General features: G+C 42.1%; 34 protein-coding genes, 1 long non-coding RNA gene and 1 pseudogene across 49 annotated transcripts; 17 read left to right on the top strand and 19 right to left on the bottom strand.

Moving 5' to 3' along the window:
* Positions 1-1,432: 1,432 nt before the first annotated feature.
* LOC5512820 (chloride intracellular channel protein 3) lies at positions 1,433-3,353 on the bottom strand. The gene is made up of 2 exons (XM_001633105.3): positions 3,207-3,353; positions 1,433-3,137 (listed from the first exon to the last, which is right to left on the bottom strand). The coding sequence occupies exons 1-2, from the start codon at positions 3,246-3,248 to the stop codon at positions 2,418-2,420; spliced, it is 762 nt and encodes a 253-aa protein (XP_001633155.1). The 5' UTR covers positions 3,249-3,353; the 3' UTR covers positions 1,433-2,417.
* A 300-nt stretch (positions 3,354-3,653) lies between these two features.
* On the top strand, positions 3,654-6,955 carry LOC5512844 (radial spoke head protein 3 homolog). The gene is made up of 7 exons (XM_001633078.3): positions 3,654-3,945; positions 4,414-4,501; positions 4,788-5,075; positions 5,226-5,513; positions 6,025-6,103; positions 6,181-6,267; positions 6,399-6,955. Exons 1-7 carry the CDS (start codon positions 3,836-3,838, stop codon positions 6,668-6,670), a joined length of 1,212 nt encoding a protein of 403 aa, XP_001633128.2. The 5' UTR covers positions 3,654-3,835; the 3' UTR covers positions 6,671-6,955.
* A 1,137-nt stretch (positions 6,956-8,092) lies between these two features.
* LOC5512821 (membrane-bound transcription factor site-2 protease) lies at positions 8,093-15,359 on the bottom strand. The gene is made up of 9 exons (XM_032382248.2): positions 14,770-15,359; positions 13,264-13,530; positions 12,683-12,786; positions 12,134-12,380; positions 11,046-11,217; positions 10,342-10,436; positions 9,814-10,009; positions 9,404-9,479; positions 8,093-8,966 (listed from the first exon to the last, which is right to left on the bottom strand). The coding sequence occupies exons 1-9, from the start codon at positions 14,842-14,844 to the stop codon at positions 8,744-8,746; spliced, it is 1,455 nt and encodes a 484-aa protein (XP_032238139.1). The 5' UTR covers positions 14,845-15,359; the 3' UTR covers positions 8,093-8,743.
* Positions 15,360-45,321: 29,962 nt separating this feature from the next.
* On the top strand, positions 45,322-52,157 carry LOC116618503. Its single transcript, XM_032382256.2, has 5 exons — positions 45,322-45,428; positions 48,779-48,845; positions 49,571-49,760; positions 50,596-51,169; positions 51,950-52,157. Exons 2-5 carry the CDS (start codon positions 48,791-48,793, stop codon positions 52,004-52,006), a joined length of 876 nt encoding a protein of 291 aa, XP_032238147.2. The 5' UTR covers positions 45,322-45,428; positions 48,779-48,790; the 3' UTR covers positions 52,007-52,157.
* A 501-nt stretch (positions 52,158-52,658) lies between these two features.
* LOC5512822 (trafficking protein particle complex subunit 10) lies at positions 52,659-75,941 on the bottom strand. Of its 2 annotated transcripts, XM_048721710.1 has the most exons (24): positions 75,757-75,941; positions 75,571-75,652; positions 74,818-74,959; positions 73,732-73,934; positions 72,087-72,288; positions 71,224-71,335; positions 68,573-68,820; positions 67,705-67,851; positions 67,211-67,322; positions 67,026-67,105; positions 65,446-65,537; positions 63,928-64,068; positions 63,448-63,557; positions 62,365-62,495; positions 61,940-62,117; positions 60,942-61,066; positions 60,721-60,786; positions 59,852-60,005; positions 59,009-59,462; positions 58,273-58,396; positions 56,341-56,395; positions 55,119-55,177; positions 54,388-54,450; positions 52,659-53,622 (listed from the first exon to the last, which is right to left on the bottom strand). In XM_048721710.1, the coding sequence occupies exons 1-24, from the start codon at positions 75,779-75,781 to the stop codon at positions 53,098-53,100; spliced, it is 3,630 nt and encodes a 1,209-aa protein (XP_048577667.1). In that variant the 5' UTR covers positions 75,782-75,941; the 3' UTR covers positions 52,659-53,097. The 2 variants fall into 2 exon arrangements, with proteins under 2 accessions (XP_048577667.1, XP_032238148.2); XM_032382257.2 differs by lacking the exon at positions 60,721-60,786 and having other exon boundaries at positions 60,876-61,066.
* A 26-nt stretch (positions 75,942-75,967) lies between these two features.
* Positions 75,968-78,160, top strand: LOC5512845 (glycoprotein endo-alpha-1,2-mannosidase). Its single transcript, XM_001633079.3, has one exon. The coding sequence runs from the start codon at positions 76,281-76,283 to the stop codon at positions 77,685-77,687; it is 1,407 nt and encodes a 468-aa protein (XP_001633129.2). The 5' UTR covers positions 75,968-76,280; the 3' UTR covers positions 77,688-78,160.
* A 118-nt stretch (positions 78,161-78,278) lies between these two features.
* On the top strand, positions 78,279-83,892 carry LOC5512846 (NADH-quinone oxidoreductase subunit B 2). Of its 2 annotated transcripts, XM_032382258.2 has the most exons (9): positions 78,279-78,496; positions 79,353-79,452; positions 79,571-79,638; positions 80,177-80,223; positions 80,917-80,987; positions 81,353-81,395; positions 81,908-81,973; positions 82,522-82,568; positions 83,148-83,892. In XM_032382258.2, exons 1-9 carry the CDS (start codon positions 78,472-78,474, stop codon positions 83,335-83,337), a joined length of 657 nt encoding a protein of 218 aa, XP_032238149.1. In that variant the 5' UTR covers positions 78,279-78,471; the 3' UTR covers positions 83,338-83,892. The 2 variants fall into 2 exon arrangements, with proteins under 2 accessions (XP_032238149.1, XP_032238150.1); XM_032382259.2 differs by lacking the exon at positions 78,279-78,496 and having other exon boundaries at positions 79,353-79,459.
* LOC116618504 lies at positions 83,873-85,461 on the bottom strand. 2 transcript variants are annotated; one of them, XM_032382260.2, is made up of 2 exons: positions 85,338-85,461; positions 83,873-84,461 (listed from the first exon to the last, which is right to left on the bottom strand). In XM_032382260.2, the coding sequence occupies exons 1-2, from the start codon at positions 85,402-85,404 to the stop codon at positions 84,103-84,105; spliced, it is 426 nt and encodes a 141-aa protein (XP_032238151.1). In that variant the 5' UTR covers positions 85,405-85,461; the 3' UTR covers positions 83,873-84,102. The 2 variants fall into 2 exon arrangements, with proteins under 2 accessions (XP_032238151.1, XP_048577668.1); XM_048721711.1 differs by having other exon boundaries at positions 83,873-84,413; positions 85,338-85,455.
* Positions 85,462-87,894: 2,433 nt separating this feature from the next.
* LOC5512824 (macoilin) lies at positions 87,895-95,608 on the bottom strand. The gene is made up of 9 exons (XM_032382276.2): positions 95,394-95,608; positions 95,133-95,274; positions 94,858-94,984; positions 94,505-94,634; positions 92,584-92,650; positions 91,670-91,784; positions 90,822-91,306; positions 90,299-90,555; positions 87,895-89,852 (listed from the first exon to the last, which is right to left on the bottom strand). The coding sequence occupies exons 1-9, from the start codon at positions 95,471-95,473 to the stop codon at positions 89,156-89,158; spliced, it is 2,100 nt and encodes a 699-aa protein (XP_032238167.1). The 5' UTR covers positions 95,474-95,608; the 3' UTR covers positions 87,895-89,155.
* Positions 95,609-95,747: 139 nt separating this feature from the next.
* LOC116618519 lies at positions 95,748-99,473 on the top strand. The gene is made up of 3 exons (XM_032382277.2): positions 95,748-97,261; positions 97,826-98,088; positions 99,035-99,473. Exons 1-3 carry the CDS (start codon positions 97,030-97,032, stop codon positions 99,389-99,391), a joined length of 852 nt encoding a protein of 283 aa, XP_032238168.1. The 5' UTR covers positions 95,748-97,029; the 3' UTR covers positions 99,392-99,473.
* A 532-nt stretch (positions 99,474-100,005) lies between these two features.
* Positions 100,006-189,150, bottom strand: LOC5512847 (dystrophin). Of its 5 annotated transcripts, none has more exons than XM_048721355.1 (78): positions 188,973-189,150; positions 188,596-188,802; positions 186,664-186,725; positions 185,246-185,341; positions 184,671-184,748; positions 184,234-184,326; positions 179,462-179,547; positions 179,012-179,092; positions 178,810-178,925; positions 178,469-178,663; positions 177,660-177,805; positions 176,709-176,951; positions 176,203-176,384; positions 175,710-175,854; positions 174,827-174,993; positions 174,110-174,272; positions 173,430-173,612; positions 172,318-172,479; positions 171,648-171,830; positions 171,039-171,185; positions 170,473-170,665; positions 169,722-169,852; positions 168,536-168,712; positions 167,417-167,566; positions 166,758-166,964; positions 163,809-163,928; positions 162,876-163,031; positions 161,950-162,114; positions 161,230-161,400; positions 158,193-158,330; positions 156,625-156,945; positions 153,527-153,700; positions 148,760-148,909; positions 148,077-148,243; positions 147,284-147,428; positions 146,347-146,556; positions 145,528-145,599; positions 143,989-144,127; positions 143,518-143,651; positions 142,240-142,419; positions 140,975-141,082; positions 140,060-140,240; positions 139,651-139,865; positions 138,831-138,999; positions 136,035-136,246; positions 135,407-135,562; positions 134,907-135,077; positions 134,027-134,202; positions 132,541-132,691; positions 131,070-131,273; positions 130,655-130,780; positions 129,381-129,663; positions 127,851-127,996; positions 126,061-126,177; positions 125,086-125,301; positions 124,521-124,675; positions 123,730-123,907; positions 122,837-123,166; positions 121,003-121,236; positions 116,947-117,081; positions 116,173-116,398; positions 116,003-116,063; positions 115,428-115,489; positions 114,798-115,077; positions 114,443-114,528; positions 110,324-110,403; positions 109,660-109,737; positions 108,686-108,797; positions 108,320-108,414; positions 106,665-106,736; positions 106,268-106,407; positions 105,609-105,680; positions 105,221-105,307; positions 104,414-104,438; positions 104,207-104,298; positions 102,958-103,183; positions 102,115-102,346; positions 100,006-100,797 (listed from the first exon to the last, which is right to left on the bottom strand). In XM_048721355.1, the coding sequence occupies exons 2-77, from the start codon at positions 188,654-188,656 to the stop codon at positions 102,122-102,124; spliced, it is 11,571 nt and encodes a 3,856-aa protein (XP_048577312.1). In that variant the 5' UTR covers positions 188,657-188,802; positions 188,973-189,150; the 3' UTR covers positions 100,006-100,797; positions 102,115-102,121. The 5 variants fall into 5 exon arrangements, with proteins under 5 accessions (XP_048577312.1, XP_032238201.2, XP_048577310.1 ...); XM_032382310.2 differs by having other exon boundaries at positions 102,130-102,346; XM_048721353.1 differs by lacking the exon at positions 145,528-145,599 and adding an exon at positions 144,650-144,694 and having other exon boundaries at positions 102,130-102,346.
* On the top strand, positions 151,981-153,193 carry LOC125559756. Its single transcript, XR_007306424.1, has 2 exons — positions 151,981-152,659; positions 152,847-153,193. It is a non-coding gene; the product is annotated as an uncharacterized LOC125559756 (long non-coding RNA).
* Positions 189,151-198,551: 9,401 nt separating the features above from the next.
* Positions 198,552-215,244, bottom strand: LOC5512849 (four and a half LIM domains protein 3). 3 transcript variants are annotated; one of them, XM_032382323.2, is made up of 9 exons: positions 214,750-215,244; positions 214,503-214,588; positions 206,734-207,079; positions 203,888-204,118; positions 203,455-203,670; positions 202,105-202,195; positions 201,609-201,741; positions 201,103-201,263; positions 198,552-199,512 (listed from the first exon to the last, which is right to left on the bottom strand). In XM_032382323.2, exons 1-9 carry the CDS (start codon positions 214,864-214,866, stop codon positions 199,022-199,024), a joined length of 1,872 nt encoding a protein of 623 aa, XP_032238214.2. In that variant the 5' UTR covers positions 214,867-215,244; the 3' UTR covers positions 198,552-199,021. The 3 variants fall into 3 exon arrangements, with proteins under 3 accessions (XP_032238214.2, XP_032238215.2, XP_032238216.2); XM_032382324.2 differs by lacking the exons at positions 214,503-214,588; positions 214,750-215,244 and adding an exon at positions 213,609-213,803; XM_032382325.2 differs by lacking the exons at positions 214,503-214,588; positions 214,750-215,244 and adding an exon at positions 208,352-208,535.
* Positions 215,245-216,840: 1,596 nt separating this feature from the next.
* On the bottom strand, positions 216,841-238,219 carry LOC5512832 (transient receptor potential cation channel subfamily A member 1). Its single transcript, XM_032382321.2, has 14 exons — positions 237,676-238,219; positions 236,086-236,426; positions 234,336-234,609; positions 233,606-233,813; positions 233,378-233,497; positions 232,656-232,852; positions 231,872-232,216; positions 230,836-231,045; positions 230,195-230,424; positions 222,033-222,263; positions 219,543-219,748; positions 218,877-219,080; positions 217,639-217,814; positions 216,841-217,275 (listed from the first exon to the last, which is right to left on the bottom strand). Exons 1-14 carry the CDS (start codon positions 238,071-238,073, stop codon positions 216,963-216,965), a joined length of 3,453 nt encoding a protein of 1,150 aa, XP_032238212.2. The 5' UTR covers positions 238,074-238,219; the 3' UTR covers positions 216,841-216,962.
* Positions 238,220-238,598: 379 nt separating this feature from the next.
* On the bottom strand, positions 238,599-241,650 carry LOC5512833 (iodotyrosine deiodinase-like). The gene is made up of 3 exons (XM_001633119.3): positions 241,231-241,650; positions 240,021-240,337; positions 238,599-239,578 (listed from the first exon to the last, which is right to left on the bottom strand). The coding sequence occupies exons 1-3, from the start codon at positions 241,595-241,597 to the stop codon at positions 239,396-239,398; spliced, it is 867 nt and encodes a 288-aa protein (XP_001633169.3). The 5' UTR covers positions 241,598-241,650; the 3' UTR covers positions 238,599-239,395.
* Positions 241,651-246,366: 4,716 nt separating this feature from the next.
* On the bottom strand, positions 246,367-287,695 carry LOC5512854 (sex comb on midleg-like protein 2). The gene is made up of 20 exons (XM_048721827.1): positions 287,147-287,695; positions 282,795-282,990; positions 282,008-282,075; positions 281,416-281,478; positions 275,147-275,281; positions 268,649-268,901; positions 267,974-268,027; positions 261,824-261,886; positions 261,286-261,315; positions 260,519-260,613; positions 259,832-260,066; positions 259,415-259,503; positions 258,356-258,587; positions 257,655-257,691; positions 256,984-257,242; positions 256,566-256,775; positions 255,664-255,808; positions 252,739-252,834; positions 250,125-250,243; positions 246,367-249,855 (listed from the first exon to the last, which is right to left on the bottom strand). Exons 1-20 carry the CDS (start codon positions 287,228-287,230, stop codon positions 249,724-249,726), a joined length of 2,595 nt encoding a protein of 864 aa, XP_048577784.1. The 5' UTR covers positions 287,231-287,695; the 3' UTR covers positions 246,367-249,723.
* A 5,114-nt stretch (positions 287,696-292,809) lies between these two features.
* On the bottom strand, positions 292,810-296,250 carry LOC125559871. Its single transcript, XM_048721999.1, has 2 exons — positions 294,613-296,250; positions 292,810-294,428 (listed from the first exon to the last, which is right to left on the bottom strand). Exons 1-2 carry the CDS (start codon positions 295,533-295,535, stop codon positions 294,395-294,397), a joined length of 957 nt encoding a protein of 318 aa, XP_048577956.1. The 5' UTR covers positions 295,536-296,250; the 3' UTR covers positions 292,810-294,394.
* Positions 296,251-302,573: 6,323 nt separating this feature from the next.
* LOC116618507 lies at positions 302,574-307,984 on the top strand. The gene is made up of 4 exons (XM_048721609.1): positions 302,574-302,856; positions 304,313-304,418; positions 305,202-307,289; positions 307,756-307,984. The coding sequence occupies exons 1-3, from the start codon at positions 302,801-302,803 to the stop codon at positions 306,312-306,314; spliced, it is 1,275 nt and encodes a 424-aa protein (XP_048577566.1). The 5' UTR covers positions 302,574-302,800; the 3' UTR covers positions 306,315-307,289; positions 307,756-307,984.
* LOC116621184 lies at positions 307,488-308,495 on the bottom strand. Its single transcript, XM_048721611.1, has 2 exons — positions 307,988-308,495; positions 307,488-307,917 (listed from the first exon to the last, which is right to left on the bottom strand). Exons 1-2 carry the CDS (start codon positions 308,111-308,113, stop codon positions 307,648-307,650), a joined length of 396 nt encoding a protein of 131 aa, XP_048577568.1. The 5' UTR covers positions 308,114-308,495; the 3' UTR covers positions 307,488-307,647.
* Positions 308,496-309,568: 1,073 nt separating this feature from the next.
* Positions 309,569-311,903, top strand: LOC5512835 (transcription initiation factor TFIID subunit 13). Its single transcript, XM_001633084.3, has 5 exons — positions 309,569-309,752; positions 310,052-310,106; positions 310,249-310,346; positions 310,900-310,998; positions 311,212-311,903. The coding sequence occupies exons 1-5, from the start codon at positions 309,708-309,710 to the stop codon at positions 311,287-311,289; spliced, it is 375 nt and encodes a 124-aa protein (XP_001633134.1). The 5' UTR covers positions 309,569-309,707; the 3' UTR covers positions 311,290-311,903.
* LOC116618506 (uncharacterized protein C6orf118) lies at positions 311,748-320,255 on the bottom strand. Its single transcript, XM_032382264.2, has 12 exons — positions 320,080-320,255; positions 319,688-319,815; positions 318,971-319,111; positions 318,399-318,589; positions 317,831-317,959; positions 317,048-317,232; positions 316,333-316,397; positions 314,461-314,540; positions 313,830-313,937; positions 313,356-313,409; positions 312,956-313,017; positions 311,748-312,515 (listed from the first exon to the last, which is right to left on the bottom strand). The coding sequence occupies exons 1-12, from the start codon at positions 320,253-320,255 to the stop codon at positions 312,446-312,448; spliced, it is 1,389 nt and encodes a 462-aa protein (XP_032238155.2). The 3' UTR covers positions 311,748-312,445.
* A 121-nt stretch (positions 320,256-320,376) lies between these two features.
* On the top strand, positions 320,377-323,675 carry LOC5512836 (LYR motif-containing protein 2). Its single transcript, XM_001633085.3, has 3 exons — positions 320,377-320,545; positions 321,140-321,280; positions 321,984-323,675. The coding sequence occupies exons 1-3, from the start codon at positions 320,504-320,506 to the stop codon at positions 322,059-322,061; spliced, it is 261 nt and encodes an 86-aa protein (XP_001633135.1). The 5' UTR covers positions 320,377-320,503; the 3' UTR covers positions 322,062-323,675.
* LOC116618508 lies at positions 323,088-327,088 on the bottom strand. The gene is made up of 5 exons (XM_048721610.1): positions 327,066-327,088; positions 326,906-326,991; positions 325,289-325,469; positions 324,089-324,321; positions 323,088-323,330 (listed from the first exon to the last, which is right to left on the bottom strand). The coding sequence occupies exons 2-5, from the start codon at positions 326,970-326,972 to the stop codon at positions 323,227-323,229; spliced, it is 585 nt and encodes a 194-aa protein (XP_048577567.1). The 5' UTR covers positions 326,973-326,991; positions 327,066-327,088; the 3' UTR covers positions 323,088-323,226.
* A 6,963-nt stretch (positions 327,089-334,051) lies between these two features.
* Positions 334,052-346,482, top strand: LOC5512855. 2 transcript variants are annotated; one of them, XM_048721665.1, is made up of 5 exons: positions 334,052-334,206; positions 337,717-337,828; positions 338,466-338,643; positions 339,099-339,322; positions 339,903-340,099. In XM_048721665.1, exons 2-5 carry the CDS (start codon positions 337,717-337,719, stop codon positions 339,950-339,952), a joined length of 564 nt encoding a protein of 187 aa, XP_048577622.1. In that variant the 5' UTR covers positions 334,052-334,206; the 3' UTR covers positions 339,953-340,099. The 2 variants fall into 2 exon arrangements, with proteins under 2 accessions (XP_048577622.1, XP_048577623.1); XM_048721666.1 differs by lacking the exons at positions 337,717-337,828; positions 338,466-338,643; positions 339,099-339,322; positions 339,903-340,099 and adding exons at positions 341,673-341,784; positions 342,980-343,157; positions 345,001-345,224; positions 345,670-346,482 and having other exon boundaries at positions 334,090-334,206.
* LOC5512857 lies at positions 346,180-352,162 on the bottom strand. The gene is made up of 4 exons (XM_001633124.3): positions 351,957-352,162; positions 349,623-349,953; positions 348,399-348,705; positions 346,180-347,676 (listed from the first exon to the last, which is right to left on the bottom strand). Exons 1-4 carry the CDS (start codon positions 352,102-352,104, stop codon positions 347,002-347,004), a joined length of 1,461 nt encoding a protein of 486 aa, XP_001633174.3. The 5' UTR covers positions 352,105-352,162; the 3' UTR covers positions 346,180-347,001.
* Positions 352,163-354,193: 2,031 nt separating this feature from the next.
* LOC116618524 lies at positions 354,194-356,213 on the top strand. The gene is made up of 3 exons (XM_032382290.2): positions 354,194-354,353; positions 354,704-354,955; positions 355,929-356,213. Exons 1-3 carry the CDS (start codon positions 354,299-354,301, stop codon positions 356,132-356,134), a joined length of 513 nt encoding a protein of 170 aa, XP_032238181.2. The 5' UTR covers positions 354,194-354,298; the 3' UTR covers positions 356,135-356,213.
* An 11,817-nt stretch (positions 356,214-368,030) lies between these two features.
* Positions 368,031-370,718, top strand: LOC116618525. The gene is made up of 3 exons (XM_032382291.2): positions 368,031-368,188; positions 368,404-368,658; positions 370,432-370,718. The coding sequence occupies exons 1-3, from the start codon at positions 368,134-368,136 to the stop codon at positions 370,629-370,631; spliced, it is 510 nt and encodes a 169-aa protein (XP_032238182.1). The 5' UTR covers positions 368,031-368,133; the 3' UTR covers positions 370,632-370,718.
* Positions 370,719-371,518: 800 nt separating this feature from the next.
* On the bottom strand, positions 371,519-372,538 carry LOC116618517 (annotated as a pseudogene).
* Positions 372,539-382,861: 10,323 nt separating this feature from the next.
* LOC5512858 (tripartite motif-containing protein 45) lies at positions 382,862-392,367 on the bottom strand. 3 transcript variants are annotated; one of them, XM_032382284.2, is made up of 6 exons: positions 392,239-392,367; positions 390,833-391,017; positions 389,543-390,431; positions 388,866-389,117; positions 383,320-383,377; positions 382,969-383,248 (listed from the first exon to the last, which is right to left on the bottom strand). In XM_032382284.2, the coding sequence occupies exons 2-6, from the start codon at positions 391,013-391,015 to the stop codon at positions 383,218-383,220; spliced, it is 1,413 nt and encodes a 470-aa protein (XP_032238175.1). In that variant the 5' UTR covers positions 391,016-391,017; positions 392,239-392,367; the 3' UTR covers positions 382,969-383,217. The 3 variants fall into 3 exon arrangements, with proteins under 3 accessions (XP_032238173.2, XP_032238174.2, XP_032238175.1); XM_032382282.2 differs by having other exon boundaries at positions 382,862-383,377; XM_032382283.2 differs by having other exon boundaries at positions 382,862-383,377; positions 388,866-389,121; positions 389,553-390,431.
* A 3,085-nt stretch (positions 392,368-395,452) lies between these two features.
* Positions 395,453-411,597, top strand: LOC5512861. Its single transcript, XM_048721913.1, has 9 exons — positions 395,453-395,541; positions 397,790-397,862; positions 398,397-398,732; positions 401,695-401,746; positions 401,944-402,132; positions 402,904-402,976; positions 405,296-405,568; positions 408,909-409,162; positions 409,840-411,597. Exons 2-9 carry the CDS (start codon positions 397,791-397,793, stop codon positions 410,079-410,081), a joined length of 1,491 nt encoding a protein of 496 aa, XP_048577870.1. The 5' UTR covers positions 395,453-395,541; position 397,790; the 3' UTR covers positions 410,082-411,597.
* A 4,303-nt stretch (positions 411,598-415,900) lies between these two features.
* On the top strand, positions 415,901-423,764 carry LOC5512838. 2 transcript variants are annotated; one of them, XM_048721916.1, is made up of 8 exons: positions 415,901-415,934; positions 419,436-419,771; positions 420,852-420,903; positions 420,980-421,156; positions 421,229-421,301; positions 422,089-422,361; positions 422,663-422,916; positions 423,136-423,764. In XM_048721916.1, exons 2-8 carry the CDS (start codon positions 419,703-419,705, stop codon positions 423,333-423,335), a joined length of 1,098 nt encoding a protein of 365 aa, XP_048577873.1. In that variant the 5' UTR covers positions 415,901-415,934; positions 419,436-419,702; the 3' UTR covers positions 423,336-423,764. The 2 variants fall into 2 exon arrangements, with proteins under 2 accessions (XP_048577873.1, XP_048577871.1); XM_048721914.1 differs by lacking the exon at positions 415,901-415,934 and having other exon boundaries at positions 418,669-419,771.
* Positions 423,765-427,125: 3,361 nt separating this feature from the next.
* Positions 427,126-432,096, top strand: LOC116618522. The gene is made up of 6 exons (XM_032382281.2): positions 427,126-427,402; positions 428,010-428,157; positions 428,674-428,760; positions 429,093-429,221; positions 431,010-431,065; positions 431,698-432,096. Exons 2-6 carry the CDS (start codon positions 428,019-428,021, stop codon positions 431,782-431,784), a joined length of 498 nt encoding a protein of 165 aa, XP_032238172.1. The 5' UTR covers positions 427,126-427,402; positions 428,010-428,018; the 3' UTR covers positions 431,785-432,096.
* Positions 432,097-432,556: 460 nt separating this feature from the next.
* On the bottom strand, positions 432,557-439,592 carry LOC5512862 (tryptophan--tRNA ligase, mitochondrial). Of its 2 annotated transcripts, none has more exons than XM_001633129.3 (6): positions 439,444-439,592; positions 438,812-439,075; positions 438,419-438,499; positions 437,918-438,003; positions 437,726-437,844; positions 432,557-433,293 (listed from the first exon to the last, which is right to left on the bottom strand). In XM_001633129.3, exons 1-6 carry the CDS (start codon positions 439,534-439,536, stop codon positions 432,839-432,841), a joined length of 1,098 nt encoding a protein of 365 aa, XP_001633179.1. In that variant the 5' UTR covers positions 439,537-439,592; the 3' UTR covers positions 432,557-432,838. The 2 variants fall into 2 exon arrangements, with proteins under 2 accessions (XP_001633179.1, XP_032238170.1); XM_032382279.2 differs by having other exon boundaries at positions 438,812-439,067; positions 439,444-439,573.
* A 50-nt stretch (positions 439,593-439,642) lies between these two features.
* On the top strand, positions 439,643-444,596 carry LOC5512863 (charged multivesicular body protein 1b). Its single transcript, XM_001633090.3, has 10 exons — positions 439,643-439,824; positions 440,315-440,334; positions 440,740-440,817; positions 440,895-440,963; positions 441,209-441,286; positions 442,302-442,370; positions 442,628-442,735; positions 443,222-443,265; positions 443,743-443,818; positions 443,926-444,596. Exons 1-10 carry the CDS (start codon positions 439,806-439,808, stop codon positions 443,965-443,967), a joined length of 603 nt encoding a protein of 200 aa, XP_001633140.1. The 5' UTR covers positions 439,643-439,805; the 3' UTR covers positions 443,968-444,596.
* A 3,115-nt stretch (positions 444,597-447,711) lies between these two features.
* On the bottom strand, positions 447,712-458,399 carry LOC116618527. Its single transcript, XM_032382332.2, has 7 exons — positions 457,885-458,399; positions 454,954-455,162; positions 454,624-454,723; positions 453,701-453,853; positions 453,141-453,372; positions 451,374-451,486; positions 447,712-450,397 (listed from the first exon to the last, which is right to left on the bottom strand). The coding sequence occupies exons 1-7, from the start codon at positions 457,997-457,999 to the stop codon at positions 450,198-450,200; spliced, it is 1,122 nt and encodes a 373-aa protein (XP_032238223.1). The 5' UTR covers positions 458,000-458,399; the 3' UTR covers positions 447,712-450,197.
* A 1,168-nt stretch (positions 458,400-459,567) lies between these two features.
* LOC5512864 (serum paraoxonase/arylesterase 1) lies at positions 459,568-476,526 on the top strand. Its single transcript, XM_001633091.3, has 7 exons — positions 459,568-459,717; positions 460,362-460,429; positions 462,882-462,937; positions 465,796-466,123; positions 466,632-466,824; positions 467,004-467,079; positions 475,638-476,526. Exons 1-7 carry the CDS (start codon positions 459,644-459,646, stop codon positions 475,959-475,961), a joined length of 1,119 nt encoding a protein of 372 aa, XP_001633141.3. The 5' UTR covers positions 459,568-459,643; the 3' UTR covers positions 475,962-476,526.
* The last annotated feature ends 700 nt before the right edge of the window (positions 476,527-477,226 follow it).

Raw genomic sequence — 477,226 nt, 5'->3', positions numbered from 1 at the left:
CATCACTGGACGAGAGAAGTCTAGAGGCTCTGGTACCCAGGGTACTTTTTCATCAGCCACTGAGTTTCAAATGCACTCCTTACTAGGGGGTAAATAAATTTTAATTTACCCATTATACATTTCTTTTAATTACTTATCATGAAACTACTTTTTCCACCCTGCTTCCTGGTAAAACAAAACCTGGACTGGTGGTGATGAAGTGTAGAAACCCGCTTGTAAGGCCTAACAGGATAGGCTGGGTCATCTCATTGTATTGTTTGGATTCCCATTGTCTGTGATGCATCAACAGGGCCGTAGCAGGCCTAGAAATGTATATATTTTTTTAAAGGGGGGGGGGGAGGGATGGGCACAGTACAGAAACATTTTGAAATATTGGGGGCACAGCCACGCCCCTACTGGTCATTTTCTTCTCCACCCCCTGCTACGGCCCTGATCAATCCAAAAAAAACCCCGAGTGCTGCAAATAATAACAACAAACACTCCCTTTCTTGCAATATTATACATCTAGCTTAATTTGATGAAAGGGGAAATGCCACAGAAAGCATTTTGAGTGGGGGGAGGGAAGAGGGACTAAACAGACGTGTACACTGAGGTGTGTGCACCCATCCTTGGCGGCCAAAAAGTAAGGAATGAAAGAATCTTCAAATACTATGCTTTTATTCCAAATGACACCCAGAGTGTGCCCCCCCCCCCCCCCCCCCCAAGCCAATCCTTGGTACGTGCCTGCTGGAATGAAAACAATAATCCAATTAGTAATCCAGGAATTGCCTGTTATCATCTGTTATCAAAGATTTTCATAGATAATAGAACACTTGTATCCATCATATTTTCAAGTGGGAAGGGCTGGATCTGTGAAGCATATTTTCATACACTCTAAATGACAAAAAATAATAATAAGTTCTGCTTTGTTTATGCCAAATTCAATGTGGTATTGGATAATAAAAACCTAGGTTATCCCTAGAATTCTTATAAATAGCACTTACGAATTTGTAACCACCTACCCACCCCTCCCCCCTGAAACCACTACAAGCCCCTCCCCCAAACTTTCACCCTCCCCCCCCCCCCCTTATGGGACCACTCCACCACCCCTGTAACTCGCACAAGAACAAAGCATTCATTAGATTACATATTACATGAGAGTATCTATCACAGAAAGGAGAAAAAGGTGTCTTGTAGCTGCTATTTTTCTAGCATTTTTAGGGGACCATAGCAGAGTTTAATGAAAACGCATATGATAACCATTCATGATTTTACAAAAATCAAAGAAATATAATTTAATGTTTGGACTTGGGGTGGAACTTATCCTAAAAATTCAATTAAATATGTGTCATCTTCTAGGTTTGCTTTTGTTATTATATGTGTCAAATTTAGTGTCAGATATGAAAGGCATGCCATTCCTAGGTACATACCATTGAATAACAAACACCCCATGTTTTAATAATGAACTATATATTACTTTATTCATCACAAACATATTCTACAGGTATTCGGAATCTTTATGGTTTACCACAGTTAATGTAAGTATAACTTAGGATATATAGGTTTCATTGCTGGACTGAAGACAAACACATAATATAGAAGCTGCAATAAACTTTTTATTCCTCAAATTTAGTTGTTTAGACTGGGGTAAATATGGCAACATGCAATTTTAGTAAAGTCCTAAATTTGATGAGCAAATGCGGTCCAGCATAGAAATATTAAATACTTTCACAATAAAAATACCTATTCTCTCAGGACATATGGCTAAAAGTATTCCACTAAATCACTCCTGGTATTTTGAAACATTATAAATCACAGTTGCTTGTGTGCTGTATTGTAAGAATGACAAGAATTCCAAAGAGCTTTTTTCAGACAATAATCCACGACTTTGAGATTGCACAAATTTTATCTCAGAAAGGGCAGAATTTTGGAATACTGTAGTTATTTTGAAAGAACACAGGTCTAAACATGGAATATGGTAATTGCCGGTGACTAATGAGCTAAAACCTTATTATATTCTTGTTAATGGAGCTTTTCTTTACAGGAAACATATAGTGCATTGCTTTTAATAGAAACTTTTAGTGCTAGCAAAACACTGTAACCTCCGGACTGTTTTCTAAACAAAACCGCAGGGAACAACGGCTAGACCTGTAAGAGGGTGTGAGTAGAAAAACACTTTCAAATCACAAGAAGTACAACTTAAAAGGGCATAATTTAAAACTACTCTATGGTTGACCTATTTTACTATAAATGAAAGATTCCAATATAAGTTTTAGCGTAGCGCCACAAACAGACACGTGTTTCAAAATTCATTGAACAAAATGTACACGCAACGTATTTGTTTTACATAATTGTAATGTCGGACCCCATTCTTTGCCCAAAATCATAGGAATCAAGCCACTTTCTAAGGATATCTGGCTTGCAGTTCGCTTCTCGTCTTATTCGCGGACTTGGTTTGATTTTCTCATCGCTTCGGCGTCATCCATGCCAGCTTGCCTACAGTAAAAATGCACTATATCAGCTTTCTTCGGACATGTGCTTTGGAAAGCAGAATGCTTTCTTCCAGACTCGAGATAGCTCTCAATTCCCGTCAATTCTTCCATAGGAAACTCCTTTACCACCCCAAGACACACATAAATATAGTGTAGCTTGGGTAGTAGAGTACAGTCTGGTAATCCCGGGCTCTCTCCGCTGAGGAACATCTGATTTCCTTCGCCATCTTTGGGCATCTTCGCTGACATCAAGAAAGCGTTTACTTTTTTCAACTCCTGTAAGAGTTGCGTTTTTAGTGCCTCTTCGCCCTCCTGTGCCCGGTTTTTAATAAAGTAGTTGAATTTTTGGTAGATTTTCGATCCTGGTCCTACATTAACGAAGGACAGTATATCTTTGTTGGTGCATGCAAGCTTTGGAATGGATTGGTTGGTTTCGGAAAGTTTCTCAAATCTTCTCTCAATCTCGTCAAGGTCGTCCAAAACCTCTGCCCCGTTATCGAGGGTCAATGTTGGAAAATTCTTGTACGGGAAATGAAGTTGTACATTTGTCTTCTTTATGGTGTCCACGTTAAAGGTTTTTATGGGGAGACCTTTCAGAGCGAACATCATCATAATTCTGTGACACTGGATGTCGGCTCCGAGAGATTGGCAATCGAGTGTAGATGCCTATAACACAAAAACAAGATTTAAAACGTATTTAATTGTTATTAAGGATATACTTCCTTTACTGCCTACCTTCACGAAGAGTTCGACTCCAGGTATAGTTTCTTCCGCCATTTTTTCAAGGCTTTTTCCTTACGAGTCTCGAACACGTCTGTTGATCTCGAACGTTTCAATCGAAGTTACACCCTCGCTTTCCTCCAAGCGAAATAAATAGCCCCTGGGTACCCCCTGTGGAAACAGTCACGGCAGAAAAGACAGACAGTCAAAAACAAATTAGAAATGACCAAATAAAGCACTCAATTGAATTAAATTCTGGATAAACACTTAACGAGTAATCGCAAAAGTATGCTAAAAAGGACTTTGGGAAATTTAATCTGTAATTTGCCAGTAACAAACGGCTTGTTGTGTGACAATTCGCTAGTGTGACACTGGCTGAACAAGAAAAGTACCCGTATGTAGCCGAGCCCGCGTTTTTTTCAGAGGGCGCGTAAATAAGTTTTGTTGTCTTGACGACCGTGACGTGTAAATAGTCCTTTAGCAACGCCATGTTTTGGATGTAAAAGACAGCCATAACCAAAGAGCTCAGGAAATTCGCCTTTTCCTCCAGTAGATTTGATTTCCCGCTATAATATCTCTGCCCCACTTCAGCAGGGATATATTTTAGATAACTGTGTAGTATTTTGTGAGATTTTTACTGAAAAATGGCTGCTGCAGTAGCACAAAAAGGCGACGCATCGAGAACTTACACTTTCGCAAGCCAACCTCGACCCGTTCAACAACGAAAGAAATTCAGGGATCCTCTTACTCAACAGTAAGTAGTACCAAACCTCTCCCATGTTATATATTATTCTAAGCTAAATTCTTATGATGATATTTTTAATAGATCAAGCTACTACTCTTTCCTTGTCACGCTGATACATATTAGCACGACATCGTTGTTGAGTGCTATTCTTGTCCTCAATCATCAAAAGGAAAATCTGATTTTCCCGTACTGTTTTTACAGTTGTTATTTTTTAAAGTACGGCGATATACCAATCTTTTATCTGTTATCATCGATTTGATATCATTTGAAAGTTTCTTTCAAAGGAAAAGACAGGAAATGAATTCCAAATCAAATCTTAATCCAAACGAATTTATTCTATCTTACAACTTTTTTTACTTTCAATCCGAATGCAAGAAGATCCTACTTTTAATGTTTACGATCTCAGTGGTTATCTACTCATCTACTTAATTGTGAATGTAAGCTACGTGGAATTTGATTTTGGATGTCGATTTTCAGAAATGAAGCATCCATGCCCTATGGTAATATCATGTACGACAGAAGAATCGTGAGAGGCAACACATATGCTCAACGAACCCTCCCAGCGGTAAGATCCAATTATATAAAAAATCTTGCATGTATGTAGATAGCAATTTTTGACAGAGAAACAGAATCCTATTCTTTTAAATTAAATCTTGTTTTGTAATTTCCTTTGGTATATTATTAAATGTAGATGAGGGTTGATGTTTTATTTGTCAACCTTGTACTTTGGTGAGATTGCCTAAACAGAATTGATAACTCAAATAAATTAGATCTTTGTCTGGTGTTTTGATCAGGCATATTTTACCTTGCCTGCATGTGTCTCATAATAGCTTGAACATATTTTATTCTAGACTGCCCAACCAGACCCAATTGAAATACAAAAGCAACAAGAGGCAAGAAGGAGAGCAATTGCCAGGAAACGAGCAAAGCAACAACTTCAACCACGCTCACCTGAACCAGTGGAAGGTCGCAAACACATTGATGTTCAGACAGAATTGTACCTAGAGGAACTCAGTGATCGTGTAGAGGAGGCAGAGGTTGAGACACAAACCGATGCATTTCTGGATAGACCACCTTCGCCCCTCTTTATCCCCGCTAAGACAGGGGTTGATGTCGCTACACAGATTCTTGAGGGCGAGGTGAGGATGGCTTGCAGTAGACAAACTTTGTGTTTTAACTGCATTAAAGAATATAGAGTGCATATCACTGGGTATTCTATATGGTTTCTGAAATGCAGTGTTGAGTTCTTTTATATAGGGGATTTCATGTAACTTTTCTTATTTTCACAGCTTTTTGATTTTGATATTGAAGTCAAGCCAATCTTGGAAGTGCTTGTTGGTAAGACCGTAGAACAAGCTCTTCTAGAGGTCATGGAAGAAGAAGAACTTTCAAATCTCAGAGCCCAACAGAGACGATTCGAAGAGCTTCGAAATGCTGAACTTGTGGAAACACAAAGGTTGGAGGAACAGGAGAGGAGACACAGGGAAGAAAAAGAACGACGCATGCGACAACAGGCACAGGTTTTAAAAAAGGAGAAAGAGACTGGAGAGAAAATTGCAGCCCGGGCATTTGCACAGGTAAGCTGTATAGCTAAGCATGTGTTTGATTTATTCAAACTTGACTCTATCTTTTGCTACAATTTTGAGTATTCTGAGAACTCTTGTAGAAAAATACGGAAATTATAAAAGTGCTTCTCACTTCCATCAATCAAGTTTGGGATTTTTAAAGGAACACATTTTGTACCATTGGCCAATGCACTGCGGTGATATGGCATCATTGGAAGATGTGACTGATGAGAGCCATATTCTATTTGGACACTTGGAATTCATGAACTTGAATTCACAGATTACTCAAAATTGTAAGAATAATATTTTAGTGTAAAGAAGGAAACAATGTTTTAGCATATGTGCATTTCAAGTGTTAATTTTAACTTACGAACACTTATTTAAAATAATATAAATGGATCTAGACATGAAAATGATGAAATAGCTTTTTAGAGCATTGTTGCCTTATTTAACAGCCCTCTTGTACAATGTTTGAAAATGATTTTCAAAACATACTCAAACCATTATCTTATGTTTTTTGCAGAGTTATTTGGCAGACCTTGTACCATCAGTATTTGGATCACTCAACGAAAACGGCTACTTCTATGATCCCGTCGAAAGAGGTGGGCGTGAAAACCTAGACAATTCAAATAAAGAATTACATGTAAAGGAAATAGCTAAATTGGAATTTCTATCTCAGATGTGGAAACTTATTTCATGCCTTGGCTGATGGGACGAGTTGATGTCAATCTGAACAGATCGTTGGTTGCAAGAACAGTTCTTGATGGTAAGATTCTTTGTTCTCTGGTGTTTTTTTGTGTTTCTCTTTCAAATATGCACGTTTTTCCAGCTCCATTTGCATACTGTAGTTTTTGATTGATTTGTGTATTAAAACTCACAACTTATGCTTTTCTACAGCTATTATTCGGCATGTTGTCACAAAACGTCAACAAGTGTATGGGAAACTTGATGAGGAACTTAGACTATCTATGGAGAAAGAAATCATGGCTCGTGCGGCTGAGCAGAAGAAAAAGATAGAAGAAGCAACTCCAGCTCCACCACCAGAAGAACCCAAACAAGAAACACCAGTAGAGCCAACACCTGAAGTGCCGGCAGAAACCCCCAAGCCAGACGAAGACGATACTGCAAATGCAGAAGAGCCAGCACCAGAGGAGGAAGAAGAGACATAAATTCGTTCTTTTTTATTTATAGTGAGAAATTCTCTAGTCTGTAAATAAATTTAACCATGAAATTTAATTCACTTTTTGTTTAGAGCTGGTATAATTTGTCTTGAAGACAAATTTTTTGGCTGATAATTCAGCAGACTTTATCTGGTGATGTGGACAAATAACCCTATTACCAGTAACCTTTTCTAATTGTATTTTGGTACAGACATGTAAATATATGAACTCCCTTACATTTGCATTAGAAGCTACTGTTATACAGAGGGTAGAAAAAAAAGGAATTGATAAAAAGGTGTATTCTTGTTGTTACATGCTTTTATTTACTCAATAGTTTCTGAATAAGGGTGCGAGATCATTGGCCCTACAACATTTTAAATAAGTAAGAGGTTCCACATGAACATGTCACTTAATTGGAACACTAGGTAGGTAGATGACATTTGAAACAACATGAAAAGACATACTTTTTTTCAATTATTAAATTTAATAATGGCTGCCCTCTCGACCCCAGGGTCTTCTAGGTAATTCACCTTTCCCACATTTTCCCACAACTCTTTGCGACACGCACGTGAAACGAAGGATAAAAACAAACTTTAAAATTTTGACGCCCGACCTCGGTTTCAAACGAGTGTCGCAAAGTGTTGTGAGCAAGTTCGGCGCTGGAAAGTCACGTGCGTTTTACGGGGTCAAAGTCCAACAAATTGTAAGCCCGCGGAAGTTCAGACAAGTCAAGAAGCGTGTGCTTTCGTAAGAACAAAATGGTGACAACAAAGCATTGCGCTAATGGCACCTGTAGAAATGATTCTAGATTCCCGCAGTTATGAAAGACAAATGGCAATGTAGACTGTGTACTATTCTTCCATTTTTCAGGAGAATAAAAGAAAGATAGAAAGAACGAATAAAGCGGTGCAAACACAGTGATTTAAGTGTGGCAAGGATATAGCACCACAGAAGATGATCCTGATTCTATACCTGCAGATGTCTAGATTACCCAGAAGACCCTGGGGACGAGGCTGCGGCTGCGTGTGATTTTGATTGTTGCATTATTTCAGTAGTGGAAATAATTTATTGAGGTTGTCAAAATAAACATGCAAAGCATTTGTAACCTATTTTTGGTCAGTAGTTCCTATCACATTGTTTAGATGAATGTTTTTAAGACTATCTACACCTTAAATATTTCCGAATTTCTTAAGCTTATTGTAATCATTTTGCATTAATACTTGTGCGTACTGCTCACGGCCGGAATTGGCCGGCACGCGAGTCAATGGGTTAAATACACCAAACAGGATAAATATTCCAAATAGTATATTTAAGAGAAAAAGAGACATTCCTTCCCTTGATTGGATGTTTCACTCGTTGTTATATTTTTCTTGCCAAATGTGTTTGTTGAAATTGAAAATCATATATTTACAATTAACAAATCGTATGACATTATATTACTACATTTTATTCCGTAAAAAAATCCCGAACAACCCAATATGTGACTGTGTATATGTTTGACATACTTTTGAGAATTTATTAACTTTTATTACAGTTCATTTTTTTATGAAACAATGAGTACAAAGTTTGTACTTTACAAGCCCTCCAAAATAGCCTCAACTTGCTAATAATAATAATGTCATTTCCCGATACCGTTTTTCCGATTTGCGTCTTCTCATGTGGGTTTCCAAAATCAGCCGTACTGTATATAGGAAGAATGGCAAAACTCTATGGCCCTACTTGATGCAGTTTTTTCCGACATCCAGCTTAGTAGCGAATCTGGGGGGAGGGGTTAGGGGGGTTTAACCCCCCCCCCCCCCCCCCTCTTGGGCTGGCAGAAAGCCATATGCAACAAAACAAAATTACCCCCTCCCCCCTTTGTCACTGAACCAAACCCCGCCTTGAGCGGAAAGCTAGATCCGCCCCTCCAGCTTTTATTTGGTAAAAAGACAAAGTGCACTGTCAATTTAACCTAAAACACGTTCGGCCGCTACAATGGCACAGAAAAAAATGTATGATTCCAGAGAGGGTTTTGAAAATTCCGGGGTGTGAGGAGTATTAGAGATTGGTGGTCCCAAAACCCCATGGGGTGGCTCTCATGAATCAGACGCTTCCAAGGGTCCATAATGCAAGAGTGATATTAGCTGCAAGTAACAAAGTTCCCATTGTCAATATAACTGTGCACAAAGTGCTTCTTTGGTCTTCATTCGGTATAATGTTCCCTAGAGTATGATCCACAAGAGCAAACAGGGCCCACTGGCCATCCAGCGAGTAACACGGCACAATGTTTAGCAGTGCTAGCGCTCCTGATAGAGAAATTAAATATCTGCACATTGATGGTTAAAGAAGGTTAAATAATGTTACTGAGATACTCCTTTTTATTGCTTACATTTTAAAATACAACGGTCTGTTTAAAAAAGGACTTAAAAATAACCATCCACGACACTTCAATAATACAAAAAGTAACTTAGTTACTAGCTTTTATTGGCCAATGAAAAAGGATGCCTTTTGTCACTCAATATTGTGAAGGGATGTAAAATGGATCATAAAACAAAACTCCATTTTTCATATACTTTTTCCAAAGAAGTACATATGTTTTTAGATATGTTATAATAGCTTCCCAAAATCAGCTGATGAAAATGGATGCTCTCACACACTTGATGTTCTGCAAGGATGACGAAATTGCTGATGGCCAGAACTCTTAAAAGATATTTAAATACAATTCGGAAGAATCCATGTACATGCATGATTGACAAAGGATACATTAGGAATGTTTCTATGATAGTTGGGAGTTCCATAGGTAGGATGGGACTTCGAGGTGAGTAGTTAACAACAGCAACTGAAAGAGAGAAAATAAATTATGTTAAGATTCTCACACATTGTTATTTTTTCATTTTCTTGGGTTGCACTACAGACTGACTGCATACCATTCCCCTTTTACTTTGGGGAGGAGAGAGCTCCAGGGAGTCCAGCAAGTTCACATGTTAAAAAGGCCTTCTTAGCCAAACCTTTGTTATTGTTTTCATTCGACATTGGAAGACAAAATGTGATGAAATTTCGAAATAAACCCCAATAGAAAATCAGCCCATGGAAATAAAAGCCTTCCCACACTAGGTATTTTGCTAGGACGACAAATTTTACAAATTTTCACTAATACTTAAGCTCAATCCTACCTGTGTACTGAAGTAATATAGGGTCCCCCACATATAGTACATCAGGGCCACCAAGTCGCCGTACCCTGATCAGTCGACTGGAGTTGTCAAGCGATGGATGAACACAAGCTTTATTACCAGGCCCATGGCAGTGCTCAGGTAAGCTACAGAACTGAGATGCCTGCATGATGCTACGAGCCGCAAGACAAGCATAGCCCTGAGAAAATGACACAAATTGAATAGGGGGTTTGCATGGTTCAAGGGTGATTTTTAAACCCCTTAAAGTGTTTTTTTTTTTTTTTGGGGGGGGGGGGGGTTGCTTGAAAGAAAAAAAAATCATGCGGGATAATCAAACAAATACCAGATTTATAAACAACTTAGGGCTTGATACACAAAGTCTGGTTACGCTATCTGTTTAGGGGTTTTATACAGTGAATAGGACTTATCCGGGCTTTGTGCAACCACCCCAGATAAATACAATATATAGCTTGACTCTGCAATGAATCTGCCATTTGCTTGTGAAATGGTAAACTAAAAAATGTTCAGTACCTTTTCACTTTTTATTGACTCATATCTAAAGCAGAGCCTTGATGAGGTAGTCAGGTTACCACAACATTCATAGACACCATCCGTAAAACTTCCTCCTGGTAAAACAAAAAGGTATCAAATTTAGAAGTGAAGAATAGAATTAAAAGTTAAGGAAATTAGAAATAGAAAGGCACATATGATTTATGTGCAAGAGGTAGAACAACTGTAGCTTGTGCCCAGATGCATTGTGCATTTTTCCAGTGGTTTCTGCTTACTGTATTATCTATACAGTATCAATGATGTGTTAATGTATAATGCACACCTAACTTTTCTTCAAAAACCTCTTCTACAAAAACCTCCCTGGGTTTCCCAGTGAATGGGTAAATCTGTTGCACAACCTGTGTCTGTTTTTCTTTGTCTCTGAATTTCTTCTTCCAAGCTGGCGCTAGCACAGCAAATATTTACTTGACAGCTGAAATCTTTTGTTCGCATAGCCAGAGTCGAATTTTCCAAAAAAATTGCTTGTTTTCTCCAATCTTGTTTTGCAGCAAGCCTTGCTTTTTTATTTAAACAGACTCGTGTCTGGTGGCTTTCTAAGAGGTCCAGGTAACAATCATTCCCTTATTTAATTAGAACAACCTGACCAGTGCAAGTGAAGACTACACGGTGTGGGCTATCTTGGCTGAGGCGCATGACGAGTCACATCATGATCATTGTATGCATACCTTGTGAGGAGTTCTGTCTAGTTACGGTAAACATGTTGCTGCAGTAGCCATGTTGTGGTGAGTTTAGAGTTCTAGACACACATTGTATCCAGTCATTCTTGTTGTTAACTGGGCAGCCATAGACTGAGTAGATTGTGTCTCCCCTGTTGATACTCCCAAAGACTGGTGAGTTCTAGAAAAAGCACAGAACAAGATTTAAGTCAAAAGGTTCCCATGACTTGAAAGAGCTACACTGATTGCTTATTGCCTCTCTAAATGAGTATTCTTAGCTCGCTCTGTTACATGTACTGTGGCAGGGTTTGCAACCCTCTCACATACCTGTCAGCCTCTGAAAATCTCAAGGCTTGAGAATATTTGGGGGAGAGGTGGGGTATATTCATTTTTGAGGGGGAGGGGTGGGTTTAGCCTTGCAGGCATTTGCAGTATAGTAAGCTCTCACGAACAAATCCACTTATTGATCTCACAAGGGTGTTAGATTAATTGTGCTACACAAAGGAATTATTGTTTCAAATATTTTTTTATAGAATAATTTTTTGGAAGCGATAAAAATCGCTAAAAAGTGGGAGATTCGGTGCTCAACGCGGGAGAGCGGGAGAAGGGGTCCAAAATCTTGAGACTCCCACCTAATGCGGGAGAGTTGATAGGTATGCTCTCATCACAATGTGATAGAAGCCTCTGAATAAATATAAATAAAGCTGAGCTCACAAACAAGGGGAGAGAACACATATGGACCCCCATCATAACAGTTACCCTGCCCCCCCCCCCCACCCACCCAGAAAAACAAAATGAAACTACTGCACTGTTATTTAGGTCAATTGAACAAAAAAATGGGAAATTATAACATATAAGAAATTTTCAATTATGAGTTTGAGCTAGTATGTAAGCGCTGCTATTGAAGATGGTACCAGGGGCTAACCTCCCCAGCAGTTCTTTTGCATTCTAACAATACAGGCTAATGGAGTACAAAGAGAGACTCCGGCTAAACATCCTCCTTCAAAAGGATAAGAGATCCACAGTGTAGAAAGCTTTTAGCCTTTTGACCCCTGGAATAATACAGCGGAAGAGCTAGTTGTTTTGACAATACTCACCCTCGACACTTTAGTGACCACTGCTCCTTGATCTGCCATATAGAGCGGCACTAGTAAATAAGGTAGTGACCATAGCAACAACAGCCCTAGCAACACAAGGATGACATTATGCCAGACCCCTGCACAGTATATCCTGAGCTGTCTGATTGGAGAGATCATCGTCAGGTGGTCTGTATACAAATCAACATATGCACCAGGGTAGATGGCCATAAAGAACATGCCAAAGCCGTTTACACGCACCTGCTCTCTGTGAAATACAAGATGAATATCAGGGTTTCCTGCTTGCCTGATGTTACCTCAAAAGATTATTTGTTTCTTTTCAATTTGCTATTTTGATTTAAGTCTAGTAAGCCTGCAATTACTAGCCTTAAAGCTAATTTGATAATGCACATGCACTGTAGTATTGCCATTCAAAGCAAGCTATACAGTACATCCTGTTTTTCAAATCTGAGTAGTTTCCCAGCTGAAACTCTTTTATTTACAACATTGCTTAAAGCTTCGTCTTTTTTCCCTTCCCAGTTCTTGAAGCTGTAGGACTGAGAAACTAACCTGACGGCAGCAACTGCATGACCCATCTCATGGAAAACTCCGCTGACTGCCAGGGTTATGAGGTAATACATTAACTGACTCCATGGCAGGTTCACCCCAGGCATCTAAAACAGCAGTCGTTACATGATGAAAAACAGAAGTTCACATAATTTGAAAAAAATGACTTTTGGTTAGTTTGTAAAAGTACTGGGGAATGAGGACCCACATCAAATACATATCAATAGTGACAAAGGCATTTAATAGTTCCTTGTTCATTAAAATTGAAACAAAAGAAATTACTTGCTTTTAAAATCTAAGCTAAGGGCTTATTTCTGAATCTGTGGGCTTGGCTCATTCAAAAAGGGACATAGCTTATTTGGATTAATCAGGTGGTAATAAAACTGAACCTTATTTTTCTTGAATTTGTGAAATGAGTGGCATACAAGCACAGACAACATCCCTACTTTTTTCTAATTCTTTTCTTTTAATTTTTTTTTTGATGGGGTAAATGAAGCAAAAGGAATCACTAATACTGCTTTAAAAAATCAATACATCTACTGAGCTTTGGCAGTATAGAATAGTCTCAGTGACTTAAAACTTACAACTGGTGTTAAAACTTGTTCCGGGGCCTCCTTGGTGAATGCTTGATACAGAGTCAACGAGAGTACCATTACCGATAATGCCATGAGTCCAACACCTACAAACACTCCTAAGCTAAACCACAGGTGTAAAAGATACGGGTGAAGACGGCCAAACCAGATGAACCAGCGATTGAGCTGTGTGGTGTACCAGCGAATCTGGCAAAGTGACATAGTAATGCCATGGTCTTCCAGAAACTCTTTGTATCGACGGGAATACTTGCGGTAGTTCTGTTGGGTTAAATATGTTTAACATTTAAAGAAACTTAGCATGCAAACAGTGTGACCCACTTTGACAGTTTTGTGGGATGCTGGAAACATTCAGAAATGTTCAATTGCCCACCAGCGAGACAAATAAATGCTTTGATGCATAACATAACCTTTAGTTATAAAGTTCTTATTTATTAGACTGGGGTTTTCACATGCTAATTGGCTTTCTTCAAACTTTCAATTGGTAGCTGCAGTAGCAAGCATCCCCATGGACACTATCAGGCATCTTTTTTTCCGGCACAGGAAATCAAATCAGAAACCAAGGCTACTATGCTAATTTTAATTTAATTCCTATTTTTCCTACAATTGGGTAATAAGTCTAACAATATAGGTATCTAACAATGATTTAAAAGCAAAGAGGCAAAGGAAGGATTGTAGCTAGTCTCAGAGGGGAGGGGGGGGTGATGATGCAGTGCTTTAAGCAATGAATCTTATGAATTCAGGGTCGTAGCAAGGGATGGGGCACTGGGGCATGTGTCCCCCCCCCCACCCCGAATATTTTCAACAATCAAAAGGAAATGACCAGAATGGGCGTGGCTGTGCCCCCCATCTTATGTTGCCTGCTATGACTCTGGATTTATAAAGGTCTATAACAGCCAATGGCTGAATTTGAAAGATCAATGTACAATGCCATGAATTTTTTTATGGATGTTTGATGGATTGTTTATTGCAATGGATTGGTGTTTATTGATTTTCATTGATTCTCAAAGCCTTCTAAAATTTGTGGTTTTTTGCTTCCTCTGCAGATGTAACTATAAGATGCTTTTCAAGAGGAGATTCAACTCTTTTATGGATGTTCAGAAATGGATTCCTCCTCCTTTATTTGGACTTTACCACATTGAGCTTGTTTTATTTAAGATGTGTTGGTTGTTGTTGCTTAATGCCTCATAGAAGTTGTCTTTTCTGTTGCATGTCATTCAACAGGATTTGGCACATTCATGTTTGAGTGACATATTTCAAATTCAGCCAATCACGAAGCCTACCTTTATTGCAAGCAATACCTAATGCCTAGTGCACACTAGCAACATAACAACATAACGACATGGGCACATGCACTATGTTTAGCCCAACATAATGACATAAAAGAAAAAACATGTTTTTCTCTTATGTCGTTATGTCCATGTCGTTATGTTGAAGATAAGAGTGCGCGCGTCCACGTCGTTATGTCGCTAGTGTGCACTAGGCATAAGAAATCCTTACCTTTAGTACCGCGTTGACAATGAAAACAAGCGTCCAGAAGAATATTACTAAATAAATACTAGATGATCGAAGCATGCTAAGCCAGTAAGGTCGGTTATCCTTTCATAAACAGCTCCCTTTCTCTTCTTCAGCTACAAACACGAGAAATCGCTGACACAGCTTTATATATCTATTACTGTAATCCAAACAATCTTCAAAGAACTATACATTTCCCGTCGCTTCCACTTTCCAAAGAGGAATTTGTTGCATTTCGTACTCCTGAGAGACGCAGAAATCGCGCTACACTTGAAAAACAAAGCTGATAACTCAAACAGTCTTCTTGCAAAGCATTGGAATAAAACCGAATAAAAAAAAAAGTTCACGTGCATCCAGTTTCCCCCTCGAGCTATCGCAGTTTATCGTGGTCTCTACTTCCACCGAGAAACCATTTCACCAGTGTGTCCTTAGGACCCTGAGAGACACACTGATTCAAGCCGCAGAAAACCAATAACACATTAAGGAACAAAATCCCATTGAAGCTAAACACGTTACCAAGTGATGGAGTAAAAGGAACTCTTTCTCCATCAATGTTTTGAAGGAAATAGGGTCCAGTCCTTCTCGGGAATCGTACGCTATTCTTTTTTGGGATACCTGTGGATTCATGCTTGGACATACAGCGGAATGCAGGAAAAAAAATTGCTGGGAAAATAAGGCAGGGTTGACTCTTCGGGGGCTCCCTTAGGCTCGGTTTCCAGCCGTGGTTACGTCATGCTCTGCTCCTCCAATGACGCGATTGGAGAGGATCGCGGGCGCACCAAAACCACCACGGCTGGAAACCGAGCCTAGGGTCCCCTCTCCCTGAGAGAGCGTGGACCAAGACGCAGGGGGAGGGGGGGGGTCTTAACAACCCAAACGTTTTTGTTTTTATCACTTTTTCACTTGCAAATTACTGAAACATAATATAGCAAGAGCTTTCCCAAACCAGCCGATGGAAATGGGTGTTCTTAGACATAGCAGTTGTTTAGTAGGATGACAAAATGACAGCTGAATGAGAATCTTTACACCTAAGGCGCAAATTTGGATAGTCGGAAACAAAGCATGACTTTAAATTACGCTACCATGTCTAATGGCTAATAAAATCCCCATCAATGGATGACACACTTGAGTATATCCAAGTAGCCCTCGAGCAAATAAAAAAAAACGTGACTCGGATGGTCAAACAGGCGTATGTCTACACCCAGGACTGGTCAAAAGGGGGGGGGGGGGGGTCCGAAGGGTGCAGACCACACCCTACTCATGTAACGAGATTAGTTCGACTTTGGTTGGTAGTTAACGTAACATTCACCGATGATTTTCAACGGGAAAACGCGAAAAGTATTGAAAAATTGTAAAAGCAGTGTGTCTATTGGAAGTTTCTTGGAGGATTTGACTTATAATTTAGAACCTTTATAAGAAAAAGTCGACAACAACGCAGATTTATGTTTTTTTAGAACGATATTTCGGCAGGCCAATAACCTGCCTTCTTCAAGTTATAAATGAGTTACAGTGGCATGTTACAGCTAGTATATGTACAAAGTTTATTGATGATTAACTAACAAAATGTAAAAATAGTAATTGAGTAATGAGTAACTTAAGGAAGATTGTAAATAGGGTGGTGTGTATTACTAAACAGCTAAACGGTTTCTTCACGCCGGTTGAGGCCACCGGGTTCAAGAGTGCCAGCGCGAGCTATCTGTGTGGATTCTCTTGCCTTGCGGATGGAGTCACTGTTATTTGTTATTTTTAAGTAGGTATGAGCTCTATGTCAGAAGCGGTGTGGTTAGGTTTTAGAAAGTGTTAAGCGGCGTGGGTTGGTATGGATCGAGATTGCGAGTCTACAGTTCTGCGGTGGTAATTAAAGCGTTTTTTTAATTTGCGTAAATAGTAATCCACACCACCCTATTTGCCTTCTTCAGACGATTTTTTAAATAAAATGACCCGCGATAGGCCTTAAGAATACGGTTAATTTTATGTTTTTTTTTTCCCTACCAGATTTTTGCCTCCCGGCGTAACTGCTGAGGTTTCAATTACTCTGATAGAGGTACTGGTACAACTGTGATACAGGTACTATGAGAATGCCCATCATAGAAGCGTACAACTGTGAAACAGGTACTATGAGAATGCCCATCACTAGGAGCGTACAACTGTGATATAGGTACTATGAGTGAGCCCATCACTAGGAGCGTACAACTGTGATACAGGTACTATGAGTGAGCCCATCACTAGGAGCGTACAACTGTGAAACAGGTACTATGAGAATGCCCATCACTAGAAGCGTACAACTGTGATATAGGTACTATGAGTGAGCCCATCACTAGGAGCGTACAACTGTGATATAGGTACTATGAGTGAACCCATCACTAGGAGCGTACAACTGTGATATAGGTACTATGAGTGAGCCCATCGCTAGGAGCGTACAGCTGTGAAATAGGTACTATGAGTGAGCCCATCATAGAAGCGTACAACTGTGAAACAGGTACTATGAGAATGCCCATCACTAGGAGCGTACAACTGTGAAACAGGTACTATGAGAATGCCCATCATAGAAGCGTACAACTGTGATACAGGTACTATGAGTGAGCCCATCACTAGGAGCGTACAACTGTGATATAGGTACTATGAGAATGCCCATCACTAGGAGCGTACAACTGTGATATAGGTACTATGAGAATGCCCATCATAGAAGCGTACAACTGTGATACAGGTACTATGAGAATGCCCATCACTAGGAGCGTACAACTGTGAAACAGGTACTATGAGAATGCCCATCATAGAAGCGTACAACTGTGAAACAGGTACTATGAGAATGCCCATCACTAGGAGCGTACAACTGTGAAACAGGTACTATGAGAATGCCCATCACTAGGAGCGTACAACTGTGAAACAGGTACTATGAGAATGCCCATCATAGAAGCGTACAACTGTGATACAGGTACTATGAGTGAGGCCATCACTAGGAGCGTACAACTGTGATATAGGTACTATGAGAATGCCCATCACTAGGAGCGTACAACTGTGATATAGGTACTATGAGAATGCCCATCATAGAAGCGTACAACTGTGATACAGGTACTATGAGAATGCCCATCACTAGGAGCGTACAACTGTGATACAGGTACTATGAGAATGCCCATCATAGAAGCGTACAACTGTGATATAGGTACTATGAGAATGCCCATCATAGAAGCGTACAACTGTGATACAGGTACTATGAGAATGCCCATCACTAGGAGCGTACAACTGTGAAACAGGTACTATGAGAATGCCCATCATAGAAGCGTACAACTGTGATACAGGTACTATGAGAATGCCCATCACTAGGAGCGTACAACTGTGAAACAGGTACTATGAGAATGCCCAGCATAGAAGCGTACAACTGTGATACAGGTACTATGAGTGAGCCCATCACTAGGAGCGTACAACTGTGATGTAGGTACTATGAGAATGCCCATCACTAGGAGCGTACAACTGTGATATAGGTACTATGAGAATGCCCATCATAGAAGCGTACAACTGTGATACAGGTACTATGAGAATGCCCATCACTAGGAGCGTACAACTGTGATACAGGTACTATGAGAATGCCCATCATAGAAGCGTACAACTGTGATATAGGTACTATGAGAATGCCCATCATAGAAGCGTACAACTGTGATACAGGTACTATGAGAATGCCCATCATAGAAGCGTACAACTGTGAAACAGGTACTATGAGAATGCCCATCATAGAAGCGTACAACTGTGATACAGGTACTATGAGAATGCCCATCATAGAAGCGTACAACTGTGAAACAGGTACTATGAGAATGCCCATCATAGAAGCGTACAACTGTGAAACAGGTACTATGAGTGAGCCCATCATAGAAGCGTACAACTGTGAAACAGGTACTATGAGAATGCCCATCATAGAAGCGTACAACTGTGATACAGGTACTATGAGAATGCCCATCATAGAAGCGTACAACTGTGATACAGGTACTATGAGAATGCCCATCATAGAAGCGTACAACTGTGAAACAGGTACTATGAGAATGCCCATCATAGAAGCGTACAACTGTGAAACAGGTACTATGAGAATGCCCATCACTAGGAGCGTACAACTGTGAAACAGGTACTATGAGAATGCCCATCACTAGGAGCGTACAACTGTGAAACAGGTACTATGAGAATGCCCATCATAGAAGCGTACAACTGTGATACAGGTACTATGAGTGAGGCCATCACTAGGAGCGTACAACTGTGATATAGGTACTATGAGAATGCCCATCACTAGGAGCGTACAACTGTGATATAGGTACTATGAGAATGCCCATCATAGAAGCGTACAACTGTGATACAGGTACTATGAGAATGCCCATCACTAGGAGCGTACAACTGTGATACAGGTACTATGAGAATGCCCATCATAGAAGCGTACAACTGTGATATAGGTACTATGAGAATGCCCATCATAGAAGCGTACAACTGTGATACAGGTACTATGAGAATGCCCATCACTAGGAGCGTACAACTGTGAAACAGGTACTATGAGAATGCCCATCATAGAAGCGTACAACTGTGATACAGGTACTATGAGAATGCCCATCACTAGGAGCGTACAACTGTGAAACAGGTACTATGAGAATGCCCATCATAGAAGCGTACAACTGTGATACAGGTACTATGAGTGAGCCCATCACTAGGAGCGTACAACTGTGATATAGGTACTATGAGTGAGCCCATCACTAGGAGCGTACAACTGTGATATAGGTACTATGAGAATGCCCATCACTAGGAGCGTACAACTGTGATATAGGTACTATGAGAATGCCCATCATAGAAGCGTACAACTGTGATACAGGTACTATGAGAATGCCCATCACTAGGAGCGTACAACTGTGATACAGGTACTATGAGAATGCCCATCATAGAAGCGTACAACTGTGATATAGGTACTATGAGAATGCCCATCATAGAAGCGTACAACTGTGATACAGGTACTATGAGAATGCCCATCATAGAAGCGTACAACTGTGAAACAGGTACTATGAGAATGCCCATCATAGAAGCGTACAACTGTGATACAGGTACTATGAGAATGCCCATCATAGAAGCGTACAACTGTGAAACAGGTACTATGAGAATGCCCATCATAGAAGCGTACAACTGTGAAACAGGTACTATGAGTGAGCCCATCATAGAAGCGTACAACTGTGAAACAGGTACTATGAGAATGCCCATCATAGAAGCGTACAACTGTGATACAGGTACTATGAGAATGCCCATCATAGAAGCGTACAACTGTGATACAGGTACTATGAGAATGCCCATCATAGAAGCGTACAACTGTGAAACAGGTACTATGAGAATGCCCATCATAGAAGCGTACAACTGTGAAACAGGTACTATGAGAATGCCCATCATAGAAGCGTACAACTGTGATACAGGTACTATGAGAATGCCCATCATAGAAGCGTACAACTGTGATACAGGTACTATGAGTGAGCCCATTACTAGAAGCGTACAACTGTGATATAGGTACTATGAGTGAGCCCATCACTAGAAGCGTACAACTGTGATATAGGTACTATGAGTGAGCCCATCGCTAGGAGCGTACAACTGTGATACAGGTACTATGAGAATGCCCATCATAGAAGCGTACAACTGTGATACAGGTACTATGAGAATGCCCATCATAGAAGCGTACAACTGTGAAACAGGTACTATGAGAATGCCCATCGCTAGAAGCGTACAACTGTGAAACAGGTACTATGAGAATGCCCATCATAGAAGCGTACAACTGTGATACAGGTACTATGAGTGAGCCCATTACTAGAAGCGTACAACTGTGATATAGGTACTATGAGTGAGCCCATCACTAGGAGCGTACAACTGTGATATAGGTACTATGAGTGAACCCATCACTAGGAGCGTACAACTGTGATATAGGTACTATGAGTGAGCCCATCGCTAGGAGCGTACAGCTGTGATATAGGTACTATGAGTGAGCCCATCATAGAAGCGTACAACTGTGAAACAGGTACTATGAGAATGCCCATCACTAGGAGCGTACAACTGTGAAACAGGTACTATGAGAATGCCCATCATAGAAGCGTACAACTGTGATACAGGTACTATGAGTGAGCCCATCACTAGGAGCGTACAACTGTGATATAGGTACTATGAGAATGCCCATCACTAGGAGCGTACAACTGTGATATAGGTACTATGAGAATGCCCATCATAGAAGCGTACAACTGTGATACAGGTACTATGAGAATGCCCATCACTAGGAGCGTACAACTGTGATACAGGTACTATGAGAATGCCCATCATAGAAGCGTACAACTGTGATATAGGTACTATGAGAATGCCCATCATAGAAGCGTACAACTGTGATACAGGTACTATGAGAATGCCCATCACTAGGAGCGTACAACTGTGAAACAGGTACTATGAGAATGCCCATCATAGAAGCGTACAACTGTGATACAGGTACTATGAGAATGCCCATCACTAGGAGCGTACAACTGTGAAACAGGTACTATGAGAATGCCCAGCATAGAAGCGTACAACTGTGATACAGGTACTATGAGTGAGCCCATCACTAGGAGCGTACAACTGTGATGTAGGTACTATGAGAATGCCCATCACTATGAGCGTACAACTGTGATATAGGTACTATGAGAATGCCCATCATAGAAGCGTACAACTGTGATACAGGTACTATGAGAATGCCCATCACTAGGAGCGTACAACTGTGATACAGGTACTATGAGAATGCCCATCATAGAAGCGTACAACTGTGATATAGGTACTATGAGAATGCCCATCATAGAAGCGTACAACTGTGATACAGGTACTATGAGAATGCCCATCATAGAAGCGTACAACTGTGAAACAGGTACTATGAGAATGCCCATCATAGAAGCGTACAACTGTGATACAGGTACTATGAGAATGCCCATCATAGAAGCGTACAACTGTGAAACAGGTACTATGAGAATGCCCATCATAGAAGCGTACAACTGTGAAACAGGTACTATGAGTGAGCCCATCATAGAAGCGTACAACTGTGAAACAGGTACTATGAGAATGCCCATCATAGAAGCGTACAACTGTGATACAGGTACTATGAGAATGCCCATCATAGAAGCGTACAACTGTGATACAGGTACTATGAGAATGCCCATCATAGAAGCGTACAACTGTGAAACAGGTACTATGAGAATGCCCATCATAGAAGCGTACAACTGTGAAACAGGTACTATGAGAATGCCCATCACTAGGAGCGTACAACTGTGAAACAGGTACTATGAGAATGCCCATCACTAGGAGCGTACAACTGTGAAACAGGTACTATGAGAATGCCCATCATAGAAGCGTACAACTGTGATACAGGTACTATGAGTGAGGCCATCACTAGGAGCGTACAACTGTGATATAGGTACTATGAGAATGCCCATCACTAGGAGCGTACAACTGTGATATAGGTACTATGAGAATGCCCATCATAGAAGCGTACAACTGTGATACAGGTACTATGAGAATGCCCATCACTAGGAGCGTACAACTGTGATACAGGTACTATGAGAATGCCCATCATAGAAGCGTACAACTGTGATATAGGTACTATGAGAATGCCCATCATAGAAGCGTACAACTGTGATACAGGTACTATGAGAATGCCCATCACTAGGAGCGTACAACTGTGAAACAGGTACTATGAGAATGCCCATCATAGAAGCGTACAACTGTGATACAGGTACTATGAGAATGCCCATCACTAGGAGCGTACAACTGTGAAACAGGTACTATGAGAATGCCCATCATAGAAGCGTACAACTGTGATACAGGTACTATGAGTGAGCCCATCACTAGGAGCGTACAACTGTGATATAGGTACTATGAGTGAGCCCATCACTAGGAGCGTACAACTGTGATATAGGTACTATGAGAATGCCCATCACTAGGAGCGTACAACTGTGATATAGGTACTATGAGAATGCCCATCATAGAAGCGTACAACTGTGATACAGGTACTATGAGAATGCCCATCACTAGGAGCGTACAACTGTGATACAGGTACTATGAGAATGCCCATCATAGAAGCGTACAACTGTGATATAGGTACTATGAGAATGCCCATCATAGAAGCGTACAACTGTGATACAGGTACTATGAGAATGCCCATCATAGAAGCGTACAACTGTGAAACAGGTACTATGAGAATGCCCATCATAGAAGCGTACAACTGTGATACAGGTACTATGAGAATGCCCATCATAGAAGCGTACAACTGTGAAACAGGTACTATGAGAATGCCCATCATAGAAGCGTACAACTGTGAAACAGGTACTATGAGTGAGCCCATCATAGAAGCGTACAACTGTGAAACAGGTACTATGAGAATGCCCATCATAGAAGCGTACAACTGTGATACAGGTACTATGAGAATGCCCATCATAGAAGCGTACAACTGTGATACAGGTACTATGAGAATGCCCATCATAGAAGCGTACAACTGTGAAACAGGTACTATGAGAATGCCCATCATAGAAGCGTACAACTGTGAAACAGGTACTATGAGAATGCCCATCATAGAAGCGTACAACTGTGATACAGGTACTATGAGAATGCCCATCATAGAAGCGTACAACTGTGATACAGGTACTATGAGTGAGCCCATTACTAGAAGCGTACAACTGTGATATAGGTACTATGAGTGAGCCCATCACTAGAAGCGTACAACTGTGATATAGGTACTATGAGTGAGCCCATCGCTAGGAGCGTACAACTGTGATACAGGTACTATGAGAATGCCCATCATAGAAGCGTACAACTGTGATACAGGTACTATGAGAATGCCCATCATAGAAGCGTACAACTGTGAAACAGGTACTATGAGAATGCCCATCGCTAGAAGCGTACAACTGTGAAACAGGTACTATGAGAATGCCCATCATAGAAGCGTACAACTGTGATACAGGTACTATGAGTGAGCCCATTACTAGAAGCGTACAACTGTGATATAGGTACTATGAGTGAGCCCATCACTAGGAGCGTACAACTGTGATATAGGTACTATGAGTGAACCCATCACTAGGAGCGTACAACTGTGATATAGGTACTATGAGTGAGCCCATCGCTAGGAGCGTACAGCTGTGATATAGGTACTATGAGTGAGCCCATCATAGAAGCGTACAACTGTGAAACAGGTACTATGAGAATGCCCATCACTAGGAGCGTACAACTGTGAAACAGGTACTATGAGAATGCCCATCATAGAAGCGTACAACTGTGATACAGGTACTATGAGTGAGCCCATCACTAGGAGCGTACAACTGTGATATAGGTACTATGAGAATGCCCATCACTAGGAGCGTACAACTGTGATATAGGTACTATGAGAATGCCCATCATAGAAGCGTACAACTGTGATACAGGTACTATGAGAATGCCCATCACTAGGAGCGTACAACTGTGATACAGGTACTATGAGAATGCCCATCATAGAAGCGTACAACTGTGATATAGGTACTATGAGAATGCCCATCATAGAAGCGTACAACTGTGATACAGGTACTATGAGAATGCCCATCACTAGGAGCGTACAACTGTGAAACAGGTACTATGAGAATGCCCATCATAGAAGCGTACAACTGTGATACAGGTACTATGAGAATGCCCATCACTAGGAGCGTACAACTGTGAAACAGGTACTATGAGAATGCCCAGCATAGAAGCGTACAACTGTGATACAGGTACTATGAGTGAGCCCATCACTAGGAGCGTACAACTGTGATGTAGGTACTATGAGAATGCCCATCACTATGAGCGTACAACTGTGATATAGGTACTATGAGAATGCCCATCATAGAAGCGTACAACTGTGATACAGGTACTATGAGAATGCCCATCACTAGGAGCGTACAACTGTGATACAGGTACTATGAGAATGCCCATCATAGAAGCGTACAACTGTGATATAGGTACTATGAGAATGCCCATCATAGAAGCGTACAACTGTGATACAGGTACTATGAGAATGCCCATCATAGAAGCGTACAACTGTGAAACAGGTACTATGAGAATGCCCATCATAGAAGCGTACAACTGTGATACAGGTACTATGAGAATGCCCATCATAGAAGCGTACAACTGTGAAACAGGTACTATGAGAATGCCCATCATAGAAGCGTACAACTGTGAAACAGGTACTATGAGTGAGCCCATCATAGAAGCGTACAACTGTGAAACAGGTACTATGAGAATGCCCATCATAGAAGCGTACAACTGTGATACAGGTACTATGAGAATGCCCATCATAGAAGCGTACAACTGTGATACAGGTACTATGAGAATGCCCATCATAGAAGCGTACAACTGTGAAACAGGTACTATGAGAATGCCCATCATAGAAGCGTACAACTGTGAAACAGGTACTATGAGAATGCCCATCACTAGGAGCGTACAACTGTGAAACAGGTACTATGAGAATGCCCATCACTAGGAGCGTACAACTGTGAAACAGGTACTATGAGAATGCCCATCATAGAAGCGTACAACTGTGATACAGGTACTATGAGTGAGGCCATCACTAGGAGCGTACAACTGTGATATAGGTACTATGAGAATGCCCATCACTAGGAGCGTACAACTGTGATATAGGTACTATGAGAATGCCCATCATAGAAGCGTACAACTGTGATACAGGTACTATGAGAATGCCCATCACTAGGAGCGTACAACTGTGATACAGGTACTATGAGAATGCCCATCATAGAAGCGTACAACTGTGATATAGGTACTATGAGAATGCCCATCATAGAAGCGTACAACTGTGATACAGGTACTATGAGAATGCCCATCACTAGGAGCGTACAACTGTGAAACAGGTACTATGAGAATGCCCATCATAGAAGCGTACAACTGTGATACAGGTACTATGAGAATGCCCATCACTAGGAGCGTACAACTGTGAAACAGGTACTATGAGAATGCCCATCATAGAAGCGTACAACTGTGATACAGGTACTATGAGTGAGCCCATCACTAGGAGCGTACAACTGTGATATAGGTACTATGAGTGAGCCCATCACTAGGAGCGTACAACTGTGATATAGGTACTATGAGAATGCCCATCACTAGGAGCGTACAACTGTGATATAGGTACTATGAGAATGCCCATCATAGAAGCGTACAACTGTGATACAGGTACTATGAGAATGCCCATCACTAGGAGCGTACAACTGTGATACAGGTACTATGAGAATGCCCATCATAGAAGCGTACAACTGTGATATAGGTACTATGAGAATGCCCATCATAGAAGCGTACAACTGTGATACAGGTACTATGAGAATGCCCATCATAGAAGCGTACAACTGTGAAACAGGTACTATGAGAATGCCCATCATAGAAGCGTACAACTGTGATACAGGTACTATGAGAATGCCCATCATAGAAGCGTACAACTGTGAAACAGGTACTATGAGTGAGCCCATCATAGAAGCGTACAACTGTGAAACAGGTACTATGAGAATGCCCATCATAGAAGCGTACAACTGTGATACAGGTACTATGAGAATGCCCATCATAGAAGCGTACAACTGTGATACAGGTACTATGAGAATGCCCATCATAGAAGCGTACAACTGTGAAACAGGTACTATGAGAATGCCCATCATAGAAGCGTACAACTGTGAAACAGGTACTATGAGAATGCCCATCATAGAAGCGTACAACTGTGATACAGGTACTATGAGAATGCCCATCATAGAAGCGTACAACTGTGATACAGGTACTATGAGTGAGCCCATTACTAGAAGCGTACAACTGTGATATAGGTACTATGAGTGAGCCCATCACTAGAAGCGTACAACTGTGATATAGGTACTATGAGTGAGCCCATCGCTAGGAGCGTACAACTGTGATACAGGTACTATGAGAATGCCCATCATAGAAGCGTACAACTGTGATACAGGTACTATGAGAATGCCCATCATAGAAGCGTACAACTGTGAAACAGGTACTATGAGAATGCCCATCGCTAGAAGCGTACAACTGTGAAACAGGTACTATGAGAATGCCCATCATAGAAGCGTACAACTGTGATACAGGTACTATGAGTGAGCCCATTACTAGAAGCGTACAACTGTGATATAGGTACTATGAGTGAGCCCATCACTAGAAGCGTACAACTGTGATATAGGTACTATGAGTGAGCCCATCGCTAGGAGCGTACAGCTGTGATATAGGTACTATGAGTGAGCCCATCACTAGGAGCGTACAACTGTGATATAGGTACTGTGAGTGAGCCCATCACTAGGAGCGTACAACTGTGATATAGGTACTGTGAGTGAGCCCATCACTAGGAGCGTACAACTGTGATATAGGTACTATGAGTTAGCCCATCACTAGGAGCGTACAACTGTGATATAGGTACTATGAGTGAGCCCATCACTAGAAGCGTACAACTGTGATATAGGTACTATGAGTGAGCCCAACAATAGAAGCGTACAACTGTGATATAGGTACTATGAGTGAGCCCATCGCTAGGAGCGTACAGCTCTGATATAGGTACTTTGAGTGAGCCCATCACTAGGAGGGTACAACTGTGATATAGGTACTATGAGTGAGCCCATCGCTAGGAGCGTACAGCTCTGATATAGGTACTATGAGTGAACCCATCACTAGGAGCGTACAACTGTGATACAGGTACTATGAGTGAGCCCATCGCTAGGAGCGTACAGCTGTGATATAGGTACTATGAGTGAGCCCAACAATAGAAGCGTACAACTGTGATACAGGTACTATGAGTGAGCCCATCACTAGGAGCGTACAACTGTGATATAGGTACTGTGAGTGAACCCATCACTAGGAGCGTACAACTGTGATATAGGTACTATGAGTGAACCCATCACTAGGAGCGTACAACTGTGATATAGGTACTATGAGTGAGCCCATCACTAGGAGCGTACAACTGTGATATAGGTACTATGAGTGAGCCCATCACTAGGAGCGTACAACTGTGATATAGGTACTATGAGTGAGCCCATCACTAGGAGCGTACAACTGTGAAACAGGTACTATGAGAATGCCCATCACTAGGAGCGTACAACTGTGATACAGGTACTATGAGAATGCCCATCATAGAAGCGTACAACTGTGATATAGGTACTATGAGTGAGCCCAACAATAGAAGCGTACAACTGTGATATAGGTACTATGAGTGAGCCCATCACTAGAAGCGTACAACTGTGATATAGGTAGTATGAGTGAGCCAATCACTAGGAGTGTACAACTGTGATATAGGTACTATGAGTGAGCCCATCACTAGAAGCGTACAACTGTGATATAGGTACTATGAGTGAGCCCATCGCTAGGAGCGTACAACTGTGAAACAGGTACTATGAGAATGCCCATCATAGAAGCGTACAACTGTGATATAGGTACTATGAGTGAGCCCAACAATAGAAGCGTACAACTGTGATATAGGTACTATGAGTGAGCCCATCACTAGAAGCGTACAACTGTGATATAGGTAGTATGAGTGAGCCAATCACTAGGAGTGTACAACTGTGATATAGGTACTATGAGTGAGCCCATCACTAGGAGCGTACAACTGTGAAACAGGTACTATGAGAATGCCCATCACTAGGAGCGTACAACTGTGATACAGGTACTATGAGAATGCCCATCATAGAAGCGTACAACTGTGATATAGGTACTATGAGTGAGCCCAACAATAGAAGCGTACAACTGTGATATAGGTACTATGAGTGAGCCCATCACTAGAAGCGTACAACTGTGATATAGGTAGTATGAGTGAGCCAATCACTAGGAGTGTACAACTGTGATATAGGTACTATGAGTGAGCCAATCACTAGGAGTGTACAACTGTGATATAGGTACTTTGAGTGAGCCCATCACTAGGAGGGTACAACTGTGATATAGTTACTATGAGTGAGCCCATCGCTAGGAGCGTACAGCTCTGATATAGGTACTATGAGTGAACCCATCACTAGGAGCGTACAACTGTGATACAGGTACTATGAGTGAGCCCATCACTAGGAGCGTACAGCTGTGATATAGGTACTATGAGTGAACCCATCACTAGGAGCGTACAACTGTGATATAGGTACTATGAGTGAGCCCATCGCTAGGAGCGTACAGCTGTGATATAGGTACTATGAGTGAGCCCATCATAGAAGCGTACAACTGTGAAACAGGTACTATGAGAATGCCCATCACTAGGAGCGTACAACTGTGAAACAGGTACTATGAGAATGCCCATCATAGAAGCGTACAACTGTGATACAGGTACTATGAGTGAGCCCATCACTAGGAGCGTACAACTGTGATATAGGTACTATGAGAATGCCCATCACTAGGAGCGTACAACTGTGATATAGGTACTATGAGAATGCCCATCATAGAAGCGTACAACTGTGATACAGGTACTATGAGAATGCCCATCACTAGGAGCGTACAACTGTGATACAGGTACTATGAGAATGCCCATCATAGAAGCGTACAACTGTGATATAGGTACTATGAGAATGCCCATCATAGAAGCGTACAACTGTGATACAGGTACTATGAGAATGCCCATCACTAGGAGCGTACAACTGTGAAACAGGTACTATGAGAATGCCCATCATAGAAGCGTACAACTGTGATACAGGTACTATGAGAATGCCCATCACTAGGAGCGTACAACTGTGAAACAGGTACTATGAGAATGCCCAGCATAGAAGCGTACAACTGTGATACAGGTACTATGAGTGAGCCCATCACTAGGAGCGTACAACTGTGATGTAGGTACTATGAGAATGCCCATCACTAGGAGCGTACAACTGTGATATAGGTACTATGAGAATGCCCATCATAGAAGCGTACAACTGTGATACAGGTACTATGAGAATGCCCATCACTAGGAGCGTACAACTGTGATACAGGTACTATGAGAATGCCCATCATAGAAGCGTACAACTGTGATATAGGTACTATGAGAATGCCCATCATAGAAGCGTACAACTGTGATACAGGTACTATGAGAATGCCCATCATAGAAGCGTACAACTGTGAAACAGGTACTATGAGAATGCCCATCACTAGGAGCGTACAACTGTGATACAGGTACTATGAGAATGCCCATCATAGAAGCGTACAACTGTGATATAGGTACTATGAGAATGCCCATCATAGAAGCGTACAACTGTGATACAGGTACTATGAGAATGCCCATCATAGAAGCGTACAACTGTGAAACAGGTACTATGAGAATGCCCATCATAGAAGCGTACAACTGTGATACAGGTACTATGAGAATGCCCATCATAGAAGCGTACAACTGTGAAACAGGTACTATGAGAATGCCCATCATAGAAGCGTACAACTGTGAAACAGGTACTATGAGTGAGCCCATCATAGAAGCGTACAACTGTGAAACAGGTACTATGAGAATGCCCATCATAGAAGCGTACAACTGTGATACAGGTACTATGAGAATGCCCATCATAGAAGCGTACAACTGTGATACAGGTACTATGAGAATGCCCATCATAGAAGCGTACAACTGTGAAACAGGTACTATGAGAATGCCCATCATAGAAGCGTACAACTGTGAAACAGGTACTATGAGAATGCCCATCACTAGGAGCGTACAACTGTGAAACAGGTACTATGAGAATGCCCATCACTAGGAGCGTACAACTGTGAAACAGGTACTATGAGAATGCCCATCATAGAAGCGTACAACTGTGATACAGGTACTATGAGTGAGGCCATCACTAGGAGCGTACAACTGTGATATAGGTACTATGAGAATGCCCATCACTAGGAGCGTACAACTGTGATATAGGTACTATGAGAATGCCCATCATAGAAGCGTACAACTGTGATACAGGTACTATGAGAATGCCCATCACTAGGAGCGTACAACTGTGATACAGGTACTATGAGAATGCCCATCATAGAAGCGTACAACTGTGATATAGGTACTATGAGAATGCCCATCATAGAAGCGTACAACTGTGATACAGGTACTATGAGAATGCCCATCACTAGGAGCGTACAACTGTGAAACAGGTACTATGAGAATGCCCATCATAGAAGCGTACAACTGTGATACAGGTACTATGAGAATGCCCATCACTAGGAGCGTACAACTGTGAAACAGGTACTATGAGAATGCCCATCATAGAAGCGTACAACTGTGATACAGGTACTATGAGTGAGCCCATCACTAGGAGCGTACAACTGTGATATAGGTACTATGAGTGAGCCCATCACTAGGAGCGTACAACTGTGATATAGGTACTATGAGAATGCCCATCACTAGGAGCGTACAACTGTGATATAGGTACTATGAGAATGCCCATCATAGAAGCGTACAACTGTGATACAGGTACTATGAGAATGCCCATCACTAGGAGCGTACAACTGTGATACAGGTACTATGAGAATGCCCATCATAGAAGCGTACAACTGTGATATAGGTACTATGAGAATGCCCATCATAGAAGCGTACAACTGTGATACAGGTACTATGAGAATGCCCATCATAGAAGCGTACAACTGTGAAACAGGTACTATGAGAATGCCCATCATAGAAGCGTACAACTGTGATACAGGTACTATGAGAATGCCCATCATAGAAGCGTACAACTGTGAAACAGGTACTATGAGTGAGCCCATCATAGAAGCGTACAACTGTGAAACAGGTACTATGAGAATGCCCATCATAGAAGCGTACAACTGTGATACAGGTACTATGAGAATGCCCATCATAGAAGCGTACAACTGTGATACAGGTACTATGAGAATGCCCATCATAGAAGCGTACAACTGTGAAACAGGTACTATGAGAATGCCCATCATAGAAGCGTACAACTGTGAAACAGGTACTATGAGAATGCCCATCATAGAAGCGTACAACTGTGATACAGGTACTATGAGAATGCCCATCATAGAAGCGTACAACTGTGATACAGGTACTATGAGTGAGCCCATTACTAGAAGCGTACAACTGTGATATAGGTACTATGAGTGAGCCCATCACTAGAAGCGTACAACTGTGATATAGGTACTATGAGTGAGCCCATCGCTAGGAGCGTACAACTGTGATACAGGTACTATGAGAATGCCCATCATAGAAGCGTACAACTGTGATACAGGTACTATGAGAATGCCCATCATAGAAGCGTACAACTGTGAAACAGGTACTATGAGAATGCCCATCGCTAGAAGCGTACAACTGTGAAACAGGTACTATGAGAATGCCCATCATAGAAGCGTACAACTGTGATACAGGTACTATGAGTGAGCCCATTACTAGAAGCGTACAACTGTGATATAGGTACTATGAGTGAGCCCATCACTAGAAGCGTACAACTGTGATATAGGTACTATGAGTGAGCCCATCGCTAGGAGCGTACAGCTGTGATATAGGTACTATGAGTGAGCCCATCACTAGGAGCGTACAACTGTGATATAGGTACTGTGAGTGAGCCCATCACTAGGAGCGTACAACTGTGATATAGGTACTGTGAGTGAGCCCATCACTAGGAGCGTACAACTGTGATATAGGTACTATGAGTTAGCCCATCACTAGGAGCGTACAACTGTGATATAGGTACTATGAGTGAGCCCATCACTAGAAGCGTACAACTGTGATATAGGTACTATGAGTGAGCCCAACAATAGAAGCGTACAACTGTGATATAGGTACTATGAGTGAGCCCATCGCTAGGAGCGTACAGCTCTGATATAGGTACTTTGAGTGAGCCCATCACTAGGAGGGTACAACTGTGATATAGGTACTATGAGTGAGCCCATCGCTAGGAGCGTACAGCTCTGATATAGGTACTATGAGTGAACCCATCACTAGGAGCGTACAACTGTGATACAGGTACTATGAGTGAGCCCATCGCTAGGAGCGTACAGCTGTGATATAGGTACTATGAGTGAGCCCAACAATAGAAGCGTACAACTGTGATACAGGTACTATGAGTGAGCCCATCACTAGGAGCGTACAACTGTGATATAGGTACTGTGAGTGAACCCATCACTAGGAGCGTACAACTGTGATATAGGTACTATGAGTGAACCCATCACTAGGAGCGTACAACTGTGATATAGGTACTATGAGTGAGCCCATCACTAGGAGCGTACAACTGTGATATAGGTACTATGAGTGAGCCCATCACTAGGAGCGTACAACTGTGATATAGGTACTATGAGTGAGCCCATCACTAGGAGCGTACAACTGTGAAACAGGTACTATGAGAATGCCCATCACTAGGAGCGTACAACTGTGATACAGGTACTATGAGAATGCCCATCATAGAAGCGTACAACTGTGATATAGGTACTATGAGTGAGCCCAACAATAGAAGCGTACAACTGTGATATAGGTACTATGAGTGAGCCCATCACTAGAAGCGTACAACTGTGATATAGGTAGTATGAGTGAGCCAATCACTAGGAGTGTACAACTGTGATATAGGTACTATGAGTGAGCCCATCACTAGAAGCGTACAACTGTGATATAGGTACTATGAGTGAGCCCATCGCTAGGAGCGTACAACTGTGAAACAGGTACTATGAGAATGCCCATCATAGAAGCGTACAACTGTGATATAGGTACTATGAGTGAGCCCAACAATAGAAGCGTACAACTGTGATATAGGTACTATGAGTGAGCCCATCACTAGAAGCGTACAACTGTGATATAGGTAGTATGAGTGAGCCAATCACTAGGAGTGTACAACTGTGATATAGGTACTATGAGTGAGCCCATCACTAGGAGCGTACAACTGTGAAACAGGTACTATGAGAATGCCCATCACTAGGAGCGTACAACTGTGATACAGGTACTATGAGAATGCCCATCATAGAAGCGTACAACTGTGATATAGGTACTATGAGTGAGCCCAACAATAGAAGCGTACAACTGTGATATAGGTACTATGAGTGAGCCCATCACTAGAAGCGTACAACTGTGATATAGGTAGTATGAGTGAGCCAATCACTAGGAGTGTACAACTGTGATATAGGTACTATGAGTGAGCCAATCACTAGGAGTGTACAACTGTGATATAGGTACTTTGAGTGAGCCCATCACTAGGAGGGTACAACTGTGATATAGTTACTATGAGTGAGCCCATCGCTAGGAGCGTACAGCTCTGATATAGGTACTATGAGTGAACCCATCACTAGGAGCGTACAACTGTGATACAGGTACTATGAGTGAGCCCATCACTAGGAGCGTACAGCTGTGATATAGGTACTATGAGTGAACCCATCACTAGGAGCGTACAACTGTGATATAGGTACTATGAGTGAGCCCATCGCTAGGAGCGTACAGCTGTGATATAGGTACTATGAGTGAGCCCATCATAGAAGCGTACAACTGTGAAACAGGTACTATGAGAATGCCCATCACTAGGAGCGTACAACTGTGAAACAGGTACTATGAGAATGCCCATCATAGAAGCGTACAACTGTGATACAGGTACTATGAGTGAGCCCATCACTAGGAGCGTACAACTGTGATATAGGTACTATGAGAATGCCCATCACTAGGAGCGTACAACTGTGATATAGGTACTATGAGAATGCCCATCATAGAAGCGTACAACTGTGATACAGGTACTATGAGAATGCCCATCACTAGGAGCGTACAACTGTGATACAGGTACTATGAGAATGCCCATCATAGAAGCGTACAACTGTGATATAGGTACTATGAGAATGCCCATCATAGAAGCGTACAACTGTGATACAGGTACTATGAGAATGCCCATCACTAGGAGCGTACAACTGTGAAACAGGTACTATGAGAATGCCCATCATAGAAGCGTACAACTGTGATACAGGTACTATGAGAATGCCCATCACTAGGAGCGTACAACTGTGAAACAGGTACTATGAGAATGCCCAGCATAGAAGCGTACAACTGTGATACAGGTACTATGAGTGAGCCCATCACTAGGAGCGTACAACTGTGATGTAGGTACTATGAGAATGCCCATCACTAGGAGCGTACAACTGTGATATAGGTACTATGAGAATGCCCATCATAGAAGCGTACAACTGTGATACAGGTACTATGAGAATGCCCATCACTAGGAGCGTACAACTGTGATACAGGTACTATGAGAATGCCCATCATAGAAGCGTACAACTGTGATATAGGTACTATGAGAATGCCCATCATAGAAGCGTACAACTGTGATACAGGTACTATGAGAATGCCCATCATAGAAGCGTACAACTGTGAAACAGGTACTATGAGAATGCCCATCATAGAAGCGTACAACTGTGATACAGGTACTATGAGAATGCCCATCATAGAAGCGTACAACTGTGAAACAGGTACTATGAGAATGCCCATCATAGAAGCGTACAACTGTGAAACAGGTACTATGAGTGAGCCCATCATAGAAGCGTACAACTGTGAAACAGGTACTATGAGAATGCCCATCATAGAAGCGTACAACTGTGATACAGGTACTATGAGAATGCCCATCATAGAAGCGTACAACTGTGATACAGGTACTATGAGAATGCCCATCATAGAAGCGTACAACTGTGAAACAGGTACTATGAGAATGCCCATCATAGAAGCGTACAACTGTGAAACAGGTACTATGAGAATGCCCATCACTAGGAGCGTACAACTGTGAAACAGGTACTATGAGAATGCCCATCACTAGGAGCGTACAACTGTGAAACAGGTACTATGAGAATGCCCATCATAGAAGCGTACAACTGTGATACAGGTACTATGAGTGAGGCCATCACTAGGAGCGTACAACTGTGATATAGGTACTATGAGAATGCCCATCACTAGGAGCGTACAACTGTGATATAGGTACTATGAGAATGCCCATCATAGAAGCGTACAACTGTGATACAGGTACTATGAGAATGCCCATCACTAGGAGCGTACAACTGTGATACAGGTACTATGAGAATGCCCATCATAGAAGCGTACAACTGTGATATAGGTACTATGAGAATGCCCATCATAGAAGCGTACAACTGTGATACAGGTACTATGAGAATGCCCATCACTAGGAGCGTACAACTGTGAAACAGGTACTATGAGAATGCCCATCATAGAAGCGTACAACTGTGATACAGGTACTATGAGAATGCCCATCACTAGGAGCGTACAACTGTGAAACAGGTACTATGAGAATGCCCATCATAGAAGCGTACAACTGTGATACAGGTACTATGAGTGAGCCCATCACTAGGAGCGTACAACTGTGATATAGGTACTATGAGTGAGCCCATCACTAGGAGCGTACAACTGTGATATAGGTACTATGAGAATGCCCATCACTAGGAGCGTACAACTGTGATATAGGTACTATGAGAATGCCCATCATAGAAGCGTACAACTGTGATACAGGTACTATGAGAATGCCCATCACTAGGAGCGTACAACTGTGATACAGGTACTATGAGAATGCCCATCATACAAGCGTACAACTGTGATATAGGTACTATGAGAATGCCCATCATAGAAGCGTACAACTGTGATACAGGTACTATGAGAATGCCCATCATAGAAGCGTACAACTGTGAAACAGGTACTATGAGAATGCCCATCATAGAAGCGTACAACTGTGATACAGGTACTATGAGAATGCCCATCATAGAAGCGTACAACTGTGAAACAGGTACTATGAGAATGCCCATCATAGAAGCGTACAACTGTGAAACAGGTACTATGAGTGAGCCCATCATAGAAGCGTACAACTGTGAAACAGGTACTATGAGAATGCCCATCATAGAAGCGTACAACTGTGATACAGGTACTATGAGAATGCCCATCATAGAAGCGTACAACTGTGATACAGGTACTATGAGAATGCCCATCATAGAAGCGTACAACTGTGAAACAGGTACTATGAGAATGCCCATCATAGAAGCGTACAACTGTGAAACAGGTACTATGAGAATGCCCATCATAGAAGCGTACAACTGTGATACAGGTACTATGAGAATGCCCATCATAGAAGCGTACAACTGTGATACAGGTACTATGAGTGAGCCCATTACTAGAAGCGTACAACTGTGATATAGGTACTATGAGTGAGCCCATCACTAGAAGCGTACAACTGTGATATAGGTACTATGAGTGAGCCCATCGCTAGGAGCGTACAACTGTGATACAGGTACTATGAGAATGCCCATCATAGAAGCGTACAACTGTGATACAGGTACTATGAGAATGCCCATCATAGAAGCGTACAACTGTGAAACAGGTACTATGAGAATGCCCATCGCTAGAAGCGTACAACTGTGAAACAGGTACTATGAGAATGCCCATCATAGAAGCGTACAACTGTGATACAGGTACTATGAGTGAGCCCATTACTAGAAGCGTACAACTGTGATATAGGTACTATGAGTGAGCCCATCACTAGGAGCGTACAACTGTGATATAGGTACTATGAGTGAACCCATCACTAGGAGCGTACAACTGTGATATAGGTACTATGAGTGAGCCCATCGCTAGGAGCGTACAGCTGTGATATAGGTACTATGAGTGAGCCCATCATAGAAGCGTACAACTGTGAAACAGGTACTATGAGAATGCCCATCACTAGGAGCGTACAACTGTGAAACAGGTACTATGAGAATGCCCATCATAGAAGCGTACAACTGTGATACAGGTACTATGAGTGAGCCCATCACTAGGAGCGTACAACTGTGATATAGGTACTATGAGAATGCCCATCACTAGGAGCGTACAACTGTGATATAGGTACTATGAGAATGCCCATCATAGAAGCGTACAACTGTGATACAGGTACTATGAGAATGCCCATCACTAGGAGCGTACAACTGTGATACAGGTACTATGAGAATGCCCATCATAGAAGCGTACAACTGTGATATAGGTACTATGAGAATGCCCATCATAGAAGCGTACAACTGTGATACAGGTACTATGAGAATGCCCATCACTAGGAGCGTACAACTGTGAAACAGGTACTATGAGAATGCCCATCATAGAAGCGTACAACTGTGATACAGGTACTATGAGAATGCCCATCACTAGGAGCGTACAACTGTGAAACAGGTACTATGAGAATGCCCAGCATAGAAGCGTACAACTGTGATACAGGTACTATGAGTGAGCCCATCACTAGGAGCGTACAACTGTGATGTAGGTACTATGAGAATGCCCATCACTATGAGCGTACAACTGTGATATAGGTACTATGAGAATGCCCATCATAGAAGCGTACAACTGTGATACAGGTACTATGAGAATGCCCATCACTAGGAGCGTACAACTGTGATACAGGTACTATGAGAATGCCCATCATAGAAGCGTACAACTGTGATATAGGTACTATGAGAATGCCCATCATAGAAGCGTACAACTGTGATACAGGTACTATGAGAATGCCCATCATAGAAGCGTACAACTGTGAAACAGGTACTATGAGAATGCCCATCATAGAAGCGTACAACTGTGATACAGGTACTATGAGAATGCCCATCATAGAAGCGTACAACTGTGAAACAGGTACTATGAGAATGCCCATCATAGAAGCGTACAACTGTGAAACAGGTACTATGAGTGAGCCCATCATAGAAGCGTACAACTGTGAAACAGGTACTATGAGAATGCCCATCATAGAAGCGTACAACTGTGATACAGGTACTATGAGAATGCCCATCATAGAAGCGTACAACTGTGATACAGGTACTATGAGAATGCCCATCATAGAAGCGTACAACTGTGAAACAGGTACTATGAGAATGCCCATCATAGAAGCGTACAACTGTGAAACAGGTACTATGAGAATGCCCATCACTAGGAGCGTACAACTGTGAAACAGGTACTATGAGAATGCCCATCACTAGGAGCGTACAACTGTGAAACAGGTACTATGAGAATGCCCATCATAGAAGCGTACAACTGTGATACAGGTACTATGAGTGAGGCCATCACTAGGAGCGTACAACTGTGATATAGGTACTATGAGAATGCCCATCACTAGGAGCGTACAACTGTGATATAGGTACTATGAGAATGCCCATCATAGAAGCGTACAACTGTGATACAGGTACTATGAGAATGCCCATCACTAGGAGCGTACAACTGTGATACAGGTACTATGAGAATGCCCATCATAGAAGCGTACAACTGTGATATAGGTACTATGAGAATGCCCATCATAGAAGCGTACAACTGTGATACAGGTACTATGAGAATGCCCATCACTAGGAGCGTACAACTGTGAAACAGGTACTATGAGAATGCCCATCATAGAAGCGTACAACTGTGATACAGGTACTATGAGAATGCCCATCACTAGGAGCGTACAACTGTGAAACAGGTACTATGAGAATGCCCATCATAGAAGCGTACAACTGTGATACAGGTACTATGAGTGAGCCCATCACTAGGAGCGTACAACTGTGATATAGGTACTATGAGTGAGCCCATCACTAGGAGCGTACAACTGTGATATAGGTACTATGAGAATGCCCATCACTAGGAGCGTACAACTGTGATATAGGTACTATGAGAATGCCCATCATAGAAGCGTACAACTGTGATACAGGTACTATGAGAATGCCCATCACTAGGAGCGTACAACTGTGATACAGGTACTATGAGAATGCCCATCATAGAAGCGTACAACTGTGATATAGGTACTATGAGAATGCCCATCATAGAAGCGTACAACTGTGATACAGGTACTATGAGAATGCCCATCATAGAAGCGTACAACTGTGAAACAGGTACTATGAGAATGCCCATCATAGAAGCGTACAACTGTGATACAGGTACTATGAGAATGCCCATCATAGAAGCGTACAACTGTGAAACAGGTACTATGAGAATGCCCATCATAGAAGCGTACAACTGTGAAACAGGTACTATGAGTGAGCCCATCATAGAAGCGTACAACTGTGAAACAGGTACTATGAGAATGCCCATCATAGAAGCGTACAACTGTGATACAGGTACTATGAGAATGCCCATCATAGAAGCGTACAACTGTGATACAGGTACTATGAGAATGCCCATCATAGAAGCGTACAACTGTGAAACAGGTACTATGAGAATGCCCATCATAGAAGCGTACAACTGTGAAACAGGTACTATGAGAATGCCCATCATAGAAGCGTACAACTGTGATACAGGTACTATGAGAATGCCCATCATAGAAGCGTACAACTGTGATACAGGTACTATGAGTGAGCCCATTACTAGAAGCGTACAACTGTGATATAGGTACTATGAGTGAGCCCATCACTAGAAGCGTACAACTGTGATATAGGTACTATGAGTGAGCCCATCGCTAGGAGCGTACAACTGTGATACAGGTACTATGAGAATGCCCATCATAGAAGCGTACAACTGTGATACAGGTACTATGAGAATGCCCATCATAGAAGCGTACAACTGTGAAACAGGTACTATGAGAATGCCCATCGCTAGAAGCGTACAACTGTGAAACAGGTACTATGAGAATGCCCATCATAGAAGCGTACAACTGTGATACAGGTACTATGAGTGAGCCCATTACTAGAAGCGTACAACTGTGATATAGGTACTATGAGTGAGCCCATCACTAGAAGCGTACAACTGTGATATAGGTACTATGAGTGAGCCCATCGCTAGGAGCGTACAGCTGTGATATAGGTACTATGAGTGAGCCCATCACTAGGAGCGTACAACTGTGATATAGGTACTGTGAGTGAGCCCATCACTAGGAGCGTACAACTGTGATATAGGTACTGTGAGTGAGCCCATCACTAGGAGCGTACAACTGTGATATAGGTACTATGAGTTAGCCCATCACTAGGAGCGTACAACTGTGATATAGGTACTATGAGTGAGCCCATCACTAGAAGCGTACAACTGTGATATAGGTACTATGAGTGAGCCCAACAATAGAAGCGTACAACTGTGATATAGGTACTATGAGTGAGCCCATCGCTAGGAGCGTACAGCTCTGATATAGGTACTTTGAGTGAGCCCATCACTAGGAGGGTACAACTGTGATATAGGTACTATGAGTGAGCCCATCGCTAGGAGCGTACAGCTCTGATATAGGTACTATGAGTGAACCCATCACTATGAGCGTACAACTGTGATACAGGTACTATGAGTGAGCCCATCGCTAGGAGCGTACAGCTGTGATATAGGTACTATGAGTGAGCCCAACAATAGAAGCGTACAACTGTGATACAGGTACTATGAGTGAGCCCATCACTAGGAGCGTACAACTGTGATATAGGTACTGTGAGTGAACCCATCACTAGGAGCGTACAACTGTGATATAGGTACTATGAGTGAACCCATCACTAGGAGCGTACAACTGTGATATAGGTACTATGAGTGAGCCCATCACTAGGAGCGTACAACTGTGATATAGGTACTATGAGTGAGCCCATCACTAGGAGCGTACAACTGTGATATAGGTACTATGAGTGAGCCCATCACTAGGAGCGTACAACTGTGAAACAGGTACTATGAGAATGCCCATCACTAGGAGCGTACAACTGTGATACAGGTACTATGAGAATGCCCATCATAGAAGCGTACAACTGTGATATAGGTACTATGAGTGAGCCCAACAATAGAAGCGTACAACTGTGATATAGGTACTATGAGTGAGCCCATCACTAGAAGCGTACAACTGTGATATAGGTAGTATGAGTGAGCCAATCACTAGGAGTGTACAACTGTGATATAGGTACTATGAGTGAGCCCATCACTAGAAGCGTACAACTGTGATATAGGTACTATGAGTGAGCCCATCGCTAGGAGCGTACAACTGTGAAACAGGTACTATGAGAATGCCCATCATAGAAGCGTACAACTGTGATATAGGTACTATGAGTGAGCCCAACAATAGAAGCGTACAACTGTGATATAGGTACTATGAGTGAGCCCATCACTAGAAGCGTACAACTGTGATATAGGTAGTATGAGTGAGCCAATCACTAGGAGTGTACAACTGTGATATAGGTACTATGAGTGAGCCCATCACTAGGAGCGTACAACTGTGAAACAGGTACTATGAGAATGCCCATCACTAGGAGCGTACAACTGTGATACAGGTACTATGAGAATGCCCATCATAGAAGCGTACAACTGTGATATAGGTACTATGAGTGAGCCCAACAATAGAAGCGTACAACTGTGATATAGGTACTATGAGTGAGCCCATCACTAGAAGCGTACAACTGTGATATAGGTAGTATGAGTGAGCCAATCACTAGGAGTGTACAACTGTGATATAGGTACTATGAGTGAGCCAATCACTAGGAGTGTACAACTGTGATATAGGTACTTTGAGTGAGCCCATCACTAGGAGGGTACAACTGTGATATAGTTACTATGAGTGAGCCCATCGCTAGGAGCGTACAGCTCTGATATAGGTACTATGAGTGAACCCATCACTAGGAGCGTACAACTGTGATACAGGTACTATGAGTGAGCCCATCACTAGGAGCGTACAGCTGTGATATAGGTACTATGAGTGAACCCATCACTAGGAGCGTACAACTGTGATACAGGTACTATGAGTGAACCCATCACTAGGAGCGTACAGCTGTGATACAGGTACTATGAGTGAGCCCAACAATAGAAGCGTACAACTGTGATATAGGTACTATGAGTGAGTCCATCAATAGGGGTGTATTGTTTGATATAGATACAATGACTAAGCTCAGCTTCGATCATACAAAATCTCTTATTGACCACCCCTGCATGCACGTGGTTATCCCCTATACGCACGTGATCATCCTCTATACGCACGTGAATATCCTCTATACGCACGTGATTATCCCCTACACTCGCGTGATCATCCACTATACGCACGTGATCATCTCATATACGCACATGATCATCCTTATACGCACGTGATCATCCACCATCCCCTACGCACGTGTGATTCTCTATAACGATCCTGCTCATGTTTAATAATTACTTAGAGTCAAGGTTCCGCGTGTGACTGTTGCAGAATACATCAAATTATTTGAAATAACTGAGAGCTAATTGAAGGACGTCTTTCTTTTGCTGGCGTCATAAAAATCCATGATGGTGGTGGGCTCTTGATGTGCACGGAAATAGAAACTTGTCTTCCATTCCATTAAATTCTCAAAAAATATTATATAATTTTAACGTTTTGCCTTTAGGATGGTATTACTCGAGATTTTAATACAATAAAGTTATCAAATAGTGTTCTGGTACAATAAAAAGTTAAGGAGATCATGCGAAACAGTATAACATTATTTCTTAGATATAATAGGATTTGGCTCCAATAGCTTGGGCCTGGTTCATAGAAAGCAGGTTAGTGCTAACAGAGGGGAATAAGTAGCGCCATACTTTGGGACATTTGATTGGATAAGATTATTATTTAATCCTGGTTTTACACTAACCTGCTTTCTAGGAACCGGACCCTTGTAAATATATCCCTTAACTCCACAAGGCGTCGTTACGAAACTGGACAAAGGTTGCAAGCCATGGAGAGTTGAAGGCGGTCGGAAAAACAGAGAGCTAATGTTGCGTGGACACCAAACCAAAACGTAAAATTCATCAACAGCATCAGAGTCATACATATTATAAAACCGAGATAATACGAGACATTTCTACACAGCATCAACAGGTAAAAAAGGCTCAGCGGATAAATGCACGCCCAAGTTTTTTTATTTTAACAATGTCTGTTTTATGTTTTTGGGATTAAACAATTATTTGTCTTGCAAATGACAAGGGAATAAAGAGGCAGTACGGTTCATCGTCATTATACCCAGCAGCAGGTTACTATGTATTCCTTTAGGCGTATAATCTCCAATAAAATGACATGTAAGCCCCAGACGCCTTACTTAAAGAATGCCAATCAGTCCCTTCTTTGTTATTGTTTAAAATTGAACATACACCAGTTTATTTTCAAGAAAACTTCAAAATGACCATCCACGATTGAAGTCTGATACTTTATCAATGATATTTAATTGAAAGTTCCTCGGTTGTTTGAATTAGCCAATGGAAATAGATGCTTTGAGTCACTCGGTATTGTGTGCGAGCATAGAATGGCGGCGTGATTGGCCTTCTTTAAATCTATTTTCCTGATGATATCTATGACTTAGCCAGAATACCAGCATGGAAAGCTATGTGCCTACGACAATTGAATAAATATCATAAACGATCCTTAATTCATATGATCTCTCGATGAAAGCGCGTACATAAATAGTCCAGCCTTCTCCATTCCTGTGGGTTTGATTAAAGGAGATAAAAACAGCTGCCAATTTTTTCCCATTTTATTTGTCTCATGAAAATATTAATCATCTTTGTGGGCGGACAACAATAACGGATACTTTTTTAAACCCCGAAGGTGAAATAATTACTTTCTGTTTAACATATCTGCGTTTTTTAGTTTCGAATATATGCATTATATATAAGCCATAGTTTGATAAACGCTTCAATTTGCTTCATTACTGGGCTGTTTCATTTTAAAACAAAACAAACATAACGAAGGTTTTTATCAATTTCCCGGGAAGTTACCCGAGTTTTTATCAATTTCCCAAAAGTTTCCCCGAAGTTTTTATCAATTTCCCCGAAGTTTTCCTATTGTTTCTAATAGAGAGCGGGAATCGCTGGATGCTCATCCCCTTAAAGCCACAAAAAAAGTTTTAGGAAACAAATTGTAAGGTGCTTACAATTGGCGCAAATATTTCGTGACCCTTACACAAAAAACGTGACCGTCGTCAGTTTTTTTTTTTTCGCATTTAGCGCAATTCACAGTGTGAAAAGCGAGCTATATCCGTATAGAACACAAGATTTACCCTTGGATAACATAGTAGGCCAAGGTCATTCATATCCACACAATATATTAGATACAAATTATATATGAGGTATTTATGAGGTGTTTAGTTTCCTCGGGTGCACGAGGAAACAAGTTTAACTGTGTGGTCCGCGTGGTCTAATTTCTTGGTGACACTTTGTGAAAGTTGTCTTCGCCTGGCTATTTGACACGTTTCTCTGGTTCGCAAGACAAAAAAAATCCAGCAAATAACCACCTTTGATCTCGATGAAAAGCATTAAAGCACAGCATACTATACAATGCGAGCACAGCTAAGAAGAGGGGCGCAATCATGCGAGCACTAGGAATGTATTACTGCTACTTTTACTGCTACTGTTGTGATTTAGAGGAATACGCCGGGGCCCCTTATTTTCGGCATGCTCGCCTTATTATATTATTATTATTGTTCGCTATACACATGTATATGAGAGGTGCGCCGGATTTCTTTTCTTATTCTTTTTGCCTTCCCATCCCAGTTTCAAACTTCTAAATAACATCCATTTTATTCCAACAAGCAATGTCGATCCCTAAGGAATATTATCATAGAATCTTTGCACGTGCAAGTCACTTCGTTCAGGATACGTTTTGCGTTTCAATTAAGCAAGTAGGAATAAAAATCTGGGGTTTATTTAATCGATGTTTTACGACTTCCTGAAAGGGAAGTGGTAGGGTGTGTAATTAACCGCTGACGTCAGCCACAAGAGGTAAATAGACTCGCATAAAACACCGAAAAATCATAAAATTCAGATTACTGAAGGGGGAAATTTGCTGAACAAGACGCAGCCGATTCACGAAGGGAAGGTAGGTGGAAACTTATCTTTTGCACTTACAATAACGTGTTTTTATGTTTTTCTTTCCTCTTCTTTTTTGGCACGGGAAAGGCAAATGTGAAATGCGCACACTTATATTGGCTATTACTTATAGCGTTAAACCAAAATCTCTTTTTTACCTATCCTTGACGCTTACAATAAAGTTTATCTGATTTTTTTTATCTTTTATCTAATTATCTTTTATTTCTTAGTAAAAGCAAGTGCGCAGATTTGTTTTGGTTTTTATAGCGTTTAAGCAAAACCTTTCATTTACCTCATATTTTGATGCTTAAAATGACGGTTCAATTAATCAATGTTCTTATCTTTGCTTGGGGAAGTTCAGGAGAAAAACTTTTAACTAATTTTTAGCTTGGGGAAGCTGAAGATGGAATGTGTTGACTCGTTTTGGCTGTTTCTTACAAAGCAAAACGTCTCCTTCGTTAATCTTTAGACACAATACCGTTTTCAATCCATGAAGTCGTCTGCTTTTTTTGCTTGGAAGGGCTACGGAAAGGCGAAATGCGCGCACCGCGTTGGCTATTAATTCTATTTCTTATCGCGTAGCGTTAAAACAAAACGTCTCCAGAGCCAATATTAAAAATGGTTGGTTAAAGACCATCATATTTTCTTTTATCTTTTTAATTTTTGCACTGTAAAGGGGAAATCGCACATTTTTTGGCTATTCACATTTGACGTTAACTATAATTTATCTTTAAGATAGTTGCACTCAAGGTTCCGGACCATAAAGTATTATTTTTCTTTGCTTGGGAAATGGTTAGTGGAAAGATAAAAAGAAAAGTAAGATGGGCAAAGTGAATGGGGAAGCTATATACAGTACATTCTTGTGGAGGCAATAAGTTCTTCTTTATTTTTGATAAAGAAGAACTTTTTTGTTCAAGAATTCAAGCAATAGAGCTCTCCTTAAATTTTACGACCCTGTGGTTTTAAAACTCTTGAGTCTTCAGACTGTCATCGAATGCGTGTTTTAACTGCCTCGTAGCGCCAGAACTGATGACCAAAACAGACGGCATTACGTCCCAGCAATGCTGCCACCGTTTATACACCGCAAATGCTATCCTTTGTTTTGTGATCAGCTGAGCGGGGTGGTTTCTACAATGCCGGCCGATTTTTGCACTGTTGGTTTTAAAGTATTCCAGCTCTATCGACGTCCTTTTTTTAAGACCGCAAAAGACACCAAGCCGAGAAAGGTATTTACACGAGGTTCATAGAGTGCGAAAAGAAGACACCGCAAATGAAAACACCTTAGATTCCCCATACTCAAACTCTTAGAGAAACAAACATAAGTTAGAACTAGCGGGGACGCTAGTGTCGAGTTATCGGATTTATAGATTGTAAATAATAGCCGCTCATATTTTCATAAAAAATCATGAACAAAGTATTTTTATCCATAAACGCGCGATGGAACCCAATCAAGACGACGGGGTAAAATATGGCCACGGGAGACGGAAAGGTGTTAGTAAAGTAGTAGCGGGGAGTGGTATAACACGAGTCCGGTTCGAGTCATCAGACTGAAATGTAGGCTAGATTTAATGAAAATTTAGTTGAGCACAAGTTAAGTATTTTTTTTTTTGGCTTCGCGCGCATGAATTCTCAGATTGGAGAAAAGTGCCCACGATCTGCCCTTAATAAACTCACTCGTGAGACGCTAGCCTGTCATTATATATGAGAGTAATTCTAAAAAAAGACGTGACACATTTAACTGGATGATATATCATAAGCAGAGCTTGTCGATGCATTAAAAAGAGTATTGATGATAATAATGGCAAAGTGAGCCAATAGAAAGCACTCTTTCTAATTGGATAAGTACTCTAATTGATGTTTTATTAGGGTTAGTTGCTTTAAAGAATGTCGATGAATTACCTCTTATAATTGATAATACAGCGATCTATCTGCAAGAAAAAATTAACATCCCAGTTACTAGCTCAGAATAAGCCGATGGAAATGTTTGCCTTTGGAGGACTCGGGAGCGTATGGCGCCCTGATTGGCCTTCTTCACTTTTCGACGCGCGCTATCGTGGCCACCTTGACAGTTGTTTAAAGTAGGCAAAAAGGTTGCGAGAATCATTGTGATTGACATGAACGTCACAAGCCAACCAGAAAGAAAAGCTTCAGTGCAAGCCGGGAAACGAAAGAATGTCATATTCTAGTTATAAATAAAATAAAGTTCATGTTAATCAAAACATTGAATCATCTTTGTTTTTGTTGCCACGGTAGCGCGCGTTGCAGCGCAGCAGTTTTGGGAAACAATAGGGACCTTAAGCAACTACGTGGGCAACCTTGACGATGACGGCAGAAAACAATGGAATTTGATTCAGAGTTCAATAGCAGTACGTGAAAACGCGTTTTCTGTGATATCAGCCGTTTTTCCCCCAACCACGATGTGAAAACTCCAAGCTTCACGGTCTATCGAGGACGCGGACGTTTGCCCTGTAATTCCTCTAACTACGTTCTTTATTGTAAAAACAATGTCCTTAGTTTATTCCCATCTGTTCCTGACACTGGTAATTCCCTTGAAATAGTTCTACAACCCAGAATTTTTTAAAACTTGGCATAAACATTTTTGAAGTTAGAGCTTTCAAAAAATGTAATAAAAAATGGGGGTACCGACCTCGTTTTCACAACAGATGGGCGTAGAGTTGACGCGTTTTTACTGATCGCGCGAGGAAAAATCCCAACTCTTAGTTTTCAAAAAGAGTGCCTATACGAGCTGCCAAAATCCGATCTCCCATTTACGAGATCGCACTAAAAGACACTGTTTTCGCCATTATTTATACGGTAAAAAGCGCCATTTTTTAGTATTTTTACGGTTATTAAGAGAACATAAACAAACTTCTACAAGCCAATTTTTTTTCTTCTTTCGGTATATCATTTTTCCGTATATATTTAACTATTTGAGAAAATAAAAAATGGGGGTAACCGACTTTGTTTCTCTGGCAAAGCGATTTTAAGTAAAACACACCTGCTTACCAGGTGATACCTTGCTACTCATGCTATTCGTCGCGTTTTTTTTAACTGCTAAAGGGAAGTCATCAGACTAGACCCTGCTCACGAAAACATCAAATTCTCTCAGAAAAATCTGTCTATGAAAAAGAAAATATATTGTCTCGTAGACTTCCAAGAAAAAAAAAGCAAGTTGTGAACGACACTTATGAGTTCGCAGAGCAGTACACAATACTAAAAAGACGTGTAGCCTGGGGCGAAAATGGCCTCCGCACGCATCTAAAAGACATGTCTCTTTTAGTCCTCCTCCTGCTCAAGTCCTCACAGGAAACCCATCCTTGCACTTGTTTTCTTATAAATTTGTTTTGTTTTGTATAACAGGGAGTCCAAGGTATGGCGTGTCTTGCTCTGGTTGCGGTACTAATCTTGTCAATATCCACACATCCAGGTGAGCCGCCGTTGCCATAGAAATGAGCCCTTGTCAGCCACGCCTTTGTTGTCGTTTTCATTCAATATTGGGAGCCAGATTGTGTGACGGAAATAACCAACTAATACAGAGTTTTATAATAACCTTATCTGTTCAATTCAATAGCAAATCACATGACAGATCCAAAAATTGGCGATAGAAATAAATACCGTTTGAATGACCTAAGCCTGCTATCTAATGAACGCCACCCCTCCCCCCCCCCCAAGCTTGCTTGTTTGTACTAAACGCCCTTCTCTAACATACTACCTCCACCCTTCACTCCCTTCCAGCTTAAAACAAACGACATAGGAATTCCAGTAATATAAATCAAATTTAATGGCCTTCTTGCTTAATGTGAGCTTGGCTTCTACTGGGTGAGACTTGCTCAATGTCAAGAAACGCTTGCTACGCAGACTAAAATTTACCGCCGTGATCCTGACTGAAATAAGAACACCACTGCACTCGAGTTTTATTTATTGTTATAGTTTAAAATGCGCTCTCCTCTCTCCTTAACGCCTCCTATCTATTTAAAACCTTTCCTCGGAACATCATAATTTACCGGCTACTAGATTGGACAAAACAGCCCGAGACCTTCATGGGGCTGTACCACTTGGCGTGGGTTAAGGGTTTGAGAAAATCGGATTGTTAGGGGAGAGATTCCGGGGTTTAAAGAAGCGCCTATAATAATGGCGCCATCTCTTTAACAGCATATGGCCAGCAGACCTCCCAAGATGGTATGTTTCCGTGTCCGGCCGGACAAAAAGAAGATGGCACGTGTCATAACGCCTGGCGGGTAGGCCGATCGGAGGAGAAGAAATCCGTTTTACGGGTTTACAGACGACAGACAAATTGCGATCCGCAGCATGTTCCACTCTGTCGCTTGACACTTGGTAAAAGGTGAGTGTGGGAACCCTGTGGTACTCTTTTCTATGTTGGGTTTGCTGTGCCTATCAATTGTTACCGGGATTCCTGTGATAGAATAGCAAGCTTTTTCTAAACATCCTGCATAAGAAACGAATATAGAAGAAGAGCACGATTGCCTTGATATGTCCGTGTACTAGGCGACTTACCAAAGATACGTGACTTTGGGGTTTTAAACTCGCGCGTGCTTCTTCGGCTCATCCAGCCATTACGAATAAACCAAGGGGTTGCTTATTTTAAATAAAAGATTTTGACATTTCGTCGCTCTCTGGTGTGTAGGAGTTGAAGCCATTTCTATATTCATCTTGTCTTTAATTCACCACTCAAAAGTTCACATGATTTTTAGTGCGAATCGCCTATAAAAAAAACAAGCCTACGGTTGTGGAGTATTGCAGCATTGTTATATCTATATTCATCTTGTCTTTAATTCACCACTCAAAAGTTCACATGATTTTTAGTGCGAATCGCCTATAAAAAAAACAAGCCTACGGTTGTGGAGTATTGTAGCATTGTTATGCTGTGTACCTTAAAATGAGATTTTTGTTTTATAACAATATTTCACATTTATTGCAAGAGCTACAATCAAAAAACAAACCCCAAGTTGTGGAATATTGAAGCATGGTTATGGTGTGTAATGGTTTTTTATTTTTTTTTATTTAATTTTTTATTTAAATTTCACATTCATCCCAAGAGCAAAATGGCTCTTCAAGAGGACTTATGCCAAAACATGAGTTCTAGAACGACGTATATTCTCGAATGAATGTGCGAATTATCCATCATATTTTGATATATTTTCGTATTTTTATCACAGAAGTGTCGACGAGGAAGAAGCACAGGATACGCGCCCACGATCAGTATGCGAGCGGTCAGTGGGTCGCGACAGACTTCGATGCGCGTTACACCTGACGCTGCGTCGGCTTGGTAGCCGCGCCACTGAAAGCGGCAATATTGTTTGCAGGAAGCGCTCAGGAGAGTGCGTTTACACTGACGGTAACCAGGGCAACGCTGAACAAACAAGTCGAAGGGGGATAGGTCAAGGTCAGGTGCCGTACGAAAACCAGATGCTCTCGTGCGAGGAAACGCCCCAGTCCCCGTTCTGTTACGGGATTGGCAAGAAACGTCACGGCTCAAAGAATGAAACGCCGTTCAAACGAGGATCTTCTTACCAGAAAACCAAAAAAGAGAATCAACCCAGTCCAATGACACGTGACTTTAAGGAGCACTTGACCCTTACTAACACCGGAAGTGGTTCCATATCGTTGGGTGTTGTCCCGGAAGTGCTGATACCGGAAGTGAGTCCCGAGGATGAGTTGACGGGTGGTGGAGAACCCGGCAAATGCGACCCGAACAACCTCTTCTGCCGCTTTAGGGTACCAGGCGACGAGGTAAAGATCTCGGAAGGCAGAGAGGGAGGGGGGGTATCATGTTATCCTTATTCATCAGGCACCGACCATTTGATATCTGACGGTAACAAAATTACCACCTCGGCTAAGCCAAAATCTCTATTAAATAGCATTCGAGCAAGCAAATTTTGGCTAAAAGGCACAGGGAAATTCCGATAAAAAATCCAACTGGTTTCAACGATATTTGTATAGTAATCAGGGGCGGATCTAGGGGAGGACCAAGCTACCCCCCCTCCCTATTTTCAGATATTTGGCTTAGAAATAACAAGAATTATAAGGAAATTCAAGGAAGAACAATGAACCCGGCACCGCCTTGTTTCGCCCCCCTCCTTTTTTGGAACACCTGGATCATCTCATCCCCTTGTATTGCATCAGAATTAATATCGAGAAGAAAAACAATGTCAGATACCAAATGGTAGGAAATCTTCTATCTTCACCGGGTGCCTAGGTTGACTGGTGTTATGGGTCTTGGAAATTTTACAGGTGGGAAAGTGGGTAGACGCTGATGCAATTTAGGGATTAGCTTAATTTGGTACGGCATTGTTGGAGCCTAGGAAATTCATCCTTTCTCACTCTCTGTCAGGCGACGAGATACGGGTCTCGCGTGCTCCCTGATTTTCGGGTCCGTTGTATGAAAATAAGAGACAAATATGGATGTTTGAACAAAAATCGACTGAAAATGTAAGAGATTTTCCTAGGGAAGAACTAGACCATGTGCAAAGACGTCTGCGACCCTACAATTCTCTTTTCTTTTTCTTTTAGATCCCTAAGCGATGCAAGGCTGATGATATTGACTGTCTACAGCAGTTAACGTTTTGAACAAAGTTCTAACATAGAAACTAATCAAATATATTTTTGTTATTTTTTCTTTAAATTGCACATAATAGCTGGGAGAAAATAAACGGATAATCATAATAAAGTTATGTATATTATGTACACTTAAGAGAAAAAAAAATGTAAAAAAATGTGAGCAGGCTGTTAAAAACATAATTGACTGGATAATTTTCTGCTAACTCCTGCCAGTGCTGAAAACCGCAAGATTAGTCCCAGTACCGCGCGGTTAAACCTAGCCTTTTTGTTTTAAAATGGCGGCTTTTTATCGGAGAACTGTCACATTTTGGGGAACGATAAGTAAACTAGCGCAAAGCTAAGGCTATAATTTTCTTTATGACTCCCTCATTATCAAACAAATCTGTCATCTTTTGTACATAATGGTTAAATGCTGTACAGTTAGTCAACACAACGACTGAAATCATCCTTTCGTACCTTTACTCGAACGATTCCACACTACGATTGTGTTTGTTTTCGTCAGAACACGCGCATGCGCATACGTTATTCAGCACTGTCAATAACAGTAGGGAGGGGGAGGGGCTCCAAATTCTTATTTATTTGCAATTTGGCGACGGAAGCCAGGGGTGGTATCTTGCAGTTGGATGTCGATAGTGAGAGATCAAAAAATATTGGATACTTGTACAGTTCTAGGTGGTGTGTTTATTGCTACATGATGCTTCCGTGATTTACTTGTGTTTTGAGTATTCCAAAAACTCTCGACAGAGTATCGCGAAATCCAGTATTTGAGCAATTCAAGAGTCTATCAGCAACACCTTTATTACTGCTTTCAACTGGACAAGTTAATTGAAGAAATAATTTCATACGTCATTTACCAATTTCCGTCGAAATATCGCAACACACTTGCTGACCCTTTAACCAAAGTTTTATGTTTCTAACGACGCTTATCTTATTGACAACAGAGAAGCGTCACATCCACTCACTTTTTATCATGAGCGTAGCAGCTGTCAATCACCCACTCACGAATTATGTGTTGCCAGACAAAGCAAGCACTTTAATTGCTTTTGTGTGACAACTTGATCAATCACCAATTTTTGTCGCACTTGTGTGACATCTGTCAATCACCCACTCACGGACTCTGTGTTGCCAGGCAAAACAAGCACTTGAGTGGCTTGCGAGTGATTATACACTTGGCCGCAAGCAAGAGGCCGTACAACCGGTGGCTCCTTTGGTACAATTTTCTCAGGTTTCTTTCTCTGTTCAATTTTATCCTCACTCTTTTCAGATCCCGGATGTTCAAGGTCTCCCGCCTTGATACCCTCTGTCTTGTCATAACATTTCAGTTTTACTTCCGGTAGCGGTAACCTTCCGCCGGCCAGGGGCATTACGTCCAGTGTGACGTCACAAGTTGCCATATAGACCGTTTCCAAGGTGACGACACCACTGTTCTTCCCAGACACCATCCATAAATTTGTGTCCACGTCTACTTCGTATAGTAAGTCACGCGAAGAGTTTATTGCGTTACTATGGGTAGCGTTACCTTGTGTGACGTTTGTGAAGGTTACGCGGTACTTGCACATGTTGCCCACTTGTGGACACTTTGCTGGACCTGACGGTTCCACTCGCGACTGGATCGTAAACAGCGTCTACATCAAGAGAATTAAAGCGTGTCAATCAGCCATTCCTCTGCTATTGTTTACATTTGAAATACAACGGTCTCTTCAATAAAGCTCTAAATAACCATCCACTAATTGAGTAACAAAATATGATTGAAAATATCTCATTTTCTTGATAGAAACGATCTAAGCTGATAGAAATTTATTCTTTGAGTGACCACTTTGTGTGTTTAGGAAGACTAAGAGCGTGGAAATTTTTGCATATTTTGGCGGCAAATAGACACAATAAATTCGGAAGCCTATAGGTCTTGAAGTAGTTTTCGTGACCACCCAATTGGCGAACGTAGCGATTTCTTCAATGCGCACAAAACCCCTTTGGCAATTGTAGAAAGAGCCTAAACGTAAAGGGAAACCGTTTTCTAAAACGATAAAATATTTTATTCTAATTTGGACATTGTATAAAATGTGTTTACTTCACTTAGTCAAAGAAAAAGAAACAAATGTTAAAAGTTCGTCAGTTTTTTCAGGCCATACCGTGACCTTCCTTGCGTATCATTTGCGATATGCATGCAGGGTGTTGTGCAGTCTAGGCAAGGACCTGAAACAAAGTTCGTACCATAGCATTCCTAAAGGAAGATGGTTTCACTTTTTATTGTATAACAATAGGGTTGGGACCAGGCACACCAATATCGCTATTCAGTAGACGAACTAGTAGTATATGGTGTCACGTAATGACCAAAAAACTGAGGGATTGGAAGAGAGAAACGGTTATCCCTTTAATATCACTTTACACACCTCTGTGTTTTCAATTTGGAAGTCGTACACGTAATGGCAGCAAGTCTGAGAGCAATTAACTTCCTGAAACAACAACAACGAATACTCATGAGTGCCTTGTAGCTTTCTTTTTGGCGGAAAGACCAGAAAAGGCTGTCGAGTTTTCAATGCGACGCACACTACAGTGGCCACCTCTTTCCGATTGACATCATCGTCATATAAGCCTGGTTGCACACTAGTCATAACGACGTAACGACATAGGCGAGCGCACACTTATGTCCATAAGTGTGAATGGTTCGACATAAGGACATAACAACATAACGACATGGGCGCGCGCACTATGTTTAGCCCGACATAACGACATGGACATAAAAATATAAAAGAAAAAAAAACATGTTTTATTTTTTCAACAGTCCATGTTGTTATGTCGTTATGTCACTAGTGTGCACCAGGCATTATGTCATAAAATTACTGGACTAAGTCCAACCCACTACAGACATCAAACTCAAGACATGAATTAAAAAAACTCCCTGATCCCTGAAACAGTTTTCTTATATTATTGTTTAAATATATTTTGTCGAGAGTTTGCCCCTACATCTCAACAGGGAATCTCGCTAGTTCGGACTCGGGTTACAGCAGTGAGAAGTTAGTCTGCTATACCGTAAGCCTCCTGTAATGCAACACCGGAAACCAAGAGAGCAACTTCTCAACAGGAAGTGACGTCACGTGCACAATTCATACTGATAACTTACGTCAGGGCGAAAGACTATGCGCAGTTCGCAGTCCAGTCTGGGCGGCCTCTCCTCGCCAGCTGTGAAGATTGTCAAAAAAAAACACAGACTTTTAATACTAAAACTGTTATAAAACATGGCTATCATAAAATAAAACTGTAATAAAACAAGGCTGCTATAAAACAAGGAGAAAAATCAGCACTAGGTAAAAATAGTATGTTTTACACCTCTGTAATAACAGGCTTCGCTGACGTTTCGAGTATTAGCCCTTTGTCGGAGCAAAAGAATTGCCAGTTCATTGTTTTCCGGAGGTTTGAAATATGCCAACACTAACGTTTCTTTATCTTCAACAACACGTCTGTAGCATTTGTACATACCATTATAAAACAAGAGTATTATAAAACATACCATTATCAAACAAGAGTATTATAAAACATACCATTATCAAACAAGAGTATCATAAAACACACCATTATCAAACAAGAGTATTATAAAACATACCATTATCAAACAAGAGTATTATAAAACATACCATTATCAAACAAGAGTATCATAAAACATACCATTATGAAACAAGAGTATTATATAACATACCATTATCAAACAAGAGTATCATAAAACACACCATTATCAAACAAGAGTATTATAAAACATACCATTATCAAACAAGAGTATTATAAAACATACCATTATCAAACAAGAGTATCATAAAACATACCATTATCAAACAAGAGTATTATATAACATACCATTATCAAACAAGAGTATTATAAAACATACCATTATTAAACTAGAGTGTTATAAAACATACCATTATCAAACAAGAGTATCATAAAACATACTTGTCCATTTTCAAACAAGGCTAAAAAAAAAAAAAACAACTCCCTACAAGCGTGTTCCCTTGATTGCATCCAGACCCCCATACTTATCAAGCTTTCATAGGTCAATTGGGTTTCTCAAGTACTAGCGAAACAGGGACTCAACCGGGATTACCTGCGCCCGCCATAAAACTAATGCAAATAAGATGTAGATTTTAGTAGAGAGCTCAATCAACTAGAATTATTCAATCCACCACCAACAACAACAAAAAAGCCCCATTCCTTTGCGGGTAATATAAAAAAAAAATCACAAAAAAATCTGATAAATACATTTTTTTGATAAATTTCAATATTCTAATTACATGGGTGTACATCAGTGAATGTTTTATAATACTTTTAAAAACAGCTGTGCAATGCAACTTTACCTCGGTCATTTCGAATCTCCCACATGAAAGAAATATCTTGACCATTTTTAAGGACCTGGAGTTAAACAAAGACTTTAGGGCTTAGTGCGACCTCTTCAGCTTTCCGCTTATCCCCCATAAGCAACTCCCCATCCTTACCACAGCCCAATAGGCCTTATTACAGTTTCCGCCCCAATTCTGTTTGTATTTCTGAAACTATGTACAGTTAGGCAAGCACCAGTTACAAACAAACATGGGAAAAACACCCTTGTAATCTCTTTTTTTATAATAGCTGCAGGTCATAAGTTTGAAGACTTCCCTTTTCTATCTCAACAAAATAATAATTCAATAAATAAAGGTATTGATCCATGTTATAATACTGTAATTATACTGTAATAATACTGTAATTATACTGTAATAATACTGTAATAATATTGTAATTATACTGTAATTATACTGTAATTATACTGAAATTATACTGTAATAAGGCCTTTCTGGTACACATTTTTATGAATCTGGTGAAGTAGTAGAGTATGTCCTAAGATAAGCCTTAAATAAACGAGGGGATTTTACATTAAATACTCCTTAAAGATCCAAAGCCAGACACTCCATTGCTGTTTTCACCAAAATAAAAGGCAATTCGTGAAATAAAATCTCTAAAAATCTAACCTAAAGACAAATTTTCATACTTCACAATCACTAATAGGCATGACGGAAAAACCCTGAACATGTGAACTTCGAAGAAATGGCCATTAGTTCCTCGTATTCCGGACTGATTTTCCCTTTTCAAAACACAAATAACGTGCCCAGATTTTGGCCATTTAAGATATTTTTTTTCCTTGATCATCCTTGCGCTATGTATGGGCTCAGGAACGAAAAGCTCAAATTTCAATGACACTTGATTTAAAAGAAGTCGCATTTGATATTTTGTTTGATATTATTACTCACTAAGTACTAAGTGGAATTTTCCACCTTATCGATGTGAAATGAGCTTATTGGAAACGTCAAGTCATGTTTTTCCGTCATGTCTCACAAATAACATAATTAGTTCCCCCAAATTAGCCGATGGGAATGGACACCTTCCCACAAATGGTAATTTTCTAGATGATATAAAGGCGTACGCTATCGAAAGAAATAGCGCCAAAAAAGGAAGAGAAAGCACTAATGGGAGAACCGCTACCTTATTAATGGGGATAATTACTTATGTACACTTTTACAACCCAAGTAATTGCTGTAACCTATAAATAGAAGGATTACTCCAACAAGTAAATTATTCTATCAGTAGATTTGAACAAGAGCATTTCAGAGACTGTCTATTATTTGATTTGAACAAGAGCCTTCAGTAGATTTGAACAAGAGCATTTCAGAGACTGTCTATTATTTGATTTGAACAAGAGCCTTCAGTAGATTTGAACAAGAGCATTTCAGAGACTGTCTATTATTTGATTTGAACAAGAGCCTTCAGTAGATTTGAGCAAGAGCATTTCAGAGACTGTCTATTATTTGATTTGAACAAGAACCTTCAGTAGATTTGAACAAGAGCATTTCAGAGACTGTCTATTATTTGATTTGAACAAAAGAAACCCAGGCTCACAGATGCAGAAGGTCGATAAGTGTGCAGAGCGAGCCGGGCTTGATGTAAATACGGTTAAAAGATAATATTATTGCCAGAAATTTTCAGTTTAAGCCATTCTAACTGCTATGAATAGGCCATTCCAGCTTTAAGCATGCGCACGCACTCATCATGAGAACCTACCGGCATGAAGCGAGAGCTTCGTTTGGTGCAAGCTCAAAAATGCGCACGCTGCATTCTCGTAGTTGAGGTAGGTTTCTATGGTAATGCGCGCGCAAACTTTTAGCTGGAATGGCCTATTCTTTCCGTGTATCATTATTTGATTTGAAGAGTGTACGCTCCTATAACTGACTCTAGTCATAAAATAAAATTCAACTTACAAAGGGCTTGTTCTCATGCAATGGCAACGCGGTGACCGAAGTGCAGCCTGGGATTACGAACCCGACCGACTCAACGTGAAGATTAAGTGGGTTGCGACTGCTGACTACGCCTTGTAAAAATCGCCTGCAAAATGGTCAAAACAGTAATTTATTCTCATTTTTTTCTCGCTAAAACGGACACCTTCGGGGTCGCAATTTAGTGTCCGTGATAAAGAGAGTCGGTTATTTTGGTCTCGTCAGATATTGTATTTGTGTCCGTAATAGCGAGGTGACCGCAATGTTAGGGCTAAATGAAAGAAGAGTAAGTTGGAGGAAAGAGAGATTTTCAAAGAATGCACGTAATGCAAAAACAATTTTGTTTCCAGCAAGATTGAAGTCAACAACAATGTTGCCAAAAATATTGTCATCTAGGATGTTGTTGCCAATAATGTTGTCGTCTACCCTGGTTCCAGAGCCTCGTGCATCTCTTTAGTGGTCAGCGAGGTCTCAACCTCGCTGGCCACTGAATAGAGAGACACTCGAGGCTCTGGGACCAGGGTAGTTGTCGTCTGGAATGATGTTGCTAACAATGTTGTTGTCTAGAATAATGTTGCAAATAAAGTTGTCGTCTAGAATAATGTCGCAAATAAAGTTGTCCTCTAGAATAATGTTGCAAATAAAGTTGTCGTCTAGAATGATGTTGCCAACAATGTTGTTGTCTAGAATACTGTTGCAAACAATGTTGCACATGTCTTACTTGTCGTTACAATAGTGCAGCGTGTGCCATGCAGTCAGCGGTCGATTGAACGCGCATGTCAGCTCGGAAGTGGAGCAAGGCTGCAACCACTTGCAACACGCCACTAGCTGGTGATCAACAACCACATCCTGCGAGCTTTGGCTTCCCAGCGGAGCCTCGGCCAAGAGTTCAAACTCCATCTTTTGGTACGGGCCACAAGCAGGAAGTGTAACTATGGCAACACTGTAGTCATCCTCTTCTTCAAAGGGTCGAGCAGTGATGGAGTAGGAAAGTGGAGTCTTTGCGCCTTCCATTTCAAGGTTGGAAGAGATAAGGGCAGTGCCGGAAGTGACGTCATGAAATCTAAGGCCTGACCCGGAAGTGACGTGTAAGATGGAGTTACCGGCGATGGAGCCTGGGCCGACTGAAATAGCAAGTTTGATACGCTGTGGTAGCCCAGCTAGAAGAAGGCCATCTGGGAAAACAGGAAATTTATCTTATTTTATTTCATTAGCTTTGCTACAAAGGTTATGTACTACAATACACTAACAATACAAACTAAAGAAAATGTATGTCAATTTTGCGATTTTCGTGAAAAATGTTTTTCCCTAACAATGACAATCTAAACAACATGGCAAGAACAGCTACACTAGCGATAACCAATAGCAACAGTAAATACAAATAAAAACAATACCAGTCAAAATCAACAACAGAAAGAACAACAAAAGCATCATTATTTGACAAAATCAGCAGTAGCACCAACAACAAAAGCACATTAATTGTCACGTGACCACGGTGGGATTACGTGACGTGACATATGTTTATTATCACGTGACCGCTAAGGGATTGCGTGACGTGGCATACCTTTATCGTCACGTGACCATATTATTCTTGGCGGGTCTGAGACAATAGCGAATCCCCTGGCCTCCCGGGGTAGGGTAAGCTGGGGCCAGATGAAGTCAAGCTGGCCAATTTCTACGCACAACTGCTTCAGGAAGTATTGGCCTTCATCGGGGACCTGACAAGGATGAGAATAAAGCACCTTTAAATATCATCGACAGACATATGTGTTTATTCTAGCAAACATGACCTGTTATGTTCATTTAGGTACACATTTAGGTACAACATCAGTAATGCATTTGTGATCTTTCAAAACCTGGGCACCCTACAGCAGTCTAGACAGGTCGAAAACACCATCATTCCCCACACCTTTACCTACCGTATACCCCTACTCAACCTTAAGAATGTCTTCCCTACTCGATCAATACACACCTGAACAGTTAACACAAAGTGTTGACACAAACATGCATGGGCATCCTACAGCATTCTAGACAGATGTTTGTAGCACCCTCATCACCTTATTCCCACCATACGGTCTGCATACTCATATATTCCCACACTTTCACCAGCAACATCGGTACACACCTGAACAGTAAGCGCAAAGGGTTGACGCCGTAATGCATGGGCATCCTACAGCATTCTAGACAGATGTCGATAACATCCTCATCCCATCATTTCCATCCATACGGACTGTATACTCAAATACCCCCACCCTTTTACCAGCTCCACCAATACAAACCTGAACAGTAAGCGCAAAGGGTTGATGCCGTAATGCATGGGCATCCTACAGCACTCTAGACAGATGTCGGTAACACCCTCATCCCATCATTTCCATCCATACGGACTGTATACTCAAATACCCCCACCCTTTTACCAGCTCCACCAATACACACCTGAACAGTAAGCGCAAAGTGGTTGACGCCGTAATGCATGGGCACCCTACAGCACTCTAGACAGATGTCGGTAACACCCTCATCCCATCATTTCCATCCATACGGACTGTATACTCAAATACCCCCACCCTTTCACAAGCTCCACCAATACACACCTGAACAGTAAGCGCAAAGTGGTTGACGCCGTAATGCATGGGCACCCTACAGCACTCTAGACAGATGTCGGTAACATCCTCATCTCTGACTAGCTCCTCAGTGCTGCGCAGGACAGACTGTGCTGAGTCGACCCGGGCAAGGCGGGGGTTGACTGGGGCCTCTTCCACACTTACAACATCTAATGAACCATCTGAGGAAATACACCCAGATCAGTTCCCCATCCCCCTACTTTCCCACTGACTTGCATGTATAACAAGAAAATCAAACCGAGTTGATCCCCAAACATCTGATTTCAGGAAAACCTTATTCCACATACCAACCTTGATTTCTACCTGGTCTCTTACTTGGATGGATAACTCGTATCCCATGCTAACCCAATTTTCTCTAAAAACTAGTGTTTTTGTAAAGAAAATTCTAATTTACAGAAACATAAAGATGTTGCCTTATAAAAATAAGCCTTTTTTATTTTTGAAAATAAAAAAATTGTGATACTTGTGATAGTGATAGTCAAGTCTATAGTAATTTCCGATGCTTGAAAATCTTATACACACTAAGCCTCTCAGCTCATTATTCAACTAACTATCACTTTATAAATCTTCGCTTAGCCTGTCTGTCTGTCCTTATAAATCTTCGCTTAGCCTGTCTGATAAATCTTCACTTTACCTTCACTTAGCCTGTCTGATAAATCTTCACTCTACCTCCGCTTAGCCTGTCTGATAAATCTTTACTTTACTACGCTTAGCCTGTCTGATAAATCTTCACTTTACCTTCACTTAGCATGTCTGATAAATCTTTACTTTACCTTCGCTTAGCCTGTCTGATAAATCTTCACTTTACCTTCGCTTAGCCTGTCTGATAAACCTTCACTTTACCTTCGCTTAGCCTGTCTGATAAATCTTCACTTTACCTTTGCTTAGCCTGTCTGATAAATCTTCACTTTACCTTCACTTAGCCTGTCTGATAAATCTTCACTCTACCTTCGCTTAGCATGTCTGATAAATCTTTACTTTACCTTCGCTTAGCCTCACCTTCACCTAGCCTGTCTGATAAATCTTCACTTTACCTTCGCTTAGCCTGTCTGATAAATCTTCCTCTGATAGTGCAGTAGGGGAAAGAACTGCGTTCTCCTGGATGGTGACGGGGGAGTTGGTTCGCAGGGAGCGTCTACTGGAATATGCACTACTACCACGCCTTAGGTCAGGCGTGTGGAGACTGAAGCTGATTCGGCGACACGTCACTTCCTGAGGATAAATGGAAATAAAGTAGACACAATTTAAAAACAAAACGAAAAACAGACGTAAATTCCTGAAATTTTATTTTCTACTTTCCACCGGATGTACTCTCACCTCTTGTTATCCATTGTGCAGAGTTAGAACTCTAGTGATCTGCCCCCATCCCCTCCCACATGGTACCTCTGTACAATCTACACGTGTTAACCCGGACCTAGCACCCCCTTATGTAAGTAGCATGTCCCGGATGTACTCTCACCTCGTGCAGACCACTGTACAGAGTCAAATCAACCGTGATCTGCTCTCCCACGCTACCAATACCCTTCAGGAGCTTGATCTGAACATCCTCAACACGAAGAAGAGGCTCCGCACGGATGATTATCGGTTGCTCTAGTTACAACAAAACTTTGATTGACATTAAGTAATGCTTAGACAAAGAACGAAAGTAAAGACAAAAGGACTGCGGCACATATAAAATATGACATAAGATATCAATAATATGTTTGTCTGTATTTGTGAAATGCTTGCAATCAACTGTAGCGGAAAACAATCTTCTTTTAGCTCTTTTACAGGAAAACATCAAAACATTTTTCAGTCAACAGGGGTGAGAAAAAAAGCCATTTTAAACAATAAAACGGAAACAAATCTCTTCATTGCTTTACTATAGCATTCCAAGATATTTACCAATAGAAAACCGATTTGAAAGAATAGAAAATTAAAAAAATTTACATTCCATCGCCATTGGTGATTTCGTTCTTAGTGGGGACGTTAGTTAAAAAGCTAAACTTTTGATTATTCCCATTTTCCTGGCTCGTTTTTTTAGAAATCGAGGTTTGAGGTGCCATTGGGAACCCTTTGTACACAGGTATTCTGAAGTTGCTGAGGCGTCGTTAGTTCAGGCCCGTAGCCAGGGGTGCTTGGAAGTTCGGTCTAATTAAGGAAAATTAAGTACCACTGCGAGCTAGGCCAAGCTACCTCAGCCTAAAATGGTCCAATAAATGAGTAAACGAACTCCCCTCCCCCCGCTCAAAAACCTGTGGTCAGGCCCGTACCCAGGGGGGTGCAGGAGGAGCATATGCACCCCCCCTCACAACGGCCAAAGGTCCACTTTCGGTTCATAATAGGTGTGCTATTTGTAGACAAAACTATAAAGCATAAGCTAGATCACTCAGGTATGTAGCCAAATCCGACAAAAAACGCCCCGTGGAGAAACTGCAAAGACATAAAAAAATCCCTCGTTGTTTTTTCGGGAGTGGTCAGATTTTTATCAGAGATCTTACTCCTCCCCCCCCCCCTCCGGGAAAATTAGGTCCACCAGGTATGGGCCTGGTGGTGCACCCACCTAGGTCGAGTGTGTCGCGGATGACCTGTAGAAGTTCCTGTGCGTAATGAGCTCTCTTATCTGGTGGCAGCGACTCTTCGCACGCCAGCACTGAGCACGAGTACGCATGCGTATTACAGTCAAGGATCCAACGCAAGATAGCACAAATACGACGGGAATTTTTTTAGCTCTATTATCGCTATGTCACGAATATGGAATGAAAACAAATGTGTGGTTGACTGGGGCTCTTTAAAGAAGGTCAATCACGCCGCCATTTTATGCCCCCGCTCAATGGCGAGTCACACAAAGCATTCATTTTTATAGGCCAATCAAGCAAGTAAACAAGATATTTTTAATCATATATAGTCAATAACATATCAGACTTTATTCGTTGATTGTTATTTTTAAGTTTCCTTGCTGTATTTTTTCCTTGCTGTATTTTCAATTATTAACAATAACAAAGAAGTGGGTGATCGACATTCCTTAATAAATAAAGGATATTTCTCGATGAAGCCGAGTTTTTTCTGACAAGCAGCGAGCTTTATAAGGGCCTGTGTGGCAAGGAGCGTCCATCTCTCATGGCGATACATCTTATATACGTCCACGAGAAGGGGCTCAGCGCGGTCAAACTCATTCCGAGCCCTGAAGAGAAGGAAAGAATTAATGCCACGTTTACACGTCCAAAAGAAGGGGCTCGGCGCGGTCAAACCCATTCCGAGCCCTGTCAGGGAAGGATTAATGTCAAGTTTACACGTCCACAAGAAGGGGCTCGGCGTGGTAAAACTCATTCCGATTCCTGAAGAGAAGGAAAGAATTAATGCCAAGTTTACACGTCCACAAGAAGGGGCTCGGCGTGGTAAAACTCATTCCGAGCCCTGTGAGGGAAGGATTAATGTCAAGTTTACACGTCCACAAGAAGGGGCTCGGCGTGGTAAAACTCATTCCGAGCACTGTGAGGGAAGGATTAATGCCAAGTTTACACGTCCACAAGAAGGGGCTCGGCGTGGTAAAACTCATTCCGAGCCCTGTGAGGGAAGGATTAATGCCAAGTTTACACGTCCACAAGAAGGGGCTCGGCGTGGTAAAACTCATTCCGAGCCCTGTGAGGGAAGGATTAATGTCACGTTTACACTTTCACAAGAAGGAGCTCGGCGTGGTGAAACTCATTCCGAGCCCTGTAGAGAAGGAAAGAACTAATGCCACGTTTACACGTCCACAAGAAGGGGCTGGGAGCGGTCAAACTAATTATGAGCCCTGTAAGGGAAGGATTAATGTCACGTTTACACGTCCACAAGAAGGGGCTGGGAGCGGTCAAACTCATTCCGAGCCCTGCAAGGGAAGGATTAATGTCACGTTTACACTTTCACAAGAAGGGGCTCGGCGTGGTGAAACTCATTACGAGCCCTTGACTGATTATAGGAAAAAGGAAATGTCAAAATGGGTAATGGACTTTTTGACATTTCCTTTGTCTTGTGGTCAGTCGAGCAAGAATTCGCCAGCAATGCTGGCAGGTGCTGGCGCAGTTTGCATGGGGCTTAAGAGAAGTATTAATGACAGGTTTTGTAGTGTCATCCCTGCTTAAGATTGTGTAGACAGGATAATACCATTTTATTGTCATCTTATATCTTTATCTGTCCTCTGAAAGGCTTCTGAAAAGTTCAACTTGTAAAAGATACAACAAGATGTTGGTATTTGGTGGCTGGTGGCGCTTGGTAATAGAATAATTAATAGATTTGTCAAGAGGGTTGGAAAGGATAGATATTGCAGATGTTTTCGAGGCTCCTCCCTCTTCATTTTTCTAGTCTTCCTATTCCTCCTTCTAGTCCTCCTTATAAGTTTAACCATTCCAAACCCCTTCTTGTTGTCGTGTAAACGTGACATTAGTCCTTCCCTTCTGGGCTCGTAATTAGTTTGACCGCGCTGAGCTCAGAATAAGTACCCTTGCATGTGGGCACAATTTTACCAGTACATGCCATGGTATACTAAAACAACCCTTGAAAGTCACTGCTACGAACTCACGCATAGAACTGTGCAAGATCCATCCCAAGGGACTTAGCGGACCGGGCACGCCCAATATTCTTGTAGATTTGGATGGCAAGCTCGGCCAACTCCTATTGAGAGATCAATAAAATATATTAATCTCAGGTGATAAATGACTTGTGTACGAAAAACGAATTGCTTGTTGTTCGAAAGGTCGTTCTAAATACGCGAGGAACGGAGCTATCAAAATGAATGAAAACGAGGCCAGCTTCTATTGAGAGATCAATAAAAATATTAATATCAGGTGATGATTGACCTGTGTACGGAAAAAGGAATTGCTTGTTGTTTGAAAGGTCGTTCTAAATACACGTAGGAACGGAGCTATCTAAATGAATGAATACGAGGCAGCTTCTATGAAGAGATCAATAAACAATATCCATTTCATCATTGTATTTGATCCTTGTATTGTGTACCATGAATGAATTGTTCGTCGTTTGAAAGTTCATAATAAGTACGCATAGGAACAAAGCTATAACGAAAACAAGGTAAATACAGTACAACCAGTACTGGTGTGCGTTTATTCACAGCTGAAAATACAAACAAACATTAGATTCTATTTTAGAGTAAAATGCATCGCATTTCAGAACGACTTTGGACAGCATTTAGAGTAATTTTCATTCTCCGAATTTCTAGGTTTCAATTTAGACAAGGGATTTAGAATAGTCGATAAGGCCAAAGTATCTTCTGCTGTAACTACTGTATCCTAAAGCCCGTATCATGCCCATCTACCACCATTGATATACGGAGATGTGAAAAACTATCAAGCAATATCTCAGGAATGTCCATGTATACGGTCCAACCATTACCTCATATCACCTAACAAATTCACTTTTACAAACCTCGTCTTCTCATAATTAAAATTTATTGAGAAATCAACACAGTTCTCTTCATCCCTTTCAAGCCGCAAATTCTTACCAAATATAGTCGTTCTTACCGTCATTATTGACAAATGTAGCCATTCTAACCAAATCATTGTCATTCCTGACAATATTATAGTCATTTTCACAAAATATTGCTATTTTTAACTAAAAAAAAGCAATTCTCACCAAATATAGTCATTCTTACCAAATATAGCCATTCTATCAAAGTATAGCCATTCTTACCAAATATAGCCATTTTAACAAAGTACAGCCATTCTAACAAAGTACAACCATTCTTTTCAAATATAGCCATTCTTACCAAATATAGTCATTCCTACCAAATATAGCCACTCCTACCAAATAGAGCCATTCTTACCAAATATAGCCATTCCTACCAAATATAGCCATTCCTACCAAATATAGCCATTCTTACCAAATATAGCCATTCCTACCAAATATAGCCATTCTTACCAAATATATCCATTCCTACCAAATATAGCCATTCGTACCAAATATAGCCATTCCTACCAAATATAGCCATTCTTACCAAATATAGCCATTCCTACCAAATATAGCCATTCTTACCAAACATAGCCATTCTTACCAAATATAGCCATTCCTAACAAATATAGCCGTTCTTACCAAATATAGCCATTCCTACCAAATATAGCCATTCTTACCAAATATAGCCATTCTTACCAAATATAGCGACTCATAGGCATGCTTGGATGATAACGCCTCTTGTAGCCTCTTGGCCGGGCCCCAGGGGTCGACAGAAGCTGCAACACAGAAATCAAAAGGCCTTACACTGAGAATTGCAGGGACAAGACGCTTCAAAGAAGCCTTGAGTTCACAGTCTTTGCATCTGCTTTGCTTTGAGTTACCATCATCCTGTGTTTGACCGATCCCCGAGAGTAACTTGCACACAGTCTGGAGCTCGGTCTCCGACGGAGTCAAGCCCGGCATCAGACCACACAGGCGGCCCACATCCTCTAGCTAGTTTAGAAAGAATGAAAGATCATGTAAATCATGTGTCACAAAATCAAAACAAGACCCCACAGGTGCCCTGCATCCTCTAGCTAGAAAACATATGTTGCAGATAATTCCTGGTAAGGGACATGTAAGTTTTTTCTAGGCCTAGTACTAGAGAATTTCTGGCAAGGGACATGTAACTTTTTTCTTGGCCTAGTACTACAGAATTTCTGGCAAGGGACATGTAACTTTTTTCTTGGCCTAGTACTACAGAATTTCTGGCAAGGGACATGTAAGTTTTTTCTAGGCCTAGTACTAGAGAATTTCTGGCAAGGGACATGTAAGTTTTTTCTAGGCTTAGTACTAGAGAATTTCTGGCAAGGGACAAGTAACTTTTTTCTTTAACCTTTTTCTTGGCATACTGGTACAGAAGGGCAACGTGCAGGCTGTAAGACATGGAATCCTCGTCATCGTTATGTGCTCTACATGCCCTCAGCACTTCCAGGATGCTTAGTATGATACAACAGGCCTCCCCTCCTGAGGGCATCACAACCTGAAGACATTACAAAAAGGTCAATACCTCACAGCAACACCACCTAAATCTTTACACGAGGGTGAATATCTACCCCACGGCATCACCACCTAAATCTTTACATGAGGGTGAATATCTACCCCACTGCATCACCACCTAAATCTTTACACGAGGGTGAATATCTATCACACGGCATCACCACCTAAATCTTTACACGAGGGTGAATATTTATCTCACGGCATCACCACCTAAATCTTTACACGAGGGTGAATATCTATCCCACGGCAACACCACCTAAATCTTTACACGAGGGTGAATATCTATCCCACGGCATCACCACCTGAATCTTTACACGAGGGTGAATATCTATCCCACGGCATCACCACCTAAATCTTTACACGAGGGTGAATATCTACCCCACGGAATCACCACCTGAAGACCTTAAAGAAAGGTGAATATCTAACATATTACCAAGTTGAAGCACTTCCATCTATATGGAATGCTATGATTATACAATCAAGTAAATAAGGTATACAGCTTATGTACATGATTGTCCAAGTTTGAATTAGCAAGGTTCTAATAGTATTGTCAAAAAATATATTGGATCCAGACTTTTCTACCCCTGAAAATATCAGCCAAATTTAAACACCAAAAATATCCCCCCCTCTTGTCATGCTGATATTGAAGTACAGTTGCCCCTTCTCTCCCCCACCCTTGTTATTATGTATGTATGTGCTTTCACCTTCAAGGTTTTGATCTCATGGACCAGGTTGTGTAAGAAGTCTAGCATTCTCAACGCTATCTCCCAAGGCCTGCGGAGCAGCAGCAACAGCTTGCACTGCCGAGCAAATAGGTAGTTACGCAGATCAATAAATGTTGCATCTTGTGTCTTGATGAGGACTCGGAGGTATTCCTGCTGCCTTTGGGCCATGGGGACGCCATCACAACACTTGGACTCACGCAGGAAGATATCGATGCATGTTAAGGGCTCTGAAAATACATACACCATTCATTATGACATAGATGATGATGAACAAGATGATGATGATTATATAAATGATGATAAGCAGTACTGTAGAACCCTGTAATATTAAACTTGATGTTGATGATGATACTGTATGATAATGTCGATTGATGGCGATACTACATGTGATACATCATGATCATGATGATTGTTGGTGATAGTAAAGGTGACAGAGATGATTAAGATGACACTGTATGGGAATAATGGTTGCAGGTGATACCAAAGGTTGTGATGTTAATGGTGGCAGCGATAATACAAATGATGAGGATGATGATAAATCCATTTACCGCTAAACTTACTGATAATCATCCGAGTGTAGACTGCATACAGAATGTCATACTCATATATTACTATTGATGGTGATGATGATGATGATGATGATGGTGATTATGATGATGACAATGAATATTATATTGTACATAGTTACCTCCAAACTTAGAGTTGATAATCATCCGAGTGTAGACTGCATACAGAATGTCACACTCATATTACTATTGATGGTGATGATGATGATGATGATGATGGTGATTATGATGATGACAATGAGTATTATATTGTACATAGTTACCTCCAAACTTAGAGTTGATTATCATCCGAGTGTAGACTGCATACAGAATGTCATACTCATATATTACTATTGATGGTGATGATGATGATGATGATGGTGATTAATGACGATGACAATGAATATTATATTGTACATAGTTACCTCCAAACTTAGAGTTGATAATCATCCGAGTGTAGACTGCATACAGAATGTCACACTCATATATTACTATTGATGGTGATGATGATGATGATGATGGTGATTATGATGATGACAATGGGTATTATATTGTACATAGTTACCTCCAAACTTAGAGTTGATAATCATCCGAGTGTAGACTGCATACAGAATGTCATACTCACATATTACTATTGATGGTGATGATGATGATGGTGATTATGATGATGCAATGAATATTATATTGTACATAGTTACCTCCAAACTTAGAGTTGATAATCATCCGAGTGTAGACTGCATACAGAATGTCACACTCATATATTACTATTGATGGTGATGATGATGATGATGATGGTGATTATGATGATGACAATGGGTATTATATTGTACATAGTTACCTCCAAACTTAGAGTTGATAATCATCCGAGTGTAGACTGCATACAGAATGTCATACTCACATATTACTATTGATGGTGATGATGATGATGGTGATTATGATGATGCAATGAATATTATATTGTACATAGTTACCTCCAAACTTAGAGTTGATAATCATCCGAGTGTAGACTGCATACAGAATGTCACACTCATATTACTATTGATGGTGATGATGATGATGATGATGATGGTGATTATGATGATGACAATGAATATTATATTGTACATAGTTACCTCCAAACTTAGAGTTGATAATCATCCGAGTGTAGACTGCATACAGAATGTCACACTCATATTACTATTGATGGTGATGATGATGATGATGATGATGGTGATTATGATGATGCAATGAATATTATATTGTACATAGTTACCTCCAAACTTAGAGTTGATAATCATCCGAGTGTAGACTGCATACAGAATGTCATACTCACATATTACTATTGATGGTGATGATGATGATGGTGATTATGATGATGCAATGAATATTATATTGTACATAGTTACCTCCAAACTTAGAGTTGATAATCATCCGAGTGTAGACTGCATACAGAATCTCACACTCATATATTACTATTGATGGTGATGATGATGATGATGGTGATTATGATGATGACAATGAGTATTATATTGTACATTGTTACCTCCAAACTTAGAGTTGATAATCATCCGAGTGTAGACTGCATACAGAATGTCATACTCACATATTACTATTGATGGTGATGATGATGATGATGGTGATTATGATGATGCAATGAATATTATATTGTACATAGTTACCTCCAAACTTAGAGTTGATTATCATCCGAGTGTAGACTGCATACAGAATGTTATACTCATATATTACTATTGATGTTGATGATGATGATGATGATGATGGTGATTAATGACGATGACAATGAATATTATATTGTACATAGTTACCTCAAAACTTAGAGTTGATAATCATCCAAGTGTAGACTGCATACAGAATGTCATACTCATATATTACTATTGATGGTGATGATGATGATGATGATGATGATGGTGATTATGATGATGACAATGAGTATTATATTGTACATAATTACCTCCAAAGTTAGAGTTGATAATCATTCGAGTGTAGACTGCATACAGAATGTCATACTCATATATTACTATTGATGGTGATGATGATGATGATGGTGATTATGATGATGACAATGAATATTATATTGTATAAAGTTACCTCCAAACTTAGAGTTGATTATCATCTGAGTGAGGAGTGCATCAATCTCGTCGTACTGGATCAGAGCCTCCTCATACAGCCCCATCATCTCAAACACAAAAGCAAGCTCCTCCTGCCGTGAATTTAAACAAAAACAAAATAAGACAAATGCCAACAGAATTTCAAGCAATTTCCCTCTATTGCTGCAAAAAATGTTGTACCAGGATCATTTGTGGCCTGCAGCTTATTTAAAGCGCTTTAAAAAAAGTCAACATGTCAGTAGTGTGTCAATAGCATCGGAAGCTGTTTAAATTAAATTTGGATTCCTCAAAAGGCATTCCTGTCTATTTTCTCACAATTTGAAAATTTTTTGTCATGGTTGTGCCAGTAGTATTGATTCAGTTTGAACAAACATTCAAAGCTACAACCTAAGACCATGCAGAATCATGGAAACATCTTGCTTATGATTTTGAACCACAGGGGCTGTTTGAAGAACTTATGAATTCTCTCTCAAACATTATATATAAGTAAGATTTCTGTTTTTGTTCACTGTTGTAGATACTCTAGGGAGATCTTGTACATAACTTTGACGTGATACTGGGTGCAATGCATACAGTGCATGTAGAAGGATGCATTGAAGGACGAACTAAATTTCCAGGAGTAATTCAAGAGGGTTTAGTCCACTTCAATGTACATTCCATTTGATCTCTTTCTGGGGGTCAGATTCAGTTTTTATGCAAAAGGGGCTATTCAGCCTCCTGTGGGCAGTTCAGACATGAGCCAGATTGCTTAGAATCCCTCCCAATTCTTCCTCAAAGCCAAGATAAAAGTAATGAACGCCATACTCTTCCTATACTAAGCAGAAAAATATGTTGAAGGCTTACATGCAGTAGGAAGTAGGTTGTGAAACTCCACATAGGTTCTGTCCTCCGCTCTCTTAGTGCACGCACCCTGTCCTCAAACTTGCCGAGGTGGCGGTTGAATGAGATAAGAAGCAGCTGGCGTAGCTTGGTAACCAGGGATTGCCAAGACTCTACTGAACGCGTAGAAACACCCTCTTTAAAGGGCTCCCAGAGTTGAATTATCCTATTATCAATAACATATCATAAATCACCCCATTTGTAGGGCTCCCATAGTTGAATAATCCTAACTGTATTATCATCAATAACATATCATTGTTCACCGCATTTGTAGGGCTCTAATTGTTGAATAATCCTTAAAGCAGTAGATGTTTCAATCAAAATTTTGCAGGATTCTTTACTGAATTACGCGCTAAATTACACGGAATATCAACTGTTATGCCCAAACTACATTTTGTACCGAAAGAAAGCATTGGCTTCTAGCCACCAGCCAATTAAAAAAGGTATTTTATTGTTAGTCCTAGGCCTTCGCGGTTTAGCAAAGAACGCCTAGTCATTTTATTTGTTTTCGAAATTCAGTTCGAAATATCACACTTTACGAAGAATATATGTCTCTTTTTAACGAGAAATAGAGGTAAAAACCCTAAAAGAACACATCAGCTGTGCACTAAAATGTTTTGTCTTTCAAAATTTAGCCAAATTATGTGGATAACACGGAAATTTGTGGTTTACACGGGTTACGCGGAGAAAGCCAAATTACGTGCTTCCACACAAGTGCGTAATTCCAGAAGCCATGTTAAAGAAAATCGATCAACATACAGTAACACCTTCTGTACATTGTGCATAGGAATGTACAGAATTGGAAAAAAGCCACATTTTTGCTGTTGATTTTGCTCAATATTGGAAGATGAATTATAAAATATAATCTCCAAAGTGCTACAATTTCTTACTGAACACAGGCAAGCACATTAGGATTTACAGAGGGGTGGTGCACAGTCCTTCAATAGCCCGGTCGCAGCTCTAGATCCCACATGGATCTAAGCTGTGGTTTAAAGCACTTCGTTCGAGTCGAAGTCGCCCTGCAGTTTTTTTGCCGATGAAGTTTAACTGAGGCAAACCAGCTATGCCATGCTGACGAGTCCTAATAAGGACGAAACAGATGTCCATGGTTGCCGAACTGCATGGGTAATAGACTGTGCTAGCGTCCCGTCTTGGCCCGACTGGTGCCAATGTGTGTATGCTAGTGTGCTTTTAAAGTCCACATTTATGTATACATACTCGCAAGGATAGTTTGGCTATCCGACAGAGTTTTAGACTAGCAAAGGTCGCATGCGTGATCCGCACAATTGGCATCACGCTAGCCCGGTCGCAGCTCTAGATCCCACATGGATCTAAGCTGTGGTTTAAAGCACTTCGTTCGAGTCGAAGTCGCCCTGCAGTTTTTTTGCCGATGAAGTTTAACTGAGGCAAACCGGCTATGCCATGCTGACGAGTCCTAATAAGGACGAAACAGCTGTCCATGGTTGCCGAACTGCACGGGTAATAGACTGTGCTAGCGTCCTGTCTTGGCCCGACTGGTGCCAATGTGTGTATGCTAGTGTGCTTCTAAAGTCCTTCAATAAGAAATAACCCGCTTTGTTGGTGCCAAGGACACACCTACAGTAAGTACCTGTCACTGCTCTTTCCTCCAAAGTCACTCTTGATTTTGTCAAATACAGAACCCCGTGGGAATTGCAGCTTAGGTTTATTGCCCTTGACGGCGTCCTGCACAACCACTTGGACGATCAGCCAATCAACGATCCCCCTGTCCTGGAGCTTCTGCTGCCACTCTGCGACGCTGTTTTTTAAATTGTTTTTATACTCATCAGTATCCTGCGAACAAAGGATTCAAAATTAAAATTGGTTTACCCGCGGGAAAGGGGAGCGGGTGCGAGGGGGGGGGGGGGGGAGAAGGGGGGCATACCTGCATATGGTTACCGGTCTTTAGGCACAAAGTCATTCAGCAAATGTGCACTGGGCAACCAATTGCATAAGGATTTAGGGCAGTTGTCTAATGACTTTCATAAATATAGCTTTTTGGATAATTTGCGATAAGTCAACTTTTCTAGTCAAGTAATGAGAAAGCACATCATCAGACAAACTTATAAATCTATTTTTTACTGGAATCTGATGGTGGTTTTGTGTTTTTTTGTTCAAATGGCAAATCATATTGTATCAGCAAAAGGTACACTATTGTAACAAACATACTGATGTAAACCTCTAATAAAGATAGATCATCATTCAAGCTTGCTCTGAGGGTAAGTACATATCATTGTTCTACGTTTATTCATGTCATTTAGCAGCAGACAAGGGTATACATAAAGCATTTTTTAAGGAATTTTATAAGTTTTTTGGCTTTATCATACCATATCATGTGATACTTGATAAGGTAAAAGTAAAAGTCAAAACAATTTTGGCAAAATAAGAACTATCGAAAGTTCTAAAAATGGGTCACTCAATTTGTCTCATCCGTTTTCCCTAAAAAAAAAAACCTTTAAATATTATAATTGCCAATAGAGCGAGCTAATCCCTTGATGAATAGCTCTGGCCTTTCACACCTTGAGAATTATGGAATGAACACTCTACTTGTAACATTCATAGAAACCTTCAGCAGAATAAAAAAAACAAGAATAGACTGTCCTTGTTTTATAAAAACATTTTTGCTAAAGCAATGCTGAAATCTCTAAAAAGCATGTGTTATCAACCCTCTTCTAACCTGGCAGTCTGTCCAGAACATGTGAAAAAATGGCTGTCGGTGAAGACTCGAGGCATTCTCTATGTTACCAACAAGCAGACTGTCATGAAGACGTACAAACCGAGCCTTCAGACGGACAGTCTTTGGTGGTCGACCAAATGATCTAGAAATAAAACAATGAGACTTTTTAATTGAGTTTTTTAAGTGGTGTCTTTGTCGCTATATTATGTAAATTTGAAAATGTTGACACTACAGTAATTTGAAAATGTTGCAACTACAATAAGTCATTTTTTTTTAGTTCAACCCCAACGAATAACCAACCAAGCTCAATAATCACTGGTTTTATGTCATCTACCCTATATGCTAAAAGCTCCACCTGAACTACTGAATGAGTATTTCATGATGTTGCAGCCCAAGATGTGGGTTGGCTAAGACATGTCACGTCCGACCTCATCACAAGCCTAATTTTTGTGAGAATGTTCATACATTGTCTGTATTCACCCCACCCGCATTGGCTCTCTTGGGTTTTTTCACATATTTACTGTACTTCAAGTTGGGTTGACAGCTATGCACATACAGTAACGACACTATTTGTGTCTCTTTTGTTACAAAGCCCACTTAAAAATTACAACTGCTAAAATCGACTGAAGAGGGTTTCTTGCTCATGACGCCCTCGCTCACCCACCGGTATTTCGTTTTCGCGCTTTCGAGTTATCAAATATTTGGCGAGGTGAAAACCTTTGGAAACCAGGTAGGAAAAATTTGAGGCTTTACCTTCTCCATTCAGTGGCAGTTTCTGGCAGCCTTTTTTCGAGCTCAGGGTTCAGCTCAGTATAAACATGCTTGTCTCCATGGCCTGGCAAGAACAAAACAGTATTCATAAGCTTTTATGCGTACATTATTCTCCATTCCATCAGATGCGATATGAATGAAGCAAGACACACTTTTTTTTCAACTTACAAGTGACAATTGGCTTCAAGTCCATTTTTATACAATGGTTAAGTCCTTAAGGAATTGTTAGCTATTTGTCAAGTGCGAAACATCGATATAAATGAGCCGCGAAACGCCATAATTCTAAAATACTTCACACTTTCTTCTTCTTATTCCTTTATTATTCCGCCATTTTGGATAAACTTTTGGCACGCGCCTGCACTTTTGAGCACTGCCGCTGAACGCAATATTGCAGTCGCTAGAAGTTATTTACAATATGGCGGCCGCGTGACTTATTGAGAACATTTTTTTTTCAATTCAGTTATTTTCAATATGATTTGGCAGTGGAATGAAATTCAATAGTCTTAAGGAATGTTAACAAACGCTGATACTGGATTTAGATGACATTTTAGAAAAAAATATAGCAAGACAATTTTAACTAAATTTCATATGTTCAAAAGAAAGACAAGATTGCTTCAGTCTGCGATATATATTATTGGTCTTCTTACCGTCATTGCTTTAAAAGGCTTATAAAATTTGACTTTAATGCGAAGATGCCTCGCCTCCTACGACTAAGTAAACGAGTCGGGGTTCTTGCAATCGTGGCTATGCTGTTTATAACTGGATGTTTTGTGACGATGCAAAAGCTGAGTTTAAACGAAAGAAAATCAGAAATAACTCTTGAATCTGCACTTAATGTCAAAGAGGATAAAGAAGCAATAGGTTTACCTGACACAATTCTAAAAAGTCGTATTGCCTTTAAGACTGCAAATGTTCTCAGAACGACAGACCACAGCAAGGAAATCTTGAAAACTGAAAAAGTATTGAGTGATGTGAACCAAGTGCCAGATGTTAACACTGTGGGTACGGTGACAGGGCTGGCAACAGTTGAAGTTCCTCCAAGACCTAACTATAACGTTCATATATTTTACTACGCTTGGTATGGCAACCCTGAAGTGGATGGCAATTATATGCACTGGGATCACAAATATTTATCCCATTGGATTCCAGAGATTGATCAGCGTTATCGGCATGGGAAACACAACCCCCCTGACGATATAGGGTCAAATTTTTACCCAGCACTTGGACCGTACAGTTCCCGAGACCCAAAAGTTATTCATGATCACATGAGGCAGATGTGTGCGGCTGGTGTTGGGGTGATGGCTTTGTCCTGGTATCCACCAGGAAAAGCAGATGATCAGGGATTTTACTCAGATAAAGTTGTGCAACTTTTGTTAGATATTGCCCACCTGTATGACATGAAAGTGACTCTACATATTGAGCCTTACAATGGCCGCAATGATGAAACTCTTCACCGAGATGTTAAGTACATCATAGACAAGTATTCCACCCACAATGCATTTTATAAATATAAACATAAAGATGGTAGGATACTGCCCTTTCTCTATGTTTACGACTCATATAGGACTTCTGCGTCAGACTGGGCAAGGCTTCTTAAGCCTGAAGGGTCCCACTCAGTGCGCAATACAAAATATGACTGCATTTTTATTTCCCTTATGGTGGAATCTACCCATAGAGACGCTATAACAATTGGCGGCTTTGATGGCTTCTACACTTATTTTGCTACAGATGGCTTCACTTATGGCTCAGCATGGCGCAGATGGGGGCAACTTGCATCCTTTGCAAGGCAAACAAACACACTCTTTATCCCAAGCGTTGGACCTGGATACATTGACACCAGTGTGAGGCCATGGAATTCTAAAAACACCCGACCTCGTCTGAACGGAGAGTACTATAAGAAGAGTTGGACTGCAGCATTGAGTGTACATCCTGAAATTGTGTCAATCACGTCCTTTAATGAGTGGCATGAAGGGACGCAGATTGAGAAAGCCATACCTAAGTCAGTGCTTGGACAGGTTTACAACAATTACAGCCCTAATGAGCCTGACTTTTATATTAAACTGACAAGGGAATTTGTAACAAAATTGGCTCATAAATAGCACTTCCTTTGCAGGTATCTCATATTTCTATCAGATCGAGTAGTCTGATTTATCAGATGGCACATGATCGTTTGTTTCACTTCCTATCCCTTTCCAGAGAGGAAGTTAAACGAACAATCACGTGCCATCTGATAAATCAGGCTACAGATCAAGGTGAGGGCTTTTCATAGGCGGGTTCCCAAGGGGGTTGCGCAGTCCTAGGTATAATATGGAAAAAGCATAGTATTTCAAGATTCCTCAATAAGAAATAACCTACTTTTTGGCTGCCAAGGGTGTTGTGCGTGCGCACCCCCCCCCCCCCTTTGTATGCGCCTGTATCATGCGCCCACCCCCCGTAGATTTTCTCTCTCCTCTTTGTTAGTTACTCACGACATTTCACATCTTAATTGGAGTTCCCTACTATATTTTGTGTTTAGCGTATTAAGAAACAATTTAACATTGACTAAGTATCTTAATAAAAAGGCTCAATTCTGTTTAACCTTCTCCTGTATATAAAAAAAACTAACTTGACCAAAAACACGTTAGTTCAGTGGTTCTTCAGGGGGGGTGGGGAGGGGGTTGTTCCTTGTTCCTATTATTGATCTTTACCATTTTACGAAGTCCGGAAAAGATTTTAAAACGTTTGGGTTGCAAAGGAACACCTAATGCACCACCAAAAACGCGTAAACAGCTTACGTGTGCTACTAAAATACGTGGAAATACTTATGCAGTGTGAATGTCTGTATTTGGGTTTCCTGTGGTAGATTTACATAAAAAAGGTATATGCTAAAAAAACACATGCAAGATGGCTCTGTCGCTGATACGCAATGGTGAGCGCAAAGCTGCTTTATTTCGCTTTTATGTAGCCTTATCAACTCGCTCGTCTAAAATTTAAATACCTATAACACCTATGATATAATACCTATAATAAAATGAGTTTAAAATGAGGTGAAGTGTTTGTCTAGAATTAAAAGCATAAAAGATATTCGAGCATCTGATCTGTCAAACGGAACTGGTATCAAGATAAAAAATAAAAATAAAAAAGTTAAATTTCCAATTTTCTGTCTTAAATTCCAGAACGAAAACTTAAGTAATAACTTTGTTTTTCTTATAAGGCGGAAATAGTGTCTTTAAAATTTTGCGGTGTTGCCGTTCTATTGCACTCGTTGTGTGACGCAAATATTTAAGTGCATATGCTAATTTCGTATTTTGATAGCGTGCGTTTATTTATTCACGTGTCCAATATATGTCAGTAATGCTTCATTTATATTTTAAGGCGGCTAGACAAGTCATTCTGATAAACTCAAATGTAGACTTAAAATATGTAAACAGCCGCTAAACTTGCAAGGAAATTTACGTTTTAAAAATGTTATATGTAGACTAATCCCTTCTAGCCAAGCACCCTCGACAGTTGAATCTCTCTCAGACATGCCATTGGGGCTTGACCTTAAAGCTGCCATTTCACAAACTCTGGAGCCGTCAATCTACAGCATCAGTCACGTACTGACGTAGTTATAGAGAGGAGGGGCCCTGGAGAATCAAACTAAATTATTTGAAGGGGGGGAGGGGAGCAAACTCCAGTAGGCTGGGGGGAGGGGGGGGAAGGCGGGAGCTGAAAAAGTTGACACTTGAATAACAACAGCCCCTTAGCAGCTGGCATGGCCGTTAATTCCGTTTTAATTTCAGCTCGACCACGCCCTGCTGTTTTTCTAGGAGGGTGGGTTGACCTTAGCCATGCGCGGGCTCTTGGTAGAGCTGGGCTGTTGCTTCGGCCTGCTTCACTAAGGTGAAATGTATGCATTATTTATGAACACATCGCACGGCTTATGTTGTCCCATGTACCTCAACTCCTCCATTAGCCTCCCCTTCCCCCTGCCTATCCCGTTTTTTTTCTTATCTTTCAGACTCATGAAAAACAAGACCTCCACTTCGTCTGCCGTTTCACCAAAAGGACGTTTTGACGCCACTGTAGGTACGAGGCGCTTTTCTGGGGCCAAGGGCGACGCGCGGTCTTCAACAAAGGGAGGAGGGGGTAGGGGTGCGCCCAGAGTTGCATATCAAAAAGATTTAGCCAAAAATCGTCGTTTTCCCCAGACGCGGTCACTTCCATATAAGGAAACTAATATATTCCTTATTTGGAAAATCTGCATGATTCTTGTAATTTTTGAGGTGAGCGTACCCCAGGGGCTTCGTAAACACCATGACTTGTAACCAGAAGAGAAGAACAGTTACTGTGACCATCTTCAGTTAGTTGAGAAGGTCCCTGATAAGAAACTAAGTTTCCTCGGTACCAGACCCCCGATAAGACAAAGTTTTCTTCAAAGTTAATCATTTTCAATGGAATATGTTTGTGGAATATGATTGGTTATCTGACGGGGAAGAGGTAACAAATTTAATGGCGGGAGAGGGGTCCCCGACGGTCAGACACCGAATGGTCGGCCCATTTTTAGTTCCGGACTATAGTGTCCAGAATGAATTTGTTCCGATTCATCTGTTCAACGTTTTTGTAGGTTACGTGGTGACGAAGCTAGACGACCTCGTTAACTGGAGTAGAAGGGTAAGTGTAATGAGTTCAAGAAAAAAGCATTTTTTCATCTAGATATGGTGAAGATTAAATAATTCTATCAGGATCCTAACATTAGATTTAGATACCTTGGCGATATTTCGCGACACTATTTTTCGCGATTTTCCTATTTTCGTAAAAACCAGATCACTTTTGCTATTTCGCGATTTTGGGATAATAAATTCAAGCAAAACAAGTGGAATAAAAATGTGCTGTAATCATCAAAACTGAAACAATTGGTAACAAAAAGATGCGTGGGCTAAATTTAGTTTCATTAGAAACTATAAATACAAGTCCAACACAACCCCTTACCGTACTAAAGTACATTAGATGACTAAATAGACAAGGTGTTTACATAAGGTTTATAAAAAGGCCAATATTCCCCCAAAGCCTTCTTTGTGTACTTACTTAATTTTAGCGCATCCTTAATTTTCGCGTCACTTTATTTTCAAGAATATTTTAAAATCGCGAAATTCGCGAAATTAAAATGACGCGAAAATTAAATGTAATAATCTAGAGAGTTGATACGTGGACTCGATCATATTTAGTATGTTAATGCAATATTAATTAATACACATTATAATGATGATGATGTTGATGTTGTTGATCATGATGATGATAATTACGGTATAGTGCTAGTTGTTATGATGGCTCCATAGTAATGATCGTGTTTTTGGCTTTATACAGAGTTCTCTATGGCCGTTGATGTTTGGACTGGCTTGTTGTGGGATTGAAATGATGCACTTTGCAGCTCCGCGGTAGGCACATATATCCGAACTATATAACGATCATTATCAATTATAACAAACTATACAACATATACATTTTCAATTAAAACAAATCATACAAGCGGAGAAATACCGATCAAACAACCATCACCTCTTCTCTCTTTTCACAATAGCTCGGATCACCAGGGTGATTGAAGGAAATGGTGTGTCGAGTTTTTATGGGGTTCCAGAGATCGGAGATCTACTATAGTACTAGAAAAGTACTCGAAGAAAGAAAGAAGTAACTCCGAGTTAGAGTGATTTCGAGTAACTAGGATATATGAGCTAGCAGAATTCCACTGAGGCCCGAGACGCCGGCGAAGACGTTATGTGCTTTTGATTATTTTTCTTACCAGGTACGACATGGATCGGTTTGGAGTCGTGTTTAGAGCCAGTCCGGTAAGCGACAACTTAAAGAGATATCTTTTCCATTTCTTTACAATTGTTTTGCTTATTTGTCCAATTTATGCCTTTTCTAGCAAAACTCAAAGGGACAAACACAAAGAACATGTTTGTCAAAAGTTAATAGATATATTAAACCTATTGGTTTGTCTGTCAAATGGAGATTCTTTTACTGGATTTACCTGGATTCGATCTCCAATCTACAAATCTGATGTTTAAGCATTTCAAAAGCTACTATAAAAGCATTTTCCTCTCCGAAGATTGATTTAACAAGAATCGGGAAAAGGAGGATGACGAAAATTTCGCAATTTCAATGATATTATTCTTTTTCTGCCTCGTTAACGCCTTCCAAAATAAGGTGGAGAACCCGGGAATTTTGCTTATTTCGTGTTTCCCATCTGCCATTTTTCGCTTTTATTTGATCATGCTCTGTTTTCGTTTAGTTATTTTGTCCTTTTTGGTCGTGTGGTCTTGAATCCGTGATGATGGTATCTTTTGTTCTCTTTCAGCGTCAGATAGATGTCATGCTTGTTTCGGGAACAGTCACAAACAAAATGGCGCCTGCTTTAAGACGGGTAACGAGAAAGTTAACTAAAATGGTGCTGTGATAAGTGGGATTAATTCCTCTCTTTTTATATTCCGCTCAGATTAGAGTTTCTCTAGTCGATAAGAGCATCTTCGCATTCTCAGCTCCAAACATTGTATAAAGAATCTTAAAGTTCTATATTTTTGTCAGTATACTCGTTCGGTTTTCTAGTTTCCCTTCTCTGCCCTCTTCATGTCTCCCTCCTAGAATGTCACTAGTCAGGACCACAGGCTTCCCACCCTTGTTAGTAAAGGAATATTGTGAAGGAAGTTGAGTACACTTGAGCCCAAAGATTTCTACGGACATACGGATTCACGAAAATAATTATCCATGAATTATATCTTCATGCCCTAGTTCATAAAATAAGCTAACCGGGCATGTAAATGCATCTGTCTGTGGTAATGTGTCTCCCAAAGAACCTCAAATGTACGAAACAATACCTACCAATATTGCTGCTTACTCAACCTCGTTTCCCGCTACTTCACTGACAAGGGTGGGAAGCCAGTGGGTATTTATGTTTATCTTTCGCTATTTCAGCTTTATGACCAAATGCCTGAGCCACGCTGGGTCATATCTGTAGGAAGGTGAGCTCGGCTAGTACTTCATGTGTGACCCTATGAAAGTCACTATCTTCGCGCGCCACAGGATCCCCAATATTCCAAAACAAAACATTACCGAATAACCCCGATTGAGCAGGCTCTTGCAAGTGCATACCGGAGAACGCCCCTCAGCTTAGTTAGCTTTGATGGTACACAGCTCACTCGTACTTTCGGGACAGCCTCGTTTAGTGTTATGTGACCATCACAGAATTCCTGTGTTGTGTGACCACATTCTTTATCTTTCTCTATCCTGGCCAATAAATGTGATTCGCTGCTTAATCCTTCGGCTGTTACACGTGACCTGTATAGTAGTGTTATGTGACCATCACATAAATCCTGTGTTGTGTGACCACATTCTTTATCTGTCTCTATCCTCGCCAATAGTGATATTCACTGCTTAATCCTTCGGCTGTTACACGTGACCTGCATAGTAGTGTTATGTGACCATCACATAAATTCTGTGTTGTTTGATCACATTCTTTATCTGGCATTGTCTTTGCCGGCAGGGTTTTGTATGTTAGTGTTGTTTGATGACTCATTTGATGATTCATTATCAATCTCCAGCTGTGCAAATAGCGGTGGATACTATTACCATTCGTACTCCGTTGTCCGTGGCTGTGACCGCATAATCCCGGTGGATATCTACGTGCCCGGGTGCCCGCCCTCCGCCGAGGCGCTGCTGTTTGGGGTACTGCAGCTGCAGAAGAAAGTCCGCCTCAAGCATCATCCAATAGCTATGTGGTACCGGAAGTGACGCATCATCAGATAGCCATGTGGTACCGGAAACGACGCATCATCACATAGCCATGTGGTACCGGAAAAGACGCATCACCAGATAGCCATGTAGTACCGGAAGTGACGCATCACCAGATAGCCATGTAGTACTGGAAGTGACGCATCATCCGATAGCCATGTTACACCAAAAATGATTCACCATTAGATAGCCATGTGGTACCGGAAGTCACGCATTACCCGATCGTCCTGTTATACCGTCCGGAGGTGATGCAATAACCGATAGCCATGTAGTGACGTGCCGTAAAAGCGATGCATCCTTATAACCATGTAGTACCGGAAGTAATGCATTGCCTCTCTAGCCATATTGCACCGGAAACAATGCATTATCTCATTAGTCATGTAGCACCGGATTTATTGTATTTCCACCTTATCTAGCCATATACATTACATATGACACAATCTTATGTTATTGAAGATGCATTTTTAAAGAATTGTGAAACCATTGTAAAGGTACTTGGAAATTTTTTAAATGATACTAGCAATGAATATTAATAAACACTAAAATTCAGTTTTATTTATTTGACTTTTATCGAAAAAACGCCTTTTTACAAATACACACTGCATGTCTTCTGAATTATCATTTTCACAATTTCTATGGAAAAATTTAAGCACTCAATTCAAGGTTGTGCGTGATGTACATACTCTTGGTGGTTGACAAGTCAAAATCTTGCCAGCGGTGTCTCCCGATGTGCATGCGCATTGACCCTCCACTAAAGCTCGTGTTTTACTCTACATCCCGCTTGAAATGCACATAGTCTAGCCCCATTCCCTCTCCCGCGTGTACCACCTCCACCTCCGCTTTATGTATAATGTCTTTCACTTCTGCTTCCTCTGACGTGCCCTTCTTTTTCTCTTTGGCTGCTTTCTGAGCCAATAAGACGTAGCCCTTGGCGATTCTGAGCTTACGGCGGGCTTTGTTGAGCTTCCACTTGACTTCCTCAGTGACAGTCTTAAAATGAGGGGTCTGCTCCAGGACAACGCGTCCACTTTTTCCCTCTGTATCAGGCTCCTCGCGTTCTGCCTTTTGTAGTAGGTCTAAAAGGGATTTGTTGCTGTCACGCGGTTTAGGAGGTTTCTTTTTGCCTGCACAGTGCGATGCAATGAATACACTATTTTAGTCCTAATCACGCCGCCATTTTATGCTCCCGCTCAAGCAAGTAAACAAGATATTTACAATGAATCAATCAATAACATATACTTCATTTTCAGACTGCTACTTTGACCCTCCTTGCAAATAAATCGCTGTATTTCTTATAAAATCAAAAAGCCCAAACTGTCGCGATGTCGTACCAGAACAATGAATACAATACTCTGCCCTGAAGAAGTCTTATTAAAGACGAAAATTTGGCAGAGTCGATTTCCAGTTTTTGGTGTGCTGTATTTCGTATGATATACAATAACAAAGGCGTGGGTGACATTATCACTGTATAAATATTTTTTTATTCAATCATCCCAAAATTTTATGATTTCGATAGTTCGACATATCCCGAGAGAAACGAAAATACCGGCATATCTATCCCATGTCTTGTTCCAAATGTCCCAGTTTCATCTCGTTTCTCGTTTTATTGCCTCATGGGTTTGTTGCCTTGTTTGGAGAGGCACACAAGAATAACCCAGGGAGTGAGAAATGTCAAACACAGGTATCCCAACATCTCAAAAACATTTTACAAAGGCAACAGGTACTTGATAGCAGAGTTCAAGATAATGTCTTTGGTCCATGAAACTGTCAAATAAACAAGAGAAAATAAAACAACTGATTTGCCGAAATCCCTGGAAAACGTCTGCTTATAGAATTCAACAAAATGTTTTTTTTTTCAAAATCATACAATTTTGTCAATATCGATGTGTACCTTGATCGCCTTTAGTTGAATGATCTGAGATTTTTGAAGCTCACTGATTCACTGCGGTCTGTCCACAGCATGACATACAAATACTAAAACAGTGCATCAAAATACTTACTTTGCTTAGTTGAGTTTGCGGCTACTAAGGCAAGCAGCAAAATCACCGCACGTATTAGCCTGGCCATTATTAGTAGAGTCTTGAAGGGGACAAGCTATCCGCAGCGAGGGATGCTCGAGACGTGATGTCATTAGTGAGCTGGAGGGGGTTTAATATTGATTGGATGTTTGTGATTTTATCTGTAAATATTTATACAAGTTTTGACATATGTGAACAGGTACTTTAAAAGGTAAGCTGTTTACGATGAGTGTATTTGACGCCGAATCAAGGAAGTTCCTGGTGCGTGCGAAAAATATTTATCAGAAGCTAATGAAGCTAATGTTAGACGCCGACAATCTATGGCTAGATTGCGTGTCTCGGCACACAAACTAGCAATTGAAACAGGCCGCTGGATTTGTGAAAAATGTGAAAAAAAAATAAGGTTGGGGATGAGTACCATACCTTAATGGAATGCGACTATGTCAATGATATACGTCGAGTATTTTTTAATGATCTATTTGCAATCAATAACTCTTTCAAACTGTTAAGGCCAAAAGACCTTTTTTTGTATATTATGAGCTTAACAGATGACTCCATTACGAGCCTAGTCCTGAAATTTTGTGATGATGTAATTAAATATTATGAATAGAGGATAGGCATATAAGCCAACCTACTTTGTATATTATACTAATATACCTGTATTGGTATTTATTGGAATAAAGTTATTATTATTAGTTTCATTTCCTATTGAGGGACGGACTTTCAAATACTATGCTTTTTTTTAACAGGACCGTAGGAATGGGTACTTCTTGGCCCCTCCACGGTAGTCTTTAGAAAGATTCTAGAACTGTCTTGGATTGAATTTCACAGTGAAACAAGTGGTTTAGCCTGCTAGCCGGCTCTCATTGTGGGAACCCTGTGCGCGTGCGAAGGCGTACCTCGTCCTTCGCGCGCGCACAGGGTTCCTAATATTCATAAATAAAACCGGCTAGCAGGCTAGATTTAGCTCGGTAGCAGGGGCTCATAAGTAGGGGCAATCATCTGTATTATATAAGTGTCACGGCGTTTCCGAGGATCAGGCTATTTTTAGACGCGCGCGCACGAACGGGCAAATCAATTACGTTGACGTTGGCCGCGCGCGCGAGTGACGTGAGGCTGCACGCGCAAATTGCAGTTATAAAGAATATTTTTTTATCCATCATCCGTCGGTTTATTTTGTTTACCAAATGAATTGCAAGCTAGAATTGAAAGTCGTAGGTAGGGTTGGATTCATATAAAAAGATAGAGCAACAAAAGTCAAAGTACCGAAAAGAGACTGCGCGTGAAGTTGAGCTCAGCCAAAACGTCAACACAAATGTCGAATCTGATTGGCTAATCCGCGCGTCTAAAAATAGCCTGATCCTAGGAAACGCCGTGACACCTATCTAGTACCAGAATGTGGGGAAGTTGATTGCCTCTACCAAGAGAGCATAAGATAAGAGAGGGACCCTTTGGTATTACCCTCGCGCCATGTCGATTCCGAATCCGGCTATTTTTAGTAACCACCACCCCACCACTGCGCGTGAGGATTTGCTCCTTTTATTTTGTCCTACTCCCCCGCGGGTTGCGTGTTGTTGTTTTGCCGACTCGATAGGAGAAAAGAGATCATGTAAAATAACTCGGAAGAAGAAAACAGGTCTAACTTAAGTTACCAAGATTGGCAAATATACTCACAGAAAGCTAAATCCCTGAATGGTTTGACTGTTTTGTTTGTCTGAGCGGCGAAGTCAAATGAGAAAGAAAAAACCGACGAGAGATAAAATGGCTGTGATACTGCGTTTGATTCAAATCCCGACACCAGCTTGTATAATAACAGCATAATAATATAACATATAATAATAACAACATCATAGAAATACAGTAATATCTCCCTCTTTATTTCCTCACTTTTACAAAAGCTCAGATACTTCAGCTTGCTGGCTTTGATCATCACAAAAATTCATTCCCTCGCTACAAGGTTAACTTTTATGAAATGTATTTTTCTTGGATTCCTTCTCAATTCACAGAAAAATACTCACAAAAATCAATATTATATCTAACTTACAGATTTCGTCTGACCATTAGGAAGATAATGAATGTTGAGAAACCAGGAAGAAGCAGCAAGTTAGAGCAAAATCGGTGATTGAAGCACGAGGTTTTCCGCTCTTGATTTTGAATGAAGTCTTGCAATCCTCGAAGTACTACATCCCCTTAATAAACCGCAAGTGCCTGTATCCTTGATGCTAGAATGAAATTTTCGATGGTATTTGTGCAAATAGGGTGTTTTTTTTTTCGGTTTCAAGTCACAAAACAGCGGCAAACAACAAGATGTAAATGCCAAAGCGCGGGGGTAGGGTGAGTAAAAATGCTCACGCGCAGTGGTGGGGTGGTGGTTACTAAAAATAGCCGGATTCGGACGCGACATGGCGCGCGGGTAATACCAAAGTGTCCCTCTCTTATCTTATGCTCTCTTGCCCCTACTTATGAGCCCCTGTCGGTAGTGAAATATTTTTTTTTCGCGCAGTAGAGGACTCGTCCTTGTTCAATCAAAACTAGACAGTTTTCTTGCTTCATAATTTATTTATCTAGTTTTCACTCTGTTTGTTTACAGATCTTTGTTTCTCGTTAACGTATAACGTACATTAACGCAGTTCGCGGCTGATACTTCGTGTCCACGAGGTCAGTGTCTTGCTGCCGAGACCCACTGAAGCTAAGAGAAAGTTGCACCCTACACCAAGTACTAATGCTAACGATTTCCAAACTATATTCAAATCAATTACCAAGCAACAGGGTTGGGGATGGAGAGAGTTGTAACGTGCAAGGAAAATGACGGAAACTGTGCAAGCCGACCAACTGCCGAGAATCCCGAACTTCGGGACTTTCGGATAGTATCGAATCACGCCCGAATGGTCCCGACTGACGCCCGAATAGTAACGAGTCACTGACGAGTAGTACCATTTCACACTAGTTCTTCGGGTCCTGATTGGTTGGGTGTAAAAGCATCTAAAGTAGGAAGTATTTGACACTAATACATATAAATAAGGCAGTACTCAACGGAATTAACCAGCAGCAAATGCCGTAACCACTAAGCACAAGTTAGTGCTGCTTTCTGTTCTACTGCACGTCAAGCAGATAACGCCACAATTAACGCGTGAAGTGCTGTCACGCAATACTGAACGCTAAAGGGTAACGCCAAACCTGACGCGTGACATGTTCACGTAGGTCACGGGGTGGGGATAACACGTGAGGGTAGAGGTATACGAATGATTAGGTAGTTAAAGGTTAAAGAGATGGATAGACAGTCAAACAGAGAGGAAAGATTGAGAAGAGCATAATGGGGATTTTGATTTGAGTATTTTCAATGAACTCTTATATAAATAATTCCAATCGACAAACTGTGGCACACTTCAATTAAAACATCTCATCAAGAGCCTTGAAGATAAAGACGGAAACTTTGAGAGAGTTGAGGCGAAGCTTATTTGATACTCTGTACCGTGTTCTCGACTTCTTGGGTTCTTTGATTATCCAATTGGAGTAAGTATATGAGAAAGGAAAGTGTGGATGGGGAAAGGGAAACATGAGAGGGGGTGAGTGAGGGAGTGAAAGAGATACCAGCAAGGGACGAAAAGAGAATACGTGTAAAATAGAGAAACACGGGCGGAGTGAGGGTAGGAAAAGGTAGTGAAAATGGGAAAAGGATCACGCATTACGCCAGCACAAGAAATGCCTCCGACAACTGTAACCGAACTATAAAGCCTTGCTAACGCCTAACAAACCAACTAACCTAAGTGGGGTCTCGGCAAGTGAGTGATACGAGCTCTTCAGAGCAAGCCGTTCTGTTTGTTTGATGGTATGTAACAAGGCGCACTCGGGTCCAGCGCGCTGGACAGGTCATGCGCAGACTGGGAATGCAGGTGATTGGCCGAGAAGCGCCCCCCAGGGGAGTCCCCAGGGTAGGACGTGGCGGGCATGACGGCCATCACCTCCGCGATCTTGGCTTTCAGGGTTTCCACGTCCCGCTCCTTGCTGGAGAGTTTGTTTTGAGTGATCTCGAGCTGTCGTCGAGTGTCGCCCAGTGCGGAGAATAGATCCAGCTTGAGACGGGTCTCGGAGCTAAGGCTGTTCTCTAAGTGGGTGTTCTTTCCCTGCATGGCAGTCAGCGCGGTCATCAGGACCTCGGTCTCCTTCTTCAATTGCATACTGTCGTTCTCCTTGGTCCGTTTCCTCAATTCCTCCGTCTCTCGCTCCAGCTGTTCTAACTCCTTGTCTTTGTCGGAGAGCATGGCTCGCAGCTGACGGGTCTCGAGTTCAATCTCCTCGCGAAGCGCGATGCATGGCTCATGCAGGTTACTGTCGTCTCGTTGTTTGGCCGCCGCGCCCTCGGCTTTGTATCGTTTGCGATCCTCACGAAGCTGGGTCTCGGCGAGCAGTCGGGCGTCGCGTTCGGATTTGAGCTTCCGTTCCAAAGACGAGATGGCGCTCCGATCCTGCTGCCTTGAGCTCGTGAGGGACTGGATCCTTGAAAACACGCAACGGACGGGTTAGTGACGGGATAAACTTTTTACCAGGGAACCCGCATGTTAACGCGTATGCTAATTGGTAAAAGTTTTTAAAACCATATCTTGGCGGCCACGGTAGCGCGCGTCGCATAGTTAACCTTGTCTTAGTGGCAACGGTAGCGCGCGTCGCATGGTTAACCTTGTCTTAGTGGCCACGGTAGCACGCGTCGCATGGTTAACCTTGTCTTAGTGGCCACGGTAGCGCGCGTTGCATGGTAAGCTTTGTTTTACTGGCCATGGTAGCGCGCGTTGCATGGTAAGCTTTGTTTTACTGGCCATGGTAGCGCGCGTTGCATGGTAAGCTTTGTTTTAGTGGCCATGGTAGCGCGCGTTGCATGGTAGGCTTTGTTTTAGTGGCCACGGCATGGTAGGCTTTTTCTTGTGGCCACGCCTTATTGCACTTACTTGTGCTGTAACGAGTCGTTCTCTGCCTTGAGCTGTGACAGCTCCACCTTGGCCGACCGCTCGTTGGCCATCAAACTGTGCATGGTTGAGCGTAGCTCCTGCTCAGTCTGACGACTTGCTTGCAGCTCCACCTTTACTCTCTTCAGATCATTCTCGAGGATAACACTAGTGCTCTCAGCGCGCCTGCGCAGAGACTTTTCCTCCTTGAGTTGAGCCAGCATGCTGGGCCCGTGATCAGCTGCCTTCAGATCCTGGCTCTGTCGAGTGATAGGCCATTAGCAAAGTCGAGATTTGGAGAAAGCAAAAATTCACAACGGGGTGTGTCTATTGAAAAGCCCTTAAAATAATGTTAGAAGGGTGTTTATTAGTAAAATAAAATAATATAATAAAATGTCACATAATATATAACAATGGTGATCATCGTACTTGCTAGACAGCATCCATCTCAGTACTAATCTAGGGGGAGTTACTATATAATAACAGTAAATATAATACTTGCTAGACAGCATCCACCCGTACTGACCTTGGGGGAGTTACTCCGGCTGCTCTTGCGACTGTTTCCCATAGAGTTACATGATACACCCAGAGAGTCACTATCTGTGTCGTCCTCCTCTTCCTCATACTCCTTTATATGACCATGGACACGCCCATTCATTTTAGTTGAACCTCTGCCCAAAGTACCATTACTTGTGACACGCCCCTTGTTACCACGACCGCTTCCTTCGGATGATATCTTTTCAAGTTCATTTAAGTTGTGGTCCTCACTGGACTTTTTTGAGCTCATGGTAGATAAAGCATCCAGCTCTTTTAGCAAAGCACTGTTGCCCGTACGCACCCCAGTGCTTGCCTCCAGATCACTCAGCTTAAGCCCTCGACGACCCGCCTCGTTCGCTATTAAAAGTTCAAGGTCTGACTTGGTGTTTATACCATTTGTCATGACCGGCGGGTGAAGAAGACGGGTCTTGGTGGACACTGATTCACCATCAGGTATCCTCCCATTTGCTATGGCTGCATGCAATACAAAATCCTTTAGACTTTATCCTTAAAACTTAATGAATAATAGAATGTACTGATAACACTTGCTGGGGTATTACAGTGTGAAAAACATCAAATCAATATCATGATTTTTAAATGCAATAATAATTGGAAACAAGGCTTTCATTAACTTTCAGAGTAGGGGTTGCAGTCATTTTATCTTTTTAGTTCAAATAAAACTTAAGTCAACTTTAAAAAAAAAGGAGCCAGCCCTCGGGGCATGCTGGCACTAACGCCAGCGGTCGGGGCCTAATAAAACCCCTGGAAAATGGTATTTTTAGTAATATTTCAGCTGAGATTGTGACAGCCCTAACTTGTTAACTTGCTATGTGTTACCTCTTGTATGTCTTTCTGTTGTATTATCAGCTGCGGTTGCCACATCTGTTGGCAATGCCTGGTTTATCAGCTGCATGTAAAACTCATTCTCTTTTGAGACCTGAAGCATCTTGCGCTGGAGGAGAGAGGTGCAGTTAGAAGAAATGAAGAGTTTTCTCCAGACAGTTTTGCCAACTATTACCCCCCCATCTCTAGTTCTGCTATCTATGCTTTCCAATTCCCTAATCCCGCCTTCTTTGTACTCCCCGTCCCTAGTACCACCATCATCTTTGTACTCCCCCCTTCCCTCCCTAGTTCCATCATCTATGTACTCCCCCTCCCCTCCCTAGTTCCATCATCTATGGACTCCCCCTTCCCCTCCCTAGTTCCATCATCTTTGTACTCCCCCTCCCCTCCCTAGTTCCATCATCTATGGACTCCCCCTTCCCCTCCCCAGTTCCATCATCTATGTACTCCCCCTCCCCTCCCTAGTTCCATCATCTATGGACTCCCCCTTCCCCTCCCTAGTTCCATCATCTATGTACTCCCCCCTCCCCTCCCTAGTTCCATCATCTATAAACTCCCTCTCCCCTCCCTAGTTAAGCCATCTATGTACTCCCACTCCCCTCCCTAGTTCTATCATCTATGTACTCCCCCTCCCCTCCCTAGTTAAGCCATCTATGTACTTCCCCTCCCCTCCCTAGTTCAGCCATCTATGTACTTCCCCTCCCCTCCCTAGTTCAGCCATCTATGTACTTCCCCTCCCCTCCCTAGTTCAGCCATCTATGTACTTCCCCTCCCCTCCCTAGTTCAGCCATCTATGTACTTCCCCCCCCTCCCTAGTTCAGCCATCTATGTACTCCCCCTCCTCTCCCTAGTTCCATCATCTATGTACTTCCCCTCCCCTCCCTAGTTCAGCCATCTATGTAACTCACCTGTCTCATCTTGTAACCAACATAGCTTTTAACACCATAGCCAAGTGTGACCACAGGGTACCCAATACTGAAAGAAAGACATTTAAACAAACACATGAAAATACAGAAGTGTTGCTCATTTTGTGATCACATGAATATGGATATCAATCAAATCATCTCATTTGATGAAAATAGGTATACTCTAGATTTCAGCGGAAAAAAAGCATCAAAATCTAAAATACGCCACTTGATATTCAAGAAAAACCAAATTCAAACATCTGGGCAACTTTGGTTTACGGCTTTCCCCTTATTAGTATACGCAGGCGTCAGTATTATTATCGACATTCCACATTTCTTCTTGTAAAGATGGCAGAAGTCCCAAAACGTTTTCACTCCTACTTTTGACAATGATTATTCATAAACGAGGCTGTGTTACGCCAAAACAAGACACAGTCTATTAGTTTATTATGTGACGAAGGATATAAAGCAGATCCTGGGAGGATCGCATGTTTAAAAGTGGTCGATTTTGCACTCCAGACCCACAAAAACCACTCAAAATTGAGCGCATAAAAAGTGACTATTATAGAAGGAAAATACAATTATTAAGCTTTAAACTGATATATAGTTGTTGGTGTTTGCTTAAACTTGATGCGAGAATGAGCAATTTTTGTGGGACGATCAGGGTGATTACTTCCTGGGTCTACGGTATCCTTAAGGGCCCCAAAAGTCCAGTGGGCCTTAAATTTGTTTTAGTATCAAATAAACAGACAGGCTATGTTAACTCAGAGATACTCAGACCTAAACAGACATCAAGCTTGAAATCAATACCATGACAATGCAAATTCAGGACATCAAATATCAATTAAAATTTGGGGGTTTAGTTCATGCATCATAACGTCATCACATGAATATCAGGGAATTTCCACAGTTCTTACCAATCTTTGTTGTAATAGCAGTCATTTTCACAGTCGCAATCACAAAATACTAGTTAAATACAAAGGGAAGTCTTTTTACTTTTAAGCATACTAATAAAATTCAATCCCTTCAATAGACTAATATACTTGTATCTTGATTGATTAAAAACTATTTCATTCGCCAGCTTATATATTACCTAAGCAAACTTGTTTATTAAATTATTCTATCTGCTTATTCAGTAAGCAGGCAACAACAATAACCCTGCCAAGAAACTATCAACATTTGTGTGGGAAGATAATCAAAGCGAACACCTACTTCAGATTCAATAAACCTGGATTAGAGGGTTCACGCTCAATTGCTCACAGCTCAAATATCATCAAAGTGTTATCATGAATTCTCGGTGTGTTTCATATCGCGAAAGATCTGTTATAGCTAGGATAGCGAGCATTAGTTTCTACGGGGGGTAAGGTTTTGTAAAGGAAGCACAAATACAGCTTTTTGACATGTATCAACAATCGGTTGAAATTGAGAATATTGGAACAAAATCTCGCGCCAAATTTTTAAATTAAAAAGAATGAAATGTGTTTAAATTTTGGGGCCAGGTTTCACTGTGGTTGTGGATTTAGCGATCACATTTTATTTTCGGAGAGACATCAGCTGTAATCAGCGCAGATGTTTTTCAATGGTTTCCATCGACGAAACGGAAGTAGAGCAGTGTATTGTTGTGTTTGCGGGCGAATTTTCACGAATTAATCGTGAAATTCTAAACAGCGCAAGAGCATCCCAGACAAAAAGAAGCACTTATTTTTTTAAGTTTTTTACCCTATACCTTTTATACCCAATCTCAAGATAACGAGAGGGAATCAAATGGAACAGTTGCTGGTCGAATTGACATTATGCAAATGCCACTAATGTACACTCGAGAAATGAACAGCGCAGTTCACGGTGTTTTATCTAAATATTCTAGGAAGTACAGTGGGGATCTAGCTAGAGTAGTTATATCTAGAGAAAATTGTTGAAAACTCACCAATGCGCAGCGAATGGTCGACAGAGGTCTAAATGGAATGGTAGACTTTTTAGCTCTCGAAGACGGACAGATGCTTCGACATATACGAACAAAAGCCATAGGCTCACCGTCGGTAAGCATAGACCTCGATCTGTAGAAGAAAAAGATAGGGTTTAGAGTCATGGTAACTGTGTTTAATGGACTGGTACTGCTAGAAAACAGGTAACAAAGGTCAAAATACAGGGTTCACTCGGCGAGACATAATCGTCTGATGGTAAACACAAGCGCAAGCGAAGCCGAACTGCATGCTTAATAATCTCGAAACTTTCTCAGATTAAATCTCAAAGATGGTTAGGGAAGTATGAATAGCTTACCTGTGTGCCATACAAACTGTACCCATACATATGTACTTGCAGCGAAAAATAACCAATGTACGGGTAGTAAAACAAGACATATTAGATCCGAACAAAAGGCCAGTGTGAGAAACAAGAGAGAGAATGCCTGTTGAAATGAGGAAGGAGTAATATTAGTAAGCAATAGACGGGTAGTCTATAAAGACAATTTTACAGGGATGATAGAACGTCTGGATGGCATCCCAGGCGATGATAATAGTAGCAATGATAGATATTAGTGAGGTGGAAACACTTACCAGCCCTTGGTACTTGAATGAATCGTATGCACTCCTAAGCAAAAGCCAGAAAGGCCACAGATATTCGAAGCGAAACTCGAGCAAGAAGTCCGCCGTTAACACTAGAATCCACACCAGAAAGAATCGAACATATAAGAAGACACTGCAAAGAAAAAAAAAATGCATACGATGAGGTCGGAATATTTAAAAGAACATCGCTGGATCGACATCTACATAATAAAATGCCGTTCGGTTCGTTTGAACATAAGCGATTTTCTTCACCTTCCATAGATAGATTCAGTGATCCGAGATCGCTTTAGCGGTCTCCGTAGCTTGGACGGATCTATGCTTCTTCTCTTCATAGTGTTTTAGGAGTCATAGAGTAAATATTCATATGAAAATAGAGCGAGTTTTGTGCGAGTGTATGAGTGAGTCAGCGTTGTATTAGAAGCGAACCACTGTTCTAGACGGATCCGTTCTTTCTGCGCATGTGCGTTCGCGTGACGTCACAACATGGCGAAACCGGATGACTATTTGAGCACCGAATTTCGCGTTTTTTTTTTTTTTCTTTGTATTACTCGATATCAAAAGTGTATTCTTAATTCTTCTAGAGATCAATTATTGCAATTATGATTTTTACTAGAGCATTTACGTAATGAATAAATCCGAAACGTACCATTTTTCAAAACATTCTCTTCAAAACAAGCTAGGAATTTGTTTAAGAACAAGTTTATAATTTGATATTGTTAAAGAAGATTGATAACTATGTTATGGCGAAACAGAATAGCTTTTAAACACTTTATTCATCTATCACCCTTTAATTTTGCTCTAGGAGAACAACAGTTAAGTGAACTGGAGTAGACAGTTTGGCTTTTTGATATCCGCGTTTCATCCACAATATCCCATTCAATTCCCGTTATCCCGAACACTTTTTTTTTTTTGTACCAAAACCCCTTGATCCCGATTTTTAACTCTTAATACCGATCTGTTCCACTATTTCTATCCCGATTCACCGGAAAAAACCTAGGGGACCAGCTTTCGGCTAGGCTTTCGTCAAAACATAAGATTTATCGAAACAAAACCGGACAGCTGGAAAGAGAGAGCCCTTTGTGGTTGCGCTAGTTGATGCATGCGAACGTCATTGAGCTTGAATAATGACCGAATGGGTAACATCATTAACGGGATGGCAAAATTCCCTGCTAAGAACACCAGAATTGTTAAAATGCAATTACCTCAACACGAGTTTGAAAGAACATAGACGTGACAAGGCTGTGAATTGTTAGAAACAAACAGGAAATGCTCTGGTAGCATGACACGTTTCTTGTTAATGCAGTAAAGAAACAGCTGGTCTATTTGCTACACTATCACCAAAAGCATTCAGTTCTGTATTCTTTTGGTGAAAAAACAGAGTATGTCTTCGATTTCCCTTTTACCCTAGTTTTTGTTGCAGCAACATCGATGGTGGACGCTGGCATTGCTAAATAACTGAGAACAATTTACTTGAAATGACGAGAAAACCTAGTTTTCAAATCATCATATAAACTGAATAAATTTGGGTTATTCCGTGTTGATTGCCGTCAGGATCTCAGCTTCTCAGTCAGTTCCTCCTAAAACTTGTGTCTAAAAATATCAATCAAAACAGGTGGACACGGAAAGTATAAAAAATGGGGAAAGAAAACAATTAATGTTAAACAGGAACAGTTCCACAATGTTTCACGATTCACACAGAGTTTGGAAATACAAACCACTTGATGACTATCTGAAACCCAAAAGCCGAAAAAGCGTTCGCATTGATGACATCACTAGAACAAACTGATTAAAGCGCGCGCGTCGTTATGACATCATAAAGGACGGACTGGTACTGGTTAGGAAGTTGCACGTAGAGATGGCGAATTTGAGTCGGGGATTCAATGAGTAAATGTGCTGGCTCACTCTAGAGGACGCGATTGCCGTCGTCCCGGCAGCCAAGGCGCGCCAAGACCGACGTAAGCAGCCCAGCAGGCCGTGGTGCACTGGGAACGAGGATGGTGACCGGGAACGCATTTCCGGTGTGAACCGGAAACTCAGTGAGACTCGTAGAAGGTTGATTTTAAGGAAGAAGGAGAAGCCATCACCGTACACTTCCTTCAACGAGAACGAGACGGACAACAGTAAGTGCTGGTGGTTTTTATTTTCTTTGTAAATGTAAGATGTATATCTGTTGCTTTTTTGTAGAGCAAGTACCTATGTGGGATATCTTGCGCTCCACAACTGACTACCCTTCAGCATAAATACAGACTGCTCCTAGCGTGCGTAGCAACCGCAAAGGGCTGGGGAGGAGTAGGGATAAGCCCCGAGCGCCTGGAGGGAAGGATGGAGCGGTATAGGGAAAGGGAGCGCTTCCCTCTCTAGCGCGCGCCTCGTCTTGTCTCTTACCCAACCCTTTGGGCTTGAAACACAGGCTAGACTGCTCCACGCAGTTGTTTGTTTTTATCATGAGTGTGAGTTGTTCCCGTACTCGCGAGAGCCTTGAAACTTGAAGATTTCACGGTTTAGTTTGAAGAACAACGGAAGACATAATCCATTTCAGAGTACATTTCACGTCTGGCTCTTTGAACTTTTAATTGTTTTCTGCCGTCGCAGTTCGCTTAGACGTTGTCGCTGCTTAAATTTCCTAGAGTGTAACCATGGGTTTCTAATAGAAAAAGACTTGCCAATAGATTTTACCTTTCTAGAGTCATCTTCAGAATTAAACATGTTCCGAATCCCAAGCTACTCAACTCGAGAAAAAGAATGGTCAGCGGTGTTGCATCCAATGAGCTACCATCACGGTGTTGCCATGGCGAGGAGTGTTCGTGACCACGTGACGATGAAGGCTTCAGGGCTACAGCCACCGATGTCAACACTTTACGTCCGTTGGCATGGAAACGAGAATTTTCTAGTCTACAATGTGAGAACGCTCTACCGGATCTTTATTCATTTTGGAGAAGTCAGAAAGGTAGGCAGACATTTCCTTGTTAGATTATATTGCTATTTTCGATATTTTGCGAACTATTGTAAACGATTACTAATTTCAAAAGGCCTGGCTAAACCAGGCGACATGTCCAGCGGCGACATTTGCGTGCGACATGTCTCCTAAATGTTCCCTATTATAACCACTACCTAAAACATGTTGCGCGCAACATGTCTCCTTGATGTTCCCTATTATAGCCACTACCTAAAACATGTTGCGCGCAACATGTCTCCTAAATGTTCCCTATTATAACCACTACCTAAAACATGTTGCGCGCAACATGTCTCCTTGATGTTCCCTATTATAGCCACTACCTAAAACATGTTGCGCGCAACATGTCTCCTAAATGTTCCCTATTATAGCCACTACCTAAAACATGTTGCGCGCAACATGTCTCCTAAATGTTCCCTATTATAGCCACTACCTAAAACATGTTGCGCGCAACATGTCTCCTAAATGTTCCCTATTATAGCCACTACCTAAAACATGTTGCGCGCGAAAAAAAAAGCACGGCACGAAAATGCTTCCCAACAATCCGGGAAACGTTTCTTTGTCGCTGCTACACTGTCTTTTTGGGTGGATACACTAGGAGACATGCATGCGACATGTATAACACGCGGCGTGTAGCACGCGACATGTCACCTAGTTCAGCCAGGCCTTAAAAATCATCATCCTGCTTCTGTCATGCAAAAATGTTGGCAGGAAACCACCGGACAGCCTCTATCCGCTGGTGTGCGGACCTTGTGGTCTGCGTCGACTATTAAATATAAATAAGAACTTTAAAAAGAAGTCGAAAACAACCCAGTTTTTTTTTTCGGTAGGCCAGTACCTGCCTTCCTCGTTTTTATAACCTGAAGAAGGCAGGTTTAATGATTAATTTAATAAGTAGAGTATATTGCATATATGATACAAGATCCCTCTTTTACTTCAGATCACTATCACAAGCCCTTGCAGTGCAACGGTTGTCTTCAAATGCATCGAAAGCGCATGTAGAGCGCTAAGCATGCGAAACCTTGGTCAGTGGCAAAACCCATTACACATGCGCTGGCTTCCGAACGTGCCACACGTTATGTGGGACAAAGAGGAGTCACGTGCACAACCCTACGTCGTGCAGCATCCACCAATCAAAGAACGAGGAGATAGCACTACGCCACCTGCCACCATGCGCTCAAGTCAGATCACGTGCAGCTTGTCTCAGACCCAGCTTCCACGGCCGAGCCCAACCCCAAAAGAGTCACTGTTGACAGTGCTGAAAAACGCAAGACTAGTTCCAGTACCGCGCGGTTAAACCAGCCTATTTGTTTTGAATTGGCGGCATTTTACCGGCGAACTGTCACATTTTGGCGAATGATAAGAAAACTAGATCAAACCTAAGGCTATAATTTTCTTTATGACTCCCTCATTATCAAACAAATCTGTCATCTTTTGTACAGTATGGTTTTAATGCTGTACAGTTAGTCAAAACAGCGACCGAAGTCAGCCTTTTGTACCTTTACTCGAACGATTCAACACTGAGATTTTGTTTGTTTTCGCCAGAACACGCGCATGCACATACATGCACGCAACTTCTAGGGTTATTGCTGAGGGTCACTCGACTTGACATGCACGCAACTTCTAGGGTTATTGCTGAGGGTCACTCGACTTGATATGCACGCAACTTCTAGGGTTATTGCCGAGGGTCACTCGACTTGACATGCACGCAACTTCTAGGGTTATTGCTGAGGGTCACTCGACTTGACATGCACGCAACTTCTAGGGTTATTGCTGAGGGTCACTCGACTTGACATGCACGCAACTTCTAGGGTTATTGCTGAGGGTCACTCGACTTGACATGCACGCAACTTCTAGGGTTATTGCTGAGGGTCACATGACGCGCTGGTACGAACCTGTAACATCTTGTGCTTAACATGAACTAAAATTTTATTTATGCATAAATTGCTAGATCCAATAAAGCCAAGAATATCGACACAAAATTAGATCAGAATAATACATTCACACTAGCAACATAATCGCAAAGAAGCATTCCAAGTGAGTCACACACGAAGCTTAAGTTGGTATCGTTGGAATGAATTTCACAAGGCTGGAACATTAGGTGGTTATAGTCACTTTGGTTGATATATCACTGGGTTAGTGACATAAGGTGAATAACATCAGGTGACTTCCTCTGGGTGAATATCAAGAAAAGGTAAATATTGCTAGGTGAATATCACGAAATAGATATCACTGAACTACAATAAGTAGAAGACAAGCTTGGCTAACTACAGATATGCTGCAAAGAGAGAAAAACTACTCCCTTATCAATTCGAATTGTTCTCTGTCTAACTCAATAACTGAAAAATTCTTGGCTTGATTGCCGTTATTGTATTACATTCCATTAATTTTGGCATTTATAGTTGGTTACCTTATATTGGGACACAAAAATATGTTGCGAATTTACAATTCAATGTAAGCCTAGCGGGTTCAGAATACATCCTCGATTCGTAAAGCGATTTGCCGCTTTTCTGAATCATACGCGCGCGCATTCTTGTCACGTGCTCAATTCACGTGACGCTATGACTTCATAATTGGAATTAGAAATGTCGGCGTTTCTTATTGGCTATGTCTCATTGTCGTCCGTCATTACGTGGACTAGGTCTTCGACAGCTTTGTTGACGTCTTGAGCAGTACTGAATAGATCGCTAACAGAGTCTTTGGCTGAAAAAAGTAACATGCATTATTGTGAACACAGCTATTTAAAACAATGTGTTTACAGCTATTACAAGAGCGGCGTCAGAGAGGACGCAAGTCCACGAACCTAGACTGCAAAGTATTATGGGTTTAGAAACTTTTAAAATAATGCTGCGATAATCAAGTAATCACTCTGTGATATTATCACGTGTCGAATTTTCCAAAATACCTTGCGGGCTAGGTCAGTTAGCTTCAGCCCTCCGACAACGGTGTTTTTTATACGTATTATGTCAAACGACCCTACGCAAACAATCGGAAAGCATATTTAGTCGGTTCTGACGATGCGTAAACATGCTGTGTTTTATGAGCTCATGAATGAAAGTTATGCATGTTATGGTAAGAAGAGAACTGAGCCTCAAGCAGGAAAAGACCCCTGCTTCGAAATATTAGAAAACAATAGTCAGTTACAGCGCAACAGTGAAACCATAAATAAGAAATAATTTATCCGACCAAATAGTCAAATAGGAAAAAGCGTATCAAGACATTGGTGTCAACTCCAATGATAACCAAAAATGGTAGACTGGTTTATAGATGGTTTGTCTCGACCATTAGACTTGATCATTATCAACGTATTTCGGCTTTGTACACATGCCAGCTTTGCAGATAAGTACGCTTCTTAAAAAAATTAAAACAAGGAATGCCTAGAAAAGTAAAAAATCAACAATTTCGATCCTGTGTTCCATGATCAATGGATTACTTGAGGCGCTGCGGTAGTTTGTTAGTATATTGTAGTGGTGGACAGAGCAAAAAATGGCATGACATTTTTCAATTCTCAATATATAAGCTCAAGATTTCGTATACAAGGAGTTCCTCTGACCAAAGGCTTAATTCCAAATTTTAAAGAAACTTAGAAGATATGAAATTAGCGATTTTAGCGAGCAAAGTTGGCTTAATTTCTGATTAGAGCCCGATTTCTCCCTAAAAACGAGGAGAATTCATACTTTGAACATTTGAAAATTGCAATTCAAGCCTCATATCTCGAAGACGAACCATTAGAGGAAAAGCCTTTTGATATGTTGTTTAACATAACATAAAGAACCTCTATGCAAAAATTCAAGCTTACCGAAGTTAACCAGACCTTATTTTGGAAAAACTTGCCATTTTTTTGCTCTGTCTTAGTGGTGTTGATACATGGTGCACGCTCATAACGGCCGCGCGTAACGTTGACGACCACAGCCAACCCGCGTATCCGGATGATACTATTACGAGCCGCCGTTGTTGAGCCGCGTGTTAGATGGTCAGTGGTCACACATACCTACACGTACAGTTACCATAGTTACGCACATCTTCTTCACTCACTTTTCCTCGTTTCGTGCGGTAGCCCATTCCTCGGCGGTTCGGGAACGACAGGACTAGGATTAGACTCGGATTCCGAATCGCTGTCGGGTCCTCGTGACCTATTCGGGCGCGGAGATCGGCCGGACATATAGGGCGGATCCCCCATGGAGCTGATGGAGGAGGTGGGAGTGGACCCATGCGTATATGGATTAGGCGCGCCTCGGTTATCCTGGCTCGGCTGTCGAAATCAAGAAAATCAATGATATTACCCACCGGGACAAGTTAATAGGAATCTTGTGCCTGTGTGTGATGTAGGACCGATAGGTTCTTGGATCAATCGCGTTGTACAATCGAACCTCGAAAAAAGAGTAGGTAAATATAACCCCCTATACGATGCAATCCTCGGTTTCAGGCTAGCCGTTCGCAAATACTAAGTAAATTATTTAAGAATTCACAGGTTTTAACATTGTTTTATTCCAAGCTCTAAGGAATCTTTGCTGGTATGAGAATGTAACTTGTCCCCAACCGAGGCTTGCACTGTATTTATGCGTCATTCACACGTGCACTGTATTTATGCGTCATTTACACGTGCACTGTATTTATGCGTCATTCACACGTGGTTCACAGTAGTGTCACTAACCCTAACCATTACTATAGTGAACCATATATTACGCGATTCTTTGGGAAGGAGTTAATTTGTATAATAGTGAAACCTCGATTAAAGCATCAATACAAAAGACGACAAACACGATCTTTGTAGTGTTGCAACCTCTGTAGGTAAGCTGCTTATTACCTGATTCTCAGAGGTAGCGACCCTGTGGTATGATACCACAGGGACCCCGTTCTTACCTGGTCTAGTAGCTGTCGTAGCCGCTGCAGCTGCGCCTCCAGCTGTCGATTGTGATCTTCGAGTACTTGCATCCTCGCTTCAAGTCTCCCTTTGTGTTGACGCAAGAGCTTGGCTTCCGTCAGTAACTCGGTGTCACGTGACTGGGACCCAGTCGACAGGTCGCCGTCCGAGGAGTGATCAGCGTCGCGCATCGACTTGAGCCTTTCGTACTCGGATTGTAAAGCTCTGGAAAAGGTCACGTGAGAGGTCAGTGACGTATTCAAGATAAATCCTCCAAGGAAATGTCACGCTTAGTGCTGAGGATTCATTAAAACTTCGAGCAGCCCACCGTTAAAAATCGTGTACCAAAATAATTTTCATAGTTTTAAATAGCTTTAGCTTTAGCATATCTTTTGACATGTGTTGAAATTAAGTCGATGCTGTTTGCGTTTTTGAAAGTTAGTTCAATAATACAAAAATACCATAGAGTTGAAATTGACATCGAAAATCAAGGAGGAGAAATACAATTTAGTTGTAACAGCTTGCGATAAAGATTCTAAATAGAAACCCATTACTACTGATGACATCCTTACCTCTAAAAAGACACCGAAACCTAACGCATATTGACGAAAACTGCTCAGTATTTTGTTGGAACTTGAGTTAATAATTACCAATGATTCAATAATCGCCACGCCCACATGAGATCTAGCGAGGCTACAGGTTCTTCCCAATGAAATTAATATGTTCCACAAAAACCGATACTTCGTTTTTAATAAGAGTTTTTCAGGGCCCGGCTGGGTGAAACAAGCTTATAATAAGCCAAAAATCGGAATTACGCACAAAGTACATGAGTCTTCTCTTCATATAAGTAGATTATTTAGTTATTATATAGGTACTTCACTTTTTTGTAAAAGTAAAATATATCATATCAATCAATGGCAGTCGTTTATTAGATTAAGTATTTGAATGGCCTAGAGCGAGAGTGCGGGAGACCTGTGATGATCTAAAACGTTAGCGTCCAGACTCTTTCTCAAGATGGTGGCCAGCAAAAAGAGTAAGACAAATAACTTCAAGTTTTTTCGACTTCAAGGAATTTTTTCGACTTACAGTGTTATAAGAGTGGGAAACCATTGTAGTGGCAACCCAAATAAAATATGTAATGTCGTAATTACGAATTGACCGGGCTAGCACGAAAAACGACGGTAATCCAAAGAAGATGTTTGTATTGTTACGTCTAGGATCAACAAGGCGAAAGTGACGTCACGATACCTGTTCTCGTCCTCCAGCTTGCCGATCTCGCTTTCAAGGTCGTCTTTCTCATTGGCGTCCAGTGACATGACGATCTGTGTGGGGCTGCGAGGCTGCGACACGAAACACACATCTTATCGTGAGGCATCTCAGTGAATCTCCTTTGTTTTTCTAAGTTGTCTAACGAGACTGCTCTAGAAGCGTTGAAGAAACAGTAACATGACTTACCGCGTCGGTGGATTCACTCTTGAGACTAGAACGAGAAAAAGTAATAAATAAAATTAACGTTTGCGACTCGATAACAAAACTAGATTTCGCCAAACTACAATGTAATGTAGCCACGAAATCCACGCGCTTAAATTTCTTTCTTTCTTAAATTAGGAATACGCCGAACTTTAAACTGCTAGCTCTGGCTACTGTGGCACACGAAAAGACGCGCTAGTTAAAACGTGCCTGACTTTTAAATACATAAGAAGGATGCCGCAATTTTATTAAAATGTAGCGTGGCTAACTTTATTTCTCCTCCCTTTGTCTCTTAGTGGCGGAATATTGAGTAAACCGTGGCCCACGGAAAACGTATGACACTACCCCTTTAATTGATAGCTACCGTCTCTTCCCTATTGGCGGATTATTGAGTAAACCGTGAAAACTCATGGCACTACTAATTCTGATTGCTTTAGTCTCTCCTCTAATGGTGGATTATTGAGTACACCGTGGCCCACAGAAAACTCATAACACCACCCCTCTAATTCTGCTCGCTTTCGTCTCTCCTCTATTTGCGGACTGTTGACAAAACCGTGGCCCACAGAAAACTCACGTCACTACCCCGTGAATTGATAGCTACCGTCTCTCCCCTATTGGTGGATTATTGAGTAAACCGTGAAAACTCATGGCACTACTAATTCTGATTGCTTTCGTCTCTCCTCTTATGGCGGACTATTGACAAAACCATGGCCCACAGAAAACTCACGAGAAAAGCCCCTTTACACTGTCGCGAGTTAATTGTATAAATGATTAGCTACTGGGTGCATTCACCTCTGGCAGTACTGAGCGATTAGCTGGTGTTCCTCGTCCATCGGCTTCGGACTGTATTTTCCTCCATCGGATTCTGCTTCCGCGAGCCTGTGGAAAGAAATAAGTAAAACCAGTTAAACAAAAACTGTCAGACAAGAGAAACAGGTTAGACCAACGATAAAGGTTAGAGTAGTAAAAAAAAAGACAATTAAAATAGTACGGGGATTATGCGGTGTTCAAGATTTCAATAGTTGAATCTTCAGCAGTATTAGGCCAGATTGGTTTTCAGACGATTAAGTGTCACCTTTCCCAAAAAAACAAAATGTAAGAAACATGTACCACACGTTTTGTTACGATATTCTGACGTCATTGCTCTCGTGCCTATAATGACATCATAACATTGTCATACCTGTTAGCGAACATGCCGAGTCGGTTGTGGACCTCGTTATTGACGTTCTGCTGAGGCGTCATGCTTGGAGGCCTTTAAAATGCACCCGAGTCAATCAACACAGAAACGAGTGATCCAGCGAACGAGTGACTTTGTACATTGAAAAACCCATGGAAGAGATTGTGGGTTGGTTTAGGATGGTACTTGCGTTTCTAGACGCCGCCTTCAATGATCATGAACATAGGCAGGCAGCCTAGTTTCGCGACCCCCCAACCTCCCAACCTCCGAGGGTGGAGACAATGCCCGCTTGAATGGGGAGATAGCCTAGTTTCACAATTGTTAATGTTAAGTGGTGATATGATGGTCGAATACTCGGAATGTTTCTTACGCTTCTTTTAGGTATTCACCCTCCATGACCGTTTGAATGGAGAGGTAGGTTAGTTTTATCATGGTGTGTGTGACCTGACCTACTGCACATTGTAGCTATTTTTCTAGCATCCGTCTTGTTAACCCTTAAGTTATTTCAGATGCCACTACCCCTTAAATATTTATTCTGTATCTAAAAAAAAGAATGTATGTAAACTTAGGGGTAAATAAAAAGGTTGTTGTTGTTGTTGTTGTTGTTGGTGGTGGTGGTGGTCGGATGCTGGGGGAAGAGCTTGTTAAGGCGTTCTACTTACGCTTCTAGGTTTCCACCCTCCATGACCGTCTGAATGGGGAGATAGCCTAGTTTCTTGGGTGGGTTCTTCTTGTACTTGCGAGCCTTAAACTTGTTCCTGACCATGGAAAGGAAGTCCTTCACATCTTCTCCAGATGTTGTCTACACGCAAGGACAGAGGGTATAAGTATTCATAACATTGAAACCCTTGTTTCGCCCCCCTCCCCCCTCCCCCCTATTTTGGACTCCTGGACGCGCCCCCTGGTGACTGCCTCTCTTTCTGCTCATAGATGCCCTTAGAGCTTCTCTATATATATCTGTCCTATCCTATCCTATTTTGTTCTTGATGTTAATATAGTTTGAAGTCTCTGATCTCCAAGGAAACTCTCTCCTTATGTCATGTAAGGAGAAGTCCTCACCGAAAGGCAGTACTGGTGGACAGGGTGGGTTAGACGATGCTCGTGCGAAATGCGACCGGACCAGAAACAACTCTGAAAAAAAAATGGCAATAAATATTATTGAATAACTCTTTCCTCGTTCTAGTTGGCTAAGCTATAAGTATTCGTCGAGAGCATTTCCATGAAACCTATGAAAGGCGTAAATTTTATATGGGTAAGATATAATCAAGATACAATAAAGAAACTTTCTGCCAATACATGTTAATGGAGTACAGAGAGAGACTGGAGCTTCGGCTTAATGTTTTTATCGGACAAGACGAGGGATTCACAGTCCTTAGTGTACATAGAAAGGCCAGGTTTAAATTTCACTATTAACTTGGCCCGTGTTCGAACCCTGTTCCTCATGCTTGAAAGACAAAGCCATAATACTTAATAGATAAGTTTTATGAGGAATGGGTTGACAGAGGTTATAATTCTGTACGTTAATGAATACTCATTAGGGACCTTGAGCAAGGACGACGGCGACGGCTAGGACAACGCGATCGAAAAAGATGTTTTCGCGCGTGGCGATCAATTATAATTTAAATGCAATGAAATAAGCAAAACATTATAGTCTAAGACATACATAAATAAAATAAGGACATTATTTCTACAGCAGCGAACGTAGTTAGTGGGGTTTACAGTTCAAACGTCCGCGTCCTCAATTGACCGTAGAACCGTGGTTTTACGGAAAACGGCTGAAGTGTATCAGACAGAACGCATTTCCACGTGCTGCTATTGAATTCTGAATCAAATTCCATTGTCTTCTGCCGTCGGCGTCCGCGTTGCCGTTGTCGTTGCTTAAGGTCCCTTATAGCAAATCTAGAGAAGGGCAGGAGAAGGGTGGGGTGGTCATAGGGGGCAAATCTAGAGAGGGGCAGGGGAAGGGTGGGGTGGGGTGGTCATAGGGGGCAAATCTAGAGAGGGGCAGGGGAAGGGTGGGGTTAGGGTGGTCATAGGGGGCAAATCTAGAGTGGGGCAGGGGAAGGGTGGGGTGGTCATAGGGGGCAAATCTAGAGAGGGGCAGGGGAAGGGTGGGGTGGTCATAGGGGGAAAATCTAGAGAGGGGCAGGAGAAGGGTGGGGTGGTCATAGGGGGCAAATCTAGAGAGGGGCAGGGGAAGGGTGGGGTTAGGGTGGTCATAGGGGGCAAATCTAGAGAGGGGCAGGAGAAGGGTGGGGTGGTCATTGGGGGCAAATCTAGAGAGGGGCAGGAGAAGGGTGGGGTGGTCATAGGGGGCAAATCTAGAGAGGGGCAGGAGAAGGGTGGGGGTGGTCATAGGGGGCAAATCTAGAGAGGGGCAGGGGAAGGGTGGGGTTAGGGTGGTCATAGGGGGCAAATCTAGAGAAGGGCAGGGGAAGGGTGGGGTTAGGGTGGTCATAGGGGGCAAATCTAGAGAAGGGCAGGGGAAGGGTGGGGTGGGGTGGTCATAGGGGGCAAATCTAGAGAAGGGCAGGGGAAGGGTGGGGTTAGGGTGGTCATAGGGGGCAAATCTAGAGAAGGGCAGGGGAAGGGTGGGGTGGTCATTGGGGGCAAATCTAGAGAAGGGCAGGGGAAGGGTGGGGTGGGGGTGGTCATAGGGGGCAAATCTAGAGAGGGGCAGGGGAAAGGTGGAGTTGGTCATAGGGGTACACTACCTGACAGAGGTCGTAATTGAAACACTTCAAGCACCGGAACCTGAATCCAACAATAGGGTACTCCTTGCAGATACTGCACTTCGCCTTGTGTTTGACTGGGGATGAGACAATACCAGGGAGATCAGAAATTAAATCAAATCATTCAACACTCATAGGTAACTGGAAAGGAAAAGATATTTCCTACATAGGTAAATTCATAGTGACGTGATAACGCTATCTGTTAGGCATTTAGTTTTGAGTATGGAGTTTCTTAAAAGTACTCCATAAGAACATGTTAGGGTTCACAGTTCTATTATTCCTTAAACATCTTATGAAAAAAAACAAAAAGCACAGTAAAACAGTGTTGTTTAAAAGATCTCTACTGACCGGCCTCGGAGGCAGCTAGTCGATGCAGTGTCGGTAACCAAACGATCGACTGCGGCTCGGCTGATAACCAGTACACAAACTGTGTTGGATCGATACGTTCTTTCTCCCGAGCCTGACACAAGCAATGTGACATGGCATTACCTGACGTGATATTGCGTTACGTGAAATCGCGTTGCGTGACATGAGTTAACGTGACATGGCATTACGCCAAGTGATATGACGTAACACGGTATGGCGTTGCGTGACATGACATATAACGTAATAACATGACGTGTAATGTGACATGGCGTTAAGTGACAAGTTGTTTCGTTCACTGACGTGATAAGGCGTTTATGTTGTCAGGTCAATAGTCGCAAACTAAAGGACGTATCATTGGCATGTTGTCGTAACAAGACATACACAACACGACCGGACGACACAACAAGTCAGCGATATAATGTGTAAAAATAGTAAATACATCACCAAATAAGGTAATACTCGTTTTTGCGCCCAGCTTCCAATAAGAGCTCCGCTTCGAATCAGGGCACCCCGGCAGACAAAATTCAAAATAACGTATAAATCAAGACAAGGTTGGAAAGGTATGTTGAACGTCTTTGTGAAACAGCGCGGCGCCGGCTTACTGCCTTTTGTTCGCACTCTATACTATAAATACCACCCCCCATCCGATTCAGTTTCTTTTGCTCCGAAGTAGGGCTAACGCTCGAAACGTCAGCGCAACCACTCTGTTTCAGAGAGGCGTTCAACATACCTTTTCAACCTTGTATTGATTTATACCTTGTCTACACAAGGCCCTACGCAGACCATCTATTACTAAAGCCTGTAGTCTTTGTAGTCATACCAAAATACTGAATAAGTGCTCCCTTTCAAACAGTTGTCCCCTTCAATAAGCGCCCCCTTTGATACTTAAAGGCGCCAAAATGGAGCATCATTTGCGGTTAGGCCTGCAACAGAGGTTTGGGTGTTGGTAATCCTACCTTTTCAAAACAGCTGCGCACGCTCGGTTCGATGTTGCTACCACCAAACGCGGCAATTTCCCCCAACTGGCGCGGGACCTGGTACGAGCAGGTGATTAGTTTAGACATCATTATCCGGCTAATAAAAACACGTCATTTTTACAATCCTATCAAGAAAGCAAGTTTCCTTGCAGAGTGTGCAAAAACTGAAAAAAGTCGCTGACAAACATCGCTTTGATTAAAAGCGGCAACCCCACAAGTTTACTTCCGGAAGGCCGACGGAAACCTCAACCGACAAGAGACAAAACAATCTATCCTAACAGGCCTGCCGTTCGAAATTACCAGTCCCATCCTCAAAGAATTTTTAAATTTTGAGATAATTTTCACGTTTTTCGTAAAAAATCATTGGAGATTAATACGTAATCGACCGATCTAGCTTCCATTTACACGATCAATACCGAGTTAAGCAATGCATTTTCTATTGACTGATTCAAGTGGATAAAATAGTTTATTTTGGTGCAATATCTTTCGTTATAAAACCGAGGGTAGATTGATATTTCAAAGTTCTCTTTAAAGGAGAACTCTCCTTGTATTTTTATATGTAAACAATAAATGTGATGGCTGACTGCCATTCTTTGATGTCTATCTTTGCATGAGATGTTTGTTGCCAGGTAACGCCACTGACCTGTAATGAGTCGTGTAGCAACAGGCCAAGCTGTTTGTGGTCCATCTTGCCGTCATTATCAGCGACGAGTTTGAAGAGATCTGGAGAAGAGGCAAACTTTAGTAGGGACGAGTTTTATTGGAGCTAGAACGTGACGGGGAAAGTGTGTTGTTGGTGGGTGGTGTGGGGTGATGAAGGATGCAGAACGTATTTCAGGTAAATGTAGAAGTCAAGAAATGTTTTTTATGAATTTTAAATAAAATGATCAATACAAAAAGAACACAAACATTTAACACATTTGTCATAGGCTTAGTTTTCCATTAACACATGACTTAGAATACCAATACTAAAAATATTAGCCGGTCCTCACGGAATGAGGTAAATAATCAGCTTGCCAAACTGATTGATTTTATTGATTTTAATTGATTTTATTACGCGCTCTCAATTATTTGCTAATTTTGAGAAAAATCACCTCTCAAAAACTGGAAGGACAATTTACTTAAAAATTGCCTTCAACATTAGAAAGTAGCTGGGCAATCGAATATGGGTTAACAAATATTAGCTGGCGCGCACGGAATGCCAGGAAAGATTGTTTTTGGACATGGAAACCTGGAAACAACCATCTCAACCAACTAATAATAATTTTGAGAAAACAACCTTTTCTCAAAAACAAGAAAGACAATTTAGATATAAATTGCGATTATTATTAGTAGCAGCACGGCAAAAATGATTTTACCTGCAAACATATTGTTAGCAATTGAGTACGTTTAAATGCAGATTAAGAGTTAATGCAACCGAATTTCCTATTTCCCTTCCTTTTTCTTCCCTTCCAATAGCACACTAGCCCAAGCATATTGGCCGTCTATTATAGTTCCATATTGCATTCTATCCCAAGCATATGGGCCATCATATAGTTCCATATTGCATTCTATCCCAAGCTTATGGGCCATCATATAGTTCCATATCGCATTCTATCCCAAGCATATGGGCCATCATATAGGTATATTTCGCAACTTTATTAGTGACAAGGTCCTATAACCATCGAGAAAGGTGAGTGAAAATTCAGAAACTGTCAAAAAAACTCGAGCTTTAGGATAGTGCTAAAAAGGTACTTTTGGTGCGCCAGTAACATTATTTGTTTTATTTTTTCCCTCAAAACGACTAAACAACTGTAGCAACAAAACGGAACAAACAAAAGGCTGGTTAAAAGATGTTCTTGCTTGGAACTATTGACTCTCAGTTTTAGTTAGCTATAATATATTCACTGCTTCAGCAGGAAATTCTCTATCCAGATAGGGGGAACACCTTACATTTCTTTGAGAGAGCGCGATTCTTATTGTATCCACCGTCTCGATCTTCATAAGAATTCAATAAGATTTACTTCGCAATTAGATTTACTTCTTTTTCGCATTTTTCTTACCAAAAAGGGGGACGCTGACAAACTTCTCTTACGAAGAGAAACACAAACGTCAAGTTTTTAAAGTTCTCTTTAAGGGAAATTTTTTGATAGCAAAGGGTGTTTAACGATAGTAAATATATATTTCTTAAATTTTCAAGTAATTTATTAAGTAGATACAGTTTCTCAATTTTAGATACACGAGATTTTGCCGGAAAACGGCTACTAAAAGCGAATAATCTAATACAAAATAAAAACATAATAAAAAAGCTTCGATAAAAAAAAAATGAGACACACTGATGTTGTTTGGTTGGAAACATTATACTAACAGTTTTTCGCAAACCCAAATATTGTGTCTCCTCATTAACATCGATAAATCATGAGTGTGGGAACTCCCCCGCATCGACCTGTAGATGAACTGTTTTGAACTGAACCGTTATTTTCCCTGTGAAAAATGTTATCAGCTGTCATTTTGCCCGTCTTGCCATCAACTCTCCTCAGCGAACAGATTCATCACGGCCCTTGGAGCTTGGACTTATCCGTTATCAGTCATTTTTTTAGTAAAGTTTGGCGTATTAGACATTATTGATATCTTACATGATTCATATGACAGCCGTTTCATAGTGCGAGCGCACACTACCATAGCCAACAAAAAAAGATTTAAGGTTAGCCAATCAGCATGCGGGGATAACAGTTCTAATTGACATGACCTTAAAGAAAGCCAATCATGCCGCCATTATATGCCCCCCCCCCTTCAACGCCGAGTGACTCATTTCCAATCCATCCCACGAAACCGAATCTACCTTATGAAAACTATATTTGATTGCAAAAAGAAATTCCACATAACTGAGATTTTTTTCCATAAAGATAGTTTCAATCGGTAGCGTATTTCAATAGTTTGAGCGTTCTAAAAATCTTCTTTTTTTTCTAAAGCAGTCCAGTAACTCGTATATTTTTTCCGTGGGAGAAACACCTTGATGCGGGGGAGAAACAACAACGGGGCGAATTTTTAAAGCGAGTTCCTTCTGCTGGATTTTGGCTATTTGCATAGTGGCTTTAGACACTATCCCCGTGTTTTCAATCATTAACAACATGATAGCATTTGTAAGCATTTGCGCTTGTGTTTTTTGCCTTGTAACCATAGTAGCTGTGTGTCGAAAGCATCGTCAAGCGATTCTGAAGCAGTACCGGGCAGCAGGAATGCCTCCAAACACGCTGCCACGAAGTAACGCAAACAACCTGTTATTCTCATCACAGCGGTCTTCCTTTTGTCATCTCTGGTTTAATCATTGACCGACTTCTGAACACGCCTTATGCCCTACAGTTTCTTCTACTTTTTGTTAATTTAAACTCACTTTTCAACCCAGTACTTTGCGCCATTCGCAGTTGTGATTTCAGGAGAGCATTCAGAAGGGTTCTTTGTTTATCATCTCAAGGAGAATCAGAACCAATAGCAGCATTTCATGCTAGAACAGGAATTACACGGTCTCGACATCGGAAGGTAGGGGTTGTTGAAGATGCTGCCATACCGGAAGACACTGCAATACCGGAAGAAGCTGCTGCAATAACGAAAGAAGCTGCTATACCGGAAGACACTGCAATACCGGAAGAAGATGCTGCAATAACGAAAGAAGCTGCCATACCGGAAGAAGCTGCTATACCGGATGAAGATGCTGCAATACCGGAAGAAGCTGCTATACCGGAAGACACTGCAATACCGGAAGAAGATGCTGCAATGCCGAAAGAAGCTGCTATAGCGGACGAAGATGCTGCAATACCGGAAGAAGCTGCTATACCGCAAAACGATAATGCTGCAATACCGAAAAAAGATGCAATATCGGAAGGAGATGCTGCAATACAGGAAGACACTGCAATACCGGAAGAAGATGCTGCGATACCGGAAGAAGCTGCTATACCGGAAGAAGACGATGCATTACCGAAAAGGGCTGCAATACCGGAAGAAGACGATGCTTTAAGGAAAGACGCTGCTATGCCGGAAGAAGAGCCGGAATAAGATAGCCCGGGAATCCAATCACTTTGTTTTTATACGCTTGCGCAATATCGAGGCACACAAAGCAAGAAACCGGACGAGATACCGGAAAAGATACCTGACGAGATACCGGACGACATACAGGACAACATGCCGGACGAGATGCAGGACAAGATACAGGACGAGATATCGGACAAAATACCGGACGATATACAGGACGACATGCCGGACGAGACACAGGACGACATGCCGGACAAGGTACCGGACAAGATCCAGGAGGACATGCCAGACGAGATAAAGGAGGACATACCGGACGGAATACAGGACGACATGCCGGACGATATACCGGACGACTGGCCGGGGAAGGTGCTAATCAAGCGACTGATCAAAAGCTAGCAGACAAGCAGGCGAAAACCAACAACGACAGGACAAGCGAGCGAAAAAACAACAACAGCAAGATACACATTGTCGTAATTTAAACAGGCAATGCTTAAATTTACCTGGTTTGAATAACAATGAATGGGATATTCAAAAACGGTGTACATTCATATAACATGGTTGAAACGTATAGTTTAACTTTCACGGAGCCTTTTTCGGGTTGGTTCCAAGCCACTTTAAGTTCACAGGAAGCTTTTAAGAGCTTTTAAAAAAGCTCTTTTAAAAAAAGCTCTTTTTCTCGACTTCCTTTTCCTGTCTTCTTCTCTATTGCAAAAGCCTGTTTTTAAAGAGAGCAAGTAGCTTTCAGTGTACTTACAGTTGTATTTATCATCAAGATGAGCTCTGCACAAACAGACAAGTCCGATCTTGAATGAGAGAAGACGAATCTTGCCCACACGGCCACTAAAATGAGAAGGCATGTATAGACAATTACTGTACGTAACATCAAGCTACGACGCGAAAATAATGTTTATTGTTAATGAATTCCAAGCGACAAAATACATTATGGCTTCTGTCAGTCACAAGACTTGAAATGTTTTTATTGATTTACACTTATATTGCTTCCAATAACGCCAACAGCAAAACGACCAATTAGAGGGAATAAAAGGCGATTTTCCAACTTTGGAAATGTCGTCCAGAGTTCCCAGAATACTCAATTCTAAGTAACTGACCTGTCATAGACGTTGAGAAGCCAGTTGAGTGTCAAATCAATATTGATGGCTGGATTGACGTTGTCAAAGCCGACCTCGATGTTGTCAAACACGGTGTGCAGCGTATCGACCATCTCGGCGACCCCAATAAGCGCGTCGTTGCGCGCCTTGCTCAGATTATGCTGCACAAATGCCGAGCTGAGATTGTTCAGTGTCACCAGGTCCAGCTTGGTGGCCTTTTGGATGCAGCGTAACTTCATGGCGGTGCGGTACGCACTGTACTTGATGTCGTTAAGTTCAGCTGTATGACGACACGGAAACAACATCAGAATAGGGTAGAACGGGTGAGAGCCCCACCTCAAAGGTGGATTATCAAAGATAGATACTTGCACTATACAAAGGAAACATATTATCTGCATGATCGAATCACCGATTTGGTGTTGCGCTTGCGTGACCGAGTGTTTGGGTGATTGCGTGACCTGGTGCTATTGGCATTGACTGCGTGACTAGGTGCTACGTGATCGACTCACCGATTTGGTGTTGCGTGACTGGATGCAATAGTAGGCGTTTGAACGACCGAATGTTTTAGGTGATTGCGTGACAGGGAGCTATAAGGTGATTGCGTGACTAGGTACCACGTGATCGACTCACCGATTTGGTGGTAGAGCTCAGTCATCTTGGGGTGATCCCACTGTGTGGTCTCAGTCTTGTGGCTATGAAAGAAACGCTATCAGAAAACACATAAAAGCGCCTATTTTCAACAAAAACATTCATTATTTGTTGACATGTACGGATCGGATTTTTTTATAAAGCCATTCCCTCCTCAGCCTACTTCCTGTGCGTTTCGGGTTTCCTGTGTTGCTTCGGGTTTCCTGTGTTATTTCGGATTCATGTGGTGTTTCAGGTTACCTGTGTTGTTTCGGGTTTCCTGTGGTTTTTGATGTGACGTCAAGCGAAACCCTTTCGACCAACCACAGGTATCCCGAACAGAAGGAGAGAACAAGGTCACTCTCATCCGTGAAATAATCGCGGCGAATCTCTCTTGCAAGCGTACGCCGTTTTGATTTCGGACATTAGCTTATAACATCCATGACTTTCGTGTGGACAAATGTACGACGTGTCAAAAACAAAAGAAAAAAAATCAAACTTTGAGCTAGCTCCCCCTTTTCCTATCCAACGCTCGAGGGAAGAGAGAGTTCCATGTGATAAGTAACCATTGTACATACTTGATGTAGTAAGGGACCTGGTTGACCGCCACAGCTCTTTCCCAGGGAGGATCGACGCTTGCTGCAAGATAACATTATGAATCATTTACAGCTCTAATAGAGACACAAGTTTCAATCGTACGACGTAAATGAAGTGAAACACAGCGGCAAGTTGAATTCTGGGTAATTACCTGCGAGCGCTTGTATAGATCCCGTGTCCACGTCTGCGTACGCATCCTGTAGCGCGTTTTGCCGCTGGATCATTTGCAGCTGTAGCTGTTTCCAGCGTCGATACAACTGGTCAATCCTGTTTTGCAGGTTTGCGGAGATGTTAATACCGCGCCTTCTCAGGTCCCCCTCGGTGTTGCTCATCTGCTCAAACATGTGCTGTAGTGCGGCGATGCGGTCTTGAAGAAGCTGTTGACACAGTAAGGAATAGGGGACTTAATTAACATTGACGACGGCGCACACCTAGCAAGTTCTCCGCGTGCTAAAAGAAAAATGTGGTAGCGCGCGCTGACATCTTGCGTGTGCGCCGTCATAGACTCTCCGCCGTCGTAAAGCCTAGGGTCCCTGTTAGGAGTATGGAGAACAAGGAGGACGAGGAACTTGGTTATAATAAAAGGGACAATATGTTCTTTTATTTTGGAAACTAGAAAACATCAACATTCATGTGGAATTACCAGAATAAAACCCAAGCTTATTGAATGATCTTTCAAATAAATACAATAATGGTGGTTTGAACGTTAGCATCGAGCGGATGGAAATGGATTAAAAATAGTACCAAGTAGAGCCTGTACATTTACTCAAAAAAATAAATAAAGAGCTTAGAGTTATCGTTTGCGTGTTTTGTTACGCATTCTGTCATATTCTATTGAATCTTTTTCCAAGGGCAAGCGTGCTCACGATTATCCCCGACTCGTTTTGCTGGGATGGGAAAAACAGGTTTAACCGGTTATAAATACCTTCAATTCTTCCATCTGTTCATTGAGCGACTCGATTACAAGATCCTGGACTGGTGTCCAGCCCGCGCGCGCCACCTCGGCCTCCGTCAGCCGCGCGTCAATCTCTTCCATTTGGGACTGGAGCAGCTGGAAACGCTGTGACAGAGAAACGCAGGCTCAGAGGAATAGAATCACACATCAACAGTTATGAAATATTACAGCAGAAGGGAGGCCTATGTTTTACAGTACACCCTAAATAAGATCCAATTTACTGTAAATACAAACCACCTTAAACCAACCAAACCACTGTATAAAAGCTCGATAGTTTTGGAAGTTCTTTAAATATACTAAAATCCAAAAAAAAGCCCTTGAAAATAAATTAGTCAAAGAAGCATTGTCGGCCACCTGGGTGTAAAAGGATTTCGGATCTTTGGTTTTCTTGAACACACAAAAAGAATCGGAAAGTCGAAAACATTAATAGGCGATTTTACCTCGACCTGGCCTGTATAGGTTTTATAAGCCATGATTCACAACGAGATCCAGAGCATTTAAGAAAATATCGAATAATATGTGCTATATTTATTCCCACTGTAAGCTCTCTAGCAAATAAAAATGTTTAGAAAGCACGTGGGACACGATAGATCACATGGGCAACGCAGATGTCACGCCATGTCACGCGATGAATGGAAGTCGCAATTTCTATCAGTGGCGTAATGCCAACTGCATGTATAAAGCATGTAACGCCAGATGTGACCCGACAAATAAACACCCAAGTCATTTGGCACAATGTTATTTATGGTACAAATCACAGGTAGCCCAGGCAGGTTGCTTGTCGTAGCTCGGAATTCGGCTGTTCTGAGATCGGTCGAGTAAAGCGTTTTTTTTTTTTTTTTGTGAAATGTTGTCAATAAAATTGCCTTAGAACTTAGAACAACAACAAGGCATGTTCTAAGTTCTAAGGGCTACCTGTGGTACAAATAACATCAATCAACGCGCGCTTTGAACTCTGTCACAGCCACAGCAGATGTGGGACGAGATTGAGTACGATGACCGTTGGCATTAGTCTATTTAACGAGTCTAAATCGGCGGAAGATGGGTCCCCATAAGTAAGGATGCAGTCATTAGTGTTTTGGTTCTGCACGCAAATATTGATAGTTTTTTGGCAGAGTTTTAAACTTTGAGAAAAATAAACTCGGGAAACTCTCGTGACTGAATGTGTACTTACCATTATTCTGATAAACGCTTAAAATAAACAACAAAATTAACATAGAAAGGGTACTGTATATCGTACGCAAAGCTGTATAGCGTACGAAAGGGTGATCATTACAAAATTCTTACATTTTTCAAAATACATTATGCAAATATACCATGCCAAATACAATGCACTGAAGGAAATAAAAAAAAATCCCGCAATTACTGCGGCTGGGTATTCAGAAAGCGAAACCATCAAGATTTACTTTACCTTACCTTACGCTTTCTCCTTCACCTCACTTGCTCACGTGGTTAACTTTATCGTAGCTATGATTATGCACCCAAAAAGACTTTTCGCGGTTTGAGATTCACGAACCAAAAGGAAGCTTCCCACGTGAATGCCAAACGGAAAGGCAATAAAACAAATGATTTCCCACTCGACCGGAAGTCACGGTAAAATCTATCTGTCATCAAATACAAGCATCTAGCTTTGCAGGATTTTAAAGTGAAAGATAGCAAGGCCGTGTCATGCTTTATGTCACGTTACGTGTCACGGTTAATGTCACGTTTGGTCGTTGCGTTCCTTTGTCACGCTCTATTATACATCATGCTGTCCTGCCACAAGCAAATCTCATACTCAATGCTCAAAACTCAATGACCAACAGTTGGGTTAGTTATTTCCACTGTGCCCACAAACCTCGGTTTTAGCTAAATAAAACAGCTTGCAAAACCAACGAAATCAAAAAATAATTATCAGGTTTTTGTTTTGCTTGATTCCAAGTTTCAGGAGATTTTTGCTGGTATGTGCATCAAGTTTAAAAGCGCTCAGTGAAATTCCAAACTGTGTTTTGGTGGGAAAAGTTAACGCGCGCGCGAGCATTTTCATCCATCACAGGTAGCCCACATGTAATGTGGTATTAAAAATGAAATGTCATGATTGGTATTTGATTTGTGGTCTCCCACGGAGCCAAAGCAATACTTTACTCGTTTACCTTATCCTTGTATAAATTTGGAAGTTTGACATTCTAATGTTGATAAGAAAAGAACTTTGTAAATTGTTTCGCGTTTAAAAACACGTGAAGTCATCATTGGATATGTCAGAGGAATAAGTAAGTAACGGTCAAACGCACATGGTTAAACTGAGGTCTTTTGAAGTAACTAATACCAAATGGCCTTAAAGAAGTTTTGTGTTCATTCATCAAGTTAACGGAGTGTTAATCGATAGTAGATGGTATGGCAAACGCTAAAGAGAATAAAAAAGAATTCGGATAAGAGCTACTGGAATGATACTGATAATTCAAATAAAACAACGGGCCGAAAACCCGACTTAAAACCTTCCAATAATAACCCTTCTTCATACCATTATAGTCGCGCGTAGGCCACACGAAGAAAGCGATGATCAGAAGACGGTTTGTGACACGAGAGTTAAGCTTGGTGAACCCAGAGCTCGTCGGCATGCGAGCGAACAAGGAGAAACGAGCTCTAGTCTGCGGGAAGCCCTTAGGCGATTACCTTTGACCTTCAGGGAGTGGTGTAGTTACTGATCAACCAGTGGCGAGATCAAGGGAGACAAGAAGATGCAAAGGCGCCCGCGGAATTTTAAACATGATAAACTAATTGTGGTTGGTATCTTTTTGTCGCCATAAAACGATAGATATGATTAAGATCTGAGATAGAGCAAATATTGGTGAAGAGGAAGATCTATCTGTCATTTCAATCACGGTAGTTCCGAGTTCATATTTTGAGTGAAATGACAACAGATAATATAAGGTTAGGAAGATGTTGCTTATCCTCTTAAGTTTTCTCGGTTATATTTTCCATCCCATATTTTGCTTTTCTGCGCAAAGCGTTTTTCTTTTATTACAAAATTGATACTTGTTTTCTGCAAAACAGCTCTTGAAGTTATCTGAAAACTGTTTTTTTTTTTATCCCCCACGGTCCGTCCCTTTACAAATCGCTTTACAAATTGTGTGGCTCATAGAAAATGGATAAAAGTTTAGTCCTGTTTTCAATAAAATTGCACAAAAATGAATTGAGACACGCTTAATATCCTTTGATTTATAGCGCCCCTACGACAGTCTCAAAAGCGGCCTTTTTATCGGTGTTTTTGCGGAATTTTTATGTGTACCGCAAGAGATTCTTCATGGCCAATCTCCCGCAGGCGAATTCCACAAACAATAGGTAGCGTGAGTAGGAAATGAAAACAAAGAAGGATTAGATAAAACACGATAACTGACATTGTTTGTACAATCGCGCTTCGATTTACGTTGGCAATTAGGTTACACAAAAAAAATTATCGTTTCTGGTCGCCGCCCGCGTCCAAGATTTTTGTCACATGCAACTTTTTATTATTTTTATTCTAAATCTTTCTCTGGAAAGTCTCTAAAAACATACAAGTTTTTAGTTTTGTTATTCTAAATCTTTCTCTGTAAAGTCTCTAGAAACATACAAGTTTTTAGTTTTGTTATTCTAAATCTTTCTCTGTAAAGTCTCTAAAAACATACAAGTTTTTAGTTTTGTTATTCTAAATCTTTCTCTGGAAAGTGTCTAGAAACATACAAGTTTTTAGTTTTGCGCTCTTCGATAAAAAGGAATGGTAAAAGACAGACATCCAATCACCCCATAATATCGAAAGCAGTGTTCGGGAACCTTTTTAATGCACTAAGACGTGTCACAAAAATGCGTACGATTAAATCAATCAGGCGAAAAGCCTAATTTTGAGATTAAGAAGAAAAAAATCGAAAAAATAGATTTGATTTGACCCGTTTCGGACGCTAAAATTATAGGGTAACAAGAGGTTTTTAAATGTGTTACCTGGCCTTCTGTGAAACCGGTAAAGACCAGTAAAGTATAGGCCGACCCGTCTTCGGGCCCAGTCCTACTCACCCGTAACGCCTCATCCACCTGTTTCTGCCACTCTTCGGATCGCTGGCACAAGGCTGACCAGCGGTCTGACACCACTTCAAGCTGATGCTGCAGGTTGCCAGCCACTCGCCCCCGCGGTGTCGTGTCTTCCGTGTCAGCGGTTCTCTCGGCACGGTAGTCATCCATGAACCGTCGACCGGAGTCCAGGGCCCTATCGACCACCAGGCGCCGTACGTTTACCTTCCCTTTGAAGGCCTGGGGCGAAAGACATAAACGGATAAGAAGTCGATATCTACGAACATTATAGCATTAGCCAATTGGGATGCGAGAATGACACTGAGCTAATCAGCCTGCTAAATAGATGCTTTGGTTTGCGCATCAGAACATCTTAAGTTTATGTCAACCAAAACGTATCATTATTGGATTACTTTCTTAGACTTTGTCCTTGTGGTCACGGTAGTATGTACTCAGTGTTCAGTGAACTTCTACATTGCGCCTAAAAAGCCATCCCAGTTCAATCCCTAATCTTCTCGTCACTTCCCCACTTTCGTATCCACACGACTTACAGTGAACTCGGTGGAGAGTATTTCGTGGTTACCGTACATACTGGTCAATATCTATCTAAGCACTATCACTGTTACTACTGTCCCCCTATCCTTTTTATTATGTAACCCTTTTCCTGACCCCTACTGTACCCCCCCCCCCCATTTGTATTCTGTACTACACCCAAGAGACTCTATCCCCTTCCCTTCCACTGTACCCCATCCCCTCATTTGTATTCTGTACTACACCCAATAGACCCTATCCCCTTCCCTTCCACTGTACCCCATCCCCCCATTTGTATTCTGTACTACACCCAATAGACCCTATTCCCTTCCCTTCCACTGTACCCCATCCCCTCATTTGTGTTCTGTACTACACCCAATAGACCCTATCCCCTTCCCTTCCACTGTACCCCATCCCCTCATTTGTATTTTGTACTACACCCAAGAGACGCTATCCCCTTCCCTTCCACTGTACCCCATCCCCTCATTTGTATTCTGTACTACACCCAAGAGACCCTATCCCCTTCCCTTCCACTGTACCCCATCCCCTCATTTGTATTCTGTACTACATCAAAGAGACGCTATCCCCTTACCTTCTACTGTACCCCATCCCCTCATTTGTATTCTGTACTACACCCAAGAGACGCTATCCCCTTCCCTTCCACTGTACCCCATCCCCTCATTTGTATTCTGTACTACACCCAAGAGACCCTATCCCCTTCCCTTCCACTGTACCCCATCCCCTCATTTGTATTCTGTACTACATCCAAGAGACGCTATCCCCTTCCCTTCCACTGTACCCTATCCCCTCATTTGTATTCTGTACTACACCCAAGAGACCCTATCCCCTTCCCTTCCACTGTACCCCATCCCCTCATTTGTATTCTGTACTACACCCAAGAGACGCTATCCCCTTCCCTTCCACTGTACCCCATCCCCTCATTTGTATTCTGTACTACACCCAAGAGACTCTATCCCCTTCCCTTCCACTGTACCCCATCCCCTCATTTGTATTCTGTACTACACCCAAGAGACGCTATCCCCTTCCCTTCAACTGTACCCCATCCCCTCATTTGTATTCTGTACTACATCCAAGAGAGGCTATCCCCTTCCCTTCCACTGTACCCCATCCCCTCATTTGTATTCTGTACTACATCAAAGAGACCCTATTCCCTTACCTTCTACTGTCTCCCACCCCCTATATTTTTTGTACTGCGTCAAAGAAACTCTACCCTGCCTCATCACCAGGTTTATATTCAGTACTGCGTAGACACCCCACCCTCTACCACGCTCCCCTCCGCTATACACACCTGGTGCTGCTCGTTCTGGTTCTGCGCCGCCTCCAGGTCCCCTCCTATCGGCTGTTGCGAGGTGATCTCCTCGTCCGCGCGCGAGATCCACTCGAGGATCTCCTGCAGGTCCATCAGCAACTGTCGCCACTCAGTGGCCGTCTCCTCCAGACGGTCCCGGATGTCGATTGTGCGTACGTTTAGTGATTGCCACCTGTCATTCATATCGTCGAGTTTTGATTGGACGGCCGTGAGGGTATCCCCAGGCTCCATCTCGGTCATGATGTGATGTCCGTTCTCGTTGAGCGATGCAAACATCTCCTGGTGGTTGTTGATGTCCTCTTCGAGATTCTACGGAACAGATACTGCCAATAAGCGTGTGCAGTATGTGCATATAACAGCGGAAGTCAGCCAGTGCCGTAGAAGGCCTTAAAATAATGGAGGGGTACAATACAGAAATATTAAGAAAATATTGGGGGCACAGCCACGCCCCTACTGGTCATTTTTTTAAATATTTTTTGAAAATATTCGTGGGGTCACATGCCCCCTGTGCCCCTCCCCCTGCTAAGGCCCTGGAAGTAAGCATTTTGGAGAGTGGGGATGGGTGCGTTTTATCCAATAAAAATAAATCGAGAACGGTTGGAATAATAATATTTTCCTTAGGATGATAATAGTTTTATTAATTCTAGTACAGAAAATTTGAGAAAAAACCATATGCATATAACAAAATAAAGATTAAACGTACTTGTGTATTAAACCTGAAGTACGTAGCAAACGTAAGATGCATAGCACAAGTGACAAACACGCCCAGTAAACACAGCATATAAAACACAGCATATAAAACACAGCATATAAAATCGAACCAAACGTAACGTGCGTAACAAACGAAGCAGAATATCGAGCATTTCCCTGACCTTGATTTCCGCTTTGAGTGCGTCGCGATCCTCCGCTTCCGTGGTGTCCACCGCGCTGTCCAATTCCGCAACTTTCGACTCGGCCGTTGTGAGCCACGTGAGCGCGTGAATCATCTCTTCGTGGAACTGGACCATGCGTTCGTACGCTTCTTTCAGATGCTCTCGGCGCGCCTCAGACCTGGATGACAATAGAGGGCTTTAAGCTGCGTCCACACGATCAGAGTAGGGGAATAAGTCAACAATTTGCTTCTACAATTCTGCGTCTACACTAAGATAACGAAAGATGATCAGAATAGAAAAATAAATAAAAACTGGGTTAAAGTTGGAAGTTCTACGCTTGTTTGAAACAGAGTTGTTCCGTTTCTAGCGTTGGCCTCTTTTCTTGCTCGGGCGGTAGGATAGTGCTTGAAACGTCAGCGTTGTCAGCGAAAAAAAAAAAAAACAGGCGTAGAGCGTAAAACTTTAACCTAGTGTTAAATTATTTCCCAGTTTGCACAACGCCGATACTGTAATCTTTTTGGTTACATTCTGATCAGAGTACTAATATTTCAAAAGTTCCCTTGACTAAGAATTCGGAAAGCATAAGTAAGGTCAATCGAATAACCAAATGGAATAAATTTCGAAAAGATCCTATCAGGAACTCTCACAGTACATATCTGCTTGCCATTCTAGAAGATCCGGCGTACTTTGCGGGCGTTGCCACGCAGGGGGGGGGGGGGAGGGGGAGGGAGGGAGGGAAGCTTTGGGAGCGCCCGCAAAGTACACTGGATCTTCAAACACGATCCGCTTACTTGTGACACGCGGAGTCCCATCTGTTCTTCATATCGGCCAAATTGTGCTTAAGCTCAGCGGACTCATAATGCGGGAATTCGCGGCAGAGGTTCTCACCGCAATGGGTGACAGCGGTGATGCTACCTCGCCACAGCTCAACATCCTCCTCAAACTCCTGCAGGGACGTCCAAGATCGTTATCATCATCATCACTATCATCATTATTATCATATGCTATACCATCATAATGATACCGCCATAATTACCTCCAGCACCACCATAATAATCTTCGTCATCAATATCATCTTCTCGACCATCTGCATATTAACTCCACAGCTACCACCACCATCATCATCATTATCATCATCATCAGTGTTGTAATTACTATCATCACCAACACCAAATTGTCGCTGTCATTAATATCGCCATCATAATCATATCAAAATTGTCACCTTCGCAGTCATCATCAATCATCCGCGGCAGCATCTCCCTCACCGTGGCTGCCTTAATATCATTATTTAGCACCCCATGCCACTTCTTTATAGTTATAAAACCACCGCAACCGACAACAACCCTAAAACTGTACCTTGTGTTTCACCATTTGCTCCTCCAGCTCGCTGACATTATAGTTGTACGCGTTGTCATCTTTCCCGAGGTATTCTTCCGATTTCCTCAGCCATTCCACCAGTTCCTCGCGCAGCTCCACGTATCTCTTCCACTCCTCCATGAGGTAGTCAATCTGCCCTCGCCAGACCGTGGATTTGTCTTGTACTTTCTCCCAGTGTTTTTTGAGCTTGTCAACCTAAGGCAAGGGACACGGAATGTCAATAATAGGCCCGATTCATTCGTCGTCTTCCTACCGTGCTGAATCTAACCATTTGGATTGTGCATATGAACAGTTCGACGTCTTCGGCACGGCAGAATAAAGATCTGTACTGTACGCAACAGTCGTGCTTAACGGCAAAACCACGACACCGATTCAAGCGTCGAGCTTAACGGCAAAACCACGGAACCGATTCAAGCGTCGAGCTTAACGGCAAAACCACGACACCGATTCGAGCGTCGAGCTTAACGGCAAAACCACGACACCGATTCAAGCGTCGAGCTTAACGGCAAAACCACGACACCGATTCAAGCGTCGAGATTAACGGCAAAACCACGACATCGATTCAAGCGTCGAGCTTTTGTGCCATTAAATAACACATATATTTTTCTAATTTCGTGCAACAGAAAATCCACATCAAGTCAACTTATATTACTCGCAACCTATTGAGCGTGACTCATTTTATGCGACGTCCCAATCGACGCTGAACCAGATGTATTTGTTTGAAAACAAATAGCCAATTAGAATCGGCAGGCAAGAGCGCGACGTATAAAACCGAGTTTCGCCATAGGGATTTTATATCCGCGACAACACCCCTTTCGTGTTTTAAATAGTTCGTACAAAGTGCTGTTAGTAGAATATACTGTGAAATGTGAAAATTGCAAAGTGTTATGTGCAATAAGGTGTGCAATGTGAAATGTGTAACGAGATATGTAAAAGCTTAACACATGTACTCGCCTTGTTACTGATTATAAGGCGGTCCTCATATTTCTCCGCGTCTTCTGAGAGACTGTGCCCCATCTCGGCGATCTCATCTCGCAAATGCTGCTTGGCCTTCAGCTGTTCGTCAACAGACTAAACAGCAGTATTCACGTTAGAGAAACATCAATATGAAAAGAAAGAAAAAGAACACAAATGACACAATAGCATGTAATTGCAAGTAAACCATCCTTTGTAACTATTCGCGTAAAATAAGAACAACTTTAAGTTTTGTTCAGCCAATAAGAACAACTTTAAGTTTTGTTCAGCCAATAAGAACAACTTTAAGTTTTGTTCAGCCAATAAGAACAACTTTAAGTTTTGTTTAGCCAATAAGAACAACTTTAAGTTTTGTTCAGCCAATAAGAACAACTTTAAGTTTTGTTCAGCCAATAAGAACAACTTTAAGTTTTATTCAGCCAATAAGAACAACTTTAAGTTTTGTTCAGCCAATAAGAACAACTTTAAGTTTTGTTCAGCCAATAAGAACAACTTTAAGTTTTGTTCAGCCAATAAGAACAACTTTAAGTTTTGTTTAGCCAATAAGAACAACTTTAAGTTTTGTTCAGCCAATAAGAACAACTTTAAGTTTTGTTCAGCCAATAAGAACAACTTTAAGTTTTATTCAGCCAATAAGAAAAACTTTAAGTTTTGTTCAGCCAATAAAAACAACTTTAAGTTTTGTTCAGCCAATAAGATCAACTTTAAGTTTTGTTCAGCCAAAAAGAACAATTTTAAGTTTTGTTCAGCCAATAAGAACAATTCTAAGTTTTGTTCAGCCAATAAAAACAACTTTAAGTTTTGTTCAGCCAATAAGAACAACTTTAAGAAAAAGAAAAAATGGAAAAATAAGAAAAGATAAGAAAAGATAGTGAAAAAAAGAGAGAAAAGAAACAAGAAAATGAAATAAAATATATCAGCCGAAACGTATTCAATTGAATTCAGATTCATTTGAAAATACTGCATTCTCACACTCTCACACTTGTTTGCTAAGATGACAAAATAATGGCTGGCAGACATTCTTTAAAATGTAACCATAATAAAGGAGTCAAATTTACGTGTTTTACGGATACTGGCGCGATAAGGGGTTTTAGGAAGATTCTAGAACAGTCTGAAGAAGCAGTGACTGACGAACGGATTACTTACACGGATGAGTCGCATAGAGGAGAGAAGAAGAGTTCGGATAGTGGCGTCTAGAGCAACGAACTGGTCCGGAGACTGGGGCGAGCAGGAGAGAAGAGAGAGATAAGATACAGATAGAGAGTTTGAATAACCAAATGAAATTGTCTGGAGACTTGGATAAGTAGGAGATAAGAGGGAAAAAGAGAAAAAGGGATAGATAGACATTTGTGGATAACAAAGGTAGTACAGGTAGCGTGAACCAAGGTATTGCGTGACCAAGGTGTTGAGTGACCCAAGGTATGGCGTGAACCAATATACTGCATGACCTAAGGTAAGGCGTAACCCAAAGTATTGCGTGATCAAGGTATTCTGTGACCAAAGGTATGGCGTGAACCAATATATTGCATGACCCAAGGTATTGCGTGACTCATGGTATTGCGTGACCAAGGTGTTGCGTGACTTAAGGTATGACGTGACCCAAGGTATGGCGGTGAGTCACATTTGTCAATCAGCAGCCGATTAGAAGAAACACCTTCACATCCTATCAAAGAGCGGTAGCAGACTTGAGGGGGGTGGGACACGATACAGAAACATCAAGAAAATATTATGGAGACATAAAAAAAGAGACATAAAAATCCAAACTGCACCTTCTGTTTCTCGGCGAGTGCGAACATGTCGTCACTATCTCCCAGGACCACCTTCTCGGCTTTCATCATATCAGACACGTCATCAAGCCATATATGGAGTTCCGACACAGCCTTGTCGAACTTAGGCCACGGGGATGAGCGATCCTCTATGGACGTATGACGTCGTCAGTGATACTTAAAAAAGTGTTATTCTGTAAAATGGGTCAAACCCCGCCTTACCCCACCCCAAAAATCTCCATCTACCAAGATGCAATGTTTGAATGAAAAACAAAAATGTGTCAAAGAACGCTCCGAATTATAACGCATAAAATAAAAGCATAGTCAGTTTTGATACATTCGTAGCCTGCTAGCCGGCTCTCATTCGGGCTTGTTCGCGCGCGAATGAGAGCCGGCTAGCAGGCTTATACCTTAAAGGGGTGGGCTTGTTCGCGCGCGAATGAGAGCCGGCCAGCAGGCTTATACTTTTGAGCGGTGGGCTTGTTCGCGCGCGAATGAGAGCCGGCCAGCAGGCTTATACTTTTAAGGGGTGGGCTTGTTCGCGCGCGAATGAGAGCCGGCTAGCAGGCTTATACCTTAAAGGGGTGGGCTTGTTCGCGCGCGAATGAGAGCCGGCCAGCAGGCTTATACTTTTAACGGGTGGGATTGTTCGCGCGCGAATGAGAGCCGGCTAGCAGGCTTATACTTTTAAGGGGTGGGCTTGTTCGCGCGTGAATGAGAGCCGGCTAGCAGGCTTATACCTTAAAGGGGTGGGCTTGTTCGCGCGCGAATGAGAGCCGGCCAGCAGGCTTATACTTTTAACGGGTGGGATTGTTCGCGCGCGAATGAGAGCCGGCTAGCAGGCTTATACTTTTAAGGGGTGGGCTTGTTCGCGCGCGAATGAGAGCCGGCCAGCAGGCTTATACTTTAAAGGGGTAAACATGTGGGATTACAATGCATGCTCCACACTTTCAAATTTGACGTTGGATTTCTAAATAAATGGCTTTTGACTACATTTTGATATTAGAACGATACAGAGGGCAAAGTATTGCGAGCATAACTCGGCCTAGTCTCCTGCGCAGCCTTACTCCAGAAACGTTCGTGGGGAGGGATTCCAGACGGACACTAAGGACGCCTGCACAGAAGGACAAGTTCGCCACGTATCGCCATTTCAATTCACTATTTTTTGCCGTCTTCATTGCCGTTGTTCTAATACAAACTCGTATTTGATTGTTGGAGGGCATCGAACGTATGCAAATACATTTAACTGTATCCATTCTTTTCGTTCTTGTGCTTAAATTCCAATCCGTTCCGTGGGGAGACTCAAAAAAGCGAAAAGCAGACCCTTTTTTTGTGTTTTTCTCAATCTCCGAGTCGATTTGGGAGAAGTTCTGATAAAAGTTTGCAAAGTAGTTCCCAACCTAGACATGGAATATATTGCGGAAGTCGCATGTTTCACCTAACCGTGACTGGAGATATCACTTTTCACTCGAAAACAAAATTATCAATATCTTAAATTATCAATGTCATGCTATAGCAAAGAAAGCCGCTGACCTTCCGTCCAGCCGTCCACGGCTGCCTCGACCCGGGGTGCCTCGGCCCGGGGTGCCGCAGCAACTTGAACCTGCTCCTTCACTGGGGTCCTCGTTTTGGCGGTGAAGAGCCTGGTAAGGAGTAAGCTTATTCGTGCCCAGTCTTCTGTCAATTGCTTAAACTTGTCCTCGAGTGACCGTGGGATCTGGGTAGACTCGAGCTTGCTCTCCCGTCTGAAGGCACTCATGGCATCGTTTAGGTTGTCACGTGTTCTCTGGCGGTCTTTTAAGGACTCCTGTACAGACTGACAAGAGTAATGTGCTTCAGAAATTGGTTAACTTTTTCTAAAGGATTTTTTCCCAAAAGATACAGGAACAAATACTATTTGCACAGATAGAAAAAAAATATTCAGAAGATGGTTTAATTCATTTTAAAGGCTTTTTTTAGCACAGAATATAAAGGGACATATACATTTTGTACAGACAGACAAAAGTACTATGCTTCAGAAATTAATTTTCTTCATGTAAAGGCCATTTCTTTTGCCTAGGGAATACAGGAACATATTTATTTTAAAACTCTGTTAAGTGTTTGCATTTTCAATTATCCTGCCTTGATATTATTTCAAAATTGCCTGATATATTGATACAACACAATACAAGTATTGCACACATTGCAATCAGGCAGAGGAAGTGAGTAAACTGAGTGGTGGAAAAAGAATTATCTGAGATACGTTCGCTTAGCTAACGCGATCACGATCCAACTTCCTTTTCTTTAACTGCGATCCACCACAGTATTTAAAAAAATATATTTTTTCCTCCGAACACAAACTAGAGAGTTTTTTATGAAGACTAGTTTGGTAACATGCCCATCTGGTCACGTGCGATATGAGAATCACCTCGTTGCTGAGGTAACCTAAATTGATATTTGCCACTGTCTGACCATCGCTGCCCTTCAGTCGGGTCTTGTGCAAGTGTATATTGTTACCATGGTAACCTTACCTTGACGTATTAAACGTTATGGTCGGCGCTGCCCGCCTCCATCAGGCTGGCCTGGGTGTGTATTGCGTGATATTCCACCCGTTACTATAGTAACCTTACCTTGACGTCCACCACCGTCTGATCCGCGCTGCCCGCCTCTATCAGGTTGGCCTGGGTGTGTATTGCGTGATATTCCACCCGTTACTATAGTTACCTTACCTTGACGTCCACCACCGTCTGATCCGCGCTGCCCGCCTCTATCAGGTTGGCCTGGGTGTGTATTGCGTGATATTCCACCCGTTACTATAGTAACCTTACCTTGACGTCCACCACCGTCTGATCCGCGCTGCCCGCCTCTATCAGATTGGCCTGAGTCTCCACCATGTCACGTGTCGTCGACGCCCATAGGGAGAGCTCCTCAAGCTCGTTCATGAACTGGTTCAACTGGAATGAAACCGGATCAATTTACCATCAAAAAAATCTTCGATTTAATCCAAGGGAGTATGAGAAATTGTCCATTCCGCGGGAACGGAAATAACAGGAAGTGTACGACGAGTAGCGCCCATACCCCTACGCCGCGCCGACACGAGGTAGGCATAAGAGCATTCGTCAATAAACGTCCCGGGAATATTTTTAGAAGACGGTTGATCACTTTTCGTGGAAGTAACAAGTGTACTCTAATCTAAGGTTCCTTATCCTCCCCCCCCCCCCCCCAAACCTCCGTCCTTATCACCTTGCTAAGTTTTGAATCCAGTGCGCGTTTGCGCGTCAGCCCGTCCATTCGCAGTATCTCCCAGCGCGCCAGCACCAGATCGAGGCGGGTACGGACCATGTCGTGGTTGGGCTTTGAGAAGACAGTCTTGGTCAGCAGTCTCTCTCCTGTCGCCTTGGTCGTCTTGACCGTGTCATCCTTAGCCTCGATCTCACGCTCAACTTCCTGTGACGAAACCTCAGTTAGTCACACAACGATGAGTCGACGTCATAGTAAAATACTTAAGAGAGAATCAAAAAAACATCTAAAAATCTAAAAATAACACTAAAAATCGTGTACCAGGATGATTTCAATGGTTTAACATAGTTTTAGGTAGCTTTAGATACTGTTTAAAATGATACAGGAAGGCCTAACGAAGATTGAAATTAACAAGTGATCCGGAAAGACAGTGCCTTAAGGAGGAATTTAAAATCTATTTCAACAATAAAGATATATCAATGGAAACACCACACATGGTTATTAACAAGCTATTTCAAGCTATTTCTGAAGACTTTTAAGTTTCCGGGTAAAAGATCTTGTACGCCAATTGATGGACATTGATCGATATTCTTTTTAAATTTATTTATTAGTATGCGTATATGCACGATAAAGATCACTAGCGTTTTGATAGCTTTATTTCAGAACGATATTATTCATTTAAAAAATTATTTAAAAAACATATATTTTTATTCTTTTCTTATTAGACCTTTCTGAAATAAAAAAAACATAATTCTCTCAGTCATATTTTCTCAAATAAGGCATAACCGTGCGAGTGATCCTGTAGAATAATACTTCTGGCAACATTAAAATTCGCACTTTTAAAGATCTTCTGTATCACCAATGATAACAATGCAAAAAAAAAAACATAAAAAATTGTCTAAATCATCTTATTTCAAATTTTCCTGAATTATTTCATCTTAAATCTTTAAAAATAAACGACTTTCAGTGACAGCAAAAAAGATAAGGAATGGACGACAAGAAATGATGAAACTGTTTGTCGATAACAAGTAATGTTACGAAATCTGAATCTAAAAATAGACTACTCTCTTTGTTTCCATAGTTATGTTGATACCCAACAGCCAATAAATAACAATAACAATTAATGTCGCGATAACAAATCTTTCTTCCGGGGACAGTTTTCTCTGCGTGACTCAATTCTAGTCCTTGAGAAGAACCGGCTTACGAGCGGCTTACTAGGGATTTAATTGTCGGGCAGGTCTAAAATTGACATGGACGACCCCCAGGTCTGGTTAATAGCACAAATGATGTGAAACTCACCGTGTGAAAAGAAAACGTAAGGTCCAACGTAATCATAATTCATAATCAATTACTCAAATCAATGTTTTCGTCGCTTAAATGAAAGACTATTAAAATTGAAATGGATCCTAGATTGATTTCAGCACTACAAGGGCTTCCGGTTAGCACACACATGGCTTCCCCCCAGTGCACTCACCTTGACTTTGTCGAGCAGTTCCTCCAGTGCGTCCTCGTCCGCGGCAGACAAGTCTTTCGTCTTCAGCACAGCCTCGGTATCGTCCATCCATTGCAGCAGCTCACCACTCTCTTCCATAAACTCCTGGATCTGCATTTCCTCTTCTTTGAACCTATGAAAAGCGATAAGCATAAAGCTGGCTTTCCAAACCGCAAGCTCTGAGCTGGTTTTCTGAGTGACGAGCACTTTGCTGATTTCAAGTAAGATTGAAACTGTCTTGAGATCTAAAAGAATTGAAAATGGATCCCGAGAAAATGCTCATGCTCTTGCTCGGCATTACAACACTAAGCTGATCTGCCAAGATTATCGAGATCAACACTCAAATGGCTCCAAGATAACATGCACTAACTTGGAATTCCTCACACGAGAAGCACTCACATGGCTTCCCGTATGCAAATCACTGACAAAATTTCCCCAACGGCAACCGAAGAAAACTGGTCAAATAGGATCTCGGCATAAACACTGAAATGGCTTCCCAAGCACTAAAATGGGTTACCAAGCTCTGAGACGGCTTTGCAAGCACTATGATGGGTTCCCAAGCACCGAGATGGGTTCGCGAGCACTGTTGTGGCGAGTCGCATGAGGTTAGGGGTCAATGGTAATCCTCGGGGGAGGGACAGCGTGTTACAATCATATCGAGTTACTTATAAACGATTAGCAGACAATAACACACGTAGATAATTTGCGGTAAAGAGAAGGAAGTATATAATCTCTGTGAATGTCTGTGAAAACACTAAAGAAATAAAAATAAATTAATAAAAAAAAAATGAAAAATAAATACATTGAAAAATAAAAAAATAAACAAACAAACAAATAAATAAATTTCTCATCACGCCAGACTTGCCCCAAATCGCCCTCTTTGATTTTCTCTAATAGGTGCGCGTGATCTAAAGGGTATTTTCCTCAATGATCAGTAAAAATTCGGGCGCGCGACCATGACGTTTACTGTTACGTTGATCTTTCCCGCGCTCCGATTGGATGTTTATAAGACACGCCACCGACCTAAATTTATTTCGGTAAAATTGGCGGGAAGCGAGCTAGAAAAAATAAATTAATAAAAAAAAAATGAAAAATAAATACATTGAAAAATAAAAAAATAAACAAACAAACAAATAAATAAATTTCTCATCACGCCAGACTTGCCCCAAATCGCCCTCTTTGATTTTCTCTAATAGGTGCGCGTGATCTAAAGGGTATTTTCCTCAATGATCAGTAAAAATTCGGGCGCGCGACCATGACGTTTACTGTTACGTTGATCTTTCCCGCGCTCCGATTGGATGTTTATAAGACACGCCACCGACCTAAATTTATTTCGGTAAAATTGGCGGGAAGCGAGCTAGAAAAGTTAGTTGTACAGCAAAAGCCAATTTCTAAAAGGCCGACCAACGGACTTTAAGAAAGTCTATCATCACGACAGTAAGGAGAATTAGTGTTTCTATCGCCATACCGATCTCGCCTGTCGGCCACCTCGCTACACACATCCTTCCATCGCCGGCTGAGGGCGCCAAGCTTGTCACGCAACAGCTTGGCCTCGATAGCGTTTGATTGGCTGATAATCTCCTCTCCCATGGTGTTCACGTTCGTGACTGTCCCCTGGTGGGTCGCGATGCCGTCCTCCATGCTCTACAGGGATAGGAGGGGTTGGGTTTAGAGCAGAAAGATAACAAATGTTTTAGATTTTTGTATAGCGCAATGTATCGCGAGACATAATCAAATGCGCTTCACAGGTGACTTAATTGACTCGTCAGTGTGTAGATATGGACTGCTCTACGAAGTTACCAATCATCAGCGTAAGTGCGTAGTCACAGTAGATTATCAGTGCGTAGTAACACGAGCCAGATTCCCCAGCGGTTCTTATTCGTACCCCAATACAGGTTAATGAAGTGCCGGCCTTATCCGAGAACAAAAAGTATTCAAAGTTCCCAATGTAGGTTTTTACACCTCTCAAAAAAAAAAAAAAAAAAAAAAAACTTGCTTGACGAGACGAAGCCCGTACCACTTAGCTAACGCGCCATTTCCTTTCTTTTTATTTACCAATTCGTTCCCCGCTCCCTCCCCTCTCGCGGCTCCTTCATGCTAGTTGTCCTACACGAGTATAAGCATACCGTCTCCGTTTTTTTTCTGCTTGTAGTTCACTTGAGCTTTCCAGGCTAAAAAGTGAACTAAACATTTACATTTTCATCCATTCCCGAATTCCTTCTCCGTTTCTTTCGACGGTTCGGTCCACTTCACACGGATTTTCACACGAGTGGACAAGCATGACGCCTCCGTTCTCTACGCTAGTGAAAACCCGGCTTCAGGATTTCCACATCACTAAGAAAACTCACCCTCTGTTCGGCCATGGCGGCGTCCACGTTCAGGTCTCCGCTCGGCATCTTGGTATCCGCCAGAACTCTTTCTACGCGATTCAACCATGACGTCAGGTCCTTAAGATCGCAATGGAACGCCCGCCATACGGTTTGCGCCTTCTCCCATCTGACCATGCGCGTCTTGTAGTCCTAAAAATAAACGGTCATCGTTAGAATGCATCCCGCATTTTGCGGGTTACAATGGTCACCTTGAAAGTTTTGAAAAGTAATCCAATAAGAATGTGAGAAACGTGCAATCTGATACGACGCTCACGCTCACGCGCTGCGCGCAATACCGATTCACACAAAGCATTTTAATTCCCATCGGCTAATTCAAGCAACTGATATACTTTCACTAAAACATCGTCAATAAAGTATCAGGCTTTAATCGTATATATTTTTTTCGCAAAAAGACCGTAGTTTTTTTTAGATGTAAACAAAATTAAAGGAGTGGCAGGTCGACACTCTAACTAACGGACCTTGTTGACGGTGTTCCAATCCAAGCGCAATTTACTGGCGGCACGCTTGACAGCGTCGTATTCCTTCTCGCTGCACTTGTCTGGCGTCAGGTTCTCGCTTCGGTTGAAAACGTCAGACGCCTTCGTCTCCAGCTCCTCGAGTTTCTCAGCAATAACCTGTGGGGAGAGAGGTAAGGGTGAGATGCTCCACCTGGGTGGTTAGGGGAGGGGGTCACCTTTATCTCTCACAACGAGCTTCAGACCAAAAACCTGACGGGGGAGGGGACAGGATAGGAGGTCCCGCTGTGATCGGCTGGTGAGAAGGGGGGGAGATAGCGCTTTCACCCGTACAGGGCTGGGGAGGGTTTTTTTTTCGGTGGAACCACTTTGATTAGAACACCGTCAGATATCATAAACTCTCAATGCTGCATTAGTGTTTAGGATTTCCTTTAAAAATAATAATAATAATAATAATAATAATAATAATAATAATAATAATAATAATAATAATAATAATAATAATAATAATAATAATAATAATAATAATAATAATAATAATAATAATAATAATAATAGCATTGAAAAAAAATATTGCTAACAAAGATACTTTAAATACAATGAATGAACCTGTTTAAGAATGACATGATACCTTGAGTTTGTCCTCCTGGCTGGAGAAGTCTTCATAGTCCGCTCCCTGCAGTTCCGAGGACGACAGAAGCTTCTCGATCACACGTACGTCATCGGAAAGGCGGGTTATTTCCTCGACCACTGGCCACACGGTGTCCGCGGGCGCGCCTGTGACAAGGGTCGTCTTCCATCGCACATGCGCAAGGCGGTGCTTTGTCATGATGTCCTCGCCATCTGAGGGGGGTTGGGAGAGGGTTAATTGCTAAGTTATGGAAACAAATGTATTAAAATTAAGTGTGGGGGAGGAATTTGGGTTAGTTGGTAAGTTATGGAAACAAATGTATTACAATAAAGTGTGGGGGAGGAATTAGGGGAACACATTTATAAAACAAATTTATGAAATGTTTATCCAAAGCGTTCTACTCCTGGGAGGGTATTTGTCAATTCGTATAACAAAAACATTCGATTAAGAAAAAAAATCAATGCAAATGATTTCCTAAGCGCAATTGATCAACTTCAATCGCTGGGTTATTCATCCTACAATAACAATAGCTCCATTTTGTTGCAAAAAAAATAATATCTGGATAATGACTTCTAAAAAAGAGAGAGACAATATTTCATTATTCAAAATAAACCAGCACAAATGCATGTCAAAACTCGTGCTGCCTAATATCGCAGTCCATTAGCACCTAAATATTAAAAGTTTTGACATCTTGGAGGGGGTCGATAGGCTATAATTGTTTACATTGTTGTTTTGTGAGGGGATCCTGTAACTATATATTACTTTGAATTCGAAGGTCTAGGTTTCAAACGTCTAACAAGATTGTAGCTTAAAAAACGTTTGCTAAACTGGGTATTTTGCTATTACAAGTACCATATACAGTGTCTTTGTTGACGAAAGTAGTTAGTTTGCATTTAGGAGTTTAAAATCATGCATGAACTGTTGCTCATAGATTGATTTTATACTGCCAAACATTGTCACACTAAACTTCTCTTTTATTCATATCTGCAGAGACTTTTTCCTTTAAATATCGCCATTTTAAACATTTATATACTATTTAAAAACTACGAGCTCGTCATAAATTATACCAAGAGGGTAAATCATGCCGCCTTTTAACACTCCCGCTTAGTCCCAAATCAGCTCAACCCACACGATAAAGAACACTATTCCTAAAAAATGATACCTAGTGATTAAATGTCTTTAAATTTAATAATTGTCCCCAAGTACCGGACTTCAATTTTGGATGGTTACTTATATTTGTTTTACTTGCAAATAGACCTTGGTATTTTCGAAGTAAGTAATAACAAAGGGATGGCTGATCGACGTTCTTTAAGTACATGGGCACTTTCTAGGATGAGGAGGAATAATGCTTAAGCGAAGATAACGTGTACAGACCGTAGGCGAAGTAATGCTCGTATCGTACCACAGGCTGTCGAGAAGAGGTGCGCGACATACTAAGCCACAGTGATTACCTCCACAGCAACGACCCATCATTACCATCAATTAGAGGCAATAACGCGAACAACGACTGGTATTCAATGCTAATCCGTGACACAAAAACGAGTGAATACAAGAAGGCGCTGGTGCTTAAAGCATTCACTTTTGATAGGGGTGCAAAGAATAAATTAAATTGAATATTTAAACGTTATCTTATGGCGCTAAGGAAAAACTGAAGGGAAACATTATAGCAGCCACATTTCTGTAGTTATCTTAAATCCTAAGATTTTATGGGGTGCTTAAGATATATGAGGGATGGACCATCCAAGAGAAAAAAGTTGACCAACTGAATTACCCACTAATAAAGCCAATAGACCAGCAAAAAATCAAACATAGCTGCATCATGTCAGTAAAAAAAAGTGCATCCAAGATTACTACCTATTACACTTAATTTTCGCGACGTTGACATTTTGCGATTTTGAGATGGCGATATTTCTCGACACTTTATTTTCGCGATTTTCCTATTTTTGTTAAAAACAGATCACTTTATTTTCGCGAGTTCGCGATTTTGGGATAATAAAATCAAGCAAAACATGTGGAATTAAAATGTGCTGTAATCATCAAAACTGAAACAATTTGTAACAAGAAGACGCGTGGGCTAAATTTAGTTTCATAAAAATCTATAAAGTCAAACTCAACCCCTTACCGTACTATATGTACATTAGATGACTAAGTAGACAAGGTGTTTTCATAAGGTAGGGGTCGCACTTGGAAAACTTTTCTGACTTTCCTGTTTATTTAACACCTCTGATCTGTCAACGCATCACATTTCTAGTGCGACCCCTTGTTTGAGAAATCGGAAAAAACTTTTCCAATCGGCAAAACATCAAAGACGCCGTCCAGCAGCCTTGGGGCTGGAAATCTTTGAAAAGTTTTGCTCGAAAAATAGAGTTCGCATTTTCTTTGACATGTGCGACCCCAATTTAGAAAAAAAAATTTCCTGTCAAAGATTTCTGAAAATTTTTGCCAGAGAATTCATCAGAATTCTAGAAAAGTTTTCCAAGTGCGACCCCTGCCTAAAGCTTAAACGGCCAATATTTCTTCAAAAGCCTTGTTTGTGTACCTACTTAATTTTAGCGCATCCTAATTTTCGCGACACTTCATTTTCGCAAATTTTTCAAAATCGCAAAATTCGCAAAATTAAAGTGACGCTAAAATAAGGTGTAATAAGGTAGTAGTCCATAGCTGAAATTGAACTACAAATTGTCCACTATTAGAAAGCCCTCCTACCCCCCCCCCCCCCCTACAAATGACTGTTCTGTTGAGGTACTGAGTTTAAGAGACAGAAAGTGAGTGGTTTTAAAGAGAACAAACCCTTACTCTTAGGCACGGTGAATCCCACACACTTGACATCACGTGACTCGCCAGGTCGGTCTCGCCCCACCCACTTGTTACAGTCGAAGCAGTAGACCTTGCCCGTCAGTCTGTCTTCCACGTAGATGCTCTTGACATTCCACGCAGGCTTAGGACCAGAGTTATCATGCCAGATCTGTCAAAGAATAAGGGGAGTTGATTTGACGGTTTCTTGCAGTACCGGGCAACTCCCGAACAGAATCGAGGAAATTTCAAGTAGTACTTATCTATTTCCGAACAGTATCGAGGAAATTCGGAGTCCCTTCCAAACTATATCGTGTAAATTCCGAGAAGTACCGAGCAACTCCCGGATAGTATCGAGTACATTTTCAGTAGCCATCGAGTCACTCTCGAACAATATCGATGAAATTCCAAGAAGTACAGAGTCATTCCCGGACACTATCGAGGAAAACCTGAGTAGGAGTGAATAGAAAACTCTCGGAACCTTTAGATATCGTCCGGGAGTGACTCGGTACTACTCGTGAATTACTTATTCTATTTGTTATTCAGTCCAACCTAGATTCTGGATATTAGGCAAATATTTGGGCTGGTTCTGAAAAAGCAGGTAAGCGCTACGACATGGTGATGATAATTCTAGTTCCTGGCGTTCTGTACGGGAACCCTGTGGTTGGCCGTGAGAAAGAACGGGCTTGAGAGACCCAGCCCAGAGAATACAGCTAGGTGAAAGGTGACGTCGCATCATTAACCACAGGGAGCCCAATCCACCACAGGAAACCCAAAAAGAACTCCAGGAACTAAGCTGGATAATGACTCAGTTTTACATTACCTTTATTTTGCCGAGGTCTCCCACATGGGGCAGATCATTGGCCTGGAAAACATCCAGCTGGTCGCGGCCAAACGGCACGTTGTAGGTCTCTGATTGGCTAAGCTTGATCTCAGGTGAGGTCTTGCCGCGGTCGCCATACAACACGCACGACACATGCGCACGGGTGTCTGCGTCTTTGACGTCATTCGTATGCACCACGATCCGGTATGACGCGACTGAAAGGTATTATGGGACACCATCAAGCTTGAGGTCAGGGGAGTAAAAAATAAAACGTGTTGTACTAGCATCTTGCAACGAGGACGGCGACCGCAAACACACTTAGACATGACTAACACACTCTAAAGTAACATGTGCTTTCTGCCTGACACCTTAGAGCTGCTGTGTTTGGAAGAAGAGTACAGGTTATTACCGTCTCCCGGTGGTTTCTTGTACACCTCGAGCCTGTACAGTATCTCTCGTAGTCTGACCCGCAGACGGCTGATCTCTTGGGGTGACATGATCTCCACGCCCTCTCGCTCCAGCTTGTCAAGCTCACCGCAGATCATGTCGTACTTCGCGCGACGATCTTCTAACTCGCCGGGACGAAGATCCTGTGGGGGAGGGGTAGGGAGTTATCAACGGGTTTATGACATGGAGAGTTTTCGGGGAGCAGGGGTGGCCATAATCAGGCGAGGATCTAAGATCTTAATCGCCGGTACGCAGATCCTGTAGGTGGAGATTTCATCAGCAGGTTTATGGCATGGAAGTGATTAGGGGGACAGGGTGTGGCTATAATTAGTCGACGATCTTCTAGCTCGCCGGGACACAGATCCTGTGTGGGGAGGGCTAGGGAGGGCTGGGGAGTTCATCAACAGATTTATTACATGGAAGAGTTTAGGGGGGTAGGGGGTGGCTATTATCAGGCGAGGATCATCTAGTTTACCGGGACGAAGATCCTGTGGGGGAGGGGTGGGATGGTTATTAACATGTTAATGACATGGAACAGTTCAGGGGAGAAGGGAGGGGGTATCATTAGGGTTTTAAAACACGATAGGCTTTAGGGGAGGTATGGAGTGATTATCTTTCGGTTTGTAATTAAAAAAATATCCTTCCCCTAACCCCCAAAATAAACCAACCTCAGCATCATTATTATTTGTTTCAGCCATAACCTCTTTTTTAAGCTATTACCCCACCTCATCGTCATTACTTTTTTAACCTCCCCCCTCTCTAATTAGCTAATACCCCACCTTGGCTAGTAGATCTGGTAGTTAAGTCGGGCACCTGGGTAAAGTCGGGTACATTATTGTTTTTAACCGTCCCCTTATCTTATTTGCGGTCACCCCACCTTGGCTAGTAGTTCTGGATTGTTGTCTCGCCCACTGTCTTCCAATTTCTTTAGCCAAGCGTTCATGTCATCAATGTTACTCGTGAATTGGTACCAATTTGGCACGACCTACAGGGATTAGCAGCACAATATAGCGAAGTTCACACTAGCAAGACTTTGGATCGACGGGATGTTTAACAAAGTGAAGCGCTGTTCACACTAGTATCCCAATGACATTATGATGCTCCGTTCACACTTACACAGTGAATTTTAATTAACACTAGCAAGACTTTGGATCGACCGGATCTTTAACAAAGTGAAGCTCTGTTTACATAAGCATCACAATGAAAATATGATGCCCCGTTCACTTAGTTCAAGCTTAGTTCACACTAGCAACATAACTTCTTAAGACTTTGGCACGACGTAATGGGATGTATAATAAAGTAATGCTCTGTTTACACTAGCATCACAATGAGCGCAAGACCTTGATAATTTCAAGGGGAGAATGCCTGTTGAATTCTGACAAAATACTACGCATGCCTCTTTTTCTTGTGTTTACACTTTGGTTACATAATTTCGTTGGTAGTCTGCGCCTGCGCCGAATACGGAGGTTGCCCGAGTAATTGTATGGCTAACAAATACTCAAACAGCATGCACATTATCGAGGTCGTGTTAGATTGAAACGAGATGGATAGTCATACACACCATTCACATTATCGAGGTCGTGTTAGATTGAAACGTGAGGGATAGTCATACACACCATTCACATTATCGAGGTCGTGTTAGATTGAAACGTGAGGGATAGTCATACACACCATTCACATTATCGAGGTCGTGTTAGATTGAAACGTGAGGGATAGTCATACACACCATTCACATTATCGAGGTCGTGTTAGATTGAAAAGTGAGTCATACACACCATTCACATTATCGAGGTCGTGTTAGATTGAAAAGTGAGTCATACACACCATTCACATTATCGAGGTCGTGTTAGATTGAAAAGTGAGTCATACACACCATTCACATTATCGAGGTGGTGTTAGATTGAAACGTGAGGAATAGTCATACACACCATTCACATTATCGAGGTCGTGTTAGATTGAAACGTGAGGAATAGTCATACACACCATCCACATTATCGAGGTCGTGTTAGATTGAAAAGTGAGTCATACACACCATTCACATTATCGAGGTCGTGTTAGATTGAAACGTGAGGAATAGTCATACACACCATCCACATTATCGAGGTCGTGTTAGATTGAAAAGTGAGGGATAGTCATACACACCTTAATAGCGCGTTTGTTTTTGTCCACAGCATCGCACGCCTTGAGCCAGCGACCCGACAAATCCAGGAGCGATTGACGTCTGCGCATGCTTTTAGGCGTCTCGCGACCGCTAGATGACTTGCTCTCGTGAAGTATGGACTCCACGCGCGGCTGAAGCTTGTCTAGGCGATCCTCTGCTTGCTGGGGAGGGAAGGGAGAGGGGAAGATAAACAGAGGGGTAGAAGAGGGAGAGGTATTACAGGAATTCGAGTACAGCTACATATGCGACGTAAAATGGATTCTTATAAGTGACTGAAACAAACAGTGGCAAACTTTCAACCTCGCGTCACAGAGAAGAGAAACTAATGCCATAAAAACAAGAGGGGCGTGTCATGATGACAATTTACCACTAAATTTCAGTTGAAAAAAAAAACGTTATTCTAACCACAGTAAACACAAGGTGTCGGGTGAGGATAGACCACGGATTCATTAAAATGAATTGACTTGAATTCTCCAATCTAAATCAACTGTTAGCATATGAGTGCAATAAGGAGAATCAGTAGTTTCAACTTGAACCTAGCGGTGACCTTGTGACTGTTCACGAAATTTTTTAGAGTTCTTGATCTTAAGAAAAGTCTATGGGAAAACTTATTCTCCAAACTCAAGGAACTGGGGGCATATACGAGTCACTAGGGAGAATCAAGAGTTTGAGCTTGGAGGTTGCCTTAATCCTAGGGTAGACCTTATGTCTATGGGAGACTAGCTTAATCTCCCAACTCAAGTGTCTGGAAGCATATGAGCCACTAGGGAAAGAGCTTGGAGGTTGCCTTAATCCTAGGGGTGACCTCGTGGCTGTCTATAAGAGACTGGTTCATTCTCCCAACTCAAGTAACAGGGAGCACACGAATCACTAGGGAGAATCAAGAGTTTGAGCTTGGAGGTTACCTTAATCCTAGGGGTGACCTCGTGGCTGTCTATAAGAGACTGGTTCATTCTCCCAACTCAAGTAACAGGGAGCACACGAATCACTAGGGAGAATCAAGAGTTTGAGCTTGGAGGTTGCCTTAATCCGAGGGGTGACCCCGTGGCTGTCTATAAGAGACTGGTTCATTCTCCCAACTCAAGTAACAGGGAGCACACGAATCACTAGGGAGAATCAAGAGTTTGAGCTTGGAGGTTGCCTTAATCCGAGGGGTGACCCCGTGGCTGTCTATAAGAGACTGGTTCATTCTCCCAACTCAAGTAACAGGGAGCACACGAATCACTAGGGAGAATCAAGAGTTTGAGCTTGGAGGTTACCTTAATCCGAGGGGTGACCTCGTGGCTGTCCACACCCTCTTTGCGGGGGTTCTCGATCTCGCGGAGCAGTCTCTCTAAGTCCTCAATCTCGGCGAAGATGGCGTTGAGTCGATCGTCCACGTCATCCTCAGGATCTAGTGTCAAAAGGATTGAAGTAAAGTCGGGTAGGGGGATCTGGCGTCCAATGGTCGGCTACATGAGTATGGTCGAATACATGGGTACGATAGGGTACGGTCTCCGCTAACAGACCCTTTGTGTTCTGATGGATACCTTTTGAAATCCTGCATTGCTTACCATTACCAAACACTATTTTGATGTGAGCAGAGTTATCATGGAAGGCATTGAAAATGTGTTGTAAGCTTAGTTTTGAAAAAAAAACGCATAGCAAATAAATTACAAAATGTATAACAATCAAACATCTCGTGAACGAAACATCACCCATTTTCTGGTGTAAAAACGTGATTGACATACCAAAAGAGTACGTTCTGCGCGTTGTAAGCGTTTCCTCCAGCATCGGGACTCCTGTCTCTGAGATCACGTGCTCTGAGGTGGTGAGAACTTCCTCTGTCACTCCCCCCTGTTTTACGACCTTCCGCTCCCTAACAGTAACCTGTTAACAGTACAGACATACTAGAAGTAAGCCTCGGTAAGTCGACCACTATACGACTCAACGAGTAAACCCTGCTTTACGACTTTCCGCTCCCTAATAGTAACCTGAAAACAGTACAGAGTAACCTGAAAACAGTACAGACATACTAGAAGAAAACAACAATAAGTCAGTCACTCATGAAGCATTCAACCCTACTTTACGGCCTTTCTCTTTGACGGTATGTTGTTAGTAGTGAAGGCATGTTAGAAGGGCACCTCAATTAAATAAACACAACACGACACCCCTGCACTGCTCCCTTCTATTTATTTACAGTCTCATTATTAGTATAACTATTACTATCAATATCATTATCCGTATCACTATCCCAGTATATAACTATTATTATTATTACTATTACTGTTATTATTGTTATTATTATTGTTGTTGTTGTTGTTATTGTTATTGTTGTTATTATTAACTACCACACACTTTTCTTTGGTTAGATAAAGTACAGACATGTGACAAGAAACACAGTACACCGACCTTTTCGTTACACCACTTTACGATACTCGGCCTTTTCTCGGCTTGCTGTGAATGGTACATTATGAAGGAGACATTAGACATTAGCAGAAACCTCATAAGGGAATTAAAACGCGAACCCTTCTTACAACCTACGAACAACTCGCAAACACATAGAAAAAAAAATTAATAGAAAAAAAAGCGCTGAAAAGGAAATTTAACTAACAAACGTCTTGAGGTTCCATACTTGGTTGTCAGACGAGCGGATCTGGGAACTTAATGTTTTTAGGCAGGAAAAAAAGGCGGGGAAAAAACTTGCATACGCGCGACATTATCTGTAGCGAAAACGAATTGATGATTTCGAAGGCAAGCGCATCTCGTTCTCCTTTGCGTTACACGTTTCAAGTCTCTTATACACATGTTTCTGACATTAGACGTTAGATATTAGATAAGAACATTGGTAATGACAACACGTTCAACTACGCACATAACATATCAAAGAGAAAGGCTTCAAATCGGGGCCCTGTCTAGTGAAATGATATGAGGGGCTTCGCCTGTAAGCAGTGAGAGTGAATGATTGATTGATTGATTGACATTTATTTTTCTGCATTTATTGACGGATTTATTCACTTTATACATTATGCACTACAAAATATACTACTGTGTTATACTACTGTATTTCAATCCTATCATTGAAGACAACATCAACAACAGTGTTTATACACCTTTAAAAACAGTTTAATAACTATATTATTAAAAACTGTTTAAACTTTTAAAGACCTTGCTCCTGTGCTTTTTTCGGGATCCCTGTGCGCTACAGATGGGCTCACCAGCCACAGGATACCCAAACGCGTGGAACAAGGCTTTGTTTTTACCTCAGACGTTCTTTTGGTGATTCGTACCTTTGATACGTAGGGACCATGCGATTCGTATGTGTACATGCGAGTGTCAACAGGCTTTGATGACCAAGCTTTCTGGGTTAAATAAAAGTGACGTATTGATGACGTCAAATTAAGTCACATGGTTTCGTATTATCATTAGTGGCTTGTCAAACGGGTTAAAATATAAATATTATTTAATTTAATTTTATCAACAGTTGAGATTCTACCAAAGTGAGCATGAACCTCTAACGTTCTTATTTTTAATCTTTTATACTTTTATGTACTGTTTTGAGTTATTGTTAAATATGGGCTCTTATAGGTTCATATGTTTATTGGTGAGATGTGGTGAATTAAAAAAAAAGTGTCCCCACGAGATTACATAAATGTTAGTGATGAAAGGTAAACGGTTCTCTGCCAGCCGCCATTTTGTCACCTTAGGAGACATCCATTTCCATCGGTTGTTTTGGGACAGAATTCCCGATATTTTCGATGGATTTTAGTAAAAGGAAGTAAATAAACTTTGTTTTTATCGGGTTATATCCCTCACATAATTTTTCTCCCAATGTAGAATATACAGGTAACAAAGGCGTGGTTGACAAGGGATCTGTCAGTTTCATCTGTTTGACGGTGAAGTGGTGTGAATTAGGAAAGGGGCTTTAGCTAAAAAAAAGAACCCCCAGATTGCATGATGTAAGTTAGAGAAAGTTAACGTCTCGGTCAGTCACCATATTTGTCATCCTAACGCAAAATACCAAGAGATTTGAGGTCTTTTTACATTATTTGTCTGTCAATGTGAGGTGAAAACAATAACAAGGGGCTCAGTGTGGCTCTTTAAAGTACCTCTGTTTCTACAGCCGCCCCCTTTCCCTGCTTGACGTGCTCGAGCTCCTCCTCTAGGTCGTCCATCTTGCCCGTCAACTCGTCCCATCTGCGGTCAAGCAGCCTTCTGTAGGGCTCCATTATTGGCCGGCCGTGACACACGAACTCGTTCGTCTTCTGTTGAACGATCTGGAACTGCGACTCGTGTTTGTCTACGTCCTCTTGTAGCAACTGCATAAAAGAAATAATTGACATTAAAATTCTCCCTAGTATGACTTCATTTCTCCATATAGCGTAGAAAGAAATTAGATAAAACGGGCGGAAAACATGAAATTTTAGGCATCTTGTGTGTCAGTGTGACAGACAATATATAACAGGCTTTGCGTTATCTGCCACTCGCCCTGTTGCGTGACAGATCGCGACTTCATATTTTGTAACCTCTAATGAGCCTCAGCCTGTCGTGTTGCTTGACAGACCGTGACGTCAATTGCGTTTTCTAAATGCTTTGTCGAGTCTGGTCTGGGCGTGACATTGCATTACCTGTATCATTACGTGAACTTCGACCGCCCTCGACATTTATCGTTGTGTGACATAACGTAACGTGAATCACGTTATCTGGATTCTCTCATGAGCCTCGTCGGGTCTGGACATGTGTCGCTGTATGACATATCGTGACGTGACATTGCGTTACCTGGATTCTCTCATGAGCCTCGTCGGGTCTGGACATGTGTCGCTGTATGACATATCGTGACGTGACATTGCGTTACCTGGATTCTCTCATGAGCCTCGTCGGGTCTGGACATGTGTCGCTGTATGACATATCGTGACGTGACATTGTGTTACCTGGATTCTCTCATGAGCCTCGTCGGTTCTGGACATGTGTCGCTGTGTGACATATCGTGGCGTGACATTGCGTTACCGCCGTCGTGTGACATACCATGACATGATATTGCGTTACCTGGATTCTCTCACGAGCCTCGTCGGGTCTGGACATGTCTACGGCGTCCGCCTCTTTATTCATCTTGTCTAACCAGCTGTTTAGCTGGTCAACCAGCTTCTCGAAATCTTTCAACTGTGTCTTGTATTTCGGGAGAAGAGTCAACCTTGGGAGAGAGAGAGATAAAATTCAGTCTTGGGTAAGTTAAAAATAAAGAGCCCTATTTGAATACTTCAGAAATCATTCTCAACAATTAGTCTGAACATGAAATTCAAAAATCGCGGTGAACATACAACAGAAGCGCACTAAACGCGTAAGGCGTTTAGAAATAAAATTTGATTGACGGAAGCCACAAAAGGCGGATTAGATGTTTGAAATCATTACCGTGCTGATGACGATGATAAGGGAGCTTAAACAACGAAGAAAAACTAATTCCATTCTTATCGATTAATTCTAGTTTCGATAAAATTTCGATTTGTGTACCTAAGTATATGATTATCCGCGCATGTACTGTTTTCAGCGCATGTACCTATGTTTCCCGCGAGTGCATCCCCAGTGTTTTCTCGAGCTTATATATATACAGTGCTTTTTGCGCGTGAACGGTCGATATTTCCCGAAGGTGAACCTGCTTTCCGCGCATGTACCTGCATTTTCCGCACTTGTACCTGTGCTTTCCGCGCGTGTAACTTCAGTGTTTTCAGCGCGTGGATATGCTTTCCGCGCATGTACCCGTGTTTTCCGCACGTATACCTGTTTTCCGCGCGTGTATCTGCAGTATTACCCGTGCTTGGACATGCGTTTTCCGCGCGCGTACCTGTGTTCTAGCAATGAGCTCAGCTCCTCCCACGTGTTGTTGATGCGCGTCAGACGATCCTCGAGAGACTCAAGCTGCCCGGTCTCACTAAGATCCACCAGCTCTCGACCGAGTTCCGTCAGTCGCTGCACCTCGCTCAGCCGAGACGTGACCTCTTTTATGATGCTCTGCACGATTGAACACAAGGAGATCAGTAAAGGCGAGTTTATCAGGTCGATTGTCAAGGCCGACATCGAAAATCGGTTGCTAAGCGCCTTCACTATAATATCGAGGGAGATGGTGTCGATATTCGACAGTGTATAAAACCTTCATTGTTGAACTCTACGTCTTCGTCGATGTTGTCAGGAAAGCCCGCGTCGATATTCGACATTTGACCCCGATCTTTTACTATAGTGTAAAACCTACATTGTTCCACTTGATGTCGCTGTCGATGTCATCAGGGAAGCCAGCGTCGATATTCGGCACTTGACACCGACATTTTACTATAGAGTAAAACCTACCTTGTTCCACTTGATTTCGTTGTCGATGTCGTCAGGGAAGCCAGCGTCGATACTCGACATTCGACACCGACATTTTACTATAGAGTAAAATCTACCTTGTTCACTTGATGTCGATGTCGTCAGGGAAGCCAGCGTCGATATTCGACATTCGACAACTACATTTTACTATAGAGTAAAACCTACCTTGTTCCACTTGATGTCGTTGTCGATGTCGTCAGGGAAGCCCACGTCGGCCCGTCGCTTGGCCTCAGTCTTAGTTTCCTCAAGCCACGTCTCAAGTTTGGTCATGTCATTCTCGAGCCGTTCAGAAAGCTTCAGGGCCTCGGTGAAATTCTTTAAAAAAAAGAGCATTGAAGACCTATTTTCGCCTAGTCTAAATAGGCTACAATGCTGGACAAAACTAGTTGTCGCGTCCTTCAAAAAAGGCGGATTTCTCGATATCTATCGTAAGTTAACTAGCTTTCTTCCCAAAACAATGTCATTGAAACCCCCCTTCCTCCCTTTCAATGTTGGATGTAACCGTGCTTAATTTCTGAGAAAGACAGCCCGAATTGAACAACATTGTACTGGGGGAAGGGGGGAGTGCCGCAGGAGTAGGTAACATTGAAACCCCTTATGTAGTGAAAAATCAAAAAAGGCGACAACAGTTTTGTCCAGCATTGTAGCCACCAATTCACTTTGAAACACGTCTCAAAAACACCCTCATTTCCTTTATCCTTTAGCTACTCTAGTCTCCTTATCTGACACTTTCAGGGCCGCGGTGAAGTTCAAGCAACAGCAAAAAGTGTTGCAGATCTCATAGCTTACTAGTATGCAGCAGATAGATTTAGTAATCTTAGAATGTTCGCCTAAAGCAAGACTATTCATGACGCACGAAGCGTTTTTTTTTTCAAGAAAACAACCCTTCTCAAACGAGCAAAAATCCCAAAACATAGAATTAAATAAGTCTTTACACTCTATTTGGAATCATAAGCCGTAAATCTACCCAGATGATCACTCTATACAAATGGATGGGATCATAAAAAAGACCCGTGACTACTGCAAAAGAAAAGCGTCATAATATGTAATCATTTTTCACTCCTTGCCCTGTCTACGCGAATAAACTAAACTATGGGTAAACAAAACCATTTTGTATTAACAGTCTATAATGATAAGTTCAGGGTGATTTCTTTATTTTTTTTATTAGCATTTCTTTTTTGCTTTCATTTTGTTTTAATCAAAGGGCATCATGCAAGCTAGAGGAAAGATATCTTCCTACATGCCCTGACTGATCATCATATATAAATGAAAAAGTAATGCAAAACAATATTTCGTTTGCGTCGAAAGCGACCACTCTCTCGCGGGAAAAAGTCTTTCTATGCGTTTGTTACTGCAATATATCTTGTTTAGAATACGTGAGATAACCAAACCCTGTTATCAACTAAAAGGTTTTACCGTGTTTCTCGCTTCTATTGATGCTCGGCGAGTTTTCGAATGCTCCATGCAGTAGAAGAGAGCCATGGTTTAGGTGTTTCACTTGGTCAAGTTCTAGAGATTTCCTCTCCCTTACACCAAACCACAAATACTTATACGAATAAGGTAAACACAGAGAAAAAGAAAAGTGTAAAACACTAAAAAGCTATAAGAGGTCTCTTCCTCCTCAAAGAAAATACCTAAATATACTTTTGAAATAAAGCAATCGCATAGATATGCAGAGATATGAGATATGCACATAAATAGAAGACACTTAGCAGCAAAAAGATGTTACTCTTTTATCAAGAAACACATGCTACTTGAATAAGGCAACCGTAAAGTAGACGATAAACAAATCAATGAACGTAAACAGAGGTCACATATTCGTCAGAGAAGCTACAAAAAAGTTATTCTGCTATCAGAAAACAAAATTCAGCACTTGTGCGAATAGAGAAATCGCAGTGGACAATTAAAACAAGACCAAAATCATAAGCCACAGCCTGGCAAAAGGAAAAGGAAAGAAGAGCAGCTATGAAGTTTATCCTTATTTTTGACAAACAAATAATAACACTAATGCGAGAAAGGAAAAGTATACGGTAACATGAAAATAAACAGACTAATTCACTTATCCAACCGCAAACAAAAAGCGCAGAAGAGCAGCTTTGAAGAAAACACTGCCTTTTTCTCGGGTGAACCACCGACACTTGAGCGAAAAGGCAATCGGAAATGGAAACGATAAAATAGAGCAATAAACTTAAATACCGATAAAAACGATTTTATCATACACAGAACAAACAGATAGCGTAAAATTCACAACGAAAATTAGAATATGTCAGAATGGGTTCGCTTGTTGCCATTTTGGCGGGAAATCGTGGTAATTAGGAATTAAAGGAAAATGAAAAACAACTTCGTAATTAGCCGCTAATTATCATTATTATTATTATTAAAATTTGACCAATAGAAATTTGTACACAGAGGAAGTGAGATTTTTGCATTCAAGAAAGCGAAAAGGTCTTAGTTTAATTGGTTGTAGCGCGTTTTGCTTTGATCATAGATAAGCGTGGAATTAAACGGTCATCGAAAATTCACAGTGTTATCTGAGTATAGTAGCGGCACTTGAAGGTCAAATTTGCCAGAGATCTAACAGAAATCGGAAAATTCCAGAATATTTTTTTCGTAGAAATATTTCGGTATTAAAGTATCATAAAAATATAATCAAAGAATGCAGTTTTTGTTAATTTTTTTTTTCAATTAGATAGTTTTGTATTCTACTCCCGTGATTGGCTAATAAAGCATGATTGACACAAAGAAACTCGTAAGGCCGCTGGCCGGTTGTGAGGTTGTTTGTTCTCTATAGTTATTGTTTATCGGGATAAATTAAGTACAGTACACAAATGCAAAAAAACGTGAAATACAAATAAAATAAGCATTGTGATATTACATCAGCTGTTAAAAACAAACATTTCATATTAAAGTCTATTCATAGCACCGATAATAAGTTGTAAATACGTAAAAAAAGATTTCTTTTAACAGGCAGAATGCCGGTATGTAAAAAAGTAAATAATAAGATTCTTTCGAGAGAAAGAGATTAAAATAGAACATCTATTATAACGGTATATAAATTTGCATTTAATTGCATTTTTTGCGTTTAAATAACAAAGTATTCATAATACGAGAATACACAAGCTATTCTTTTTACTTTTCCCTAGAAATTCGAAACTCGTTGACAGCCTATGTCACGTTTCAAATTCTCAGTTATACCTGTTAGTAATATGACGTGAAAATCTGAATAAAATCACGAGGAAAAACGCTCTTTTACTGCCGGTGTATATCCAACTGCAAAACAGTGAGAATGGCATTAAAATTGAATTACTGAGTGAGTGCGTTTACCGAAGTTGGCAGAAAGGTGTACAGTTAATGTCATCAAACCGACGTCCACGATTCGAAGTAGACCGTCCTCAAGCGAACTCGCAAGCGATTTTAGGTTTTAGTGAATGAGGCAGCATAGATGGTAGGAGCTCTAATTGGAGAATGTGATCCTCAATCAAAACAACCCAGTTTAATGGAATAAATTATAACGGGGTAAAACAGATGCGCTGGCTTATCGAAACATCAGACGTAAAAAGCCACAGTTGCTTGGTAAGATCGACAAAACATAGCGCACGGCTTTGCTGACGTTCAAGAAAAAACGCTTAAAATACAAGCATAAAATAACGTCTTAAAAAAGAGTCTCTCGAGGGTGGAATTCAAGCGGTACCTAACGATACCAAAGTGTGGATATTCAAGGGCAAGTGTTGATTTAGAGGGGTTGTTATAATGATTAAAAATAACCTGTTCTGTTGATCCTTTTCTGTTCCATTCCTTAAGGTAAAGGAAATGTGTTGACACAAGCGGATGTGGATTTTCAGCGGTCATGGTTTGGTGCGAAGATGTCTAGGTGGGAATGCTCTCAAACCTTTCGGTTACCGTGCCCACAGGGAAGCGACAAAAACAAAGATAACCTTTCGAGACATGTCATTTTTCAAGGGAGTGTTCACAGCCAAGGCGCTGTAGACAATGTGACCATTTTTATCGAGGGGGAAGCAATATAAAAACATATCCTGAGAAGATCCCTACTGCGATATTATCAAGGTATTGAAATAAAAAGAGGGATTGATATAAATAACGCCACTTGATATGTAAAATGCAAAGGTTTCGTTATGATAGAAGCGGATTTGACAGTGCTGACCAGACAATGAAGATGGTATTAAAATATCGAATGAAGTGGTTAGATATGATATAGTTAAATGGTAAAATATCCTGTTTTTTTTTTTCAAAGAGAGCCCCCGATTGCCAAAGGACATGTCTAATGTCGAAGGATTATTGATTACCGTAAGTGTTCCGGAAGACGATTGTCGGTTGATTGCGTATGCCCGAGCGATTCCGAAGAAGCGCCGAAAGCTTAGAACCAATGGACGCGAGCAAATGCCATAAAACCGGCAAAGGGTGTCTTAAAGTGGTATTAGAATAGAATTAAACAAATGATCAATAACAATAACACTTGTAAGGTTGTTATCATGAAAAACAATCTGATTAAGCATTATATGACACACTAAAAAAAATAATATTTTTCTGCTATCTGATCTTCCAAATGTTCTTAGAATATTATTAAACTTTGGCGAAATCTACGTATGGACGTTCTTAAAAAAGTTCTTATAAAAAAAACTAATCATTCGGCCATCACCCATCCAGACCTACTCATTCGGCAATCATCCATCCCGACCATCACCCATCCCGACAATCCTTAACTTTCTACTCCAGCTCAACATGTTCATGCTCGACTTCAACTACTCCCCCACCCCAAAGGGCTACCACCCCTCCCCCCTTTCCAAACCTACCTCTACCTTCTTCTGGACTTTATTCTCCAGCTCAACGTGCTCAGGCCCAAATCCCCCCCTCCCCCCCATGAGTCTACATATCTCCCCCACCCCCCAACCCACACCACGTTGCCAAACGTACCTCCACCTTCTTCTGGACTTTCTTTTCGAGCTCCACGTGTTCATGTTCAACCTCCTCGACTCTTCTTTCCACTCCGCTCTTCTTTTCTTCTGGGCTCTTCTCGATTATCTGTTGCCCGATCTTCTTCACCTGCTCGACGTCCTTCTTGATGTTCGCAAGCTCCGCGCGGTACGACTGTGAGGCAGAAAGAGAAACCCATTATTAGAAGTAATGTTGACACACTTTTGGTCACGGCACGACATTGTCACATCACGCTTGAGGTCACGGCACGACTTAGTCACTTGGTCACACTTATGGTAACGACACGCTAGTGGTCATGGCACGACACATTTATGGTCACGACACGTTCATGGTAACAACACGCTAATGGTCACGGCACAATACGCTCGTGGTCACGCTACTACAAGGCCACGGCACACTCATGGTCATAGCACGACGCGTTTACGATATGCTTTCAGTTACGGCACGAAATGGTCACGACACGCTCATGGTCACGGTACTATATGGTCACGACACGCTCATGGTCATAGCACGACGCGTTTACGATCTGCTCTCAGTCACGGCACGAAATGGTCGAGACACGCTCATGGTCACGGTACTATATGGTCACGACACGCTCATGGTCACGGTACAAAATGGTCACGACACGCTCATGGTCACGGTACTATATGGTAACGACACACTCATGGTCACGGTACTAAATGGTTACGACACGTTCGTGGTCATAGCAGGACCCGTTTACGACACGTTGACAGTCGCAGCACGGAACCACACGGCCGTGGTCACGGTATGACACGGTCACGGTCATTCATCATGTCTTGCAATGCAAATAAACGAGCGCGGTATACTAGAGGGGAACTTTATAACAAGTCACGATACACAAGATGTTTTAACAAAGCTCGTAGCGACATAAAGGCGGGCTAAGCATCTGAATTCTTATTACTACAATGTCGCCTATTGAGAAAAAAACCACAAAAACTGCGCTCCTATGGCAATAAACCTGAGATCTCACTTCCTCACAATAGAGGCAACGAAAGTATGCCCGAGCTTACAGACTTAAAACAATATAATTCGCCACAGAAATTATAAATATGGCAAAAGTTTGCGAAGTCTGTAAAAAGGATTAGATTCGCAGTCTTTCGGTTCGTAACGCAAAATTTCTTTCGATGTCTTCTAAGCCATTTAAATGAATAAAACAAACAAAAAGCTGTCTAAAGATAAAATTATGTGGGGGATTAACACTGATATATTTTCCAAACTACATTTTCTACATTAATTCGTAGTTTAAGTATATAAAGTGTTACACAAACAATTTGTATTCGATAGCTTCCGTAGGATTGATATCATGAATATTATGTTCTGTATGCATTATAATGTTATCATTCGATGTGCCATAACAAGTTCTTTTAAAAACAATAGCTGGCTATAAGTGAAAGAAAAGAAAAAGCGTAGATATACAGTGTAAATATACATTTATAAGAAATTAAGTTGTACCTACTACACATTAGCAAGTGTGAAAAACACCTTTTTCGCAAACGGAAACTAAACAAACTTCATCAAAATCCCCAATCAATTCAAAATCTACCAATTTCACCAAGACGAAGTTGTGGGGAATCAAATTTTCGGGAAAAAAAACATAATCATAACTAATCTACATGCTCTACAAAAACTCCCGAAAAATTAACCCTAGTTAAATTGCAAAAAAACTTGAAATTTTCCTTCCTTAAAGGAATTGTACATGATTCTATCAGAGTGAACATTTGGAAAGAAATAATTTAAAAACGATAGTTTCGATCATTTAGAGCGGAATTTTAATTGGAATTCACATAAACTTATCTTACCTCTGTGGCTTTAATGAGTCGCTCTCGAAACGCGATAAACATGGTAGAAATCGCTTATCTATGAATCGATCGAGCGAGTAACGCTTTTAGACACAATCAACAATTTCCTGCATTATCAGACTGCAAGCGATTTTCTTCCAAGTCTATATCCGAGACCCCCTAGGCAGCGAACACAAACAACAAGGACGCAAAAAGCTCTCAGTGCAGCGCCCGATCTTTTACTCAGCAGCCTCCCACGGCGGTTCTTTTGGGAGAGTTCTCACTTTCCAATCCATGTTGAACAATTACTGCTGACGATCGTTTAGCCGGTTTCGATTCAGCTATTAATAATTGGAGAGAAAGTTTTATAGCTTGAATCCTTTGCAAGTTTAATTTGAAACACAGAAAAACTGCAATTAACAATTGGAGAGAAAGTTTGATAGCTTGAACCCTTTGCAAGTTTAATTTGAAACACACGAACAAATAATTTTTATTCTTAAAACCGAAACAATCAGTTTATTGTACCTTAATGCGATTGCTTCTATGAGGAAAAGGGAAACTTAAGCGACGGCTGATTTATAGTCAAACCATTACTATGTAGAAATGAAAGAAAGTCGTCACGAAACACCGAAAACAAGTGATGTTACAGTATGGCCGCGTCAACGCGGCATAACAAAATCATGTCACGTTTGAAACGTCAAACACGGTCACGCTAACGCATCACGGCACAAAGAGTCGACAGGTCACGCGTTTTGAGACGGTATGGCACGTCACGGTATATCACGCATGACACAACACGATACTTCAACATGAAGCTGTGTTTTCTTGCCCCTGGTCACAACAAGACACCGACACGTCACGGAACGTAACACAGAACACTAAAACGCCGCGTAAAGCATCACAACACCACAACGGTAACGTCACGTAAGGTATCACAACAAGACACGTACACGTCATGTAACAAAGAACACGAAAACGCCACGTAACGCATTACAACATGACAACGGTAACGTCACGTAACGTATCACAACAAGACACGTACACGTCAAGTAACACAGAACACGAAAACGCAACGTAACGAATCTTAACATGACAACGGTAACGTCACGTAACGTATCACAAAAAGACACGCATACGTCAGGTAACGAATCACATGACACGGACTCGTCACGTCACAGGTAACAGTAACGCAACATGATCACGCTTATACAACTGCAATGAATTTTTCGGGTTACCCATAATCCCTTTGGCACCTAACACTCCACCCAGTACACTTACCGAGCACTGTTCAATCAGACTTTGTATATCCCGAGGATCTCCAGATACGAGCTTTATTTTACGAACGCCCCTCGATATCTTGTCCAGTTGTGTTAGTAATTCACCAGTGACAGTCTCGAACTCGCTACCAAGTTTCTTCATCGGCTGGTCTCGTACATGAGCAAATTTCGTGTGTACAGTTTCCCATTTGGTCTTAAAGTGCTCGAGATCTCGAAGCAGCTTGGCATAGTTCGTACCCTGGGTTGCTTGGTCGAGTTCTCGGCAGGTTTTCTCGATTGAGGCGAGCAGTTCTTTGTTGGAGGAGAATTCTTCAGTCAAACTCTGTGAAAAAGGAGCGATAAGAGGAACTTCGATAATGCACAATTCAGAACAAACAAAATCTAGCAAGTGAAGCATAACTTTCATACAAAGAGATATTTTTAATTATGGAAACCTCCGAAGAACTCCGTTTAACATTGTTGACATCTTATAACATTCCGAAACTAACAGTTCGACATTGTAGGTAATATAAAACAAGAAAAGCGACTAATTTTTATAATCGGATTCATTCTCTCTTACGCTTAATTTTTCTACCTTTTAAGCAGCGATGAATTTCTTCGTCAAACAAAGGCCGTTTCGTTCACAATATAGCATCAAAGATGGCACAGTAACTCACAGTTTCTATAAATGTTTCACGAGTCCTTAACCTCCACAAAAACCTTTAGTTCCGTCCCGATAGAATTCTTAATACGGGACATAATAAATAAGAGTTCACGGTTATCGCTTGTAAATCTTGTATAAAATATCATTATGCCAAGTGATACGTTTATCGCTTTGAATCAATGGCTGCAATTCTATTGGATAACAATAATAAGCGAGCTAGAACGACATCCTCCTTAGCACTGATTTAAACTGAAGTGTGAACGTGCTTCAGGCTTTGTGGCTAGTATGGCGTTTGGTACCCTGGGTACCAGAGGCTCCGAGCTTCGCGGCAAAAACGTTTTTCTCGCCGCGAAGCTCGGAGCCTCTGGTACCCGGGGTAGGTGTTTGAAGGGAAACTATGGATTGATGAACACTCACTATAATTCTATTTTGACTGTAAGTAAAATTAACCGTTTTCTTATGATGTAGGAGGTTCGTATAGGTTAAGCCTTGTGGTTTTCTACTGGCCTCACTCACACTATTTATAAAACCGACTGTATCTTTTGACGGACAATCACGCCGCCATTTTATGCTCCCGCTCAGTGCCGAGTCCTTCAAGACATCCATTTTCATCGGCTAATTCATGCGATTAACCAAGATAGTTTCAATCATATATCGTCAATAACGTATCAGACTTCATTCGTATTTTGAAGTCTCCTTGACAGTTGTATTTTAAATCAAACAATAACAAAGGAGTGGTTGATTGATATTCTTTAAAAAGAACATCACAATTTGCATACAAACCAAAAATCTATCAGCTTCACTGACACCTTATTACAAAGGTATTGTTAGGTATTATTAACTGCTTGTGTTAAAGGAAGAAGACAAGACCTAGCGTCCCCCCCCCCCCCCCCCAACGGAAGGAAATTTTCAATTGCGCGGCTAACCTTGAGCTCCCGCTCGTCCAAGGTCTCGGTGGAGGTGAGTTTAGATGAGATAAGAACCTCGATCTTTGTTATCCAGATCCGAATGACCTCAAAGTCTTTCTTTAGTTGCTGCCGTTTGCTCAGCTCTCCATTGAGAACCTGAGTATCAAGGACAAGAAATCAGTATTATAATAATCAATATATCAAAGGACCTTCATAATAAGGGCAGAAACACTTAGTCCGACTGCAGTACTGCTAGCATTACCCTATAAAAGACCTGTATAAAAGGGGCGGAAGCACTTAGTCCGACTGCAGTACTGCTAGCATTACCCTATTAAAGACCTGTATAAAAGGGGCGGAAACACTTAGTCCGACTGCAGTACTGCTAGCATTACCCTATAAAAGACCTGTATAAAAGGGGCGGAAACACTTAGTCCGACTGCAGTACTGCTAGCATTACCCTATTAAAGACCTGTATAAAAGGGGCGGAAACACTTAGTCCGACTGCAGTACTGCTAGCATTACCCTATAAAAGACCTGTATAAAAGGGGCGGAAACACTTAGTCCGACTGCAGTACTGCTAGCATTACCCTATTAAAGACCTGTATAAAAGGGGCGGAAACACTTAGTCCGACTGCAGTACTGCTAGCATTACCCTATTAAAGACCTGTATAAAAGGGGCGGAAACACTTAGTCCAACTGCAGTACTGCTAGCATTACCCTATTAAAGACCTGTATAAAAGGGGCGGAAACACTTAGTCCGACTGCAGTACTGCTAGCATTACCCTATTAAAGACCTGTATAAAAGGGGCGGAAACACTTAGTCCGACTGCAGTACTGCTAGCATTACCCTATTAAAGACCTGTATAATAGGGGCGGAAACACTTAGTCCGACTGCAGTACTGCTAGCATTACCCTATTAAAGACCTGTATAAAAGGGGCGGAAACACTTAGTCCGACTGCAGTACTGCTAGCATTACCCTATTAAAGACCTGTATAAAAGGGTGGAAACACTTAGTCCGACTGCAGTACTGCTAGCATTACCCTATAAAAGACCTGTATAAAAGGGTGGAAACACGCAGTCTGCGATCACTACGAGATTCGACATTGGCACCTTGGTACGAAAAATGCTGTTGGTCTCCCCATCCTCCCCCCTCCGCCTTTGTTATAAATCACTTCATGGCGATTAGTCATATCTCTGTTTTGTCTGTCCCCGCATGGCGCACTCATCTCATTTCCCCTCCCGCTCCCCTCCCTCCCTATCCACACGTGACGTCATAACGGTAAGCCATTCCACGTATCATCCCCCCTCCCCTCCCGTCATAACCTGTTTTGTCCTGTTCACACGTGACCGACGTGACCTGACGTGACCATGGAATCTAGCTGTTCCACGTATCATGTTCTTTCCCCTACCCTCCACCTTAGGGTGGTGGGTAGGGAACCTCATGTTGTTTAGCAGTTCCACATATTCGTCTCCCCTCCCTTCCCATCACCTGTTTCGTCCTATCAACATGTGACCTCATGTTGTTTAGCCGTTCCACATATTCGTCTCCCCTCCCTTCCCTCCCCTCACTTGTTTCGTCCTATCCACACGTGCACCTCACGTGCAGCTCACCTCTACGGTGCCGTGACACGGAAGCCTTTTCGCAGTCGAGACGGCCGTTAGACCGCTAACCAATGAGAGAGCGCCAGAAAGCACCGGGCGCCGAAAAAGTAAACAAGAGATACAAACGCACACACGCACTAAATCAACAACAACGCAAAGCTAAAAAACAACTCTAACTTTATTCAAACCGTAGAGGGGAGCTCCCTGTGGCCGTTCCACGTATTCGTCTCCTCTCCCTTCCCCTCCCCTCACCTGTTTCGTCCTATCCACACGTGCACTCATGGAGTTTAGCCGTTCCACATATTCGTCTCCCCTCCCTTCCCTCCCTTCACCTGTTTCGTCCTATCCACACGTGCACTCATGGAGTTTAGCCGTTCCACATATTCGTCTCCCCTCCCTTCCCTCCCCTCACCTGTTTCGTCCTATCCACACGTGCACTCATGGAATTTAGCCGTTCCACATATTCGTCTCCCCTCCCTTCCCTCCCCTCACCTGTTTCGTCCTATCCACACGTGCACTCATGGAGTTTAGCCGTTCCACATATTCGTCTCCCCTCCCTTCCCTCCCCTCACCTGTTTCGTCCTATCCACACGTGCACTCATGGAGTTTAGCCGTTCCACGTATTCGTCTCCCCTCCCTTCCCTCCCCTCACCTGTTTCGTCCTATCCACACGTGCACTCATGGAATTTAGCCGTTCCACATATTCGTCTCCCCTCCCTCCCCTCCCCTCACCTGTTTCGTCCTATCCACACGTGCACTCATGGAGTTTAGCCGTTCCACGTATTCGTCTCCCCTCCCTTCCCTCCCCTCACCTGTTTCGTCCTATCCACACGTGCACTCATGGAATTTAGCCGTTCCACATATTCGTCTCCCCTCCCTCCCCTCCCCTCACCTGTTTCGTCCTATCCACACGTGCACTCATGGAGTTTAGCCGTTCCACATATTCGTCTCCCCTCCCTCCCCTCCCCTCACCTGTTTCGTCCTATCCACACGTGCACTCATGGAGTTTAGCCGTTCCACATATTCGTCTCCTCTCCCTCCCCTCCCCTCACCTGTTTCGTCCTATCCACACGTGCACTCATGGAGTTTAGCCGTTCCACATATTCGTCTCCCCTCCCTCCCCTCCCCTCACCTGTTTCGTCCTATCCACACGTGCACTCATGGAGTTTAGCCGTTCCACATATTCGTCTCCTCTCCCTCCCCTCCCCTCACCTGTTTCGTCCTATCCACACGTGCACTCATGGAGTTTAGCCGTTCCACATATTCGTCTCCCCTCCCTCCCCTCCCCTCACCTGTTTCGTCCTATCCACACGTGCACTCATGGAGTTTAGCCGTTCCACATATTCGTCTCCCCTCCCTCCCCTCCCCTCACCTGTTTCGTCCTATCCACACGTGCACTCATGGAGTTTAGCCGTTCCACATATTCGTCTCCCCTCCCTCCCCTCCCCTCACCTGTTTCGTCCTATCCACACGTGCACTCATGGAGTTTAGCCGTTCCACATATTCGTCTCTCTGTCTCCGTACTACTGCTGCCGCGATGTTCTTGTTGATCAGACCAGCGGCTACATCCTGCACTGATCCACTCCCGGTGGTCTTTAGGCCGGTCAGCAGGCGATTCAGGTTCTAGAAAGAAGCAGTATTATGGCTGTTAGGATTTTTAATTACTCCGGTTGCCAATATTCTGAACTCTTGTTACTTATTTCCCACAGTTTCTGGTTGGGAGGAGCGTGATTGGAAACTATTTCAGTGCTGGAAAATAAAAAAGCTTCGTTAAGCTAGAAGGCATAGTCTTGCTGTTGGAAATCGTCGTCGTGAGTTCGCAAAATGTTGAAAACAGAAGTAAATCGCCCCAATCCATGTCTGAGTGTGTCCCTATGAGTGTAGATCACCTCGCCCATTGACACCTTGCGTCTATAGTATCATTCAGTATCCATTACCACTCGCCCCCCCCCCCAAAAAAAGGAGAGAGCCTAGCCTTAATAGGCTAATAAAGAATATTTCATGTCCTTCTTTCCGACTCTTGACTCATCCCCTGCACAAGGCACTCGTCATACGTATTTCCCCTTGTATAGGTGTCTATATGTTAAGACCATGCGAACGGTCTCAGTGGATTTGAAGCCATTGCTTTATTGTTCGATCCCCCCCCCACCTCAAGAATACCTAAGAGCGTACCCTAAGAGCGTCTTCAATGTCGGTCTCGGATCCTTTCAGGCTATCATAGCATCGTTCTGTCACGCGATCTATCTCGCTCATCTGCTGGTAGTCATGTTTGATGGCGACATTGAACTGTTCCATTTCAGATTTAGTCAACTTGAACTCGTGTTGCCTTTGCGCGACCTGAAAAAGTGATACAAACATGAGATCGCACGCAACTCGCACTTTATCTCTATTCTACATTAATAAAACAAACCAGTTAAGGGCGGGCATCTCTTTATTGATAGCTCGTGGTGGCATTTATACGAAAGTAAAAATTGTTAAGTATGTAACTACAGAAGTTTAAATCAACGAGATCTAAATTTGTGAAAGAGACGCTTCGAATGACCTTGCATATCTTACGACTCTTTAAATACCGACTCTCTTAAACTCCCATGGGAGGTATTTGTGTACATTTCGAAACGTGATAAAATATATTTGATAAGGTTAAATGTGTAAGTAAAATAAAATTGATGTCAGTCCGTTAATCTCTCTGTCTGTCCTCCTTTCTCCTCTACTTCCGTCTGCCTGTCTGTCTGTTTCTCGCTGTGTTTGCATGCCTGTCTTTTCATCCGACGGTCGGTCGGCCTGCATGTCTATTCCTCGCTGTATTTGTATATCTGTCTGTTCATCCGTCCGTCCGTATGTCTGCTTGTCTTTTCATCGTTGTGTTCGCATGCCGGTCTTTTCATCGCGGTGTCCGCCTGCCTGTCTATTCCTCGCTGTGTTTGCATATCCGTCCGTCCGTATGCCTGCCTGCCTATTCCTCGCCGTGTTCGCATGCCCGATTGCATGTCCGTTCGTTGTGTTCGCATATCTGTTCGCATGTCTGTTCGCATGTCTGTCCGCATGTCTGTTCGCAAGACTGTTCGCATGCCTGTTCGCATGTCTGTTCGTCCGTTTACCTTATTCTTGAGTCGTGCCCAGTCACTGTTCAGCTTTTTCAGGTTCTCCACCAATGTGCCTGAGCTACCTTGCTTGGTTTTGTCGACGAGCTGGTTTACGGTCGTGTTGATCCGCACGACGACAGGTGCACGCTTCGAGATGTCCTGCTGGAGATCCTGAAATGGCGCAGAGAAAGGGGTTATTACAAACGTATTTACGCCAGTATTAAAAAGCTATTATGTCTATAATACCCTACTCTTTTCTTTACTGTAATCCTTTTCTGTAATAGAACATATTTGACTTTTATTCATTGTGTAATTGCGTTAACTCACGGCCCCCTCCCCGTCTTTCCTAGTGATCCGTTCTTAACCTTAAAGTGATCTATCTTCTCATTGGTTATCCCTACACTTTTCTAATGATCCGTTCGTTACCTTGTAATGATCCAGCTTCTTCTTGGTTATCCCTCCCCTCCCTTCCACCCACACTTTTCTAATGATCCGTTCGTTATCTTGTAATGATCCATTTTCTTATTAATGATCCCTACCCCCTACTCCACACGTTTCTAATGATCCGTTCGATACTTTGTAATGATCCATCTCCTCATGGGTTATCCCTTCCCTCAGTACCCTCCCCCACACTTTTCTTATGATCCGTCCTTTACCCAGTAATGATCCATCTTCTCATTGATGATCCCTACCCCCTACTCCACACGTTTCTAATGATCCGTTCGTTACCTTGTAATGATCCATCTTCTCATTGATGATCCCTACCCCCTACTCCACACGTTTCTAATGATCCGTTCGTTACCTTGTAATGATCCATTTTCTTATTGGTGATCCTTCCCCTCCCCTCCCCCCACACGTTAAATGATCCGTCCTTTACCTTGTAATGATCCATCTTCTCATTGATTATCCCTACCCCCTACCCCACACGTTAAATGATCCGTCCTTTACCTTGTAATGATCCATCTTCTCATTGGTGATCTCGCCACTTGCAATGTCACGATCATCATCGGCGATGGATCTCTCCGTCTGAATGATCCAATGACTCATTTCTTTCATGTCATGGCTCACCTAGAAAAAGGTAAAACCTTGTTAAGTACACCGGAAGCATATAGCATATGACCCATCACTTTTATGACTTGACTAGAACAAGGTATAACCTAGATAAGCAGACCGGAAGCATAAAGCATATGAAACATTTCCTTATGTCTCTGGTGAACTAGAAAAGGTATAACCTCGATAAGTACACCCGGAAGCACATAGCAAATGACTCATTGCCTTATGTTGTGGCTTAACAAGGACATTGCATAACCTCGACAAATACACCGGAAGTAACCTCTCAGTTGACAGAAATAACAAGATATAAGAGGTATGAAAAATAAAACGTTCAACGTAAGACTCCAGGCGCTTAGAGTTTACCCAGCAAAGTTAAAAGGGAGTAAATAAAAGACAAACGGAATAAATAAATATTAAAGTAATTTAAGAACTTAGCAATAGAACACATGCGGAAAAAAACATTTAAAAAGTCTGAGGTAAATGAAGTGTATACATAAAGGCTGCTAAAGCGTTACACGGCTTTCATTTGTTATACAACATTATAACGTGTAAGCAGAGGGGGCTGGAGACGAAAACAACCGAAGAAAAACTACCAAAGACAACATAAGCGTAACTTAGCGACTTAAAGGGAATCCCTGAACTAAATTTCAGCTGAAGATCCCCACATTGATCCGCTCCGGACTCCGACTCCATAATCCGTATTATACCAGCTGACAGCCACTACAGAAAGGAAATTAAAGACAGACTTAACCCTCGTAGATGGTTATCAGTAAATCTAACGACGCTACAATTCAACTACTCGCCAAGGAAATATCGAATGTTTGTTATAGAATGACTCTCTATGCAAATACTACACAATCAAACTTAAGCCTGGAATTCCCTTTCATTGAACCCTAGCGTTGAACCCAGTTTGATTTATAGGCTGGGGTAATCAAAGCATTGGAAGTAAAAAAAAAATCTGCGAGGTTTTGTTCAATAACATTTAGAGTTTACGCGCATCCTTTTTTAACTTAGCTGAGGTTAACAAAAAGCAAGGTACTGAAACAAACTACATAGGGGGGTATTGAAAAGCTTATGCCAATTACAATGTCGGCTACAGTCCATTCTTGCTTCCAGGTATCTGCCTTTGCGTTACCAGCTGGTTAAAAGCGCTTATGACCCCCAGCTAACGACATCAGCAAATACTTTAAATCGAAATAAAGAGTAATAGTGCAGCTATTATAACAATGGAATTCTTGTCCATTCGAGTCCAAATTCGGTGAATTGTGCGTCCAAAGAGGTAAATTTGGAGTCCAAATTTGTCACACGAGACAATATGCCCCGGTACAACCGCGGGGACTATTGTTGCCATCTCTTAGATATGAACCGAATTAAAAGAGTATTCGTCCAGTTCAGATGTTTCCGGAGCTTTGATCTGGGCCTTGTCCTGGGCCTTGTAAGGTTCGATACTGCGAAAGTTAGATAAAATCCTTGGCAGCGATCACATGCGAATGACTTCGAATACACCGCATGGATCGCAAACATTATATTTCATGTTGTGTCATACCTTAAGGAATATCTCTACCTCCGCCATTTCTTATATTCTTACGATGAGCCAAACGGACGCAACTAAGTTCATGTCAAAGTATGAAATGGCACTTCGCATCCAAACGACACGTTCTAGAGGTAACTTACAGACTTGAACGTTATCTAATCAAGGCGTACAAGTGAAATGGCACTTTTCGCATCCAAACGACACGTTCTAGTGGTAACTTGCAGACTTGAACGTTATCTCACACAATATTTGATGATGTCACGCAATATGAAATAAAACTTTGCGTCACGCATTCAAACGGTTTTTCGCGCAGTCTTACGATACGAGATGGGAGCGCGTCACGCATTCAAACGGTTTTTCGCGCAGTCTTACGATACGAGATGGGAGCGCGTCACGCATTCAAACGGTTTTTCGCGCAGTCTTACGATACGAGATGGGAGCGCGTCACGCATTCAAACGGTTTTTCGCGCAGTCTTACGATACGAGATGGGAGCGCGTCACGCATTCAAACGGTTTTTCGCGCAGTCTTACGATACGACATGGGAGCGCGTCACGCATTCAAACGGTTTTTCGCGCAGTCTTACGATACGAGATGGGAGCATGCCCTGCTAACACGCCCTACTCCATTATGTCATGGAAGTACTTTGATGGTCACGCGATCCTACAGAAATGGTAACATTCACTTATTTGAATACAATAAGCTCTTACGCATCTCGGAATAACGTCAAGCCTGCGAAATTGTTATACGCATATTTTAAATACGTTTGCACTCGAAAATCCATGTGTCGTAACCCGCAGTGCTTCATGGGTAAGGTATAACATGGCTGAATCCTAGTCTCTGAAAACCAAGTGAATGTGTACAGAACACTTATTTGAAATACGTGTATGAAGGCTATGTTACACCATGCAACGACGACCAATAAAAAAAGTTTGCTAAAAAGGTTGCAAAAACACAGGGCAATTTCTTTCGCAGTGCTGCGAAAATAAGAAACCAATTCTAGACTTCTTACAACTTCCAACCCAACAAAAAATTGCATTGTAAGTTGCCAAAGGAGGATGTTACACGCGTAATTTTATTTTAACTCGCAACACAACAAAAATTGCATTGCAAGTTGCAGGAGAAATTGCCTCGTGCAAGTGAGAAAAGGAAAGTTACACACATAATTTCCTTTGAAACTCGCAACAAAAATTGCATTGCAAGTTGCAAAAAGGTGATGTTACACGAATAAATTTCTTGCAACTCGAAACAGAAATTGCATTGCAATTGTCAGTAAAAATTGCCTTATTTAACATGTCCTTGATAGAGATACCTTCTGGTACTTCTCAAGTGCGGCCATGAGGTTGTCCTTTACGCGCCCTGCAAGACGAACAAGCGCATCCCAGCGAACTGTCACGTCATCGAGTTGGTCACGCAATCTCGAGGCATAGGTCGACTCAGCTTTGCTGAGCATGTAGGTTCCGGTCTCGTTGAGGGAATCTAGTTTTCGCTGAAGCTTGGAAATGTCGCCTTGCAGAGCCTGGTTAAACACAAAACAGGAATATATTCATCTCAGGGAACGGTTATAAAAGAAAAACAATCCCTCATCCTTTCGCTTAAAGAAATAGCGGTTTTTCATTGAATAAATTTTTTTTGTCTATTTAGTCAACCTTTGGTATAGCGTAGCCTGTAAAGCTTCCGGATCAATCGTCCTCGCCCATCTCTTTTATCTTATTTAATCCTTATTCTACAACCCATTCTGTTCCAACACATTTCCCTGTACACTCTCTTACATGGTGATCTCATCCCTTTCTCTCGCTGGCTTCTTGCTTTCTACTCCCTTTACTTGGCAATGTTCCAGCTGACCCTCTAGATTCTCTTTGTCAACCTCATCTCTTACCACTCAATGCATCCTCCCAGCCTTTCCCTTATTCTCCCCACCCCCCCCCCCCCCCCCCCACTTCCCTCCCTCGCCTCCTGCCGCCCCCTTACCTCGCTTTGGTCTAGCTGAGCCTCTAGCGTTTCCGGGTCGCCTGCCGCTGGGACTTGGTCCTTCAAGAAACCGTTGACCTCTCTGATCCACTTGTGAAGCCCCTTTATCTCCTCACTAAACTGCTTGTTCTGGTTGATGGCTTTATGCACCTGCATAAAGGTAAAATGTGACGTAAAACATTCATGGGGTTACTGGTATTGAGTTGATTATCAAAGTTTTGTATATTTTTAATAACTGGTACACTTGTCTTGTTCCGAGAATCTGCGTCTTATGGCACGTGATTGCTACCACGTGACCCTGAGTCTGAGGTCACATCGTCATCACTTGATCATACCTGTGATCATACCTGTCATCACCAAGTGACCTCACCACATGCGTGTCATATCACGTGGTCAGCACGTGATCACTCTACCTGTGTTTGTCGTTTCTCCACTAGCACACTGATGTCCTTTCATTTATTGACATTTATACCTGCGTGTGATATCACGTGGTCAGCATTTGATTATTCTACCTGTATTTATTTCTCCACGAGCACACAGATGTCCTTCCATTTATTGTCCAGGTGACCTTTATACCTGCGTGTGATATCACGTGGTCAGCACGTGATTATTCTACCTGTGTTTGTCGTTTCTCCGCTAACACACTGATGTCCTTTCATTTATTGACCTTTATACCTGCTTTTGATATCACGTGGTCAGCACGTGATTATTCTACCTGTGTTTGTCGTTTCTCCGCTAACACACTGATGTCCTTTCATTTATTGTCCAGGTGACCTTTATACCTGCTTTTGATATCACGTGGTCAGAACGTGATTATTCTACCTGTGTTTGTCGTTTCTCCGCTAACACACTGATGTCCTTTCATTTATTGACCTTTATACCTGCTTTTGATATCACGTGGTCAGCACGTGATTATTCTACCTGTGTTTGTCGTTTCTCCGCTAACACACTGATGTCCTTTCATTTATTGACCTTTATACCTGCTTTTGATATCACGTGGTCAGCACGTGATTATTCTACCTGTGTTTGTCGTTTCTCCGCTAACACACTGATGTCCTTTCATTTATTGACCTTTATACCTGCGTGTCATATCACGTGGTCAGAACGTGATTATTCTACCTGTGTTTGTCGTTTCTCCGCTAGCACACTAATGTCCTTCCACTTGTTGTTCAGGTCGTTCAGCTTGGTCCGTAGCTGCTCGAGCTTTTGTCGTGGTAGAGTCTTCATAAACTTGTCTCCTGATGTGTTCAGGTAGTCCAGATTCTTCTTCTGGTCTTGCATGTTGGACTGCAGTTGCTATGGAAACAAAAGAAACAATATAAATACAATTATTTTTTAAACGGTGTACCTATATAGGACTAAGGCACAGTAGGTAATGCTCTGTATTATCTGCGCCTCTGAACACTGGGTTCCGACCTGATTCACTGACACCGATTCTGACGTGATTCACTGACACCGATTCTGACGTGATTCACTGACACCGATTCTGACGTGATTCACTGACACCGGTTCCGACCTGATTCACTGACACCGATTCTGACGTGATTTACTGACACCGGTTCCGACCTGATTCACTGACAACGGTTCCGACTTGATTCACTGACACCGGTTCCGACCTTATTCACTGACACCGGTTCCGACCTGATTCACTGACATTGGTTCCGACCTGATTCACTGACATTGGTTCCGACATGTTTCACTGACACCGGTTCCGACTTGATTCACTGACACCGGTTCCGACTTGATTCACTGACACCGGTTCCGACCTTATTCACTGACACCGGTTCCAACCTGATTCACTGACATTGGTTCCGACCTGATTCACTGACACCGGTTAAGACCTGATTCACTGACACCGGTTCCGACCTGATTCACTGACACCGGTTCCGACATGTTTCACTGACACCGGTTCCGACGTGAATCACTGCCACCGGTTCCGACGTTATTCACTGACACCGGTTCCGGCGTCATTTGAGTTTGTTGGTTCTCGCCATCGCCCAAATTATTTTTTTTTTCTTCGGGTTCAAGGCGAGTGATTAGCTTAGATTAGCTTAGTTTTTGTTCATATTCGTAAACGTCCTTATAATTCGAAGAGCAAATACAGAGATTAGGGATCAACGTATTTGTGACCGTAAGGCTGAGTGTAGTCGCCGTTCTGTTCCAAAAGTTAATGCAGCAAATAAAGCTAAAACAACCGACTCTTTATTTGCACGTATTTACGGCGTCTACACTATGCCTTATTTCCGTCTCGCACTCAAGCATAGATAATCCCAGGTTTCTGCATCCATTCCATTCCTCAAGTTACCTTATATTTGGTCATCTGTTCCTCCAATGTCTTCAATTCACCGATGAGGAATTCGACTGACAACACGCTCTCGATGTTCTTGATAGTCAGCAACACTGAGTCCATAGTGTTCAAGTACTGCTTGGGAGGGCCTGTGGAAATATCAACACACTCAAGACAAAGGCCAGGTAGTGCTTGGGAGGGCCTGTGGAAATATCAACACACTCAAGACAAACGCCAGGTAGTGCTTGGGAGGGCCTGTGGAAATATCAACACACTCAAGACAAACGCCAGGTAGTGCTTGGGAGGGCCTGTGGAAATATCAAAACACTCAAGACAAACGCCAGGTAGTGCTTGGGAGGGCCTGTGGAAATATCAACACACTCAAGACAAACGCCAGGTAGTGCTTGGGAGGGCCTGTGGAAATATCAACACACTCAAGACAAACGCCAGGTCGACAAAGGTCATCAGCACTGTGCACATATTGTTGGGATACTGCTTGTTGACAGGGCCTACTTAGGTTTGCCTATCTCAAACAATTTTCGTATTTTTTTGTCATGTTTTGCTGTCTTTCCACAATGCCGCCCAAGTCAAAAGCTCAAATCTAGTGCTGGTTGAATACCGCTCGACCAATCAAAAACGTGCGCGACAGACGCTTGTAATAGCATAGATCAGATATAATCGAGATGGCTATTGTGAGATTCCTGAATTTTTGGGTTAGCCCATTTGATTGAATACACACATATCATTTTCCAAATGAACCAGCTCTTACCAGACTCAAGTATCACAGTTAGCTCTCGCTTACGCTCCTCCAGCGCACTACGCATGCTCGTCCAACGCTCGTCTTGCCGCTTGACAGTTGCCTGTAATGCGGGCGCATGTTTGTCGTCCTTTGAGAGTCCCTTGGATAGATCCTTCATCTTGGTCAAGTTGTACTCGTTGGCATTCATCTCATCCAGCTTGCTCTACACGAACATGGGGCATGGTCAATGGGCACAATGCACCTTATGTCACCCTGCTACCACGTAGCACATTTAATGACATCATAAATACCACCCAACGCACCTTATGACATCATACATACCACCCAACGTACCTTATGACATCATACATACCACCCAACGCACCTTTTGACATCATACATACCACCCAACGCATCTTACGACATCATTCATGTCACCCAACGCATCTTATGCCACAATACATACCACCCAACGCACCTTTTAACGAGCACCTATGTACACGCTATATACCACCCAATACACCTAATGGCATCCTGCACATCACCCAATACATCACTCTGGTCACCCTAAGGCACCCTAATTATCTACTGCTCACCTTGCATTGGTCCTGCTGCACTTTGATCTCGTAGTCGTTGGCGGGTACTTCACCCATGCGATCAATGAAGCGCTCTACATCCTTTAGGACAGACTCTATTTTACCGCTGATGTCCAACACATCACGACGCTGCTTAGCCATAGATGCCTGCATGACATAATAGAATAGTGATACTTACAGTGCAATTCCAGAAAAGATATACCCCCCTCCTCCTCCGCACACACAAACAAACACCACACACACACTAAGGGGACTGGAGAAAGGAAATTCCGGGGAGGTTTGTCTATTTTGTGCCAATTTCAAGGGGGTACCCTATCTTTTTTTTCATACATGAACTGTATGTTTGGTCACTTTTAGGCTGAGGGACTCGTGATGGGTCATCAGGGGAGGGCTGGGGGAAATGTCCATTAGTGGGATGGGAGGAAGCATATCCTCAATATGTTTCATAATGTAAATGGGAATCGCCTTTTTCACAATTCACATTTCACAAGAGGACATTCTCCCTATATAAATCTATGCTCCCTTGTTTTGATAACTTTTAGTAAATTCCACCCCAACGGTTGATGGCAATCAGTCAATGAGAACAGTTTAATAGGTACCCAACGTTACCTTGGCCCTCTCATCAGTTATCAACTTCGCCACGTGCTCCCATTTCTCCAAGAACACCTTCAGGTCGCGCTCCATGGCTATGGGCGCGGTCTTGTTCGCTCCACAATGCTCCTTGATCTCCTCACACTTCTTCTGGAGCGCGGTCACGCTAGGCGCGCGGTGCTTTCTGGTACTCTCCAGGGACTAGAAGACAGACAAAGGGAGGGTCATGCTGTCTTTAGCAAAAAGAATTGCCTTTAGCTAGTTAATGATCGTAAAAAAAAATTAGAGATGTTATTATCAAAGATTAAACCCGCTTTGTCATCAGTTTACTTCCGCTCGATTACGTAACAACCTCCGATTATTTTTAACGTAAAATGCGAAAAATATTTCAAAATTATCAAAGCAGTGTGTCTACTGCAATTTTCTTCGAGGATGATGATAAAATTGAGCGTATGGCCTGTTTAATAGCGCGGATTCTTACAGATTATTTTGTCTCTTGTCGGTTGAGGTTTCCGTCGGCCGTTCGGAAATAAACTAGTTACAATGCGGCTCCAAGCCCCCCTTGGGTAGCTCACACAAAAGAATGTCTACGAAAAGCAATCGTGATATAGCGGATAAAGCCGTCGTCGTCCTTGCTTGTCGTCGCCGTCCTAGCCGTCATCGTCGGTCAATGAGAAGTACCACTAACCTCTATCAGAGATAACTGCGAGTGAAGCTCTTCGCTACTCATCGCGTCTTCGTTAAAGTTGACGTTAGGCGACAATAGCAGAGTTTCTGTATCTGTTATCCACTGCACTTTCTCGTCCATGTCACTCTTCGCGTGTTGCAGCCTGGGTTCTATTGCCTTAAGCTGTACAAAACACAGACATGCTTTAAAGATTCTCTTTCAGCCGCCATTTTGTCATCCAAGTTAAAACACCAAATGCAAGAAAGTTTCCACCCCCATCCGCAGATTTTGGGAAATTATTGCGATATTTATAAATGAAGAATATAAAATTTGTTTTAGATGGTTATTTCGAGATCATTCCAAATAATTTATTTTTTTAAATTTCGAAAGAAAACAATAACAAATGATGATAAAGGCTCTTCAAATGAACTCAATCACACTAATGGTCTATCGCCAATGCTGCATTCTGATTGTCTGAATTACTAGCCGAACTTCAACTACAAATGACCGTCATGTCAAGGTGTACTGTGTTAGTAGTTTAGTGTGCTGCTGAATTGAGGGTCAAGGTGTTGTGTGGCGTGTTGTTGTGTGGCGTGTTGTTGTGTTTGGCGTGTTGTTGTGTTTGGCGTGTTGTTGTGTTTGGCGTGTTGTTGTGTTTGGCGTGTTGTTGTGTTTGGCGTGTTGTTGTGTTTGGCGTGTTGTTGTGTGGCGTGTTGTTGTGTGGCGTGTTGTTGTGTGGCGTGTTGTTGTGTTTGGCGTGTTGTTGTGTTTGGCGTGTTGTTGTGTGGCGTGTTGTTGTGTGGCGTGTTGTTGTGTGGCGTGTTGTTGTGTGGCGTGTTGTTGTGTGGCGTGTTGTTGTGTAGCGTGTTGTTGTGTGGCGTGTTGTTGTGTGGCGTGTTGTTGTGTGGCGTGTTGTTGTGTGGCGTGTTGTTGTGTGGCGTGTTGTTGTGTGACGTGTTGTTGTGCGACGTGTTGTTGTGTGACGTGTTGTTGTGTGGCGTGTTGTTGTGTAGCGTGTTGTTGTGTAGCGTGTTGTTGTGTAGCGTGTTGTTGTGTGGCGTGTTGTTGTGTGGCGTGTTGTTCAGTAGAGCCCTCTACAAGCAACCAACAACACCTCGTTTCATTCTTCTCACCAATGTAATTCTATTTGCGGTGTCAGTAGTAATCTTGTTCCACTGGTCATTAAAGTCCTCCATCCTGTCTTGTATGTTCATCACAGCGTCTGAATCCTCGTCAAGATGCTCCGCTACGCGCTCCGCCGCCAGGTTGAATGTGCCGAAAGTCGCCTGTTGTGCCTCCATCTCTTGCTCAAGGGCCTGTCCACACAACAGATGTAATGCATAAGATATTGATGAAGTCAGTTTGATGTACCACCTGCTCAAGGGCCTGTCCACACAACAGATGTAATGCATAAGATATTGATGAAGTCAGTTTGATGTACCACCTGCTCAAGGGCCTGTCCACACAACAGATGTAATGCATAAGATATTGATGAATTCAGTTTGATGTACCACCTGCTCGAGGTTCAGTTTGATGTACCACCTGCTCGAGGTTCAGTTTGATGTACCACCTGCTCGAGGTTCAGTTTGATGTACCACCTGCTCGAGGTTCAGTTTGATGTACCACCTGCTCGAGGTTCAGTTTGATGTACCACCTGCTCGAGGTTCAGTTTGATGTACCACCTGCTCGAGGTTCAGTTTGATGTACCACCTGCTCGAGGTTCGCGTCATTCAGGCTGCTGAGGTTCACTGTTCTAACATTCTCTATTTTGTACATGTTTCATAAATAGAATGAGGGTTTAAAATCGACATACCACTAGCTGCTCGAGATTGGTCCTCACGTCATCCAAACTACTGAGGTCCACTGTTTTGAGATCCTCTATTTCTCTCTCCTTCTCCATGAGCCAGGCGGCGAGACGCTTCTCTTCGTCCCGGTACTCTTGCCAGTTGCTAAGGACTTCCTGGAGAATACTCCACCTGGCAACGACAATAGGGATCAGATGGTAGTTCAAGGAGGATGATGGAGAGAAAAGGCGGACAAGGGACAATGCTGAGTACTTACTGAATGGGGACAGTGACAGAGTGAGGGGTTGGTCAGGAAGGAAAGAACAGAGTCAGAGGGGAGGGGGAGAATGGGGAACGAAGGCTGAGGAAGGACAATGGTGAGTACTTACTAAATGGAGACAACGATAAACAGATTTAGAAGTTGGTGAGGAAGGGAAGAACAGAGTCACAGGGGAGAGCAAGGAGGAGAATCGAGAATAAAGGCCGGGGAGGAACAATGGTGAGTACTTTCTAAATGGAGACACTGATAGACAGATTTAGAAGTTGGTGAGGAAGGGAAGAACAGAGGCAGAGGGGACAACAAGAAGAGGACGGTAAGTGAAGGCTGAGGAAAGACAACGATATTGTTATTAAATGGAGACAGTGATAACACGATGACCGATTTGGAAGTTGATGAAGGAAGTAGAAGAAAAGTTTCAGTGACGGTCATCTGGTTGGATGACAACGCGTACTATATAACGGCTTACCGCATCTCAGTCCATCGGCAGACGCCAGACCATCTCTCGCCCAACACAGCGAGCTGCTCCTCTAGGTCTGCGGTCACATTCTCGGCGGCATTGTCCTCAACAACCACAACCATGTGGGTCAGCGAATTCACTTTCTGCTGTTGCTGCTCCAGATTTTCTTGAAATTTCTAGGAATTGAAACAGAATAAACAGATTCTATTTAACAAACTGTAGTAATTTCCTAAAATAATACTGCAACCTATCGCCAGTAGACATAATGCCTATTTATTCTTCTTGTTCCTTCATATATAACTTCTCTGTCGTTGCTTTATTCGTTTGTGTAAACAAGACTTTATATACCCTGTTTCCTTCCTTCGCTAGTGAAAACATGCCGTTGTACAACCCTTAATTCAGTCATCACCTCCTTGCCTTGTGTTATTCCATCTGGAGATGCTATATTCGCTAGGGTTAACATGCCTTAAAACTTTTGTTTCCTTCCTGCGCTAGTGTAAACATGCCTTATTACTTCTCTGTTCTCTTCCTTCGCTAGTGTAAACATGCCTTAATACTTCTGTTTCCTTCCCTCGCCCCCTTGCCTTGTGTTATTCCATCTAGAGATGCTATATTCGCTAGTGTAAACATGCCTTAATACTTCTCTGTTTCCTTCCTTCGCTAGTGTAAAATACCTTAATACTTTTTTGTTTCCTTCCTTTGCTAGTGTAAACATGCCTTATTACCTCTCTGTTTCTTTCCTTCGCTAGTGTAAACATACATTTATACTTCTTTGTTTCCTTCCTTCGCTAGGGTAAACATGCCTTAATACTTCTTTGTTTTCTTTCTTCGCTAGTGTAAACATGCTTTAATACTTCTGTTTCCTTCCTGCGCTAGTGTACACATGCCTTACCTTGTGTTGTTCCACCTGTTGACGCACTGCCTCCATGTCTGATCCCAGCTCCTCAGCACCATCGATGATCTTCTCCGCCTTATCGAGCCACTCCGCCAGCTGGTCGATCTGTCGCTGTTGAAGGCTCATCAATTGCTCGTGCAAGCTGGATAAGACAACGAGAATAATCGGGTCAGAAAATATGATCCAAAAACGCAAAGAAAGCCTCCATAGCATTCACAAAACCTAGTCACATCAAGCAAGTTAATGATATATTTAAAAAAAAACATCGTCGATTAATTATAAAACTTCATTTATGAATGACTGTTTTGTAGATTTCTTGCAAATAGACCTTTTGTTGAAGTAGTTGATCTACCGATCGTTAACGTGCATACAAAGATGCAAATTGGATCGAAAGGTAAAAACATCGAAGGTAAAAAAACTTTAGGTGTTCAAAATTCTTATAACCGTATACAGACAAAAATACTAAAATCACGTTAGGAGAATTGCTTACCTGGTCTGCCTCTCCATGGAGGTAATCCTTAGCGATTCCCATCTCTCGTTCAGCGAGATCATCTGGTCACGTATCTCGTTCTCCTCCTTCTCCGTGACCACGCCCTCGCTGATGAGCTGATTGCCGAACTCCAGTACTCCGCCCACACTCGCCTGGTGTGACGTCAGCTCCATCATGAAGTCCTACGAAGACACAGAAGCAAGATTAGCCCCACAAAGAGACAGAATGAAAAGGTCAATTATCGTTAACACGACTGCCTATACAAAGAAACAATAAGATAAAATTTCAAAATAATAGCGGTCGAGAAACAAAGTTTTTCCCTGCTACCACTAGCAAGTTTAAGAGTCCGTTAGGGTCTATATGAGACATTTTAACAATCACTACTGGGTATTTTTATTGGGAATGCCAAAAAATAATCAAACAGTGTTCTAGTCCATTATAAGAGCATGCGCGGTGCAGAACTTTCGCCATGGAGATCACATTATTAGAGCATGCGCAGTACTGACCTCGTGATCATGGAACTGGTCCTTGACGACATCCACGTCAGTGGAAATGTCGGCTTGGTTACTTAGCTTGGTCTCAGCCTCCCTCAGCCAGGTCAAAACTTCCTGCAGCTGCGCATTGTAGTCCTCCCAGTCCCGATCTGCCATCGAGTCCCGATTAGACTCCGAGAATGAGCCCACGGAGTCACGGACGCTGCCCGTCTCTAGGATGAATGAATCCGGTCTTTTTTCGAGAATTCTTTCGACCTAGGGGTGATTCCACAACAATCACAAGTGGATTAGACTAAGAGAATGAGTTGATGGAGTCATAAACGCTGCCCGTCTCTAGGAATATGAGAACGGTCTTCTTTTGACAATTCTTTCAACCTAGGTTAAGGAACGTCAATCAACCACTCCTTTGTTGTTGTTTATAATTGAAAATACAACGATTTATTCGCAAGGAAAATTCAAAATAGCAAGCTACAAGTGAAGTCTGATACGGTATTGACGATATTTCCTTAAAAATAAATTCGTTACTCGCTTGAATTAGCCGATGGAAATGGATTCTTTGTGACACTCGTTTTACAAACGGAAAAACATGACTTGGCGTTTCCAATAAGCTCATTTCACATCAGTGCTTAGTAAGCAATATCAAACAAAATGTCAATTGCGACTTCTTTTAAAATGATGCGACTTTTTGTAAGTGTCATTGAAATTAGGGCAAGGATGATCAAAAACAATTATCTTAGAAAGCCAAATCTGGGTATGTGGATTTCCGCCTCAGGTTATTTGTGTTTTAACTAGGGAAAATCATTCAGGAATACAAGGAAATGATGGCCATTGTAAGAAATTGTATATCCTTTCTAAATCTCTTTGAGGTGCGCATGTTCAGGGTTTTTCGGTTTGAAAATTCGAGAGGGCGTTTCTGAGGGAGTCGCCATAGTAACTGGAAATGACATAAACGAAATGACGTACCACTGTTGATGACGGTCTCTCAGAGCTGGTGGGCGGCTCCTTGACAATAGTGGTTGCCGTGGTGACGTATCTGACAGGTTCCCCGTCATGCTCTTCGTGGCTTGTCTTCACGTATTTTTGCCCGTCGCTTGAGTACGATGTATTGACTACAAACAGATGGCAAGGAATGTCGAGTAGGTACAACGCGACAACATTCCATATCTAATGCGCTTGAGGAACCTAGCGTCCACAAAGGCAAGGCGCAAAATGATATTAAGCTTCCCACCTCCCTCCACCTCCCCCCACAAACCTTTCTCCACGACAAAAGTTCAAAGCATGTCAAAGACCTAAAAAGCGGTCTCAAATCTCAAAGACTTCAAGCAAATTTCATCTTCATGATCATATCGGTAACTAGTGAAAGGCGAGGATCAATTATGCTCCAGATTTTGAAATACGCTACTTCCCTCTACTAAGCCTCCCCTCTCTTAAAAAAAAAAAAACACGAAAAAAGGTAAAAAAAAAAATAGAATCCCTGGGTAATTAACAGGGGTTTTTCGGTATGCACACTAAAGATAACAAGCGTCCCACATGGCTCACACACAATCAATCACACACTCACTTGCTCTTCCTATATTTCCCTTAAATATGCCTGCTTCCCACATGGCTCACACACAATCAATCACACACTCACTTGCTCTTCCTATATTTCCCTTAAATATGCCTGCGTCCCACATGACTCACACAATCAATCACACACTCACTTGCTCTTCCTATATTTCCATCGAAGATGTCTGCGTCCCACATGGCTTACACACACTAAATATACTCACTTGTTCTCTTGACAGTGCTTGACTGGCGGGTGGTCATCTCCATTGTGGTTGTCTGCTGTGTTACGCGACCGTTACGCGTGACTGTCACGCCATGCCCCCCATTATCGGCACCCATCTTTAGCGGCGAGAGTTTGTGACACAACATGGTCACGTACATGATAATGGACTTCTTGTCCGGTCTGTCACGCACTACATCTGTAACGCAACAAACACAAATGTTATGGTGAGTGTATTGCGTTACACGTGAATGGTATTGCAGTATTGCGGTACAAGGACGTTATGGTGGGTATATTGCGTTACACGTGAAGAATGCGCCGTACTTGGTGCGCATGCGCACTTACCCTCCGCGTCCAGCAGGCTGTCCACCCCCAGAGAGTCACGTGCTACCTTGAATGCATGCTCGCAATTGCTCATGGGACTGCTGCCTACGAGTGCATCGTAGCTAAACAAATCGGGTCTGAAAAAGAGTCATTGAAATTATTAAAGCCCGTCGACCCGACTTTCTTAGAGTATGAAACCCTGTGCAAATGAGATCGTATTTACCTGTATCTGTGTATGACTGCGTTAAAAGCGAGGCCGTCACGCCAGCTTGTGGTAAAGTTGGTCACGCTGACCCCCTTGTACCTGAAACCAAAGTCTCGGGTTTAACAAAGTAGCCATATTCACGAGAGGAACATTAATTACTTGAAAGCTTTCTGTTGCAGTATACAAAGTAAAATATTTGAAGCATTTAAAAAAATATGTTTGTCTGGTCATTTTAGCAATTTTTTTCTGCTTTTGAATATTTTATAAAGGGTTTTTCATGTCGAGGCCAAAGACGAGATTTTTGAGATCTCAAAAAAGCTCAGATAAAAAAAAGATATCAAAATGTGTACCTAGGTTTGTGTAATAACCCTTGATCTATCTGATAAATATAAGTTTGTGGCTTTATCATCCCACGCCAAGCAGATGGAAATGGATTCATAATTTGTATTTTCGAATTGTTCGAGTTACCCTTTGGTGGTATTCTGACACCAGCTAAGCAGCACCTCTTCGGGAGTACCCTCTTCGTCCATCAGGAATTGAAGTGCAAAATTGAGCTACAAGGGAATACAAAGTTAGTCACGTTGAAGACAATAACGTTTATAACCACGACGATGATGAAGATTATGATAATGATGATTACGTCTGGTTATAGTGGTGATGATGACAATGATGTATGGTGATGAAGATGTTGATGATGATGGTGGTGGTGATGATGATAATAATGATGATGGTGGTGGTGGTGATGGTGATGATGACAATGACGCTAATGGTGATGACGATGCTGATGATGGTGGTGGTGGTGATGACAATGATTATGATGATGACGACAATGATGATGATGACGATGATGATGATGGTGTTGGCTGTGGTGATGATGCAACGACTGATAATGATGACGTGACGACGATGATGCTGGTGGTGGGGATAGTTGTCATGATGGTAGAGATGGTGATGCTGATAATGATGATAAAAATAATAAGACTTAATACATACAGTAATTTATGTTTTTCTAACAGGATTAACTAAACATAAATACAGTTAAGCCCTCAAAATTAATATTTTTAAATTTTAGATCGAAATCCATAAAGCTATAAAGTATTAAGTATGAAACACCAAAAACTGGAATTCGACTCTGCCAAATTTTTGTCTTTAATAAGACTCTTATAAAAGACGAAAATTTGGCAGAGTCGAATTCCAGTTTTTGGTGTATTGCATTCATTCTCCTGATTCACGAACACGACTATTTCGGCTTTTTATATTTATCCGTATTAAGTATGAAGATATATTGTAAAAACTAGCGTAAAAACTCATTCTTTCCAAACCAAAAAGATTCCTCTTGGTATTAAGACTAGGAAATAAACAACAGATAAATTATAACCATGATTAAATAAAAAAAAAAATTAGCGATTCACGATCCGAAGAGTCTGAAGTGAGAACTTGCTAGATAAGAAAGTTGCGTGATATATTACAAATGGAACTAAAAAGCCAAGAGATCCGAAATAACGACATCTCAATCTTTATCTTAAATCTCATTTACACCGTTGACAGTCACACATTCAACTTGATAGCCCAAAATAGAATAGTTGTGTTCAAAACAAATTATTATACTAGGGTACTGCGTGCTCTTACACGCAGTTGGCTCAGTAAATTGTATCGGTGTTACTTGGGCAGTGATTGGATATAAATCATGCGTGCAACGATGCCTAAAAAAGTGATATATTATCGATGTATCGATAATATATCATTAGCAATCCATGACTTAATCGATCTTTCTTATCGATGTAAAATGTTATAACTACTATTATCCGAACAAAGGAAAAGGTAGTGGATATTAACTCTTTTTGTGACAAATTTGGAATCAGGATTTTAGGTGATTCGGGTTTGAGTGTCAACATGCACGCTAGCCGTTGTATGAGCAACGGTACTCGATCTTCTTTGGGTAGAAATAGGGGTATCTTTTTACAAAAAGGTCAGCAAGCAACTCCACACTCAACAACAGGCTATCGTGACCCAAAAATACATCATACTCAAATTAGCGAAGAGATAAGAATTTAAACAGAACAAAATCACAGATAAATAGCCGAGACCTCTCTTTAAATACTGCCCGGAGCTAACAGAAACGATAACGGATAGGTGCTCGGCATATGAGATTGAATGAAAACATAGCTTATGTGACCTCGGAATGCCTTTGCGCTTTACAGCAAAAAAGAAAATTAATTATTTTACCTGTTTGGCGTTAACGGCTCGCACTGATTTCTATACCCCGCAGATCACTGCTATTTTACAGCTAGCCGCATTTGAAGAAGAACCAATTGAAGTAAACTTCAAGGGACGTAGGTCCCAAAGAAGTATTGACTTTTTGCCCTTATAATACGCTCAGAGAAATCCTTTGACTCGAGTATGCAAATCACGAAATACTCCTAGACAGCGTTTTGACTGACAGTGAATTTAAACAACCCCTGAGTTCCTCTGCTAGATGCACGACCAATATTTACCGCCCTCGCGACCTTATGAGACTTGAGAAGAATAGAACTCACGAGCCTACATAAATGGCTCTCAGACCAACAGAGGAGTTGTGAATACCATAAATTCTTGCTTGATTTGTGAACACGAGAGTCAGTGGCAGGCGCTGACAGCTAAACAGACAGAGGTGTCGTAAAGCAGCCTGCGAGGGAGCAACAAAGACGACGAGCTCGCGACCCAGGGTCGCTTACGAAAAGCCTGAGGGACGCACGGAGAGTGTTGTCAATGTAAACGAACTTGTCCGACAAGGACGAACAGAGAAGGCTTTTAGTTAGCTCAAGAGGGTTAAATCCTCCGAAAAAAAATGTTAAACAGCTGGAGTAAACACGAGAGGTTGTGGGATTCGAAAAAAAGATGAATTAAAATTGTGCCTCTTCACGTTAATATCTAAATAAGCAGAATTCGTGTATCTCTAGTGTAATAACTCTAAACGGTGAAAGGAAATGTTGTAAGTAAGCGTGTGTGAAAACAGAGTACTTTCGCTGACTTTTCGAACATTAGCCCTTTTAGAACATTAGCCCCGGAGCAACAGAGATGTGTGATATGCCATGTCCAGTCTGATTTGTCAAGCCACCTCTTCTGATTCAACGAAAAGCCAACGATGCTGTTTTCGACTACTCTGTTATCAACTTTTGTTAATTTGTTTTCCTGATTCCACCACGCATTCGCAGACCATCTCCTTATTCTACAGCTTCTCTGTAGTTTTTCTAGGTTTACTATTGTATCTACGGTGTAAAAGAAAAGGTTTCAACACCATGGCGAATAGAACAAGGTCATAAGCTAAGGACATTTTTTTAAATCTCCTATTTTGCTCCGACTAGAAAGAAAAGCTTTTACTCTGTTATTGTTATGGCGAAACCATAAATGATTAAATAAATAACTGATCAATACATAACTGCGTAACATATACTGTGCAGGTGTATTTATATATTATTGTAAATAATATATATTTTTAGGGTATGTTTAAAGGGGAGGAACTAAACACTAAAATACGATCCCCCAAAATAGCGTGGTGACGTCCGTGGGGTTCTATCAGCTATGTTTTGGGTGGCAATCAGTTGCATTATTTGGAAAAAGATCATTCATATGTTAGACGGAAACAAAACACAGTCTTAAGACCGTGTTGACAAACGAACACATGCATTAAAAATGGCGACGGGTGAGGAGCGTAGTACATATAGTCGTGAAAATCGTAAGGATCGTAACAGTCGTCTGCAAACAATTCCTCGCGACTCTTACGACTATATGGAAACACTCGATGGGACGACCCTCACAACAGATATAACCGAACCGACCGAACTTCAGATATGGTTACGACCCGTAAGAATGTTACGACTACATGGAAACCAGGCCTTCAAGAAAATTACCAACAAGAATATAAAGCATCGATACAAAATATACAAGAGTATCAATCAAAATGTCATAAATAATACTAGTGAAACGTTTTCAAAATTCTTTTTTCGTGTTTTTTCGCCGAGTCAATAAGTCTCTAGAAGCGGAATGCCACATGGTTCCATACCCGGCCGTAAATATTATGCCATCGTATTTCCACATTAACAGTAAGCGGAGAAGATTTTGAGACCACCAAAGCTGGAAAATCTAACCCCCGGGGTCAGGAAATTCAATCAATACAGGGTGGAAGCCTCCATGATAACAGTTTTACTGACGTTTCGAGAATACGCCGCCCTTCCTCCACATCCACCAATAGGGGAAGGGTGCGTGGAACGTTTGTCTGGGGTAGGGTGTGTATAAGGTTTTTCTACACTCACCTACAGGGGTAGGGTGCGTAGAACGTTTGTTCACATTCAATATCAGGGGTAGGGTGCGTATAACGTTTTTCCACATTCACCAACAGGGGTAAGGTGCGTATAATGTTTGTCTGGGGTAGGGTGTGTATAAGGTTTTTCCACATTCACCTACAGGGATAGGGTGCGTAGAACGTTTGTTCACATTCAATTTCAGGGGTAGGGTGCGTATAACGTCTTTCCACATTCACCAACAGGGGTAAGGTGCGTATAAGGTTTGTCTGGGGTAGGGTGTGTGTAAGGTTTTTCTACATTCACCTACAGGGATAGGGTGCGTAGAACGTTTGTTCACATTCAATTTTAGGGGTAGGGTGCGTATAACGTTTTTCCACATTCACCAACAGGGGTAAGGTGCGTATAACGTTTGTCTGGGGTAGGGTGCGTATAACGTTTTTCCACATTCACCAACAGGGGTAAGGTGCGTATAACGTTTGTCTGGGGTAGGGTGTGTATAAGGTTTTTCTACACTCACCTACAGGGTTAGGGTGCGTAGAACGTTTGTTCACATTCAATTTCAGGGGTAGGGTGCGTATAACGTCTTTCCACATTCACCAACAGGGGTAAGGTGCGTATAAGGTTTTTCTACATTTACCTACAGGGATAGGGTGCATAGAACGTTTGTTCACATTCACCTACAGGGGTAGGGTGCGTACAAGGTTGGTCAACATTCACCTACAGGGGGTAGAGTGCATATACGATTCATGCAGACATCTCTCTACAATATTAGACTGCTTATTTAATTGATATTTCTTATGCTATTTTGTTCAATGTAGTTCCCACATACCAGGGGCACATAACAGAAATATTACTGGCCACTTCCTCATGATATTTTTAAAATATTGAAGGGGGGCAAATGCTCCCAGTGCTCCATCCCCCGCTATGTCCCTGATACAGCACAGTACCCAGTCTCACCTGGAAGTGTGCGATGACGCTCCATATCAGGCCTAGCGTCATCTTGTGGTTCCCGTCCACGATATCATTATTGCTGATGTTGATCAGACGGATCTAGAACATTCAGGAACATTTAATTAAGAAGAGTTTATGGGTGGGAGGATGATGTAAACGAGAACATCTGATACATGGCTCTTTAGTTAAAATTTTATGGGATATTTAAATTAATGCATTTTCCTTTCTTTGTTATTGCAATATTCAAAAAGTAAATACAGTAACAAAGACATACTGTAAATAGGAAATAGAAATTCTGAAAGCATCCAGTACCAGATGACAAGATCCCACCTACCCACCCCCCCCCCTTTCTCCCCCTCCCCTTCTGTCCCTGGGACACAGTAACTCTTTTCTAGCTGAGATCTCCTATGAAGTAAGCAATGTGTTGCCTTTTGTATACTCACATCGTTTTCCTCAAGTATCATCATTGCATTATTGACATTGTTCAGATGATGGAGCCTCATGTTTCCTCGCTCACGTTTCTAAATAAGAAAAAGAACATAAACAGGGTGTGATTTGCCTGTCATTAAAGCATTGTCTCATATGTAAATAAGCAAACTCTCTTAGAATAGTTTAGTAAAAATTCATTTAAAACCTTATTTTAATTGTGGTGACGAAATAGACAGCATAGGTAAGGAATTTAGGTGTGCTAAGATTATTTATACAATACAAAAATGAAGCCTAAAAAGAGTTTGTTTTTAGAGTACATAGTGTGTTGTTTGATATAAAAACATGCAAGCCTGCCAAATTCCAGTATTAAAATGCAGTTTTATGTTTACTAAAACCCCTTTCTTTCAGTATGTTATGTAGCTAGCCATAAATTCTATCAAATATGATGGCCACCCTTACACTTTGGGGATGGTAGCACCCTCCCTCACCCCCATGGGGTGTGAAATCATCTGTACATCTATTTGAGGACAGATGCATGCCAAAATGAGATATAGTTGTCACCTATTTAGACCCATGTCTCCATACTTACGATCTTCTTTCCCGTCAAGACTTCTAATAGTGCTATCAATATAGTACCATCCTTCAGGTCATTGAAAAGGTCACCCACTCGCACATTGTTCCCTGCCTAAATAACAGACAAAGGAAGTCAATATTAATAAATAAATAAATAAATTTGGGGAGCCTTTGTTGCAGCTGGAATGCTGAATTAAAAGAACAAAAAGATCCAACCTGTTCGAGTTAATAATAATAATACTTAATTTTTATAGCGCCATTTCCCAAAGCTCAATGGCGCGAGTTGGAGGCGGAGAAGGTGCCTTAGGCAGCTTAGATTGAAATCGTTGTTGTTAGTTGTTTTTTGTGTTTGTTTTTATTTTGGAGGGAGAGAAACCAAAGAACTAGCGGGAAAAAAACCCCTGCTATGGCACATCAGCCCTAGGGCTTAACAAGGACCTGTGGTACAGTACGCAGGATCTGCTATGGCACGTCAGCCCTAGGGCTTAACAAGGACCTGTGGTACAGTACGCAGGATCTGCCATGGCACGTCAGCACCAGGGCTTAACAAGGACCTGTGGTACAGTACGCAGGATATGCTATGGCACGTCAGCCCTAGGGCTTAACAAGGACCTGTGGTACAGTACGCAGGATCTGCTATGGCACGTCAGCTCTAGGGCTTAACAAGGACCTGTGGTACAGTACGCAGGATCTGCTATGGCACGTCAGCTCTAGGGCTTAACAAGGACCTGTGGTACAGTACACAGGATCTGCTATGGCACGTCAGCCCTAGGGCTTAACAAGGACCTGTGGTACAGTACTCAGGATCTGCCATGGCACGTCAGCCCTAGGGCTTAACAAGGACCTGTGGTACAGTACTCAGGATCTGCCATGGCACGTCAGCCCTAGGGCTTAACAAGGACCTGTGGTACAGTACGCAGGATCTGCTATGGCACGTCAGCCCTAGGGCTTAACAAGGACCTGTGGTACAGTACACAGGATCTGCTATGGCACGTCAGCACCAGGGCTTAACAAGGACCTGTGGTACAGTACACAGGATCTGCTATGGCATGTCAGCTCTAAGGCTTAACAAGGACCTGTGGTACAGTACTCACAGAAAGTAATGCAAAAGAAATTGGCCGAAGTTAAAAGGTGTGTGCCTGGTCCAAGTCCTCATTCATGCTAGACTTCATTGAGTGCAGAGAGCCATAACAATAAGCAAAAAGATAAGAGCAAGTTTGAAATGATGCCTTGAGACACCAATGATGCAAAAACAATAAAATGTTTTATCTTCTTTAGGAACTGGACAGATAAAAGAGATTGTGAAGGTTTTGAGTCAAAAAGGCTCAGCTTGTGCTATACACACACAGGCACTTAGAACATTGTCATTTGAAATGAGCATGCAAACAATAGCAAGGGACTGGTTTACCAACTATTTTTAATAATGTATCTTACCCTGGAAAGTTGTATATTGATCCACTTTGTGAATGTTTTCTTCTGAGTGCCCTCATGCTCATCTGAAAAAAAATCATTTAGGATTGTTGGTTAAGGGTCGCTATCAAAAGATTAAGGCTGCTTACTACAAACTCAGATCTGCTCTCTATATGAATTTAATGAATATTAGGAATTCCCTTGATTAAAAGTAAGATCTGTTTGCCTACAAAAGACCAACATTTTTTAAAATTTTCCACTTTCATTTTCGCTGTAGTGAACTTTAGTAGATCTTTATTGTAGTTTGTGGATTTTTGTAAACCATCATGTTTTATATTGTGCAGGTAGCCTGTGTGCGTGCGCATGTTTGTATAGTTCCGCCATGTTGTCTCATGGTCAAGAAGATAAAGAGTTGTGTTTTATTTGTGTTCAATTCATCGTGTTTATTTGTCTGAATCTGGTCATTTCACCTTTGAAAGTTTCATGAACAATAATTATGAGAGGAGGTGCATTTTGAGCATTGGGAGGGTGCTTATTTAAAGGGGACATTAACATTTAATACATTAGAGGAAATGCTAATTCAAGGGCCATCTTTAAACCATAACAATTTAGGAATATATTTCCCACCCTTCTGAAGAAATCTAGTGATGTTACTCAATGGAATGGAACTCAATCAAAGGTATCAGCTTCCTCTGTCAATATAAGAAGCTAATCAACATTAATCTTATTTCTGGGATTACAAGTTATCTGCTAATAGGCAAACCATGTGAAATTCTTGAGCAAGTTATTTAAAACTTTGTACACGAAAGTCAATTTGTGTTTACAATTATCATTCTTAAGAACGTTAAAACACCTGAAAAAATTCAGTTCTATACTGTAAATGATATAAGTGTAGTCCTGGTAGAAATGTAAACAACTGTTGAGAAATAATCTGTATTGTTTGAGCACTAAATGATGTTTAATATATAATAGAGTTAGAGATCAAAACAAATTTACTGAAGAATTCAATACATTCCGACCCACTGCTTCTATTGCCAAATACCTCATCTAAGTTTACACATGGAGGAATTTTAAGCTAATAAATTGCTTATATGTGAAAACTACCATGAAATGATGTTGATTTAAGGACAATACCGAATTGTTACTGAATGGATTTTCTTTGGAATGTTACAACAGACGAGAACTTGGAAATCAGAGAGATTCCGACGGCTAGTCTGAGCGCTAAGGTTAAAGATAAGAAAGTTGTAACTCTATCTTTTCCCCTTGGAGTTAGCTTTTGAGCTTTCTGGTTTCGAAGGCACCGGAACTAATAAACGTGAGAAAAAAATATCTAAAAGGCTCATAAATTTCAACCGAATAGAATGTCACGATTATATAACTAATTGCACTTGATTGACATAAATTAGGCGCGAATACCAGAGTTCGAATAATTGAATATTCATTCAAAATGTCATATTGGAGTTAAGGTCGTGATTTTCGATCTCTGGAATAAATTGTAGAAATTGTTTTCTAATCTTTTACGCTTCTGCTTCGCAGTTGTCAGCACTTTGTAAATTTTTAGATAAATCTTTTTTATCATTAGTTTTCTGCCCTACACTTTATGGCAAAATTAGTTTGTAATTTATATCCCGATATGGATAAAGGATTTAAAGATATGAAGCCTTCGCGCGTTCAGGGCATAAACAAACGCAAAGCGTGATGCATAATTTTACACCTAGCCGTTTTGTGCACGGCTTGTCTAAGTTGTACTACTTTCAAGTAAAAAGCTGGGATAACTTTAAAGACGAGAAAACAACGACTTTAGCAATACAAGCACCTAATATTTCATAGAATAACTGTATGACTGAGAATGTATTCGATTTATTAATATAGCTCACATGGTCGATAGAATTGAGGTTGTAGTAGGTAAAGTACTTAAATTATTTATAAATCGATCAAATTCAATTCTCTACTTACCGGATCGCGACTTTATCTTCAGAGTGAATGTCCCTGATTCATCTTCCTCCATTGGATCCATATTTATGCTCTTGGATCATAAAACCAACAGTATTTATCTCGTCTCTCCTTCTGAGTCTCTGCTTCGAGATAAGAAGCCCTTCTAGTAGTAACGTAAACGCACGACTTTGCCCCAAACTTTAAAACTCACAGTCGCATGCTATTAACCTGTAATTCAAAATGCAATTTAAAAACTCTTAGAACAATTTTAAATAAACCCTCCTGAGGACTGGAAATGTTTGGTTTATAATCCGTAGGCCAACAGATGTTTGAATGATCGAAATGAGCAACAGGCAAGCGAGTAAAACAAAATACACAAATTACCACGACAAACTTACCAAGGGGCAAACAGTCAGCTTACTTAGCCCTTCGCTCCAATCTCTGGGATGCAAAAAGACTTAGTTATCTCACTGTTCTTAGAGAAGTAAAGGTGGAGTTATGGGATAACAACACAAAGTTTGCAAGCATTTCCGAGCAGCTCAGTCAAGCAAGGTCCGAATCGGCGATCACAGCGTGAATTGCTGTCATCGAACCTAGACAATTTGCATTGTTCTTTAGCCAATCAGAAAACGCGTGCAAAATGTCTAGAATGTCCGCGATTTATGTGATCATGGATCCTGATTCATGACATAAAGTATCAAAACAAACAACGGGTAGTAGAGGGGCGGATCAGTTGCTTGTCACCCGCCCTTTTAGGTGTTTTTTTTTTTTTTAAAGTTAGCTATACTTTCTTTTGTTTGTCAGTTCCTATTTTCAGCTCCCCCGTTAGGAACGAACAATTGCACCCGACACCTTTTGTTAGCGTTACCTATGTAGTTTTTTATCCGATTTCCGAAAGCAGAATTTAAATAATACCACGCTGGCAGACCTCCTCTCCCCCACTTAGAACAGTAGTGCTGTGCTCATCGGTTTATTGGTGAGAATTTAATTAATTTTGAATGTGACGTTTTGGTTCGTCAGTGCCAATGTGTGTATGCTAGTGTGTTTTTTTAAGTCCCTTTTAAAGAAAAACACTCTGAGATTTTTTGAAACTTTTTTTAGAGATCCAAGTTCTTGCATCGCAAAAATTTGTCCCTTGAATGAACCCGATCCTAGTGACACGGTTTAGCAGCACGGTTTAGTAGCACTTGTCGTTCAGAATGACTAGATTTTAAAGAGCCCTTTTCAGACACACCTAACACCTATACATAACTAACAAATTCGATTGAACATATCCCAATAGCTTTCTCAAAACATCCGATGGAAAATGATGTTTCTCACAGTTGATTTTTGTTGCTGACAAAATGGCGGCTGATAGATACCCTTTAATTCAATTATAAGAGACTTAGCGATAGTATAAGTAAACAAATAGTAGCTGTTTCTTACGAAAGCCGAGAAAATGAATTCTACATGAATTACATGGACCGTAATAGCTTTTATATTCGTAAATGTCAAATATATACTCTCCCCCTGAGTCACGATGTCTGGTTCGGAACTTTTATCTTTCAAAACAAAGTTTTAGGGTAAAAAAAGCAAAGAAAAGAAAGACAGAACAAAAACAAAAGAAATCGCAGTATCAGCTGCTTGAATCAGCGCATTCCGAGTCTTCGGATTTTGAGTTTCAGTTATAAATTTTGTCCTTGTCACCATCTGAATACAGGCTATGAACATGTGACTTGCATGACTACTTGGAGAGGCGTGGTCCATTTATCGTTCAGTGTCTGTGTTTACGCGCATAACTAATAATAGATACGAGGCATCGTGCGTTACGTTACGTCAATCGTTGAGATCTTGCTTTGTGATCTAAAAGTTTCGATAGTAGGTGATGTAACGCCAGTAGATTTGTAGAGTGGGTGATCATAATGAACAGAGGAATCGATTGTTAAAGACCAGCTTGATTCGAATTTGTCAAAACTTATCCAGAATCTTAAAATACTTTCGAATTGCAACGCGTAACGGCGCCAATTTGCCCCTCGAGGGCTCTTCACATATTGGCTACTCGAGAATAAAGTTACCAAAATGATTCGAATAAGTGACCGCCACAATCTGACCCTCGCCAGTGGATCTAAAGAGGTACCCTGGGTACCAAACCCTCAAGACTTCTCTCGTCCAGCGGCGCTTCGCTCGTCGCGGCAGTTCGGCCGAGCGTCACTGGGTGAGAGAAGTCTGCGAAACCTGGGTACTAGAAAGGAAGTGTTTAGGTATTTTACCCCCCCCCCCCTTACCTTTCTTGGCTGCCAAAGAGAGAAAAGCACCGTACTGATTTTTTTATGGCATGCCCCCCACCCATCCCTTATGTTTCTAAATGGCACTCAGAGATTGATTTGGAGCTCCATGGAGGGCAAAAGATAAAACAGAATTTTCTCTTGAGGAAACCAAACCCTAAACAAATGGTGTGCAAAATGCAAAAAAGCTAGACCTTTCCCAAGCTGCTTCACGGTTTATTTCCTTGGACAGGAAACCCGATAAGATAGCCTGAGACTATAGGCTTCAGGCGCTCGTCCCTTCGAGAACCCTGCTTATAAAAAAATGTTATAGAAGCCAGACAGTCAGTTGTAATTGGTTTTGCAGTCATTGTGTAGTTCCAGAAAATATCCATACCCCTCCCCCCCATGGAGGGGGTTGGAGCTATGACCCCCACCCCTCTGGAATTTCCAACCCCCTGGAAAAAAATAAATACAGTAACTGTTAAGAAAAAAGGGCATTTTATCCCCCCCCCCCCCCCCCATCCCATCTGGAAATTCCTGGGCGTTTGATCCCCCCCACCCACCCCCGGAATTTCCGATCCCCCCATGAGGGGTATGGATATTTTATGGAACTACACCTTGCAAGGTTATTGTTTCTGAAGAGTTCGAAAACTACACAACTCCGTCTGAGAAAGTATAAAGTTTTATCAAAGCAATTCAAATCTAACAACATTCAACAAAGTTGCAGATATACCTAAGGTTATATTAACAATTTGTTTAAAAAAGTCACGGATAAAAAGTAGTATCATTGTTATCAAATGCAACACCGTCTTATTAACAGAACACCTACAGGACACCAAAAAGTGTTTCATTTAAGGGGGTGCTCATATTGGTATAACACATTCTTTTATTGGGGGCTTTAAAATACTGTCCAGAATAACGAGGTTTTCTTTATTGGTAATAAACTTTCTTTAATTGGGGCTTTAAAAAACTGTCCTTAATATCGAGGTATCCTTAGTTGCTTGGAGTTGGGCCGGCTCCACTGTAGTACCACGGATAATTGAAGAGCGATGTTGAAATGCGTATCTACAAGTATCAACACTTGTAGATAGCGAAGGGATAACTACAAGTATCAACACTTGTAGATAGCGAAGGGATAACTACAAGTATCAACACTTGTAGATAGCGAAGGGATAACTACAAGTATCAACACCTGTAGATAGCGAAGGGATAACTACAAGTATCAACACCTGTAGATAGCGAAGGGATAACTACAAGTATCAACACTTGTAGATAGCGAAGGGATAACTACAAGTATCAACACCTGTAGATAGCGAAGGGATAACTACAAGTATCAACACTTGTAGATAGCGAAGGGATAACTACAAGTTTCAACACTTGTAGCTAGCGAAGGGATAACTACAAGTATCAACACTTGTAGATAGCGAAGGGATAACTACAAGTATCAACACTTGTAGATAGCGAAGGGATAACTACAAGTATCAACACCTGTAGATAGCGAAGGGATAACTACAAGTATCAACACCTGTAGCTAGCGAAGGGATAACTACAAGTATCAACACTTGTAGATAGCGAAGGGATAACTACAAGTATCAACACTTGTAGCTAGCGAAGGGATAACTACAAGTTTCAACACTTGTAGATAGCGAAGGGATAACTACAAGTATCAACACCTGTAGCTAGCGAAGGGATAACTACAAGTATCAACACTTGTAGCTAGCGAAGGGATAACTACAAGTATCAACACCTGTAGATAGCGAAGGGATAACTACAAGTATCAACACTTGTAGCTAGCGAAGGAAAAACTACAAGTATCAACACTTGTAGATAGCGAAGGGATAACTACAAGTATCAACACCTGTAGATAGCGAAGGGATAACTACAAGTATCAACACTTGTAGATAGCGAAGGGATAACTACAAGTATCAACACTTGTAGATAGCGAAGGGATAACTACAAGTATCAACACTTGTAGATAGCGAAGGGATAACTACAAGTATCAACACTTGTAGCTAGCGAAGGGATAACTACAAGTATCAACACTTGTAGCTAGCGAAGGGATAACTACAAGTATCAACACTTGTAGCTAGCGAAGGGATAACTACAAGTATCAACACTTGTAGATAGCGAAGGGATAACTACAAGTATCAACACTTGTAGCTAGCGAAGGGATAACTACAAGTATCAACACTTGTAGATAGCGAAGGGATAACTACAAGTATCAATACTTGTAGATAGCGAAGGGATAACTACAAGTATCAACACTTGTAGATAGCGAAGGGATAACTACAAGTATCAACACCTGTAGACAGCGAAGGGATAACTACAAGTATCAACACCTGTAGATAGCAAAGGGATAACTACAAGTATCAACACTTGTAGATAGCGAAGGGATAACTACAAGTATCAACACCTGTAGATAGCGAAGGGATAACTACAAGTATCAACACTTGTAGCTAGCGAAGGGATAACTACAAGTATCAACACTTGTAGCTAGCGAAGTGATAACTACAAGTATCAACACCTGTAGATAGCGAAGGGATAACTACAAGTATCAACACTTGTAGCTAGCGAAGGGATAACTACAAGTATCAACACTTGTAGATAGCGAAGGGATAACTACAAGTATCAACACTTGTAGATAGCGAAGGGATAACTACAAGTATCAACACCTGTAGATAGCGAAGGGATAACTACAAGTATCAACACCTGTAGCTAGCGAAGGGATAACTACAAGTATCAACACTTGTAGATAGCGAAGGGATAACTACAAGTATCAACACTTGTAGCTAGCGAAGGGATAACTACAAGTTTCAACACCTGTAGATAGCGAAGGGATAACTACAAGTATCAACACATGTAGCTAGCGAAGGGATAACTACAAGTATCAACACTTGTAGCTAGCGAAGGGATAACTACAAGTATCAACACCTGTAGATAGCGAAGGGATAACTACAAGTATCAACACTTGTAGCTAGCGAAGGGATAACTACAAGTATCAACACTTGTAGCTAGCGAAGGGATAACTACAGATGTCAACACTTGTAGATAGCGAAGGGATAACTACAAGTATCAACACCTGTAGATAGCGAAGGGATAACTACAAGTATCAACACTTGTAGATAGCGAAGGGATGACTACAAGTATCAACACTTGTAGCTAGCGAAGGGATAACTACAAGTATCAACACTTGTAGATAGCGAAGGGATAACTACAAGTATCAACACTTGTAGATAGCGAAGGGATAACTACAAGTATCAACACTTGTAGATAGCAAAGGGATAACTACAAGTATCAACACTTGTAGCTAGCGAAGGGATAACTACAAGTATCAACACTTGTAGCTAGCGAAGGGATAACTACAAGTATCAACACTTGTAGCTAGCGAAGGGATAACTACAAGTATCAACACTTGTAGATAGCGAAGGGATAACTACAAGTATCAACACTTGTAGCTAGCGAAGGGATAACTACAAGTATCAACACTTGTAGATAGCGAAGGGATAACTACAAGTATGAACACTTGTAGCTAGCGAAGGGATAACTACAAGTATCAACACTTGTAGATAGCGAAGGGATAACTACAAGTATCAACACCTGTAGATAGCGAAGGGATAACTACAAGTATCAACACTTGTAGCTAGCGAAGGGATAACTACAAGTATCAACACTTGTAGATAGCGAAGGGATAACTACAAGTATCAACACCTGTAGATAGCGAAGGGATAACTACAAGTATCAACACCTGTAGATAGCGAAGGGATAACTACAAGTATCAACACTTGTAGATAGCGAAGGGATAACTACAAGTATCAACACCTGTAGATAGCGAAGGGATAACTACAAGTATCAACACCTATAGATAGCGAAGGGATAACTACAAGTATCAACACTTGTAGATAGCGAAGGGATAACTACAAGTATCAACACTTGTAGATAGCGAAGGGATAACTACAAGTATCAACACCTGTAGATAGCGAAGGGATAACTACAAGTATCAACACTTGTAGATAGCGAAGGGATAACTACAAGTATCAACACCTGTAGATAGCGAAGGGATAACTACAAGTATCAACACTTGTAGCTAGCGAAGGGATAACTACAAGTATCAACACTTGTAGCTAGCGAAGGGATAACTACAGATGTCAACACTTGTAGATAGCGAAGGGATAACTACAAGTATCAACACCTGTAGATAGCGAAGGGATAACTACAAGTATCAACACTTGTAGATAGCGAAGGGATGACTACAAGTATCAACACTTGTAGCTAGCGAAGGGATAACTACAAGTATCAACACTTGTAGATAGCGAAGGGATAACTACAAGTATCAACACTTGTAGATAGCGAAGGGATAACTACAAGTATCAACACTTGTAGATAGCGAAGGGATAACTACAAGTATCAACACTTGTAGCTAGCGAAGGGATAACTACAAGTATCAACACTTGTAGCTAGCAAAGGGATAACTACAAGTATCAACACTTGTAGCTTGCGAAGGGATAACTACAAGTATCAACACTTGTAGATAGCGAAGGGATAACTACAAGTATCAACACTTGTAGCTAGCGAAGGGATAACTACAAGTATCAACACTTGTAGCTAGCGAAGGGATAACTACAAGTATGAACACTTGTAGCTAGCGAAGGGATAACTACAAGTATGAACACTTGTAGCTAGCGAAGGGATAACTACAAGTATCAACACCTGTAGATAGCGAAGGGATAACTACAAGTATCAACACTTGTAGCTAGCGAAGGGATAACTACAAGTATCAACACCTGTAGCTAGCGAAGGGATAACTACAAGTATCAACACTTGTAGCTAGCGAAGGGATAACTACAAGTATCAACACCTGTAGATAGCGAAGGGATAACTACAAGTATCAACACTTGTAGCTAGCGAAGGGATAACTACAAGTATCAACACCTGTAGCTAGCGAAGGGATAACTACAAGTATCAACACCTGTAGATAGCGAAGGGATAACTACAAGTATCAACACTTGTAGCTAGCGAAGGGATAACTACAAGTATCAACACTTGTAGCTAGCGAAGGGATAACTACAAGTATCAACACTTGTAGATAGCGAAGGGATAACTACAAGTATCAACACTTGTAGATAGCGAAGGGATAACTACAAGTATCAACACCTGTAGATAGCGAAGGGATAACTACAAGTATCAACACTTGTAGATAGCGAAGGGATAACTACAAGTATCAACACTTGTAGATAGCGAAGGGATAACTACAAGTATCAACACCTGTAGATAGCGAAGGGATAACTACAAGTATCAACACCTGTAGATAGCGAAGGGATAACTACAAGTATCAACACTTGTAGATAGCGAAGGGATAACTACAAGTATCAACACCTGTAGATAGCGAAGGGATAACTACAAGTATCAACACCTATAGATAGCGAAGGGATAACTACAAGTATCAACACTTGTAGATAGCGAAGGGATAACTACAAATATCAACACTTGTAGATAGCGAAGGGATAACTACAAGTATCAACACCTGTAGATAGCGAAGGGATAACTACAAGTATCAACACTTGTAGATAGCGAAGGGATAACTACAAGTATCAACACCTGTAGATAGCGAAGGGATAACTACAAGTATCAACACTTGTAGATAGCGAAGGGATAACTACAAGTATCAACACCTGTAGATAGCGAAGGGATAACTACAAGTATCAACACTTGTAGATAGCGAAGGGATAACTACAAGTATCAACACTTGTAGCTAGCGAAGGGATAACTACAAGTATCAACACTTGTAGCTAGCGAAGGGATAACTACAAGTATCAACACTTGTAGATAGCGAAGGGATAACTACAAGTATCAACACTTGTAGCTAGCGAAGGGATAACTACAAGTATCAACACTTGTAGCTAGCAAAGGGATAACTACAAGTATCAACACTTGTAGATAGCGAAGGGATAACTACAAGTATCAACACTTGTAGCTAGCGAAGGGATAACTACAAGTATCAACACCTGTAGATAGCGAAGGGATAACTACAAGTATAAACACTTGTAGCTAGCGAAGGGATAACTACAAGTATCAACACCTGTAGCTAGCGAAGGGATAACTACAAGTATCAACACTTGTAGCTAGCGAAGAGATAACTACAAGTATCAACACTTGTAGCTAGCGAAGGGATAACTACAAGTATCAACACCTGTAGATAGCGAAGGGATAACTACAAGTATCAACACTTGTAGCTAGCGAAGGGATAACTACAAGTATCAACACTTGTAGCTAGCGAAGGGATAACTACAAGTATCAACACTTGTAGCTAGCGAAGGGATAACTACAAGTATCAACACCTGTAGATAGCGAAGGGATAACTACAAGTATCAACACTTGTAGATAGCGAAGGGATAACTACAAGTATCAACACCTGTAGATAGCGAAGGGATAACTACAAGTATCAACACTTGTAGCTAGCGAAGGGATAACTTCAAGTATCAACACTTGTAGATAGCGAAGGGATAACTAAGTGCTGTGCAAGCGCGTACACGGGGCGACCAAATAGTGGGTCACTTCTTATTAAGGAATCTTCAAATACTTTGCTTTTTCAATACCTATGAATGCGCACCCCCCTCCGCCAATCCTGGGACGCGCCTGCATGTGCTATCCCTGATATGGTAACGATAGCAACATTATATGGACATCTATACATTTGATACTAACGCAGAGCGGTCGGTTGTCACAACTGTTTTCATTGCTGCTGCTCAAAACCTGTTTCCATACAAAAAAGGCACTGTAACGGCGTAACATAGGTATAGACCAATCAGAGCTAAGATTTGCGCTTATTTTAATAGCGGATCTCTCTCCAAACCCCTCTCTTACGAGATTAACAAACTAATAGCAAAAAGCTGTAAGAAAGTGCCTAAAATCAAGAGCCTATTGGCCTGTTATACGCTACCCTGGGTACCAGAGGCTCGTCGCCGCGAAGCTCGAAGCCTCTGGTACCTAGGTTAGTTATACGCTTAAATAAATTAGAATTTATGTTTAGACTAGAAAAGGAAAAATAGATAATCAGTTTAATAGAGCTGGTTAAATATTTACTTCGTAAATGGTACCAAGCTATTGTTGCTCTTACTGCGATTTTCAATATTGTGCGAGCTCTCGTCAATAATTTTTCTCAACCGCTTACTGGCTTCCGTCATTCAAACTCACGGAAATTGCATTAGGTGCTTCTTGATTGGTTTGCACCTTGCGGAGAGGTGGCGTGGTCCCGCAGGCCCGTACCCAGGGGGGGGGGGGGGGGGTGCAGGGGGTGCGAACCCCCCACAATGGTTCTCAATAGACGTGCTATTTGTAGACAAAACTAAAAACCATAAGCTATATCACTCTGGTATGTAGCCAAATCCGGAATTAAACGCCAGGTGGAGATACTGCAACGGCATAAAAAATCTCTTTTCCTTTTTTCGGAGGTGGTTAGATTTTTATCAGAGAACTCCCTCCCCCCCCCCCCCTCCCCGGAAAAATTAGGTCCACTTTTTCGGATTTCGCATCCCCCCCCCCAAGAAAAATCCTGGGTACGGGCCTGGGTTGCAAAGCCAATTCAGTGCTGGCCCGCCAATGAAAATGCTTTAAGGATTTTGATTGACGTGCGGTAGTAGTAGGCAATTTAGATGAGTCGGCGAGAATTCATAGAATGCTGAAAACCGAAGTAAAAGAACATAAGACCATGTTAACCACCAAACTTCAAGAATGTGCGGGTTCACATTACTCGTGGGTCCCTTTATTGCATGCTAAGAATAGGGCTGTTTATTATATTGTTTTTGTCTCAAATAAAGTATTCCTGCTATGTTAACAGTAAAAAACGGCTAGCTCATCACCCCGCTAACAATAAAAAGCCGTAACCATTGAAAAAAAGTGGTTATCAAAGGTTGCTCTTAAGAATCTCCAAGGGTCAACAAAATCCGTATTTCGTTTATCGTATTCACGTAGTTGCAAGCCATATTATACGTCGTCGCTGCACATTCCTTATAAGCACTTAGTGCCATGGTGATTTCGTGGTTTCCATAGAAACCATTACCATGGAGATAAGATGCTGTTGCCAAAGACACTATTTTCATGATGACAATACGGTTATCATGGAAGTCATTGCCATGGTGATAATATGTGGTTAAAATTAAAGTCATTGTCATGGCGACGATACATGGTTGCCATGAAAACCAAGGTCAATCGGCGCAGTCCCCGCAAAGAAGTTCATCCCCCTCTCGCACGAACCCCTCGCTCGCTAGAGACCTGCCGCACCGACTGCACATAAAGCACTCTTTGTGGAAATTCGACTCTTCCAGCGTGTAATACTCGCCACCCACGATCGCCTTCAGACAGATCTCGCATTGCTTTGCATAAAACTTTCCGTAGCATTCCATGCAGTACCGGCAACCGTCCCGTACACTGAACGCCGCGGAGGCGAGAGACCGGTGGCAGAAGTAACAGGAGAAGCAAGCCTTGTGCCAGGTCTCGCCATTGTAGAGCACTCCGCCCTCAAGCAGTGGTTCGCCGCACGAAGCGCAGCGCTTAGAGAACTTTGACTGGTAGCAGCCCGGACAGAAAAAGGTGTCGTCTTTAGGCACGAAGCCGCTTGTACCGATTGCTTCACCGCAGTTCGCGCAACGGAAACAGTTCTCGTGCCAGAAGTTCCCGCTATACTCCAGGCGCGATGCTGGGGAGGGCAAAAGAAAGGTAGAAAGATAGTTAAGATAAATATAGTGGTTTGCCCTTTGTTAAGTGCTGATTGTATTGCCTCTGAGCGCTTTATTCCCCGAATACTGAACACTCTCCATATAGCAAAGATACACACACTTCATATAGTAACAGGGAGGGAGCATATACAAGGAATAGCTAAGGATTGGCCCACGAAAAAAAAGGCGATTGACATCCATACGCGAGGAGACAAAGGAGTCACAGTTTCCCATGTAAAGAGCAAAGTTCGCACACGTTATGCGCTTATTTACTAGCTCCTACCTCCCAACCACCTCCCCCCTCACAATGCTTCCTCTAGATCCTGTTATGTATTTGTGTTTACAGCGGAGTATACAGGTTTTCTAATAGGAGGGGGCACAAAAAGGACTGTCTTGGCATTTCCTCCTTTATTGTAGTTTATGTCTCATACATTTACTGTATTTTTGGCTGCTAGAAGGGGGGGGGGGGCTAGGCCAGCCCCCCTGGCCACGCCCCTGGCAAAGTGTTGTATTTGTATAATCTACCCACAAGCATAGCACGCTTACACCAACTTCCGGGGTCTAATCTACCCGTAACAACCTTTCACTAACCTCCCGAGTCTATTATTTGCCCACAAGCGCAGCACTCTTTCTGATAGTTCGCCACGTAGCATTTATTGCACTTACCTCCCGAGTCTATCATTTGCCCACAAGCGAAGCACTCTTTCTGATAGTTCGCCACGTAGCATTTATTGCACTTACCTCCCGAGTCTATCATTTGCCCACAAGCGAAGCACTCTTTCTGATAGTTCGCCACGTAGCATTTATTGCACTTACCTCCCGAGTCTATCATTTGCCCACAAGCGAAGCACTCTTTCTGATAGTTCGCCACGTAGCATTTATTGCACTTACCTCCCGAGTCTATCATTTGCCCACAAGCGAAGCACTCTTTCTGATAGTTCGCCACGTAGCATTTACTGCACTTACCTCCCGAGTCTATCATTTGCCCACAAGCAAAACACTCTTTCTGATAGTTCGCCACGTAGCATTTATTGCACTTACCTCCCGAGTCTATTATTTGCCCACAAGCGAAGCACTCTTTCTGATAGTTCGCCACGTAGCATTTACTGCACTTACCTCCCGAGTCTATCATTTGCCCACAAGCGAAGCACTCTTTCTGATAGTTCGCCGCGTAGCATTTATTGCACTTACCTCCCGAGTCTATCATTTGCCACAAGCGAAGCACTCTTTCTGATAGTTCGCCACGTAGCATTTATTGCACTTACCTCCCGAGTCTATCATTTGCCCACAAGCAAAACACTCTGTCTGATATATTTAGCCACGTAGCATTTATTGCACTTACCTCCCGAGTCTATCATTTGCCCACAAGCGAAGCACTCTTTCTGATAGTTCGCCACGTAGCATTTACTGCACTTACCTCCCGAGTTAATCATTTGCCCACAAGCGAAACACTCTGTCTGATATATTTAGCCACGTAGCATTTATTGCACTTACCTCCCGAGTTAATCATTTGCCCACAAGCGAAACACTCTGTCTGATATATTTAGCCACGTAGCATTTATTGCACTTACCTCCCGAGTCTATCATTTGCCCACAAGCGAAGCACTCTTTCTGATAGTTCGCCACGTAGCAATTGTTACACAGGATTTGGTCTCGGTAGAATGTAAACTTCCCGTCCGACTTAAGAGGTCGTCGGCAGATATCACAGATAAAGCATTTATCATGCCAGTGCCTAGAGACAAGACAAGGGGAATCACGTTAAACGGTCTGTGTCAACCCCATCTTCAGGGTCTTTTGGGTTCGATCAATATAGAGTTTGGTCGACAACTGGATGGAAACCCCGCTTTGCTTATTGACGCGAGAAAAATATAGACCCTCGTTCATCCGCGGGAGAAGGTCGGAAACCCCTATCAAGCCAAGCAGCGTGTGAAGAAAGGAAGAATTCCGCCCTGCCTATCCACGCGAGGGAAGACTGGTGTGGTCGCGGGTGTAGTCGCGCTACACACGACCTGTCTATTCACGCGAGTGGGTTCCCCACAGGACACAGGGATCGCGTTTCGCACAGCTGCCGTCTCACCTGTCATCGTCCGATGAGATGTCTCTGCTCTCGGGTCCGATCTTTTGGTGGCAGGCCTCGCACTCATGGGCATAAGAATCCTTGAAGCAGTCGGTACAGACGGGTTTATCACCGCGTACGATAAACTGCCGACCTTTGGGTCAAGAGGATTTTAAGGTATTATAAGGTGGTTTACATTCACGTCGTTGGCAACAGGATGTCAGCAAGAAATGCGCACGCGCAAAATCGATACAGATTGTGTGAGCTGGCGTCGTGTATCAATGCTACAAAATGCTACAAAAGTTCTCCTGCAACTGGTAACGTTTTTTTGTGTTCCGCTACGAGTTGCAAGAAAATTGCTTGCATGACATCCCTTTTTTGCAACTTTCAATGCAGTCATGGCGCCTACTTTTCGTCATCGTTGCATTGCAAGTTGCAGGAAAAATTGGTTCGCGCGAAGTGACCGCGTTTAGTTACTCGAAATGAGTCTTTATGCACGTGCATTATTTATTCTTACCAGTAATACTGTGGTCGCAAGTTTGACACTGGAAATGACCCAGATGCCAGTTTTTATTCATTGCCACTGTGTATTCGCCAGTGAAGATGAGCTAACACAAGGAAATAATTGATTATTCATGGCTAAATAAAGGGTTGAATATTGTAATGCTAAAATTTTGCTGTGCGATTCAAGAATGGAGTTTTGTTCAACTAATTATCCTTTGAGATTTTTAAAAAGACCATCACCTTTCTCAAATCCAAACACAGACATTAAAAAAACATAAAATGAAAAATGCATCCTTGACGCATTTTGACGAGTCTCCGCCGCCGTCGCCATTTTCTTATCCTAGCAAAGTACCGAGGGTAAGAAAGCATGATATTGGCTGATTTGGGGAAGTTGTTACAAATGTTTTATGATTGGTTTTAGTAAACAAAGCTTGAGGTTTTCAGCTGGTTAAATTGAGATTTCGATTTGAAAAAAATTCGACAAAAACACAGGTGTGACTGACAAGGGCTTTCAAACAAGGACCCGCACTATAAAAGGGCTTGGCTCCCGCACTATAAAAGGGCTTGGCTCCCGCACTATAAAAGGGCTTGGCTCCCGCACTATAAAAGGGCTTGGCTCCTGCACTATAAAAGGGCTTGGCTCCCGCACTATAAAAGGGCTTGGCTCCCGCACTATAAAAGGGCTTGGCTCCCGCACTATAAAAGGGCTTGGCTCCCGCACTATAAAAGGGCTTGGCTCCCGCACTATAAAAGGGCTTGGCTCCCGCACTATAAAAGGGCTTGGCTCCCGCACTATAAAAGGGCTTGGCTCCCGCACTATAAAAGGGCTTGGCTCCCGCACTATAAAAGGGCTTGGCTCCCGCACTATAAAAGGGCTTGGCTCCCGCACTATAAAAGGGCTTGGCTCCCGCACTATAAAAGGGCTTGGCTCCCGCACTATAAAAGGGCTTGGCTCCCGCACTATAAAAGGGCTTGGCTCCCGCACTATAAAAGGGCTTGGCTCCCGCACTATAAAAGGGCTTGGCTCCGCCCTCTTTCCTCTGAATAAAATTCAAACTTCAAGATGAAAACACGCCGTAACATTGCGTCGTTAGTAAGACTCTTTAGTTGTGCTATCGTTCATAATTTGAACTTATTTTTACTGCACATTCCTGCTCTTTTGGAGGGTTATTCATTGTTAGTAGCCAAGAGAAAATAAAAAGAGCAAACGAGAAGAAAAGCGCTTCAAAAGTTGAGTTTTGGTTTCGCTCCTCGTGGGCAAACAAGACACGCTTGACTGAACTCTGGAGCTCCGCACCGCGTGACAAGGGATTTTTAAGCTTGAACACAATAGATACAACGTATATCAAATATTACGTGATACCTCGTCACAACCCCCGCAACGCGACTTCTGTAGCTCAGCAAAATGACGCCCGCAGTACACCTTGTCAGCGTGCTGGAAATACGTCAGTTCTACTAGGAGCTCATTGCATGTCTCGCACGTGAAGCATCCTGGGTGAAACGAGGCTTCCGCGCCTATGTTTTCGGCGACGACCGCTGGTTCACTGCGCAGGATTGGGTGGCTACAGCGGGCGCAACGCTAGGGGGGGAAGAAAAAATTGGTGAATGTGAACAATGACTTAAAATCAGTAAAAAAAAATATGCTGAAGGGATTATCAAAAACTGGATGAAGATATGCGACAACTGACTGCGCAATATTTTAAGAGCCTGTAGCAGACCTCGAATTCAAGTGAAAACCAGGGTTTTCAAAATAAATCATTTTTATAAGCTCTAGAGCTGCGTCTCTAAAGACTCACCTGTCGCCGGCCAAACGGCACCTTGACCACCCCCTCTCCCCTCGCGTTATCCGCGCTGGAATTGAACTGCATAAATGATTCTCTATGAGCTGCGGAAAAGGTGCTCAGTTTTTCAGGGTCTCTGTCTTGGACCGGTAATTGGTACGCCATCTGAGCCCTATAGTATTTGGACCCTGGAGAATCCTTGATGGGAACTTTTTGTGGAGGTAGTTCTTTCATGTATAGTTCAACCTGTGAAGAAAAAATGCAAAAAAGTTGATAAATATACTAGAAGTTGATACCTTTTCTTGTTGGACATTATGTATCTAGCGAATTAAGGAAATTTTTTTCAAGAACTCCGTTCATATTGAAGAGCTACAAAAATGGATTCAATATGAATTGAAAACAGTTAACCCCGAGTCGCCTTCGCGCGTTTTCAGTCACACGTGCACCTTTTGTGTTTTTCGTTTACAAGTCGCGAATGGTTTTTGGTGCCGGAAGACATTTCGAAGTTACGGCAGCCATAACTAACCAATGAGAGAGCGCTGCAAAGCACCAAGCCTCAAAAAAGCAGCCAAGAGATACATGCGCACCTACCCACTAAATCAACAACATCGCAAAGCTAAGAAACAATTCGAACTTTATTCAATCGCTGGCTTTATTATCATCGGTATTTTCTCGGTGACAGTAGCTAAGAAGAAGATCCTCTTGTATGTTGCTTTGATTGTGATCGATTTAAAGCTTTGACAGGTGTGGCAGAATTAGGAAAATTCAAAAGTCATGATGAACGTCAACCAAAACACAGTTGTGACTCGTAAACTAAAGGCACAAGGATGCACGTGAGAAGGTGAGACTGAAAAGGAGTGTAACATCGTTTCTCACATGTAGTATGTAGAGATCACTTGATGGTGGTGAGCGTTTCTTCACGCTCAATAGTGATATGGGCCCATCTTATCTAGCAAGCGTCGAGCCCGGTCAAATAGCCAATCAATACAACAAGGAAGGATTACAGTGACAAACACGATTTTCATCATTAAGATGATGACGCCGTAAAGCTAGTCAATCAGCCGTATCTCGCGTTCTTATTGGCTTCATTTCACTGGCAATAGTGTGGTCACGGTAGCGCGCGTTGCATGGCAATAGTGTGGTCACGGTAGCGCGCGTTGCATGGCAATACTTTTTACCGATTACAGCCTGCCCCTCACATTTGAGGATTGTTGGCAATAGTGTGGTTACGGTAGCGCGCGTTGCATGGCAATAGTGTGGTCACGGTAGCGCGCGTTGCATGGCAATAGTGTGGTTACGGTAGCGCGCGTTGCATGGCAATAGTGTGGTCACGGTAGCGCGCGTTGCACTGTAGAGGCCCTGTCACATGTAGACTTTTCGGCTGCAACTTGTCTCGCAAAAAAATTGTTGCAGGTCGCACGCGTCATGTCACACGTGAAGTTTGTTTCAGAAAGCAGAAGAGCTTTCTACTTTTCGTGCGGCTTCGAGAAATGCAAAACAAATTGCAAAGGGGGCGTCACACGCAAAAAAAATGCACGTGCGACTTGCAGTTATTTTTTTGCGAGACGGGTCGCAAGAGAAAAAAAAACGTACGTGGGACATAACGTCTCGTGTAAACAGCGCAAACATTGCTGAAGACCCATTTCTGGTCATTATTTGCTTGTCTTTATTGCTGGTCTTTATTGCTGGTCTTTATTGCTTGTCTTTATTGCTTGTCTTTATTGCTTGTCTTTATTGCTTGTCTTTATTGCTGGTCTTTATTGCTGGTCTTTATTGCTGGTCTTTATTGCTGGTCTTTATTGCTGGTCTTTATTGCTGGTCTTTATTGCTTGTCTTTATTGCTTGTCTTTATTTGCTGGTCTTTATTGTTGGTCTTTATTGTTGGTCTTTATTGCTGGTCTTTATTGTTGGTCTTTATTGCTGGTCTTTATTGCTGGTCTTTATTGCTGGTCCTTATTGCTTGTCTTTATTGTTGGTCTTTATTGCTGGTCTTTATTGTTGGTCTTTATTGCTGGTCTTTATTGCTGGTCTTTATTGCTGGTCTTTATTGCTGGTCTTTATTGCTGGTCTTTATTGCTGGTCTTTATTGCTGGTCTTTATTGCTGGAGATGTTTATTTGCGCTATGCTGTGAGCTGCTACAAAGCTGTTCGCCAACATTGCCTTTATTAGCTAAAACGTGATGTTACACGGGATAACATTCAACAAAAACTTTTCGCGACACTTTGTATCGTGGAAAGTTTTTGACCGTGTAACATGTCGCGCAACACAACCTTTCGCGCACCATTTTACTCGGCAACATGTTGCGTGGTTTTTAACCCGCTTCAAAAACAAAATGACGAATATCTGGAAAGTTATTCCGCGATACATTTGTTTGGCAACATGTCAGAATGATTACGTTACAATTTATCGCGAAACGTTTTTGTTGCATCACCAGTGCAACACCACCTTAACAAACGTTGGCTATAGCTTAACAGAGTTGGTGGCCGCATAATGTAGATACCACTATTTTTGTAACACGTTCAGGCCCGTACCCAGGATTTTTCTTGGGTGGGTGCGAAATCCGGAAAAAAGGACCTAACTTTTCCGGGGGGGGGGGGGGATGGAATGATAAAAATCTGACCATCCTCGAAAGAACAAAAAGGGATTCTTTTATGCGTTGCAGTATCTCTATGGGACGTCTATTGTCGGATATGGCTACATACTAGAGTTATCTAGCTAATGCTTTATGGTTTTGTCTACAAATAGCACGTCCATTGGGAACCGAAAGTGGACCTTCGGCCGTTGTAGGGGGGTTCGCACCCCCTGCATCCCCCTGGGTACGGGCATGCGTTTTCCCGTTTGCTCTGTTTCTCGATCTCACCTGACTTTGACTCAAGCCAGAAGGTGTCCACAAATATTTCGGGAAACCACCGCTGATCACCTTTGGCGGTGGTGGCAGGCTCGACACCTCATTTTCAATAGAGTTCAAATCAAGAAAGTCTTCTCGATAGTTCATTGGCGGTGGAGGGGGCGGGAAGTCATTTTCTAACTGAGGGGGTGGTGGTGGTGGAAGATCGTCATAGTAGTTGGCAGCGCTGCTGTCCAGCTTGAGCCCGCGCACTTGGAACTCGATGCCGTTTATTCTTGTGTTGATGTCCATGGTTTCGTTAGCCTCGTTCTGAATGTCGTGATCCTCCCGTGGACACTTGCAATATTGACAAGCTTTCCTGTAGACACAAGTTGTGCATATAATTAAGGTTACTGCGTGATTCCTAGTCCCCGCGCAGCCGATCTTTGAGTCGGTCACGCAATGCTTCCATCTCCACGTTGCGTGACCGACAGAAGCGTTGCGTGACAGACACAAAGAACTGCTGCGCGGGAGATTACGTGATTTTAGAAAAAAACAAACCCCTTTCAGAGGGAATTTCGAAAGGGACAGGGACCGCAAATCAATCCCTTGCCATAAGCCAAGATACCGGCAATGAAGGACCCCAGTCACGTGTGTGATTGTCAGCCGGCGTGACGTCGTGCATTTGTGTTGTGTTATTTCCTTGTGTTTTTTTTTAGCAAGCGGGCATTTAATTTGCGCATGCTTTCACAAGTCACGGCATCTTATACAGACATTGTAAACTTGGAAATTTTGCGTGTATACATTGCTAATAAAAATACTTTCCATTTCGGACATGTGATAATTCTATGAAAAATATGGACACAGAAGCATGTAAGACCCTACTATTTCGTCTGTGGGCAGGGTCTTCATTTCTCATAGCCAGGCTAACAACTACTGGCATATCACCATGGCTAAATCAAACTATCCCCCAAATACTCACGATTAAATGCCTCGATTAATTTCCTCATTGGAATTCAAATAAAGTAAGTGTGATGACCCATTCAAATTGGATTTCTCACAATCACCCGCTCCGTTTAAGGGATAAACTTATCTGATTAAAAAAAGGGTTTTGGCACTCTAAAGAACCGATTACTACTTATTAAAGTAAAAGCTACTTATATAACACGCTTATACGATACCATGATAAGCAAATATTTTGTCGATGACGGTAGGATTGCGTCTGTTGGACTGGCATAATGATTTTCTCCTTGATCTGGATGACGATATAATTGCCCGAACGACACTCAATCTGTCACTAGCTAGTTATTCTGCACGCAGATAGCAAAACGCTAACATTTGTCAACAAATTCAAAGCTCAGAAAATGAGTATGTATCCATCCATCTTCAGAATTCTTTTATCAAATCTATTTATGCAAAGGTTATTGGTATTTGTTCGCAGAACTAAAAATTGGCGACTTAACACTGCAACACAAAAACTGAGCAATGGCTTCCCTTGAGTCAATCACTACAGAATGTCCAATCACGATAGCTGTTGAATGGCTTCCTTCTTATCTAATTAACTTAGAAGTGCATGTGTGATTGCGATATCAGTGGCTTGCGAATGAGACAAGGCATTCGTTATGAGTGCGATTCATAACAGCAATCTTACTTTAACAACTGGCGTTGAGAAGAAAGCAATTTTTTCTAAAGCACGATGATCCAGCGACGAAAGCCTCGCACGCTGAGGTTCATTCTGAGTTACCCAGTGCGATCTCGGTTAGAAGTGAATCGCTGTCCATAACACCGACAACAGGCAGCTATGACTCACGAGTCTGGGCGCAGACTCTCTAACTGCCGTTATGGAACCCTACACCAAAGTCATAAGCGCCACAAGAATGTGAACTTTGATAAGGTCACGCCTACAGACAGCCCGGTACTTGACATAGAAGAGGCGTGAGAGCACTAAAAACTGTACGCCCCGCGCAAACATCGGCTAGCTTCGCTGCACCGCCTACGCTGGGCTGACCGCAAAACGAAGGAAACTTTGGCAAACTGATCTAGCAATGCATGGGCAAACAGCATGAGCAATCAATTCGTTTCTTGAATTCTTAATGCATTAACTACACTGTAAAATAATGTGTGGTCACGGTAGCGTCGCACTTTTATGTTCCGTGTAAACACCGCGAAAATGCAGCTATAAAATAGATATTATTACCGGCGCCGTTTACACATGATGTCGGGAAGTGCACGAGGTAGTCGGCCAACTTTCCTTTGTTTTGTGGTCAATCGAGTGAAAGGGAGGGCGAGGAGATGCCAGAAATGCTGGCTAATGTTTAATCACGGTGAAGTTTTTAGTGCCCTTTCCTCTTTCGTGTCAATGATTTATCTGTGGCTTAAGCAGCGACGCCAACTCCACTTAGCGAATCTCTTTTTCTGATCTGATCCGTATGGTGCGTTGTAAATGAATAGCTTGTTGGTGAATGATCATGGGCAATCAAACACGCTTGTTACCACTCAAAATGTCCCCTCCTAGTTCAGGCTTATCAGTATATGTAAGGGAAACGGGACAAGGAAAGAAACTGTCACGCTCTAAAACACGAAAAGTATCCCTAAATCGCCTTCTAATTCCTTAGGCCACCAAGAGCTCACCTGAATGGCCACTTAAAGATCTCGACGACCCAAATCGCCTGTTTGTTAACGACTCTTAATCCTTAGGCCCTCAACTCCTGTGAGTTTATCCTACACACGGATTAAAGCTAGGTTTTCCCCCAAGTACTGCGCACAAAAACACACTACATTCTCACACTCGCGAATTGAGAAAAAAATGTAGGATTTTGGAAAAAAATCTCATCAAAATTTCCTTCACGGAGGAGGGGTCTTTTAGTGCTGAATTTCAAGTCACACACTTCGTTTAGGCGGACGTCAATCAAAGCCAATTTCCACAAGATTACGATGAGGGAATAGACTCGTGGCGCAACCAACGTTTGGAAATCACGCAACAATCTTGGCGAAGCAATGCAGCGATTAAGTGGCCAGCTGAACAAAATCTTTCAATTCCTGTGCCATCTTAATAACCCTAGCCTCCAAATGCCTATCTCTTATCTTAAAGTTCAAAATAAGTTGGGATTCCTGTGCCCTGTGTGATATGCGCGAGGAGAGTGGGTACAAACATTATCAAGTAATTCTTGCTTGTTGGAATAATGGTAACTGAAAGTTAACAAATATATGGAATATGGGTATTTACTTATATGGAAGAAAGGAAAAACCAAAACACTCGACAACTTCTTGGCGAACCATGTTCGCCAGGCACAGGAAGCCCAAGTATTATAAATATCGGCATAACTGTATTAGGAGTTCTTTACTTCATCCTCTTTTTAACTTATCTCCCTTTGGAATGTGTAACACCTGCATCGCATTTTCCTGAGGTTTAAGAAACCATTTGATCAACGCAGCGCTTGCAAACAATGCGCAGAGTATATTCGTGCCCTTGTAGTGCGATCCTTATTGGCACGAAGGCGCCCGATTTATACACTTGACAGACAAAATGCATTCCAAACAGGCTCGGCATATGTTTGCAGTTACAATGGAATTCTTTGCTATTTTAGTGAAACCCCGGATCTAAGGACGCCTTGTTCATAAGGACACTTTTCTACGACAGTTTTTTTGGTGTCTTTGCCAGCCGCCATTTTGTTATCCAAGTATGAGAAAGCATCCATTTCCATTTTATCGTCAGAAAGTTATTTTGAGAATTATTTTCATAATTTTCTTCCGATAAGTGTCGGAAAACAATAACAGAGTTGGGACTGACTAAGACTCTTTAACAAAATCGCGATAAAAAAAAATCTCACATCGAGCCCTTATTAACGATGTTCTACTGTCTATTGACAGTCTTGTAGGTCCTAGCGCTGTCCTTATTAACTAGGTTCCATTGTATAAGGACGGTGTTGTAGGTCCTAGAGGTTTCCTTATTAACGCGGTCTTACCGTATAACGACACTCGTAAGTCCTAGCGCTGTCCTTATTAACGCGGTCTTACCGTATAACGACACTCGTCTTGTTAGCCCTCGTGATGTCCTTATTAACTAGGTTCCATTGTATAAGGACGGTGTTGTAGGTCCTAGAGGTTTCCTTATTAACGAGGTTCTACTGTATGAGGACAGTCTTGTAGTCTTGTACACAGGGGGGTTCACCCCCCCCCCCCCCCCTTGGTGGCCAAAAAGGGGGCCTTTCTTATTATGGAATCTTTAAATGCTATGCTTTTCCATACGGTTCCTATGACTGAACAGTTCCCCCCCCCCCCCCCACCCACCCCCAGCCAAACCTGGGTACGCGCCTGGATATCGAAAGCGCGTAAACAGAAATCTCGAAAAATGTCTGCATAGGTGATATGCAAAGAGCATTGCTGAGCATTGTTGCGTGTTTTCTCAGAAACTTAAGGCTGTTTGCACAGCTCAAGGCTCTCATACACTTTTGAGGCAAATTGATCAAGTACATCTGTGTCTAACTTGCAATCCCATTAAAAGTTGACTTGCATGTATACAAGGAGTGATTTGATTTCTATTGCAGACTAACGAAAGCAAAAGAAAAAAGTAAAGCTCACAAAAATGCTAGCTGCGATCGAAGTTATGATGAGTCAAAAATGTATCTCTAATATTTATAATATTCATCACGTAACAATCTCTTTGGTATTGTAACAACAAAAATGTGCGCGCGAAATCCTGGCATAGCCACGCTTGATCCAAAATAGAACAAAGTCTAATTTTAGAACGCCTATGGATTGGATTAGGCATTCCTAGAATAGTCAAAAGCTATTCGAGACTAAATGACCTCCTTACGCTTCTAGTACATTGCATAATACGCTGAGAGAGCCCTTTCCGCTTATGCCGGCCCAAAAGTTAGGGAAAAGTGCCAATCTAGCACTGTTACCCCATCCCTTTTGTCCGCTGCTTTGGTGCGTTTATTGTCATTCACTTTAATTGTCTCCTGTTCAAATGAGATGGATACACGCACAATTTTTAAGAAATGTTCCCAGTGCAAATGGCAAATGGTAGTAATAACTGACCGCTACGGTTATGTGTCGTTAATTTGATTTGGAAAGCCATTTTTCATTATATTTTCTCCATTCAGAAAATATATGAAGAAATTTCTTTCCGTTAGCAGAAATGCGGTGTGGAAAATGACATTTGCCATTCACGCTAAGCTGACAACGTATTTTGAAGTAGGTGTATATGTTCAGTGAGCATGCGCAAAAATAAAAATATCGAATTTTTGCGCGCTTTGATTTCCGCGCGCAAGATTTTTTTAACACGTGACTAGTTTTTTTTCTTGCGCGATTCACATTTAATTAGCGTATCATTAAAAAAATAATAATTAAAAAACTAATTTGGATAATTTGGTCTGTGGTCAAAACGTGGATATTTTCAGTTTTTGGATTGAACGGCTTGCCGTGTTACACGTGGACAGACTAAAAACAGCTGACTGTCAACTACCAATATAATGACTAAATTTATTAGCAATCGCTTTTAACCACTGGCCGACACAAAATCTAACGAAAGGACGAACTACTAAGCAATGAATGAGACAACAATTGATAGCTCGGTTAAAGGTTAACATTGTGGTTTCGAAACTTCTGGAAAACACAAAGGGATGGTTGAAAACCGTCAAAAACAAGACACTGCAAACAATTCTCTTTTGTGATTTAGAATAGGGAGAGCTAATTATTTAAAAATACTTAAAGGACAATATTTAAATAAAAACCTTTTGTTTATCACGCGGTTAAAATGACAAGACTAGGAAAGTGAAAATATAAGAAATGGGATAAAAAGACTAGCGCGCAAGTTAATACCTGTCAATGAAATAAAAAAAGATCCTTGTATCTTCGACATGAGTTCGACGACCATATTCGAAAATTGTATTATAATTATGCTCAACTTCCGGGCGCACCCATAATCAAAATCACTTGCTTTAAATTAAAATCTCATCAGCATAAGCCTATTTATTGTCTGTTCCACTATGATGATACTATGAGCTCTTTCAAAGACTCTGTTTCCTCTACTTTAGGATTTGCAGAGAGTTGAGTACAAAATCAATTTGATGTATTGTTTGCCAGACACTGGGTACTCGAACATAAAAACACTTGTTGAATATCCAATGATTTTAAACGGAAACACTCGACCAAACGTCTGTCTTCCCACGCAAAATTAACATGGAGTAAAATACGTAACGGAAAATCGTGACTTTCATGTGTTTGAAAAAGGGATATTGATTATTTATGTTTGCTAAAATGTGACATTTTCAATTGGGATTGTATTTCGGACAAAGAGGAGCTCGGCATGGGAGCAAAGAGAGAAAGATACGGGCGGTTGTTCAAGTTAAACAGAGATTTTATCGAAGTTTTATGTAAATAGTAGAGAAAACGCTGATATAGTGAGATTCTGGTTAATGGTTAACTGTGTATTTGGTTCAAGAAACCAAAATCAGACACTTTTACTAATAGAGGTCGGCATATTTGACATAAATCTTTACATATGTACAATTTATACATAAATCATAAAGGAAAGTCGGATATTGAATATAATACTGTCTTTCTATAAATTGTGCGAGAAATTAAAGGTAATGAGTTTTAAACCTGTAAAACTGTAAATGTTAGTTTGCTTGATGAGTATTTCATAACGAGAAGCCCAGGCCAGACCGGCAATCTGTGTTGTCACACGATCTGTCAAACGACTCTCTTGAAATCACGCGAGTTTGTAACCAAACATAAAGCTCTACTCGCAATTTTTAACATATGAGCATTATTCTAAGGAAACCTCATCGATTAGAAATCGTTTTACAATGTCAGCAACAACGGAACCAAGGGCTAACAAAACAGACTTAACACGCTAATATTATATGCGATATTTTACAGATGTAATAAAAGGAACCAACCTTTGATTGTCGATACTAGGCCTTGGAGGCTTTTTAGGCGCCGGTTTCTTTGGATTATGTTCAAACGAAGTTGCCGTGGCGATCATTTTGCCGCGAGTTTGAAGATTAAAGAAGGGTCGAGTTTGATTTTTAAGAGGCCGTTTAGAGTTCGACGTCGTCTCGGTTTCGATTGTTAATGTCTCGCGACTAGAAGGTGTTTTTCTATAGGCTCATCCAAGCGATAAGTGAATGCCCGATAAATAAACCTGACGTTGAAGATTGGAACAAATTGATTACGTACGTTTATTGTTCGTATTATAAAGTATAAAGGGTTTGCATAGTAATGCGGTGTTTACTAGAACGGAGCTAGCTTGAGACAGCGCAGACAAAATACTTTTCAGATACTACAGTTTTTACTGATACAATTCTCGGGTTAGCTGTGGAATTCATCTGCGTGATGTTTTTATCTAGAAAAAAACTTTGATAACTAAACTTGAGTTGAATTTACGGTGCTGTCTCGACTAGAAAAAAATCGCTAAATGTGCTGAATTAAAAATAACAGAAGAAGAAAAAGCTCCCATTTCGGAACGAGTCATGGCTTGCGAATGCGAAACTTAAAAAGACAAAGTAGTGTTTACATGACTTTCCCCCATATATTGTTCTACAGACAATAATGTCGTTAGCATCCCGGTAAACGTGCGTTTTCTAAGTGGACAGAAGTTGCGAAAGTAACACCTCACAAGTGTAAAACTCAAATATGAGGTGTCAAATTATAATTGCCTTCGCGAATGGCATACAAACGTTCAATAAATCGGTTATCGCACACTTGCAGACGTGGCAAGACGAATATGCGAATTATCTACCTCTAAGCTGGTGAGTATTTGTGCTATTTTGATACTAAAGGAATTCACTTACTTCCAAACATGTAAACTGAATCCGGGACAACGGTCTTTGCATTTCAGGCATGGTTTGCCTTCGTCTATATCTTGCAATAGAATGCCCTAAAAAGCAAAACATCAACAAAAACAACGCTAAATTCATAAGCAGGATCACAAAATTAATCTCCATTTATACAAACACATTCAAGGGAATAAAGAGGGTAACTCACGAAAATATTTATCCTTTAGTTGAAATCACACACGTTTTCATCTAGTAAACTCACTTTCTTAGAAGCAGCTGTCCTCTCGCTCATCATTTGTATCTCGTCCGACTCGAGCGCATCGCCATACATCTCGTGCGGTTGTTTTTTCCGCACGTTTATAGACCTTGCATAGCTCATCTTGCGTGCTGCGAGGCTGCCTCAGTAGTGAAAGCAGTCAGTAACACAAGCTGATAATAATACGATCTGGGCTTTAGTGTTCAACGCCGCATTCTTGCGCGCGCGTGGAGTCCTCGCGTGATGTCCACGAATTTACTATTGATGACTTGCGGAAATCCTTTGAAAGCACTCAATAACGAGGTGGCGTGGGATGCCTGTGTCAGACTCAAGGTCAGGCGGGGGTGTGTATGAATATGGAAACTCTAAAACAGACGAATATGAAAAACAGACGCTTATGAAAAACATGAAATCGTTTACATGGGACGAGGCATGGAAACGCGAGTCAAGAACATTGTGAGTGAAAACCCGCTGCACAACGTTCTGAGTGATAGAAGGTGATTCTGATTGGCCGCTTAGAGTACGATTGCCATGTAGGGTGTCTGGGTCGGCTAATTAGATATATGAATCTTAGATATATGAAGAAGGACGAATAGACATGCCATCGGAACAGATCCCCCAAGAACAAAAAAAAAAAAAAACACAATTCTAGAACAAAACAAAAAAAATTAGTAAATTCTCCTGTCGCTAAGGCCCCATGAGGTGGAGGACTAAAAGTCCCTCCCTAAATGAATCGAGTCGATTGTTTCATCTTCATTTCCCTGCATTTGCATTGAATACGACTCATGGATAATACGTTTGGACTTAGCTTAGTGAGCGCCTTTCCTTAGATGTGTTGTTCCTAATTCAAATGCATGCACATAAACCAAGTCCACTGTTTCATCATTCGGCTTACTTGTATGCATTTGCTGATATGAATAGTACGGCTTTACATAATATTACGCCGTGAACGAAGCCTTTCACATACCTAATAAATTCTGCTGAGAGCCTACCACCTATTCCTTGATATGCCACAGAAGGTCAGACAGCCGCCAGCGGGCAGGAAGAAGGCAACTTTTCGCATTCAAGAAAGGAAAATTCTCGCGAAGCAATCGCAAATATATTAGCCCGTGCCTGCCCTTGTGATAATATTATGAGGACAATCGGGTCAAATAAAGCAAACATATTCTATAGCACGTTAAGCGGTCTAAAGATCGAAAGTTGTTTTTTTAAGACACAGAAGCGAAGGGTGATTTTCATGTGAGAGTTCGAAAAGGACATAATTGTGCATAGAGTTTACGCATGGAGATTTTACATTGCGACACACGCTACAGTGGTCAATACAAAGTGTTATGCCTGGTGCACACTGTGACATAATGACACAGGAACCCTTATGTTCATATGGTCAAGTGTGAATGGTTCGACATTTTGACATAAGCCCAACATAATGACATAAACATAACGACATAAGAGAAAAAAACATGGTTTTTTTTCTTTTATGTCATTATGTCCGTGTCGTTATGTCGGGCTTAAAAGAGTGCGCGCGCTGTTGTTATGTCGTTTTGTCACTAGTTGCACTAGGCATTACAGTGCGACGCGCGCTACCGTGGCCACCAATACAAGGTCTTACAGTGTCACGCGCGCTACCGTGGCCACCAAAACAAAGTGTTATAGTGCGACGGGCGCTACCGTGGCCACCAATACAAAGTGTTACAGTGCGACGGGCGCTACCGTGGCCACCAATACAAAGTGTTATAGTGCGACGGGCGCTACCGTGGCCACCAATACAAAGTGTTACAGTGCGACGGGCGCTACCGTGGCCACCAATACAAAGTGTTACAGTGCGACGGGCGCTACCGTGGCCACCAGTACAAAGTGTTACAGTGTGACGCGCGCTACCGTGGCCACCAATACAAAGTGTTACAGTGCGACGCGCGCTACCATGGCCACCAGTACAAAGTGTTACAGTGTGACGCGCGCTACCGTGGCCACCAATACAAAGTGTTACAGTGCGACGCGCGCTACCGTCGCTAAGTGTATGCTCATTGTAAAGCCGAAAAACGGCCTGTATGACGTGATGTTTCCGTTCATAAATATAATTCAATACAAAGCAAAAAATTATTGTTAACAAGTTTATCACACAATAAAAAAAAATCACGTTGCCTACAATTATCTTGAAAAAGGTTTCGAAACCTTTTCCGAGAAACGGTGAAAACTATCTCGAAAACTCCTCGGAATGGTTATGTAGTTGACCCTTTTTCGTTTGGCGGGAAAACTGTCTCACCACTATTTTCATCAGACTCTACACTTCCGCTGGAGTCAAGTACTTTACGATGCAATGGCATGTTAGGAACGCCTGTTAGTTTCTGAAGCTGATCGCAAATTGAATTGAGCAGAACTGTTTGTTGATTAATCGTAGACTGCAGCTCTTTGATACGCATGCGCTGCTGTTTAAGTACCATAGTGGCGTCATCTTTCAAGGGGTCCCCCGCTGACATGTGTGGCGAAGGCTCTGGTGGGGACTTTAATTCGATACCATAAGCTCGTATTGCACTATAAAATAACATATATGATAACTATAAGCGGTCTAAATAATATAATCAATGTGTGTAAGTTATGTGTCTAATTTTCTCACGTGATTGCTCTGCGTGTAAAGTCTACCCACGTGATCAATCTGTGTTTGTGTTGCATCTTCATGTAATCAATCTGGTTTATCTACTCGCATAATCAAGCCTTATATCTAGTCTATCACGTGACCAAATCGAATTCGTGACTAGTCATGTGACAAGAAGTGGGCGTGTCTTCTACGAAATCACGTGACCAAGCCCCGACCGGCCCACGTGATTCATAAATTGTGTGTCTAAATTTTTTTGTGCGACAATATGTTCAAATCTATTATAACTATATTCTACTCACGTGATCCAGTCGTATTTTTGGTTAGGTCGAATTTCTAGCGTTGGTTTCTGCAGTGCTTTCAAGAATCTCTTCGGTAAGCGTTCGTCAAGGTTCGCCACATATTCGACTTCCATCGCTAGCTGACGTAAGTTCGCGGTTTGACGAATCGCATCTATATCTCCGACTGCAAGACCAATCTGAAATCGAAAGATTGACAGGTTGGAGTTTTTTAGCCTTCTCACATCGTTTGCAGCTTTCATCAAATTACTGATTCAAGTATTTATTAGGATGTTCAGCTTTCAGATTTATTGTAAAACAAGAAAGCTACGAGATGCCTGAAACTCCAACCAGACACTTTCGCGCTTATATTACACATAGCCCCATTTCATTTGGAAAGGACAATAGACAAGGAACTCGACAGTTAACAACGAGAAGAATGTAAAAAAGAAACTTCAGTCTTTAGTCTGCACCCTTACAACAATTAGACGAGGAAGGACACGTCTAAGCCAGTTGTCTTTTAAAGATAATTGAATCACATTTGTACCTTAAAGCGCCAGCATCGCCAACGAGAACGTAGGTACTTTATTTATGATTCCCTGAAGTGTCGTCGCTGTCGTTAGTAGTACCCATAACGGCCGTGACACTTCAGGGAATCATATCACATAAAGCACCTACCAACAAGACCTGCCAATACGCTGGCCCTGTAATGCTGGCGTTGTTTGAACAGCCGGATTTAGAGGTGCTTTGAATTATTTCGCTAACATTTCCTTTGTTTTGTGGTGAACCGAGCGTAAAGCCCAGTGCAAACTGCGCCAGCACCTGCCAGCATTGCTGGCGAAATTTCGCTTGACTGACTCTAGGACAAAGGGAATAGGGAATTGACTTTCTTGAGTTTGAGAATTGAGTTTTCCTTTGTCTTGTGGTCAGTCAATCAACAATTCGACGCCCACAATGCAGGCGGATGTTAGTGCTGTTAACAAAGGCCAATCGAGCCGCCATTTTATGCTCCTGCTCAATGGCGAGTCACACAAAGCATCCATTTCCGTCGGCTAATTAAAGAAAGGCACTGAGAAACTTCCAATCAAATACCTTTGATAAAGTCTTAGATTTTGAAGTTTCTTGCAAATAAATCGCTGTATTTTCAATTATAAACAATGACAAAGGAGAAGTTGATCGACATTCTTTAACATGGGTTTTAATGGCTACACAGATAAGTATTTTGCCTCTTGTAAAAACCCGAAAATGGAGCAGATTCTTACCAGTAAATTAACCAGAAGAATAACAATAAGTATTACAAATAGCACCATGATGAACACTGTAAAACTCGGAACCGGCACGAGTGGAGCGCCGGACACAGGATTGTGCTCTCCAAGGGAGTCCACGATAGTCGTCTGATAGTCCATCCCGTTAACCATCATCATGAACGTCTTAAGAAACGACCACTTGAACGACTTGAAGGCATCCTATGGGCATGAAATTATTTGTTTGTTATTTACTAAAAATGCTCGTTTTAGGGCCGAGATGACCCACCCCAAACAGCACTGAAAATTTAATTTGTTAACTAGATCACCTAATTTGGAATCACATTTCATATGACTGCTTCAAGTTCAAGTTAGTTCACACGTTACATGTCGCCTGTATTGCAGCGCCGACATTGCTGCGCGCGCCAAATCTTGCAGCAGCGACCAAGGAATGTTTCTCGGATAATTGAAAAACATTTTCGTGTCGCGCTCTTCAATTTGTCGCGCGCTACATGATTTTCCCGGTGGCTAAACTAGGAATGATTCAGGAGACATGACTCACGCTACAAGTCGCCTAGTTTAGCCAGGCCTTTAGGGTTCGAGTTACTAACTTCCGAGGGTTTTAAGTTAATGGATTTCGAGATACCCAGAGTCCAAATTTACCACTTTATGACATTTACATACCTGTTCTTTTAGAAGACAGTAAAACGCGAGCGCGAAGGCGAGGATGAACAAAATGAAGACCATTAGGACTTTGATAAGGGACTTGAGTACCTCTATGTACATGCTGATGTACAGGCCGAATACATGGACACGGCGGAGGAATAAGATAGCATTCGTGAAACATAGCAGCATCGCTGTCGATCCTAACGGCCACAAGAAACCAGTCCCTGGAAATCGTATGAGAGATTAAGAACTGAACGAAGAACACGAGGAAGAAATCAACTATGATGGTGGCTTTATTCACTCAATATCGACGATCATGGCTTGTAACGTTTCGTCTATGCACGTGCACCCTGTGTCTTCCGTCACAACTGTTTTTTTGAATTTTTCCTACTCTACATCCAGGGGCGGATACAGGGGGGGGGGGGGTGGATTGGGTGGATATCCACCCCCCTTTTTGAATAAAAAAATGAAAAGTCACAAGAAAATAAATATCTAAGGGACGGGAGGTACTGTCCATGTGCCTTTGCCTGCTTGACTTTGCTGTCGCGACAAATCCAATACAGCATAATGTAGTTGGATCTATGTGACCTACCAAGAACCACTGGACCACTTATCCACCCCCCATTTTGAAATTCTGGATCCGCCCCTGACATCTGTCACAGCTTCAGATCGATCACAACCAAACTGCATCAAAGCGGATCTTCTTCTTAGCTACTGTCACCGAAAAAACATCGATAAACACAAAGCCAGAAATTGAATAAAGTGCTAATTGTTTTTAAAAGCTTAAAAGCTTTGCGATGTTGTTGATTTAGTGCGTATGTGGCATGTATCTCTTGTCTGCTGTAGCTGCTGTAGCTGCGAGATGGCTTTCGTCACCAAAAACCTGTCGCGACTCGGAAACAAAAAACACAAGGTTCACGTGTGACTGAAAACGAGTGAAAAGTCTGCTCAATATAACTGTTTTTATCCAATAATGGTAGTCGTATATTCAGTTATATAATGACTATAATGATGGCGATTAGTATGATCGACTGTCAAAATGAAGTTAGTAGTGATGATGATGATTACGATTTTAGTAATGGTAGTAATAGGGATAAGAACCGAGCAATTTCAACTGTCTTAATCTATAGATACCATGTAAATATGAACATAAACTACATAATGTAGATAAGCAAATAGGTAACGCTACTCATAAGGTTTTAAGTTTTATTTTCATAGCAGATGAAGAGCCTTTTATAAGTGGTATACACTGGTAATAAACCATCATCATTATTATTATTATTATTATTATTATTATTATTATTATTATTATTATTATTATTATTATTATTATTATTATTATTATTATTATTATTATTATTATTATTATTATTATTATTATTATTCTTGTTGTTTTTGTTTTTGTTGTTGTTGTTGTTGTTATTGGGGGGAGGTGTGCAGTCATAGGAATCATATAGAAAAAGCATAGTATTTGAAGATTCCTTAATTATAGGTTATTTCACGGTTGGTGATCGCGTACGATTTTTATTCACGAGCGCAGCGAGTGAGTTTGTTTTACACAACTCGTGAAAAAATCGAAAAAGCTCACCAACCGTGAAATAACTTATTTATTATATACATACCGAGATTTCAAATGAGCGAAAAGAACTTTCAGATATAAAACATATCTTTATTTATTTTCTTTTGAAGGAAAGCAACGCGTGGTCGGTAAGGAAGCCGAGTGAATAAACGAGTGAATAAAAACTGTACAAACCACTTTCCATGCTGTATTTTGTATATTATATACTTATACCTACACATACTGAGAAATTTATAATAAGCTTTTTACATAACATTTTTTTTAGAATTGGCTGCAGAGGCTCCGAGGTTTGTGCCGTTCGACGGTTCAGTTGAAGACAGACAGAAACTTACATTGAAATGATTCCGTCTCGCTAAAGTCACGCACGAGACTGATGTTAGATAGCGTTTTAACAGCCTTACATCTCGCTCGGTTTTTCCCTTTGTATTCTTGTTTCTAGGACTTTCTACATAATCCTCTACAGTGTCATTAAGAGTAGCAAATCTATTGTCTTCTTTGTATTTTCGTTTTCCTGTCCGTCTATAAATTCTATTGACGAATCTAGGCTCTGAAAACGAGTAGTCGACTGATTTGAAGCCATCTTACTAAAGAAAAAAGGAAGGGCGAGCGAACTGAGACACATCAAGGAGTTTCTCGAGCGAGTCGTCGAGCAAACGAAACGATTCTGCTCACAAGTGAAAATAATGATATAGCCAATCAGAACGCCGATACGGCGTTTTTCACTAGTGGAAAAAATCGTACGACCAATCAGCTGGCTTCTCCAGCGCGAAGAGACTAGTTTTATCACAATGGTTTTTGGCGCGTAAATCTCGGTATGTATATAATAATAAGACATAACCCACTTTTTGGCCGCCAAGGGGGAGGGGTGCGCGCGCACCCTGTCACAGCAGTAACCCCCCCTGTGTACGCGCCTGGCGATGAACACAAACCTTTGTATACATTTCCTCCGTAAACGAAGGGAAATATAAACATATATGACGTCAGGTACCCAGCCCATTCGAGGTAGTTCGTAACAGACGTGAAATATGACCAACGCAGCAAATACATCTGGTATATTTCCTTAATCACATGCAGCGAGACGAACAAGAGAACGATATACGGGAACACCAGATTGTAGTTATTTTGACGAGGACGGTCGAACAATTTGGCGTCTTCCTCATCTGCAACAAAAAAAAAAGCGTTTTCAAGATCATGGAGACCCTGTTGAATTTGTGCGCGAAAGCTAGGCTTTGCTATATTTGTGTTTGTTTACAGACTTTTGGATTTGTTTTAACGAAATTACAATTTGTCAAGCCCTTTAGATAGTATGTCTAGCCTCAAACTCTAACCACTTTGATTTAGTGGACCATAACGTTCTAATAGCAGAAATGAGTCACCTAGGTGTCCATGAATGTATCATTCGATGGGTGTCGTCATTTGTATCCAACAGGAGTCAGTATGTTAAGATAAGGGATTCACGCTCCCATGTAATATCACCTAAGGGAGGAATCCCACAGGGCACCAGGCTAGCTCCGTTACTATTTGCAATATTGGTGAATAGGTTAGCGCGCGACTGGCAGTATCGCATCAAGTATGTAGATGACGCTACAGTTTTTGAAATTGTTCCAAGAAATTCTCCTAGCTACCTTCCGTTTGTTGCGAATGACATAAATAGCTATGCCCTTGCACGCAATATGCGCCTTAATGCCAAGAAATGCAAAGAAATGGCCATGTGCTTCCTTACTTATAATTCTACTGAGCTTGCTCCTATGCTCATAAATGGTTGTGTTATTGAGCGCGTGGATTGCTATAAGTTGCTTGGTGTCCACATCACCAGTGACTTCTCGTGGAATACTCACTGTGATGCTATCGTGAAGAAGGCCACCAAGCGTTTGTATGCAATCCGTGCGCTCAAAAAAAGCGGTCTATCATCAAACGACCTTATTCAAGTATACTGTAGCACAATGAGACCTGTGCTTGAATATGCCTCGCCTGTCTGGTCGGCATTGCCAGAGTACTTGGTAGAGTTAGTGGAATCGGTCCAAAAAAAAGTGCTGCGCATAGTGTTTCCAAACCTCTCTTACCATGAGGCATTATCACACGCTAAATTGGAAACACTATGCCAGCGTAGAGAAACGGCATGCATCGCTCTCGTGGCAAAGGCCAAACGCGGAGGCCCCCTTAAACGCTTAATTCCTATTCCTGTAGCAACGCACCATGGGTATGGTCTACGGTCCGGTACGGCGTCTGTTGTCCCCATCTGCGGCCGTACGAATAGGCTCAACAATTTCTGTACTTATCGTTATCAACAAGTTATGTAAATGTAAGGATGTATTATATATATACTGGCTGCCCTGTAATTCAGCTTTCGCTGCAATAGGGTTAATAAACACATTATTATTATTATTATTAAAACAAGCGGAAGTTTTAGTAGCGAATCTAGGGGCCGCGGGCCGCGTAGAGAAAATACTGTATAGAATTTCCCCCTTCGATGCATGCCCCCACCGATTTTTTTTGCCTATAATTGGTGCGAAGGAAAGGAGAGGCTTGAAGTTCCTGGAAGGGCATGTGTGACCGTCACCTGTCTTGTTACTGCTGTGTGACCATTACCTGTCTTGTTACTGCTGTGTGACCATTACCTGTCTTGTTACTGCTGTGTGACCATTACCTGTCTTGTTACTGTTGTGTGACCATTACCTGTCTTGTTACTGTTGTGTGACCATTACCTGTCTTGTTACTGTTGTGTGACCATTACCTGTCTTGTTACTACTGTGTGACCATTACCTGTCTTGTTACTGCTGTGTGACCATTACCTGTCTTGTTACTACTGTGTGACCATTACCTGTCTTGTTACTGTTGTGTGACCATTACCTGTCTTGTTACTGTTGTGTGACCATTACCTGTCTTGTTACTGTTGTGTGACCATTACCTGTCTTGTTACTGTAGTGTGGACATTACCTGTCTTGTTACTACTGTGTGACCATTACCTGTCTTGTTACTACTGTGTGACCATTACCTGTCTTGTTACTGTTGTGTGATCATCACCTGTCTTGTTACTGTTGTGTGACCATTACCTGTCTTGTTACTGCTGTGTGACCATTACCTGTCTTGTTACTGCTGTGTGACCATTACCTGTCTTGTTTCTACTGTGTGACCATTACCTGTCTTGTTACTGCTGTGACCATTACCTGTCTTGTTACTGTTGTGTGACCATTACCTGTCTTGTTACTGCTGTGTGACCATTACCTGTCTTGTTACTGCTGTGTGACCATTACCTGTCTTGTTACTGCTGTGTGACCATTACCTGTCTTGTTACTGCTGTGTGACCATTACCTGTCTTGTTACTACTGTGTAACCATTACCTGTCTTGTTACTGCTGTGTGACCATTACCTGTCTTGTTACTGCTGTGTGACCATTACCTGTCTTGTTACTACTGTGTGACCATTACCTGTCTTGTTACTGTTGTGTGACCATTACCTGTCTTGTTACTACTGTGTGACCATTACCTGTCTTGTTACTGTTGTGTGGCCATTTCCTGTCTTGTTACTGCTGTGACTATTACCTGTCTTGTTACTGTTGTGTGGCCATTTCCTGTCTTGTTACTGCTGTGACTATTACCTGTCTTGTTACTGTTGTGTGACAATCACCTGTCTTGTTACTACTGTGTGACCAATACCTGTCTTGTTACTGTTGTGTGACCATTTCCTGTCTTGTTACTGTTGTGTGGCCATTTCCTGTCTTGTTACTGCTGTGACTATTACCTGTCTTGTTACTGTTGTGTGGCAATCACCTGTCTTGTTACTGCTGTGTGACCATTACCTGTCTTGTTACTGTTGTGTGACCATTACCTGACTTGTTACTGCTGTGTGACCATTTCCTGTCTTGTTACTGCTGTGACTATTACTTGTCTTGTTACTGTTGTGTGACCATTACCTGTCTTGTTACTACTGTGTGACCATTACCTGTCTTGTTACTGTTGTGTGACCATTACCTGTCTTGTTACTGCTGTGACCATTACCTGTCTTGTTACTGTTGTGTGACCATTACCTGTCTTGTTACTGCTGTGTGACCATTACCTGTCTTGTTACTGCTGTGACCATTACCTGTCTTGTTACTGTTGTGTGACCATTACCTGTCTTGTTACTGCTGTGTGACCATTACCTGTCTTGTTACTGTTGTGTGACCATTACCTGTCTTGTTACTGCTGTGTGACCATTACCTGTCTTGTTACTGCTGTGACCATTACCTGTCTTGTTACTGCTGTGACCATTACCTGTCTTGTTTCTACTGTGTGACCATTACCTGTCTTGTTACTACTGTGTGACCATTACCTGTCTTGTTACTGCTGTGTGACCATTACCTGTCTTGTTACTGCTGTGTGACCATTACCTGTCTTGTTTCTGCTGTGTGACCATTACCTGTCTTGTTACTGCTGTGTGACCATTACCTGTCTTGTTACTACTGTGTGACCATTACCTGTCTTGTTACTACTGTGTGACCATCACCTGACTTGTTACTGCTGTGTGACCATCACCTGTCTTGTTACTGTAGTGTGGACATTGCCTGTCTTGTTACTGTTGTGTGACCATTACCTGTCTTGTTTCTACTGTGTGACCATTACCTGTCTTGTTACTGCTGTGACTATTACCTGTCTTGTTACTGTTGTGTGACAATCACCTGTCTTGTTACTGCTGTGTGACCATCACCTGTCATGTTACTGTTGTGTGACCATTACCTGTCTTGTTACTGCTGTGTGACCATTACCTGTCTTGTTACTACTGTGTGACCATTACCTGTCTTGTTACTACTGTGTGACCATTACCTGTCTTGTTACTGTTGTGTGACCATTACCTGTCTTGTTAATAGTGTGTGACCATTACCTGTCTTGTTACTGCTGTGTGACCATTACCTGTCTTGTTACTGCTGTGTGACCATTACCTGTCTTGTTACTGTTGTGTGACCATTACCTGTCTTGTTTCTACTGTGTGACCATTACCTGTCTTGTTACTACTGTGTGACCATTACCTGTCTTGTTACTACTGTGTGACCATTACCTGTCTTGTTACTACTGTGTGACCATTACCTGTCTTGTTACTACTGTGACTATTACCTGTCTTGTTACTGCTGTGTGGCCATTACCTGTCTTGTTACTGCTGTGTGACCATTACCTGTCTTGTTACTACTGTGTGACCATTACCTGTCTTGTTACTACTGTGTGACCATTACCTGTCTTGTTACTACTGTGTGACCATTACCTGTCTTGTTACTGCTGTGTGGCCATTACCTGTCTTGTTACTGCTGTGTGACCGTTACCTGTCTTGTTACTACTGTGTGACCATTACCTGACTTGTTACTGCTGTGTGACCATTACCTGTCTTGTTACTGCTGTGTGACCATTTCCTGTCTTGTTACTGCTGTGTGACCATTACCTGACTTGTTACTGCTGTGTGACCATTTCCTGTCTTGTTACTGCTGTGACTATTACCTGTCTTGTTACTGCTGTGTGACCATTACCTGTCTTGTTACTGTTGTGTGACCATTACCTGTCTTGTTACTACTGTGTGACCATTACCTGACTTGTTACTGCTGTGTGACCATTACCTGTCTTGTTACTGTTGTGTGGCCATTTCCTGTCTTGTTACTGCTGTGACTATTACCTGTCTTGTTACTGTTGTGTGACAATCACCTGTCTTGTTACTACTGTGTGACCAATACCTGTCTTGTTACTGTTGTGTGACCATTTCCTGTCTTGTTACTGTTGTGTGGCCATTTCCTGTCTTGTTACTGCTGTGACTATTACCTGTCTTGTTACTGTTGTGTGGCAATCACCTGTCTTGTTACTGCTGTGTGACCATTACCTGTCTTGTTACTGTTGTGTGACCATTACCTGACTTGTTACTGCTGTGTGACCATTTCCTGTCTTGTTACTGCTGTGACTATTACTTGTCTTGTTACTGTTGTGTGACCATTACCTGTCTTGTTACTACTGTGTGACCATTACCTGTCTTGTTACTGTTGTGTGACCATTACCTGTCTTGTTACTGCTGTGACCATTACCTGTCTTGTTACTGTTGTGTGACCATTACCTGTCTTGTTACTGCTGTGTGACCATTACCTGTCTTGTTACTGCTGTGACCATTACCTGTCTTGTTACTGTTGTGTGACCATTACCTGTCTTGTTACTGCTGTGTGACCATTACCTGTCTTGTTACTGTTGTGTGACCATTACCTGTCTTGTTACTGCTGTGTGACCATTACCTGTCTTGTTACTGCTGTGACCATTACCTGTCTTGTTACTGCTGTGACCATTACCTGTCTTGTTTCTACTGTGTGACCATTACCTGTCTTGTTACTACTGTGTGACCATTACCTGTCTTGTTACTGCTGTGTGACCATTACCTGTCTTGTTACTGCTGTGTGACCATTACCTGTCTTGTTTCTGCTGTGTGACCATTACCTGTCTTGTTACTGCTGTGTGACCATTACCTGTCTTGTTACTACTGTGTGACCATTACCTGTCTTGTTACTACTGTGTGACCATCACCTGACTTGTTACTGCTGTGTGACCATCACCTGTCTTGTTACTGTAGTGTGGACATTACCTGTCTTGTTACTGTTGTGTGACCATTACCTGTCTTGTTTCTACTGTGTGACCATTACCTGTCTTGTTACTGCTGTGACTATTACCTGTCATGTTACTGTTGTGTGACAATCACCTGTCTTGTTACTGCTGTGTGACCATCACCTGTCATGTTACTGTTGTGTGACCATTACCTGTCTTGTTACTGCTGTGTGACCATTACCTGTCTTGTTACTACTGTGTGACCATTACCTGTCTTGTTAATACTGTGTGACCATTACCTGTCTTGTTACTGTTGTGTGACCATTACCTGTCTTGTTAATAGTGTGTGACCATTACCTGTCTTGTTACTGCTGTGTGACCATTACCTGTCTTGTTACTGCTGTGTGACCATTACCTGTCTTGTTACTGTTGTGTGACCATTACCTGTCTTGTTTCTACTGTGTGACCATTACCTGTCTTGTTACTACTGTGTGACCATTACCTGTCTTGTTACTACTGTGTGACCATTACCTGTCTTGTTACTACTGTGTGACCATTACCTGTCTTGTTACTACTGTGACTATTACCTGTCTTGTTACTGCTGTGTGGCCATTACCTGTCTTGTTACTGCTGTGTGACCATTACCTGTCTTGTTACTACTGTGTGACCATTACCTGTCTTGTTACTACTGTGTGACCATTACCTGTCTTGTTACTACTGTGTGACCATTACCTGTCTTGTTACTGCTGTGTGGCCATTACCTGTCTTGTTACTGCTGTGTGACCGTTACCTGTCTTGTTACTACTGTGTGACCATTACCTGACTTGTTACTGCTGTGTGACCATTACCTGTCTTGTTACTGCTGTGTGACCATTTCCTGTCTTGTTACTGCTGTGTGACCATTACCTGTCTTGTTACTACTGTGTGACCGTTACCTGTCTTGTTACTACTGTGTGACCATTACCTGACTTGTTACTGCTGTGTGACCATTACCTGTCTTGTTACTGCTGTGTGACCATTTCCTGTCTTGTTACTGCTGTGACTATTACCTGTCTTGTTACTGCTGTGTGACCATTACCTGTCTTGTTACTGTTGTGTGACCATTACCTGTCTTGTTTCTACTGTGTGACCATTACCTGTCTTGTTACTACTGTGTGACCATTACCTGTCTTGTTACTACTGTGTGACCATTACCTGTCTTGTTACTACTGTGTGACCATTACCTGTCTTGTTACTACTGTGACTATTACCTGTCTTGTTACTGCTGTGTGGCCATTACCTGTCTTGTTACTGCTGTGTGACCATTACCTGTCTTGTTACTACTGTGTGACCATTACCTGTCTTGTTACTACTGTGTGACCATTACCTGTCTTGTTACTACTGTGTGACCATTACCTGTCTTGTTACTGCTGTGTGGCCATTACCTGTCTTGTTACTGCTGTGTGACCGTTACCTGTCTTGTTACTACTGTGTGACCATTACCTGACTTGTTACTGCTGTGTGACCATTACCTGTCTTGTTACTGCTGTGTGACCATTTCCTGTCTTGTTACTGCTGTGTGACCATTACCTGTCTTGTTACTACTGTGTGACCGTTACCTGTCTTGTTACTACTGTGTGACCATTACCTGACTTGTTACTGCTGTGTGACCATTACCTGTCTTGTTACTGCTGTGTGACCATTTCCTGTCTTGTTACTGCTGTGACTATTACCTGTCTTGTTACTGCTGTGTGACCATTACCTGTCTTGTTACTGTAGTGTGGCCATTACCTGTCTTGTTACTGTAGTGTGACCATTACCTGTCTTGTTACTGCTGTGTGACCATTTCCTGTCTTGTTACTGTTGTGTGACCGTTACCTGTCTTGTTACTACTGTGTGACCATTACCTGTCTTGTTACTGCTGTGACTATTACCTGTCTTGTTACTGTTGTGTGACCATTACCTGACTTGTTACTGCTGTGTGGCCATTACCTGTCTTCTTACTGTAGTGTGACCATTACCTGTCTTGTTACTGTAGTGTGGCCATTACCTGTCTTGTTACTGTTGTGTGACCATTACCTGTCTTGTTACTGTTGTGTGACCATTACCTGTCTTGTTTCTACTGTGTGACCATTACCTGTCTTGTTACTGCTGTGTGACCATTTCCTGTCTTGTTACTACTGTGTGACCATTACCTGTCTTGTTACTGTAGTGTGACCATTACCTGTCTTGTTACTGCTGTGTGACCATTACCTGTCTTGTTACTACTGTGTGACCATTACCTGTCTTGTTACTGCTGTGTGACCATTACCTGTCTTGTTTCTACTGTGTGACAATCACCTGTCTTGTTACTGCTGTGTGACTATTACCTGTCTTGTTTCTACTGTGTGACCATTACCTGTCTTGTTACTGTTGTGTGACCATTACCTGTCTTGTTACTACTGTGTGACCATTACCTGTCTTGTTACTGTTGTGTGACCATTACCTGTCTTGTTACTGTAGTGTGGCCATTTCCTGTCTTGTTACTACTGTGACTATTACCTGTCTTGTTTCTACTGTGTGACCATTACCTGTCTTGTTACTGCCAGGGGGAAAAAGCGACTGTCCTGTTCTCGTGTTAATCACGAACAGAGTGAACATGATGAGATACACTGCGAAGGTCGAGAAGTTAAACCAGTATAGAGGCCTTCCAAGGCTGTTCAACTTGAGACGTATGAGGGCTTGGGTTAGGTCGTGAGTCAGCAGTTTTTCGGAGTTTGCGGCCACCATGACAGATGGGGCAAAAAATCGCGGAGGACTTCTGAAAAAATAACAATAATAATAATAATAATAATAAAGACTATGAAGACGATGATGGTGACGATGATGGTGACGATGATGATGACGATGATAGCACTAATAGAGGTAGCAGTAATAGCCATGATAACAGTAGCTTTATTTAAGGAGGCCCTCAAATGAGATCGGTTATTTCCAAAACCACCAATTGCAAGACTGTGTTTTATTTATTGTAGATGAAAAGAAATCGAGGTAAATGAACAGATCTCACAGGAGTGACTCACTCTTTATGTGACGTGACACTCTCTCATGTAACGCAACTCATTTTTGTGACTTTTTAATATGGTGTCATTAATTCTCGCATGTGACGTCACAATTTGTGATGTAACGTCACCCACTCTTTCTTGCGGCGTCACTCATTGACGTCATCACTCACCCCTTATTGTTGATATCTTGTTCCTCTTCAAGAGAGGTGTCCAGTAACCGTAAGTCAAACTTCACAGCGTAGTCATGGTGATGGCGTGGCAAAGACGAACACGTGATACAGCGGTCCATCACGTGTTCGGCTACTTCTGGCATCGTCTCAATTATTTTCTGCATTGGGATTACGTCATCGGAAGGGCGTGGCCTCAAAATATCGAACCAGCTGTCAAGAGTACCAGAATTCTCCATGTTTATAAAACCGTAAAGGAAATATTTGAAGGGCGTATATTAGAATCAGAAAGACTACTACAGCCTCTTTCAGCCGCCATTTTGTCATCCTAGCAAAGTACCAAGTATGAAAAAGCTTTTAGTTCTACTTGGTTATTTCGAGATTTAAGTTCTACTTGTAAATAAATAAGTCTTCGGAGAAGAAGAGGCGTGAAGTTTTACTTGTACACTGGAACCTGGATTTTACGATATGCTACGGGGGAAAGAAGATGTATCGTGGAATAGAGGTGTCGTTGCAAAGAGGTAATCAATTTTACGATGTTAAGAAAATTCGATTTTAAGAAAATTCATTGAAAATATCGTTGTAGCGAGGTCGGGTTAATTATCAACTTTTACAAAATAAAAAACTGTAACTGTAATCTATTAAAGACTGTACAGTTTCTCTCTGCAAGACCGTAATCTGTATTGAACAAGACCTGTCACGTCAAAAAATAGATTAACTGAAGTTTCGGTGTGTGGTGTCTTGAGTTTTTCTTATACATTTCACTGTATTTCCGCCGAGCTATAAAAATTACACAGTAAAACCGAGGTTATCGTAAAATCCAGTATCGCAAAACTCAGGTTCCACTGTAAATGAATAAGCCTCGGGGAAGGAAAATGTTTCGTTTAGTGATAAGTTGTCCTTCAGAGCGTTTGTGTAGTTTAACGACACACCCTTTATAAAGTTATATTTTATTCAAGTCTTACACAAAAGCAAGCTTTTATTCCTTAGTTTTTCAGAAAGCTTCTTTGTTTCGCGTATAATTCATGCCTTTAAATACCTTTCACTCTTGAGGATCTCCATGACAACAGTTGCATTAGCATTCTCTATGGCGATGTCCAGGGCCGTCATGCCTTTCGCGTTTCGTGCAGTGACGTCAGCCTTGTGCTGAATCAGGACTTGTACCACACGATCCCGTCCCCTCCCCGCTGCGGTCATAAGTGGCGTATTCCCGCGCCAGTCCTCCGCTTCCAGGGAGTAACTGAAACCGATATTGGTTGCGCGCATTAAAGTCTCAACAGTTCTCACGTGACCTGCGCCTGCGGCATGGTGGAGAGGTGTCCAGCGGCTGCTGTCTTTAGTGCTAACATCTGCTCCGGCTCCGACTAAGAACTTGCAGAGTTTCCTGGGGAAAATTAAAACATTAAAAATGTATTGAACTACTTTTACTAAGGCCTAACGAAAACGGTACAAACACAAGTGAAAAAATATTCTGTTTGTAAAATTGTGGCTAGTAGTTAAGAGTGTAAAAGAAAAATCAAAGACGCGCAAATGTTTCCGTGAGGAAATATTTTTATTCCATATTTAGATGGGTTCCAAAATACCAATTAAAACAGGCAAGGGAATATGACCACATAAGAAGAAAACCAATAGAAGGCGCGTAGATCATGAAAAAAATATGCACAAGGTACAAAACTTCCTTATACTGCGAAGGCCTAAGCCGAGAAATTAGCTGACTTAATGAGATAAAATAATCCTAGGTGCTCCAAATATTTAGGGATTCAAATTTACATCTTCTACAGTAAAAGATGCCATTCAGCACTATATAAGCAAGTCTTACTCACCGATGACCTTTAGCTGCCGCCAAATGAAGGGGTGTAGAACCGCTGTCATCTGCAACATTGATGTCTGCGGGCGCATCATTGATGAGAGTTGAAAAGCATGATTCGTTACCATGCTCCGCGGCCATATGCAGTGGAGTGCGGCCGAACACGTCTCTGGGACCAAGATGAGCACCGTGCGCAAGAAGAAGCTTGATCATCTGACAAGGAACACGTGACTTCATGTAAGCAAAGAACGTATGTCGTCACGTGAGCAAGAAACGCATGACTTCACGTGAGCAAGGAACGCATGACGTCAAGTGAGCAAGGAACGCATGACGTCACGTGAGCAAGGAACGCATGACGTCACTTGAGCAAGAAACGCATGACGTCACGTGAGCAAGGAACGCATGACGTCAAGTGAGCAAGGAACGCATGACTTCATGTAAGCAAGGAACGCACGACGTCACGTGAGCAAGAAACGCACGACGTCACGTGAGCAAGGAACGCATGACTTCACGTGAGCAAGGAACGCATGACTTCATGTAAGCAAGGAACGCACGACGTCACGTGAGCAAAAAACAGAGGACGTCACGTGGGCCAAGGAACACAACTTCACTGGAGCAAGAAACGGATGACGTCACGTGAGCAAGGAACGCATGACTTCATGTAAGCAAGAAACTGAGGACGTCACGTGAGCAAGAAAAGGATGATGTCACGTGAGCGAGGAACGCGTGGTGTCTCACCTCTAGTTGTGCGTTTGAGGCGGCGTGATGCAACGGAACGCGAAGGTCTCTATCGCCTGCGTTGATAAGGTCAGCGTCACACTTGTCACATAGCATGCGCGCTGTGTCCAGATGCTTGTTCTTCAAGAGAAATAACCCAAATTACATTCCGATTAAATCCCTACGAGGTGAAGAGTTTATGGATTATCTTTTTTTCACATGCGCATGTTATCATGACCGCTGTCTCACCTGAACCGCAACATGCAAACAGCTCTTGAGGGCTTCGGTTCGAATTCCAACGTCAGCCCCAGACTCCAGAAGTAAGCTCGCAGCCTCGGTCCTACCGCTCCGTGTGGCAAGGAGGAGTGGGGTCGAGCTTGTCTCATCGCGGGGATCGATGGGAGATCCATTCTCAAGAAGGAACTTGATGACGTCACAATGCCCCAAGTGCGCCGCCCTTCAACACAACGGCAAGAGCACGTGACATCTCACACATACATCATATCCGAATACTCCAAGGGATGTTGTTCTATTGATCTCTGGTTTCGCTTTTCCGGTGTTTCTCGTTATGCGCCAAGTCGTGGCCGCCATCTCTCTCCTCCTCCCCAGCTCGCAAAACAAGATGGCGTCCACGATTCGGCGCAAAGCGAAAAACACAACCTCGTCCCAGGGTCTTCTGGGTAATTTTCAATATGGCGTAGTCAGCTAGACGCAATAATGAAAATTACCTAAAAGACCCTGGGGACGAGGTTGAAAAAAGCCGGGTAGATAGTTAATTTCAAATCATTTTTCTTCTGATATTGAATGTAAACAATTACAAAGGAATGACTGACAAGTACCCTGGAAACCAGAGTTTCCGAGAGTTTGAGAATTACGACAAACCATTTGAGCCCCCGCCCCATAGCATGCTGGGAAAGCATGAAACCCAGGCTAGCTGACAAGGGCTCTGTACAGTTTTCAAAACACAATATGAGCTTACAAGTGAAGTGGAACCCTCTGCGCAGCATTCCGCAAAGTGACGTCAGCACCACGTGACACAAGAAGCTTGGCCACTTCCACGTGACCTGCTATTGAAGCCACGTGCAAGGCAGTATTCAAACCCCAGGCGTGCCTCGCGTCAAGCTCGGCACCATGCTTCAAGCACACCTCGACTGTGGTCACGTGACCCGCTAGACAAGCGACATGCAGTGGAGTGATCTCCTCTGAGTCTTGTGAGTTGATCAGCTCCCCGAGCCTTTTGGTCTGCGGTATTGCTAAATAATCACAACAAATAGGAACAAGTATTATTCTACTAGGCCGGGATTGTGGGTTTGGAGAAGGGGCAGCGTTTAGATTAAACAGCGGCCGGGAAAGAAAAGGGGGAATTGGACGTCTTAAATTTAGGCCTAGATTCAATGGCGTGGAAGAGTCGCATTATCGTACCGCTTTAGAAAAGTTCGACAGATAATGCGACATTAGCGCGCCGTTTATTGCGCTTGAAATTGTATTCATGAGAAGCTCGACCCCTCGTTTACTGCGGAATTGCTTTATGGTCGAACCTCAACCGGACCAGAAGGGTGAGACCAAATGGCACGCCATTTAATCTACGGCCCGTGTCGATTGATTTTGATTTCGTTTTTATTTTGGAGCATATATAAGGGAACTCATAATCTTAATGAAAATACGAGTATCATTTTTTTATCGACATGGATAATTCGCGATCCGTTATTCTTTTATCGACATGGATAATTCGTGATCCGTTATTCTTTTACCGACATGGATAATTCGTGATCCGTTATTCTTTTATCGACATGGATAATTCGTGATCCGTTATTCTTTTATCGACATGGATAATTCGTGATCCGTTATTCTTTTATCGACATGGATAATTCGTGATCCGTTATTCTTTTACCGGCATGGATAATTCGTGATCCGTTATTCTTTTATCGACATGGATAATTCGTGATCCGTTATTCTTTTATCGACATGGGTAATCCGTGATCCGTTATTCTTTTATCGACATGGATAATTCGTGATCCTTTATTCTTTTACCGACATGGATAATTCGTGATCCGTTATTCTTTTATCGACATGGATAATTCGTGATCCGTTATTCTTTTACCGACATGGATAATTCGTGATCCGTTATTCTTTTATCGACATGGATAATTCGTGATCCGTTATTCTTTTACCGACATGGATAATTCGTGATCCGTTATTCTTTTACCGTCATGGATAATTCGTGATCCGTTATTCTTTTATCGACATGGATAATTCGTGATCCGTTATTCTTTTATCGACATGGATAATTCGTGATCCGTTATTCTTTTATCGACATGGATAATTCGTGATCCGTTATTCGTGATCCGTTGTTCTTTTATCGACATGGATAATACGTGATCCGTTATTCGTGATCCGTTATTCTTTTATCGACATGGATAATTCGTGATCCGTTATTCGTGATCCGTTATTCTTTTATCGACATGGATAATTCGTGATCTGTTATTCTTTTATCGACATGGATAATTAGTGATCCGGTATTCGTGATCCGTTATTCTTTTATCGACATGGATAATTCGTGATCCGTTATCCGTGATCAGTTATTCTTTTATCGATATGGATAATTCGTGATCCGTTATTCGTGATCCGTTACTCGTGATCCGTTATTTTAAGGGAGGGCTCGGGCGTCCTGAGTCAAAACCATCCCTCCCCCCTCCCCTTAGGGTATTTAATAACGGACACTAGCTCACCGTATTTCATAATCATGTCGACCACCTGATGGTGACCGCTGGCCGCAGCGAGATGCAGTGGGCTCCTCCCTTCTGCAGACTTGAGCCAGATGTCAGCCTCATGGGCTAAAAATAGCTCACACATTTGCGCGTTGCCGCTGACACAAGCCAGATGGAACGGGCTCAGTCCGCCATGGCAGACTGTATTTACACTAGCCCTAGGGTCGCTAAGCAGTAGCTCCGCGAGGGACTGGGAACCATGACGAGCAACTAGATGAAGTGGGGTGGTCCCGTTGTTGCATTGGACTGAAGGGTCAGCCCCATGATGCATCAGGGCCTTAGCAGCTTTCAGACTGTTGTATCTGAAAGAAAGCGTGACCTTTTATCTAGAAACAAATTTCCCTCTTGTTTTCGAAATTCTACGATTTCTGTTATTTGGTAAATCAGAATATAAAAGCATAGGGGGATCAGTATGAGAAGTTTGTTTATTTTCACAGTACTTAGCCCTGTCGCGTCTAACAGCTAAGTGAATTATTAGAAACAAACAGAAAAACAAAGCTAACGTGAACGGTTGTCCGATAGCCGTCGTGTGTTTATGGAAGTAGTCGGTAGATCCGTATGCTGAACTCCAAAAATGTTCTTGACGACTCAAGCCAAGCCAAGTGCAAGTCGTGGCCTGTGGAAACGCGGATTCTATTGACCACAGTATATTGTGGAAGCAGGGGTGATAGTGTGTTAGCGCGTCCTCCTCTCACCGCTGTGGCCCAGGTTCGAATCCTGGCTCAAACTGGGGACATTTTTCGGGTTCCTGCCTTAGTGCGAATTTGTGTCACAAGTGAGTTGAAGTTATTCTCCCGTGTTTCCAGTCTTCTCGGATAAGGACACAAAACCGGGGGTGCTGCACTACACAAACCTGAACCGAAGGGACGTAAAAGAACCACTGGGGACGCAATAAACCCTCTGGCAGTGACCACCCCCAGTTACAATGCTTACTAACTGAGGGCCATATGTTAGAAAACTGTATATTCGGTTAAATATGTTACCCTCGATAAACAAAGGTTACAAATTGTACATTAGGGCTTTTCATTGGGAGTCTTATACTGTTTTTGAAATAGGCGCGGTTGTTTAATGGAGGAGGGGGTTTTCTGTTGAAGTTGGCCAAACTTGATTCAAGTATAGTCCCCCTAGCAGCCCTAGACTCGTCACAAAGGGTGCAAACAATTAGCATAACTATACAAATCTCTGTTTATAATGTCACGTTCTATTCATGTAATGCCGTTATACTTGAATTGTTCCAACAGTTGTATGCTTTTTCAAAATAATAATCAGCAAGTCATTGTGTGTCGACTCTTGTCTATCTTTTATATATATATAACAATTTCTTGAATCACTGGGTTGAATTTCTTTATAAGCATCACTGACAAGACAATCACTGCACAGGACCAAAAACACTACTTGTCTGTCTTTGCGTGCATTTCCTTTGTTGCCTGGAAGGTTGGAAGGTTCTTATCACATAGCAGCCGCATTATTATTTTTTATGGGGTTTAGGCAGTGACATTTGAATAGCTACCAGAACAGCTGTATGGCTTCCCTTACAGTTGAATGGCTTACCTGACTGCGATATGTAAGGGGCTGAGTTCGTCTTCTCCGCCAGGGGAACCAACACAAACACCAGCATTCAACAATAACTCCACAGCTTCTGCCTGGTCGGCCATGACAGCGTGGTGAATAGGCTCAAACCCTTCTACATCTTTATCAACAAGGCTATCAAGACTATCACTGAAATCCTTGAGCACGTCAAGCATCCCTTCTCTCGCCGCTTGGTGAGGCCCACACTTATCGGCACTCGAGCCGAAGGTTCGCATTCGAACATACTCTGGCCTTTTTGACGAGCGTTTTCTTAGCGCAGGATTTCGTATTCTGATTAAGGGGCTTCCCTCTGTCTCACTAGCTCTTATAAGATGTTCTCGAGCTTCGTTTATCGCAGTGTATTTTCCGTTAACCGCCATATGGACCTGCCACTTTAGAGCCCTTGCTCGAGCTTGTACGGCTTGTTTTTGGCGGTAGCTACCGTGACAGCCTACTTAGTGATTGTCACGCATGACAGTCACGCTGGGACCGCGTGGCCAATACATAGTGGCCAAAAAAAGTCACTTTTAAATAGAATTGCCCTTATTTATGGCAAAAATTATCGCGGCACGACCCACCAGAATCCAAATCCTTGTCTTGTATGGGATTAGCTAGTACCATTTATTTTCGCGGGATTTAATTTCTCCGCACATTTTGAAATCGCGGAGAATTTTTTTTTTCTCGAAACTTGAGCCTTTATTTTACATAAAAATATCCATCGTAGTTACACAGAAGGATCCGGTGCAGATGATACCGAAAGTCTAGTAAGGCGAATCTTACAGATTAGCATCTAAAGTTTATAGATGATGTTTGAACACCTTGTGGTAAATATTGTTTTACAGAACTCTTGAAAACACAAATGTACGGTATTCCCATATCTATTAAATTGTCTAATGAAATGAGCCTTTTTGCTATAAAAAACTATAAAAACATTAATATTTTATTTCAAATAATTTCTAAAACGTACAGATACGAAAAAAGTTCCCTTATAATGAATTTATACCTTTTGAATTTTTCTTTTGTGATATGTTGATATTTCAGGCCGAGGTTTTGCTACAAGAATCCTATTACTATAGAGTTCTTGAACGTTTTAGGACAATTTTAATATGAGTTTAAACTCGTCAAGTATGTTTTGGTAAACAAAACTAGTGTAAAGTTCTATTGAGTGTCATTTCACAATACACTTGAGTAGTTCTATACCTAATAATTATAATATGAACACATGAGTACAGAGGTGGACTAAAACAAGGAGGTGACATTCCAGAGGGTTGGGGAAGGGGGGCCTTTATATGAAACATATGATGGGATTTAAACATAGGGGGAGGGAGGGAATAATCTGTCATTGCTCCCGAAGGTTCTCCCATGTGATCTTGTGGGATCCTGGCCAGCAATCTCTAGAGACACAGGGATCCCACCACATGATTTATCTGAGGCAGTATGATGATGATAATGATGATGATAAATAATGATGATGATGATAATGATGATGATGACGATAATAATGATGATGATGATGATAATGACTTTGATGATGATAGTGTTTATGAAAGTGAAGATGATTATGATGATGATGATTACAAAAGTATCCTATCAAACAACCTGATTACTACAAACAATATTTGTACTGTATATGGCTATATAATTATTGACATTTTTTAAATCATTTTATGGTAAATAGCTAAATGTTCTTTTTTCCTGTAAATTACTTGAGTACCATTATCTCTTCCAGGGGTTTCCTGGTCAAATTAGGGACCTCAGCATCCTTTGCTGGGTATCCAACAGGTAGCAGCATGATCAGTTTCTCATTCTGAGGCCTGTTCAGCAGCACGCGTAGTCTTGGACCAGCATTCATAGGGGTACTGGTAACAGTCACCAGTCCAGCATTCTGTTAAAATCAAAAGAATAAATATATATATATATATATATATATATATATATATATATATATATATATATATATATATATATATATAAAGCAATAGAATGTGCTCCTGCTAATAGTTATGTTATAAATAATGTACCTATGTTAGATGCACCAGACGCCATCCAGGGGAGTTAAAATGATTTATACATGTAACCTTTTGTAACACTACTTAGTAGAGGTCAAACGGCACATTCTTGTTAAAAAAGAAACACATCCACTCAGGAAATGGGGTGGGGAGCTACCCCTTGCCCCTCTCGTCCACCGCCCCTCCATAAATTCTAAGCAACTGAAAACAATCGTCTGTCTCTTATCTGTCTGATTGTTTGTTGCTCAATGACTTAACATGGTTCTTTTACCTGAAAAGGCAAGAAATTTAAGACCATTGTGCAGCATCCATGCTTACCTGAATCGCAGCCAGCAACAGACCACATGAAATGCACACACTGATTTCATTGTAGTAGTGCACCTTCTTATCCCCGTCGGGCTTTATACCATACACCTGCTTAAAGATCAATATCAAATAGGGTGCAGTTTCTATGTATGGCTTGGACCAGGTTGTCTTCAAAATACTCAGGTCTTGCACCCATTTCTCACCCATGCGTCGGGCATAGTTTAACTGTTCTTCTTCTTCAACTACTTCCTTGATTTGTTTCTTCAAGTCAGGGTCTCGGATGACGACATAAGTCCATGGTTCCGTGTGCGCTCCACTAGGGGAGGTGCCTAAATAATTTGAATAAAAAGAGATGGACTTGTCATACTCATCATTACCATAATAATAATACTTAATTTTTATAGCACCATTATTTCCATAGCTGTCAACTCTCCCGGATTAATCGGGAGTCTCAAGATTTTGAACCTTTTTTCAAGCCTTATTTTTTTTTAAATATCCATACATTTACTGTATTCTCCTGGGACTTCTGATACATTCACTGTATTTTCTCAAGATTTTTCCTAAAGTGAGGTTGACAGGTATTCATTTCCTAAAGCTCAATTGAGCTTAACAGTTTTAAATCAAAAGTTTTAGAGAAAGATAAAAATGATGATAGTTTACAATTTAATTAAAATGATAAAAATTCAAAAATTTATTGTAGCAAAGTTAAACAAGTTAAGTAGTAGTATAACTGTATAACTTTAATATTCGAGCATGATCGATTATTTTGGAGGGCTGAGGAGAAGGGGGAACTCATTTCACAGTGTCTCATGGGTATCAAATATAAATGGATAAAAAGGGTTGTTAAACTAAAGCATAACTATAATTCTATCATGTATAATAAATGCTAGGGTGGAGGGTCTCGCAGTATTAAAAAAATACTCCGATTTTTGAGGTTCCATACCTCCCACCCCCCCCTCCCCCACTTTCCTCGTGATGTTGGCACGCGCATGATGTAAACGTTGATGAGATGAAAATAAAAAGTAGATCGAGAAATTCAATTTTAATTTGTAGAACCGACAACTTTTTAAAGGAAATATTTATGTTATTTCCGATAATGAATCCCAATGCGTCGAAGAAATAAAGAGCAGATTCAATTGCTTATGCATCGCCTAGCGTGACGAGTCCAGAACGGCTGTGAGGGAGACTACTTCAATTGCTTTCATCTAAATTTACCACTCACCAGCAACGCGAACAATATTCTCGATAACTTCCAAAGGAACCGGTTCTGAGCTAATTTTACGAACTGTTCTCCTTTTTTTCATCGACTTATAAAACTCAGCACTCTTCTTTTTCATCTCTTCTTCGGTTGGAATCTCGTCAAAGTACGGATACGGAATATGATTGACCTCCTCTTCCCCTGTGACGCGAATACCAAGCGGGTCCCTCGGTAAATCGTGTTCATCCGAGTCTTTCATCGGATCAACATCCACAGTGTAAGCCTCTTTAGACTTGAAAAGAGCCTTAAACACTTCCATTGTAATGATACCGAGGACTGCAGCTAACAATAAAGGCCAGCATTTCTCGATAAGAGGGGCAGAAAACTCCATCTTGCTTGTTTTTTTTTTTGTGTGTGTGTGGGAGGTGGACTGGGTAGAGACAGGAAGCGAAGTCATTATCGGGAATCAAAGGATATTTTTCCCTGGAGGGGGTTCCCATGTCGACCTTGCATCACCCATAAATGTAATAACAACCATAAATGTAATAACGCCCATAAATGTAATAACACCCATAAATGTTATAACACCCATAAATGTAATAACACCCATAAATGTAATAACACCCATAAATGTAATAACACCCATAAATGTAATAACACCCATAAATGTAATAACGCCCATAAATGTAATAACGCCCATAAATGTAATAACACCCATAAATGTAATAACACCCATAAATGTAATAACACCCATAAATGTAATAACAACCATAAATGTAATAACAACCATAAATGTAATTACACGTCACCCATAAATGTAATTACACGTCACCCATAAATGTAATAACACCCATAAATGTAATAACAACCATAAATGTAATAACAACCATAAATGTAATAACACCCATAAATGTTATAACACCCATAAATGTAATAACACCCATAAATGTAATAACACCCATAAATGTAATAACACCCATAAATGTTATAACACCCATAAATGTAATAACACTCATAAATGTAATAACACCCATAAATGTAATAACACCCATAAATGTAATAACACCCATAAATGTTATAACACCCATAAATGTAATAACACCCATAAATGTTATAACACCCATAAATGTAATAACACCCATAAATGTAATAACAACCATAAATGTAATAACACCCATAAATGTAATAACAGTCATAAATGTTACAACAACCATAAATGTAATAACAGTCATAAATGTAATAACACCCATAAATGTAATAACACCCATAAATGTTACAACAACCATAAATGTAATAACAGTCATAAATGTAATAACACCCATAAATGTAATAACACCCATAAATGTAATAACACCCATAAATGTTATAACAACCATAAATGTAATAACACCCATAAATGTTATAACAACCATAAATGTAATAACACCCATAAATGTTACAACAACCATAAATGTAATAACACCCATAAATGTTATAACACCCATAAATGTAATAACACCCATAAATGTTATAACAACCATAAATGTAATAACACCCATAAATGTTACAACAACCATAAATGTAATAACACCCATAAATTTAATAACACCCATAAATGTAATAACACCCATAAATGTTATAACACCCATAAATGTTATAACAACCATAAATGTAAGAACACATCGCCCATTGATATAATAAACATTCAACCATAAATGTAAGAACACGTCGCCCATAAATGTTATATACCACGTCAACCATAAATGTAAGAACACGTCGCCCATAAATGTTATAAACCACGTCATTAATGTAAAAACACGTCGCCCATAAATGTTATAACTTATAATTTTGACTCGTGACAACATTAGACAACCAAACTTGGCAGATGTCTTGTAGGTGTCAAGGGGGGTGCAACAATATGTCAACTGAGCATGACGTCATCCATTACGTCACTAAAATGGCAATACTCAACGGGGGGCTGCAACGATATGACGCCTCGGCATGACGTCATCGATGACGTCATCAAGAACAGCTGTAAACTCTGTTATCCAAATTGAACTCATTGTCATTACACGCGACCTCAGCGGATTCAAGATCGGCGTCTGGTTTGGGATCGTTTGGGATTAGCGCGTAGTCAATCAACGCCTGACGTTGGAGTGGTCGAGACCAGCCGTCGCATCCAATGTGAATGGAAATCCATGGGAAATAGGTTTTCAAGGAAAATCGAACTGCGTTTAGCGGGCTTTGCAGATAACATATCCCAATTCTATGGTTTATGCGCGAATGTGTTAAAGTGTTTTACCTCGGCTGTGTTGCGCATTAATTCCAGAAAGAATGCATATTCCATCATTATTTCATAGTTCTAATCATAATCCTTATTATTTTAAAAGGAAATAAAACGGTCATTTTACCCGTACACACAATGCAGTAAAATAATTCACGGCGTCTAAACAATAATTAATCGAATACCAAGTTTAGAGGAAAGCACCGTAACATTTCGGCAGAAAAAAAATACTTGGTGACAGCAGGTACAAGGAGAAATGAAACCTCTCATAGTCCTGCTGGATCATTCTCTTGCCGTAGTTTTCGATCGCCACTCACGACTGGGAAGTCGCAGTATTTGGGATTCGCGCACGATAAAATACGGGCCTAGAAGTTGTGTTTTTTCTGGTAAACTATCAAACTATCAATTTTGTTTTCCATTTAGTATCGCGAGAGAACAATGATGTTTTAATTAGATCCTGTATTGTTACCGACAATAAAGCCGGAAGTATAAACCGATCAGCTGAATTGTGCTTTATTATAAAATACATTACGGGCGAATAGGGCCACCATTAGCGTGAGGCTCTAGCAGAAACGGAAAAAAATCTTAAAAATCCCCTAAAGGATGGCAGTTGGTAAGAATTTTATACCCTAAAAGGTCAATTTCCCCGTCTACTTTTGTGGAGAGTCCCCCGCGGGCCGCCCGCCTCCAAGCATTTGTTTTCAGTCTTCCTTTGTAAAACTTCTAGAACCCATGCGAGTTTTAAGCGGTTTTCGGCAATAGTGGAAAACGATAGACTTCCATATGCTCCACAAATCGAAGGCTGCGCTCCGAAAACCGTTCGCGCACGCGTCGCACGCGTACCTAAGATCACGGACATACATGTTTTAAGTTATTTTGTAAACAAAGATAAAAACCGGCCACCTGCATGCGATAATTTGAGAGATAAACTTTTTATTCATTGTTCTTAATTGTCGGTTCGGAACTCTACGACATCGATTTGTTATATATAATTAACATATATTTTTTATTATTTCCGTTTATAAGGTTTTCTTTGTTTAGGGCGCTTGGGTTTTCCTCTAGGTGTTCGGTATTCGGTTTCAGGTCCTTTTCACCTTTGACACCTACATGACATCTGCCAAGTTAGACCGCCTTACGATGTTTCTATGATGAGATATGAGTATTGCCGTTTTTAGTGACGTCATTAATGACGTCATGCTCAGTTGACATATCATTGCACCCCCTTGACACCTACATGCCATCCGCCAATTTAGACCGCCTTACGATGTTTCTATGATAAGATATGAATATTGCCGTTTTTAGTGACGTCATCGATGACGTCATGCTCAGTTGACATATTGTTGCACCCCCCTTGACACCTACATACCATCTGCCAAGTTTGGTTGTCTAATTATGTTTCTATAAGTCAAAATTATAAGTTATAACATTTAAGGGCGACGTGTTCTTACATTTATGGTTGACTATTTATTACATTTATGGGCGATGTGTTCTTACATTTATGGTTGTTATAACATTTATGGGCAACCTGATATTACATTTATGGTTGTTATAACATTTATGGGTGACGTGTTATTACATTTATCGTTGTTATAACATTTATGGGTGTATTACATTTATAGGTGATACAGACCTGATACCGGCCCGTAGCCAGGATTTTAAGCGGGGTGGTTCGTTTTTCCATTTCAGCAGACAAAATTTCCGGTATACCCCTCTCCTCGCATTATTACATTAGGTAATCAGTCTTGTATTTAAAATGTTATTAATATGGTGCTTTTTATCATAGATCGATAATAATAAAGATAATTAGTATGAAAATATTTTTATAGTCATTTTAAAGATATATTGATGTGCCAGTATATATCCAGCGAAACGTTATATATTTCGTTTGTTCTGAGCGGACCTTCAAGCCGAGTGGAGGGGGGGAGGGGGGTTCGGCGAACCCCCCCTGGCTACGGGCCTGTGATAGGGATGCTCGTCGTATTTTTTAGGGGTCAAAATCGGGACTCAGGTATTTTTTTATGGGGTATCCGAGAAAAAATAGGCTTTTCTACTAGAAATGGTGTTTTCAGGGGTTCGCAGAAAGAGGCGCTATGAGCCAACGTTTTCTAGAATATACTATACTTCCGACTTCTAAACAAACTTTAAAAATTTGTCATTCGAAACTGTTCTACAACGGGTAAATCTGCATTTTAGTATTTTTTAGGGATATTTTTTTTTCTTTAAGGGTATTTTTTAGGGTAGCAATTTTTGGTGTTCGGGTATCTTTTGAGGGGTATTTTTTTTTTAATTTCCCGACGAGCATCCCAATCACTTTTACCCTGAAGAACCCTCCCCGGAGATTTTTTCTTCGGTGAAAGAGACCGCGAGTGCTTAGTCTAACCCATTCTCCAGGCCACTTTTGAGCAAGAAAACCAGAGAAAAACAGAATGATAAGAAAAACAGAATGATGGTACGGCGGCAATAATTCCCATTGATGGTTGAAGGTGGGACTAGATGTATATTTAACAATTAGACTGCGAGTTCGAGTTTTCTATGAGTCAAAAATAGTCCACGAGGCGCGTAGCGCCGAGTAGATTATTTGACTCATAGAAAACGGGAACGAGTAGTGTCATTGTTTTAGTATAAATCCACTCACACACTACCTTCGAATAGCTGACGATTTTAATAATAATTCATGTTGTTTTTTTGAAAAACGCCGGTTTTTTCGCTACTCGCTATCTATCGCTCAATAGATAGTGAGTACGGGAGCCAATCAAATTGCAGGATTCATGATAGTATGTGAGTAGATTTATACTAAAGCGCAATAAAGGTATTTTCAGTGACCTGTCGATCCGACTCGGGTGACCTGTAATTTTCTGATTTTCTAAGCTATGAAACCCTATGAAATGAGATGTTCATCTAAGAAGTGAATTTTAATAAAACAGCTCAATTCCATTTATAAAGCTTCAAATAATATAGAGAAAGTTGTATGATGAGTAATAATCAAAACAAAAACACAACTACGCCATGCATGCAAGTCGTATGTAGGATTGCTGAGGGTAGGGCCTAATTACTGCTCTTCATATCGCTATTTTATACAATGTTTAACGCCAAGTAACAATATAAAAAAATTCATAATAAAACTTTGTAAAAACACAAGATCTTTAGTTGCAATTTACTGCATTCGTTGCAGTAGCCTCGTAGCGAAGCTCGTCGCAGCATTTTGGCTGAGCGTCACTGGACGAGAGAAGTCTGGAGGCTCTGGTTACCAGGGTACATTAGCCTACATGTTCAGTGTTATTGCCCACGAAATGGATAGTCCATGTCATGGTAGTCTGATAATATAAGGTCTGGTTAGACGTTCAAACAGGTAATCAAAATGGCGCATGGAAGATTCTAGCACTGACAGGATAAAAGGACGAAGCGCGCGTGTTTTTTTTTCTGAAGAGTGACTAAACGGCAAATTATGTAAGCTCCACCTGAGTATTTGATGAAAATGCTTAATCTAAAAAAATCTGGACCTGCTTTGAAAGACAATGAGTGCAACGTTTTATAGGTGGCTATAACAATCGAGTCTTTCGCAATGTTTGACAAACTTGTAGAATGTTTAGCCAGGCCTTGAGGGGGTAGGCCATTGGAAGACGAGGGGAATAGGTGGTTGCAAGTAAAAACACCTCAACACAAAGCGACATGAAAATACCCAACACCTAAACAACTTCGATGATGCAGGCCTCTAAAAAAACATATCCAGCATTTGATTTGGCGCGACATCTTCTAATGGTCCAGCCCTATACATTCTCAACATTTTCGATTTGCTTGAATTATTTACATTTTATAAATGCTCAACATGCTATTCCTTACACATCTATCTTTGGCTAACAGTGTAAATCTCTCTATCCTTATTCTTATAGCCCCATCAGTTTTTGAGCCTCACGAACAGAACAAGTTTAGGTAATGCAGGTACGACATGTGCCTTCTCTGGTCTTCGTGCCATGCACCTAGTATTTCTTCAAAGGTAGAAAACATGATCGAGTCACGTATCACGTGCTCGTGTCACGCATACGTATCACGTGATAAAATCACGAACACATCACTTGACCGAATCACGAACACGAATCACTTGATCATATCACGAACACGTATCACTTGGTCAAATCACGAACACGTATCGAGAGATCAAATCACGAACACGTATTACTTGATCGAATCACGAACACGAATCACGTGATCAAATCACGAACACGTATCACGTGATCAAATCACGAACACGTATGAAGTGATCAAATCACGAACACGAATGAAGTGATCGAATCACGAACACGTATGACTTGGTCAAATCACGAACACGTATCACTTGGTTAAATCACGAACACGTATCACTTGGTCAAATCACGAACACGTATCACTTGATCGAATCACGAACACGTATCACTTGATTAAATAACGAACACGTATCACTTGGTCAAATCACAAACACGTATCACTTGGTCAAATCACGAACACGTATCACTTGACCGAATCACGAACACGAATCACTTGACCGAATCACGAACACGAATCACTTGGTCAAATCACGAACACGTATCACTTGGTCAAATCACGAACACGTATCACTTGATCGAATCACGAACACGTATCACTTGATCGAATCACGAATACGTATCACTTGATCGAATCACGAACACGAATCACGTGATCGAATCATGAACACGAATCACTTGATCAAATCACGAACACGTATCACTTGATCAAATCACGAATCACGTGATCAAATCACGAACACGTGTCGCTTGATCAAATCACGAACACGTATGAAGTGATCGAATCACGAGCTCGTATCACTTGATCGAATCACGAACACGAATCACGTGATCGAATCATGAACACGAATCACTTGGTCAAATCACGAACACGTATCGAGAGATCAAATCACGAACACGTATCGAGAGATCAAATCACGAACACGTATCACTTGATCGAATCACGAACACGAATCACGTGATCAAATCACGAACACGTATCACTTGATCAAATCACGAACACGTATGAAGTGATCGCATCACGAACACGTATGAAGTGATCGCATCACGAACACGTATGAAGTGATCAAATCACGAACACGTATGAAGTGATCAAATCACGAACACGAATCACGTGATCAAATCACGAACACGAATCACGTGATCAAATCACGAACACGTATGAAGTGATCGAATCACGAACACGTATGAAGTGATCGAATCACGAACACGTATGAAGTGATCGAATCACGAACACGTATGACTTGATCAAATCACGAACACGTATCACTTGGTTAAATCACGAACACGTATCACTTGGTCAAATCACGAACACGTATCACTTGATCGAATCACGAACACGTATCACTTGATCGAATCACGAACACGTATCACTTGATTAAATAACGAACACGTATCACTTGGTCAAATCACGAACACGTATCACTTGGTCAAATCACGAACACGTATCACTTGACCGAATCACGAACACGAATCACTTGACCGAATCACGAACACGAATCACTTGGTCAAATCACGAACACGTATCACTTGGTCGAATCACGAACAAGTATCACTTGATCAAATCACGAACACGAATCGCGTGATCAAATCACGAACACGTATCACTTGATCAAATCACGAACACGTATGAAGTGATCGAATCACGAGCTCGTATCACTTGATCGAATCACGAACACGAATCACTTGATCGAATCATGAACACGAATCACTTGATCAAATCACGAACACGTATCACTTGGTCAAATCACGAACACGTATCGAGAGATCAAATCACGAACACGTATCACTTGATCAAATCACGAACACGAATCACGTGATCAAATCACGAACACGTATCACTTGATCAAATCACGAACACGTATGAAGTGATCGCATCACGAACACGTATGAAGTGATCGAATCACGAACACGTATGAAGTGATCAAATCACGAACACGTATCACTTGATAAAATCACGAACACGTATCGAGAGATCAAATCACGAACACGTATCACTTGATCAAATCACGAACATGTACTGTATCACGGGATCGAATCACAAATACGTAACACGGGATCTTGTCAGGTCTTGTCGAATGTCACGCGCATGCATCACGCAACTTGATCGAGTCGCCTATATGTGATTGTCACGCACACGTACCGCGTTACATGATCGCGTCACGGAAACAGTTTAAGTCAAGTGGCTAGACAGCAAGCCTATTTCAAGTATGTTCTTATGATTGCGTGATTGTGTCACGCATTTGTGGTGCTTGCTTTCAGGTCGTTCACTAAGTCCAGTAGTTTTATGGCGGGCCCGAGTTTGAGTCCCATGTACGACATGATAATTTGCCGGGTTAATAACAGCAAGGCGCGTCCATCGATTTCCTGAAACAAAAACAAAAAAGAACAAGAAATCGTCAGTCATTCACGAGCTACTCCAAGTGTCATCAGAATTAATCACAGCCAACAAATTTCGATTTAGGTCAGCAGTCTCTTGTGTAGTCTTCTTGACGAGTGTCAAATTAGTTAATCACGTGTATTTGGACAGTACATCACGTGTTAATCACGTGTATCGGAAAGTACATCACGTGTGAAATAGGTTTTTCGAGTGAACCGTACATAACGTTTATGATAGTACATCACGTGTTACTCACGTGTTGTCTAAAGAGTGGGATGTGCTCGGCGAGTTCTGTTTTCTCGATGTACTTGACCACCTCGTCCACGGACCAGGTCTTAGCGGGTGATGTGGAGCCGACATTCGGAGAGCTCACTGCTAAAGCGAAAATTGAAAAAAAAAATATCTTAACATTCAATGATTACCTCAATTTTGTTGCTTCTGTCTGTCTGTCTGTCTGTCCCTGGGCACACCCACGCTATTCCCGACAATAACCATAGCAAACCATGTGCTACCAGACTAACCATAGCAAACCATGTGCTACTAGACTAACCATAGCAAACCATGTGCTACTAGACTAACCATAGCAAACCATGTGCTACTAGACTAACCATAGCAAACCATGTGCTACTAGACTAACCATAGCAAACCATGTGCTACTAGACTAACCATAGCAAACCATGTGCTACTAGACTAACCATAGCAAACCATGTGCTACTAGACTAACCATAGCAAACCATGTGCTACTAGACTAACCATAGCAAACCATGTGCTACCAGACTAACCATAGCAAACCATGTGCTACTAGACTAACCATAGCAAACCATGTGCTACCAGACTAACCATAGCAAACCATGTGCTACTAGACTAACCATAGCAAACCATGTGCTACTAGACTAACCATAGCAAACCATGTGCTACTAGACTAACCATAGCAAACCATGTGCTACCAGACTAACCATAGCAAACCATGTGCTACTAGACTAACCATAGCAAACCATGTGCTACCAGACTAACCATAGCAAACCATGTGCTACTAGACTAACCATAGCAAACCATGTGCTACCAGACTAACCATAGCAAACCATGTGCTACTAGACTAACCATAGCAAACCATGTGCTACTAGACTAACCATAGCAAACCATGTGCTACAAGACTAACCATAGCAAACCATGTGCTACTAGACTAACCATAGCAAACCATGTGCTACTAGACTAACCATAGCAAACAATGTGCTACCAGACTAACCATAGCAAACCATGTGCTACCAGACTAACCATAGCAAACCATGTGCTACCAGACTAACCATAGCAAACCATGTGCTACCAGACTAACCATAGCAAACCATGTGCTACTAGACTAACCATAGCAAACCATGTGCTACCAGACTAACCATAGCAAACCATGTGCTACCAGACTAACCATAGCAAACCATGTGCTACCAGACTAACCATAGCAAACCATGTGCTACCAGACTAACCATAGCAAACCATGTGCTACTAGACTAACCATAGCAAACCATGTGCTACTAGACTAACCATAGCAAACCATGTGCTACCAGACTAACCATAGCAAACCATGTGCTACCAGACTAACCATAGCAAACCATGTGCTACTAGACTAACCATAGCAAACCATGTGCTACTAGACTAACCATAGCAAACCATGTGCTACCAGACTAACCATAGCAAACCATGTGCTACCAGACTAACCATAGCAAACCATGTGCTATCAGACTAACCATAGCAAACCATGTGCTACAAGACTAACCATAGCAAACCATGTGCTACCAGACTAACCATAGCAAACCATGTGCTACCAGACTAACCATAGCAAACCATGTGCTACTAGACTAACCATAGCAAACCATGTGCTACCAGACTAACCATAGCAAACCATGTGCTACCAGACTAACCATAGCAAACCATGTGCTACCAGACTAACCATAGCAAACCATGTGCTACTAGACTAACCATAGCAAACCATGTGCTACTAGACTAACCATAGCAAACCATGTGCTACCAGACTAACCATAGCAAACCATGTGCTACCAGACTAACCATAGCAAACCATGTGCTACTAGACTAACCATAGCAAACCATGTGCTACTAGACTAACCATAGCAAACCATGTGCTACTAGACTAACCATAGCAAACCATGTGCTACTAGACTAACCATAGCAAACCATGTGCTACTAGACTAACCATAGCAAACCATGTGCTACCAGACTAACCATAGGAAACCATGTGCTACCAGACTAACCATAGCAAACCATGTGCTACCAGACTAACCATAGCAAACCATGTGCTACCAGACTAACCATAGCAAACCATGTGCTACTAGACTAACCATAGCAAACCATGTGCTACTAGACTAACCATAGCAAACCATGTGCTACCAGACTAACCATAGCAAACCATGTGCTACCAGACTAACCATAGCAAACCATGTGCTACCAGACTAACCATAGCAAACCATGTGCTACTAGACTAACCATAGCAAACCATGTGCACCTAGACTAACCATAGCAAACCATGTGCTACTAGACTAACCATAGCAAACCATGTGCTACTAGACTAACCATAGCAAACCATGTGCTACTAGACTAACCATAGCAAACCATGTGCTACCAGACTAACCATAGCAAACCATGTGCTACCAGACTAACCATAGGAAACCATGTGCTACCAGACTAACCATAGCAAACCATGTGCTACTAGACTAACCATAGCAAACCATGTGCTACCAGACTAACCATAGCAAACCATGTGCTACCAGACTAACCATAGCAAACCATGTGCTACCAGACTAACCACAGCAAACCATGTGCTACCAGACTAACAATAGCAAACCATGTGCTACCAGACTAACCAGGTTCTTCAAGTCTGACTCTCTTGACAGTGCTGGTCTTGATAGAGCTGGTGGCTTGGGAGTCCTGTGCTCGTTTGAGTATATCTGGCTTGTAAGCTGGAAGAACAAAACAACCACACATGAGTTTTTAATCTATTTACCCATTTTTCTAGGCATCCTGTTATCATGGCGTTTAGAGAACAGCGGGAATTGCTTTGTATACATTTTACCCACTAAAACCCGTTCATTTGTTTCCCTTATGCTTTTTGCAATATATTTGCCAATTTTGTTTTCCAACTTAATTGTTGTTATGACAGCCATGTCTAATATGACTTAAAGGCCAATCATGCCGTTATTTAACACTCCCGCACAATAAGGGGTCTCACAAAGTACAAAACACAGGGTCATTTGAAGTACACAATACGGGGTACATAATACGGGTCACACTAAGTACACAATACGGGTACACAATACGGGTCACACGAAGTACATAATACGGGGTACATAATACGGGTCACACGAAGTGCACAATACGGGGTACATAATACGGGTCACACGAAGTACATAATACGGGGTACATAATACGGGTCACACGAAGTACATAATACGGGGTACACAATACGGGTCACACGAAGTGCACAATACGGGTCACACGAAGTACACAATACGGGTCACACGAAGTACACAATACGGGTCACACGAAGTACATAATACGGGTCACACGAAGTACACAATACGGGGTACACAATACGGGTCACACGAAGTACATAATACGGGTCACACGAAGTACACAATACGGGTCACACGAAGTACATAATACGGGTCACACGAAGTACACAATACGGGTCACACGAAGTACATAATACGGGTCACACGAAGTACATAATACGGGTCACACGAAGTACACAATACGGGTCACACGAAGTACACAATACGGGTCACACGAAGTACACAATACGGGTCACACGAAGTACATAATACGGGTCACACGAAGTACACAATACGGGGTACACAATACGGGTCACACGAAGTACATAATACGGGTCACACGAAGTACACAATACGGGTCACACGAAGTACATAATACGGGTCACACGAAGTACACAATACGGGTCACACGAAGTACATAATACGGGTCACACGAAGTACATAATACGGGGAACACAATACGGGTCACACGAAGTACATAATACGGGTCACACGAAGTACATAATACGGGTCACACGAAGTACACAATACGGTCACACGAAGTACATAATACGGGTCACACGAAGTACACAATACGGGTCACACGAAGTACATAATACGGGGAACACAATACGGGTCACACGAAGTACATAATACGGGTCACACGAAGTACACAATACGGGTCACACGAAGTACACAATACGGGTCACACGAAGTACACAATACGGGTCACACGAAGTACACAATACGGGTCACACGAAGTACATAATACGGGTCACACGAAGTACACAATACGGGGTCACACGAAGTACACAATACGGGTCACACGAAGTACATAATACGGGTCACATGAAGTACACAATACGGGTCACACGAAGTGCACAATACGGGTCACACGAAGTACATAATACGGGGTCACACGAAGTACACAATAAGGGGTCACACGAAGTACACAATAAGGGGTCACACGAAGTACACAATACGGGTCACACGAAGTACACAATACGGGTCACACGAAGTACACAATAAGGGGTCACACGAAGTACACAATACGGGTCACACGAAGTACACAATACGGGTCACACGAAGTACACAATACGGGTCACACGAAGTACACAATACGGGTCACACGAAGTACACAATACAGGTCACACGAAGTACACAATAAGGGGTCACACGAAGTACACAATACGGGTCACACGAAGTACACAATACGGGTCACACGAAGTACACAATTCGGGTCACACGAAGTACATAATACGGGGTCACACGAAGTACACAATACGGGTCACACGAAGTACACAATACGGGTCACACGAAGTACACAATACGGGTCACACGAAGTACATAATACGGGTCACACGAAGTACACAATACGGGTCACACGAAGTACACAATACGGGGTACACAATACGGGTCACACGAAGTACACAATACGGGGTACACAATACGGGGTACACGAAGTACACAATACGGGTACACAATACGGGTCACACGAAGTACATAATACGGGGAACACAATACGGGTCACACGAAGTACATAATACGGGTCACACGAAGTACATAATACGGGTACACAATACGGGTCACACGAAGTACACAATACGGGGTACACGAAGTACACAATACGGGTACACAATACGGGTCACACGAAGTACACAATACGGGGTACACAATACGGGTCACACGAAGTACATAATACGGGGTACACGAAGTACACAATACGGGTACACAATACGGGTCACACGAAGTACATAATACGGGGTACACAATACGGGTCACACGAAGTACATAATACGGGTCACACGAAGTACATAATACGGGGTACACAATACGGGGTGACATGGAGTACATAATAAGGGGTCACATGAAGTACCCATCGGCAAATTCAAATGTTTAAATGGGATTAATCATTTTGAAGTTTTGAACCTGGTATCTTCAGATGTACATAAAAACAAAAGAAGTGGGTTAATCAACATTTTTTTAATTACAAAATATATCTTTGACATTTTCCAAAAAGAACCACAAATAATGAACTTGTCACAGTGCTTCACGGAATGACGTCAAGAGGTGTCACGCAATACATGCCAAAGCTTGTCACACAAGTTCCGTCAAAATGGACATAGTAATGTGCAATGCGTCACCTGTATTGAATTGTTTCGTAGTCATAAAACAATGCACACCTTGTCACACAGTGTGTGTCGAACATTGTCTTACAAAGTATGTGAAAAAAGAGTCACACAAAGTCACGCAACTTACCTCGTCTCTTACACTTTCCACATGTATTTGTAACCCTGTGGTCGGCCACGAGGTTCTCGCAACACTTGAGGTCGCTGATGAACCGTTCTAGAACCCTCCAGAATATGGACACGCGATCGACATGCTGTAGAACACAGCTCATCACCTGGGAAAGCGGGAGATCATGAATTCCAAGATATCTCAATGGCATGCGTTAGATTACTTATGCTTGGTGCACACTAGTGAATAACGACATGGCGCGCGCACTCTTAACTCCAACATAACGACATTTTTTCTTTTTTGTCGTTTTGTCTATTTCAGTATGACGGGCTTATATCTTTATGTCGAATCATTCACACTTGAACATATGAACATAAGGGTGCACGCACCTATATCGTTATGTCGTTATGTCACTAGTGTGAATCAGGCATTAGAATTGCCTGAGGACCCGTCCAGTTTCCACCGAAAATAAAAGCGATGTTTACTAGAACTGTATGCGTTAGCGTTACCTTATTATTGCGTTACCTTATAATTGCGTGACTTGCCTGTTGTTCATACTGATTGTCACGTGCTTTTGAGTGACATGCATGTTGCGTTACCTTACTATTGCGCTACCTTATTATTGCGTGACTTGCATGTTGCGCATACTGATTGTCACATGCTTTTGCGTGCTTTTGCATGCTTTTGCACATTTTGCGTTACCTTTTATTGCGTTACCTTAGCGTTAACTTATTATTGCGTGACGTACATGTTGCGTTACCTTATTAGTGCGTTACCATAACGTTACATCATTATTGCGTGACGTGCATCTCAACTAAGTGACGTGCTTGTTGCGCATACTGATTGTCACGTGTCTTTGCGTGACGTGCAGGTTGCGTTACCTGTTTGTCACGTGCCTTTGCGTGACGTGCAGGTTGCGTTACCTGTTTATTACTCCGCGCGTATATGGTCGCCCTGCCGTTCCCAGGTTTGAGGAAGTCGAATACGACCTTCTGGTCCAGTGCGCAGTCCACGATGCTTTGTATAACCTGCCTGACCACGTGTACGACTTTCCCCTGGTAGCTGGAGGGGAGGTTTAGGACCTTTTGCTGATGGAGGTACTCGCCCACATAACAACCGCGATTGATACAGACCTAGAACAGATAATGGAAAAGGGAATCTTACAATTGATACAGACCTAGAACGTACACTATGGCAAAACAAAGTTTCACTTTGTAGCTTCACTCTTATATTTCAACACGGTAATAAGGCTGGTACCACCCCCCCCCCCCCCCTCGCGCACGCGTATCAGGCTTACGAGTACAGGCTTCGCGAGTTCAGGCCTTTAGGACGGACTCTTACCTGCACTGTGGGTAATGGAGGCGCGAGTTCAGGCTCGGGCTTAGGCTTTTCCTCTTTCTCTTTCTCTTCCTCTTCCTCCTCTTCTTCTTCGTCGTCAGACGAAGCCGCAGAGTCGGAGGGGGAATAGCTCGAGTCCGCGGATGATGAGGGGTCTGGGGACGAGGCCGGTGAGGGTGTGCTCTGGGAAGACTTGGTTGACTTTTTCATTTCCTTTTCACTTTTCTCTTTTTTGTCCTTTTTCTCTTCCTTTGCTTTGATACTGTAAGCGGAAGATAGCACCTCAGCTGGTTATCGTTCCGCGCTAACGGTGCCAATATCAACCAGCATCGCTGGGCCCTCGATTTGCTTGACCACAGAACAAAACAAATGCTGGCGAAGTACTTCTTAGCACCTCCCAATATGGTGTTCGAACAGTGCCAGCATTGCTGGGTCAGCGTCAATCCAGCTTTTTGGCAACAGTGCTAGCGCTGTTTGCTCGAGGTTTAAGCAATTGCGTGCGCACATGGATATACGTTAGTGGATGCGCGAGAGGTTTGGAAATACCAGGGATCTAAGGAGCTTTGTATTGAATCGCATCTATTTCGAGTAACCCCACAGTGGGTTGCCTAAGAAGTTGGCATATGTAAGATTAAGTGTAAGATTAACGAAACCTTTTGATGAAGCTAGTTTACCTTTGAGACAGTGCTTTTTGGGCTCTCTTGGAATTTCCTAGGAATGCACAATGCAGAAAACAAATTCTAGATATTAGCGACGAGAAAGAGGACCCGTTGTACCATCAGCTTCCCGGAGGTAATTATTAATTTGCACTAAAATCATAACCCTATCATAACTCCAATCACCCTATGTCATTAGATTATAGTTATTGTTATCAGCACCATTACCATCAACATCAATAGAAGCCATACTACTACCATCAACTCAATCAGTATCTTCATAATCACTTATTAATTCTACTTAATTCATGGCCAACACTACCATTACGATCACCATCACCATAACTTCTTACGAAACGTAATAAATAAATACATTTTTTATAAGAACATTTTTATAAGAACGTCCAGCCTGAGATTTCACCAAATTTTAAGAACATGCCAAGAACATGCCGAGGCTCAGATAGCACATTTTTTTTCTTTTTTACTCCTGATGCGTTCTAAAATGCAGAATTAAATTGTGCTCATAGTAACAACCTTATTTTGCTATAGATCGTGTAATTATCTTTCTAATACTTATTGGGTATTATATTCTTATATACACTAAAATGTAAGAACATCGTTAAGAACATATTCAGCCTTAAAATGTCCCAAAAATAAGAATGACCCAACCTTGACTGAAAATAAGACGTTCTTATATAAAACAAAAGAAAGGTATCTACCTGGTGGCTGTAGGGGGTGCCCTGTGAAGTTACACCACCTCGCCGGGAAGATGCTTCTGGAGTCGAAACGCGCCCAATAGTCAGAGCCGAGGTACCCGTCAAAGTCGATACGGATTTTGTCCCCCTGCACGTCACCCACTGAGGCGACGCAGATGAGGGCGTGATTCTTAGGGTCTGTTGCCTCCAGCTTCATACCTTTCTGGAAGAAGTTGCGCTCCGGCGCCGGTGGCTCCTGTGTATAAACAATGGCACAAACAATTGAAATGGCTGTGATGATAATAAGAATGCGTACCCTGGGTACTAGAGGCTCTAAGCTTCACTCTCTAAGAGCCACTCTGAAAGAGTCACTCTGAAAGAGTCTCAAAGAGCCGTCCTTTGCACCAGAAGCTTCTTCGGTTTGCTCAGTCGTTGTCGCCGCTTCGCGGCTCTTTTAGAGTAAAGCTACCCAGGGTAAGACCAGGCCCGTGCCCAGAGGGGCACACACACACAACGAAAGCCGAAAGTCAAACTTTATCTGCAGTGGAGATACTGCAAAGGCATAAAAAATCCCTTTTTGTTATTTCGGGGGTGGTCAGATTATCAGAAAACTCACTCACTCCCTCCCTCTCCCCCCCCCCCCCTCCCCCAGAAAAATTAGGTCCACTTTTTCGGATTTAGCACCCCCCAAGTAAAATCCTGAGTAGGGGCCTGAAGACATACAATAAAACTGTTGGAAAAGTCGCAACATTCCTTTTTTTCCGAAACGCGGTAAATTAGAAGATTAAAAGTTACAAAAGGCAACGATAAACAAACTCCAAACAACCAAAGCCTCTTCTCAAATTCCACAGGACGCCAATTAAAAACCTGCCCATTGCAAACATAAACAGTCCTCAATGAAAACACAGGACACTTAAGCAATCTAGGGTCAACGCGAATTAAGCATTCGTTTGGGAACATTCCTCAGTGTTTTTATGGGCTGGAACCGCCTACCCCCTGAGCTTAAAAATGCTATTGTTTGGTTAAGCCATAAAATGTCCGAGATCAATTTGATAGAATTCTAATGCATATTGTTGAACTTACCTTTTTGAAGAGCCTCCCAGGTGCCAGTTCAGCGTCTGCAAGACTTTTGCTAATGAACTTGTGGTAGTTACCAGGATCAGACTTGAAGCCTACAACACAAGTAACCCATTTAACAGGAACAGAAATAAGGACACGCTCCAACCATTAAAAGTTCTGTCCAGCAGGGAGTTACAAGGATCAGACAAAAGGACACAGTCAAACCATTAGAAATTATGTCCAGCAGGAAGATACCAGTTATCCGAGAAACACAATGTCTTGGTGAAAATGAAACTTGCGAAAACATTGTTAATGATTAACTGAGGATACTGTCACAAGACCTCCCTCCCAGCCCCCCGAGAATTCTATTAAAAGGAATTCCCAGCTCCAATCCCCCACACCGTCCCCCACACCGTCTGCCGCCTGTGCATGGCTACTTACCCATTGGTGGCTGTAACATGCCCCCATTCTTCTCACACCATCCACAGGGGTGAATCTCATTTGAGTCCACCACATGCCAGACATCATTGGAGGCGTCCGTGCCATCAAAGCGGACTCTAATGCGTGACCCTAACACGCCTACTACGGTACCCACACAAACCGTGTCCACTATCCTGGGGTCGGTAACTTCTAACTTCATCCCCACTTTAAAGCCATTGTACGGCGGAGCTGGAGTCTGAAAAGGCAATTTCGTAGCCCTCAGGATATTTTTAAAGAACATTAGTCAACCCCAACTTGTTTTTATTGTCATCTTTCGATATAAATCATGTAATGAAATATAATAATGTAATAATAATGTAAGAATGATGCCTCACAATTCTTTACTACACAAGTGTTACGTTGTGGCGATTAAAGACACCATTATCCATATATTTCCTCAGGCGTTAGCAATAAGAGGGGGCCTTTTTTATTGCAGGATGGGATTTCACAATGATTCTAGTGGATTTATATCGCTATTGAAGACACTTCTCACTTGTATACGTCTCATCAGCGTAGCATAAGTTAGAACCAGACTTTGGATATCAGATTATACGATTAAATATTAGGCATGATTACGTGGATGTGTGATTGGTAGTTTACATTGAGAACAGTGTGATTGCGTGACGGTGTGGTGCTGCAATGACAAACCTGTCTAAAAAAGGACCAGTGTGCGGCCTCAGAGCGAGTTCTCGCCAAGTACTGATCCCAGTTGAAAGGTGGAAACGTATATCGTGGTGCAGGAGCTGTAAGTACAAATCCACATATTCACATGTCATTTTAGAGACCAGAATACAATCATTTAGATCTGCACATTCTCGAGCGCAACTTTTTCTCAACCCTTTTTATCATTTTTTAAATAGGTTGACTTCTGATTTCCATGACCATTCCATGACCAAATATATTAGAATTCGAGATATTTAACAGATTATCCGTTCTAAATCATCAATCACATCTTCAAAGAAACCTCCAATAGACACACTGCTTTTGAAATATTTTTTTTGCGTTTTCCGTTAAAAATCATAGGAGATTGTAACGTTATCGACCGAAAGTAAGCTGGGGCAGGCCCGTAGCCAGGATTTTGAGCAGGGGGGTACCCATTTAGAGGAACATTTTCTCTTAGGTAGCTTGTTCTAGCTCGCAGTGGTACTCAATTTTCCTTCATTAGAGCGGACCTTCCAGTCGAGTGGGGTGGTCAACAAGGACAATCCCCCTGGCTACGGGGGGGCCTGTGGTGACAATCCCCCTGGCTACGGGGGGGCCTGTGGTGGCTACGGGGGGCCTGTGGTGACTATGCAGCCCTACCACTTTGTCTTGGTGGCCACTGTAGTGCGCGTCACAGTATAAAAATGAAAGAGCTACCGTTTTTCTAGTGTTTTCGACACTTGACGGTCAAATAGAAAGGGGAGGATACATGCCTTGGGGTGCAAATGGCTGTCCGATTGGTGCTGAAACAAGAAACACAAGCATCTAAAAATGGGTTTATACAATAAAAACCTAGAAGAACAACCCAATGTTCGAAATTTCAGCCTGATTCAGTTCTTATATATCGATTATTTAAGGCCTAGGCAAGGGCATTTGCATTTGGAGCGGTTCAAGAAAAGAACAGGGTCTAAACTAGGCCTGACGCAGAATCAGGCTGAAAGTGCTGTTGTCTTTGATACTTTTTTTAAGCCTGGGACATCGAAATTAAAGTGGACAACACAATATATTCAATAAGTAATTCTTTAATGTAGGTACATACAGTAGGGCGCTATCTACCAGGTTGATTTCATTGGCTGTGTCGAATGTTTGTCCCTACTAAGTTGATGATTTAGCAACACCTATCAGATTAATTTGTTGGCCTTGTTGATAATTTAGCAGCACCTACCAGGTTAATTTGTTGGCCTTGTTGATAAATTAGCAGTATCTACCAGGTTAATTTGTTGGCCTTGTCGAGATTAGGGCGGTACCTACCAGGCGCAAGGGCCCTCTGTCGTATGCTGGATGACATCGAGCGAGGTACAAATGGGGCAATGCCTGTCAACAGAGGAAAGACATTCTTTAAAAAGAATGACAATCAGCCATAAGTTGTTATCAGGATGAAATGAACCACTAGTGTGAGATGCGCGAAAAATTCAAATTTCAGAGAGAGAGAGCCGTTACTTGAATGGTATACCCTAGAAAAAAAAGGACGATCACCCCATCTACGGGGTGATGGAGCCCCCCTTTCCTCCCCCAACTGGGGATTCACACCACACGCCTATTTCCATTGACTAACTCTGGCACGTTATTCAGTTACTTTCACTAATAATATCGTTAATGAGATCTACTCGCAAATTGATAATTGTATCTACAAGTGTACGCAACACAAAGGGGTGGTAAATAAACATTCTTTAGAGTATTTTCATAGGTCAACAAAGGAACCGGCCACAGGGCAAAAAATACGTGCCATGCTTGTGCGCAAATGCAGGGGATTACCAATGTTTATCTCGGCCGTCGAGTTTCCCCGACAACACATGTTTCCTGCACCTTTAGCTTTCTCTTTTCGTCTAAATTTGATAAAAGTGTGAACGGAGCATATGCTTCTCGTCGGGTATTACCAGCGTTTATTTTTGCTTTGACAGGGCAGGTTTCATCGAGCTCTTTTTTGGAGCTTTGTTTGAAGTTTGAACTAGACTCAAGTGCGAACGGAGCCAAAGAGTGAGGTTTACCAGCGTGTATACTATCATATCTTTCTACGTCCTTGGAGCTCCTCTTGTCATCTGATAATACCAAAGCTTTAAATTCAATCGCAGGATAAGGCTCTTGGTGAGCATTGCCAGCGTTTAAACCTGCATAACCGTCTTTGAAAGTGCACGTCTCCTTGACCTCTTTTCCGAAGTTTTTAAATTCTTGCCAAAGCCTCTCTTCTCAGCGCTTTTCCTTTTCTTTTTCTCCCTTTCCATCGTAGAACCGAGTTTACTCCCCAGAAGTGATCTCCCCTAGGCATTTTACGATAGCCGTCTAGCCACACCGAAAATCTACTGGTATCATAACGCGGCCCTAAGACAATTATGCAGTGTGTGGTAAAAAAATACGTCAATGAATAATAATACATCCTCTCATTACAACTCACTTGGAGGGCGTTTAGCACGTGAATATTTTGCTTCAATAATAACTGACTGAATCTCATTTCATTGGACATGTTTCAAGCTCGTAGCCAATATCAGACCCGGCCTTTATGTATCCAGACAATTTTGCAGCGAGTCCGGAAAATGGAGGGTTTTTTTCTCATATAAAAAATACGCTTCCATACGAAGCGTAATCGAATGATGTTTCGCGTAAACCCTGTAACGTGATGAAATACGAAAGAACCCTGTTACTGCGCATGCACCAAGTGGAGTTTGACTGTTGTTTACTTTTATCAAGCTCGTAACAACAAAATCAACTATCGATGTCAATGCCATTTTTCTCTCTAGCACTATAAAGGGGTGGTCCATAGTATTAAGTGTCATATACTGACCGGGATACCTGTGTCAGGAAGTAGACCTCTGTAAATAGTGTAGGCTCAGGTGACTCGCATGTTCTGAGGCGAACGGCCTAAGAACATGTTGTTGGTTTATTATGGAAAGTTCGTGTGTTAATTAAAGGATAACCAAGGTTATTATACGTGGCGACGAGAGAAAAACCGAAAATAAGTCAGGAAGAAGGCGCTAGTGGTAAATTGGGACCGAAGAAACCCGATGAAGGATCGAAAATCCGGTGAGTTTGTTCCATGAAATATGGCGACCGCAGCGTTGTATGGCAACCTCTTTGCTTTTGATGAGACCGAATACAATTGGACGGAGTTTATAGAAATATACGAACATTATTTTGCTGCAAACAAAATAACAGAAGACAAGTTCAAAGTGAGCATTTTGTGTGCCAACGTAGGCCCAAAAGCGTACCACATAATCAAAAGTTTGTGTTTACCGGAGAAACCGGCGGACAAAACATTTGAGTTTATTACCAAGGCAGTGAAACATCACTTTAAACCGAAGCTTTCCGAAGCGAGCGCGAGTCTTTACTTTAACTTGAGAATTAGGAGAAGTAATGAAAGTGTCATGATGTTTGTTGCGGAACTCAGGAGATTAGCAGTTCCATGTAATTTCGGAGGATTTCTTAACCGAGCCCTGAAGGACAGATTTATCGCTGGCATAAATGATGCAGAAATCCAACAGAAAATCTTATCCACACCAGATGGAGATCTAACATTCGATAAGGCTTTCCAGATCGCAGAGGCATATGAATCGGCACGCCGCAATGTTAGAGAAATGCAGAAAAGTGTTGCACAAGAGGAGCCCTCAGTAAACCAAGTGCACTACTCCCAAAAGCCTAAAGGGAAGGGAGGCCCCACTAGACAGAGGAGTAACTATGAAAACAAAAGGGGGCAGGTTAAGGGGTCCCAAAAGACACCCATGTCAGGAGACAAATCAGGGGGAGAATGTTACAGATGTGGAAATTCCCATGACCCACAATCATGCTGGTTTAAAGATCAGAATTGCTACAAATATGGGAAGAAAGGCCATGCAAAAAGCCCATGCCGGTCCGGGGCTACCATTACCCATGTTGAAGAAGAAGTTTTCAGTGAAGATGAAGATAGTGAAGGGGATCCCGAGGGAATGTATCACATTAGGTACCCAGGAAATAAAGTTCCACCAATCACTGTACACCTAGAAGTAGACGGGAGGCCAATTGAGTTTGAAATAGATACAGGGTCACCCTATGCCTTAATTTCGGAAGAAACCGCCAAAACTCTGCCAAGTTTTCACAAAATGAAGTCATCTGAGTTAGACCTAACTTCTTTTACAGGACACAAATTGAAAGTCCTGGGAACTATTGAGACTGTTGTCAGTTACCATGGCAACTCATGCACCACCCCAGTTGTCGTTACAAATCACAAGAGGGTTAATCTTGCCTGGAGGGATGTAGTAGAGCAGCTTAGCGTGATAAGTGTAAACCACCTCAAGGAAACCCTGACCCTAGAGACTGTGCTTGAAAGGCACCCAGATATTTTTAGGGACGAATTGGGGAAAATGAAAGGCACGCAAGCTAAGATTGTTGTTGACCCCAGCGCAAAGCCACTTTTCTACAAACCGCGCTCACACCCATTTGCTATGAAGAGCAAGGTAATTGCAGAGATTATCCGACATTCTGACTGGGCAGCGCCGGTAGTCCCAGTACTGAAACCTAACGGTGAGATTAGACTGTGTGGGGACTATAAGGTCACTGTTAACAAGGTTTTCAAGGTCGAGCAGTACCCAATACCCACCTTGGAGGAGTTGACTGCTCAAATAGCAGGAGGAACTATCTATCATAAGCTTGATCTCTCTCATGCATATTCTCAGGTTGAACTTGACCCAGATAGCAGGAAGTTCACAACCATCAACACGGTGAAGGGTATGTTCCAGTATAAACGTCTGCCGTATGGAGTCGCCAGCGCCCCAGCGGCCTTCCAACGTGCCATAGAAGAACTGCTACATGGAATACCTCAGGTAGCTGTATACCTAGACGATATCCTTGTGACAGGTGAGAGCACTGCTGAATCGCTTGAGAATTTAGAGAAGGTCCTAGCAAGGCTCGATGAGGCAGGAGAGAGACTTAAGAGAGAGAAGTGTGTGTTTATGCAGGACAAGATTGTATACCTGGGTCATCAGATTGACGGGCATATCTCCAGTCAAGGACAAGGTTGAGGCACTAGTAAAGGCCAATACACCGGAGAATGTCACGGAACTGAAGGCATACCTAGGCCTTTTGAATTACTACGGTAAATTCTTGAAGGGTCTGTCCCAGGTCCTTCACCCTCTGCACAAGCTCCTAAAGCATGGGGTGAAGTGGCACTGGGGACCAGAACAGCAGACATGTTTTGAACTAACCAAGAAGATGATTCTCTCAGCAGGAGTTTTGGTACACTATGATACCGAAAGAGCACTAGTACTCCATTGTGACGCTTCCCAGGCGCAGTCCTATCCCATATCATGGAGGATGGCTCCGAACGACCTATTGGGTTTGCAAGTCGCACCCTTAGCGATGCTGAGAAGAACTACAGCCAACTAGACAAGGAGGGAGCCGCCGTCGTCTTCGGGCTAAAGAAGTTCCACAAGTATGTGTTTGGTCGAGATTTTGATATAATCACGGACCACAAGCCATTACTGTCACTGTTCCATGAGGCGAAGCAGACACCGGTCATGGCATCGCCCAGAATTCAGCGATGGTCCATATTGATGAGGGCGTACCAGTACCACATGAAGTACAGAGCAGGAAATCAGCATGCCAATGCAGACTGTATGTCCCGACTGCCTTTACCGGTGAAAGCGTGTACTGAAGACAGAGTATTGATGATAGAAGAGTTTGAAGACTGCTCTATCTTGACCGCAGAGCAGATCAGCCATTGGACAAGGAAAGATCCTGTACTCGCACATGTACATGAGTACCTGTTACGCGGATGGCCGACAGATGACACAGATCCAGCCCTTACACCCTATCGCAAGAGGAGAGACGAGTTAAGCGTCCAAGATGGGTGTATCTTATGGGGTGCGAGAGTTATAATTCCCCCCGATGGTAGAGATCAAGTCAAGCGAGAACTCCACTCTGCACATCCGGGCATCAATCGGATGAAGGCCTTGGCCAGGAGTTACGTTTGGTGGCCCGGAATGGGTGAAGAGCTAGCAGAGATAGTGAGGAGATGTAATGTTTGCCAGGACCGGAGAAAAATCCCGCCATCAGCTCCATTGCACCCATAGGAATATCCGGATGGTCCCTGGAAGCGGATCCACCTAGACTACGGTGGGCCGGTCGAAGGTCACATGTTACTGGTTATAACTGATGCTTACTCTAAGTGGATTGAGACATACCTGATGAAGTCAACAACATCTCAAGCAACCATAGACAAGCTGCGAGAATTCTTCGCACGGAACGGTATTCCAGATGTTGTTGTATCGGATAATGGTCCTACCCTTATCTCGGAAGAACTGTCAACATTCTTCAGTAAGAACGGCATCCAGCACATCCCGGTTGCGCCAGTACACCCATCCAGCAATGGGCAGGCAGAGCGAACCGTGCAGCCAGTAAAGGAAGGGATAGAGAGGGCGTCTGGAAGAGATTTGACCAAGAAACTGCAGAGATTCCTCTTCCAATACCGTGTTACACCTCACACGACAACCGGTCGTAGCCCAGCGGAACTGTTAAACGGCCGGAAGTTGAAAACAAGGTTAGACTTGTTACACCCTGCTCTCCGAGGTCGAGTCAGGGACAACCAGAGTTATATGAAGAGATATCACGATGGGAAGACACCACTGAGAGCATTTACAGCAGGGGACTTGGTAAGAGCCAAGAACTTTGGACATGGAGTCAGGTGGTTCAAAGGTAAAATCTCCAAGGTAACTGGTCCTCTTTCGTATGAAGTTGAGCTCATAGACGGTAGACTTGTGCGCAGACACATTGACCATTTGCTGAAGCGAGAGGCAGACACAGACGTCAATGAGAAGCCTAGGGGGATTCTAATATCTCCTTAGGTCCAATGGAGCTGGCCGGTGTAGACACAGTTCCAATAGAAAGTCTGGTGCCACCGACATCCACCACCCCCATATGCGAGCCAGTTGCAGCGACACCAGACGATACTCAGTCAGCAGCTATTGCTACTACAGAGAGCCACTATCCTACGAGAGTTCGACAAACCCCAAGTCATTTAAATGACTATGTTTTGTAAATAAGGTCCTTGTTGCAATACTTGTTGGGTTCACCTGGACTTGGACACATAGACACACATATCATTGGTGTACTGTAGTATGCTTTAGCTAGGAAGGAGGAAGTGTCATATACTGACCGGGATACCTGTGTCAGGAAGTAGACCGCTGTAAATAGTGTAGGCTCAGGTGACTCACATGTTCTGAGGCGAACGGCCTGTCAAGTTGTTGTTGGTTTATTATGGAAAGTTCGTGTGTTAATTAAAGGATAACCAAGGTTATTATACATCTTTAGGTTCCCAGGCTGACCGTTATAAGTATATTGATTTTGATAATCATAGGTTGTGTAACAAAGCTGTGATTAGTGTTTATTGTGACCAACAACCAATATATACTAGAGATGGTGAGAAGGATTACAAACCTGGAGCCAATCCTCTGGGTAGAGTCACAAAACTTGTTGGTGGGCTGTTATCCCCTATAAAAGATGTTTGTAAAATTATGCTCTGGGGGTTTATTTAATTTTTCCTGATGACTTCATTTAACAAAAGATCTCCCTGCTAATTCAAACAAACTAGCTTTGAGTACCCTTGGCAATTCCCGAGTCATTTCTTACTTGGATATTATGCACTAGTCAATTGAAACCCCGGCCCCCCTACCCTGGGACATTGCCCCAGCGTATGGTACTTTATTGTCTATATTATACTACCGCAACGACTTCTAGTGCAACTCAAACCAAAATTGTTGAAACTATCCTCCAACGCTTCAAGATTCAATGATAAAGACTTCCCACACGAAATATAAAACAAGAACAGCAAAATAATCGATACACAGATCGTCAACAATTTCGGAAGATGTCGTAAGGTTTCTCGTTACTAGCCCGGCTAAAAATCCCCGTTAATTTGGCAAAACGTTTCTACCCCCAAGAGAAATGTACTATAGCTGTACAAAAGTGTACTTCCATGCCACTTTAACCCCCCCCCTTATGTCCCGGGGGCCGAGGTTTCAATGGACTAGTGCATAACTCAAACTCGCTGATGATTCAAACTATTTCTCCATTCCCTTGGGGGTTTGAGCTAACATAGCCCGCTGCGCTTACCAATACCAGTTGCCGTACTCGGACCCGGTCGAGCATCAGCTGTTGTACTGCTTTCTTCAGGGAGTTCTTCCCGTAACAGTTTCTGGACGCTCTTGATGTGATCATTATCCACGGTTATACTGAGGGCAGCCTTTTGGAAGCAGGATTTAGAGCAAATGCTACGGCACTCCAGGACCCGCTTGCCATCCTTGAATGAGTAGTCCTGTTGTATGGTAATCTTCTTGCACCAAGTGCAGGGTTTGGCTACTTTACCCTGTTGGAGTGATGAGTGTTAAGTCTCTAAATGTTTGTCTGGAACATACACCTATTTCAAATAAGGTTGCACTCGAGAACCCATGTGTCGTAGCCCGCGATGGTTCATGGGTAGCGTAAAAAAGCACTTAATCCTTGTTTCTGACAACTATGTGAATGTTCACAAGAATGTAAACAAGAATTCTACAGCTTTTGAAACCCGGATTGTATTTTATTTATTTGATTATTTTCCAATTTGCTTGATACCAACTGCGGGCTACGACACACAGATTCCCCAAGTGCAACCTTATTTAAAATGGGTGTATACAACTATGTGATAAAAAAATGCTATTCATTACTATGTGCCAAGGAGGGGGTTTCTACTATGTGCCAAGGAGGGGGGTTTCTACTATGTGCCAAGGAGGGGGGTTTCTACTATGTGCCAAGGAGGGGGGTTTCTACTATGTGCCAAGGAGGGGGGTTTCTACTATGTGCCAAGGAGGGGGGTTTCTACTATGTGCCAAGGAGGGGAGTTTCTACTATGTGCCAAGGAGGGGGGGTTTCTACTATTTGCCAAGGAGGGGGGTTTCTACTATGTGCCAAGGAGGGGGGTTTCTACTATGTGCCAAGGAGGGGGGTTTCTACTATGTGCCAAGGAGGGGGGTTTCTACTATGTGCCAAGAAGGGGGGTTTCTACTATGTGCCAAGGAGGGGGGTTCTACTATGTGCCAAGGAGGGTGGTTTCTACTATGTGCCAAGGAGGGGGGTTTCTACTATGTGCCAAGAAGGGGGGTTTCTACTATGTGCCAAGGAGGGGGTGGTTTCTACTATGTGCCAAGGAGGGGGGTTTCTACTATGTGCCAAGGAAGGGGGTTTCTACTATGTGCCAAGGAGGGGGTGGTTTCTACTATGTGCCAAGGAGGGGGGTTTCTACTATTTGCCAAGGAGGGGGGTTTCTACTATGTGCCAAGGAGGGGAGTTTCTACTATGTGCCAAGGAGGGGGGGTTTCTACTATTTGCCAAGGAGGGGGGTTTCTACTATGTGCCAAGGAGGGGGGTTTCTACTATGTGCCAAGGAGGGGGGTTTCTACTATGTGCCAAGGAGGGGGTTTCTACTATGTGCCAAGGAGGGGGGTTTCTACTATGTGCCAAGGAGGGGGGTTTCTACTATGTGCCAAGGAGGGGGGTTTCTACTATGTGCCAAGGAGGGGGGTTTCTACTATGTGCCAAGGAGGGGGGTTTCTACTATGTGCCAAGGAGGGGGGTTTCTACTATGTGCCAAGGAGGGGAGTTTCTACTATGTGCCAAGGAGGGGGGGTTTCTACTATTTGCCAAGGAGGGGGGTTTCTACTATGTGCCAAGGAGGGGGGTTTCTACTATGTGCCAAGGAGGGGGGTTTCTACTATGTGCCAAGGAGGGGGGTTTCTACTATGTGCCAAGAAGGGGGGTTTCTACTATGTGCCAAGGAGGGGGTTTCTACTATGTGCCAAGGAGGGTGGTTTCTACTATGTGCCAAGGAGGGTGGTTTCTACTATGTGCCAAGGAGGGGGGTTCCTACTATGTGCCAAGGAGGGGGGTTTCTACTATGTACCAAGGAGGGGGGTTTCTACTATGTGCCAAGGAGGGGGGTTTCTACTATGTGCCAAGGAGGGGGTGGTTTCTACTATGTGCCAAGGAGGGGGGTTTCTACTATGTGCCAAGGAGGGGGTGGTTTCTACTATGTGCCAAGGAGGGGGGTTTCTACTATGTGCCAAGGAGGGGGGTTTCTACTATGTGCCAAGGAGGGGGTGGTTTCTACTATGTGCCAAGGAGGGGGGTTTCTACTATGTGCCAAGGAGGGGAGTTTCTACTATGTACCAAGGAGGGGGGTTTCTACTATGTGCCAAGGAGGGGGGTTTCTACTATGTGCCAAGGAGGGGGTGGTTTCTACTATGTGCCAAGGAGGGGGGTTTCTACTATGTGCCAAGGAGGGGGGTTTCTACTATGTGCCAAGGAGGGGGTGGTTTCTACTATGTGCCAAGGAGGGGGGTTTCTACTATGTGCCAAGGAAGGGGGTTTCTACTATGTGCCAAGGAGGGGGTGGTTTCTACTATGTGCCAAGGAGGGGGGTTTCTACTATTTGCCAAGGAGGGGGGTTTCTACTATGTGCCAAGGAGGGGAGTTTCTACTATGTGCCAAGGAGGGGGGGTTTCTACTATTTGCCAAGGAGGGGGGTTTCTACTATGTGCCAAGGAGGGGGGTTTCTACTATGTGCCAAGGAGGGGGGTTTCTACTATGTGCCAAGGAGGGGGTTTCTACTATGTGCCAAGGAGGGGGGTTTCTACTATGTGCCAAGGAGGGGGGTTTCTACTATGTGCCAAGGAGGGAAGTTTCTACTATGTGCCAAGGAGGGGGGTTTCTATTATGTGCCAAGGAGGGGGGTTTCTACTATGTGCCAAGGAGGGGGGTTTCTACTATGTGCCAAGGAGGGGAGTTTCTACTATGTGCCAAGGAGGGGGGGTTTCTACTATTTGCCAAGGAGGGGGGTTTCTACTATGTGCCAAGGAGGGGGGTTTCTACTATGTGCCAAGGAGGGGGGTTTCTACTATGTGCCAAGGAGGGGGGTTTCTACTATGTGCCAAGAAGGGGGGTTTCTACTATGTGCCAAGGAGGGGGGTTCTACTATGTGCCAAGGAGGGTGGTTTCTACTATGTGCCAAGGAGGGGGGTTTCTACTATGTGCCAAGAAGGGGGGTTTCTACTATGTGCCAAGGAGGGGGGTTTCTACTATGTGCCAAGGAGGGGGGTTTCTACTATGTGCCAAGGAGGGGGTTTCTACTATGTGCCAAGGAGGGGGGTTCTACTATGTGCCAAGGAGGGGGGTTTCTACTATGTGCCAAGGAGGGGGGTTTCTACTATGTACCAAGGAGGGGGGTTTCTACTATGTGCCAAGGAGGGGGGTTTCTACTATGTGCCAAGGAGGGGGGTTTCTACTATGTGCCAAGGAGGGGGGTTTCTACTATGTGCCAAGGAGGGGGGTTTCTACTATGTGCCAAGGAGGGGGGTTTCTACTATGTGCCAAGAAGGGGGGTTTCTACTATGTGCCAAGGAGGGGGGTTTCTACTATGTGCCAAGGAGGGGGGTTTCTACTATGTGCCAAGGAGGGGGTTTCTACTATGTGCCAAGGAGGGGGGTTCTACTATGTACCAAGAAGGGGGTTTCTACTATGTGCCAAGGAGGGGGGTTTCTACTATGTACCAAGGAGGGGGGTTTCTACTATGTGCCAAGGAGGGGGTTTCTACTATGTGCCAAGGAGGGGGGTTTCTACTATGTGCCAAGGAGGGGGGTTTCTACTATGTGCCAAGGAAGGGGGTTTCTACTATGTGCCAAGGAGGGGGGTTTCTACTATGTGCCAAGGAGGGGGGTTTCTACTATGTGCCAAGGAGGGGGGTTTCTACTATGTGCCAAGGAGGGGAGTTTCTACTATGTGCCAAGGAGGGGGGGTTTCTACTATTTGCCAAGGAGGGGGGTTTCTACTATGTGCCAAGGAGGGGGGTTTCTACTATGTGCCAAGGAGGGGGGTTTCTACTATGTGCCAAGGAGGGGGGTTTCTACTATGTGCCAAGAAGGGGGGTTTCTACTATGTGCCAAGGAGGGGGGTTCTACTATGTGCCAAGGAGGGTGGTTTCTACTATGTGCCAAGGAGGGTGGTTTCTACTATGTGCCAAGGAGGGGGGTTTCTACTATGTGCCAAGGAGGGGGGTTTCTACTATGTGCCAAGGAGGGGGTTTCTACTATGTGCCAAGGAGGGGGGTTCTACTATGTACCAAGAAGGGGGTTTCTACTATGTGCCAAGGAGGGGGGTTTCTACTATGTACCAAGGAGGGGGGTTTCTACTATGTGCCAAGGAGGGGGGTTTCTACTATGTGCCAAGGAGGGGGGTTTCTACTATGTGCCAAGGAGGGGGGTTTCTACTATGTGCCAAGGAGGGGGTTTCTACTATGTGCCAAGGAGGGGGGTTTCTACTATGTGCCAAGGAGGGGGGTTTCTACTATGTGCCAAGGAGGGGGGTTTCTACTATGTACCAAGGAGGGGGGTTTCTACTATGTGCCAAGGAGGGGGGTTTCTACTATGTACCAAGGAGGGGGGTTTCTACTATGTGCCAAGGAGGGGGGTTTCTACTATGTGCCAAGGAGGGGGGTTTCTACTATGTGCCAAGGAGGGGAGTTTCTACTATGTGCCAAGGAGGGGGGGTTTCTACTATTTGCCAAGGAGGGGGGTTTCTACTATGTGCCAAGGAGGGGGGTTTCTACTATGTGCCAAGGAGGGGGGTTTCTACTATGTGCCAAGGAGGGGGGTTTCTACTATGTGCCAAGAAGGGGGGTTTCTACTATGTGCCAAGGAGGGGGGTTCTACTATGTGCCAAGGAGGGTGGTTTCTACTATGTGCCAAGGAGGGTGGTTTCTACTATGTGCCAAGGAGGGGGGTTTCTACTATGTGCCAAGGAGGGGGGTTTCTACTATGTGCCAAGGAGGGGGTTTCTACTATGTGCCAAGGAGGGGGTTCTACTATGTACCAAGAAGGGGGTTTCTACTATGTGCCAAGGAGGGGGGTTTCTACTATGTGCCAAGAAGGGGGGTTTCTACTATGTGCCAAGGAGGGGGGTTCTCCTATGTGCCAAGGAGGGTGGTTTCTACTATGTGCCAAGGAGGGTGGTTTCTACTATGTGCCAAGGAGGGGGGTTTCTACTATGTGCCAAGGAGGGGGGTTTCTACTATGTGCCAAGGAGGGGGTTTCTACTATGTGCCAAGGAGGGGGGTTCTACTATGTACCAAGAAGGGGGTTTCTACTATGTGCCAAGGAGGGGGGTTTCTACTATGTGCCAAGGAGGGGGGTTTCTACTATGTGCCAAGGAGGGGGGTTTCTACTATGTGCCAAGGAGGGGGTTTCTACTATGTGCCAAGGAGGGGGGTTTCTACTATGTGCCAAGGAGGGGGGTTTCTACTATGTACCAAGGAGGGGGGTTTCTACTATGTGCCAAGGAGGGGGGTTTCTACTATGTGCCAAGGAGGGGGGTTTCTACTATGTGCCAAGGAGGGGGTTTCTACTATGTGCCAAGGAGGGGGGTTTCTACTATGTGCCAAGGAGGGGGGTTTCTACTATGTGCCAAGGAGGGGGGTTTCTCAGACGACACCCACACCCCTACTTACCAAAAAAGGGGTAAGGAATTCCCACCCCATGTAAATGGGATATAAAAAAAAGCACAATAGACAAGAAGCATTTTACAAAGATATACAGTATTGATAAGTAAAGATCAAATAAATTATAGAAAAAATCCAAAAGAGTATCAAGCAATTTCCATTTATGGACATAAACCTTAAAATAATCATGATTAATTTAGAAATTAATTAAGCTGTTGAAACTAATTTTAATCAAAAAGTGATTTTACTTTTTAGTTTCAACGCTGAAGGCATAACCATATAATTTCTTTAACCTTGAAAAACAGTATCCATTAAATTAATGCGAGAAAATAAAATTAAAAAAATTACACTTTTGGCAAGGGCCTGCTTTAAAATCTAATTATTTCTCCTTTAAGGTAATTCCTATGAATTGCACTGCACACCCCTTCTGCGCATTGTGGCGCGCTGTTTGTTCGAGATTTCCGGTATTAAGTGCGCATGCGCACCACAGTTGTACAAGAAAACAAAGCAAAAGGCGCATGTTTTTTGCTTGAAATTGCTTTCACAGAAAAACTAAGGTGGTTACTCCCATTTTTTATTTGCTTAAATAGTTAAATATATATGGGAAATGTACGGCAAAAAGTTGGGTTGTACAAGTTTGTTTATTTTCTCTTAAAAGCTGTAAAAATACTTCAAAATGGCTTTTTACCGTATAAATAGTGGCGAAAATAGTGTCTTCTAGTGCGATCTCTTAAATGTGATTTGTTTTGAACGTTAGCTACTACGGGTTATTGTTTGGGAGATCAGATTTTGGTAGCTTGACAAACAGAACTTAATTTTCTAAAGACTATAGGCACTCTTTTTGAAAACTAAAAGTTGGGATTTTTCCTCGCGTGATCAGTAAAAACGCGTCAAATCTAGACCACTCTGTTGTGAAAACGAGGTTGGTACCCCCATCATATGTAGATAAATGGAGGAGATGTATTCCTTCCCGCCAAAGAGTGCTCAACACATGGTGCTAGTATACAAAGAGACTACATCTGAGATGCAGATCTTGTTCTTTCTCCATCCCCTCCTTGTATCATATGTATTTAGATATATATTCCTACCGATTTGCCCTCTATAATGTGAAGGTATTCTGTCCAGTGTTTCTTACTGCTTGAAGGGTGTTCTTCTTTTGCTGTTTTAGCATCTGAGGGGACGGGTGCTGTGTCTGTAGCACTGATCACTGTCTTATCAACATCCTGAAAGAAAATCATGGCAAATTTGAAAGGATATTGTCAACTTTAAAACAGACTTATTCCTGATTATCTAAAGGGCCTCTTTGCAAACTGCACCACATCATACACTCTGAGGTAATCCTAGCTTACCAAACCAACACTCTGACTACCTAAGAAGAGCATTAAGCTATGATGGGCCATATTTATGGAACTCTCTCCCAAGAAATAAACATATGATGTTCCTCTTTCCTTCGTGAGTTTAGGGAAAAACTACCATTGCATAGGTATTCAACTCCCAAGGAAATCTTAGTCATTCATAGCTGTCAACTCACATGCTTTAGGCGTGTAGTATTTATGTTACGTTAAGAACCTTGAACATTGAATGCCCCCGTGCTCAGACTTAACCTCTAACAGAGGGGTGAATGTAGTATTTATGTATGTTAAGAACCTTGAACATTATGTGTTGGGCTGCCTGTGTTATGTTTATTGTTGTACAGCGGTTTTACCCCATAGAATCTCTAGGGGCAGCCATCTTGCTTAGTTTTCGGTTTAGTTTTACAAGCTGTAGATTTATGTTGATTAAAGCCTCAGTTTAGAGGCATACCTTCTACTACAAGGCGGGTGTCACAAGATTTTGGACCTCATTACAAGCCTAATTTTTGTGAGAATGTTCATACATTCTCTGTATTCATCAGCATTGGCTCTCGTTTTTTTTTTACCTGTTTACCAGTTTATTGTATTTCACCTGATTTCACAAGATTTTTGCCCACGTTGGGTTGACAGCTATGGTCATTTCATTTTTTATATGCATGTAACTGTAGAATCTTACCATTTATTAAGAAAATGTGTACCTTAATTTTTATGTCTGTAGCAAGGTGATTATTAAAGGCAGGTGCTCATTCAAACAACAAAGGTATGTGAGAATGCGTGTATGTATAACTACCCTGGGGGGGGGAGGGATTCTCCAGAAAAGTAGACAGACGCGGGTGCTTGACCTATCTTTTAGGGTATAAAATTCTTATCATCTGCTTTCTTTAAAGGTTTTTTATTTTTAGGACTTTTCCGATTCAGCTATCTTTTAGGGGTTTTCACACTTGGGTAGGAGGATTTTTTGATGTGCTATCTTTTAGAGTATCTCACACTAAATGGTGGCCCAATTCTCAAAACATATTTTACAATAAACCACAGGTCAACTCATCGGTTGACACTTCCGGATTTATTGTCAGTAACATAACAATAAAGGATCTGTCATCCAATTAAAACAGGCATTGTTTGAGAGTACTAAATAGGAAACATCAACCACATGGCTTCACATTTTACAGGAGAAATCACAGCATCTAGGTATTTCAAACTATCTTTGTTTTTTTAATGTTATCTCTTAGAAAATTTCTTCAACCAAACCCAAATGGGGGAAGAATTGTTGTTGACCACACACTTAGTGCTATCCCCTCGGTTAAAATTGATTTTGCTGTCTAGCACCCCATCTGTTTTTTCCCCGTCTGTTCTTATCCCAAGAATTCATCAAGAGGTAAAGTTCAATACAATGCATCTTGGGTGATCAGACACACATTTCTTATGGCTTATTTGCAACCCTGCCTCTCTGTCAAGGGTGTGGTCATGTTAGAGCCCTCTTCTCCTCTACCAGGGGTAGGACCCCTTGCAAAGGGTGTGGTCATGTTGGGACCCCTTGCAAAGGGTGTGGTCATGTAAGGTTCCCCTGCCTCTGTGCTATGGGTGTGGTCTTGTAAGGACCCCCTGTCACTATGACATGAGTTGTCATGGGCATGGTATGTTAGGACCCCCTGGCATCGGTCTGGTTGTGTAAGGACCCCCTTACACATGGGTGTGGTTTTGTAGAGACCTCTTTTCATTGGTGCAGTTGTGTAAGGAACCCCTGTCATGGGTGTGGTTGTGTTAAGACCCTTAGTCATGGTTGTGGTTGTGTTAAGACCCCCTGTCATGGGTGTGGTTGTGTAAAGATCCCCTGTCATGGGCGTGGTTGTGTAAATACCCCCTGTCATGGGTGTGGTTGTGTAAATACCCCCTGTCATGGGTGTGGTTGTGTTAGACCCTTAGTCATGGATGTGGTTGTGTAAAGACCCCTTGTCATGGGTGTGGTTGTGTAAAGACCCCCTGTCATGGGTGTGGTTGTGTAAAGACCCCTTGTCATGGATGTGGTTGTGTTAAGACCCTTAGTCATGGGTGTGGTTGTGTTAAGACCCCCTGTCATGGATGTGGTTGTGTAAAGACCCCCTGTCATGGGTGTGGTTGTGTTAAGACCCCCTGTCATGGATGTGGTTGTGTAAAGACCCCCTGTCATGGGTGTGGTTGTGTAAATACCCCCTATCATGGGTGTGGTTGTGTTAAGACCCCCTGTCATGGATGTGGTTGTGTAAAGACCCCCTGTCATGGATGTGGTTGTGTAAAGACCCCCTGTCATGGGTGTGGTTGTGTTAAGAACCCTTGTCATGGATGTGGTTGTGTTAAGACCCCTTGTCATGGGTGTGGTTGTGTTAAGACCCCTTGTCATTGGTGTGGTTGTGTAAAGACCCCCTGTCATGTGTGTGGTTGTGTAAATACCCCGTCGTCGGTGTGGTTGTGTTAAGACCCCCTGTCATGGGTGTGGTTGTGTTAAGACCCCCTGTCATGGGTGTGGTTGTGTTAGACCCTTAGTCATGGATGTGGTTGTGTAAAGATCCCCTGTCATGGGTGTGGTTGTGTTAAGACCCCCTGTCATGGGTGTGGTTGTGTAAATACCCCCTGTCATGGGTGTGGTTGTGTTAAGACCCCCTGTCATGGGTGTGGTTGTGTAAAGACCCCCTGTCATGGGTGTGGTTGTGTTAAGACCCCTTGTCATGGGTGTGGTTGTGTTAAGACCCCTTGTCATGGGTGTGGTTGTGTTAAGACCCCTTGCCATGGGTGTGGTTGTGTAAAGACCCCCTGACCCTGTCATGGGTGTGGTTGTGTAAGGACACCCTGACCCTGTTGGTGTATTCATGATGTTCACCTTGAGCACATCATATAGGTGGTCAACTTCTTGTTAAAGTCCCCTTTTCTTCTAAGTGTGATCGGTAAGAACTCCCTTCTCCTTTCCCACTGTAGATGTGGCCTGTTTATAGCACCACATGCTTCTCTAGATTGCGAGCAAGTGGATGCAAATGAAGGAAATCTTTTATCCATAGATGATTTTATTTGATATCTACTACTGTATAACACTATAATATTTTAAGAATAATATATTTTTCTATGATACATCATATTCCTTTGTAAAACAGCCAAAAAATATTGCACTGGACCACTCTAAATACCTCTTGTTATCCCTACTTCTACTATAAAGCAAGACAAACCTCACACTTTAAGCTCAAGGTAGTTCATGATTTGAAAACCATGTTCACTTATTCATTAGAATTCATTAGAAATTCAAGCAAAGTATGACCAAAAGTCGTGTACCAAGATATTCACACTGATTCTACATATTCTTAGGAATTAGTCTTTGATACGGCTGATCTAAATATATCAATACCCTGTTGGAATTAGATTTAACAACCTGCAAAGGAAGTTTGCCTGAAAAATTACACTTGGATTTTATGGTTCTCTTGGTAACTTGCTCAATGCATTGAATGAAAGTAGAGTAACAGCCAAGGTTGTGTGTCGCACCAAGACTGGCTGTTTGACTGCTGTTTTGTACTTGCTGTTTGACAACTACAAATGGCTGATGCCATTCTAGTGAAACAATAGAAGACACTGCATTGATCATTGATTTTTTTTTCAACATTTCTTATATAATACCATTTACACATTATTGGTCATGACAAAGGTTGGCCTGTATAGGATTCATTTCTGATACTTTATATAGTTATGTTCATAAATTTTCAGACAACTTTTAGATGACTTGTTTTCCTAATGTGTTTCAACATTTTTCTCTAACAAGACACCTTGCTCAGAAGAGTCAATTTACGAGGGGTTGACTTAGATCGCAGTTCAGGCAAATACACTATGTTTCCCTAGCCCCTTTTTGGACCTCCACAAATTTATAAACTGCACATAGTCCCTTTTTTCTTCTTCAGTCTGCAAATTATCATATCTTAGCTTGACCTTTTGTAGCTTCTTGTAGCATTTATCACATATTGGCAAGTGGATGACACTTTCTGGGAGGTTACGAAAAAGAGTGGGGTACCGTGAACGGAAAATTGGCCGGTTAGGCTCCTTGCAGTTATCCGTCAGACGGTCACAGACGACACACACTATCGGCGTGTACGTTGAAGATGACTTACAAGTAATATCAATTCCAGTCCATACTTTGATATGTCCAACATAGTCCCTCTCATTTTCAGGAATATTAGCCTGAATAAACTGTTCCCTTTGCTCACTCAGCCTGTCGAAACAACTGCTACAAACCTTAAAATGACCAACATTATCAGGCAGCTCAGTAAATAATGAAGAAAATTTACTGCGCCTGAGTTTTCCTTGTCTGGAGTTCTGTTTAACTGATTTGCAGCAGATATAGCACTTATAGGACTCTTTTGAGCTCAGGTCATTAGTGCTCCTAGTTTCCAAGCTGCCATGATCTCTGCTTGGTTCTGACTGGGTCATCTTTTTAGATTCCACGCCATTAACTCCCACTTCTGCATTATTCATACCATTTGTTTGTCTATCTGGCAAAGTGGTCTTTTCAGAAGAAGAAAATTCAGAACTAGTGCTTACACAAGAATTTGAAGTGGTAACTTCCTTGATTGGTTTCCTTTGAGGATCACACTCAATAACTTTGAATGTGGCTTTGCTTTGGTGTACAGGGATCGCTACTGTCGATGGGGGGAGTGAATTTAGACCTTGATGGCACTTGACACATACAGCAGCTTGGTATAGCCACTCTGGCTGACCAGTAAATAAGTGTGGGTGCTGGATGCGGAATACAACTTCTGGTTTTTCCAGGAAATACTCAGAGCAAGTGATACAGTTCCAGAACTTGAAGGTCATTGCACCCTTTCCAGGGTTATCCGCCATGGGTAGGTTAGCGACAATGCAGAATAGGCCTCGCACTGCTGGGGGCTTGGCATAGAAATGGGGGGCCTGGGCGGAGAGAACAGAGGCTTCAGTTGGATGAATTTATAGAAAATGAATAATATTTCAAGAAAGGATTTCAAGAAATTGTAATCCACAGGCAGTAGCCAATCCACATTGATTTCTCAGGATAATATAAGATATAATATATGATTTATTGATGGGAAGCCAAGGTTTCAAACTATGTAAGCCACGATTTTGACACTAGCAAAATACCAAGAGAAAGCATTCATTTGTATTTGCTCATTTGTTAAAGATTTTGCAATATTTTTAAATGAATTTGGTAAATGAAGATACTGTAATTTGCCTTCCAAAATTGACAGAAAACAATAACAAAGTAGTGGCTCACTAGGGCTCCTTAAAAACTAAAAGTCAAACCAACTGAAACCTCTGCTCTCTTTAAAAAGGGATCTTGCCTGTCCAGATAAATTTAAAGATCCCTTTTACTACCCTGGAGTACAATTCTTGATCCTTTCTTGTTTCATAAAAAGGTGTTACAAGTAGCAAACAGTTAAAGTGGTGAAAAGAACTGTGCATCTTTATATATCATACAAACCATTTACATATGTACATCTTCATATACACCTATTTAAATAAAGGTTGTCAGAATGAACGGTGAATGGCAATTGCCAAATGGCAGTTCTATGACCAAAAGGTGTTTATGGGTAATAATTATTTGTAAAAATTAAGGTGATAAATAAAAGCAAGGGATACCAGAACCATATATTAATTATATTAAATGGATAGTTGTATGCTCTTTTTGATATTTTTCTGAATTTGGAACATATATTTTGGGATACATGGGTCCTTTCGGTCATAAAACTGCCATTTGACAATCGCCTTTTGCACTGACAACTATTTTTGAAATAGGTGTATTATACAAACATTCTACAGATGATAACTTAAACAACTTAAAAGATAAGTAGCTTGCTACTTTAGTAGAATAGTTCTAACTATCTAGGGCGTGTTGGTTTGTTTGGGTGAGGCCTGTGTGTTTGTGCGGGATGGTGAGAAGAAGTGGGGGTGAGAGTTTGAGCAATTCTACATGTAACTTTACAGTATGACAAGGTACGTGAAGTAAAAATATTGAGACCTACCAATGCAGGCTCCGTCTTTCTATCATCAGTTGGTGCTGTAGATGCTGCTGTCGTTGCCGAGTGCTATAAACACATCCAAAATCAGTACAGCATATATACAGAATTCTAGTTTTCATAAAGACCACCTTTTGTTCTATATGCTGAGCTCTATAGTCAGACATTACTCATATGGCAACAGCATAGCACACCTTCACATGCTGCTTTGGGCCTGCGTAATGCCACAGAACACAAAGAGTAGTAGACTGACACAGATAAGTGTGTCACATTTGATGTAATAAGTCCTTGGAAAGCTTAATAAAAGAGTAATGTTATACTTTCAGTTTTGTTAGGCTTGCTGTAATGATTTATTTTAAAAGAGGTTTTAATCCTGTGCTTCCAACTGTCACCTTCACGACCTACCTACCTCATAAGTCAAGTCAAATTTGTTCAATGTGCTTTGGTGTGATCAGAAGAATCTACTGTAAGAGTCATGCAAGGACAAAACCTCCAGACTTTTAAACCTCAGGGTTATCAATACAATATTGATTTACAATATCTTTCCTCCTGTAAAATTCTTTGTTACTCTTTCTAGAACAGTTCAACCAAAACATACCGATATTGCTGTTGACACAGCAACTCCTTCACCATGCTTTCTTACAACACCACTGACAGTGGTGCTACCTGAAATACCCGAGAAAATAAAAATCTATAAATAAGCACTCATTGCTTTTCATAGGATAGGGGGAGATGGGGGGTACTTATTTGCAGATATGAGAAATTGTGTGGGTATCAGGTGGATTGGATTGACTACAATAGTTAATTAAGGTGATTGAGTTTTTACTTTTCTTTGTATTTTGGTAGATAAAGTTAGATGTAGATTGTAGATTCTAGTGAACGTTTTACCAGAGCTAAGGAAAGGGACCCAAAAAATGCTAATTTCAAACGAAATTAGCTTGGGCTTGAGCTTGTTTTATAGTTTGACATGTGTTACCATGGTCACCTTGACAGTTTTGTCAAGCAAACCAATCAGAATAAAAAAAAATATCCAGACCAGAATGGCAAAGAAATGCTTCAGGGCACATCAGTACACTACAATGTTATCAGAGTTTTGTAGTTCAAGTGACAATGAAAGCTGATTTAATTGGTTAACTCTCGCATCCTTATTGGTTTACTTCACAAAACTTTCAATGTGATAATTAGCCTGTGTCACACTGTAAGACAGTTTAACACAAAAATTTAACAATTGTATAGTCAAGCAACTTAGGTTTAGCATGAACACATGGCTTAGTTTGTTTCATTTTAATCTTGATCACTGAACTTTGACACATACAGTATTTTATCTTCTATAAAATAAATGATGGGGATTGTAGAACTGTTTGCTAATTAATATTATACTGTACCTTCTACACTGACGATGACAGGGTCCACTGGCCCTCCTAATGCTGAGGTGGTTGTGACAGGGTTGGGCGTTGTGGAGTTAGTGTCTTTCATAGAATCTGGGACCTTGATGTCTAAACTGCTGACTGATTCACTGGTCATTTCATCATCGTAACCAAACATGCCCAGAAGCTCATTCATGGTAGTCTTTGCATAGTCCTGAAAGTTAAATGATGGACAAGTTAATACTGTACCTTGCATGATGGACATTTTGCATTAAGAGGGTGGGGGGGGGGGGGGGGGGGGGAGGCAATGGTTGCATGCTTACCAGACATAACCAAAAAGATTAAGATTTTCATTTAGTTAATCTGCTACAATTTAAATGTTAAACAATTATTAATTGATGATTATTTCTAAGAACTAAAATGCGTTCAAGTTTAGTTGTTCTTGGAAATCAAATGTAAACTAACTCAAATTTTTTCACCATTAAATTTTGCCTGATAACTCAATGCAAATAAATCCAATCATTTGACTATGATCAATACATTGCTTACGTCTGGATATTTAGAGCAAAATATACAGCATATAAAGCATACGGGCTTATAAATGCTGTTCAGACAGGGCTGCTAATAATTAATTTTCTGATTCATAAACTAGCTTTTAAGTTTACTGTACAGTACCGCTCACGAACATAGGGACACTGTTCGCGAAACTTTCGCGAACAACGTATAGACCGTTAGACTGTTCGCGAACACGCTGTTCGCGAACAGATGCAAAATAAACGGTTTGACGAACGGTAACGTGTGATCCAGGGCTTAATAACAGCTGGAACAGCGAGAAGCCATTTATTTGACAAAGACTTGTATTAGACAGAGAATTAGTTTGAGGAGGGAATGCCCATCGCTTGATATTCTTCGAAGATTGTCGAATGTGTGTTAACTGCTAGCGAATACTTTGAAAAGCGGGAAGCCATTTATTTGACAAAGCAAAGACTTGTACTAAACACGGGAGAATTAGTTTGAGGAGGGAATGCCGATCGCTTGATTTTCTTCGAAGATTTTCGAAATGTGTCAGAAAACTGCTAGCGTAGACTTAATAACAGCGGGAAGCCATTATTTGACAAAGACATGCAATAAACACAGGAGAATTAGTTTGAGGAAGGAACGCCGATCGATCGCTTGATATTATTCGAAGATTTTCGAAATGTGTGAAAACTGCTAGCGAAGACTTAATAACAGCGGGACGCCATTTATTTGACAAAGACATGTAATAAACACATGAGAATTAGTTTGAGGAGGGAATGCCGATCGCTTGATTTTCTTCGAAGATTTTCGAAATGTGTGAAAACTGCTAGCGTAGACTAAATAACAGCGGGAAGCCATTATTTGACAAAGACATGCAATAAACACAGGAGAATTAGTTTGAGGAAGGAACGCCGATCGATCGCTTGATATTATTCGAAGATTTTCGAAATGTGTGAAAACTGCTAGCGAAGACTTAATAACAGCGGGAAGCCATTTATTTGACAAAGACATGTAATAAACACATGAGAATTAATTTGAGGAGGGAATGCCGATCTCTTGATATTCTTCGAAGATTGTCGAATGTGTGTTAACTGCTAGCGAATACTTTGAAAAGCGGGAAGCCATTTATTTGACAAAGCAAAGACTTGTACTAAACACGGGAGAATTAGTTTGAGGAGGGAATGCCGATCGCTTGATTGTCTTCGAAGATTTTCGAAATGTGTGAAAACTGCTAGGGTAGACTTAATAACAGCGGGAAGCCATTATTTGACAAAGAGAGAGAATTAGTTTGAGGAGGGAATGCCGATCGCTTGATATTATTCGAAGATTTTCGATTGTGTGAAAACTGCTAGCCAATCCTTTTGAACACTGGGAAGCCATTTATTTGACAAAAACTTGTATTAGATACGGGAGAATTAGTTTGAGTAAGGAATGCCGATCGCTTGATATTCTTCGAAGATTTTCGAATGATTTTCGTTTGTGTTCGAATACATGAGTCAGCGACAACATGCTCTACTATAAATGTCTTCTTTTCGGGTTTTGTAGAATATCAAGCGATCGGCATTCCCACCTCAAACTTATTCTCCCGTGTCTAATACAAGTCTTTGTTAAAGAGATGGCTTTCCGATGTTCAAAATTCTTCGCTAGCAGTTTTCACACATTCGAAAATCTTCGAAGGATATCAAGTGATCGGCATTCCTTCTCCCGTGTTTATTACAAGTATTTGTCAAATAGAATTTCAAGATTCTTCGCTAGCAGTTTTCACACATTCGAAAATCTTCGAAGGATATCAAGCGATCGGCATTCCTTCTCCCGTGTTTATTACAAGTATTTGTCAAATAGAATTTCAAAATTCTTCGCTAGCAGTTTTCACACATTCGAAAATCTTCGAAGGATATCAAGCGATCGGCATTCCTTCTCCCGTGTTTATTATAAGTATTTGTCAAATAGAATTTCAAGATTCTTCGCTAGCAGTTTTCACACATTCGGAAATCTTCGAAGGATATCAAGCGATCGGCATTCCTTTTCCCGTGTTTATTACAAGTATTTGTCAAATAGAATTTCAAAATTCTTCGCTAGCAGTTTTCACACATTCGAAAATCATCGAAGAATATCAAGCGATCGGCATTCCTTCCCCAAATTAATTATCCCGTGTGTAAAACAAGTATTTGTTAAATAAATGGCTTCCCGCTGTTCAAAAGTATTCGCTAGCAGTTGTCACATTCGACAATCTTCGAAGAATATCAAGCGATCGACACTCCTTCCCTTTTCGAGGCAATCTTTTCAGAATAAACTAACTAACTTTTTTGCCTGTGTCTGCCCTCGTAAATCCACGATCGAATCCTTCGCATGCTTTGGCTTTCATCCGCCATCTTTATCGTCTTTATTTCTCAAACTTGAAAGTGTCTTGTCTTGATCGTCTACAAATAATTGAACTAAAGGCATATGAGACTATAACTGAATTTGTTGTTTCTGATTTTAACGATAACCATAGCTCTCAGCTGACTTTTACACGAACAATTTATTTGAATCGCTTGCAGAACTCCTGTATGTATTTTAAGTGAGTATCAGTACTGTAAGTCTTCGGTTACACGGTACGAGTTCCCGTTTGTCAATCGGTTTGTCCCGGTCTGTTCGCGAACACTGTGTTCGCGAACACAGTGTGAACACTGTGTTCGCGAACATCAGCTGTTCGCGAACGTTGTTCGCGAATTTCGCGAACGTTGTTCGAGAATTTCGCGAACGGTGTTCGCGAATTTCGCGAACAATTTCGCGAACATATGTCCACATGTTCGAGAGCGGTACTGTAAATCGTGACAGACAAATCATTATCTGTAATTCATAATAACTAAGATCTCCATAATTTGTGAGCAGGGCCATTTGATTGCCATGAATTGTGAAAAATGCTCAGAAACTTCCTGAACCATTATTCTAATAGTTTGATTCAATAGTTGATGGTTTAGTAATCTTCATTTTCCGATAAATGTGATTGACATTATTTTAACACATGAATTATATCAGAACTCCCCATTTTCAACCCTTACAAACTGTAAGATTCCAAAAAAAGATCAATATTCAATGGATGGGCTTTTTTTATTTTAAAAAAATCTGGGTTTTGACACCCTAGAAATCAGCTTTGCCAGCCCCTCCCCCTGGAAAATGGAATTCCCACCTCAGCAGGGGAGGGGTCATTTCCCATAGCTTGCACTTCAAGCATAATGCATTCAACCCTAAAATATTTCAATTCTGTTACTTTTTTTCTCTCACATTTTCAAACAAAAATATGTAACTTTCTTTTAACATTACAACTATGATATCATCAACAGAAACAACCACAATCAAAACCCTGAATTCTTAGGGGTGGAATAAAACTTGCCTTTATGAAGATAAAGATATCAATGGCTATGACTATAATAATTTTATTGCAATTACATCTTAACATAGAAACTTAACATCTTTGCTGGTAAATGATTCAATACTATTTAATTGTATTGTTTTAATATAAACTATATTATACAAAATGTTATGCCAGAAAAAAATATAAACAAGCCACAAGTTGTAGCCTAACACAGACACGTGAAAATTCAAGAAAATAAGAATAGCAACCATTTTTTTTGCTGGACATATTTAAGTGGGTGTCAATAGATTGACTTTCTGCTCTAAATTATGTTTAAGGGACAGAACATTTGCTGATAAATGTGTCGAGGCTAATTTTACGGAAGACCGGGCAACTTTACTAGGAATCAAAACAATAGAAAAGTATAATTTTCCAAAGAAACTAAGCTTTAAGTATTGCAGTAAAAATTCAAAATATATCTACCATAAATCACAATTTGCGAACATATCCCTACCTTAATATCCTCACTGAAGTTTTCATCGCCATTATTAGCAGGGCTTTCAGCGTTAGGAGCTGAACTTGGCTCATTTTCCGCCATTGTAAATAACACAACACAAGCAAACTAAGCCAAGATGGCGTCCTCTGGGTTGTATTTCATCGGTCGCTTTACACAAAGCAGATGCTCTGGGTTTTTGCTCCCGGCTTCGTTGTGTTCAACTGTCACTGTAGATGGGTATTACGTTATCTTTGCAAGTCTTTATCGAAAGGATAGAATTCTTTGGGTATATCTGGTGCCAGTGTCGTTTCACCAACGCAACTTGATGACTGGCTTGAATCAATGGAAAATGGCGGCAAAACTTCGCGATCAAATCGATGTGATTTCTGGCTAAAATCAAGCTCAGGTTACTACATTTCAGCTTGCGTTGTAATAAGTATTCGTTAATAAACAGTAAAGGAGGCCAGAATCCTTATCAGTAGAGCTACCAAGACAACTTTGCTCTCTTGATCTCCCGGATCTGGCTTAGGATCTCGTCCACTATATGAAGAAGGCGGGAAATTATCGACCTAATAGGGGGAGGGGTAATTTCTCTATGCGCCGAAATCCCCACGCCTAACAAAACCCCCCCCCTATTTTTTTTAATGAATGAGTTAAAACTCAATTCTACAGGCTTTCACTGGCGTGTAAGTACAAATATTCGGTATTAGAGACATTATCGAGGATTTAAATACTTGACTTTAACCCCTCCCCCGGTAAATTCCGAAGTGTAGTACTAATTGAGGTCCGATAAGCAGCAGCCAAGTTGGCGAAAACGAGCATGAAAATGTACCAGCGAAGTAACACAACGATAAACCGACCAATCAGAGGAGAGACCGAGTGCTGCCCAAGTTATCTCGTAAATCTACACCGGAAGATTGAGAAGCAAGATAGGGGCTTGGGTAAAAGGCTCCGTTATGATTGTGTCTATCGGCTAGATTGCTACAAAATGTGGTAACAAAAAAGTGTTACAAGGGTGACTTTTAAGCAGTGAAAAGAACTTTAAAAAAGAGTGAAATAGGAGAGATAATCGATGGAAATTTGCTGTTGGTGCGTGTGTTTGTATTATTTGAGCCGCTTAGTCTAAAAAGATATGAATCAGCGATTGGCTTCAAGATAGGCAGATATACCTCAGAAGACATTCAAGCCAGTAGCCAATCAAATTTCACGATTCCGAGATGCCTTAGATATGTGGGAATAATAATCTAAGAAAGAATGGCAAATGTGTTTTTGAGCAATATTGGGTCTTGTTTTATCAGACTAGGGATCGGACTCGATTAGGCTTTGTTCTCATTTCGAAACAGCATCACTCCTTTAGCTTTCACTCTCGATTCCTTTCCCATTATTTCTGCCCTTTCATCCTCTCGCTGTGATTCCTTTAGTGACTGAATACCCGTATTTTTAAACTTCACATGGTTTGTGTAATCTCGTCTTTATTAGTCATGAGCCAGATTTTAGTTGGCTCGTATCACCAGCGTTATCTAGGCAGAATGCGTTGAGGCGCGTGGCTGTACGACTTTAATGTACCTCGCAAATCGACCATATAATCACAGCGTTTTGAAGGCGGGATCTGATCGTGACTAATGTCCTGATAGTCACGTCTGCTAAGAGCCTTCTGCGTTCTGGGTCTTGTGGAGTGACTAAGAGACGTGGACTTAGGGAGTGTTCATTATTTATGGCCGAGGAAGGGGAGGGGGGGGTGTTGGTATTCAGCGCCACTTTGTTAACCCCCACAGGAGAAACCCAAAAAATTGGTTGACCCCCCTCCTCTTTAAAAATCCACAAAACTACATTTATAATACAAAATATAGATACATATAATCAAATCGTGCAATAAAAAACAACCATGAAATAATATTTCTTATTGTTATAAGTCAAATGTGGCCTTTTGAAACAGTAAAGAATATGTATCTATACCTGTATCTATCTTTATATGCCATATAACTAGTCCATATCTAGTTTAAATTTTACTGCATGGGACTGTCCTAATAAAAGATAAAATCGTCCTATGCCTTTGGTCTGATAGATCTCCCAGATCTGGTACTCGAGGGGGTTGTCCCAAAGCAAAGGTATCCGATTCAGACTTTTTACATATTGTAAAATATACTAGGAATCTAGTACGGCAGGTTATTAGATAATGTCAATGTGTAAAAAAGTTTTTGTTTTAATTGATCCTATAAGTCAAGCTTAAACGGACTACTACCGAGTAATAAACAGATAAATATTGTTGAATTTGTCATTTGTGGAAAAGCGTTCACGGCTCAACAGCAGTAAATGTAGCCTAAATATTTTATTGGCAACGCTAGTAAACAGCTTTTCTTGCATTTTTGATTACTTATTTCCATATAATACATAAAAAGTTTCCTACTTTTTAGGGATGAAACTTTTTTTTACCCCCCGCCCCCTCTCAAAAAAAGTTTCATCCCTAAAAAGTAGGAAACTAAATTGTGGGACAGTTCAAATTTTCTGAGCGTACGCAATTTGTTCTTTTGGTCTTAATCTTTTCTGTTGTCATTTTGAATAGTGCTTAGATGGGGGAGGGGGGAATAAGAAACGTAAGCTTAGAGGTGGGAGGGGGGAATAAGAGACGTAAGCTAAGAGGGGGGAGGGGGGAATAAGACACGTAAGCTTAGAGGGGGGAGGGGGGAATAAGAGACGTAAGCTAAGAGGGGAGGAGGGGGGAATAATAGACGTAAGCTTAGAGGGGGGAGGGGGAATAAGAGACGTAAGCTTAAAGGGGGGAGGGGGGAATAAGAGACGTAAGCTTAGAGGGGGGAGGGGGGAATAAGAGACGTAAGCTAAGAGGGGGAGGGGGAAATAAGAGACGTAATCTTAGAGGGGGAGGGGGAATAAGAGACGTAAGCTTAGAGGGGGGAGGGGGAATAAGAGAAGTAAGCTTAGAGGGGGGAGGGGGGAATAAGAGACGTAAGCTAAGAGGGGGGAGGGGGGAATAAGAGACGTAAGCTCAGAGGGGGGAGGGGGGAATAAGAGACGTAAGCTTAGAGGAGGGAGGGGGGAATAAGAGACGTAAGCTTAGAGGGGGGAGGGGGGAATAAGAGACGTAAGCTTAGAGGGGGGAGGGGGGAATAAGAGACGTAAGCTTAGAGGGGAGAGGGGGGAATAAGAGACGTAAGCTTAGAGGGGGGAGGGGGGAATAAGAGACGTAAGCTTAGAGGGGGGAGGGGGGAATAAGAGACGTAAGCTTAGAGGGGGGAGGGGGGAATAAGACACGTAAGCTTAGAGGAGGGAGGGGGGAATAAGAGACGTAAGCTAAGAGGGGGGAGGGGGGAATAAGACACGTAAGCTTAGAGGGGGGAGGGGGGAATAAGAGACGTAAGCTTAAAGGGGGGAGGGGGGAATAAGAGACGTAAGCTTAGAGGAGGGAGGGGGGAATAAGAGACGTAAGCTAAGAGGGGGGAGGGGGAAATAAGAGACGTAAGCTTAGAGGGGGAGGGGGAATAATAGACGTAAGCTTAGAGGGGGGAGGGGGGAATAAGAGACGTAAGCTTAGAGGAGGGAGGGGGGAATAAGAGACGTAAGCTAAGAGGGGGGAGGGGGGAATAAGACACGTAAGCTTAGAGGAGGGAGGGGGGAATAAGAGACGTAAGCTAAGAGGGGGGAGGGGGGAATAAGACACGTAAGCTTAGAGGGGGGAGGGGGGAATAAGAGACGTAAGCTTAAAGGGGGGAGGGGGGAATAAGAGACGTAAGCTTAGAGGAGGGAGGGGGGAATAAGAGACGTAAGCTAAGAGGGGGGAGGGGGAAATAAGAGACGTAAGCTTAGAGGGGGAGGGGGGAATAATAGACGTAAGCTTAGAGGGGGGAGGGGGGAATAAGAGACGTAAGCTTAGAGGAGGGAGGGGGGAATAAGAGACGTAAGCTAAGAGGGGGGAGGGGGAAATAAGAGACGTAAGCTAAGAGGGGGAGGGGGAAATAAGAGACGTAAGCTTAGAGGGGGAGGGGGAAATAAGAGACGTAAGCTTAGAGGAGGGAGGGGGGAATAAGAGACGTAAGCTAAGAGGGGGGAGGGGGAAATAAGAGACGTAAGCTTAGAGGGGGGAGGGGGGAATAAGAGAAGTAAGCTAAGAGGGGGGAGGGGGAAATAAGAGACGTAAGCTTAGAAGGGGGAGGGGGGAATAAGACACGTAAGCTTAGAGGGGAGAGGGGGGAATAAGAGACGTAAGCTTAGAGGGGGAGGGGGAAATAAGAGACGTAAGCTTAGAGGAGGGAGGGGGGAATAAGAGACGTAAGCTAAGAGGGGGGAGGGGGAAATAAGAGACGTAAGCTTAGAGGGGGGAGGGGGGAATAAGAGAAGTAAGCTAAGAGGGGGGAGGGGGAAATAAGAGACGTAAGCTTAGAAGGGGGAGGGGGGAATAAGACACGTAAGCTTAGAGGGGAGAGGGGGGAATAAGAGACGTAAGCTTAGAGGGGGGAGGGGGGAATAAGAGACGTAAGCTTAGAGGGGGGAGGGGGGAATAAGAGACGTAAGCTTAGAGGGGGGAGGGGGGAATAAGAGACGTAAGCTTAGAGGAGGGAGGGGGAATAAGAGACGTAAGCTTAGAGGGGGGAGGGGGGAATAAGAGACGTAAGCTAAGAGGGGGGAGGGGGGAATAAGAGACGTAAGCTTAGAGGGGGGAGGGGGGAATAAGAGAAGTAAGCTTAGAGGGGGGAGGGGGGAATAAGAGACGTAAGCTTAGAGGGGGGAGGGGGGAATAAGAGACGTAAGCTTAGAGGGGGGAGGGGGGAATTAAGAGAAGTAAGCTAAGAGGGGGGAGGGGGGAATAAGAGACGTAAGCTTAGAGGGGGGAGGGGGAATAAGAAAAGTAAGCTTAGAGGGGGGAGGGGGGAATAAGACACGTAAGCTTAGAGGGGGGAGGGGGGAATAAGAGACGTAAGCTGAGAGGGGGGAGGGGGGATAAGAGACGTAAGCTTAGAGGGGGGAGGGGGAATAAGAGACGTAAGCTTAGAGGGGGAGGGGGGAATAAGAGACGTAAGCTTAGAGGGGGGAGGGGGGAATAAGAGACGTAAGCTTAGAGGGGGGAGGGGGAATAAGAGACGTAAGCTGAGAGGGGGGAGGGGGGGATAAGAGACGTAAGCTTAGAGGGGGGATGGGGAATAAGAGACGTAAGCTTAGAGGGGGGAGGGGGGGATAAGAGACGTAAGCTTAGAGGGGGGAGGGGGGAATAAGAGAAGTAAGCTTAGAGGGGGGAGGGGGGAATAAGACACGTAAGCTAAGAGGGGGGAGGGGGGAATAAGAGACGTAAGCTGAGAGGGGGGAGGGGGGGATATCAATCAATCAATCAATCAATCAATATATTTTATTTGGTACCCTTATACATGATTATATATCAGGTGTTTTTCCAAATAGTTAAGATAAAAAGGAGTTTGTCATTATCCGTGGTGTGCATTTATTCTTTTAGGCATTCAAATCTTTTTCTTGTGCAGTCAAAAATATATTTTGCAGTTTCCCTGTTAATGATCTCGTTTCTTTGATCCATGGTAATAATAAAAAGGAAAGCTCTTTCAGATGTCATTGCATTTAAGTTGATATTAGTTTTGTCTTTGATAACACTATAGTATGCCTTTCTAATCGCGTTGTATGTAGGGCATTTTACAAGAAAGTGTTCTTCGTTTTCTATTCCATTTTTGCAAATCGTGCACCTCCTCTCATTTGGGGGCACATATGGTTTGGCATGTCTACCTGTTTCGATGGCCAAATTATGATTGCTTAGTCTTAATTTTGTGACGGCAATTCTGTGTTGTACATTATTAATTTGGGTAAGATATTTTTCAAGTTCGTAGACCACCTTGAAGGTCCTGAAAGTTCGCAATTTATTCTTTTGGCGTGGGTCTCTTCTACTATCATTGTGAATCTCACTTAGCCACACCTGTCGCTCGATATCTTCAAAGCGCATCTTTATTAAATTTATAGACGTGTTTGGGGCATCAAGCCATATATAGCCCAAGCCTGCTCGATCTAAAATGTTTTTCAGTTTGTGCACCCAAGTTACCTTGCTGTTATTTTCTAAAGAATCTAGGAAAGCCAACACAGCAAGTTTACTGTGGTCAGAATTTATCATTTTTTGCCAATATTTTATTGCTCTACATTTGGCTTTTAAACGCATTGGAAATCTACCGACCTCGGATCTACATGCATTAGAACTGCAGTACCTGTTGACGCCTAGCAGCCAACGTATAAACCTTGTGTGTACAGATTCTATGGGGTCTTTTTCTAGTTTGTCATTGCAGTCTGTTCCACACACCTCGCTACTATATAATAGAATTGGGGTTACAAGGGTATCAAAGAGCCTAAGTGTTAGAGTTATTTTGTCTCTAAAGTGGTTTCCCATTTCTTTTCGAAGCTTATACAAAGCTTTTAGTCCGACCTTCTTTATTTCTTGCTTTGCTAGGCTGAAGTTCCCAAAGGTGCTAAAATGCACCCCAAGGTATTTATATGACTTGACAATGTCAACTTTACTGTTTCTGTATTTAAAGAGATAGTTGTTCATTGTTTTCCCAGAGTTATTAAATATCATTATCTTAGTTTTTTCTAGATTAACAGTGAGTTTTGCTTCATCACAAAATTCGCTTAGTTTGTCTAAATATTTTTGTAGCCCCGTGGCAGTCTTCGAGACGATTACCAAATCGTCGGCATAAAGTAAACAACTAATAGGTCGTGAATTGAGTTCGACATCGTTGCAATTTCTTACTGTATTTAGTTCCTCGGACAAGCTGCTGAGATAAAAATTAAATAGTGTCGGGGAAATCATACATCCCTGTTTCACTCCGTTGTAACACCTAAAGGCTGGCGTTAACAGATTTCTAATTTTGACTGAGGACTTATCATTTGTGTAAATTGATTTCAAAACTTCAAGAAATCGCCCTGTTACGCCTGAACGCTCTAGCTTATCAAAAAGTTTGTGTCTTGGTACTCTGTCGAAAGCTTTACTGAAATCAACATAACACGTAAATAGGAAGTTTTGTTTCTTTTTTGGCTTTGCTTTAACGTATTTGTCAATCAAAGATTTTAGGATGAAAATACTATCCACTGTTCCATGCTCTTTTCTGAATCCTCCCTGCTCAGGTTTGATTATTTTTCTTTCGACAAGGTAATTGTACAATCTGTTGTTCATTATGGATGTGAAAACTTTTCCTAGTGACGAGAGTAAGGTAATACCTCTAAAATTTTCCGGTTTACTAGGATCTCCTTTTTTCAGGATCGGTACTATCAGACCATAACTCCAGCTAGATGGGTATTCCCCACTATTCAAAATTTTATTAAACAAAATTTGTAATGGCTTTTTCAGAGTTTCTTCGCCGCACTTTAATACTTCGTTTAAAATATTATCAGCGCCGGGTGCTTTACCCGTTTTTAGACTTTTTATGGCGTTAGTTATTTCGAGTTCCGTGAATTCGTGATCCAGTGGCCCTTGCCTATTGTTTATTCGCGTTTTTTCTACTTCTTCCATTGTATTTTGTGATTCTATTGTCGCGTTTAATTGTTCGAAGTGCTGATGAAAAACAGCAGCTTCTTCGGGTCTAATTTGATGTGATTGTTTATGTGTATTGCTGTTGAAAATCCTATTTATTTGTTTCCAAGTGTTTTTAGAGTTTCTGAAATCGATACTGTTTACTATATTATTATAATGCGTATACTTTTTCCGCCTACAGAGTTTTTTAAAAGACTTCTTTTTTTCCTTCAAGACGGCTCCTAGCTCGCGTTGGTCAGGCTGCTTTGAAAGTAATTTGCCTAGTGAGCGTAAATTTTCTTTTTCATTTTTACATTCCTTGTCGAACCACATTTTGTTAACGCTGCTCTCTTTAATGTCATTGTTTTGGTAGCGCAGTCCTGCGTTTTCGCATGCGGATAAGAGCGTTTCTGTAAAAAGATCTACTGATGTGTCTACGCAATTATTATTTAAAGCCGCATTTAAATTTGTTTGCACTTCTTCGGACTCGAACAATAGCTTTAACTCGCTACTGATCTCGTTATTCCAGCGCAATCTTTTGAGCTCACTTAGTTGTACGTTTTCTGAATTATCCTTTTGTTTAAATGTAAATTTCAGGTTTAGACTGCATGAAAGCGAACAGTGATCAGTCAGGTGTGGCTCAAGCGGATTCACAATGAAATAATCAACAATGTCTAAACTTTCATTATTTACAATTATGTAATCAACAACGCTACTTCCGTTGTATCGAAAGCAGGTTTTCTTACCTTCAAGGTCACCTACTACTCTGCCGTTCAAAATTCGCATATTGAGTGCAGTGCACGTTTCTATTAAATTTCTTCCTCGGCTGTCAATCACCTTAGAGTCTTGTGAATTTCTATTATTTGGAATATCAATTTGGTAATCTTTTGGTAGACCCATAAATTCGTCATTTTGTTCATCATCCAGAGCAAATTCTTGCAAAATACCCGTTCTTGCATTAAAGTCCCCTTGGATAATGACATCCCCCTTTAGAGAGAGCCTTAATATTTCAAATTCAAGTTCTTCTAGAATGTCTTCTTCATAATTATTACATCGCCCGTTTGCTGGGCTTAGATACACAGTTCCTAAATAAATGTCTTTTTGTAAGTTGAAAATATTTTTACACAATTTAACCCATAGGACATTTTCATTATCTGTTGGTATATATTTAACTCCACTGGAAATATTTTCTCTGATGTACACGGCTATACCCCCCGATTTTTTGTATCTTGTTGAATCTCTATGTTTTACAAAATGTTTATAGTTGTTTATTTTGAGATCGGAATTTTGATTTGCATGCGTTTCCACTATCCCAAAAATGTCGTGTCTTTTAATAGTGCTTAAAGTATCATTAAATTTTAACTTATTTCCCACAACCCTACTGTTGAAACCGTTTAAGTTCCAACAACCAAAACGAATCTTTTTCTGATTACATGTGAATTAAATTATTTAAACATATGCACTTATCTTGGACGGTGCGCAAACCCCTGTCTTTTGAAATATTCCGCCAATGCGTCAAGTGCTCGGAAAGGTGGTGGAAGTGGCGGAAATGCTTCATTATAGCTTGAATTCCATGGGGGTCTTTGTCTTCTTTGTCTGTTAAATTTCCTAGCTTGTTGTCCTTCTCGATTGGGATAAGAGACGTAAGCTTAGAGGGGGGATGGGGAATAAGAGACGTAAGCTTAGAGGGGGGAGGGGGGAATAAGAGACGTAAGCTAAGAGGGGGGAGGGGGGAATAAGAGACGTAAGCTTAGAGGGGGGAGGGGGGATAAGAGACGTAAGCTAAGAGGGGGGATGGGGAATAAGAGACGTAAGCTTAGAGGGGGGAGGGGAGAATAAGAGACGTAAGCTTAGAGGGGGGAGGGGGGGGGATAAGAGAAGTAAGCTAAGAGGGGGGAGCGGGGAATAAGAGACGTAAGCTTAGAGGGGGGAGGGGGGAATAAGAGACGTAAGCTTAGAGGGGGGAGGGGGGAATAAGAGAAGTAAGCTTAGAGGGGGGAGGGGGGAATAAGAGACGTAAGCTTAGAGGGGGGAGGGGGGAATAAGAGACGTAAGCTTAGAGGGGGGAGGGGGAATAAAACACGTAAGCTTAGAGGGGGGAGGGGGAAATAAGAGACGTCAGCTTAGAGGGGAAGGGGGAAATAAGAGACGTAAGCTAAGAGGGGGGAGGGGGGAATAAGAGACGTCGGCTTAGAGGTGAAGGGGGAAATAAGAGAAGTAAGCTTAGAGGGGGGAGGGGGGAATAAAACACGTAAGCTTAGAGGGGGGAGGGGGAAATAAAACACGTAAGCTTAGAGGGGGAGGGGGGAATAAGAGACGTAAGCTTAGAGGGGGGAGGGGGGAATAAGAGACGTCAGCTTAGAGGGGGAGGGGGGAATAAGAGACGTAAGCTTAGAGGTGGGAGGGGGGAATAAGAGAAGTAAGCTTAGAGGGGGGAGGGGGGAATAAGAGAAGTAAGCTAAGAGGGGGGAGGGGGGGAATAAGAGAAGTAAGCTTAGAGGGGGGAGGGGGGAATAAGAGACGTAAGCTTAGAGGGGGGAGGGGGGAATAAGAGACTTAAGCTAAGAGGGGGGAGGGGGGAATAAGGAAAGTAAGCTTAGAGGGGGGAGGGGGGAATAAGAGACGTAAGCTTAGAGGGGGGAGGGGGGAATAAGAGACGTAAGCTTAGAGGGGGGAGGGGGAATAAGAGACGTAAGCTTAGAGGGGGAGGGGGGAATAAGAGACGTAAGCTTAGAGGGGGGAGGGGGGGATAAGAGACGTAAGCTTAGAGGGGGGAGGGGGGAATAAGAGAAGTAAGCTTAGAGGGGGGAGGGGGGAATAAGACACGTAAGCTAAGAGGGGGGAGGGGGGAATAAGAGACGTAAGCTTAGAGGGGGGAGGGGGAATAAGAGACGTAAGCTGAGAGGGGGGAGGGGGGGATAAGAGACGTAAGCTTAGAGGGGGGATGGGGAATAAGAGACGTAAGCTTAGAGGGGGGAGGGGGGAATAAGAGACGTAAGCTTAGAGGGGGGAGGGGGGAATAAGAGACGTAAGCTTAGAGGGGGGAGAGGGGGATAAGAGACGTAAGCTTAGAGGGGGGATGGGGAATAAGAGACGTAAGCTTAGAGGGGGGAGGGGGGAATAAGAGACGTAAGCTTAGAGGGGGGAGGGGGGAATAAGAGACGTAAGCTTAGAGGGGGGAGGGGGAATAAGAGACGTAAGCTTAGAGGGGGAGGGGGGAATAAGAGACGTAAGCTTAGAGGGGGGAGGGGGGGATAAGAGACGTAAGCTTAGAGGGGGGAGGGGGGAATAAGAGAAGTAAGCTTAGAGGGGGGAGGGGGGAATAAGACACGTAAGCTAAGAGGGGGGAGGGGGGAATAAGAGACGTAAGCTGAGAGGGGGGAGGGGGGGATAAGAGACGTAAGCTTAGAGGGGGGATGGGGAATAAGAGACGTAAGCTTAGAGGGGGGAGGGGGGAATAAGAGACGTAAGCTTAGAGGGGGGAGGGGGGAATAAGAGACGTAAGCTTAGAGGGGGGAGAGGGGGATAAGAGACGTAAGCTTAGAGGGGGGATGGGGAATAAGAGACGTAAGCTTAGAGGGGGGAGGGGGGAATAAGAGACGTAAGCTTAGAGGGGGGAGGGGGGGATAAGAGAAGTAAGCTAAGAGAGGGGAGCGGGGAATAAGAGACGTAAGCTTAGAGGGGGGAGGGGGGAATAAGAGACGTAAGCTTAGAGGGGGGAGGGGGTAATAAGAGACGTAATCTAGGGGGGAGGGGGGAATAAAAGACGTAAGCTTAGAAGGGGGAGGGGGGAATAAGAGACGTAAGCTTAGAAGGGGGAGGGGGATAAGAGACGGGAGGAAAACTTCAGCTTAGAAGTGTGTGTGTGTGTGGGGGGGGGGGGGGGGCAGGAGACGCAAGCTTGAGAAGGGAGGGGTTCTAGGAGACGCAAGCTTGAGAAGGAAGGGGGGAGCAGGAAACGCAAGCTTGAGAAGGGATGGGAGGGTAAGAAACGCAAGCTCTGAAGATTGTTCTAAGAGATGCAATCTTGAATTGGTCATGGCAACTTTAAGGAGTGATATGGACTAAGCGGCGCAAGTTTGTGGGAAGGCCCCTGAATGGTCCACTGAATGTTGTTCCTTATTTGTCGTTTTTCGTGTTACCGTGGAATATCCTATTATTACTATTAAAAACTCATTGAAGCCTTACAAGAACAAACCTAATCTTCGGGGCGGCGAAATGGTCTCAAAAGTGTGTGTGAGTGGGGGGGGGGGGGGGGGGGGAGATTTGCAATACAATGTATTTATTTTCGGTACCTTATACAATGTAAAATATTGAGACAAATATTTCCTTTTATTATATGCCACCTTTGTGTTGCCCTCACTACGTCCCAGATGGCGATGCAAGTGTATGGATATGAACACCTAAATATTCGATTTTTTTTTATAATTAACAGAGGGACACCTTTTCTACATCGCTCTTATTTCAACTTCAGCTTTCTATTTTTGTTTGTGATGAGCACGATAGATGTACACCTGTACACGTGAGCGACTTAGCACAGGAGAACTAAATACTAAATGCGACTAAAGGCAGCAATACATTTTATACCTAGGTCACAGCGTCTCGTGAATGACCACACTACCATAACACCACGCAGGGGCTCTGATGCATAAGAAGCGTGAAAAAGACACCGATATTTTTCAGTCTACACTTCAGCGAGCTGTGCGTGGCGTAACCGACTAAGACAGGGCTGGGATCCTGGTTATTGCCTCCCCATTAATGCGCGGGTACCTCAGGTTCCTATGCATTGTACAGTTCGCTGGATAGCGGTGCTGGGACCGAAATCTTCAGCCTAGCCGTAGAGCTTTGGCGGCGTTTCAGCTTATGTCTGGAAGTATGATCTATTTTTTTTCTCTCGTTTCATTTGTTCTGAGGAAACTCGATCCTCGGGAAATTGACTTTAACTTTTTTTTTTATAATTTATCAGTGCTTTTTATGGCTTTATTATTGTCTTTCCTTTTCTGTTCTCGGTTATATCCCAAGCGCAATCGATATATATGTGAATCACATTATTTAGCGTCTTCATGTAAAAAAAAAAAGAGAAAACACATACACATCGCCCCCTGCCCTTCCCCGTCCGCTTCATTTTTTGCTACTTCTTTTGCAACTTTTACACAGTTGTTATTGTATAATTCCAAGATATTATGATATTATGAACAAACTCTCTTGACAATATGGTATAACTACAAAGATTACAGACAAGCTGTAGAAAAATTAGATGGTCTGCTTAAGCGTGGTGCTGACAAGCAATAAATCGACACAATTTTTCCACCTAAAGGCAACATACTTGCCTTGTGTTGATTTAATTCTTCTCATGACAATACTTATTCAATGAAAAGATCGGTCCCCCCTGACCCCACCTTCAACGCTGCCTTCAGTGTCCCCCTCCCCAGCCGTGTGCACAGGGGGGAGGGGAGGGAGGAGGGCGCAGGGTGCGCGCTCCTCCCTTGGTGGCCAAGGGATCCTTTTCCTTAATTTCAATTGAATTATTTTATTTGGCACCTTTTCATCTTTGATTCTAAATGAGTAAATGAGTAACTTAGGGAAAGTTCATTTACTATCCCGAAGGGGGGAGGGGGGGGCTGATGGGGGCTGGATGTCTATGACCCCTATACGGTAACAACCGTATACGGGTCATTAACATAGACATGTTTTTTTTTTAAACATTGTTTTTTAATCGAGATAATATAACAGCTACATTGTTTTTTAATCGAGATAATATAACAGCCTTAACTTCAACTTTATTGTACATAAATACAATATTTTTTTTCTTTTCTGTGCTCACCCGCTCATTGAACAGGCTAATCTAGTCGGGTTAAGCTTGAATAATAGTTACAATAATTTCAGAAATAACAAACACAGGACGCGCAAGTAAAGAAGAGAGAGGGGAAAAAGATGATGACTTCACCGTACTGGTCCAATTTAAACGCTTTTCTCATTCATCCTTGCACTCCCAGATTGCTGCTATTTGGTTTTGAGTTTGTTTGTTTTGATTCATTTTTATAATCAAAAAAAACAACAAACATAGCAGGGGATACGTCGGCAAGGTTGATATTTGTGTGTATTTTTATGTATTCGCAATAGTTCTCTTTCTATGCGGGTTTTTGTATTTTGCGCATTTTACCAGAAAATGTTTCTCGCATATACCGGGAAGCGATAAAGAGGACCCGATACAAATACTGTAAAATTTAGGGGGAAAAAAGCGCCCTCTGATTGGCCCTTATAATCATGTTCAAATGTCTTGCCCAGGCCGGTCATTGTATGTGTTTATTTCGCATCGGTATCATTTTTCAAAGCTAAGATCTACTAGTTATACCAAAGGCGCTGGAAATATGGATGCCATAGAAGCTGCCTTACTACTACTGACTGTAGCACGGATATCATAAGTAGTGGTTATCACATCTCTTAGGGATTGCTAGTAGTACTACTGACTGTAGTACGGATATCATAAGTAGTGGTTATCACATCTCTTAGGGATTGCTAGTAGTACTTCCCGCGATAATTAAATAATAATTAAATTTGTGTTCAAGCAGACGTTTGTCTATGTAGAGTTTACTGTTTAGTAAATTGGTGATGTGAATATCCTGTAGTAATTTGGTGATGTCTGGATCTGACTGTTAAATCTCCTGCGCCGTGAACTATCTTAGCGTTTTCCTCTCAGTTTTATGAAAGCCTTTAAATAATAAAGTTACCTCACCGTGGTTCGTGGTTACTAAAATTATTACCCTTGTATATAACATGTACCACTGGGATTTTTTTGCTTTACATAAATACTATTTATAATATGATTTTTGCATTTGATTGTGCTACCACGCGAGTTATTGACAGCCGATGTATTTTGACAGCGGCCTGAAAAGGGGCGGCAGGCGTCTCGTCTAGTATTTGTGTCGTAGTTTTTTTTTTTTTTTCCCGCCTGATACTCGGGCTAAGTTTGCAAATTTAGCATATTCTTTCCAGGCGCGTACCCAGGATTGCCCCCCCCCCCCAGAGGGGGGTGCGCATTCATATGTATCATAGGAAAAAAGCGTAGTATTTGAGGATTCCTTACTAATAAATGACCCACTTTTTGGCCGCCAAGGGGGGGGGGGGAGGGTTCGCGCGCACCCTGCCTCCCCCCCTGTGTACGCGCCTGCTTTTGTTTGATTCTTGATAAGGCTTAGTTGTACCGCCCTGTTTTTATTGCCAAAGAGAAATTTCCGAGATCTAAGGGGGGAGGGGGGCGAAAACTTTATTGATTGATTTTACTGAATTCTTTGGGTGAATCAGGACTTCTTGGTTTAACGAGTATAGGTTCTGGACCAGTTATTTAGCATTCACTATCCAGGAGTCGGATTAAGCCACGTATTATTTATGCAATGCAAACCTGTATATAACCTATATATTCCCTATATACATTCTGTACACTGAGTAACTTCACTTTTTTTTAATTAATGTTTTTAGCCAATTCATTTCCTCCATTTTTTGACCAGCTTGCAGATAATCTATTGCTCGCGTTTCTTTGACGTTTGTCGTTCTTCCTTTGCTCCTTATTTCTTCGTTTTTTGTGGTAGGGGTGGGGGGGGGGGGGTATCGAAAATATGGTGGGAAGCGGAAAATTGTTCCTCCTGAAGGGGCGGTGGGGAGAGAATTAATTTCAGCCCTCATTTTTATCAGAAATCTTGAGGAAAGCAGAAAAAAGGCTATAAAATCGTAAGAAATTATATCAAAGTAACAACTCGAGAGAATGATCATTTCTCAAAAAAAGGTCAATTTCTTAAAATCTGAAATGTCTACATTTGTTGACAGTTTTGAAAATATAATATTTGCGGGAAGCGTTGAATTTGAATAAGAAAGATTCCCGATCGCTTTCAATACCGTAAGGATGACAATAGCTTTTGTTGTTAGAAACCAATCACATTGTGCGAATATCTCAAAGACGCGATCCAACTCACGACAATTCACATCGAACGTAGCTGGTATAAAAATTCGGTTTAGGTATTCGTCTGAACGAGATCAAGTGTAGAAATCCTTTTGCCAAACCCTTCAGGAAATAGTAGCAGTCAAAAGGACTATACTAGACCTTTACTAGACGTGATTTCGGCTTGGAATTCAATCTACATCGAACTCACGACAGGATCAAAAGCAAGATGGCGGCTCATCAGATCAAACAGGATCCGACAAAAACACCTCTGAATGTGGCATTGTAAGTGAATTAACTAGGCCCCTGAATTCTATTTTATAAAAAGAGGTCATATGTTCAGGGAGATTGGCTCCGGGAGAGTCAACACGGGGAGAGTGAACACCGAGTTGAATTGAATTATCACGAGAAACGAACGACATTAGAAACTAGATAGCGTCTTCATTGTCGAGAGTGTTTTAGCTAGCGTTTGGACTGATTCTATTTTTAAGATTTGATAACTGAAAACGGCAATGGATATAAACATTCGCTGATAAATATGTCCGATATGAACTGTCTGATTTATTTTATTGACATTTGATCGGGTTTATTTAAAACTGGTTCAAATTCATCCATCGCATTTTATTAATTTTACGTACCCTAAAGAGTCTATTCGAGACTCTCTTCCTCTTCCTTTGTTGGGGGAAGTTTTATCCCGAGGGACTAAACCCCTTTATGCGCCACAATTTCACACAAAGCTAAAAAAAAAAAAAAAAACTAGCTTTATTGAGGACACAGTCAAGACACAATTCAAATTATATTTTATTTTCCCGAAGGATCCTGATTCGCCTATGATTTCATTACATAACTTCGTTCACAGATTTAATTGTAGGCCAAGTTTCCATCTCGTTTTGGCGGCGGTTGGAAATAAAAGCAACACTTAATAAAACGCAATATTTTACATTATTTCAAATGTTTTTGTCCCAAAAACTAATATCATCTTTGGGTTAGAACATGTCGTTGAACAGAATCGCCTGTGATAAAATAAAAAGTAAATTAATTAGGGAAAATAAACACACTTGAATGGCTCTGAAATTCATTTTAAACGCTGGTTTCGCAGCTGATTTTAAAGTACGTTCGAGCTCCGATAGCATTCCGATCGCAAAGTGGTTTCCATATATGGTCGTCGTACACGATCGCAGCTGATTTGACCGTACGTTAGAGCTCCGGCATTCCAATCGCAAAGTGGTTTCCTTATATGGTCGTCGTACACGATCGCAGCTGATTTGACCGTACGTTCGAGCTCCGATTGCATTCCGATCGCAAAGTGGTTTCCATATATGGTCGTCGTACACGATCGCAGCTGATTTGACCGTACGTTAGAGCTCCGATTGCATTCCGATCGCAAGTGGTTTCATATGATCGCAGGGTGATTTTCCATATAAGTGGTACACGATCGCAGCTGATTTGACCGTACGTTAGAGCTCCGATTGCATTCCGATCGCAAGTGGTTTCATATGATCGCAGGGTGATTTTCCATATAAGTGGTACCAATCGTCTGTGATCGAGTGAAACAAGCCTGTATAGTTTCGAAAATTAAAAATGAAACTCAAACAACAGTGTCACGCAACGCGGTCCTGGCTATTTCAATGTTGATGATTTTTTTTTCACGGTGACAAGAAAAAATCAATTTTTCTTTGGTGTTATTGTCACATATTGTTGTCGTTGAGAGGCTCGTTCACTTTCTTTGTCTTTTTCACAGGCTACCCAACCAGCATGCCTCGAGTCTGCACCAACAGCCTCATTCTCTTGGCGTTTCAACTTCCGGTCTCTCGACTTCCGGTGCCAATTCACGTGGACTGGTTCAGGTATGAGATTTCGTGCTTCTTCCAAAATATAAAAAGGCTAGGGGACATTCATCTTTGGGTACCCAGGTCAGTCTTGTTCTGCCATGTTCTCGCGCCTGTGACCTCGACGTGCTGGGTTCCCGAGGATGAGGACATTTGAACTTAGAGCAGTCCCGTATCCAGGGGGGTGCAGGGGGTGCGAAGGCACCCCCCCCCCCACAACGGCCGAAAGTCCACTTTCGGTTCTCAATAGACGTGCTTTTTGTAGACAAAACTCAAAATCATAAGTTAAATCACTCTGGTATGTAGCCGAATCCGACAATAAACGTCCTGTGGAGATACTGCAAAGGCATAAAAACCCCTTTTTTGTTCTTTCGGAGGTGGTTAGATTTTTATCAGAGAACTCCCTCCCCCTCCCCCCCGGAAAAATTAGGTCCACTTTTTCGGATTTCGCAACCCCCCAAAAAAAACCTGGGTACGGGCCTGCAGAGTACTTTATTTCGTTATTAGGCATTACATACCGTATTTGGGTTTCAGCTTTTAACACTGTTTTCGCTTTTTTATCGTTCTAGAGCTTTTTAAGTCGAGGATTTCCACGTAAACTTGTAGGAATTTGTGTTTACCACGATTTTGCTGGCAGCCATCCTGAAAATGGAACCTAGTCCTTAACGTTTTAGAATATCACAGGTCCCCCGCGCGCTCGCCCCAGGCTTTTTTAGACTATTTAGAAAAACGATCGCCATTGATTGATATGTACACTGGCCTAGCATCATGTGATAGTGCCTGACTTCCCTGGTTTTTTAGGTGTACGTACCGTCCCAGCAGCTAATAATGATGGATGGGGACAAGTCTGCCGCGTCATCGGACAAATCCGTCCGGTCTACCTGCCTGACTAACTCGTCCCGGTGGTCGGACGCCGAGACACGTCATCTGGTAGAGGTCTGGGGCACGCGCTATTTGGCGCTCAAAAACAAAAAACGAAACTTCAGAGAGTGGGAGCAAATAGCGCGGGAATTCAACAAGCGGTGCATATCGGACGGTGTGTCCGCTTTAGGGCCACGGACCGGGGCACAGTGCAAAATACGTATCAAAAATATCATAGCGGACTATAAGAGGGCTAAAGGGGAGTACAATGGAATCGTCAGTCGACAGTTGACCAATTATTTTGACATGGTCAGTGAAATTCTGAGTAAAAAGTCGACGGATTCGATACCTCAGGATAATGAGTTTGAAGAGTTCGACGGAGGGGAGGATGTCAGGGCGGATGAGATTGTACATCTACCGCTGTCGTCAGAAGTTATTGAAACGCAAGATGTTTCCATGGCGACTATGGCTGCGTCGATGCAAACATCTTCTAATTCGCTTCCGGTTCCGGTTGCTGTCCAGAGTTTAGCAATGTCAACGCAGTCGAACTTGGTCCAGGGCTCCACGCGCATGGTAACCACAATTCCTTGTAGCACGAACAATACGCACAATCACATCAACCTCGCTTGTAGTTCAATCCCAATAGCCCCTGCGGTCGCAGTTGGCCCAGTCCACGTAGCCCCACAGGGACAGGAACCCCAATGCGAGGAAATCGGAGAAAGTAGATCGAGTGACGATAGCAGCCCGGGTGCGTGCGCAGACAGCCTGCTACAAGTGCCCAGACAGGCGTCAAACAAACCAATCAACATTCATAACAAACAAATCCGCAAGAACCCTCGACCTCTCAAGGTTGTCAAGATAACGCGTGGAAACGAGGGCGACCGGTTGTTGACGATTGTGAGAGGGTTCATGGAAGAAAACAGGAGACGAGAGGAGGAGCTTTTTGATAAACTGTTTCAGCAACAGGCACAGGCCGAAAAGCGCTACCAGGAATTCACGCTCAACGTGATCCGAGAGATTGGCAAGATGTTTAGGCCTGGGGCAAGTGACTGAAGCTATCAAATGAGTGGCTTAACAAAGAAGCGCTACCATTGGTTCCTGCTCAACAGAATTTGAGAAATAAGGACCGAGGCGATGCTAAGCCAGAATATTGTCCGTTTTGTTCGCGTCATTGTTATTAGGAATCTAGGAAGGATAAGTGATAATTCTATAAAAGGACCTGCATTAGAAAGGTCCCACGCGTTCTGACCCAGACCCTTAATCTTTTTCCCGTGGTTAATAAAGAGTTGTGACGTTATTGGAAAAATCTCCCCAGCCTTCTTGGACCAAGGTGAAGCACCTGAACCTCAAAAGGACGCCGGGAACTAGGCTCAAGCTGCACGTGATTATTTCTGAAAATATTTTTGGGATATTTTATACAAGGAGTTTTTGACGTTATTATAAATAATGAAGCCAGTTGCTGGCATGGTTTTGATAAAATATATAGTTTTTTTTATCAGAGCCGTAGCAGGCTATTGATAACACTATTGAGCTATTGATGACACTATTGAGCTATTGATGACACGATACTAGAGCATTAAACAAATATGGGGCGTAGCCATGCCCCACGCCGCCGTCGAGCGCGACATTTAGTTAAAAACGCCTGCGATCACAGTGTCCTGCGGAGTTGCCCATTGCATAGCAACGATCAGTTAGCAACGCTCGCGTCGTCTTTGTCTTACAGCTAAGCCGATCGCGTCCTTTGTTTTTAAACCAATGAAATCCCGTGTTCTTTGAGGTTTAGAGTGCTTATTTTATCAGAGTCCAAGCAGACAAGATGGCGGAACCGACACAGAGCGAAGGATGGCTTCAATTCCTTTACAAATTCGCGCTACGCGAGTTTGATTTTTGGGAGCCTAACTCGTGCAGAAGTTAAAGATATCGTTGTACTACTTGTACTCTAGTTGGATTTGTGGATTTTTGGAAGTTTTCCCGTGGTAGAGGGTGCCTAATTCTACGAGTTGGATGGCTGTATGATCGCCTGGCACGGTGAGTGTTTTGGGAGATTGCGATTATAAAGTGCTACGTCAAAGCGGATAAGGGCTAAATTCTTCGGTCCGCCGCCATTAATAAAACACCAAGGGAGCACAAAGGGAATGTTGATTCGTATTCAAATTCAAAATATGAAAAATAAATCTAGTTTCAAGGTGACTTGAGATAAATTTGAAGTAAAACCAAGTTGAGTTCTTTTTTTTAGTTGGTTTAAGTTTATTTTCGATAGAATATTAATACTGATTTGAACATCGAAGGAGTAATACTTGTCGCTCCCGCGTCCTCCTGGCTTTGCAATAGTTTTACAATTGATACACGACTCGGATTATTAAGAAACGAGACTGACTCGGCTTAATCAGGTTGTAGCGGTGTGAGCTCTTCGTTTTCGATTTTTTTTCTCTGGATATTTTGAGCGGTTTAGAGGTGCAACTCTAATGCTATGCTCTTCTATTATTTTTCGTAGCCGACGCGACGCAGGGTGGATCGAGCTGAATTCACGGTTCAACTGGTTGAGTTCATGATGAATTGATTCACCACCCTGCTCGCCGAAAAAGCCTGAAGGAAACTTCCGTTCCCGGATGAAATCTGAAGTCTGTGCCTGAGGTATTTTCATGACCACGGTTGGCTGAAAGAGAATAATAATGTAATTTATAATATTGCAAAAAAGAATAAAAAATATAGTTAGAACAAAATACCTTTCCAGATCCAGGCAATCGGGCTGTTATCCCATCCTCCGAATTCTTGCAGATTGTGTTCACAATCAAATTCCCAAGTCGCGCAACATCAGGGGAAACGAGGCCAGTGCGGGCCTCGTTTAACATCTGCTCGAGGGTTCGGGTCTGAGGATCTAGCACAACAGCAGCGGCAGGGACGGGGCTATTCGCACGCTGGCGCTTTCTCGGGGGACAGGGATGACTGTTGCACAGGTGATAATGCAATCGGGTACCACATGCCCCACATTTAACCAGGTACCCCTCTAAAAGCTGGATTAAAACAAGCGGTGCGCGCTGGAGGTCATTAGGGTCCGCCAGCGTCTCTTGACATATTGGGCATGCTGGATGTTTTTCCCCCAACTCGAACGCAGATTTCCAGCAGTCCGAGCAGCAACTGTGCTGGCACTTTGATGACAGAGGCTTTTCGAGGACGTCTAGGCAAATAGCGCAATGAAACTCTTCTTTTTTTCGTTTCGAAAAAGTCAAAGCGCTCGGTGAGTCGGTGGTCCCTTAGTGTGTTCATAGAGGCACTAAGCTCGGTGACGCGCGCGATTAGTTGTGCTTTTAAACCCGCGTTTGTCGTCTCTTCCCAAGCGGAGTTTTTAGCCTGCCCTCTCGCACCGCCTCGCTTTGCTTTTTTCGGCCTACCGCCTTTTTGAATTTGCTCTTCTAAGGCGCACGTTGGGCAGTCCTCTTCCCGGTGAATCTCCCAGATTATGGGAGCCTTGTCAGTTGTTGCGAGACGACACAACTTACAAAAGCTCTTCGGATGAATATAGGGGTCATCCTTCTCGACATTGATGCCAAATTTGCCCTCGAGCAATGTTTTGAAACTGCCGAAGGCAAAGCTTTGGGCATAGAGGCTTTTTGCCTTCTTCAACCGTTTTCCGCAAACACGACAGAGACCTTTTAAAATCTCAAAGTGTTTTGCTTCAGCCTTCGCGGTAGCCATTTCTTTGCGCTCATGGGCGATATTAAAACGAGCTACTACTTCGAAAATTCGCAATCTCCCAAAACTATGAACACAGATTCTAAGAGACAATTATATATACGTTATGGATTAGCTACGCAATAAACCAGGAAAACTTCCACGAGACTAAAATTTTAATCGGAAGTCATGTAGGTAGTTCGCCGCGCTTCCGCCATCACTCAATAGGACCGTTTACAGTGACGCTATACATTTTTGCTCAATTGCGTGTTTGATCGTTTCTTTGTAAAATTTAATCACGTAAGCATTTTAGGTATCCAAATGTCGCAATAGGATACGTATATCTATCAACACTTCTTTTAAAACAAGGGTTTTATTCGGTAGCTTGGCTGCGGCCTTCGTGACTCGCGATCCTGTCAGGTCAGTTAATAACTAACTACCTCAAAGCGCGGTCGCAAATTCAAAAAGCGCGGTTACCAACTAAATGTCGCGTCTAGGGCTGTTTGAAAGTGGCGTGGCCCCTACTAGTCATTTCTTTATAATTTTGGGGGTAACGTGCCCCTAGCCCACCCCCTGCCTCGACCCTGTTTATGAAATAGTCATCTTTTTTTTTTTTGATTAGGAAAACAAAAACCTTATAGAACTGCTGATTTAAAATTTTCAAAGCCAAAATATGCAGTGTAACTAAAGACAGGTACCGGTTAGGTTGCACAAGGGGCTTCCGTCTTTAATTGGGCGTCCTGTGGTGTCAGCGGACACTCGCGTCGAAACAAGATGGCGGAGGGCGGCGAAGAAGAAGATGTCACCGAAACTGAACAGGTTTGTTCCTTTATATGCTGAAATTCCTGATTTTTCCTAAATATATGAATGGATTATTTTTTCATCAATTAAAAAATCATAGAGGAAATTGACTTTCACCCGGAACCATGACGACACACTGAGTTTAAAATGTTTGGTGTTCTCTTCATTCGGGAATCGAACTCAATCGAACCATAGTGAAGATAGCTTCTAATGCTATGGAACACGATCTTCGGTTTCCCTTCTATTGTATGAATTTATTCGATGAATTGGTTTAAACTTGTTTAATGTAGAAAAAATAAAAACTGGTCTGTTTTCAGGAAGATCAAACGGTTTCTTCTGATTCAAAGCGAAAACGATTGTTCCACAAAGAATGTAAGTTGTGGCTGTAAAAAGTCTTTCTAAAACGATTTAAACTTGATTTTGAAAATACACAACGGTGATGTTAAAAATATTTGTTGTGATTGCACACTAGAGAGTACCAACATGAATTGTGTTTTTCGGTATGTTAACACAGTGAGATGTATGATGTACGGCTTTGGCGATGATCAGTGCCCGTACACTGAGTCTGTAGATCTTCTAGAAGACCTTGTGGTTGAATACATCACTGAGATGGTAAGAGTTTGGGGGAGAGAAAATATACTTTGCAAACTTCATATTCCTATGTACAATTTGTAAATACCTCATTTAATTCCTTAAATAAAAAATTAAGTAGGGATAACGAAATGGATATTTATGTGACTTGGTATAGTGTGGGAGATTGTTTGGCCTAGCCTAAATAGCATTACAATTGATGGCTCTGTTTTTGAGATCTTTTAGAAAACCTTGTGGTTGAATACATCACTGAGATGGTAAGAGTTTGGGGAAGAGAAAATATTCTTTGCTAACTTCACATTCCTATGTACAATTTGTAAATACCTCATTTAATTCCTTAAATAAAAAATTAAGTAGGAATAACGAAATGGATATTTATGTGACTTGGTATAGTGTGGGAGATTGTTTGGCCTAGCCTAAATAGCATTACAATTGATGGCTCTGTTTTTGAGAATCTTTAGCACAACAAAATAATTGAGTGGTCAAAGTGCCCATTTAACGCATGGCCCATCCCTCCAACCTCAAACTAACACAAGAAACAATCACATAAATAAAAGCTTCTTTCACCTTTTAGACACTGAAGGCCATGGACGTTGGGAAGAAGGGCAAGGTCCACTGTGAGGACATAGTGTTCCTTATCAGAAAAGACCCCAAGAAATATGCCAGAGTCAAGGTGAGAGAATGAGCTATTTCCTGATGGATGGCCTGGACATGAGAGACCTCATGCTCATCCTCAGAGATAGAGACTAACCTCTGGGCTGGGAAAAGTGTGAGATTGGTTAGAATTTGGACAACATGGTCAGAGACATTTTGTTTAAAGTATGCATTGATATGATTTCCTCCCCTAAACATTCTGAGATTGTTTCCCCCTTTTTTACCCACTTAGGACCTTCTTACCATGAATGAAGAACTCAAGAAAGCAAGAAAAGCATTTGATGCAGAAAGCTATGGAGAGATTAGTTAGATGTTTATATGCAGACATAGGAATAGCAGGGCTTTATGAAGCATGAAAAGGAAGAATTCAGAGGTTTACAAAGCTTTGGAGAGATCTCTAAGACTACATATATTCAATGCAAAAAGGAGATGAAAAATACAGAACAAGGGCAAACGGACTTAATTTTTTTTCTTTTCTGGGTTAAATTAGGGTATGAGGCCGCTAACCCATGGTGCACAAACAAACTCTGATGCGCTGTCAGAGGGAATTTAGTTGTTTTTATCAAATGTTTGAACTTATCCTAAGATGCATAAATACAATTGCTGTATACAACAGGGAGAGCGACAATTTACTGATAGTGCTGGTACCGTCAACACTAACCTTAGAGTTGATACTCTATAACATGGCAACCAAATCCAGCAGGCAAGAGGCACACCAAAATTGACCCATGATATAACTTATGTGATATAACTCGACTGCTAGACATATTCTTTAGAATGTTTTTATTTTTATTTATATAAGTATGTTCTAAAAAAAGATTTTTTTAACCTGAAAGTTATACTTTACCATATTTACAGTATCATACAGAAGAGAATGTACAATTCTATTTCCCTGAAAAACAATAAAAGAGAACCAAAACAAAAGGCCACTGAATAAATAATGTAACAATCTCAATGTTCCTCATCCCTTGGAAAGTTACAAGGATTTGACCAACATAACAGTACTCCCCCTGGTGGACACACCCTAAAAAAGTCATAGGCATGGTCGCCCTATCCCTTACTGTAGGTCTGTTATCACTTAATATGTCTCAAGCTGTGTGATTGAGAATATAGCTTTAATTTTTACAATGGGTGCAAGTCTAGGGTTGGAATCTCAACTATGAAATCTCAATTATGCACATCACTATGTCTACTCTCTCAAAGGCAGATGCATACACACCCCTTTGGCTGCTTTAAAAGGGTAATCTCTTTAAAAGTATCATCAAATTAAATCATTTTTTATTTTCCATATGACACCTCCCCTTCAGCCACTCTTGGATCTGTTGACCACACCCATTTTTTTCCGTAAGGCTAAAATTTATTTTCTTGCCAATCATGTGACTTTTTTAGGAGAACTAGTCGGTGTGCACCTCTTGGGTTCGACCTATGTATAATCAACTTGAGGTACTATGTTTCTTTAGTTTCCTTCACAGTTTCTTTTCTTGCTCTTTCCCAAATTTGATCACTTCCAGATTATTAATCTTTTTCCATAATTTCCTGAGAAAAAAAAGATACTTGGAGTCAGTACTTGTACCCTAACATCCACTCACACTTCTATATATTAATTGTTTGTGAGATTTTCAGGGTGGGATTTCTTACATACAGTTGCTGTATTCATTCATTTTAATAACATAATTTATCAATATTAAAGATTGAGGTTCAACTTATACTAAAACCTTCACAGCCTGCACAGAATTATCTCCTGGGGACATAGCAAATGAAAAGCAACACAGCCAAGTGAACTGTTAGAAACACACAGGAAGAAAGCTTTGCTAGCAGGGTACACCCCCCCCCCCCCCCCCCTCCAAGGTAGTCCTCCTTTAGACTGATATATTATGAAAAATCATAGGAGCTAAAAGTCACATCTCTAGCCATATGCTATATTGTATATTTTCCATAAGAGAAGAAAATCACCATGATGGGAACTCAACACCCACCTTGAATCGCTTTCCTTGGATCCTGACTTCTCTAGCAATTCTGAAAGTTCTATTTCCAAATCCTTGAAACACAATAATAAAATATGTTTATTACTACAGTACCTCTATATATTTGCAGACCTGTAGCAGGCCTTGAAATATTGGGGGAGCCACGATACAGAAACATTAAAAAAATATATAGGGAGATACAGACAACACGCCCCTGCTAGTCATATCCTTGCCAATTTTTGAAAATATTAGGGGGGGGGATTCCCAGCCTCTGCTACAGCTCTGCTTAAACTTACATGGGGATAGACACAAGCTCTTGGATAGCTTTTCTCCTGTTTGCCATTCTCAAGGCATAAAATATATTTATATGTGGCTATTAAGCATCCCTTTTTTATTAATGCTGGGTGTATACCTCTATAGATTTCTCCAAGAACTCGTTGTTTTTTATTGTTTTCTGTATGTCAACCTGCAAAACAAAATGCACAAGTTATTTATTTATTTTTTGTATGATGCTGCTGATAACAAACACTTCTAGTCAGATTTCGGGGGGAATACTGTAGAGACCAAGTACCAACCACACAATAGATTTCTTTTAAACACCTCAACACCTACAGTGCATATTAATTGTTTCAAGATTTTACTACTACAATTCTGGATTTTCATTTCAGCATATAAAAGCAGGTTATATGATTGTAAATCACTTGGTTTGCCCAGAAAGGAATTGTTTATGTGCATATGTTTGTAGGATGTACTTCTGATGATGGTCAAAGTTTAATCACAACTGATGAATGTGGATGATTTGCCAACCACTTTAAGTTAAATGCATACAAACAGGCCAAGCTGGATTTAAGGTGGGATGGACCTCTGTGTTGCTATGGAGACCTACCTCTGTTTCTTTGATGCACTGTTCAAGATGGTGGCAGACGGAGATTGGGACGCAGTGCTCATGCTGGTACTTCTTCAGCCCCTCAATGGCATCTAGCCGACCCAAGATCTAAACATAACAAAAAAAAGATTGAGTATTTGCAGTGTGGCTTGCACTAGCGTGGCCACCTTAAACCAATGAGGATGTGAGAATCAAATGTACTAACTGATTGAAAGGCATTACCCTAGCCAACCAGCTGGACAAATAAATTCAGTGCGCATAGCATGTTGAAATCGTCTTATGTAAACAGTGAATCTCGCAAGCAAATTGGCTAACTTTAGCTTCATAAGTTAAAAGATATCTAAAATTCATTACCAATGGTCTATCCAAAACTTGGCTGTTATTCATATCACACTACCGATTCAGCAAGAACTAAAGTTCCCTAAGAGGGGACCCCCTAACCACCCCTGACCCCCCTTTGTACAGGCTTCCCTTATGATGATGCTGATGATGATGGTGGTGGTGATGATGATGATGATGGTGGTGGTGATGATGATGATGATGATGATGGTGATGGTGTTTGTGATGGTGATGATGACAATGGCATATCAGGTTGTTTTAATGACTTTGACTTATCTCTGCTATTACAAACCTGGGCATGCAGATCATTGATCTGCTCCTCCAAGTCTTTAGGGACTTCCTCCACATGTATGTACCCCTTTGATTGTGGCTCTGTAGTTTGCACCAGCAGGTTAGACATTCTCTCTTTATCAGGTATGTTTGCACAGTCATCCTCCTGTCAACAATTCCCCCCTTTGACCACTACTGACACCACACCTCCTGGCCAGCACTGACAACAACACTGAACTCCCCCCTAGCCAGCACTGACAACAACACTGACCCCCCCCTAGCCAGCACTGACCTCCCCCCCTAGCCAGCACTGACCTCCCCCCCCCTAGCCAGCACTGACCTCCCCCCCTAGCCAGCACTGACAACAACACTGACCTCCCCCCCTAGCCAGCACTGACAACAACACTGACCTCCCCCCCTAGCCAGCACTGACAACAACACTGACCTCCCCCCCTAGCCAGCACTGACAACAACACTGACCTCCCCCCCTAGCCAGCACTGACAACAACACTGACCTCCCCCCCTAGCCAGCACTGACAACAACACTGACCTCCCCCCTAGCCAGCACTGACCTCCCCCCCTAGCCAGCACTGACCTCCCCCCCTAGCCAGCACTGACAACAACACTGACCTCCCCCCCTAGCCAGCACTGACCTCCCAGTACTAACTCTTCCCCCTGCCAGCACTGACCACCCCCCCTAGCCAGCACTGACAACAACACTGACCTCCCCCCTAGCCAACACTGACAACAAAACTGACCTCCCCCCCTAGCCAACACTGACAACAAAACTGACCTCCCCCCTAGCCAGCACTGACCTCCCCCCCTAGCCAGCACTGACAACAACACTGACCTCCCCCCCTAGCCAGCACTGACCTCCCAGTACTAACTCTACCCCCTGCCAGCACTGACCTCCCAGTACTAACTATTCCCCCTGCCAACACTGACCTCCCAGTACTAACTCTTCCCCCTGCCAACACTGACCTCCCAGTACTAACCCTTCCCCCTGCCAACACTGACCTCCCAGTACTAACCCTTCCCCCTGCCAACACTGACAACAACACTGACCTCCCCCCTAGCCAGCACTGACCTCCCAGTACTAACTCTTCCCCCTGCCAGCACTGACCTCCCAGTACTAACTATTCCCCCTGCCAACACTGACCTCCCAGTACTAACTCTTCCCCCTGCCAACACTGACCTCCCAGTACTAACTATTCCCCCTGCCAACACTGGCCTCCCAGTACTAACTATTCCCCCTGCCAGCACTGACCTCCCAGTACTAACTCTTCCCCCTGCCAACACTGGCCTCCCAGTACTAACTCTTCCCCCTGCCAACACTGACCTCCCAGTACTAACTCTTCCCCTTGCCACTACTGCCCCCTTCCCCCTGCCAATACTAACACTGTTCCTTAACACCAATGCCCCCTCCCCCCCCTTCCCCCTGCCAGTACTAACTCTTCTTTTTCCCTCTGCCATCTCTGGCACTCTAAAACAGTAAGAACACCCAGATCTGAGTATCCGAGATCTGAGAACACCCTGATCTGAGGGGTCGTCCACACTAACACGGATTCAAAAGTATCAGGATTCGTTTTGCCAAAAACGCATCACTTGATTCGCATCCACAATATCATTTTTGCAGCGTGTTCGCCTGGATCCAGCCGTCCACACTAACATGGATTCAAACTTTTGAAAACGCTGAAAGGTACGGGGTGACGTCATTTTTATGATATGCGCACACACTACAGACCAAAGTATATGGATTCATTTTGGTTCACTTTCTACTGCGTTTTCAAAAGTACCCGGATTCTGTGGATCTAGCGAGCGTGTTAGTGTGTACGGAAGGCCTAAACCTATCAAAAAGTACGGCCCCTGAGTATGCAGAGAGTATATTTCCTACCTTTGGGGACACTTTCAATCTCCTCCAAGGCAAGATTTTCTTCTTCTCTAAGAATCTCTCTCAACCTGGAATTAAATGATTAGGGGAACTCTTACATCTGCTAGCAGATTTTCCACTGAAATCCACAGAAAGCTTGTGTGATGCAGGCTGAGAATTCGTCATCTCATCTTAATTTTATTACATGAAAATCTTAAATCATGAAATTTTTAGTCAATAGATTCAAATTTTGTAACACTTTATCACCACCCTCAATGGTAAAATTAGACAGAAGATTTTAAGAATTGTTGAATCAGCATGTGTAAATCAAATGTCAGGACTTACGCCAAGTGCACACCAGTGACATAATGACATAATGACATGGGAGCATGCACTACGTTTAGCCTGACAAAACGACATGGACATAATTACATAAAAGAAAAAACATGTTTTTTCTCTTATGTTGTTATGTCCATGTTGTTATGTCAAAGATAAAATTGCGTGTGCCCATGTCGTTATGTCAAAGATAAAATTGCGTGCGCCCATGTCGTTATGTCAAAGATAAAATTGCGTGCGCCCATGTCGTTATGTCAAAGATAAAATTGCGTGCGCCCATGTCGTTATGTCAAAGATAAAATTGCGTGCGCCCATGTCGTTATGTCGTTATGTTGCTAGTGTGCAGTAGGCATTCCACTTCCATTGAAACAAGGTTGGGTTGACCTATATAGCCCTGCTTTACCTTGCATTTTCACACAGGAGTTGCCTTGCCTGGGTCTCCAGCCTCTTGACACGCTCTTGCTCCTTTTTTAACTCTGCCGTGGTCGCCTGGTCCTGCGTCAGGCTCTCCAGGTGGCGGTAGAGCATTCTGTGCTGAGACGGACGCTGGGCATCCAGGAGGTAGGACATGTAGTTGTCATACTCATCCTGGGATCATCAACAGTTTTAGTTTTTCTGGCGTTTTGTGGCAATGTCACCGGTTTACTACCAGTTGTTTACATAACAATATCTGATTATTTTTAAGGGAAAATGAAAAAAAATATTTCAAAGTCGTAAAAGCAGTGTTTCTACTGGAAGTTTCTTTGAGGATGTGACTGATAATTTAGAGCTGATGGCCTGTTATGTATCACAGATTCTAAAAGATTATTTTGTCTCTTGTTAGAGAGTACTTGAGGTTTTCGTTGGCCCTCCGGAAGTAAACTGGTGCAATTGCCCCCTTAAGTAGGCGGAGTAGTGGAATATTGGGACTGTGCCTTTCTACCCACAAGCATTTATCTAGTATTTTTTTTTTCATACAGTCCAACCCTTCACCTGCTCAAGATATGCTTTCTATGTCTACCAACCTTTTACACACAAACTGTAGCCAGGATTTTGATCTTCAAATCCAGGGATAAATATGGCTATCCTGACATTCGGTTGAATAAAAAAGCAAACATTCCTGGGTTAACCTGTTTTCTAGGAACCCAGCCCAGGATTCTGGCTTATCATGCTAACCATGAATTACCCTAATCTGTATTCTTCTTACCTTTATTTTCTGAAGCACATCTCCAAATGTGTCAGACTGATTTATAATGTCTTGCCAAACGTCAGTGAAGATTTGGAGCTTATGGAAATTAGGCCCCCTTTGACTTGATGAATCAAGTGCGTTAAGTTTCTAGAAAATAGCAGACAGCATGTTAGGAAAAGCAAGTGTAAAAAAAATACATGTACAATATGTATGACAACAAGCATTAAAGATAAAGATAAACATATTATACAAAAAGCATTTTTAGTTTTAGAATAAACAATTTAAAACAAATCAAGTGCTATTTGGATAGTTGTAGCTGCATCACAGCTGAAAATACTAAATATACAGCAGCGATGCAAGCCAGGGTTTAACTGAAGGGTATGAGTACATTATACAGTATATCTGCTGATTTTTGCACTATTGGCTATAACTGTGCATCTTGCACCTTGAGCTTTCTTTCTAATGTTCTTGCCATTCTATTGACTATACCATTTCATTGGCTACAACTGTGAGACTTGTACCTTATTAAGCTTTCTTTCATGTTCTTGCCAATTCTATTGACTGGCTATAACTGTGAGACTCGTACCTTGTTAAGCTTTCTTCCTAATGTTCTTGCCATCTTTTCACCCGTTAGGACCCCTCTATCATTAGCATGTCCAAGGTTGATTACGTTCTCCTCAAAGTCCTTAAAGCTGGCAAATTGATCAGCCTTTGTGGATTGAGCAAGATAACTCTCCACAAACGTGGATTGGTACCCGCCTTCCTTTCCTTGTTTGCCTGGAGAAAAAAAATGTATCGGGTGGATGATTAAATGTGATACATGAAATATTGCAAATATTAAACAAGACTTTTGAGCGGTTGGAAATTTGAGTGTATAGGGACAAAAAGATTTGGTATGTATTCTTAATTGACTTATTTGTTCCTGAATGGGGTATGAATCTTGTTTTTCAAATCATTATGCAATTCTTTGAACCAAAATCTATTTCCCAGTTAAAAATCAAGACAAATCCAGGATCCTGTTTTATCACTTAATTGGACCATCCTATAATTATGTGTTTTATCACTTAATTGGACCATCCTATAACTATGTGGGGAGGGGTATATGCAAACCTCACCGTGGTTAAAGGCCTGTAAACAAAAATGGTAACCAAAAGTTACCTTTATGAGCAACTGGAACCATAATTTCAGGTAACCTTAGCTCCTCAACATTGATTGGCTTCGTCTTCAGCTCCATTTCATCAGGTTTGGGAGAGATGCCATCTTCATCATCTCTGGCAATGACTTGTGGTCCTATTGCACCTGAGCGATCATAAAAAGTATTCTTCACTTTTGTTGTTGTTTATCAAGCTAAATAAAAATGTATTAATTATAGCCACATTGTCACTAGTTCACTTCCAGTCTATGAAGTAACAACCTCTGATGATTTGTAACAGAAAATGTGACAAATATTTCAAAATTGTAAAAGCAGTGTGTCTATTGGAAGGTTCTTTGAGGATTTGACTGATAATTAAAGCAGATGTAAGCTCTCTAGCAACCTCATGGGCCACAAACTGCTGTGGAGTGCTTAGCAAAATCATGCCTTATTAGAAATAATAGCCATTTTACTTATTTAGCTATGAAGCTATATGAGCTCTCATTGGTTGATTCGCCCAATCTGAAACAATGCAGCCCTTGTGATTAAAAATCTACTCAAAACATTGCAATTTAAATTATTTAAATATCTTAATTGTCCTCATTTGTTTGAGCTGTGTAAGAGCTTGGAGTCTTAAATTTATCCATTGTTGAATGGCCCGCAAGTGACAGGTATTTCAGTTCCTACAAGGGCTGTGCACTTAGCCGATTAGAGGTAAGTAATTAATTAATTATTTCCCTTACCGAGTGTGCTGCCCACAGGACCTAAACTAAACTCAATCAGCATATCCCTCATCCGTGTTGCTTTAGTCTCCCCCTCAGACATGCCTCTGTGAGTGGGGAGGTTCACCAGCTGAGATGGCTGCTTCAAACTAAGAATGAGAAAAACCGTAAACAAGAGATATGCAAGCATATTTCGATATGTCAATCGGAGCAACTTCAGAGGACCCTACCATAATTGTTCTACAAAAGAGATCCAAACCTTTGTTTCTAAAGAACGAGGCATTAATGCAACATAAATGCTCCTCGTTTGTACGCAGGGTGACCCCAGGCAGAAATACAATCCCCGCTAGCACGAAATAGGAGCCGCAACACACACAAAAAACTGTTATATCCAAGTTCTGACACTTTCTCACCGAATTGGGGGCTTATTTGAGCTTTCCCACGCTTTATGCCTTTCATCTTCTGATTTCAATAGTTTACTTGGGTTCAAATGTCCGCTGGCATACGTCTTGATGTCATTTCTATGCACTGTGTACACGTTTTCAAGCAGATTTCGTAGAGGTCTTTGCTGTTCTCGTTCTTCCGCCATTTTTGTTTAGATCTGTTTCCCGGGACACATTGCGACGGGACATACCACAGGGAGTTCATAACCAAACAAGAAAAAACTTCTAAAAATTATTCAAATTCACAATAAAATTAGTTAAAAATCTATCCTTAAAACATCTCGGAAAAAAGTCATATTTTTTGCTTTTCTTTGATTTTTACTTTTTTGTAATAATTTCTGTATTCCACGGTCGTTTTTTTTAGTGGGATACCTGTGTCGACATTGGATTCAAAATGGCCGCGCGCTTGCCGACAAAAGCGCTCTCACTAAAACAGGTAAGTAAATTATATCATAAAAAACATGGAAAAACTGAATGCTCCAATTCTTGCGGATCAGGGGTTGGTTTTGGTGCATATTTCTGTCTTGGATCTGTTATGATTGCCGAATTAATTGGTAATAATCGATTATGTACCAATTACTCGTCGATTAGTCGAGTATTTAGCATCCTGCTCCTAAAAGTTATAGCCGGCCTAAGTATGTAGGTACACCTATCGTTTTTTGATCATCTTTAGTTATGGCCGGCTAGAAGGCCTAAGTATGTAGGTACACCTATCGTTTTTTGATCATCTTTAGTTATAGCCGGCTAGAAGGCCTAAGTATGTAGGTACACCTATCGTTTTTTGATCATCTTTAGTTATAGCCGGCTAGAAGGCCTAAGTATGTAGGTACACCTATCGTTTTTTGATCATCTTTAGTTTAACAACGGCTGAAAAAGGGGTAGTGATCACAAATCGTGGACCAAATTATTCGCAATTTAACAAGTCGATAAGTTGTTTTTTAAAAGGGAAAATATCAAATAACAAAGCAGAAGGAAAAACAAGCTCTGGGACAATTTAGCATTGACCACATATAATATTTTGTCTTTATAGTTCATGGTGAGGCGACAAGTCTTGGGTCTTTATCGTGACCTTATGAAAGCTCTCAATAAAATCCCTGACAAAAACCATCAGAAAGAGTTGAAAGAATGGACAAGAGAAGAATTCAAACAGAACAAGACAGAAACAGACCCAGTGAGTATTCGTTTGAGCTGTTTTTGAGACAGTATTAAAGCTGCATTGTCACCAGTTTACTTCCGGAGGTCCGACGGAAACCTCAACCGTTAAAAGACAAAAGGATCTATTAAAATCCGAGGTATTTACCGGGCCATCCGCTCTTAATTATCAATCACATCCTCAATGAAACTCCCAATAGACACACTGCTTTCAATATTTTGAAATATTTTTCACGTTTTCCATTAAAAATCATCGCATATTGTCACATAATCGACCAGAAGTAAACTGGTGACAGTGTGGCTTTCAGCTTCCATTAACTTGACTTGGTTTTAACTCAACTTAATTTTAAGTAGACCATCATTGCTTCTCATATTTGACAGTGAAAAGCTAAAATTACACACAGTCATTGGACATTGCAGCATATTTGTTTTTATCAGGAAAGAGGTGAAAGGTTGGGTAAGATCTTCTACAAGTTGTATTCTGCCCTGCCTAGCCCCTGACAGTAACTGGCTGTTTGTGGATACAATGGGAGCATTAGCACTTCGTATCTTCTTAGAAATGACTAATGGTCTAGTGGCATACTCTACCATTCACCAAATCCTACAGCTCCTACTTCTGAATATAGTAGAGCTTCAGTGATGGTATTTTATTGTCAAGATATTTGCTGTTTTCATTGTAAAAAAATGCTAGGCAGAATTATAGGCTTTTATTTGTTTTGCAGGCTGCTATCCAATTCATGATTACTAGAGGACAACAGGCATTGAGAGAAATTGCAAGCACTATCTCCCTAGCCAAGTAACACAACTCTTTATCTAATGTTGGGCAAGGTAACAAATGGAAAGGATTTTCTCAAAGGTGAGGATGGTGTGCGACCTAGGTATCCTTGGAAATGATGTGAGTCTTGTCAGTTTTCCCTGGCTGTGTATAGTACAGCAAACGAAGACAATGAACCTCTACCATTGGAGAGCAGAGCAATGATGGCAAATCAAATGTGTGACATGGAGATGTTGAGGATTCAGCTTCTTTGAGCAGTATTGCCCACGTTTGCTGTGGGAAAGGGTAGTATTTTACTAATAAGAAGTAACCAAACATTTTAGCAGCCAAGGGGCTTGCATCCTTTACACCTACCTTACATGCCAGGCCTTAGCTGAGAAACATAACTCAAACAAAAGCTGGGCAATGTGAATGCTGAAGAGATGCAGCCGCCAAAAGAGGGTATGGCACTTGTGATGATGAATGTCTTATATTATGTAATTATGCACAGTATTATTTGCTGAGTTGATCACTGCAAGCAAGGGAAACGGCAAAGCAGAGCAGTAATTCCAGATGAAGTTGCTGGAAACATGGAAATGAATAATGAATGATAATGTTGGATAAAGAGCTGTAATGTGGAGCTAGTGACTTACCCTGACTTCCTTGTTTTCAAACAAAAGGAGCTGGTAGTAACAGCAGCTCAAGACGATATAGAGTATACCAGAATACCCCTTAAGTAAAAAATTGCCCCCATCTTAACCAATCAGATTACGATCTGGATAATGACTACTTGAGCCCATCAAAAATTGCCCATTGTCATTACCAAGATGCAGGACAAAAATTGCTTCCAGCTCAGAAAGTTGCCCCATTCTAAGACAGGTGCACCAATTCTAGTGATTCTCAACTTCGTAAGTGTTCAATTTTTGATCTTACACATTTCCCTTAGTTAGATAAAGATAACTTTGGGCTTTTAAAAATCGGCATTGGAAACAATTTCAAAATAAGATTTCTGTGATAAACACAATGGCAAATTGAGGCAAGATGTAGTTTTTTTCTTTTCAGTAGAATGACATAACCTTCCAGTTGACTTTTAATTCAGCAAAACAACCAAGTACCAATATGATATTTATGCATCAAATAGACTATTTTCAGCCAAGTAAGCATAATTTTCTGTGAGATTTTTCTATTTGAGTGTTTTTCATGTTGCTTGTTTAAACATGGCACAGGCCACACATTTTGGGACATTGCTTGCGAACTGCTTCATAGGTTTCACAGGAATCCTCAAATCCAATGCACTCTGGACCATCCTCGCATGCTGGAATAGAACAGATTCTTGTTGTATTCAAATATGCACCTATCAATGTTAAGGCCAGTGGGTGGGGGGAGGTGCGGAAGGGGTGGGGATTTAAATAGTTTAACTGGCCAGCAGGTAGTGATGTTGATGTTCATGTTTATCCTGTGGGAGAGGTTTATTGAAATAATCTTTTCCCAGGGTAGGGACTACTCATTTGACCCTTGTACTGTTTTCATTGAGTGTGGTTCACACTGCGGATGCTTGATTGTTTCTTAACTTTATTTGTTATGTTTGGATATGCGAATGTTTGCCAACTCAGTGTTTTAGGCACTATTCAGCGCATTAATAAAAAGGAATACAGTGCTATATAGTTTATGCCAGGCGCGTACCCAAGGAGGTAGCGCAGGATGTGTGTGCCCCCCCCCCCTTGGCGGCCAAAAAGAGGGTCATTTCTTATTAAGAAATCTTCAAATACTAGGCTTCTTCCATATGATACCTATAACTGCGCACCCCCCCGCCCCCCCCCCCCCCCCCTCCCCCCGCACCCCCTCGGCCAATCCTGGGAATGCACCTGTATGCTATCTCTATACTTCTGAAGAGATATTTGATCAAAATGACATTGCTCGAGATAAGGGTATTCTTCATAGTTTGGCCCCAAATTTTGGCCCACTCGCAACTCCCCCCCCCCCCCCCCCCCTGCACCGGTTTTACAATGATAGGTGTAATTCTCACAGAAACTAATGGGCGCTCTAAGAAATCACGTGAATTTCTTTGCTTACATGAATTAGGAGGTGCGGGGACTGTCGTCGGTGCTGTCGTTGTCGATGTTGCTAATATGTAGACGGCATTAGCATCTGCTTCCCCTGCACAGTGACCTGACTCGCATGTGCAATCATTGACTGTTTTTTTCTTGTAAGTCGTGTTGTTGCCGGCAAAGCATTCGCCGTAGAATTGAATGCCGAAGAAGGGTTGCTTTGCTTCTTTAGCTTTTTCGGCACATCGACAAACCAACCTAAATGCCGATAAAGTTAGTTTCTAAATAATTGTGAGTAAAATACAGCTTCGTTAACTCGACTTTTAAACACAATGTTGTTCCTGTAAAAAAAAAAAAAAAAAACGGATGAGACCTCCCTGCTATTATGTTTATACATTAGATTTGCTTAGAGAACTTTTGGCTTGAAAATAACACCTCCCTGTTATTGCGCTCGTAAACTAGAATTGTCTAGAAAACTTTTGGCTGTGGAAAAAAAAAGGATATTTTCGCGCGGTTTATGTGCCGTGCCCTTCGCCCTTTGCGGAAACCTAGGTAGATGATAAACGTATGTCCGTTGTTGGTATAATGTGTACAATGTTTTCAGAGGGGAGAGGGGGGGGGGGGTAAAATGCCTTCACAGTCACTGTATTTTTTTTTCAGGGGGTTGGAAATTCCAGAGGGGTGGGGGGTCATACCTCCGACCCCCTCAATTGGGTGGGGGGGGGGGGGGGGGGGAATGGATATTTTCTGTAACTACACAATGTCTTTTAGTATTTATGCATTTATTGTTTCGTTCTGCACGAAATGAATGACGTAAATTGTGACGTGAATTTTAATAAGTGACGTAACAACCTGTAATTAATCACAACCACAGGAACACCATCCTAAGCACGGCAAACAACTGAGGCGCCAAAGGTAACTATACTATTTCATATGATTTACAGATATAAACTGTAACTGATTGTACTATATCTTTGCACATTTCGAACTTTTCAACCTACTTAAATCATCAATTGTAATAAACTACAAGTTTGGTTAAGATGTTTGAAGCGTTGATGTAAAACCCGTGCTTAACGGTACATTTATGTTGCTTAAACATATGAGGTATTCGATTGATTTTTTGTTTTAATCTAAATCAAGGGCACCATGTTTTTAGAGTTAAAAAAACTTATAGGTATATTACCAATTGTTATACCAATTGTTCACATATGAATGTAACGCTTACCCCGATAGATAAGTGCCATACTCGTTCCAGTTTATAAGCTGCCCATTGTATTTTGGATCAGTTTCATTTCTCTCTTGGAACAAGAACATGGGAAGTGTTCTCGCATTTCTGTAATCCTTGAAACACCCGTCGTATGTCGATACCGGGCAAACGCTGCGTGTTTCTACGGCTATGGGATTTCCTAGAAGAAAATCACAAAATATTGACATTGTTGGAAATGCAACCATGCAACCCTCAAGTCTGACAAAATAAAGGATAGACAAGCTTTTCCAGTTTCGAATTTAATTAAAGAATCGTTTTTTTTTCTACGGAGCTTTGAAGGTATATGGACTATGGTTCGGAGTGCGTTTTTCTGTGCGAATGAAAATAATATCGTGACTTTTTTGTGTTTGTCTATTTTTGGTACGGCTAGTTTGTGCTGCTCTTATGTGACGCCAGAGAAAAAGTACAAATGCGTTATGTCTGGTACATTTTAGCCTGTTTCCGATGACCATCGAACAGTGTGTATTCCATAGAAAGAATATACAAAAACCAATGATTTTTTTGGTGACGCGTAGAATATTATTGGAGTGATCTCCAAAACTAAGACAGAGAGCAATATATACTTTCTATTACTACTCAAAACACGCCGTAGTTTCTATCCAGCAGAAGTTTCATGGGTTCTATGAAATTAGCCGTTTACTGTGGAATCCGTTGTATCGCGACCCGCGTTTTCAAAACACTATTTGTTTTTGTTTACTGTTCCGTCAGTAAAACCATTATGAGCCAATCAGAGTGTCGCTGTGTGCACTTCCCTGGCTATCCTCTGGACTAAAACCAGACAGTGTCGCGACAGAAAGCCAGGCAACTGCACTAGGCGAGAGATGGCAAGAATCTGATTGGCTTAGAATAATTTGACTGGCGGAACAAAGAATACCAAAAGACAAAAACATATCGATGTTTTGAAAATGCGGCGTCGCGATACAACGGATTCGACAGTAAGAAAAATGATGCGATCATCAAGGGAACCAGGATTTCTTTACTGACAGAGTTTGGAAGAGTTGGTTCAGTTTTTATTAATTTGACCACCCTTTAATCGTGGATCCGCCACTTTGAAGGATTGTTTTACCGGTATACCTTATCACCGATCACCGAATATCACTTAAACAGCCCGAGAGCCACCATTTTGTCATTCAAGCAAAAGTATCACCTTTTAAATAGCATTCCTTATTTTCGTCGGCTAAATTGGGAATTTTTTCGAACGTTTTTTTTTTTCGTGGACACATTATGTGGCTTCCAATATTAAATGAAAATAATAATAAAAGTAAGATTGACAGGCACTATTATTAGGCATAGTATTCAAAAGATAAGAACCTGAAGAATGTAAGAACGTCTGAAGCCGCAGAAAATCAGCAGAAACCATTTGGCCTGAAAATTATAACGCGTTATTATCATTATCTTTTTAGAATAAGATAGCTCAAAAGGTTTTCGACCAAGCTAAAAAATATGAAACTCCAAACTACTTGCTTGGAAGGTAAAGGTAAATCCAGCTTGGAATGAAAAAAAAAAAATGGTCAGAAATATTAGTCTGTTGAAATGACCTTTTAAGTCATTAGAATAACCTTAGCAGTCGCTTACCGTTGATTCCACCAAAAGCTTGAATAAGGATAGATAAGACCAGCGTCACCAGGAGGAAAGAGTGCATAGTGAACTTGACTGAAAATCTGAAACCAAACCAGCAAAATGAGTGAACCGTAAGTCAAACAGTTCCCACATCCAACCACACAAGTTTACTCACCCAAACAGAGCTGTACTTGGGATATGACCCAATTGGATTTAGAATATAAAATAGGTTATGGTTATTTAAAGTAAATAATGAATAATTTGGAACTATCGGCGGGACCTGTAATATCGATCACGGGTAAATATTTGGGCATAATCTCAGTGTTTTGCGTTTCTGATTTTGCCAATTGAACAACCTGTAAGTGCTCAAAGTCAAAATAGACAACCAATCAAAGAGGAAATTGAGTTTTAATTGCTTTGTTGTAGCTTTTTGGGTATCCTAATCGTTCTACTTTGTGTTATTTTTATTTTAAGTATTGTTTGAATTAGAAAAGTAACGTTAGTTTTAGTAATTATCAACAGAAAATAAGAGTACTAATTTCCGACAATCTGCATATATCTGCATGACATTTTTTTTTTTGTTGCGGTTTTTTTCTTGTGTTAAATATGGGGATGTTTCTCCTTAAATGAGGTTTTAAGCATCTTTATATTGTTTGGAAAATGATTGACTTTGAAAAACAATTTCCAAAGATTTATATACTTTTTCGAGTGCTAACATTTTATTTAGTTGGGATAGTTAGTTTTAGTTGGGATAGTGTACGAAATAACGTATAATCATGCTTGCTGTTTCTATGTGTTAAAAGATTTTTGTTTAAATGACATATTTGCTTCGATCTTAAATATTTCATTTTCGTTTTTTTTTTATTACAGCTTAGCAGGGACTGAATCTTGTCATTTCACATTCGTTTGACCTAAATTCTTGTGTTTATGGCTGACGGGCAGCCTTTGAAGTGCAGTGTCAATCATGTGTTTCCATGGCAATAAAAGGAAGTGAAATGATTGATGTGTCTGAGAAGAAAATAAATAATTATCAAGATTGAACAAAAGGAAACGCAAATAACGCCCCCAGATTTCGCTATCTTTTGATAAAAGCGATATTCGATTTTTAACCAAAGCTTGTTAAAGCAACCTTTCTTTTAATAACGACGCAACAAAGAAAAACCGCGTCAAATTCATATCCAGCCGTCATGCTATTAGAACTCCCCAACCCTATCACCATAGATATTCTTTGTTCGCATTCTTTTAATTCGAGCTTGTTTTCTTTTGAACTTTTTAACTGTAAAAAAAATATATTTTTTACTCCCTTAAATGGTGAATCTTTGCTCTATTACCGAATCAAGGGCTATATAGAGAGCTAAAATTATTAAGATCTGTTTTTTTTTCACCGTTTTCTCCTTCTCTGAGATTTTAGAATTGTTCGCATCCCTCTAAGGTTGCTAGCTTACAACGATCAACTTAAAGTCCCGGCTTAATTTTGTCTGAGTTTGTGCAAGTTTGTTAGTACCTTTAGACCAAAGCTAATATTTCTAAAGATTTTGTAGTTAAGGGTGTTAAAAATTGTGTTAGCAATTTATTGATTGCAGAGGCTTGGTTTATTGCGTGCATCCGTCGATACTAGGACCCCTATGCGTTTAAATCCTCAAATGAAAACACAAATAGATTTATTTTCAGATAATATGAAAATAACAAATGTAATACTACAAGTGCCAGAAATTAAGAGACTTTTGCTCGAGATTTCCCAAACAACGCATATCTATGGGTATCATCGGATTTCATGGTGATCAATGTTCCGCTTAGAGAAGGCTAATCACGCCGCCATTCCATGCTCCCGCTCAATACCGAGTGTCACAAAGCATCCATTTCCATCGGCTAATTCAAGCAAGTAACTGAGAAACTTTCAATCAGATATCAGTTTTCAATCGTGGAGGGTTTTTTTGAGTTTTACTTGCAAATAAACTGTTGTATTAAAAAAAATCCACCACAAGAATGGGACATTCTTTAAGCATACATAATCTGGAATCTGCCCTTCCCCTTGCCCGAAAGCTATTTGACTGTCGCCCTGAAAAGGTCCAAGAAGCTGGCGTTTTTTTTTCACTCTATTTTTGTTTATGTTATTTAGCACCTTATATGCTGATTCCCGGAATTTCTCAGATTGCGTGTTGAAGTGAGATATTTTGTTTGTACACATTTAGAATAAGTGAAATGAGCTACTTTTTCTGGCAATTTCTTATAGAAATATAGATAAAAGATATTTTGTTTGTATACATTTGGAATAAGTGAAATAAGCTACTTTTCTGACAATTTATTATAGAAATATATATAAAAGATATTTTGTTTAGAATAAATGAAATGAGCTACTTTTTCTGACAATTTCTTATCTGATTTTTTTACCGCGCAAATATTAAGCATTCGTGAAAACAAATTTTGGCGATTTCAGAAAAAAAATCAAATCCAGAGCTTTTTAAAATTCCATTTTCCTTTCCACCGAAACAGCGCCACGTCGAGTAACTTCAAGAAAGGTTTAGGCGGTATGACTTAAAAGGCTACGTTTTTATTAGTAATTGAGCTTTAACTTAGTTTTCCTTGTTTTTATTTTATTTCTTTCGATCTTCGAAATTGAGTTTTGACCTCAGAAATCAACTAAATTATAGAATAAACGGTGACCCGAATGTATTTTGACTTACCTAAGATCACTCCGCCCTTGTTTTAGCTCTCAGCGCGCAGGGAGGAAACTTTTCACCGTCAAGGTTACGCTGCTCGTCCGAATGTAATCCGACCAATTTGTCAGGCGAGATATGTTTGGATTTGCAACCAATTATAAGTCCCCCGTATGAATCAGTCTCCCACTAATATGAACAAAGGATCACACAAAGGATCACAGGGATCACTGCATTTCCTGTGTTTTCATTCACTTTTGAAGATATTAAAAAGTATCAAGATCTCGATTTTTCGAGTGAAACGGTGCGGAGCGATCACTCCAAAAAGAAGAAAAAAAAGAGCTAAGGAGTGTCTTGACGGCATCTAATGATCAACTACTACACTTAAATCATCACTACTACACTTAAATCATAAACAAATAAGGCATACCAAGTTTATTGTCCTTATATTTTGAGATTTAATTCATTATTTTTACTAGATTTCACGTTTATTGGTTTGAAAATTAACAAATTAATCTTTAGTCTCATGGACTATATTGTTTTTTCATTAGCCTCAATTGGTCCCACGAAATCTCTACTTGTATCTCATATCCGGACCCAATGGGTATCTAGTTAATACGGAATTGATCAAATTTTTTTTAAAAGAGCATGCTTTTTTACAGCTTCCAGAATATTTTCTCGCTCTTGTCTCTTTTTTTATCGAAAGGAACAGATTCTCTTGACGATGACAAAATACGTCATCTAAGTTAAACTATTGTACGAACACGCAGTTATGGATATTTATGGATATTTATGGATATATTTGGATATTTATGGATATTTATGGATATTTATTTATCGAGTTTAAATACCCCACACTTATAGGCGCGATGTTGGGATTTTAAATGTCATTATTTTTTTCTTTTTGTTTCTATTCTTTTACGTGCTCGTCTATCTCTATTTGTTTTCTTCCACTTTGTACCGGAAGGCCGGATATCTTACCAAATAAAAATTTGTGTCCGTTTTGATATATTGACCAGGTTACCCCTAAATCCAAATATAAAGCGAAGCACTTGACTCTGGCATTGTTTAGAATCACAGGCGTTCTGTCGGGTATCCTTTCGTTTCGAGTGCCAAGTGGGGGCGTCCATTTGAAGTCTAAAGGCCGATTTAGTCAGCACGATTTAGTCGTACGCGACCTGTTACGTCATAGCCCTGAATTACACACTACGACTTTCATAGTCGAGCATCGTAACGGAATCGTAGGCTCTTACACTCTACGACTCAAGTTGTAGAAAATGTAGCATACAAGTAAATCGTGCTGTCGGAATCAGCCTGAAAGTGCCCTTGTCAGGTCCACCTTATTGTTTTCATTTAATATTTGAAGGCACATAATGTGTTATAATCTCGAAATAACCATCTAAAAAAACAAAGTTTTATACTTGGTTTACCAAATTCAATCGAAAATATCGCATTGGCTTCCCCAATTCATCCAATGGAAATGGATGCTTTTTCAAACTAGGCAGACTTTGCTAGGATGACAAAATGGCGGTCGATAGAGGTTGTTTAACGTTTTTTTTTTTTGTATAATATATATTCTTCGTAGCCAAATGGGTTGCTCTTTTTTCTCGCTCTCTAAATTTTTATTGTGCCTCGTTGCCATGGTTTGCAAGAGAGTTTGGCTGGGCTAATTTGTTGTTTTTTTCTAGAATTTCGTAGCACTGAGCCGTCAGATGACAAATACTGGGTCCCTGTGTTGTGACCTTCAAAGAAAAGTAGACTAACTAGGCTGGTTGTTCATTCATACATGTGTACGTCAAGTTGTGGCTGTGTGAATAAGAGTAAGCTCACTTGTGACCTTCAAAGACAAGTAGACTAACTAGTCTGGTTGTTCATTCATACATGTGTACGTCAAGTTGTGGCTGTGTGAATAAGAGTAAGCTCACTTATTTCTGTCATTTTGTTCATCTTGTAAATTTTAAATAATCACGTGCAGGTGATATGATTGTACTGACCTGTACAAGGGCGGTAGGAAAAGCGATTGTTTTTTGATAATTTGGCGCTGCGCCCTTCGTGTTTGATTAGAAAACCCGGTCAAGTTACGTTGTGTTATCCGAACTACTCCGCGCGCGGACAGTCCCCGACGGACTAGCCGAAACGTTCGCCACTTTACAGGAAAATTCGTGGTTTATTATCAGAACTTAGCCTAACAATCGCTGTTCCTACCGCCCTTGCCTGTACCGAACCTGTACCCACATATATGAATCGTGTACTGATCTCTGTGATCACATGCTAATCACGTGACCGCAGTGCATCACGTGTTTATTGACGTCAGAAATCACCAAAGGTTTCAAGCCGGTCACGTTATAGAAACTGACATGTTGGCTCAGCTGTGACTCTCGGGAAAATGTGTGGTATATGCTAGTATGTAGTCTTTGCATACCGAGACGCTATCTCTTAGTCTCTTTCTTGAATGCTTGGGTGATCAGGATTACGCTCAAGGTATCATTTCAGCTTGAGCTATTATTTATTTACCTATTTCAAGTAATAAATAAAGTGAATGAAAAAATGTCGGGTAGCTAATCACCCTCCTGCAGCTGGAATACTAGGTTACGAGAGCGCAGATACAACCAGGTCGACAGGCCCGTACCCCCCTCCCCCCCAACGGCCGAAAGTCCACTTCCACTTCTCAATAGACAGGCTATTTGTAGACAAAACGACAAAGGGGGGGGGGAGGGGTACGGGCCTGTCGACCTGGTTGTATCTGCGCTCTCGTAACCTAGTATTCCAGCTGCAGGAGGGTCACTCCGGTATGTCATCCATAAGCCAGACTTCCTTCTAGCCAAATCCGACAATCCTTATTTCTTCTCGGCAGTTGTCAGATTTTTGTCAAAAAAATTCACTTCCTCCCCCTTCCTCCCCAATTATATCCACTTTTTCTGATTTCGCACCCCCCCCCCCCCCCCCCAAAGAAAAATCCTGGGTACGGGCCTGGTCGAGTCGAAGGCATAGAAGGCGCTTCAAGGCAGCCGCCTTACGGTGCCGCTCAGATCTGACCAGGGTTCGCGACTTAGATCGAATTAACTATAAAAAAAAATTGGGCAAAGTCTGACTTAATATAAACCGAACACTTTGGGTCACAAGAAGGTATCCTATACTGCCCTGCCACAGGCTTACCAACCTCTCAGTCAGTCTCCAGTCAATCCCAGTAATTAGCTCGAATATTTTCACGATTGATCACCTCCTGTAATTGTCCTATTATTGTCTTATATCCTAGAATAAAGTTCACAATGAAAATATTCGAGGTAGTTACTGGAATTGACTGGAGACTGACTGAGAGGTTGTTGAGCCTCTGGCCGTGGTTGCATACTTTATACCCCTTCGACTCCCTCGCACTGTATCTGCCCTTATGCAAACCTCAGGGTTATTAGCTAATTGAATTTATAATTTTATACTTGCGCAAGAGCACAAAACTTCTAGTTGGAGCCTCCGACAAATATATTTGTATATTTGTCTAAATTTTTTTAAAATACTAACATTCTAAAGTAACGAAAGAAACGTAGCTTTTCTTTCGAATTTCAAGCTATTCAGAGAATCGAGATTAAAGAATGGAGAATTAACACCTTTTACATTCCATTGCCAACTAGCGCTTCCAGCTTCTCTTTCAAGCGAATCATTACTTCGAGTATTACTTTTGCTTTGAGGTAATGGCATTTCCATAAGCAACTGAGCAATCAACAGATCAAAGAATGATTGGCTGTAATGAGTCAGCCAAGAGCATTTCACTACATTAAAACTTTTGACGTATGACGTTCTGTGTTTTGCGTGTAGCTCACACGGATGTCAAGTTCTCTGTTTGATTTATTAGCCCCGAGCAAAGGGTCCTGAGGCGCGGGGACTTTAGCGTTAGGTTGAACAAAGATGGCAACACGGTTAACAAGTTTTTGACCCTTGTTTAACCCAAAAGATACCTTTCCGAGGTCTCACTCTTGACGCCTAAATTATTTGGGTTTTGGTAATTTCCATGTCTGAGGTTATCATTATGAGGATGAAAAATCCTAACTTGGAAAAGCCTGTCGGGACAAACAAACCGCTCAAGACGTTTTTTTTTTTTTTTTTGAGAGTTTGTCTTGGTGAAACAGCTATGCCGTGCGTAGGAGTTAAAATGCTCTGAAGTCTCTAGCTTAAATCCCTCTTTAATTATTCGTTTGGTTTTGCACTAGAACAAGCTTTTAGGTGCCTTAATGTATTTACTATTATGTATTAGCATTAGAATGGGCTGGAAACGCCGACAATTGTTTTAATATTTCTACAAGTAATTTCTCCCCAGAGAGAAGCAATCGCGTCCCTAGAAACGTTCTGGCAAAGGTTCTAAAAAACTCTTTCCTTTTTTTCGAGCAAAGCAACTTTTTTCTGTAGAAGACCTTTCTGTTGAGGGATTTAAACAACTTTCTTCTGGAATTTTGTTGACTTTTACTTCAGTCACCCGACGTGTTTGTACTCCCAAGAGATTAATAAAACCCGCGAGAGCCAATAAGGGATTGAATTTCAATGAGTTGCAGGGTCGCCTTTGTACGCCTGGGTTTATTTAATCTATGCATAGCGCGACACTCATCTATATCTAGCAATTGCAGAGGAGCTTAGTGGGAGAGAGAGGTCTTGAAAAACACCAAAGTAAAGGTAAGACTCCTCTAACACCATTCACTACCAACTCTTTGCACTAAAAAGAATGCACCTTAAATGTAGTCCTTTAACTGTCTCTGTTTGAGTTCGCACAGCACCTTCTATATGCGTGTAGCACTCGCTTGGGTTTTGCACTAGGCAGGGAATTTTGCAACCATTAACCTGATTTCTGTACCTTTTTCTATGGCCTCACTTGAGTAGAAGCCTTGATGGCTTTAAGTTTTAAAATAAAATAATTTTTTCGCAATTTATTGGTACATTTTCATAGATGCCTGTATGTTTTCTTGGGTGTTTCTATAGAGAGTATAAAATAAAGTAAACGCTTCGCATTTTATCTTGAATTGTACAAGTTTCAATGTAGCCTCTAGGCCTAAAATAAAGAATTAGAAGAATCTCGTTGTTGCTCGCCGTATTTCAATTGCATTAAACTTTGTTACTGTAAGTTTTTAAAACTTTAAAACTTATCTTGATTTAGGTGGCCTCGTTATCCATCAGGGAGATAACTTTGTAGAAATTACGAGAAAAAGTTTTCTTTTAGAATATCCCTAATAAATATTTTTTTAGTTCACTTATCCGTATAGACAGAATAAACAATTCCGATGATTCTAAAATTGTGTTTAAAGATAATCCGAGACTGCAAGAACAGACATTTATAGTAAAACTTTCTCTCTTTATGCACCATTTATTTCGACCACTAAAACTGTTCTAGTCTACTCTTTGCGCGTCTACGAAGGCATGACCGGTAGTATATCTATAATTTCCCAAAATTGTTTAATACCACTTGCGGTCAGTCAAAGTAAGCTCGAATTTGTTAAAAAAACTTGCTTTCTCTCCTAATTGAAAAGCCTTTATTAAAAATGATTTTACTTCTAAAACTTTTGGGATTTCGTGTAGTATCAACTAAGCATAAATTTTCCCACGTAATAAATGCAAAACCCAACACCCTTAAAGAATGTCGATCAACCACTCCTTTTGTAATGCTCGAGGATCCAGCGCACTAGTGACCGCAATTGTTTAATATCACTTGCGGTCAGTCAAAGTAAGCTCGAATTTGTAAAAAAAAACTTGCTTTCTCTCCTAATTGAAAAGCCTTTATTAAAAATGATTTTACTTCTAAAACTTTTGGGTTTTGGGATTTCGTATAGTATCAACTAAGCATAAATTTTCCCACGTAATAAATGCAAAACCCAACACCCTTAAAGAATGTCTATCAACCACTCCTTTTGTAATGCTCGAGTATCCAGCGCACTTGTGACCTTTGCGAGTGCTCCTCTCAAAGCGGTCGTTACTGAAGTCAAACTGTTTTAAAGATTTGAAGATATTAAACTTGTCCTTTTGCAAAGTAAAAAAAAATAAATAAAAGAACTTGAAAGGTGGCCTCCTAATCGGCACCATATAATGATATTCACAGCTTTTATTCTTATATTAATTCATCGGCTTATGACCTTTTGAAAAGGGCTTATTGGTATCTAGGTCTTGCATCTCTCCCCCGAGAATTGTACAAAGTTCAATACAAATAATATTATACAAATACTTATTGGTATCTAAAGTTCAATACAAATAATATTATACAAATACTTATTGGTATCTAAAGTCCAATACAAATAATATTATACAAATACTTATTACGTATATATTGCATTTTTTTCGTGTATTCAAATCATTTTATTATTTTTGTTTATTTTTGTTAATAGTGTTAAATCACTATTTGGTGTGTGTTAATAAAATTAAGAAAAGTCTTTTATGCTAGATTGTAGGCAGTTACTGTCAAAGAACTTTCTGATTTTAACTGAGATTTCCATTGAGAGAACTTCTGAATTTAAACGAGTCAAAATCATAACCGTATTTGGGGGAAACAGTAATGCTTTTTCGATAGAATTATATCAGAATCCCAGAATAAAGTATCCTATGAATGCCTTATTGATCGAAGAGAAGTTGTACTTTCCAGCCCTAGTTCTGAGTTCTGACGGGTTCCCTGTGATGGATTATCTAAACTGTGACGTCAGGAAAATCGTCCAGGTTCCCGCGCCCTAACGGTTCTCCAAACACAGGAAACCCGATTAGAACTCCCTGTACTAGACTTGGACCCCCCCCCCCCCCCCCACCTCCCCATTCTCGTTTCTGCACGTTGCACTTTTTCTGCCTGGCTGTCTGGCTTTGGGTAGCCCGAGTTTGGCATGGAAATGGAGCCGTTGAAGCGGCATTGTTACCAGTACTTACCGAGGGCCGACGGTAATCTAAACAAGCTAGTGACGCCACGGCACTTTTAAACAGGGAGTCTACGACGGCTCACACGCAAGATGTCAGCGCGCGCTACCACATTTTACTTTTTAGCGCGCGTAGGAAATACAACATTTGCGCTGTCGACATCCTCCGACATTCGTACAGGGGCGTACGCAGCCTATAGGCCTGCAGTCACTGGACTGCAAAAAAATTCGGCTAATTTGCATAACGAGGGATAAAAATCAAATGTTTACTCATTAATTTTCATGTACGTAGTTTTATATATACGGTGAGGAAAAAAAACTTTAATTTTCTTAATCATTTAGTCCACAGATGATTTCCAAACATACTGTTATGTCGTTCAGTGCCATGCGACGACTGATTTCCTATCTCAGATCGAGGATGAAAGAGGATCATGTAATAAATTCTGACGTATTGCCGCCAATTTCTAACCCAAAAGCGGGAGCTATGAAATCTTCACGGGGATGCGGGCCACGCCCTTATCCAGCTTTTGAATGCTTTGACTGCAACTTTGTAAAATCCTGCGTACGCCCCTGTCGTAAATCATAAGTTAATAATATTAGGTTAATAATAGATCTTGGTTCTTAATTAAGTTAAGTGGGTAATAGATATGCAGTGACAAAAGGCGTTGTGCACTCTTGTGTTAACCGTCCTGCACCGCAGTACCTTATGCACCGTAGTCTGTGTATTTCCTGTGCTTATCGTCCAAGACAAGAAGTGTAATGTGAAATGGCAAAGGCGATAATGATGGCGACATTGACGTTTTACTGCACTTGCACCGGTAAAATACTTTAACATTTTCTTTATAAGACACCTTTGGCAAAAACTTTGATGGTGGCGATGGCGATCAAAACCTTATTTATTCTGTATGTGCACTTGCATAAAATCTTTAACAAAGAATTTGGTGACGAAGACTTGGACTATTCATCCCTGAATAGGTCCAGCACTATGATAAAGAATTGAACGTTTTGTATTGATGTCTTTGATAATGACGGTGGTAAAGACGACGACCTATCGTCTCTGCACTTTGCACAATCGTGCCTTTTCACTTGCTATTCTTTTCTGCACCTGCGACAGTACTTGTATAAATAATTGCACGGTTTTATGACGGCACCTGCACCAGTACTTGTATAAATAATTGCACGGTTTTATGACGGCTTTCATAATGATGATGGAAAAGACTCTCTTTCGTCTCCGCACGTCGCACCATCCTGCACAGTTTTAACAAAACAATCAACTGTGTGTTTGTGCTCTTCAACAAAGATGAAGTACGTGGTCGCGATTGCATTATGGGCAATGCTCGCAGTGGTGCATGGGAAGCAGATCATTCGAGGCGAGTCCTATGGCAATGCTCGTACGCTCAAGGATATGTTTGGTAAGTCACCCGAATTAATGGTCAAATCTATGTAACAACATCAGATACGTTCATACGTTCCTGGTGTTAAATCATGTCCTCATGGTTGTCTTTATGGTTGTTCTATATGCTCTTTGACCCCACTAAATATAGCCTCGTGTTTTGATTAGCGTTTTTAGCGAGGCTAAAAACTCGTTGGTTGAGTAAGTCAACCCCCTTACAGAGCCGTAGCAGGGCATTTGAGGCACGTGCCCCTCCCCAAAAATATTTTCCAGTAGGGGCGTTGCTGTGCCCCACATATCTCCTTGTTGTGTCTATAACGCTGCCCCTTCTCCCCCCCCCTCCACCACCACCTATATTTCGAGGCCTATTTTCGGCCTATTTCTGACGTCACCATCTTCTCACATGACGTCACCATCTTCTCGCATGACGTCACCATCTTCTCGCATGACGCCACCATCTTCTCGTATGACGCCACCATCTCACATGACGCCACCATCTCACATGACGCCACCATCTCACATGACGCCACCATCTCAAATGACGCCACCATCTCAAATGACGCCACCATCTTCTCAAATGACGTCATCATCTCACATGACGTCACCATCTCACATGACGTCACCATCTCACATGGCGTCACCATATCTATTTATAGAAGATTCGCTCGAGAAGGCCCCAAGGTGCCCCGCCGAGTTCAGTAAAGTTGGCTGCTTCCTCGATAACGGGAAAAAGAAAGGCTTTCCCGAGATGCTTTTCCAGGATCGCAATGAGCGCGGCAAAAAATACGGCGGTGAGCTGATCGACTGGAAGAGATGGGACGAGTATGTAGCAAGGTAAGTACACATTCATTAGAAAGAAGGCCAATCAACTCGCTGTATTACACTCTGCGCGACTGCAACGAGGAGTTGTAAGTGGCTCTCTCTCTCTCTTCGTTTATTCGACGCACTATATATATATATATAGTGCGTCGAATAAACGGACAACATGGATACAAGAAAAATGCATATATAATAATAGATAAAAAATGATTTTGATGATGTTTTTTTATTGTTATGTTTGATGATGATTTCCCCTATTGCCGAATTAGCTTGCTCTAGGAAATTATCAAAAGATCATAGATATTTTAGTCCCTACAGGATACGACAAACTTATACGACGTACGCCAGAGAGTATCCGTGGGAAAAGGGGATGGGGTGGGCGTGGAGGGGTCAGGGGAAAGTTTGCGACATTTCATTGGTCCTCGTTACAAGCCCTATCTTGTTTTCATGTTACTTTTTGAAAATCCCAGGTTGGTTTGCCGTTGCGCCAAAGCGGCGAAAGCAAAAGGCTACCGCTTTTTTGCCATCCAGTTCTTTGGCGAGTGCTATAGTGGCCCCAATATGGAAAATCCCTTCACTCCAAGGAGCCGAAGCAAGAAGTGCTATACAAACGGATACAAGAGGTGCGACTCGATGGACGATGCCCCTTGCGTTGGTGGAAGTTTCCGTGACTTTGTTTATCAGCTTGAAGAAGGTAAAAGTCAACTACTTTTCTCCTTTTCAAAATAGCAATTCTCCTTACTCTCATAACTTGCTCTTATTGCGATATAGGGGAGAAGTTAGAGTCAGATCATTTCATGATCATGTAGCCAGTTCGCGCGCATCCCGGCTTTTTGGGGCAAAATGAAAACAACAACAAGCAACTAATTCAGCGCTTAAAAATCAGCCAGAGAGTTTCTTTGTCGGAAAGAGCTTGTTTTCTGTGAGATATTATGTTTTCGCCGCTCTCTTGCGTGACGGATGGCGTGACGGCCATTTCTGTGTTTATTTGGAGCGAGTTTGCCACTCAAAAAGTCACGTGATTTCTTGCAGCAAGTTACCAAGTGAAAAAGGCAAATAAATCAATGTTCAATCCAAATATGAAAACTTTCTCGCTAATGTTGAAATCTGCTTTAGTTGGCAGAAAGTGAGAATTTAGAATGTGATCCGGTAACTGCAGTACTGTACTTGCAGGGGGAGGGTCACAAGGAATACCATTTCTGTGTCGCTAAGTGTTGTCTCTAATGTTACATAACGTTTTATTGGATGCTCAAATCATTCTATGTCTGTTCCAGGTGGCAGTGGTGCTGGCGAGGGCGGTTTTTTGATGACACATGACACATGACACATGACATGTCACCATGACGACGATAGCCCTACCTGTCCACCTTGCCGGGATTCAAAAGACTTCAGATCGTGATAACCGTTCGCTGTTGAATTCAATTCTAATTGTAAATTGCATGAATAAATGATACATTTCGATGTCTCAAAATGCTGTTATTGTTGTTTGGTAGTTATTGTTTTTATAATTGATTACTTGAATAATGATAATAATAACAATTAAAAAATTAACAATAATAAAAAATAATATAAAAATAATAAAAATAGCAATATAATAGTTTATTGTCATGTACTATTTATGTATAACCTTATTTATAATATTTATAATTAATATTTAAAATGGTATATAATGTAAGATTTGAAACGATAAAAACATTTAGTGGCCACAGAAAGGGAATACTTTTTTAAAAATTATTAAAATCTTTGTTTAAATTATTGCGTTTGTTACTATTCTTGACCTCCAACGCAAAACATGGGTCCACCTTGAAAAATGTCGATCAACCACTAGTTGTTATAAATACAGCGGTTCATTTGCAAGAATAAAATAACCGGAACACAACCAACCAAAAATCAAAATAACCATCCACGATTAAAGTCAAATAACTTAAATACTTATATCTCATAATAGAAACACCATAAGGCAACCAAACTTGTCAGTTGAAATGTAGATGTCAAGAAGGGTGCATTACACAGCGTTCCCAGACCCTCTCCCTGGCGCGGACACAGGGGACTGGGCGCGCACCACTCCTAGTCGCTTAGAAGCCCGTCATTTCTGATAAAGGATCATCAAGTGCTATCCATTTTCCATATGATTCCCTATGAAGGATCATCAAGTGCTATCCATTTTCCATATGATTCCCTATAAAGGATCATCAAGTGCTATCCATTTTCCATATGATTCCCTATGAAGGATCATCAAGCGCTAACCATTTTCCATATGATGCCTATGAGCATCCTTCCCCCTTTCCCCCTCAGCCAATTCCGGGTACACGCCTGTGTCCTCGGTTCTAACTATGCTCTAGCGCCCTTGCTTGAGGGCAATTAGTGGCGGCGACCCTTATAATTAAAATTGTATAATTTAGATCTGCTCAGAGTGCAATAACTCCCTAGGAAACTGATGCATTTACCTATTTCAAATAAGGTTGTACTCAAAATGTCCAGGTGTCGTAGCCCGCAGTGCCTCATGGGTATACATAATAAAATAGGCGCAAATAAAACACAGGTTACGATACACTTAATTAAAGAGAACGATGGCGAGAAGCGGTCAGCGGTTACTTGATGTGCGTTTTTTTTATTATTCTTCAAGCGCTGACTCTAACAGATTGTGTCCGGAACGTTGAAGACTGGTCAAATTAATATTGAGCTATGTTAACGTTGAAGACTGGTCAAATTAATATTGAGCTATGTTAACGTTGAAGACTGGTCAAATTAATATTGAGCTATGTTAACGTTGAAGACTGGTCAAATTAATATTGAGCTATATTAATTCTTACAAATTTGTATCCTAAAAAAGGCGAATTACATTCACTAGTGAATTTCTATTTTTTTAGTAATCAGAAGTCCTGGCATTTTTTCAGTTTTTCTCTGCTTTTCGCGGCAGAGAAAAAATACTACGTATTATAACAATAAAAAACTAACATTTATTCTAAAGCTTATTCATATTTTCCCCAAATAAATAGAATGACTAAATCATTTCATCTGTGTTTCATTCTCTCATTTACTAGATGAGACAGCTCGCCGCGATTGCATTATGGGTAGTGCTAGCAATGGTTCATGGGAGGGAGATAATCCGAGGAGAGTCCGATGACCTGGAAAGCAGGCTCAAAGATCTAACGGGTTAGTATTAGAAGTGACGTAAAATGTCACGCAATCTTTAATTAACTGAATAGATAAAGTCGGTAGGCCAAATTTATGTTTCTTTCTTTCCATACTTCATTACAATCTTCAAAACTCTTCGAACCCTTGTCAATTATTTCTTAAATAATCTCAATTATCCTATTTGTAAGAAGAACCCCCCAGTAACATTCTCTTCGCTTATTTGTGGATATTGATAAAGACGGAAACTCTAGGAGAACGCGAGAGGTATTCGAGATATTTCACAAGAGATGCGGGTTTTGCGTGACGCTTCTATCGGAATACGGCATTTTAGACCTCACGTAAAACGGGATTAGGGACACAAGGCCCTCAATACGGGACCCATGTGCGTACCAAGGCGCATGGGGTTAGGGTAAAATGGTAGGGCTGTGGGCTGTCGGTTGGTGCTACGAGCTCCCTGTGGTTGATTATGTGAAGTCACCCTCACGGTCCGCCACAGGAATCCCGAAGAGAAAACCAGCAAATTTAAATAGGCCATTCCAGCTAAGTTTGTGCGTGCATAACCATAGAAACCTACCTCAACTACCAGAATGCAGTGCGGGTAGTTGAGGTATGTTCCCATGGTGAGAGCGCGCTTGAATGACCACTCAGGTATATTTTAAAAGGCCTGACTTACAGGCTAATACGTTGAAAAACACATTCTCGTCAATATCTCGTGGACACATGGTGCTAATGAAACCAAGCACTTTATTCGCATGGATCTCAACATTTTGACAAATTTTGTTACTATGGCAACGCTCGAGCGTAATTTTTCGATTTCTATTTTTAATGGAAAATGGGGAACACAGAAGATTAGTGGATTTCAAATGTAAAGGCATATTTTCAATCCTTATAGTAGTCTTCTTATCGTATTGCCTTTTAAGGCTGTCTTGAGCCTCCTTAAATTAGTTGCCATGGCAACGTACTCTGAAATAATATTCGGGCCGACATGTTTAGGCTGCCAAGTTTGGTGATCGTAGCTATTTCTGTTTGGGAGGGAGATATTAGCAAAAACTGATTATGTCCGCGTATAAGCCCCACCAAGTCTCAAGACAGGCCTGAACACACCTGAGCAATTAGGTTAATGCTGTAATATACGTCTGTGTCTAATGTCTCTAAATAATGACGTTGCTGAAATGCCCTATGATTTATTATGGATATCCCATCATGCCTATAGAGGACGCGCTCATGGACCAAGACACGTGCCCTGCGAGAAACCACAAGGTGAATTGCTACGTCGATGATGCGAATAACAAAGCGTTGCCCGAGATACTCTTCCAAGATCGCAGTGAACACAGCCCAAAATACGGCGGCGAGCTGATCGACTGGCATAACTGGGATTTTTATATAAAGAGGTAAGAAGGTAGAGAAAATCCACGGTGTCTACGGCCAACAAAGGATGGTTTGATTTGAACACCCCCACCATCCACAAGGTGAATTGGCTAGCCACTCATTCACTTTGAAACACGTCTCAAATGCGAACTTTTTCTTTACTAGGTATCTCTATATTTCCTCCTCCCCTAGGATCCCTCGGCTCCCAGTTTCCATTCTCCCCTTTGCATTCTACTAGTACCTGGTCTTATCTCCTGATGATAAACCCCGTACTAGAACGCGCACGTGAGGCTGCTTAACCTTTCAAAGAGCTCTTTGAGGTATCCTATTCCTTATTTACTGTCATTTATTATACATTTATGTGCATGCGTTTTACCCAGGTGCAATGGTACGAATACCCGCTTTTAACAAAAAAAAATTTATATATTTTAATACAGTAGTTCCCAACTTATAAGAACCTGCTTTTACAAGGTTACCCAAAACATTTTTTTTGACCAGTTTCTTGTACATCTATTGTAAGGATCCTATATAAATGGCTTAAAGATACCAAATTATAGCCTAACATACAGGTTCTTAATTTCCAGGTTATTAAATATGGGGAACTACTGTATCAAAACTCATCATTATCATCATCATCATAAAAATCATTATCGTTGACGTCGTAGTTGCCACCATACATACCAATCAATCTCTTATTTTTAAAAATGTCCTTTTTCTAGTATAACTAGAAACACTACAGACAAGCTGTAGAAAAACTAGGTTGTGTTTATTTGAAGCCTGTAATTTTTCCAGCTCGCTCGGTCAATTGCTTATTAAGAATATTACACATACTATGGCCCGGTGCCATAGAGAACTTTTTTGTTTCTTGGCCCTGAATTTAATTATTGTTAATTCAACTTATGTGAGCTTACTAGAATCTTCTCTTCCACCGTGGAGGGTCATTTCAAAAGAGCATAATCTATCTTATGCTCTCTTGGTCAGTCTTAATACGCATTTAGATTTCAATTGAAAAGCGCTCAGAACATGGTTGATTTAAACGCTCTATATAAACTATTTTAGTATAAAAAACTCGAGAAAATGCAATATACACCTCCTAGGAGGTGGATATTTTCCTGCGCCCCAAAATCAAGCAAAATCAAGCCGATATGCAAGTGTTTCCGAAAAGAAAATTGCTCTAAAGCCGCTGCGCACAGAGTGCGAGGTTCATAAGGATGCCACTACTTTGCCATCCAGTACCATGGAAATTATAACATTTCCATTTCGGCGGATAGTGGCTTTAAAAATAACTATCTATATAAAAAATATCCATCTATATTTTGCTACTTAAATAATTATACCATTTCCATTTCGGCGGATAGTGGCTTTAAAAATAACTATCTATATAAAAAATATATATCTATATTTCGCCACTTAAACAATTATACCATTTCCATTTCGGCGGATAGTGGCTTTAAAAATAACTATCTATATTAATAAAATATATTTATATTTTGCCACTTAAACAATCATACCATTTCCATTTCGGCGAAAATATCTATATATATTTTGCCACTGAAACAATTATACCATTTCCATTTCGGCGGATAGTGGCTTTAAAAATAACTATCTATATAAAAAATATCTATCTATATTTTGCCACTTAAACAATTATCCATTTCCATTTCGGCGGATAGTGGCTTTAAAATTAACTATCTATATAAAAAATATCCATCTATATTTGCTACTTAAATAATTATACCATTTCCATTTCGGCGGATAGTGGCTTTAAAAATAACTATCATATAAAAAATATATATCTATATTCTGCCACTATCCACCTCAATGGAAATGGTAAAAATGTTAAATATATCTTATTACCGACTACAGGCTTGTCTGCCGCTGCGCACAGAGTGCGAAAGCCAAAGGATACCACTACTTTGCCATCCAGTACTATGGAGTTTGCTACAGCAGTCCCACCACTACCAACCCGCACAGCCTAAGTCAGGTCACCAACTTCTGCACAACCTACAACTACCAGGAGTGCGAGCCGACAAGCGAGCTTCCCTGTGTCGGCAGGAATTTGACCAACTTCGTGTATCATCTTGAGGAAGGTATGAACTCTCCTATTTTATTTATTTTTACACTGTTTTCTTCTTCCCTCCTTCGACAAAGAGTTCACCAACTTCGTTCTCCCTCTACTTAGTATGCCTTGATGAAGGTACAATTTCTCCTCCTATTTTCTCCTTTCCTGTATCGGCAAAACAGTTCACCAACTGTGTCTATCATTTGTTTAAGGTTTTTAACTATTCTTTTTCCAATTTTATTTTCCCGGAAAAAAGTCTACTAATTTCGTTAACCATCTTGCTGAAGGTATAAATTCTCTTTCTACGCCCCTCCGCCTACCCTGTCCATTATTTTCGTGATTCTATTGATTTAAGTGGGAGCCAGTGTCTAATACCTTGGCCTTGGAAAAATCATGGAGTTCCTGGGAGAATTCAATGGAAGATCAGTTCACCATAAAAAATGTCAATCAATTCTGAATATCTCTCTTTGCAGGCGGAAGTGGTGGGGGTGACGTAGGATACCATCCTGCCTATGACCTGTGACGAGTCACGTGACATGACGACCAAGCCGTGTCTCAAGATTCCCGAACATTATCAAAAAGACCTCATGTTAATTAATCTTAACAAAAAATATAGACTGCTTTTACACAGATGTCAACAAAGGCTTTCACAATTGAACTGCGACTTTTTTTTATCCTAATATACCAAAACAACGACAACAAGGACGACGAATTCAACAACGACGACTTAGCAGCAATAACGATAGTATAAAGAAATAACCAAACAACAACGACGACTACTTAGCAGCAATAACAATAGTATAAAGAAATAACCAAACAACAACGACGACTACTTAGCAGCAATAACGATAGTATAAAGAAATAACCAAACAACAACGACGACTACTTAGCAGCAATAACGATAGTATAAAGAAATAACCAAACAACAACGACGACTACTTAGCAGCAATAACGATAGTATAAAGAAATAACCAAACAACAACGACGACGACGACGACTTTATTAGTATTAGACTAATTGACAAAAACAACAAAAACACAAACATTGAACTGACCAATACTTTTTGGAGGGCATAGGAACAAATATCTTTTTATAAACTACATTTTGATATTCGAATTAGCTAACAACATCGTATTTAGATTTATTCTAATATACTCTAAGTATGCATTTACTTTTTATCATTTTAGGGGGATTTAGTATATAATCTATTATTAGTTAGATTTAGTTATTTACAGTAATTTTGTTGTAGAGGTTGTTAGTTGCTCAATAAACGGAAATTAATGACATTATTGCTATTGATTTGTCTTGATTTAATGCATTACTTACAAAGGTAACGACGAGACACAAAGAGATGACGACGAGACACGAACAGATGACGTAAAGACACGAACAAATTACAACGAGAAACGATCTGGTGAAGAAGAGACACGAACAGATGACGACGAGACACTTACAGATGACGACGAGACACGAACAGATGACAACAGGACACGAACAGAACGACGAAAAAAGAACGGGTGACGACGAGACACGAACATATGGCGACGAGACACGAACAGGTGACGACGAGTCACGAACAGGTAACGACGAGACACGGACAGATGACGACGAGACACGAACATGTGAAGGCGAAGCCACAAAGATGACGAAGAGTCACAAACAGAACAACGGGACACGAACGGAACAACAAGACACGGACAGATTACGACAGGCCACGAACAGAGTAAAACAAGCCTAGTATATGGCATAGTTGTTTTTTAAATGCTTTTTTGATGAAAGCCACTATCAATGAGATCTAAACGTGTCTATAAATGCCCACCGAACCACCACTGCGTGGTAGCGCCAAGATCCTCAGTTCCGCGGAAATTCCTGTTCATCGCTCCCTCCCCCTCACAGTAAAACCCAAAATTATTTTCGCTAATGATACTCCATGGCGGCTGATAGGGGCACCGGAAGTGACCAGTGTCAACATGAAGCCCCCACTTCCGGTCTCTCTGCCAAAACGCAGCCTCTGTCTGCACCACAGGGTACCCGCGGATGTTGATATACTCCACGGGCTTACACTCCCCCGCGCCGTCGTACTCCATAACGTCAAACTGCTCAAAGTTACCGCGCATGTAGTCGCGATAATCCCGCATGCCACCGTATCGCGGGAATCCCGCGGTTGCGCGCCAGTGCGTAGAGTGACTCGCGATCGCGTCCATCCGATCTAGGGACAAACGGTATGCGTCCCAGTTGGGTGTGTCTTCTTGAACGGGCTCGTTGACGTTGAGGGAGGTCTTGCAGAAGGCGGAGTTGTTCCTGTTCAAAAGCGAGTGGGACATCACAAGGGTCCATGCAAAAGTGGGCGTGGCACTGAAGGGTTCTGTTCCCGTGAAGTCACACCAGACCGGGTACAGTTTGCCTCCGTCGTCGAGAATGTCATAGGCGCCATTGATGGTCTGGCCACGCCGTAAGTAGTCAAGACAGGATTTTGCATCCTAGACAGAGAATTAAAAACAATCAAGATAAAAGCTTTCTGAACATTTGAAATTTCAATGGCAATCAAAATCCAAGATTTAATGTTACCTTATTTGGCAGCATTATTTTCACTTTAACAAAAAGCCAAAATAGAAAATAGTGAAACTATCTATAGACTCGCGTCGATAATATACAGTCTATCATAGCCGTCTCTAGAGTCGTCTATCGTATATAATCATCTCCGACTATGGAGTCGTCTATCATATATAATCATGTCCGACTATGGAGTCGTCTATCGTATATAATCATGTCCGACTATGGAGTCGTCTATCGTATATAATCATGTCCGACTATAGAGTCGTCTATCATATATAATCATGTCCGACTATAGAATCGTCTATCATATATAATCATGTCCGACTATAGAGTCGTCTATCATATATAATCATGTCCGACTATGGAGTCGTCTATTGTATATAATCATGTCCGACTATAGAGTCTCATATCACAGTAGTGAGTTAAGAAGCTATTACAACTGTTACACAAAGGATCAATACATATCTAGTAATTTCACAAGCCATCTCTCCTAAGGTACTACGGAACGTCTCATTACCACATGGGCAAAATCCCTCTGAGAACATCAGATTCACAAATCCTTCTCTCAATACTGTATTTTTATAAATTTCTTTAGCGCTTGTTTATTTTGATAAATGAAATGCACAAATTAATGCATAAACCTTACCGGTGATTCATCATGCTTGAAAGGGTCATCATAAGGAAAGAAGGATCCCCCTACTTGGAATGCTGGTATTCCTGTGTACATTCTAGTCTGCGAAGAAACTGGGGCCAAAGCCTGAGGTATTAAGGTCTGAGGCTGAGGATATACGTTTTGCTGGAACCCAGGTATGCTCTGCGTCCTGAGGAAGCGGTTCATGGTATTTTTCGGGGGACTGGGCTGGGAAGCAGGTTGAACCAGTTGTGGCACTAGTCCCAGGTGATTTGGCATGTATACCACAGGAAGCGGAGGTGGTGAATATGGCACCAACGGCCTAAGATATCAAGATTATTTCAAAAAGTAATGTCAATAAATTGGTTTGCCCTGAAGGAGTCCTATTAAAGACGATAATTTGAGTCAAATACCAGTTTTTGGTGCAATGTATTTATTCCTCTGATTCACGATCACGACTATTTGGGCCTCTTGTATTGATTTGCATGAATTTATATATAGCTTTGTTGAAATCTTATAACAATTTCTCCGGTTGAAACATCCACACAATGTCTTCTCGATGAGGTAATATAACTAGAAAACTATCGGAGTATAAGTAGCCTGCGTAGCGAGCATTGCATTTTTCCCGTTTTTCGCTCGGTCTAACTTTCCGCTAAATCCATAGAGACGTTTGCTACGTTTGCTATGAAAATAAGGATTTGTGATCTGGTAAAGATAGAATGCGAAATACGGGTGATATAGTCAACAAAAGAAGAAAACATATAGGATTTTATCAATGTGAAACAGACGCCATACACATTGTGAAACTGAAAACGTGAAGTTGATTGATAGCAGCAACCAGATGGCATAGTTTGCGAACAAATTAGTCATGTATATTTTAAACCCTCAAATAAATTTCACTCAATTGCTTGACATTGGTCTTGTATCAAGGCGTGCATTCAGGCGCGTACCCCGGATTGGTCGGGTGGGGGTGCGCAGTCATAGGTATCATATGGAAAAACCATAAGAATTTCTATGTGCGCACAATTTTTTCCGCCGTGATCGCATGCTCGCCTAAAAATGCTCGGTCTCGCATAAAAAATGGGGTGCTAGCCAAAGACTCTTCGGGGTCCTATAAGATTTTAAGATCCCCCATGGGGGGGGGGGGTGCGCGCACCCTGCATCCCCCTGTGTACGCGCCTGTGCCTTAATCTTAAAATAGGCACGCTTCTCTCTAGAATAATCTACTACAATGCCTACCTCGGTTGAGGTTGTGCCAAGTAATTCATGGGGACAGTTGGCAAAGGTTTCGCATGTGTCTCAACATCATTCTGCTTGTGCTGATAGTTCACGGGGGAGGTCGGAATAGCGGGGTTAGCTGGTCGGAATGGAAAGGGAGTACTAGGAACTGGAGTATACCATCGTGGCTGGGGAGACATCGGTTGGGGTCTGGGCAGAGGGGGATAGAACGCCTGAGGGCCATATCCTGGCGTCAGCGTCCACGTTTGCTGTGACCGTTGGGGTGGCTGTGGTAAGAATGGACGCAGAATGGATTGTGCTCCAAAGTTAGGCGCGAAGTAGGGGCGTTGTGCTGTGGAATGAAATATAAAGCCAGGCGCAATCAGTTGGGGGAAATGTCGCAAGAGGGATATGGATTAGTTTACATGGAGCTCGTTAACTTATAATAAAAAGAAGCTGCTTCCAGAACCGCTGCTTTGCGACAATTTAAGTTCTCACTAATCCCTCAGCTCATTAAAAATAAATGCTGGAATATATACAATTAAACCTTCTTAAAAAGGACAATGTTGGAGCAGCAAAGCGACCGTCCCCATATACACCGAACCCTCATGAGTGGGGTAGATACAATTAAAACTCATTAAAAAGAACAATGCTAGAAGAGCAAAAAGACTGCCCTCGTATACACCGAGCCCTTATGAGTGGGGTAGATACAATTAAACCTCATTAGGACAACGTTAGAACAGCAAAAAGATTGTCCTCATATATTCCAAGCCCTTATGAGTGGGGTAGACGCAATTAAACCTTCTTAAAAAGGACAATGTTGGAGTAGCAAAGCGACTGTCCCCATATACACCGAACCCTCATGAATGAGTGGGGTAGATAGAATGAAAAAGGACAATGTTGGAAACAGAAAAGAGACTGTCACAATGAGTGGGCCAGACACAGAAACCGTAGACCGGACCGTTGGTCAGTGTCGCATTGGCTTCCTGGAGAGGTGTTTGTTTGAACACTATTCAGACCGGGGGGGGGGGGGGGGGGGGGAGGGGCTTTTGAGGCCCCCAGCACCTTTGATCTGTAATAACGTTTGAACAAGTAGGGCAAGAGTATTGAAATTTAATGACTTTTCCTAAACATTATCTGGGATCAGTTTGGTGTAAACAAAATTTTGATATGTGTACTCTGGTAACCATAGCAAACAAGTTTTGAGATATAGGTTTAATGAAAATTAGGCAAAACACTTTAAGTCGTTAAGATCAACTATTAATACGACGTGCTCAACGTAAATCCATGTCATGTAAAGGTTTGATACCAAATTTTGAAAAGAAACACAATAAAAACTTACATCTCTATTTTAGGGGTTGGAGGGGTGGTGTTTTTTGTCAATTTTTTACCTTCTCTTAATAGTGCTCGTGGAAATAGCAAAAAAAACATTCATATCCACCTGAAATCATCAATACAACTTGAAACGAAGATAAAATATTGTCAAAAAGCTTCAGATTTTGCCACCCAGTTTTTATTGATTAAAATAAATAACTTTCATTAAATCCAAGATGGCGGATCCAAGATGGCGGATGCTGATGTCACATAATTAGCTAAAAATCGCTGTTTTTTTTTAACCAACATCTAAATTTGGCAAAATCCTTTTTATATTCCTCTATTTTAAATAAAAAGTAGAAAAAAACATTTTTGGGAAAGATATTTAAATTATTACTTTAATTAAGAGTCCAGTTGCAAACTTATACTATAATAAAGGTACCATGCCAATCAACGACGTCACAGGTGTCATATGTTGTCATAGAAACAGTGTCACTAATAGTTTATCGAAAAAAAAAACATGCAGAGATACACATAAAAAAAAACAGAAATATTGCCCGCTTCTATTCAATTAAGTGACGTCATCGTGACGTCACAAAGACAAGTTTTTTGGAAGAATATCGGTCGCTTTTTGAATACGAAATGATTATGATAACTTATTTGGATTTTGGATGTTCTATGCAAAGGCTTTTTATAACCATATGTCCTTAAATAACGTCATTATGACGTCATATTGTGTATGGCAACACAATATATTATTTTGTTCCTCTTTGTAAGATACTGATTCTTTGAAAATTTGGTCATAATAGCTCCAATGGTTCAAAAGTTACGGATGTAGGGCCGAAAGAGCCCCTCCCCCCGTTCAGAGGAATCCTCAAAAAGCCCGGTCTGAATAGGGTTAAACGAGGAGCAGTTGTTCTTTCTATTACACTTAGAATAATTAGAGGAAATAAAACTTTGCCTAGTAGTGTAGTAGTTAGGAAGCAATTATTTTAGAAAGTGCGATACAATCGTTTCATCATCAGATGTTGAAATTCTTACCAGGGTGGAAGATTTCATTTCTCTTTTTCACTGGTCTAGGGTGACGCTCAACTTTTTTCGCCTCTGACGAAATGGATGCAAAAATTACCAACAAAAGAGCGAGGATCAGATGCCTTCCTTCCATCATGAGTGTAATTGACAATATCATTGAAGACTCAGGTTATAATGAATCAAAAAGCAACCAGTGATGAGATGTCAAGAGTCGCAATGTTCACGTAAGTGGTGAGCGCTTAGGGGTGAAAGATCGTGAATACAAGCAAAACATCGCCGGTGTCAAATTTGGCAATTCCCATTTATCGGTAAAGATGGATTCATTAAAAAAAGATATATTATATAACCATAAAATGGTTTTGCCAATGAGAAAGCTGGTTCTCATTTCTCTTAATAAAGATATCATCATAAATAAATATGTACACTCAAATGTGTGCACGAGTTCTTTTTCATGTGTTCTGGGGTCATTCTATGATCCGTGAGATAAACACAAGCACAAGGTGTTAAAAAACGCCGCAACCCGCAAGCAAGTGCTTTGCTATGCATGTGGAGCAGGGACGCACTTTTGATAAGTGTAGCAAATCCCTTATGGCGAGCCTAAATTAACAGCAAAATATAAAAGGCATTTGAGAAAAAACTGGCCTCAGAGGCTTTGGTAACTATGTCTTATCTTTAGAAACCATTCTAAATGGCGCGCCTCTATCCGGAATCAAAGGGTCTCCTCACGAGTTGTCATATGCACGTGCGCGACTGAGCAAAGGAGAACTTAAAGGGGCAGTGTCATGGTGAGTGCTTTGCAATCTTTGCAGCTCTCCGGCCCGCAGAATTTCAGTCAAATTTTAATATTGACTTATGAGCCTTTGGTACATGTGGGAGACTTACATTCAAAGGAAATGACCACAAACTGTCAATAAACATAGTTTTCAATAAAACATTGCATATTATTTTAACAAGGCATTGACAGCTTAAAGTACAGCTGTTTTTAGACAATTAAAAGCCTACAATAAACACTGACTCCAGACATGCGCCTTTTCACTAATGTGTTTAACTGGTTGATTTTCGTTACAAATCCGGTTGTTGTTACATCCCGTTGATTGTTACATATCCGGGTGATATCAGCATCGTTCTTGGTTTTGTAACAAGGATGAAAATGTTCTTAAGGATGTTCTTAATTTTCAGCCTGGTTTATAACAGTATTATATTTTATGAAGAGTTAGAAAGAAAATGAATTATACACATGATCAAATATTAACAATGATATCTTATGATATGGTCATGAGAAATATAATTTGATTCTGCATTTTAGAACTCATCACAATAACAGAACGACATTTTGCTGCTAACTGAGCCTCATTCGACTTTCTTATAAAAAGAGGTATATGTCATATATAGTTGAACGAAGAAAAAGACGGCTACACCTTGAAAGATAATATTACATATAAGTTTAATGGTGTTTTTCTTTTCTAATATTATTCTTAAATTCAAATCGTTTTGTATCTATCTGTTAGTGTGACCCAGGTCACCACGACCATGGAGAAGCAGAGCTTGAGATGCATGCTGGGTAAATTTTTCACCTGTTATAATCTCTTCTGTGTTCGTCAAGTAAGAGCCAAAGAAAGAGCGATGCCTTTTATCGTCGCACGCGTTCACACGCAGCCCATTGATTCAAAAGATGACCATATTTGGGTATCAGAAGCATAGTTCTTTTTTCTCAGTCGCTTTAGCGTGAATCCAGTGAACAATTCTTGTCGAAATTTAAATAGTTAAAAGGCTTAAGCAACAACATGTACAGCTCGACGTTAGAGAGCTGAAGTTTACAAAGATGTGACAGCAAGCGCAAACTTCAGCAGTTACCATGCAACGAACTGTTTGTGCTTAAAGGTTACTGACATGAGTACCTAGCTTTATCCCACTTGTAAGTTTAGAGTGGAAAAAAAATGGAACTATAAAAAGTAAGACAAAATATTAGAGGGTTTTTCTTTATTTATAGAACGTGATAATAAAAGGAAATAAAAGGGACATGTTCACTGGCTCGGTGACAATGCTTTGTAGACGTTATCTACTGCTAAGTATAATAACACAAGTTTGACAGATAATAATATGCTAATTAAACAAAGATGGGACACCAAACACATCCTGTTTAGCGGGCTTCAGACCTTGGCATGAATAGTTCACTTGCTTCTCGCTAAACCTGAGACGGTGCTTAGACTTCCGCGATGTCCAAATATGGTCATTAGTCAGAAATCGATGGTCTACTTAATGCCGCATACGAATAGCCAGTCATCCTTCGCTGTTTATCGCTCTCCAAGGACATCGAAGAAATTGTTACACAAGTGGATTCTCTACCCAGCATGCATCTCAAGCTAAGCTTCGTCATGGCGGTGGTGGCCTGGGTCGCAGTAACAGGTGAGAATTAGATCGACCAATTTTTCTCGATAATCCCTCCACAAATCTCTTCAGAGCAGGGCCAGGGTGACTTCGATCTTACATATATTTTCAAATGTACACTCTTACGATTGGTGCAAGCTTCGATAATTCATACAATGATCCTATAATGTAAAAAAATACGCTAAAAAAATTAGGGGTCTTCCGCGTCGGTAAAAAGAAAACATAATTCAAACTTGAAGCTTACATAAATAAACATAGCGAAAAAAAAACCCGGGTAAACATAGCGAAAAAACATCGAGTAAACGCCTGCAAGCAGGCTACGGTGATTTGCCCTTTTTCTAACATATTTTAATGTTGTTTGCTTACAGAAGCGACAGTACAGGATAAAGTGAACTTGCGAGTGTTCAACAAGGACTTCTCCAAGACCGATGACGAGATGAAAAGTCTTCTGAAACAGGCAGATCTGGAAGGCAATGGATACAAGAAAGAGGTCACCACTCAAGTTGTGAAAAGACCAGGACAGAAGAAGCCAAATTACCAGAAGCAGTACCTTTACTACAAGGACGTGACGTGTGGCCGGGTGATGGAAGTGGAGAGGGAAATGGACATGTTATTAAAAGGTGAGATTACAAATCATGGAAGACTACTTTATTCTTCTCTATTTTCTTTTCTTTTTTTGAATACAAAGTTCCAGTGGCGTATCTAGGATTTAGAACGGGGGGGTGACCTTTTTGACAGTCTGTCTGGACAGCTTGCTGAAAGGTGAGAATTAAAGATTGTGGAAAGACCAATTTTTGACTTGTTTTAAAGCCAGAAAATAGTGGTGTCTAAGTTAATAGAGAGTAAATCCTAAAGACTCTACGCCGAAATAATATGGTCAATCGATTAATATTCCTTTGATCTCTTATTCACCCTAAGCCCCATTAGTCTACAAAATCTAGAAATAAGGTATAAACGCAAAAATGTTAATTAGCAGGCTCATATTATATAAAAAAATATTATATGCCCTATCCAAGTGACGTAGCAGGCCTCGAAATATTTTTTTTTTTTTTGGGGGGGGGGAGGGAGGGGCACAAAACAGAAACATTAAGAAAATATCGGGGGGCACAGCCACACCTCTACTGGTTATTTCCTTATAATTTTTGAAAATGTGTGTGTGTGTGTGGGGGGGGGGGGGGGGGGGGGCATGTGTCCCCAGTACTGTAGACCAACAGTGTCTGGCCAACTGAAATGTTGTCTTTGCAGTCAAGATCCAGGAAAAGTACAGCCGAGAGGTTCAGTTTGGTCTCCCATGCTTAGTGGGGAGGGGGTGGGCTTGCATTCAAAACCATTCATCTCACAATCTTGGTATTGTAATCTCCATTTTATATAAAGCTGTAGAGCTGTAGAGAGAACGTTTGTTATACCATCTTTGACAAAAACCAAGCTGACAAGACCTGGGTTTACACATGTTAAATATTCTGCAGAACAATTTGGTAATCCTATGTTTTTCTGTCAGTGGAGCATTTCATCCCCCCACCAGTTCCCCACACAAAAATGTTGTTGTGTTCATTCAGGGTTGGTATCATTGACTCAATTTTTTGTGTCTTAAAGGAGCACTTGGAGATGCTTTGTTGTCAAAGGCGCATCGTTTGATGAAGGAAAAGGGCCTGGACAAAGATCGGGATTGCCGTGTCGGCGTCGAGGTTCACTTTAGGAAGGAACAGATGTGTGGTAACAAGAAACGGCAGCGACGTAGTCCTGGATGGTGTGGCTGGCGTTGTAATATTTGTTCCAGTACGGAGGTCATTGAAAATTAAGCCATTGATTCTCTGTGGCGTCATAGTTAATAGTCATATCATGCGCTATTGTTAAATAAAGAAAAGGACGCCTATGTTATATGAGTGAGTTGTGTTTCGTTTTCTTTCAAAATTTGTTACGAGTGAAAATATTTCTCGCAGTCTCTTTTTCATCTTTCCGCGTGTCTACAGGGAGGGCCCTTTCTTGCTTTTTTTTCTCACGCGATGCGAGACCGTGTCGAGCTCTGATTGCGGCCTTGAGCGCGTAGTATTTCTCCTGTTCCCGAAGTATTAACTGAAACTCTTCGTCTGAGATGTGTTTTGTAGAGCCTTAGAGAATCTCGCTGATCGAGTTTTTCTTACTCTCCGCTAAAACCATCGTGTCTTCGTGTTTAGCCACCTTGCCCGTAAGACCCCTAGAGACTACCCCTGCGCCCACGACAACGACCAGCCCAGCGACCCCTGCCAGCGAACCGCCGATCAGAACCCCTATCCCACTCAAAGAGACCCCTACCCCGGCGCTGGAAAGCACCCCTGCAGCGATGCCGGATGCCACAGACACAGCATGGGTAACGGCAAAGGCGCGCTTATACTTTTTCCGCATCTGTCGATGATGCGTTATCTCGTTGTCTAGAACCGCCTGAGTGTCACATATTTTCTGGAGTCGGAAGCTTTGCACGTCGCGCCGACGCCCTGCGTCATGTGCGTTTGCGGGCAAACACTGGGAAGCGAGGGGTATATGGCACCACTGCTAACGTCGCTGTTTGCCATGTTTGTTACGTCGGAGCTAGGTTAGCTCTAATACAAGGCGAACGGGCTTGCCCTTAAAGTCCACCCGTCTACCGTAGTTATCCCTTATCCATATTTGGATACTCGAGACGAACTCAGAGGAAGTTGCTGCGACGCAAACGGGGATGTCGGGTCCATAGACGACTTTCTCGTGCGGTCTCCCGCAGGTTTCTAGGCAAGCGAGAACGCTTGAAGGCCCGCCTAAGGAGAGGCATTGCGTGCGATCTACGATATCGCAGCAGATGTAGAGGGCCTCTATTTTCGGCAAAGCCACCTTAAGTGGGGGTCCCACCAAGGGCAGTGCGAGGCCCCACTCCCCCAACTGATTGTCTTTAGCCTCTAGGCCAAACAGTGCGCAAAGCTCGGCATTCAGGAACGCAACGCCACTGGACATAAGCGCGATCTTCCCGGTGAGGGGATCCAGCTTCGCGGTTAGAATCTTGCTTTCAGCGAGGTTGATCGTTTCCACGATGGACTCGGCCGTGTGGTGCCCGGCTGGCAGAGTAGCGATGGGCGGGAGGGCGGCTATAGTCGTTATCTGATGCTTCCGCTCGATATTATACCAGCTGTTAAACAGTGAGCAGTGCCGGAGCGCCACGAAGCGTGGGCGCCTTATCGGCCGCTCGAAGTAGAGCGTCTGTTCGCCTTTGATGAGCACAATATGTAGGACCACCATTGTGTTGAACATAGCCCGCCTTCGTGTTTAATAGGACTGAGCATGGATTGAGAGGGCTGGCGGATGTTGAACGAGGAGGCGATTCCCCGAAGGGGGGCGGAAGAGACGAAAGAGGCGGCAACTGCGGCGGGAGCCTCTATAGCCGAACATATCAAACACGCTATAGCCGAACAAGTCAAACACGCAAAACCCGGTTTCCCTAGGTCTCTGACCCTCGGGCAAAAGCTGCTCTACGCCGTGCCCGCGACCCCCGTGGAGAGCACGGCCTCAGGCATCACCCCACTACTCACCCAGCTAGAGATACACGTGGCTGAGGACAATTCATTCACGACTAGGGTCCGAGACATATTCAAAGAGACAGTAGTCACGCACAAGTCCGCCAAGGAGTCTCGCCGGTGGCTATCGGAGCCTTCCTATGGGTACTGGCCACAGCAACTCAACTTTGCGGTCTGGTGCGCAACCGCCGGATGTGGTGTGTCCCTAACCGACCCCGCTTTCGCCACGCTCCCCTCTGTCATCAAGGGATTTCTAAGGTTTCACGTCTACTTTACCACGCGGAGGATACTCTACGAGCTCGGCGACCCCCTGCCTGGCGACAGCCCGTTCACGCAAAAAGGTAACCCCTACAAGAAAGCCGCTTTCGAGCGTCTATGTATGGAGTTCGGTTTGCCGCGTGTAAGCCGGACTTCCGATGGAAAGGCGGGCGGAACCACAGGCTAGGCGATGTGTTTGTGTACTACCCGGGGGAGGGGTATCGCAACGTGCACGTGATCCGTGGCTACGACACGGCGGCGGACGAGTACCCGAGCCACCTCAATCTGTTTAGCGACGAAGGTGGGACGTACGTTAGTGGGAAGCAGGTGGGTTTCATACGCAACGACGACCACGGGGGTGTGCAATATAGCTGGTTTGCGCCTCCCAAAGGTGAGGGGCTGACAAAAGCAGGGCTAGGAAGACTCGATCGCTCGGTCGAGGCGTTCGTCTACACAGTGCTTGGCTCGCAGGTAAACGTCCGTTCCTCTATTGCGGGGGCCGGTGGGCCAGCCATGGAGGCGCAGGCGGAGTTTACGAAGCTGCTTGAAGACGCGATCATAGAAAACGACATCGCTCAAAGCGTGCAAAGGTACCAGTTAGCCGTGCAGGAGGCCAAGGTGAGACTGAGTCTTGCGGTCGCACCAGGAGTGTGGCTGATGCCGAGCGATCTGGTGATAAACACGCAAAGCGTCGTGGGCTACAACAATAAACTGCAGAAAGCCACAGACTCCATGACGCTCGGCGCAAACGCGATCAACACCGAGACAAAGCCAGTCGGTGCTCATAACATGGCCGGTGGGCATCCTAGGGTGCAACACGTGACTGATCCGAGGATCGACCGCGAGGTGCGAAGCAAGGCTTTCGCGAAAGTGCACGCAGAGGGCGCGGCGCCTGCCCCCTCTTCACGTATGCGCATCATGACATCGCCCGGACTGGGCGGAAAGAGTGACCACACCGCCTTCAAGGCGGGGTTGTCGGCACTCGCGGTGGCCGCGGCGTATTACTTGTTCCGATGATTGCTTTGCATTCGACGAACCAGGAACGCGGCTACGGCTAGAATGAGCAGCCACGCATTCTCGCCAAGGAATTTCACCGCTTCTCCTGCAGCCTTAAACACGAAGTTCGCGATGCTGCCTACTAGCTTTTTACCGATAGCCTAAAGCCCGTTACCGACCCCTCTGGTCTCGGAGGAGAGCGACTTGCCGAGCGAAGTTACAATGGCCGCGATCGTCGTCGCTACGGCCAACCCGATAGCGGTGACGGTTAAGCCGTATTTTTTGAAGATAGCTTTGATGCGCTCTCTGAGCGGCTTTCGGTTCTCGAGCTCTCGGTTTTCGCGTTCTAGTTCGTCGATCTCGGATAGCCTTTCCTCGTTGCGCTCACGGGCCTCTTGGCACAGCGGAGAGCCTAGTGTCAGCCCCGAGTCGTTCTATGGCGACAACAAGTTTGCTCTGTGGATCTACTTTCGCACGACGGACGACGATGCTATCCATGGGGGCGGTTTCCGATTGGTCAACACCCGCGACGGTGTGCATCTCGAGATAAAAAGCACGGCAAGCGGCCAGGGTACCGTCAACTGTCACGTGTTTGTGGTGGCCGACGCCCAAATGAACCTTATGAACGGACAGCTAGTGTCCATACAATACTGAACACAGACACGAAGTGTCAGCGGCAGCGCGGTATGGACCCGGAAAACATCCCATTTAACGCTCTCAACGTGACCCGATTCATAGTGGACCGGCTGCGCGGCCCTTTCCGGGGCAAGTTCGACTACATCGTACTCGTGTGCCCTACCTTTGTCTACAACAAAACATACGACGGCTTCGGCAAGGGCGACAAACGTCTGTTTGTCGTCACACCTGAGGCGGGTCAGATCGCCACACTGCTGAGGTTTGCATCCGCCGTCTTCGAAGGCACTAATACGCTAATCATACTCGACGACTGTGCGGCCTCGAAAGACGTAAAGAGGCGCTCTGACCAGCTCGTCAACTTGGCGTTCAGCGCGCGTCACGTGGGTATTAGCGTGTGGGTGATCACGCAGCAGCTCACCAGCATCACGAAGCCGTTCGGTGAGAACATCGCGGCCTTGGTGGTCTTCTATACGCCGAGCAAGGCGGACATAAATGTTATCCTGCATGACTACGGCGCAGAGCTCTCAGAAGAGAAGATGAAAGAGTACATGAAGGCCCTCAAGACGAAAAAGTTCTCGAAGTTAGAGTTTTGCTTGCGCCACCCTTATACCATCGCCCTAGTTGAACGGTAAGCGCAGTAAACCACCGCCCTCAAGGCGGAACACACGTGTACCATGATGAGCGACGAATACTTTCAGAGTCGTCTTGAGGGGGGCGCCACTGGAGTCACTGAACTGCTCGACGCAGCCGGCTACCGGAGGTGAGCAAACTGAGATAGCAGACGCGAGGGAGAAACTCGCGATTCTCGTAGCCTCTGGAAAGTCGAGAGAGATGGTAGGCAAGGCCCTGACTCACGACTACGTCAAACGCATAAGAGCCGAGGAGGTGAGGAAGTACGAGGAGCGATACGAGACCGCTCTAGCCAGCCGGACTACAGACGCCCTGGCAGACAGCTTCCTGAAGCTTACGACCAAGCTAGTAGGCATGACGCTGCCGATAGACAGTGTGGTCGATCTTCACAATGACCTCGTGTCCGACTACATCAACAGCGAGCTCCGCACATTGTGCGGAAGCCTGTCTCTACGCTGCGGTCGTTTGATGGCAGTAGCCGTCGTGGCGTTACACGTAGCACGTCATGTGAACACCAACGGCGCTGACACGCGTTGTCAACACGAGGTAGCAGTCGCGGACTCACCAGTGGTTTGCCCGCAAACTCACACTGGCGAGTCTGCCATCCCAGAGTAGACGTCCATTTGAAAGCTTGCCACTTCCTCAGCAACCAAATAGCTGCACCACAAATCGAGGAACCTCAAGGAAGTACTAGTACCCAGCGACCCTACGGGTTAGCGGAACCTGACAAACAAGCTGCTCATGAACCTGCACGTACGCCTTTGCCGTTAGTGGAGAGGATCACGAGCCCCGAAACACCCGCGACCCGACCTAAACACCCTGGACGGGTCGAAGCTGGAAGGCGCTTGGCAAAGTGGAACCGGCTTAACAGAGCGAAGAAAAAAGCTGTGCAACACGTTGATTCGCTAGCGAGTCGCAGGGACGCGAGGGCTATCATGCCGAAGATGCCGCGCGAAGCGCTGGCACGCCTTCGGCACACACACCAGTCCCGGAAAGCAACTCCGCTAGCTCGCTAGCCGCACGCGGGAGATGCCGGTGTATACAGCATTCGTGATCCAGCCCTCTAAGCTGTGGTCTATGATAAACAGACGTCTTGGAGTCTGGATAGTCTTGCCCTGCACCCGGTGGACGGTTCCCCAGCCCGCGTATTTCCACTCGAGGGGAAGCCCGTTAAGGACCGCGTCGAGAGGAACCTCGACTACCGTGCCTTTGTATGCGTCGACCTTCTCACCCCTTTTGCCTGGCACGTGCACTGGCCGCCCTTGCTTGCGATAACGATGCGCGACGCTAGGATCGGGGTCAAAGCGGATGGTTGCTGGCAATCGGGGGTGGTTTTTCCTGTGGTGCTCTATCAATCGCTGCTGAACAAGAGCCCCCATCTTGTTGGTCGAGCACACCCACATATCGCTTGGGTGGGCCTGCTCGATCGCCGCTTCGAACGCTATCCCATCCCACTCCTCTCGAAACACCTCAAGCTGTTGGGAATCTGGCCGACACCAGATCCGGTCCTTTATGTCGTGGAGCCTGGAGGAGGGCAGGCCGTCGCATGTACTGTAAGGCTTTCCGCAGTCTTCACACAGGCAAAGGTAGTCGGACTCGAACCAGCGGATGTTTCCTTGTGCCCACTCCTCGAGCATATCGTGAGGCCCCTCTTTATCTCCCCAGGGCGGGACCTGCCCATAGTCGCCACAACACACTACCTGACACGGCCGCGTGGCGAGATACTCTAGGATGGCGCGTAGCACTTTAGTCTGTACCTTACAGCACTGGTCAATGATGATTACTTCTGCGAGACGGTCGAGTTTGTGCCCCAGCTCGGAAGGCCTCAACTCCTCTATCGGCTTCTCCGCTGGTATGCAGAGGTAGTGGTGGTAGGTTTGAGCCTTCACCGCGAGGCGCGGGTTGTTGCGATGGTCGTGGGCGAGGTCGTTCTCGGGTGTGAGCACATGTGCACCGCCCACTCGGTCATAGATACATCTTTGCAGAGGTTGCGGCCACTAGATCGCACGGCAGACTCGGCGCAGTGCTTGGCTCCTTGGCCAAGCTCCCCGACTTCTTCGGACCCCAAGCCGCTTCGGGTCGCCACTCGTACCCAGGCTTCTTGTGGCGCCACTCTCCATACCTCGGATTTCGCTCCACAAGCTTTACACCACTGGGCACCGCCTTTGCGTATATGGCATCTGTGCACACCCGGAGGACGTCTTCGCGAGGAATCCGCCTCAACATGCGTCGCAACGCTATGTTTGTGTACGCCAAGACGAAGGCCCTGATATGGTACCATTGTGAGCGTCGGACACCGTCTTTGTATTGGATCAGATGAGCCCCGTCGGCATGCTCGAAGTTAAGTAAGTGGTCGGTGCCCGCAAGGAGGTTTGTCAGATACGCGGCTTCTTCACGGTTGCGAACTACGATCGAGGATCCGTCGCCATGGCGAGCGCACTTGCCTTCAAAACGGACAGCGAGATCTCGACCCTCAGGGTACTGCGAGTCTTCGCTACTCGCGATGGAGTGGGGGAACATGATGGAGTCCTTCTTTCCGACGCTATACAATACCTTCCTCGCCGTGGCCATGACCAGGTCACCCGAGTCTAACAGGTCCTTGAGCTCTGGCGTGGTGATCCAGCCCTCGTTTTGTTCCAAGTGCTGCCCTACCCTCCCGGAAGTGTTGGGGTGGCAGGCCTTAGAGAACTTCCACTCGGTCAGCTGAATGACCCCGGTTAGTTGAAGAACCTCGCTCAATGGCCGTCCCACAACATTCGCGATACGATACACGTTCGTTGGGAAGCCGTATTTCCGTACCAAATCAATGGCGTCCGAGGCGCCGCCGAAGACACTGTCCTCACATCCTAGGTACGCCGCATGTCGATGTGCGCATGGGGCTGCGCCCCTAAGTTTTCCTTGCTATTCCACACTTTGGACTGAACCTGCGCCGCTTGCCAGACGTCCCGATACCCTATTGGGCCGCCCATCGAGTGTGTAGCTTCGGTGTACTCTTGGTAGGCTGGGTGATCATCAGGGAGCCATTGAGGATCATGTCCTGTCTCGTCTGTAAACGCCCTATCGATAGCCGCTCCGTCCTGTCCCGATCGGTACAGTTTGCCTTCGTGCGTGACTATAACACGCCCACACAGCCAGACCCTCGTGCTTCTGGGGATCGCCCTGTTTATAAAGCGAATGAGCACCTCTCGCACTTTTGCCTCGCGCGTTTTTGTTGCGGCACTGGTTAGAGCCTTCTCCTGACATAACGAACGAAGCTCCCCCTCAGCCTTGAAGTCTAGGCCGTGGACGCTCGTGATCGCAGGTGGTTCGGTCGGAGGCTCCGCCCAGGCGTGGTTATTGTGGCAAGGGATGGTGACCCTCGCCTTAGTCTTGTACTTCCCCGAGTCCCACAGAACGTAACCCAGGGCGTCCACGGCTACTAGCTTTACCTCGAGCTTCTTTTTCATCTCAAAGAGGTCTTCTTTGGTGCATTCCGTAGTGGCCAGCTTCTTGTCAAATCGCTCGAGTATCTTGCCTCATGTCTTGGTTAGACCGAGGGAGCGCGAGGTGCCGCGATTCCTCAAGAAGTCGGCAACATAACTCACAACACAGCTCGTTCGCTCAAACATTGGCCCAGGCTCACCATTTTGCTTAGGTAAAGGGCGAAGCTCGTATCTCACGTAGACGAGGTACTCTCGTCCTTTCTCCCAAATACCTGCATCGATGCCTTCCAGGACGCCGACTGCGATTTGGTCCCCTCTTTTGACTAATGACCCACCAATCTTGTGCTCCGAGCGCCCTTCCTCCTCTGTGATTGGCGCCAATGGCTCTGCGGGGGCCTTACCAACGGCCGTAAGGAGTCTGTAACGCCGGTCTGGGTCTACTCTCAAGCACCGGTGGCAACACTGCGTTTGCCCGCAGAGAGTCTCGCTCGTGCGAGACCCCCCACACCGAGCCATCGTCATTAATATCAGGCCCCCGCATAACCGGCTTTGGAGCAATGACACATGCTCCACCAAGATCTCGTATCTTCTGGTAAACACCGGCGCTTATGTCGTAGCCCCGTAGAGTGGCATCCACGCTAGGGAACCGAAGATGGGCGCCGCCGACGAAGAGAGAATAGTACTTCTCGGGGTCTAAGCCCTCTGGCCCCTTTTGCTCCAGCAAAAGGTCGAACTCGCGCCAGACTTCCTCTGGCCGCGCTTTTGCCGGTATGAGCGGCTTAAGCAGCTTGTGCTTGACACCCTCGGAGATGCCCCCGTCCAGGATGTTCTGGACCAGCCCTGCCAGCACGGCGGGCGCCTCTTTGTCAGGCATGCTATTGAGAATCTCCTCTATGTAAGCGTCCATGTTTGGGTATGCCTTGTGCCACCCAGTCTCTAACTGCCCGTATCGCAGTCGTCGGGACGAGTGTTTGGGAATGCCCTGTGCCACCCAGTCTCTAATTGCCCGTATCGCGGGCTGCGATATCAGACTGGACGAGTGCGAACCGTTCCCGAGCGCGCCTCTCGGTGCCGCGCATCCTCTGCCCTACACGATTCGCTCCGCAGGGGCGACACAACCGCGTCTCCGACTGCGTCCCTATGCCGCAGATCCTGCACGGCACGGGGAGGGGGCTGCCCTTACGGAGCCTTTGGAGGTGCACCTTGCAGTAGGTGTCCATGCACCTCTGGCCGCACGTGTTTGCATGGCCGACCTTTAGCAACCCGCAGTAATCTTTTACGCACTTCATCCTTCGAATGCTCGGTTTACTACAGGACAGACGGGGGTCTAATTGCAAGGTTCCCACATGTTACCGCGGAACGGCAAGCGCTGGGGGGGGCAGCCACCCCCTTTTAGGCTCGCAAAAAGCGAGTCGCTTTTTTAGAGCTAAAAAGCAAGCGCTGGCGTTGGGCATGCCGCCGCCGGAACGGTAAGCGCTGCGGGCTGGGCGCGCGGCGGGGCGCGGCGTGGGTTATCCCCATTTCTATGCGCGCGCAAGCCCCTGCCCGCCCCAGCGCTTTGCGCTACCCGGACCCCGCCCGATGCGCGCTAGGCGCTGGCAGTTGCCGCGCGAAGCGCACCCGGACCCCGCCCGGCCATGGAAAACGTTCTATGGAATGACCCAGTCCCGCCGTAAATTAGTGATTGCCAATCCCTTTTCTACCAGGACCCCGCCCGACGTAGATTAACAGTTGCCAATTGTTTTTTCTACCAGAACCCCGCCCGACGTAGATTAACAATTGGCAATTGTTTATCTACGCGAAGCGTTTCTATGAACGGCCAAAGTCCCCCCAGGGGAAGACATGAGAATACGAACAAAAGGGGGATTACCAAAGGGGGGTTATGAAGACATGCGAATATGCGCGTAAGACATGGGGATTGTTCCAGATCTTACACTGTAGAATATTCGAGTAGACGCGGAGTCGACTTCATGTCTTACCATCTCAACACGAATTTACACCCGTGGATTATTTGAGGTAGACACTTAGTATGCACCTTGTCTTCCATGTGGTGTAAATTAGATGCATACTCGCATCTTTCGCGTGTCTTCACACGGTGTATATTAGGGCATTACTTGTTGTAATTTATAGTCTTGAGTATATTCGGAGAATACTTAGGGAAGACACAGGAATATTTACCCCTAGGGGGAAGACGCAAGGAAGAGAGAGGAAGATTTCAAATCTCTGCCCGCGGAGTATATATGAGAATACTCGACCTTTTTTGCCGTGTTTACAACTAGCACATACAGTATGCATGCTTGGTATTTCAATTTTTTACAATGAAGTTATGCCTTTTTTCTGCATTTGATTTGTACTGGCAGTGGCTCTTCCTACCGTTATGATTGGCAGGTTGATAGTGCTCCATTTTGAATATGCAGTGCTCCGATTACTCTCTCAACACCTCCCTCGCCATTTCTTCAACGTCGCAATTATTCGCCACACTTGGACCCGAAGAAGTCCAATTCACAGCTAATGATTACAATTATCTCATTTCCGATAGTTGACAAGTACACTTCACAAGTACAGTTGTCAACTCGTGGTATTATATACGCAACAAGATCACTCCTGTCGACATTTCACACAATTCTGTGTTTTCATTGATTATTATTAGCGTGCTATATGTATGGTATATATTACGCTTATGCTGTCTCTAGTATAATTGTAAGTTCTATATGGGCGTGGTTATACGCTCGACTACATCCTGCAATATACCAATATTATTAAATATGTGGATTTGTTGGAATATCTTGCAATATACCATTATGAGTATATGGAATCTTAGCTCTCATTTAGTATTGGAAAGGCACTCTATATAATCAATTTGCCTCTCATCTCTAGTATAACTGTAAGTACTCACATCTGGGCGTGGGTACATATCTCGAATGAAGTTTTGTAAAGAGTATAACAATTATGTGGAGTTGGAAAGTTGTACAATAAATGGTATTGGGTTAGTTTAATGCTGATTAAAGGAAATAACTTGTTCCATCCCTAAAACTGTAAGTATCAAGGGGGCGTGGTTTATTTTTTCGTTAACTGTAGGTTATGTTAATATACATCACTGAGTTAAGTTTTGTGACCGTAACATGAAAAGTATTGGTTTTATTCAGGTTTTAAGGGAAATTAATTTCACCTCTTTAAAACTGTAAGTATACATTTTTGGGGATGGGTCCATATCCAGAATTGCTCAGTGTGAGTTCCTCTATCACTGTGCCAAATTTCATAAGCGTTCCATAAATTTGAACGATCCGCCACTTTTTATGACCATTTTCTTGCACTACAAAACCGTTGCCTGGGCTTCCTGTGATTTGACCAGCTGCTATGTCCCGATCATTGACGGAAAGCTAAAATAGCCGTTTTAAAAATCATTTCTCGCGGGGTTTTAGGCGGATTGCTAAACAAAACTCGATTCGGAGATAGTTCCATCCTTCTCCCATCTTGTACCAGTATCAGTGTTTTCGTTCTGCTTAAAATCCGTCAGAAAATCGCACTGAAAGTGAGGTAGTCAGAATAAAGTTGCTAGCCTTGTCTCATTAACATACTTAGTATCGACTCAAAATCCGAGACAAAGTTATATCGCTCTAAACTCGTAAAATGGAGCTTCTTAGGAAGAAAAAAAAAACACCACAGACGGATCCATTTACATCCCAACTAAGTTTATTTCATGAAGATATAACTCATATATGTTTATTTGCGTAAATTCGTATGTCCTTAGAAATCCTTCATTGACGCGGGTGGGAAGCCTGTGCATGTACGGCTTGTCTTTAGAGAGCTGAAACAAAGATGTGACAGCGAGCGCAAACTTCAGCAGTTACCATGCAACGAACTGTTTGTGCTGAAATGTTACTGATACGAGTATCTAGCTTTATCCCACTTGTAAGTTTTTGTCTAAAAAATAATAAAACTATAAAATTGTAGAGGGTTTGGTGTCTTCAATTGATGTAGTAAAAAAAATGAAATAAAAGGGACATGTTCACAGGCTCGTTGACAATGTTTTGTAGACGTTATCAAATGCTTAAAGTGTAATATCGCAAAGGCTGACAGATAATTATGCAAATAATACAAAGATGGGACACAAAACACATCTCGTTTAGCGGGCTTTCAGACCGTGGCATGAAAAGTTCGCTTGCTTCTTGATAAAGCTGAAACGGTACCTAGACTTCTACGACGTCCAAATATGGACATTTGTCTAAGACCGATGGTCTATTTAATGCCGCATGCGAACAGCCAGACATCATTTGCTGTTTATCGCTCTCCAAAGACATCGAAGAAATTGTAACACAAGTGGATTCTCTACCCAGCATGTATCTCAAGCTAAGCTTCGTCATGGCTGTGGTGGCCTGGGTCGCAGTTTCAGGTAAGCAGGTAACCTGTCCGAGAATTGTTTCGGGGAATTTGGATTCTAACCTCGGGTAATTATAATATTACGCGCTCTCGATTAGTATTTTTGTTTTCTATTTACGCTTGCTCCTGTCGGTTTGCTCAGGTTTTCTGTCGCGTAGCATTTTGAAATTTCAACAATTATAGGTTTATCCGATTCTCGTTTAATTTTCTTGCTTGCTTTGCTTACAGAAGCGACGACTGTTGAAGATAAAGTGACTGTGCGAGTGTTCAACAAGGACTTCTCCAAGACCGATGACGAGATGAAAAGTCTTCTGAAGCAGGCAGATCTGGAAGGCAATGGATACAAGAAAGAGGTCACCACTCAAGTTGTGAAAAGACCAGGACAGAAGAAGCCAAATTACCAGAAGCAGTACCTTTACTACAAGGACGTGACGTGTGGCCGGGTGATGGAAGTGGAGAGGGAAATGGACATGTTATTAAAAGGTGAGATTACAAATCATGGAAGACTACTTTATTCTTCTCTATTTTCTTTTCTTTTTTTGAATACAAAGTTCCAGTGGCGTATCTAGGATTTAGAACGGGGGGGTGACCTTTTTGACAGTCTGTCGCGATTTTTTCTTCCAGATTTTTAAGGAATATATATTTCATGTTACAAGTTCTTCTAGAAAATTTCGAGAATACTTTTATCGTCCCTGTTTGTGAAAACCGCATTACTTATTTAAGTTTTGAATTACAGAAAAACAAAAGCATAACAGCTCGTTTTAGTATCTGAAGGAATACTTACAAGAAGATGATGCCATCCGCCATGATTGCGCTGCCATAAAACGCCTACAGACCTCCATCCTGTCGATCGACACTATTGCGTATCCTATCATTCGACCCAGCACATTTTGCAAAATCTTCCATTTTGCGCTTTCTATTTTCGGGTACAAGTGCTTAAATCACAACACAATTTTAAAGGAATTCCGCCGGCTAGTTGTCAAAAACCTTGAAAATCTCAAGGCAAGAACCCAACATATTGCGTACTAAATTACAGGCGTGGCTAATGACTAGATTCAGTGGATGAGAAGCATCGTTGATATTCCGCATCCGGTGGTGATTTAGGTATTCCCACATAACCTTCTTTCTTATCTAAGCTCATTGATGAGCTCATATGCCTTTGCCCGCGTCAGTTGGTTAAGATTTTATTTTTAGCCAGGGATTCTTGTATCGCTATTGCTTGAGTTCCTCTCAGCTTCAGTTTGCTTGTCCACGAGCACGAATTTGCCCGTTGCGCTCCGTCTAGCGTGTGGTAATTTATACGAGTGGATATTATATTTTAAAGAATGCTAGATAGATATATAAATAGAAAAAAGTAAGGAGCATCTTAATCCGTTACAGCGGAATTCGATATATAGCGATGCCCGCCGGAGGGCTCTTTAAAAATTTAACGATAGGGTGATCGATAGGGTGATTTATAAAATTCTTACGCTTTTGCTATCCATTACAGTGATTTTAGGGTTTAGGGTTAGGAATTTCTTCGACCACACCCAATGTGCATCTTTAAGGTTAAAACATGTCGTTAAAGTTACTATCCGAGGGGGTTTCGGCTTTTGTGTTCCGCCAATCAGACCATTCTGATTCATAATCAATGCCCTGTTTCGTCTAGTGCAGTGGCCTGGCTTTCTGTCGCGAACGGTTGTCTGGTTTTTGTCTAGGGAATAGCGTCGCGATACATCAAATACCCAAAATGCTTTTTTCCCCAAAAATCCTTTTTTTTTCACCCAACAAGGGGGGTGACATGTCACCCCCGTCACCACCCCTGGATCCGCCACTGAGTTCAAGTTACTTCATCTTTTCTCCTTTTTTACAAAAAAGGACGTTAAACAACAACTCAAACAGGACCAATATAATGAAACAAAACCAACAAGCTTTCCCTTAGGGGTCAATTTTACACACTGTGATGGAAAAAGTTTATTGTTCCTCCAGATATTATCGATAATTTCGTTACATGTCCTGTGATCTCAATATAACCTTCATTCTTTGTAATCAATTTTTCTATATACATTAAATTTCGCTAGATTTAAGTTTGCGGTCTTTATTTTTCGCGAGTTTTAAGATCGCGAATTTTAGTACCCGCGAAAATTGAATAGTAGACAGTTGACTAGTTCCATGGCCAGAAAATACACCTCACGTGACCTGACACTCGCACTTCTACGCCGACTTAGTGCTGCATTTTTTAATATCCTTACCCGGTGTTGTGTTTCTTTTTCTAAGGCGCACTAGGAACCACTGTGCTATCAAAGGGCAAGCGTGTAATAAAACAAAAGGGCCTGGAAAAAGACGAGATGTGCCGCACTGGCGTCGAGGTCCACTTTAACAAAGATCAGACTTGCAGCGATAATAAGCGACAGCGGCGAAGCTACCGTTGTTGGCTATGCCATTATTGCTGGCGTGTGGATGCCATTGAAAAATAATCAGAAATTCAAGCAAACAGGCCCTGAATATAATTACAACCGTTATTTCTGTAAGAATGTAATGAAATAAATAATGATCAAGTTCCACCCTTGTTTTTTTTGCTTGTGTATTTTCCATTCCTTGTGCGTATTATCGCACATGTAATAACAAATCCCAAGATTTGAGCAAATAAAAAAGAGCAACGAAAATAAAAAATAAAAAATAAAAATTAAATTAAATTAAAAATAGAATAAAATAAAAATAAAATAAAAATGAAAATAAAAAGAGCAGCGAAAATGGCAAGTGCAAACGTCCCTTATTATCATTTTGCTAGCTAAAAAGTTCAATACCTTATTTGTAACAGTATCGTGTGCTGTAAGAACGGTAGTTTCTCTTATAAATCATCGATGCGCCAGCACCAACGAAAGCAAACCAGTAAGGACTGAGTTTAGTGCCTTTATCCCCTGATCGCATTTCTGCTCTTTGCTGAGATGTATCTTTACGCCAGTACGGCACATTGCGTCTTTGACTAATCTCTTATTTCTCACGGCACGACTCACATGGCAATAGTAACGGGTTAAAGAAAAGAGACGAAGCCGATCAAACAGGCATAGTTAAATGAATTTTCTGTATAATAGGTTATCTCAATGAAGCCGGGCAAGGCCGTAACAGACATTGCCCCGTCTGGTTATATATTTATAATTTTAGAAAAAATGGGGAGGGGCTCAGGACCCCCCTAGGCGTCACGGCACTGCAGAGGAGTGAAGGGAGCAAAAACTGCAGAATAAATAAATAAAAGTAACGGAGAATCAAATGGTCCGGACGTAGGCCAATGAAGCAATACAAAGGATCAAAATGGCGTTTCCATATATTTATTCATTTATCTCTTAATTTATCTATCTTTTTACTTATCACATTATTTTCATTTTCTCTCTTTTGTGATATTACAAAGGGAAATGCGTTAATGCCTGTTCTCAAGGGCTTCAATACTGAAACAGCCAGAACATACAATGCAAATGCTACGGCGCTGACGCTTCCCCCTTTTAAAGTGGACCTCGATCCCTGCACGGCACTTTGTCGTCTTACCGAGGCCCATCCTTCTCACCCTGCTGTTCATCTTTGACAAGAACCTTTTGCCGAAAATACCTACAAAGATAAACGAGTTTCACATAATGAAAATAGCAACATTCAATGACATATAATTTTGATTGCCTTTAATATCATAAAGGGCAATGTATACCCAAGTGTCCCAACCCCCATCTGGGCCCTGTACTAACACACCTGGCATAAGTGTATCGAATTCTTTCTCCACCTCCATTGCCTTGTCACATGCGACCAGCTTGGAATAGTAGTACTGCCTCTGGTAACTTGGCTTGTTGCTCCCAGGGGCCTTCCTTAACTTGGTGACGACTTCTTTCTTGAAGCCGTGACCCTCTAGGTCTTCTTTCTTGGAGAAGCCTTCTCATCTCCTGATCACTGATGGAGAGATCGTGGCGGAACACTCGAAAGGCGATCTTGTCTTCCACGATGGCATCTAGACAGATTATAGAGAAAAAGGTACGTCAAAACTAGTCCAAGAAGCCGAGAGAGTTGTGTTTCTTATTGTACGCAGACACAAAATTTTATCTAAGGCTACATTAGAAAGGACGATTTTTTCCCCTCTAAATAATTCGTACTATTACGCTTCGAGACCAATATAACCAGACAAGAAAAATTGAAAAAGATTGCTAACTGCGAAAATTCATAATCAAAACACATTAAGCAGTTATTTGCAAATACCTGTCACGGCAACCCAGGCCACCACGGCCACGACAAGATCCAACGCAAGATGCATGCTGGATAGAGTAGACTGATAAGATCTCCCACGATGTTTTAGTTTTTGGTAGAAGAGCGTGAAACCATGAGTGAAGAGCCATGCAAGCGCCATCTTAAACAATGTAGTGACCATATTTGGTCAATATTGGGTCGATATTGGGTCGATATCGGGTCGATACTTGGCGGAGGAAGTCAATATGATTGTTCACAATTCATGCTTGAAAATCTAACAGCTTACCTTTTGTCTTCTCATTTATTATCATGAAAAAGGCTTAACAATTAGGGCCCCTCGGGGGACATTTTAACGTGCCCGAATCGGCTATAAGGAAAAGCAAATAGATAATAGAAACAAGCAGGTCACGTGGTACCTTTACCCACCATCACCTAAATACTTAGTAAAATTGGAAATTATTTTTTTGTGTTTTGCAGCGTTAAGTGTTTTTTAGTTGCTCTTTGCTAGCCATTTTTTTTTTCAAAATGCTCGCTGCTCGCAGATGACAAAAATGATAGCAACATTCAGAGCATTTTTTTTAAGACTCATATGGAGTGTTTATGGATCTTCAAAAATCTTTCGATACTGTTGATCATTGTACAGTACTTACCGGCTTATAAGATCTTTTCCCAGGTTAGCCTAAACAGGTTCTTATTTAACGGGAACTATTCTAAATTTTAGTCTACTAGTAAACCTAGTGAATCAGCCAATCCTCGATAACGAGGTGGCAAGAGGCCCCTTAATGGAAAGGACCCTGATGGGGCCCTTAGCGGTGATCGAAAGGCAATCCCTTCAGCTGAGAAGGTCGCCGAATTTGTAGAGAGTTTTATTCATTATTTACGGATTGTATATGAAGATATCTACTGAATCTACATTTAAAATATAAATCGTCACATAACTGTTCTTATTTGGGATTTAGTTGGGAGAACAGTTGCGTGGGAATGGACAATAGTGGTAATAGAGGGTGGTGTTAATACACTTGGGGAGGGGGAGGGTGGTGTTAATACACTTGGGGAGGGGGAGGGTGGTGTTAATACACTTGGGGAGGGGGAGGGTGGTGTTAATACACTTGGGGAGGGGGAGGGTCGTGTTAATACACTTGGGGAGGGGGAGGGTGGTGTTAATACACTTGGGGAGGGGGAGGGTGGTGTTAATACACTTGGGGAGGGGGAGGGTGGTGTTAATACACTTGGGGAGGGGGGAGGGTGGTGTTAATACACTTGGGGAGGGGGAGGGTGGTGTTAATACACTTGGGGAGGGGGAGGGTGGTGTTAATACACTTGGGGAGGGGGAGGGTCGTGTTAATACACTTGGGGAGGGGGAGGGTGGTGTTAATACACTTGGAAAGAGGTTGGTGTTAATACACTTGATGAGGGGGAGAGTGGTGTTAATACACTTGGGGAGGGGGAGGTTGGTGTTAATACACTTGGGGAGGGGGAGGGTAGTGTTAATACACTTGGGGAGGGGGAGGGTGGTGTTAATACACTTGGAGAGGGGGAGGGTGGTGATAATACACTTGGATAGGGGGAGGGTGGTGTTTATACACTTGTGGAGGGGGAGGGTGGTGTTAATACACTTGGAGAGGGGTAGGGTGGTGTTCATACACTTGGAGAGGGGGAGGGTGGTGTTAATACACTTGGAGAGGGGGAGGTTGGTGTTAATACACTTGTGGAGGGGGAGGGTGGTGTTAATACACTTGTGGAGGGGAGGGTGGTGTTAATACACTTGTGAAGGGGGAGGGTGGTGTTAATACACTTGTGGAGAGGGGGAGGGTGGTGTTAATACACTTGTGGAGGGGGAGGGTGGTGTTAATACACTTGGAGAGGGGGAGGGTGGTGTTAATACACTTGGGGAGGGGGAGGGTGGTGTTAATACACTTGTGGAGGGTGGTGATAATACACTTGGAGAGTGGGAGGGTGGTGTTTATACACTTGTGGAGGGGGAGGGTGGTGTTAATACACTTGGAGAGGGGGAGGGTGGTGTTAATACACTTGGAGAGGGGGAGGGTGGTGTTAATACACTTGGAGAGGGGGAGGGTGGTGTTAATACACTTGGAGAGGGGGAGGGTGGTGTTAATACACTTGGGGAGGGGAGGGTGGTGATAATACACTTGGGGAGGGGGAGGGTTGTATTAATACACTTGGAGAGGGGGAGGGTGGTGTTAATACACTTGGAGAGGGGGAGGGTGGTGTTAATACACTTGTGGAGGGGGAGGGTGGTGTTAATACACTTGTGGAGGGGAGGGTGGTGTTAATACACTTGTGGAGGGGGAGGGTGGTGTTAATACACTTGTGGAGAGGGGGAGGGTGGTGTTAATACACTTGTGGAGGGGGAGGGTGGTGTTAATACACTTGGAGAGGGGGAGGGTGGTGTTAATACACTTGGGGAGGGGGAGGGTGGTGATAATACACTTGGAGAGGGGGAGGGTGGTGTTAATACACTTGGAGAGGGGGAGGGTGGTGTTAATACACTTGTGGAGGGGGAGGGTGGTGTTTATACACTTGTGGATGGGGAGGGTGGTGTTAATACACTTGGGGAGGGGGAGGGTGGTGTTAATACACTTGTGGAGGGGGAGGGTGGTGTTAATACACTTGGAGAGGGGGAGGGTGGTGTTTATACAATTGTGGAGGGGGAGGGTGGTGTTAATACACTTGGAGAGGGGGAGGGTGGTGTTAATACACTTGGGGAGGGGGAGGGTGGTGTTAATACACTTGTGGAGGGGGAGGGTGGTGATAATACACTTGGAGAGTGGGAGGGTGGTGTTTATACACTTGTGGAGGGGGAGGGTGGTGTTAATACACTTGGAGAGGGGGAGGGTGGTGTTAATACACTTGGAGAGGGGGAGGGTGGTGTTAATACACTTGGAGAGGGGGAGGGTGGTGTTAATACACTTGGAGAGGGGGAGGGTGTTGTTAATACACTTGGGGAGGGGAGGGTGGTGATAATACACTTGGGGAGGGGGAGGGTTGTATTAATACACTTGGAGAGGGGGAGGGTGGTGTTAATACACTTGGAGAGGGGGAGGGTGGTGTTAATACACTTGTGGAGGGGGAGGGTGGTGTTAATACACTTGTGGAGGGGAGGGTGGTGTTAATACACTTGTGGAGGGGGAGGGTGGTGTTAATACACTTGTGGAGAGGGGGAGGGTGGTGTTAATACACTTGTGGAGGGGGAGGGTGGTGTTAATACACTTGGAGAGGGGGAGGGTGGTGTTAATACACTTGGGGAGGGGGAGGGTGGTGATAATACACTTGGAGAGGGGGAGGGTGGTGTTAATACACTTGGAGAGGGGGAGGGTGGTGTTAATACACTTGTGGAGGGGGAGGGTGGTGTTAATACACTTGGGGAGGGGGAGGGTGGTGTTAATACACTTGTGGAGGGGGAGGGTGGTGTTAATACACTTGGAGAGGGGGAGGGTGGTGTTTATACAATTGTGGAGGGGGAGGGTGGTGTTAATACACTTGGAGAGGGGAAGGGTGGTGTTTATACACTTGTGGAGGGGGAGGGTGGTGTTAATACACTTGGGGATGGGGAGGGTGGTGTTAATACACTTGGAGAGGGGGAGGTTGGTGTTAATACACTTGTGGAGGGGGAGGGTGGTGTTAATACACTTGTGGAGGGGGAGGGTGGTGTTAATACACTTGGAGAGGGGGAGGGTGGTTTTAATACACTTGAGGAGGGGGAGGGTGGTGTTAATACACTTGGGGAGGGGGAGGGTGGTGTTAATACACTTTGAGAGGGGGAGGGTGGTATTAATACACTTGTGGAGGGGGAGGGTGGTGTTAATACACTTGGAGAGGGGGAGGGTGGTGTTAATACACTTGGAGAGGGGGAGGGTGGTGTTAATACACTTGGAGAGGGGGAGGGTGGTGTTAATACACTTGGAGAGGGGGAGGTTGGTGTTAATACACTTGAGGAGGGGGAGGGTGGTGTTAATACACTTTGGGATGGGGAGGGTGGTGTTAATACACTTTTGAGAGGGGTAGGGTGTTGTTAATACACTTGGAGAGGGGGAGGGTGGTGTTAATACACTTGGGGATGGGGAGGGTGGTGTTAATACACTTGTGGAGAGGGGGAGGGTGGTGTTAATACACTTGGAGAGGGGGAGGGTGGTGTTAATACACTTGTGGAGGGGGAGGTTGGTGTTAATACACTTGGGGATGGGGAGGGTGATGTTAATACACTTGGAGAGGGGGAGGGTGGTGTTAATACACTTGGAGAGGGGGAGGCTGGTGTTAATACACTTTGAGAGGGGGTGGGTGGTGTTAATACACTTGGAGAGGGGGAGGGTGGTGTTAATACACTTGTGGAGGGGGAGGGTGGTGTTAATACACTTGGGGAGGGGGAGGGTGGTGTTAATACACTTGGGGAGGGGGAGGGTGGTATTAATACACTTGGGGAGGGGGAGGGTGGTGTTAATACACTTGGGGAGGGGGAGGGTGGTGATAATACACTTGGAGAGGGGGAGGGTGGTATTAATACACTTGGGGAGGGGGGAGGGTGGTGTTTATACACTTGTGGAGAGGGAGGGTGGTGTTAATACACTTGGGGAGGGGGAGGTTGGTGTTAATACACTTGGGGAGGGGGAGGGTGGTAATAATACACTTGGAGAGGGGGAGGGTGGTGTTAATACACTTGGGGAGGGGGAGGGTGGTGTTAATACACTTGTGGAGGGGGAGGGTGGTGATAATACACTTGGGGAGGGGGAGGGTGGTGTTAATACACTTGGGGAGGGGGAGGGTGGTGTTAATACACTTGGAGAGGGGGAGGGTGGTGATAATACACTTGGAGAGCGGGAGGGTGGTATTAATACACTTGGGGAGGGGGAGGGTGGTGTTAATACACTTGTAGAGGGGGAGGGTGGTGATAATACACTTGGGGAGGGTGAGGGTGGTGTTAATACACTTGGGGAGAGGGAGGGTGGTGTTAATACACTTGGGGAGGGGGAGGGTGGTGTTAATACACTTGGGGATGGGGAGGGTGGTATTAATACACTTGGGGAGGGGGAGGGTGGTGTTAATACACTTGTGGAGGGGGAGGGTGGTGTTAATACACTTGGAGAGGGGGAGGGTGGTGTTAATACACTTGGAGAGGGGGAGGGTGGTGTTAATACACTTGGAGAGGTTGAGGGTGGTGTTAATACACTTGGAGATGGGGAGGGTGGTGTTAATACACTTGGGAAGGGGGAGGGTGGTGTTAATACACTTGTGGAGAGGGAGGGTGGTGTTAATACACTTGTGGAGGGGGAGGGTGGTGTTAATACACTTGGAGAGGGGGAGGGTGGTGTTAATACACTTGTGGAGGGGGAGGGTTGTGTTAATACACTTGTGGAGGGGGAGGGTGGTGTTAATACACTTGGAGAGGAGGAGGGTGGTATTAATACACTTGGGGAGGGGGAGGGTGGTGTTAATACACTTGTGGAGGGGGAGGTTGGTGTTAATACACTTGGAGAGGGGGAGGGTGGTATTAATACACTTGGGGAGGGGGAGGGTGGTGTTAATACACTTGTGAAGGGGGAGGTTGGTGTTAATACACTTGGAGTGGGGGAGGGTGGTGTTAATACACTTGTGGATGGGGAGGTTGGTGTTAATACACTTGGAGAGGGGGAGGGTGGTATTAATACACTTGGGGAGGGGGAGGGTGGTGTTAATACACTTGTGAAGGGGGAGGTTGGTGTTAATACACTTGGAGTGGGGGAGGGTGGTGTTAATACACTTGTGGAGGGGGAGGGTGGTGTTAATACACTTGTGGAGGGAGAGGGTGGTGTTAATACACTTGGGGAGAGGGAGGGTGGTGTTTATACACTTGTGGAGAGGGAGGGTGGTGTTTATACACTTGTGGAGGGGGAGGTTGATGTTAATACACTTGTGGAGGGGGAGGGTGGTGTTAATACACTTGGAGAGGGGGAGGTTGGTGTTAATACACTTAGAGAGGGGGAGGGTGGTGTTAATACACTTGTGGAAGGGGAGGGTGGTGTTAATACACTTGTGGAGGGGGAGGGTGGTGTTAATACACTTGGAGAGGGGGGAGGGTGGTTTTAATACACTTGGGGAGGGGGAGGGTGGTGTTAATACACTTGGAGAGGGGGAAGGTGGTGTTAATACACTTGTGGAGGGGGAGGGTGGTGTTAATACACTTGTGGAGGGGGAGGTTGGTGTTAATACACTTGGAGAGGGGGAGGGTGGTGTTAATACACTTGGAGAGGGGGAGGGTGGTGATAATACACTTGTGGAGGGGGAGGGTGGTGTTAATACACTTGGGGAGGGGGAGGGTGGTGTTAATACACTTGTGGAGGGGGAGGGTGGTGTTAATACACTTGTGGAGGGGGAGGGTGGTGTTAATACACTTGGAGAGGGGGAGGGTGGTGTTAATACACTTGTGGAGGGGGAGGGTGGTGTTAATACACTTGGAGAGGGGGAGGGTGGTGTTAATACACTTGTGGAGAGGGAGGTTGGTGTTAATACACTTGGGGAGGGGGAGGGTGGTGTTAATACACTTGGAGAGGGGAGGGTGGTGTTAATACACTTGGAGAGGGGGAGGGTGGTGTTAATACACTTGTAGAGGGGGAGGGTGGTGTTAATACACTTGTGGAGGGGGAGGGTGGTGTTAATACACTTGTGGAGGGGGGAGGGTGGTGTTAATACACTTGTGGAGGGGGAGGGTGGTGTTAATACACTTGGAGAGGGGGAGGGTGGTGTTTATACAATTGTGGAGGGGGAGGGTGGTGTTAATACACTTGGAGAGGGGGAGGGTGGTGTTTATACACTTGTGGAGGGGGAGGGTGGTGTTAATACACTTGGGGATGGGGAGGGTGGTGTTAATACACTTGGAGAGGGGGAGGTTGGTGTTAATACACTTGTGGAGGGGGAGGGTGGTGTTAATACACTTGTGGAGGGGGAGGGTGGTGTTAATACACTTGGAGAGGGGGAGGGTGGTTTTAATACACTTGAGGAGGGGGAGGGTGGTGTTAATACACTTGGGGAGGGGGAGGGTGGTGTTAATACACTTTGAGAGGGGGAGGGTGGTATTAATACACTTGTGGAGGGGGAGGGTGGTGTTAATACACTTGGAGAGGGGGAGGGTGGTGTTAATACACTTGGAGAGGGGGAGGGTGGTGTTAATACACTTGGAGAGGGGGAGGGTGGTGTTAATACACTTGGAGAGGGGGAGGTTGGTGTTAATACACTTGAGGAGGGGGAGGGTGGTGTTAATACACTTTGGGATGGGGAGGGTGGTGTTAATACACTTTTGAGAGGGGTAGGGTGTTGTTAATACACTTGGAGAGGGGGAGGGTGGTGTTAATACACTTGGGGATGGGGAGGGTGGTGTTAATACACTTGTGGAGAGGGGGAGGGTGGTGTTAATACACTTGGAGAGGGGGAGGGTGGTGTTAATACACTTGTGGAGGGGGAGGTTGGTGTTAATACACTTGGGGATGGGGAGGGTGATGTTAATACACTTGGAGAGGGGGAGGGTGGTGTTAATACACTTGGAGAGGGGGAGGCTGGTGTTAATACACTTTGAGAGGGGGTGGGTGGTGTTAATACACTTGGAGAGGGGGAGGGTGGTGTTAATACACTTGTGGAGGGGGAGGGTGGTGTTAATACACTTGGGGAGGGGGAGGGTGGTGTTAATACACTTGGGGAGGGGGAGGTTGGTGTTAATACACTTGGGGAGGGGGAGGGTGGTGTTAATACACTTGGGGAGGGGGAGGGTGGTGATAATACACTTGGAGAGGGGGAGGGTGGTATTAATACACTTGGGGAGGGGGAGGGTGGTGTTTATACACTTGTGGAGAGGGAGGGTGGTGTTAATACACTTGGGGAGGGGGAGGTTGGTGTTAATACACTTGGGGAGGGGGAGGGTGGTAATAATACACTTGGAGAGGGGGAGGGTGGTGTTAATACACTTGGGGAGGGGGAGGGTGGTGTTAATACACTTGTGGAGGGGGAGTGTGGTGATAATACACTTGGGGAGGGGGAGGGTGGTGTTAATACACTTGGGGAGGGGGAGGGTGGTGTTAATACACTTGGAGAGGGGGAGGGTGGTGATAATACACTTGGAGAGCGGGAGGGTGGTATTAATACACTTGGGGAGGGGGAGGGTGGTGTTAATACACTTGTAGAGGGGGAGGGTGGTGATAATACACTTGGGGAGGGTGAGGGTGGTGTTAATACACTTGGGGAGAGGGAGGGTGGTGTTAATACACTTGGGGAGGGGGAGGGTGGTGTTAATACACTTGGAGAGGGGGAGGGTGGTATTAATACACTTGGGGAGGGGGAGGGTGGTGTTAATACACTTGTGGAGGGGGAGGGTGGTGTTAAAACACTTGGAGAGGGGGAGGGTGGTGTTAATACACTTGGAGAGGGGGAGGGTGGTGTTAATACACTTGGAGAGGTTGAGGGTGGTGTTAATACACTTGGAGATGGGGAGGGTGGTGTTAATACACTTGGGGAGGGGGAGGGTGGTGTTAATACACTTGTGGAGAGGGAGGGTGGTGTTAATACACTTGTGGAGGGGGAGGGTGGTGTTAATACACTTTTAGAGGGGGAGGGTGGTGTTAATACACTTGTGGAGGGGGAGGGTGGTGTTAATACACTTGTGGAGGGGGAGGGTGGTGTTAATACACTTGGAGAGGAGGAGGGTGGTATTAATACACTTGGGGAGGGGGAGGGTGGTGTTAATACACTTGTGGAGGGGGAGGTTGGTGTTAATACACTTGGAGAGGGGGAGGGTGGTATTAATACACTTGGGGAGGGGGAGGGTGGTGTTAATACACTTGTGAAGGGGGAGGTTGGTGTTAATACACTTGGAGTGGGGGAGGGTGGTTTTTAAATACACTTGGAGAGGGGGAGGGTGGTGTTAATACACTTGGAGAGGGGGAGGGTGGTGTTAATACACTTGGGGAGGGGAGGGTGGTGTTAATACACTTCTGGAGGGGTAGGGTGTTGATAATACACTTGGAGAGGGGGAGGGTGATGTTAATACACTTGGGGAGGGGGAGGTTGGTGTTAATACACTTGGAGAGGGGGAGGGTGGTGTTAATACACTTGGGGATGGGTAGGGTGGTGTTTATACACTTGGGGAGGGGGAGGGTGGTGTTAATACACTTGTGGAGGGGGAGGGTGGTGTTAATACACTTGGAGAGGGGGAAGGTGGTGTTAATACACTTGTGGAGGGGGAGGGTGGTGTTAATACACTTGGGGAGGGGGAGGGTGGTGTTAATACACTTGTGGAGGGGGAGGGTGGTGTTAATACACTTGGAGAGGGGGAAGGTGGTGTTAATACACTTGTGGAGGGGGAGGGTGGTGTTAATACACTTGGGGAGGGGGAGGATGGTGTTAATACACTTGTGGAGGGGGAGGGTGGTGTTAATACACTTGTGGAGGGGGAGGGTGGTGTTAATACACTTGGAGAGGGGGAGGGTGGTGTTAATACACTTGGAGAGGGGGAGGTTGGTGTTAATACACTTGGGGAGGGGGAGGGTGGTGTTAATACACTTGGGGAGGGGGAGGTTGGTGTTAATACACTTGGGGAGGGGGAGGGTGGTGTTAATACACTTGTGGAGGGGGGGGGGTGGTGTTAATACACTTGTGGAGGGGGAGGGTGGTGTTAATACACTTGGAGAGGGGGAGGGTGGTGTTAATACACTTGGAGAGGGGGAGGGTGGTGTCAATACACTTGGAGAGGGGGAGGGTGGTATTAATACACTTGGAGAGGGGGAGGGTGGTGTTAATACACTTGGGGAGGGGGAGGGTGGTGTTAATACACTTGTGGAGGGGGAGGGTGGTGTTAATACACTTGTGGAGGGGGAGGGTGGTGTTAATACACTTGGAGAGGGGGAGGGTGGTGTTTATACACTTGGGGAGGGGGAGGGTGGTGTTAATACACTTGGGGAGGGGGAGGGTGGTGTTAATACACTTGTGGAGGGGGAGGGTGGTGTTAATACACTTGTGTAGGGGGAGGGTGGTGTTAATACACTTGTGGAGGGGGAGGGTGGTGTTAATACACTTGTGGCGGGGGAGGGTGGTGTTAATACACTTGTGGAGGGGGAGGGTGGTGTTAATACACTTGGAGAGGGGGAGGGTGGTGTTTATACACTTGGGGAGGGGGAGGGTGGTGTTAATAACTTGGGGATGGGGAGGGTGGTGTTTATACACTTGAAGAGGGGGAGGGTGGTGTTAATACACTTGGGGAGGGGGAGGTTGGTGTTCATACACTTGGGGAGGGGGAGGGTGGTGTTTATACACTTGGGGAGGGGAGGGTGGTGTTAATACACTTGGGGAGGGGGAGGGTGGTGTTTATACACTTGGAGAGGGGGAGGGTGGTGTTAATACACTTGGGGAGGGGAGGGTGGTGTTAATACACTTGGGGAGGGGGAGGGTGGGAATGCAGATAGGTATGCGGTGGTACAATACTTCATGTAAAGCAGCAGTATGAGGATCAGTTACCTGGATGCTTTATTGGTACAAAAACATATATTCTTCCCAACATTTGCATTGCTTTCGATTACCAGGATTCATGTAGACAACGTAACGACACAGCTTGTGAATTGATTCTTAAGATGGAATTTTCATGTATTTATGAATTTACAATATATTTGGTGCATGTCGCTTTACTGGCTTCAGGGCTGTTATTTTGCAATTTCATAAAACACCTCCATGTCGTCGGGTGTGAAATTTTGCGTGCCTGCAAACACGTTGCAGTAGTTATTTGTTGTGCCGCCCTGGGGACAAGCGTACGAGTATGGATTTGTATAAGACTGACTGTTACTCCCCGCCTCATTGCTGATGTACAGGTCATGACCACCACCAAACGATGGGCCTCGATCTGTAGAGTCAAAAATAGCTTGCTGACCTGGCGTGGCACTCAATGGCAGTTTTTCAGGGCGGTAGCCATACCTGCTAAACAGCGAGTACAGGAAGGACGCACTGGAAGACTGATAGCCACGGTCAGTCACTTTGAAGAAAAGAAAACATAACCCGTCACTTGACATAAACGGAGGTGAAAACGACGATAGACAGAGACAGTGATTTCATATCAAATGATATCCAAAATCATGTCATAGAATGGTTTTCAAAACCCCGTGCAACAAAATGTAATTGTTAAAGGGTAATAGTCAAGCCAGAACAAAAGAGAACAAAGACACTACAGTGTATTAGTACTAAATAAACTAAATAGTTTATTATTAGCTATGTTAAAAATCTTCAAACGCAAGATGCTTTATTACTAAATTCAGATTAGTCTTGTTGCCTTTGTGTTTAAACTCTTTTTAATTATAAAATATCATTTAAAAACATGACAAGTGAAGGGCAGAACAATTTATTTGTAGTTTGGAATCACAAAAATAGAGCACTTTCCCTTTAGAGGTTGCCCTGTGTCAACATTAAAAAAAGACCCCAAATGGACCCCGTTGAGACTTTTGAGACTTTGAATATTTGTAGGTTCAATTGACTTAAAAATTTCAAATCATTCCTAACATTTAGAAAATTGATAACTAATTATAAGGTAAAGAGAGCGCAGTTAATGATCGGGTAAACGGCTTCTTTGAATTAAGGTGATCTGCCGTAGAACCCCACCCTTCTACGGACCTATTCTTGTATCCTATCTGAACGGCAAGAGAGATAGGGCCTCTATCTCACATGCCGCCTGTATGACATGTCAGACGCGTACTTTGGAGCTCCGTGTTCTTGCTAAGTTTTACCCTTAACCTGCTTTCAACACATCCCGAACGCACTTTATGTGTATCTAAGGATGTTTACAGGAAATTGGTTTCTTCTGACTGGATTACATCTCAAAATAACTACGCAAAATGGGATATTCTGACCAGCTCTCGAGATGGTTTCTGTGATCGATTCGCCTGGATTTGCATAAGAGAACAAAGGAGGTTATCGCCATCAACGCCTCAAGACAATGGACACCAGGCCGAAACCAGCGAAGCGAATTATTCAACTCGACTACGAGCCAGGACAACTTTTAGCCTATTCTGCAAAAGTATACGGTTATACAAGACCCAAGCAGCCTCTTACAATCTTACGGTGAATAATGTTACTCATGTAGACTGTGGCAGTATCATTTCTTTGGCACCGCAGGATTCCCGTCTTCATTTGTCCCATCATCTGCCACAGGGTACCCGCCGAATCGCTGGAATGCTTCACATGGGTTCACTTGTTGATCATCGGGTGCACATGGAATTCAGTATCAGGATTTAACGCGCCAAACGCCCGTGCGCGTATTATACTAACAGTACCGCTACTTTTCATTGTCTCCTCGAAGGAGATTTAATCTTCAAACTGAATCCCGGCCCATCAAACAATGGGAGCGCCAAAAAGGATTGCGCCACCTCCAAGAACAAAGCGTCTTGTCGAACTCCAGCGCTTGTATGCCCTGTTTGCGATAATGCAGTCAAATGCAATCAGAAGCGGTATATTTGCGCGACGTGCAAAGACACATCTCACGCACGGTGCGCGCCAATCTCTGGCCTCAACATTAAAACATTTCGCTCCGATTCTCCACGCAAGTGGACTTGCTCTAATTGTTTGCTATCTGAAATGCCATTCTTTGGACAGCGGTTTCTAAATACATCCGGACTATCTGATGGAAATCCTGTGGATGACGATTCTCACTTATGTGCTCTTAAGGAGAGAGAACATCAACTCAAGATCATGCATATAAATACCCAATGCATGACCTCCACTTTTGACAGCCTCCTCCACATGGTCAACCGCTATTCCCTTAACATTATCACTATGAGCGAAAACTTGTTTAAAGGAAAATAAACTTCTTCTACAGCATGTAACTATACCTGGGTATGTTCACGCCTTCAACAACAGGGATAAAAAGAAAGGCGGCGGTGTTGGTGTATATGTCAAGGAGTCAATTGAATTCAAAAGGAGAACTGATATAGAAAGGCGATGTCCTGCAATGGAACATCTCTGGCTGGAAATCAAGGGACGCAACAGGCACAGTAATTTGCTGTTGGGTTTAGTCTACAGGTCTGGAGCTATTATGACATACTCTGACTGGTTAGACACCTTCGAGTCACTCTTATTCGATCTGTCCATCTCCTGGCATGGGATGCTGTTAGTCACTGGAGACGTTAATGTGGACCTCTTCCGCCCATCGGAATGCTATGTGCGCAAGTATATGGACGTGCTGGAATCCTTGAATTTAACGCAGCTTGTTACCAAGGCAACACGCACTACTCTACACTCTGAGACACTAATCGACCATATGATAACGAACTTGCCTAAACAAGTGTCGTACTGTGACGTCCTCCCGTGTCCGCAAATAGGTGACCATGACGCACCCTACGTGTGCATGAATATTCGCGTTACGCGTTTTACCCCCAGATACAAGTACATACGCGATGAGCGCAACTTTGATGAACATGCTTTCACAAACGATATTGAACAGCTTCCTCTTAGTATCGTTTATTCCACTAGCGATCCCGAGATGCAGCTCGAAATGCTTAATACTTTATTGCGCGAATGCATTGATCGTCATGCTCCGCTCAAGCGCACCAAGGTGACGCGACCACCCGCGCCCTGGTTGAAGGAACTTGACATCCAAAATCTCCAACAGGATTGTCGTAACATGCGCACTGAGGCACGCAAAGATAAGAGTGATTCAATTTGGAACTCTTTCAGGGAGAAACGTAACCAGCTCAAGGCTATGATTGGCAAAGCAAAGCGTAATTTCTATTACAAAGCACTGTCGTCAGTCAAAGCCAAAGAGGTGTGGAGGGTGATTCATCGGATACTCCACCCAAACCCTCAGCCTCTCAGGTTTGACCCTGATGAACTTAACACACATTTCGCCTCTACTGCTGAGCGTGTTACTGGTGCCACGCCCACCTCTGCTAATAACATCTCGGATCTTATCCAGTCTCTACCGGAAGATCTTGTTTGGGCTTTTACGCTGAAGCCTGTCTCATGTCTTCAAGTTCTATCAGCACTCAAGAAATTAAGATCAGACTGTTCATGTGGCCCAGATAGGATCCCTGTGAAATTCATCAAACACGCCGCTGACCATCTGGCTTCACCATTGACCCACATTTTAAATACCTGTATCTCGCAAGAGTATTTTCCATCCGCCTGGAAAGTGGCTCGTATAAGCCCTATACCCAAGCAGGCTGATGTAAAGGACAGGAATGACTTACGTCCCATCTCTATCTTACCAGTCCTCTCAAAAGTCTATGAGCGCTTAGTGCTTGGTCAAATGAGTGACTTTGTCTCCAGTGGTCCTGACAGCATCTTAAAGGACACTGTTAGTGCATATAGGAAAGGTCACAGCACAACAACAAGTCTAATAAAAGATGACATCACTAAAGCAATGAAGCGTGGCGAAGTAACCTTAGCTGTCTTAGCCGACTTCTCCAAGGCTTTTGACACCGTTGCGTATGAAGTTGTTTTGAAGAAACTACACCATCTTGGTTTTTCAAAGTCATTTTTGATGTGGGTCACCAGCTATTTAACAGGACGAAAGCAGTTTGTGCAAATCGACGACAAGAGCTCTAGATTGGCGGACGTGTGTTTTTGTCACTAAGAGGTACGCTGGTTTAGAAGAAGTACTCAAACTAGGCTGGCTGCCTATCACCAAAAGACAGGATTTCAGTCTAGCTAAACTAGCTTTCAAGGCTGTACATTTTACTAATTGGCCGGCACATCTTCGGCTTCAACAATATGTACCTGGCAGAACTTTAAGGTCCAGCAGTGAATTTAAACTTAGCATGGCCCACACACCTGGTACTTCCTCGTATAATGCCTCTCAAATGTTTAACATGTTACCAACTGCTACGAGAGAGGCTCGAGATTTCACAATGTTTAAGCGGAGCGCTAAGCTCTACTTCAGCAATAGAGCCAGGACCAGAGTAACCACACTTAATGCTAAATAGGAACATGTATGTTTTCTTGTATATTTATATTTTAAAATTTAAAGTTTATAGTATATTATTTATTATATTGTTAGTTAGTGTAGTTAGTTTCATTAGCATAGAAGAGCCTCTCATGTTGGAATGCTAATAAACCATTATTATTAATTAATATTATTTATTATTATTATTATTCGGGCCTACCGTAAATTATCTAATAATCGCCCCCTACCTGAAGAACGCCTCCTATCTAGGAAGGAAGCACGGGTGGCCGAGTGTGTTAGCGCGTCGGCCTCTCACCGCTGTGGCCAAGGTTCGAATCCTGGCTCAAACTGGGGATTTTTCCGGGTTCCTGCCTTGGTTCGAATTTGTGTCACAAGTGAGTTGAAGTTATTCTCCCGTGTTTCCAGTCTTCTCGGATAAGGACACTAAACCGGAGGTCCCGTCTCTTCAAGCTGCACTACATTAACCTGAACCGAAGGGACGTAAAAGAACCACTGGGGACGCAATAAACCCTCTGGCAGTGACCACCCCCAGTGACAGTGCTTACAATGCTTACTAACAATACACTCAAGGGGGTACTTGATTTAGAGCCTAGCTCTGTTGTGCCTTCCGCACCAGTATAACTGGTGGAAATAGAATAAATCTAATGAACGCCCCCCTAAGCTTACAAGTTTGTATTGAACGCCCCTCTCTAATGAATATGGCACGTTTTCAGGGTCAAAATTAATGTTGCGTGTCACGCATGAAATTATTTATGAATTAAGACTTTTTACGCATTATTTGAATAACCTATTGAAACTTTTCGAGTTATTTGATAATCGAACTAAAACTCTATGCATTATTTGACTATTGGTTAAATCTTTTCGCATTATTTGAATATCGAATTCAATTTCATTTCGTTGTCTGCAGTAATTTTTTTGTTTTTGAATAGGTGTCATAATTCTACCCCTAGAGTTAGGGACCCCAGTAAGTTAAATACAGTGTATAAATAAAGCACTGAGCTATAACGGAAGTTACTCCTATAAGAACAAATCAAGAAAGGCGATTATGTCGGGCTTACCTGGCAAGAAAAAAAAAGGTCTTTGGGTGGCAATTATGCGCGCGCTCAGGGTTTTTACGGCAAAACAACGAACAAAGCAAATTTTTCAACGCTTACGAATCTGCCAGAAAGTTTCCAGACTTATTTTTATTGAAAGGTTATATATATTTTTACATTAATGACCCTTAAAACATGCCATAAATAAACGCCCCCTCCCCCCATCTTCCCTTCCTCCGAGCTTAAAAACAGACGATATATGTAGGAATTCCGTTAATATAAATAAAATTTAATTGCATTCTTGCTTAATCTGAGCTTGTTTTCTACTGGGCGAGAAACGCTCGCCACACACATAATTTAACGTGAGACTAGAACGCACTGCACTTGGGTTTATTTTATTGGTTTACAGTTTGAAATTAACGCACCTCTCTAATAAACGCCTCCTAACTATTGAACGCCCCCATCCCCCATCGGACCGTTGAAATTTATAAACACCACGGCGTTAATTAGATTATTTACGCTATCGTTGTACTCACTTGTCCATGCTACGTCAGTGTAGCCCCCAAACACGTAGCGCCCATCCACGCTAACAATCACAACATTGGGCGCCTTGCCATCACACTTTTCATGGAATGTCTTAGAATTCCAGCCATCTCTTTTGGCAGAATAACACAATTCCCACTGGCTATTTGCACTCCGCTGCACGGGCGACAGGAACACCAAGAGATCGCGGATGTACTCTTTACCCTTGGTGCCAAGGATGGCGGATTTCTCAAAACCTGATGGCACTAAAGTTGAAATTAGTTTATTAGAATCATATAATCGACTCCCGTGAAAATCATAAAATAACGTAAATGTTCGATTTAACGCTTAGCTTTAAATCAGCAGCCTCCTCCGTTAGATGAGCGCCCCATTCACTAAACGCAACGAGTTTAGTGCAACAAAAGAAACACGCTGTACTATTGTTTAAGTTTATCTTGTGTTTTTTGTAGTGTGAATTTTTAAATAAGAACACCCACCCCCCCCTCTCCCAACAAGGGGGGAAATGGTGCTAATAATTGTTTTTGTTAAGGTCTAGTAAAAAAATATAGCTTAGATCAATTATAAATATAACCATTTTGTTTTAGTTGATTAAAAACTGATTAAAAACGATCTTATCGCCCGTGGTTGATTTGATAAACCATCAAAACACTCCAAGACGTTTGGCACTTACTTGACTTATATATTGAGATATTCTTTGACAAAGAACCCCAATACTCCTCATCCACAACTAAACGAACACCACCCTCCATAAAAGGCAGGTCCACGGGTTTCTCTGCTAGAATGGATAGCTGGGATAGCACCTCCTTCCTTATGGACAACAAGCCGACATCACATGACTCAGTGCAAAGCCGCTCTGCAAAGTCCAAACTGCTACGGGCACTTGCAAGTCTCACGGATAGATTCTCCCTCTCAGCAGTCAGCTGTTTCTCTTGCTTCTGACAAGCTGAATCAATCTCACTTTTAAGATCTGCTCGCATCTTCTCAAGAGCAGATATCTGCTTATCAATGAAGGCATCCAGATCCCTCCTGGTCGCGTGTTTATTTTCTTCAAGTGCCTCTTGGGCTTTCTCTACCAATGCAATCGCCTGTTCAATGTCGGTGACTTTTGGTGAAACTTTTTTGGCTCTTCCCAGAATTTCTTCTTTCTCTCGAGCAATTACATCACTTGTGAAAAGGTAATCATGGTTTTTATGATCAACAACAGTACAATCCTTGCAAATCACTTCTTCGCAAGATTCACAAAACAGTTTCAACTTTTTACCCTTGTGTTTATCGCAGTAGTAGATCACATTCATGGCAAGTGGCCGTCTGCTTTTTACCTCCTCAAGACTGACGATGGTGTGATGCTGCAGTGGTCTCATTCTCTTATGACCTGTGATACATAGTTCACAGACAAACTGAGCACAATCATTGCACCTTCCTTGAGATGTCTCGCCACTTTCACACATTTCACAAACTGGTTTCTTGTCCGAGTCTTCAGATGTCAAAAAGGAGAGGATAGAGATGAGATTGTTGATAGGGAAATTCACCTTCAAACTTGGGATGTCTGCCACTGCAATCTAAAAAATAAGCGTTATTTATGTGGTGAATAGCGCTCTAATAGGAGAAAGTCTGTTGCTGTTATTTGAGGATGACACACTCACTTTCTCCAAGAGAATTGTAATACAGGCGGGTACCCAGGATTGGCTAAGGGGGGGGGGGGGGGAGGGGAGAAGGAAGGGGTGGGCATTCATAGGTATCATGGAAAAAGCATAGTATTTGAAGATTCCCTAATAAGAGTAATAAGGAATGGCCCACTTTATGGCTGCCGAGGGGGTGTGAGTGCCTGTACTATAGCTCTATTAAATTGTCAAAATCTGAAAAAGAGGGGGAGCACAACAAAATTAATCAAAGGGATAAACCTACATAGTTGAACATGAAAAACTATCAATGGACTAAAGCTTCCCCAAGCATCAATTACCTCATATTCAACCTTGCACAGGGGACACACAAGCTTGCCTTTCCCTGAGTGTTCTGCCAGGTCTTCCAGGCAGTGCCTACAGAAAGTGTGTAAGCAAGGTAATAATCTGGGGTCAGTAAAGTGTTCTATGCAGATTGCACACGTCACTTCATCCTCCAGTTGCTTGCTTCCTGGTTTTGCCATTTCTACATGGAAGATAAATGAGATAATTATAGGTTAATTCACGAATGGTGAGCGCGTACGATTTTAAATCACAATTTGTGTAAAACAAATGAACGAGCGCAGCGAAATAACTTATTTATTATATACATACCAAGATTTGAATTGAGTGAAAAGAACTTTCAGATATAAAACATTTAATTTTGCATGTTACGTTTGTTCTAGTTTTATCTAGACTCGTTTTATCACGATGGTTTTTGGCGCGTCGATCACGGTATGTATATAATAATGAGCGTTGTTAGACACTACAGTCTTCCTTGGTGCAGCCAATAACAACAATAGAATGTCACGTGTGTATGATTATACCATGGGCCATAATATTTCTTATATACCAAGGGCGAGATACTGATTGGGAGTGTCATGTTAAGGTTGTACAAGGAAATCAGAGCCGAAGAAAGAGCACATGCCGGAACTTTCTGCACCAGAATTTTCTGTACTGCAAGTTTATACAAGTAGGTGATCAACGATAGAGTGACAGAGGAGTATCCCCAATTACTCTTGCAATTCGATAAATAACTTTGCAATTCAACAGTTCAAACAAGCAAGAACCCAAAGGTTTTGACTTGGGATAAAAATAACTTGAGACAGAAATCGAGACGAGGTCAAATTATGTCTACAGAAAGTTTCTGCTCGAATTGTTGCACAAATTAAAATAGTTTTTGCATCAGCGATTAGCTTAGTGTGGTCAAATAGGTCCCTTAAATAATGTCGTATTTCTGTAGTTAAATGTATTTTTAAATGCTTAAAAGCATTTATCATAACATTAGGTTGTAGTAGGAGGGACCCACGTAGAGATGTGTAAATTCTTTTTATCCATAGCGCGCGCTATTCTAGAAAATGCGCGTTTTTGCCAGTTGTAATGTTTTTGCGTCTCGCGCCACTATTCTGATGTAAATAAGCTTGTAACGATTCACCTTCTTCAGTCTGCCCTGAAGAAGTCTTATTAAAGACGAAAATTTGGCAGAGTCGATTTCCAGTTTTTGGTGTATTGTATTCATTGTTCTGGTACGAGATCGCGACAGTTTGGGCTTTTTGATTCTATTCGTATTGATTTTCTCAAGTTATCAAAGTATGTTAAAACACACAACTCTCCTTCGCATAGCTTTCCGTGTTGATCGTTCCAGATCTCTTGCAAATACGGGAACAATTGTCAGTTAAATTAGGATGGAAATACACGAGATAATTACCTGTTATTAGATGATATCTTCTACCAAAGCACAATTCTCGCAATATGGGCGCGTCTAATAAACCACTTCCAGGAATCTCGGCCCGGGCTCCACACAAACGTTTTGCATTACTCGCCCCCAGCCCATCACTCGTCTGCCTAAGTTGCCCCTGGTTGCAAATCTCTTGTTGTGACCACAGGAACCCCAAGCTCACTGTGTGTTGTTAAATTATAGTGGTTCACGCTACGTTGTTTTTGTCATGGTTTACAGTAACATATGGGATTGAAATAAGCTGTACTGTTACTACGTAAACCATGAGACAGACAACGTAACGTGAACCACTATAGTTTATTCATACACACAGTGAGCTTGGGGTCCCTGTGTTGTGATGAGGGTACTCTGATAAGGCTTATAGAGTATTGTGCAGCAGTTTTTGCTGCTTTGGTGGAACACAGCCGTAGATATCAGTTATAAATGCCAAATAAACAAGAAAAACGTAAGAAAGCAGCCGATCTAAGACGAGCATACGACCGTAAGAGACTTGACTCTAATGTAAATATGCTAATTACTTTATTACAATGAGCGTCCTTCTGAGCCGTGTGAACGAGAGCTGACCAAAAACGTATTTTATTACTCGGCGCCAGCCCCCACTGATCTGCATAAGTCCTTGGTTGCAAATCGCATGTGTTATGAACATGTATTTGCGATGAGGGTACAACTAAATCTGATCAAGAGAGTATAAGATAAGAGAGGGACATTTGGTATTACCCGCGCGCCATGTCGATTCCGAATCTGGCTATTTTTAGTAACCACCACCCCACCACTGCGCGTGAGGATTTGCTCCTTTTATTTTGTCTTACCCTCCCGCGGGTTGCGTGTTGTTCTTTTGCCAACTCGATAGGAATGAAAAATAACTCGGCAGAAGAAAACAAGTCTAACTTAAGTAAGCAAGATTGGCAAAAATAATCACATAAAGCTAAATCCTTGAATAGTTTGACTGTTTTGTTTGTCTGAGCGACGAAGTCAAGTGAAGAAGAAAGAATAAACCGCCGAGCGATAAAATGGCTGTGATACCGCGTTTTATTCAAATCCCGACTCCAGCTTGTATAATGACAACATAATAATATAACATATAATAATTACAACATCAAAGAAGTACAGTAATATCTCACGCTTCATCGAGCTTTATTTTCTCACTATTACAAAAGCTCAGATACTTCAGCTTGCTGGCTTTGATCATCACAAAAATGCATTCCCTCGCTACAAGGGTAGTTTTATGAAATGTATTATTCTTGGATTCCTTCTCAATTCACCGGAATATTCACAAAAATCAATATCATATCTAGTGTCTAACTTACAGATTCGTATGACCATTAGGAAGATAATGAATGTTGAGAAACCACGGTGAAGCAGCAAGCTAACGCGAGAACGGTGATTGAAGCACGATGTTTTCCGCTCTTGATTTTGAATGAAGTCTCGTTTTGGAAATCTTGCAATCCTCGAAGAACTACATCCCCTTAATAAGCCGCAACTGCCCGTATCCTTGATGCTAGAATGACATTTTCGATTGGATTTGTGCAAATAGGGTGTTTTTATTTTTAAGGTTGCAAGTCACAAAATAGCGGCAAACAATAAGATAAATACCACAGCGCGGGGGTAGGGTGAGTAAAAATGCTCAGGCGCAGTGGTGGGGTTGTGGTTACTAAAATTAGTCCGGTCGCTTAGTGTTTCAATCTATACATAGCGGACAAAAGCACCAAACTTGGCACAAAGATAGCCAAGAGGATGCTAATTAATATTGAGACCGGTGCCCACCGGTACCACTTTAGGATTTCGTGTAATAACGGAATAAAAATTAGAGAAAAGTGGGGTGGAATCGACATGGCGCGCGGGTAATACCAAAGTGTCCTTCTCTTATCTTATGCTCTCTTGATCTGATATAGGGTATTGTGCGATGAGTCTTTGTGTACCAGTGAGGATACACAACAGGTTAAAGAGAACGTGACACGAAATTCTCTTTTTTTGACAAATCGACTGGTTAGTGTAGTAGCGTTATATCCCAACAATAATTCCTACAATTTTCGCTACTTGATTTCAACGGAAACCTGATTTTTGATCATTTTAAAATGAGCAATTTTGGCAAATTTTCACATGAAACCAGCGACATCCGAATATCTAATTTGCATATCACTTGTGACGTCAAGAGTGATTGGGTGATAAACATTAGACATTCCCCTACAAAATAGGAAGCCCCCCACCCAAAATACACATACAATTGACCGTGGAGTCCGTATCTTTCCCAGAAAATAGCTTAGTGTAACCCTGAGCAAAGTATCCATAAGGAATCCTGTAGCAATTGGAGCGGTATTTTTTTTTAAATATTTTTATAAGCTTTTGAACACCATTTGCGCGCGAATCACCCAACTTTTCGGCAAACTCACTCCTTTTTCCATCACAATTGTGATCAAAGCTAAGATATACGCTCTTAATAATTTCGAAACGATATTACAAGGAAAATAGTAACGCATCTATATTTTTGCAAAGCAGAATGCATATTTTGAAAGCGTCTATGCTTTCGCGGTTTAGCAAAAAACGCCTAGTCATTTTATTTGTCTTCGAAATTCTGTTCTAAATATCGCACTCTTACGAAGAATATCTCTCTTTTTTACGAGAAATATAGGTAAGAACCCTAAAAGAACACATCAGCTGTGCAATTAAATGTTTTGTCTTTCAAAATATAGCCAAATTACGCGGGATTATGCGGAAATTTGTGGATTACGCGGGTTACGCGGAAAAAGCCAAATTACGCGCTTCCGCACAAGCGCGTAATTCCAGAAGCCCTGCTGAGATGAAGATGATTTTTGAAAAGTTTCGGATCGCAATCTCCACCAATCAAATCACAGCACAGTGAGCAACCGTAAGCATAAAACCATTATCGGATCGAAATGCACCAATCACAATCACAAAAATGCACCAATCACAAAACAACGTTTTCTCAGACCTGTTTTGGTTACTAGTAGTTTGTTATGAATGTTACTCCTGGAAACTCTGTTAATTATTCATGTCTCGTTTGGAATGGTGTTTATTTTAATTGTTTTTTCAATCAAATTCTAACAATGAAAATAATAGGCTGTGTTTTTATTCTTATTAATTATTAATTCAAGTAGCGAGTCTTTTTTTTATTTCTAAATACATCGTGGCGTTTCATTTAGTGATGCCAAAAAAAATATAACTTCATTTTCACGCCATACAAACATGAAAGAGATTGTTTTTCTGGTGCGCTGTCCATAAGGTTACAAGACAGGATGCTACCACAAACAACAGGTAATGACAAAAATATGTACTTTTATACTTAAAGTATATTCTGAAAAAATGTAACAGTCGTAATGTTCATTCAAAAACTGTTATCAAGTTAGAAATGCCATTATGATTTCGAGTTGACTTTTGTGTCGATTGTGAATATTCGAGCCTAACTTTTTTGAGTAACAACATTTCAAACTGTAAAACAATTTTCGCTAGGATTCATATTTTGATGAAAGATTTAAAACTCCTTAAGTTTGAAGTCACCCGTTTATCAAAGAAAGAAAAAAAAACAAATATTGAAAGCCCTCAACACTTTTAGCTTTATCTTTTAACAGAAAAAGGGTGTTGATGCATTTCATGTCTAGTACTCAGCTTGTCTTGTGCATTTAGATGACAGTAGATTTGTCAATGTTTGTGTGAAAATTTACAAAAAGAGTAATGATTAGACTGTCATAGACATCGTATGGAAAATGATAGTATTTGATAATTTTTCAATAAGAATTGACTCTTTTTTGGAGGTACACGTGCGTCCATCCGTAAAATAAGCTTTTTCGCCGCTTTTTCATCTCTATTCTATTGTATATTATATTTTATTTTATCAGTTCAAAATAGGTTAAAAAAAAAATCGGCTAAGCTTAGAATTAATTTTAAAATCACATTGAGTAGACAAGAAAATATTTTTAAAAAATGATTAGCAAATGCGAAGAAAAAAAATTTCGAGTTAATAATAATAGATAAAATTTTCAGACCAAAAATTGCAGGACGCATTTCACTAGTTTGCTAAAAAGGGGGCAAACAGAAAATAAAAGTGCATGAAGAAGATAGGAAGGGGGAAAGGAAAGCGTGTAAGAGATTTTTAAAGCACTAACTTTGCTAGCTTATTTACTTTGCTTTGCGTTCAAATTTTCTTTCTTAAAAATACTTTTTGGATCTCATTAGAAGATTGTAGCATTTTAAGTAGAAGGCAAAATAGCTTTTAAAAAGTATCTTCTTTCTTAGAGGGAGAACATTTTCTGTTTAAGTGTATTTGAATTTTTCGTGAGGCACTTGCAGCAGTGTATACAAGTTTTCTTTTTTGGTAATAAATAAGATGCAACGATACGAATCACACCAAACAACGATCGACTTTATCAGCTCTTTTTTTTTCAAATTTGAAATGCTTTCCAGCGTACAATTTTATCTTATGTGAATTCGATACGGGGGCTAGCAACTGTTTGTCTTTCATTAAATCGCCATTGAAAAGAATTTGAATTCCATTCATTTACAAATCCTAAGTAATATTATACAGCTTGTTTGATTTACGCGCACTCTAAAATATATTTGTCTTTTCGGCTTTTTCATTAGCATTTCTTTTTTTTTTTGCATCACATTTTTTATCATACATCACTTCACGTATCTGCGCTAACTAACATTTTTTAATTATTTTCTGTGAACGTTATTAACAGAGTATAATAGCTTTGCATGGAACTTTGCGCAACCAATATTAAAAACAAATGATAAAGAATATACTGTAAACGGCATGAGGTCATCTTTTCGTGGTTTTCGTGGTTTTCGGGGTTCTAGAAGCTAGAAGTTGGAGTGGGAAAGATTGAATCTAGAAGTTGGAATCGGGAAGTTGGGATTAGTAAATTGGAATCTGGAATTTGGTTTGGGCAAACTAGAATCGGGTATTTGCGAGGAGGGATTAAATCATTTTAAGGACAACTGAATACCACACTTAATTTCCTTTGTTCTTGTTACCATCATGAAACAGCATATATCTATATATTTATCTTTGTTTGATTTCAATATTTCTATTATTTATGGGCGACTAATGATTTAAAGAATGTGGGATACAGTGGATCCTCGATATAGGAATACTCGAAGCGACGATACTCGATATAACAATACTCGATATGATGATACTCGATATGACGATACTTGATATAACGGTATTCGATATGACGATACTCGATATGACGATACTCGATATGACGATACTCGATATGACGATACTCGATATGACGATACTCGATATAACGATACTCGACATAGGCGATACTCGATATAACGACCTCGATATATAACGAGAACATCAACGTGTCCGGTATCGGCAAAGTAACATCCGATGTGAAATCTGATATAACGATACACATACTAAGCGAAGCAAATTCATTACAGCTTGTATTTTACTACTACAAACTTTCCATTCTGCCCCCTTTCCATTCTGCCTCCTTGTTCTCCTTGTCTTGGATAAACCCTTCTTATTTTATTTTATTCTTGTTTGAAGAATGAATATCTACCTTCTTCATGTTCAAGAACATATGTACGTTGATTACAAAAAAGATCTAATGCGGGGAAAGGTATGACAAGTTACTAAAATCTTTTTTTTTTTCACCTTCAATTTTCTTGTTCAGCAATAATATTTACTAAAGTAAAGGAGGGAAGGAAGGGAAGGAAGAAAGAAAGGGAAAGGAAGAAAGCAATTGGACATCTATGCAGGGCACCGCCCTGGGGATTGGTGACTAACTAAATTACAAAATAGATAACAAAATCCTTATGAAAAAAAATGAGGTGCTTGCCTTATAATGATGCGCAACCGAGCCTATCCGACAAGGGGCATGCGCTCTGATATAATTTTTGAACCTCATTTAGAGACGTCCGGAGTCGATAAGTCTTGGTAGGCGTGCTCGCATCCCAGCAACCCCCTCCCTTGGCTGCGAAAAAGAGGATAAATTATTTTTGAAGGACCGTAACCGATAATATTTTTTTCCATTTGATATCTGTGACTGCCCCCCCCCCTCCCCTCTACCAATTCTTGGGCGCACACTCCTTTATGGCTAACAATGTCAACTTTTTATCCCGTCTTAACTTACGATACTAATTTTCTCTTTCAGATAACGATGAGAAGTTCTTCACTTGGAAGCGCGTCTGCTGTGTTTTTGGCTTGCGGCATCCTCCTACTACTCAGCCATGCGCAAGCCGATCAGTGCACTGGAAACAATCTAAGCATCTCCATGAAAAGTCGGCTGGAGTGCGGGATATTCCAGACAGTGCTGACCAACCGAACCGGATGCATACGGACATGTCTGACAACCCTGAAATGTTTCTCGCTGAATTTCTACCAAAGTTTGACAAACGGCTCAGAGATCTGCGAGTTGGTGGATGATGTGCAGAAAAATAAAGTACCCGGATGTATGAAAAAGCACCACGGAGACCACACTGAAATCGAGGTAATGCTTTAGCTACTGTATACTTTAAGTGCGAGGGGTAGGGGTGGTCTAACTCCCCCGGAATTGATTTGAGATTCAAACCAATTGAGGCGGCAGGTCTTGTGGTGAGTTCTTCAGAATTTTTATCGATATCGGCGGGGACGGGAGGGGAGGGGGCACGTACCGTGTCTGCATGGTCCTGTCACAGACATGCACTTTATAAAAATTACTATTAATTACTATTAAACGTATTTTAAGAACCTCGTAATTATGCCCCTTTAAAGACATTGGCTTCAAAAATTTGCTTGAAACCCGAATAACATAGCTTATTTATACACCTTATTAAAGAAACGTTGTCCGTGCCACCGGCGAACGGCAAATGGGGAACGGTAGTTCTAAGACCGAAAGGTGCTTATAAATGAACTCCGGCGATGCCAGAGCCATCACCTCAATTGACAACGTTTTTTTTTAAATTGGAGTACTCATCATCGGAGGGAAAGCAGGCATCGATCTCTGACAATATTTGATCCCAGGGATGATGGTTAAAGGGATGATTTCTGAAGGGATGATTTCTGAAGGGATGATTTCGAAGGGATGATTTCTGAAGGGAAGATTTCTGAAGGGATGATTTCGAAGGGATGATTTCTGAAGGGAAGATTTCTAAAGGGATGATTTCTGAAGGGAAGATTTCTGAAGGGATAATGGCTGAAGGGATGATTTCTAAAGGGATGATTTCTGAAGAGATGATTTCTTAAGGGATGGTTTCTAAAGGGATGATTTCTAAAGGGATGATTTCTAAAGGGATGATTTCTTAAGGGATGATTTCTTAAGGGATGATTTCTGAAGGGAAGATTTCTGAAGGAATGATTTCTGAAGGGATGATTTCTGAAGGGATGATTTCTAAAGGGATGATTTCTTAAGGGATGATTTCTGAAGGGATGATTTCTAAAGGGGATGATTTCTTAACGGATGATTTCTAAAGGCATGATTTCTTAAGGCATGATTTCTGAAGGGATGATTTCTAAAGGGATGATTTCTGAAGGGATGATTTCTAAAGGGATGATTTCTAAAGGGATGATTTCTGAAGGGATGATTTCTAAAGGGATGATTTCTTAAGGGATGATTTCTAAAGGGATGATTTCTTAAGGGATGATTTCTGAAGGGATGATTTCTGAAGGGATGATTTTTGAAGGGATGATTTCTAAAGGGATGATTTCTAAAGGGGATGATTTCTTAAGGCATGATTTCTAAAGGGATGATTTCTAAAGGGATGATTTCTTAAGGGATGATTTCTAAAGGCATGATTTCTAAAGGCATGATTTCTTAAGGCATGATTTCTGAAGGGATGATTTCTAAAGGGATGATTTCTGAAGGGATGATTTCTAAAGGGATGATTTCTGAAGGGATGATTTCTGTAGGGATGATTTCAAAAGGGATGATTTCTTAAGGGATGATTTCTGAAGGGATGATTTCTAAAGGGGATGATTTCTTAACGGATGATTTCTGAAGGGAAGATTTCTGAACGGATGATTTCTGAAGGGATGATTTCTGAAGGGATGATTTCTAAAGGGATGATTTCTTAAGGGATGATTTCTGAAGGGATAATGTCTGAAGGGATGATTTCTGAAGGGATGATTTCTGAAGGGATGATTTCTTAAGGGATGATTTCTGAAGGGATGATTTCTAAAGGGATGATTTCTTAAGGGATGATTTCTTAAGGGATGATTTCTGAAAGGAAGATTTCTGAAGGAATGATTTCTGAAGGGATGATTTCTGAAGGGATGATTTCTAAAGGGATGATTTCTTAAGGGATGATTTCTGAAGGGATGATTTCTAAAGGGGATGATTTCTTTACGGATGATTTCTGAAGGGAAGATTTCTGAACGGATGATTTCTGAAGGGATGATTTCTGAATGGAAGATTTCTAAAGGGATGATTTCTGAAGGGAAGATTTCTGAAGGGATAATGGCTGAAGGGATGATTTCTAAAGGGATGATTTCTGAAGAGATGATTTCTTAAGGGATGGTTTCTAAAGGGATGATTTCTAAAGGGATGATTTCTAAAGGGATGATTTCTTAAGGGATGATTTCTTAAGGGATGATTTCTGAAGGGAAGATTTCTGAAGGAATGATTTCTGAAGGGATGATTTCTGAAGGGATGATTTCTAAAGGGATGATTTCTTAAGGGATGATTTCTTAAGGGATGATTTCTGAAGGGATGATTTCTAAAGGGGATGATTTCTTAACGGATGATTTCTAAAGGCATGATTTCTTAAGGGATGATTTCTGAAGGGATGATTTCTAAAGGGATGATTTCTTAAGGGATGATTTCTTAAGGGATGATTTCTGAAGGGAAGATTTCTGAAGGAATGATTTCTGAAGGGATGATTTCTGAAGGGATGATTTCTAAAGGGATGATTTCTTAAGGGATGATTTCTGAAGGGATGATTTCTAAAGGGGATGATTTCTAAACGGATGATTTCTGAAGGGAAGATTTCTGAACGGATGATTTCTGAAGGGATGATTTCTGAAGGGATGATTTCTAAAGGGATGATTTCTTAAGGGATGATTTCTGAAGGGATAATGTCTGAAGGGATGATTTCTGAAGGGATGATTTCTGAAGGGATGATTTCTTAAGGGATGATTTCTGAAGGGATGATTTCTAAAGGGATGATTTCTAAAGGGATGATTTCTTAAGGGATGATTTCTTAAGGGATGATTTCTGAAGGGAAGATTTCTGAAGGGATGATTTCTGAAGGGATGATTTCTAAAGGGATGATTTCTAAAGGGATGATTTCTTAAGGGATGATTTCTGAAGGGATGATTTCTAAAGGGATGATTTCTTAAGGGATGATTTCTTAAGGGATGATTTCTGAAGGGATGATTTCTAAAGGGATGATTTCTTAAGGGATGATTTCTAAAGGGATGATTTCTTAAGGGATGATTTCTTAAGTATCTTGCTGATACTTAATATACATTTTCAGGATTACAAGCCGTGTCATCCATTAAGAAAGTGCAAGATATTTACACGCAAAGGTCAGTTGATTCACAGGCAGGCAGGGAGACGGACGGGCACCTTTGTCAGAGAGGCAGGCAGGGCAACTCCGCTGTGACAAAAATGCCATAGGGCATTTTGCAACACTTACTCTTTATTTTTATTGATGAACTGGTAACATTTACTGGTTACAAATATACTGGTAATATATACCCATTTTTGTCATTCATTCTGACAGCTCTCGACGGCAATTGGTACCAGCTCGGGTCCAAGAAGTTCAAGGCATTCTCCAAGCAAAAGACCTGGGAGAAAGCTCGGGCAGCCTGTGTTGGTATAGGCGCCAGCCTCGCTTCGGTGACTAATGAGATTGAAAGTCAGCTGATTGGTCAAGTGTTGTTGTCTCTCATCAAGGACGACCGCAAAATAGGTAAGTGATGACAATAGTAAATCTGGTAGTCTTCTGCCCTCCCACACCCCTTGCATTAAGTGGGGGATTTTGACTTCAGGATATAGGTGCTGTCGGGGGACTCATAGAGTTCCGTTTTCCCCAAACAAACACTTTGATTTGGCAAATTCCAGAAAGTAAGTAGATTCCCGGTGCTGAAGGGATCTCTCGGAAGAATCCCTTTCTTGTGTAGCCTGTATAGCAAGCCCAAGGGGTTGGGAAGAGGGACGGGGACTAGGCGCTCTCGCCTCTCTCCATTCATCTCTCTATCCTTTATCCCCCCTACCTTGGTTCCAGAGCCTTGAACGTCTTTCTGTTTACCTCGCTGGCCACTTAATAGAGAGATCTTTGAGGCTCTGGAACCCGGGTATATCACCCTAAGCCTGCATAGTAAGCTCGAAGTGTTGGCAACGAAGAGAGGAGACGAGGCGCGCTCGCTTCTCACTGTGCTCGCGGGATCTATCCCTTATTTCCCCGAGTTCTTTGCGCCTGGTTAGAGGCTATTTGTTGGGGAAATAAGGGTAACATTTTTTCTGGAATCAAATCGAAAATGTCTTAATAGCTTTCTAAATTCTATTAATGAAAATTTCAATTCAAATAGTTAATCCCACTTAGTATTTTGATATAATGACAAAGGCGAAACGGGGACTCTCTGAAGCTTTAAATAATCTTTAAAGAGATATTCAAATATTTCTTTTATAAAAGACTTTAGATCGAACGTTAACCATGTCACTGTTCATTGATCTTTCAAAGATGTGAAGGAGACGTTTTCCCCAATGGCTTACTGGAAGCTAGATGGAACAGACCCCCTATCGTCTGGCTTGAGGTGAGAGGCGTGAGGGGGGGGGGGGAAGGGGTAGGGCTATAGTGCACAACATGCCAATGAGCTTCGCGGTAGCCCTACCAAGATAACTTATTATATTAAATTTTTTTGCGCGTACTTAGTTCGTGTTCTTCGCGAGTTTAAAAAATTAACGAACTTAAACGACTCGCGAAAAATAAAGACCGCGAACTTTGATCTCGCGAAATTTAATGGATACCGAAAAAACGATGAGGGTTCTATTAATATCTTTTTGTAATTACATGTGACAGTACTCGGTAATTGCTCGAGAGAACAAGAACACTTTTTACATTAGTGTAAGACTGACTTTTGAGGCGATTCATATTCAGATGCTGCTAAGGGACAGCGGGTTGGTTTTGTTTCAATTATATTGGTCTTTTAGTAATCGGTTAACGTCATTTTATTGGAAAAAAGAAAAAAAAAGTTTCTTGAACCTCAAATAATTCGCGAACTTAATTCCCTTGCAAACACAATTTTTCTCCACGATGGCAAAATTAAAGACTCGCGAAGTTTGCCGAGAAAATGTTCGCGAAATTTAAGATGCTTTAAAATAAAGAATAACAAGGTACTTTACGGCCAAAAAAGTGATGGAGGATGTTCAGAGGCTATGCTTAAATATATATATTCATTTTCAAATCATTTATTTAATTTTCTTTTCGATATCGTAACGTATTCAGGTCTTCTCTTTTGCCTTAATGTACTTTTTAAAATGCGATCTCAAAATAGATAGATATATAGCTAGATATCAAAACTTCATATGAAAACTTTTTGCTCCCTGTGTAAATCCGTTACTGCGATTTGCAAGATTCTGCGAGCTCATGTAAAAAAAATTCCTGCTTTCTGCCGCTTTCTGGAATCCGTCATTCAAAACGTATTGACTGGTTACCCCCCGTGGAGATGAGCTTTACTGGAAGACATCTTGTTGCCGGCCAATGAAAAGGCTTCAAAGAATTTTAATGACAGAATCCAGAAGACCATTGAGGTGGTGGAAACGGTAGGCGAGATTTCGCAGAATAAAAAAAACCGCAGTAAAAGCGAACCACATTTTAATATATTTCTTAACCCATTGACTCCTGGCTTTTTTGGAGCTGAATTTACAAAAAACAGACTGAAAACAGATACCTCCCCCCCTATTCTGAGTTTTATACAGCCCGTCAAAGTCAAACACAGCTGCACCTAGTCAGCGGTATCCAAGCTTTCCAACTTTGCGGTCCCCACTTTTAATCCCTCGTCGTTGTGCTGAAGCCAGCACAAGTTGATGGTTGCTTGTATTTTTCATCAAAAATACAGCTATGAGCATATTAGTAGAGTGTCTCAGGACATCATGAAGTCTTTTGGGGCATAATTGAGTGCTTTGCTTATGGATATTTGCAAGCAAAGGTGGATTCATGATGATTTTTCCTTGTTTGGCTTTGCCCGGATGAGAAAATAATTTTCTAATGAATCACCACAGCTCTCCTAAATGCTGTCTTTTCTGAAACCAAATTGATTCCAAAATTGTTTACACTGCTATTCTGGGTCTGTATGACCTGGAATTCATTTGTTTGGCTTCGGGGTGAAAAGACTTTGGGGAGAGGAGTGTTGACTGGCCCTCCCCTCGTGAATTTTCCCCTGGATCTCCCAGAATGCTTTGCAATACGTAAAGATATTTTCGTGGTTGTACAATCCTTCAAGGAATGGACATTGTGTTTTGAGGCCAAGGAAATGTACCTGGAGGATCAGAATAAAGGTATCTATTTGTGTCTTGAGCTGTGTTTGCTGATCTCTCTCCCTTGTGTGGTATTTTGAGCGTTTTATTGAGAGGGGTGATTCTGCTTTTCTCTCCTTGTTCGATTTGAGATTTGTCAAAGAACCTGTGCTATTATTTGGCTTAAGAGTAGATGCCAACACCTTGGTTGGATGCATATCTGCAAGACCATTTATCCCTTAGACTGATGCCTGAGTATCTTCATCTTGAGCCTGAGTATCTTCATCTTGTCTGACTTTGGGGAGAGGAGTGTTGACTGGCCATTTATCCCTTAGACTGATGCCTGAGTATCTTCATCTTGTTGTGTTTATTTTGAATTTATGAATTTTTTGGGTTGTGGGTACTTCCCAAAGCCGGTACAGGCCGGTTAAGGGGTCAATGTGTTAATATATTTTGTATGACTTGCGAAAAAATGTCATAAGTTATGGTTACTGTTAAAAAAACACAATGTTATTTTAGAGCAATTTTAATTAAAAGTGATGCCAACACATTTGATTGAGAGCAGAGTGTGACAATGAATTGCAAAAAAAAAGGTTTGAAGTGTTGTATTTTGGTAGACTTGTTGGCGATGTTAAGTACGTCCAAGACGAGGACACCAAAACCACCGTTCTTCACTTCCCCGGCACTCCAGGCGACTACGCCACCACGCCTCGCTACGACTTCAGCTCCATCAGCGTGACCATCGCCATGTGGGTCAAAGTGCTCGAGATGGAATACATGTACTTCTACTCGTACTGGAAGCCTTACACTTTCCGCTTTGTAATGTCACGCCAAGGAACATTAGAGTTCACTCTATTCGGAAATCAAGATAATGGCGTCACTAGTGGAGGGTATGTCCCAACATTTCGCTTGGGTTGTAGGATAGGTGTGTTTGGTTATGGAAGAGCTGTATTGATATCGTGGTGGGTTGTGGGATAGCTGTATTGATATCGTGGTGGGTTGTGGAATAGCTGTATTGATATCGTGGTGGATTGTGGGATAGGTGTATTGATATCGTGGTGGATTGTGGGATAGGTGTATTGATATCGTGGTGGGTTGTGGGATAGCTGTGTTGATATCGTGGTGGTTTGTGGAATAGGTGAATTGGTATCGTGGTGGGTTTTGGGATAGGTGTATTGATATCGTGGTGGATTGTGGGATGGATGTATTGATATCGTGGTGGATTGTGCGATAGGTGTATTGATATCGTGGTGGGTTGTGGGATAGGTGTATTGATATCGTGGTGGATTGTGGGATAGGTGTATTGATATCGTGGAGGGTTGTGGGATAGCTGTGTTGATATCGTGGTGGTTTGTGGAATAGGTGAATTGGTATCGTGGTGGGTTTTGGGATAGGTGTATTGATATCGTGGTGGATTGTGGGATGGATGTATTGATATCGTGGTGGATTGTGCGATAGGTGTATTGATATCGTGGTGGGTTGTGGGATGGATGTATTGATATCGTGGTTGGTTGTGTGATAAATGTATTAATATCGTGGTGGGTTGTGGGATGGATGTATTGATATCGTGGTGGGTTGTTGAATGGGTGTATTGATATCGTGGTGGCTTGTGGGATAGGTGTACTGATATCGTGGTGGATTGTGGGAAAGGTGTATTGATATCGACGTGGGTTGTGGGATAGGTGTATTAATATCGTGGTGGGTTGTGGGATAGGTGTATTTATATCGTGGTGGGTTGTGGGAAAGGTGTACGTATATCGTGATGGGTTGTGGGATAGGGGTATTGATATCGTTGTGGGTTGTAGGATAGGTGTATTGATATCGTGGTGGGTTGTGGGATAGGTTTATTGGTATCATTGCGGGTTGTGGGATAGGTGTATTGATACCGTGGTGGGTTGTGGGATAGGTGTATTGATATCGTTTTGGGTTGTGGGATAGGTGTATTTATATCGTGGTGGGTTGTGGGTTTTGTTTATTGATATCGTGGTGGGTTGTGGGATAGGTGTATTGATATCGTGGTGGGTTGTGGGATAGGTGTATTGGTATCGTGGTGGGTTGTGGGATAGGTGTATTTATATCGTGGTGGGTTGTGGGTTTTGTTTATTGATATCGTGGTGGGTTGTGGGTTTTGTTTATTGGTATAATTGCGGGTTGTGGGATAGGTGTATTGATACCGTGGTGGGTTGTGGGATAGGTGTATTGATATCGTGGTGGGTTGTGGGATAGGTGTATTTATATCGTGGTGGGTTGTGGGTTTTGTTTATTGATATCGTGGTGGGTTGTGAGATAGGTGTATTGATATCGTGGTGGGTTGTGGGTTTTGTTTATTGATATCGTGGTGGGTTGTGAGATAGGTGTATTGATATCGTGGTGGATTGTGAAATAGCTGTACGGATATCATGGTGGATTGTGGGATAGGGGTATTGATATCGTGGTGTGTTGTTGTGTGGGTGTACTGATATCGTGGTGGGTTGTGGGATAGGTGTATTGATATCGTGGCTGGTTATGGGATAGGCATACTGATATCGAGGTGGGTTATGATATAGGTGTATTGATATCGTGGTGGGTTTTGGGATAGGGGTATTGATATCGTAGTGGTATATGGGATAGGTGTATTGATATCGTGGTGGGTTGTGGGTTTTGTTTATTGATATCGTGGTGGGTTGTGGGATAGGTGTATTGATATTGTGGCTGGTTTTGGGATAGGTGTATTGATATCTTGGTGGCTTGTGGATTGGGTGTACTGATACCATGGTGGATTGTGGGATAGGTGTACTGATATCGTGGTGGATTGTGGGAAAGGTGTATTGATATCGACGTGGGTTGTGGGATAGGTGTATTGATATCGTGGTGGGTTGTGGGATAGGTGTATTTATATCGTGGTGGGTTGTGGGAAAGGTGTACGTATATCGTGATGGGTTGTGGGATAGGGGTATTGATATCGTTGTGGGTTGTAGGATAGGTGTATTGATATCGTGGTGGGTTGTGGGATAGGTTTATTGGTATCATTGCGGGTTGTGGGATAGGTGTATTGATACCGTGGTGGGTTGTGGGATAGGTGTATTGATATCGTGGTGGGTTGTGGGATAGGTGTATTTATATCGTGGTGGGTTGTGGGTTTTGTTTATTGATATCGTGGTGGGTTGTAGGATAGGTGTATTGATATCGTGGTGGGTTGTGGGATAGGTGTATTGATATCGTGGTGGGTTGTGGGTTTTGTTTATTGATATCGTGGTGGGTTGTGAGATAGGTGTATTGATATCGTGGTGGATTGTGAAATAGCTGTACGGATATCATGGTGGATTGTGGGATAGGGGTATTGATATCGTGGTGTGTTGTTGTGTGGGTGTACTGATATCGTGGTGGGTTGTGGGATAGGTGTATTGATATCGTGGCTGGTTATGGGATAGGCATACTGATATCGAGGTGGGTTATGATATAGGTGTATTGATATCGTGGTGGGTTTTGGGATAGGGGTATTGATATCGTAGTGGTATATGGGATAGGTGTATTGATATCGTGGTGGGTTGTGGGTTTTGTTTATTGATATCGTGGTGGGTTGTGGGATAGGTGTATTGATATTGTGGCTGGTTTTGGGATAGGTGTATTGATATCTTGGTGGCTTGTGGATTGGGTGTACTGATACCATGGTGGATTGTGGGATAGGTGTATTGATATCTTGGTGGCTTGTGGGATAGGTGTACGTATATCGTGGTGGGTTGTGGGATAGGTGCATTGATATTTAACATAGTCTTTATTTGCCTTTATTAATATGATCATCGCCATCATCATTATCAATATCAACACTCTACTTTAACACAGTCTTTATGTCAGGCGCGCTCCCAGGATTGGCCGAGGTGCGCAGTCAGAGGTATCATTTGGAAAAAGAATAGCATTTGAAGATTCCTTATAAGAAATGGCCCTTTTTTGGCAGCCAGGGGGGGCACCCCCTGTGTACGCTCCTTTATGTGTGTTTATCAATATCACCATCACCATCATTATCATCATACTCATCATCATTATCATACTCATCATCATCACCATCACCATCATCATCACACTCATCATTATCATCATCATCATCATCATCATCACCGTCATTATCATCATACTCATCATCATTATCATACTCATCACCATCATCATTATCACCAGATCTCTTATTCTAAACAAGTGGCACTTCATAGCCTTTATCAATATCATTATTACTATCATCATCATTATCACCAGATCTCTTATTCAAAACAAGTGGCACTTCATAGCCGGAGTCTGGAACAAGGATACGTTAAACGCCAGTATTTTCATAGATGGCGTCAAAGTCAAGCAGCAGAACATGGCGGGTAAAAGCGTGCAATCCAGTGCTGATGTTACGGAATACTTCATCGGCTGGAAAAAAGACAGTGAAACGCCTATATATGCACGACTTGCGCATTTGATGCTGTTCGACAAAGCGCTTTCAACAGAGAAATTGAAGCTGGTCGAAGGTACGATAAAAATCACAACACCACTTAGATTACATTCAAAAGATTATCATAGTCGGCGGAAACAGGGGAGGGAGGGATCCACACAACGTATGGATTGCAATAAGAAATACAAGGGAGCTGTAATTAAATGAATTTATCTCTTCCAATATATCTTTGTAATTGGGGTAAATCGAGATCCGGCGTTCTCCTTGTGTTAAGATTGGGAAACTTGATAACTTAGGCTTCTGGGTACAGGAACCTTAACGGGAATGGGAATGGGATTCCGGTTAAACAGCATCTTTACAGAAGAGAATTGGAATGAAATGTGGAAGAAGGGAGTTGGAATGAAAAGTGGAAGAAGGGAGTTGGAATGAAATGGGGAAGAGAGGATTTAGAATGAAATGCGAAAGAAGAGAATTGGAATAAAATGAGGAAGAATGGAATTGGAATGAAATAAGCAAGAACGGAATTGATTTGAAATGCGGACGAAGAGAATTGGAATGAAATGATGAAGAAGGGATTTGGAATAAAATGCGGAAAAATTTATTTGGAATGTTGTAAAAGGACAATTTTGTCATGTATGTGTTTCCTCTGATTTAACGTGAGCTATGTATGATAGGACGGTAAAACTGCAACCTTATTTTAGGTTGTATGTGTGTATCATTATCATAACATGATCTTATTCTCGTTCCTAATAGAAGCTACCGTCGGTAAGAAAGCTGGCAAAGAAGTTTGGCTTGGTCTTAATGACAAGACAACCGAAGGAAACTTCTTCTGGCAAGATTCTGAGCCTGCAAGCTACCAAAACTTTGCCCCAGGCCACCCTAACAGCCCGGGAGACGACACGGACTGCGTAGTTGCGAGGGACTCGGACGAGGGAAAATGGGCAGACACAAAGTGTGACGCCAAGCGGCCATACATCTGCATGAAACCAGCCTGAGTAGTAGCTAGGGAATATTAACCTTATAAATATTTGAAATAGGCGACATGCACTTAGAAATCACGTGACGTTTTGATTGATAGGCAAACTCACACCGAAATAAACACAGAAATGGCTCCGACCATAAGCCAAAGATTGACGGAAAAATTGAAGATAATGGTTTATTGACTAACCCATACGACGTCTCTTATATATGAAAATGGCCACAACGTTATTTTACGTTGCGGCACAAGCCAGTACCTGAGAAACTTTTAATCAAATATCATTAATAAAGTATCAGACTTTAATCGCAGATGGAAAATTTAAAGGTTCTTTTTTTGCAAATGTTGCTTTCGGCGGTTATATTTTGTCGCCAAAAGCTTAGCGCGCGCCAGTTTGCAAGCCAAAGAGTCAAGTGATTACCAAGTGCGTGTCGCCTATTGAGAGTAGACAACAGGTCTCAGATAATGTACATTTCCAAAATTGAGATTAATTTTCTTAAGAACATGACTCTGGTACTGTTCCTTGCAATTGCGTGACACTTTTAGTGTCACGACAACCGCGTGACATGCAATTGCATGACCAAGTTTGCCAGTTATCTATAGAGTAATGGTAGCATGCACTGGTTGAACCATACTTCTATATATTTATTCACTTGTTAAATATGGTAATAAAATACATTTTTAGCGAATGTACCAGAGCTTTTTAAGAGTCTTTTCGTTACTCGCTACATATCTGAAGCGTTTTCGATGCTTATTGGAATAATCTCGAAATTTATTACATTGTTAACTTGGTAAAGTAACGGTAAAGATCGTAAAAATGGATGTACACCGCTATATGACCGTTGCTTTTTGGGTCCCAAAGGTGTCCGTTATATAAGGGTCCACTGTATATAAAGAAAATAGCATGGAGTTTATTGATTTCCCTTATATAGGGGCTTCACGGTATATATTGCTTATAAATAGCACGGAATTGGATGAGTTCCGTTATATAGGGGCTTACGGTATATAGCATATAAATAGCATGGAATTGGATGAGTTCCGTTATATGGGGGCTTACGGTATAAATATATATAGCTTATAAATAGCATGGAATTGGATTAGCTTTTTGTCCGGCCTATCTGTAGGTCTCAAATTGGACGCGCACAGAACCAACCACTAGCATGTTACAACTGTATTCTTGTCTAAGGAGAGTCAGCGGGATGGCTAGATTTCAGATTTGAACACAGGTATAGCTCAGGCTCACGTTGGCTAAAGCAAATGCATGACTTTTACCGCCATTTCTTGGGACAGGACATTTAGACACATACCTGATTCTGGATGGCTCGCAGTTTTTCTAAATAGCCAGTCTCTGAAAAGGTTCACTCTCCGTTCACTCTCACAGTTGTATGTACTCTCATTTTAGTGCCAGGCTCCTGGCGCGCTCCTATATCCAATGGCGCATGTGTTTAAGCTGGCGTGGACTCAGATACGTGCTAATGTCAAACTAATAACAGATTGTGTAATCAACGACCAATAAATATTCATTCAACACAAAACGTCTGCTGTTTAAACCCGTTGACGCCCTCTTAGTGGAAGCAACTTCAGCGTCTTCGCAGTAACATCTAAAGCCCAGCCCGCAGAATAGTTCAGATGAACCTCTCCCCCTCCCCTCCCCCGCCCAACACACACACACACACTAGCCCAGCCTAGTGATGTTATAATAGAATCTCTAGTAAAACTGATGGATTCCTGGTAGATCGAGCTACAAACCGCGGGCGGGGGGAGGGGGGTTATCGTCGACAAAATCGATTTTAACCTTAAGGGATATCACCTTGGGTGTGGTCAACAGAAATTCTTACCCCTAAGAGATTGGGTGTGGTCGAAGGAGTTTTTAACCCTAAGAGATGGCAGAATTGGAAAAACCGTTAAACACCCCCTTAGGAATAGCAGCTGGTCGAATTTTATACCCCAAGAGATAGCCGAATAAAAAAACAGCAGTGAATCCGCTAATCGAGTATACTTTACGAAGTCCTCATTAGCAACCTAGCGAAAAACAACTGACGAAGGTCTCTTCATTAAGAGTCCGAAACCGGTCTTGTAAACGCTATAACCGCCCGCCGAGTTATCATCAAACGATGACATCGGAAGGCACCTTAGACGAGATGAGCGAGCCCTCTCTCAGAAAAAGCCAGATTTAGCCTAAGTGCACTTTGAATTCTACGAGTTACAGTGGCGATTCTCGGCAGCCTCAAATCGTCCTGTTTGATTTTAAGAAATCTATTAAAACAGGAGTGAGCTGTACTGCAGATATGTCCTAAATAACTCTAAGAAACTTTACATGCACAAAGAAAGCGCTTATGTCAGGTCGAGCAACGCTCCCATAGACGTGAAACACTAAAGAACGACAAATTCCACCACAAAGACATATAATATGTCACCTAAGGTTTTTGTCACCTCATAAACCACGTCTAGCGTATATCGTCCTCCGTAGATCCATTTCTGCGGCATATAACGCTCAAGCAAAAGTGTAATCTCAAAGACACTACGCACTTTATTTACTTCATCAGAAGTCTATAAAAGGGCGAAAGATTCATTGATTTAAAGATCTTTGATGTCCATAGCTTACTGAAACTTTTCAGTACACGCATTCTCTCCTCTTGCCACCCTCTTAGTTATAAGAAGGGTTTGTGTCTAGGGAGATGGCCTAGGTCCGTTGAGAACAAATTCCTCACTTGCCACCTTCTAAGCCGAAATCCGCAACTTATTCTAGATACGGTTACGCGATTTCACAACATACATAACGGCGAGTGTTGAATTCACGGACAGGCAAAATGCGTTTTGAGGCAAACATGGCATCTAATAAACGAATCTAAACATTTTGTCATGAGGTTCCACCCGGCTAAACAGAATCTTTTGAAGATTCTTATAAAAAACTGGCAACTTATCACGGATCTCAGCCTCATACGGAATGAACCTATAGTCTCTTATAGAAAGGAGAAACCGCTTATAGACTTTTAAGTCAGAGCCACAATCTCCCATAAAGGACTAGGTATCAAAGCAGATTTATTTACAATTGTGGCGGGTGTGGCTGTTGGCAATATTACACAACATTTTTTAAAATGTCTTAACCAAAAAAAAGATATTAAAATATCTTAGGGACTTTGATGTCCCTAAATTGAAAAAAAAATGCAAGTCTTTAATAGCGTTCTATTTTGTACCAATACCTTTTTTTTCCTCAATAATATTAGAATACACGCTATTTTCGCGTCGATTTACCGCTATTTCAGATTTTGGTTTGGCTTATAATGTTATTGTCAAGTGATAATTTGACGATTCGAGTTCTCCTATTGGACAATCCATCTCGCGTACAAGCAATATCTGATTGGACAAGCAATCTGGCTTAATAGCGCTATGTCCCAAACATATGTACAAAAGCCAGCCTATTACAGGGTCTATGGAGGGGGATCCCTATTGTAAGGGTGTTCGCCATTATTTGAATAACTTTAATAAGGTGAACAGATGGCCACAAAGGCTGTAGTTTGGGCAGAAATCTTGAGCAGATCGTTTTCGTCGCAAGCAAAAGGAAAGAAAACTTCATTGCTGACTATCATATTCAAATGAGCGTATGTGACATTTTATTCTTCTACCACAACGACCATGCACATTGACGCATATTTAAGATAAACCACTTAACCTCACTCAATAACAGATATCTTTATAGAATAGAGGTGTGTTAGACTCGAATTGATGCACATGGCTTAAAGATATGCCTGTCTATTTTGAAAACATTACACATTTTATACTGCTCAGTTTTAACAACTCTTGTTGGAGGTCCTATTTCTATCTCTGTATTCTATGTTTAGAGGTTTTTTTCACATTTTGATTTTCTCAAATTTTTCACATATATGGGCCATACTCTTTGCTCATCAAGCATAGTATTCTACTTCTCTCTTGAGACAAACGCTTTACGGCAAAATTCCTTGGCGGAAATTCCAAGTTATAGACCCCATTCCTTGAGGGATGTACAGAGAACTTTTTCTTAGAAAACCATAATCGATTTATTTCATAATGGACTCCTTCCAAGCGTATAGTGATTTTACTCCCAAGGGCTTTTTTTATGGGTCGTGTATCATTTCGAGCAAAACATCATCTTTTCTTGATCTTAATCTTTTTCGCGATTTTTGAAATTGTTTTTCCCCAGCATGAATGCATGGAATTACCTATCAACGGCATAGAAATTAAAGCCATCGTTTACGGAATTCTGTGCTACTTATATCATGCCGACAAGCATGAAAGTCATCTTATTACAGGGTCCATGTAGTAGGGCTTATTGTAAGGGTTTCCTTGATTTGAATAACTTAATCTATAAAGTGAACAGATGGTTTCAAGGTCGTGATATTTCATATTCTGTGCGCAAACTGTAGACCATTTCCTTTTTTTAACGAATGAGGGAGAAAATAATCTATTTCTGTCGTCAAATTGAAATTTCAGGTATGTAACGCGACTGTTTTTTCTTTCTACCTTTTTTTTTAATTTTTGCATAGCAAGATTCGAGTTACAATGAAAAAATCTGGTTTATCCTGAACCAATTTACTTTACACAATTTACAATTTCTATATATCTTTCTAGATTAGTGAGGCGAGCTAAATTTGCTTGAAATGCGTTTCTTTATACTTGTCTTTGGTGATCGTGCGTTTATGAACAATATTCGATATCGTTTCGGACATTTGCCACACCTTTCTGATTTTTCTGTGTACACTTACTTATATGTGCACTTCCTATTTTGAGCTACTTTGTAAAATACAGAGCGATATCACCAAGTTATATTCTTATAGCGGAGCTAAGCGCGGCCGCAGGCCGCGCGCGTAGCCCCATAGGCATAGAAATATGGTATAGGTATGCGACTTGGTTTTTGTGGTCATCGCGCGGGTACCCTGTGGTGTTACTCGCCAGCCAGCCAGTCAGTCAGCCGCGCGACTCCCAGGCCCCACTCGGCCCTGAAATGGCGACTAAATACAAGCACGGAGCAAGGGAAAAAGTTCTTGTCGATTATGCGATGATTATTTATTTTGCCTAAGGATAAAGACAACTAGAGGAGATCTACTAACATTCATTCACGCCAAGATTTATCAGGTTTTAGCTAGTAAATTTAAGCAAGTAACAGTTCACATTAAAAAGCGAACAGAACCACAAGAAAGCGACCAAAAAAAAAAAAAAACAAACAATGCAAGGTGAGTTTCGGACGACGATTTGTATTGTCTATTGAGGATATAAAAGTTATTAGGCTTTTTGTTGTCCTTTTTGTATGCTTTGAGAATGCGAGTACTTAACTTAGTAATCAAATTATTTGAGCATAACAGGTTTTGTTTTGACATTCTTCGTTTTATCTATATTCTTGATTTTGTTGAATAAAATACGATACAACAAAAACTGGAATTCGTCTTTAATAAGACTTCTTCAGGGCAGATTGATTGTGTTGAAATATTTCATTAAGGCTAACCAATATCGTGTTGCATTTGTCAAATACTGCTAAAGAAGACCGTTCTTGTCTTTATATCCTGTGCTCTTAGTCCTAAGAAGATACATATCCTTAGAAGATACAGCAGCTTTTTCAACTTACAAGAGAAATTTTCCTTACCGAGGATAAAAAAAAAACAATTTTCGATATGTATTGTTGTTATTGTCTGCATCTTGCATCTCATGTGTTTATTTTTTTTTTCAAATAGTTGTGGAAAATTAGTTAGATTATAAATGGCTTGATAAAAAGATTGTTTTGAAAGAAATAATAAATAATCGTTTTCACTCTTTTATGAACCAGGAACTACCTGAGGGCCAAGATGAATGCTAAAGACTGGAAGACATGAGAATTGAAAATCATGTCTTGAAGAGAACAGTAGGATGTTCTTCTTCACTAGTCATTTGATACCCCCACACCCATGGTCCCAGGGAAGGGTGGGGGATTAAACTTTAATAAAAGCCTGTTTCCAAGTTAAGAGTCAAAAACAGTCAATACCACCACCCCTCTTGAAATATTCTGGTTAAAAAGTGGTCTAAAACCCCACATTAACCCCTGACTTCTGCAGGACCATAAGGGAGGGGGTGCAAATGACTAGTTCATTACTATGTGATTCAGCAGTACACACTCATAGGTTTTTTTTAGAACAAGATACTTATATAATATAAAACTAAAAACAAACTTTTGCTTTTTAAATAATAAATCTGTAAAGAAAATAGTTTTCTAACAACCTAAAGATAATGGGAAAGGGGAAATTTTAGAAAAAAAGTACTGAATATAATTATCACATTATTGTTATTATATTTTCTTCCTTTTTCTTCTCCCTGTTGACTATTTTTATGCAATTGATGCTCTTTACTATTTCCCCTCTACACCAAAAATAAATTAATGAACAGATTTGATTTTTCATTTAATTTCATTTATAACTTTCACTTATATTTTCTTTTTAGGATTTTCTTTTCAAGTCTCTTGCCCATTACGTTTATTTTAGATGTTTAGATTTATTTCATTGGAATAGTTAGATCCAGGGTTTCTCAAAACACCAAAATATAATGCATTACTGGATGTATATTTGTAGATATTAGTTCCCATGGGGATGGAAAATCACCACTTAAAATGGTACATTAAATCTTCAGCATTGCATCTTATCTAAAATTGTGTCTGACACTATATTCCATCTTTGAAATCCTGTTTCATCCATTGTTCTTCGCAAGAACAAAGCTTGTCAGAATGTAGCTTTACAAATGTACATTAATGGAACTTTTATTAACCCATTGACTCCTGGCTTTTTTTTAGCTTAATTTACAAAATTTACGGACTGAAAACAGATACCTCCCCTCCTATTCTGAGCTTTATACAGCCCGTAAAAGTCAAACACAGCTGCACCTAGTCAGCGGTATCCAAGCTTTCCAACAGTGCTTTGCAGTCCCCACTTTTAATCCCTCGTCGTTGTGCTGAAGCCAGCACAAGTTGATGGTTGCTTATTTTCATCAAAAATACAGCTATGAGCATATTAGGAGAGTGTCTCAGGACATAATGAAGTCTTTTGGGGCATAATTGAGTGCTTTGCTTATGGATATTTGCAAGCAAAAGGTGGATTCATGATGATTTTTTCTTGTTTGGCTTTGCCTGGATGAGAAAATAATTTTCTAATGAATCACCACAGCTCTCCTAAATGCTGTCTTTTCTGAAACCAAATTGATTCCAAAATTTGTTACACTGCTATTCTGGGTCTGTATGACCTGGAATTGATTTCTTTGGTTTCGGGGTGAAAAGACTTATAAAAAACCATCTGACTTTGGAGAAGGGTGTTGACTGCCCCTCCCCTCGTGAATTTTCCCCTGGATCTCCCAGAATGCTTTGCAATACGTAAAGACATCTTCGTGGTTGTACAATCCTTCAAGGAGTGGACATTGTGTTTTGAGGCCATGGAAATGTACCTGGAGGATCAGAATAAAGGTATCTATTTGTGTCTTGAGCTGTGTTTGCTGATCTCTCTCCCTTGTGTGGTATTTTGAGCGTTTTATTGAGAGGGGTGATTCTGCTTTTCTCTGCTTGTTCAAATTGAGATTTGTCAAAGAACCTGTGCTATTATTTGGCTTAAGAGTAGATGCCAACACCTTGATTGGATGCATATATGCAAGACCATTTATCCCTTAGACTGATGCCTGAGTATCTTCATCTTGTTGTGTTTATTTTGCATTTATGAATTTTTGGGGGTCTGGGTACTTCTCAAAGCCGGTACAGGCCGGTTGAGGGGTCAATGTGTTAAGGGGAAGGGTTTTTAGGGCAAGATACTTTAAATTTATAACACTAGCAACAACCTTGTTCTTTTTCAATAATATAATTCTGTTCACATAGCTTGGATAGCAAAGACATGGCCTCTTCAGAGGCCTGTGGTGGTGAAAGGGTTAAGATAATGGGAAAGGGGAAATGTCAAGAAATGCTCAATCAAATTATTTTCATTACTGTTATATTTTTTTCACCAAACCTTTCAAGTTGAGTCAATTCACTTTTTATCTCCTCTCCCGTCGATTATTTTTTAGTCAATTGATATTTTTTGATTCCTCTCTACCCCAAACATAGATCAATAAGGGTTTGGTTTGAAATTAGAAGTTAGCATTTTCAATCTGTTTTTTCTTCATTGCATTCATTTGGGAGTAGGCCACCAACAACAAGGCCACTATATGGTAAAGTGGGGTGCACCAATATGTAATGCATGAAAGGAGATATATTTTTGGATTTTAATTTCCAGACATTTTTCTGAATATTCGGTCCAATGAAGGAGAGAATTGCCACTAAATCAATACATAAAAATCACAGTATGGCATCTAAACAGTCTAAATATATTATTTCGAATCTTTGGAATGCTGTTACATCCATGACATTTTCTGCACAAGGGCAAAGCTTGTGGGAGTATTGTTTTGATTAAAAAAAAAGATATTCATAATGGGACTTCTATGATGGGACATAAGAATTTACCATTAGACTCTTGACAACTTTGACAGCCATATCCACACCAGGAATTGTGTTTGTTAACTTTGATGTACTGCATAATTTAAATTATTGAATAAGGCCTGGATCAATTTGTTTGGTGCAATAAATAAATCTCAGTAGAGAGCAGGATCCTAGATCCCCCAATAATACCTTTGATCAGTCAACACAAAAGGTGTTTATGCTGGCTCCGCTTTTAGGCAGTGCCTAAATCTATATATTTTATTTTAAGCATAAACAAATCTATCATTTGGAGCAATGTCAAGATTGTAATGATCCGAGCTTTATAGAAGATGAAGGATAGTGTAGGTTGGATAGCGGAATAGTGTACTCCAAGCGTAGTGATTGAATACTGTTTATTGATAGTCGAGCTAAGGCTTATACGTGATTACAAATGGGTGCGGTTTTCTAGTATTGATTACAATGTCAATCAAATAATACAATAGGCTAATATCATTACAAAGATGGTCAACTATCTCGTAAACATTAGGCCAAGTAAGAATAAAAACAAGTTTATCGTCCTAGGGAGCATGCGGCCCTTTTAGTTATTATTTTTTATTAATTTTTTCTCCCTGGTTTATCAAAGATTTGTACGATTTACCAAGGAAATTTTCGCGATGTTGCGAACGGGTGAAAAAAAATCGTCAGAAAAGCCTTGAAACGGGAACGTCTGCCTGTATTTCAGTGCCCGGGCACCGCTAACGCACGAAATTTGAGCTTCTGAGGAACAAACAATCAAAAAAGCAGCAGAAATAACTAAATAAAAAATACAAATAAAGTTGATGCGGCCTTGAAAAAGGATGCGGGCGGGGACGATAAACATATCTTTTTTTACTTGGCCTTAACATAGAAATGTTATTTGACACTCTCCCCTTTTCTCCTCAGACGTTAAGATGAGAAATCTTTCATTTGGAAGTGCGTCTGCAGTGTTCTTGGCTTGCGGCATTCTCCTACTCAGCCATGCTCAATCCGATCAGTGCACTGGAAACAATCTAAGCCTCTCCATGAAAAGCCGGCTGGAGTGCGGGATATTCCAGACAGTGCTGACCAACCGAACCGGATGCATACGGACATGTCTGACAACCCTGAAATGTTTTTCGTTGAATTTCTACCGAAGTTTGACAAACGGCTCAGAGATCTGCTAACTAGTGGATGATGTGCAGAAAAAATAAAATACATGGATGTATGAAAAAGCACCACGGAGACCACACGGAAATCGAGGTAATGCCCCGTTTTCATATTTAAACAGCGCCACGGAGACCACACGGAAATCGAGGTAATGTCCCGTTTTCATATTTAAACAGTGCCACGGAGACCACACGGAAATCGAGGTAATGCCCCGTTTTCATATTTAAACAGTGCCACGGAGACCACACGGAGATCGAGGCAATGCCCCGTTTTCATATTTAAACAGTGCCACGGAGACCACACGGAAATCGAGGCAATGCCCCGTTTTCATATTTTAACAGTGCCACGGAGACCACACGGAGATCGACGTAATGCTCCGTTTTCATATTTAAACAGTGCCACGGGGACCACACGGAAATCGAGGTAATGCCCCGTTTTCATATTTAAACAGTGCCACGGAGATCACAAGGAAATCGAGGCAATGCCCCGTTTTCATATTTAAACAGTGCCACGGAGACCACACGGAAATGGACGTAATGCCCCGTTTTCATAATTAAACAGTGCCACGGAGACAACACGGAAATGGATGTAATGCCCCGTTTTCACATTTAAACAGTACCACGGGGGCCATTTTTGTAATGCATTTGCATTTTTAAATAGCTATTTTTAGAAGTCGTCGTCGATCAATGCCTCATGTAAAAAAATCTTAAAATTTTTTTTCCCTGTTTACGGCAATTAACATAAAAAGTGTTTTAAAAATAAAACAAAACGCATACCTCCGAACCTTAGAAGTCGTCGTTAAATCATGTAGGGAAGACGGCTCACTCTTGGAGGGGGGGGGGGGGGGGGTCTTCAAGTACCCGAGGTCACCAGCCACGACCGTGTCCTACGCTCCGGGCTTCACGACATTCTACTACTTGTGACAATTTATGTATGTGAAAAATTATAAAAATCGGAACCTGTTCAAGACAAAGGTACTTGAGATATATACCCCGTTTAATATGTATTCTTTCTAGGGCAGAGAAGGTAAACCTCACACTAGGGGATTACATGGGAGTACAAATCTCGCCGGAAACGGTTATTTCACATTTTTCCAACACTCTCCACGTTGCCTTTGACGGATAATTGCTTCTCACATTTGGTGGTTAATATTAATCCGCAATTTGTATTCAGGATTACAAGCCGTGTCACCCACTAAAAAAGTGCAAGTTGTTTACACGCAAAGGTCAGTTGGTTCACAGGCAGGCGGATGGACTGGTAGGCTGTTAACATATACCCATTTTTGTCATTCATCCTGACAGCTCTCGACGATAATTGGTACCAGCTCGGGTCCAAGAAGTTCAAGGCATTTTCCAAGCAAAAGACCTGGGAGAAAGCTCGGGCAGCCTGTGGCGGTATAGGCGCCAGCCTCGCTTCGGTGACTAATGAGATTGAAAGTCAGCTGATTGGTCAAGTGATGTTGTCTCTTATCAAAATTGGTAAGTGATGACAATAATACATCTCATTGTCTTCAAGAACTATGTCACTCACAGTTTATTGATCTTCCAAAGATGTGAAGGAGACGTTTTCCCCAATGGCTTACTGGAAGCTAGATGGAACAGACCCCCCATCGTCTGGCTTGAGGTAAGAGGCGTGGGTAGGAAGGGGGGGGTAGGGGCATAGGCACAACATGTCTAGGGTTGGGCTTCTTGGTAGCGCTACCAAGATCCTTTGCGGCCCGAAAAGTGCTGGACCCTGGAGGATGTACAGAGGCTATACTTAAATAAATTCCCAACTTTTAGACATTATTAAAAATTTAATAAAAATTTTATAGCAAAACATGTGACAACATGTTTTTTTTTTTTGCGCTTCTTGCGCAAATATTCTACGAACTCTCGTCAATAATGTCCAACTGCTAAACCGCTTTCTAGCTAACGTCATTCAAACTAACGTAATCACATTTGTTGCTTTTTGATTGCTTAGCACTTTGCAAAAGCATGGCGTGTTTTAAGCCATTTCATTGCTTGCCAATGAAAAGGCTTCAAAGATTTGGAATGACAGAATCCAGAAGACAATTTTGAATTAATCAATTAATCAATTAAAATGTGGTGGAAATGGTAGGCAAGAATTCGCAGAATAATAAAAACCGCAGTAAAAGCGCTTTCCACTAAATATGTCTCAATATATTTTGTACGACTTGACAAAAAATTTTTTAGGTATGGCTACTGTTAAAGATACGCGATGTTATTTAGCGCAATTTTACTTAAAAGTGATGCCAACACATTTGATTGAGAGCAGAGTGTGACACTGAATTGCAGAAAAAAAAATGTTTGAAGTGTTATTTTTTCGTAGTCTTGTTGGCAATGTGGAGGAAATGGTTTAAAGGTTATAAAAGGTTAAACGTGTTGATAAAGGTGTTGTATTTTCGTAGACTTGCTGGCAATGTGGAGTACGTCCAAGACGAGGACATCAAAACCACCGTTCTTTACTTCCCCGGCACTCCAGGCGACTACGCCACCACACCTCGCTACGACTTCAGCTCCATCAGCGTGACCATCGCCATGTGGGTCAAAGCGTTCGAGATGAACAACACGTACCTCTACTCGTACTGGGACAGGGGAAAATACGTTTTCCGCCTCGAAATGTCAAGACATAAAAACTTGGTATTCACTTTGTTCGGAAGCGCTACTTCTATCAGCGGAGGGTATGTCGAGACAGTGGAATAGATGTATTGATATCGTGGTGGGTAGTGGAATAGGTGTATTGATATCGTGGTGGGTAGTGGAATAGGTGTATTGATATCGTGGTGGGTTGTGGGATGGGTGCATTGATATAATGCGCAATCATCATTATCAACATCACACTTTAGCATAGTCTTTATATGCCTTTATCAATATCATTATTACTGTCATCATCATCATCGTCGTCATCATCATCACCATCATCATCATCATCATATTCATCATCATCATTATCATACTAATCACCATCATCATCATCACCAGATCCCTTATTCTAAACAAGTGGCACTTCATAGCCGGAGTCTGGAACAAGGATACGTTAGACGCCAGTATTTTCATAGATGGCGTCACAGTCAAGCAGCAGAACATGGCGGGTGAAAGCGTGCAATCCAGTGCTGGTGTTACGGAATACTTCATCGGATGGAGAAAAGACGCTGGGTACCCAATACATGCACGCATAGCCCATTTGATGCTGTTCGACAAAGCGATTTCAACAGAGAGATTGAATCTGGTTCAAGGTACGATAAAAATCATAACACCACTTCTATTTAATACATTTCTGCATTGTCGGCCGATAGGGGGAGAGGATCCACCTCTCCTAAAGGGGTAAATAGAAGGTTTGCGTTCGCCTTGGTTTCAGATATTGGGAAAATTATAGGATGGTAAAACTGCAACCTTATTTTAGGTTGTATGTGTGTAAAATTATCATAACATGATCTTATTCTCGTTCCTAATAGAAGCTACTGACGGCAAAGAAGTTTGGCTTGGTCTTAATGACAAGACAACCGAAGGAAACTTCTTCTGGCAAGATTCTGAGCCTGCAAGCTACCAAAACTTCGCCCCAGGCTGTGTAGTTGCGAGGGACTCGGACGAGGGAAAGTGGGCAGACACCTTGTGTGACGTCAAGCGTCCATACATCTGCATGAAACCAGCGTGAGATTGCAAGCAAAAACCAGCGAATTTCAACATGAACCTAAAAAATAATTTGGGGAATTGTACAGCAGGATTAAAAACGTTGTGATATTATGGCAACATTGCCAAATTATGAGGCTTATTTTGTTTTCAAGACTCTACAGTCCAACCTTTTCACAGCTGTTTAGGTTTATTCTGAATATTGGAATATCTTTATATTATTTTAGGCTTTACCCTTATATTATTGTAGGCTTTATCCTTTTATTATTGTAGACTTTATCCTTATATCATTGTAGGTTTTCTCCCTATTTTATTTCAGGCTGTAGCAATTTAATGGAGCTGTTTTTATACTAGTATCCGTTATATTTTAGTGAAACTACCGGAGTTTGTGCTGCCCGAATTGAAATCTAATTTCCTGGTAGTCATGCGTCACAAAATTTGGATCAGGAGACAACATCTCTGGATTTGATTTTTTTTGACGGGACTGGCTCTTATGTATATATGAAAATATATAGCGAATAGAGGGGCGGGGAGGGGGTGGGGTGGGAAAGGGAATAAAGAGACATTATGACACCTTATATAATCTCCTACTCTAGCTCACCCAACTGTACTCTAGCTCACCCTACTATAGCTCACCCTACTGTACTCTAGCTCACCCTACTCTAGCTCACCCTGCTCTACTCTAGCCCACCCTACTCTAGCTCACCCTACTCTAGCCCACCCTACTCTAGCCCATCCTACTCTAGCCCACCCTACTCTAGCCCATCCTACTCTAGCTCACCCTACTCTAGCTCACCCTACTCTAGCCCACCCTACTCTAGCTCACCCTACACTAGCTCACCCTACTCTAGCTCACCCTACACTAGCTCACCCTACTCTATCTCACCCTACTCTAGCCCATCCTACTCTAGCTCACCCTACTCTAGCTCACCCTACTCTAGCTCACCCTACTCTAGCCCACCCTACTCTAGCCCATCCTACTCTAGCTCACCCTACACTAGCCCACCCTACTCTAGCCCACCCTACTCTAGCCCACCCTACTCTAGTCCACCCTACTCTAGCTCACCCTACTCTAGCCCACCCTACTCTAGCTCACCCTACTCTAGCCCACCCTACTCTAGCCCACCCTACTGTAGCCCACCCTACTCTAGCCCACCCTACTCTAGCTCACCCTACTCTAGCCCACCCTACTCTAGCCCACCCTACTCTAGCTCACCCTACTCTAGCCCACCCTACTCTAGCCCACCCTACTCTAGCTCATTTACTCTAGCTCACCCTAATCTAGCTCACCCTACTCTAGCCCATCCTACTCTAGCCCACCCTACTCTAGCCCACCCTACTCTAGCCCACCCTACTCTAGCTCACCCTACTCTAGCTCACCCTACTCTAGCTCACCCTACTCTAGCTCACCCTACTCTAGCTCACCCTACTCTAGCTCACCCTACTCTAGCTCACCCTACTCTAGCTCACCCTACTCTAGCTCACCCTACTCTAGCTCACCCTACTCTAGCCCACCCTTCTCTAGCTCACCCTACTCTAGCTCACCCTACTCTAGCCCACCCTACTCTAGCTCACCCTACTCTAGCTCACCCTACACTAGCCCACCCTACTCTAGCTCACCCTACTCTAGCTCACCCTACTCTAGCTTACCCTACTCTAGCCCACCCTACTCTAGCCCACCCTACTCTAGCTCACCCTACTCTAGCTCACCCTACTCTAGCTTACCCTACTCTAGCCCACCCTACTCTAGCCCACCCTACTCTAGCTCACCCTACTCTAGCTTACCCTACTCTAGCCCACCCTACTCTAGCCCACCCTACTCTTGCTCACCCTACTCTAGCTCACCCTACTCTATCTCACCCTACTCTAGCTCACCCTACTCTAGCTCACCCTACTCTAGCTTACCCTACTCTAGCCCACCCTACTCTAGCCCACCCTACTCTAGCCCACCCTACTCTAGCCCACCCTACTCTAGCTCACCCTACTCTAGCTCACCCTACTCTAGCTCACCCTACACTAGCCCACCCTACTCTAGCTCACCCTACTCTAGCCCACCCTACTCTAGCTCACCCTACTCTAGCTTACCCTACTCTAGCTCACCCTACTCTAGCTCACCCTACTCTAGCTCACCCTACTCTAGCTAACCCTACTCTAGCTCACCCTACTCTAGCTCACCCTACTCTAGCTCACCCTACTCTAGCTCACCCTATTCTAGCCCACCCTACTCTAGCTCACCCTACTCTAGCTCACCCTACTCTAGCTCACCCTACTCCTCACCATCACCCTACTCTAGCTCACCCAACTCTAGATCACCCTACTCTTGCTCACCTGGGCACCAGAGTGGGTGTCCTTATACCTCATTGGTAACAATGACCTGTGAGGAATATCATACTATGTATATACGATGATATATAGCGAACAATTACAGTCTATACGAATTAGTTGCAATCTAATGTGCTGGACTAGTTCGTGTAATCAACTTGTTTAACGAATAACTTTTTGGTTTCGTAGCGACAATCATGAACATATTCCTATGTTTATATGTAAACATGTAAAATCGCAATGCTTTATGTTAACTTTGTATAAATCCACTCACATACTATCACGGCTCCCGTACTCACTATCTATTGACTGTATTGAGAAATAGATAGTGAGTAGCGGAAAAGCCGGCGTTTTCACAAAAACATAAAAAAGCACAAAAAGTGAGAGTACTCATTCTCGTTTCCTATGAGTCGCGCCTCGTTGACTATCTATTGACTCATAGAAAACTCGAACTCGTAGTCAAATTGTTAAATATACAATATCAATGTTTATATGTCAACATATACAATAGCAAATAGTGGAAGATGTTGGACTAATTCATGTAATCAACGACTAATAAATATGTATTCAAAACTACTTCTCCTTCTCGCTGCGCCAGTCTCATGTTTTCATCCGTGGTGTGACAAAGTGGTATTAGTAAAGAAGTCTTTGAAGAAAAATATTGCTGCCCCCATCATGACAGAGAAGAATGAAAAAAATATATTTTTTTCAATGAAAATAAGCCATTTTAAGATAAAAATTTTAAGCGCTGAGTAAGTTGCTTATTTGTTGTTGTTATTTTGACGCCAAAAGAAGGAGCACGCGAGAGTTTGCGAACCAAAAAGTCACGTGACTCCATAGAGCAAGTCGCCTATCAAAGGCAGCTACGCCGTGTCACAAGATCATAAAAGTGGTTAATTTTTGTTATCAAACACGTGACTGTTCACTGAATTTTAATCTCTAATTCCTTTTACTGTTTCTTACAGAACTTGCCGCCTTATTCTTGTGGCATCATTGCATTACACCTGATACGTAAATATTGACGCGCTTTTTTGCTAAAGTTACCAGCTGTGTAAGAAAATGTCGGATATGCTCGGATATTATTTACAAGGAACTACAAACAAATAGTAATTTAGCAAATCTGGTAATGTACCGCACTGATAACATACTAAATACCAGGGCTTGTAACATATAGAGGGGCCTCATTTATAGGGGCGATCGGTGGGGTGTTGTGTTTTACCTCTTTTTTTTTTTTATAACTCGCTGAGGATAACTCCGATAACGATTAAACTCGCGCAACACAAAACCCACTCCCGAACCTTTCAAATCAACATATCGTCATGACGTCACGATACATGCCACGTGACCCCAAATAAGATAAAAGGGGACTTCAGATTCACGACTGCGGAGGGACGACGACGGCGCACACGTTGCATTTCTCCGCGCGCTAAAAGAAAAATGTGGTAGCGCGCGCTGATATCTTGCGTGTGCGCCGTCATAGACTCTCCGCCGCGGCAATAAGAAATATGTCTGTCTGTCTGCACAGCAATTCATGCTTGCCCTTTGAAGCAAATGATCCCATGGATTATTACACAATATACGAATAAATGTTTCTACAAATAAATCTGCATCACGATAACTGTCAATCGGTTATGCCATGATTAGCGACTCGATACGCTCCCTGTTCTTGAGATCCTCGGGTTTCGAAACCAGTGATTTCGCATTGTTAAACTTTGAAATGCACTTGAAGGCCTGTACTACAAATCCATTACACGAGAAAAGGCCTTTAAGGTACGTATTATATATACCGCACCTTTCTCAAACAAGTTTCAGACTCCCAATCCCGAAATATTTGATCCCGATGCCCTACACCATTACTAGAGAAAAACTAAATAACCTGCCCATCAAATCAAACGGTTAATTCCATATAAACAACATATTCCCTTGCTACAAGTATAGGCATTTTACGCGAAATGGTTTGAGGGTAATTTTGATATTAAAGGAGGGTGCTTTAACTGTCATTCAAAGTTCAATCGTACATTTTAAAGGTTTTTTTGTAGGCCCATAGCCAGAGGTTTTCAAAGTTATATCATATTTGCTTCTAGAGTAAAACATTTATTTCCTTGAGCAGAAATACTGGTAATGCTACTTATAAAGACGCCAGAAATGTTTCCCGCTAAATTTAATTAACGTTAGATCTAAAATAATTGACACTCTCGGCCAGTCAGAACGCGATTTAACTCATATTTGCATAAAACGTTTACTGAGTGAATGTTTATGGAGCCAACAATAAATCATCATAAAAATTAACAATTATTAATTGAAGTATCCTATACGATAACTGGACGATGAAGCGGAATTTTTTATTTCTCACCTATAATGTATTTTTCACACGTAGAGTGTCGTTATGGTTACGGTGTTGCGTGACGCGGTAATTCTTTTGATGGCTATACCTCTTGTCACACACTCGAGCACGCAGGAATCCCGCCCTCTGCCTGTTGTATTCCACTCACCACATATAAAAAACCAGTCCTTGGAAATTTGCGGTAAGTTCAGGAATAATGATAGTGATAATGATAATGATAATGATAATGATAATGATAATGATAATGATAATGATAATGATAATGATAATGATAATGATAATGATAATGATAATGATATTGATATTCATAATGATAATGATAATGATAATGATAATGATAATGATAATGATAATGATAATGATAATGATAATGATAATGATAATGATAATGATAATGATACTACTACTACTACTACTACTACTACTACTACTACTACTACTACTACTACTACTAATAATAATAATAATAATAATAATAATATGGACTATTTGATAGACTTGACTAGTTGTGGAATCTGAAAAACAATCTTCAATAGAAATAAATATTGGACCATAGATGATTACGGTAATAATTCGAATAAGCCTTCACTCAAACAAGAACCTCCCCGCTCAGAACAAACAACCCGCCTAAGTGAGTGAATAGATAAATAAATATTGTTTTCCGGTCAGGAACTTTATCACATTTTCTACTCGACAGGCCCAGACCCTTCGTTTGCCTTATCTGCCTCGCCAAAAGACTTCAAGCCAGGACAATCGATCACCATAACATTTACGATCACCCCACGTGAGTGCTCAGTTAAGTGTTTTTTAATCTAAAAATACCGAGTCAAAAAAGCAACCATTTTCATCGACTAGCATCCGTTTCCATCTCAAGCTAGTATCAGAAGACATAATTTCAATCAAATGTCATCAGCACCCTTTACAAACCTGATCACGCCGAGCATACTATGATAATACCTCATCCATACCTTACAAACCAACAGCCTATGCATTACTCCGTCCAAACCCAAACCTTTTAAGGCCACTCCATCCCCCCAAATCTGACCACACTCTGCGTATATGATTATTGCTGGAATTTGAATCACGTTGAAGGACATTTCTGTATCCTCGTCTTAGAGGAAGATGTTCTGTCTATGGTTTGTGGTGCTCAAATACTCCTCAACGGTCTGATGTTTCTTACTACCTACCAAGTAAACGTTTGCGCCGAGGAGAGAGCTGGGATAAAGTGTCCTCTTCTGAAGGGAGGTATGGTGGCCCATCGTTATCATAGCATTTCTCAAACATGGAAAAAAATCGGAGAAAAAATATTCAAGAAGTAAAAATCTAAGGAAAAAAAGATAAACTAAATAAAAATGCGAAAAAAAATAGACAAATTATAAAAAAACTTATTTGAAAATTCTAGTAAGAAAAAAAATTACGGGAAAAATCTAGTAAGAAAAAATGTATAAAAAACTAGTATTAAAAAATTAAAAACTTCTAGTAAGAAAAAAAAGTTGAAAAAAAATGAATAGGAAAAAAAAGTTTAAAACCAATTCTTTAAGAAGAAAAAAATGTTTGAAAAAAACTTTAATAAAAATCTAGTAAGAAAAAATGTATAAAAAAACTAGTATTAAAAAATTAAAAACTTCTAGTAAGAAAAAAAAGTTGAAAAAAAAATGAATAGGAAAAAAAAAGTTTAAAACCAATTCTTTAAGAAGAAAAAAAATGTTTGAAAAAAACTTTATGAAAAAAAAAATCTATAAGAAAAAAAAAGCTGGAGAAAAAAGTTGTTTGCTCGCCCATGGTTATCATAGCCCTCGTTACATGTTCAGCGGAGGTTCTTCGGTAAGTACTTCATGTAACCATACTCTGTCGGAAACTTGGTCGAACAAAATGGCGAAGTGACTAAGATCGTTTTTACCTGCTAGATTTTCCCTTGTATCTCTCTTGATATTGGCCTGTTTATTCGCGAAGTAACTAAGATCGTTTTTACCTGCGAGATTTTCCCTTGTATCTCTCTTGATATTGGCCTGTTTATTCGCGAAGTGACTAAGATCGTTTTTACCTGCTAGATTTTCCCTTGTATCTCTATTTGATCTATTTATATTGTCCTGTTTATTCGCGATTCGGTGTGATTTGTTCTTGATACAAAAACAACTCGGCCACGAGACACACACAGACGCGAATGACTACGATTAAAGAGGAGAAAGCTCTACTCGCGGGGTGGATCGTTTTGCTTTCAAGGCAATTAATAATAATGTTCTTTTCAGATTTCTTTGTTTGTTTTTTTTCGTTAACAATCAACGATTGTCGCTTTCCTTAACGGCGTAAAAGAGCCTGGGGCGAGCAAGCGGGAGACCTCCCCCCCCCCCCCCCAAAAAAAAAAATGGTGAAGAGTTGAGAGCGATACAGATGTGCACGTGTGGATTGGATATTCCCAAACAAAACAAAGCTTATTTCAATACCCAGCGTTCCGTTCGCACCCTGCAACACTAAAGACCCTTTAAACAAGAACCTGCGATAAACTAAGCGGGTACGTGGTGATCCCTGTAGGCCACGTCAGAGCTCCACGAATATCGAACAAGCAGAGCCGCTACAGATTAGCACAAGAAAAACGAACTGATTGGAATTTTTTTCTGTTCCAAAAACATTCGAAGTGGCTCGCGTTTGTTTAAAAAGACACCATTTAAGTGGCACGCGTGAAAAAAAAAAAAAAAAAAAAACGTAAGGTGAAAGTCTTATTGCTTCAAAACCTGAAGAAGACTAAAAACATATGTATATACTGTTTTCACTATCGATGGCTAAAGGCATAATTTTGAACTTGAACTTTGCCGATAGCGCACCTCGGCCTTCGCGCGCGCAGAGGGTTCCCAATATTCGAAAATAAAACATTTCCGAATAACCAACAATGAGAGCCGGCTAGCAGGCTATCTTTAAGCTGGAATGACGACATACACCAGGCACGCGCCTTAAACCTAAGGCCTAAAGCCTAAACCGCAGGTCCTTAGGTTTAACCAGCACGAATTTTGAATTCTATCCATGATATCTTCGCAGTGACCTACACCTACTCGACATCACATGGAATAGAGGCAGTGAGGTTCTTACCGCAGGTAACACGATAAGTTTAGCCACCGGTTCGGTTCTTGTAAGTTGTATCAGACTTTTTGGTATCAGCATTTAAAAAGTCGGATACGAGAAATGTTCAAACGGCTATTTATTTCAAGAGCACTCCATTGCCTATCCATTGGGTGTCTTCATGGGCACCCTGTGGCATTTTTATCGCGCGGCCTGGGCCGTGTTTTTCACGCCCACCGTCCTTATGTTCACATCCTCGGGGACCCAGAGCAGTTGCCCAGGGCGTCTTTCAGTGCTCTTCCTTTCTCGCGCGCTCCGCTCCCTGTGTTCTCGATCTCCGCGACGCCCTGGGTCAGGGCTAGTATAGTGACAAGGGTATTACGTTGACAGGGCTAGTATATTGACAAGGGTATTACGTTGCCAGGGATGGAATATTGACAAGGTTATTGCGTCGTCAGGGCTAGTATATTGACAAGGGTATTGCGTTGTAAGGGCTGGTATATTGACAAGGGTATTGCGTTGCTAGGGCTGGTATATTGACAAGGGTATTGCGTTGCTAGGGCTGGTATATTGACAAGGGTATTGCGTTGCTAGGGCTGGTATATTGACAAGGGTATTACGTCGTCAGGGCTTATATATTTACAAGGTTTTTTGTTTTTGTTTTCAGGGCCGGTACAATATCCAGTATCAGTGTAAAGACCAAGATGACGTCCCCATCTTATGTTTGTCTTGGGCTCTGTCTTGGGTGTTCTAGTTTTTTACACGTGACGAGGAACAATGCACCTTCGACGAAGAACAACGCCCAATACGGTTACTCTTTAATCGAACTTATAAACCTAAACTGCTGTGATACTTGGTTCAGTGCCTATTAATTCGCTGCCAGGTTCTAATGCAGGCTTGTTTTGTATTTTGTTTTTGATGAGTATTATAAAAAAAACTCCACAAAGTTCTTGACCTAAGCCAAGGCGAGTGCAAGGCGAGAGAATATCCATCGCGGTTACATTAGTGAAAAAGTGGCTAGTATTGGCTAATGTAGACATTTGGAATTTTAAGTGGGAGCCTTAAAGAAACGCATTCCTATCTTCTAAATCGCCCTAAAACCAGCCTACAAGTTTGAAGGGAGGGAGAAGGGGGGGGAGTCCCCTACCCTAATACCACCCTACGGGCCTAGAAGGGGGGGGTCCCTACCCGTAAACCAGCCTGAGGTTTGAAGCCTCTTTTTCAAGATGGCGGCCAATAAATCCCTACCGACGTACACACTAGGGCTGTGGAAAAGAGTGGACTTCTAATCTGAAATGCAATGCCCTAAAAAAGAAGTTGACCGCGTGGGATGGAAAAAAGAGGTTTTCTGTCTGTCTGAAACTCAATGTTTGTAACTGAATCATGAAGCCTCTGACTAACGAATAACCTCTCTAATAATTACTTACGAAGGCCGTTGATTTGAAAAGAAAAAAAGCGATGAAACATTTAAGAGCAGATGTGCCCCCCCCCCCCCCCGCCTCGCAATATCACGACCTAATCAATAATCACCATGAACTATCCGTTTATAGAGAAATCACCGCAGTTCATTTGCACAATATGTGTCGCTTGGTATCATGGACCCTTTCAATCATATAGATCATTTGAAGCCACATTCGCCTACCAAATTCTGTGATTTGTCGTTGCCCATCTAAAATCTGCAAATCTGATAATCATCTTCAATAGAATATCAAGCAATTTCCATCAATAGGCATCAATATTCTACAATGCGCAGGCCTGGTTGGCATTCTGTAGAGAAAAAGAAGGTTCGAGAAGTTATTTCTAGGAATTCATCTAAGCCCCACGGCCCTTCTCACTTGAACCAAGGTCTCCTCAGCAAGCAGCCTGGCCTTCTCTGCCCCAGTCTCTAGCACATTGCTTACAAGGCCTGGATCCTTAGACAGACTCTGAATGTTTTCTCTGATTGGCTGCAAAGTGTGTATCACTAGGTCTGTCAGTTGTTGTTTGAACCTTGCCTTGGAGTGCTCCGTGTCCTGGTATCTCACGCTTATAGCCTCAGGGGACTCGTTACTGAGCGCGGCGTATACCCTAATAAGGTTGCTCAAGCCAGGACGAGTGCCCGGATCATAACAAATGTACGGCTCCGAGTCTGTGACGGCTCGTCTGATCTTGGCAGCAATCTGGTCAGCGGTATCCGTCAGCTCGATCCTAGAGGAGGGGACTGGGTCCGACTTGCTCATTTTCTTGGTAGGATCACGTAGACTCATAACACGCTGGGTGCTGCCTTATATGAAACATCAATCAATTTACATAGACACATCATGTACTTGGTGGATGCTACCTTATATGGGAAGCAATCAATTTACATAGACAAGTGATGTGCTGGGTGCTACCTTATATGGAAAGCAACCAATTTACATAGACACATAATGTACTTGGTGGATGCTACCTTATAAGGGAAGCAGTAAATTTACATAGACACATGATTTGCTGGGTGCTACCTTATATGGGAAGCAATCAATTTAAATAGACACATGGTGAGCTGGGTGCTACCTTATATCGAAAGGAATCGATTTACATAGACACATGGTGAGCTGGGTGCTACCTTATATGGAAAGCAATCGATTTACATAAACACATGATGTGCCGGCTGGGTGCTACCTTACGACAAAACAATGCCTTAATTAGAAAACTATTTCTCCTCTCACAACTACATTTGTGGTCCATGGAAGTAATGATCATATTCATAGCCTGTGTAGCTGGGGGTTTTGTTGAGTTTCAAAGCAGTTCTTTTACACCATGAATGCCACGAAATTGTTTACGCAGACTAGCAGATTAACCATTAACAGACTATTATACTATCTTAAATATAGCATGGGGTGTTGTGGGTAACCATTACCTAATATGGCATGGGGTGTGTTGGGGGTAACCCTTGCCTAATATGGCATGGGGTGTTGGGGGTAACCCTTACCTAATATGGCATGGGGTGTTGGGGGGTAACTCTTACCTAATATGGCATGGGCTGCCGGGTTACCCCTTACCTAATATGGCATGGGGTGTTGGGGTGACATTCACTCTTATAATACCCGTTATGCAGCAAATGACAATCTATACAAAGCTCGTTTTAGGACAAATACTGGTAAACAAACACTTTCTGTTATAGCGACTAATCTCTGGGAAAAACTGCCCCGGGACCTAAAACAACTTAATAAAAATATGTTTTGCAAAAAGGCCGAAAATTATCTATTATTAAAACAAAATGGAACTCTTGACATAAAATTCTAACCCTCCCCATGTGTGCTTCTTGCTATGTGTTTTGTGTGCTTTTTCGCTTGTTTATATTTTTTGTATGTGTGTTCTAAGGCTACATTTTTCAATTCACTACAAGTTCTGGCTAGGGACCCAACTCGAAAACCATTTTGGTTCATTTAGGCTCTAGGCATTTCCTTACAATTATACTATTATATTTCTTCCTGGACTGACTAAAAAATTAAACATAGGAAATTGAAATGAGATATAGTCTCGAATACAAATAATGTATAAATTAAGAATTATGGAAATGGGAATAAAGTATTGATTGATTGATTGATTGATTGTTGGGGGTAACCCTTACCTAATATGGCATGGGGTGTTGGGGGTAACCCGTACCTAATATGGCATGGGGTGTTGGGGGTAACCCGTACCTAATATGGCATGGGGTGTTGGGGGTAACCCGTACCTAATATGGCATGGGGTGTTGGGGGTAACCCTTACCCAATATGGCATGGGATGTTAGCGGTAACCCTTACCTAATATGGCATCTTGTGTTGGGGGTAACCCTTACCTAATATGGCATCTTGTGTTGGGGGTAACCATTACCCAATATGGCATGGGATGTTGGCTGTAACCCTTACCCAATATGGCATGGGGTGTCGGGTTACCCCTTACCTAATTTGGCATGGGGTGTTGGGTTACCCCTTACCTAATTTGGCATGGGGTGTTGGGTTACCCCTTACCTAATATGGCATGGGGTGTTGGGGGTAACCCTGACCTAATATGGCATGGGCTGTCGGGTTACCCCTTACCTAATATGGCATGGGATGTTGGGGGTAACCCTTACCTAATATGGCATGGGTGTTGGGGATAACGCTTACCTAATATGGCATGGGGTGTTGGGGGTAACCCTTACCTAATATGGCATGGGTGTTGGGGGTAACCCTTACCTAATATGGCATGGGATGTTGGCGGTAACCCTTACCTAATATGGCATGGGGTGTTGGCGGTAACCCTTACCTAATATGGCATGGGTGTTGGGGGTAACCCTTACCTAATATGGCATGGGGTGTTGGGGGTAACCCTTACCTAATATGGCATGGGTGTTGGGGGTAACCCTTACCTAATATGGCATGGGATGTTGGCGGTAACCCTTACCTAATATGGCATGGGGTGTTGGGGGTAACCCTTACCTAATATGGCATGGGTGTTGGCGGTAACGCTTACCTAATATGGCATCTTGTGTTGGGGGTAACCATTACCAAATATATCATGGGAAGTTGGCGGTAACCCTTACCTAATATGGCATGGGTGTTGGGGGTAACCCTTACCTAATATGGCATGGGTGTTGGGGGTAACGCTTACCTAATATGGCATGGGGTGTTGGGGGGTAACCATTACCTAATATGGCATGGGAAGTTGGCGGTAACCCTTACCTAATATGGCATCTTGTGTTGGGGGTAACCCTTACCTAATATGGCATGGGTGTTGGCGGTAACCCTCACCTAATATGGCATGGGGTGTTGGGGGTAACCCTTACCTAATATGGCATGGGTGTTGGCGGTAACCCTTACCTAATATGGCATGGGGTGTTGGGGTAACCCTTACCTAATATGGCATGGGTGTTGGGGGTAACCCTTACCTAATATGGCATGGGTGTTGGGGGTAACGCTTACCTAATATGGCGTGGGATGTTGGGGGTAACCATTACCTAATATGGCAGTTGGGGTTACCCCTTACCTAATATGGCATGAGGTGTTGAGGTTAACACTTACCTAATATGGCATGGGGTGTTGGGGGTAACCATTACCTAATATGGCAGTTGGGGTTACCCCTTACCTAATATGGCATGAGGTGTTGAGGTTAACACTCACCTAATATGGCATGGGGTGTTGGGAGTAACACTTACCTAATATGGCATGAGGTGTTGAGGTTAACACTTACCTAATATGGCATGGGGTGTTGGGTTACCCCTTACCTAATATGGCATGGGGTGTTGGGGGTAACCCTGACCTAATATGGCATGGGCTGTCGGGTTACCCCTTACCTAATATGGCATGGGATGTTGGGGGTAACCCTTACCTAATATGGCATGGGTGTTGGGGGTAACGCTTACCTAATATGGCATGGGGTGTTGGGGGTAACCCTTACCTAATATGGCATGGGTGTTGGGGGTAACCCTTACCTAATATGGCATGGGATGTTGGCGGTAACCCTTACCTAATATGGCATGGGGTGTTGGCGGTAACCCTTACCTAATATGGCATGGGTGTTGGGGGTAACCCTTACCTAATATGGCATGGGGTGTTGGGGGTAACCCTTACCTAATATGGCATGGGTGTTGGGGGTAACCATTACCTAATATGGCATGGGATGTTGGCGGTAACCCTTACCTAATATGGCATGGGGTGTTGGGGGTAACCCTTACCTAATATGGCATGGGTGTTGGCGGTAACGCTTACCTAATATGGCATCTTGTGTTGGGGGTAACCATTACCTAATATGGCATGGGAAGTTGGCGGTAACCCTTACCTAATATGGCATGGGTGTTGGGGGTAACCCTTACCTAATATGGCATGGGTGTTGGGGGTAACGCTTACCTAATATGGCATGGGGTGTTGGGGGGTAACCATTACCTAATATGGCATGGGAAGTTGGCGGTAACCCTTACCTAATATGGCATCTTGTGTTGGGGGTAACCATTACCTAATATGGCATCTTGTGTTGGGGGTAACCCTTACCTAATATGGCATGGGTGTTGGCGGTAACCCTCACCTAATATGGCATGGGGTGTTGGGGGTAACCCTTACCTAATATGGCATGGGTGTTGGCGGTAACCCTTACCTAATATGGCATGGGGTGTTGGGGGTAACCCTTACCTAATATGGCATTGGTGTTGGGGGTAACCCTTACCTAATATGGCATGGGTGTTGGGGTAACGCTTACCTAATATGGCATGAGGTGTTGAGGTTAACGCTTACCTAATATGGCATGGGGTGTTGGGGGTAACCATTACCTAATATGGCAGTTGGGGTTACCACTTACCTAATATGGCATGAGGTGTTGGGGTTAACACTTACCTAATATGGCATGGGGTGTTGGGAGTAACACTTACCTAATATGGCATGAGGTGTTCAGGTTAACACTTACCTAATATGGCATGGGGTGTTGGGTTACCCCTTACCTTATATGGCATGGGGTGTTGGCGGTAACCCTGACCTAATATGGCATGGGGTGTTGAGGTTAACACTTACCTAATATGGCATGGGGTGTTGGGGGTAACACTTACCTAATATGGCATGAGGTGTTGAGGTTAACACTTACCTAATATGGCATGGGGTGTTGAGGTTAACACTTACCTAATATGGCATGGGGTGTTGGCGGTAACCCTGACCTAATATGGCATGGGGTGTTGAGGTTAACACTTACCTAATATGGCATGAGGTGTTGAGGTTAACACTTACCTAATATGGCATGGGGTTGCATAAAGAAGTTCCCATATGTCTGGTTGTAGATGCGAGCAAGCTCTCTTGTCAGCTCCAGGTGCTGTAGTTGGTCTTCACCAATAGGAACATGTGTAGCCCTTCAAAAAAACCCAGTCAGCTGTGAATACTCTCGTCCCTCTTCTATGAAAGAGCTAGTGTAATACTCCTTACCTATACAGCAGAATATCTGCAGCCATTAGCACCGGGTAGGCATAGAGGCCAAGACATGTCCGTGCTTTTGTCTGATTGGTTTTACTCTGTTAAAACAAAGATTCAAGCACAATGAAACGTGTTTTTTGTTTTGTTTTATAGAGTAATATACAGAGATTCTCATTGCACAGGAAAGGAACAAACAAAAATGGTATAATATTCTTCCCTGGGTATTGTTATTCATGAGATGGTTATAAGGGATGGGAAATCACTCTGGCCTGTACAATGCCTGAGACCAGGCGAAAGTGTATTGCGTGCAGGCAAACACGACTTCTCACCTGGTTGGGAGGGTAGGTCACCCATGTTATGTTTGGCAGACTCGAGAGAAGTGACAAATGGTTGATATGTATCATGCTATTATAGTCAACAGTCAATCCCCAGGGAAATCTATTACCATGCAAACTGAGATTGCATAGGTTTTCTATTATTATTATAATTATTATCAATTATCATTATTGGGACCTTCCACTGATGCATGCGGCTCAGATTTCCTGTGGGGGCCAGGCAGCTAAGGACCCAAGCCAGCTCAGCATGCTGGGAAACCTAACAGAAAAAAAGACATGGACAGTAATTGTAATAACAATTGTAATTGCAATTTTAACCTCTCGGGGGGGGGGGGGGGGGGGGGGAGGTTGCTAGTTTCATAGGAAGGCAGTGATATTTGGGATCTATGAAATTTGTGTGCTCCGTCTGGCAGTATATTTTTTCCAACTTGAAATAAACATGATAGATTGGCATCAGTATGTATAACATACAGCAGCAGATAGATTTGTGGATTTAGCTCCCATAAAATTCTTCTGAAAATCCAGTCTGAAGTGTTGAACCACTGGCCCTTCTTCAGTTCAGATTCATCACCTGAGATTGTTGGAACAGGATGCACCTATCTGGGTTGACTCCACTGGCTAGCAGACTTGTGGCCATGTTTAGGACACTTTGCTTGAGAACGCTAGGCTCCTGAGGCACGGTGATTGAGTGCAAGTCTGTTATGCTGTATATCACCCTAGCCTCACTCTCATGCTGCATGGAGACCCAGCTTTGGATCGCACCCAAGAAATTCCCAAGATGCATTGCTCCTGTTGGCTGGATTCCCGAGAAGATACATTTGGGTTTCCTGTGGAACTTTAAGAGAAAATGTTGCAGAGTAAACTGTTAATGAAACATCGAATGTCGAAATGTAATATGACGCCTGCCTTTTAGAGCGATCACACATTTTGTCACGCACCATGTCAAATGCACGATACAAATGTTTTGAATCGTTCGCAGCAGAGCGGAAAGGCAAGTAATGTTGTCTATGTGGTAACTTGACAAAGAATGCTGCTGAACGATAATAAGTAAGAGCGTCTGATAACAGGTAAGCAAACTGACAAAAATTTATCTAAAATATAAAAGTAGCTAACGAATTAACATTGGTTTCCGATGATCGATTGTCCCGGGGTGGTATAGGATAAATATAGTTAAAAAAAGGCGTAATAAAGGAGCTTATTTACCTCATAGATATTTTTTGACCCAGAATACTGACGAATAGTTCTCCTAAAACCAGGGAAAAGTTTATAATGATTTAAAATCCGTTTAAATTTCATAATGGAACATAAAAACACAACACATCCGCCATCTTGGACGAGGCGTTAATTTGGGACTGAGTTCTAGTTTGCCGCAGGGGTCCTGGGATTGCGTTGGAGGCCTTTGTAAATCGCGGGCTCAATGACATCATCGATTCTGTTTTTAGTTCTGACAAAAACATAAACTGATTCCAAATAGCTTCAAAAATCGTCAAACTACGAATAAGAAGCTTACGCACCATCCTGGAATACAGCTGCATAAGATAGAAAAAGACATCTAAATCCTTAATATGTCAAGTCAGATGGAGAGTATCCTTTTTACATTGAGTAATTTGACGTTTTCTAGACTGTTGAACTAACAATAATTCTATTTCTAACGAATATTTTGGGTGCCTTGTATAGATTGTTCGGTTTCTTGCTAATTGTTACAAACGCATATATCATTTATCATTGACGATACTAAAATAGGTCAGGTTTTTATCGAAACTCTTCCTTTTCACTGATTTTATTTTGCTTTGTTGCAATGATTATGCATAAAAGGTATTCTATTCCCCGTTTGCTTCATAAACTGTATAAGTATATCCCCTACCCCCTCCACCAGGGCTTGTGTGAGTAGTAAAGGGGTTTTAGTGCTTCGTCTCAAAAAGAGGAAGTAATTTCTAATTATCCTCCCCCCCCCCCCTCCTACCTTCTCCAATAAGCCCTCCCTCTAATTTTTTTTCATATTCTCCGTAATCATGATGTATTGAGATATTCATTTCACTGATAGCATGATTCCTTGACTCCTTGTTAACTCAAGAGCACCTTTTTAACCTCAAGGTGAGGCCTGACTCTTGATGTGTCCATTTCATCTCACAGTGCCATGATTTTTACCTGTAGTCCCTTGAGAATATTCAGAAATCAGACTCGATGTCCATTACTGTATATGATCATTAAGTTTTTCAGAATGTACAATATTTAAACTTTTTGATTTTTTTTAGATCAATCCAAACGTGCATATATATTATGTCTTTTTGTATATCCCACTGTAGTCTAGAAAGTTATACAAACTATTGTTCTTGCTTCTTTTGGTTGATACGCCACAAATCAACAATCCTTTACTTTACAATAGATGTTTGCCCTGCTCGTGCATGTACGTAGTATTAGTTAATTCACAATTAATTAATTTTAGCCATTTACACTTTTTAGTTGCATGTGTTAATGTCAGACTTATTCTACATACAGTTTGCTGCAAAGAATTTAGAAAGAAATGCCAAGAAATGTGAAAAAGAGGAAAAGGCAGAGAAGCTCAAGTTGAAAAAGGTAGAAAAACATCTCTTATAATATTACCTAAAAGTAGAGCTCCAATGATACATGTTTTTTTTTGCTGTATCTTTCAGGCAATCCAAAAAGGGAATATGGAGGGGGCAAAGATCCATGGAGAAAACGCCATCAGACAGAAAAACCAGGTAGCGTGGTAAATAAAAGAAAAGCAAATGATGGATTGCTAAGTTAATAAATATATATTTATTGAAAGTATTCGTTTTGAAAAGACAAAGAACTGAAATAAATTGAGGAACAAAACTGACAATTTGATTTCATGCAATCTTTTTTTTGCAGTCTTTGAATTTCATGCCATGTGTCTCATATGTTTGTTGTCTTGTATATCATCCAATAGTTTCTTGTGTCGAACCTCATGTCTTATTGTTTGCAGTCCTTGAATTTTATGAGAATGAGTTCCAGGATTGATGCAGTTGCACAGCGAGTACAAACCGCTGTCACCATGAAACAGGTCAGTTGTCATGGCTATGATAGCACCTGATTGATTTCATTTGGTACAGATACATGCCTTAAATTGTATAACAATTTTTTTTGCATTTCTTAAATTTCACCTTTTGGGGATGGCTTCCATTTGGATTCCTTCTTTAATGCATAAAGCTTACGACATCTCTGTTCACAGGCTACTTTCTCCATGGGTGGTTTTGTTAGCTTACGACATCTCTGTTCACAGGCTACTTTGTGCCCGGTCGCACTAGCAAGATGTTCAGGAGATGTCAGGGACATTTAGGTGGACAAGTTTGTCCCATGACATCTACGCACTATATCAGATATTCTTAAATTAAGGTCACACTGGTTGCAACATCCGTGGATCACGAGCCCTAACAATAACATTGTATGTCATTCATCTGCGCTTCCTTTGCGCGCGGGAGATTCGAAGAGCAAATAGTCTCTGCATGCTGCACGTCTACATATTAAGTCATGAATAGAAAAAAATCTGCTGCTTTTGGTTTGGATGTACCTATACATCGTGCTGCGTTAGTCGGATGCATAGCTGTTACTGTTTCTCAGTTAATTGCAAATGTAGTTGTTTATTATGCACCGAAGGCGAAGACGTACATGTTTGGCTTAGAATTGACCGTTCCTCATGCCACCAGATTGTTGGAAATAAGGGATTTTGGTAGGGATTCACCTCTAGCTTTGAAGGCGAAGCGAAGGTTTCTATTTGAGACCATTTACATTTTTGTGTGAGTGACGTTCTTTGCACAATAATAATAAAAACAAACAGAGTTGCCCTGATATCAGGTAGATGCCCTGGGGCAGGACATCGGCTCCTTTGAAGTTTTGTCTCGACCAGCGAATTTGTCGTGTTGCATAAAAATGTAGGTCGCATTTGGCTTCGTAACATGTCACGGACATCTGTCAGTTTTTGAGCTTATCTAAACAGAGATGTCCTGAACATCTTAATAGTGCGACCGGGCCCTTTCTCCATGGGTGGTTTTGTTAGCTTACGACATCTCTGTTCACAGGTCACTTCCTCCATGGGTGGTGTTGTTAAATCAATGGACGCGGCACTCAAATCAATGAACCTGGAAAAGGTACTTTACAACTTCTTAAATTCCAGATAAACGTCTTAAATTTCTAGCCTCAAAGATTATGTTATGATGGAGTTTAGTTAGGCCGACAAAGTGTTATTTTTATGAAAGTTCATTTTGAAATTTGGGTCTTAAAAGTTTTCAAGGTCTTAAGTTAAAAGCTCTGAATTTGTTGCCTGTTCTGCTGCAGTAACTATTATATCATACTTCTAATGCTTAAAAATGAGCCTTGTTTGTTTTTTTTCCTGGTAATGTTTTAGGTATCTGCATTGATGGATAAATTTGAGAAGCAATTTGAAGACCTTGACGTCCAGTCGGCCGCCATGGACAATGCCATGAGCAGCACAACAACACTCACTGTACCACAGGTATACCACCACATTCACCGTACCACAGGTATACCACACAACTCACCTCACCACAGGTATTCCACCACACTCACACTACCATGGTATACCACAACACAAAATACCACAGGTATTCCACCACACTCACACTACCATGGTATACCACAACACAAAATACCACGGGTATTCCACCACACTCACACTACCATGGTATACCACAACACAAAATACCACGGGTATTCCACCACACTCACACTACCATTGTATACCACAACACAAAATACCACAGGTATTCTGCCATGCTCACACTACCATGGTATACACACTTACACCCCACTGGTATGAGTAAATTAATATTTGCCATGTTGAGTCCCACATAGCCTCTTTGTTAGGGGTTCCCTGTACATGTGACCAATACCTGAAGTGCAGTGTGCTTTTAAAGATTGAGCAGACACCCCGTGTATTGATGGCATAACATCACTTGACTGTGTTCCTTGTGTCTCCTAGGGTCAAGTTGATAGTCTAATGCAGCAAGTTGCAGACGAAGCTGGGTATGTATATTATCACCTGTAATCTCTTCAATAAGTGCTCAGATCGCCAAGAATTCTTGCAATGTCCTTAGCCAATGAATGCTTAGATGGTCCCAAGGACTGTTGCAATGTCCTTAGCCAATGAATGCTTAGATGGTCCCAAGGACTGTTGCAATGTCCTTAGCCAATGAATGCTTAGATGGTCCCAAGGACTGTTGCAATGTCCTAAGTCAATGAGTGCCTAGATTGTCCTAATGTCTGTCACAATGACCTAAGTTGATGAGTGTTTAAGATGTTCCCAATGATTGTCAAATGCCCTTAGTAGATGAGTGCTTAGGTGGCCCCAATAATGATGATGCATGGGTTTTAGTGCCTTTTACAATTATGAACAAATAGTTGTCAACCATAAAGCTATTCTACTGTATATGCCAAGTGTAGATAGGTATATGTTCCCAGGAAGTGAGAGCTGACAATGTGATGATACTTTTTATGTTACAGACTTGAGCTTAACTTGGAACTACCCGGCAGCCAACAGCAAGGAATAGGATCAGCATCTGCCGCCTCCGCAGAACAGGTACACCCAGGGAGGGAGGGGGGAACTACCAATGCTCTTTTTATTTTCATTTTGACCAGAGAGATCATGAGATCATTCTCTAAACTATGATTTGTTTTCACTTTCAGGATGAATTATCTTCACGTTTAGCAAAACTCAGACAAGCTTGATGAAGAATCATGCAACATAGAATCCTCACACCTGTGGAAATGCAATTTCGCCCCTAGGGTGGGGGGGGGGTTGGGTCTTCAAGGTGAAAGTGATAGGGATGCTAGTAGGAAAATTTGAAAAATTCCCCTAAAAATACCTGCACCACCAAAAAGCCTATTTTTTTCTCGGGTACCCCCTAAAAATACCTGAGGCCCGATTTTGACCCCTAAAAATGCGATGAGCATCCCTATCAAGTCGACATGGGAAGATCCCCCCCCCCCGGCATTTCGCATTCTACTCAGAGACAGACAGACAGACAGACAGACAGACAGACAGACAGATTTATTAGAGTGCCATGGTCAATCCATGGGGGGGGGGGGGAATGGTATGTGGCTTTCTAATTGTGGGCTCTATTTCGTGTATGTTTTAGATGAGGGTGTTCCCTCTCCCCACCCCCCTTCTCAAGGAATCCTCAGATGAATGCTCAGAGGAAAGTGATAAAATACAGTTTCTTGGCCCAGGCATCAAAATTAACAAGCTTTAGTTTATTTACTTTCTGAAAAGTGTACACTAACTACATACAACAGAACACTCCAATTATTTGTTTAGGAGAATGTTCTTTTTAGTAGAGTAGATTGTATTTACCAAATTGTGATTTTCATTCATTTTATTACAAATAAGTGTTAATTTTTGTGGCCCTGTGCACTGCAAATTATTTAATACTCTCCTTATTTCATATGATATTGTGCCTATGACTGTGTTAATACTCTCCTTATTTCATATGATATTGTTCCTATGACTGTGTTAATACTCTCCTTATTTCATATGATATTGTTCCTATGACTGTGTTAATACTCTCCTTATTTCATATGATATTGTTCCTATGACTGTGTTAATACTCTCCTTATTTCATATGATATTGTTCCTATGACTGTGTTAATACTCTCCTTATTTCATATGATATTGTTCCTATGACTGTGTTAATACTCTCCTTATTTCATATGATATTGTTCCTATGTCTGTGTTAATACTCTCCTTATTTCATATGATATTGTTCCTATGACTGTGTTAATACTCTCCTTATTTCATATGATATTGTGCCTATGACTGTGTAAATACTCTCCTTATTTCATATGATATTGTGCCTATGACTGTGTTAATACTCTCCTTATTTCATATGATATTGTTCCTATGACTGTGTTAATACTCTCCCTATTTCATATGATATTGTTCCTATGACTGTGTTAATACTCTCCTTATTTCATATGATATTGTGCCTATGACTGTGTTAATACTCTCCTTATTTCATATGATATTGTGCCTATGACTGTGTTAATACTCTCCTTATTTCATATGATATTGTGCCTATGACTGTGTTAATACTCTCCCTATTTCATATGATATTGTTCCTATGACTGTGTTAATACCCTCCTTATTTCATATGATATTGTTCCTATGACTGTGTTAATACTCTCCTTATTTCATATGATATTGTTCCTATGACTGTGTTAATACTCTCCTTATTTCATATGATATTGTTCCTATGTCTGTGTTAATACTCTCCTTATTTCATATGATATTGTTCCTATGACTGTGTTAATACTCTCCTTATTTCATATGATATTGTTCCTATGACTGTGTTAATACTCTCCTTATTTCATATGATATTGTTCCTATGACTGTGTTAATACTCTCCTTATTTCATATGATATTGTTCCTATGACTGTGTTAATACTCTCCTTATTTCATATGATATTGTTCCTATGACTGTGTTAATACTCTCCTTATTTCATATGATATTGTTCCTATGACTGTGTTAATACTCTCCTTATTTCATATGATATTGTTCCTATGACTGTGTTAATACTCTCCTTATTTCATATGATATTGTTCCTATGACTGTGTTAATACTCTCCTTATTTCATATGATATTGTTCCTATGTCTGTGTTAATACTCTCCTTATTTCATATGATATTGTTCCTATGACTGTGTTAATACTCTCCTTATTTCATATGATATTGTGCCTATGACTGTGTAAATACTCTCCTTATTTCATATGATATTGTGCCTATGACTGTGTTAATACTCTCCTTATTTCATATGATATTGTTCCTATGACTGTGTTAATACTCTCCCTATTTCATATGATATTGTTCCTATGACTGTGTTAATACTCTCCTTATTTCATATGATATTGTGCCTATGACTGTGTTAATACTCTCCTTATTTCATATGATATTGTTCCTATGACTGTGTTAATACTCTCCTTATTTCATATGATATTGTTCCTATGACTGTGTTAATACTCTCCTTATTTCATATGATATTGTGCCTATGACTGTGTTAATACTCTCCTTATTTCATATGATATTGTGCCTATGACTGTGTTAATACTCTCCTTATTTCATATGATATTGTGCCTATGACTGTGTTAATACTCTCCTTATTTCATATGATATTGTTCCTATGACTGTGTTAATACTCTCCTTATTTCATATGATATTGTTCCTATGACTGTGTTAATACTCCCCTTATTTCATATGATATTGTTCCTATGACTGTGTTAATACTCTCATTTTCATATGATAATGTGCCTGTAACTGGGCACCCCTGTGTGTGCGCTAGCAATCGCCACTTTGCAAAATGCGACATCTATTGCTAACTACGCTCGCCACGGTGGCGAATGCCCATTTCCTATACTTGTAAATTTTGAATCACGATCTTTCATCTCGAAATATTTTTTGTAATACGTCAAGATAACATACTGATGAAAATCGCAAATCAGAAAAACAGGCAGAAGAATGAACTCTCTAGTTTCTCTCTTGCATAATGTTTTCTTGAAGAGGATAATTCTTGACAATCTCCAGTTGCTATTGGTTACCATATTGTTACTATATTTCGAGGGCACTTAATTTCGCAAAAAAAAGATCGACATATTTCACAAGATTTTGCGATTTGCATGCAAAATCATTTTTAATTTCGAAAAAAAATGCCAATATGCATTTCTCCGAGAATTTGATTAAATATTACAACAAAACAAAACTTTAGAAATTATATATAGTGCTTGATATTATTTTCTAACACATTTACATACATCGAAGCTGTGACACGAAAGTTAGGAATCATAAGTTCTTAATCATCTTGGTCTTGGTCGTCATTAAAAAAAAACAAAGGGGACAAAACAGAAAGGGTATTGAATTTTTCGATATTAAAGTTCTTAAATGTCTTGAAATTAAAGAGAGCAATGAAGTATTTTGATTACATTGTTCGCTATAGCTTATCGTTTGTGGCTAATTCCTTTGGCTTAAAATTAGCCACTGTGGCTCGTGCCCTCAAGATCCTAGTGTACACTGAGCACCCCCCCCCCCCCCCCCCCCAAACTTGGGAAAATAAGTATGCGAGAAGTGTACTCTCTTGTTGACATCAACTTGAATAACTTATCAACACAGCAAAGAAAAGTTCCAGTTCACATAAGCATATATATAGAATCCTCTCAGTTATTAAAGATTGTTTCTCACATAATAATTGGCCAACTTTCTTGGAACTTTGTCCAAGTGTTAACAGTAGTGCGCATCCTTCAACTCTTCCTCTGTCTTGTCTTTTAAGAAGGAAAAAGGTGATTAAAAATAATAGAAGACCAACTACTTTTTGGGGTGCTTATTAATTTATCAACTTCATGATTTCAACACCAAACAGCAGCTTTAGGCCTGTAGAAGAATTTTGAGCAACTGGGCTCACTTCAACAGGGCGTTGACTGTACTTACAAGAGCAAATGTGGTATGGAACATCCTCTTTTCCACCTTCAGCCCCTCCTCTAGAGTCATCTCATACGCTGAAATCAATACCATGGTGCAATCAATTTAGTCACCAGTGCTAGTCAATTTATCTTTCCTTCGGGTTGACCCTTCAGGAAAGCCTTCCCTCTCCCCCTGCTATAAGCCTAGCTGAAGCAGTTGTCATGACAATAATAATTCAGTGCAGTAGGCTTCAATCACAGATGAAAGCAAATCAGTTTTTATGTTAATCTTAATCTAATAATAATAATCTAAAAAACCTTTGCTCTGCTAATTTGTTATATGTAGTTTTAAGACATTGTTGCTGACATTTAAGAGCCCTTGTCCGAACACCTTTAAGTAATACAGAGAAGTCAAAGTTGAACAAACAAACTACAGTAGTTGCCATAACTAATTGCCTAACATTATTTTACTGCTATAAGCCTGAGTATTGTGTGAGCATAATGATTTTTTTTCAAACTATATTTCTTCCTTCCCATCCCTGTCAGAAAGGAAAACTGCCCTTCGTTGGCTTGATAAACAGGAAACAGGAAAAAATCCCAGGCCAATTTGATTTATAACATTTATTTGCCCATGACTACTATGGGTCACATGAATTGTGTTTCTGTTCCGGTAATACTTTTGCAGCCGAAGAAATAGATTGCTGAGCAAAAAACTAATAGTCCTATCAACCATTCATTTCAAAGTGATTCAAGCTTTATTTGCTCAGCGCTTTCTCTTATTGTATTTCATGGATATTCACATTTCAATTTAATTATTTTATTTGGCACCTTTTCATCTCTGACTCACGGGCATTGCCAGGTATGTAGAGCAACCCTAGTTGTACCTTGCCCCTCCTCCTCTACAGCATTTCATGGCTCTGTTTGCTTTGTAGAGGTAAGAATAAGGTTACCCTTCTCTATCTACAATCTATCTCTATCTACAAGGTAAGGAGGCCCTCGTGGTAGGGTTCAGGGGCGTAGCCAGAGAGGTGGCCCAGGGGGCCCTAGCCCCCACTTTAGCAGCCAAAAATTCAGTAAATGTATGAGGAGAAACAATCTATAATACAGCCTTTTTAGCCCCCTCCTGTTAACAATTCTGGCTACGCCTCTGGGGTTACCCTTCTCTATCCACAAGGTAAGACGTCCCTATGGGAAGGGTTACCCTTCTCTAACTACAAGGTAAGGGGGCCCTAGGGGTAGGGTTACCCTTCTCTATCTACAAGGTAAGGAGGCCCTATGGGTAGAGTTACCCTTCTCTAAGTACAAGGTAAGGAGGCCCTATGGGTAGGGTTACCCTTCTCTAACGACAAGGTAAGGAGGCCCTTGGGGTAGGGTTACCCTTCTCTAACTACAAGGTAAGGGGGGCCCTATGGGTAGGGTTACCCTTCTCTAACTACAAGGAAGGGGCCCTTGGGGTAGGGTTACCCTTCTTTGTCTACAAGGTAATGAGGCTCTAGGGGCAGGGTTACCCTTCTTTATCTACAAGGTAAGGGGGGCCTTGGGGTAGGGTTACCCTTCTTTATCTACAAGGTAAGGAGGCCCTATGGGTAGGGTTACCCTTCTTTATCTACAAGGTAAGGAGGCCCTAGGGGTAGGGTTACCCTTCTCTATCTACAAGGTAAGGAGGCCCTATGGGTAGGGTTACCCTTCTTTATCTACAAGGTAAGGAGGCCCTAGGGGTAGGGTTACCCTTCTCTATCTACAAGGTAAGGAGGCCCTATGGGTAGGGTTACCCTTCTTTTTCTACAAGGTAAGGAGGCCCTAGGGGTAGGGTTACCCTTCTTTATCTACAAAGTAAGAAGGCCCTAGTGGTAGGATTACTCTTCTTTATCTACAAAGTAAGAAGGCCCTAGGGGTGGGTTTACCCTTCTCTATCTACAAGGTAACAAGGCACTACGGGTAGGGTTACCCTTCTTTATCTACAAGGTAAGGAGGCCCTATGGGTAGGGCTACCCTTCTTTATCTACAAGGTAAGGAGGCCCTAGGGGTAGGGTTACCCTTCTCTATCTACAAGGTAAGGAGGCCCTATGGGTAGGGTTACCCTTCTTTTTCTACAAGGTAAGAAGGCCCTAGGGGTAGGGTTACCCTTCTTTATCTACCAGGTAAGGAGGCCCTAGAGGTGGAGTTACCTTCTCTATCTACAAAGTAAGAAGGCCCTAGTGGTAGGATTACTCTTCTTTATCTACAAAGTAAGAAGGCCCTAGGGGTGGGTTTACCCTTCTCTATCTACAAGGTAACAAGGCACTAGGGGTATGGTTACCCTTCTTTATCTACAAGGTAAGGAGGCCCTATGGGTAGGGTTACCCTTCTCTAACTACAAGGTAAGGGGCCCTAGAGGTAGGGTTACCCTTCTCTAACTACAAGGTAAGGGGCCCTAGAGGTAGATAAAACCTAAAAAAGTAAACTAAAAATAGACAAAGATCTCCCTAATTAGGTAAACTAGAAATAGACATAGTTATCCCTAATAATGTAAACTAAAAATAGACATAGATATCCCTAATAAGGTAGGATGGCGTTCCGCAGGATGTCCCGGCTGCGAGTATACCAGCCAGGGGTACGGTCGGGTCACGCCTCAAGGTGATAGTAGCTCGACGAGTCCCCCCAGATACGCTATCTCTCCACATGTTGCCGGCGTTATTAGTGCATACTGTATTATCTCCTTTGAAGATGTGTCCTGTTAAATAGACACAGAGGTCATTGACCAAAAAAAAAAAACTGTTACATACTCTAAAAATGTTATTCATCAAATAAGGGTCTCCGAATTGTAGCCCAAAAAACCCCAAACGATCACGCTTCTTTGTTCATGTTCTTGCCTGCTCGGGCCCTATCATGTCCCATGCCTAGCGTGTCTCATAGCGTATCTTCAACAGTGTCTCCTATCACGTTTTCTAACGTATCATCTAGCACGTATCCTAACGTGTCTTCTAGCGTTTCCTCTACCGTGTCTCCTAGCTTGATTCAGTGTATCTCATACATTGTCTTTTATTCAGGGCATCTGGTAAAATGCGGTCAAAATCGGAAAATAGTGCGGCATTTTTTTTTATCAGAATAGTGCGGTAAAATAAGCGATAGTGCGGTAAGTAAAAAAAAAAAATGCGTGAGTTTAGCTTTTTCGGGCGGAAAATGCTTTCGTTTCTCTTAAAGGAGAGACCCTTTAAAATGAAAGCCACTTTATTTCATTGAACAATGAATGAACGCAAGTGTTCTCGTTCTTTCTTTTAGCTTTCCAAACACAACCATACTTTCTTAATCACTACCCCTGCAACAATAGAAAAGTTGAAAAAGTAAACGATATTTGCGGAGCAGACTGAGAAATCGTTTTCCTGAATCACGCCAGCGAATTTATCCATTATTGCATTGAAAAATATAATAAATACAGAGCAAAGACGGACTTGCAAAAAAAATAAAATGGAAACCGGGATATTTGAAAGCCCGTCAAACATGTTCTTACAAGATCATTGGACAAATTATATTCAATCACAAGCTTTGTTCGTTTATAAGCCGTTTATAATAGAATGTGTGTATAAAACATAACGTGGTTCCTAGCGTGTATAGTTAGTATAATGCGTGTGTATAAAACATGGCGTGTCGGCTAGCGTGTGTCTTGCATGGCTCCGTGACTATAAAATTACATCAAGCGCAAAGCTTACCATGAGACCCAGCCATGTACAACTGATTGGCAATGGTATCTCCTTCCGTAGCATTGTATGGGAATACACCAACGTTAGTAATTCCCGCGACGCCTCCGTGGTTTGAATTGTAACTAGTGCATAGAAAATAGCGTTTCAACCAACACGTTTGGCATGACTTCGTTAAAAGATTAGCAGGGCCGTAGCAGGGGGTGGGGCACTGGGGACATGTGCCCCCTAATATCTTCGAAAATCATAATGGGCGTGGCTGTGCCCCCCCAAAATATTTTCTTAATGTTTCTGTATTGTGCCCCCCCCCCCAACCCCAATCTTATGTGGCCTGCTACGGCTCTGATTTGTATAATTACAGAAAGTTTGTTACACATTCTAAGTACGTTATGACATCTCCAGGTGACAGACGCCTGCCTTTTTTATGAGTTGCCCCTCTTGGATTAACAAAAAAGAATTGATCTATTGATTTTACTTGCCCCCTCTCTTGGGTGCTGAACGCAATGTCTCACTGTTCCTGGAGCCGTGGTGCACCCTTTTATATGTCTGGGATGGCACAGGAGTTGCAGTAGCTTGTGGATGTGGTGGTGGGGTGGAGGATGGAGTGGCAGTAGGTGGTGGATGTGGTGGAGAGGTCGAGGATGGAGTGGCAGTAGGTGGTGGATGTGGTGGTGGGGTGGAGGATGGAGTGGCAGTAGGTGGTGGATGTGGTGGTGGGGTAGAGGATGGAGTGGCAGTAGGTGGTGGATGTGGTGGTGGGGTTGAGGAGGAAGTTGCAGTAGGTGGTGGATGTGGTGGTGGGGTTGAGGATGGAGTGGCAGTAGGTGGTGAATGTGGTGGTGGGGTTGAGGATGGAGTGGCAGTAGGTGGTGGATATGGTGGTGGGGTTGAGGATGGAGTGGCAGTAGGTGGTGGATGTGGTGGTGGGGTTGAGAATGGAGTTGCAGTAGGTGGTGGATGTGGTGGTGGGGTGTAGGATGGAGTTGCAGTAGGTGGTGGATGTGGTGGTGGGGTCGAGGATGGAGTGGCAGTAGGTGGTGGATGTGGTGGTAGGGTCGAGGATGGAGTGGCAGTAGGTGGTTGATGTAGTGGTGGGGTCGAGGATGGAGTTGCAGTAGGTGGTGGATGTGGTGGTGGGGTTGAGGAGAGAGTTGCACTAGGTGGTGGATGTGGTGGTGGGGTTGAGGATGTAGTGGCAGTAGGTGGTGGATGTGGTGGTGGGGTTGAGGATGGAGTGGCAGTAGGTGGTGGATATGGTGGTGGGGTTGAGGATGGAGTGGCAGTAGGTGGTGGATGTGGTGGTGGGGTGGAGGAGGATGGAGTTGCAGTAGGTGGTGGATGTGGTGGTGGGGTTGAGGATGGAGTGGCAGTAGGTGGTAGATGTGGTGGTGGGGTCGAGGATGGAGTGGCAGTAGGTGGTGGATGTGGTGGTAGGGTCGAGGATGGAGTGGCAGTAGGTGGTGGATGTGGTGGTGGGGTCGAGGATGGAGTAGCAGTAGGTGGTGGATGTGGTGGTGGGGTTGAGGATGGAGTGGCAGTAGGTGGTGGATGTGGTGGTGGGGTGTAGGAGGGAGTGGCAGTAGGTGGTGGATGTGGTGGTGGGGTTGAGGATGGAGTGGCAGTAGGTGGTGGATGTGGTGGTGGGGTCGAGGAGGGGGTTCAGTAGGTGGTAGATGTGGTGGTGGGGTTGAGGAAGGAGTGGCAGTAGGTGGTGGATGTGGTGGTGGGGTCGGGGTGGAGGAGCGTGTGGCTATAACGTTATGCTGACTGAACACTTACTGATTGTCAGCAAAGATTCTCCAGCAAGACACAATTCCATAGAACTCTTGAGTGTAGCGAATCTTGGTCCAGTAGTCCTTGATAAAGGCCACCGCGCCCGAGCCAGGGTTCCCGCAGCCATACGACGTGACAGAGCCCGCGATCGACAGCCCGCCATTACTCTCACTTGTTGTTATTTGAACGCCGCCTTTCACGGTACTGTGCAACCAGGCCTTCGGAACCTTCATCCATCCTAGATAAGTAGAGCAAGTGTAAGTAATTATTCATCACGATGATTATGATCATCATCGTCATCATGATCGTCATCATCATAATATTAATCATCATCACTATTGATTGTTATTATTATCGTTATATTTAGCCGAGCCCCTCGGATTTGTGCTCGTAGATGAGCCGTGAGGAAGGATGGGGTCTGCACCATATGACGTCACAAGCTTTAGCAGCACAGGAAGCGCTTGTGACTGGCAGGGGCACCCCCATCCCTTTTGTTCTAAGAGAGGGGGGGGGGGGTTTGGCCTGAATCTTGTGCCCCCATTCCCCCGCCCCGCCCTTGCCGTTACCTGTCCCTACGAGAGACATATGGCAGAACACGGAGAATGGTGAACTTGCGCCGGGAGGCTGGATCCAGTAGCTCGTGTCTCCTCGCGAGTCACCCTCGGACTTGATGTGACTACACGATGATCCTGGGCGTGACTCTATGTAGCCTAGCCTGGCTGTGACGCAAGCAGAAGGTGTTAGAATAACAGCCGTTTGGCCTATAGCGGGAAGGGTAAGGGATCAGTTTGTAGCGTTTTTTAACGGTTTTTTAACCGCCAACGAGCATAGTGATACGACGAGAGCTGATAGAATTGGAATTTAAATATCGAAGTTAGGTTTGTCTTGATGTAATCTAGAATGTTGCGAAATAATTTCTGCAAAATATTGAATTCCGAGCGAGCTAGAAGCGAATTAATTAGTGCTACATTCCTTCTTTTTATGTATGGCGCATTACTCAAGGTTAGGTCGAAAACTACACGCCCAAATAGCTTAGAATCTCAACCAGACTACATTAAGGATACAACAATGAAGTACGAATATTATTGAGATTTTCAAGATTTTAATTCTTAGTAGAATGAACGGCTCATTTTAACAGCATATGTTTACTACAACTTAAGTCGTAACGTAGTGTGATCACAAACTGTGAGTTTGGAATACCTGCGGTACACCTCGTTCAATGCATTACAAGACAGCTTGTTTCGAAAGTGGCAATTTTTTTAAAAAAATTTTTGCACCTCGTTCAATGCATTACAAGACAGCTTGTTTCGAAAGTGGCAATTTTTTTTAATTTTTTTCTAATGGCATAGACTTGCAAGGTCTATAGAAACCATCTATAAACTTGACTGCAGTATTTGCTGATCGTCGAAAAGCTATGCCAAATTTTAACACAGGAAGCCAAGGACTAAATTAACTAATTATGTAAATTTAACTTTATTTGTGCACCTACCCAGACCGCAGTCGCTCCCAGTCCACTCCGGCAAGCAAATGCAGCGCAACTCATTCTCAACGCACGCGTGATCCACAATTCCCCCATTCAGACAAATTTGCTGAAAATACAGTGAACCTGGTTGATAGGGATACTGTTACAAGTACCTGCCAGTTCGTCGGTCGGTCAGTCTGATGGCTATTGACTATCTGTCTGTCTAGCATCCGAGGGTATGTACGTTACGCCCATACTGTTACAAGTACCTGCCAGTTCGTCGGTCGGTCAGTCTGATGGCTATTGACTATCTGTCTGTCTAGCATCCGAGGGTATGTACGTTACGCCCATACTGACCTCTGTGCCATAGTGGTTCATTGCTGGGCTTAGCCTGAGGTCTGCGGGTTTGCTTATTGCGGATTCGCTATTCAGCTCACACTTAGGGATACCCCCTGGAGTCCCGTGGTTGTATGACACGCACTGCGCACGCGCGAGACATAGATCTGCGCAGTCTAGTGATGACGTCACACTACGCGTTTCTAGGACGAAGCCAATCAGAGCATGATCTAGAACGCAAATCACGTGATCATAAGATATTGACTACAAGGTTGAGGAAACAAACAAACAAATAACCAATAAAAGATGAATCAGAATAAAAAAGCAAAAAAACAACAACAACAAATAAACAAGTAATCAGTAAAACACAATGAATGAATAAATAACCAAATAAATAAATACATTAATAAGTAAATAAATAGAGATATAATTAATGCGTCTATTTATTTATCTGTTTATATTTATTTTTATACAGTATAGGCGCCGTTCGGCAACTATATGTGCATTAATGGGGGTCCTAATTTAACAAAAAATTAACATCATGAAATGAAGGGCGAAGCCTTAACCTTTTATTTCAGCACTTCTCTGAAGGTAGCGGGGCATTTTATTGCTTTATCGTGGGCGGAACTTCGCTCCCTAAGGAGTTCTAGTGGGGGATTTAAATTATTTTGGAAATTTCTTGTATTAAAAGTAAGCGATGTGATTTGGTTTAGTAATATGCGCATGGAAATATCCTTTTGTAGACCCCAACTTACTCTCAAAACTCAGACTTAAAAAAGAACACACAGAAAAAGCAAACGCTAGTAACTCAAACCTTAATCCGGGGTTCCATTCGTGGGATTAAATCAACTGAATTATTTGGGTTCTTATAAGATTTACCGTAGAAATATCTGGCTAAAATAAATAATACCAAAGACCAAAGACCTTTCAATTTTAATTTTAAAAGAAGAAGGCATTTCAACAAGACAGAGATCCCATGAATAAAGAACGCTTACTAGCCTCATCTCCTGGTCTATTGGCTGAGCGGGTTTTGGTTAATGACGTAACTTTTGTTTTGCCGCTCTGCAGTAGGCCCATTCTCGTTCCTAGAGCTCTTCCACTGTTGTGTAAGCATGACCGAGGAGCTCTGGGAACGAGAATGCAGCAGGCCAAGATACATTACTCACGAAAAACGGTCCAAATCCGGATATTCTCAAAAAATGTCTAAAAATACCGAAAATTTCTCTAAAACTCTTCATTAACCCCGAAATATAGGCTAAAAAAAATCCGGATGTTCTCTGTTAACGTTTAGAAACGATTTATGGTTAAAATTAAAACAATTTGTTGTATATATTTTTCATGAACAGTTTATTAAGCTTATGATTCTCGTATTTATGTGTAAGTGACAAACTTTATTATTATTTATTATTATATATAACGATAAACTGCAAACAGGGATTGATTAGTTGTGAGAATGGCACTGGAGATCAATTTGTTTACAAAAAGGTATAATTTTCTCGGGATTTTAGCAGTAACCCCCACCCCCCCTAAAAATGCTCTAAAAAAGTTTCTTCTCTAAAAATCCTAAAAAATTCCCGGCTTAACGTATCTAAGCCTAGCAAATTTTAACATGTACAAAGTAACAATAAAGAGAACTTCAACTATGTATATATATATATATATATATATATATATAGTTGAAGACTTATGCAAGTGTAGTTTCTGTAAAAATATAGGCTTCTCTTTCCATAGCTGCATGGTATATATAGTATTTGGCAACGGATAGACAAAAATTGAGCAGCTGTTTCTACCTAACCGTCCATACAATATTTCAGCGTCAGTTATGCCTAGTGCACACTAGCAACATAACAACATAACGACATGGGCGCGCGCACTATGTTTAGCCCGACATAACGACATGGACATAATGACATAAAAGAAAAAACATGTTTTTTTTCTCTTATGTCGTTATGTCGAAGTTAAGAGTGCGCGCGCCCATGTCGTTATGTCGATATGTCGCTAGTGTGCACTAGGCATTACAGGTAAAGTAAGATATTGTTTATGCCCAAACCAACGAAAGCTTTTCGAAGCTTGACATTCCACGAAAAGGTGGTATAAGGTCTGCGGATTGTCCTCGCATACATGGCACACATCAACATCCTTTAATCCATCCCTTGTCAGGGATGCATTGGTCGGGAGAATATAGTGAATAATTTTAGCTTGGAACATCGCCAAATATAAACAGAACTAAAATCGCGAAGCGCCGCGTGAGCGGAGCCCAATACCTAAAAAAGGGGTATATAAAACAAATATGGTAACAAATATTGGTAACCCATGACAACCAAACTTGGCAGGTGCCGTGTATGTGTCAAGGGGGGTGCAAAACTTAGTCACTTTCTTGGTGACGTCAAAGGTACAATGTGTCAAACGCTTTAGTAAAATATATGAATAGAGCTAGTCCAGAGACATTTGCGGAATCTATATAATATAAAATTAAACGAATATTTTGGCCAATGAACCTATTTTCAATACATTGCAAAAGCTCATTGTAAATGTGAATTCCCTGCTGTTTGTCAACTTCAAAGAAATAGCATAGGCCAATGTCAACTCTCACATAAGAATCAGACCAAAATTTTAGTATAATCGCTTTAAACAAGCGCATACAACGAGCCCCTCTTCTTCTGACAGGTTAAAATGGCATATTTCGTCGTTGGGATATGTTCTGATGGCGAAAATATCGATTTTGAAAGTTGCTGGGATAGAATTATCTGTTCCATTTTCCCATTCCGTTAATTTTTTCCCAGCCCAGCAGTGGTCAGGCATTTTAGCACATGAATAATTGCCCGTAAAACCGATCGGTGCGATTTTTTCCCAAGAATCCGCTCCAGCGCCCCCAAAAATATTCCCAGCAAAACTAGTTCGACTCCACAAAGTTGTACGGTGAATTGATAAATTAACTTAAAACACACTTACCTTTTTTTCGTACAAAGATTCCTTCTCTCCTGCAATCACTGTATAATACCTCAGCTCTGTTAAATCGTGAAAGAACCAACACGAAAATAAGAGGCAGTAAATCGCGAAGCAGCATCTTACCAAGTTCTTAGTCAAGTTCTCTTACTTAACAAACGTTTAAGCCATTTATTATTAACAAGGTATAAACTGCGTTAAAACAAAGTGCCCACTTATCACCACCCATAGTTGCCACGTAGAAGGAAACGTAGAAATAACAGAAATACCCCCAAGGAACCCCAACCCCAGCGACCCCAACAAAATAAGCCTGCGTAGCAAGCGTTTCTGTGCATGGAGTTTCAGCAGGAATAGTTTGCTCGAAACTCCACAGAAACGCTAATGCTACGCAGGCTACAACAAAATCCCAATTATGATCTAACAGCTTATTTTTTATGTGTTGATTATCTGCTGAACAATAAAACCCCCCAGGGATGATTTCATCACCGTCTATAGCCTGACAGCTGTTCCCTCGGCAGGAATTACCGCGCTTTAAACTTCTGCGATAGCAGCATTTACCCAGTGTTATTACAGCCGCCATCTTGGATTTTAAACAAAATAAAAAAAAAAATTTAGCTCAAAACCCAAGATGTCGGCTATTACACATCGCGGTGGCGGCTATTAGAAATCGCGTTTTTTTTTTCTATGAAAACACCGCGTAAACGCCTGCATTACAGTCTACCACCATCTCCCAACAGCTAATCCGCTTGAATTGGATTCCAATCACACCACCTTCCTCGCAACGAAAACAGAAAACAGAAAACAGTTGGAGATTATTGACTAGAGTTCGTAGAATATTGAAAATCGCTGAAGGTGCACACATTGAAGAAGGGTAGGCTTGATATATTTTCTCAGATTTCCATTTGTAATTCTAAGACTGAATTGGATAAATAACCTCCTAAATAAGCAGTCTCGATCGTTAGTCTTACACTCGCAATGTTGTTAGGTGAGAACGGTCAATTCGTTTATGATCCCTAATACAACAAAGCGGCCGATAACTAATCTAGTTTTGATAGAAAAACAGATCTGTGTCTTTTTTTATCTTACATCAACTAATAAGTTTTGATAATTAGATTTGTGGATTTTTAACCTAAACAATCCAGTACTACATGAACTAAGAAGTTTTGATAATAAGATTCGTGGATTTTTATCGTGCAAAGTCTGATTCGAGGGCTGATGGCGAGTACCCTGGTTCCAGAGCCTCGTGCGTCTCTCTATTTAGTGCGTCTCGACCTCGCTGGCCACGGAATAGAGAGAACGCTCGAGGCTCTGGGACCAGGGTAGATGGCAAGCAGGACATGACATCAAAAGCTTGGTGGATACGGACAATGTCAATGTCGTTCTTTTGGACGTAAGTATAAATAATTAAGTATGCCTTGTGCTCTACAAATATATGAACGTAACAAAGAACGACTCCTGATGTTTTATATTATTCAGAATAAAAAATTCAAAATTCCCTTGTCTTAGAACCTGTGACTAGTGACGGAAATTAATGCAATCGAAAATTTGCCGAGTTTTCGTTAAGCTCGTTTAATCTCTGGCAAGAACCCTTAGACTTTTCACTCGAGCTCAAAGCGCAACATTTGGTATTTTGTTTGAATGATTAAATAAATGATTAAAAGAGACAATAATAATATTTATAAAGGAGTCACGCGTGGCGATGATGGAACCGTAAAGCGTGACTTGTGTTGTGACTTTTGTGCTGTGACTCCTGTGTCGTGACAAGATGGCGGCTCGTCGGTTAGACTTCTTTGCTGTCTTCGTTTTCACGGCTCTCGCCGCCTTCGTCTTACGGGCCACGTGAGTAAAATGTAAACCAACGCTAGTAGCACACAAGATACTAATTACATCAATGAATAGTAAGTAAAGTCTACTTGGGTGTATAAATCGAGGTGTGAAAGCCCCACTCTAATGAATGAATCGAATGAATGAATCAATGGTTTATTCCTCCCTTTTGCAGTCAAGGGCTGAAGTACAGGGCCCGTCAGCTGGACACAAATAATAATTAATACATTTGAAATTTAAATGACACAAAGTCGTTTATGCGGTTTGTCCTCGCCACAGTCGGGCGAATTTGAATGGTGACCGGAGCGTAGGACACGACATAGGACATGACCTCTGGGGACAAGTATTTGTGGTTACTCTCTGTATGTTTAAAATATACATTGCATTGATCCCTCAAATTATCGAGTTGCCAATTCGGTCGAATTAGGGGAGAAAATCCAATGCTTATTTTTTTCGTAGAAGAATAAAATAACTGAGTCTTCCTTTATTTGATTTTCTGTATGGAATACTCATATAGCCAGCTACGAGTTGTTTTCTATGAGCAACATTGACGCTTTGTTTGTTTCAAATGCTGAGAAAACTATTAACGTTAGTATCACATCGACGCTTTGTTTGTATCAAATGCTGATAATATAATAACGTTAGTATCTCCTATATAGAGTCCGCCTTGAATTGTTTACGCCTAAAGTGTTGAATCACGCTCCTGGAATATGCACTGTATTCGATGGTGAGTATTGCGTGACAAGTAGCCATGTGTGACATCCAAACATAAGCGTGACTCTGCTAGCAGACTTGCCCAGGTTTTGAGGTCTTGGATAATTTTTGCTTGCAGTGTAATTTATTCTAATTATTTTGCTATTATTCTGTATCTTTTTGGGGATATGGGAAATGGGCTTTGGGAGAATGAATTGCATTGATTTCCCATCGAAGATCTATTTTTATTCGTATTGTATATTTTACATACTTGCATCTATTCTGCCTAAGTTACTTCAGTTTATTTCAGTTTATTTATTTCGCCACACTGTTCAAATAAGCTGCATTATACATAATTTTCTAAAATAATACTAGGTGGCGGTGAAGACCATAAAAAGCCAAAGGCTTATACGAGATGGTCATCCCCGTCTGCTCTTAATAGCTTAATATTTTTAAAAGTTCATGGCGTCTACTCAATATTGAAATATGTGGTTATATATAAAAAAAATACACACACACAGCTAGGGGCACAAATATAATAGAAAAAAAGGGAGTTGAAACAAAAACGAGAAAAAAATAATAATTAAGCAGCAACTAAAAACAATTTAAGCCGAGAAACAAAAGAAGAAAACGAGGAAGCAGTTTGAATAGATTTGTCCAGGGAGTTGAAGAATTTAGGTCCTTGAAAACGTACGCCAAATTTTCTTACATGTTCTACACTTAGGAATAGAGTGATGCGTTTCTGGTATTATAATTATGAATTTGACTGTTTAGATGAGACATACTGTTAAAACATACTATTATCGGCAAAAGACCGAATTTGAATTGAAACATTAACTTACCAATATGCAATAAATAAATACAGTCAAATTTAATAATTTTAAGATCTTTGAATAAAGGGTCAGTGGTGATCAAGAAATGACTTTCCAGAAATAACTCGCACCACTCTTTTTTGAAGCTTACGGATGCGATCGAGATTTGTATGGTACTTTGAACCCCAAACACTAACACAATAATCAAAATATGGATAGACAAGCGAGTAATACAGCGTAAGAAGGGAACGTTTGGGAAGGCAGAAGCTTGCTTTGAATATGATGCCAATGGCTTTAGAGGCTTTTCTAGCAACATTTGAAATATGCGGAATCCATGTGAGGTGTTCGTCAATGACCACACCAAGGAAAACAGTTTTATTAACGCGTGAAATATCATGACAGCCAATGGACACCTTAATCACATCAAGCGTTTGCCTTTTTTGTTTCGGCCTAAATATCATGAAATTAGATTTTTTATGTTGATAGATAGATGACTTATTAGCTAGGAACCAATCCGTGAGTTTTCCTAATTCTTCATTAACAATAGCAACCAGAGTATTTAGGACTTTATGAGAAAAAAATAAATTGGTATCATCAGCAAACAAAATCAAATCTAAGGCGTTCGATACGTTACAAAGATCATTAATATAAATAAGGAAAAGCAATGGGCCCAGTACGGACCCTTGTGGCACACCACAATTGACGTACTTACGGGATGAGGAATTGCCACTATAATCAACAAACTGTTGCCTCTCTGAGAGGTAACTTTCAAACCACTTCAAAGGAATTCCACGAATTCCATAATGCTGAAGTTTTTCTAATAAAATATAATGATTATCTGTGTCGAAAGCCTTAGAAAGATCAATAAATACACCTATGGTATATTCCCTGTTATCAATAGCAGCTGACAATTTATCATAAAGTTGTAAAAGAGCCAGCGCAGTGTTGAATGATGTTTGCGGAAGCCATATTGATTATCAACAAAAAAATTGTACAAACGTTTGTATACTACTTTTTCAAAAAAACTTTGAGAAAACTGGTAAAATAGAGACAGGTCTGTAATTAACGAAGAACATCTGATCACCAGTTTTAAACAGAGGAACTACACGGGCTATTTTTAAATCATTGGGAACCATGCCATGTTCAAGAGAAAGATTAATAACATGAGACAGAGGCATCGAAATTAAGTCAAAGGTGTTTTTTACAACATCCATATTAACGCCATCATGTCCCGCGGCAGTGCCCGAGCGTAAACTATTGCAAATATCAGCAATCTCCTGGTGATTAGTGTTTTCAAAAAATACAGAGTTGGTAAGACTATTTCTCAAGAAATTAGTATGCGACAATAAAGACTGAGGTAGCTTAGCAGCTAAGGAAGGACCAATATTGGTAATATAATCGCAAAAATTATATGTCTGTTATTGAATGTTGGTCTCTCATGTGTAGTTGATGTATTATTACCTGTGGTATTATGCATGTGTAATGTGTTATTGAGTGATTATCAAGTGTAGTGTAGTTATACCATAGTGTGTTATCGACCAGTGGTATCACATGATGAGTTATCATGGCCATTTCATGTGTTATTTACTTGTGCATCACATAAAATGTTTGACCTGTGGTATTACACATGATGTGTTATTGTGTGTAGTTAATGTGTTATTGACACATGTGTAGTTGACGGTGCAGAAGACGTGGAAGTGCTACCTAATGGTATTGGCTTTTTCACCTCGGTAAGTGCTCCATCATCTGTCTTACTTCTTCTAGCCTTTCTTCCTGGGAAATCAAGGAGGAGATACATCCACAGTGAGATGGGGGGGGGGGGGGCATTGAGGGAGATATGGGGGGCCATCCTGGGAGAGATCGGAGGGCCATCCAGGGAGAAATGAGAGGGCCATCCTGGGAGAGATCGGAGGGCCATCCAGGGAGAAATGAGAGGGCCATCCAGGGAGAGATCGGAGGGCCATCCAGAAATGAGAGGGCCATCCAGGGAGAGATCGGAGGGCCATCCAGGGAGAAATGAGAGGGCCATCCAGGGAGAGATCGGAGGGCCATCCAGGGAGAGATGGGGGGGGGGGGGGGGGGGCATTGAGGGAGAGTTGGGGCGAGGGTATTCAGTTGCAAGTTTAAAAGTGAGGAATGCTTTTTGTGTCATAAACCTGATAACATATTTTGACAGGCATTCAGATAGATGTGAACTTTAGAAGCACACTAGCATACACACATTGGCACCAGTCGGGCCAAGACGGGACGCTAGCACAGTCTATTACCCGTGCAGTTCGGCAACCATGGACAGCTGTTTCGTCCTTATTAGGACTCGTCAGCATGGCATAGCCGGTTTGCCTCAGTTAAACTTCATCGGCAAAAAAACTGCAGGGCGACTTCGACTCGAGCGAAGTGCTTTAAACCACAGCTTAGATCCATGTGGGATCTAGAGCTGCGACCGGGCTAGCGTGATGCCAATTGTGCGGATCACGCATGCGACCTTTGCTAGTCTAAAACTCCGTCGGATAGCCAAACTATCCTTGCGAGTATGTATACATAAATGTGAACTTTAGAAGCACACTAGCATACACACATTGGCACCAGTCGGGCCAAGACGGGACGCTAGCACAGTCTATTACCCGTGCAGTTCGGCAACCATGGACAGCTGTTTCGTCCTTATTAGGACTCGTCAGCATGGCATAGCCGGTTTGCCTCAGTTAAACTTCATCGGCAAAAAAACTGCAGGGCGACTTCGACTCGAGCGAAGTGCTTTAAACCACAGCTTAGATCCATGTGGGATCTAGAGCTGCGACCGGGCTAGCGTGATGCCAATTGTGCGGATCACGCATGCGACCTTTGCTAGTCTAAAACTCCGTCGGATAGCCAAACTATCCTTGCGAGTATGTATACATAAATGTGAACTTTAGAAGCACACTAGCATACACACATTGGCACCAGTCGGGCCAAGACGGGACGCTAGCACAGTCTATTACCCGTGCAGTTCGGCAACCATGGACAGCTGTTTCGTCCTTATTAGGACTCGTCAGCATGGCATAGCCGGTTTGCCTCAGTTAAACTTCATCGGCAAAAAAACTGCAGGGCGACTTCGACTCGAGCGAAGTGCTTTAAACCACAGCTTAGATCCATGTGGGATCTAGAGCTGCGACCGGGCTAGCGTGATGCCAATTGTGCGGATCACGCATGCGACCTTTGCTAGTCTAAAACTCCGTCGGATAGCCAAACTATCCTTGCGAGTATGTATACATAAATGTGAACTTTAGAAGCACACTAGCATACACACATTGGCACCAGTCGGGCCAAGACGGGACGCTAGCACAGTCTATTACCCGTGCAGTTCGGCAACCATGGACAGCTGTTTCGTCCTTATTAGGACTCGTCAGCATGGCATAGCCGGTTTGCCTCAGTTAAACTTCATCGGCAAAAAAACTGCAGGGCGACTTCGACTCGAGCGAAGTGCTTTAAACCACAGCTTAGATCCATGTGGGATCTAGAGCTGCGACCGGGCTAGCGTGATGCCAATTGTGCGGATCACGCATGCGACCTTTGCTAGTCTAAAACTCCGTCGGATAGCCAAACTATCCTTGCGAGTATGTATACATAAATGTGAACTTTAGAAGCACACTAGCATACACACATTGGCACCAGTCGGGCCAAGACGGGACGCTAGCACAGTCTATTACCCGTGCAGTTCGGCAACCATGGACAGCTGTTTCGTCCTTATTAGGACTCGTCAGCATGGCATAGCCGGTTTGCCTCAGTTAAACTTCATCGGCAAAAAAACTGCAGGGCGACTTCGACTCGAGCGAAGTGCTTTAAACCACAGCTTAGATCCATGTGGGATCTAGAGCTGCGACCGGGCTAGCGTGATGCCAATTGTGCGTGGCATCACGCTAGCCCGGTCGCAGCTCTAGATCCCACATGGATCTAAGCTGTGGTTTAAAGCACTTCGCCCGAGTCGAAGTCGCCCTGCAGTTTTTTTGCCGATGAAGTTTAACTGAGGCAAACCGGCTATGCCATGCTGACGAGTCCTAATAAGGACGAAACAGCTGTCCATGGTTGCCGAACTGCACGGGTAATAGACTGTGCTAGCGTCCCGTCTTGGCCCGACTGGTGCCAATGTGTGTATGCTAGTGTGCTTCTAAAGTTCACATTTATGTATACATACTCGCAAGGATAGTTTGGCTATCCGACGGAGTTTTAGACTAGCAAAGGTCGCATGCGTGATCCGCACAATTGGCATCACGCTAGCCCGGTCGCAGCTCTAGATCCCACATGGATCTAAGCTGTGGTTTAAAGCACTTCGCCCGAGTCGAAGTCGCCCTGCAGTTTTTTTGCCGATGAAGTTTAACTGAGGCAAACCGGCTATGCCATGCTGACGAGTCCTAATAAGGACGAAACAGCTGTCCATGGTTGCCGAACTGCACGGGTAATAGACTGTGCTAGCGTCCCGTCTTGGCCCGACTGGTGCCAATGTGTGTATGCTAGTGTGCTTCTAAAGTTCACATTCAGATAGAAATTAGTAGTAACATAGTTTCTGATTGTTTTCTGTGTTAGTTGTTTTTTTATTGCTGTTGGCTTTCCTTAGGGTCTTCGGTACTATGTTGGGGGACTTCCCATTGACCCTAGAATAGAGGCCCGCAAGGGACGAATCTACACATTCAACATGAACCACTCAGATAAGGCCCCAGTCGAGATGTCTCTTTATGGTTTCAACGTGACAGGATTCAACCCACACGGCTTGTCGCTCTACACTGACCCACGCACAGGGGTGGTGTCCATCTTCGTTGTCAATCACAGGCCAGATGCACAAGCTATTGAGATTTTCGACTTTGATCAGGAAGCTGTATCGCTTGTGTTTCGCCGGTCAGTGTGGCATGAGTTGATTTACAGTCCTAATGATGTAGCCGCAACAGGTAAGTAGTGACCAAAACAACAGCCAATTACAACAATAACAATAACAACAACAGCAACAGAAAAACAAAAGTGTCAACAGCAACCTAACAACAGCAATAACAACAGCAAAAAGGATAATGAATAATACCAACAACAGCAGCGAAATAATAATAACAACAACAAAAGCAAACAACTACAACATAAATAACAAGCCCGTAGGCTTTGAGGGGGGGTGGGGGGGGGGGTGCCCACTCGACTGGAAGGTTCGCTCTAATGAAGGAAAAATAAGTATCACTGCAAGGAAGGACGAGCTACCTAACAGAAAATGCTCCGCTTTATTGCTAAACGAACCCCCCCCCCCCCTCCCCCGCCTCCCTCATAATCCTGGCTACGGGCCTGAATAACAAACATTTTCTCATGCAAATCCCTGTTTTGACTGCTATCTCTCATATTTGCTACTATACATTATGCGGCCCATTATCTTCAATTGCCTTTATGTACTTGAATGAAATGATTAACTCCATTTAGGGCCCGACAGTTTCTACGTCACAAATGACGACTACCATCACTTTGACCAGCAGTTTCTGCGCATGCTGGATATGGCCCTGCTGGGCTATTTTCTGAGAAGTGGTGTCGTTTACTATGACGGCAGCACATCACGTGCCACCCACGTGATTGGTGGATTGCAGGAGCCAAATGGTATCGCTATTAGGGATGAAAGGTGAATGAAAACGTACATGTGACTGTCACGTGTTAACTACATTTCATCACGTTAACCCTCGGGACAAATTATACCACCATTAGGTATTGGAGTCTTGTGGCTCGCCATGCCGGCTGTGATTATCCTATGGTTGTTCCACAACTGACGTACGATCATTTTGCTTGTTCTTGCTTGTACAGGCTTGTCTTCGTCAATACACACGAGAAGGTTAAGATCTACAGAAGACAGAAGGATAATGAACTCCTCTTCGCTCAGGTAAATCGTATAAACCATGCGTATGTGTCTATAAGAAAGAGGTATTGCTCAGGTAAATCGTGTAAACCGTGCGTATGTGTCTAAGAAAGCGGTCTTGCTTAGGTAAACCGCGTAAACCGTGCGTATGTGTTTTTATAAGAAAGAGGTCTTGGTCAGGTAAACCGTGTAAACCGCGCGTATGTGTCTTTATAAGAAAGAGGTCTTGCTCAGGTAGTCCGTGCGTATGTGTCTTTATAAGAAAGCGGTCTTGCTCAGGTAAACCGTGTAAACCAAGCGTATGTGTCTTTATAAGAAAGAGGTCTTGCTCAGGTAAACCGTGTAAACCGCGCGTATGTGTCTTTATAAGAAAGTCGATCTTAAACTGAATGAGCTACGTACAGCTCTGGCCAAAACCTCCTTTATGTTTTTTGAGTAAAAAGATTCGAAATCTATGCTAGTCACCACAACTTTAAAGCGTGCCTAACCCTTCTGTTTTGGTGGATGGGCAATAGAGGAGATTGAGCGTTCGTGTGCGCTTGGTTGAACTTGGTAAACGTGGACCGTGGTACACTTGCCATATAAGACATCAAGTTGGACTTGTAAACGTGGACCGTGGTACACTTGCCATATAAGACATCAAGTTGGACTTGTAAACGTGGACCGTGGTCCGCCTGCTATATAAGACATCAAGTTGGACTTGTAAACGTGGACCGTGGTACACTTGCCATATAAGACATCAAGTGGACTTGTAAACGTGGACCGTGGTACACTTGCCATATAAGACATCAAGTTGGACTTGTAAACGTGGACCGTGGTACACTTGCCATATAAGACATCAAGTTGGACTTGTAAACGTGGACCGTGGTACACTTGCCATATAAGGCATCAAGTTGGACTTGTAAACGTGGACCGTGGTCCGCCTGCTATATAAGACATCAAGTTGGACTTGTAAACGTGGACCGTGGTACACTTGCCATATAAGACATCAAGTTGGACTTGTAAACGTGGACCGTGGTACACTTGCCATATAAGACATCAAGTTGGACTTGTAAACGTGGACCGTGGTACACTTGCCATATAAGACGTCAAGTTGGACTTGTAAACGTGGACCGTGGTACACTTGCAATATAAGACATCAAGTTGGACTTGTAAACGTGGACCGTGGTACACTTGTCATATAAGACATCAAGTTGGACTTGTAAACGTGGACCGTGGTACACTTGTCATATAAGACATCAAGTTGGACTTGGTAAACGTGGACCGTGGTACACTTGCCATATAAGACATCAAGTTGGACTTGTAAACGTGGACCGTGGTACACTCGCCATATAAGACATCAAGTTGGACTTGTAAACGTGGACCGTGGTACACTTGCCATATAAGACATCAAGTTGGACTTGTAAACGTGGACCGTGGTACACTTGCCATATAAGACATCAAGTTGGACTTGTAAACGTGGACCGTGGTACACTTGCCATATAAGACATCAAGTTGGACTTGTAAACGTGGACCGTGGTACACTTGTCATATAAAACATCAAGTTGAACTTGGTAAACGTGGACCGTGGTACACTTGCCATATAAGACATCAAGTTGGACTTGTAAACGTGGACCGTGGTACACTTGCCATATAAGACATCAAGTTGAACTTGGTAAACGTGGACCGTGGTACACTTGCCATATAAGACATCAAGTTGGACTTGTAAACGTGGACCGTGGTACACTTGCCATATAAGACATCAAGTTGGACTTGTAAACGTGGACCGTGGTACACTTGCCATATAAGACATCAAGTTGGACTTGTAAACGTGGACCGTGGTACACTTGCCATATAAGACATCAAGTTGGACTTGTAAACGTGGACCGTGGTACACTTGCCATATAAGACATCAAGTTGGACTTGTAAACGTGGACCGTGGTACACCTGCCATATAAGACATCAAGTTGGACTTGTAAACGTGGACCGTGGTACACTTGCCATATAAGACATCAAGTTGGACTTGCAAACGTGGACCGTGGTACACCTGCCATATAAGACATCAAGTTGGACTTGTAAACGTGGACCGTGGTACACTTGTCATATAAGACATCAAGTTGGACTTGTAAACGTGGACCGTGGTACACTTGTCATATAAGACATCAAGTTGGACTTGTAAACGTGGACCGTGGTACACTTGCCATATAAGACATCAAGTTGGACTTGTAAACGTGGACCGTGGTACACTTGCCATATAAGACATCAAGTTGGACTTGTAAACGTGGACCGTGGTACACTTGCCATATAAGACATCAAGTTGGACTTGTAAACGTGGACCGTGGTACACTTGCCATATAAGACATCAAGTTGAACTTGGTAAACGTGGACCGTGGTACACTTGTCATATAAGACATCAAGTTGAACTTGGTAAACGTGGACCGTGGTACACTTGCCATATAAGACATCAAGTTGAACTTGGTAAACGTGGACCGTGGTACACTTGCCATATAAGACATCAAGTTGGACTTGTAAACGTGGACCGTGGTACACTTGCCATATAAGACATCAAGTTGGACTTGTAAACGTGGACCGTGGTACACTTGCCATATAAGACATCAAGTTGGACTTGTAAACGTGGACCGTGGTACACTTGCCATATAAGACATCATCGTGGTACACTTGCTTGTAAACGTGGACCGTGGTACACTTGCCATATAAGACATCAAGTTGGACTTGTAAACGTGGACCGTGGTACACTTGCCATATAAGACATCAAGTTGGACTTGTAAACGTGGACCGTGGTACACTTGTCATATAAGACATCAAGTTGAACTTGGTAAACGTGGACCGTGGTACACTTGCCATATAAGACATCAAGTTGGACTTGTAAACGTGGACCGTGGTACACTTGCCATATAAGACATCAAGTTGGACTTGTAAACGTGGACCGTGGTAAACTTGCCATATAAGACATCAAGTTGGACTTGTAAACGTGGACCGTGGTACACTTGTCATATAAGACATCAAGTTGAACTTGGTAAACGTGGACCGTGGTACACTTGCCATATAAGACATCAAGTTGGACTTGTAAACGTGGACCGTGGTACACTTGCCATATAAGACATCAAGTTGGACTTGTAAACGTGGACCGTGGTACACTTGCCATATAAGACATCAAGTTGGACTTGTAAACGTGGACCGTGGTACACTTGTCATATAAGACATCAAGTTGGACTTGTAAACGTGGACCGTGGTACACTTGCCATATAAGACATCAAGTTGAACTTGGTAAACGTGGACCGTGGTACACTTGTCATATAAGACATCAAGTTGAACTTGGTAAACGTGGACCGTGGTACACTCGCCATATAAGACATCAAGTTGGACTTGTAAACGTGGACCGTGGTACACTCGCCATATAAGACATCAAGTTGGACTTGTAAACGTGGACCGTGGTACACTTGTCATATAAGACATCAAGTTGAACTTGGTAAACGTGGACCGTGGTACACTCGCCATATAAGACATCAAGTTGGACTTGTAAACGTGGACCGTGGTACACTTGTCATATAAGACATCAAGTTGAACTTGGTAAACGTGGACCGTGGTACACTCGCCATATAAGACATCAAGTTGGACTTGTAAACGTGGACCGTGGTACACTTGCCATATAAGACATCAAGTTGGACTTGTAAACGTGGACCGTGGTACACTTGCCATATAAGACATCAAGTTGGACTTGTAAACGTGGACCGTGGTACACTTGCCATATAAGACATCAAGTTGGACTTGTAAACGTGGACCGTGGTACACTTGCCATATAAGACATCAAGTTGGACTTGTAAACGTGGACCGTGGTACACTTGCCATATAAGACATCAAGTTGGACTTGTAAACGTGGACCGTGGTCCGCCTGCTATATAAGACATCAAGTTGGACTTGTAAACGTGGACCGTGGTACACTTGCCATATAAGACATCAAGTTGGACTTATAAACGTGGACCGTGGTACACTTGCCATATAAGACATCAAGTTGGACTTGTAAACGTGGACCGTGGTACACTTGCCATATAAGACATCAAGTTGGACTTGTAAACGTGGACCGTGGTACACTTGTCATATAAGACATCAAGTTGGACTTGTAAACGTGGACCGTGGTACACTTGTCATATAAGACATCAAGTGGACTTGTAAACGTGGACCGTGGTACACTTGTCATATAAGACATCAAGTTGGACTTGTAAACGTGGACCGTGGTACACTTGCCATATAAGACATCAAGTTGGACTTGTAAACGTGAACCGTGGTACACTTGTCATATAAGGCATCAAGTTGGACTTGTAAACGTGGACCGTGGTACACTTGTCATATAAGACATCAAGTTGGACTTGTAAACGTGAACCGTGGTACACTTGCCATATAAGACATCAAGTTGGACTTGTAAACGTGGACCGTGGTACACTTGCCATATAAGACATCAAGTTGGACTGACCTCGTAAACGTGGACCGTGGTACACTTGCCATATAAGACATCAAGTTGGACTTGTAAACGTGGACCGTGGTCCGCCTGCTATATAAGACTTCAAGTTGGACTTGTAAACGTGGACCGTGGTCCGCCTGCTATATAAGACATCAAGTTGGACTGACCTCGTAAACGTGGACCGTGGTACACATGCCATATAAGACATCAAGTTGGACTTGTAACCGTGGACCGTGGTACACTTGCCATATAAGACATCAAGTTGGACTTGTAAACGTGGACCGTGGTACACTTGCCATATAAGACATCAAGTTGGACTTATAAACGTGGACCGTGGTACACTTGCCATATAAGACATCAAGTTGGACTTGTAAACGTGGACCGTGGTACACTTGCCATATAAGACATCAAGTTGGACTTGTAAACGTGGACCGTGGTACACTTGTCATATAAGACATCAAGTTGGACTTGTAAACGTGGACCGTGGTACACTTGTCATATAAGACATCAAGTGGACTTGTAAACGTGGACCGTGGTACACTTGCCATATAAGACATCAAGTTGGACTTGTAAACGTGGACCGTGGTACACTTGCCATATAAGACATCAAGTTGGACTTGTAAACGTGGACCGTGGTACACTTGCCATATAAGACATCAAGTTGGACTTGTAAACGTGAACCGTGGTACACTTGTCATATAAGGCATCAAGTTGGACTTGTAAACGTGGACCGTGGTACACTTGTCATATAAGACATCAAGTTGGACTTGTAAACGTGAACCGTGGTACACTTGCCATATAAGACATCAAGTTGGACTTGTAAACGTGGACCGTGGTACACTTGCCATATAAGACATCAAGTTGGACTTGTAAACGTGGACCGTGGTACACTTGCCATATAAGACATCAAGTTGGACTTGTAAACGTGGACCGTGGTACACTTGCCATATAAGACATCAAGTTGGACTTGTAAACGTGGACCGTGGTACACTTGCCATATAAGACATCAAGTTGGACTTGTAAACGTGGACCGTGGTACACTTGCCATATAAGACATCAAGTTGGACTTGTAAACGTGGACCGTGGTACACTTGTCATATAAGACATCAAGTTGGACTTGTAAACGTGAACCGTGGTACACTTGCCATATAAGACATCAAGTTGGACTTGTAAACGTGGACCGTGGTACACTTGCCATATAAGACATCAAGTTGGACTGACCTCGTAAACGTGGACCGTGGTACACTTGCCATATAAGACATCAAGTTGGACTTGTAAACGTGGACCGTGGTCCGCCTGCTATATAAGACATCAAGTTGGACTTGTAAACGTGGACCGTGGTCCGCCTGCTATATAAGACATCAAGTTGGACTGACCTCGTAAACGTGGACCGTGGTACACTTGCCATATAAGACATCAAGTTGGACTTGTAAACGTGGACCGTGGTACACTTGCCATATAAGACATCAAGTTGGACTTGTAAACGTGGACCGTGGTACACTTGCCATATCAGACATCAAGTTGGACTTGTAAACGTGGACCGTGGTACACTTGCCATATAAGACATCAAGTTGGACTTGTAAACGTGAACCGTGGTACACTTGCTATATAAGACATCAAGTTGGACTTGTAAACGTGGACCGTGGTACACTTGCCATATAAGACATCAAGTTGGACTTGTAAACGTGGACCGTGGTACACTTGCCATATAAGACATCAAGTTGGACTTGTAAACGTGGACCGTGGTACACTTGCCATATAAGACATCAAGTTGGACTTGTAAACGTGGACCGTGGTACACTTGCCATATAAGACATCAAGTTGGACTTGTAAACGTGGACCGTGGTACACTTGCCATATAAGACATCAAGTTGGACTTGTAACCGTGGACCGTGGTACACTTGCCATATAAGACATCAAGTTGGACTTGTAAACGTGGACCGTGGTACACTTGCCATATAAGACATCAAGTTGGACTTGTAAACGTGAACCGTGGTACACTTGCCATATAAGACATCAAGTTGGACTTGTAAACGTGGACCGTGGTACACTTGCTATATAAGACATCAAGTTGGACTTGGTAAACGTGGACCGTGGTACACTTGTCATATAAGACATCAAGTTGGACTTGTAAACGTGAACCGTGGTACACTTGCCATATAAGACATCAAGTTGGACTTGTAAACGTGGACCGTGGTACACTTGCTATATAAGACATCAAGTTGGACTTGGTAAACGTGGACCGTGGTACACTTGCCATATAAGACATCAAGTTGGACTTGTAAACGTGAACCGTGGTACACTTGCCATATAAGACATCAAGTGGACTTGTAAACGTGGACCGTGGTACACTTGTCATATAAGACATCAAGTGGACTTGTAAACGTGGACCGTGGTACACTTGCCATATAAGACATCAAGTGGACTTGTAAACGTGGACCGTGGTACACTTGTCATATAAGACATCAAGTTGGACTTGTAAACGTGGACCGTGGTACACTTGTCATATAAGACATCAAGTGGACTTGTAAACGTGGACCGTGGTACACTTGCCATATAAGACATCAAGTGGACTTGTAAACGTGGACCGTGGTACACTTGCCATATAAGACATCAAGTTGGACTTGTAAACGTGGACCGTGGTACACTTGCCATATAAGACATCAAGTTGGACTTGTAAACGTGGACCGTGGTACACTTGTCATATAAGACATCAAGTTGGACTTGGTAAACGTGGACCGTGGTACACTTGTCATATAAGACATCAAGTTGGACTTGTAAACGTGGACCGTGGTACACTTGCTATATAAGACATCAAGTTGGACTTGGTAAACGTGGACCGTGGTACACTTGCCATATAAGACATCAAGTTGGACTTGTAAACGTGAACCGTGGTACACTTGTCATATAAGGCATCAAGTTGGACTTGTAAACGTGAACCGTGGTACACTTGCCATATAAGACATCAAGTTGGACTTGTAAACGTGGACCGTGGTACACTTGCCATATAAGACATCAAGTTGGACTTGTAAACGTGGACCGTGGTACACTTGCTATATAAGACATCAAGTTGGACTTGGTAAACGTGGACCGTGGTACACTTGCCATATAAGACATCAAGTTGGACTTGTAAACGTGAACCGTGGTACACTTGTCATATAAGGCATCAAGTTGGACTTGTAAACGTGAACCGTGGTACACTTGCCATATAAGACATCAAGTTGGACTTGTAAACGTGGACCGTGGTACACTTGCCATATAAGACATCAAGTTGGACTTGTAAACGTGGACCGTGGTACACTTGCCATATAAGGCATCAAGTTGGACTGACCTCGTATACACAAAATGGAGTGGTTTGCAACTACAGTATTTTAGATTTTGTTCCAAACTCCTAAAACGGCGATTTCATTTGCACGTGCGTCACGCCTCGCTGATATTTAATATCTAATGTTTATTTCAGAATTTGCAAACTAGGAGCATTGGGGATTATGTTCGCCAAAGATCAGATCGATCGCACGCTTTGAACGGGCTACTAAACGGGTTTCAATTTGAACGGATTTTTGAAAAGTCATGTTTATTCGGACATCTTTTACATGTATTTGTGTTTTAATTATTCTCGGCGTCTACGGTCACGTTTCACGAATTTAGCCATGCGAAATCACGAGTCACGAAAGTAGAAATACCCGCCAATCACGGATCACGATAGAGTACTCGATCACGATTCACGAATTTATTTTTAGGCTTTTCATGAATCACGGATTTAATTTAGGGTCAATCACGAATCCCGAAAATACTCTCACCACCCTGTCAACTTCCGTTGCTACTCCACTTAGTTTTTTCTTTCTTTTTTTTTCTTTTTCCATCAATATGTTAGCGCGAATATTCATGCGAATATTTCATGTGTGTCCTTTTCATCTTGGAATTGCCATGCCAGACCCCATAATCCTGTCGAGTTTTTGTATAAGTAGAGAGGGCCATTAGTTAAAAAACCTGTAAGCATATTTGACTTCAAGACTATAAAGAGTTATAATGTAACCTCCTAAAGATAAGATTATTGTACTATACCGTACCGTAATGATACTGTATTGTATTCGACAGCTCAAAATCTGTATTTTTTTTTCAGGAAATAGACATCGGCTACCGGTTGGATAACGTCAACGTGGATAAGCTCACGGGGGACCTGTGGTTTTCCGTATTCCCGCGCGTTCTGGACTTTTTAACTTTTTCGACAAACCTCGACCACCAGTGTCCCTCTAAAGTGGTCAGCGTCAAACTTGGCGAAGAGCATGCGGAAGGAGATCCGTTTCCGTTTTACGACATCCGAGAAGTTTACGCTAATAACGGAAGTGAGGTCAGAGGATCGACTTCTGCTACAAGGCATGACGGGAAATTTGCAGTGGCGGCGATATTTGATAAGTTTCTCATCTGTGATTTGGGGCCTTATTGAGCCCGCGTTGAAAGCTGGCATCATCGTAAGGTCTCAACTGGATTGATACTGTTTGTGTTGTACCCGATGTTTATTGTGTGACAGAAAAGTGATTTCTTGGAAAACTTTGTAAGAGCCTTAAAACTATTTCTGAAATACTTGTAACCATCACCCTTTGGTGTAAACATCGACTATTTTTAATATCACTCTGTATAGAGCAATCTAATGTAGTCATGTACATTTTGTACATGGGGAGTTTAGTTTCCAAAGTTGCTCGATTATCAAGCATATTTTAGCATCACCTTGACTTTATTTGGTCTTATAAATATGCTAGGATGAGACACCAACTCGGTGATTTCCCCACACCTCAAAACACACCTCAATCTTGTGGCTGATTGGCTCATTTTATAAGACTTATTCAATTCTCCCTATTTTACGTTCATTTCCTTTCATGCTGGGTTACCACATGAATTGTTGTCGGGTCCTAGCGTATAATACTCCAATCTTAGCTTTGTATAAATCAGTGTCCGTGTTATTTGTGTAATTGTTTGTTATCATTTTTTAATTAAAAAAGTTTAAAAACACACACACCTATTCGTCGATTTTTTGCTTTGTCCCTTTTACGTGCAAAATTTATCAACATTTTCAATTTGACAGCTACCACGTTTCACCGAATTCTGCGTCAAAAAATCGTATTCGTACATCAGGCCCATAGGTTTAGGGGGGCGTTTCTAAGGATCCTCATTAAGGCCTAGTTTAAACGCCTTTCTTTTCATGTACCGTTTCAAATGCAAGTGCATGTAAATGAACCATTTCGATTGTCCTACGTTCATTTGCATTTGGAACGGCACACGAAAAGGACGGCTTTTAAAATGGTATTATAAATCGATAATCTTCTATCCGATTGTCTAATTACTTTAAAGTAAACCTAATCAATATGTGATTTTGTAGGATTTTCTCTGAAAATCAAGAGAGATATGGTATCATGAATATTTTCCCATTGTTTCTTCGATAATGAGGCATTTTGGGCCGTTTTCTGCACAGATTTCATCGTTGCATGTAGGTCAAATTTACCTCATTAACGAAAAACAATGGAAAAATATTCATGGTATATATCGATCTTTTTCCGATTGTCTAATAATTTGAATCACGTGGTCGACATGTTTTAGTCTAATCAATATTAGATAATTTAAATCATTCATGGCGATAAATCTCAGCACCTTTTCTTGGCTGACAAATTTGGTCACGTGATTGAGGAAGTGATTCGTTACCATTCGTAATATTTA

Source organism: Nematostella vectensis, chromosome 14 (assembly GCF_932526225.1).
Source record: "Nematostella vectensis chromosome 14, jaNemVect1.1, whole genome shotgun sequence".
Classification (NCBI taxonomy): Eukaryota; Metazoa; Cnidaria; class Anthozoa; order Actiniaria; family Edwardsiidae; genus Nematostella; species Nematostella vectensis.
The sequence above is the reverse complement of the archived record's forward strand: the minus strand, read 5'-3'. Positions and strand labels throughout refer to the sequence as shown.

Coding starts and splice junctions, on each gene's coding strand:
- LOC5512846 (XM_032382258.2), top strand. CDS start 78,472: ATGGCTCTGTCGCTGATACGCAATG. Junction 79,639..80,176: donor ACGTTTTGACGCCACTGTAG/GTACGAGGCGCT, acceptor ACGTTTTTGTAG/GTTACGTGGTGACGAAGCTA. Junction 80,988..81,352: donor ATGCACTTTGCAGCTCCGCG/GTAGGCACATAT, acceptor TTTTCTTACCAG/GTACGACATGGATCGGTTTG.
- LOC116618507 (XM_048721609.1), top strand. CDS start 302,801: ATGGCGGCTCATCAGATCAAACAGGATCCGACAAAAACACCTCTGAAT. Junction 302,857..304,312: donor ACACCTCTGAATGTGGCATT/GTAAGTGAATTA, acceptor TCTTTTTCACAG/GCTACCCAACCAGCATGCCT. Junction 304,419..305,201: donor ATTCACGTGGACTGGTTCAG/GTATGAGATTTC, acceptor CTGGTTTTTTAG/GTGTACGTACCGTCCCAGCA.
- LOC5512863 (XM_001633090.3), top strand. Junction 441,287..442,301: donor CCGCTGTCACCATGAAACAG/GTCAGTTGTCAT, acceptor CTCTGTTCACAG/GTCACTTCCTCCATGGGTGG. Junction 442,371..442,627: donor AATCAATGAACCTGGAAAAG/GTACTTTACAAC, acceptor GTAATGTTTTAG/GTATCTGCATTGATGGATAA.
- LOC5512844 (XM_001633078.3), top strand. CDS start 3,836: ATGGCTGCTGCAGTAGCACAAAAAGGCGACGCATCGAGAACTTACACT. Junction 4,502..4,787: donor CTCAACGAACCCTCCCAGCG/GTAAGATCCAAT, acceptor ATTTTATTCTAG/ACTGCCCAACCAGACCCAAT. Junction 5,076..5,225: donor CACAGATTCTTGAGGGCGAG/GTGAGGATGGCT, acceptor TTATTTTCACAG/CTTTTTGATTTTGATATTGA.
- LOC116621184 (XM_048721611.1), bottom strand. CDS start 308,113: ATGTTAAACGAGGCCCGCACTGGCCTCGTTTCCCCTGATGTTGCGCGA. Junction 307,918..307,987: donor GATTGCCTGGATCTGGAAAG/GTATTTTGTTCT, acceptor ATTCTCTTTCAG/CCAACCGTGGTCATGAAAAT.
- LOC116618524 (XM_032382290.2), top strand. CDS start 354,299: ATGCATCTCAAGCTAAGCTTCGTCATGGCGGTGGTGGCCTGGGTCGCA. Junction 354,354..354,703: donor GGCCTGGGTCGCAGTAACAG/GTGAGAATTAGA, acceptor GTTTGCTTACAG/AAGCGACAGTACAGGATAAA. Junction 354,956..355,928: donor AATGGACATGTTATTAAAAG/GTGAGATTACAA, acceptor TGTGTCTTAAAG/GAGCACTTGGAGATGCTTTG.
- LOC5512862 (XM_001633129.3), bottom strand. CDS start 439,536: ATGAAATTTAAACGGATTTTAAATCATTATAAACTTTTCCCTGGTTTT. Junction 439,076..439,443: donor GGTCAAAAAATATCTATGAG/GTAAATAAGCTC, acceptor TTTCTCTTAAAG/TTCCACAGGAAACCCAAATG. Junction 438,004..438,418: donor GCCGCATGCATCAGTGGAAG/GTCCCAATAATG, acceptor TTGTTTTAACAG/AGTAAAACCAATCAGACAAA.
- LOC5512849 (XM_032382323.2), bottom strand. CDS start 214,866: ATGAGCTATGCAAGGTCTATAAACGTGCGGAAAAAACAACCGCACGAG. Junction 204,119..206,733: donor CTGGCTTGAGTCAAAGTCAG/GTGAGATCGAGA, acceptor TTTTCTTCACAG/GTTGAACTATACATGAAAGA. Junction 199,513..201,102: donor GCAAATGATAGACTCGGGAG/GTAAGTGCAATA, acceptor TGCCCTCCCCAG/CATCGCGCCTGGAGTATAGC.
- LOC116618506 (XM_032382264.2), bottom strand. CDS start 320,255: ATGGCGGAAGAACGAGAACAGCAAAGACCTCTACGAAATCTGCTTGAA. Junction 319,816..320,079: donor TCAAATAAGCCCCCAATTCG/GTGAGAAAGTGT, acceptor TCTCATTCTTAG/TTTGAAGCAGCCATCTCAGC. Junction 317,960..318,398: donor TAGGAAGAAAGCTTAACAAG/GTACGAGTCTCA, acceptor GCTATTTTCTAG/AAACTTAACGCACTTGATTC.
- LOC5512857 (XM_001633124.3), bottom strand. CDS start 352,104: ATGATATTGTCAATTACACTCATGATGGAAGGAAGGCATCTGATCCTC. Junction 348,706..349,622: donor TTGGCACAACCTCAACCGAG/GTAGGCATTGTA, acceptor TTGATATCTTAG/GCCGTTGGTGCCATATTCAC. Junction 347,677..348,398: donor TCAAGCATGATGAATCACCG/GTAAGGTTTATG, acceptor TTCTCTGTCTAG/GATGCAAAATCCTGTCTTGA.
- LOC5512833 (XM_001633119.3), bottom strand. CDS start 241,597: ATGGAGTTTTCTGCCCCTCTTATCGAGAAATGCTGGCCTTTATTGTTA. Junction 240,338..241,230: donor GAATATTGTTCGCGTTGCTG/GTGAGTGGTAAA, acceptor CAAATTATTTAG/GCACCTCCCCTAGTGGAGCG. Junction 239,579..240,020: donor TGTTGCTGGCTGCGATTCAG/GTAAGCATGGAT, acceptor TGATTTTAACAG/AATGCTGGACTGGTGACTGT.
- LOC5512864 (XM_001633091.3), top strand. CDS start 459,644: ATGGCGGCTCGTCGGTTAGACTTCTTTGCTGTCTTCGTTTTCACGGCT. Junction 466,124..466,631: donor TAATGATGTAGCCGCAACAG/GTAAGTAGTGAC, acceptor AACTCCATTTAG/GGCCCGACAGTTTCTACGTC. Junction 467,080..475,637: donor ATGAACTCCTCTTCGCTCAG/GTAAATCGTATA, acceptor TTTTTTTTTCAG/GAAATAGACATCGGCTACCG.
- LOC5512824 (XM_032382276.2), bottom strand. CDS start 95,473: ATGAAGAGAAGAAGCATAGATCCGTCCAAGCTACGGAGACCGCTAAAG. Junction 95,275..95,393: donor ACTGAATCTATCTATGGAAG/GTGAAGAAAATC, acceptor TTTTCTTTGCAG/TGTCTTCTTATATGTTCGAT. Junction 89,853..90,298: donor AACGACTCGTTACAGCACAA/GTAAGTGCAATA, acceptor CGTGTTTTCAAG/GATCCAGTCCCTCACGAGCT.
- LOC116618525 (XM_032382291.2), top strand. CDS start 368,134: ATGTATCTCAAGCTAAGCTTCGTCATGGCTGTGGTGGCCTGGGTCGCA. Junction 368,189..368,403: donor GGCCTGGGTCGCAGTTTCAG/GTAAGCAGGTAA, acceptor CTTTGCTTACAG/AAGCGACGACTGTTGAAGAT. Junction 368,659..370,431: donor AATGGACATGTTATTAAAAG/GTGAGATTACAA, acceptor TCTTTTTCTAAG/GCGCACTAGGAACCACTGTG.
- LOC116618504 (XM_032382260.2), bottom strand. CDS start 85,404: ATGGCCAGGCTAATACGTGCGGTGATTTTGCTGCTTGCCTTAGTAGCC. Junction 84,462..85,337: donor CGCAAACTCAACTAAGCAAA/GTAAGTATTTTG, acceptor CGCACTGTGCAG/GCAAAAAGAAACCTCCTAAA.
- LOC5512861 (XM_048721913.1), top strand. CDS start 397,791: ATGAATATCTACCTTCTTCATGTTCAAGAACATATGTACGTTGATTAC. Junction 401,747..401,943: donor CAAGATATTTACACGCAAAG/GTCAGTTGATTC, acceptor TCATTCTGACAG/CTCTCGACGGCAATTGGTAC. Junction 402,977..405,295: donor CCCCTATCGTCTGGCTTGAG/GTGAGAGGCGTG, acceptor GTATTTTGGTAG/ACTTGTTGGCGATGTTAAGT.
- LOC5512822 (XM_032382257.2), bottom strand. CDS start 75,781: ATGGACTTGAAGCCAATTGTCACTT. Junction 73,935..74,817: donor TGTTCTGGACAGACTGCCAG/GTTAGAAGAGGG, acceptor CTTTGTTCGCAG/GATACTGATGAGTATAAAAA. Junction 58,397..59,008: donor CTGCACTATTGTAACGACAA/GTAAGACATGTG, acceptor ACCATTTTGCAG/GCGATTTTTACAAGGCGTAG.
- LOC5512845 (XM_001633079.3), top strand. CDS start 76,281: ATGCCTCGCCTCCTACGACTAAGTAAACGAGTCGGGGTTCTTGCAATC.
- LOC116618503 (XM_032382256.2), top strand. CDS start 48,791: ATGGCGTGTCTTGCTCTGGTTGCGGTACTAATCTTGTCAATATCCACA. Junction 48,846..49,570: donor GTCAATATCCACACATCCAG/GTGAGCCGCCGT, acceptor TCTCTTTAACAG/CATATGGCCAGCAGACCTCC. Junction 51,170..51,949: donor TTAGGGTACCAGGCGACGAG/GTAAAGATCTCG, acceptor TTTTTCTTTTAG/ATCCCTAAGCGATGCAAGGC.
- LOC5512832 (XM_032382321.2), bottom strand. CDS start 238,073: ATGGCGGTTAACGGAAAATACACTGCGATAAACGAAGCTCGAGAACAT. Junction 219,749..222,032: donor CGGAGGAAATGTATACAAAG/GTTTGTGTTCAT, acceptor TACGATTTCCAG/GGACTGGTTTCTTGTGGCCG. Junction 217,276..217,638: donor CAAAAATACGACTGGATCAC/GTGAGTAGAATA, acceptor GTTATTTTATAG/TGCAATACGAGCTTATGGTA.
- LOC5512847 (XM_032382310.2), bottom strand. CDS start 188,656: ATGGATCCAATGGAGGAAGATGAATCAGGGACATTCACTCTGAAGATA. Junction 161,401..161,949: donor ACATTGAAGACGCTCTTAGG/GTACGCTCTTAG, acceptor GCTTCTTTCTAG/AACCTGAATCGCCTGCTGAC. Junction 105,681..106,267: donor GAGGGTGGAAACCTAGAAGC/GTAAGTAGAACG, acceptor TGCATTTTAAAG/GCCTCCAAGCATGACGCCTC.
- LOC5512835 (XM_001633084.3), top strand. CDS start 309,708: ATGGCGGAGGGCGGCGAAGAAGAAGATGTCACCGAAACTGAACAG. Junction 310,347..310,899: donor TTGAATACATCACTGAGATG/GTAAGAGTTTGG, acceptor TTCACCTTTTAG/ACACTGAAGGCCATGGACGT. Junction 310,999..311,211: donor AGAAATATGCCAGAGTCAAG/GTGAGAGAATGA, acceptor TTACCCACTTAG/GACCTTCTTACCATGAATGA.
- LOC5512820 (XM_001633105.3), bottom strand. CDS start 3,248: ATGGCGGAAGAAACTATACCTGGAGTCGAACTCTTCGTGAAG. Junction 3,138..3,206: donor GAGTCGAACTCTTCGTGAAG/GTAGGCAGTAAA, acceptor TTTGTGTTATAG/GCATCTACACTCGATTGCCA.
- LOC125559871 (XM_048721999.1), bottom strand. CDS start 295,535: ATGGGTCTACCAAAAGATTACCAAATTGATATTCCAAATAATAGAAAT. Junction 294,429..294,612: donor GAAGAAGTAGAAAAAACGCG/AATAAACAATAG, acceptor ATTTTGAATAGT/GGGGAATACCCATCTAGCTG.
- LOC116618522 (XM_032382281.2), top strand. CDS start 428,019: ATGGTTACGGTGTTGCGTGACGCGGTAATTCTTTTGATGGCTATACCT. Junction 428,158..428,673: donor CCAGTCCTTGGAAATTTGCG/GTAAGTTCAGGA, acceptor TCTACTCGACAG/GCCCAGACCCTTCGTTTGCC. Junction 431,066..431,697: donor CAGTGAGGTTCTTACCGCAG/GTAACACGATAA, acceptor TTTTGTTTTCAG/GGCCGGTACAATATCCAGTA.
- LOC5512854 (XM_048721827.1), bottom strand. CDS start 287,230: ATGGCGGAAAATGAGCCAAGTTCAGCTCCTAACGCTGAAAGCCCTGCT. Junction 275,282..281,415: donor GAAAGACGGAGCCTGCATTG/GTAGGTCTCAAT, acceptor ATTTTCTTTCAG/GATGTTGATAAGACAGTGAT. Junction 268,028..268,648: donor GAGTACGGCAACTGGTATTG/GTAAGCGCAGCG, acceptor CATCTTTTATAG/GGGATAACAGCCCACCAACA.
- LOC5512858 (XM_032382282.2), bottom strand. CDS start 391,015: ATGGCAAAACCAGGAAGCAAGCAACTGGAGGATGAAGTGACGTGTGCA. Junction 389,118..389,542: donor TATCTCAATATATAAGTCAA/GTAAGTGCCAAA, acceptor TTTCAACTTTAG/TGCCATCAGGTTTTGAGAAA. Junction 383,378..388,865: donor CACTGACGTAGCATGGACAA/GTGAGTACAACG, acceptor TTTTCTTCAAAG/TGACTGACCGTGGCTATCAG.
- LOC5512821 (XM_032382248.2), bottom strand. CDS start 14,844: ATGCTTCGATCATCTAGTATTTATTTAGTAATATTCTTCTGGACGCTT. Junction 10,010..10,341: donor AGTCAATAAAAAGTGAAAAG/GTACTGAACATT, acceptor TCATTTTCTCAG/GGCTATGCTTGTCTTGCGGC. Junction 9,480..9,813: donor TATATTACTTCAGTACACAG/GTAGGATTGAGC, acceptor TCTCTCTTTCAG/TTGCTGTTGTTAACTACTCA.
- LOC116618508 (XM_048721610.1), bottom strand. CDS start 326,972: ATGCACTCTTTCCTCCTGGTGACGCTGGTCTTATCTATCCTTATTCAA. Junction 325,470..326,905: donor AGCTTTTGGTGGAATCAACG/GTAAGCGACTGC, acceptor ATTTTCTTCTAG/GAAATCCCATAGCCGTAGAA. Junction 323,331..324,088: donor CCCCGCACCTCCTAATTCAT/GTAAGCAAAGAA, acceptor GTTCTATTCCAG/CATGCGAGGATGGTCCAGAG.
- LOC5512836 (XM_001633085.3), top strand. CDS start 320,504: ATGGCCGCGCGCTTGCCGACAAAAGCGCTCTCACTAAAACAG. Junction 320,546..321,139: donor AAGCGCTCTCACTAAAACAG/GTAAGTAAATTA, acceptor TTGTCTTTATAG/TTCATGGTGAGGCGACAAGT. Junction 321,281..321,983: donor ACAAGACAGAAACAGACCCA/GTGAGTATTCGT, acceptor TTTGTTTTGCAG/GCTGCTATCCAATTCATGAT.
- LOC5512855 (XM_048721666.1), top strand. CDS start 341,673: ATGAGACAGCTCGCCGCGATTGCATTATGGGTAGTGCTAGCAATGGTT. Junction 341,785..342,979: donor CAGGCTCAAAGATCTAACGG/GTTAGTATTAGA, acceptor TCATGCCTATAG/AGGACGCGCTCATGGACCAA. Junction 343,158..345,000: donor TGGGATTTTTATATAAAGAG/GTAAGAAGGTAG, acceptor TACCGACTACAG/GCTTGTCTGCCGCTGCGCAC.
- LOC5512838 (XM_048721916.1), top strand. CDS start 419,703: ATGATGTGCAGAAAAAATAAAATACATGGATGTATGAAAAAGCACCAC. Junction 420,904..420,979: donor CAAGTTGTTTACACGCAAAG/GTCAGTTGGTTC, acceptor TCATCCTGACAG/CTCTCGACGATAATTGGTAC. Junction 421,157..421,228: donor GTTGTCTCTTATCAAAATTG/GTAAGTGATGAC, acceptor GATCTTCCAAAG/ATGTGAAGGAGACGTTTTCC.
- LOC116618519 (XM_032382277.2), top strand. CDS start 97,030: ATGTGCTGGCTCACTCTAGAGGACGCGATTGCCGTCGTCCCGGCAGCC. Junction 97,262..97,825: donor CGAGAACGAGACGGACAACA/GTAAGTGCTGGT, acceptor TTACCTTTCTAG/AGTCATCTTCAGAATTAAAC. Junction 98,089..99,034: donor ATTTTGGAGAAGTCAGAAAG/GTAGGCAGACAT, acceptor CTTTTACTTCAG/ATCACTATCACAAGCCCTTG.
- LOC116618527 (XM_032382332.2), bottom strand. CDS start 457,999: ATGCTGCTTCGCGATTTACTGCCTCTTATTTTCGTGTTGGTTCTTTCA. Junction 453,854..454,623: donor TGGGAGCGACTGCGGTCTGG/GTAGGTGCACAA, acceptor CTTGCGTCACAG/CCAGGCTAGGCTACATAGAG. Junction 450,398..451,373: donor GTACATGGCTGGGTCTCATG/GTAAGCTTTGCG, acceptor TCTATTTAACAG/GACACATCTTCAAAGGAGAT.